This window comes from Schistocerca gregaria, chromosome 5, assembly GCF_023897955.1.
Source record: "Schistocerca gregaria isolate iqSchGreg1 chromosome 5, iqSchGreg1.2, whole genome shotgun sequence".
Classification (NCBI taxonomy): Eukaryota; Metazoa; Arthropoda; class Insecta; order Orthoptera; family Acrididae; genus Schistocerca; species Schistocerca gregaria.
Window position 1 is genome coordinate 174677135 of NC_064924.1, and position 576716 is coordinate 175253850.

At 42.2% G+C, this 576716-nt stretch overlaps 1 protein-coding gene across 1 annotated transcript; it reads right to left on the reverse strand.

Moving 5' to 3' along the window:
• Positions 1–74975: 74975 nt before the first annotated feature.
• Positions 74976–329866, reverse strand: LOC126273271 (leucine-rich repeat-containing protein 43-like). Its single transcript, XM_049976815.1, has 10 exons — positions 329803–329866; positions 329486–329752; positions 207002–207153; positions 192992–193192; positions 178522–178666; positions 155305–155585; positions 138426–138488; positions 108364–108528; positions 92127–92160; positions 74976–75279 (listed from the first exon to the last, which is right to left on the reverse strand). The coding sequence occupies exons 1-10, from the start codon at positions 329864–329866 to the stop codon at positions 75107–75109; spliced, it is 1545 nt and encodes a 514-aa protein (XP_049832772.1). The 3' UTR covers positions 74976–75106.
• Positions 329867–576716: the final 246850 nt, after the last annotated feature.

Here is a 576716-nt window from a genome sequence, read left to right on the forward strand (position 1 = left end):
CCGCATGCCCACTATACGCCCTCGCTCAAAGTCCGTCAACTGCACATACGGTTCACGTCGACGCTGTCGCGGCATGCTACCAGTGTTAAAGACTGCGGTGGAGCTCCGTATGCCACGGCAAACTGGCTGACACTGACGGCGGCGGTGCACAAATGCTGCGCAGCTAGCGCCATTCGACGGCCAACACCGCGGTTCCTGGTGTGTCTGCTGTGCCGTGCGTGTGATCATTGCTTGTACAGCCCTCTCGCAGTGTCCGGAGCAAGTATGGTGGGTCTGACACACCGGTGTCAATGTGTTCTTTTTTCCATTTCCAGGAGTGTATCTCTCTACCATTCCACTCTCGAATGGCACGCGGGAAAAACGAGCACTTAAATTTTTCTGTGCGAGCCCTGACTTGTCTTATTGTATGATGATGATCATTTCTCCCTATGTAGGTGGGTGGCAACAGAATGTTTTCACAATCGAAGGAGAAACTGGTGATTGAAGTTTCATGAGAAGATCCCGTCCCAAGGGAAAACGCCTTTGTTTTAATGATTGCCACTGCAATTGACGTATCATGTCTGTGACACTACCTCCCCTATTTCGCGATAATACAAAACGACCTGCCCTTCTTTGTACTTTTCCGATGTCATCCGTCAGTCCCACCTTTGTGGATCCCAGACCACACAGCAATACTCCAGAATAGGGCGGACAAGCGTGGTTTAAGCAGTCTCTTTGGTAGACCTGTTGCACCTTCTAAGTGTTCTGCCAATGAATCGCAGTCTTTGGTTTGCTCTACCCACAATATTATCTATGTGATCGTTCCAATTTAGGTTAGCTGTAATTGTAATCCCTATATATTTAGTTGAATTTACAGCCCTCAGATTTGTGTGGCTTGTCGCGTAATCGAAATTTCTTTTAGTACTCATGTGAATAACTTCACACTTTTCTTTATTCAGGGTCAATTGCCACTTTTCGCACCATACAGATATCTTATCTAAATCATTTTGCATTTAGTTTAGATCGTCCGATGACTTTATAAGACGGTAAATGACAGTATTATCTGCAAACAATCTATGACGGCTATTCAGATTGTCTCCTATGTCGTTAATATATATCAGGAACAACAGAGGGCCTATAACACTTCCCTGGGGAACGCCGGATATTACGTGATGACTTTCCGCCTATTACTACGAACTGTGACCTTACTGACAGGAAATCACGACTCCAGTCGCACAACTGAGGCGATACTCCGTAGGCACGCACTTTGGTTAGAAGACGCTTGTGAGGAACGGTGTCGAAAACCTTCTGGAAATCTAAAAATATGAAATCAATTTGATATCCCTTGTCGATAGCACTTATTACTACATGAGCATAAAGACCTTGTTGTTTTTCACAAGAACGATATTTTCTGAATCCGTGCTGACTATGTGCCAATAAATCGTTTTCTTCGAGGTATTTCATAACGTTCGGATACAGTATGTGTTCCAAAACCCTACTGCAAATCGACGTTAGTGATATAGGCCTGTAATTCAGCGGATTACTCCTACTTTCCTTTTTGGGAATTGGTGTGACAAGAGCAATTTTCCAGCCTTTAGGTACGGATCTTTCTGTAAGCGAGTGGTTGTATATAATTGCTAAATATGGAGCTATTTTATCAGCATACTCTGAGAGGAACGTAACTCGTATACAACCTGGACCTGAGGCTTTGCCTTTATTAAGTGATTTAAGCTGCTCTGTTACATCGAGGATATCTACTTCTATGCTTCTCATCTTGGCAGTTGTTCTGGACTGGAATTCAGGAATATTTACTTCGCCTTCTTTGGTGAAGGAGTTTCGGAAAACCGAGTTTAATAACTCTGCTTTAGTGGCGCTGTCATCAGTGACTTCACCGTTGTTATCACGCAGTGAAGGTATTGAGTGCGTCTAGCCACTGGTGTGCTTTATGTATGAGCAGAATCTCTTTGGGCTTTCTGCCAGATTTCAAGACAGAATTTTGTTCTGAAAACTATTAAAAGCATCTCGCATTGAAGTACGCGTTATATTTCGAACTACAGTAAAACTTTGCCAATCTTGGGGATATTGCGTTCTTTTAAATTTGGCATGCTTTTTCGTTGCTTCTGCAACAACGATCTGCCCGTTTTGTGTGCCATGGGGGATCAGTATCATCAAGTTTATGTGCTATATATCTCTCAATTGCTGTCGATACTATCGCTTTGAAAACATTCCACAGCTTTTCTACAGTTACATGATCAGATCGGATATGAGTACATACATGTTTTGTGTGAGCAGAATTTACGTATATAATACAGGATCCCATGTAAACACTTCGTTTACATTCTTAATCTGATTTCGTGTTATGAATTACAATATATACGAGATAATTAGGTGTTGTTATGTTAGTAAATAGCATTTCAAGCTCACAGAAGGCAAACAGAGTTGTTATAGGTTTCAAACATTATAATTACAGTGTATATGATCTCTCTTTTTGTTACTCGGTTGTTCGTATATGAAAAGCCATAATTACAACCAAACGAATTGACAATACATGTTCCTATCAACGGATGGACGTAATTTCATTGAGTACTTTCACATGAAGTAGTTGAAAATTAGGTTACAGAGCTAAAATGCGAAATTACTTATACGGATTCTTCGTAATGCACTCCAAATTAGCTTCGACATCGTATAAAAATTGAGCTGTTACATTTCAATCTCCATGTAAGTAACTTGTGGCGGACGCTGACAGCGTGTCCGTGTCAGCGCTACAAGCCCAGTAATAGGGCAAAATATTCTGCCGTCGGAGTGCAGACCATGATAAGAGTATGAATTCATAAACTGCGGAAACAGCCGTTGGCTGTACTGCCTATCGCTACGCTGAGTGAATAATCCTATCGAAGTGTGGGTACAAATCGCCGCCAGAGATACTACCGATCCTCTTGGCTTAAGGATGCTGCAGTTCGCTCAGTAGCCCTACAGCAACTGCAGGGCGCTCGCTTTGGTACGTAGTACGGTCACGTCACGGGATGTTGGCCAGTTTGGCAGTTGAGGCTGTAGCGCAAAGGTTCCCAATCTTTCTGAGACCATTACCCGTCTGCCGTCCGCCCCCGGTAGCTGAATTGTCAGCGTGACGGATTGTCAAACCTCTGGGCCCGGGTTAGGCTCAGGGACTGATTGTTGTGCTGTCCTCATCATCATCCTATCATCCTCATCGACTGTAGGTCGCCGAAGTGGCGTCAGATTGAAAGACCGGCACCCGGCGAACGGTCTGCCCGACAGGGGGCCTTGGCCATACGAATAAATAAATAAAAACCCGTGAGTGCTATCAGATATTAGCGCCCCTGGTTTTGAAGGACCATTTCATTCAATCCAGTGAAATGAAGTTTCTGAGAAGTATGCTAGGGAAGACTAAGACAGACAGATTGAAAAATGAAGATCTTAGGAAGGAAATCGGAGTGGAGAAATTGATTGATAAAATTAAAAAGAATAGATTAAAATGGTTTGGGCATTTGAAGAGGATGGGAGAGGGAAGAATACCAAGAAGAAAGATGGAGTTCAGGATTGAGGGCAAGAGGCCAAGAGGGAGACCGAGAACATGATGGATCGATACAATATAGATGAGTTTAAGGAGGAGTAACCTGCGATGGAACCAAATTGTGGAAAAAGAATGGTGGAAAGACAGAGCAAAGTGGTGAAGTACCATTGATACCCCAACCCGACCATATGTTGAATAGAGGTGGAACGAAGATGATGATGATGATTAGCGCCCCTCACTCCCTCACCATCTTCATTATTAGCACCTAACTAAACTGCAGAATAAGAAAGAATTTTCGTTGATCACTTTTATTTATAAAACGACGAAAGATAACTATTATCTAGTTTTAGCAGGTGTTTTATTACACCACGAACTAATGCGTTGATAAAGAAATCGGTACTGCTTATTTATAACAACTCTGCTTTAGAATGACGTACTACTCAGTGCAAGGCGAGTACTACGTAGCACTACTCCTTCACCGTAAAGAAAGCGAACTATCCACACTGAAGGCAGACACTTGTTACGGAACATGCTTCTTCTGCGTCACTCTTCTTAGTGGAAATGATATGTCGTATGACGAGGGCCTGCCGTTGGGTAGACCGTTCGCCTGGTGCAAGTCTTTCAATTTAACGCCACTTCGGCGACTTGCGCGTCGATGGGGATGAAACGATGATGATTAGGACAACACAACATCCAGTCCCTGAGCAGAGAAAATCTACGACCCAGCCGGGAATCGAAACCGGGCCCTTTGGATTGACAATCCGTCGCGCTGACCACTCAGCTACCGGGGCGGACACTCTTCTCAGTGACACTTCTTTACTCACACCCTGCACACCCACTTAAACCGACTAAGTAAAAATGCGTGCACTGTACTTAGTGTTTGTAAATCACTCAGCTGCTGGACTCCTTATTTTAGTACTGGCCAAAATTGGGAGACTTCGGCCTGTCAGTGCTTTGTGTTTTAACATCACCACTAGTAATAATAATAACAATGATAATACTGTGTAGGCCCTACAACACTGTAGTAGATGTTACATAGTGTTTGTTGCATTGTGTTAATTCATTGTTGCGACGTGAATAATGAAGCAATTTCTGTTCTACGGCGTGAATTATCTACAACTTGGACAAAGCATTTTCATGAGATATTTAAGCGTACAGGGTGTTCGGAAATTCCCGTTAAAAACTTTTAGGACCTAGATTCTAAACAGGACCCCATGTCCGGAAACTTATCGCTTTCGTTCTACGTCGGTTTCAATTCAGATGTTTACCTCATCCACTTCTGCTTGAGGAACTGAATTAGCCCTGACGCAGTACAGTTATTTGGTAACAATTCGAAAGGAAACATAAAGAAACTTCCATTTATCAATACTTAAACATAACATGCTTACATTATCCTAAAACAAAACAGAACTCTGCATACTGCACAACATAACACTACTGATGCGTTACAACAGTGGCTCGTTGGGTGACACAAACGTTATTACGGACATTGTACACATAGTCCTGTTTACCCTACTGCATACCAGGACAAGCAAATCTGATACTTCCCTCTTTCCTTCAGCACGCATGGACGCGTTACACATCTGAGTCGAAACCGTAGTAGAACGAAAACGGTACATTTCTGGACATGGGTTCAGATTCAAAATATTTGTAGTCATTCCTCTACAAAACTCGTAGAAATTTGTAATGGGAGTTTCTGAGCACCCTGTATGTGATGTATATGCTTCAGTTATGTTCGCATAGATGAATGGTACAAAGTAGAGTGTAAGTATGCAATGGGTGGACTATATGAGGAAGATGTTCATACATTCTTTTCACCTCCACACAGAGAGTCACACGCTAATGCTACTGTCTGGAAAAAATGTACTGTTAACGTATGTTATAAGTATTGCAGTCTTAGGTAGCAGTAGCGATCTTTTAAAAATAATTTAGTTTCCTGAACGAAACACAATTGAAGTCTTTTGTTTTACGCCCAGAAAACGTAGTTTTACCCACAGGGGATACGTACTCCAGGTTGGTAACCACATCTGCATAAGGCTACAAGTTACTGTGACTTCTTCTGACTCGAGTCCAACACCACTAGCCAGTGGTCTGCACGTGTAAATACGCCTTGTAGTTCATCCTTCGAAGGATTTGAAATTTCTGTGATGAAGTTGGGTGATTCCTGATAATTACTGTACGTCCCAGATCCCTCGATTTCTTCCCCTTTATTGTTATTTCCATTCCCCATCAGGAGCGGGCTGGCAGCAGCATAAACGCTGGTCTTCAGCTGAGAGACATAAATAGACAGGAAGACATTTAAAACAATACAAAGAATATAACATGGCGGAATACAGAAACAAAAGGGCGGAACAGAAGAAAAGAAAGTATACAAAGGGTTGACTTTAAAGCGGAGAGAAAAACGTAAAAGTATGTTACACAAAAGAACACACACTGGATTAAAAGGCACCAGGCAAAGTACGGCCGGGGCATAAAAGTCGTAGAATGATGAAAGCAGCCACGTGATAGACGGAGTAGCATGTAACAGGCATGGACGATAAACAGGACGCGCACACAATTAAAACCACATCACTAGATGACACTGTATAACGACATCGAAACAACACTAACGCAGCACACTGATAACGAGTAAAAACCTATGAGGGTCTGCCGGGGGGGGGGGGGGGAGGAGGGACAAGGCAAAAGGAAAAAAGGGAAAAGGAGGCGAGGAAGAGGAGAGAGAAAGGGGGAGGAAGTGGGGCTCCCTTGAATAGGCTGATGCCACTTAATTGCAATTGAAGGTGTACGACAACTACTGCAACTACTGCTGGAACTCACTTACCTCAAGTGAACCTTTGATCTCTCATTCGCCCATGTATACAAGTGCGAGGGACGTTCAATAAGTATTTCAACACATGTTTCTTCTCAGCCAATTTCGGTTGAAAAATGTGGAATTTGTTGTGAGATAGTGAAATCTTCCCGCTCCAGTCTTTTTATAGTTTCATAAAATTCCGACAGGTGGCGGCGCTCAAAATGGCGTTTGTAAGGGAGGTGATTTCCAAGTATAGAACTGTCAGAGCTTTTCTTGGCGGAAAATCAGAACACCGTAGATTCATAGGCGCCTGCGTAGTCTCTACGGAGACCTGGCAGTGAATAAAAGCACGGCGAGTCGTTTGGCGAGGCCTCTGTCATCATCGTAACGAGGTCGATCAAACCTGTCCGATGTCCCAATGGGGCCAACCGCACACAGCTGTGACTCCTACAACGTTGGAACGTGCCTGTACTCAAGTTCAAAGCCGCACCCTCAGCCGATAACGCCATGGTGACGGTGTTCTGCGTTTCTAAAGGCGTTATTCTCTTTGATATCCCCCCTCACGGTGCAACGATCAACGCTGAAGTAGTGCTTCCCCTCAGGAAATTGAAGGACTTCAGCATGGTCGTGGCCACAGAAATGCAAACGAACTCCTCCTTTCCCATGACAACACAAGGCCTAAGGCCTCAAACAAGTCTGCGCATCCGAGAGGAGCTCACAAAATTTTATTGGACTGCTCTTCCTCCTCCATTCTGCAGACCAGATTTCGCAACTTCCGACTTCTGTCTCTTTTATCCAATGACTCCGCGGGAAGCAGTACGTGGATGATGGGAAGGTTAGTGAGGCAACAAGACGTCGACCTGCAGAATGGTATCATGAGGGCATACAGGGTGTCCCAGCTATCTTGTCCACCCGAAATATCTCTGGAACAATAACAGCTATTGGAAAACGACTTTCACCGGTATCAATGTAGTGCTGGGGCCCATGAATGTACATATTTGGAAACATTCTAAAACGAAAGCATATGTGTTTTTTAATACAAACTTATGTTTTTTTTTTTTTAAACGGACCTCCTATATTTTTTCTTCAGCAATCCATAGCATGACAAAGCACATACACAATGGCGTCGCAATATTCCCATTACATCCCGAGATATTGAGACGCGAAGATGACGCTTGAAACACCCGACACGCGCTGCTAGCGCACGTCCTGAGGCTCAGGCGTGAACCTCATGCTGCCCGTAATGGCGATGTGATTGACATGTGTAATCACACTTCCATACTTATCAAGAAGTCCGAAACGAATAATACGGTCTGCTGCCATCCTGCATTAACGTCGTACATTCCAGCAGATATTTATCCCATAGGCTAGGGTTGATGCGGTTCTGTAACATATCTGTGTACCGCAACGGTAGTCGCAAAGTTAACGTCGCTAATCGTTAATCCGTTACTAAAAAAGGTAATGCCGTTCAACGTTAAAACTTTACTTTACTGTAGATCTAACGCACGTGACAGTTAATCATTCACCCGTAATAGTAAAATTCATGTTGATGGTTTTAGTGAAACGAGCAAGTGGACTAAAAGTTTTATCGTTATTTAGGTAAAAATGTTTTGATTTGGGAAGTTCAGGTAGGACATAGAAGATGAATGTAAACATGTTTAACCAATTACTTTTATTATCACATAATTATCATTGTTATGTTTGTCTAATGCGTTAAATGACAACATCTGCAAAAATAATTGGATTAGTCAGAAGTTTTTGCTGAACCCACCGACAAAATAATTATCATTGTTATGTTTGTCTAATGCGTTAAATGACAAATTGTTGCAAACAAATGTTTCTTAACATCACTGGGTAAAATGGCCCTTTGTAGAAACTTCCACTGTGATACCAGCACTACATACTAAACATAGAGTTCACATCTCATGTTCAAAGTGATGCCCATTGGCTTGCATACATAGGGTCACTCTGCGGATGAAGGATGCTACTGTTGCCTCTTTGATGGCTGTACAAGCATCAATAATGCGTTGCTTCATGTCTTCTGGTGTTGTTGGTTCATGTTGGTAAACAGCATCCTTCACTGCTCCCCAAAGAAAATAATCCAGCGGTGTAAGGTCAGGAGATCGGGCAGGCCACCTAACTGGGCCACCTCGTCCAATCCACCTACCAGGGAACTTACAGTTCAGAAGTCGTCGTGGTCGTAAGGCGTTATGTGCAGGGCATCCGTCATGCTGATACCACATGAGCATTCTTCGGTTCAGAGGTATGGTGTCCAAGAGAACAGGAAGATTGTGTCTTATAAATCTGGAGTATTGTCTGCCATTTTGGATGCCATTTATAAAGAAAGGTCCGATAATGGTATCTCCAATAATCGCACACCAAACATTAACTTTCCACGGACGTTGATGCTCTACCTGACGGAGCCATTTTGGATTGTCTGGGGACCAATAATGCATATTCCTCATATTGACAATTCCTTTGTTGGAGAATGATGCCTCGTCGGTAAAGAGAACATCTGCAAAAATAATTGGATTAGTCAGAAGTTTTTGCTAAACCCACCGACAAAATGTTACCCTATTGCGGAAGTCATTTCCTTGAAGATCCTGGTGTAAATGAACATGGTAAGCATGAAATTTATGACGTTTGAGAATACGCTGTGCACTTGATTTCGACACACCAGCTTCACGTTCAATTTGACCTGTGCTGATTTGAGGATTCACAGCTATGGTGGCGAGCACAGCAACTTCAGCATGTTCATCTGTGCGTGTTCTAGGACGATGTCGAGGTCTTGGATTTAAGCTTCCCGTTTCACGTAGACGAGATGTGAGACGACCAAACATCCGGCGCGAAGGCGATGGCTTGTCAGGGAATCGTCTTCTGTACAGTCGTTTTGCCTGAACAGAATTTCGTCCACCTACAACAGGGTACAGTACAGGTATGTGGAGTAGGGTAGAAAACAGACATATTAACTTAATAATCATAATGTTCGCTAACAGTACTTTGAACAAACAAGCAATCTCATAACGTATTTCCCGTCAACGTACATTCTCCATAGATCAGTAGCATTTCTACCATATCTTCATGTGTGTACATTATACTGTACAGTATAAGTTCCACAACACAACGTTTATTCACAATGAGTACTACCTCCGTGCCGTCACTAGATTACTCTGATGCACGACTACACTGGCAAGCGGTGTACTGCACGGCAAAGCAACAACAAATGGGATGCTCGGAGGGTGGTGGAGTACAGGAGTTTACATGGGTCGTAAATCATAAACAAGGCGAAGTGGTAACTGTGGCAGTAGTGGGAACTACGTTGGACACTTGACTAGGTAGAGCCAGGCCCTACGCGACAGGCACAATGGGTCATAAACCTTATTTTGGGTGTACACCGATCGGTATTGGTTCATATTGTGTGCGTAGATACGTAAAACGTGCAAGAAGGAAACCATTATGTGCTTATGAGAGTTGATAGCAGCAGACCGTATTATTCGTTTCGGACCTCTTGATAAGTATGGAGGTGTGATTACGCATGTCAATCACATAGCGATTACGAGCACCATGGAGTTCACGCCTGAGCCTCAGGACGTGCGCTAGCAGCGAATGTCGGGTGTTTCAAGCGTCATCTTCGCGTCTTAATATCTCGGGATGTAATGGGAATGTTGCGATGCAATCAACGCCATTGTGTATGTGCTTTGTCATGCTATGGATTGGTGAAGAAAAAATATAGGATGTCCATTTAAAAAAAAACATAAGTTTGTATTAAAAAACACATATGCTTTCGTTTTAGAATGTTTCCAAATATGTACATTCATGGGCCCCAGCCCTACATTGATACCGGTGAAAGTCGTTTTCCAATAGCTGTTATTGTTCCATAGATATTTTGGGTGGACAAGATAGCTGGGACACCCTGTATGCCCTCCCAGTAAGGTGGCATAATGCTGTCGCACTAAATGGAGATTTTTTAGCCAAAATAATGGGGTATAATATGGTGTATTGGGACCCTGAATGAAACAAACCTGCTCTCAGATAAAGATGTTTTGCTTTACTTATTGAACGCCCTCCGTACACAGGTTATATACGTAATTGCATATCATCTGTATTAGTCTGTTACTCTTTTGATCTTCATTTTATAATCAATTATAAACACTATGTACAAACAGGTTAGCCGGCCGATGTGGCCGAGTGGTTCTACGCGCTCCAGTCTGGAACCGCGCGACCGCAACGGTCACAGGTTCGAATCCTGCCTTGGGCATGGATGTTTGTGATGTGCTTAGGTTAGTTAAGTTTAAGTAGTTCTAAGTTTTAAGGAACTGATGACCACATATGTTAAGTCCCATAATGCTCAGAGCCATTTGAACCATTTATGAAAACAGGTTATGACTGGTCTGTTTCCAGCAGTGGTTTTTAGGTATGAAATTTGTAAACGTAGGAGACGTTGAGCTATCTCTCTTCCTTCCTTTCTTTGTAAATATAGAGAGTCAGCTTCTTTTTTTAATGTTTACTGTCGTATATGTCTTATAAGATGTATGTAAGCAAAGCTGGAGCCTGCTGGAGGTATGCTCGCAGCTGAGCCACCATAGCTTGTACGGGAGCAGCATATCATGCTGAAAGTGCTCTAAAGATAAAATATAGTGACTGAAGCAACTGGCTATTACAAAATGGTTTAGAGTGGTTCAAATGGCTCTAAGCACTATAGGACTTAACATCTAAGGTCATCAGTCCCCTAGACTTGGAACTACTTAAACGTAACTAACCTAAGCACATCACACACATCCATGCCCGAGGCAGGATTCGAACCTGCGACCATAGCACCAGCACGGTTACGGACTGAAGCGCCTCGAACCACTCGGCCACATCGGACGCTTTACTGAGATTAACCGAGGTACAACGTATGTTCGTTTCTCGAAAATTACTAAATGCGACGAACCTAGGCGGACGAAAAATCTACAGTTAAATTTAAAATTAATTGTTTATGTGTCATTCTGTCAATTTGCCGTTAATTGGCAAGCGTCCCACATGGATATAGTTCTTACCAAACACAGTTAGCTCTTTATTCCCATGAACTAACGAGTGCTGTCGACAAGGGATCTTAGATCGATTCCATATTCCTAGATTTCCAGACGGCTTTTGATACCGTTCCTCACAAGCGACTAGTAATCAAATTGCGTGCATATGGAGTGTCGTCTCAGTCGTGTGACTGGATTCGTGATTTCCTCTCAGAAAGGTCACAGTTCGTAGTGATAGAAGGTAAATCGTCGAATAGAACAGAAGTGATATCTGGCTTCCCGCAAGGTAGTGCCACAGGCCCTCTGCTGTTCCTGATTTACATAAATGATCTAGGTGATAATCTGAGCAGCTCTCCCTTAGATTCTTTCCAGATGACGTTGTAATTTACCGTCTAGTAAAATCAGACAATCAATTCCAATTACAAAATGATCTAGAGAGAATTTCTGTGTGGTGCGAAAAGTGGCAATTGGCACTAAACAAAGAAAAGTGCGAGATTATTCACATGGGTACTAAAAGAAATCCGATAAATTTTGACTATACGATAAATCGCACAAATCTAGGGGCTGCAAATACAACTAAATACCTAGGGATTAAAATGAAGACCAACTTAAATTGGAAAGACCACATAGATAATATTGTGCGGAAGGTGAAACAAAGACTGAGCTTTGTTGGCAGTACAGTTAGAAGATACGACAAACCCACTAAAGAGACAGCCTACATTACACTTGTCCGTTTTCTGCTGGAATATTGCTGCGCGGTATGGAATTCTTACCTGGTAGGATTGACGGAAGACATCGAAAAAGTGAAAAGAAGGGCAGATCGTTTCGTGTTATCCCGCAATAAAAAAAATGGTTCAAATGGCTCTGAGCACTATGGGACTCAACATCTTAGGTCATAAGTCCCCTATAACTTAGAACTACTTAAACCTAACTAACTTAAGGACATCACACAAACCCATGCCCGAGGCAGGATTCGAACCTGCGACGGTAGCAGCCCCGCGGTTCCGGACTGCAGCGCCAGAACCGCACGGCCACCGCGGCCGGCTATCCCGCAACAGGGGTGAGAGTGTCACTGATATGATGCGCGAGTTGGGGTGGGTCACTGAAACAAAGGCGGTTTCTTTGCGGCGAGATCTATTTACGAAATTTCAATCACCAATGCGAAAATATTTTGTTGACACCCATCTAGATAGGGAGAAATGATCATCATAATACAATAAGAGAAATCGGAGCTTGAACGGAAAGATTTAGGTGTTGCTTTTTCCCACGCGGTAGAGAAATGGTAGAGAAATAGTATGAAAATGGTTCGATGAACCCTCTGCCAGGCACTAAAGTGTGAACTGCAGAGTAGCCATGTAGATGTAAATGAAGATTACAATTATGTACAATTCCGTTTTAGACATTCATTAAAATATTTTAAAATTTGTCACGATAGTCTGAATTTTGTAAATAAATTTCCTTGTCCTGGTTTAATTCACCCAACGGTACGTAGTTCCAGATCAGTTATTATGCTAGATTTTGTAGAAGAATTATTTGTATTGAGGTACTCTTGAAGGAATCAACATTTATTGATGTTGTTGTTATTGTTGTGGTCTTCAGTCCGAAGACTAGTTTGATGCAGCTCTCCATTGTACTTTATTCTATGCAAGCCTCTTCATCTCTGAATAGCTACTGCTGCCTACATCCTTCTGAATTTGCTTACTATATTCATCTCTAGGTCTCCATCAACAATTTTTACCCGTACACTTCCCTCCAGTACAAAACTGGTGATCCCTTGGTGTCTCGGAAAGTCCTATCAACCGATCCCTTGTTCTAGTCAGGTTGTGCCAAAAATTTATTTTCTCCACAATTCTATTAAGCATTTCGCCATTAGTTACGTGTTCTACTCATCTGATCTTCATCATTTTTATGTAGCACCACGTTTTATTTATCTTTGTGAATATCTTTTGATGTTCTTTTTCCTGTATGATGAGTATTCAGGGTTTACGTATTTCATTATTTAATGTTGACTTGTGACTGATGTACAGGACTGAATTCTGTTTCCCACAGGGACAGCTGTCTATCCAATTGGAATCATTGGAGGCAGACTTTCATGAGATGTGTATAGCATGTGAAGAAGCCTCAGCAGTTGTCCAGACGAGTCCCAGAGAGTTTAATTAAATTAAAATCGTGTTCCCAATGATGGATTTGTACTGCTTAAGTAATCATGATTTCAGCACAGCAGCCACTGGCCTGTAAAACAATCAATTAAAACGTTGATAAAATTAATTAGTTAACTTGCGCATTAAAATAAGATTTCCCCGGCAAGCTAAAATCACCAATGGCTCGACTGTCTGTAAGTAGGCTGTTTAGGTTTACAAAAGTGCAGAGAGACGCTTTCTGGGCCCCATTCGAGTGAAATTTTTTGTGGACTTCACAGCGTTATTGACAGTAGTGTAGATGTTGTCGCTATTTTATGCTACATGCGTTGCTTCCCATCTTTTTGGAAGATTCAGTCAGTTTTTGTAGATTCAGTCAGTTATAGTTACGATGTTCCATAAGATAATGCTTGGTGCATCTTCATTCGTAGTTAATATGGAATTATGCTGTTTGCACATAGCGCTCTGTATGAAAAATCACTCACTGGCGGTGCTGTGCGCAGTCTGTGGCTAGTTTGCATTGTTGTCTGCCATTGCAGTGTTGGGCAGATGGGTGTTAACAGCGCGTAGCGTTGCGCAGTTGTAGGTGAGCCGCCAGCAGTGGTGGATGTGGGGAGAGAAATGGCGGAGTTTTGAAATTTGTAAGACTGGATGTCATGAACTGCTATATACATTATGACTTTTGAACACTATTAAGGTAAATACATTGTTTGTTCTCTATCAAAATCTTTCATTTGCTAACTATGCCTATCAGAAGTTAGTGCCTTCAGGAGCTCGTATCTTTTGTTTAGCTGGCAGTAGTGGCGCTCGCTGTATTGCAGTAGCTTGAGTAACGAAGATTTTTGTGAGGTAAGTGATTTGTGAAACGTATAGGTTAATGTTAGTCAGGGCCATTCTTTTGTAGGGATTTTTGAAAGTCAGATTGCGTTGCGCTAAAAATAACGTGTGTCAGTTTAAGCACAGTCTTGTATAATTTTTCTAAGGGGATGTTTCATATGTGTAGAGTTCTATGGCATGGTAGTGGCGGAGAAGTGACTAAGTAGTTCAGAAAATTATGTCGAAAATCTGTATGAGCTGAGGGCCGCTACTTTCAAATTCAGCCATACCATTGCATAGGGGCACCAGTTCCAACCTCATTCTGAGAACCTCCTACAGGACAACTCCACAGCCTCAACGCCAGAAGCTAGCAGCAGCCAGAAGCAGCAGGAACCATTTTCACTGCCATCCCCATACAAGTTGGCTACAGAAGCTTTCATCTATTGGTACCGGAGGACGCACGTGGATGTGTTGCGTCCGAGCTTACAAAAGTGCAGAGAGACGCTTTCCGGGCCCCATTCGAGTGAAATTGTTTGTGGACTTCACAGCGTTATTAACAGCAGTGTAGATGTTGTCGCTATTTTATGCTACATGCTTTGGTTCCCATCTTTTTGGAAGATTCAGTCAGTTTTTGTAGATTCAGTCAGTTATAGTTACATAGGATAATGCTTGGTGCATCTTCATTAGTAGTTAATATGGAATTATGCTGTTTGCACTGCTACCAGCGGGCCTCACGATTTGATCAGTGTTAACACAGTAAGCTTTGTCCTGCTGCTCCTGTCTACGTTTTCATATTACGCGTGACTCGTCATGGCTGACAACTGTTTTTCGTTATTTTCATTTCCCAGGATACACCTCAGTTTTCCGATTATTAGTCTCGCCAGGGACTGGACGAGTTATCATTTGTTTCTCATTTGTGTCTCAAAATTTTCCGTGGATTTCTCTTCTTCTATAGCAAAATGGCAGCTTGCCCAGTAATTGTCGGGTGATTAAGTTGCAATTTATGTGACTGAACCATCTCTCATTTATCACGTTTTTATCGTCAGTCTGCTGGATGATTTCAATTAAATTGACGGTGCTCCGAATGCTGCAGCGCGGGCTGTATTCTTAAGAGGACACCGAAGCGTTGTAGGCATGTTGATTAATCGGTGCACTCTGGGAATATGCTGAAAAAATAATACTTCCCCTCTCTGCCACCAGGTTAAAATATGCGTTGTAAGCAGTCAGAATGTGGTGTGGTTGCTTGAAAAGGGGAGCAATGATCAAACACGTGATAATGTTGGTCTTGTTGACGGTTTGTTGGTTTGGGGGGGGGGGGGGGGGGGAGGAGACCAAAGAGCGAGGTCATCAGTCCCATCGGATTAAGGAAGGATGAGGAACGAAGTCGGCCATGCTCTTTAATAGATCCATCCTGGCATTTGCCTGAAGCGATTTAGGGAAACAACGGAAAACCTAAATCAGGATGATCGGACGCAGGTTTGAACCGTCGTCCTCCCGAATGCGAGTCCAGTGTGCTAATAACTGCGCCACATCAATCGGTAAAAGTATGGGCACAAGTTACAACATGTAAATGCTGCATCCGTATTGCGACTCGGTCAACAGTTGCTCGTAGCATATCCGATGTCATTAGAGCGATGTGTCGTCATATGTTATCCTTCAGACCAACACATCCCTGATAACTACGATCTTTCAGATATCCCCACAACGAAACTCAGATGGATTTGGGTCGGTGGATCTGGGAAGCCACACATTTTGAAATTGTCTAGATATTATGCGCGCATTGCCGAAGGTTTCTCGAAGCAAATCTTTCTCGTATGGTGTCGCCCAATCTTGCATCAAAATAGTGTTGTGGACACAGTTGCGGTCTTGCAAAGCTGAAATAGCGTGTTGCACAACGTGGTCCCTATAACAAGCAAACGTCACAGTACACCTAACAGGCTCACGAGGAGTTACTTTCTCGAAGAAAAACGGACCGAGAATGAAAGCGCCTGTGAAACCATACCTCAGAGTCGCATAAGCTGAGTACAGTTGTTGTTTGTCCACAACATTTGGCGGAGTGTAACGCAATATGTGATAGTTTTGTGCATTGACGGCACCATGCAGAGTAAAATGTGCTGTGCAGCTGGTCCCGGCGGAGGTTCGAGTCCTCCCTCGGGCATGGGTGTGTGTGTTTGTTCGTAGGATAATTTAGGTTCAGTAGTGTGTAAGCTTAGGGACTGATGACCTTAGCAGTTACGTCCCATAAGATTTCACACACATTTGAAAATTTCTGAGTAAAATGTGCCTCGTTCGTCCAAAGAATTCTTCCTGGGTGTTATATTGGAGCCAAGGTAGCTCCTGAGGCTGGCAACTCATATTACACCACAGAGGACGAGCTTGTCTATGCCCAAGGCGTACCAAAAGCACCATGGTTAACACCGGCTATTTACATACAAGATAATGGAAACAGACATTCCGAGCACTACTTCCTGCAGGGGCAGCTCGAGCAACGGCCTGCAGGAAGTATCACTACGCCGAAACCTGATTAGCTGGAGACAGCTATTTAGGGGCTAGAACCAGACCCGAAGTTCATTTCACGCCGGATGCCGACCTCGTGTACTGCGATCGTTGAAGATTACGTCTTCGTCTCTGAATTCGACTGTTACTAGTGTATGAGTGTGTTACCACGAACCTTTGTGGAAAATCAGAAGTGAACTTTTGTTTGCCTCAATTAGGAGACTTTTACTGGCATCGTTATTGTAACCTTTCGTTTGTATGTTCAGTCATCAATCTTGTAAACCTACATCAATAAAAGTTGTATTTGTCAAAAATTGCGAATTGTCAATCACAACACTGGGCATATGTCGTCCATTTGCATGCGTGTCAAATATGAAAGTCAAAGTTACGACGTTGCGGCCTACGTCGTGTTTCATTTGGTGTACATTCCGAATCTTATAGAGATAAAAGCGTAAAATGCACGACAAAATGTTTTCAACTGTTGACTGGGGGAGAGAGGATACCCGTGACACAGCTCGAGCACAGGCTGCAGTATTTGAGGCATGTGCTGTACGGCCAGTTGTAGCTCCAGAAACTTCAACAACTGTCATAGGAAAGAGCCACCTCCCTCTCCCGGCTACCCAATCTGAACACCTGTTTCTTTAAATTACTTGATCAAATTCTTTGCCCATTTATTGTACTGACAGAGGGCCTTTCGCTACTGTTTTTGTTGTGACATTCCTGCAATGCAGCGCTGCTATTGCTGCAGTTACAAAAGAACTTTATCAGCAGTGCACAATCTTTCTTCTTAATAGCCATAGAGTTTCTTACACAAAACGTCAATCTCCTTAACCCATTACACCAACAGTCATCCGGTGGCAGAAAGTGAAACTATTATTTTTTCAGCCTACTGCTCCAGCGCACCGATTAATGAACATACCTACGATGTTTCATAGTCCTGTGATGTATACAGCCCGCATTGCAGCACATCTGCTTTAGGAGAAGAAAACAGATGTCTCCATACTCAAGGAAAAGAGGACTGAAAGGTAAAATACGTGGCTTGTAAGGGTTTATGAATGTGGAACTTCCATATCTAACCTTCATAAAACCTTCTGTAATGTCTTGCAGTATTTGAAATATAAACTATTATGGTGATCCCTGACGTCGTCAGTTTTCAATTAATACCTAGTTTACAGTTGACACTTCATATGATGCGATCTACGCAATGGTTTCATTGTTACTAGTTACCATCGTCCAATGTAATATTCATAATTAAAAACAAGTGTAATTTTGTAAATACTTATAGTAAAATAATGCTTTAAGCTGCAATGAGCCCATGTCATTTCCGCAATTTTTATGGTGTCTGGTTCTTTGTGTCATGTTTGTACGGCCTGTAACGTATTTTCCCTGAACGTCCAATATCCATCTTATACTTTGTTCGCTGTACTTGCTATTGCATCTTCTTCGACAGCATCACCCATGCCTGCGAGGACCGGCAGGTGAAAACCACGCATCCAGTAGTCCCTGCTTATGTCAACTCGCTGTTGGTAAACGGAAGATCCACTTCTAAATGATGATGCAGCATAAAAATGAAATGTGTCTACCTTACTATTGGCTGCGAGTGAAACGTCCCCTTAGAAAAATTATACAAGACTGTGCTTAAACTGACACACAATATTTTTAGCGCAACGCAATCTGACTTTCAAAAATCCCTACGAAAGAATGGCCCTGACTAACATTAACGTATACGTTTCACAAATCACTTACCTCACAAAAATCTTCGTTACTCAAGCTACTGCAATACAGCGAGCGCCACTACTGCCAGCTAAATAAAAGATTCAAACTACTGAAGGCACTAACTACTGATAAGCAGAGTCAGCAAATGAAAGATTTTAATAGAGAACAAACAATGTATTTACCTTAATAGTCATAATATATATATCAGTTCATGACATCAATTCTTACAAATTTCAAAACTCCGCCATCTCTCTCCCCACATCCACCACTGCTGGCGGCTTACCCTTCTGACTGCATATTAGAAGATTCCAGGTTCGTATCCTGTCAGGGTCGCCATATGAAACGTCCCCTTAGAAAAATTATACTAGACTGTTCTTAAACTGACACACAATATTTTTAGCGCAACGCAATCTGACTTTCAAAAATCCCTACCAAAGAATGGCCCTGACTAACATTAACGTATACATTTCACAAATCACTTACCTCACAAAAATCTTTGTTACTCAAGCTACTGCAATACAGCGAGCGCCACTACTGCCAGCTAAATAAAAGATTCAAACTACTGAAGGCACTAACTACTGATAAGCAGAGTCAGCAAATGAAAGATTTTAATAGAGAACAAACAATGTATTTACCTTAATAGTCATAATATATATATCAGTTCATGACATCAATTCTTACAAATTTCAAAATTCCGCCATCTCTCTCCCCACGTGCACCACTGCTGGCGGCTCACCTCCAACTGCCCAACGTTACGCGCTGTTAGCATCCAGCTACCGCTGCCCAACACTACAATGGCAGACAACAATGCAAACCAGCCACAGACTGCACATGGCACAGCCAGTGATTTTCATACAGAGCGCTACGTGGCGGCGGCGTTACCAATAAAAAAACCCCAAACATCCTACTTACACGAGACCCCGAGTAGGATGTTTGGAAGCCTGGTGCAAGTATTTTCACTTGACGCCAGTTCGTCGACTTACGCGACGATGGTGTTAACAAAAAGCCTTTCAGACCATGATGCGCAAATTTTAACACTAAAAGGTTTGCGCGCTCAGTCACATGTTAAATCTAATTAAAACTTATAGTTAATACACTTGCAATAGAGACATTAAGACCCATTAAGGAATAAGAGTGGCAGGACATTTTAGTGGGGGGGGGGGGGGAATAAAACCATGTGGTCAGTTTTTAAGGAAGTGCCTAGTCAGCAGCTTTGGGTTGAGGATAATTTCTCTGAGCACTATGGGACTTAACATTTGACGTCATCAGTCCCCTAGAACTTAGAACTACTTAAACCTAACTAACCTAAGGACATGCCCAAGGCAGGATTCGAACCTGCGACCGCAGCGGTAGCACGGTTCCGGACTGAGCGCCTAGAACCGCTCAGCCACCGCAGCCGGCTGGGTTGAGGATATAAACCCAGTGTGTAGTAGAAATGTTTCAGTTACTCATAAGTCGGATATATGTACAGTACTTAGTAAACACTATCTTAATGTAACAGGTGAACTAATTCGAAGTTTATTTCCTACGGCGAACAACGTTCCGAGGCTTATCTGAAATACTCCTCCATGATACCGACAAGGGGGAGATTGAGTCAATAATTAAATCACCACAGACTGTGAACTCTAATGGATATGACGGGGTATCTAGCAGAATACGAAAGTACTCTTCTGCATATCTTAGTCCAGTACTTAGCCATATTTGCAACTTTTTCTTTCGAAATGGTCAGTTTCCTGACCGATTAAAGTACTCAGTAGTGAAGTCAATGTTGCGCTCAGAGAGAGTATCAACTGTTAGTGTTACACATCACGTAGCTGTGGGGGCTAGTTTTTTCAGAAAAGAAAAAAAAAGAAGGGAAGACTTAGTTAGACTGTATTACATGTAATGGTACACGTTTTATTATCATCATATGTGTTACATTTTTTTACCAAACCCGTACTCTGGGTTATCAAAGTAATTCTTGACTGACTAGAATGTATAGCTTAACACTTTTTAATTGCCTTTTTAAGTAAGCTCATTTTGGGAATCCTGGAATCACTTTGGGCAATTTATTGTACGGTTTTACTCTTTGGTAGCAAACATAGTTTGAGTTTTATGTTTGTTCTTTCTTGGCAAATGTAAGTTGAGCGTAGCTCTTGTCCCATGGTCATGGACATAACTGTTTGTGCAGTAATTATTATCAGTTTTATTTTCGATGTGTGTTTTGAACAGATCTTGTTAGTGGGTTCGACTAATATTTTTGGTTCTTATTCTACTATAGTCTGGAAACTGTGTTCATATTTTGTGCATCTATTACCCAGAAAAGAACTTTATAGCTATGATCTGGATATACATATGAGTAAGATGTAACTAAAAGACACTGGTTGTCACACACTGATGACAGGACTATAAGGGCTATGCTAATGATATAGTGTTTGCAAGAATCTTTGTGTGTTCTCATTCCTAGAAACGGTGTGTTTGCTATACAGTCTATAGAGATGCCATAAACGTCTAATTTAACACTGTAATTTTATGTTTTCAAACTGAAATTCCGGGTATTTGTTTTCTTTATGTTCAGTGTCACTTCATTGTGTATTACCATTTGTAAACTTCCTTGATGGTTTCATTTGCTATTTCTGAGAGCAGTTCTCTTGTTCTCTCAATTACTGTAATATTGCTGTCATCAGCACTAACACTGTTGTGAAAGTCATTGGTGTATATCAAGAACGATATTGATCCTTATGTTCTACCTTGAAGAACTCCTGTATTGATTAATTTTGGTCATGAAACGCGTTTTACCAAAAGTTTAGACTTATTTCAGGTATGTGATATACACCGAAGCGCCAATGAAACTGCTATAGGCATGCGTAATCAAATACAGAGATATATAAACAGGCAGAATACTGCGCTGCGGTCGCCAACGCCTATATACGACAACAAGTGTTTGGCGCAATTGTTAGATCGATTACTGCTTCTACAAGGACAGTTTTTGAAGGTTTAAGTGAGTTTGAACGTGGTGTTATTGTCGGTGCACGAGCGATGGGACACAGCATCTCTGAGGTAGTGATGAAGTTGGGATTTTCCTGTACGACCATTTCACGAGTGTACCCTGAATATCATGAATTCGGTAAAACATCTCATCTCCCACATCACTGCGGCCGAAAAAACATCCTGAAAGAACGGGACCAACGACGACTGAAGAGATCGTTCAACGTGACATAAATGCAACCCTTCAGTAAATTCCTGCAGATTTCAATGGTGGGCCGTCAACAAGTATCAACGTGCGAACCATTAAACGAAACATAATTGAGGCTTTCGGAGCCTGTGGCCCACTCGTGTACCCTTGATGACTGCAGGACAAAGTGTTGCGCCTCACCTGGGCCCGTCAACACCGACATTGGACTATTGATAGCTGGAAACATGTTGCCTGATCGGACGAGTCTCATTTCAAATTGTATAAGCATATGAACATGTACGGTTATGGAGACAACCTTATGAATCCATGGACCCTGCATGTCAGCAGTGGACTGTTCAAGCAGGTGGAGACTCCGCAATGGTGTGAGGCCTGTGCAGTTGGAGTGAAATTGGACCCCTGAAATGTCTAGATACGACTCTGACAGGTGACACGTGTGTGCATCATGTCTGATCACCTGCATCTGTTCATGTCTATTGTGCATTCCGACGGACTTGGGCAGTTCCAGCAGGACATTGCGACGCCCCTCACGTTCAGAATTGCTACAGAGTGGCTCCAGGAACACTATTCTGCGTTCAAACACTTACGCTGGCCATCAAACTCCCCAGACATGAACATTATTGAGAATATCTTGGATGCCTTGCAACGTGCTGTTGAGAAGAGATCTCCACCCCCTCGTGCTCTTACTGATTTATGGACAGTCCTGCAAGATTCGTGATGTGAGTTCTCTCCAGCACTACTTCAGATATGAGTCGAATCCATGCCACATCGTGTTGCGGCACTTCTGTGTTTTCGCAGGGTCCTATACGATATTAGACTGGTGTACCAGTTTCCTTGGCTCTTCAGCGTATCTTCTCTTTGTGCTCTATCTGCAAGGTATGAACCTTCTTACTATATTCAAGCCTTTATCTCCCTTTAAAATCCCTTCATCTCCCCCTCCCATCAATCTATCCGTTCTTTGAGTCAACTTGTATCATATACACACCTGGAAATGGAAAAAAGAACACATTGACACCGGTGTGTCAGACCCACCATACTTGCTCCGGACACTGCGAGAGGGCTGTACAAGCAATGATCACACGCACGCCACAGCGGACACACCAGAAACCGCGGTGTTGGCCGTCCAATGGCGCTAGCTACGCAGCATTTGTGCACCGCCGCCGTCAGTGTCGGCCAGTTTGCCGTGGCATACGGAGCTCCATCGCTGTCTTTAACACTGGTAGCATGCCGCGACAGCGTGGACGTATAGTGGGCATGCGGGAGGCCGGGTGGACGTACCGCCGAATTGCTCAACACGTGGGGCGTGAGGTCTCCACAGTACATCGATGTTGTCGCCAGTGGTCGGCGGAAGGTGCATGTGCCTGTCGACCTGGGACCGGACCGCAGCGACGCACGGATGCACGCCAAGACCGTAGGATCCTACGCAGTGCCGTAGGGGACCGCACCGCCACTTCCCAGCAAATTAGGGACACTGTTGCTCCTGGGGTATCGGCGAGGACCATTCGCAACCGTCTCCATGAAGCTGGGCTACGGTCCCGCACACCGTTAGGCCGTCTTCCGCTCACGCCCCAACATCGTGCAGCCCGCCTCCAGTGGTGTCGCGACAGGCGTGAATGGAGGGACGAATGGAGACGTGTCGTCTTCAGCGATGAGATTCGCTTCTGCCTTGGTGCCAATGATGGTCGTATGCGTGTTTGGCGCCGTGCAGGTGAGCGCCACAATCAGGACTGGATACGACCGAGGCACACAGGGCCAACACCCGGCATCATGGTGTGGGGAGCGATCTCCTACACTCGCCGTACACCTCTGGTGATCGTCGAGGGGACACTGAATAGTGCACGGTACATCCAAACCGTCATCGAACCCATCGTTCTACCATTCCTAGACCGGCAAGGGAACTTGCTGTTCCAACAGGACAATGCACGTCCGCATATATCCCGTGCCACCCAACGTGCTCTAGAAGGTGTAAGTCAACTACCCTGGCCAGCAAGATCTCCCGATCTGTCCCCCATTGAGCATGTTTGGGACTGGATGAAGTGTCGTCTCACGCGGTCTGCACGTCCAGCACGAACGCTGGTCCAACTGAGGCGCCAGGTGGAAATGGCATGGCAAGCCGTTCCACAGGACTACATCCAGCATCTCTACGATCGTCTCCATGGGAGAATAGCAGCCTGCATTGCTGCGAAAGGTGGATATACACTGTACTAGTGCCGACATTGTGCTTGCTCTGTTGCCTGTGTCTATGTGCCTGTGGGTCTGTCAGTGTGATCATGTGATGGATCTGACCCCAGGAATGTGTCAATAAAGTTTCCCCTTCTTGGGACAATGAATTCACGGTGTTCTTATTTCAATTTCCAGGAGTGTATTTCTTTTCGAACTGTTAGACGTTTCACATCAATACTATGCTACATTACAAACAAAGACCTTCAGGGAAAGACACCCTAACACTTAAATTTCATTCTATGTTAACAAATTTCTCTTTTTCAGAAAATTAGTTCTTGCTATTTCCAGACTGCATTTTATGTCTTCTATTCTTCGATCCAAGTTATTTTGCTGCGTAAGCAGTAAAATTAATCTATTACTTGCAGTGTCTTATTTCCTAATCAAACTCACCTTCCCTGAATTGCCTGATTTAATTCGACTACAATCCATTATTCTTGTTTTACTTTTGTTGACATTCATGTTGTAACCTGTTTACGAGAGTATGCATTCAGTTCAGCTGTCTTTCAGTTCCTCTGCCTGCTATGACACAACTGCAGTGTTATTGGCAAACCTCATCGTTCGTATTTATTCTATATCGATTTTAATTCCGTTTTCAAATGTCTCCTTTGTTTACTTTACTAGTTGCTCTAAACAAAGACTGAACGACATCCGGGATAGCCTGCACCCCTGTCACACTAACTTCTCAATTATTTCGTCCCTTTCATGTCTTTCGGCTTTTGTAATTGCTGTCTGTTTTCTGCAGAAGTCAATCTTTCACTCCCTATTTTTTATCGCTGCTGCCCCAGAATATCAAAGAGTGTATTGCAGTCAACAACGTCAAAATCTTTCTCTAAATCTACAAATGCCTTAGAAGTAGATTATTCTTCCTTCAGTCTGTCTTCTAAGTTGATGATAATAATAATAATCATAATTTCGTGTGGCTCAATGACATGGTGATAGTATTTGTACTGGACCCCACTTTGGTGGCTTGCGTGTCCCAACCTTCCTCAGTCATACAACTGTGGAAAGAGGACCTACTGTTTAAAGTGGGATTCGAACTACCTATCGTTTTTGACGACTCTTCACATCGCGTGCGGTAGCGTTCTCGCTTCCCGCGCCCGGGTTCCCGGGTTCGATTCCCGGCGGGGTCAGGGATTTTCTCTGCCTCGTGATGACTGGGTGTTGTGTGCTGTCCTTAGGTTAGTTAGGTTTAAGTAGTTCTAAGTTCTAGGGGACTGATGACCATAGATGTGTAGTCCCATAGTGCTCAGAGCGATTTGAACCATTTCCTCACATCGCTGAGAGGTGAAGGTTGAACTACAACGCAAACGGAAAAATCCGTAGTCCGATCGGGATTTGTTTCTGAAACTCTCGGTTCCCAGATACATGCTTAAACTACTGTTATTAGGTTAAAATGCAGGAAGTGGAAGTAAAATTCGACCTCCAGAGTTTTGAGTGCTTATAGTTTACCTACTTTTCTGTGACTGCGATACTTCGCAGTAATACTATGTTAATTTCCTGTTTCACTCTGTCTGCAGCAATAAACATCGGTGAAAGTCTAAGATACAAATAACGAAACAACTGAAATAAGAATAACGTTCCCAGTTTACTTGGCACCGCTAATATTGTTTGATTCATTAATCTGAGTGATTTTTGTTGGATCTCTGAAGGTTTAGTAAGTTGTTCGTCAAGTTGTATGAAATTGGTGTGAATTGTTTAGAACGTCTTATCTTTCATAAAATTAGTTAAGTCGGATCGGCAAAAAAAAACCATCTTTTATGACAGCTCTTTCAAAATGCAACAACTGAATTTTACCCCTTTATAGGAATATATGCAGGGTGATGGCGAAGGGTAAATGAATAAATTTGATGTAAGGGACACTGCTAACGAAACAACTGAATCCTGATTCACATCTACAGAGCTGCAAGTTTAGTGTTTACTTTTTCCTGTGTTTTCATCACAGTATATGTATTAAATTTCATGCGTGTTTTTTCTGTTAAAGAGATTTAATCTCGCGCTTTTGTAAATGTAAATTCATCCAGTCTGCAGCGCAGTAGTTGCTCATTTCTTTTGTTTTGAAGACAAGCTTCCATTCGTTTAGTAAGCCAGTCTGTCAGGCTCCAGCTCTCGATTGATACACATCTGCGTAGCTGAAGGTTAAGTGTTTATCTTTTCCTGCCTTTTCCTCGTAGTGCATTTCTAAAATTTCGTGTGTGTTTCCGTTTAACAGATGTAAGCTCGCATATTGTATGCATAAATTCGGGCAGTCTGTAGCGTAGTTTTCATTTCCTCTGAACAGCCAGCCAGATAGCAACAGCGTCCATTGACACAACAGGAGGATACCAAGTTGCATATCTAGCATTCTATCTACTTTTGTAGTTTACTTCTCCAGTTCGTCTTGCGACGCAGTTATGAAGTGTGTCGACGCAGGACGAGCTGCCCGCAGTTCGCGAACATCTGAATGCGCTTTGGCTACTAGGGAATAGGATACAAATAGGAAGGACTGGACCCCTTTTGTTATCACTTGTTTTATTTAACAATCATATCAACAAATTCCTTTAAAACAACAATATCTTAATCTGCTACTACTGTCTTTTATGAAACAAAGTCTATCTCACATATAAGAAAATATCAAAACCACTAACAACTATGCGCCCGACGGCTTAAAATTAATTCACAATTGTACGAGGGTGAGTCAAATAAAAACCTTAAATATTTTTAAAAAATATTATTTATCGCGCAGAAGTGGTGCAAAGCTGTATCACTTTTCAGCATAACCTCCCCCACACTCAATGCAAGTCCACCAGCGCTTACAAAGAGCATAAATTCCTTTAGGAAAAAATTCTTTTGGTAGTATGCACCGCGTGGTGTACCTCTTCATCAGAACGGAGCTTCTTTCCTCCCATTTCGTCTTTGAGTGGTCCAAACATATGGATATCACTTGGGGCAAGGTCTGGTGAGTACGCTGGATAAGGGACACTCAAAATGCAGGTCTGTGATTGTTGCAACTGTTGTACGGGCAGTGTGGGGCCTTGCATTGTCATGTTGCAAAAGGACACCTTCTGACAGCAATCCACGTCGCTTTGATTTGATTGCAGGCCGCAGATGATTTTTTTAGGAGATCTGTGTATGATGCACTGGTGACAGTGGTTCCTCTAGGCACGTAATACTCCAAAATGACGACTTCTTCGTCCCAAAAGTGAGTCAACATAACCTTCCCTGCTGATGGTTCTATTCGAAACTGGTTTTGGTGATGAGGAATGGCGCCATTCCTTGCCCGCTCTCTTCGATTCCGGTTGGTGGAAGTGAACCCAGGTTTCCTCCCCCGTAACGATTCTTGCAAGGAAGCCATCACCTACTCGTTAAAAGCGCCGAAGAAGTTCTTCACAAGCATCAACACATCGTTCTCTCATATCACGAGTCAGCTGCTGAGGCATCCATCTTGCAGACACTTTGTGAAACTGGAGCACATCGCGCGCAATGTGGTGTGCTGACCCATAACTAATCTATAAACATGTTGCAGTGTCATGCAGTGTCACTCGGCGGTTTTCCTCCACTATGGCTTCAGCTGCTGCAGTGTTCTGTGGAGTCACGGCTCGTTTTGCCTGACCTGGACGAGGAGCACCTTCCACTAAAGTCGCACCATTTGCGAACTTCCAACTCCATTCGTAGACTTGCTGCTATGACAAACATGCATCACCGTAATGAACCTTCATTCGTCGATGAATTTCAATAGGTTTCACACCTTCACTACGCAAAAATCGAATAACAGAACGCTGTTCTTCCCTGGTGCAAGTCGCAAGTGGGCCGGCCATCTTTATACTGATACTGCGACGGTATGTTTGCATCTGCACTATGCTGCCACCTACAGGTCATTCTGCACGCTGTTTGTAGCACTCTTACTAACTTACAAGACAACGCCGCGAAATTACGATTTGTTGTTACAAATTTGAGGTTTTCATTTGACTCACCCTCGTACCTTTGCTCTTCAGACAAAGTTTAATAAATATAATAAATACACGACTAGACATAATTAGCACCAGTATTAATTAGCGACGAGTGACTCCAGGTCGCTCGAAGGCGGAACGAAAACTTAACTTGCAGAAGCCAAGGCGGAAGCCAGCAATTCGTACAAGACCCATTTCTTGAGCTTCGACCCGGAGTCACCTCTCGCTACCCAGGATTTCACAGCCCGGTACCCTTAGGTGGAAAGGTAGCGCTTACTCGGAAACACCAGCCAGCCAGCTGTAACATTTAACAAGCGCACAGAACAGGTCCTCAGGGACAATGTAAACAAGGACCAAAATACAGTAAATAACAGGTTAAATTATTCACTAATTAAACGGCACACTGCCTTCTTTAAGATCAAGTACTTTATGTTTCGATTATCATTTATAAACATGTGTCCTCCGGAATGACGACCATGCAGACGCAGCTAATTAACTTCCAAATACAAGTACCCTGTACGGCAGGACTTATCACTTAGCTGACAGATGAAGGCAAAAAATCAGTTTTAACAAATATGTGCAACTATTTCAATGAAAAATGCTGAATCTAGGATAAGTTCTGGCAATACTAAATAAATGATTAATACATACAAGGCTTATTACATAGCATCTCACTCTAAACATCTTCAGGACTTACACACCCAAGGTTTCAGCAATACACCCAATAGTGGATCGACAGAATGCATTCACACCATAGTAAGCTTATTAAGGCATAAGCTAAATGAAAAATGTTCGATATTTTTAAAGCACTACAGCAATGCTGACAAATCTGCAGTCACATATCACGGACAAATTCACTTAACTTCTCGCTGGACGACCGTTATGGCTTGCGTCGGGTACAGCAGGCGGCAATAAGGCAGCGGTCGACCGTAGACAGCCGTTTCCGGAACTAGCGCCGGCCGGTGTGGCCGAGCGGTTCTAGGCGCTACAGTCTGGAACCACGTGACCACTACGGTCGCAGGTTAAAATCCTGCATCTGGCATGGATGTGTGTGATGTCCTTAGTTTAGTTAGGTTTAATTAGTTCTAAGTTCTCGGTGACTGATGACCTCAGATGTTAAGTTCCATAGTGCTCAGAGCCATTTGAACCATTTTGAACCGGCACTAACAGCACGCAACGCAAGGCGACAGGAAAGGCTCTCCACCAAGCTGCCCCATACACGTGGTCGGTTCCCGCTCGACCACATGCTCACTCCGGCCTCAGGTAACATCGAACGCCCACTCTTGTCCTTGGCGAGAGCCTCCAGTTAACGCCTCCGGCAAAGATAAGGCAGCCAAGACTGAGTTCGCACCAGAAGCGCAGATAAGAGCGCGAAAGCGAGGTACTTGCAAATACGATGGCGCGCCAGCAAAACGCCACGTCTCAGGTCAGTCACCTCTAGGCTGGTGCCTCGGGATGCAGCGGTGGCGGAGAATATGGCGCGTCCCGTAGGACATGTCAGGCGTCGCTTGTTTCGCCCACGGGCTCTGCTGCCGAGACACCACCTAGTGTTCCCGACGCGTGGATCCGTCCTCACACCAGAGTAACTGGTGGTAACGAGTTCGCGTCGCTCGAAGTGGGGGAGCCAACGTGGAGACTGGTCATCTGGCCTCGACCTGTGAGTGGACAGGTGGCCGTTCCTTCAGCAGCGGTGCAGTCGTCTGCAAGTTGTGACTCATATCGGCACCAACGACGCCTGTCGAATGGGTTCTGTGGGCATTATCAGTACATGTTATCTTATGTTATGATACTGGGGACCTAGAAACGACGGAAAGGCTCCGTCCCCGCCACAGCCGCAGTAGTCCGCCACCCCACGACGACTACCGCAGTCCACTTCACCCCTCCGCCGCCCCACACCGAAGCCAGGGCTATTGCACGGTTCGGCCCCCGGTGGACCTCCCAGGGAACGTCTCACATCAGACAAGTGTAACCCCTACGTTTGCGTGGTAGAGTAATTGTGGAGTACGCGTACGTGGCGAACTTGTTTGTGCAGCAATCACCGACATAGTCTAGCTGAGGCGGAATAAGGGGAACCAGCCCGCATTTGCCGAGGCAGATGGAAAACCGCCTAAGAACCATCCACAGACTGGCCGTCTCACCTCGATACAAATCCGCCGGGCGGATTCGTGCCGCGGACCGGCGCTCCTTCCCGACCGGAAAGCCGCGCGTTAGATCGCACGGCCATCCTTCTCGGTACATACAGGCGGCTGACAGAACTGGTAAAGGCTGCTGGCATCACCTGTGGGGTGCGAGCAGAGCTTGCAACTTGCAGCATTGTTCCCAGAGTTGATCACGGTTTTGTGGTTTGGAGCCCAGTGGAGGGTCTCAACCATAGGATTCGTCGACTCTGTGACAGTCTTGCCTGCAGATTTCTATACCTTCATTTGGGGATTTGCAGGACTCTCACTGATAGGACAAGGGTGCACTACACAAAAAAGCAGTTACTCAGCAGAGAACTTGCGGAGCGCACATGAAGCTTTTTTAGGCTAAGCGGTAGTTTGAGGTACTCTAATGAACACTCGCCAGTGGATACGCAGCAGGGGTAGCCATACCACGTTTAGAGTAAAGACACTTCGAATGTCAAAATTTTATCAGTAAACTGTCGAAGTATTCGTAACAAAGTTCCCGAATTTACTATCCTTCAGGAAAGTTCTCGCGCTCAAATTATTGTCGCGAAAGAGAGCTGGCTGAAATCCGAAGTGGAGAGCTACGAGGTATAGGAACATATATCAGAAAGACCGATTAGAGACCATTGGGGAGGGAGTGTTCATTGAACTTCACAAAAATAATCTCTATTGAGGTAGGAGTTGAATGTGACAGTGAAGTTATCTTGTCGCGTATAACAGGTCTAGGTGAAACAAAGTTCATTGTTGGATGTTTTTACCAGGGACCCGATTCTGCTGTGACAGTTCTAGAGTCGTTCTAAGAATGTCTGTGGTCAATATCGCATAAATACCCAGATCATACATTACTAGCTGGAGGCGACTTTAACCTACCGAGTACCGACTGGGATGTCTGTGGATTCATTACAGGGTTACAGACAGACAGCTACGGGCAGTACTTTCCAACACGTTGTCTGAAAACCGACTTTAGCAGCCAGCTCTGCAGCCCGACCTCGTAGCTGCAAATAGGCCGGACATTATCGTCGACATTGGCATGGAAACGGGGATTAGCGATCGTGATGTCATTATAGGAGCTATCGCTACGAAAGCTAATAAATCCGTGAAGACGGCGAGGAGAGTGTTTCTGCTAGAAAGAGCAGATAAGCAATTGTTAGCAACTCGCTTAGACAATGAATTGACATCAGTAAGTTCCAGCGAGATGAACGTAGAGGAATTATGGGCAAAGTTAAGCAGGCTGTAAATCGTGGTCTGGATACCTATGTACCTAGTAAATGAATTAAGGACGGAAAAGACTCACCGTGGTTTAAGAACGAGACTCGAATAAAGCTGATGAAGTAGAGGATGTTACACTCTCGGATCAAGTAGTTATAAGTCTAGGGGACTGATGACCTTAGATGTTAAGCCCCATTGTGCTTAGAGCCATTTGAACCAGTTTTTTTGACCAAAAAACCAAAGTAACCATTACTGAAACCTACTGGAAATACCGACACATGGACGAGTGTCTGTACCTAGTTTGAGAAGCATGGACATTGCTCAGTTTCATAGATTCCACGCGCTGCTGACACTTCACGTATTCCACCAAGAGGAATATAACTGGAGAAATGGAATTGTAGATGACATATTGTCGCACATAACAGAAACCAATGAATGACTGGTAAATTTCGTTGATCTGTACACAGTAACCAAGAAGGGTCTCTATGATAGTACAAAACAAACACAGAAAAAAGCTTTCAAACAATTAACATCACGACGAACTAAACATTTCAAAACCTGAAACAAATCGGTAGCCCATAACTAACGACATGAAAATAAACTCCTGGAAATGAAAAAAAGAACACATTGACACCGGTGTGTCAGACCCACCATACTTGCTCCGGACACTGCGAGAGGGCTGTACAAGCAATGATCACACGCACGGCACAGCGGACACACCAGGAACCGCGTTGTTGGCCGTCGAATGGCGCTAGCTGCGCAGCATTTGTGCACCGCCGCCGTCAGTGGCAGCCAGTTTGCCGTGGCATACGGAGCTCCATCGCAGTCTTTAACACTGGTAGCATGCCGCGACAGCGTGGACGTGAACCGTATGTGCTGTTGACGGACTTTGAGCGAGGGCGTATAGTGGGCATGCGGGAGGCCGGGTGGACGTACCGCCGAATTACTCAACACGTGGGGCGTGAGGTCTCCACAGTACATCGATGTTGTCGCCAGTGGTCGGCGGAAGGTGCATGTGCCCGTCGACCTGGGACCGGACCGCAGCGACGCACGGATGCACGCCAAGACCGTAGGATCCTACGCAGTGCCGTAGGGGACCGCACCGCCACTTCCCAGCAAATTAGGGACACTGTTGCTCCTGGGGTATCGACGAGGACCATTCGCAACCGTCTCCATGAAGCTGGGCTACGGTCCCGCACACCGTTAGGCCGTCTTCCGCTCACGCCCCAACATCGTGCAGCCCGCCTCCAGTGGTGTCGCGACAGGCGTGAATGGAGGGACGAATGGAGACGTGTCGTCTTCAGCGATGAGAGTCGCTTCTGCCTTGGTGCCAATGATGGTCGTATGCGTGTTTGGCGCCGTGCAGGTGAGCGCCACAATCAGGACTGCATACGACCGAGGCACACAGGGCCAACACCCGGCATCATGGTGTGGGGAGCGATCTCCTACACTGGCCGTACACCTCTGGTGATCGTCGAGGGGACACTGAATAGTGCACGGTACATCCAAACCGTCATCGAACCCATAGTTCTACCATTCCTAGACCGGCATGGGAACTTGCTGTTCCAACAGGACAATGCACGTCCGCATGTATCCCGTGCCACCCAACGTGCTCTAGAAGGTGTAAGTCAACTACCCTGGGCAGCAAGAGCTCCGGATCCGTCCCCCATTGAGCATGTTTGCGACTGGATGAAGCGTCGTCTCACGCGGTCTGCACGTCCAGCACGAACGCTGGTCCAACTGAGACGCCAGGTGGAAATGGCATGGCAAGCCGTTCCACAGGACTACATCCAGCATCTCTACGATCGTCTCCATGGGAGAATAGCAGCCTGCATTGCTGCGAAAGGTGGATATACACTGTACTAGTGCCGACATTGTGCATGCTCTGTTGCCTGTGTCTATGTGCCTGTGGTTCTGTCAGTGTGATCATGTGATGTATCTGACCCCAGGAATGTGTCAATAAAATTTCCCCTTCCTGGGACAATGAATTCACGGTGTTCTTATTTCAATTTCCAGGAGTGTAGCTCACTGCATACATAATCCAGTTGAAACACTCTGCGCCTCAGTGATGTCACACAACACGACACATTTGTGTCACGGGTCAAAGTAGAGGGCTGGAATCGGATACTTCCATTGACACGACTGGCTGGGGTGGCATCAACTATCTCTGAAACTAACTTTACGGCACATTTATTGACTGAACTGTAATATGCAGGATGATTCAGCTCACAAGTGGACCGCACCTGCTCGTCATCACCGATTTCGTCCAAATTTATGGTACATGCAAAGCAGGAGGGTGGAGCAATGGAAGAAAGTCATTTGGTCTAATTGCTCTTGCCTCACACTGTTTCCAACTTTTGGCCGAGTTTATGTCCCAAGTGTGAAACATAGCGGGGGTTTGGTGACGATGTTGGCAACCATACCGTTGTATTCCACGACCCTCGTAGGTAGTCAGCAACGTTGCATTATTTCCAAGGATTATGTGATCATTTCGATTGATCACGTCCATCCCATTGTATACAATGCTTACTCCCAAGTGGTGGTGCTGTGCTCAGAGACGACAGGGTCCCTGGTCACGCAGCTCGCATCATCCACAACTGGTTTTGTGAGCACGAGGATGAATTGTTGCTACTATCCTGGCTCCCACAGTCGTCAGATGTGAATATTAGTGAGCTTTTTTGATCTGTTATGCAGATAAGGGCTCGTGTTCGCTATCGATCTCCACCACCGTTACCTGAGTTTACCAATAGTTAGAAGGAAGAATGGCATAAGATTCCCTTCAAAACCATAGAAGGCCGGTACTTATCCATTGCGAGAAGGACTCACGTCTTAGGCATGGTAATGGTGGTTCCATGTTTTGTCTACCCTCTGTACGTTCTGGATAATACAATTTTCCTTGATCTCACTTTTACTTCATTAACTGAAGATTGGGTTTATTTAAATCCTACTGATTGTTAGTTATTAGTTTTGTCTTTATTTGGTGGATATTAACTCGAAACACTGAACATTTGTTAATTCCTTTAACAAAGAACAGATAGTAAATCATATTTTTGTGAGGATATTTTCAGTGTAGTACACATAGAAAGAAAAATGGGCATAAGAAATAAAACGAAATGCAGTTACTCTCTAACGTGTCAGGAGGCCCGTGTACCAAATTACTCAAATAACGTCGCTGAACAATCTCCATAATTTTAGCGGTGGAGTTTTGGTTTACCCTGTTTGTACATGCTATCGCGTTGAAGGACGCCTGGCTCAAATGTAGGTAGAAATCGCCATGTCCCTACTTTCCTTTCTGACATCCGTGCGCCAAGCTCAGTGGACTGTTATCTGCTTTAGAAGTAGTCTCCAAGCCAGCCACTCACATTCTGTAGGCAAGTTTTTTATTTAAAACGGCGTCAGTACAGGACTGTATCAAAGGCTGAAAGCTAAAAATATGCGCGTACCTCGCTACTAGTCCGATATAGACAAGTAAAGTTCTGTTGTACAGCCATAGTGGATGTTTATGGATTACAATAAATTTCAATGAAATAAGTTTTAACCCTTAGTTGATGTGTAAGAAGGGAAGTGCCAAATAACTGATAACCAGTCATGTATGTAGAAGTTTAGTTATGTCCACTAAGAGTTCCACCTTCTCATACACAGCTGCAAATTAAATGGAGTTCTTGAAGAATTTAGCATCAATATCGAAAAGACGTTGTCGCAGTTTCTAGATTCTGTTCTATGTGTGGAATACTGAACATGGAATCAGACAGTTACTGCCGAATCAGCTGGATTATTTATTAAGTTTAGCTAAATTTGAACAAACGGACATGGCAGTAAGACTTAAGGAAACTTTGCAAAGCAGGCTTTTACAAACATAGCATTACAAAAAATACAGAAATACTAAAAAGCCTAAATTAGAAATTAGAAATGCGCAAGGATGTAGTTCCGAAAGCTGACAACAGAAATTTTGTTGTAATGATTTACAATAATGACTACATTCAATTTTTGCTGATAAAAACATAGTTTAATTCAAGAAAAATACTGTAATTAAGTTTCACTCAGAAATAAGTAAAGTAATGGAAAATGGTATTTTTTGTCTATGGGTGAAAAGCAGAAAAGAGATTTAAAAATGATGAATCCGTCGAGTCCAGTGTTTCAGCCACAAAATAAATTGCAGAAGACAGAGAACCAATTAGACAAATTATTAACAAGAAGTCATGTCCCACTCACAAAGTTAACCGAGAGTGCAATCAGACTGAGTGCAGTGTATACTTACAACAACATATCATGCCAAAATTAGAAACGAATTTGTGAGGGTTTTAAAGGCGACCTTGGCATCGTTAGGCATTGTTAATCTATATGTTAATGTCCAAGTAAGTGAAACAATGAAAATTATAAAATTAGTCAAGGGTATGTAGAAGAATTCATGGAAGTTTTAGAGCTTGCGCTGTCATTTAATTAGTTTAAATCTAACGAAAAGATTTTTCTACCTAATGGACAGACTCTCAATAGGCAGGCATTTAACTGAGAGTTTCATAACTGAAGCAGAAAATAAGTTTCTCGGATATAATCCTGACATGTGCAAAAATCTTACCTATTATAAATATTACACGTGGTATGTAGACATCATTATACTGCTATACAGGGTGGTCCATTGATCGTGACCGAGCCAAATACCTCACGAAATAAGCGTCAAACGAAAAAACTACAAAGAACGACAGTTGTCTGGCTTGAAGGGGAAACCAGTTGGCGCTATGGTTGGCCCGCTAGATGGCGCTGCCATAGGTCAAACGGATGTCAACTGCGTTTTTTAAAATAGGAACCCCCATTTTGTATTACATATTCGTGTAGTACGTAAAGAAATATGAATGTTTTAGTTGAACCACTTTTTTCGCTTTGTGATAAATGACGCTGTAATAATCACAAACATATGACTCACAATTTTAGACAAACAGTTGATAACAGGTAGGTTTTTTAAATCAACATACAGAACGTAGGTAGGTTTGAACATTTTATTTATTTTAATATCCTTCAACTTTCACCACAGAAAGAAATCCAGGGACATCAGATCCGGTGAACGTGCGGGCCTTGGTATGGTGCTTCGACGACCAATCCACCTGTCATGAAATATGCTACTCAATAGCACTTCAACCGCACGCGAGCTATGTGCCAGACATCCATCATGTTGGAAGTACATCGCAATTCTGTCATGCAGTGAAGCACCTTGTAGTAACATCGGCAGAACATTACGTAGGAAATCAGCATACATTGCACCATTTAGATTGCCATCGATAAAGTGGGGCCAATTATCCTTCCTCCCATACTGCCCCACCACACATTAACCCGCCAAGGTCGCTGATGTTCCACTTGTCGCAGCCATCGTGTATTTTCCGTTGCTCAATAGTGCATATTATGCCGGTTTACGTTACCGCTGTTGGTGAATGACGCTTCGTCGCCAAATAGAACGCGTGGAAAAAATCTGTCATCGTCCCATAATTTCTCTTGGCCCAGTGGCAGAACTGTACACGACGTTCAAAGTCGTCGCCATGCAATTCCTGGTGAATAGAAATATGGTACGGGTGCAATCGATGTTGATGTAGCGTTCTCAACACCGACGTTTTTGAGATTCCCGATTCTCGCGCAATTTGTCTGCTACTGATGTGCGGATTAACCGCGACAGCAGCTGAAACACCTACTTGGGCATCATCATTTGTTGCAGGTCGTGGCTGACGTTTCACATGTGGCTGAACACTTCCTGTTTCCTTAAATTACGTAACTATCTGGCGAACGGTCAGGACACTTGTATGATGTCGCCCAGGATACCGAGCAGCATACGTAGCACAGGCCCGTTGGGGGTTTTGATCACAATAGCCATACATCAATACGAAATCGACCTTTTCCGCAATCGGTAAACGGTCCATTTGATCATGGGTAATGTATCACGAAGCAAATACCGTCCGTACTGGAGGAGTGTTACTTGATACCATGTACGTATACGTTTGTGACTGTTATAGCGCCATCTATCACAAAGCGAAAAAAGTGGTCCAACTAAAACATTCATATTTCTTTATGTACTACACGAATATGTAATAAAAATGGGGGTTCCTATTTTAAAAAAACCGTAGTTGACATCCTTTTGACCTATGACAGCGTCATCTAGCTGGCCAACCATAACGCCATCAGGTTTCCCCCTTCAAGCTAGACAAGTTTCGATCTTTGTTGTTTTTTCGTTTGACGCTTATTTCGTGAGATATTTGGCCCGGTCACGATCAATGGACCACCCTGTATAAAGGTGATGAAAAAGAAACAGGTTAGGCAGTAATTTACAGTGGATTTTGAGGAAGAAGTAAGTACAATCTGTTTGGATCTCAGAACAACTAAAAAAGATGGAAGGCAAGACCTGCTGATACGATCATAAATGCGAAATCCTATCACAGTAAAAACTATAAATATGCATATTTTACAACGATGATCAACAAGGACGACTTAACCGTAACGATGAAGCAGAAGAATTGAACGTCATTAAACTTAGCAGGATTTGACGGATATAAGGACGGAAATGTAACACACATACAACAAGCTAAGGTCAAGAAGACATTAGGTCTAGACGACAAGAGGTCTGTTACTATATTATGCAATGGTGCATTTTCTGATAGAGTTGCGCAAGCTTTCAGAAAATCGGAAGTTAAAATTTGATTTAATACAAAAGGTTATGCCACAAAGTTTGCAGCAAAAATAATGAATATTTGGAATCCGGGGACTACACGATCAGGTGCGAGAACTGTGAAAGATTATATATTGGTCAGTCGGGGACAAACTTTAAGATCCGTTTCAAAGAACACTTAGTACACGTTTGGAAAACGAAAAACATCTGTCACGTAATATGGAGGATAATTTTGAGATGTTTCATAGGGCATCAAAAGAACAATTCCTGAAGCTAGTGGAGGAAATGTGGATGTATGGACTTAGAAAACGGCAACCGGAATTATTGTTTATCGAACTGAGCTGTTTTATTTGAATGATATTTTGATGTATTCAGGAAGTGCCTAGTCTGAACGGCATGTCGCAGCACAGTGGCACTGTGTACGATCATGTACGCCAGTGAGTGTGGACTTTCGTCCGCAAGCCCACTGCAGCAAAGCGAAAAACATTCTGCAGAGAGCCCTAAAGGCGGTGGCAGCTGGATTGTCCTCTGAATGCGCTTTCGACCATTCAGACTTTCAATTAAATAATTATTCTTTCATTAACCATCTTTCACACAGGATTGTGTTTCATTTACTTTGGCATGCTGCAAGATTTTATATTACGACTGTTTATTACCTTTTGCACGTTTTATTCAGATTTGAAGTATGGATTTTATTTCTGAGTATTGTATTGCCTTGGTCCATTAGTTCCTATCGTTTCTCCATAACTTCAACAAACACAACAGATACACATAACAGAGATCTTAGTCATCAATAATATATTTTCCTGCAGTATTTACAACAGTCTAGACATCGCTAGTGTAACTTTTCTCTACCGCGACTGTAGAAATCACGTGATTTTGAGGCGAAGAAGTCTTCGAAACATATCTGGAACGCATTTTCATCCCGAAAGGAAGTTCAACTTCAAATGGCTCTAAGCACTGTGGGACTTAACATCTGAGGTCATCAGTCCCCTAGACTCAGAACTACTTAAACCTAACTAACCTAAGGACATCACACACATCCATGCACAAGGCGGGATTCGAACCTGCGACCGTAGCAGCAGCGCGGTTCCGGACTGAAGCGCCCAGAACCGCTCGGTCACAAAGGCCGGCGAAAGGAAGTTTCTTGAAGGCTCTTCGATAGAGAGTGGAAAAGGTGAAAATCTGAGGACATAAGATCAGGTGAATAACGTTCTTGTGGAATGACTTCCCAACCCAACTCCTGTATAATGTTTTTGTCAGTTTAGCAGAAAGCGCTATCGTGGAGTAGCATCACTTAACGCAGTCTTCCTGGTCGTTGTTCTTGGACGGCTTTGACGAACGTCTCAGTTGTCAACATTGATGGTTACACCTCGGGGAAGGAATTAGCAGCACACCACACCGTCACTATACCACCAGATTCATAATATTATGTTTTGTGCTTGAGCGGAGGTTGTTTCATGGGGAGTTGCTACTTAGTTTGGGCTCATCAATTCCTTCCTTTTCCTTATGTTAGCGTAAAGACACCATATCTCGTAACCAGTAACGATGCAGGATAGGAATGGTCGGTGATATTCACGAGCTAATTGATGACGAGCAGACATGCGTATGTGGCTACCTGTTGATTTTAGTGAATTTGGGTTAGAGCATGCGGTCACCATAAACCCGGTTTTTGAACCTTCCTCATTGCATGCAAATGTTGCACGATGGTGGTGGAATGATCAGGGTTCACCACGTTTCCCAGTTCTCTAGTACATTGACATGAATCATTGTGGATTAATGTGTTTAAACGACCATCATCAAATCCCGAAGGTCTTCCCAGACGTGGAGAGTCACTAACATCAAAACGATCCTCCTCAAAACGAGGAAACCATTTTCTTGCCGTGCTCTGTCCAGTGGCATTATTTCCATACACGGCGCAAATGTTTGTTGCTGCCTCCGCTGCTGTTACCCCCTCTATTGAACTAAAGCAGAAGAATATTTCGGAAATGAACCGATTTCTCAACTTGTCACTCTATTGTGTAGCATCCACAGTTCCACTCATTATCTCCAAATGATAAAACGACAATATGTAAACACAAATAGAAGCATTGAACTACAAATAAAAATGATAATCGATAAATAAACCCATAGCAACGGGAACACTAACATGCAAAAACAAAAACGCTACGAACTTACGCACCAGTATATTTAATTTTATCTATTATTGTTAGACAACAACTTTGTCATGTGAAATCATTTTAATTAATGAATGTTCAGATCCTGTTTTAAGCTATTGAAAATGTGATGCTGAGCACTTACGTACCCCGGCACTATTTCTGCACACACCTAGTCCTCACCAGCACTTGTTATTTACCTACGTATAAGGGCTGTTTGACGTTGATAATTGTATGATAATACTTACAATGGTATTTATAGCTGTCAGACATATTATCGTTTTCATGTATTTCTATATTTTCTGGATATTGAGTCCTAAGCCAATTGAAGTTATTTTGGTCACATTAGTGTTGTTTTCTATTTTGTAAAAGATCTGGAGATGGCAGTAAGCCAAAACCGGCCATTGTGAATTGCATGTTATATATTATCTTTAGTACAAATAATTTACGAAAGCAATTGGATTTTAGTATAATTACAGTATAACCCCAGCCCGCTACTTTAAAGAATTGAACTCCTACGTATAAAAAAGTTACAAACCTCTGACTAGTTTGCAAATGAGTTAATGTGTTAAATATTTGATGTTAAGCATATTAGTGAGAAAAGCTTAGAACAGATTTAACATTAAGTATAAGGTTTGTTGAAAGTCACTAAGTGGTCTCGTTATTAAACAGTGGATGGAACAGTCTGGGTAATTACCGCTAGGTTTAGAGCAAAAGCCAGTTTTTCACGCATCTCAGCTGTATGGCGTAATATCTCCTGAACTGTGAGACGTACAATGATATAATTTTGCAGACGCAATTACTGCTTGGAGAGGACGAGTTTAAGTGTGCACTCTAGTCCTGTACGAACTGCACAGTGTTCAGTGTTATCTGTTAGAAGCTTTTCGAACCATTTCCAAACTTCTGTATAAAATTCTCACAATTTTCGCAATAGACAATTTTCACATTTTCTTTGTTTGTACTCATGTATTGATCTCAGTGTCCAAGATACTGAATTTTGAAATCAGGGCTCCTTCGCTGGACACCCTGTGTGGAACATATTCTTCAAAATAATTAAAAACCAACATTTGGTAATGCAATGTAATTAACGCTTGTTGAAGGTGAGTTTAAATACAATTGTGCAAAGATCCAGAACATGAAATAAAATCAACTGCTGCTTCATGCTCCGATTGCTAATCACCACCAACAGATGGCTGCACTTACAAATGCTCATAATTCGATTAATATACCATAGCATGAAGCACAGCAGATCCTCAATTATTTTCCACATCTATGGTGCTTGAGAATTGCCACAATGTTAAGGAAAAAAATACATCACTTTCCACATACACACACACATTTCTGTGGACTCTTGAATTAAGAGCCTAAATGCTATTTTCATGGCTAAACTCATGAGGCTAGAAAATAGACCAAAATATGTCGTAAAACTAGACTGACCAGTCTTATATGTGCAGAAAATACATTTTCTCTAAAATATTATACAAACTAATAGGCATTCTCGACATAATTAATTAAGCCCCTCTTGATATGAGTCACAATACACCCTCAAATTAAATCTAAATTGTTCTGTTATGTTTGTCAAGTGTTACAAAATATGTGTCACAGATGTGTAAATGGTGTTTTTCACGCATCTCAGCTGTGTGACGTAATATCTCGTGAACTGTGAGTCGTACAGTAATATAATTTTGCAGGCGCATTCAGCAGTGAATGTGGATTTTATCTGCAGTATGTGTTAGAAATAAATTAGTAGTAAAGAAGTAATAAATTAAACTGGCATGCCTGATGCTGACGTTTTACTGTATGTACAGCAAAAATGAAACAATTGGTAATCGTTTATTCCTCTCTTCATTATGTGGGAGGGACGGGGAGGGGGCGGTGGTGTTAGCGACTTCCAACAAACTTTATACATAATTTCAAATTTTCATAAAACTTTTTTCTGGCCAAGTGCTCTCATTCTCAAATAGTGGGTGAATATACTCCGGGTAAATTGTGCGCCTTGAGTTGCACTGCCTGAAGGCGTATAACGGTTTCCAACTGTTAAAAATTGTCTTACTGTGTTAAATCTTTCACTTATACGATGCCTCTTAATGAGTTGGCAATGAGATCGTTTTAAACTTTTAAATTAGGTCAATAATTACGTGGGATACTGAAAATAATTTTTCTCGCCCCTGTAAATCCCTAGACCTGCAACTGAATCTATGCACAATGAACCGTTTGATAGTATGGACTGTAAACGGTCCCATTAAATATTTCGAGTTACTAACTTAATTATTTTTGTTATAAAGATTTTACAGAATGACAGAAATATAGATTTTCCAAAGAAACGATTTGAATCCAATAGAGCTCCACACATTTTAATGCCTCTAAAACTTGCGTCTACAAAATATAAATAAAAACTTGAAAGCATGCTATGCTATCTCACTACCTTGGTCACGGAGGAGGGAGGAGTCCAACCCTGGGGCTGTTGAAACAACAATCCCAGGGAAACTGTGCGAAACCTAAACCTATCTGCTTTATAGAGATTTCAGCCCCGTGTCTCGCGCATATTCAGTTTCTTTTCACAATTAGCTTTGTGTCTAATGTTGTGAAATAAAGGGCTAACCGGAAATAGATGGAATGAACATTAACTATACCTCCAAAGAAGTAGAAGTAAAGGCATTGGCGAACAATTAAAGCCAATCATTCACTGTTGTGGTGTTTTCGTTCTGGTTCTGGGTGGACTAACCGGCAACTGAGAGACGAGGACGGTCACAAAACCGTACCCCTCGAGTGTGGCCGGGACGAGTTCATGGCGCGACTAATGGAGACTGACGGCCGCTTCCGCAGAGGGGACCCCCTACCCCTAGCGTATCCCGACCTCGGCCGCGCTGGAACTGATTTGCCAGAGGATGTGTCCCACTGGAGATACGAGGCTCACTTCTCGCGCTGGTTGGCTCTGGAGGAGCTATGACATCATCATAACTACAGAGCGTTTTTGGTTGAGTTCTTTATCTGTTATCAGGTGTCGCCTATCAAGACACACGTGACTTGCTATACTTTGATAAGAGATTCATTACTAACGCTCTCGTCAGTGACTGACTTACTTTGCCAAAAAGTCAATATTTTTTCAATATGTGTCTCGTAATACTTAGGTGTTTCGTGAGTGGTATTATTGCGGCTATCTTAATGTAGGATACAACAGATAATACAGCAAAACTGACTATTAAAAGCATTGTGGAATGATTAAATAAAATTTTAGGAATTGTGTACCCAGAGGTTCTAAGAAAATCACCACCACCACCGGGTCGAAACAACATCATCAAGCTGATGAAAAGTATGTGAATATTCTAATGGCATGCGGGTTTGACCACTAGGCCGGCCGATGTGGCCGAGCGGTTCTAGGCGCTACAGTCTGGAACCGCGCGACCGCTACGGTCGCAGGTTCGAATCCTGCCTCGGGCATGGATGTATCTGATGTCCTTAGATTAGTTAGGTTTAGTTCTAAGTTCTAGGGGACTGATGACCTCAGAAGTTAAGTCCCTTGAACCACTAGCAGTCATGGTAGGCGGACCCTTCAACATAAAAGAAAGGCAGTATTGTGTTTTCAGTGAAGAGGCAGTACTAGCAGAATGGAACGGTCAAGCGAGCTCAGCGATATTGAACATAGAGTAATCGTTTGGAAGTCACCTGAGTAACAGATCCATTCTGGACATTGCAACTCTACTAAAGCTGTCCACGTCGGCTACTGATGATGTGAATGCGGAGTGGAAACGCAAAGGAACAACCACAGCTATACCAAGATAGGCAGCACTCATGTATTGTTGGGCAGGTGCCGTCAAACATAGCGGAGAGCGGCTATAAAAAATCTCAAGAAATGAGCAGAAGAAATCAGTCACGAGTCCCAAAGTGCTATGCGTAGGGAATTAAAAAGTGTGGGGTACAACGATCGAGCAGCACAACATTTTTGTAGTTAAGGCTAAGCTAGGCTTGAGGTGCTGTAAAGGGCGATGCCTCTGGACAGTGGATGGCTGCAAAGGCTTTGGCGTGATGAATCCTGCTATACCCTGTGATAATTCGGTAGCAGTGTTTGGGCTTGACGAATGCCTAGAGAGTTTTACTTGCCATCTACATCTACGTCTACATCTACATGGATACCTTTCAAGCTTAAACACTGTGGCCTTCTGCCTTTAAAGTTAATGGTAATATATTTTGAAATTTTGAAGTTTGGTTGTGGCACTCAGCGATTGGTATTGCACCTTGCATATGTTGTTTCTTTCATCATCATCATCATCATCATCATCTAAGACTGATTATGCCTTTCAGCGTTCAGTCTGGAGCATAGCCCCCCTTATAAAATTCCTCCATGATCCCCTATAAAGTGCTAACATTGGTGCCTCTTCTGATGTTAAACCTATTTCTTCAAAATCATTCTTAACCGTATTCAGATATCTTCTCCTTGGTCTGCCCCGACTCCTCCTATCCTCTACTGCTGAACCCATGAGACTCTTGGGTAACCTTGCTTCTCCCATGCATGTAACATGACCCCACCATCTAAGACTGTTCACCCTGACTGCTACATCTATAGAGTTCATTCCCAGTTTTTCTTTGATTTCCTCATTGTGGACACCCGCCTGTCATTGTTCCCATCTACTAGTACCTGCAATCATCCTAGCTACTTTCATGTCCGTAACCTCAACCTTGCTGATAAGGTAACCTGAATCCACCCAGCTTTCGCTCCCATACAACAAAGTTGATCGAAAGATTGAACGGTGCACAGATAATTTAGTCTTGGTACTGACTTCCTTCTTGCAGAAGAGAGTAGATCGTAGCTGAGCGCTCACTGCATTAGCTTTGCTACACCTCGCTTCCAGTTCTTTCACTATGTTGCCATCCTGTGTGAACATGCATCCTAGTTCTAACTTTGTTCCTCCTATCTGGCACTCAATCCGGTTATATTTCTTTCCCACTGAAATTACTTTCGTTTTGGAGATGCTAATCTTCATACCATAGTCCTTACATTTCTGATCTAGCTCTGAAATATTACTTTGCAAACTATCAATCGAATCTGCCATCACAACTAAGTCATTCGCATATGCAAGACTGCTTATTTTGTGTTCACATATCTTAATCTCACCCAGCCAGTCTATTGTTTTCAACATATGATCCGTAAATAATATGAACAATAGCGGAGACAGGTTGCAGCCTTGTCTTACCCCTGACACTACTCTGAACCATGCACTCAATTTACCGTTAACTCTAGCTGCTGCCTGACTATCCATGTAAAGAGCTTTAATTGCTTGCAAAAGTTTGCCTCCTATTCCATAATCTCGTAGAACAGACAACAACTTTCACCTAGGAACCCGGTCATATGCCTTTTCTAGATCTATAAAGCATAGATACAATTCCTGTTCCACTCATAACACTACTCCATTATTTGCCGTAAGCTAATGATCTGGTCCTGACAGCCTCTAAGAGGGCTAAACCCACACTGATTTTCATCCAATTGGTCCTCAACTAATACTCGCACTTTCCTTTCAACAATACCTGAGAAGATTTTACCCACAACGCTGATTAAAGAGATACCTCTGTAGTTGTTACAGTCTTTTCTGTTTCCATGTTTAAAGATTGGTGTGATTACTGCTTTTGTCCAGTCTGATGGAACCTGTCCCGTCTCCCAGGCCAATTCAATTATCCTGTGTAGCCATTTAAGACCTGACATTCCACTGTATTTCATGAGTTCCGACTTAATTTCATCCACTCCAGCTGCTTTATTGCACTGCAATATATTGACGATTTTCTCCACTTCCTCAAATGTGATCCTATTTCCATCATCATTCCTATCCCATTCTACCTCGAAATCTGAAACATTACTGATCTACACTCCTGGAAATTGAAAAAAGAACACATTGACACCGGTTTGTCAGACCCACCATACTTGCTCCGGACACTGCGAGAGGGCTGTACAAGCAATGATCACACGCACGGCACAGCTGACACACCAGGAACCGCGGTGTTGGCCGTCGAATGGCGCTAGCTGCGCAGCATTTGTGCACCGCCGCCGTCAGTGTCAGCCAGTTTGCCGTGGCATACGGAGCTCCATCACAGTCTTTAACACTGGTAGCATGCCGTGACAACGTGAACGTGAACCGTATGTGCAGTTGACGGACTTTGAGAGAGGGCGTATAGTGGGCATGCGGGAGGCCGGGTGGACGTACCGCCGAATTGCTCAACACGTGGGGCGTGAGGTCTCCACAGTACATCGATGTTGTCGCCAGTGGTCGGCGGAAGGTGCACGTGCCCGTCGACCTGGGACCGGACTGCAGCGACGCACGGATGCACGCCAAGACCGTAGGATCCTACGCAGTGCCGTAGGGGACCGCACCGCCACTTCCCAGCAAATTAGGGACACTGTTGCTCCTGGGGTATCGACGAGGACCATTCGCAACCATCTCCATGAAGCTGGGCTACGGCCCCGCACACCGTTAGGCCGTCTTCCGCTCACGCCCCAACATCGTGCAGCCCGCCTCCAGTGGTGTCGCGACAGGCGTGAATGGAGGGACGAATGGAGACATGTCGTCTTCAGCGATGAGAGTCGCTTCTACCTTGGTGCCAATGATGGTCGTATGCGTGTTTGGCGCCGTGCAGGTGAGCGCCACAATCAGGACTGCATACGACCGAGGCACACAGGGCCAACACCCGGCATCATGGTGTGGGGAGCGATCTCCTACACTGGCCGTACACCTCTGGTGATCGTCGAGGGGACACTGAATAGTGCACGGTACATCCAAACCGTCATCGGAACCCATCGTTCTACCATTCCTAGACCGGCAAGGGAACTTGCTGTTCCAACAGGACAATGCACGTCCGCATGTATCCCGTGCCACTCAACGTGCTCTAGAAGGTGTAAGTCAACTATCCTGGCCAGCAAGATCTCCGGATCTGTCCCCCATTGAGCATGTTTGGGACTGGATGAAGCGTCGTCTCACGCGGTCTGCACGTCCAGCACGAACGCTGGTCCAACTGAGGCGCCAGGTGGAAATGGCATGGCAAGCCGTTCCACAGGACTACATCCAGCATCTCTATGGGAGAATAGCAGCCTGCATTGCTGCGAAAGGTGGATATACACTGTAGTAGTTCCGACATTGTGCATGCTCTGTTGTCTGTGTCTATGTGCCTGTGGTTCTGTCAGTGTGATCATGTGATGTATCTGACCCCAGGAATGTGTCAATAAAGTTTCCCCTTCCTGGGACAATGAATTCACGGTGTTCTTATTTCAATTTCCAGGAGTGTATTTTCACTTACATTGTGCAACTCTTCAAAATATTCCCTCCATCTGCCCAAGGAATCCACAGGATTCACCAGCAGTTTTCCTGACCTGTCCAAAATACTTGTCATTTTCTTCTTACCTCCCTTTCGAAGACTACTAATTACACTCCAGAATGGTTCCTAGCAGCTTGACCCATAGTCTCCAACTTGTTTCCGAAGTCTTCCCAAGATTTCTTCTTGGATGCTGCAATTATCTGTTTGGCTTTGTTTCTTTCTTCAACATAACTTTCTCTGTCTACCTGAGTTCTAGTATGTAGCCATTTTTGATGCGCCTTCTTTTTCCTTTTACAGGCTGCCTTGACTATGTCATTCCACCAAGCTGTTTGCTTCATCCTACTTTTACACACTAATGTTCCAAGACATTCTTTAGCCACTTCTAGTACTGATTCCCTGTACCTTAACCATCCCTTTTCCAATGACTGTAATTGACTACATTCAACTAACTGGCACCTTTCAGAGATCGCTGTTATGTACTTGTGCCCGATTTCCTTATCCTGAAGTTTCTCCACTCTTATCCTCCTACATATGGACCTGACCTCCTGCACTTTTGGCCTCACAATCCCAAATTCACTGCAGTTTAAATAATGATCAGTGTCATCAAAGAATCCCCTGAAAACACGTGTGTCCCTCACAGCCTTCCTGAATTCCTGATCTGATATTTTATAGTCAATGAAAGATCTGGTTCCCCTGCATTCCCAAGTATACAGGTGAATGTTCTTATGTTTAAAAAATGAGTTTGTGATTACTAAGCCCATACTGGCACAGAAATTCAAGAGTTGTTTCCCGTTCCTGTTGGCCACCATATCCTCTCCAAATTTACCCATAACCTTTTCGTATCCTTCTGTTCGATTTCCAATCTTGGCGTTAAAATCACCCATGAGCATAACACTGTCCTTGTCCTTTAACAACTACATCACTGAGTGCCTCATAAAAACTATCCATCTTATCTTGATCTGTCCCTTCACAATGCGAATATACTGACACAATCCTAATTTTCTTGCTAGACACTGTCAAATCTATCCACATGAGTGTTTCGTTTACATACCTTATTGCAACTACGCTGGGTTCCATTTATTTCCTGAAGTAAAGCTCTACACACGATTGTGCTATTCCTGCTTTGACCCCTGACAGGTAGACCTTGTATTCTCCCACTTCCTCATCTTTTTCACCCCTTACCCGAATGTCACTAACAGCTAAAACAGCCCCATCTTACTTGCAGCCTCTGCCAGCTCTACCTTCTTCCCAGAGTAGCCCCCATTGATATTAATAGCTCCCCATCTCATTACCATTTCTTTGCCAAGTCTTATCTTAGTAGTCTCTGGTTTGTCAGTTAGAGGTGGGACTCCGTCATCTTCAAAGGTCCGAGGCAGTTTGCTCTGATTGTTGCTAGCATCATATTTAAAGTACCAGGGAAGCAGGTTGGTAGCCTTACTTGCCCCGAGACCCATTGGGTTTTACCCCTAACGGCTGAGGGAATAACCGGTGGGTTTGGTAGTCTTTGCCGTATGAGCACAAAGGTGACCACGACTCAGAATATGTCCGAGATGCCCAGCCTTATTCCAAAGTAACTGGTATCCCGACTGTCGGGACCACTTACTTGGCCACTCATACGTTGCCCGTGGCTCATGAACTAGGACATGACTACAGGAACCCACACCATGAGCCATGTTTCTTTAAATTATTTTATTGCTATCTTAATTGTATTTTTATCTTGTTGATTTTTAACATTTCTTGTTGTTAAACATGCTGGCCTTCTGCCTTTAGAGGTCTATGGTAATATATTCTGAAGTTTTGAAATTTAATTGTGGCCCTCAGCCATTTGTATTGCACTTTGCGTATGTTGTTTTGAATTATTTTATTGCTATCTTAATTGGATTTTTATCTTGTTAAGAGTTCTTGTTGGAGGCCTTCAGCCGTGAAAGAGTTGCTAAATTACAATAGGTGACAATTAGGAGAAACTGAACGCAACCCTTGGCCCTTTCTACAATCCTATTACCTGTCCTGCCCAGCGGGCGTTTCAGGTGGTTGCAAATGTTTCACAGATGAACGCACGCTTCCATTTGAACAGGGTCGTGAATAAACAAAACTCGAGATCTTGAAGTTTCGAATATTCCCATTTGTGGGAAGCGAAACCCCTGTACTCTCTCAAAGTCACTGCTTCTGTTGCGGTATGCAGCAGAGGCTTTATTGGCCCTTTTCTTCATCCGAGAAATGATCACTTGTGAACGTTACGTTGAGGGGTTGGGCAGGCACCGACTGGTTGATATGGGGCCAGACCACATCACACCGAACAGGTGTTTCACTTGCTCGTGACTAGTTTGGAAATAGTCACTCCGTTAGGTTATTGCAGATTTACTGTAACAGGGGTGGATTGGCCTCCATTTTCGCTCTGTATGACTCCCAGTGACTACTTTTTGTGGGGCACATTGAAAGACACTGTCTACTGGAAACATTCCAACACTCTGGACGAGCTTGAATCGGCAACGTCCCTGGCATCTCAATTCATTTCCGTTGAGACACAACAGGATGTGCTGGGAAATTTCATTATTTCTTTGCGCCACCTCTGTACTGTAAGTGGTGGAAGTTTCGAAAAGACTGGGGTGTGAATTCAAAGACTGCTTGCAGAGGACGATTTTAATTATACACTCTGATTCTGTACGAGCTACACAGCGTGCAGTTATCTATTATAAGCTTTTCGAACTATTTGTAAACTTCTGTATAAAGTTCTTACAATTTTCACAGTAAACATACATTTCCTTGTACTCATATATTGATTTTAGTTTCCAAGAAACTAAATTTTAAAATCAGGAATTCCTTCGCTGGACACTCTGTGTGAAACATATTCTTCATAAATAATTTAAAACAAAAATATTGCTGATTCAATGTAATTAATGCATTTATAATACATGGTTGTTGAAGGTCAGTTTAGTTTAAATACTACTGTACAAAGATTCAGAACACGAAATAAAATAAACTGCTGTTTTATGCTCCAGTTACTACTCATCACCAACAGATGGCTGCGCTTGCAAATGCTCATAATTCGAATAACATACCGTGGTATGAGGCAGAACAGAGCCTCAATTAACTATTTTACACATCTATGGTGCTTTTCAATTGCCACACTGTTAATTAAACATTTAAAATATCTATAAAAATATATCAGCAACGCAAAAATTGCGCTGTGCTCTAGAAGTATAAAATGTTACTTTCCACATACACACACACATATCTGTCAAACTAGTGACTAAAACATCGCTGTGAACTCTTGAAATAAGTGCCTGAACGCTATTTTCATGCCTAAACACATGTGGCTAGAAATTAACATGCTAAACAGACAGTTAAAAAGTCCTAGAAGTTTGTAACGGGAATTTCCGAACACCCTGTATGTAGTCAAAAGCACACACAAAACTTGGCTTCATTAAAGCAGATCAGGTAACGTCTTTCGTGTGAGACGTTTTTAGAATTACTTATTTTTATTGCTCGCATTACTGCAGTGCAGACGTTCAGAAATAAAATTGTAGATAACACATTATTAGATAATGTTCACATTAATGGGTTCTACAAAGAAATTCATCACTGTAGTAGAAAAAGTTGGCCATGAATTATATTTCTTGTGCTGAACTTCATTAGTAGCTAAAATGTGTACGACTGCTGCTACATAATTGAAAAGGTGTGTTCATGAATAATGGGCTCCTTTCCGGACAAAAGTTAGTGGTTTAAACCTTTGCGTGTATTATTCGTATATATAGCATTGATTCCATGTACTGAGAAGTTGTTTCTAAAAAGCAATATATTATTCATATCTTTATTAATTAAGGACTAAATATATTGAGAAGTAGTAATTAGTATCACCAGCTCCTTGAACAGCTTACACTCTTCTTGCAGGAAATCTCATACAACATCTGTACTGCGTATGAAATGTCTTTTCAAAGTTTGGTGTCAAAGAATTGGCTAGATACCATTGATTGATATTCATCAGATTTTCACTAACTGTTCATTATGAAACTATACTTGATTTGCTATTTATTGCAATCCATGTATCACATGCAAACAAAACAGACTCGGCATCTGGTAACGTTACTGATGAAAGGTGACTAAAATATACAAGAAAAGTAAGGACTTTAAGATGAGACACCACATGTAATTAGTTTACAATTGGATGGTGAGTGATAACTTAATTAGGACTCTTCCCTGTCAACACCATTTGTTTTCTGTTAGAGAGATACAAATACTCCAATTTCAGGATTGTTAAGTATTGTACCATCATTCATAGATAAGTATAGTCGTTCTTGAAATAAATGAAGACCTAATTTTGTTCTAAGGTTTGTTGAATCAGTTATTATGTTTAAAGGCGAATATCGATACTCTAAAAACGTAAATAAATTAATGTCTTCCATATTCTAGAAGCACAGAACAGTCAAGTGTCTACTACAGTTAAGCATAACGAGTCATCAACATTGTACAGCTTTCATAGTAACTGATTTTGACCAGCGGTTCTCGTTCTTAACGGGAAGTTTTTCGATACTCCGACCTTGGCTGTTTGCCAATATTAACATTACTACTCGTTAGCGACCTCGGTCGGCCATTTCTGCCGCCTCTTTCCATTTTTCTGTGTTAGCTTACCTGTGGCTACATAAAAATCCATCCCCGTTTCAGGTGAGTACGTTGTATTGCCATTCTTTCGGTCTAAAGTTTCATCGTTCGAAACGCATGTGTGACATCATGGAATTCCTTACACTATTAAATTTGAGAGGAAAAATCTTCGCTATCTTTTAGTTGTATTCATATCAGACAGCTAAGGGAGCTCTGGAAATTCGTTATTTGCCACTTTACTATGCATACCGTAAATGGTACAGCGTTTGGATTAACAAATGTACTGTTCTTGAGTAAAATCCATTCATGTCCATTGTGCGTTCCGACGGACTTGGGCAATTCCAGCACGACAATGCGACACCCCACACGTCCAGAATTTCTAGAGAGTAGCTCCACCAACATTCTTCTGTGTTCAAATACTTCAGTTGCCTACCAGACTACCCAGACGTGAACATTATTGAGCATATTGCAACGTGCTGTTCAGAAATCTCCACCCCCTCGTACTATTACGGACTTAAGAACAGCCCTGCAGGATTCATGGCGTCAATTCCCTCCAGCAGTATGTCAGACGTAAGTCGAGTTCATGCCACGCCAAGCTGCGGTACTTCTGCGTGGTCTCGGGGGCCCTACATGATTTTAGGAAGGTGTAACAGTTTCTTTCGCTCTGCAGTGTGTAACAATCGCATATAAAGACAAAGTCCAAGATTCTGCTGACCAGTGGAATCTTCCTCGAAGATTCCGTGAAAGGTTTATTTCGACATTTCACATTTCTCTTCAAAAGTGGCCTGTCGGAGGCCGAGCAGTTAATTTTAACATTTGTGGAATTTGTCGGCCTCGACTAATTAGAAGCGAGTTGTCCTTTACTATCTCTGTGGACAGACGACACAAATTTATTTGTTTTAAGAAACAAACTGGTTCCAAAATGAGCAGTCATTAAGTCAGCTCAACTGTAAGTTGAGATTCTTGGGACATTAAGCTTGAAAGCCCGTGTTCTGCGTGGAGAAAAAAAAGCGCACGCATGAATTCACGATCACAATTAAACGCACTAAGAATTAATGTGAATAAAGATAGGAGAAATGATGAATGAGAGAAAAGTTTGTTCGCATATGTTAACTGGTAATTAAATTTGTTTCTGGTCTTTCAGGGATAAAGCTGCATCTGATATGAAAAGTACCTATAGCACACTTCTGAGTACTTTTTGTTGTCAAGGAGTTCTCGAAGGTGACAGATCCTACGAACGGTAGAAAAGTACATGTTCATCCATTTACAGTATCACTGTAAAATCAAGAAATTAGTGAACATCTACATCTACGTAGACACTCCTCAAGCGACCTTACGGTGCGTGACGGAGTATCACTATTTGTCATTTCCCCAACGACTGTCTGTTCGCCTCCGTATGGGCCCTTATTACTCGTATCTTATCTTCGTGGTCCTTACGCGCCATGTATGTTGGCGCCAGTAGAATCGTTCGGCTGTCAGCTTGAGATGCCGGTTCTCTAAATTTCCTCGATAGTGTTTCTCGAAAAGAACGTCGCCTTCCCTCCAGGGATTCCCATTTGAGTTCCCGAAGCATCTCCTTAACACTTACGTGTTGATAGAACCTATCGATAACAAATCTAGCAGCCCGCCTTGAATTGCTTCGATATCTTCCTTCAATCCAACGTGGTACGGATCACAAACACTCGACCAATACTCAAGAATAGGTCTCACCAGATTCCTATATGCAGTCTCCTTTACAGGTGAATCACTCTTTCCTAGAATTCTGCCAATAAATCGAAGTCAACCATTCGCCGTCCCTACCACACGTCTCACATGCTAGTTCCACCTCATACTGCTTTGCAATGTTGTGCCCAGATATTTGAACGACTTGATTGTGTCAAGCAGATCACTAGTAATACTGTATCCGAAAGATAAAGGTTTGTTCTTCCTACTCATCTACATTAACTTACATTTTTCCACATTTAGGGTAGCTACTATTTATCACTTCAAATGGAAATTTTGTCTAATTCGCCTCGTTCCTTCCTACAGTCACTCAAATTCGACAGCTTACGTTACTCCACTGCATTATCAGCAAACAACTGCAGATTGGTGCCCACCCTGTCAGCAAAATATTTTATGTACATAGAGAACATCAGCGGTCCTATCACACTTCCCTGGGGCACTACTGACAATACACTTGTCTCTGATAACACTCCCCGTCGAGGACAATATGCAGGTATGTAATTTTTCTCTCGAGAAAGACATCGTAAACGTCTGTAAAAATTTCTATGAGTATTTCTGCATGCTGTTGTCTGGGTTATACTGTGTAGCGTTAATTTATGCTCTTCCTTAAATAAATGTTCCTGGTTGCTGTGTTAGTGTCAGAGTGGCGTAAACTGAGACTTCCTCCGAAAACAGGTAGGGATTCTTCGGTTTTTACAGGAGATATGTTTTGATAGGGCTACTTGGTGGCGAAGTAATTTTTGGAAGCTCGATGAACCAGAAATCTATGGTGGATTACGCCTAACTTTTATCGTAAGGAGGCACAGGGCATGGTTGATATTGAAGTTACCATCCACTGAAATAGTGTAGTTTACTAACACAACCTATATTTAATTTCTTGTTTCCGGGGAATATCCATATGAGAAGGGCGATTTGGCTAGTTAAGAAAGTTTGAAGCTGCATCGTGCCCCTCTGTTTTGTGCCACATGATCGTTGGTTGTTCGTATTCGGTAAAGTATAAGAGGTTCTTTAATCCTGTGTATAAAGCGGATCTACTGACAAGCGGAGAGTAACTATATGTGAAATTAGCGTTGTGTTATCAGTTCTCTCAGATAATGAAATGGAGAGTCAGTGCTTACTAACCTGCAGTTTCGTATTCCCAAACATGTCAACGCTTGCAATAGACAGTGCATCTATTAAAATTTTGTGCTCTTTATTTTGGCCGTTTACACCATTTGCAAGAATAATGTAGATAACGTTACTATCGTTCCACAAGCCAAAGGGTACTTGTGAAACGGGTACTCTGAAACGTTAAAAAAATTAAGTGTATTCGAGAGTACATAAGTTGTCGCTATGGTACGTTTAAAACAACGTATTCTCTTGTCTCTTTTATACATCACAGAAGTATTCTTCTTGCTCTTTGTATAATGCAAAAACCAATACCCAAAATCATGGAGACAGCTACAATGTTTGGGGAATATCTGAATCCCGTCTCAGACACACGTCAACAGTACACTGCTAGTCCGTTACCGTTTGGCCACTTAGTCTAATTTAAGGGAGCATGAGATTATTAGCTATATTCATGTTCAGAGGTGACACTTTTGACTTATTCCATGGTAATGTTTGAGTTCATGAATACTGAATCTGAATATGTAGAGCCATGAATATTTCATATATCAGCAAACACACCTCATTGATTGCAGTTCAATAAAAATTGGAATTTTAAACTTAGATTTGAATAATTTGTATGTTCCAAGGTTTCTTGACTTTATTTCTAGAATGAGCTCGAAAACTTTCATGCTGCATTATGCCATAAGTACAAACTTATGTTGTTTCTGTTTGCATAGTAAAATTTCGGTACGTATTATTAATCTGAATTCAGCTTGTGGTTGTTTAGCAGATGACTGAAATTGTCTTGTAGCTACTGAAATATGAATAGCAAAGAGTTTAGAAGGAAATGAATGTTTAAGGTGCAGTACAAATCTCCTTATTGAATGTGCGATTTATTTGCACAGGCAGTGGAGAGAAAGTACAAAAATATGAGCCCTATGCCGTAAGATTCCGTCACCCATTCACTCTCATAAGCGGCTGCAGCCACGTGCTTGGACAGCTGTGAGAGATCACTTGCTACCAAGCGCGTTTTATTGCCGCTAATGGACAATGAATTGGCCGGAGGGTCACGCTGTCTCGTTAGCAGCAGGAGGTAGGCTAACGACAACGCGACATTGCCGGCAATCACTGGCCGTGGGTCAGCTGACAGCTGTTCCTCCCCCCAGCTGACCTGCACTTGCCGACAGTAAAGTGATGCTGGAGCGTGACAACTGCCACAGATACGTGCTACGCGCTGCAGATGCAGAGAACATTTCTTACACAGTTAATTAAATCTGTACTGCCGTACTTATGAAGGACACTTAAATGAATTTTGTTGTGGAGGAGTTGCGCCGACAGCCTATTTTATGTAGGCTTGTCCTGAGTCAGTACCTGCCCTTCGTTCAGTCTCCATCCTCGTCGTTTGTCGCGTAATAAGCACACTAGAAAAACATTACTCTATCCCTACCTCCCCCCCCCCCCCCCAACAGAAGACATCACGCTAATACCTTGTAGAAAAGCTTTTAGATAATGGTCTCAGTTGGGTGAGGAAGAGAGTATGCAAGTTTTTTCAGGCATACAATAAACAGTTGAAGCCACTTATCGATGATCGGATCATATACAGCTGCCGTACTTCGTAGATCCCCACTGTTATGTCCTCAATACAAACGGAAGGCCAGTTGACAGGTAACTGGAAATAGTCCGTTTTTCTTCAAATTCTTCTTCCAGATAGGGACGAAAAGGCTGGTACTCATTACCAAATGGAAAAATGAGAGACGTTCTCGAAGAGCCTTAAGAGAATACAGCGGCCACATATCCTTGTAAGGATGCAGAGGTAGCCGAAATCATATACGAAATGGCATAGCAGAGGAAGTGGCACTGTGGTGTCACCGGCAGGCACCACACTTGCTAGGTGGTAGCCTTTAACTCGGCCGCGGTCACGTAGTATACGTCGGACCCGCGTGTCGCCACTATCAGTGATTGCAGACCGAGCGCCGCCACACGGCAGGTCTAGAGAGACTTCCTAGCACTCGCCCAGTTGTGCAGCCGAGTTTGCTAGCGATGGTTCACTGTCTACATACGCTCTCATTCGCATGACGACAGTTTAGCATAGCCTTCAGCTACGTCATTTGCTACTACCTAGCAAGGTGCCATATTCAGTTACTATTCTGAACAGATAATATTGTGAATCATTTACCGTCAAGAGCGACGTTCGTCATTAATGTATTAAAGTTAACTATCAAACTAGCTACGTCCGCTTTCTGAATTCTGATTCCTTGTCATGTTCCAGACCTCACGTCAGTATAGTCCTTCCATCCTCAGGCCAGCCTGCGTGAGCTAAAATGCGTGCATTTCGGCCTCCACTAGTAACACGGTGTTGGTTCTTCTGCCAACACAAGAGGTACCATAATGGATATTTTCTCTGACACAAGAAACACAGTGCATTTTCAGTGATTAAACACACATGCAAGGACAACTGCATGTATTTTGTACATCCTAGATCCTTTTTAAACTTTTTTGTATTTAAGCTTAAATGAATTTTAATGTATCCTATAAATTTCTTGTGATGTTTCCTGTAACTTTGATTATATGCAATTTATATCTAAGGTATACGCTTTGGTCCACTAGGAAAATTTTTATGTGTGTAAAATTGAGGCAGTGCGAAAGTGACAAGTCAATGAAGTAGGTCAGTGCAGGACTCGATGATGTAATAACTCATGGTTGAGGACGTGTCATTATGTAATTAAAGAAAGATGGTCTATTTTCTTTGTGGTAAATGTCAGTTCTCCAGATATGAACCAAGCAGCGTCGTCTGGCTAGGAATGACTTCTAGGCAGACATGCGCACGGTGAATTTAGTATCAGTGAGCGTGCTGTTCATGTGTAAAACGGGGAAGGCGCGCGGTCTATCCGGAGTGTCTTCAGCACGATGCGAAAACAAGGAGAAACCACGTCCAGACGTCGTGGGGTTGGGCGGCCAGCCCTCATGGCAGATGTACGTCGTGCGTCGTGGGCTGGCCAGATTGGTAAAATACAAACTATGGCGGAACTAACATCAGATTTTAATGCTGCTCAGAGTACACGCGTGTCTGAACACACAGTGCACCGAACACTCCTAACGATGGGTCCCCGCAGACGACAACCCAGTCATGTCCCTATGCTAACATACGACATCGGCAACTACGGCTGAAATGGGCCTGTGACAATCTGCACTGGACGTTGGAACAGTGACAGAGAGTCGCCTGGCTGATGAATGCCAATACCGTCTCCATCTTGTCGACAGGAGGGCGCGAATCCGTCGTCTTCCAGGGGAACAGCTCCTTGACACGTGTACTGTGAGACGGAGAGGAGACAAGCTGACAGCGGCTCTATAATGTTCTGGTAAATATTCACTTGGGCATCCGAGGGTCCACTGGAGTTCGTGCAAGGCACCATGACGGCTAAGCAGTTCGAACACTTGTTGCAGACCACGTACACTCCTTCACGACGATCATGTTTCCCGACGGCAGTGCCATTTTTCAACAAGATAATGTGTCATGTCAGAAGGCCAGGAGTATGATGGAGCGGTTCGAGGGACACAGTGGCGAGTTCCGGTTGATCTGCTGTCCACCCAACTTGTCAGATCTAAGCCCGATCGAACACCTCTGGGATGTGGTTGAACATGACGTCAGAGTTCGTCACACCTCCCCTCCCTACCTCCCCGGAATTTACGTGAATTGGGCGACTAGAATGTGCAGATGAGGTGCTCCAAACCACGATCCGTCGTTGTTGTTATCCATGCCAAAGGGGGATATACAGACTGTTAGATATGGTCTTGTAGTTGTGGCTGATTAGCATATGTGGAGGTGAGAATTACACTAACTGGCTTTAGGAAGCACATTAAGTACGTAAAGACGAGCGAAATGCGAAAGTTAGCAGAAAACTGTCATAGCCGCATTGTTGCAGTAAAATACGAAGTTTCCAGAGGAAATACGATTTTGTTTACAACAACGAAGAAAAGTCGCAAGAGGTTAAGATTACAAAGAGAGAAGACGTAAAAGGCAAGACTTCGAGACCAACAATTTGGCGGTGGATCGATGCAGAAGGTCGGAAGAGTATCAAGGCATCGAATGTACGAGAGGACCTTGTCGTCATCGGGAAACGTGATCATACAATGAACTTACTTAGTCTGTGTACTGAGCAGTTATCAGCTTTATTTTGGCTGATGAGAAACTTGATCCACAGCAGTAGCATGGGCAGCGTTGCGAAAAGTGACTATTATTGACTACCTGGTATTCGAAACAATATAACAGTGAAAAGGAGGATGCGAGGACCATAGTTATGTTACTTTTGACAGTGGAAATATTAATAAAACTGACATCACTCTACTAAAATACCTCGTTACGGGTGCATCTATTATTGTGTATGAAACAGTGTTCATATTTCGGTCCTAGCACATCCCTATCCCATACCCTTTCTATAAGAATTTAGTGGTTTTTACAGTGAGAGTTCTGCGAAGGGGTGACGTATCGGAGCGACAGCGGGTGCTCTTTTCCATTTCTAAATTAACTGATTCATCGGTAAGATAGCTCCAAACTATCTTCGCTTGTTTCCGTGGACCGCCGAACATCTGCCACGTGAAGATTCCAACGATTGTCAGCTGCAGCGGTTGAAGTCCAGGTGAGCAAAGGAAAAATTGTAGTGAATCATCTCTGGAGCTGAACACTGTTTTGTGCAGCTCCGTGGACCGCCGAACATCTGCCACGTGAAGATTCCAACGATTGTCACCTGCAGCGGTTGAAGTCCAGGTGAGCTAAGGAAAAATTGTAGTGAATCACCTCTGGAGCTGAACATTGTTTTGTGCAGCTTCGTAAACATTTATCTTGCCAACAGACTCTCCGTGTGAACATTGACTGAAATTAAACAAATGTGAAGGACAGTTAACATTAAAGACAGTTATCAAAAAGAATAAATAGTTGGGTTAAATATGTTTTATTTTACACACACACACACACACACACACACACACACACACACACACGCACGCACACATTCTCTCACAGTTAAAAGAAGTTGTTGTTAAGCTACATAATGTGACTGTTGAAAGCATACATTTTTAGCCTATAAGGTGCTAAACAACAGCAATTTTGCATTCTGAGCAATGAATAATAGTATTATTTCGAATAGTTTAGTCGATACGGTCCTTTGCAGTAGTTGATTAGCATATATATGTAATGAAAACGAAGCTTGTGTGATATGAATGCAACCACAGGTCAATAGCACCAACGTTTCGCTAGAGAATCCCTGTTGCACACTTGATTTAAAGTTTCACACTTCATTTAAATTTTCATATATAGGTTGCTCAGTAAATGATAATAAATCCTTACTGCTTGTATAACCTTAGTTCCATACACTAAAAGACACACAACGATTCAGTAGAACCCATAGAAACAGTTTATCTTATATGACATTGTGATTTCATACCTATGTCTGTTTCCGTATAAGTGTACGTGTATGTGTGTCTTGCGTCACCTGTCGTAGACAAGACAGGAGTGAGGTCAGTCGCATATAGCTGCAACAGTAGCATTAGTCTTGTATTGAATTATTTTATGAAACTGAACCAAGCAAAGAGGCAGCATTCCAAGTGGTCAGTGTTGACAGTGGCAGCAGGTAGTCATTATAGCATATATCAGAGATGTTTGAGCATACGAAAGCAATAGTTCCGTGTGCTTAAGCAATCAGTTAGTATTTGTACATCGTTTATTGTGTTATTATCATGTTTTAAACGTTTATCTGCTGTAGACAGTGACAGAGACTGCAAATGGTCATTATAATGAGACTCAGTGGTATTTCAGCGTCATTTAGCCGGACTTATACCAACTTATTCAGCCCTCGTGTTATTATGGCAGACTCTGTGAACGACCTGCACAAGCAGAAACGTTATAGGAAGAAGAGAAGAAGGTATAATTTCCTGTAATTATACAGATACTTATTCGCACATTTTAACCATTTTAATACAATCATTGAACGCTATGAAGTTCCTTATATTCGTATGAGTAGATGACTCAATGAATGAATGAATGTTCTCAAAAATTCTAGAAAATAGCTGAAGCAGTCATTAAAATAAAAGCAGAAGATAAAGACACCATACTCCTCAAACTGTACCGGCATATCTGCCGAACAAATGCGCTGGGTAAACGTTTCGGAAAGGGATTAATCAGTTGATTGAAATGGCACGGGATTAACTCCTTATGGATCCCGAAAGGATAAATGTTTGGAGGAGCAACTAAAGGGGTGACAAAGTTAATATACGTTGCAGACCAAAAAAATGTAATATGTGTAACGATAGACTGGGGAGTTTGATAGGTTATGGTGTACTTCATCATTTAGAAGACTAAGGGAGCGATCCTGCCCAAGAATGATATACTGTTATCTATTGGACTACTGCAGAGACTGGTAGGTGAGGCTGTCAAGTTTCACATCAACTTTCACCACACGTATTACGAAAGGATGCCCTCAAGGATCTATTTGCGGTGCAGAATTCGGTGATGTCAGATAAGAAGCACTTCTGGCTAGATAGTTGTAGCATACGATGATGACTTGTTACTTTTAGTGCGCGGAACCGAGGTTCACTAGAAAATAATTATGGCAAACTCGTTGGAATCACGCTTGAGTGGTACTCGCAGGTGCGATTCATGGCATCACCACAAAAATCGACGTATACGTTAGTTAGAGGAAGACTTATTAGGCATCCATCGATTAAAGTAAATCATATGGTAATTTGAAGACATACTATTAACAGGTATTTACGTGTGTGTTCTGACCAACACTGGTTAATCAATATCTATAGAATACTAGCGAGCCTGGAAATGCTTCGCTAATGCTGAAGATGTATGGGAATTGGAATTACGTTCTTAACTCCTTCTTTCATCTTTCTCTGTCTATCTCCTACCCTCCCCAATCTTTGATTATTTCCTGCTCCTCCTCCTCTTCTCTCTGTCCATAAGCTCCTTCACCCTTTCTATGTCCATCTGTTCCTTCCACTATCTCTCTCCTCTCCTCTCCTTGCACGCTCCTCTCTCTTCCACCGCGAACTTCCTCCTATTTATGTCAATTTCCCCTGCATCAACCCATCTCCACTTCCCCCCTCTCCCGCTGACCTTGAGTGTTGTTTATTGTTACAGCCTGGAGCCTTGATTGGGAACTGAAATCACTTAAAATGAATGGGTAAACTTTTTAGGATCATTGTTATGCAGGGTCTGTGAAAGACCCCTCCAGATGCTGGATTTGTCAGGGTAGTAGCTTCGGTGACAGCATCTCACCTGGTTTTAATCTCGAAATGGGTTGGATTACAAAGTTTCGAACGATTCGGATTCCGTAGTAGTATTCTAGCCATAACCCGGTAACTTCCCTGCCTTCCGTTAAAACCGACTGCAAAGAGGTGGAACGGAGTTCAGGTCATCCAGATACTTTTGAGCATGATAGTAAATCCTAATGTCCATCTCCTCTCTCTCTCTCTCTCTCTCTCTCTCTCTCTCTCTCTCTCTCTCTCTCTCTCTCTGTCCACCTCCCCCTCCCCCAGGCCCACCTTGTCCTCCTCCCCTCTTTCTCTGCCCATCACCTCCTCCTCCCATTCTCTGCCTTTCTCCTTCTCTCCCCTCTCTCTGTCCAACTCCTTTTCTTCCCTCTGTATATTCGTTTCCTTCTCTCTATCTGTCCAGCTCCTCTTTTCTCGAACTTTGAGCCTTGTTAATTAGTGTTGCACAGAAAACCTTGATTGAGGACTATGGTCGCTTAAAATGAATGCATAAATCACTTGGGATCTTTCGTATACGGGGTATGAAGGAGACCTCTCCAGGTGCTACACCACGAAGATGACGTGCTACAGATGCGAAACTTAACCGACAGGAAGAATATGCTGTGATATGCAAATGATTAGTTTTTCAGGGCATTCACACAAGGTTGGCGCCGGCGGCGACACCTACAACTTGCTGACATGAGGAAAATTTCCAACCGATTTCTCACACAAACACCAGTTGACCGGCGTTGCCTTGTGAAAAGGTTTTGTGATGCCTCGTGTAAGGAGGAGAAATGCGTACTATCACGTTACCGACTCTGATAATGGTCGGATTGTAGCCTATCGCGATTGCGGTTTATCGTATCGCGACATTGCTGCTCGCGTTGGTCGAGATCCAATGACTGTTAGCAGAATATGGAATCGGTGGGTTCAAGAGCGTAATACAGAATGCCGTGCTGGATCATAACAGCCTCGTATCTCTAGCAGTCTAGAAGACAGGCATCTTATCCACATGGCTGTAACGGATCGTGGAGCCACATCTCGATCCCTGAGTCAACAGATAGATGTTTGCAAGACAACAACCATCTGCACGACGGTTCGACGACGTTTGCAGCAGCATGGACTATCAGCTCGGAGAACATGGCTGCGGTTACCCTTGACACTGCATCACAGACAGGACCGCCTGCGATGGTGTACTTAACGACGAACCTGGGTGCACCAATGGCAAAGGGTCTTTTTTTCGGATGAATCAAGGTTATGTTTACAGCACCATGATGGTCGAATCCGTGTTTGGCGATATCGCGGTGAACGCACATTGGAAGCGTGTATTCGTCATCGCCATACTGGCGTTCACCTGGCGTGATGGTATGGGGTGCCATTGGTTACACGTCTCGGTCACCTCTTGTTCGCATTGACGGCACTTTGAACAGTGGATGTTACATTTCAGATGTGTTACGACCCGTGGCTCTACCCTTTATTCGGTCCCTGCGAAAACCCTACATTTCAGCAGGATAATGCACGACCGCATGTTGCAGGGCCTGTACGGGCCTTTCTGGATACAGAAAATGTTCGACTGCTGCCCTGGCCAGCGCATTCTCCAGATCTCTCACCAACTGAAAACGTGTGGTCAATGGTGACCGAGCAACTGGCTCGTCACAATACGCCAGTCGCTAGTCTTGGTGAACTGTGATTTCGTGTTGAATCTGAATGGACAGCTGTACCTGTACACGCCATCCAAGCTCTGTGTGACTCAATGCCCAGGAGTGTCAAGGCCGTTATTAGGGCCAGAGGAGGTTGTTCTGGATACTGATTTCTCAGGATCAATGCACCCAAATTGCGTGAAAATGTAATCACATGTCAGTTCTAGTATAATATATTTGTCCAATGAATATCCGTTTATCATCTGCATTTCTTCTTGGTGTAGCAATTTTAATGGCCAGTAGTGTATGAGGATTGTAGCTTCAGTCACAGTATTTCGCATAGTTTCACTCTGCAAACAACTAGGATTATGAAGTTTTGCACGATTCAGATTCCATAGTGTTCAAATCATAAGCTGATAAGCCGTAAACACAACTTTACTGTTTTCTGTTACAAACGACCGTGAGGAAGAAAACAAAACACCACATAGTTATGTATTCAATTTGTGTTTAAAATAAGCAGATAAGAAGGAAGAATTTACATGACGGACACAATATGTTAATGGTTTCAATGCCCTGTTATCGTTGTTAAAACTGAATGCAAGAAAGGAAACGAAACTGCTCATTTTTACAGCGCAGCACAGAACAGCATAGCATTTTCTTTCTCGCAGTCACTTCTAACAGTGAAACTCTCTTGTTGAAACCATATGGTCTCCCTATACGATTTTTATCCTCCACCCTGCCTGTCAATACTTAACTTGTGATCCGTGAATGAATGAGAATATGCCCAACCAACCGATCCCTTCTTGTAGTCAAGTGCTGCCACAAAGTTCTCTACTCTCCAATTCTATTCAATACCTCCTCATTAGATATGTGATCTACCCATGTAATCTTTTGCATTATTCTGTAGCACCACATTCCGTAAGCTACTATTCTCTTCTTGTCCAAACCATTTATTGTCCACGTTTCACTTCCATACATGACTACACTCTATACAAATACTTCCAGAAACGACTTCTTGACACTTAAATCTATACTCGATGTCAACAAATTTCTCTTTTTCAGAAACGCTTTCCTTGCCATTACCAGTCTACATTTTATATCCTCTCTACCTCGACCATCATCAGTTATTTTCCTCCCCAAAAAGCAAAACTCATTTACTACTTTAAGCGTCTCATTTCCTAATCTAATTCCCGCAGCATCAACCAGTTTAATTCGACTACAATCCATTATCCTCGCTTTGCTTTTGTTGGTGTTCATCTTATATCCTTTCAAGACACTGCCCATTCCGTTCAGCTGCTCTTCCAGGCCCTTTGCTGTCTCTGACAGAATTACAATGTCATCGGCGAACCTCAAAGATTTTATTTCTTCTCCATGGATTTTGATACCTACTCCGAATTTTTCTTTTGTTCCTTTTACTGCTTGCTCAGTGCACAGATTGAATAACATCGGGGAGAGGTTACCACCCTGTCTCACTGCCTTCCCAACCACTTCATGCCGCTCTACGCTTATAACTGCCATCTGGTTTCTGTAAGAATTGTAAATAGCCTTTCCCTCCATGTATTTTACCCCTGCCACCTTCAGAATTTGAAAGAGAGCATTGCAGTCAACATTGTGAAAACCTTTCTCTAAGTCTACAAATGCGAGAAATGTAGGTTTGCCTTTCCTTAATCTATTTTCTAAGATTAGTCGTTGTGTCAGTATTGCCTCTCGTGTTCCAGCATTCCTACGGAATCAAAACTGATTTTCCCCGAGGTCGGCTTCTGCCAGTTTTTCCATTCGTCTGAAAAGAATTCGCGTTAATATTTTGCAGCCGTGAATTATTAAAGTGATAGTTCGGTAATTTTCACATCTGTCATCACCTGCTTTCTTTGGGATAGGAATTATTATATTCTTCTTGAAGTCCTAGGGTATTTCGCCTATCTCATACATCTTGCTCACTAGATGGTAGAGTTTTGTTAGGCCTGGCTCTCCCAAGGCTGCCAGTAGTTCTAATAGAATACTATCCGCTCCCGGGTCCTTCAGTGCTCTGTCAAACTCTTCACGCAGAATCATGTCTCCTATTTTGTTTTACTGAATTTTTATGTTTTCTCCTTTCACCAATTAAACTCAATATCTCTTCTGTTACCCAAGGATTTCTGTTAGCCCTCGCCTTTTACCTACTTGATCCTTTGCTACTTTCACTATTTCATCTCTCAAAGCTACCCATTCTTCTTCTACTGTATTTCTTTCTCCCATTCTTGTCAATTGTTCCCTAATGCTCTCCATCAAGCTCTCTACAACCTCTGGTTCTTTCAGTTGATCCAGGTCCTATATCCTCAAATTCCTACCTTTTTGCAGTTTCCTCAGTTTTAATCTACAGTTCACAGCCAATAGATTGTGGTCAGAGTCCACATCTGTCCCGGGAAATGTCTTAGAATTTAAAACCTGGTTCCTGAATCTCTGTCCTACCATTATATAATCTGTCTGAGTCCTTCTAGTATTTCCAGGCTTCTTCCATGTATACAACCTTCTATTATGATTCTTGAACCAAGAGTTAGCTATGATTAAGTTTGCTCTGTGGAAAATTCTACCAGGCGGCTTCCTCTTTCATTCCTTACTCCCATTCCATAATCACCTACTACGTTTGTTTCTCTTCCTTTTCCTATTATCGAGTTCCAGTCATCCATGACTATTAAATTTTCGTCTCCCTTCACAATCTGAATAATTTCTTTTACCTCATCATACATTTCATCAATCTCTTCGTCATCTGCGAAGCTAGTTGGCATATAAACTGCTACTATTGTGCTAGGGGTGGGCTTCATATCTATCTTGGACCAATAATGCGTTCACTATGCTGTTTGTAGTAGCTTACCCTGATTCCTATTTTCCTATTCATTATTAAACCTACTGCTGCGTTACCCCTATTTGGTTTTGTATTTATAACCCTGTATTCACCTGACCAGAAGTCTTGTTCCTCCTGCCACCAAACTTCACTAATTACCACTATTTCTAACTTTAACCTAACCATTTCCCTTTTTAAATTGTCTAACCTACCTGCCCGATTAAGGGACCTGACATTCCATGGTCCAATCCGTAGAACGTCAGTTTTGTTTCTCCTGATAAAGACGCCCTCCTGAGCAGTCCCCGCCCTGAGATCCGAATTGGGGGCTATGTTACCTTCGGAATATTTTACCAAAGAGGACGCCATTATCATTTAACCATATAGTAAGCTGCATGTCCTCGGGAAAAATTACGACTGTAGTTTCCCCTTGCTTTCAGCCGTTCGCAGTAACAGCATAGTAAGACCGTTTTGGTTAAGTGTTACAAGGCCAGATCAGTCAATCGTCCAGACTGTTGCCCCTGCAACTACTGGAAAGTCTGCTGCCCCTCTTCAGGAATCAGACGTTTGTATGCCCTCTCAACAGATACCCCTCAGTTGTAGTTGCACCTGTAGAGTATCATGTGAATATGGTAGTTAGTCAGTCAGGAACTTTTTGAGATATTTGCTGACAGCTTTTCAGTGTAAAATTGAAAATTATAGCATATGTCCGTCGAAATGTTTACTAAAAAGCGAATACAAATTTGAAAGAATTTGGTCTAGAACTTTTATATATATTACTACATATATACAAATAACATATATTTGAAATATGTAGCCTTTGTCCTTCCTAATGATTGTTCCAGCATCTTCTAAAATTTTAAAGTAAATCAGTCAAAAAATATTCGAGAATTTTGCCAACAATTTTTCCCCTTTAAACAGCACAATTGAGTACACGTTTATATACCATATATTTGAGAAACATATAGCCTATAAGGAGCTGAATGTTTATTAGAGTATTGTCTACGAATTTCAAGTAAACCGGGTAAAAACTTTTCGTTCTCTTTTGCTAGCAACTGTTGTCTATTATAAAAATATATTAAGAGTAGATAGCCTACGTCCGTCCAAATGTTTGTAAGAATATCGCGTAAAATTTTGAAGTAAATCGGTCAAGTGCTTTTCGAAATTTTTGCTATTGAATGGACTGATAGGCAAGCTTTAAGGGGTAAAACTGTTTACAGCATCTTTGGAGTACAAGAGAAGTTTGACACTTTAAAGGCTCAGAAAGAGCAAGTCGCGACTATAGCCAACAGATAACACAGCAGAGACAAGTAAGGTCTATTTACGACTCTAGGGACCGAGAACGAAGCCCGATAGTTCTGCAATAGCATGGTCCTACAATGAAAGACCGAAAGGAGGTGGTCACAAGCGTACCTAAGAGGAAAGAGACGAATCCGTGATAGATCAAGTGATGCGCTTTGATCCGCCGCAGTGAAGTCCAGAGGAGCAAAATTTTGCGGGATCCGACAGAGTGGCACATCTGGTACGGAAAGTACAGAAAAACTACATACATTTACAAAGTAGCAAACGGTGTGTGTGTGTGTGTGTATATTACCATAAGTAGTATAGTAGTAGATGTATTAGTGTTAGCATTTGTGCTAGTAACACTGTTTTCAGTAGTAGTAGTAGTAGTAGTAGTAGTAGTAGTAGTTGCTTCTGAAAAATCAAGGTGATGTTAGTAGAAATAGACTTTTTACACTTGCAATGGTTGTATTATTTGTTGTTATAGTAATAGTATGTGCTAGTGGAACAGTACTAATAACAGTAGACATAAAGACCACTGTAAAATTTGTCAAAGAAGTTTGATATAATGAAAACGGAGGCCTCTTTTCTGTCGCAGTATAGAAAAATTTGCCGTAGGAAAACTGCATGTAGAGTAGCGTATGGGTAGCCATTAGAATCTTTTGAGATAGTAATAGAAGAAAATAAGGATGAGAAATGAAATAGGATAGGCACTGTAAGGTTAGTAATTTTTGAGAACATTTCTTTTGGAGGACAGCGGTATTTTATTACTTAAAAATGAACAGTAACAGTCACAACCCCAAGAAACTTTTTTTATGTGGTCACCGATTTCGGTCTGTTTTAGGCCATCTTCAGACCTCACAACTTTATGGTAGCGTTCGTGGTGTTGTAGCGTCTGCTACGTTCACAGCCGCCATCTACCATCATGGTGTGATGTCTGAAGATGGTCAAAACAGACCGGAAACGGTAGCCTCACAAAAATTAAGTTTCTTGCGGTTACGACTGTTCATGTTATATTTTACTCTAAGGTTAGTTCAATGTTCACAGTGGAAAAAAAAGAAAAAAGTGGATAATCATGAAGAATCAAGTGAATGTTACTGAATGTGTAACAGACCATTGTTGTTATTAATAAAGTGGTCTATGAGAAATAAAAACAATGACTAAATAAATACTCAATAAATATGGAACGGTTCTTGACGAACAGAACATCTCGTTGTTCACAAACACTTGACGACAATATATTCTTCGATCGTTTCCTCGTCCAAACTGTCAAAAATATTTCCACCGTTCATGATTCGCAGAAAAAATGCAATGTGCTCGGAAAAATCCGAAAAACAAAAGTGGTTCAAAAAAGCTAGCAATAAAGAGTGTTATGTTGACATTAGAAACAATTGGATTGGAAATAAAAGAAACAGACTGATCAACAAACCTGTTCGCAGCAATGTTGCCAACATGATTTAGACCCTGTGTGGAATACGGGATCCACTCAACCAAATAGGTAATTCTCTTATATCTGTCAGGGGCAGTCAAATGAATACTAACAGATGGGGAAAAGTAAGTAAACTGTCTATTATTTCAAAAGTAATCACCATAACTGTTAACATATTTGTCCCAATATGAGGCAAGACGGTCAATGCCTTCATGGAAAAATGTTTGCGGTCGTCTACGGAACCATGGTTGTACCCACGTGACCACCTGTTATCCTAAAGAAAATGGTCGGCCACAAATATCTTTCTTCAGGCTACAAAAAAATACGGAAAACTCACGAGGAGAGACGGAGACTTAATGGAGGATGTGTAAGGGTTTCCCAGCGAAACATCTGTAACGTACATGAGCCGACATTGGCAACACGTAGGGCCCTAGCACATCCCCCATACAGTCGTGATCTCTCACCCTGCAGTTACTTAATCACGTAACTTGCACATGTGCCATAACAAAGATGAGAAGCAAAAGCCTTATCTTAGTCTTCAATTATGCAGCTAAAATACTCGTATCGTTTCTTAACTACAAGAAGAGGATTATGCTATTGGCTTTTCACTGTATGTTCCCCACCCTACTATACAAAAGATGCTGAAATTATTTAAACATTCTTTGGACATTTAGTTCAGTAGTTTCTGACAGAACATACTCATATATCGTAAAACTCACATAACCACAACACACATAACTGCCATTACAGTGTAGCACCAATATTTTGTCATTGAAACTGCATGAAAACTCACCAGATGGGAGCAGTAGGCAGGACTATGAATTACGATAACTAACACTAGATGGACAAACAAACAGGAACAAACAGATAAAAGTATACAAAGAGAAGAAAGTTTCCCTGTTGAATGTGAACTGAAACTTTTTTCTATTAAATTAAATTATATTTCTATATCAGAGAAAAAACTGATATTGAGAGAAAACTGTACCTGATGGAGAAAAACTAAAATCAAAGCTAAATTCAGTATATGACAATTAGTGGTAACCATCTATTTTCATGCAGAGGGCAAATGTGTGTTGAGTAGTGTTATGTAGGGTCAAAGGCTGAAATTTCCCGTTAGCTATATGGTAAGTAGCGTACAGTGAAAACTTTCGCAACAAGTACGAGTAGCAGTCTATTGTATCAGGCCTCTGTTTTTAAAGATACGGGTAATTAGTTTCTTTGAAATTGACTCTTGTGATCATGTAAACATTAGTTTCTACGGTGACTCAATGTAACTGAAGATGCAGCCGCCGCTTCTTCTTGAAGTAGTGGCTTTCCTACTTTGCTACTTGTTTTAAGTATTACCTCAATAAAATAAAAGTCCCTAGTTATTGTTTTGTTTGTTTGTGGGTAAATGTCTGCAGTCCTGGTACACAAAAATACCATCACCACAGTACGCCGCTAGGCAAGCCGAAACACAGAGGCGCACCCCACTTCTACTTTATCAGCGCAGCACGCACGCCATTTTGTTGTGACTCTACCGGCGTGCAGTGGTTCTGTACACAACGGCAGGCCAGTTGGCTCTCCCACACAAGTTGCAAGGCCCAAGCTCACCTGCAAATCTTTCATTCGTTTCGATATTTGTAGTTATGCGATTCATTATTTGCTATGAAAAAATGGGGAAATCCTCATGCTAACTCACCAGTCGCGCGCAATTTATAATCGTGTACAACGTACCGGGAGAATTAATGCTAGTATCGTATAGGAGGGAAGTGAGTAATTTTTAAGCTTTCCTGTGTGTCCGGACGATACTTCCAGGCAGCCTCGTGGCGGACGGAGTTCACCTGTCGCACACAGTAGAAGTCGACAAGTGACCGAGAGGATGGGGGCTTTTGACCTGTCAAAATAATGACAGCTTACCAGGGACATAGTGGACCTTGGCCCTTGGTGCTCACCTGCAGACAGGACGATCCTCCTTGATCTCGGGATTCAGAGTACGGGGCAATGAGCTCTCGCAGTCGTCTGCTTTTGGACGAGAGGCTCGTATCGTGGGCAAAAGAGCATGGTTCAGCGCCAAAAGCTGTGGTCCTTTCAAATAACAGTTCACGGAAGCGGCCACCCAACTCCCGTCTATGCAGAGCTGCGGGCGCACACAACGCTCCTAACAGAAGCGCCAAAAAAGCCGCGAAGCTTCGTGAGTAAAGTCCTCACAGTAGCTGGGATTGGCTAAACGACAGTGAAGTCAGCTAAAGATTACTGCCTTCAGAAAAACTGCAGGGAAGGTCGTTCACTGGCAGAAAAATTAACAGAGCAAGGTAGTGGGAAGCTTAGAGCTCCTCGTAGAGTGGTAGACTATTGGTTTAATTGTCGAATGGCCCCACACAGAAAGAAGCAGAGACTCACTGTCTGCTGTGGAAGAGCATTCTTGTGAGACTTGCTTTTCGACTGTCGTACCGGACAGCGATGTCACTCTGTCACTCCCGTTGTAGAGAATTTGTGATAGAAGCTTGCTCGTCCCGTCATCCGGGCAAGGCTAATAATTTTCAGCATTGTGCGTAGATCTCCAGTCTAGAGGCCACCTGTTTGGAGCTCAGACAACTCAATGTAGCACCCGTCGTCTGCGAAAAATATTTGTTCGGTAATTTACACGGCTCCGGCTTCGGGTTGGTCAGATCTGTTGTTAGAGTTCTCAAATCAGTAGCGCAAGACTTTTAAGTGTTGCATTCAAGTCACCACTTCATCTCGATAGGTAATAACGGTATACATTTCCGATTTACGATTGCTTAACTCAGTTCGTCATTTAATTTGCATCTTTTTGCCACGTTAGTTGCACTAGAGGAGTCTCCATGGGTCTTGAGCAGTATCGACGGATTAGACGGATTTGCCGACTGACGATTCACTTATACTCTGTTTACAGATTTATTTGTACTATTGTCATGATACTCGTTATTCTGATAAAAATTTTACTCTGAGTCAACACATGTTTAAAGACAATAAATGTAATAGTGTGATGGAAGGATTGCGTTTATCAGTTCATTAGATAGTTCTACCGTAATTCCTAGCGCTCACTATTTTGGAGGGTATATTTTACTATCAGTCTGTTACATTATTATGTGAAGCTAGTCCCCCATGCAGGTCTTGTATCATGGCCAAATGAAGATTGCGGATTGCGTTGGGGTAAGTAATGTGGGATCTCTTGGGTGAGCTAAGAAATGGCTGGCAGAATTCTTCACGGGCATCCTGCTGACTGGTCAACTTCCATTGGAGTTTAAAAAGGCGAAGACAATATCTGTTCTGAAACCTGGCAAACCCAGCAACAAGGTAGAAAACCATCGCCCCATTGCCCTAGTTAGCTCCTGCTACAAGCTTTTTGAAAGGCTAATATATAACAGAATAAGTAGCGCTATCCTGGAGAACGTTACAGTTGATCGGGCAGGCTTCAGACCAGGGCGTAGCTGCTGCGACCAAATATTGCCTTTCACATCCTTCATAGAGTCAGGATACCAAATGAAGCAGAAAACATCTGTGGCATTTGTTGATCTAACTGCCGCCTTCGACACTCTGTGGCGAGAAGGCCTTATCCTCAAATTTCTCCGCATCATACCCTGCAGAACAATGGCTCGACTGATTAACATCATGCTAAGTGATCGGAAGTTCCAGGTAATCACTGGAAGCAACATAAGTAAGGAGAGGATGCTGAACAACGGATTGCCTCAACGATCGGTTTTCTCACCCTTACTATTCAACCTATATCTATCTGATCTACCTGACACTTCGTCCAGAAAATGCTGCTATGCCGATGACCTGGCTCTAACCCTAAAACACCAGGAAATGAAGACAACAGAAGAGATTCTAGCCAAATGACCTGTCTGAATTAGATAATTACTTCAAAATCTGGAGACTCCAACCCAGTGTGAGTATAACAGAAGTGTGTTGCTTCCATCTAACTAACTGGTTGGCGAACGTAAAACTGGAAGTAAGTTCTAGAGGCAGAATTCTTCGTCATAATTGGAAACCAAAATATCTTGGTGTCATCCTGAATCGTATATTATGCTTCAAACAACACCTTCTTAAATTAGCTCAGAAGTTGAGGACTCGAAACAACATCCTCCATAAGCTATGCGGAACTACCTGGGGATCTTCAGCAACCACCGTGCGAACTTCAGCTGTGGGCTTGGTATACTCAAGTGCTGAGTATTGTGTACCTGTTTGGATGAATAGTCATCATACAAGGCGTGTTGATACCCAGCTGAATACGACAATGCGCATAATATCTGACACAATCAGATCTACGCCAGTTTATTGGCTTCCACTGTTAACCTGTATAATGCCTCGTGATCTACGCAGATGTACTGCCCTTACGAGAGAATTCCACAAGATCTCCAGGAATTCTAACCTACCCGTGCATAGTGACCTTCCACTTTTAAATCGCAAGAGACTGAAATCACGCCATCCAACTCTGTGCGATGCTGCTGACACGGTTGCTAAAACTTTCAAACCTCTTGAAGAATGGAAAGGTCGGTGGGAAGCAGTGACAGATGTGCACCTGCATAATATCTTCTCAGGTGCTAAACTTCCAAGTGGATTCGACTTACCACGCAAGACCTGGTCTACTTTCAACAGAATCCGTACCAGCGATGGGCTATGCAGGGATGCTCTTTTTAAGTGGAAGAAGCTGCCTGATCCAGCCTGTGACTGCGGGGCTCCATACCAGACTGTTCACCACATTTTCAGTAAATGCAAGATTCGAGCCTATCACGGCGCCAAGGAGGACTTCCTGCTAGCAACTCCAGATGCAGTGCGCTGGATTGAAGGACTGAATATTCAGTTGTAAAGACAAACTTAAATTTCTTGTGTGTCAATACGTACATATGTATATGTAATTTAATTTCATGATATGTCTGTACTAGCCATACGATAAATAAATAATGTATTGTCGTTACTGAAACGAACCTTCGGCTTCTGTCGAACTGTGACGCAGGTATTTTGATGTGTACCAGGACTACATCTACATCTACATGACTACTCTGCAATTCACATTTAAGTGCTTGGCAGAGGGTTCACCACAATCATACTATCTCTCTACTATTCCACTCCCGAACAGCGAGCGGGAAAAACGAACACCTAAACCTTTCTGTTCGAGCTCTGATTTCTCTTATTTTATTTTGATGATCATTCCTACCTATGTAGGTTGGGCTCAACAAAATATTTTCGCATTCGGAATAGAAAGTTGGTGACTGAAATTTCGTAAAAAGGTCTCGCCGCGACGAAAAACGTCTTTGCTTTATTGACTTCCATGTCAACTCGCGTATAATACCTGCCACATTATCTCCCCTATTACGTGATATTACATAACGAGGTGCCCTTTTTTGCACCCTTTCGATGTCCTCCGTTAATCCCAGCTGGTAAGGATCCCACACCACGCAGCAATATTCTAACAGAGGACGAACGAGTGTAGTGTAAGCTGTCTCTTTAGTGGACTTGTTGCATCTTCTAAGTGTCCTGCCAATGAAACGCAACCTTTGGCTCGCCTTCCCGACAATATTATCTATGTGGTCCTTCCAACTGAAGTTGTTCGTAATTTTAACACCCAGGTACTTAGTTGAATTGACAGCCTTGAGAATTGTACTATTTATCGAGTAATCGAGTTCCAACGGATTTCTTTTGGAACTCATGTGGATCACTTTTCGTTATTTAGCGTCAACTGCCACCTGACACACCATACAGCAATCTTTTCTAAATCGCTTTGCAGCTGATACTGTATCCACAAACCAACCATATAATTAATTCTGTGACATTATTTTTCCGAGGGGACAATTGAAATTTCATGACTTCACCTTATAAGCCTGTTGCGAATGATAGACAACTGTTGACAGAAACCAGATGAAAAATATAAAATCGAATTTATTTTGAGTAATATAGAAGCCTTACAGGCGCGTTTTACAGTTTTGGGGGTAGGCTTCTAATTTGTATGTTGAGGCATTAATGTGGCCGCGCCCTGCAGAAGGAGAGCGGGCGGCTACTCGGTGCTCCACGTGTCGTGGCAGCCGAGCGCCCCCGCCTCGTAGGCGGGCACGTGCGGCCGCGCGGGCAGCAGCCGCGCCACGCCCAGCCCCACGTGGCACGTCAGCCGCTCCGGCACCGGCCGCGGCTCACACACCGACCCAGCGTCCGCGCCCCGGCCGCCCGTTTCTGAGGGCCACCACCGCTGTCAGCTTGCAGACACATCACCACACCGTACAACAAATTAAGCCATTCCCAGCACACATCACACCGTGACTGAAATGGTCGTGTGCCAAGGATGGGCCGGAGACCCCATCCGCGGAAGTTCAGCCGCCGGGTTGCAAGTCTTGTTTCAGGGGTAAAACACAGGGAGCGAAAGGCTGTTTACAATTTGTACAGAAACGAGATGGCAGTTATAAGAGACGAGGGGCATGGAAGGGAAAGAGTGGTTGGGAAGGAAGTGAGACAGGGTTGTAGCCTCTCCCCAATGCTATTCATTCTGTATATTGAGGAGCGTTATGAACTGTAGATTAAAACTGAAGAAACTGCAAAAATGTGGGAATTTAAGGAGATGGGACCTGGATAAACTGAGTAAACCAGAGGTTGTACAGAGTTTCAGGGACAGCATAAGGGAACAACTGACAGGAATGGGGGCAAGAAATATAGTAGAAGAAGAATGGGTAGCTTTGAGGAATGAAATAGTGAAGGCACCAGAGGATCAAGTAGGTAAAAAGACGACGGCTACTAGATATCCTTGGGTAACAGAAGACATACTGAATTTAATTGATGAAAGGAGAAAATACAAAAATGCAGTAAGTGAAGCTGGCAAAAAGGAATACAAACGTCTCAAAAATGAGATCGACAGGAAGCGCAAAATGGCTAAGCAGGGATGGCTAGAGGACAAATGTAAGGATGTAGAGGCTTATCTCACGAGGGGTAAGATGGATACTGCCTACAGGAAAATTAAAGAGACCTTTGGGGAAAATAGAACCACTTGTATGAACATCAAGAGCTCAGATGGAAACCCAGTTCTAAGCAAAGAAGGGAAAACAGAAAGGTGAAAGGAGTATATAGAGGGTCTATACACGGTCGATGTACTCCAGTACAATATTATGGAAATGGAAGAGGATGTAGACGAAGATGAAATGGGAGATATAAAACTTCGGGTGGAGTTTGACAGAGCACTGAAAGACCTGAGTCGAAACAAGGTCCCCAGAGTAGACAACATTCCATTAGAACTACTGACAGCCTTGGGAGAGCCAGTCCTGGCAAAACTCTATCATCTGATAAGCAAGATGTAAGAGACAGGCGAAATTCCTTCAGACTTCAAGAAGAATATAATAATTCCAGTCCTAAAGAAAGCAGGTGTTGACAGATGTGAAAATTACCGAACTATCAGTTTAATAATCCACGGCTGCAAAATACTAACGCGAATTCTTTACAGGCGAATGGAAAAACTGGTAGAAGCCGACCTCGGGGAAAATCAGTTTGGATTCCGTAGAAATGTTGGAACACTTGAGGCAATACTGACCTGACGGCTTATCTTACAAGAAAGATGAAGGAAAGGCAAACCTACGTTTCTAGCATATGTAGACTTAGAGAAAGCTTTTGACAATGTTGACTGGAATACTCTCATTCAAATTCTGAAGGTGGCAGCCTTAAAATACAGGAAGCGAAAGGCTATTTACAATTTGTGCAAAAACCAGATGGAAGTTATAAGAGTCGAGGGACATGAAAGAGAAGCAGTGGTTGGGAAGGGAGTGAGACAGGGTTGTAGCCTCTCCACGATGCTATTCAATCTGTATATTGAGCAAGCAGTGAAGGAAACAAAAGAAAAATTCGGAGTAGCTATTAAAATCCGTGGAGAAGAAATAAAAACTTCTGAGGTTCGCAGATGACACTGTAATTCTATCAGAGACAGCAAAGGACCTGGAAGAGCAGTTGAACGTAAAGGAAAGTGTCTTGAAAGGAGGGTATAGGATGAACATCAACAAAAGTAAAACGAGGATAATGGAATGTAGTCGAATTAAATCGGGTGATGCTGAGGGAATTAGATTAGGAAAAGAGACACTTAAAGTAGTGAAGGAGTTTTGCTATTTGGGGAGAAAAATAACTGATGATGGTCGAAGTAGAGAGGATATAAAATATAGACTGGCAATTGCAAGGAAAGCGTTTCTGAAGAAGAGAAATTTGTTAATATCGAGTATTGATTTAAGTATCAGGAAGTCGTTTCTGAAAGTATTTGTATGGAGTGTAGCCATGTATAGAAGTGAAACGCGGACGATAAATAGTTTGTACTTGAAGACAATAGAAGATTTCGAAATGTGGTGCTACAGAAGAATGCTGAATATTATATGGGTAGATCACATAACTAATGAGATGGTATTGAATAGAATTGGGGAGAAGAGGAGTTTGTGGCAGAACTTCACTAGAAGAAGGGATCGGTTGGTAGGACATGTTCTAAGGCATCAAGGGATCACCAATTTAGTAATGGAGGGCAGCGTGGAGGGTAAAAATCGTAGAGGGAGACCAAGATATGAATACACTAAGCAGATTCAGAAGGATGTAGGCTGCAGTAGGTGCTGGGAGATGAAGAAGCTTGGACAGGATAGAGTAGCATGGAGAGCTGCATCATACCAATCTCAGGACTGAAGACCACAACAACAACATACACTGAGGTGACAAGTCATAAGATAGCAACATCCACATATATACTGATGGCAGTAGTATCTACATCTACATGTGCATCCATAGTCCACAAGCCACCTGACGGTGTGTGGTGGAAGGTACCTTGAGTACCTCTAACGGTTCTCCCTTCTATTCCAGTCTCGCTTTGTTCGTGGAAAGAAAAATTGTCGGTATGCCGCTGTGTTGGCTCTAATCTTTCTGATTTTATCCTCATGGTCTCTTCGCGAGATATACGTAGGAGGGAGCAATATACTATTTGACTCCTCGGTGAAGATATGTTCTCGAAACTTGAACAAAAACCCGTACCGAGCTACTGAGCATCTTTCCTGCAGAGTCTTCCACGGGAGTTTATCTATCTAACCTAACGCTTTAGCGTACACCTTCCACAGCCTCTCAACAACTGCGTCTGTTTGCGACTCTCTTCGCCACTGGGCATTGTCGCCCTCCAAAGAATAACCACTTACAGATACTACGCACCAGTACCCTCAACACAGCGAAGCTTTAGAGCATGGGACATTGCACTTCTTTAAGGTACAGCTTTGAGAAATGATACCGTTTGTTTGTTCGTTTTACTTTAGGGCGCAAAAACAACTGGGGTCATACGCACCCAAGTCAAAACTATAGAACACGAAGGCAGAGAGGAGTTAAAAAACGACTATGCGTCAATCCCAGTAGGCATAAGAGAAGACTACTATAAACAGGGTCTTGGAGAAAGGCCTACAGAAGACACCATACAGAAACGGAGGTCCGAAACTAAAAAATTAATGGCCATCGCCGTATTGCTTTGACGGATAAAAAGTAAAACGTGGTCGACAGCCCGCGTGTCATTTGCTACAACGGCCGATAAGTCAGATGGCAAACCCACGTGGGACGTAAACTGTTAAAAAATGGGCATTCGTTCAGGAAGTGGCGAACAGTTAAAAGTTGGGCGCAATGCGGGGGAGCGCCACTTAACAAATGACGATGGCTAAAATGTCAGTGCCCTTTACGTAACCTAGTCAAAATGACCGCCTCCCGGCGGGAGGGCCAAGAAGAGGTTGTCCAAGTCACTAGTAGAGGCTTAATAATCTGGAGCTTTTCCGACGAAGGGAGGAGCATTGGCGATGCCAAAGGGACACCACCTCCTGTCAGATGTTCGGAGGGAATGAATGAACTAGTGGGCTGAGGTACAAGGACTGCAGCCATGGCAGCAGCGTCAGCAGCCTCATTTCCTGGCAGACCGACATGACCAGAAACATACATAAACATCACAGTGGCTCCACCAAGCGTGAGCAAGTGACTGTTATCCTGGATCCGTTGCACTAAGGGATGGGCGGTGTACAGCGCATATACACTTTGAAAGGCGCTGAGAGAGTCTGAGCAGAGGATACAATTGAAAAGCCTGTGTCGCCAGATGTACTCAGTGGCCTGACCAGGGTGAAGAGCACGGCTGTAAATACTGAGTAGTGTGCTGGAAGCCGATATCTAAAGACGTGGGTGCCAATGACGAAGGCACACTCGACACCAAGGTGGTGAAGAGTTCACATCCACTGGGAGAGTTGCATGTTCAGTAGTGTGAAGCAGAGCCGCCGGAGCAAGTGCCGGAAGTGGACTCCAGGCGGTCAAAGGAGTCAGCGAGGAAGGAGCCATAGGATGGGTGGCCACGCATGGCAGACTAACGGCATGCATACCTGCTGAGGAGAAAGTCACGGCCATATGACAGAGGCAGTTCAGTAACTTCAGCATACGGACTCTCATCTGGGCTAGTGTAAAGGGCCAAACTGATGCCACGATGGTGGATTGTGTTGAGAAGGCGCAAGAGGGACGGACATGCAGACGCATAAACAAAGCACCCGTAGCCTGGTTTCGAATAGACAAGTGACTCGTGCAAACGGAGGAGTATGGCTAGATCTACAACCCAGGAAGTACTACTGAGGACATGTAGGACACTGAAGGATCACGTAGAGCGGGAGCGGGCTGCCAGGTAAGACACATGGGAGGATCAAGAAAGTTTCCTATCGAGGAATTTCGTAGTTTCAACGAACGGAAGAGCAACAGGCCCAAGATGTAAGGAGGGGGGGAGAAACCTGTTGCTCCGCCAGAAATTCGTTCAGACGGTTTTGTCATTGGAAAAAAGGAAATCATTATCTATGCTCCAGGAGTAAAGACGATCAAGACGTCGCTGAAGACGCCGCTCAGTGAGAACTGCAATAGATGGCAAAGGTGTCAACGAAAAGGGAGCCGGAAATGCCCAGCGGGAGACAGGCCATTAACAAAGAGGACGCCACTCGGGACGGAATCCTGAGGCACAGCGGTTTCCTGGATAAAAGTGTCCGACAAAGCAGAGCCCACACACCCCTCGAAAACTTGGCCTTCTAAAAATTCCTGAAGGAAACAGGGCAGGTGCCCATGGAAGCCACACGTGTAAAGAGTACGGAGGATATTAGTTAGCTATCGTAGGCCTTCTCCAAATCGATAAACAAGGCCACAGTCTGGGATTTCCGTAGAAAACCATTCATGACATGGGTGGACAAAGTGAAGAGAGGGTCAACTGCAGAATGGTTCAAATGGCTCTGAGCACTATGGGACTTAACATCTGAGGTCATCAGTCCCCTGCCCGCATCTCGTGGTCGTGCGGTAGCGTTCTTGCTTTCCACGCCCGGATTCCCGGGTTCGATTCCCAGCGGGTTCAGGGATTTTCTCTGCCTCGTGATGGCTGGGTGTTGTGTGATGTCCTTAGGTTAGTAAGGTTTAAGTAGTTCTAAGTTCTACGGGACTGATGACCGTAGATGTTAAGTCCCATAGTGCTCAGAGCCATTTGAACCATTTGAACCATCAGTCCCCTAGGACTTAGAACTACTTAAACCTAACTAACCTAAGGACATCACACACATCCATTCCCAAGTCAGGATTCGATCCTGCGACCGTAACGGTCGGGCAGTTCCAGAGTGAAGCGCGTAGAACGCTCGGTCATAACGGCCGGCAACTGCAGAATGCCTCACGTGAAATCCATACTGTGCAGTCGTTAGTAAATTGCGAGATTCGAGCCACCATACCAGGTGGGCATGAATCATGCATTCCAACACCTTGGAAACACAACTAGTGAGAGAAAAGGGGCGGTAGCTAGAAGGAAGGGTTTTGTCCTTACCGCGTTTATGTATGGGTATGACAGTGGCTTCACGCCAACGTCCTGGAAATGTGCCCTCTGCCCAGATGCGGTTGTATGTATTAAGCATAAAGTTCTTGCGCGAACGAGAAAGGTGCTGCAACATCTGAATGTGGACAGCGTCTGGTCCTGGGGTGGAGGTTTGGCATTAACTGAGAGAATGATCGAGCTCCCTCATAGTAAAGGCGGAATTGTAATACGATTCGTAGAAGAGAAGAGTATCGCCTGAGCCTCCTCCATTCATTTCTGAAGGAGGAAGGCGTGGTGTTAGTGGAAAGAGCTTGAAATTTCCGCAAAATGGAGGCCCAAGGTGTTTGAGATAGCAATAGGGTCCACAATGACATCGTCTCCTACTCTCAGGCCAGAAATTGGCCTATGGATCTTGGTCCCAGAGAGCCGTGGGAGGATGGCCCACTCGACAGAGTAAGGGGTGGTACTGTTAAAAGAACTAGTGAATCAAAAGCAGCTAGCTTTTTTGCTATCCTGAAGAACGCGACGACACCTGGCATGCATCTGTTTGGAATGAATGCAGTTTGCCGCCGTAGGATAATAGTTAAAAACGCGGTGAGCACGTCTGCTCACGAATGGCGTCGCGGTATGACTCAGTCCTCCAAGGGACTGGGACATGGCGTGGCAAGGAGGAAGTACGAGGAATGGAACTTTCTGCAGCAGTAAGAATAACATTTATGGTACTCCGCCTGGTCATCACTACTGGGGAAATGTTTTTCTTCGAAGGTCGTTAGGGAGGAGTAAAGCAGCCAGTCAGCCTTAGTAAGCTGCCATTTGGGTGTGCACACAGGTGGGGTAGAAGTCAGCAAACGGATAGCACATGAGAAATGGTCGCTCGCGTAGGTGTCAGAAAGAACGGACCACTCAAGACGATAGGCAAGCTGGCAGGGGAGAACGATAGGTCCAAATTGGAATAGGTGTATAAGGAGTCGGAATGAAATGTGGGGGCTCCAGTGTTAAGGCAGAAGAGGTTGAATTGATTAAGAAGATCAGCCAAGAGGACACCTCCCTGACAGGTTCTGGGAGAACCCCAAAGGGGATTATGTGCATTTAAGTCACTGAGTAGCAGAAATGGGGTAGGTAGCTGCCTAATAAGCTAAAGGCGTCCTACCCTGGTGGCTTCGAATGATGGAGCAACATAAATGGTACTGAGGGAAAAGTCATGAGAGGAAGGAAAAGACGAACTGCAACTGCTTGAAGATGAGTAGTCTGGGAGATGGGTTGACTTTGAACATCATCCCATATGAGCAGCATGACGCTCCCATAAGATGGAATGCCGGTCTCAGGGGGAAGGTCAAAACGAACTGGGAAGAAATGTGAAAGCTAAAGTGGTCATGAGGACGCAATTTTGTTTCCCTAAGGCAGAGTACAAGGGGACGCTGCGATGCTAAAAGCAGCAGTAAGACCTCTTTGTGGGACCAAAGGCCGTGAATGTTCCATTGGAGGAGAGTCACGATGAGGAAGAAACGAAGGGGTGTCAACTCGGCGGCTGCCGACAGACAGATGGTGTAGAGTTGCTGCTACAGGGCACTGAAAGAGAACGATCCTGCTCCATGAGTGTCAGATGGGAGAACACAGGGTTTGCGACTAGTCAATAACCTGCGAGGATCTGGGTAACTTTACCCCGATCTCCTGGATAACCTGATCACCAAGATACATGGGACAATCCCGAGAAGAGACGACATGGCCGCTGTTGCAGTTGATACAGTGGGGAGAAGGAGATGGACAATCGCCATCATGCACATCCCTACCATAGGTTACACATTTGGCTGGGTGTCGACAAGAGGTTCTTGAGTGGTTGAAACTATCACACAGTAGCAGTGGATCGCGTTCAGTATGCACGGTTGGACTGTGTTAATTTCATAGCCTGCTTCAATCTTGAACGAAAGCACCACTTTACCAAATGTGAGAAAACGAGTGCAGCTGGGCAGTAAGCAGGAATCGACCTTTTTCATCACCCAATGGACGGCAATGACATCCTGATCAGAGAGGTAAGAATTAATTTCTGTTTCGGTCAGACCGTTGAGCAGCCTAGTGTAAATAATACCACAAGAAGAATTCAGAGTTGTATGGGCCTCGACAGAAACAGGATAGCCATGGAGAAGTGAGGTGGCAAGCAGTTGTTGTGCTTGAGAATGAGAAGTAGTCTCCAAAAGCAAATTGTCATTCCATAAACGAGAGCAGGATTTCACAGGGCTGGCAATGGCATCAACATCTTTCTGAATAATAAACTGGTTTACCATTGAGAAGGACTGACCGTCTTCAGCACGAGGAACCACGGTGCAGATGGACGGATCTTTGATTAGTAAGCCTCATTCCGTTTATATTTCGTAGATGTAGATTGTGAAGATGATTGGCTCATTGCGAGAAAATCCCCCATGGTAGCCAGTGTCTCCTATGGCGCGTTCCTTCCAACTGGGGGGCCCCTTCGCAAGGAGGCGCAACTGCCTTAGGTGATTGTTCACACCTCAGGTCACACCTCCCAAACACTTGACAGAGGCACCAATCGGCAGTTTGGGAAGGTATCAGCTCAGACAATCACCCCTCCCTGGGCCTGGCCTGTACCAGGGGCTACATGCGAACTCTACCTGTCGACTTGGGGCTGGGAATTATACGTTACCCAGTCAGCTGTTGCGCTGCAGACGCGTGGGCCGGCTGTCAGGAGCGCACAGGGAGGAAGAAGAGAAAGAAGAACTTCAGACGCCGAAGCAGAAGAATGAGAGGAGAAGGGAAAGTTCTACATACATGTTTCAACAACATTTAAACAGTTACAACGTTTCAGAAGTATTTTTATTACCATATTGTTATCTTACAAGTGGAGGCCACAACGTTAGGTTTACGGATTTACTTCAAACTTTCTTCACCGATAGTGGGCCATTAAAACAACACAATGTGCTAACGGTAATGTGCCCTACTCTGGCAATTCCGAGAAAATTTCAAGAAAAGTTTTACGCGTCTATTATATAAATGGTATACCTGTGCGAAGAAACCAGTTGCAAGAAGTAATTGTGGTCAAGCCGGCTCGGTAGCTCGGCGTGTTCGGACAGAGAGCTGGTTGGCCTCTGTAATAAAGAAAGTGAGTGAAAGGATCAACAACGAACTTGAAGGGACGTCATGTGACGTCCGCAGCGACCAAACACGACGATCAACAACGAAACAAAAAAAGAAACAAAAGTGGTTAGCATTCGAGTATTGTGAATGTGCCTGTTGAGGAGGCACTGGTTCGAATCCCTCTCCCATTGAATTTTTTAATCAATATTTTTTTCATCATTGGTCATCTTATTTATTTATGACGTTTGAGAGTTGTTGTTGTTGTTGTGGTCTTCAGTCCTGAGACTGGTTTGATGCAGCTCTCCATGCTACTCTATCCTGTGCAAGCTTCTTCATCTCCCAGTACCTACTGCAACCTACATCCTTCTGAATCTGCTTAGTGTACTCATCTCTCGGTCTCTCTCTACGATTTTTACCCTCCACGCTGCCCTCCAATGCTAAATTTGTGATCCCTTGATGCCTACCAACCGATCCCTTCTTCTAGTCAAGTTGTGCCACAAACTTCTCTTCTCCCCAATCCTATTCAATACCTCCTCATTAGTTACGTGATCTATCCACCTTATCTTCAGTATTCTTCTGTAGCACCACATTTCGAAAGCTTCTATTTTCTTCTTGTCCAAACTATTTATCGTCTATGTTTCACTTCCATACATGGCTACACTCCAAACAAATACTTTCAGAAACGACTTCCTGATACATAAATCTATATTCGATGTTAACAAATTTCTCTTCTTCAGAAACGCTTTCCTTTCCATTGCCAGTCTACATTTTATATCACCTCTACTTCGACCATCATCAGTTATTTTACTTCCTAAATAGCAAAACTCCTTTACTACTTTAAGTGTCTCATTTCCTAATCTAATTCCCTCAGCATCACCCGATTTAATTTGACTACATTCCATTATCCTCGTTTTGCTTTTGTTAATGTTCATCTTACATCCTCCTTTCAAGACACTGTCCATTCCGTTCAACTGCTCTTCCAAGTCCTTTGCCGTCTCTGACAGAATTACAATGTCATCGGCGAACCTCAAAGTTTTTACTTCGTCTCCATGAATTTTAATACCTACTCCAAATTTTTCTTTTGTTTCCTTTACTGCTTGCTCAATATACAGATTGAATAACATCGGGGAGAGGCTACAACCCTGTCTCACTCCTTTCCCAACCACTGCTTCCCTTTCATGCCCCTCGACTCTTATGACTGCCATCTGGTTTCTGTACAAATTATAAATAGCCTTTCGCTCCCTGTATTTTACCCCTGCCACCTTTAGAATTTGAAAAGGAGTATTCCAGTCAACATTGTCAAAAGCGTTCTCTAAGTCTACAAATGCTAGAAACGTAGGTTTGCCTTTCCTTAATCTTTCTTCTAAGATAAGTCGTAAGGTCAGTATTGCCTCACGTGTTCCAACATTTCGACGGAATCCAAACTGATCCTCCCCGATGTCTGCATCTACCAGTTTTTCCATTCGTCTGTAAAGAATTCGCGTTAGTATTTTGCAGCCGTGGCTTATTAAACTGATAGTTCGGTAATTTTCACATCTGTCAGCACCTGCTTTCTTTGGGATTGGAATTATTATATTCTTCTTGAAGTCTGAGGGTATTTCGCCTGTCTCATACATCTTGCTCACCAGCTGGTAGAGGTTTGTCAGGACTGGTTCTCCCAAGGCCGTCAGTAGTTCTAATGGAATGTTGTCTACTCCGGGGGCATTGTTTCGACTCAGGTCTTTCAGTGTTCTGTCAAACTCTTCACACAGTATCGTATCTCCCATTTAGTCTTCATCTACATCCTCTTCCATTTCCATAATATTGTCCTCAAGTACATCGCCCTTGTATAAACCTTCTATATACTCCTTCCACCTTTCTGCTTTCCCTTCTTTGCTTAGAACTGGGCTGCCATCTGAGCTCCTGATATTCATACACATGGTTCTCTTCTCTCCAAAGGTCTCTTTAATTTTCCTGTAGGCAGTATGTATCTTACCCCTAGTGAGATAAGCTTCTACATCCTTACATTTGTCCTCTAGCCATCCCTGTTTAGCCATTTTGCACTTCCTGTCGATCTCATTTTTGAGACGTTTGTATTCCTTTTTGCCTGCTTCATTTACTGCATTTTTATATTTTCTCCTTTCATCAATTATATTCAATATTTCTTCTGTTACCCAAGGATTTCTAGCAGCCCTCGTCTTTGTACCTACTTTATCCTCTGCTGCCTTCACTACTTCATCCCTCAGAGCTACCCATTCTTCTTCTACTGTATTTCTTTCCCCTATTCCTGTCAATTGTCCCCTTATGCTCTCCCTGAAACTCTGTACAACCTCTGGTTCTTTCAGTTTATCCAGGTCCCATCTCCTTAATTTCCCACATTTTTGCAGTTTCTTCAGTTTTAATCTACATGTCATAACCAATAGATTGTGGTCAGAGTCCACATCTGCCCCTGGAAATGTCTTACAACTTAAAACCTGGTTCCTAAATCTCTGTCTTACCATTATATAATCTATCTGATACCTTTTAGTATCTCCAGGGTTCTTCCACGTATACAACCTTCTTTCATGATTCTTAAACCAAGTGTTAGCTATGATTAAGTTGTGCTCTGTGCAAAATTCTACTAGGCGGCTTCCTCTTTCATTTCTTAGCCCCAATCCATATTCACCTACTATGTTTCCTTCTCTCCCTTTTCCTACACTCGAATTCCAGTCACCCATTACTATTAAATTTTCGTCTCCCTTCACTATCTGAATAATTTCTTTTATTTGATCGTACATTTCTTCAATTTCTTCATCATCTGCAGAGCTAGTTGGCATATAAACTTGTACTACTGTAGCAGATGTGGGCTTGGTATCTATCTTGGCCACAATAATGCGTTCACTATGCTGTTTGTAGTAGCTTACCCGCATTCCTATTTTCCTATTCATTATTAAACCTATTCCTGCATTACCCCTATTTGATTTTGTGTTTATAACCCTGTAGTCACCTAACCAGAAGTCTTGTTCCTCCTGCCACCGAACTTCACTAATTCCCACTATATCTAACTTTAACCTATCCATTTCCCTTTTTAAATTTTCTAACCTACCTGCCCGATTAAGGCATCTGACATTCCACGCTCCGATCCGTAGAGAGTTAATATAACGAAAAAACGTGCATTTTCAAGAAGTTGTAGTGAATTTCTTATGTTATTCGAATATTTATTATTTATAATGAAATTTTCAAGGACAAGGGATAGGCTTGGAAAGTCCAAGTCAAAACTCGATAAATAATTATGCGAATGACGTTATTCACAATCAGTAATATAATAAGTCACAATTTGCCAGACCATAAGAGTAATGTAGAATTACTTGTCGGATGTGCTCTACACATCACACGTTTCAGGATGGTATTTGTCATACAGACATGGATAACACTGAAACTTCATGCAAATACTTCACGCAAATACACGTGTTGGTTTTTTTTATTACGTTCTCTCTCAAATGTCATGACCAGTGACGAAAAAGTACTTGTTACCAAAGTAAGTAAAAGTGAAATTCGAACCGCCGTCTCCTCCACCACCCGCTTACAACGCGCGAACGCTAACACTTGATTACAATGACCTCTTACGATCAGCACCGACGCACAGATACATCAGTTACATGACAGATACGCAAAACTTCTCCTGCGATTCTCTTGGAATTATCAGAGGAGTGCACCGTACTACATGCATATTATGTTGTTTTAATGACCTACTAAGGAAGCACAGAGTTTGAAGTAAATCTGTGGTCCCATCGTCGTGGCCTCCCCTTGCTAGTTTGTTATGTAATTACTTTGCATGACAGTTTTCTGGTACTGGCGTGTGGACATAACTGAAAAAGCATATGTGACTACTGTAACTACTACAGGCTATCTTTGAGAAGATTAAACAGCTCTGATGTCGTTCTGTCCCATCGTTGAGGAAGAGCTTTAGCGAGAGCTGGAAGAGTTCACTTTAGGACCTGATAAGATACAATTATTCTCCTCCATCTATCACAGATATATTCTATAGAGTAATTCAGACATATAGATTTAGCTGGTAGGTGGATGCTAGTGGGTATCATTGTCCATGATGCGGGAACCTGAGCTAACGAAATCCCTGAAGAATCATACACACAGTTCCAATACCTCATCCCTGGGCCAGTTTAATCATCAAATAAACATTATTCTGCGTATGGCCATCCAAAACAATAGCTCTCCTCAATAAAACTCTACCAGCACCCAACTGATTATCTTCCACGATGTACATGGGATTGTAATGACTATCAATATACTTCAAAGCTAATGGGCTGTGTAAACCATTCTACAAACTGAATGGGGACTCATCTGTAAATATCACATTTCACCGTTCATAGCTATACTATAATTAAATTATAAGGTGCAGTCAAATGCAAACCGAACATCCGCCACAAAGGGACCGTGGAATGGTTCCATTCAAAAGGAATCACCACACACCTTAAGACATTTACCAGACTGGGAGATGAGACCATCAGTTCTTGTTTCATAGAACACGGTCGGCCGCTGACGGATCCCAGCCGCTCCCACTCTCGCACTTCCTCGTCCGACCGAAACCGACGTCCATGCATGTCGTTTTAAAGGTCGCCAAAGTTGTGAAAATTACACGGTGAGAGATCCGGGCTGTATGGAGAATGTTGCAGGGTTTCCCAGCCAGACCACTGAAGTGTTACCTTCGTCCGATTGATAGTGTAGGGGCAGGCATTTTCGTGCAACAGGATGATACTAATATTCTAATTTTCCAAGGGGACTTTTTGGAGATTTTTTGTGAAATGCGTCGTACTACTTTCGGAAAGTAATGTCTGATCACTAATCATCACATCCTCTAAGTAAGAAGAAAATCGCAGAGCGTCTCACTCCATAGGGTCTCCTTGTTAGCAAGCACACAAACATTTTCGCGACGACATGCTTGAATGAAATATTATTAGGTTTTTTTGCCTCATCGAAGTTAAGTATAAACTTCAGTACAAACTCAGTTATCAATGGCTCACAAAACTGTGTCAAACGTACCGAAGAAACAAGCTCAAACTGGAAAATCAGGTTTGAGGTTATGTTATGTTAACCGGGGACCTAGAAACGACGGAGAGGCTCCTTCCCCGCCGCAGCCGCAGTGGTCAGCAACCCCACGACGACTACCGCAGTCCACTTCACCCCTCCGCCTCCCCACACCGAACCCAGGATTATTGTGCGGCCCCCGGTGGACACGCCAGGGAACATCTCACACCAGACGAGTGTAACCCCTATGTTTGCGTGGTAGAGTAATAGTGGTGTACGCGTACGTGGAAAACTTGTTTGCGCAGCAATCGACACATAGTGTAGCTGAGGCGGAATAAGGTGAACCAGCCCGCATTCGCCAAGGCAAATGGAAAACCGCCTAAAAACCATCCACAGACTGGCCGGTTCACTGGACCTCGACACATAACCGCCGGGCGGATTCTTGCCGGGGACCGGCACGCCTTCCCGCCCGGAAAGCCGGGCGTTAGACCGCACGGCCAACCGGGAAGGCCAGGTTTGAGGTACAAACGTTGTCAGAAAAAAATCTGCAGACCCAGACTGTGCAGTGCAATGAAAATGACAAAATAAGACAAAAAACTGAGTTCAAGGCAGATTGCTTTTAAGACTGAACATTAGTTTCGGATTTCAGCTTCCTGTCAAACAGTGTTAAGACATCTTTCCCGTCTCAGCTCCAAGGAAAGCGCACCTAACAAAAAAGCACGTTGAAAAAAGAAAAAGGTGAGAAACCTTGCATCAACACTGGACATCTGAGGACTAGAAGAGAGTGATTTTTTCGGATGAGAAGAAATTTAACTTGTATTCGAATGGCACGAGCTTGAAACTTCAGATGATCCAGGAGAGGAACTGAAGAAAGATTGTATTGTAGAAAAGACGAAGTTTAGTGAAGGTGCAATTCTTGGGGAACAAGGTGTTTTAAAAGAGTGGGAAGAATAAAAGTTTGCGTAGGTTGAAATACAGAGTTAAAATATTGTGAGATCCTTAAAAATTAGTTACTGAATACGGCAAGAGATGATTTCAGAGGAGATAACAATGGTAGCAGTCAACGTGCCAGTGTTGTCCAGAAGTGTTGCGCAGATCTGGGAATAGAGCAATTATGATTGCCCTCCAGTTCTCCGAACATACGTCCATATGATAATTTGTGGGCAATTAAGTGTAAAAAACTTAGTAAATACTGTTGTACCAATGGAACAGAGATAATTGGGAAAATTTTTCATGTCAGGTATCATGAAATTGAACCTGGTACCGGTACATCGAAAAACTTGTTGAGTAAATGCCAGATTGAGTTCAAGACCTTAAAAAGGCACGAGATGGACACATTAATTTTGATGCAGTATATTCTGTAAAACTAAATTTCACTTTAAACAAAAAAATCAGTTAACCAATGAAATTTAGTCTTAAAAACTATTCAGTTCCACCTTGGCGTGATGGTACAACAAACCTCATTATTTCTGCTACTTAAAAAACAGTTGTCGCTTGCACAATCTACTTTATTAACTCAAGAACGACGCCCTTCGCCCGGATAGGAAATCACCAGGTTATCTAAAAATATGAGGGGAAGACGACCGTACAACTAACCCTGCATGATCCTATCCTGGACTACTATAAAAGCGAAATAAGCTTCAAACATTGACCAATTGAAGTTACATAGAGAAACGTAACTTACATTAATAAAATGAAATAAATTTTTTGCCAAAAATGATCTCTCAAAGAAGGTATGATATCCGTTAAAAGGTACAAAAAGGCAGCCTACTCAAAAAATATTAAAAATTAATAAATATATATATTGGGTTCAGGCCTAAGTAGAGGACGAATCTGAAACCGAAAAATGCGTATTACGTCATAGTGGACGACTGCTGGCATAACAACGCAGAACAGGACCTCGCGCGCGAACTGTAAATACAGCCGCACGCCAGAATGGCCCCCGAGTTTCGTGCGTGTTCACAATAGTGCACACATGAATGATAGGAGCTCAAGTAAAATATTCGGCTAGTAATAATGCCAGCTACCATGCGACGCTGCCGTCGGGTGTGCTCTGTGATGACGGAGGGCGTAAAATACAAATGTTAGTGGACAAATAGAGACATAAATAAAAATATAATAGGGAGTGTCAAAATGAACACAGTGCCTGATCCCGGTACTTTTATTTACTAATCTTTAATCTTTTTTTGCGTATAGATTGCGTTTTAGTACCTTTTATTCGAAAACATAACTTCTTTGAAGGATGATTTTTGGCAAAAAATTGGTTTGATTTCTCTGAGTAATTTCAATCGGTCCGTGTTTGAAACGTATTTTGCTTTTACAAAGTCCAGGATAGGACTGTTTTTCAAACAGTGGAAATTTAGCCTCTTATTGTTGTTATGATGTACATTAAATAAAATCTGTAAGCGGAGATAATTATTTTGGAATTTACTGGTGGTGAAACTTACTTTTCGATCTTCTGAAGAACATAATACAACAGTGGAGATGCACATTGAATTTCAAAGACAGAAACTGCAACAGAATGGTATACAAGTGTCTCTAGCTTATATTTTCATGTTCGTCTTTAAACTGACTGTAAGGCACACACAATGGGAATTAACAATTGATGAAGATCTATTTCTTGCAGAACTATCATTTTAAAGTACGAAATTCAAGTTTAAAAGAAATCTCTACAAGATGTTAAGATGCTTTAATCATATGAATGAATAGAGGGGATGTTCATATTAAAACTTTGCTCTTTTATCAGCGCATTTTAACTACATAATGAAAAGAGTGTTGAAACATTCAATCTAAATTCGGAATTCAATACTTGGACATGCCAGTCTACGTGCTAAACCATCAACACGGGGAGAATGGAAATGTGCTCTATGTCTACAAGAGAAACATAGTACCTGTTAACTTTCACTTCTTACTTCTCAAGTGGTATATGTTCTGTGTGTTTTTGTGAAAAATAATTGTGTAAATATCTTCAGCAAAAACGTTTCTACAATTTTTCCGAGCATCTGTGAGTATACGAAAGGGAAATCACAATTTAAACTGTGATAATCAATAACGCTACTTCCTATTACTATTATTTTATTTAGTCTGTGTTTGGACAGACAACAAAAGAAAGTAAAAATGAGATCACATTTTTACTTACTGGACTTTTCCTTTTTGTCTCGATAAACGATATCCTGGAACAAACAGAATAGTATCCATAGACAGTAGCCGTAGACATTATCAATAGATATTGAATTACACTGCAATAGGCAAATAGAAGAGCAAGGTCCTTCGTGGTCACGATAAACGTCGGGTGATGGGGTGTCAAGATGACCTACTTCGCTGACCTCTGGTTATAGGATGGTGGGGAAAAACCTGCCCTCCACCCCACCCCCCCTTGCCTTTTCCATTTGCGACAATGTGAATCAAGCTCGCTCTCTCATTTTATTAGCAGAGGAACTGAGTGGGATTCATCATTCTTAATCTGTCAGTTGTGATGGAAAGTTCATCAGTCACTTCTCGCCCCTCCTCTTCCACAAAGCAGAATAAAAATAATAGGAAGACATATAAGTACAGTTAACCCTTTCGTCATGTAATTAATTGCTATTTATAGTTTTTAGGTAAGTATTTTCAGTTTTACTAATTTTACAAGTACCCAGATTTTCAGTCTAAGATATATGTGGATTTGTCAGTGTACAGATAGTGCACGGTACCAGTATGTTCCAAAAAGGCACGTGCGAAAATGTGATTTTTCATGGGGTCACATCACGGGTTCTATTGATCACAGACATGATGGGTCAACTGATCTGGATAGCCCTTGGCCTGGCGACCATACACCTATGCTGGCATACTGTAACTATTCTACAGCACAAGGTCAAAATTTGAACGTTACACATTTCCTTCAGGCCAGGCAAAATGAGCAGATCAATTCGTTCTTTAGCATTAGGCGTGGTCTAGGGTGGACTTCAGCCAGCTTTATAAAGTACCATGTGTTCGTGGGCACTACCTGAGGAAACCTGGTTTCTGGCTACGGAAAGAATCGATTGTGGGGATGGCCATTTCTATAATACCTGTTCATCGCTAATGGTCGAATTTTTTACCTTATGTGTTTTAGCTGATGTTCTCACACATCTTTAAAACTTTTTTCAGTATGATTATCAGTTATCGAGATCCAGACATTCAAAGTTGCCGTACTTATCCATATAAAACATACACGTAATATGCGGTCTGTTGCGTAAACGTAGTTTTAACTGACGTAGTGAACACGTTACAAGGGTTATAGAGTCATCGAAAGGGTTCTGAGGTCACCAAACAATGTGTCTAGTCAGCATTTTTTCACCAATAAAACTTTACGATGATCCGCTGTTTCTGTACAATGGGCATTTCACAGCTTCACGGATGTTCTAAAAGTAGTACTCAGTGACAATGAAAATGGGCTAAAAGGATCTTACAATGTCTGAGTAGAATTCAAAATGACTGTCAGAATTATGTAACGCTGGAAAGACTGTAAATAAAATAAAATATTTCTAATAAAATTTTTACTCTTTTAAGATGCAAATAGTAAGCCAGAAAACGTATAAAGCGAACGATATTGTGTTAACATTATGTGCGCTTATTTGTTGTTTATATGTGTCATAGTATATAAATGTGGTCGTGCTATGTAAATAAGCTTCCAAGACTTGACTGACCTATAGAATTCGTTTTATATTCGCAAAACGCTCTGTAGTAACGGGGAAACGAAGGGAACCAGCGGAAAAACGTGCCTGTCGGGACACCAAAAAGGCGAATACGTTCCTCTTTAAAAGACTCCGACTGAAAAGTGGCTCAGTCCTCATTCCGCCTTCCTCAGCAAAACTTTTGGCATGGGAACATATTCGTGCTTTTTGTGCTCAGACATTAATGGTAGCAGAGACAAACTGGCAGTGAAAAAGAAAGAGAGAGGTATGAAGACAATATCATTGGGAGCCAAAAAGAGAGGAGGTATTGATGGTCAGCGGGAGACAATGCCACTAAAAGAGAAAGAGCGAGGAATGGAGATAGAAGTAGTGGAAGCGAAAGAGAGAGGAGGTAGTGGAAATGAAAAATACAGATGAGTGAAGACGCTACATAGACCAAAATTTTGTTCACGTGGGTGTAAGGGAAAAGGTACGTTGGACGATCCAGAATTTTTGAGCTGTGGAGGTGTGATGGAGACAGTGGCAGTGGGTTGTAGTGTAAATCAGTGGAAGAAAAAGAAGGCAGTGTGAGAGAGGCGTATGTAGACAGTAGCAGGGAGAGCGACGTGCTGAGTATGAAGACTTAACTACAAAGAGAGATCGGGTAAAAGCATTTAGAATGTCCTGTGTTGAAACAGGGCGAATATGTTTGCACGTCAAAATTTTTTGTGAGGAAGACGGAGAACTGAGGCCGTTGGTTCTCCACTTTTCTGTCAGAGTCTTTTAAAGAACAACATATTCGCCTTTTTGTGCTTTCATCAGGCGCATTTCTCCGCTGATAAGATTGCCGCAGCGCATTATTCAACAAATTAGGTAAAAAATCAGAGTTAAACAATTTCCACAATGCATTATTTCAGAACAAATACGCTCTTGTGGACACTTTAAATGTTAAAAAAATACCACAGTGCGATGTTTAAACAAATTACGTGAATATTATGTACTTAAAAATTTCTTCACTGCAATATTAATAACAAATATGCTCTTGTTGAGACTTTAAATGTTAAACAACTCCTAAGCGCAACAATGAAACAATAACTCTTCCTCCATACCAAACCTATGTCACCCCTACATTACTAGTGTATAATGTCACTGTTTACATGCTGAAAGGAGCATGTTGCGCTATTGACTGAAATACAACAGTATAACACTGTCATGGTGATTTCTATAAGCACTACATAGGATGACAACTACCCAGTATTCCAAAACAGACACGTTAATATGAGACAGTTGAAAGTTTAACAGTTTCCACAATGCATTATTTAACAAAAAACAGGCACTTGGTAAGTGTCATGTCAAGATCAAATGTACATTTTCCCCCCATAAAAACATACACTTAAGAGAAAATTTAGGATTGTATAAGTATTTACTACAGTACAAATTTTTTAAAAAGTATTATTTCTCCATACATTTTTGCCTTCAGATACACTATGAAACAACTTTTTAACTGTGTGGAACTAGCTACAGCAGACACACACACACACACACACACACACACACACACAATACTGTTAATGGGCTACATCTTTACAATTGGGTTATATCCAAAACCAAATTTAGCAGGTATCACTAGAAGATCACTTGATTGGAAGTTCCGCCATCTTGCATAATTAAGAGAAAGAAGGAGGTTTGATAGTCAGAGATGACCACACTGTTGAGCACTCAAGTAGCGGGAAGCATCAACATGGATTCCTCCAAAGAGCTAAACTTTCTTTCTTTCTTTCACTGGTGCCATGTCTCGCACTGACGCAGGGTCAGCATTGTTAGGAACAGATTTGGCAAGGTTAGTATGAAGGGGCGGCCGGATGCCCATCCTGCCGCCATCCCATACCTCCCAGGACGAAATTACTATTCCCCAGCTGTCTGCGTCTAGTGTAATTCATGGAATAGTGCAAACATGTTCAGATGTCGTCGAGTCGTGTAACTCAGGCGGAATGTGGGGACCACCCCGGTATTCACCTAGCGGGATGTGGAAAACCGCCTAAAAACCACATCGAGGCTGGCCGGCACACCAGCCCCCGTCGTCAATCTGCCGGGCGGATTCGATCAGGGGCTGCCGCGCCCACCCGAGTCCAGGAAGCAGCGCGTTGGCGCTCTCGGCTATCCTGGCGGGTACCAAAGAGCTAAACATCCCTCAGTTATTAGAGAGGAAGACCAGAACACAACCACATTGCCGCACCGGTTCTCGTCAGGTTAACGAAATAAGCGCTGTCGGGCGTGGCCTGAATTTGGATGGGTCACCATTCGGACCACCATGTACTGTTGCCTTTTTCGGGGTGCACTCAGCCTCGTGATGCCAATTGAGGAGCTACTCGACCGAATAGTGGCGTCTCCGGTCAAAGGAAACCATCATAACGGCCGTGAGAGCGGTGTGCTGACCACATGCCCTTCCTATCCGCATCCTCATCTGGGTATGACACTGCGTTCGGATGACCCTGATGGGGCACTTGCGGACTGACGACCGAGTGCTGCTGCTTAAGACCAGAACAACTGACGAATGCTTTGGTTCTGGTTATTATTGGAGGACTTGACAGACTTGTTGCTGATATTGGTAACATAAAATACAATAAAGTGTCACACTTCTTAGCAACAAAAATTTAAATGCGTTTACACCCATTGCGGAACCGTTTTGCGATAACATGACGTTGGTTAAAATCTGTGATGAAATGGACCGTCCAGAACAGTTACGAAACTGCACTTTTCTAATCTTAAGAAAGGATATGTATGGGTCTTTTAACAATTATCTACACAGTACTTCTCCAAGTTCGTCTCTGCAAAACACTGTGTCGGGTAGTGCTACCACCTCTCATGGCACATTGAAAGAAGAATATTGGAAAAAAACTACAACGAAGCGCTGGAAACCACTTCGAAAAAATATAAGTGTCCTGTGAATATACCATACAAAGTGGAATTGGTTGACGCTAAAATGTATGAACTAGTAGAAAAGTTGCCTGTCGTACTGCAGCAGGTTCTTTTTGACGACTATTATCTCTTGGGTTTGGATGTAGTGCAAGATATCCCTGGCTTTTTTAAAAAGAAAGTCGAGATGTGTTGCTATCTAATATAAAATCACTACTTCTGTGTGCAAGGGCACTACCAGGGAAACATCAATGTGAATGTAACCAATGATCAGACTCTTGGGATTTACTGTTAGTGTGGATGATCTCCAGCTGCAGAATAAAGATGTATAACAAATTTATTTTTCAAAGCACAAACCCAAGAGTGAACAAAGTTAATGGTTACAGCCCTCATACATTTTATCACATCCCCTGATATGCATCTATGAGGAACTGTCACGTCTTCCTTGGCAAAAGAATACGGTATTAGCTGGCTCGGGCTGCTATATGCAGTTACAGACTGGATCATATGTTCGACCCTCTGTAAAATGGTGTTAGTGTATGAATACTGACAAACAGTATTTTAAATGTGCTCCACTGTGCTCTGCATCCATCACTTCCATGAAGTGCAACTAACAAATAATTATTTACCTGTAAACTACGTGGAGATTCTTAATACAGACTCCAAGAAAGAAAATATTTGTATTACACAGAAGTACTGTATTAAAGGAGGATATAAGATGAACGTCACAAAAGCAAAACGACGATAATGGAATGTAGTCGAATTAAATCGGGTGATGCCGAGGGAAATACATTAGGAAATGAGACATTTACAGTAGTAAAGGAGTTTTGCTATTTGGGGAGCGAAATAACGGGTGATGGTCGAAGTAGAGAGGTTATAAAATGTATTCCGGCAATGGCAAGGAAAGCGTTTCTGAAGAAGAAAAATTTGTTAACATCGAGTATACATTTAAATGTCAGGAAGTCGTTTCTGAAAGTATTTGTATGGAGTATAGCCATGTATGTAAGTAAAACGCTGGCGGTAAATAGCTTAGACAAGAAGAGAATAGAAGCTTTCGAAATGTGGTGGTACAGAAGAATGCTGAAGATTATATGGGTAGATAACATAACTAATGAGCATTGAATAGCATTGGGGAGAAGAGGAGCTTATGGCACAACTTGACTAGAAGAAGGGATCGGTTGGTAGGACATGTTCTGAGGCATCAAGGGTTCACCAATTTAGTATTGGAGGCAGCGTGGAGGGTAAAAATCGTAGAGGGAGATCAAGAGATGAATACACTAAGCAGATTCAGAAGAATGTAGGCTGCAGTAGGTACTGGGAATTGAAGAATCTTGCACAGGATAGAGTAGCATGGAGAGCTGCATCAAACCAGTCTCAGGACTGAAGAGAACAACAACAACTACATTGTATTAAAGTGGGGGAAAATATTTTTCATAATCCAAAACATTGTTCTCCACAATACAATATAAAGGACGGTTACATCGTATCTATGAATATGGGGCAGGAAAGCTGCCAGCATACACCACACTCTCTTAACAGTAGTATTGTGCAGGAAATATGATGTAAAATTGAAATACCTGAATGCTCTCGGCTAGATGTAATTGTCAAATTAATGTATGGTGAAAGAATTAGATAATTCCAATGATGCTTTAAATTATAAAATATCACACACGGCAGTCCACGTATTAGAGAAGATTCGTGATGAAAGATGACAAAGACCAAATTGGAAATTTTTCGAAGAAAGCTTTATACCAGATTAAACACAAAGACTTACAGTGGAACACGGTATGAGGAAGTCCGTCAGCTCACACACGTACTCAGTGACATACATGATCTAATTCCAACAACATGTCGGCCGCGGTGGTCTAGGGGTTCCAGGCGCTCAGTCCGGAAGCGCGGGATTGGTACGGTCGCGGGTTCGAATCCTGCCTCGGCATGGATGTGTGTGATGTCCGTAGGTTAGTTAGGTTTAAGTAGTTCTAGATCCTAGGGGACTGATGACCACATATGTTAAGTCCCATAGTGCTCAGAGCCATTTGAACCATTTTTTTTCCAACAACATCATGTCACCACAAAATAAAAACTGACAAATTATGTTCTCTACCATCACTGCAGTATGGTTGATGGCCCTATACTTCGAACAGTAGTACCCAACTCATATACACATGACTTGTGCGATTTGTAAGTTAAGGCAGGCTGGCTGTGTCTGGACCTCAGCTGTGGCAGAAGGCACCTACTGGTGCTTCCCCTCAGTTGGAGGCTGCAGGCAGGGCGGGGGGCCCGTGGCGGCAGCCACTGCCAGTGGCAGCTGGTTCTGAGCAGCCAGTCTGGAGAGTCGTGCAGAGACTACTTTGTGCAAGTCTCCACATAACATTTTTCGTCTGCTTTTAATAAAGTCTATTTCATAATCATTCCTGTCCACTGGTGAGAAAAACTGTTTACTGTGCAGTATAGCGATATGCAGAAATGTTACTACTCGGATTTTTCATCGTTTATTTATAAGTGTGTTACATTCTTTTAGTGTCTCACTTCTCTAAGGCATCCTATTAATGGTGTTTACAGCGTGAATTTAGCGATGTTTTCTGTCCAAATTTCTTCTTGGTTATTTGTACGTCTACCGTTGACATTACACAGTCATAATGCGAATAGTATGTTGACATGATGCTTAAAAAGTGCGTATTTGTTCGAATAACGCATTGTGGAAATTCATAAACTTTCAACCATCTCATACGTACGTATCTGGTTTGGAATATAGGGTGGTAGCCACGCCTATAGAAAACGCCAAGACGTTATTATATTATGGTATTACTACTGGTAGAACACTGTGCCTGTTTTAACATATACACCATGACATTACACACTATTAATGTAGAAGAGACGCAGTTTAGTAGTGGGAAAAGTTTATTCGTTTAAACATCATGTTGTGGTATTTAAAATTTAAAGTGATTGGAAGAAATTATAGTTTGTTAAATAATGTATTGTGAAAATTGTTTAATCCAGGATAATGGCATCATTTGTTGAATAATTCACTGTGGTAATAGGTCAGGATGGAAATACTGTTATTTGTGCCCGTGTGGTTTGAGACGCCATGTCACGGATTGCGCGGCCTCTCCCGTCGGGAGTTCGAGTCCTCCCTCGGCCATGGGTATCTGTGTCGTTCTTAGCTTAAGTTAGTTTAAGTAGTGTGTAAGTCTAGGAACCGATGACCTCAGCAGTTTGGTCTCTTGGAATTCACACACGCACACACACACACACACACACACACACACACACAAGCACACACGCTGGTATTTGGGAAATTAGCACAATTGGTAATAATTACCTGAAAACTGTAAATACCAAATAATTATGGGAGGAATGGGATAACTGTACTAACACGTCTTCTTATTCATTTTATTCTGCTTATGGATGGGGGTGGTCTTGGCTGGCCTCCACTGGCACTCTGTAACGATCCTTCGACTACAGAACAAAGAATAAAAATGACGAAGCCCATGTCAGTCCCCTAGTAATAAAACATGGAAGAAAGGAAGGGGGAGCTTAATTTCTGTTGGTCCAGAGAGAAAAGGGAGCTGAGGAGGAGTTTCCTGTCGTCATATTGGCAGATGTCAGTGGAAGTGACCCGAATGTATCACAGACAACTGCTTCAGATACATACGCAGGGCAGGAATTTCCTTCTAGGAGGGGAATGGAGGAGGTGACCTTGGAGACAACAAGCCTACTGGCTCACGTGTAGTCTGACACTCCATCGTTTTATCTTGTCACTGGAAGGGTCCATCATCCACCGTTTAGTGTGACCAGAAAGTGCCCTGATCTTTTACTTGGGTAAAGATTGGTGATTCAAGAAGATGTATTGCATGATAAAACAGATTGCAACAGGAAACGACACCTGGTACCTCACTTTCAGTCATGCAGAAACTGAGAAATTACACTATAAGACGAAAAAAACGATGCACCATTAAAGATTTATTTGAATGGGACAGAAATCGCCAGATGTGGTATAAATGTACAGACAAACAAATGATTACAGTTTTAGAAAAAATGGGTGATTTGTTCAATAGAAAGAGCTTTACGAGTTCAGCAAGCCAGTAACGCACTGGTTCACCTTGGCCTCATGCAAGAAGTTATTCTGCTTGGCACTGGTTGATTGAGTTGTTGGACGTCCCCCTGCGGGATATGGTGCCAACTACTGTTCGACTACTGCGCTAGATTGTCAAAACAACGAGATGGTTGGAGGGGCCTGCCCACAATGCTGAAAACGGTCTCGGTTGTAGAGAGACCCGGCGAACGTACTGGCCAAGGTAGAGTTTGGCAAGTATGAAGATGCTTAAGCAGTATAAACTGACGCCATGTGCGAGCGACCATTATCTTGCCAATTGTGTCCAGGGCGTCTCCAGACACGTCTTTGGTTTGCAATCTCATTGACTGGAGCAGAACTGTCTTCATTGATGATTCCCACGGCACTTTTACAACACAGCGGTTACCAACGATTTTCCGCGCCCCGTTTCGCTACCCTCAGTGGCCGGCTATCCTGGGATTTCATTTCATCAAGACAATGCCCGACTGCACACAGCCAGAGTTTCTAGTGCTTGTTTCGTGCTTATCAAATTCTAATTTGTCCAGCAATGTCGACGGATCTGTCCCCAGTTGAGAACGATTGGAGCATTATTGATTTAGAGCTTTGTAGGCAGGGCCCTCCAATCAGCTCGGAATTTTGGCGATCTACTCGTAATGTGTCAACTGGACACAAGTCAAAGAACTGATTGCTGAAGGGCCAGAGGTGGACCAAGTCGTTATTGACTTGCTCAACTTCTGAATCTTTCTCTTGAATAAATCAACCCATTTTTCTGAAACTGTAATCATTTGTATGTCTGTACGTGCACCGCATTCGTATAATTCCTTAGTGGTGCGCGTTTTTTGTTCTTGTCTTACATTGTGTTTTAAAACTTCATTCTTATGAAATAACACAATATTAACTATAATAATTCAAATTAATTATCATTGTGTAGTTATATTAACATACTATAAAGACATTGTTGATATTGAGGGCAACACTTTCTAAGCCATAGAGATAGAATATGCTACCAGATAGGACGCCTAGCTGAATTCTGTTCTGTGTACTGAACACAACGCTGATATCTTTATTGTAGTGTAGCCCTACCAAGAACGGCTGTGGGCTGGCAGCAGTTAATTAATTACATATTCCATGGATCATGATCTGCACTGTTAATCCTAATGATATCGAACGAGCCATTTTACGTTCTTTACATTCATTCTATACGACCATACTTAAATACGGCTTCATGCTTACTATTTACAAGTGTTTTTAAAATACGCACGTGAATCGGTACTTCCACTCTACAACCTTTCACGGATTAGGTAAACAGACATTTTGCTACGGAATAGGATAAAGTTTTTGAGTTTGTTTTCAGATTTAACTCTGCTGTCACATATTTAACGTCATAGGCTAGATGATCAATGATTTTGCCGGCAGCGTTGTGACATCTTTATGTATTAAAGACAACCGTAATGTGGAATGACGAATGTCATTTTTTGTGGTAATATAATTATGTTCATCATTATTCATTTTGAACTTTAGTGCGTCACTTACAACAAACTTCAACAGAGGATAAATATAGTGTGAAGTGGTAGTCAAAATGCACAACTCCTGAAAACATATCTAGAAGATCATCGTGAGTGAACACCACATATTGCTCTTACTGGAAGTTTATGAGCAATGAAAACTTTCTTTCTTAAATATGAGTTACCTCAGATCATTATTCCATATGATTTTCTTGAATATAACTACGCAGAATATATTATTCACTAATTCATCTCGCCACAAGATGTGCAATAATTCGAAGTGCCAATGCTATTGAACTCAGTAGTTCTAGGAGTTTAAGTAAATGTCGTTTCCATATTAACTTCTCCACAATGTAGATACCTAAAAATGTTTAAGTTTCCACCCTAGTTGTTATTGCCTCAGTGTGTGTTACATTTATCATTGGTGTAGTACCTCTGGACGTGCAGAACTGTATATTACTTGCAGAAACAAGTAATACAAAGTATTCTTTCTGACCTTCAGTCACTCTGGTCTGATGAGGCTGCCATCATTTTCTCCCCTGTGTCGATCTCTTCAACTCAGAGCAGTAAGTACTCAAAATTCCTCAATTATTCGTTGGATATATTCCAGTCTCTGTGTCCCCAGCAACTTTTGCCCTCTACGGATCCTCTACTATCATACAAGTTTTCTCTGCTGTCTGACCACGTCATCTAACATCTAATTATATTACCCATTTATTCCTTTCCTTGCCGATCCTCTTCATGAGTCTTATGAGTCCTCTTAATTTACAGCATCCTTCTGTAATTACATACCTCAAACTGTTGATGCCCCTCTTTTTCGTTATTTAGAGAACATTAAAACATGAAAAATGAAGATATTATGAAGGTCTTGTGGACGTGTGACGACTCAATGGTGTCTTCGTGGCGTCAATGTTTTACCTCTGATTATGTTGATGTTAGAATTGCTGTGGGTCTACTGGACGCGACCCTCTGAGGCTTGTCGACAAACTCTTGGTTAAGTGAGAGGGTGGATTGGAATAGTGAGAAGAAAGCTAGAAGAGGGATGTGAAGAGGGAATTGATTCTAAGGGTGTGGATTCGGGAAGAGAGGTTGTTAGAGTAGCATTATGAATATTGGGGTTATGAGAAACGTCTCTCATGTTTATGGTGGGATTCGGAACGGTCCGGTGTAGTCTGCTGCAAAAGGCAGAACAGAAGTCAGATTAGACAATGGTATGTTGGTGGTAGGGAAGAGACTGGAAACGGTTTTCAGAGTATGTGATTATGGCATATAGGTAGAACGGTGTACGAGCGGTCAGGTGAATTCTTGGAGAACGTGACTGCTCTCAGAAAAACCAGAAATACGGCTTGGCTCCCATATTTGGAGTTTGCGTAGACTGCCAATTAATATGAAGTAATCGTATTGAGTACCTAATAACCCAACTGGAAAAAAGTACGAATATATTCAGCACAGTTGTTAGGGTCTGGTGGGGAGCAGACCAGACGATACTTTCGGCACTTGGAAGATATTGAACCGCGCTGTATTAGACTACAAAAGCTTTGTATACGGTAAAGACGGGAACCTACTTGGCAGATATTGTATGGTCACCATTATAGGATGATTCGCATAGCCCTTGGAGCCATGAAACAAACTCTCATCAAAGCGTTATTAGTGGAAGCTTCGGAAATGCCAATAAGGAGCCACGTTGTCAGTGGGATAGCTGGTATGGTGCGAAGAACGAACGGCTCTTGTACATGGGGGTGTAACCATATACAAGCTGTCCCAAATATTAAAGATCAAAAGTATACAGACATTGTAGTATACGAAAGCGAGTTCTTTGAAATCGGAAACTAATGCCCCGAAAGGAATGCTCACTTCTGTACTGACATAAAGACTTTACATCTTTAGTAATAACTTTAGGTCGCAGGAACTCCTCAAAGTGACGATCTCCAGACTCAGTACATGCATCATAACGCCGCATAAAATCTTTCTTCACTGTCTGCAATATGTCTGTCGTCTGTTGTTCAACGAGACGCAAAAGCAGGACACTATCAATCGTTTTCTGTGCAGTTTATATTGGACCTTCGTTCACCAACTATTTCAAGTAACTCCACAAAAAAAAAAAAAAAACCATTAGAATTAAATCTGCCGTTCGTATTGGCTTTGGGATAGGATGTCCCTTCCAATAGAACGATCAAGATATCTGTTGTTCGAGGGCTGTAGACATTGATATTGCAGTGTGATGATGGTGTAATCTTGTGGACAAGAAGATGAATAGTCTCCAACAAGTGTGAGAGCAGGTCTAGAATGAACACCAGGTAAGGAGCGCCATTCAAATGAGATAGCAACAGATAAGGTCATATTGATGGATATCCTACAACTCAGGCCCATAAGTTAATAGAGAATAGCTACTGGTGACCTGAGAATAGCGCGGTAGTTGACAAAACCATCACTGTATAATTTACAGTGAGCATTTGACGGATTAGTTGATGCGTGTCGTCAGTGAATCTTTTTCGTCTCTTCGTATTCTATGGCACCAATAAATCTTTGTTGAAAACCTACTGTTGCTTCTTGTAAGTGTCTATCCATAGTGCAAAATTTTCGCCACAGAAGAATTCTTCATCTTGTTAGAAACCGTTGGTATTTTTATCTTTTTATTAGTAATTTTTCCAGACTCCTAAAAGGACATTTATAAGGCCCAGAGTAGTGCAGCAACTAGACATGGCATGGATTCAACAAGTTTCTGGAAGTCCCCAGCATAAATATTGAACCATGCTGCCTCCATAATCGTCCATAATTGCGAAAGTGTTGCCTGTGCAAGATTTTATGCACTAACTACACTCTCGATTAAGTCCCACAAATATTCAGTGGGATTCATGTCGGGCGTTCTGGGTGACCAAATTATTCGGTCAAACAATCCAGAATGTTCCTCAAATCAATCGCGAACAGCTCTGGCCCAGTGACATGGCGCATTGTCATCTACAAAAATTCCATCAGTGTCATTAAGTCCACGAATGGCTGCAAATGGTCACCAAGCAGCCGAACGTAGCCATTTCCAGTCCGTGGTCCGTTCACTTGGACCAGCGAACCCAGTCCATTCCATGTAAACACCATTATGCAGCTACCGCCAGCTTGCTCAGTGCCACGCAAACCCTATCATCAGCTCATCCCAACTGAAATCGTGATTGATCTCACTAGGTCACTGTTTTCCAGCCGTCTTTAGTCACGAAGACGTGAGGGGCGTTGCGGGCGATGTCGTGGTGTTAGCAAAGTCACTTGTGTGGGTCGTTTGCTGCCATGGTCCACTAACGCCAGGTTTCGCCGCACTGTCCTAACAGATATCCTCGTCGTATGTCCGACATCTTTTTCTGTGGATCTTCGACGAAGTGTGGCTTGTCTGTTAGCACTGGCAACTCTACGCAAACGCCGCTGCTCTCGGTCGTTAAGCGACCTGTGGTGAGGGGTTATACCTTAAATTTGGTATTCTCGGCAACTCCCGTCACTGGGGATGTCGGAATACTGATTACCAAACGATTTCCGAAATGGAATGTCCTACGCTTCTAGCTCCCACTACTCTTCCGAGTTCAGTCTGTTAATTCCTGCCGGCTGGAGTGGCCGAGCGGTTCTAGGCGCTACAGTGCCTCGGGCATGGATGTGTGTGATGTCCTTAGTTAGTTAGATTTAAGTAGTTCTAAGTTCTAGGGGACTGATGACCTCAGAAGTTAAGTCGCATAGTGCTCAGAGCCATTTGAACTATTATTGTTAATTCCTGTCACGCGGCAATAACGATGTCGAAAATCTTTTCACAAAAATCACATCTACACGCATGACAGTTTCACCAATGTACTGCCTTTTCATATCTTGTGTATGCGATACTACCGCCATTTGTATGTGTGTATACTATCTCAAGACTGTTTCCAGCTCACTGTATGTCGAAAAAATGCCAAGAAATGAAATACACTCTAAGACGACAAAAAATATGCATATGGGAGAGAGTTTCTCTGCCTGTCTTTATGCCTTCCAAACCCTAACTTGGCCAGCAAGGTTGCTGGATCTATCCAAACCTGGGAATTTTTGGAGACTTGTGGGCACGGCTCTCAAACCATCTGGGGACTTTGACGATCTAACGCGTCAACTGGATAGAATTTGGCACGACGTCGCTCAGGAGGAGGTACGACAAGTCTTTCAATCAATAACTGCTTGAGTGACGTCCATGGTTGGATCTACGTGTTATAGACTTGCTCAATTAGTGAAGCTTTCTCTCTTGAAGAAATCGTCTAATTTTTCTGAAATTGTAGCCGTTTGTTTGTCTTTTCATGTACATCACATCTATGGATTTCTGTGCCATTCCGATGATTCATTCGTTGTACATCGTTCTCTGTGTTTTAGTATGTATTTACATGTGGATCGGAGACAATGCTCTGCCAATCAAAATATGTTTTACACGTACGTACTCAGAGGACAGGTACAAAATGAAGAAATATAACGTGCAATTGAAGGAGAGCCAGAGACATACCGTCTAACGATGGAACTTCCCAGATTACCTCTTCGTGGAGTCTTAGAAACGTCGATTTTCTGTGATTTTTTTTTTTCAACGACCCTCATTTTGTACTACCACACTCCACAACGTTCGACTGACCCTGTCCGACAGTACGCGAGGCCTGTCTGGCCTTCTTCATAGTTTACACTTTATAATCGCGTCACCAACAGTCGATTTAGGCAGCTTTAGAAGGGTAAAAATGCCCCTGATGGATTTGTCACTCACGTTAATTCCAACAGCTAGCCCACGGACGAAGTCACTAACATCTCCTGGCTGACCCATTACGCTATTATTGCTGCTCTACTGGCAACACAATAATCCTAACCTGGTTTTATGCTGGAGAGACCGCCTCACGTGACGTCTAGTGGTCAGTTGTACACCACATCTGGGTGCCCAGACACTTTTCATCCGAGTGTGCATTGGACTTGTTGAGGACAACCACTGGCGTTCCATCAGGAAACGCCTGCAGAGAGAAAACTGTCGCAAATGGAGACGTCTAGTGGTCGGTTGTACTCTACATAGGGGTGTCCAGACACTTTTCATCCGTCTGGGCATTGGACTTGTTGAGGACAACCACTGGCGTTCCATCAGAAAATGCCCACAGAGAGAAATCTGTCGCAAATGGAGACGTCTAGTGGTCGGTTGTACTCTACATAGGGGTGTACAGACACTTTTCATTCGACTGTGCATTGGACTTGTTGACAACCACTGGCGTTCCATCAGGAAACGCCCGCAGAGAGAAAACTGTCGCAAATGGAGACGTCTAGTGGTCGGTTGTACTCTACATAGGGGTGTCCAGACACTTTTCATCCGTCTGGGCATTGGACTTGTTGAGGACAACCACTGGCGTTCCATCAGAAAATGCCCGCAGAGAGAAATCTGTCGCAAATGGAGACGTCTAGTGGTCGGTTGTACTCTACATAGGGGTGTACAGACACTTTTCATCCGACTGTGCATAGGACTTGTTGAGGACAACCACTGGCGTTCCATCAGGAAATGCCCGCAGAGAGAAATCTGTCGCAAATGGAGACGTCTAGTGGTCGGTTGTACTCTACATAGGGGTGTCCAGACACTTTTCATCCGACTGGGCATTGGACTTGTTGAGGACAACCACTGGCGTCCCATCAGGAAATGCCCGCAGAGAGAAACCTGTCCCAAATGGAGACGTCTAGTGGTCGGTTGTACTCTACATAGGGGTGTCCAGACACTTTTCATCCGACTGGGCATTGGACTTGTTGAGGACAACCACTGGCGTTCCATCAGGAAATGCCCGCAGAGAGAAATCTGTCGCAAATGGAGACGTCTAGTGGTCGGTTGTACTCTACATAGGGGTGTCCAGACACTTTTCATCCGACTGGGCATTGGACTTTTTGAGGACAACCACTGGCGTCCCATCAGGAAATGCCCGCAGAGAGAAATCTGTCGCAAATGGAGACGTCTAGTGGTGAGTTGAACACTACATAGGGGTGTCCAGACACTTTTCATCCAACTGTGCATTGGACTTGTTGAGGACAATCCCTGGCGTTCCATCAGGAAATGCCCGCAGAGAGAAATCTGTCGCAAATGGAGACGTCTAGTGGTCGGTTGTACTCTACATAGGGGTGTCCAGACACTTTTCATCCGACTGGGCATTGGACTTGTTGAGGACAACCACTGGCGTTCCATCAGGAAACGCCCTCAGAGAGAAACCTGTGCCAAACGGAGAGACGCAGCACCGCCGTGTTTACCATGAGGGGCTCGGTGGCGGGCTGGGCGTACGCGGGCCTGCCGCCGCCCTCCTCCAGCGACCACTCGAAGTCGACGGTGCGCTCGTCCCAGCGTGGCGGGCGCATCCGCAGCCGGAACTGCGCCACCACCGCGCGGCCCACCACCGTCTCGCGGGGCTCCTCCGCCTGCGCGCCACCGGAAACAGGTCGGCTGCCTTCACGCGCGTTCCAAAACCCGCGGCGCTCTTGCAACAGTACGCGGCCAACTAGCAAACAAACCTTACACCGGAGCCTTTCAAAAATCAGGTTGAATATCGTGGACTGGCAACCTCGAAGCTTTTCTCGGTGCAAGTAGTATTGAGTAACTTCCAGCAGTCGTCCCGGAAAACGTTGGCTCGCTAAACCATTTCAGGAGGTCAACAAAAAAAGCCATTCTTTTAGTGCTGTAGTCTTCTTTAGAATTTTTTTTCCAGTATCGCGAGGAAGGACACATCGATTAGTAGTTTTTACCAGTTAAGTGACCATCTTCGGATCTTAACAGATCGCTACAAACCCACGTTCATAATACAAAGAACAGACGAAATTAACGTTTTTATAATAGACGTAAGAGTACATACCGCATAACAGAAATTAGTGCCTACGTTGACTACTGAAGCAAGGTGCATTTTCACAATCATGTTTACAGTTTCAAATTGTAAGATAAATCGAGCAAAATTTATGGGAATAATCTTTAGTCACCGGTTAAAAACTATGTTAATTTTTTTTTTGTATAACGCGTACCTCAGTAATTGTGATTAAAACATATATGTATTGGATACACTATGCACCATCTCATTGTACTGTGTGACAGATACGTCGAAGCGATATAATGAGACAATATAAACAGGTGTCTTATCTGCTGACAGTATCGGATGAAAGTATGTAGCTCACAGCAGTAAGCAGACTGATCAATATTGATGCATAAAAAATCGTACTGTACATATATACTACGGCATATCTGGGAAGTATATCAAACTGAAGTGACGCTCTACTGAAGAACACGATTACACATTTCGCCTAACAGACATAACATATTCCCAAAACATGAATAGTCAGGCAACTGGAAATCACCCATATGCTCAAATGTAAAATCCACTGCAAAGACTATGAAAAGTTCTACATATCTAAGTGACAACAACCTATCCACCTTTATCCATCACATTAAAAATGAACGACACAAAACAGACCGATTGGAAAATGCTGTAGGTATTTTACACGTAGCACCAAAATTACCGTTAATGAATATATTGGCGGAAATTAAGATATATTTAGACATAAGAAATTATCTAGATTTAATCTTCAGTGGACAAACTGACCTAAAATACAAACAATTCCCCCAAAAAATTGTTGACATTGTCCACTAAGATCCATTATAAACCACAATACAACCATACACACAATTTAACTTAAATAACATAAAATTATAGGTACCTATTCACTGTAACTCAATAACATCGCTAGTAGACAGCCATACAATATTGATTATCTCTAGAGATCATTACAGTCACGAAATTTCAACTGTAAATTAAGTTTATTTCTGACCATCATTAATGAAACGTCAGAGCACAACACACAGCTGGTTACTACTGGAAAAACAACGAAAGAATATAGTCAGTAAACAAATAGGCAGCAACAGAAATAACAAAAGCGCTGATAATCTGTCTCAACTATTGTCACTAAATGTCAACTACACACTAACATTTATTTCTAACCACTACTAAAAGAGCAGCCAGAACATACTACATCAACGTAAAATATAATCAGTATCAAATAGACAGCAACAGAAACAACGACGTTGCATGCTACTCCTGACTTGATAATGTATGTAAAATCAAATTATTCATAAGCAAAATTTGTAAGATATTCTGTTACAGGTAACCTGATGATGGTTTTATTGATGAAATACGCCTATAGTTCAAATAAAAATAATATTCATATCTGCATAGCTGGCTATAAAATATATTACGACCTTGAAAGACATTTATTTTGCAGCAGGCCCTGAAGGCGTCCAGCAGGTGCAGCAATAGTTGACACTCACATCCTACAATATAATGGGGGAACATTTTATGACTTAAACACATAAAAATTAAAATGCAAGATTAATACAAAATATAAAATTAAACAAGGTTTGCTTATATGTACATCAATATAATTGCAATGCTACAGATATGCAACAAACCAAATAATACTGAGCCAAGTTAGGGATATGACAAGAAATCAAGAAAACATCTGCATCAAAAACTGATCTTAAACAAGTTATGCATCAGGCTTATTTGAAACTTAGTAACACTATATCCTAATTTATAGAAGAATATGTAAATCACATTAGATATTAAATTGAAATTAAACACAAAAAAATCTATAGCCTTTTGCAGAAATTAACATTTCCATTCAAATTTTATCAAAGAACACAGAATTCAACTATTATCATTTTCTTAAAACGAGAACAAGACCTCCTGGTTAAAGCATTAAAATACAATCTAGAACCTAAATTACCAAAACAGATAAAAAACTACCTATAGCAACAACTAAGATAACTATAGGTAAGGCTAAATTATCAACCAGACAAAAAAATGAAATAAAAATTAAATCAGTAAATATAATGAAAAAAGAAACAACAAAGTTTCATATACTACCAAGAAATAACAACGATCACAGAATGTTACAATAAATCTACCCCAAGCTTACATCCAATAATGCAACAGCTTTAACGGCATATAAGGGAAATAGTCCGGCCCTACTACAAGAAACCGATAACATACAAAAAATTAAATGACTAATTCGTGATAAACAGCATAACACAAATAGCTAGAGACTCAACAAACAAATATGCACCTCAGTCCATGAAAATTGTAAAGTACTGCCATAAAATTATGACAGAATACGAAAAAAGAATGTGTATAATAATGATTCCAAAGATACCAAGATTATATGGAAACTGATAAGTACCTAAACTTTCATTTCCAATTTGCCTGATTGTAGATGCTATAGCCAGTCCTGCAATCTTATTAGTGACAGATTGAATAGAATCGTTACGAAATATTAAGCATATAACAGAATTTATAATATAAAAAACTCATAAATTTAGCACAGAGAATCAAGAACATACATATATCTACAGATGTGCAAAATGATAAAGTAGCAATGGGGTGTAGCACTGCTGGCACAATAGCGGATATTTTCTTAAACACATTGGATGAAAAATTCTTTAGAACCACAAACACTTTAACTAATAAGATAATATATTACTAAAGATATTTCGCCGACACAAGAATGCTTATAGCTGGAAACAATGAGGACAAAGGACACATACATATCACACTCAACACTGCATTCCAAAATGAAATTTACTATAGAGCCAGAAATAAAAAAATAAAAAAACTTCCTCGACTTGACCATAAGAAATATTAAATTCCTCATAAATTCGAACTATACCGAAAGACAGCTTCAACAGATGCCATTATCAACGTAAATACCTAATACCTAAAAATCACACAAATGTGCAGGCTTTCAAACCATGATCAGGAGAATGATAAACATGCCCCTAGAACAGAACACTATACAAAAAGAAATTACAACCCTGCAATACGTGGCAAAATGGGATGAATACAATCCACAAATAATCACAGAGTTATATAATAAGTATACAAAACCTTCAAGGCCTAATATACATGAAGGAATAACAGTCATCAAAGTAACATCGATAAACAGAAAATTACATATATACCTACCACATACCTTAATAGAATATCAAGCAAAAGTAGCGCACTACTGAAAAACACCAATATACGTTTCGCTTACCAAACATGACACAATATAAACAGAAAAATACAGTCATGGAACTGGAAACTACCAATGTACTCAAACCCAGATATAAATAAAATTCACTGCACAGACTGAAAAATTCTACCAAGGACAGACGAGCAGAATCTTCGCCACTGGGTATCTAGAACATGTTAAAATAAGTGACAACAACCAATCCACTTTTTTCGCCACATTACAAATGTATAACACACGCCAGACAAATTGGAAAATAATAATGATATTTTACACACAGCACCAATTGTACCGATATGAATATACTGGAGGAAACTGAGATATTTTTACACATAAGGAATTAGCCACATTTAATCCTCAGGGAATCTAAACTATAAACAATTTACTGATAATTTTATTGACATTATCACCAAGATCCGGAATAAACTACAGAACAACCACAGACAAAATTTAACTCAAATAACACAATACCATAGATCTCTGTTCAGTATAACCCAATGACATCACTGGTAATTCTCAAGAAGCAGATGAAATTACACAATACCTGTGATCATCTGACATAAAATGCTATCACGAAATTTCAACTGGAGATTAAGTTTATTTATGACTATTATTATTGAAGTGACAGAACATAACATACAGTTGATTACTACTAGAATAACAACGTAAGAATATAATCAGTAAATAAACAGACAGCAACAGAAAAACAAAATCGCTGATCAGGTGCCAGAATTACTGTCACTATATGTTAACTATAGACATAGGTTTATTTCTGAGCACTACTAAAAGAAAACCCACAATGTACTACAAAACTGACTATTATTGTAACATAACATAAAATCATTAGGGGAAGTGGCAACAAAACTACTATTCACGTTGGTGTGTAGAATATATGAGTCTGGCGACATACCATCTGACTTTCGGAAAAGCATCACCCACACAAGTCCGAAGACGGCAAGAGCTGACAAGTGCGAGAATTATCGCACAATCAGCTTAACAGCTCATGCATCGAAGCTGCTTACAAGAATACTATACAGAAGAATGGAAAAGAAAATTAAGATGTGCTAGGTGACGATCAGTTTGGCTTTAGGAAAAGTAAAGGCACGAGAGAGGCAATTCTGACGTTACGGCTAATAATGGAAGCAAGGCTAAAGAAAAATCAAGACACGTTTATAGGATTTGTCGACCTGGAAAAAGCGTTCGACAATATAAAATGGTGCAAGCTGTTCGAGATTCTGAAAAAAGTAGGGTAAGCTATAGGGAGAGACGGGTCTTATACAATATGTACAACAACCAAGAAGGAATAATAAGAGTGGACGATCAAGAACGAAGTCCTGGTATTAAGAAGGGTGTAAGACAAGGCTGTAGTCTTTCGCCCCTACTTTTCAATCTGTAAATCGAGGAAGCAATGATGGAAATAAAAGAAAGGTTCAGGAGTTGAATTAAAATACAAGGTGAAAGGATAGCAATGATACGATTCGCTGATGACATTGCTATCCTGAGTAAAAGTGAAGAAGAATTAAATGATCTGCTGAACGGAATGAACAGTCTAATGAGTACACAGTATGGTTTGAGAGTAAATCGGAGAAAGACGAAGGTAATGAGAAGTAGTAGAAATGAGAACAGCGAGAAACTTAACATCAGGATTGATGGTCACGAAGTCAATGAAGTTAAGGAATTCTGCTACCTAGGCAGTAAAATAACCAATGACGGACGGAGCAAGGAGGACATCAAAAGCAGACTCGCTATGGCAAAAAAGGCATTTCTGGCCAATAGAAGTCTACTAATATCAAATACCGGCCTTAATTTGAGGAAGAAATTTCTGAGGATGTACGTCTGGAGTACAGTAGTGAAACATGGACTGTGGGAAAACCGGAACAGAAGAGAATCGAAGCATTTGAGATGTGGTGCTATAGACGAATGTTGAAAATTAGGTGGACTGATAAGGTAAGGAATGAGGAGATTCTACACAGAATCGGAGAGGAAAGGAATATGTGGAAAACACTGAAAAGGAGAAGGAAGAGGATGATAGGACATCTGCTAAGACATGAGGGAATGACTTACATGGTACTAGAGGGAGCTGTAGAGGGCAAAAACTGTAGAGGAAGACAGAGATTGGAATACGTCAAGCAAATAATTGAGGACGTAGGTTGCAAGTGCAACTCTGAGATGAAGAGGTTAGCAGAGGAAAGGAATTCGTGGCGGGTCGCATCAAACCAGTCAGTAGACTGATGACTAAAAAAAAAAAAAAAACATAAAATATAATCAGTAACAAATAGGGAGCAAGGGAAGCAATGGTACTGCATGGAAATCAGAACCTGAAAATACATGTAAAATCTTACTAATTTCCAAGGTTCTGGAGCGCGTGAGGTCAACACCTGTATGGTTTACCAAATTATGCAACAAATTTCAAAAACCCCTCGGAGTTGAAATGTTAATTTTCTTATCTGATGACTAGTTTGGAGCCCAAAGCTCATTTTCAAATCATCCTATAAAACGAAGACGGGAGGAGGAGGAGGAGGTCAGTGTTTAACAGCCCGTCGACAACGAGGTCATTAGAGACGGAGTAGAACTTCGGGTTAGGGAAGAATATGGATGGAAATCGTCCGTGGCATTTCAAAGGAACCATTCTAGCATATCCATGAAGGGATTTAGGAAAATCACGAGCGGAAAATCTAAATCAATATGGCCAGTTGCGAGTTTGAACCGTCATCGTCCCCGATACGAGTCCAGTGTGCTAACGACTGCGCCACCTCGCGCGGTATAAATCAGAAAACAAATAGTAAGTACTCTGAACATTGCACACAGGGCCACAATAGAAAGATAACTGATGAAATCTGGTACATATGACTAAGATATAGTTAAAAAGCTGTAAAGTAGTGTAGAACTGGATCTCATTCACCTCTGAGACATCGGAGTGTAGAAGGTGTTAGGAAGACTATGATAGTGGGCGCTTATCAGAACTGAGTTATCTAGCAGCGACTTTACAATTTTTTCTCTGGTTTTTACATTTTTTTTAGAAAATGATTAATGACATGTGCGGTAACAGACATTAAAAAAAACACTAAAACTAAACTCCGTCCGAACAGGCCTTGGCAGGCCTAATCGTACCGACAGCGCTTAACTTCGGTGATCTGGCGGGAACCAGTGTTACCACTGCGGCAAGTCCGTTGGCAGAGACATTAAAAATACGTATTTGTATTCAAACAAAGTCTTCACACGAAGATATTCAAGTTACAATTTGTAATGGAAGCAAAAGGCATGTGTACATCGTCATCCAGCGCCATAATTGGTAATTCGATGAAACAAATTTTGAATGTCTCGGCGACGCTAACAACACAAACAAATTTTCAAAACAGCTACAAATAAATTCACAGACGAGATTTTTTCAGGCAACCTAGTACGCTGGTATAAGACAAGAAGTTCTAACACTACTAAACATTAAGACGAGGAACTCCAACGTTATTAGACCATACATTCGGGTATAAAACGACTAAATATAGTCAGACTTCAAATAGTGGTAAACCCCGTAGCCAAGTATTAATCACTACATAAAGTCGGAATTAAAAGACAATTATTTTCACCATGGCATGATGAGAACGGCATGTATAAACAGTTCCATAAAAATAAGAGAAAGTAGTGTTAGAACCACACAGTCAGGTATTAAATCATTACATAGAATCGCACACATTAGTGATAACGATTAATTATTTGAGGTATATCGGCCTCAGAACTACTGGTAAGAAAGCCTTGTACTACACAACAAAGAACATACTCGTATATAACAATGCACGTTCTAGATTATCGTGTATACACATACGGTTTTATCATACTGTGAAATTCGATCCATTTATCTCTCAAACAGTGACCGTACAGCAGATATCAATCACAAAACATTAAGATATTAATGTAACAGCATGCTTCTAACAGAACGTTAAAATAGTGCTCCACCTACACAATTCCTCATCGATATTAAAAGGAAACGTTGAGTGTTGTAAAGCTAAGTTCCCATAGAAAACTATGAGCTTCAAAGTAAAACACTCTCATAACTTTTCATCTCTACACAGACAGGTAAGTTAAGCCTACCAACCAAACTGAAATCCCCATAATGAATATCTATTGTATCAAGGAGCCTTTTCGAAAATTAGCACTGTCAAGTTCATTCCTGAGCCTTTAATTTGGTTGGTAGGCTTAACCTACCTGTCTGTATAGAGATGAAAAGTTATGAGAATGGTTTATTTTTAGTTCATACTCAATATTCTATGGGAACTTAGTTTTACAACATTTGACATTTTCTTTTTATAACTATATTTTATAGGTGGAGTATTATTTTAAAGTTCTGTCACAAACATGCTGTTACATGAATATCCTTATGTTTCGTGATTGATATCTGCTCTACAACATGTATGAATGTATGCTCTTTGTTGTGTAGTATAGGGCTTTCTTATCAGTGGTTTTAAGGCAGATATACATCAAATAATTAGTCGTTACCACTAATGTGCCAGATTCTATGTAATGGTTTTATACTTCACTGTGTGGTTTTACCAGTATTTTTTGTAATTTCTGTGGAACTGTGTATACCTGCCTTTCACATCATGCCATTGTGGGCATAGTTGTCTTTTATTTGCGACTACATGTAGTGATATATACTTAGCGACGTGGTTTACCACTATTTGAAGTCTGACTTTATATAATCGTTTTATATCCGAATGTCGTTCGGTTTGGTAATGTTGGTGCTTCTTGTCTTGTCATATTCTACTAAGTTGTCTGAACAAATTTTTGTCTATGTGTCTATTTGTTGGTGTTTTGAATTTTTTGTGTTATTGGCATTGTCGAAGCATTTAAAATCTGTTTCATGGAATTACCAATTATGACGCTGGGTGATGACTTACAGGTGCCTTTTGCTTCCATTACAAATTGTAACTTGAATATCTTCTTGTTAAGATTTTGCTTGAATTTGAAATATGTATTTGTATTGTTTGTTACAACGTACACTGTTAATCATTTTCTAAAAACCTGAAAAAAAAGAGAGAAAATTTGTAAAATAAAGTTGCTGCTTGATGGCTCAGTTCCGATAAGCGGCCGTTATCACAGGCTTCCCAACACCTTCTACACTGCGATGTCTCAGTTAGGTGAATGAGGTCCAGTCCTGCACTACTTTACGTGTGTTTAACTACTTCTTAGTGGTATGTACCAGTTTCCATCAGTTATCTTTGTACTGTGACCCCGTGTGTGATGTGCAGAGCACTTGCTATTTGTTTTCTGATTTGTAAGATTATTTGAAAATGAGCTTTGGGCTCCATACAAGTACTGAATAAAGGAAATTAATATTGCAACTCCGACATTTTTTTTGCAATTTATTGCATAATTTGGTATGTTACATCAATCATTCACAAGAACTTGCATGTAACACAACAAATGAACCAAAATTTATAAGATTTTTTAGTGCAGATAACATTATGATAGATCTATAGCCGAAGTAGGCGTATAGTTCAAATAAAGTTGATATTCATTGCAGCCTAACTGGTTATATAAATATGTCCTTGAAAGGCGTTTATTAGGCAGTAGGCTTATATGATTCATTAAGAGTAATGTATGTTTCCTCAACTGCAACCTTGGTGCATCTTCAGTGACTCGAAATTCGGTGCTCATAATACCGATCAGTCTTCCTGTTGCTGTGAGATGGATAGCTTCACCCGATAATGTCAACAAACAAAATGGCTCCTTATACTGTCCCATTATGTCTTTTTGCTGTATATGTCACACAGTACAAAGAGATGGTGCATAGCGTATCTAATACGTATTCATTGTAATTGCAGTTATTGAAGTCCATGTTATTAAAAATAATCTTTTTGTACATAACTTTTAACTATTGACTGTCGATTATTTCCTCAAATTTTACTGGATTTCATCTTACAGTTTGGACTGTATACGTGAAAGTGACAAAGTGTCTTGCTTCAATAGTTGATGTAGACATTGCTTCTTGCCGGCCGCGGTGGTCTAGCGGTTCTAGACGCGCAGCCAGGAACCGCGCGACTGCTACGGTCGCAGGTTCGAATCCTGCCTCGGGCATGGATGTGTGTGATGTCCTTAGGTTAGTTAAGTTTAAGTAGTTCTAAGTTCTAGAGGACTGATGACCAGAGTAGTTAAGTCCCATAGTGCTCAGAGCCATCATTATGCGGTAGAAGTCCGACAGATATCCATAGCGCGTTAAGTGAAGTTTGTGGCGAGTTTACCGTGGACCGTAGTACAGTTCCACGTTGGATTAATCTTTTTCATGGTGATCGTATGAGCTTAGACAATAATCCAAGACCCGGAAGGCAAAAACCGTCAACAGGGAAATAAGCGTAAGACTTGTGACAGATGCTCTTGAAGAAGGTAGCAGTGCGACTTGTGAGGAACTCTCTGAACCCACGGGAATTCCACCAACATTAGTATTCCGTATTCTGACAAATGATTTGAAGATGAGAAAAATTTCTTCGAGATGGGTGCCACACTGTTTGACTGTTGAAGACAGGCACAAACGGTGGGCATTTGCAAGTTTGCTCAAAAAAAGATTCGACCGCGAAGGTCAAGGATTTTTGAGTCGAACTGTCGCTGTTGATAAAACGTGGAGTGGAGCCTTTGAACCGAAGTTGAAATCACAGTCCAGTGATTGGAGAGCTTCACACTCTCGACGTCCAAACAAATTTCGTTGCGGTCAATCAAAGCTGAAGCAAATGCTGACTTTTGCTTACGACCATCAAAGAATCATCGTGACACAGTCCATGTGGAACAAATGTCACAGCAGCGTATTATCGTAACTTCACGCTAAACCTGAGTAGAAAAATCCAAAAAACCCGACTTCATTTGTTCGCCCGCATATCGTCAATGTTGTATCCCACAAACTGCGCGAATACGGATGGGAAGCCCGAACATGAGCCCGCCAGACTTCGACTTGTTCCCGAAGTTGTAAAAACCTACACGTGGACGTAGTTATCATTCTTTGGAGGAGCCTTCTACAACCGTCACCCGAACCACCCAACACATGAACAGAAGTGGTGTCCTGGATGGAATAATAGAGCTTCCGGGACATTGGGATTCAGTCACAGAGAAGCAGTGGCACTGTAGACTATACTGAAGGATTGTAAAGAGATATTGCAAAAATAAATGTGTAAGTAAAAAAAATTTGTGTGCATTATTTATGAAGTTTCTCTCGTATAACCATTGTTTTAGTTATGATTTAAGGGGTGCTACCAGAAATTTCGAAGAATATCGCCGTAAAAATCAGAAAACGTATCTTAAGTGTTAACTCGATAAGCCTCCTACGTTTTCTTTTCTTTTGTAACTAAACTAATTACATAATAACATGCGACTTCAGTAAAATGTCCTGGTCATATGCCCCTTTCATATCTAATTTTGACCCAATTTTCATAAACATATTGAAGCGTAGGAGATGCTCGAAATACACAATGGGAATGAATGCGGATGTGGATAAGTATTTGAAAAAAGAGTAAAGATCACAATTACTTCTCGAAGTCTGGTAACTTGATTCAGCGAATGTATCAGTGATCTTCCTCATAGGTAGACCAAGCACTACAAAGATGTGACCTGCGGTTTGACAGCTTAGCGCCTGTACATGCAAGAACATGAAATATTATCATCACGTCTAACATAATGTGGTAAAAAGCAAGTAATCTCTGAGCTCTGCAGCACTATACAGAGTCTGAACTGTAACGGAATGCAAAGAATTGAAAAAAAGCTCGTACTAGCCCGCACTGAGTAATATTTCTGCTGAAGGCAACTTTCACTCTGAAGTTCGTCTTCAAATTAAATACAGATTCGAGTGGGAATACAAAAGCACGTGTTCAATCGGATTTTAAATACGGGTTTCATTAAGTGATTTGGAAAGGAAAAATAAATGGCCGATATTTTAAACTCCTGTGGCGGACTTAGCATACCACGTAGTCCATCACAGGACCACGTGGAACGCAGGATCGACAGATTAGAAAACCAGGAACAAATTTAAATTACTGGGAATGTAATGTATGCTCACCGTCTGGACGAACGAATGAAAACTGATAGTGTGCAACTTGCAAGGACCGCGAACTACCTCTTACAATTCAACAACAGAAGCTAAGTATTAGCCCAAGTGAAGGCGCATTTAAAGACTTGAAAATGCTGCAAACGAAATATTACGAGCAGTTGCAAATGCAGACCTCTTCCTCGCCACAATTCTCGTGGCTCGTTGTACGAGAATGACCATCAGAAAGTTACATCACCAGTCGTCCGTGTCAAAATATGGAAGCGGTGAGACGAGCCAACAGCCACGATCATAATCACAACCAGCATCAAAATGCTTGGTCCACCGTTAAACGGGGCCCACAGACAAGCGACAAGGCCCGCGCTGGTCTGCAACGGGACTTTACAGACTACCTCCAAAGTACAGACGAGCAGACATGCCTACACTCGACCAGCCCAAAACTGTAATATATTAAACAATCGACAACCTGGTACAGTATGCTTTTGCAACAGAGTTAAGACTCAGAACTCGTGTAAGTATGAGTCAGTCGATAGCTGACATTTAACCGAACGACTTTTAACACCGTCACCTTCAAAGTAATCGGCTCTCGCTTATTTGATTATCGAAAGTAATGCCGAAAATATACTGACTGAATCGTTTCAGAATTAGTTCCGGTTCCGTTTGACCTCTTCTATGTAATGAAAACGCCGTCCCTTAGACTGTAGTTCCATTTTCTGGAAGAGGAAGACATCTCGAAAAGCTAGATTAAGTGAGTCGTTTGGGTGGGGAACGGTTGTCCTGACCTTTTTTTTTTGCCCATAATTTCCTCGTAATCAGAGAGATGTATATAAGGGGGAACTGCCTTGATAAGGCAACTATTCTTTGTTCTCCTATCTCTCTAGCTGTTTGTGCCTAACGTCTTCCCTCTATCTTCTAAAAACATTGCAGAAGAACTTCCCTGTGGTTGCCTGACCACATGAAAGAAGTTTCTTATGGGCAATTCTATGATGGAAAAAACTTTGATTCATGTTACTGATAATTTAGAGTGCTTTTTTATGCCACAGAGAGGAAGGTGTATTCCACTGTTTTGTTTTGTTTCACGGTTATAACCCTACATACATAATTACGACTTTGGGTATGGAATCTGGATCATCTTGAGCTGTTGGAGGCGGTTGGATGCCCATCTGCACCCGATGCTCTGGTTGGGAGGCGTTTGAAAGACGAGGAACGAACTTCGCTATATTTTTCTCATGTTTGGTTCGTCAGCTAGGATGAATCGACACGTCTCGTATCACATTAGACTTCCTTGAAAGGCGCCCTGGACTGTCTGTTTTCTGACTTTGTGCATCACTTCACGCACATCGGTGATCTTTTCTGAACTTGTGCACGATGGCTGTCGGTCTTACTGTCTCTTATTCTCCACAGACTCTCAGCCATCTTTAAACCACTTCAACTAGCAAATGTTCTTTCTTGGCTCAAACCCTGTTCACCAAAAGCCTCTTTTAGCATGCTGCGGGTATTAGATGCAGTTAAAACAAAACTTAACGCGGATTCTTTGTTTCTTCATGTCGCCCATTAAGAGATTTGGAGACACAATAGAACACTATCGACGATGGTTTCGATTTCATCATCGACATCTAAACATCGATGGACGATTATGATCCATCCCAAAACATTGATTTATTTGGGTCTCAACTTTTTGTCTACAGGTTGTAAAACTTCTTTATTACCTGTTCGTAGTTCAAGTAGCGATTGAGCTGAAAACTGATTCTTACTGCTCACTCACATGCAACGTAACACTGAATTCTCACACATTTTTGTAGTGCCTTTCGTAAGAACGAAAATATTTAAAAAAATATGAAAATGAAGTATCAACAGTCGTATGATTTATGCATGAATAAATCTGTAAACTCACCAAGTGTGCATTTTGAACACCAAGGACGTTCTATGAGTGCCACAAGACACACGGGTAGGCAAGTTCATTCTACCCCTTATGTAAAACATCTTGTCAGTGGTCATCACAGCATCACTGATGAGTTCTCTAAGCTTCTGGAGTGTTCTTGGCAGAGGGGGTATGTAAGCACTGTCCTTAATGTGCTCCCAAAGAAAAAAGGTAGCAATGCGTTAGGTCAGACGACCCTGGGGAGATGGGGTGGTGGGAGGGGGGACAGGGGAACTGAGCCACATAATATTCATCATTACAACCAACCCAGCGATGTGGAAGTTCGTCGTTTAGGTAACGACAAATAGCGATGATCCAATGTGAGTGTGCCCCATCTTGTTGGACACCTGACACTCATAGACGAAAAACGACCTTCTGTTTTGTCTGCTACTATGGGAGTCAGCACTGACACGAACAAGGAAAGAGAGAAGTGGCCGGCTGCGGTGGTCTAGCGGTTCAAGGCGCTCAGTCCGGAACCGCCCGACTGCTGCAGCCGCAGGTTCGAATCCTGCCTCGGGCATGGATGTGCGTGATGTCCTTAGGTTAGTTAGGTTTAAGTAGTTCTAAGTTCTAGGGGACTGATGACCACAGATGTTAAGTCCCGTAGTGCTCAGAGCCATTTGAACCATTTGAATTTGAGAGAAGTGGCGATGGCCGGTGGCAGAAATCCAAAATGATCTGTAAATACACTATTAAATTAATAGAATACTTTATTTATAAAAAGGAAAGAAACGTAACTTAACTTCTCGTTATGAGGTAGCTTGATGTGCTTCCTGTGCCTCCTACGTGCAACTGTTGTTTTACACTAACACTACTCGCAGAATTCAGGCTATGTATCGTCTTCCTATTACTCGACAGTGATACTCTCGAAGTCTGCGACCGAACTGTGGCCCATCAGCGATGGGCGGCTGATTAAGTCAGCGTTGACAACTGGTGCTGAACTCTGTCCTCTTGGAGGTGTGGCGCTGCCTTCTCTTTCCATTTACGCACGGGTCGGCGCCTTCTTGATGACATTTCGTGGCGCTGCACTGGTCGGTGTGCAGTCGATGCCTTAGGACTGCACGCATACAGCTTAGTCTTTGACATTACACAGAAAACAGGGGGTGGAGAGGGCACTGATGACAGAGAGCATGGGTCACGTTGCACTGGTGCCAGTTGAATCTATCAGTAGGTCAGATTTCACTAGGCATGGCCTGCATCTCAATAGGTATGGGAAGAGGAGGCTGCCAAAGCTTATACGTGACAATGTAGTGGATGATGGCATCATTCATGGAAAATTCATGGTGTTCGAGCAGCACCTTTTTTGGATTGAAGTCAACTGATAGGTATACCTTTAACTAAGAAATCACCTTCAGAGGAGGTTAGGTATCCAAGTAGTGAAGGAATCAGTATATTTCATCAAAATGTAAGAGATATTCGAGATAAATTTAGTGAACTGCTTATGGATGCAAACTCTGACATTAATGGTATATCGGAACACCACTTAAATAGCTTGTCAGTTCAGTGGCTTCTCTTGCCAGGATACAGTTTAGCTGGCTGTTTTTCAAGGTATTCCTTGGGGAGAGGGGGAGTGGTCATGCCCGTAAGTAAACAGTTTCCCTTTGAGTCCATAGACGTATCACGGCAGATATTTGAATGTTGTGCAGGGGCAGTTGAATTTAGTGAAACTAAACTTGTAATTGTTGTTATTTATAGGTCCCCCTAACTCTGACTTCAGAGCATTTGTGCTCAAGCTAAAAAGGGTTCTCAGTTCACTTTATAGGAAGCACCAAAATTTATGTGTGTTGACTCCAGTATTAATTTTGCATATGACTGTGCAAGAAAAACTATGTTGGTAGATCTCCTAAACTCACATGATCTGACGCAGACAGTGTTTTTTTTCCAACTATGGTGCAGGGGAACAGTAGCACACCCATAGACAATATTTTTATTCATTCTTCATTACTAAGTGGGCATACCGTAGTAAAAGGGTGAATGACCTTTCAGACGATGATGCACAAATTTTAATACTAAAAGGCTTTTGTACTCAAACAAATGGCACATATAATTACAAACTATGTAGGAAAGCTAATTCAATGGCAATAGAGAGTTTTTTAAACCTCGCTAAGGAACAACAGTGGCAGGATGTTTATAGTGCCAATAACATAGATGACAAATATAATGCTTTCCTTAACACATTTATCACGCTCTTTGACTGTTGCTTTCCATTAAAACGTCTAAACGGGGTACTAGCAGTAAAAGGCAGCCTGAGTGGCTGACTAGTGGGATAAGGATATCATGTATAACAAAGTGGGAATTATATCAAAATGTTAGAAGTAGTCACAATCAAGCTACAGTAGCCCTTTGGAAACACTAGAAGCTGCACGTTTTTTGGGTGACAGCATTGAAATGCAGAAGAAGAGAGTAAATAATCTACATCATCCATCACAAGGGGTACTGCTCGTATGAATCAAATCATATCAGTCATCTGGAAGATTCATAAACCAGCATGAGAAATACTCCTGCATATTAATGTTATGATACGTGGTTTGGATAACGTGTAGCAGACAGATCTCAGATATGAAGCAATATTTATGAGCAAAGAAAGTTTTAAATGTATTTCAATAGCTGTAGGTTCATATTCCAAAATCGTCTCGGCTCTACCCTTGAAGGTGACAGCTGGTAAGGAAGTTGCCCATATGTTTGAACAACTGCTGCAGACAGGGAAAAATCAATGTTCAGGCTACCTTCAAACCGACCATGGAGCCGAGTTCTGCAATCGGTATTTCAGGGCACTAATTGATTGATACAAAATACACCACTACTCAACACTCTCCCACACGAATTATAAAGGTAATATTGTTAACAGTTTACTACACATACCTGTGTATAATTATCGTGTAGTATTTGCAGTATCTGTGTAATGTGATGTAATATGCAATGTCCTTCAGACAGGCATATATGTCTGACTGAACAGACATGTGGAGTACGACAGCCATATGGAATGAATTAATCACAATTGCCATTATCAGAGCAATTAAACAGCCGCTGCACAATGAAAATTTGTGCTGCATTGGGACTCAAAGCCAGATTTCCTGCTTATTGTGAGCTGTTGTGTTAACCACTAAGGCTACCCGAGCATGCCTCACCAACTAATCCAAACTTTCAAATGTCTCTGTGTATCTTCATCAGTACTTGCTCAATTGCTGTGTTTCCCACCCAGATAAAGAATTTCACTATTATTGTGATGGCTTTGTGTAAACATGAAACAGTCAGCTTTGAAAGAGCATAGCACACATTGCCAAAAAATCTATACACATAATCTCTCCACAAGACACGGTTATTCCCTACACACTGGATGGCAGAACTCGTACACATCAAGTTTCTGAATATGACTTCCTGTAAGTGCATGTGCTTTAACCGAACTTCATTGTTGTGAATTTTTATTGTTTGAACAGTCAGCAGCACACACTGTGTGACATCCTAGTAACATAGGTAATGCCATTTGATTGTTGAAGACAGACGCTTCCTTTGAGAAATTCTCATGTAACTGCCGCAACTCGTATGACGAAAGCATAATATTCTTGCCTCTAAATTGAGGGTTTTCAGACACTATTAGAGGGCTCAACTCATGACAAAAGGACATGCGCAGAAGTTCACACTTACTATCACACGTATTTAGACTGAAAATAATTGTGAACAGAAACACTTTTATACATGAGATATGCTCCAGTAGCCACACTGGTGGTGGTGCCAACATCTGTGATAGTAGCAACTCACTGTCGTAGAAGAACATTTCTGTTATAATGTCCTGCTATATACACTCCTGGAAATGGAAAAAAGAACACATTGACACCGCTGTGTCAGACCCACCATACTTGCTCCGGACACTGCGAGAGGGCTGTACAAGCAATGATCACACGCACGGCACAGCGGACATACCAGGAACCGAGGTGTTGGCCATCGAATGGCGCTAGCTGCGCAGCATTTGTGCACCGCCGCCGTCAGTGTCAGCCAGTTTGCCGTGGCATACGGAGCTCCATCGCAGTCTTTAACACTGGTAGCATGCCGCGACAGCGTGGACGTGAACCGTATGTGCAGTTGACGGACTTTGAGCGAGGGCATATAGTGGGCATGCGGGAGGCCGGGTGGACGTACCGCCGAATTGCTCAACACGTGGGGCGTGAGGTCTCCACTGTACATCGATGTTGTCGCCAGTTGTCGGCAGAAGGTGCACGTGCCCGTCGACCTGGGACCGGACCGGACCGCAGCGACGCACGGATGCACGCCAAGACCGTAGGATCCTACGCAGTGCCGTAGGGGACCGCACCGCCACTTCCCAGCAAATTAGGGACACTGTTGCTCCTGGGGTATCGGCGAGGACCATTCGCAACCGTCTCCATGAAGCTGGGCTACGGTCCCGCACACCGTTAGGCCGTCTTCCGCTCACGCCCCAACATCGTGCAGCCCGCCTCCAGTGGTGTCGCGACAGGCGTGAATGGAGGGACGAATGGAGACGTGTCGTCTTCAGCGATGAGAGTCGCTTCTGCCTTGGTGCCAATGATGGGCGTATGCGTGTTTGGCGCCGTGCAGGTGTTCGCCACAATCAGGACTGCATACGACCGAGGCACACAGGGCCAACACCCGGCATCATGGTGTAGGGAGCGATCTCCTACACTGGCCGTACACCTCTGGTGATCGTCGAGGTGACACTGAATAGTGCACGGTACATCCAAACCGTCATCGAACACATCGTTCTACCATTCCTAGACCGGCAAGGGAACTTGCTGTTCCAACAGGACAATGCACGTCCGCATGTATCCTGTGCCACCCAACGTGCTCTAGAAGGTGTAAGTCAACTACCCTGGCCAGCAAGATCTCCGGATCTGTCCCCCATTGAGCATGTTTGGGACTGGATGAAGCGTCGTCTCACGTGGTCTGCACGTCCAGCACGAACGCTGGTCCAACTGAGGCGCCAGGTGGAAATGGCATGGCAAGCCGTTCCACAGGACTACATACAGCATCTCTACGATCGTCTCCATGGGAGAATAGCAGCCTGCATTGCTGCAAAAGGTGGATATACACTGTACTAGTGCCGACATTGTGCATGCTCTGTTGCCTGTGTCTATGTGCCTGTGGTTCTGTCAGTGTGATCATGTGATGTATCTGACCCCAGTAATGTGTCAATAAAGTTTCTCCTTCCTGGGACAATGAATTCACGGTGTTCTTATTTCATTTTCCAGGAGTGTATTACCAATGGACCAATGCTGTTGCTACATTGGAGGTTCAAAGTTGGATGAAACAGGTGGTGGAAACCTGAAGTTTGACAAACCGATAAGTGCTACGAATGGCTCCAATCAGTTGGGTTGGTCGACTGCATTATCATCAGTAGACCACTGCATTGTAGGAAACAGAAAATATTACTAACAAATAATAATACTAACAATAATAATAAAGAGAGAGAGAGAGAGAGAGAGGGATGGAGCAATTAATAGTTACATTCAAATGGAACAGTCATTTTCTTTTTATTGTCCTCAGAGGCAATGGATGATTTCTGACGTTTCACGGTGGTGGTGCCTGAGCGAGGTACAGACTGCTAATGCCAGGTCTCCTCTCAGGATGCTGGGGACACTAGGAGCTGCGGTGGTTGGGGTGGACAAATCGGAGCACACTCCACCAGTAAGAGAAAGGAGACATCACTTACGGTCATAAATTACCAGCTTTATCTTTAGGCTAAAAGCATTTGACCAGCTGGCACATGGGTAAAGATGAGGACAAATGCGCTACTTCTTCACCATCTTAGTTATAAATTATCATAATTATAATGAGAGTTGTGGACGTTTAATTTCAATGAGAATGATGGTTATAGCCCATTAGTTACGTCTTAAATAAACAGAACAAGAGCATAAGTGAGCGACATGTTTACATAATGAAACAAGGGCATGTGACCTGTTTGTTTGCACACGGAGAGTAATGGAAACTTTGTCCCACAACCGGCATAGCACACCCTAGTCATTTACATGGCACAAAGTAACCAAGAATTGTTTTTATTTCCTTCTATTATATCGCCATCCCCCACCCACACACAACAAGAGCACTTTTCTTGAGTCTTTCCTGGCTTTGCCTAGTTTGACACAGCTTACTTTGATGATTAGATATATCATGCATCACTGCCGTACATGGACAAAGTTTGACCGATTCATCTATTTTTCGTAGATGGATTTTCGATCCAGTGTCAAATGAAATGAAATCGTGCAAATACTGTAAAACCGTGACTCCACTGTTTAAAGCTTGTCGTTGTACAAGTCCTTAGAAGACGTCGCGGCTGGGCGTGTGCCAGTGACGGTCAAATTATTTCATGATTTAATTCACTAATTCAATGTTTCATGAGAAACTTGAGGTGCATGTTTAGCAAGCTACTTTACACAAAGAAAATGCTTGAATTAGCTTTGTGTTTCATCCACCTATTTTCAGACACATCAGAAATCGTTTTTGGATGTGCGGGGGACTTTCATCCCTATTGGTAAAAATAATTTCAAAAATATACCCATTTTCATCTGTATTTCGCTGAGATTCAAAATATATAACATTTCCTCATGTACACTCTGCTTACGTGCGAGGAGTGGTCATGAAGTTTTATTTATCACCTCCGAAAAACAAAGTTACGAAATTAATTGTTTGTTTGTTCGTTTGAAGGTACACGTCTGTGTTCATGGTAGACATTGAAAACACCGCGCCACAGTTCTGCAACAAGTCACTAGAGTCAAAATAACCCAGATAAAGTGGAGACTGTTTGGGCAATTTTGGCCCTATGAGGGGGTCATGAAAAGAAATCTTTATTGGCACATAGAGAACCAGTTTTCCCTCGTTCACTACAACAATGGAATAAGACAGAAAATCGTTAATAGTGATTAGTGTATTATATGTGAAAATGTAGATTCAGCATTGTGCGGGAAAGATACACGCTTCATTTCTCAGCATATGAATAATCTCCATTGCCACGGAAACAAACGTGATAGCTTGTTACCTTGTGTATTTTAATCTTTTAATCACTTTTCGCACGATATTTTGAAGTAACACTGTGCAATCTCGAAGGACATCGTTAGCCTAGGAATGGGCTATTTGAAGGATCTGTTCATGAACAGATGTGGGTATTTTGGTAATTCTTAAACTGCCACTCCTGTAGAATGCAGACAGAAAAAACTATATATATATATATATATATATATATATATATATATATATATATATATATATATATATATATATATATATATAGGGTATCTCAAGAGCAATAGTCAGTATTTAGAGATATGACAGCAACAATAATTCCAACGAAAAGTCCAGTAAACATGGGCTTTAAAATTTATACCTTAAAAGCTATGAGCACTTCTTCGTTATTATGGAACAAGTCTCTCTACTACAAGTCATTTGCTTTCCGTATTTTGGGAGGAGGGAGTATGGACCGAAACAAGAATAAATCGTTTGGTAATCATGGGCGCTAGGATGCATAACTTAAGAGCTATAAGCACTTGTTCAGTAGAAGAAATGTGGTTCTCAGCAGTGAAGATGAAAAAGTGCTCATACTCTGAATGTATGCATCGCAGAGAGCATGATTATTAAGTTCTTTTGCTTCAGTTGGTCATTCCTGTCGTATTCCTGGATATTTACCAATCCTGCTGGGAGACACTGTATGTGTGTGTGTGTGTTTCATAAGTGATGGTCAATATTCTGGGCTATGATAGGAGAGATCATTTAAACAAAAAAGTCAAGTAAACGTGGTCTCTAAAACGCCTACCTTCAGAGCTATGAGCAATTCTTGATCTTCGATACTGTGAAACAAATCTCTTCCGCAGCAGTCCGCCTGCTTAGCTGTTGCCGGCACGGTAGCTGAGTGTGTTCGGTCAGAGGGATAGCTGCCCTCTGCAATAAAAAACTGATTGAGTGGATCATCGATGAACATGAACGGGTGTCCAAGGAACAATATCGAACAAAATGAGATTTAAAAAATGGTAACGTGTTTGTCTATCATGGAGTGGGCTCGGGTTCGATTCACGACCGGGTTGGAGATTTTTCTCCGCTCGTAGACTAAGTGCCCTATTGTCCTAATCATCCTTTCGTCATCATCACCGACGCCCAATGTGGTGTCACCTGAAATAAGACTTGCAACCCGGCGACTGGACTTCAACGGACGGGGCCACCCAGACACCAATGCCACACGATAATTTCATTTTTTTTCTTCTACTGCAAGCTCTTTCCTTCTCATCTTTTGTGGGTGGTAGTATGAACCAAAACAGGAAAAAAGTGTTCACTAAACATGTACTATAAAACGCATATCTTAAAAGTTATGAGCACTTGCTCATTAGAAGAGTTGTGTTTAAAAGTAGCGAAGACGGGCAAGTGCTGATAGCTGTTAAGGTGTGCATTTTAGAGCACATCTTTGCTGGACTTTGTTTCTTGTTTTTGTCCATACTACCACATCCCAAAATATAGAAAGCAAAGAGCTTGCAATAGAAGAGATCTGTTTCACAGTATTGAAGATCAAGAATTGTTCATAGCTCTTAAGGTATGTGTTTTAAAGCCCATGTTTACTTCACTTCTTTGTTTCAATTCCCATTATTTCATTACTTTGTCTAAAACTGTGTTGAATAATTGTGGCGAGACCCCATCTCCGGTTTTAACTAAGAATGGTTCCGAAATTTCATCTATGAATTTAATTCTTGATTTGGTTTCTGACAGTATTTGTTCGAACAGTTTTCGACTGTTGGTGTCTAGTCCGCGTTCTTCTAGAATATTGCATAGAGGCTGTGGCTACAGAACCGAATGTTTCTTTAAAATCAACAAATGAGGACACTATTGGTTTCGACCTGATAGCTTTAATTTTTAAAATAGTTTAAGGTTAAAGATCAGTTCCAGGTAGGATCTGTTAGATCGAAAGCCTGCTTGGTAATCTGAAATTGTATGATCTAGCTGTTCTTGGCTCTCTTTAGAAGACACATTGATAACATTTTGTTAGTGATCGGCAAAAGTGGAACGCCTCTGTTATTGTTTATATATCCCTTTTTGTTCAATGGATGAATTAGTGCACATCTCCAATCCTCTGGAATTTTTTCTGTCTGCCAAATTTCTTGGATGATTTGAGTGATCTCTTTTAAAGAATTTGGACCAAGGTTCTTCAGTAGTTCAGCTACAGTCCCGTCTTCATCCAATGACTTATTATTTTTGTACCTTTTAATGTGACTACAATTTTCTTCTTGAGTTGACAGTAATGAAGTTTCATTTGTGTGTTCTAGTCGAAATCTGGGGAATCTCGTACTTGGTTGTGAGCAAGTTAGAGGTCGAGAGGTGTGTGGCTAATTCTTGAGAATTTTCTTTGTCAGTTAGTGCCTATTTTCCGTTTTGGTTCCTGAAACAGGGGTTTCGTGGAGTGTAGCCTTTGATTTGATTTGCAATCGTTTTGTAAAAGTCGTGTGTTTTATGGTTCCTGAAGTTTTCTTTAATTTCGTTTGTATGTGTATAGTGTATTGAACCGGGGACCTAGAAACGACACAGGCTTCGTCCCACCGTAGCCCTCAGTGGTCCACAACCCCACAACAGGCCACAGAAGTCCACCCACCCCACCGCCGCCCCACACCGAACCCAAGGTCATTGTGCGGTTAGACCCCAGTGGCCAGTGGACACCCCCCTCCCCCCCCCCCCCCCCTCCCACGGCCGCCGTCGCCGCTACCCTGGGAATGTCTCATACCAGATGAGAGTACCCCAATATTTGCGTGGTAGAGTTATTATGGTGTATGCATACACGGAGACAGTATTTGCGCAGCAATTGCCGACATAGTGTAAGTCAGGCAGAATAAGGGGAGACATATGGAAAACCACCTAAAAGCCATCCACATGCTGGGCAGCACATCGGACCTCTAAACTAATCTGCCGAGCGGATTCTTGCCGGGGACCGGCATGTCTTTCTGCTCGGGAAGCAACGCGTTAGACTGCGCGGCTAGCCAGTAACTGGGAGGACTTTCAATTGAGTTTAGTTGTTCATTAACATTTTGTTTTAGTTTGTCCAAGTTGTCCAAGTATTTAAGCTGTTTATTTTCTGACTTCGAAAAAAATTCTCTTGTGTTGTTTCCGCTTTGTCACAATTATAATTTATGAAGGTATGTTATCTCTCTTCTACTGCATTATTATAATTTTATTTCCACCATGGGTGCTTGAGTTTCTTTCTTTAATGGGATCAGCTCTCCTGCTTTCCATATAATTTTAGTTTGGAAATCTCTACAGTTGTTTGTGGGTTGTTTTTCCCATACTTCTCTAAGTTTTGATTCTTGAATTTTTTAAAATCAAATTTGGATATTAGTGGTGTTTTCCTTCAGCATTTCCTTCCTGGTATGAACTTAATTTTGACTCTGGTAAGATAGTGGTCAGAATCTATATTTGTCCCTCTACGGGCTTTAATGTCGTAGATTTATTTTTGGAAATCACAGGGGATTGCCACGTTTTTTGCTACTTAGGGCTCTTTCGAAGCGATGTTGATTTGATTTTTAGATTGTTTTCTTGGCACAAGTCGTTGAGTCTGACGCCATTCTTGTTCATGAATTTGTGTACAGGGTAATTGCCAACAGTTTTTTTTGTATTTCCCATCTTTGACAATTTGTGCGCTAAAATCACCGAAAAGAATTCTTAGGTTCTCCTTCGGAATTTTGGAAATCTCAGTTTCAAGTTTTTCCCAAAATTCTTCTGCCTTCTCAGGTTCTTTTTTTCGTCAATGTTAGTAGGTACGTGAACATTAATAATTGTATATGTTTTGTTGGTGTGCTTAATTCACATGGTCATTAGTCTGTTGCTGATTTGTTACATCTGTAACAGAATCAAACACCTCTAAATTGCTCACAACCAAGTACGAGTTTCCCCAGATTACGACTAGAACACACAGTAAACGCCATACCAAAAAATGCAGCTCCTTTGCATATTTTCTTGTTTTTTTCGTTTTAAAAATACGGTAGTTGTTGTAGTCTGTTTTTTTCCGAATCGATGAATCTAGTCTCTTGAAGTGCGAAGACTTGAATTTTCTGGCTGCTTAATTCTGTAGAAATATTCCGTAATTTTCCATTCTGAATAAGTGTTTGGATGTTAAAAGTACCAATATATGTGTGAGATTTTCATGAAAAGTTACCAGAGAACTCCGACTTTCTCTGTCGTACGAGCCCAAACTCTGATAGCTCGGTTGTCGCCACAGGGCGAGTGGACTGACAACCTGCGGTAATTTTAATATTACTTGTACGAACTATTCTGCTTGTACTTGACTTCCAGCTAGTGGTGGCTGGATAGAAACAGGGAGTGTTAATTCCTCGAGCTCAGTGTTCAGCTGCACCTCACGTGGTGAACAGACGCTAGCCAGAGTACGGGCGGTTACCACACAGACGTGTCTGGTCTTTTAAATGTGCTTTATCTTTTTTATAAGGATTGCCTCTTCTGCCAATTACACAACTCCGATGATCTGCATCTGCGCTTACACTGACGCTGAGGTTTTCGCCGTCATCCTGGTAAGGAACCTTTACAAGGTACTATCACCCAGGTCAGGCGAACCAAGATTTTTTAACGAGGTGTTGCTCCTCCCTCTCCTTTTTCACCCGGGTATGGGAGCGAATGTAGATACAGAGTGTAGATGATTGTAGACCAAGAAATTTGAGATACAGAACCAATGATCGTGAATCATTTCCGATCATAACACTAAAGGTCTGGAGTTCCACGTATACTTTCTTGTGGGATTAATGGATATAACAAGGACTCATGCACATTAAAGCACAGCGTTTATTCTGCGAATACTAGACAGGAAACCGATTTGAAACTGAGGCACATTTTCTTAACTAATGTAGGTGAGGCAGTTTCATGTATTCATAAGTCTCCAGAAGAGCTGAAAAATAGGGTAACATCAGGTTTTCAAGTCTAACAAGTAAATTGAAAGGCTTCCCTGGCGTACAACCCATTAATTCTGCACAGTATTTTCTTGCAGTAGCTTAAATGCTGTCTCTGTATTGAGCTACATTTATGTGTCTACTGTTCAGTTACATTGTTTTCCTGCTCTTTTTTCTATGTATATGTATACATGAAAACAGAGGCCGGCCTAAGTGGCCGTGCGGTTCTAGGCGCTGCTATCTGGAACCGCGAGACCGCTACGGTCACAGGTTCGAATCCTGCCTCGGGCATGGATGGGTGTGATGTCCTTAGGTTAGTTAGGTTTAACTAGTTCTAAGTTCTAGGGGACTAATGACTTCAGAAGTTGAGTCCCATAGTGCTCAGAGACATTTGAACCGTTTTTGAACGTGAAAACAGACCCTTAGTGTGTATTGAAATATTAATGAGTTTGTACTCATTGAATCCTGCCTGAAGTACTGCTGACGAGAAAATCTAGTTCAAAAAGAAAGCCGTGTTTACATTTTACAATAAACAGACACCAGTAAGGAAAATGATTTTTTTGTGAAAAGACACCAGTGGCATACGGTGATCATGTGCAAATGTGTTACAGCATACTGTAAATATTCCACTAGAATTATGTTATTTCTCTTTAAATGCGAGTCGGAAAAGCACAATAAAATTATGCTCTTTCTCTTGCACTGAGAGCCGGAAATTGCGCTAAAAGTACGCCACTTCTGTACGAATGCATGCTGGTATACAAATAACGTGACAGAAAATATGTTTCGCAGTGCTCTCTCAGCGATAACTAAGACCCAGTGTCGTGTTCTGAAATGACGGTCAGCTACGCTACAGTCTACACAGTGAAGGAAAGCAACTGCCTGTTTTTGACTGCGCATGCTCTGATGGTGCTGAGGGTGCTATGTCGGTCATAGCGCCAGGTTAGTATTTTTGAGCACTGCATGTAAGGTATTGTGCAAACATAGACCCAGTGGTCGACCTGCTTTCAGCAGTGGTGAAGCGAGCGCGCCTAACGTTGCGTCTTGGCCCTTGTACTGCTTACGAGCAGTGCGTGTTTGTTTAGTTCCACAGAGTGGCTTACCTTCGTGTCACAACTCACCAACCAGCATGGCGTTTTCCTATCGCCAAGCCACACTTAAAGTTTGCTTTGAATCATGAACGACCGAGAGCGTATGAAGTAGAACGTTTTATATGGGACGCCACCGGAAGTTGTTCTCAGAATTAATTTTTCAATCGTTAGTGCCACAGTGTGCGTAAAGCTGGCGAATCAAGAACTGTGCACCGACGTTGCGTGGCGCCATTGTAAAGATCAGAAGTTCCGATACTCTCACGGGCGTATAGGGGCTGTAGTAGTTGATCACGATGGTTTTAGCCTCCGAAAGTTGAAGTTTTCGAATTCCCATTTGAGGTGGTCTTGGACGTTGTGGTGACCGCCTTTAAACCTTACGGCAACGTTGTCGGTCACGCTGCTGAAACATACCATATCTTCAATAGTACCCGTCAGATAAAAACTGGCCTGAAGGAACAGGTGCCTTCACATTTGGTTATTGCTGGCTGCAGTGCTTTCGTCACGTAAGATGTACAGCCGCGCACTTGTTCAGATTGTGGCCACATGACAGATAGGTTCAGATGCTGATCGGAGACGTCGCTCTCCCGGAGTTGCCCAATGTGTTGCCTCTGTGTTACGCGTCGGTGGCGGGGCTGCCTTCTGCTCGCACTCTGGATCAGTCGGCACCGGCGTCTGCTCCTCCCAATGACACGATGAACTATTGCCTGTTTCCCTTACACTGCCACTGGAGGCAGAAACGACTGACGGTGGCCGTCAGCAGCCACAAGTTGTCTGTCGCGAACCAGTGGTTGTGGATCATGGCTGTACCGATATCCACTTTTCTGCCGTCTGACCGCATGTCGGACGACAGATGCTTGACACGGAACAATATGTTAGGAAGCATTGGTCGCCGAGGAAACAGAAGATACAGCGCCGCACCCCTTCTGACGACTGCCTCGTGTGCACAGGATGACGACCCTCCTGCCGACGATGCACTGTCATCTGACGCCCTAGCACCGGCTGACAACGTGTCTCTCCATCCCCGTCCCCAATCAGCATCCACCTATGGACGCCTCCGACCTTTCCCCGTCTCCGTCTGATGCTATGACGCTGCCTATGATCGCACCTCCTATAGTATTCCACTGAGCTGGTGAGGCTCTTGGTACTAGTTATTCTCTGGTCATTGGAATGTTCTTCTCAGTGATGTCAGTTTCCTGTTACACTTGGTGGTAATAGTATAAAAAAACACAAATAATTAAAAATAAATCAATCTTGTCTCATTGACGTGCTTTGTATCTCTACTCCACGTTCGCTGCGCTTTCCTTAGTTTCCTTAGGGAGGGAACAGGGCATTATGGACAGTCCTCTAGTTGCGACCCCTGCCCACTTTGCCTCCACCCCTTCCTTTGGGCGACAGAAAGGTTCTATAAAAAGTGGTCGATTGTCAAGTCGGGTAACAATCCGCCTGCTACCATCTGTTTTTCCTTTTATTTTAATCCTCGCAATGTTAAGCTATTAACTACAAAATTTTTAACACTTTGACTGCTACAGATGTGCTCTCTACATTCCGTGGTGAGAGCAGCTTTGTTGTCGCTGTACTGCTCGTCTAGTGCTGCCTGTACTGAGAGATGGTGTTCCGGCCGGTATGAAATACTTATTATGGTTCACATTACTCTAAGCACTATGGGACTTAACATCTGAGGTCATCAGTCCCCTAGACTAAGAACTACTTAAACCTAACTAACCTAAGGACATCACACACATCCATACCCGAGTCAGGATTCGAACCAGCGACCGTAGCAGCAGCGCGGTTCTGTGAAGCACCTAGAACCGCTCGTCCACAACGGCCGGCGAAATACTTATCATCCGATTTAAGAAAACTGTTCAGTGATAAAAATGATTTTTAGACAGCTTACAGTTTGAGATCTTTGCTCGATAAAGAACTGGATTTCTATTTGTTATTTGTCATAGTTACTGTTAAGTAAAGTATTGCATGAAATTTCAAAGAGCTTGCAGGAGAAAAAAACGTTTTGCGTAAACTTTGGTACGGTTTATTTTAGTCCATACCTCGCTGAGTATGAAACGTAGAACGGATATCGAAATTCTATTTGAAATTGAAATCATAGCGACATCTCTTTTCGTTTTTGCCTGATGAGTTTTTGTATCCGGTAGGTGGTCACGTGCGATGTGGCCATTTCCGTCCCTGCACATCGGGACTCATGTGATCATAATAACCGTCAGACTTCAGAAAGGTTGAAGTTATAGAAATAAGTTTTTTTTCGCAAATGATAGCATAAAAAGAGGCACACATGTTTTATGCTAAGTACTCTAAACTTTTTTATTCAGCAAGATATGGAAGTAGCTCGTCCACATCAGTGTGAAGATGAACGGAACAGTAGTTCGAACACATAATAGCACTTGAGTTCTCTAAAGATTTATGCATAGAGTATGAAGGATTTTCGAGCAGCAGTTCGTGATGGGTCCTATAGTCCAGCGGACAGGTGCTCCGAGTGCCAGTTTGTTGGTTCAGATTCGATTCCCACTGCTAACATTTCTTTTCATTTAATTTTATTCCTCGGAACGTTAAGTGATTGATTATAAAATTTTAATAATTTAAACAGTTCCGTTTGTATAAGTAAAATTATATTCAGTTTAGTTTCAATTACTACGTTTCTACGTCAGATGGCTGTAGGTCACCACATTATAACACAATGGTAAAATTCTACTCGGGGCGCCACTGAGAGACACATTATTACACATCTGCTTGAAAGCTACGCCTTTTGTTCATTTTTCCCACACTTGCTAATGTGTTTCATTCTAAGATAAGCAAATAAGAAGTAAAAAAAGCAATATATCCCCAGTGCGTGTTTAAAATAGTGGCAGATAGTCAGAAGCTTTAACATAATGCCTTACGTTAACTCAGGCAGTATGCATCGACGAATGAGGGACTCAGTGGTCAGCTTACTGAACGATTTGCTTATGATTCTAGAACATAGTGCACCTCGGACATTGGTTTCCTGTTTATGTAACAATATTGGGGTGATTCTTTGTATCACCAGCATAATGATAAGACAGCCAATATATTATATATGTAAGATAGAGTATCTAAGGGTATGCTGTTAGTTTAGCCCTACAGTGCACGCAGTGTTACATGAATTAATTAACATTTTTATATTTACACATGTAAGTAACTCCTCCTCAAATACTGGAAATTACTACTCTTGTCGAACCTGATAAAACTGTGGCGATTTCTAGCTAACACGTTAGTCATATTGATGATAATAATAAACGATCCTAATCTCTGAAATGAAGAACTAGAGAACGTAGTGTATATAGTTAGATATATGAAACGTATTTATCTCTTACCGGTTCTTCTGGAGCCTCCTTCTTCCCCGGTTTTGCCTTCTTTGGTTTCTCAGGCGGCAAAGACTGAAGAACAACAAAAGATTCATCAACTCAAGAATACTGCAAAGTAAGCTGTATTAGAATTATTTCGCTCGTTCGTACATTAAATGTTGATATTCTTATGGTAGCACTAGTAGAAATTGAAAAATGAACACATCTAAAGATATGATAAAGAAACAATATAATAAAAGACGGCCGCAATATAATCATAACTGGAAATTCTTAGAAGCCTGACACAAAATAAGTTACCATCGTTAATAAACAAGAGAGTTGCTTTTTAGAGAAATTGTAGGAGAAACGAAAACCGAGTTCGTCTCAACTACTGAGGAAAAAACCCTATAATATAAGTTACCCACAATAAGACGGGGCGTGAAAATATCATACATTATAAAGATTCTCCAAATTTGAAGGTAGTAACCAACATTTTGCTCAGTACTATTTTTCTGAATTCGACGTAGATGTACACGGATGGATCGAAGGCCATCAACGACGGCAAAGTAGGATGTGCAATATAGAACGCTGAAGAAAGTTATCAAGCCCAATATTCTCTGTGCAAGGAAGCAACGGTCTATTACGCACAAGCTACCGCAGTAAAATACTGCAGATCTGAGATATGAAGCAGAGTAAGGGTATTAACCGATTCCCTAAGCGTACTAAAGAGCCTTAAATAGCCAGAATGCAACAAAAGTGCGTTGTCTACAATTATAGGGATTATTAAAGAAGTCGTTACAAATCAGGAATAGTAACAAATTTATTGTGAGTCTAGGGCACAGTGGCATCTTTCATTAGAAACGGAAGACAGTTCAGCGAAGCAAGCAATGAACTTAGGCGATATCCTAAATGACAGACTTCCTTATCAAGAAACGCTGAACTTAATCATTGAAAAAGGCAGAAAGGACTGTCAGAGACAATGGAACTCGACCAAGATGTTAAAAGGAGTACAATATGGCCAGGTTGCAATCCAAAACTGGATTTATTCTAATGGGTTATTGATTGGAATAGGAGCAGACGATTCATAAAAATGACTACGTGCATGTACTTAAGTCATGCAAATTCTCAACCCACCCCTTCCAAATAAGAATGAAGGAATCTCTGTTATGTGATTTATACAATGAAGAAGGGGACGTGAATCATCTACTATTCTCGTGTACCAGATGCAAGACATAACAAAGTTCCCTTATGAGCGCATTGGTTGACGCAAATATTCCTCTTGCAACATTGGCTGCAGTATTGTTGTCAACATAAAAGAGCGCACTAGCATGAAATGTGATGTTCAACCATTTCAATATGTGTGACCTAACTATCTAGAAACACACATATGATGCGTGAATTTTTGTGTGACGTTATGTTTTCTTTTTTATTGTTAGTATGGTATAATCACTTCATGAAAAGTGTGTACTATGACATGTATCACTCATTTATTCTGTGGTATTGTCCAAAGACTGAAGTCTACAACCGCAGTTAGCAACGCGCATTGATACCATAGACATTAGTGATGTCTCGCTGCAGTACACAATAACGAATAGGAGAGACTGGAAAAGACACGTACTCCTTCTCAGCACAGCATTACCCTCGCATGGAGATCAGTGTACTGTAGAGCCGAACATGGAAGCACTCTGACCAGTTTGTAACCTCAGATAAAGCAGTCAACATCATGGACTAGGACTAATGAGCTATTCAAGCCTCAGACGGAAATAGACTTCGGTAAATGTCGAAAGTTGTGCTTCAAGAGAAGAGCTATAATTGTATGAATCAAGTGATGCTTTAGTAGCCAATGACAGTTGTAAATTATCAAACACTACACCAATTACATTATTTAGTGGTGTAGCAGTACCATGCACATAAAAAAGTAAATGTACATTTATACAAAATCTTAAGTGACCGGAAGTTCTTCACCGATTGCTTTGAAATTTTGACACAACACTGCATTTGAACACATTCATACTTCATAGTCCTGCTGGAGTGCCATCTTTTAACATATAAGTACATATTTACTATAGAAATGGGAGACGACGTTACCAAAGTCCTGAAAATTTCTTAACCAATTAACTGCAAATTTTTACGTGTTACTCTAATAAATGCTCTAATAGAATCAGGCTATATAGTTTCAATACATTTAACATATAATCATATATACAATACATAATAGGGGAAAGTTGTTAGCAAAAACCTCGAAAAGTTTTTGTCAAATCTTTTATGGCTCACGCATAAGCTATGAGATTTTCCATTGAAATCGACTGCGAGAAAGAAATTGTTGTGCTTCACTCTGCTGTGTATATGTGCAGTTTTTTTCCTTACAAACAATGTGAACTACGATAGTAGGGAATTTAAACCATTAGAAGTATTGTTTCTGCCATACAAATTCGTTCTTATTATCTACTTTTTAAACAAAAATTGTGTACACAACAATGAGCTCTTCTGTTTCCCTCCTCGCAGTCGGTTTCCACAGAAACCAGAAAAGTATTTATGGCTTATCAGCTTATAAATAGAATACTACTACTACTACTACTACTACTACTACTACTAAGGTATTTGGAATAACAATAAACAAGCTTCAGGATCAGAGAGGGAAGGAGGAGTAGAGAGAGGGGAGGAGGGGAGGAGGGGAGGAGGAGGTGGACAGAGACAGGGGGGGGGGGAAGATGTGTAGATAGAGGGAGGGAGAGGAAATGGACAGAAAAGGGGGAGGAGGTGATGGACTGAGAGATTAGGACATATATCCAATACTTAGCAGTTCCGTAGCATTTCTGGGTTCACTAGCATAAAATAAGTTTCTCATAGGGATGTATCAAACTGATGCAAAACTGTTTTCGATAGTTGTGTGTTTTAGGAATGCTTAGGATGATGGCTCATTGGGACAACGTATGAAATTATATGAATGAAATAAATATTTACTTAACTTGATACAATCCTTTGCCACATTAGTGCTTATCTGTGAAGTACAGAGTCCAGTTAGAAAACAAGACTGTATCACTTGTTATGAGTGTGAGTGACTGGTGCAAAAACAACATACGACCGCAGCAGATAAAACAATGCAGTTATTACCTGAAGGTGCACTCAAAAGAAACCTTGTCATTAAACCTGATACCACCAACATACAAAGAAAAGGAGTGACAGGATACCTGGGTACACAGATAGACGAAAAACTAACATTTACCGAGAACATAAGAACACAACACTTACAATCTACAAAGCAACATAACCAATTCATAAATTGGAAGACTGAAAACTACACAATTCAGACCACCTACAAAAAGACAAAGCGCACATATCACATTGCCCCCTTGGAGTCTATCATCTTTTTGTAGGAGATGGCTGGTTGAATCGACTGTTTTGTGACCTTCAAAAATAATGCGAGGTGTGGGCAAAGAAGCACATCGCTGAGGATTTCGGAGGATTTAGGCACAACACTGGTGAAGGCGCTGTGCGTGGTGTTGGGAGTGAGCACCCCTGACATCACCATCCTCAAAGAGTGGTAGAATGCTGGCTAAAGAGGGGCAGGGCGACGAGGTACTGGAAATAACGGGAAAACATAATAGAAAAGCGCCAAGTAAACGGTGGGTAAAATGATACCTGGCAAAGAAAATCAGAGGTACCTGAGGAGCGACGTTTCATCTACTCCTTTTCCCCCGGAACCCGGGAATAGATGAGGCTAAAGCATGTCGATCTAGCAGTAGCGCCAGCCGGGGTGACAGAGCGGTTCTAGGCGCTACAGTCTGCAACCGCGCGACCGCTACGGTCGCAGGTTCGAATCCTGCCTCGGGCATGGATGTGTGTGATGTCCTTAGGTTAGTTAGGTTTAAGTAGTTCCAAGTTCTAGGGGACTGATGACCTCATATAGTGCTCAGAGACATTTGAACCATTTCTACTGAGTCCTCAGATGAGGTACAGCTTGGTGCTAAATCTTCTAATTTCTATCTGCAGACTTTCCCATCGGCTTTTATTTCCTTTCTAAAACTAATAATATTATTTTCAGTTTCCCAAATTTATTATTTTTTTAATACAATTTGTCTGTGTAACAGAGGCAGGCGCATTGCTCTCGAATGGACTTTGATGTCAGACTCTACAACTAATCTATAATCTTTCCCATTATCTTCTTCAGTTTCAACAAATTCCTAAAGTTGTATCTTAATACCCTCAGTTTTCGATAATTAACTTAATTTTTCTTTGTAACTAATTATTATCACTTTAAATTTTTATTGTTGAAATAATATTTGCTTGTAGTGTTAAACAATTTTTTTTACTACATCATAAATGTGAGACGTGCGACCTGTTTTTGAAAGACCAGGTGACGGGTCTCTAAACACGGAATAAAATGAAAATTAGTGACTTTTATTAATTAAAAATAATGCGTTTAGGTTCAAAAAGCTGAAATTAACCCAACTAATTAAAGCGATGCACTCAAGTGCATGATTTGCAATCAACTGCAAGAAGATCAAAGTGCCAGCTGCAGGAAGGTAATTAAAGTAAATTACAATTGGTTTCAGTCCCATACAAAGCCTTTATCTTTGACCTTGGCTTAATTGATGGTGGTTACACTTTGCAAAAGTACTTAATACATTACTCTGAAATCATTAAACCAAGTTCACTACCAAGTTTTAGAAACAGTAATATGCCCACTGTAGGTCTTTTAGAAGGGAGTGAGTACAAAATATTTTGAATAGGAACACATGTCCGGAAACGTAGTGTTTCCGTCCACAACGGTTTCAATTCATATGTTTAACTCATCCACTTCTGTTTGAAGAATTGAATTAGGCGTGACACAGTACAGTTATTAGGTAACAATTCGAAAGAAAACATAACAAAACATTAATTTATCACTTAAGCACCTTCATTTGTTTTAACACACTAACTGGTCCTGCATACTTGACCTTCCTACAAAACATAATTTACCTGTTCTTGGAATCTGTGCCACTAAATGCCCGTATCGCAGCAAGGCAGACGTTAGGTGACATCAGCGGTCTGTTAATTACGAGAATTGCTTAACCTGTGCGTAGACATCTAATTCCACATACCTCCACAAACCTACCATCAAACTGTCGGGTCCCTGATTCATGGAGACTGCCGGAGTGGCCGCGCGATTCTAGGCGCTACAGTCTGGAACCGCGCTACCGCTACGGTCTCAGGTTCGAATCCTGCCTCGGACATGGATGTGTATGATGTCCTTATGTTAGTTAGGTTTACGTATTTCTAAGTTCTCGGGGACTGATGACCTCAGAAGTTAAGTCCCATAGTGCTCAGAGCCATTTTTGAACCTGATGCACGGAATCAGTGATGTACACTCCTGGAAATTGAAATAAGAACACCGTGAATTCATTGTCCCAGGAAGGGGAAACTTTATTGACACATTCCTGGGGTCAGATACATCACATGATCACACTGACAGAACCACAGGCATATAGACACAGGCAACAGAGCATGCACAATGTCGGCACTACTACAGTGTATATCCACCTTTCGCAGCAATGCAGGCTGATATTCTACCATGGAGACGATCGTAGAGATGCTGGATGTAGTCCTGTGGAACGGCTTGCCATGCCATTTCCGCCTGGCGCCTCAGTTGGACCAGCGTTCGTGCTGGACGTGCAGACCGCCTGAGACGACGCTTCATCCAGTCCCAAACATGCTCAATGGAGGACAGATCCGGAGATCTTGCTGGCCATGGTAGTTGACTTACACCTTCTAGAGCACGTTGGGTGGCACGGGATACATGCGGACGTGCATTGTCCTGTTGGAACAGCAAGTTCCCTTGCCGGTCTAGGAATGGTAGAACGATGGTTTCGATGACGGTTTGGATGTACCGTGCACTATTCAGTGTCCCCTCGACGATCACCAGAGGTGTACGGCGAGTGTAGGAGATCGCTCCCCACACCATGATGCCGGGTGTTGGCCCTGTGTGCCTCGGTCGTATGCAATCCTGATTGTGGCGCTCACCTGCACGGCGCCAAACACGCATACGACCATCATTGGCACCAAGGCAGAAGCGACTCTCATCACTGAAGACGACACGTCTCCATTCGTCCCTCCATTCACGCCTGTCGCGACACCACTGGAGGCGGGCTGCACGATGTTGGGGCGTGAGCGGAAGACGGCCTAACGGTGTGCGGGACCGTAGCCCAGCTTCATGGAGACGGTTGCGAATGGTCCTCGCCGATACCCCAGGAGCAACAGTGTCCCTAATTTGCTGGGAAGTGGCGGTGCGGTCCCCTACGGCACTGCGTAGCATCCTACGGTCTTGGCGTGCATCCGTGCGTCGCTGCGGTCCGGTCCCAGGTCGACGGGCACGTGCACCTTCCCCACTGGCGACAACATCGATGTACTGTGGAGACCTCACGCCCCACGTGTTGAGCAATTCGGCGGTACGTCCACCCGGGCTCCCGCATGCCTACTATACGCCCTCGCTCAAAGTCCGTCAACTGCACATACGGTTCACGTCCAGGCTGTCGCGGCATGCTACCAGTGTTAAAGACTGCGATGGAGCTCCGTATGCCACTGCAAACTGGCTGACACTGACGGCGGAGGTGCACAAATGCTGCGCAGCTAGCGCCATTCGACGGCCAACACCGCGGTTCCTGGTGTGTCCGCTGTGCCGTGCGTGTGATCATTGCTTGTACAGCCCTCTCGCAGTGTCCGGAGTAAGTATGGTGGGTCTGACACACCGGTGTCAATGTGTTCTTTTTTCCATTTCCAGGAGTGTATTTAGTTCCAAAGACGGACAAACAAACTGTTAAGCAGGTGACCATAATGGTTTAGCCGATCAGTGTATATATTGGTGGCTAACACACCAGAAAGAATTCAGCAGGTCGTAGTGGAATAAAATCAAGAACTGAAGAGCAAGAGATTGATAGTGAATGCACATAAAATCAAAGTAATGTGAGTCTCAAAGCAGAACAAACAAAAGGCCGAACTCAAAATACTCCTTAATGGAAAGGTTCTTGGAAACGATGATAGATTTGAATATCTTGACACCATATTAAGTAGTATGGGAGAATAGAACAAAAGGTGCTACACAGAACCAAAAAAACAATCACCGCGTACTAATAGATGCAAGCACAACAGTATGGGAGAAAGAGATAAGTATGAAAACCAAAATGCAGATTTACAGTGAGATTATGGCACCAGTTACAGTGTACAGCATGGAGAGTTTGGCAATATAAAGTAAGCACTCTAGTAGGATTATAAAAATAGAAATGGAGTTCATGAGAAGAGCAGTAGGAAATACTTGGAGACATCAAGTTAGAAATGACGGAATACAAGAAGAGACTGGGCAGGACAAAGCAATATGAGTGTGTTGGTTGAGGAACATGAGTTGAGATGGTATGGATATGTTACGAGAACGGATGACGACAGAAAGCTAAACATGTGTTTGAAATGCGTGTGCACGGGGGAGCTGGACGAGGAAGGCATGGGAGGGAAGGGTCGAGAAAATGGGACAAAGACGTCGAAAAACAATCATGGAAGATGCTGCGAGAATAGAGCAGAATGGGAGAAATGGAGGATACCGTGACTTTTGAAAGCATAAGGTTCAAATAGCTCTAAGCACTATGGGATTTAACATCGGAGGTCATCAGTCCTCTAGACTTAGAACTACTTAAGCCTAACTAACCTAAGGACACCACACACATCCATGCCCGAGACAGGATTCGAACCTGCCACCGCAGCAGTAGAGCGGTTGCGGACTGAAGCGCCTAGAATCGCTCGACCACAGCGTCCGGCAAGAAGCGTAAGGGAATAGAAGAAGAATAAGAAGAAGAAGAAAAAGAAGATGAAGATAAAGTGGACACTTGCAGACCAACTTGTACTGGCGTGCTGTAGTGCTTATCGGGCAGGGGTTTGAGTGACTCACAGCCTCCACAGTCCACACAGCACGTGTGAGACGGCAGACAGCGGCTGCTGTGCGCTTGTGTTCTCACGGAACGGGATCAGAGGTTTAGCAGCAGCGGTTGTGACGAATGGTCACTGCCTACACTGACGACCAAAGTCCAAAGCAACCCTATGAAGAATGCCGTAGTATTTCACATCAAGGTGTATGTGCAAAGTGTACCACAGTGGAAGTATATCACATTCTCCTCTGACGTTATGCAAATCCGTTCTAGGTACGTTCTATCTTTTTATTGTCATATCACGTTCTTTGCCCCCAAATGAAATTACTTGGTCAGCAACTTCTTTCCCTCGTTGAGGAAAACAGACCTGCTAAAAAATGATCCTTCTGAAATCGTTCTAGCGGAGTAACTGCCAAATTGAATGAAATTACCACCTAGGAACATTAAAAATTTTCTGAGTGATAAAATGACAAAAAATTATCGGTTAAAATAATTCAAAAAATCTGTTATCACCATTCCGTTACCTCATATTTATTAGATGAGCATCAGTAACATAAGCCATTGAAGATCCACCTCTGGATGAAGCCCACTTTTAAATTAATATGCTTATTCCTGTCTTGAGTGATACACATCGGCGCTGTAATCGTATGTTTTCTAGTGCTTCCTACCAATGTTTTATTAAGTAGTCGTCACAGTTTTTCTTATCTCTTTGACTCCAACTAAGGACGTCATTAGTCATTATACCCATAACTGCGTCTTCCCTTCTAAACAGGGCCGTAATCCATTTGTTTGTTTTACTGACTATTCTAGTGATTCCCAGCCTGCATCTCACGATTGCGCAGTGCTTAGCATTCACTTTTTTTAATGGTTACTCGATGCTTTAAGTCAAAACTGGGTGATGCACATTGATTATAAAAATTCGCTTTGAGATATAATTTCGTAATCGTATATCGATTATTGAAGCAAAGTGTATCTCTACATCTAACAGGATCTTTGACAAAACCTAAATTGATGTTACCAAAATTCTATCTTTTATGCATAAGACACGTTCATAACTACAGCATCGGTTATTACTTACTGGTTCTACAGATACTGTAGTGATAGTGTACACAGTGAAGAATGACCGTGGCGCAAAGTATTCTAAGTCCGAGATGTTGTAATGCGTATCATTCGGAATTAGCGTGATGGCTAGTGTTATTTATTCATTGTTTTTATTTTATATTTACGTTCGACGCTTCTGTAAGCTATGATTGTTAAATTGTTAGAAATAAATGTCTTGTTATATGATCCAACAATACCACTTAATCCTTCTGAAACTGTGTTTCAGGATTCCTATAAGAAATTTATGTTTCGAATGTCGGAACCATTTAAATTCTTCACCCCATATTTTCCTATCATGAACTGAGGATCTATAACAACTAAAGATCTTAATAGGTTTATAGCTAATTCCAAAATTGTAAGACGTATTAACGAAGCAATATTTGATGGCATACTGAAAGTCAATTAAACGACTGTTTTGAAAAGCAGCGGTAGAGGACAAAAGATCATGTTTTGCGTATAGAACTGTAAACCAAACGTATCACGTGAATTAATTATGTTAAATTCTCCACAACTTCGGAAATATTAAAGACTCGCAAAATTTAAGACCATCTTTGGGATCAGCACAAAAATGCCTTAAGATGAGACATTTTATGCGTCATTTCACTATAGTTTTAAATTCCATAAAATTACATTAATTTAATGTGACTAAGTTAGTAGAACGAAACGTGGAAAGATTATTGGACTCAAATAAGTCGCTACCACATTAAGCTGTGACAATGAAACTTCCTGAAGCTGCTCTACACATTCGTCTATCAGTTCGACGCATTTTCTCCAGCGATGCATGATTTTCGGAGATCTTGGTTGCACATACAGGTTAAAATGGTTCAAATGGCTCTGAGCACTATGGGACTTAACATCTATTGTCATCAGTGCCCTAGAACTTAGAACTACTTAAAGCTAACTAACCTAAGGACATCACACAACACCCAGCCATCACGAGGCAGAGAAAATCCCTGACCCCGCCGGGAATCGAACCCGGGAACCCGGGCGTGGGAAGCGAGAACGCTACTGCACGACCACGAGATGCGGGCACATACAGGTTGTTAGGGGTATAGGTAACGATATTGTGATAATTGTTACCTTAACATGCGCCTGCTTCTGTGTGTTAGTTGTTTTTCCTCTGCATGTAACAGTCTTCCCACAAACACATCACATAATTTACTATCCTATATTTACTGAACTATCGCAACTGCGCCATTAAGTGGAATACGCCTGTCAGTATAGACTATCTGTCTTGTATCCATATGTTCACTTTAATAGCTGATCTACTGCCCAGGCAAAAATTAACATTAGAGGCTTGCTTGTGCGATGAGTATTTGGATGTACCAACCAATCTCAAAACATACTACTCTAATGAAGTAAATACTGATGTAACATTGTTGAGCACACTGTCGTCAGTCATAAACAGAAATATCTACACTTATACATCTAATACCCTGTATGTACAGTATGACTTTTCAAGAAACGTTCCAGCCTGAAAATAACTTCGTTGTTTTTCTCGGAATGCCTACCATGCAACCATGCAATAGCTTCTTCATCTCAGGATAGAAGAAGTAATCACTGCTTGCCACATGAGGAAAATATGGAGGGGAGAGGGGGGGAGACATGATATAAAATTTGAAAGCCCAAAGAAGCACGATGAGTGACGTGACTAGGTACTGTTTGGAATGAGCTGTGGTGTTGTGGAGCAACGCTTCATCTTGAGAGATTCCCTTAAGATTTCAATTAGTGTGCTCATGTCATGGTTTGCCATTGCCAAGTGTGCTTTCGGTACCACACCGTGTCAGTCGTAAGAAAACTCAGTACCATCTTGTTCCATGACGGTTGGGTCATCGCATTATACGGCGCTGATGAACCTGCACGCTTCCATTGCTCTCTTTGCTCTTTTGTCTAAGTGTCACAGTGATACACCTAACACTCGTCCATGGTGATTACGGTGCTAGAGAAGTCGTTTGGTTTGGGGTGACACAGCTGCGACATTTCCGCCGCTGAATGGAGTCAGTGGGCCTATCTAAATGGGTGCAACCAGTGAGCGGCGACATTTCTACTGGCTGAAAATGTCATGCAATGCATGACTCTCCTGTTTTACTACGGGCGTGTGCTGAAAAATTATCTCAGATTTTTTATGTCAAAAGTGCTAAGGCTTTTTAAATAACACAAACATTATTAATATTCAACATCTTCATTCTTCAGGTCTACATATTAGCAACCCTCTGCCGCTAGAGAGCTCCGAATTGTAGCTTGTAATTTGGCGGTGCGTAACGTAACTGTATCGATAATGATCGAAGCAGACGAAATGAATTAAAGTCTGTGCTGCGGCCGGGACTCTAACCCCGGTCTTCTTGCTTGCCAGGCAGAAATGCTAACCATTACAGCACCGCAGTACGATGGTCAATATTGCTGCACGAACTACGCAAGCTGAGTGCCCTTCCCAACACAAACTTCCATTCATTTTTCCCTTACATATTGTCTGCGGTGAAGTAATGGTTAACATTTCTACCTAGCAAGCAAAAAGACCCGGTTTCGAGTCCCGGTCGCAGCACAAATTTTAATTCATTACGTCTGCTTCGATCATTATCGTAGATAATAAAGAGACTTAAATGTCTCAGGAAAACATTTAATTATAAGATGTAACTACATCGCTGCGTGAGAAGCAACTTGTTGTGATGGAGTTTCGAATTCGAAGAATTCGTCGACGTGTGAGACACATTCTCCTTCAGCATGGCAAGCCACAGTACACAGGAGCGCTGTGACACCAGCAATTCGATGCCTTGGGTTCACAGTCATCCATCATCTTCCATACGGGCCTAACTGGACTCCAAGCGATTCTCATCTCTTTCTCAAACTTAAAGAAAGTCTTCTACGATTCCACTTTGATAGTGATGAAGCGGTGCAAGCAGAGATGAGGGTGTGCCTCCGTTAACCGAGTCAAAAATTACGCAGTGATGGTATAACCAAACTGGCCTCTCGTCGGGAGAATTGTGTTCGTTGTCAGAGTGATTACGCTGAGAAACAACCTCTACTGTGATAAGCGATTCCACGTTCTTCACAGAAAAGTATTCTACAAATTCATCCATCGCCATTAAAACTTGCTTGACCACAATGGCAGCGGCTGAGCCAGATAACCGCTGCTTCATATGATGGTGTAGTATTGCCTAGCTCTTGCACTTGCTCAGCAATGATAAGTGCAGCGTTTGTTCACCTTCAAATGAAGAAAATGAGTTATCACAGAACATTTCAGTTACACAATAGGTAGGGCTATTTTGTTTTGGCTACTGAAGTGACACGCTACGTACCGTGAGTCCTCTGTGTGTGCTAGAAATACAGACAAACAAAAATAATACAATTACCTAACTTTATCTTTTCGAAATCGTGGCTGAAACCTAAAGAATACCCCACGTATAACCTCGAACAGAAAATTTTCATCCAGTATTGTGCAGTAAAAGCGTGTGCCTAACAGGAAGTGAACATCCACAAGTAGCTTGTAGATGCTACTTCTGCAAATTTTTTGTCCCGTCAAGTCGACTTTCGAAAGTTCCGTCAGCTTCCAGAAATTCGAGTGGTGTCCAATAAATAATGCAGCACATTTTTTTTCTCGGCCAGTTTCTGTTGAAAAAAACTGCGGAATTTACTGTGGGACATTGTAGAATACTCACGCATTAGACCCTACAGTTTCATGAAGATACGCTGCGTGGCGGCGCTACAAGAAGCTTTCAAAGTGGCCTCAGAAACGGAGGTGCGTTCGAAGCAGAGAGCTATGACAGAGTTTCTTTTGGTGGAAAACCAGGGCATCTCAGATATTCCCAGACGCTTGCAGAATGTCTTCGGAGACCTGGCAGTGAACAAAAGTACAATGAGTCGTTGAGCGAGGAGTCTGTCATCATCGCAAAAAGGTGGCGCAAACCTCTCCCAAGTGCCACTGCGCCGCACACGGCTGTGACCCCTGCAATCTTGTAAGGAGCGAGCACTCTCGTTTGAGGAGATCGACGGATGACAATGAAACACCTCGCTGCACAACTCGACGCCTCGGTTGGTAGTGCTGGAACACTCCTCCACCGATTGGGATACTCGAAGGTGGGCGCCCGCTGGATTCTTCGGTTCCTAACATAATATCACAAAGAGCAACGAAGAAACATCCGAGCGGAGTTGCTTGCGCGGACAATTTCTTGTTGAACATTGTCACAGTCGATGAAACATGAGTTCATCACTTCGAACCAGAAACAAAACGGCAATCTATAGAGGGGCACCACACCACCTCTCCTACGAAGAAAAAGATCAAAGGCGCATCCTCAGCTTATAAAGCCAAGCGACGGTCTTTTGGGACTCAGAGGGGTTATTCTGTTTAATGTCCTCCCTCATCATGCAACTGTATTGCGCTACATTCAGGAAATCGAAGAAACGACTTCAGAGTGTGCGCCGTCGCAAACATGGAAAATAACTCTTCCTTCTGAATGACAACGCAAGGCCTCACACAAGTCTGCGTACGCGACAGCAGCTCAAAGAACTTCATTGGACTGTTGTTCTTCATCCACCCTACAGCCCGGATCTCGGACCTTCCGACTTCCATCTGTTTGGCCCAACGAAGGATGCACTCCGCGGGGAGCAGTACGCGGATGATTGGGAAAGTTACTGACGCAGCAAGACGTTGGTTCCGAAGTCGACCAGTAGAATGGTACCATGCGGGTATACAGGCCCTCCAAGTGGGGTGCCGTAAGGCCGTCGCATTGTTCAGAAAATTGAAATCCTCAATAAAATCAACAAGCTTTCAGAAAAAAAGTGTCTTGCATTACTTACTGAACGCCCCTCGTATGTTCCGACAGTTACTGGAAAAAGTTTCTTGCATCTTGTTGTAAATACTTGCCGAGGGTGCTATGTGCTGGAAGTTTCCTCAGGCCGTAGAAATCGTGTTCGCTCAATACCGGTACGAAAATGTCATTGTGGTAAAGGAAAATTGCGCGAAGACAAATGCACTGAAACAGTCACATCACTGGAACTCCTAAACGTGTACAGTGTTCTTTGTAGTCTTTGCCTCAAACACATAGGGGTGATAGGTCACGAGGTGGGAAACAACTTTCGTTAGAAACACAACATTTGATGACGCTTCGCAGCGACCCTAGGCGTTCTTTTGTGTTGTTTATGTTCGTGAGAGATGGCAGAGCATAGGCACCATGCGACATGCATAATGCTGTGTGTGTTGCCTATATTACATTCATCTTCATCGTGTTCGCGGGAATATCGTCGTCCCACGGTCAGCGAATATTAAAGGACTACTAACATTGCCGGGAAGCCTCAGAGACGTTTCTATTTCTGACAAAACCTATTCCTCATGAAGGTATATGCCACCCCTAGCCACTTGATGCGAAAACTTTGAAACAGAGCAAAGGAAGTGCGAAATTAATTTACCGATTACCTTGTTCCTCCAGCAGGGGAAGTAGAATGGTCCTAAAGAGACTTTTACATTTTAACTACGTTTTTAATGTTAACGTAAATGCATTACATTTGATTTATACTGCTATATTAAGACAAATCATTCTTTTGTTGTCAAAAATCTCGAAAAGTTCCAGAACGACTTACATCACACAATTAAACGGCACTAATAAACATTAAGAAAGAAATATTTCAAATAACTTCAAAGTTCTTGACCGATTTACTTCGAGTGTTTACATAATATTTATTTAAACAATAATGTAGAAGTTTCCTGCTATCCTGTTACCCTACTGCATACCAGGAGAAGCAACTCTGAAACTATCCTCTTTCCCTCAGCAGACGTGGATGCATTACGTATCTGAATTGAAACCATGGTAGAACGCAAACGGTGCGTTGCTGGACATGGGTTTTCATTCAAAATATTATGTACTCACTCACCTCTACAAGTCTAGAAGTCTGCAATAGGACTTTCTGGAAACCCTGTATATTCCTGCTACTTATATTAAACAAAAATTATATACAGATCTATTTGCTGTTTTGTTTTCTTCATCACAGTCGGCTTTTACGGATAACACAAAAGTTGTATGTATAGCTTATACCCTTATGGTTAGGATACTACTACATAATCTGCATCGTGCGGAACTTAGTACTGTCGTTGAAGCCATTCTCCTACAGATCCAGCAGCAGGAGAGGTCCTGGTATACTAATGATCCCAACCGATTTACGCATTTCTTTTAAGCAGCTTCAATTCGCAATCAAGTTTTCGTTGGCTATAACAATAAAAAAAGGCTCATGGTTACGAAAGGGGAAAAGAAGAGATGGACAGAGGTGGGGGTCGGAGGAAATGGGCAAAAAGGGAAGGAAGAGACGGATAGAGAGAGAAGGAAGGGATACATCCAGAGAGATAAGAAGAAGAGGAAATGGACGGAGAGAGTGTGGGGGGGGGGGGGGGGGGGGAGAGGAAGTGGTGATGTAGATTGAGAGGGTGGAGAAGGTGATCAGGACGTACATACAGTTCTCATACACATTAGAAATTACGAAACATTGCCTGGTTCGCCAGAGACATCATTAAATACCATACGCAAAAAAAATCTCGTATCCTGCATTTGAAGATTTGATTGTACAATTGATAAGAGATATTCGAAACTTTCATACGAGATTATCAGAAGATTTTTAATCTGAAGTCTTCTGACTCCATTCAATAGCGTTGCCCGATAACTTGAGTATGTGCACCTCTGCAGCCATTCATTCACCGAGTCATTTCATTTTTTTAAGCATTTTTTCTTCAGTAGTAAAGCAGCAACGTTGATGGGTGCTCTGGTTTTCAAACACGACATTGTTAACTTCCGGGTTAACTGTCTCACGGCGTGGAAACACTTCTATAAGCACTTACATTCATATCTGAAAGAACAGTCACTGTTAACAAACCACAGCTGTAGAAAATACTTGGAAATTTATTCCTTGCCTGCAAATTCTTTGACGTCAGCTGTATTCGCTATAGATCTACTACCAAACTGTGCCAACCCAGGTCTCGAACGCAGAATAGATTTTGAAGTATTTCGTTAAGCTGTGTCTCCTCTTTCAAAAATGCCTGTAAGTATTACAAGCGTAACCGCGCATACCACGATAATAAAGTTGTCTCGGTTCCTCGTTGTTTCATTCTCCCTGTTGCCAGAATCCGAGTAATGTTGCGAGTATTAGGAGATGAATTTAGTGGACTACGATATAAGGATGTCGATAACCCACAAGGGTAGCCGAGAGCGCTAACGCGCTGCTTCCTGGACTGGGGTAGGCGCGCCGGCCCCGTATCGAATCCCCCCGGCGGATTAACGACGAGGGCCGATGTGCCGGCCAGCCTGGATATGGTTTTTAGGCGGTTTTCCTCATCCCGCTAGTTGAATACCGGGCTGGTTCCCATGTTCCGCCTCAGTTGCACGCCTCGCAGACATCTGAAAAGTTTCGCACTATTCCATGGATTACACTCGACGCAGAGAGTTGGGGTACACTAATTCCGTTCCGGGGGGTATGGAGTAGCGGCAGGAAGGGCATCTGGTCACCCCTTAGAACATGAACATGCCAAATCGGATTAACGATGGCTGACCTGGAGTAACTGTGGGACAAGGCTCAAGCGATAGATAAATATAAGGACGTCGACAGTGTGACATATGGAAGTCTGGGTCAGTCCAAGAGCGTGTGTGCGGATAGTCGAAATGCTAAAGGCGTGAGGCCCTGTCGAGCACAAATTTTCATTGGGTGGTAGATCTATACCTAACAAAACTGGTGTCAAGGAATTAGTGGTTAGAGAAATAAATTTCCAAGCAGTTCGGCAAGTGACCGCATCGAGTTCCTGAAACTGACCTGCCCAGTCGACTTTCAGAGCAAGTTCTTGTTCTAATGTAAACACCTCAGCAGTTGCTCGCAGAAGTTACTTGCGGAAGTTACTCTTTAGTGGCCACGCCCCTTGAGGCAGAGTACGCAAGTTGGGATACCTGCTGGAGGACGACCTTGACCCGCACTTGTGAGCGGAAGGTGTCCCGCAAGGTGGAGAGGTCCTCTGCCGGCGCCGGCAGCTCCAGGGGCTCCGGGTAGGCCAGCAGCTTCGCCCAGGGCAGGTCGGGCGTGCGGAACCACGAGCTGCTGCATACTACCGGCTCCTCCTCCACGCCGTCCAGCGGGTCTGGTGGAGGTGGCTCCGTCTCCGCCGCCGCCTCGTCGTCAGACTGCGCCGCCGACTTCTTTCCTTTGCTGTCCTTCTTAGAGCCTTTGGCACCTGCAACCGAAAGAAGCTTAGCAGAAGGTCGGGTAGTATCGGCCAAGTATGCTTTTTCGAAATTAAACTGCACAACAGAATAAAAGAATCACTTCCTCGAAACTCCGTAATTCCCAACCATTGCGACACACTGCGACGCTTAGGCTTGAAATTTGGATCAAAGGTTCCTGTGCAACGGTGCAAAAGCGTGGCGCCCTGCGACGTCACCTTCGGACCAGACAACGATTCTAACTGTAAGGTGTCGACACATGCGAATTAAAAAAACCAGAACTCAGACGTTCATGTGACGTGTAAGCTGGACTAGAGGTGTTACATTGGCACTAAATTTCATCACAATTTTGCCATACGCCATCGTGAACGTGCCAGGCGATCGGAAGGTCTCACAACCTCTCTTACCCAACTTTTCAACCCTTCTTTTGACGTCCCTGCGCTGGAGGGCAGCACCGTGATGCCCAGCATTGAAACCAAGCCGTTCTCGTATGAGTGACCGAGGAAAACGTTCCACACGCAGCACTACTCAGAATAGGGACGAAAAGGCCTCAGGGAGTGGCATACAGGGCTTCAATGAACTCACCCCTTTCCCCTGGGGTGGTGTTTCCCAAACATTTCGCGGTCGGAAACGACAGCTGGCAGTGCGATAAGCAACAGGAAGACGTTCTGGACAGCATTTAACACTGCTGATAGCTTCAGGCGTTTCAATCCTTTTCTAATGACATTGTTGCGCTGCATCCCCATCGAACGTGATCGCACCCGTTTGGAGCGCAACACGACGGCAAAGTTTCGCTCTCTGTAGTGGTTGGAAGCACTAGGGACCGATCAAAACAATTAGGCGAAATCTGAGCGTGATCCTAAGCACAAAACAATGCTTATGCTGTTTCAGCGCTCCTATTTTGTGTTATGCTGTGGCGTGGTCACTTGCGTGTTTAAAAAGACAATGAGTTCCTCTAAGACACCACAGTTTGGCAAAATTCTAGGTGGCACCCACCAACCTCTATTGAGAATATTAAAAATATACCTGTACAACAGACCTGTGACGAAGACCTAGGCACTTGAAGACTGGCAAGCCCTTCGACACTGTGATTCCGTATGGTTTACTATCAAGTGCAAGAGCAGCGGTGGATGGGTGGCATTGAGGGTTTCTCCCAGCTTGATTTTGATTCACAAATGTGTCAGAACAGACACCCAATTGTGTTTAATAAAGCGGAAATTTTGCTTGCACCTAACTACTGGGTCTCTGTCTTCAACGAAGCCGTTGAGATCAGAAGCGGCTATACCCTTTGTTGTACATGGAAGCGGGCGATTGATGCTGAAAAGCAACAGAGAAATCAGTTATCATCCACCACTTAATGAATTCGGCATCGCTAGCAATGTTCTTAAGGCACGGATATCGACATAATCTCTGATATCATACGGAAGTTCCGTGACTACGTGACGTCTCCATGACATAATTCCGTAAAATAAAGAACCTAATGGCCTACTGAAACCTAATCCCCTGACGAAGACGATGGAGGAGACCGTCGAAACATCGAAAATGCCTAACCTGACGCTGCGAGAAATCTGTAAACAGTTTACTCAAGAGTGACGACGCGAAACAGTACGTGGTCAGCTTGTAAGGTATACTGATGTCATAACGTATTGAACAGTGTTGTCGGAGCTGTGAGCGTCTTTTCCATCGAGGTAGCATTGTCTTGCTGTATGATGGCGATAATGCCCCAGCGTTAGTGGTCACACTTCATCTTGGAGTCTGGGGTAGAGTGGATGTTGGGGCTGATTGATTGATTCATTGAAAGGGGTTATGGGACCAAACGGCGAAGTCATCAGTCCCGAGATTCTGAAGTGAGTCACAGAAGAAAGAGGGTCCGCTAAAAGTGGACGGATCCAGTCAGGGGAGTCAAATTAGAAAACAAGGATCATTAAACACACACGGTAAAGGCATAAAAGGTGTAATCAAACTTAAGAACTGGAAAAAAGGGGGGCGGTATGGGGTCAAAGACAGAGAAGACTGTAAAAGAAGTCCCAACCACAACCAACCTGCCCCTGCTCCAAGACTACAGTAAATCTGTATATCTGTCTCGGTCGGGCACACAGTTTTAATCTGCCAGGAAGTTTCATATCAGCGCACACTCCGCTGCAGAGTGTAAATCTCATTCTGGAAACATCCCCCAGGCTGTGGCTAAGCCATGTCTCCGCAATATCCTTTCTTTCAGGAGTGCTAGTTCTGCAAGGTTCGCAGGAGAGCTTCTGTAAAGTTTGGAAGGTAGGAGACGGATACTGGCAGAAGTAAAGCTGTGAGTACCGGGCGTGAGTCGTGCTTCGGTAGCTCAGATGGTAGAGCACTTGCCCGCGAAAGGCAAAGGTCCCGAGTTCGAGTCTCGGTCGGGCACACAGTTTTAATCTGCCAGGAAGTTTCAAAAACCACTTTCACGGAGCAAACTGAGGGCGAGTTCAACTATCCATGGATCGTCTGCTAATATTAAATTTAAGGAATCGGGATGACTATACTTAACATGAAGGGCCGAAAGAAGGGGACGCTCCACCAATATGTGAGATATCGTCAGTTTGGCTCCACAATCGCATTGCGAGGGTGGGTCTTTACGTAGGAAGAAACAATGGGTGAGCCTGGTGTGATCCATGCATAAACGGCAAACTGCACTAGACTCCTTGATTGAGGGGAGTTTATTACTATGAGCATTCCATTTTTGGGCAAAGAGAGATTTGAAGTAGATCCGCATATCCCCAGCTGGAATCGTGACAGGAAATGAGGGGTAAGTATGTGCTTCTCTAGCCATACGGTCAGCCAGTTCATTTCCAGGGATGCCCACGTGACTTGGGACCCAGAGAAAGACGACTGAAAAGACGACATGCTCAAGGTCAGAGAGAAGGTCATGGATAACAGAGACAAAAGATTGAGGAGAGTAGCATCGGTCAATAGCCTTTTCGCTGCTCATGGAGTCTGAACAAATTAAAACACTGTGGATGGAGGCCTGAGAAACAAAAAGGAGGACCCTGTGCATGGCTAGAAGCTCTGCTGTGAAGACACTGCATGATCCCGGCAATAAATGGTGTTCTCAGCCTGTAGGAGATGTGAAAGCATATCCTACCTTATCAATTGTCTTAGAACCAACAGTGTAAAAGACGCCGAGCGCTGTTGGCAAGTGGGATTCACTCATCCCTTGTGAGGCAAACTGAGGAGCTACTTGACGGACAAGTGGCGGCTCAAGTCTCGGAAGCTGACACACGGCTGGGAGAGCGGTGTGCTGACCACATGCCCCTCCATACCCGCATCCAGTGACGGTTATGGGCTGAGGATGACACGGCGGCCGGTCGGTACCGACGGGCCTTCATGGCCTGTTCTGGAGGAGTTGAGTTTTTAGTGTAAAAGATGGTGGCATCTTGGTACTCTGCAAGGATGCCCACACAAGATGCCAGAAAACCATAGGAGCGACAGAGACCTTAGGACCCTGGAATAAATCGATCCTAATTCGTGGTCTAGGCGCCATCCAAGGAGGGGTATGGAGAAAAACACATGGGGTGCAGTCCAGTTAGTGGAGAAGGAGATCCTGACAGGGAAGTGAGACGCATGACAACCGGCAATCCCACTCATGGGTGGGTGTTAGAAGGGAGGCATCCCTCATAGTGAAGAACATGGGCTGCACAGGATGGTCAGGGTATTGGCGAATGGCGATTGCGTAAGAAACAGGAGGTTGGCTTCGTCGGATGTGCAGAGGGGGAATTCCCGCTTCTGTGAGGAGACTATCAACATGACTAGTGTGAAAGGCACCAATGGCCAGACACACCCTACAATGATGGACAGGGTCAAGGAGTTTCAAAGTGGAAGGAGCCGATGGGCCATAAACCGACTACCATAATCTAGTCAGGACAAGACCAGAGCACAGTAAAGATGGACAAGAGTGGAACAGTCTGCACCCCAAGATGTGTAGGCCAGGGAGTGGAGAGCATTAAGCTCCCTCATACATGTAGTCTTTAGGTGGTGAACGTGGGGAAGCCATGTCAGCCTATTATCAATAATAAGGCCAACGAAACGGGACTGTGCTACTACATCGAGGAGCTGGTTGCCTAAATAAAGTTCTGGATCAGGGTGTACTTGGGTCGACGACAAAAATGTATAACTCGCGTTTTGGAGGGAGGAAATTGGAAGCCATAGGGGGTAGCCAATGCAGAGGCCGGTCAGATGGTGCCCTGGAGCTGGCGCTCAGCAGATTCTACCAATGGGAACTGCACTGGATGCAAAAACCATCGACGTACAATGTCAGGGTAGCAGGAGACCCAACAGAGATCACAAGCCCATTTATGACAATGAGGAAGATTGTGACACTCAGTACAGAACCCTATGTGATGCCATTCTCCTGAATGTTAGGGGCGCTGAGTGAAGTGAGAACTCGAGCCCAAAAGAGCTAGTGAGAAGGATATGGAGCTTGGGCTAAACGTGCGATGGAGGGGCATACATCCACGCAGATGCTTAAAAGTGAGGAGGTTCGTCTGTTATGGGTGTCTCTTAAACCGCTGCAGCGCCTGTCAGCGGTCCTGGACAGCGACTATCACATTCTTGGTCCACCATTGTACCGGTCGACGACGAGGGGGACCTGTGGGTAGGGGGACAACAGTGCCAGCAGCATGGAGAATAGTGGCAGAGATGCCTTGCATGTCTACGTCAATGGAATTCGAGAAGGAGGACTCAAAGTTCGCAGTAGACGTATATCAAAGCCAATTGGACGTGCAGAATACCCAATGTGAGGGCCTGTCTGCCTGGCAGCAGCAGGGGAACGATACAATCACTGGAAGGTGATCACTGTCACAAAGGTAATCATGATATGACCAATGTAGAGAAGTCACGAGGTCAGGGGAGGAGATTGCGAAATCGATAGTAGAGGTGCCATGAGCAGCACTGAAGTGGGTAGGGAAACCATCATTGCGGAGACACAAATCGAGATCCGTGATATGTAGGTCAATTAAAATGCCCCTAACCATTGAAGTGACACTCTCCCACACTAGGTAGTGGGCATTGAAGTCCCCAAGGAGAAGAAATGGGGGCGGGAGTTGCTGGATTAAGGCAGACAGTGCAAGGTAAGTTAATAGTGACTGGATCCCCTAATACCTACTTGGAGGCGATAATGGTTCGTCTGCTAACGACTCTGTCAATCACCATTTGCAATTCTACCTCCCTCCAGGTAGCCACTACCAGATGATACCCCAGGGCCAGCACAGTTTCGACAGAACGCCTGATAACCATGAAATGTTGGAGAGAGGTCATCACAGAAATGCGTTTCTTGAAGAACAAGACAGAACACAGAATAGGAGGAGACAAGACTTTCAATTTCTGGTAGGTGGCGATAGTATCCATTGCAATTCCATTGGATGATCGTGTGGTGAGAGCCCAAGGTAGACATGAAGAAGCTGAGGAGGAGGTCAGGTCACTTGGTCAGCAGTCGTCACTGACAAGGTTGGGGTGATATCTGTAAATGCGATGTCAGATTCAGATTGCAAGGGGGGAGATGGCACCTCTGGGGCACCGGGGGTGCCTTGTCTGGGGATTTGTGTTTCTTCTTCTTCTCCTTCTGAGGTGGAGGAGGGAAGGGCACAGAAGGGAGTGCAATAACCGGCAGATGCTAAAGAGAAGGGCACTTCTTTGGCCGGGGAGGAGGAGCGACTCCCTGGTGGGAGGTCGTGGGAACTGCAGGGGAGAGGCAGGAGAGAGAAGGGTGGGGCTGGAGTAAAGACGAGGGAGGAGGAGAAAATGAAGTAAGAGAGGCCAACGTTGAGGGTAGTGAGACTGGATGGAGTCTCTCATACTTTTGGCAAACCTCAGCTAAGACAGGCGATCCAGGGACTGGTATTCTTGGATCTTTTTTCTATCTTGTAAGTGAGGCAATCCCGGGAACGAGGGGAGTGGCGATCAGCACAATTGACATACACAGGTAGCGGAACACAGGGGCTTCCCTTATGGAGTGGGTGGCCAGTCACCACACAAAGGGTTCACTAGACAGTGGAAAGACATATGCGCAAAACACAAGCATAGGTGGAGGGATGTATAGCTTCACATCACATCTGTAGCATATAACCTTGACCTTCTCTGGGAGGGTATCGCCCTCAAAAGCCAGAATGAAGGCTCTAGTATTATTGTGGTTGTCTTTGCCACCTGTCTGTAAACGTTGAACAAAATGAATGCCACGCCACTCCAGATTAGCCCGGAGTTCCGTACCAGTTTACTCTCTGGACCATATTCAGAGATTGGTGAGGAGTGATAGTTACCAGGACAGTGCCAAGACGATCATACACACGAAGAGCTGAGGACTGGGTGGCAGACGCAGCTTTGATCAACAGGGAGCCTGAACACATCTTACTAAGAGACTCCATTTCTCCAAACTTGTACTCAATATTTTCCACGAAAAATAATGGCTTTGTGGCAGTGAATGTGCCCCATCCATCCTAGTACAGATGAGGTAATGAGGAAAGGGTTTCCTCCCAAGATGGCGAGCCTGACCCTCCTCCCATGATGTAGCCATAGAAGGGAAGGTTGTCAGGTCATATAAGCAGCATTCAGTGATCCTTCACCATTTGAAGAGACGGCCGTTTGAGAGCGGTCAGATTTTTGCAGCTTGACACGCTTCATGCACCAATCATGCACCCTGATTCAACCCACTGTGACCAGGGGCTGCCCGCGTGGGCGCCACCCCGCCATAGCAAGGGCCATCTGGCACGGTGACCATTGCCGGAATTTCCGATGCTCCAAGAAGATAAGCAACCACTCCTTGGCATACATGGGGAGGGAACAGTTCAGGTATCAGTACTGTGATCCCTGTGTTATTAGGGGGCTCAGCCATATGGGTACATAACAGCCAAACCATACGGACTGGCTACATGTGCTGGTGACGTAGCAGTGTGGAAAGGGGCTACAGTGGGAAAGGGAAGCGTGCTGAATTATTATTTGTATATAAATACACTCATGCACGTATAGGATTAAAGACATGCATGACTATGCCTGCTTTCAATAATATAAGGAGTATTTGCGATACGTGCGTAAATGTACTAATAAACAGATGTTCAATTCTTTACGATTCGTTATTATACGCTGCCTGACAGAAAACGTGAAGGACACAGAAGTGGAGGAGTAAACGAAATGAAACTTCACGGGTTGAAAGGATACGTGATACTGTTGCAGTGATTACTAAATCTAGTTAAATTTACATGGAACTATTCAATATCAGCCCATTTTTCAGTATGACTTTGCACTCCTTCTGGTCTGGATGCATGCACTGACTCCATTCGAAAGCGTTTCGAAAAGAAAACTCTCCCCATTTGCCGGTCCGTGATATCCTGCGTACTGGCACTGTGAAGAGGATGACGTCTGAGGTAGTCTGATATATGTTCTATTGGTACAGATATAGGGTCTTGCTAGCCACAGGAGCATGTCAACATCATGCACACAGTGCAGAGACGCCTGTGTCCTGTTGGAAAGTAGGACTACGATACAGTCGCATGAGAGATACGACTAGACTGCTGTTTGCGAAGACCATTTTCTCCTTAGAGTTCCCTCAGTCACTACCAGCCGTGACCTGATGTCATACCCGATGTTTCCCCACACCATGACTGCAGGAGCAACAGAGCTGTGCCTATCCAAAACACTGGAAGAATGAAAGCTCTCCGCAGTCTGGGGCAACGCAGAACTGGAACTCATCACTGACTACAATGGGACGCAGTTCATCAACAGTGCATGCTTCCCGGTCACTGCCCCACTCCAAACTCAGCCGTCTGTGTTGTGGTGCCAGCGGCAGCCTACGCACGGCATGGCAATTCCCCAGTCCGGCTGCTGCTAGTCTCCGACCAGACACAGAATGGTACAGCGAGTTCATCACTTTTTCTCAGATGGCAGATGCAGAAGTGAAGGGGTTACGGCGGTCTTGGTGGACAATACGGTCATCTTCCCTTGTGGTGGTCAGACGCGGAATATATCCTACCACACCTGGTAACAACACCAGACATGAACCACACTAATGCACTGATGGCCGTTGCACCTGTCACGGAGAACTGCGACTAGAAACATTCACATATCCACTCATAATGTGGATGCGTACGAATTTACATTGACATCAGGCCATATCTTCTGGGTGCTTCACATTTTTGTCAGGCGGTTTACCGCAATTACGCCTTGCCAGGAGTGTACTACAATGATTATTATTATTGTTATTGTTACTTTGTAAAGAAACACGATTAGTTGTAGGTATACTTGTGTTCGGTGGAACATTAGAGACAAAAGATGCAACTCAAACTAGGTACGGCGAGACTAATACGCCGCCTTAGCCTGTTGTCCTAATACCGCTGTTCCAAGGCTTGCACTCTCGTACAGTATTCAACAGTGTTGCAATACTATGAAGAATGTTCGTTTCAGTTCCAGATAGCATTTGTTACTTTTGGTAAGAGGAATGAGATCTTCCCTTAACTTGCATCCCCACCGGCATATCACCAACAGTCAAGGGGATGAACGATATGAGGAACAGTGTTTATGGAGAAAAGGCATGTTGTTGGGATTGGACTGTATGCGCTGCAGTATATACACTGTCCAGTGACCACCCATCAAAAACCAGATAAACTACACTTTGCAGCTCGGACTGCTGTGGGGCGTGTGCGAAGAGAGTAAATGGGTTTCTGTCAGATTCTGACAGTGTGGAGCCATGCCGATTCCAGTGCCGTGACCAGCTGCGGTGTTGCCTGATTGGATTGTTTGGGGGAAGAGGCCAAACAGCGAGGTCATCGGTTTCATCAGATTAGGGAAGGACGGGGAAGGAAATCGGCTGTGGCCTTTCAAAGGAACTATCCCGGAATTTTCCTGGAGCGATTTAGGGAAATCACGGAAAACCTAAATCAGGATGACCGAACGTGGGATTAAACCGTCTTCCCCCCGAATGAAATTCCAATGTGCTAACCAGTGCGCCACCTCGCTCGGTGCTGCGCTAAGTTTCTCGGTTGAGGATTCATGGCGCCAACAGTCCGATCGATGTGGTCCCACGGATTATCCATCTGGTTTAATTGCGGAGAGTTTGATGGGATAGAGAGTACGGTATACTCATCCTGGTGCTCTTCGAGCCACGCACGTACATTGCGAGCTGTGTGGCAAGTTTTACTGTCCTGCTGGTAGATGCCTTCGTGCCAAGGAATAAAAAAACTGCATGTAGCAGTGGACATGGTCCTCAAGGATAGACGCATACTTGTGTTGATCCACTTTGCGTTCCAGAATGACGGGATCACCCAGCGAATAACACACAATCATTTCCCAAACCATAACTGTTGCATGGCGTTTGCTTTCCGACGTTTCACGCCATACAGGGCAGTGGCCAACTGTCTGATGGAGCATTAAACGTGATTCATCTGAAAAGGCTACCTGCCGCCTCTCAATGGATGTGCAGTTGCGGTACTGATGTGCAAGTTCCATCATTTGTCACCAATGAAGACCGGTCAGCATGGATGTATAAACCATGAGGTCCATACGCAGCAACGTTTGCGGGCCGGCCATTGAGAATTCACTGTCGGTAGCCCCTTGCTCCATCTGGACCGCAATTTGCTCAAACGTTGCACATCTATTTGCCCATGGACATGTCCACAGACGTCTTTTTTTCTTCTTTTTTTGTTATTTTAATGCCTTACAAAAGATAGGCCGGCAACTGGCTACCTATGCCGCTCTTCGGCCACAGGAAAACAGACGGCTAACATGGAGACAGAAAAGCAGACACACTTGAATGGTAAAAACAGGAGACATAAATAAGGAATGATAAGAAGGTGTTCGCAGAAGGCACTGGTTATACAAGTAAGATCAGCAGTGGACACAAACGGAGACAAACAGTTTCACAGCGAACGAAGGAGCACACTGAAGAAGAATGCTGACGCACTTAGACAAAAAGAACACTGTAGAACATTGGTGATGATCTTCGGCACACTGAACACACTGAGGAGATGGGGGAGCTCACTGCCAGTGGTTGCAGGAGACAGGCAGGGGCAAAAGAGGGGGATCAGATGCCAACGGGAGATAGGAAGGTTGAGGGGAAGGTAGAGGGAAGGGTCAGGTGTGGAAGCATGGGGAGAGGGGAGGAAGTGGGAGAACAGAGAGAGGAGGGGGGGAGGGAGAAATGAAGGTGAGGAAGGAGAGTGGGAGCCCTGGAGGAAAAAGGGGGAAGGTAGGAAAAGAAGGGGAGGATTACAGCTGATTGGAGGGGTAGATGTTTTCAGGAAGGGGGAGCTGGCAGATGCCACCTTGGGCATGGGTGGGAGAGTGTGAAGATGGATAGCAGGTGCAACGCAAGAGTATAGGCGCAACAGTGGGATGGGGTGGGAGAGGATGGGAGAGACAAGTGGGTGGCGAGGATTGAGTTTGTGAAAGGTGTAGAGGATCCATATCCGTTCGAGGAAAAGGAGGAGGTGCGGGAAAGCGATCAAATAGTAAAGGATCTGCGTGGAGGAGGGGAGACGTATGTGATAGGCGAGGCGGAGCGCATGGCATTCAAGGATTTTAAGAGACTTATAGTAGGTGGGAGGGGCGCATATCCAGGCGAGGTGAGCATAACAAAGGGTGGGGTGTATGAGAGACTTAGAAGTGTGGAGGATTGTGGAGGGGTCCAGACCCCAAGTTCGGCTGGAGAGGCACAGACGTCCTTCACCTCGTCATCTATGACTTGTGGTGCAGTTGCCTCGGCGCCGGATTTGGATGCCGCCATTTTCCCATCGACAGTATGCTTTAACCACGGCAACAGGCGAGCAGATTACAAACTTAGCTGTTTCGGGGATGCTTTCAGCCTTGGCCCACCAGCTATTTACCGCGTTCCTCGACACAGTTTATACACCCTCCGTTGCTAGTGCTGCTACCTACAGTCTGTGAGTCGTTATCGCACGCTCACATCGAAGCTAGGTGGTGGTGGTTGGGCCGTGCAGAATGCAAAAATGTTTGTCACAGCCGCTCTTTAATAAGAAACACTTCATGCAAGACTTTCTAAATTTCTTAAACAGAGGTTAAATTTATGCAGTAGACTGAAAAACGGAATTCAAATGACAAATAACGAGCGAAGTGAACTCATTTGTAACTGCCTTTCGTACTCAACACGTTTAACGCACTTAACAATTGCGCCAGAAGTGATCACTGTAAATTTTGTTTATTCGGGCGAAATAAAAAAAAATCAAGGAGCACTCTCGCTTTAAGCTATTCTTTCATACTGTGTCTAATAGCCTAAGGCTAACCCCGTTTGTTTTCAAGCGATATTTTGAGCATGGAATAGAATATTAAGACTAATATTGCGAGCACAGTGGTTAAGGTATTAGACTCACTTTCTAGACAGTAAGGGTTCATATTCCCATCCAGCCATCCAGATTTATATTATAGCAACTTCTCGGCTGGTACTTTGAAAAGGACGCAGTTGATTTCCTTTCCCATCCTTGTGTGTAAACCATGAACTCCATTTCTACAGGAAGATTAGTAATGGTTATTCATTACTTTCACCCTTTGAATTATATAGTCTTAACACTTTCCTCCCACATAAAATTTCTCTCGTATTGTTTGTAGTTACTGACACGAATAAATCCAACGGGAATTGCACCATTCACTCAAAGAGACTAGGCACAATGAAGGAAAACATCGAATAATGGGTACGAAATTAAAAACCAAAGCAAAGTTATCGAGATCAGGAGTCCAAGATCGCATCTGCGTCACCTTTTTCCGTTGCCTTTTCAGATGTTATACGAGCAGTATGAACTAAAACTAGCAATACATATGTCTCATGTATAATTTTATTACGCTATATTTAGTTCAGCACAGAAATAGAAATCAATCTTAGAAAGGTTACCCCTATCAAAAATCGGTTCCTAGTGATAAAGTAAAGAGAAGCAGCCGAATTAGAAAAAAAGTCGACGTTTGTTCTCGTTTGAGGTATCAGACACCTAATTGTAAATAACGAAAAACACATTAAATGAAAATCTGGCATTAGGGCCAATGAATTTCGCGATTATAAGGACAATATAAATTATTCATATACAATCTACAAAATTCTCTTACCTTTTTGTGTGAGAATAATCAACTGATACCAAAGGATTATTTCATTCATCGACATTCATCATTGGAAAATACAGCAGATGAATACATCTGATAAGGGTGCATCAGTGTATGCCTGCGATGCTATCATACAATTACAAACGTTTTATCTTATAAAAATCGAATATTTAAAAACTTTTTTGTTTACTTCTGTATAACTTTCAAAAATTTGTTACATGAGGTGGTGATCATTCTGTTTTGAGTAGGGCAGAAAAAAAATGCTCCCTTGTTATTTCCGTCATGAAATGTGAGGAAGGTTACAATTGTTCGATATCAATATCATTAGGATCATTAGATAGTAATAATTTCGTGTGGCTCAGTGGCCTGGTGCACGTCTTTCTATGGACGCCACTTCAACTTGTGTGTCGCCAGGCCGGCAGCTGTGGCCGAGCGGTTCTAGGCGCTTCAGTTCGGAACCGCGCTCCTGCTACGGTCTCAGGTTTTAATCCTGCCTTGGGAATGGATGTGTGTGATGTCCTTAGGTTAGTTAGGTTTAAGCAGCTATAAGTCTAGGGGACATCTGACCTCAGATGTTAAGTCCCATAGTGCTCAGAGCCATTTGTACTATTTGAGTCACCAGTCTGCATCAGTCGCCCATCCAGGGAATGGGAACCTACAGTTTAACGTGGAATCCGAGCCACATGTTGTTTGGGGACTTCTCACAGGGCTGAGACGTGAATGCTAAGTTAAAACGCTCACTGAAAAATCCGTAGTCCCACCGGGATTCGATCCCGCTACTTCTCGGTTTCAAGGTGCGTGCTTTAGCGACACACAATTATTCCTAGCAAATCATTCTATAAAGATAACTTGTTTCAATTAAGGTAGCGTGTGCGGAGACATAGGGTGTGGCACTATTAGAGCAATGCTCTTTGTCTGATGTTAATTACGAAAACCAGTAAAATCCGAAGGGTCTAGAGTCTGAATTACTGCGCCATCACTCTGACCTCTACGGAAAGCAGTACAAAGCTGAAGTCAACCGTATGTGGAGTGCTCCTTTCCTCTGTGTGGTTCCAAGAAGAACGCTACCTGTCATTCTCGACAATTTACGGACGATGGCCGCCTCACGCTCTTCCGGTGCGCAACGTAATTATCACATTGTCAGTGAAGAAACACTTTATTACTGAACTTGCATTCATCTCTCTTACTACCGTAGACATAAAATTATATTAACAGGAATCAGCAGCTCACATTTGGTGGTGTTCCATGGTAGTTCGTATCACAGCTAGTATTTGCACTCAAAAGTTCGTTCAGTTTTCTTCTGACATCATAGCAAATCCTTCGAAGTTTCGTTCAGGAGAAACGTTTCTGCGATCTCTAGGAATCTTCAAAAAATAAAACTACACCTGCTACTTACGGTTGCCAACAAAGAAAATATCTTCTTCTGCTATTAGACCGAAAGCTTCTAGCGTGACCGGACCACCCAAGACTGCTGCCATCGGTGATTAGAAATTGCGCCCACTCTGCTGCGATCTCTCGAAACACTTTTAATACATGAAGCATGCCCGAAAATTAAGGAGTACTCAGTTGTTTAAAAGCCGAAACGGCAGTACAGGTATGAAAAATTTATACCTTAAGTGATGGGTATCAAATGCGTACTTTTCGGTCTAACCGCCTTCGTCGCCAGTGCGCTCTGTGAGCCGAGGCACGATCTTCCTCTTTCGCCCATTGTTTGACGGCAGAACATAAACAACTCCAGAGTGGTAAAAAGGTGAAGATACGAAAGCGCCAGACCAGGACTGCGAGGACGATGGTTAATAATATCTCAGCCGAATGAATCCAACAGTTGCTTTGTGGCGTTGGCAGTGTGGGTACTGCATTGTCATGCAACAAGCACACACCCTTCGTTAACATTCCCATTCTTTTGTTCCACACCGGCCTCCGCAGATGCTTAGGGTTTCAAAGTGCCGCGCAGCATTAGCTGTCTCCTTCTGGGGACATAATTTAAGAGGGGAATCCCTTTCGGCGCAGAAAGACGTAGGCCATGGTTTTTCTGGCCACAACAACTGTTTTGAACTTTTGCACTGATTGTGACGAGGGATGTCGCCACTGAGCTGATGACTTTTTCGACTCAGACATGCAGTGAACTCCCACGTTCTGTCGCCAGTCGTTACAGAGTCAAGGAATTGCGCACTTTCCAGTTCGAAGCGCTTCACAATTCCCGCGAAGATCCGATTCTGTTGTCTTTGTGATTATCTATGAGCTGTTTTAGTTCCTTATCGCTCACAATTTTCGAAAAACTAGTGTTTCAGTAAATATTTCACACAGAAGAATTTCTAGAAACATTACATTCATTTCGTCCAAGGTCAATCGACGGTCGCCATCAATATTTTTTTCGACCTTGTTCATCATTTCATCAGCCATAACTGAGAGACGCCCTCTCCTTTGCTCATAATGATCCTCCCTTCTGCCAGTAAGATTCATCATACCATCTCCGTAAACAGTTTTCATTTCGTAAAAAAAAAAAAAAAACAGAATAGAGCATTTCCTCTTGCAAGAAGGAACTACAATACATTAATGCTCTTTACTTCGTAGCTGATGGGATTCGGAATGGAGACACATTCATTTCACCATGATACCACCGCTACAGGATTCAATCAACTGAGACAAAGGAGAGTGCTTTCCACTACCAACATCCTATACTCTAACGCATTACTGGCAAATTTATTGAAAGTAATTATCTTTCAGCGTCAGAGGATCAATACTCTTCGTTTCTCAACATGCCTCGTATGTAAACTGATATAATGGCGAAACGCAGTATTACGAAAACTCGTAGCCACAAGACACGGAAACTATAAATTGAGGAGCATTTTTCAAATCTCTGAATATGCAAAATATTTCTAAATTGAGTTGGGTGTGGTATTGGCACAATGTTGGCCTTTTACATCAGCCACGAACTAAGTTTTAGCAATAACCGACTACTGCTTCGTGTATGAACACCCCAATTACAAAGTTTTAGCGAAACAAGATATATGCGTTCTTAGAGCTACAACAAAATTCGACAAATGTAATTTAATTACTCTCTCGTATCTTTGCTTTCTTTTTGTAGCAAGCAGTTGAAAATAATGGAATATACTGGTTGCTTTAAGCGATGTTACTCAGCCAGACTTCATTGTTATCGAAACACCACCAGCTTACTTTTATTCAACTGTTCACGTGACGCTCACGTTTGTGTCTATAAAGAAAACTGCATACAGTTCAAAGAAACTTCCGATGGGAAAAAATCCCCGATTCAAGAAGCGCTTACATCGCTCTGAAACGCAAAGCAAACAATTTAAAAAGGAAGCTATCATTAAATGGAATTACAGACTTGTAGTTTCACCTTCAAAAGCTAAAGGATTGAAAGAATGTAAGACTGCTGAACTCTGATATGAAGATACTTCGCACTTTCATCATCAAGTGACATTACATAGAATGGATCAAGATAAGTTTCTGTTAATTTCTTAATAATTTTTCACCTCAGCACAGAGTAGTGGACACCCAAAATGCAAAGAGGGAAAAACTATGACAGTGAAGTATATCACTAGAAAAAGGAATGGTGAAGTAGTGCCTGTTTGTGCTGCCAATTTCCAAGGAGTGTCTAGCGTATCAAAGCATATGTTATCCTATCTAGCAAGCAGGTTCCTTGAAGGTGGAAGGTTGCCAAAAGAAAGGGAGGAGAGGAGGTGACAGAACAGGAAACGTTCATAAAGAGGTAACTATTGATATTAAGAATGATATAAGAAATATAAATGCAGAGACAGCCACTTTGGGTCTACGAGAGGTTGAAACTTCCTGGCAGATTAAAACTGTGTGCGGGACCGAGACTCGAGAAGGAGGAGGACATTAGTGTTTAACGTCCCGTCGACAACGAGGTCATTAGAGACGCAGCGCAAGCCCGAGTGAGGGAAGGATGGGGAAGGAAATCGGCCGTGCCCTTTCAAGGGAATCATCCCGGCATTTGCCTGAAGCGATTTAGGGAAATCACGGAAAACCTAAATCAGGATGGCCGGAGACGGGATTGAACGTCGTCCTCCCGAATGCGAGTCCACCGACACTCGAACTAAGAATCTTTACCTTTCGCGGTAGGAGACGAGGTACTGGCAGAAGTAAAGCTGTGAGGACGGAGTGTGAGTCGTGCTTGGGTAGCTCAGTTGGTAGAGCACTTGCCCGCGAAATGCAAAGGTCCCGAGTTCGAGTCTCGGTCCGGCACACAGTTTTAATCTGCCAGGAAGTTTCATATCAGCGTAAACTCCGCTGCAGAATGAAAGTCCCATTCTACGAGAGTTTATTTACCTTCTGCTCTCACAGTCAATATAATGTTCAAGAGATTCTGTGAAGAAGGAAAAAATTTAGTCTCTGTTGATCCATTGTTGACTAGGGACAGTTTCTGGGCGAATATTTAACAAAGAAATTCGCCTAACAGCCGCGCAATTGAGAAGTCTTATTTTACTTTCGCTACTAGTTTCGCCAATTCATTATGCCATCCTCAAGGCCCCGCATAAAAAAAGAGTATACATGTAGCGTATATCAAGGTACAGCACACCGAACTTTACCCGAAGTGACGAGTAGCAATATAAGTATTTAATACTAGAATGCAATTAGCAACGTTAAGAGAAATCCCTGTGTACATACAGCACAACAGAATAATATATATTTACATGCGTGTTAGTCTTTAAACTATTTTAACATCGCGGATTTATAACAGAATAGACCAAACATTAAAAAGACGAAAAATAGACAATATGTACTTAGAAGCTCCGCTGAACAAAGCCTGCCAATTTGTTTTTTTATATAAAAATCCTACACAATTCAACAGATGAGAAAAAACCACAGTATATATGAGGACCTATCCTCATTCAAAGTGAAACGTCACACTATGATCTATGAAGTGCACAATAATGTGCATATTTACGGCTTAAGTATTATCACTGTTGGTGTTGTAATTAGTTGTCACAGCATCCAAAATACAACCTAAAGCAAAACCCAACGGCAGACAACGTATTAAGTAAAAACGGAACGCAAATAACTCGCGAAGAATATCCAAAAATACCTTGAGAGCATCTGTTATATACCAGATCCAAATAAAAATGTATGACTGAGTCCCACATAATAGGCGGGCTATACAATGGCGGACTTGGAAGAGCAGTTGAACGGAATGGACAGTGTCTTGAAAGGAGGGTATAAGATGAACATAAACAAAAGCAAAACAAGGATAATGGAATGTAATCGAATTAAGTCGGGTGATGGTGAAGGAATTATATTAGAAAATGAGACACTTAAAGTAGTAAATGAGTTTTGCTATTTGGGGAGCAAAATAACTGATGATGGTCGAAGTAGAGAGGATATAAAATGTAGACTGGCAATGGCAAGGAAAGCATTTATGAAGAAGAGAAATTTGTTAACATCGAGTATAGATTTAAGTGTCAGGAAGTCGTTTCTACAAGTATTTGTATGGAGTGTATCCATGTTTGAAAGTGAAACATGGACGATAAATAGTTTGGACCAGAAGAGAATAGAATCTTTCGAAATGTGGTGCTACAGAAGAATGCTTAAGATTAGATGGGCAGATCACATAACTAATGAGGAAGTACTGAATAGGATTGGGGAGAAGAGAAGTTTGTGGCACAACTTGACTAGAAGAAGGGATCGGTTGGTAGGACATGTTCTGAGGCATCAAGGGATCACCAATTTAGTATTGGAGGGCAGCGTGGAGGGTAAAAATCGTACAGCAACATACTTGTGCACCAAAGGAGAGCAACGACTGTGAGCGAAAAAGAAGTCATTAACTGGCATCATATTATAAAGTAATCATGGAGTGTACAAGACTACTCAAAATATAGCAAGTGATGGAGGACCTCTAGGCGATGAAAGAATGTGTTGGTACAAGTCTAAATCGTAGAGAGTCTCAAGCCGCTTATGGCCCACAACAGTAGCTCACAAACTAAACTCATAACTCAGGTCGACAGTAATCGGAAATCCGTAAACACCATAAAACGCGTATCAGGTAAGAACATTACAGCATTCCTCATAAGCTGTATGGAGTAGTAAAGGAAGATGCTGAAACTCTGATAAACTAGCCGAATCCTACTCACGAGCTGAAGTCAAGAAATAGCGAATATCTCACACATGAATTGAGGAATGTGTCATTTCGGTCTAAAAATATAACCGTCTAAAAAGTGGTATGCAAACGAATAGATAACACCAAATCTCATCATAAGGAACCACTAAAATCTTCAGTCCTACGTAATAAGACGACCTCACTACCATAAACAAAATCCATTAATCCGCGCGGGATTAGGCGAGCGGTCTCAGGCGCTGTAGTCATGGACTGTTCGGCTGGTCCCGGCGGAGGTTCGAGTCCTCCCTCGGGCATGGGGGTGTGTGTTTGTCCTTAGGATAAATTAGGTTAAGTATTGTGTAAGCTTAGGGACTGATGACCTTAGCAGTTAAGTCCCATAAGATTTCACACACATTTGAACATTTTTGAACAAAATCCATTAACAGAAGAGTATAAGGTAACAAACAACAACGAAACACAAAAAACATGTTCAATAATGAAAAGTTGCTACATACCAACAGAATAGAGTTACAAACCGAGATACAAAGAGTTACAGAAAAAAAGATCTGTGAGCTAACCCAGTACTCATGGTAAGGGGACCTACCATATGTCACAACCAAACAAATCAATTCGTTACTGTAAAGGTAAAGAACAAAACTTGAATTAATAAAGAGGTACACAGATACAGGTAAACAAAGGTAACCTTACGAGACAAAGAAAACCACGGAGTAACGATATGAAAGTTATTAAAATAAAATCTAAAAATGACGATGTCGAGACACTACTGTGACAAACTCATCATGGGTTATTCTTGCCAAATGAAATTAGTATTTTAGTTATAAGGACAGAGAACCATACACACTATAATAAGTAGCTATCAAACTACATTCCTCGCTCACAGAACCGACTATAGCACATCTGTTATAAAGCCTAGTATCAACAAATATGAATAGCCAAAGAAATGACGGAAGTCTAACCAGAGACACCAAGCCATGTATTCCCAATCAAAACCGCGAAAGCGTCGCACTCTATCAAAAGTAATGTCACTCTCTCCATTCCTTTACTGGACAAGCACTTATATAAGAATCATTACCGCTAGACTACCGCTAGGAACACCCATTGACAAGACTATCGTGGGAAGGACAAACCATTCTGTACTTAGAGAAGTTACATTATATGTTGACCAGTATACGAAAAAGGCCATGCGACAGCCAATTAAACTTCAGGTCAAGAACACTTCATCATAGGATGTCCAATATTTGTAACCAAACCATAATGTGTTGTTTAAAGTATGTAATAAAAGAAACAACAGTGCTCCACTATTACTAAAATCGAACCGTCAAAAACGGTCATAAGGGCTATGACAAAACCTACTGTTTAAACAGAAAAAAATGTAAAGAATGATTAATAAGAACTAACTTTAATTTCTCAGGTGTCACACAAACCCATTTAACATGAGCTCAAACAACAGTATCATCACCTAACACTTCCAAATGGAATCATCACTGTGAAGAGAAGTGTTCGATTGTACTGAAAATACACGACACAAATTACAATGAAATAGATAGGGAAGCTGAATCAGTAAAAATACAGTAACCAACTACAAAAGAAGTTACACCTCAAAACGGAATCACCTCTTTGCCACGAAGTATATGACCACAAAATAACTACGATACTCTAACTACCATAAACCAGTGAGCAGACATAGGAACAAAGTTAATAAAATAACCACTCTATACTATCATAGAGCAAAAATTACTCACAATTTAATTCATACTGCCATACTGGGGCAATATGTTCCCGGGTGCCGTGAATTCTAAAACGAAAACATAAAGTCAAGTAATAAGTCAAAATGAACATCGAACCCATTACGTGCTAAATGCCAATGTGCCACAAATCAAGTGCTTCCGTCGAAGACTTGTCTGCAACTGAACACACTTGCACTGCAAGAACGTGGTCGAGGATGGTACCACGAAGTCAAAATATAAAAGATAACTGACAATGTCATAGATCGATACATCGTATCTTCGTGGACGGCAGAATGCGTAAAACACAAACAAACACAACGTGACACAGACGGTGGGAAGAACTAACACGCAAAGGTGATGCCCATTCAGTGACAGACATGAAATTCACGTAGACATAATAGTCAGAACGTATAGCGTCCAAAGGCCAACTACGAAGGAGACTTCAGTCATAGAGAAAACCTAAGAAAATCCAGAAGGAAAATTTACAATCTCCTTTCAGGATTCCAGGAATAAATTCACAACAAATTGTGAAAAATTTCGGAAAAGAACTTTTTCCTCGGTTCCGTTTGCTCATTTAAAAGGTTCCCATGTTCTTTTTCCGAATGAACGTAGATTTCCAAGTCATCAAGAAAATCACTATACTAACGAACGTACGTTTTGTCGTTCGTAAATGTTCCTTAAAAGCAGAATGCTTGATGATATGCAGAGCCGCGTGCTCTCGAAACCTTTCTTTGAAAGTCCTACTGGTTTGCCCAATATATACCATACCACAGTAACTGCATTTAATTTTGTAGATCACAGAACTACGAAAAGGATCGTGCCTCTCGATGGAATGAATAATTGCCTTGGATAATGTCTTTTTACTAGTGAAACCAATTTCAGTGTTGATTTTAGGGAATGCCTGCCCAACTTTGTAGGAAATGGAACCTTTTAAAGTATATGCTTAATTGTACTTTTTTTTTTCACTGGTTTAAACGCGGGTGAGAGTTAATTTCGTGCACCAAATTAGAGTTTTTAGTTTTATCATGGTTGGTGACCATTGTTCTCCGCTATACTCCTCAGTACTTTCTTTTTTTTACGATTTCTGCAAACTGTAAAGGGATCTTATTTAGCTGGCTAACAAGACTATAGAAGAACGAGTTTTGTACCTATTGAAATGCATGGAATCGGCGGGTATAATAGCATCTGAATTTTTGGGCTTTCTGAATATGGCAAAACTACGTCCACCACTCTTATTCGTCACAGAAATGCCAAGGAAATCAATTTTATCATTAACCTGGTGCTCCTACGTGAACTCTATCTTTTGGTGAAGGTTGCTGAATATTCTTAAGATTTTATCGAGGCCATCATTCTCCTCTTTCTACAACATAATAGTGTCATCCACATAACGATAGCAGTATAAAACGATGTCACGCAACTCAGGGTGTTGTACAATGGCAGATACTTCGATATGGTTAAGAAATATATTGGATAATGTCACGACAAAAAACATCCCATAGCTAAACTGTCCTGTTGTTGTAAAATTTCACCACTGAAGTGAAAGTAATTACAAGAGAGTAATTGTAGAAATTTTTCAATTTCCCCTACACACAGTCGCTTAAATCAAAAAAATTCTTCTTCACAAGGCCTATGGTTTCCATAACAAGTACATTAGTGCAGAAGTTAGTCACTTCTAAGGATATCGATTTGCAGCCAATCGGGATTTTTATGCCTTTCATTTTATTTACTAAATCACAAGTATTCTTCACAGAAAAAATCTGTCAAAGATGTCATTATTAACAAGAATTTTACTCAATTTGTCACATAGCTTATAGGCAGGAGTACCAATATAACTAACGATCGGCCTTATAGGGACCTCAGGTTTATGTACCTTAGAATGTGCTCTTAACCCAGGGGCATACAGGTACATAACCTCTAAAGTTCTAGAAACTCTATCACCAAATAAAGAAGAGATATTCTGTAGAACACATTTGATATCCTTCCAAAAACAGTTAATAGGATCAATATTAATTTTGGAAATACATTCTTCTCAAAGAATACATTTACTTACTAACTTACTTACTTATATATAACACAACGAGGATATTCCTTTTATCTACCTTCATGAGCACTACCTGGTGGGTTTAGAATTTCTTATTGATACTTGCACAACTAACTCTTTATTTATGTTTTACTTCTATTCTTTTTACAATTTTTGTTTGTACTACGAAGCGAATTATTGCTTCAACCACACTATTTTTTTTACCAAGGAAAATCTGATGGGGCCTGCTGACCTTACTGTCGTGCATAGTTCTTTTTATCTCTATAATCAATGATTTTATGTCATTATTGTGTAAAGATCTGTCTGCCGCACGTTTATTGCCCGTCAAATTCTCCCTTACTGAAAAAAAGGTCAGTGTTGTTAACTACTCTGTCGAAAAACTTGTGACTATGTTATTCACGTTATTGATGTGTAATTTTTGTCGTCTTTTTAACCTAATAATTTCTTTATGGTGAATGTTAACAATATTTCCTCTTTCGTTTTCTGCTGCACGCTCAGCATATTGCGACAAGCTATCATCTTCATAACAACTTAACAACTTGCTGAGTTTTGGGTGATACAAGTAAAGACGTTTACCAAGGTCATCGCATTTGCAGTACAAACTTCTAATTTCCAATTTCATCCACAAGTCTTCATTCTCCCTCTCGACAGTACGACTAATTCAGTCACGTTTTCTGATCTTGACTTGCGCAGACCTAGTAGTGACACCCTTGGACATACACTTCATAATAAATAAAGTCAACAGCAGTTGTTGTAGCCATCAGTTGAATTTTGTTGCTGATGATATACATTTCAAAATATTTCATTGCAACTCTTTATTAATGTCAGTGAGATCTGGTAGCCCTCTAAAAGTTTAAACGCTCGAACATATCTATGTAGGTGAAAACACAAAAAACTAATTTTATGAAAAACTGTATTTGTTGCATTTATCAGGTTTAAAAGACCGCTCCTCAAGTATTCATACTATATGCTGTCTTATTGTACGATGACCGGCGAGAGTTCGACATCCTTGCTGCAGTTACCTGCATCGCCCTTTTTGCCTTCGGCCGGAGGCGGTGATGGTGGCCGCTCGGGAGGCGGTGTTGGGGGCGGAGTGGGAACATCCTGCCACAGCGCCGGATCCATCAGAGGGAGCTCCACCTCCACGTGAAATGTCTGGATCACCTTCTGTGCCCCAAACACACAAACAAATTCTCCACTCAGCAGGTCCCAATCTTGTGTTCACGCATTTTTCTTTTAACTATGAGAACCCGGCAGTTTTGGTAACTTAGGATGAACAAACAACGCGTATAATAAATCATGAACAGGAAACTAGTAATCACTGTAATGGTACTTGAATTACGTAACCATTACGGCACTTCACCTCAACTTCTCGATACTAGCAATATTCTACTGTGTTTCTGTAAAATAGTTAACATATTTCTGTGACAACATTCACATTTGATTTCATTAATGTAGAGGTACTTCGATACATCGGTATGTATATATTGCAATGATATTCTTATGTGTATTCTTTCTTTTGTCACTATGATCACTGACATACTTGTAACTCTGAATTTTGGGCGCGTAAGCGGATATTAGTGAGTCAAGCTTTGGTCCTCATGTTGAAAAGACGCAAATTGTAGTCAGTTTATGAAATGTGAACTTTAACAGAGAGGAAGATATTTCCAAGTATGTTTTATATTGTGAAGTGATGTTTTGGAACGAGTTTCGTGATATTGCAACAAAAGTAATAAAAAAGAAGTGTAACTTAAATTCGGAGTGCTGATTGCTTTTTTACATCACCAGTGTCCTAACTTGCAAAAAGTTTAATCTTCAAGAGTGGTTTATGAAACACATCTATAAAACTTTTGAATATCGCAGAATAACACCTAGGTCTCTTTGCATCCGAGCTTGGAATCATCACTACCTAGATTTTCGACGATTGAGCCATGGGTTCACAACGAGACCAGCGTGGCAAACACGAAAAGATGAATGCCTAGTTTATCCATTATTTCAAGAAATGACTTTATTAACTGTGTTCTAATGACACCTGCCACGTAATATAACTTTGTTGTTGCCCGAAAATGCAAATATTTAGCAACGTGAGCAACACTACAATCATAATTAATTTTTGACCTTTGTTGTGGTAGGGTTATTAGCTCACGTATCAAAAACAATGAAGCAAGAATTTCGTGCTCACATTCGTAGACTTCAAGAAAGCCTATGATTCGGTAGACGGACCAACAGTCATTAAATTTTGGGAGGAGATGAGTTTGTATATAAAAACAAGTGAACTGACACCTTAGACAACACAAAGTACAAGGTGAAATTCAGAGGAAAGCTTTCAGAGACCTTCAAGATGAAAACCAGTATTGGACAGGGAGAGGGATTCTCCCCTTTACTCTTTAACTATGTCCTTGACAAGATGATAAGGGAATTCTGACGAGACGTGAAAGGAGTCGGTGGAATACTATTCGGGTGCACGAAAACAGGTATTGTTGTAGACTGTAATACGTATGACTTCTTATGTTTTACATACTTGTATTTTAATTTATTTGTTTTACATAGTGTTATGTTCATGTACGCACCTTATGGCTAGTTTTACGTGACATCTGGGTATCTTTTGCCACATTAGCGCTGTCTGTGCTTAGTAGGCTGTCGTACACATATTTGTGTGAGCACTAAACACACCTACTGTGCCGTGCACAGTGGATACCACTCTTATACTTTTGTAACCGTGGTCCTACGCTGTGCTTCTATGGCGGTGTCTGCTGATGCGCTATAAGTAGCAAACGGTTTATTGAAATTTTATGAAGTTTACCCGTCTCCTTAATACTCGGGGCGGCTTACTATCGTGTTGCCTTTCTTTTAATTAGTTCCAACTTTCATTCCTCATGTTTCTATGACGGATGGGCTGCATATCCAGTTACTTTAGTGTAAGTTTTAATACATGTTTTAATTTATTTACTCGCGTAGTCGTACTAGACAGGACAATGCGCCTAGCCCCCCGTTCTTTATTTGTTCTTAATGGACTGTTTTCTTGTTTGGTAGACAATCTGTTGATACCGCAGAAGGGCGAAACGCGTTATTGAAATTAAATAACTTTGCAATCCAGACTTTTCTTCAATTTGAAATAACTCAAAACCGTTGCTGTGCCAGCCTACCAGAATGGAATGGAACCGATGTTATTTTAGGTTGTTGAATGGCAGTCATGTGTGATCTGTTACTATCACTTGTGTAGCCTGAAATGGTTTTAGTTTATGAGCGTACCAAAACAGTATCGAGTAAATTGCGCCCTGAATTAAATTGTGGACACTGTGAAATTTATGTAGAAATAATGCATTCCGGTTTAAAATTCTGCTGTACTGTAATTTTGGTCTTGTTGATTATTAATACTGCCATGACACGCCTTCTGTCGAAAAGATGGATTTGTACCGTTTGTTACTTTCTAATGTACTCAGTGAAACTTTCATATAAGGGAGAAACTTAAAGATAGGAATTGTCACACCTGAAACACTAATTAACTGTTTGATACAAATACTGCAGCTGCAAGCGCAAGTTTACGATTGGGAATGCTGTAAAGAACAACTGTGGTTTCATAGTTGACTGCATCCCACTGTTAAAATGTCATTGATAAAATGAAGTAAGTGGAACAGTAATACTTGAGATCAGACGATGTGCAGATGGCAGCACGAGCCTACTGCTGGTAAAATGACTACTGAAAAGGCTACTTCAACATTAGTATTTATTTGAACATTTTTAGTTGTGAAATAATGAAATTTCTTAACTATATTTTAAGCCACTGGAGTGTTTGAGGAAGAAATGTGTGAATAGCAACCGAACATGCTGTATAACTGAAGATATTGCAAATTTGCAGTTGAAGAACAACAGACGGAAAGTAAAGATAAACTTTGATATTGATGTCACCTCATCAGTAATAAAATCCACTAGTGATAAATGTTAATAGTAATTATCACTTACATATGACTGGATGATAGGTCTGTATAAAATATAATTCCATATTGTAAGTAATAGATTTCAGGTATCCTTTGGAATTTTTATTGGAAGATCACAGCTAGAAACTAGCCAGTGTCAATGCATTATCCTTTTTTTTCCCTACCTAGTGGATCAGAGTAGTCCAAAGACGGTGTTACTACACGGGAAATTTACACGCTTCAGAACGTTAAACCCATCCAGCAAGACTCTAAAATCGAACAGTTTCATTCATTTACTGAAGACGGACTCGTTCATTTGGAAGGTAGATTTCAGTTTTTAGACCTCAACACTGAGCAACGGTGTCCAGTACCCTTTGATGTGCCACGTTACTTTACGACACACCTTGTCTTTCACACATATATTAAACTTCGTAATCTTAGTGTCTGAATTATGTTATCCGAACACCTAAAGGAATTATGATTACTTAAAGGTCGTCAATCCATTAAAAGGATCCTACATAAACGTTTACGATACATGAGCATGAAGATTCCAAGACGACAACAAACTTGCGCTTCCAAATCCACAGATCGAATGAGACCATCCAAGTGGTATACTGTCACTGGCACAGACTTTGCATGACCTCTCTAAATCCAGATAGACATTTTCATGGAAAAGGCTTATATAACACTCTTCATTTGTACATTAACATGCGCTGTGCATTTAGAACTCTACTCCAGTACGAACATCGACACACTATGGATAGCCTTACAGAGATTTGCTAGCAGGCATGGATTGCCACATGCTATGTACACTGGCAACGCAAAGATCTTCCATGTCTCAACGCAGAATTGTCTGAACTGTGGAATTGACTGAACACCTAAGAGACATATCGCCTCCTCGCCACAAACGAAACCACTTGGAAGTTCAACGCCGCACGGGCATATTGGTGGGGAGAATGGTGGGAGAGGCTGGTGGGCACCGCCAAGCGATTCTTGTGGAAAATGATGATAATGATGTCTGATTTGTGGGGCGCTTAACTGCGCGGTCATCAGCGTCTGTGCAAATTCCCAATCTGTACACAGTACAATCTAGCCACTGTCACGAATGCTGATGGAATGATGAGGCCAAAACAAACACCCAGTCCCCGGGCAGAGAAAATCTCCAACCCGGACGGGAATCGAACCAGGCACCCCAAGATCCAGAGGTAGCAACGCTAGCCACTTTTTCTTTTTATCTCATTTTTTTCGTAATTGTTCGTTGAATATGTTCGAGGCGGACGTCCCATGACACCTGTTGAAGTTCATCGTTGATCCGTTCACTCAGAGATTTTTTTTTGTTTGTTTATTACAGAGGGCAGCTAACCCTATGACCGCACACGCTGAGCTACTTTGCCGGCACCACGAGACCATAAGCCGCGGACTTTGTGGAAAATGTTGGGACGATCAAGATTATCGGCAGAACAAGTCCATGCCACCATGGTCAGCATAATAGGTGCACTAAACTCGAACTCTGTCGTATACGTGGAACCTATGACACGGGCACACTTTCTGGTCGGTAACGAACTATTGTGCCCAGTGGACCAGAACCTCCCGTCACACACGCTCTGACCAAGGAATTCAAACTACGCCAGAAGCTAGCAGACGTCTTCTGAGAAAGAGGGACCAAGAAAAATATCATAGAGCCTAGAAGCTTTCACGAGTTACATGTACGTCTGCAAGAAGTATCGACTTCCAATTTGGTGACCCGGCTTTGCGTACTCCAGAAGGACGGCAGATAGCATCCACGGAGGTTGACAAGATTCGGTAAAATGATACTCACAAAGACGTTTACGAGTATATCTTTGATTGATGTAATGCTAGTATGTGTGACCTGCTTTACTGCAAACTCCTTGCATTCAAAGTTCTGTGACCATAAATAAAAAGAGTGGTATACTTGTACAGTAGTAAAAATTTAAATGCCAACTAGCTCTGCAGATGATGAAGAAATTGATGAAATATATGATGAGATAAAAGAAATTATTCAGGTAGTGAAGGGAGACGAAAATTTAATAGTCATGGGTGACTGGAATTCGTCAGTAGGAAAAGGGAGAGAAGGAAACATACTGGGTGAATATGGATTGGGGCTAAGAAATGAAAGAGGAAGCCGTCTGGTAGAACTTTGCACAGAGCATAACTTAATCATAGCTAACACTTGGTTCAAGAATCATAAAAGAAGGTTTTATACATGAAAGAATCCTGGAGATACTAAAAGGTATCAGATAGATTATATAATGGTAAGACAGAGATTTAGGAATCAGATTTTAAATTGTAGGACATTTCCAGGGGCAGATGTGGACTCTGACCACAATCTATTGGGTATGACCAGTAGATTAAAACTGAAGAAACTGCAAAAAGGTGGGAATTTAAAGACATGGGATCTGGATAAACTGAAAGAACAAGAGGTTGTACAGAGTTTCAGGGAGAGCATAAGGGAACAAATGGCAGGAATGGGGGAAAGAAATACAGTAGAAGAAGAATGGGTAGCTCTGAGGAATGAAGTAATGAATGCAGCAGAGGATAAACTAGGTAAACAGACGAGGGCTGCTAGAAATCCTTGGGTAACAGAAGAAATATTGAATTTATTGATGAAAGGAAAAAATATAAAAATGCAGTAAATGAAGCACGCAAAAAGGAATACAAACGTCTCAAAAATGAGATCGACAGGAAGTGCAAAATGGCTAAGCAGGGATGGCTAGAGGACAAATGTAAGGATGTAGAAGCTTATCTCACTAGGGGTAAGATAGATACTGCCTACAGGAAAATTAAAGAGACCTTTGGAGAGAAGAGAACCACTTGTATGAATATCAAGAGCTCAGATGGAAACCCAGTTCTAAGCGAAGAAGGGAAAGCAGAAAGGTGGAAGGAGTATATAGGGGGTCTATACAAGGGCGATGTACTTGACGACAATATTATGGAAATGGAAGAGGATGTAGATGAAGACGAAATGGGAGATACGATACTGCGTGAAGAGTTTGACAGAGCACTGAAAGACCTAAGTCGAAACAAGGCCCCCGGAGTAGACAACATTCCATTGGAACTACTGACGGCCTTGGGACAACCAGTCCTGACAAAACTCTACCATCTGGTGAGCATGGTGTATGAGACAGGCGAAATACCCCCTAACTTCAAGAAGAACATAATAATTCCAATCCCAAAGAAAGCAGGTGCTGACAGATGTGAAAATTACCCAACTATCAGTTTAATAAGTCACAGCTGCAAAATACTAACGCGAATTCTTTACAGACGAATGGATCAACCGATAGATGCGGACCTCGGGGAGAATCAGTTTGGATTCCGTAGAAATGTTGGAACACGTGAGGCAATACTGACCTTACGACTTATCTTAGAAGAAAGATTAAGAAAAGGCAAACCTACGTTTCTAGCATTTGTAGACTTAGAGAAAGCTTTTGAAAATGTTGACTGGAATACTCTCTTTCAAATTATAAAGGTGGCAGGGGTAAAATACTGGGAGCGAAAGGCTATTTACAATTTGTACAGAAACCAGATGGCGTTTTAAGAGTCGAGGGGCATGAAAGGGAAGCAGTGGTTGGGAAAGGAGTGAGACAGGGTTTTAGCCTCTCCCCGAAATTATTCAATCTGTATATTGAGCAAGCAGTAAAGGAAACAAAAGAAAAATTCGGAGTAGGTATTAAAATTCATGGAGAAGAAATAAAAACTGTGAGGTTCGCCGGTGACATTGTAATTCTGTCAGAGACAGCAAAGGACCTGGAAGAGCAGTTGAACGGAATGGACAGTGTCTTGAAAGGAGGATATAAGATGAACATCTACAAAAGCAAAACGAGGATAATGGAATGTAGTCAAATTAAATCGGGTGATGCTGAGGGAATTAGATTAGACAATGAGACACATAAAGTAGTAAAGGAGTTTTGCTATTTAGGAAGTAAAACAACTGATGATGGTCGAAGTAGAGAGGATATAAAATGTTGACTGGCAATGGCAAGGAAAGTGTTTGTGAAGAAGAGAAATTTGTTAACATCGAATATAGATTTATGTATCAGGAAGTCGTTTCTGAAAGTATTTGTATGGAGTGTAGCCATGTATGGAAGTGAAATGTGGACAATAAATAGTTTAGACAAGAAGAGAATAGAAGCTTTCGTAATGTGGTGGTACAGAAGAATGCTGAAGATTAGATGGGTTGATCACGTAACTAATGAGGTGGTATTGAATAGAATTGGGGAGAAGAGACGTTTGTGGCACAACTTGACTAGAAGAAGGGACCGGTTGGTAGGTCATGTCCTGAGGCATCAAGGGATGACAAATTTAGCATTGGAGGGCAGCGTGGAGGGTAAAAATCGTAGAGGGATACCAAGAGATGAATACACTAAGCAGATTCAGGAGGATGTAGGCTGCAGTAGGTACTGGGGATTGAAGAATCTTGCACGGGATAGAGTAGCATGGAGAGCTGCATCAAACCAGTCTCAGGACTGAAGACCACAACAACAACAACATTGTATTAAACTGGGGGAAAATATTTTTCATTATCCAAAACATTGTTCTCCACAATACAATATAAAGGACGGTTACATAGTATCTATGAATATGGGACAGGAAAGCTGCCAGCATACACCATACTCTCGTAACAGTAGTATTGTGCAGGAAATTTAGTACTGGAGGGCAGCGTGGAGGGTAAACATCGTAGAGGGAGACCAAGAGATGAATACACTAAGCAGATTCAGAAGGATGTAGGTTGCAGTAGATACTGGGAGATGAAGAAGCTTGCACAGGACAGAGTAGCATTGAGAACTGCATCAAACCAGTCCCAGGACGAAGACAACAACAACAACAACAACAACAACAATAACTGAAACCACTGCCTTCTGTCGATATAATTCGCCGACAAGAGTATATGAAAATGCAGTTTCTACTATCCCACTGAATCAATTCATGAACGCTGTTTCATGGTTTCAGACCAAATGTTAGTTCATCAACTGTTTCATTCCGAAACCTTGACGCGCGTAAATTATATAATGGAACGAGACACAGTATACACCAATCTTTGTACAATTTCATTAAAGCAACAATGTTAAATAATAACATAAAGAGGGAACAGTATTCGTACCACCAATATCTTTGATATCGTGGATTTGCCATTTAGTTTTTAAAAAACTGCAATTTTATGTCACTGAAATATGACAAGCAAATAAACAAGGCTCAAAAACATCCTTTTGGTGATGAGGCATCTCTTATCGAGCACAAAAAATGTAGAATAAATAAAATTGCATATTTGATTTGGCACAGACGTTCGGCTCTTTTACCCACATCCCATATCATACATTATGTTTTTATGTTAATGTAAAGAAAGTTTGTTCATTTGCCCGGGGGCACATCAATTTAGTTACTTCTTATCACTATTAACAGATAAGAGATCATGAAATGTGTTGTACATCTGCACATAAAACATTCTGTGATTTAGCCAACAGTTATTTTTACCCACTTATCATACAATATAGGAAGTGAAGAATTATTCGAAACTACTGACTGGCCGAAGTTCGTCGATACCAGCTACTGCTACGAAGACAATTAAATTGAGAGTCACTTTACAGAAAGGTGCATAAGGTACACTCCTGGAAATTGAAATAAGAACACCGTGAATTCATTGTCCCAGGAAAGGGAAACTTTATTGACACATTCCTGGGGTCAGATACATCACATGATCACACTGACAGAACCACAGGCACATAGACACAGGCAACAGAGCATGCACAATGTCGGCACTAGTACAGTGTATATCCACCTTTCGCAGCAATGCAGGCTGCTATTCTCCCATGGAGACGATCGTAGAGATGCTGGATGTAGTCCTGTGGAACGGCTTGCCATGCCATTTCCACCTGGTGCCTCAGTTGGACCAGCGTTCGAGCTGGACGTGCAGACCGCGTGAGACGACGCTTCATCCAGTCCCAAACATGCTCAATGGGGGACAGATCCGGAGATCTTGCTGGCCAGGGTAGTTGACTTACATCTTCTAGAGCACGTTGGGTGTGCATGGGATACATGCGGACGTGCATTGTCGTGTTGGAACAGCAAGTTCCCTTGCCGGTCTAGGAATGGTAGAACGATGGGTTCGAAGACGGTTTGGATGTACCGTGCACTATTCAGTGTCCCCTCGACGATCACCAGAGGTGTACGGCCAGTGTAGGAGATCGCTCCCCACACCATGATGCCGGGTGTTGGCCCTGTGTGCCTCGGTCGTATGCAGTCCTGATTGTGGCGCTCACTTGCACGGCGCCAAACACGCATACGACCATCATTGGCACCAAGGCAGAAGCGACTCTCATCGCTGAAGACGACACGTCTCCATTCGTCCCTCCATTCACGCCTGTCGCGACACCACTGGAGGCGGGCTGCACGATGTTGGGGCGTGAGCGGAAGACGGCCTAACGGTGTGCGGGACCGTAGCCCAGCTTCATGGAGACGGTTGCGAATGGTCCTCGCCGATACCCCAGGAGCAACAGTGTCCCTAATTTGCTGGGAAATGGCGGTTCGGTCCCCTACGGCACTAGGGCTAGTGCACCTTCCGCCGACCACTGGCGACAACATCGATGTACTGTGGAGACCTAACGCTCCACGTGTTGAGCAATTCGGCGGTACGTCCACCCGGCCTCCTGCATGCCCACTATACGCCTTCGCTCAAAGTCCGTCAACTGCACATACGGTTCACGTCCACGCTGTCACGGGATGCTACCAGTGTTAAAGACTGCGCTGGAGCTCCGTATGCCACGGCAAACTGGCTGACACTGGCGGCGGCGGTGCACAAATGCTGCGCAGCTAGCGCCATTCGACGGCCAACACCGCGGTTCCTGGTGTGTCCGCTGTGAAGTGCGTGTGATCATTGCTTGTACAGCCCTCTCGCAGTGTCCGGAGTAAGTATGGTGGGTCTGACACACCGGTGTCAATGTGTTCTTTTTTCCATTTCCAGGAGTGTATATTGGTATCTCAAAATATAGTAGATTTCTTCCAGTTTTTGGTCTCTGGCAAAATGGTAGGGACTTCCTACCTTACGTTGCTAGGAAGTGTAGTACGCGCTTCCTTTTGATGCTAGAAAACCGTTGAAATTATTTAACGTGGCTATCGGAAAGATAATAAGGGAATCGCTCCAGAAGAACATTAAAGGGAACTAGATTGTTGGTGAGAAAATCACAAATCTCGTATCGGTCGGCGACGTGGCCATGTGGTCCAGATCTATACGTAATTCCTGATGCGGGTGAGTGAAGATGTGGAGGCAGCAGTGACCAGGACTGGTATTCGGGTGAATGAACTGAAGACTGAGTATCTGGTGACGAGCAGAACTGATGTCAATTAAAGTGATTTACTTCAGCCAGTGTTAATAAGAACTTGACCCTACAAAATGGTTCATAATTTTAAATATCTGGGGGAAGAGAGTAATCTTAACGAAGGGTGCATCGTGTGAGGCAGAGATCAAAACGTAGCTCCAAGACGAAAAGCATGCGTGCTTCACTACTCAGTTACTTAAGTCGTGTAGTCTCTCAAGTCATTTCTTACTCCAGCAGAAGGAAATGTTGATCAAATTCGTAGGATTGTGTGGTTGCGAAACTAGGAGTGTCCGGAAAAAGACTTAAATAATAATCTAGTTTTCGAGTGGAAATACTTAAACAAGATCAGCGGCTCGGTACAACATGAGATCACTTGAAAACGAAGGATCCAGCATAATTGTGAGCTGGATGAAACCAACACAGCCAAAGTTTTGTTGGCCTGATGTAAACCACCCGCTTATATGGGTAGGTCATATCGCTCAGATAGATTAACACTGATGGCCTTTCACATCTTCAGATTTTAATCCCAATTGAAGAAGATCACTAGGTAATCTGAAGGTAAGTTGGAGTGATGGTATCGATAAGAATTTGCTGTAGATCAGCATAGAGAGTGATTGGCTGCAGAAAGCAAAAAATAGAATCCCTTGTGGCTGTGTACGGTGCTCTGGCCCTGATCGCGAAAAGAAAACTAAGTAAGACTACTAATGCTCCCCCATGCTGAGCTATGAGACGTCGTCGACAGAGAAGGTCGACTACGCCAGATGTTCCAGATTTCCAGTAATTACTTCTTTCTCAGTAGAAATACAAGTAAGTACTTGTCGCCCAACGGCCAACTGATTAAGCGGCAGTCATGGCAGGATCATGTGTATAAATCACGTATGCAAGCGATCAACGTCTCTACGCTTCTTCGCCAGCACCAGATATCTTCTTGCGAGTTCAACTGCTGCATCTGCTTCGCTTATCAGCTCTCTTTGTCTTTAATTAACGGAAGAGACCATTCTCAGTTTTGTTTCAACGTTAACTTGAAAGGCAAAACTCGTAGAAGAACAATGTACAATGAGATTCAAAAAGATTGCCCGGCCCGAATAATTTAAGAGTCCAAGAACAGAGCACTGCGCATGCCATTGTTCAGAAGTGGCAGTGTTCACAACTCTATCGGTCTGTGGAGCTTCAGCTTTGTGTTTACATCGTCAAATAGTAGCAACATAATAGTCAGGGTACACTGTATGTCGAGATTTATTGCAATTTACTCATCGTATCTTTTCTTTTGAAAATCATTATTCGAACACATAGAAACAGTCGAAATGTAAGTACTCGACGTAGATAAAATTACAACTACAAGCGTGTCACATCTATCTAAATGGCTGAGTGGATGAAGCCACCGCCAGCCGTTGTGGCCGAGCGATTGTAGGCTCTTCAGTCCGGAACCGCGCTGCTGCTACTGTCGCATGTTTGAATCCTGCCTCGGGCATGGATGTGTGTGGTGTCCTTAGGTTAGTTAGGTTTAAGTACTTCTTAGTCTAGGGGACTGACGACCTCAGATGTTAAGTCCAATAGTGCTCAGATCCATCCATTTTTGATGAAGGCACCGTAGATCAGCGTGAATTATCAGCTGGAGATCTGCCCTCTCTAATTAAAAAAAAAAGAGTGAATGTATCATCGATGGACCTGAACGGATGTTGTTGAACGTCCGCTCGAAGCAAATACAACCGAAAATAACGTACAAAAACAAAACAAGACTAAAAAGAAGGGGGTAGGTTGACGATATACGAACGTAAAGGACGAACATTGCAATCTAATTGTGGTGAGTTATCATTTTTTAAATATTTACAACTGTGCAGGGAATATTTTGAACCTTAATTCGCTACAGATAGTGCTGTTGTAGGCTTTTATAGGTTCCGCATTCTTTCAAAAGATTCATTTTTATAATAGTCTAATCTTTAAACAAAAGGACAAATTGGTCATAGGAAAATATTAAAAATCTATGTATTTATTTGTAATTACTTCGACCGCCACTTGGTGTCTGTATAGTTTTCGGTTAAGAGAAACGTATTAGCTGATTGGGTTACGGGATAGGTCTGCTTCATAATGGCTGATATGAATATACGCGAGCAACTAATTGTTCCCTTTGAAAACAGTGCTAATGCATCTGAGGTAGGACGTCATTATGGTTCTTGTTTACTGCACAAATGGACAACGAATGGAGCGCGCTTCGCAAACACTTCCGCTGGAAGCGGATACATGAGTTTGAAATGCTGTGGCTGGATGTATTACATCGTTGCAGGAAATCTGGAATGTATCCAAGGCAAGCTCAAGTCAGAATGCTACGAACATGTCCTTGAAAATACTATCATACCTGGAGCTCGGCTTTGGTACACCAACATGATAATCATCGATCACACATTAGCATTAGGACTCAGAGCTGTGTTCAAAGGAGGGAGAGCATTACTTACTGCTTTCTGTGGTCTCAGAAGTCACTTGATCTCAGCTCCATAGAGCAAGTATGGGCTCGACTTAAAAAGACTCTGCGGAACAGTTGATCCCCCCTCAGAAACTGTAAATGTCCTATTGGATTTGGTTCATTCTTTATGGGACAGAATTGCTATGGGTGAAAACTTTTTCCACAGACTCGTGAATTCTATGCTTCGGAGGATGCCAATGGCATGTGGACAAAATTCTGAAGCTATACCTAACCTACTCTTCATTTTATTTTTTTTCCTTTCTTCCGTAAAAGGTCTACATAGTTATTATGCCAACAATATTAGTATCAAAATACAAATCTACCTGCCACTATGTTATTTTTTTATGGGAGGTCATAAGAATATCACCCTCCAAGGAAGATTATTTTTATGGGAGGTTAGATTGTCTTTCAAGGAAGATTATTTTTAGACATCATATTCAAAAACCATAATTAGTTATTTAGTGAAGAGAATATTGAAATACATAAAAAAGAAATAATATAATTTAATAACAAAAACTAAATAAAACACATAAAAAAGGCTTTGGTGAGATTCGATGTAACACATACGGCAGCTACCAGTACAATAAGCTCATACGCTGCCAAGGAGCTATCGATGCCTTCTTTTTCGCATAACGGTCTAATATGTCTACTGTAGCTGTAGAATGGATATAAAGCATAAAGACTTAGAAAAAAAATGCCAATCAGCTGATATATTTCTCTTAGCTGGAAGCTATGGAGACACGAACTGGCGGTCGACGTAATTACAAATAAATACATTCATTTTCAATATTTTTGCTATGATCACCTGTCTGTTTGTTTAAAGATTGGACTATTATAAAATGGAATAATTTGAATGTGGAACGTAGAAAAGCCTAGAACTGCATAATTTGTAGCGAAGGTTTAAAATATTTCCTGCACAGGTCTAAGTAACAAATAAAAAATAAATAAAAAAATAAATAAAAAAAGAGAATTGACGCCAGCTGGATTCCAATGCTCGCCCTTTACGTTCGTTACCCGTCAGCCTATCTACTCAGCCACTGAAACAGAAAAAAAGACAGCTCGCCGTTAGTAGTTCTACCAACGTGGAGTTCTAATACGCCAACCGTTTCTGCGTGTCCGGAGAATGATTTTCAAAATAAATGATACGATGAGTTAAATTAGAATGAATCTCGACTCATACTGCATCCCAACTGCAATATTGCTTTTAATTGACTATGTCCACCACCATGTTACGCCTAATCCGTAGGCAACAACGCTTTTCTACGTAGGGTGTGTCCCATATATTTTGGAGAAGACAGCAAAAACTATATACTGGACTTTCGCCCCCATCTTTCGGAGACATCTTCAGAGACAAATTGGCAACTATTAGTCCTTTTCTCTGAAAACGGGTTCTGCAAATGCGATCGAAACGTTAGTGGATAGTTTTTATATAGATATGACCTCTCTGCCAGAAATCTTGACTGCAGTAAACACCAGCTGCGAAACCATTAGCTGTGTTACATTTTTAATCGTCGTATTTTTTTCAGAGGAGCGAAAGAGTGTAGCACTGTTTGTGGTAATCTGTGTGTTGAGGGGAGGAGCTCGTCTCTGTATCGTCATTGATGACTTTCGAAGCGCGTAGGCTAGCAGAGATACACAATTCGTTCAATGTACTGAGGAAAAAATTTAGACCCATTTGAGCACATAAGTCGTTCCGCCGAAAACCACGAAAGTAGTTCGCAACATTACCATTTGAATGAGTGCCATGGAATAGGCTGTAGAGACAGGCACAGTGTTGCCTTACCTTGCCAGACACCACCATAGGGCGCGGCTGCGGCAGCCCTATCAGCCGGTAGCAGAAGAAGAGCAGCACGCCCTTCGACAGGTGGGGCCGCATGTCCAGGTCGTCGGGCACGTATCGGTCCATGTTCCAGAGCTCGATGTCGTCCAGGAAGTGCAGGCTGGGCGCGTTCAGGACCACGGCCTCACGGTACACCTCGCACATCTGAAACGGTACCAAGGCCGCTGTTCAAAGACTCTGGGCTCGTATCGTCTTGTACGCGATATGTTGTTGTTATTGCTGTGGTCTTTCATCTCAAACCCGGTTTCGTCCAGCTTTCCGCGTTAATCTGTCCTGTGCAAGTTTCTTCGTCTCTTCTTAACTATTGCTACAAACACGGGTTTTGCAAAAATACGAAAACACTGCGAGAAAAGCGCTGTTTAACACAAATGCAGGTGCTAGCCAGGCCTGCAGCTTTCGCTGTTCTATGAACCATGAACACTGAACTGCACTGTGCAGTGTCTTCAACGCTTTGCATGCGTCAGTCGCTGCTAGAACAGTGTACCGCTTAGTTGTGACTGCATTATGTCGAGCCAAGTGATGTCGAACGTAGGCAGACTGTTGTTGATTCTATGGTCGGTGCTTCGGCGAAGAAGGAAGCCGAAGTGTTTCGTGTTTCAAGAGCCACCGTATCGAAGATGTATACGGGAAGAGCAGAAGAACGTCATCCGCTAAGTCAGAACGCGGGCGGAAGCGTTGTTGATTGATCGAGACGGATGGTCACTAAAGAGAACTGTGACGATAAAGAAGAAGAAAATAGCTGTAAAAGTCACTGCAGAATTGCATGTCGCACGCGCGAAGCTTGTCAGCGTCAAACGGGGCGAAGTGACTTCCATAAGCAAGTTCTACGGAAGTTCGAAATATGGCGCGTACTTCAATGCGAGATGCTTTTAATAATTTCCACAACGAAATTCTGTCTCGAAATCAGGCAGAAAACCCAAAAAGATTCTGGTCATACACAAATAGATTCTGGCCAGACATAGAGCACAGCATTGGCAAGACGCAATCAATACCTTCACTGCGCGATAACAACGGCGAAATCACTGATAACAGTGCCACTAAAGCAGAGTTATTAAACACGGCTTTTCAAAACTCCTTCACCAAAGAAGACAAAGTAAATATTCCTGAATTACAATCAAGAACAACTGCCAAGATGAGAAACATAGCAGTAGATATCCTCGGAGCAACGAAGCAGCTTTAACCACTCGCTCATAAAAAGATCCGTACCGAAAGACTGGAAATTGCTGAAGTCACACTATACACAAAAAGAGAAGTAGGAGTAATCATCTGAATTACAGGCCTATATCACGAACGTCGATTGGCAGGAGGATTTTGGAACATATACTGTATTCGAACATTAAGAAGTACCTCGAAGAAACGATTTATTGACACGTAGTCAACACGGTTTCAGACAATATCGTTCTTGTGAAACACAACTAGCTCTTTATACTCATGAAGTAATAAGTGCTATCGAGAGGGGATGTCAAATTGATTCCATATTTTTAGATTTCCAGGAGACATTCGACTCCGTTCCTCACAAGCGCCTTCTAACCAAACTGCGGGCCTAAGGAGTATCGAATCAGTTGTGCGACTACGTTCAAGGTTTCCTGTCATAAAGGTCACAATTCGTAGTAATTGACAGAAAGTCATCGAGTAAAACAGAAGTAATATCCGGCTTTCCCCAAGGAAGTGTTATAGGCCCTCTATTGTTCCTGATCTACATTAACGACACAGGAGACAATCTGAGTAGCCGTCTTGGATTGTTTACAGATGATGCTTTCATTTACCGCCTTGTAAAGTCATCACATGATCAAAACGACTTGCAAAATGATTTAGATATGCCTATGGTAACAGAAGAAATATTAAATTTAATCGATGAAAGGAGAAAATATAAAAAATGCAGTAAATGAAGCACGCAAAAAGGAATACAAACGTCTCAAAAATGAGATCGACAGGAAATGCAAAATGGCTAAGCAGGGATGACTAGAGGACAAATGTAAGGATGTAGCGGCTTATCTCACTAGGGATAAGATAGATACTGCCTACAGGAAAATTAAAGAGACCTTTGGAGATAAGAGAACCACTTGTATGAACATCAAGAGCTCAGATGGAAACCCAGTTCTAAGCAAAGAAGGGAAAGCAGAAAGGAGGAAGGAGTATATAGAGGGTCTATACAAGGGCGATGTACTTGAGGACAATATTATGGAAATGGAGGAGGATGTGGATGAGGATGAGATGGGAGATATGATACTGCGTGAAGAGTTTGACAGAGCATTGAAAGACCTGAGTCGAAACAAGGCCCCCGGAGTAGACAACATTCCATTGGAACTACTGACGGCCTTGGGAGAGCCAGTCCTGACAAAACTCTACCATCTGGTGAGCATGGTGTATGAGACAGGCGAAATACCCCCTGACTTCAAGAAGAACATAATAATTCCAATCCCAAAGAAAGCAGGTGTTGACATATGTGAAAAATACCGAACAATCAGTCTAATAAGCCACAGCTGCAAAATACTAACACGAATTCTTTACAGACGAATGGAAAAACTAGTAGAAGCCGACCTCGGGGAAGATCAGTTTGGATTCCGTAGAAATACTGGAACACGTGAGGCAACACTGACCTTACGACTTATCTTAGAAGAAAGATTAAGGAAAGGCAAACCTACGTTTCTAGCAATTGTAGACTTAGAGAAAATTTTGACAATGTTGACTGGAATACTCTCTTTCAAATTCTGAAGGTGGCAGGGGTAAAATACTGGGAGCGAAAGGCTATTTACAATTTGTACAGAAACCAGATGGCAGTTATAAGAGTCGAGGGACATGAAAGGGAAGCAGTGGTTGGGAAGGGGGTAAGACAGGGTTGTAGCCTCTCTCCGATGTTATTCAATCTGTATATTGAGCAAGCAGTAAAGGAAACAAAAGAAAAATTCGGAGTAGGTATTAAAATCCATGGAGAAGAAATAAAAGCTTTGAGGTTCGCCGATGACATTGTAATTCTGTCAGAGACAGCAAAGGACTTGGAAAAGCAGTTAAACGGAATGGACAGTGTCTTGAAAGGAGGGTATAAGATGAACATCAACAAAAGCAAAACGAGGATAATGGAATGTAGTGAAATTAAGTCAGGTGATGCTGAGGGAATTAGATTAGGAAATGATACACTTAAAGTAGTAAAGGAGTTTTGATATTTGGGCAGCAAAACAACTGATGATGGTCGAAGTAGAGAGGATATAAAATGTTGACTGGCAATGGCAAGGAAAGCGTTTCTGAAGAAGAGAAATTTGTTAACATCGAATATAGATTAATGTATCAGGAAGTCGTTTCTGAAAGTATTTGTATGGAGTGTAGCCATGTATGGAAGTGAAACATGGACAATAAATAATTTGGACAAGAAGAGAATAGAAGCTTTCGAAATGTGGTGCTACAGAAGAATGCTGAAGATTAGATGGGTAGATCACATAACTAACGAGGAGATATTGAATAGGATTGGGGAGAAGAGAAGTTTGTGGCACAACTTGACCAGAAGAAGGGATCGGTTGGTAGGACATGTTCTGAGGCATCAACGGATCACCAATTTAGTACTGGAGGGCAGCGTGGAGGGTAAAAATCGTAGAGGGAGACCAAGAGATGAATACACTAAGCAGATTCAGAAGGATGTAGGTTGCAGTAGGTACTGGGAGATGAAGATACTTGCACGGGATAGAATAGCATGGAGAGCTGCATCAAACCATTCTCAGGACTGAAGACCACACAACAACATGGTGCGAAAAGTGGCAATTGACCCTGAATAAGGAGAAGTGCGAAGTCATTCACATAAGTACTAAAAGAAATCAGCTAAATTTCGATTACGCGATAAGTCACCCAAATCTGAGGGCTGTAAATTCAACTAAATATATAGGGATTACAATTACAACTAACCTAAATTGGAACGATCACATAGATAATATTGTGGGTAGAGCAAACCAAATACTGCGATTCATTGGCAGAACACTTAGAAGGTGCAACAGGTCTACAAAAGAGACTGCTTAAACCACGCTTGTCCGCCTTATTGTGGAGTACTGCTGTGCGGTGTGGGATCCGCATCAGGTGGGACTGACGGATGACGTCGGAAAAGTACAAAGAAGGGCAGCTCGTTTTGTATTATTGCGAAATAGGGGAAATAGTTTCCCAGACATGATACGTGAGTTGGAGTGGCAGGCATTAAAACAAAGGCGTTTTTCGTTGCGACGGGATCTTCTCATGAAATTCCAATCACTAGTTTTCTCCTCCGATTTCGAAAACATTCTGTTGGCACCCACCTATATAAGGAGAAATGATCATCACTATAAAATAAGAGAAATCAAGGCTCGTTTTTCCTACGTGCCGTTCGAGAGCGGGACGGTAGAGAGACAGCATGAAGGTGGTTCATTGAACCCTCTGCCAGGCACTTAATTGTGAATGGAAGAATAATCACGTAGATGTAGATGTAGATGTAACTGAAGGACGAGCTGGAATTCCAAATCCACTCACGGCCGTGACCGAAGAACGTGTTGCATAAGCCATAAAACCTGGACTATGGAGCAATGGAAGAAAGTCATTGGTTGACTGAGTATTGTTTCACACTGTTTCCAACTTCTGTTCGTGTTTATGTCCCAAGAGTAAACATTGTGGGCGTTCAGTGATGATTTGGGCAGCACGTCCTGGTATTCCATTGGTGCCATTGTCACTCTGGAAGGTCAAATTACTGCCGAGGATTGTCTGACCAATTTGGCTAACCATGTCAATCCCGTAGTACAATGTTTGTTTCCCTATAGTCATGCTGTACTTCAAGACGATAGGACCCCTGTTCGCATAGCTCGCATCGACCAGGGCTGGCTTGCGAACACGAGGATGAACTTTTGCATTTCAAACTCCATCACCGTTACCTCAATTTGGCACTACGGTACAGGAAGAATGGTATAAGATGTCCTCGAAACCGTGCAGGACATGTTTTTATGCACTCTGAGATGACTGGAAGTTGTTTTGAATGCTAACGTTTCTCGTACACCGTGTTAGGGATAGTAATGTGTTTTTGGTGTTTCCATTTCTTCATTCAATCTCTGCACATCCACTTCAACCTGATTAAAGTGGTCAAGCCTTCGTCTTTTTCTACACGTCCCTCAGTTGTGTGTGAAAATGGTGATAATTCTCGATAAAATATCCAGGTTTCATGACGCTACATAGTGCCTGTCGATTGAAACAGTCCCACGCCAACATAGTCCCAGACGACGAAGTGATGCCGCAATAGGCTCTCCTCGTTTTCATTTGCAGACGAAATAAACTATTCACGATTCGGTAGTTCGCTTCTATTAATACTGGCACTAATGCTCTGTATTGCTATTGCTCCAAGTTGAGGAAAGTGTGCAGCGTTTTTTAGGGTTTACCAAATAACCTGAAGTGTAACTTATTATTTTTTTCATGTCGTCAGTCTGTCGACAGGTTTGACGGTTTCCTGCATCTTTTTTTCTCTCCCGCTTTATTTTCGCTTAGAATCTGTAGGACGTAAATCTCCTAGGCATTTTGTAATTTTTGTTTACTCCTTCAACCGTCTTCTCCTTCTTTTTCTTTTTGCATGTTGTTTCGGATTTGGCATTCTTAGTAGTAGTGGATAACCGGATGTCCTTCAGACGTCACCATTCCTCCCCCGCTCCCTCCCCCTCCTCCTCCCGGGATGGAGTTTGTGGACCTCATCCGTCTTCGCCTAGTATTATCTTACGTGCAAACGTGATATCGTTTTCTGAATGTTTGTGAATCATGTAACTGTGGTGGAAAGTGGGTACCAGTCCGGTATTCACCTACACTGATGTAGGAAACCACCTAAAAACCACACCCAGGATGGGGCAGCACACCGGCGCTCGTCGTTAATCCGATGGGTGGATTCGAGCCGAGGTCGGCACGCTCCTCGTCTGCCGGAAGCGATCGCTTAACCATGCTCACCTATACGTAACTACACCTGTAGCTCTTCCCCTTTACCGCGTCTTCACTCCCCACATTCACTCTTTCGCAAGGATGCTGCAGCTGTGCAAGATATGTCACACTAGATGCACATTCCCCTGCTAAGGGTTTTCCTCGGCCATACCCGTTCATTTCACACGTACTTGTACACGTAATTTTTAATAACCCATTACAACATAACTTATCAGATGCTTCCAGTTTCTTTTTTACAATCACTTCTTGCTCATGATTCACTTCCGTAACTGCTGTGCTCTAGGCTTAAGCTTTAAAAAACTTAGCATTTTATCCATCATCAGCAACTGTAGATGTATATAACAAAATAATAAGCAACCTGTTGCATAAAAGAAATTTAATTTCTTTACGGGTTTCGAGCACGCAGTGCCGTTCTTCAGAAGGCTCTACGTGGAATTACACCACAAATAAGTAGAGCTCAGATAAGAATATTAAAATTAAGGACGAAATGCTTAAAACTTTTTAAAAATTTTAATGCTAAAATGGTACGTAGTTATACCTATCGCATTATTTGCAAGTATCAACAATGACATGCATGGAGTGAAATGTTGTGATCCTGAAACATAAAGAAGCAGTAAGTTATGCAACACTGAATCTATTCATACGTACAAAAAGAGGTCGTAAAAGCGTACATGTGATTCATGGAGTCTGTTCAAATACACTGAAGTGTCAAAGAAACTGGTATAGGCATGCTTTTTCAAATACAGATATATGTAAACAGGAAGAATACGGCGCTGCGGTCGGCAACACCTACATAAGACCACAAGTGTCTGGTGCAGTTGTTAGAAAGGTTACTGCTGCTACAATGGCAGATATAAACTGAGTTTGGAAGTGTTGATACAGTCAGCGCATGAGCAGTGGGACACATTATCACCGAGATAGCGACGAAGTGGTGATTTTCCCGTACGTCTGTATCGTGAATATCAGGAATCTGGTGAAACATCAAATCTCCGACATCACTGCAGCCGGGAAAAGATCCTGCAAGAAAGGGACCAAAGGCAACTGAAGAGAATCGATGAACGTGACAGAAGTGCAACTATTCTACAAATTGTTTCACATTTCAATGTTAGGACATTAACAAGTGTCAGCGTGTGGACCGTTCAACGAAACATCATCGATAGGGGCTTTCGGAGCCAAAGGCCCACTCGTCTACCCTTGATGACTGCACAACACAAAGCTTTACGCATCGCCTGGGCGCGTCAACACTGATATTGGACTGTTGATGACTGGAAACATGTTGCCTGGTCGGACGAGTCTTGTTTCAAATTGTATCAAGCGAATGGACATGTACGGATATGGCAACAACCTCATGAATCCATGGAACCTGCATGTCAGCAGGAGACAGTTCAAGCAGGAGGAGACTCTGTAGTGGTGTGAAGCGTGTGGAGTTGGGGTGATGTGGGACACCTGAAACGTCTAGATACGACTCTGACAGGTGATACCTTTGTGGATCCTGTCTGATCACTTGCATCTGTTCGTGTCTATTGTGCTTTCCGACGGACTCGGCCAGTTCTAGCAGGACAATGCAACACGCCTCACGTCCAGAATTCCTACAGAGTGGCTCCAGGAACACTCTTCTGCGTTCAAACAATTGCGCTGCCCACCAAACTCCCCAGACATGAACATGCCTTGCAACATGCTGTTCGGATGAGATCTCCACCCCGTCGTACTCTTACGGATTTGTGGACAGCCTTGCGGGATTCATGGTGTCATTTCCCCCTGACACTACTTCAGATATTAGTAGATTCTGTGCCACGTCGTGTTGCGGCATTTCTGAGTGCTCGAGGGGCCCCTACACAATATTACGCAGTTTCTTTGGCTTTTCAGTATAGTATAAAGAAGTGAAACAACAAGTGCAGATGTCATGCCAGAACAGGAGCTAATCAGGTAATGGGATGCGTATCTTCAAGTTTTTCTCAGGTTGGGGGTGAAAGTACGATAAAATAATGAAACAAAACAACTGTATTTGTCACAAGGCATAAACAAAAATGTAAGTGGACATAAGCAGCGTAATAAGTAATATAAAAAGTTAATATAAAATCCTAATGATAAATCAAATAAGTTAATATCAACAAGTGGGGCTGTAGATGCGAAATCTGGGAACTAATCTCGAAGGACCTGTAGCTTTTTCAGGAGCACGGCATTTTGCTGTATGCTTTTTATTGTTAACACTCTCAAATAATGCAGTAGGTACAAGTACAACTATTTTTTATCTTTACATTTTTAAAATTGTCAAACTTTTCGTTCTTAATTTTAATATTTTTTTCTGACTTTTACTTATTTGTAGTGTATTGTCCCGTTCAGACTTCTGAAGAAGGGCTTTAAGTGCCCCAATCCGGTAAAGAACTTAAATTTCTTCTATGCAACAGGTTGATTATTATTTCATTTTACAGTTTAAAAAGTATTGTCCTTACTTCAGTGCCAATGTGTGATAACACTAGTATTCTTCTGTTGAAGGAAGCTTTTTTAACTTCAGTTTTTTATTCTTTGTTTCGGCCATGTCATGTTATTCTACTTCACAGACAGGAATATATGTTCACTTAATTTTTTGTGTATCCATCAATTCTGATTAGATTAGATTAGTTTAGTACTAGTTCCACAGATAACGTGTATGACACATCGCAATTATGTGGAACTTGCCAGCTTAGCGAAAGTTTCATTACATGTCATACTCCAATATTTAAAAAAAAGAATTGTGTGACTGTTGATTTATATCTTAAAATTTATCTTATGAGTAGAAGAAATTGTCATTCAGAAATTATTTTAATTTGTTTTTCCAAAAAAATGGTTCAAATGGCTATGAGCACTATGGGACTTAACTTCTGAGTTAAGGACTTAGGACTACTTAAACATAACTAACGTAAGGACATCACACACATCCATGCCCGAGGCAGAAATCAAACCTGCGACTGCAGCGGTTGCGCGGTTCCAGACTGTAGCGCCTAGAACCGCTCGGCCACACCCGCTGGCTTTTGTTTTTACACGCTGGTTGTCTCTCTTTCAGACTTTTGAAGTTATTTGATAAGACTTTTGTAGCAGCGTAATTCACTCCTTTCCGTGTCCAAGTTAAATTTAAGTTAGAAATGTGAAAATTAGCCTTTCTCCTAGGGTTGTAGGTATGCACATTACTGTTGCTTTTGAATTGGGATAAGTTACTACTACCAAATTTCGAAACGAATAGATGCAGGGTGTGTCTGAAATGAATTTAGAAAATGAGAAGGCTGAGTGAGTGGCACATAACAAGCATATTTCACATAGGAGCCCATGTCCGCATCCCTCGACGTATGGCCGTAGGAGTCGCTGAACAGCGTCGCTCGCCGCCAAAAAGGTAGGCGTAAAATACGATATCCGAGCGGTCGTGGTAGCAGGTATGCAGGGAAAAGATTTCAATGTATTTGTGGCGTCAAGGTAAATGAGATGAAGTTTGATAATCTATATTTGAAAACAGCTACAAAAAGGGCTCGAAATCTCGCCGTCCTGCTTGAGTGCGCGCCGTGCAACGGCCCTAGAGAGACTGTCGCACTCTTTCAGACATCCTGGAAAAGCGGAAATTGCATCGGAGGCTCTCACAATGCGCGCTACCTGCTCTTCAGCAGTCTCAGTCGGTGTTTCACGGACAACAGATTTCAGGTGGCCGCAGAAGAAGAGATCAGTGGATGTAAAGTCAGTGTAGGTCATGACACTGGCCCATAGCGCCCTATCCAGTTTTCACCAAAGGTTTCATCGAAATCATTACCACTGTACTTACGAAGTGCGCAGGTGCTCGATCGTGTTGGTGCCACATTCGCTGTCGGAAGGTGAGTGGAATTACAGCAATTATGGCAGAGATTCTTATAAAGAAAGATTAAGTATCTGCGTTCAGTCGCCGGGGGAACATGTATAGACAGAACAGATTATCGCCTAACAAGCCGGCCCAAATGTTGACAGTGAAGCGATCTTGGTGACCACAAAGAGAGGCGGCGTGTGGATTTTCCCGTGCCCACACGTATTGACTGTGGCTGTTGAATAAACCCTCTCTTGTGAAGGATGTCTCGTACCTAAAGACTAAGCGGTTCGGAAAGTCGGGTTGCATGGCGCACCTTTGCAAAAACCATTGGCAGAGTTCAATCCGGCGTGGAAAATCGTCTGGGCTAAGGAAGTGAACCTTCTGAAGGCAGTAGGCGTGCAAATCATCTTCATGCCACTCACGTCAAATTGTGGAATGACTTACACCCATTTCGCGTGCAACACGGCGCGAGCTTATTGAGGGTGCGTTTTCCAGCAGTGCTAACGCCTGATCTTCAACCTCTGGTGTTTGCACTGTGCATTGACGATCACGTCCGTCAGGCCTTCGCACCTGTCACACGAAATGAATACACAGGGCTTCGAAGTAGGCCTTATGTGCTTATGTGGCATTACGAGAAAGTGCCAGTGGAAAACATACCTCGGGTGAAACTGTTTCCCGTAGGTACGTGTGGATGGCAGTAAATGTGCGTGGATCTGCCACTCGACGATTCGGAAAGTCATTTGCGTAGCCAAAAGCAACGCATTCACAGAGACGGTAAACCAGTAGCGTTGTCTCGCCTGGAATTTCCACAATTATGTCGACTACAGCGTTTGCAAATACAGGCCGTAAAACTACAACCCGACGTTTCTTTTGCCTTGGTGTCGCAAATGCACAATTCAAAAACAGTTTTACATCACCTCGGTTCCGAGATTTCCGAAGCCTGTGCAGAACATTGGAACAGAGATCAACATCATTTACGCCATTCTTATTCCTCATGAAAACCACACATTCCATGTTTTACCACCATACAGCGAAACTTTCAGAGGTGGTGGTCCAGATTGCTTCACACACCTCTAATACCCAGTAGCAGGACATCTTGCATTGTTGCATGTATTCGTAGCGGCATGTTATACACAAGTTCATCAGGGTACTGTTAGTCCAGATTGTCCCACTCTTCAACGACTATTCAACGTAGATCCATCAGAGTCGTTGGTGGGTCACGTAGTCCATAAACAGTCCTTTTCATTCTATCCCAGGCCTGTTCGATAGGGTTCATGTCTGGAGAACATGCTGGCCAGTCTAGTCGAGTTATGTCGTTATCCTGAAGGAAGACATTCACATGATGTGCAAGATGGGGAGGGGGGGGGGGGCGAATTGTGGTCCATGAAGAAGAATGCCTCGCCAATATGTTGCCGATATGGTTCCACCATCGGTCGCAGGATGGCACACACCTATCGTACAGCCATTACGGCGCCTTCTGTTGCCACCAACGGCGTACGTCGGCTCCACATATTGCCACCCCAAAACAGGAGGGAACCTCCACCTTGCTGCATTCGCTGGACAGTGTGTCTAAGGCGTTCAGCCTCACCAGGTTGCCTCCAAACACGTCGCCGACGATTGCCTGGTTGAAGGCATATGCGACACTCATCGGTGAAGAGAACGTGATGCCAATCCTGAGCGGTCCATTCGGCATGTTGTTGGGCCCATGTGTACCACGCTCCATAGTTTCGTGGTTGTATAGATGAACTTCGCCATGGACGTCGGAAGTGAAGCTGCGTATCATGCAGCCTACTGTGCACAGTTTGAGTCGTAACACGACGTTCTGTGGCTGTGACTACACTCGTTCGTCCTCTGTTAGAATATTGCTGCGCGGTGTGGGATCCTTACCAGGTGGGATTGACGGGGGACATCGAGAGGGTGCAAAGAAGGGCAGCTCGTTTTGTATTATCGCGTTATAGAGGAGAGAGTGTGGCAGATATGATACACGAGTTGGGATGGAAGTCATTACAGCATAGACGTTTTTCGTCGCGGAGAGAGCTTTTTACGAAATTTCAGTCACCAACTTTCTCTTCCGAATGCGAAAATATTTTGTTGAGCCCAACCTACATAGGTAGGAATGATCATCAAAATAAAATAAGAGAAATCAGAGCTCGAACAGAAAGGTTTAGGTGTTCGTTTTTCCCGCTCGCTGTTCGGGAGTGGAATAGTAGAGAGATAGTATGATTGTGGTTCGATGAACCCTCTGCCAAGCACTTAAATGTGAATTGCAGAGTAGTCATGTAGATGTAGATGCATGAAAAGCGTTATTCAACACGGTGGCGGTGCTATCAGGTTACCTCCGAGCCATAATCTGTAGGTAGCCGTCATCCACTGCAGTAGTAGCCCCTGGGCAGCCTGAGCGAAGCATGTCGTCGACAGTTTCCGTCTCTCTGTATCTGCTCGATGTCCGAACAACATCGCTTCGGTTCACTCCGAGACACCTGGACACTTCCCTTGTTGAGAGCCCTTCCTGGCACAAAGCAACAGTGCGGACGCGATCCAACGGCGATATTGACCGTCGAGGTGATTGACTACAGACAACACGAGCCGTGTACCTCCTCCCTGGTGGAATGACTGGAGCTATTCCACTGTCGGACTCCCTCCGTCTAATAGGCGCTGCTCATGCATAGTTGTTTACATATCTGAGCGGTTTTAGTGACATCTCTCAACAGTCGAAGGGACTATATCTGTGATAAAATATCCACAGTGAACGTATATCTTCATGTGCTCTGGGAAGTGGGGTGATGCAAAACTTTTTTGATGTGTGTATCTTGAAATCGTTGCGTTACAAACCTGCTACCATGACAGCTCGGATGACACGTTGTGTACCTACCCTCTTGGCGGCGCGCAACGCTTTTCAGCGACGCCAGATCCTTACGCTCAGGGGTGTGGACATGAGTTACCATATGAAATAAGTTTGTTATGACTCACTCTACCAGTACTCTCATTTTCTACATTCATTTCAGGTACACTTGTGTACTGTGAAGCTACTGTGGTATTCCTATGTCCTTTAATGTCTGCAAGATGAGCTAGGGTGGGCTCCAGCTATTATTCTGATATTCAGTGATTCGTTGCTCTTTCTTCTAATACTGTTTATCGCTTTCACGTTAGATCAGAATACGGAATAAGAGTAAAGAAAAATCAATATTCTGTTCAGCAAGTGTTGTAGGTCTCGTTTTTAACAGTACATTTTTGTCTCTCCCAGCGACAGATACTGGAGATTACTCAAGTGAACCGGAAGTCATAGACGTTTAATACTGTTAGTCTCAGACTTTTGAACATCTCTTTCTGCATTAGACTATTGAACGCTTTCTCTGTGTCACCAAAGCATATACAGGCAAAAGCTTCACTGAATTCTTTTATACTCCTTCTACGCAAAGTAAGATCTGGTACCTCGGTACCTTTACCTCTCCTGCAACCAAACAGATCATCTTCCAGCATTCCATCCCAGTTTCCTCCTACTTTCCTACATGTTTTTCGTCAGCAAAAATGCAGTGTGCCAGGCTGGACAGTACGACAGTTTTCACATTCACCCTTTTCTTATTTCTTCAGTTGAACGATCAGAGTGCTACTTTGCAAATATGACTACAGTCCTCCAGTTTCCACGATTTTCGACACCATATCGCATAATAATCTTTGACTTTCTGTGCCTTACACAGATATCAGAGACGTAGAAGGAAGGTTTTCTTCTGACTCAAATAATTTAACACACTGTATCTAAGTCTTTGCAAAAGGAGTTAATCATAATGTATCATCTCTGCTTCCGATAATGTCGAATACAATTAATCCAGGGAGCCAACCAATGGTCTCTTAAAACATAAAAGTTACGGAGAAGAAAGTCTTTGTAGCTATTGGAGTCCAGTACCAGATGTTGCACAGGAGGAAAAATTTCGTGTTGCTGTTTCTTACTGATGTAAATAAAACCCATAGATTAATCACTTTTGGTAGAAAACCTTTAATGTTATGCGAAATCATTCCTTTAGGAATCAACTGCTATATATAACACACACACATACAGGAAAGAACAGAAAATTAATGATTCAGTAAAAGAAGAGTATTATGTAAGAAGTAGAATCTCACCATGAGCAGTACACGCAAAGAAATTTTTATCTGCGTATCCAATGTTATGAGTCTATTGAAGGACTTGTGGATAATGGAAAGTGTCTGGAAAAGTGTAAAACACTTACAGAGCATGGGTTTCCCTCTAGACGTAGGCTGCGGAGATGTTTCAGGTCCCGAAGCGTAGTTAGTACGTCTTCCAGGACACAGATGTCGTTGTCGCCCAGGTCGAGCGTGCGCAGTTGTTTGAAGCAGTCGCCCAACAGATGGAGGTTGCTGTCTGTAATCATAGTCACGGCGCTTACACAGGAACTGATGTATGACTTGTTCGGAATTATTACGCTATTTAGTGTATCTAATTTCATCTGCTAGTTAGTATGCCTTACAACGATATAAACTGCATGGCAACCATATTTTCGTAAGATGTACTTACATTAGTGTATCACGAATTTCATTCTTTAATACGACAGATATAGTCAATCAGGATAACTATTTACCGGTCAGAGTATTTTTGTACTACTTACCACTTTAGTTTCAAATGACTGCTGCACCACATACTCCGGTTATTTAATACTGAAAGGAACAGTTTTTTTATCTCTGTGAGTTCCAGTTACTATTTAAGCTGTCTTTCCAACTTCCTACAAGCTCTTAGGCTCCTGATTATCCTTTAACTGAATTGACTGCGAAGAAAACTTCCAGCAACAATGAGTTAAGCTGAACAATGCCAGTTTGATACAAGTATCTTCATATTTCAAAGTAATCCTACAGTACTGAATTAACAATGTTTGTTTTTACTTCTTATTAACACCTGATTTCCTTCTGGAAAGATCTAAATTTACCCAGAGCATTAGATACAGGGAAAATTCTTTGTTTTTTGAAGATTCAACTTAAGTTATCCTGAATGACAGTGTAACTTTGTACCGGCATTAAAACAGAAGTTTTATTCTAAGAGTTAGTTCTAGTTAGTACAAATTTTCAATTTTCCAATCACTCAATAACTACAGATGTAAAATGTTACAATGTCCGTTGTGATGTGTAATTTATTCTCTTTCGGTATTTTAAAAAAATCTTAAAAAGTGGTACAAAGCTACCCCGACTGCCAGCTGGGAATGTTAATTACAGAGTTACTTATCAAAGGAAGTGTTAAAGAGAATAAGCTTTCGTGTATGCAATGAAATGCGGTAGAAGACGTGAAATAGTAACTCAAAGTTTGCTGACTTTTTTCCTGTATATGGGTATGGATAGTGTAAAGTATGGCATGAGAAGGTTTCGTTGGGCTGCATGCAGACTTATGAAACTTCGGTGCCTGATGACATATGTATCTCCTATACCATTCCAGAAGATTACCTGTTCAGATAATTTAGTTTACGCCCTCCATTCGAAAAGACATTAATGGCAAGTGAACTTCGCCAAAAAGCAGGCCGATGAGGTACGTGTCCAGCTTCTAAGTTATTTCCAAAGTTTCTCCCTTTTATTAAAACTAAATTTCCTAAAAATTCTGCTTACATTCACCAGAACGTTGGAAACTAAACAAAATAAAAGGGTACTACTTATTTACTGAAGAAAAGAATCAACTAATCGGTAAAAATATTAGAACATTACCTTTCCAGTCTAAATTAGAATTTCTGGTGATGGCAAAAGTCGGAAAATAGTTAGTGTCAAGGATATTGCAACGTTACCAGTTTGCTTTCAAGACGCTTCAGACATTTTGTAATGATTATAAAGGCAGTATCAAAAACACACACACTTCACCGTGAGGAATACGTAAAGCGCTTATTATTTTAAAAGTTTTCCTATATTCTTTTCTGTTAGTGTACTAAGTTTTCATTGTGTAATGAGACGACTTCCAAGGAAAGTTGCCTAAAGTCGTATGCCAAAACATACAGTGTGCGTGTCCTTCGTCCTCAACTGCGAGAGACGTCTGCTGAGGTTGCTGTTTTACCTCCGAAGATATCATCCACAGTCGTAGATAACGGCAGGGAATAGTTTTATACGGTGATCACGGTCTCTCAGCTCGAATGTTTTTAATAAAATGAAGAAATATGCGAAGTTGTCACACTATCAAACCTACAAAAGGAGCTGACTAATTAAGTAAAATCAGCAACTCGTTTTTTGACCTCGAATATCTGTGGATCTTGGACAATAATTGGATACGTAAGAAGTTAAAATAGTTAAAATACTGATACTTATTTAATTATGTTTACAGCTGACGTCTCTAAAATTTCGAATTTTACGACGCCTTTCGTTGTATTAATTTTTTTCAAGGTAAGATTCACTGATTGGTGGTCGGGTGGAAGGGTGTTGTGTTGGGGAAGGAGACCCAGCGAGGCCATCGGTCTCATCGGATTAGGGAAGGACGGGGAAGGAAGTCGGCCGTGCCAATTTCAAGGGAACCATCCCGGCATTTGCCTGGACCGATTTAGGGAAATCACTAAAAACCGGAATCAGGATTGACGGACGCGGGATTGAACCGTCATCCTCGAGAATTCGAGTCCAGTGTGCTAACCACTGCGCCACCTCGATGGGTAATTTTTTTTCACTTACTGTGTACATATACCCTACGATTATAAACAGTGGCTGGGCGGCTGGTTCCGGCGGAGGTTCGAGTCCTCCCTCGGGCATGGGTGTGTGTGTTTGTCATCAGGGTAGTTTAGGTTAAGTAGTGTGTAAGCTTAGGGACTGATGACCTTAGCAGTTAAGTTCCATAAGATTTCACACACATTTGAACATTTTCATAAACGGTGGTTCGCTGTTTTGATAGTTACCGAATAGCCCTTTCGGCAAATTATCACCGTTAAAAAATGTGTGTGATTAACTGTTCCATATCATGTTTCTCAACATATCCCGTCAACTGTTCAATTTTACATAGGCACGTCTGATTTGGTCTACACGTTCCTGAAATTATGTTTACCACATTTATCTCAGCTGACGAATGATATCTTCGAAATGTTTACGGATCTTTACAAAATACTGACAGGAACTGTCTGTGCAGCTTAGAGAGAGAGAGAGGTAGAGAAAGACAATTAGCCGAAGTCAATGTTTGTTATTCCTGTGGCATTTATGGTGTTTTATCAGTCACCGTTGCTTATCCTTCAAGAATTCAAGTGTGAACTGATCCTAACTTTGTTCTGTTTTGTATACTACTGTGAGTGGCTGTATTTGGCATCCATTAGCTGTTATTAGTCATTTAGAGATAATTTATAATCGAAGGAAAGATATCAAAACGTTACATTTCTGTCATTGTATCCTATCTCTCTCGGTAGGAGTTCTCGTATTGAATATTTTCGTGCAGCCCACATGAAACGCAGAAATTTTGTAACAGGAATTCATACCACATAATTAAAAAGCAATCTCCATTTAAGGGACAATAATACTTTGCTATGTGTCCCACACAATCCGGTGTTGAAGAACTTCACCAAGGTTTTATGACTATTCACGTTTTATAGTTAATATAACCCGAGGTGCTTAGTCACAGACGATTATGTGCCACAAAAGAATTTTAAGGTATTTCGTTCAAAATTTGTTAATAGTTTACTGGTCAGGGAATAAGAAGTCGCAATTGCTACGTTGAAGTTTCTTTTATGGTTTAGAGTTAGTAACTAACTGAATGTACTCCAAGTTATTGTCAATAAAATCTGTGGAAGATTTTAAAAACTGGAGATGCATCTACTCATTTACAAATTAAAAGTCAACGAGGCACAATGTGACGCATAGGATAGTTTTTCTATGGCGGGAGATCACATGCTCCCTTGCCGAAGCAAACAGAATCTTCCTTGTATGGAAATTATAAAATTTCCTTTGAGATCAAATGTATGTCGTTGCTCCTTCAGTGTAAATATTGTTCTTAAACTACTTGATTAGCTATTAATGTATGAAAATGTAGCAAATAATCCAGTTAACAAATTATTTTTTTAACAAAATGCTATGTTTTTATGTTCCTTTGTTCTGTTTTCATGGTTTAGCTACAAGGAAAATCTCACTTTTCTCTTTTAGATGTTGAGCACCTTTAATAATTCTAAAAAAAAAAACATCAAATATATCCCGAAATATTTACTCTTTCTCAGAAATTCAAGGTAGAACACTTATAGGTTATTCCATATCTGATGGATACTTTAATTTTATGTTATACACTTCGCCCAAAACTGCACAATAATATCACGTCATTCATATTACTCGTTTCACTGGTTCTGTGTATCAGGGGTAGGAGAAGTGAAGCACAGGCCAGGAGGCTTCGAATAGCAGTAAAAAAGTGTGATGCCGTGAGTGTCTCCAGGTCACGGTTGGATTTAGGGTGGCGGGGGAGGTGCGTAGGGGTGAAGGGAGGGGGGGGGGCTGTAGACCCAGGCCTCCAGGTGGATGGAGCCCTCCATTCTGATCGAGTTCTCAGCTGGCTGGCTAATAACAATCATTCAAGGTACAGTCGTCATTATAGGATAAAATACGACCAAAAATATGCAACAAATTTATTCGTTTGTTACATTCATCATTTTAATAAGTTAGCATAATCAGTTTTAAAGAAGAAGATGGAATATAGTGCATTATAGTCGGGATTCATATTTTCATGTTGAATGGAAGTGTTCCGCAGTCTCATATAGCTACCGAATATCTAGTTCCAGTCCAGCGAAAAATTAAGTCACTGCTTAGTTGCGCAGCAGGATATATTTGTTTCATGTTAACAAGTTCCCTCCGCATACACGGAGAGGGGTAGAATTTTTTGACAACAACAATAGGCAGATAACTTCAAACGCTTTTTTGAGCTGTGAGATACACTCATCCCTCTGCTCTTCTCTCTGTTGTTCGCTGTTTTTATCTCTTGTGTATTGTTGTAGAGCTGAACTGTTAATTTGTAAGGCAATATTGTGTAGAGCGTTGTAATGTACAGTATATTTGCAGACTGGCTGTTAGTACCTGGGACGACATTTTTTAATCCAATCAGTTAGTAACTCATCTTTGAGTTTCATTTTTGGTTTTAGGTACTCGAATGGAATCTCATCACGTGAGAAAGTTTTCCAGTGGTGGCAGCAAAAGAAAAGCACAGAAAGAAGCAGCTAAACTTGTAAACAAACTGCAAAAAGAGATTTCGTATTTACGAAGAAAAATTATTCCATTGGTAATGTTAATGAGGTTTGTACTGAACCAGAACATCCTGTACCTTTGCCTACATCCTCTAACGGGTGTGTGACAAGTTCGGGTGAATCTGAAATTTTTGTAAATGAGTCGGTGGTGAATATGAATGTTGAACTAGGCGATCATAAAACCGAAACAGGTAGCAGTACTGACAACGAATTAGTGAAGTCCCCAACACTGGAGAAACATCCGGAGAAACAGAAAAACGTGAGAACGAATTCGTGGAACTATATTTAGCGAAAAAGACTATTTAAAGAAAAATGTAGATGATATAAGTAAATCAGAAAGTGTCTACAAATCACACAGAAGCTACGCATCCAAAAACTTGTTCTCCAGAAAACTGCTAAATGGAGAGAAAAATGAAAAAAAGGCTGTTGTACTTCGAATCTACAGGAGATGTATTTTGTATTTTCTCTAAATCATTAATTCACAACATGGACCTTGCATAGTCAATTTCCAACTTGTGGAGTTTCTGATTGGAAGAAGCGGGAAGAAAAAGCGGCGTCTCATTGAAGCAGCGCTAATCATCGCAAAAATTCGGATAGAAAAACGAAGGATGTATCGACAATGAACTCCAGCATATGATTAAAACAGAGGAAAATTATTGGCAAGGAGGTGCTTCGGGATGTTGCAGAAGTAATTAAATATTTAGCTGTAGGAGTGCTTGCTTTTAGTGGTGATAATGAAATTTTTGGAGGCCAAAATAATGGTAACTATTTAGGTTCCCTTGAACTAATTGCTCATTTTGACCCATTTTTGCAAAAACGCATCCAAGAGCATGGCTCTAAAGGTCGTGGCCAACAGTCATGTGTGTCCAAGACTTTTTGTGAAGAATTCTCGGCCTCTTGGGAAACAAGGTACTATGTAAATTGGTTGGGGAAACTCAAAAGCAAAATACTACGGACTAGTTGTAGATTCAGCGATAGACACGGCACCTGATCAATTGGCTTGTGTAGTAAGGTATTGATTCGAGGGAAGAGCTCACGATAGATTTTATGTTTTGTTCCATACACAGTCATATGGGAGAAAGTGTTAGGAACGTCATTCTAGATCTCTATGGAAAATACAATATTACGATAGTAGGTTGTCGTTCTCAGTCCTACGGCAATGTCAGTAACACGAGTGGGATATATTAAGGTTTAAGTTCAAAGATAAAGGAACTGAATTCACTAGCTTTTTATGTGCCCTATGTTGCGCACTCCTTAAACCTCATGGTCCAGAACAATGCAGAGCAATCATTAGAATCAATTCGTTTGTTTCAAGTTTTCCAATGACTATATGACTTTTTTGTAACTTCCACTCATCGTTACTTCCACTCATCGTTATCATATTGTTGTGACGAATAGTGGGTGAGTTAAGACATTGTCCTATACTAGATGGTCGTGTCGTGAGGAAGCAATATCAGCTGTTCGACAGAATTTTGATTCCGTTCATGTGTCACTTGAAGAAATTGTCGAGAACAAAGAAGAAAAGGCAGCGACAAGAAATGAGGCAGAATAGTTTCGGAGAAAATTAAAGAAACTAGAGACAGCAATGTTGTCTGTTTTCAGGGATGACGTCTTGTCTCAAATGGACAAAACGAACAAATATTTGCAAAAGCTTGGATCGGCCGTAATTAGCGGGTGGCAAGTTCTGTGATCACTGATCCCGTTTTTTAGCCATGTTAGGGAAAATTTTTTATGAATATGAAAACCAAGTTGGGAGCTTAAGTAAGTATGTGTATCACGAATATAGCAACGAAACGAAACGAAAAATAAAAAGAGTTGAATGGAGTGAAGTGGATGTGATAAATTTCGTGTGGCACGTACTGCAGTTGTTGATGAATTATATGCAGAACTATAAAAGCGAGAAATAAAGTATTGCGAAGTAGTACATATTTTCCTACCGTTAACAAGAAATATAGTAAAGCAAGAAGCTAAAGAACTCTAAACAGAAACTTTCTGAAAAAAGCCGAAGTGATCTCGATGAAGAAAGTTTTCGTTGTGAAATTCTTCATTTTAGTGAATATTTGAAGTTTTCTTTCAAATAAAAGACTGCTAAACATTTTACCAGTCAAATTATATGATAATGATCTTGGTGATGTACCAATTGCAAATTGTGAAGCTGAGAAAGGAGTTTCCAAAATAGCCCTTATCAACAAGAAATTATGTGGTACAACGCAAGAAGTCACTTCCTCTCTCGCCTTGTTATCATTCAAACAGGGTGAGGTGGCGCAGTGGTTAGCACACTGAAGTCGCATTCGGGTAAACGACAGCTCAAACCCGCGTCCAGCCATCCAGATTTACATTTTCCGTGACCTCCCTAAATCGTTCGAGGCAAATGGCGGGATGGTTCCTTCGAAAGGGGCACCGTTGATTTCCTTCCCTATCCTTGACGTAAACCTAGCTTGTGCTACGTCTGTAATGACCATGATGTCGACGGGAAATTAAACCCAATCTTCCTTACTTTCTTCCTCGTTGTCACTGAGCTCGAGGTGACGAGTTCCCTAGACATGCACGATGTGATGGAGGACTTCGCTAGGGCGAAAGCGAGGAAAAGAAATTTGTGAGGCACTCTTTTTTTATTTATTGATTACATAATAGGAAAACAATGTGTATTTTTTTAATGCAACTGTAAGGTCCATTAGGTACAATATCATCTAATGGATGGCATGTTTTGCTGTCGTAGAAGTACGAGTATTCCGTTATTATTTTTTTTCATGAGTTAAACATGCTCCACACATTTTTTCTAGTCCCGGACCTCCACATGGCTTAATCCAGCCCATGCTCCGGGAAAACATAAATTACAGGACCTTGACGAATGCGTTTGTAGGACAGAACAGACAAAAAAAATATTGGTGCCGTCATGTCGTCGACGTTGAAGTCGCGGCCACGTACTCCTCGGCTCGTGGCCAGCGTGTGCATGCCAGAGGACAGATAAGCACAACTCTCACACGATAAGACAGGTGTTTCCGTTAAAAACTCTTCAGCCTGCATCCAAAAAGATCAAACGTGCTGTTCGGTTTCTGACCCATGTTAGTGTCAGCTTTCGTCCAGTCAAATACCAAACACTCTGATAGTAGGGCAGCGGAGTCCCAGTTGGGAGTATTATGGGAAGGGGCTGGGGAAGGGATATTTCCAGTTCCAGCTTTTTCCTTGCAACCAACGGAAACCCCCAGAAATAACATGTTCCGTACAAAAATCTGACATGCAAAGTGGCCTACGTCGCTGTTGATCAGGCAGTGTGATCGATAATGACTCAGTACAGTGAATGCAGCGGGCCATGTAAAACTTGAGGCTGACCCGTCCTCTATAATACGTTGTAATGTAGCTCCTATTTTTCCGCTCCCTCCGCGTTATCTTTTTTCTGTTAACAAATCAACAATTACCCTGCTTTTTAAGTCAATCAAATAAGCGACCCCCGACGAGCATGAATGTCTGAAATCTACATTTACATCTACATGACTACTCTGCAATTCACATTTAAGTGCTTGGCAGAGGGTTCATCGAACCACAATCATACTATCTCTCTACTATTCCACTCCCGAACAGCGAGCGGGAAAAACGAACACCTAAACCTTTCTGTTCGAGCTCTGATTTCTCTTATTTTATTTTGATGATCATTCCTACCTATGTAGGTTGGGCTCAACAAAATATTTTCGCATTCGGAAGAGAAAGTTGGTGACTGAAATTTCGTAAAAAGGTCTCGCTGCGACGAAAAACGTCTATGCTGTAATGACTTCCATCCCAACTCGTGTATCATATCTGCCACACTCTCTCGCCTATAACGCGATAATACAAAACGAGCTGCCCTTTTTTGCACCCTTTCGATGTCCTCCGTCAATCCCACCTGGTAAGGATCCCACACCGCGCAGCAATATTCTAACAGAGGACGAACGAGTGTAGTGTAAGCTATCTCTTTAGTGGACTTGTTGCATCTTCTAAGTGTCCTGCCAATGAAACGCAACCTTTGGCTCGCCTTCCCGACAATATTATCTATGTGCTCCTTCCAACTGAAGTTGTTCGTAATTTTAACACCCAGGTACTTAGTTGAATTGACAGCCTTGAGAATTGTACTATTTATCGAGTAATCGAATTCCAACGGATTTCTTTTGGAACTCATGTGGATCATCTCACACTTTTCATTATTTAGCGTCAACTGCCACCTGACACACCATACAGCAATCTTTTCTAAATCGCTTTGCAACTGATACTGGTCTTCGGATGACCTTACTAGACGGTAAATTACAGCATCATCTGCGAACAGTCTAAGAGAACTGCTCAGATTGTCACCCAGGTCATTTATATAGATCAGGAACAGTAGAGGTCCCAGGACGCTTCCCTGGGGAACACCTGATATCACTTCAGTTTTACTCGATGATTTGCCGTCTATTACTACGAACTGCGACCTTACTGACAGGAAATCACGAATCCAGTCGCACAACTGAGACGATACCCCATAGCTCCGCAGCTTGATTAGAAGTCGCTTATGAGGAACGGTGTTAAAAGCTTTCCGGAAATCTAGAAATACGGAATCAACTTGAGATCCCCTGTCGATAGCGGCCATTACTTCGTGCGAATAAAGAGTAGCTGCGTTGCACAAGAGCGATGTTTTCTGAAGCCATGCTGATTACGTGTCAATAGATCGTTCCCTTCGAGGTGATTCATAATGTTTGAATACAGTATATGCTCCAAAACCCTACTGCAAACCGACGTCAATGATATAGGTCTGTAGTTAAATGGATTACTCCTACTACCCTTCTTGAACACTGGTGCGACCTGCGCAATTTTCCAATCTGTAGGTACAGATCTATCGGTGAGCGAGCGGTTGTATATGAGTGCTAAGTAGGGAGCTATAGTATCAGCGTAATCTGAAAGGAACCTAATCGGTATACAATCTGGACCTGAAGATTTGCCCGTATCAAGCGATTTGAGTTGCTTCGCAACCCCTAAGGTATCTACTTCTAAGAAACTCATGCTAGCAGATGTTCGTGTTTCAAATTCTGGAATATTCCATTCGTCTTCCCTGGTGAAGGAATTTCGGAAAACTGCGTTCAATAACTCCGCTTTAGCGGCACAGTCGTCGATAACAGTACCATCGGCACTGCGCAGCGAAGGTATTGACTGCGTCTTGCCGCTTGTGTACTTTACATACGACCAGAATTTCTTTGGATTTTCTACCAAATTTCGAGACAATGTTTCGTTGTGGAACCTATTAAAGGCATGTCGCATCGAAATACGTGCCAAATTTCGCGCGTCTGTAAATTTTAGCCCATCTTCGGGATTTCGCGTTCTTCTGAACTTCGCATGCTTTTTCGGTTGCCTCTGCAACAGCGTTCGGACCTTTTTTGTGTACCACGGGGGATCCGTTCCATCTGTTACCAATTTATGAGGTATGAATATCTCAATTGCTGTTGCTACTATATCTTTGAATTTGAGCCACATCTCGTCCACATTCGCATAGTCAGTTCGGAAGGAATGGAAATTGTCTTTTAGGAAGGCTTCTAGTGGCACTTTATCCGCTTTTTTAAATAAAATTATTTTGCGTTTGTTTCTGATGGATTTCGAAGAAATGGTATTGAGCCTAGCTACAATGACCTTGTGATCACTAATCCCTGTATCAGTCATGATGCTCTCTATCAGCTCTGGATTGTTTGTGGCTAAGAGGTCAAGTGTGTTTTCGCAACCATTTACAATTCGCGTGGGTTCGTGGACTAACTGCTCGAAATAATTTTCGGAGAAAGCATTTAGGACAATCTCGGAAGACGTTTTCTGCCTACCACCGGTTTTGAACAAGTATTTTTGCCAACATACCGAGGGTAGGTTGAAGTCCCCACCAACTATAACCGTATGAGTGGGGTATTTATTTGTTACGAGACTCAAACTTTCTCTGAACTGTTCCGCAACTGTATCATCGGAGTCTGGGGGTCGGTAGAAGGAGCCAATTATTAACTTAATTCGGCTGTTAAGTATAATCTCCACCCATACCAATTCGCACGGAGTATCTACTTCGACTTCACTACAAGATAAACCACTACTGACAGACACAAACACTCCACCACCAATTCTGCCTAATCTATTTTTCCTGAAAACCGTCTGAGACTTCGTAAAAATTTCTGCAGAACTTATTTCAGGCTTTAGCCAGCTTTCTGTACCTATAACGATATCAGCTTCTGTGCTTTCTATTAGCGCTTGAAGCTCAGGGACTTTTCCAGCGCAACTACAACAATTTACAACTATAATTCCGACTGTTCCTTGATCCAAGCACGTCCTGTAATTGCCAAGCACCCTTTGACATTGCAGCCCATCCCGCACTTTCCCGAGGCCTTCTAACCTAAAAAACCGCCCAGTCCACGCCACACAGCCTCCGCTACCCGTGTAGCCGCCAGCTGAGTGTAGTGAACTCCTGACCTATTCAGCGGAACCCGAAACCCCACCACCCTATGGCGCAAGTCAAGGAATCTGCAGCCAATACGGTCGCAATACTGTCTGAGCCTCTGATTCAGACCCTCCACCCGGCTCTGCACCAAAGGTCCGCAGTCGGTTCTGTCAACGATGCTGCAGATGGTGAGCTCTGCCTTCATCTCGTAAGCAAGACCGGCAGCCTTCACCAAATCAGATAGCCGCTGGAATCCAGAGAGAATTTCCTCAGATCCAAAGCGACACACGTCATTAGTGCCGACATGTGCCACCACCTGCAGCTGGCTGCACCCTGTGCTCTTCATGGCATCCGGAAGGACCCTTTCCACATCAGGAATGACTCCTCCCGGAATGCACACGGAGTGCACACTGGAATTCTTCCCCTCCTTAGCCGCCGTATCCCTAAGGGGCCCCATTACGCGCCTAACATCGGAGCTCCCAACTTACCCTGTGCGCCTCTTTTTGGATTTTTTTTCTTAAATAGTTTAATTTGAATCCACTTGTAGACGCTAGTGATAAAAATTAATGCGAGTTTTCTTTAATTTTTGTGACATACGATATTTATTTCCAATAGCACATCAGTTGTCGTTTCTAAGAAAATAAGAGAACATACGGATGGTCTTACATGCGAAATGTGTTAAACGGTTGTTCATAAGTATTATTAGACATACTTCTATTGTTATTGCTAGACTTAAACTGTTACTATTGTTTGATACATTGATTATACAAATTTTGTATTTGCTTTACTTATTTATCTTTCATGGCTGATTTTTCAATTATTATTTCAAACAATTTGTGTTCCTCGTGCGAGTGGACTTCTGTGGTATGATACTGCTATACGTATAACATGTCATCAGCTCATTGCCGCCGGCCGCTGTGGCCGAGCGGTTCTAGGCGCTTCAGTCCGGAACCACGCGGCTGTTCCGGTAGCAGGTTCGAATCCTACCTCGGCCATGGATATTTGTGATGTCCTTAGGTTAGTTAGTCTAGGGGACTGATGACCTCAGATATTAAGTCCCATAGTGCTTAGATCCATTTGAACCATTTAGCTCATTGCCGTAGCTCTCTACCCAAATTAAATAATAATTTTAACACCTCTCTAGTTGCCCACGTTTTCAGTGAAATCGTTAGAGCCAACCAGTACGTATTACAAGTTTCCTTCTACAAACTAAGAGTGATAAGATTACAATAAAGTAAAGTGCACCATTGATCATTCAAAAAGTTGCCACCTTTTGGAAAAAAGCGCTAATTGCTACGTGAAAAAATAACGAAGGAGTTGTTAACTTATTCAAACTGTATGATGAAAAATTAATGGAAACATTTGACTAGTCCTGCAGATAAGGGAAAAAAGATATTTTTATGGGAATTACTGATTATCAATTTGACGTAATTCAATTAATGCTTTGGAACAGATGAAAAAAAGAGTTTAAGAAATTCCTAAAGTTTAACGCCAAATGGGGCGACTGGCCTCCATTGTAGGTATAGATCAAAAACTAAACCACGATGAAGAAGGACCAGTGAAGCTCACTCCAGTGGATAGTGCCAGGACTAAAGGGATTTATGGATCAATAATGAAACTTCCTGCCACTCGTCAGTTTGGTGCATATCAAACTGACAATTTAACACTAACTGCCGAAAGAAGCGATGCTGGAGACGACAGTGGAAGATTGTCTATCATCATATCAGAAACATCAGAAAAAAGCAGCAGCAACAATTCCAGTAAGTTAAGGTAGACTACAATCTTTTACTTACGGTCTCTGGCTTTGTCATTGCAGGTTGGTGGAACACCACTGATACGAAAGCAGTTTTACGTTCTAATGGATGTTGAGAAGCTTTCGGGCACGATAGTGAAAATCATATAATGAATCGTACAGCTGTTCAAAGACTCAAAAGAATTAGAGTAATGAGACACAGAAAAAAGGCGCGAATTTAAGCTTTACGACTGCCTAGAATTTGTGTTGCATTGCGGTGGAAAGCTGCAGCTGTGTCGAAAAGGCTGATAGATCGGCAATAACTGTAAATTTTCAAGGCAAGGAGCTAATGTTAGTAGTCTCTGAACATTATCACGAGAAGAGCAACCCGTCACTGTTTACTAGATATTCACACCTCCATGCAGAAGCTAAAGAAAGATGAGTCTCGACAACTTCTGGAGGTAACTGGCGGCATTCCGAATGATGAGAAATCAGTTCGTGTACCAGAAGCTGTAAGCCATGCTAGATCAATGACAAAGGCAGTTTTCATATTCAAGACACACTTCCTCAAAATGTTTCTCTTAGGGGAAAATCTATAAGAAGAAGTAACGTGTAATGTATATAAGAGCATTGTGTCTGACATAAGATGCAATTAGATCTGGTAATCGTGATTCCCTATTTACAGGTGAACTAATAAATTATTAATATATATTATATATCTAGAAGACAGTAATTTTGCAACAAAATTTGCTACCATTCCTGATTCTGATTCCTGAAGCTATCTTTCTGTTCTTATTTGATGATGATGTTCCGATAGCGGTTTTAGTAAATGTGACGCAGGCAGGCGAAGCTGAACAAAAGGATGAAGAAAAAAGTTAATCCAAGAGGTACAATCAGCATCATGGTGATTTTTATTCTTCACGGACATCCAGTTACCCTTGGAACAAAAACTTCCTTTAGCTTACTTTTATATAACCATAGCCTCTCGATAAAGAGCCGTCAACATGGAAGAATTATTGTGATTATAAAAGTGAAAATGAAAAATTCAGGAGTCAGTTGTTTGCAGAGAGAGGTATTAAACACGTCAAAGAGTACAATGATATCCTCAGCATGATTAAACTGAGAAACAATTTGTTTTACAGATAGTTGTTGGAGTGTGTGACAAACTTATAGTAAATACTTTCTTAGGAAAAAATAATATTCGTTTGCCTAAATCATGTTTTGCTTCAATAGAAGTTGGAAATAAAAAGCGGTTTTTTTCAACGTAAGTTGTCTAAATTGTTAACAAAAATGTAAGTTTTTGTGTTTTTCTGGAAATTGCGGAAACAATCTGTTTTTCGAAATTTTAGTTCATAAAGTCTTTTAACAATTGCTGCGGTGGCCTTGGTATGTTCACTTTAATTTCGATTAGAATGGAATAGGAAAAGGTGGAGAGGGGGTAAGAGTGTACCACATGTGAACAGAATTAATCAGTGCGAATACTGCCCTAGTAACATCAACCAAAATGGTTTTGATGTGCTGGTGCTGCGATCGGCTGGAAGCAAGGGGAAACTGCAGCCGTAATGTTTCCCAAGGGTATGCAGCTCTACTGTATGGTTGTACGATAAACATCAAAAAAATCAAAACAAGGAAAGGGAATGTAGTCGAATCAAATCAGGTAATGCTAGGGCACTTAGATTAGGAAACGCGACACTAAAAGTAGTAGATGAGTTTTGCTATTTGGGCAACAAAATAACTGATGACGGCCGAAGTAGAGAGATTATAAATGTAGATTGTTAATGGCAAGAAAAGCGTTTCTGAAGAAGGGAAATTTGTGATCATCGAATGAAGATGTTCAAAAATGGTTTAAATGGCTCTGAGCACAATGGAACTTAACGTCTGAGGCCATCAGTCCCCTAGAACTTAGAACTACTTAAACCTAACTAACCTAAGGACATCACACACAACCATCACCGAGGCAGGATTCGAACCTGCGACCAGAGCGGTGGCGTGGTTCCAGACTGAAACGCCTAGAACCGCTCGGTCACAACGGCCGGCCGAATGAAGACGTAAATATTAGGAAGTCTTTTAGGAAGATATCTGTTTGGAGTGTAGCCATGGATGAAAAGTGAAACATTGACAATAGACAGTTTAGAGACGAAGGGACTAGAAGCTTTAGAATTGTGGTGCTACGGAAGAATGTTGAAGATTAGATGGGTAACTAATGAAAAGGTACTGAATAAAATTGGTGAGAAAGGAAATTTGTGTCATAAATGACTAAAAGAAGGGATCGGTTGGTAAGACACATTCTGAGACGTCAAGATATCAGCCATTTAGTATTAAAGGGAAGTGTGGGTGTAAAAACTGTATAGGGAGACCAAAAGATGAATGCAGTAAGCAGATTCAGAAGTTGTTCGGAGATGAACAGGCTTACAAAGGAAAAGTATTATTTTGTGATAATACCAAAATTTTACCTTTCAGAAAAGTATCTTCAACTAAGGGCCCCCTAATATATACACTGGCCGCATGCTGCGCAGTGTAAGCTCACGACTCCAGTGTAATCCATCACCACAAGTAAACACGACCACTGTGACATGGTGACAATATCAATACCCACCATTACAGTTTAAGTTTAATACTTTAACTCTCTTGATGTATTATGTTTTGAATGAATTCAGCACTGTGTTTTGTCCTTGTTGTGATTTTCACTTGAAATGCTGGTTTGATGCAGCTCTCCACGCTAATCTGAAGGCCGTGTGACCGAGCGGTTCTAGGCACTTAAGTCTGGAACCGCGCGACTGCTACGGTCACAGGTTCGAATCCTCCCTCGGCCATGGATGTGTGTAATGTCCTTAGGTTAGTTAGTTTTAAGTAGTTCTAAGTCTAGGGGGCTGATGAGCTCAGACATTAAGCCCCATAGTGCCTAGAGCCATTTGAATTTTTCGATGCTAATCTATCGTGTGCACGGCTCCCCACTGCGAATAACTACTGCAACGCACATCCCTTTAAAGCTGCTGAGTGTAATCGTCCTTGGTCTCTCTCTACAATTTTTACCTCACAGTTTACTCTGTTACCAAATTAAAGATTCCTTGACACATCAGGATATGATGATATTTAGTTTCTTCGTCAGAAATAAAGAAATACATGTTTCAGCATTTTTGGAAATTTACCCGTGTAGGGATGAAATAATGGGTGAATGCTTTTGTTGAAAATATATCAATACTAAAGAACTACTGAAGTATTTGTAACGCTACATCCATGAACATTGATATTTGACTTCTCTGTTACAAATGAAAAAAATACGTATTTCAGTGTTTTTATAAATTGAACATTTATGGGGTTGAAATAGGGGATGAGATTTTTATGAAAATATTATAGTATGAAATAATTTTAAAGGTAAATATATGAAAATTTGTATTTTGCTTCTCTGTTAGAAATAAAACATACGCGCGTCACTGCTTATGGAAATTCAACTATTAAGGGGGTGAAATAGTTCGAGGCGGATTCACTGACTCATAATCGCCCAGCCCAAACCGCTAAGGATAGAAAATTGAAGTTTGGACAAGGTGTGGATCTCATACTGTAGACATCGTTTAAGAAGGGACTGTCAGAAATTCCACATCGAAGGGGGTGAAAGGCTTTTTAAAAGTATATCGCTATTAAGGAAATTTTGAAGCTCGAACTACGAAAACTGGTATTTGGTTTTTCAGTCAGAAAATAAAAAAAAATCATGTTTCAGCACTTTTGGAAATTCAACCAATAATGACGTAAAATAGTGGGTCAAAGTCTTTTTGAAAAATAAATAATTACTACACAACTAGTAAAGGATTTTTAAGGCTACATCTATGAAAACTGGTATTTAACTTCTCGGATAGAAATAAGAAAAATGCATGTTTCAGTGTTTCTAGAAATTCAAACCCTAAAGAAGTGAAATAGGGAATGAATATTTTTAAGAAAATATTTCATCACATTCAAAATATTTTAAGCTAAATTTATGAAAATTGGTATTTCACTTCTGAATTGCATATAAAGAAATATTTGTTATGGGACGAAAGTTGCTATGGAAATGTCTCCACAAGAACGCGACAAGCACGATTAACAATAACTTTGGACTCCAGATGGCAGAGTCGCATTTTTGTGAGAAGTAAATTCGGAAAAGAGCATGCTTATATGGCCTTAATTAGCGTGAAAAGTTTAAAAGATGTTGGAATTTGTGAACAACATAAAAATTCGAATTAATGAAATAATCATCTCTGCAGGCCATACGGTCTACATGAGTAAAGCACTGGGTGCTAAGCTAATAGACAAATAAAACTGAAAGTGCCAGATGAAATAGAATCCCTCCCACGATGTCGCACTTTTCTTAATCTGTCTCCATGTCACGCAGACTGTACCCAGCACCACACTATAGAAATAAAGATGTAACTTCTATGTGTACCATCGAAGGTGTGCCTGAAAAAGTGTTTATAGGGATAAACAAATATTTAAAAAGGTGACTAGTTGTAGTTTTACGTTCCGGAAGAAAAACGTGCTGTAATCGAATTTCTAACGACAGAGAACACTCTTCTACGCATGGAACACTCGCCCCTCCAGAATGACAATCCAGATTACACACGAGCTCTTCGACATCTGTAACAATCCGACTCCCTCGATTCATTGCTATCTACCTTCCTGCAAACAGTCTCGGCTCCACTCTATCTCATTTTCACCTGTTTCCAAAAATTAATGAACATCTTAGAGGCCTTCACTTTGATAGTGATGAAGCGGTGGGGTGAGGTGATAGCTCCGTCAACCAAGTCAAACGTTCTACGGAGACGGTATCCACAAACTGGTGTCTAGTTGGGAGAAATGTGTTCGCCACCAGGGTGACTATGTTGAAAAATAGATACTTAGACATAATGAATAGAGATGGAAAATGTTAATAAAGTTTGTTTTATTTAGACAGCTTTAAGAGTTTTCGCTTAAAAATTCCAAGGTATTACTTTTCAGCATAGTCTCGAATTATTTTTATAGCTTTCATTAAAGTCAGTAGCACCATATTTTTTTTAGATGCAATCTTCAAACCTTTGTGTGAAAGCTTACTATACTACCGCTGCCTGCTGGCCACAGTTTGTTTCATTCAATGCAAGTTACTTCACTAAAATCTTCGCATACTTAGCCTATGCCACGTTCTTATACGAAGGAATCAAATGTGACACTATTTCTCCATGTCGTTTCCAAATATATATTTGTTTCGCAAATGGTTCAAGACATCTAAACGAGATTTTTGGCAAGTACGAGTACGCCGAGTAGTCAGTAAGTTTGTTATATGTTTCATCTGCTTTAATTCTTGTTTCAGCCGAGATACAGGAATATGGATGCTTTTCTTCATAATGGTAAGACTTAAAACATGCTGAAATTGTTAGGCACGGCAGCCAGAATCGGCTAGTGCGATGTAAACACCGCGAAGTGGGGGCCTCATGCCAGACTCTGCCTTTACAGCCAGCACCAAAGTAGGCCTGCGCTGCTTAGCATTTACCTTCCTGCTGCGCATACGAACTAAAAAAATGGTTCAAATGGCTCTCAGCACTATGGGACTTAACATCTATGGTCATCAGTCTCCTAGAACTTAGAACTACTTAAACCTAACTAACCTAAGGACATCACACAACACCCAGTCATCACGAGGCAGAGAAAATCCCTGACCCCGGCGGGAATCGAACCCGGGAACCCGGGAACCCGGGCGTGGGAAGCGAGAACGCTACCGCACGACCACGAGATGCGGGCGCATACGAGCCGCACACGTTTGGAAATGTTGCGGATATTGTGAAAGCAGGCAGCGGCAAATTGGCCACTACACTGTCTGCCACTCCTTTACAACATGCTGTAAATGCCGTCATTTAAACTCTTTGGATATTTGTGATGCACACGGGGACTGAAAACTGAAAAAAAAATTAAGAAGAATACTTAACCTAAAGAGAGTGTTGCGGAAAGTTTGTAACGCCACAGTTTTGGGCGTCTGGTGGGTTCTCCAGCTACATCTAAATCGGCATCTACATCTACATTAGACGGTACATCCCATTCATTGTACCAGTTATCAGGCACTTTTTCACTTAGAAAGGGCTAGAAGAATCATTGCTTAAACGCCTATGTGCGCTCCATAATTAGCCTTATTTTGTCTTCACAATCCATACAGAAGTGATAAGAAGGGAGCTGTAGTATATCCGTACAGCCATCATTGTTCAATCTGTCTAAGTAGACTTTCGCATGATAGATGAAGTCTATCGTAAAACGTCTTCCATTTCAGTTCTTTCAGTATGTCCGTGGCACTCTCCCGGTGGTCACATATATCTGTAACTGTTCGTACTGCCCTTCTCTATATACGTCCAATATCCTCTGTCAGTTCAATCTGGTACCGGTCCCACACACTTGAGCAATATTTTAGAGTACGAGTGTTTTGTAAGCAATCTGCTCTGTATACTGATTGTATTTTGCTGGTAGTCTATGAATAAAACGAGGTCCGCCACCTGCTTTATCTACGAATGAGCCAATGTGATTTGCTCCATTTCATGTCGCTACAAGTTATTACACCAAGGTATGAGTTGAGCAATTTCAGCTGCGAGTCACTGATATTATAGCATTGTATAGTAGGTTCTTTTGTTTAGGGTAATGCACAGTTTTAAAATTCCGATCATTTAAAGTGAGTTACTTATTTCTGAATCAATTTGAAACTTTATAAAGATCTGACTGAAAATTTGTGCAGCTTTTTTCACACAGTACTTCGTTATAAATAACTGTATCATCAGCGAAAATTCACACGTTACTATTCATATTGTATGAAATATAATTACTATACTACATGAACACCAAAGCTTCCATCACACTGCCGTGGGCCATACCTGAAGTTACTTCTTCACCTATCGATGGCTCACCATCCATATCATTTTGTTGGACATACCTCATTAAGAGATCACAGAATATTCTAAGATTCCAAAACAAGGGATGTCGAGGATATTGAAATGTAGTTTACTGGGTTATTTTTGCTGTCCTTCTTGTAGTTGTGTGTGACCTGTGCTTCATTCCGCCTACTGGGAAAAACGTTTTATTCGAGGGAGCAACGGAACATTATGGTTAAAAGAGGGACTTACGCAGCTGCAAATTCGGCATAGGAATTTCATCGGCCTCTGGAACTTTGTTCAATTTTAACAACTTCAGCCCTTTTTCAACAACACTGACGCTAATATTTATTTCAGTCATCTTTGAAGTGGTACGAGAATTAAATTATGGCATTGCTCCTTTATTTTCATTCGTAAAGGGACGTTTGAGAAATGACTTCACCATTTCTCCTTTTGCTCAATATCGGACCCTGTCTCGTTCATGACTGTCTGAACACTAACTTTGGTGCCACTACCAGCTTTTACATAGGACGAAAATTTGTTTGGGTTTTTTGAAAGATCATTCTATAGTATTCTGTAACGGTGGACACTGAAGGCTTCATGCATTGCTCTCTTGGCAGCCAAACACGTTACATTCAGCGTCTCACTACTTACAGCCCTAAGATCTGTTTTATAGCTGTTATTCAGCATTCTATATTTCTTTAGAAGGTTATTTACAGTGACTGAACTTTGCTATTGTTCATACAGCTTTACTTTGTCATTCATACCAGTTTCAATAAGGACATCCTCAAAAAGATCAATTATATTCTTTGCCATTAAATCCACCATTACTGACATTCCGAACTGTCAGTTCTAGGTAGTTTTCAGATACGGCGTTCAGTAACGTTTCGTAAGATCTCTTGTAACGCTGACTATTAGCAAAACTGTAATTACCCGAATTGATTGTTGGATGATTGAAGTCTTCTCCAATGATTACAAATGATTTTAGAACTTAAGTATTAGAGGACTGAGGTTTTGACTAAAATTTTTGGTTACATCTAGAGGTGAGTCTGGTGATCGATAGAAGGATCCGACTGTAAGTTTGTACCTACCCTTGGTCCTGACTCTTTCCCAGAAAATCTCACATGCAGTTTCATTTTCTGGATTTCTTGTCCACAGCGACAAATAAACCACCTCGATATTCCATTAACTCAACCTGTCCGATTCTCCGCCACCGTACCCCAGTGCTCAGCGTAGCTGGATACTATGTGGAGGACCCAGGTTCGATTACCGCTACTGACAAGGAGTTTTACTTTGTAGGAAGACTGGAACAGGGCGCACTCAGCCTCGTAATGGTAACTGAGAAGTTAGTTCACTGAGTAGTATCGGTTCCACCGCCTGGAAAGTCGGCAAAACGGGAGAGCGGTTTGCTGACCGCATGCCCCGACATCCCACATGCGCAAGAGGTAGTGCGTGAAAGGATGACACGGCGGCCGGGCGATATCCCTTGAGTCTTAGGGTCTGAACTCGGAACTCGTTATCCTTTCGATATACACCTAAATATTCTCCACAACTCTCACTGCTGTAAATTTTGGGTTTTAACCAGCATTCGTTACCTAGTATTCTGTGACCTTCGTTATTTTGATACAGTTATTGTAATACAGATTTTTTGCCACGTTAGTTTGCTTACTATTCACTGGAATATCGCACCAGATGGTTCAGTTTTTTGCTGCTTTTGAAGTTGTTGCCCGACTTTCTCGGGGTTCTGTGTTCGGAGAAGGACAGTATGCTTTAGAATCTCTAACTTACTAATATGTCGCTATGAGTAACTTCCACATTCAACCCTAAAATGTTATTGCAGAGATTTTGTAAATCCCTCTCCCACGTGTTCTACATCTATATCTACATTTATACTCCGCAAAACCACCCAACGGTGTGTGGAGGAGGGCACTTTACCTGCCACTGTCATTACCTCCCTTTCCTGTTCCACTCGCGTATGGTTCGCTGGAAGAACGACTGCCGGAAAGCCTACGTGCGCCCTCGAATCTCTCTAATTTCACATTCGTGATCTCCTCGGGAGGTATAAGTAGGGGGAAGCAATATATTCGATACCTCATCCAGAAACGCACCTTCTCGAAACCTGGCGAGCAAGCTACACCGCGATGCAGAGCGCCTCTCTTGCAGAGTCTGCCACTTGAGTTTGCTAAACATCTCCGTAACGCTATCCGGTTACCAAATAACCCTGTAACGAAACACGCCGCTCTTCTTTGGATCTTCTCTGTCTCCTCCGTCAACCAGATCTGGTACGGATCCCACACTGATGAGCAATACTTAAGTGTAGGTCGAACGAGTGTTTTGTAAGCTACCTCCTTTGTTGATGGACTACATTTTCTAAGGACTCTCCCAATGAATCTCAACCTGGTACCCGCCTCACCAACAATTAGTTTTATATGATCATTCCACTTCAAATCGTTCCGCACGCATACGCCCAGGTATTTTACAGAAGTAAAGGATCCTTCTCTCTATGTATTCTCAATACATTACATTTTTCTATGTTAAGGGTCAGTTGCCACTACCTGCACCAAGTGCCTATCTGCTGCAGATCTTTCTGCATTTCGCTACAATTTTCTAATGCTGCAACTTCTCTGAATATTACAGCATCATCCGCGAAAAGCCGCATGGAACTTCCGACACTATCTACTAGGTCATTTATATATATTGTGAAAAGCAATGGTCCCATAACACTGCCCTGTGGCACGCCAGAGGTTACTTTAACGTCTGTAGACGTATTTCCATTGATAACAACATGCTGTGTTCTCTTTGCTAAAAACTCTTCAATCCAGCCACACAGCTGGTCTGATATTCCGTAGCCTCTTACTTTGTTTATCAGGCGACAGCGCGGAAGTGTATCGAAAGCCTTCCGGAAGTCAAGGAAAATAGCATCTACCTGGGAGACTGTATCTAATATTTTCTGGCTCTCATGGACAAATAAAGCGAGTTGGGTCTCACACGATCGCTGTTTCATCAACATGTTCATTCCTACAGAGTAGATTCTGGGTTTCCAAAAACGACATGATACTCGAGCAAAAAATTGTACAACAGATCGACGTCAGAGATATAGGTCAATAGTTTTGCGCATCTGCTCGACGACCCTTCTTGAAGACTGGGACTACCTGTACTCTTTTCCAATCGTTTGGAACATTCCGTTCCTCTAGCGACTTGCGGTACACGGCTGTTAGTAGGGGAGCAAGTCCTTTCGCGTACTCTGTGTAGAATCGAATTGGTATCCCGTCAGGTCCAGTGGACTTTCCTCTGTTGAGTGATTCCAGTTGCTTTTCTATTCCTTGGACGCTTATAGCGATGTCAGCCATTTTTCCGTTTGTGCGAGGAATTAGAGAAGGAACTGCCGTGCGGTCTTCTTCTGTGAAACAGCTTTAGAAAAAGGTGTTTAGTATTTCAGCTTTACGCGTGTCATCCTCTGTTTCAATGCTATCATCATCCCGGAGTGTCTGGATATGCTGTTTCGATCCACTTACTCATTTAACGTCAGACCAGAACTTCCTAGGATTTTCTGTCAAGTCGGTACATAGAATTTTACTTTCGAATTCACTGAACGCTTCACGCATAGCCCTCCTTACGCTAACTTTGACACCGTTTAGCTTCTGTTTGTCTGAGAGGTTTTGGCTGCGTTTAAACTTGGATTGAAGCTCTCTTTGCTTTCGCAGTAGTTTCCTAACTTTGTTGTTGTACCACGGTGGGGTTTTCCCGTCCCTCACAGTTTTACTCGGCACGTACCTGTCTGAAACGCATTTTACGATTGCCTTGAACTTTTTCCATAAACACTCAACATTGTCAATGTCGGAACAGAAATTTTCGTTTTGGTCTGTTAGGTAGTCTGAAATCTGCCTTCTATTAATCTTGCTAAACAGATAAACCTTCCTCCCTTTTTCTATTTTCCTATTAACTTCCATATTCAGGGATGCTGCAACGGCCTTATGATCACTGATTCCCTGTTCTGCACATACAGAGTCGAAAAGTTCGGGTCTGTTTGTTATCGGTAGGTCCAAGATGTTATCTCCACGAGTCTTCTCTCTGTTTAATTGCTCGAGGTAATTTTCGGATAGTGCACTCAGTATAATGTCACTCAATGCTCTGTCCCTACCACCCGTCCTAAACATCTGAGTGTCCCAGTCTATATCTGGTAAATTGAAATCTCCACCTAAGACTATAACATGCTGAGAAAATTTATGTGAAATGTATTTCAAATTTTCTCTTGATTGTTCTGCCACTAATGCCTCTGAGTCGGGAGGTGCCAATTATTAACCTAGCTCGGTTGTTGAGTGTAACTTCCACCGATAATAATTCACAGGAACTATCCACTTCTATTTCACTACAGGACAAACTGCTACTAACAGCGACGAACACTCCACCACCGGTTGCATGAAATCTACCCTTTCTAAACGCCGTCTGTGCCTTTGTAAAAATTTCGGCAGAATTTCTCTTTGCCTTCAGCCAGCTTTCTGTACCTATAACGATTTCAGCTTCGGTGTTTTTTACCAGTGCTTGAAGTTCCGGTACTTTACCAATGCAGCTTTGACAGTTTAGAATTACAATACCGATTTCTGCTTGTTCCCCGCATGTCCTGACTTTGCTCCGCACCATTTGAGGCTGTCACCCTTTCTGTACTTTCCCGAGGCCATCTAACCTAAAAAACCGCCCAGCCCACGCCACACAACCCCTGCTACCCGGGCAGCCGCTTGCTGCGTTAGTGGACTCCTGACCTATCCAGCGGAAGTCAGTTCTGTCCACGATGCTGCAGATGGTGAGCTCTGCTTTCAGCCCGCTAGCGAGACTGGCCATCTTCACCAAATCAGAGAGCCGCCGGAAGCCACAGAAGATTTCCTCCGATCCATAGCGACACACATCATTGGTGGCGACATGAGCGACCACCTGCAGATAGGTGCACCCTGTACCCTTCATGGCATCCGGAAGGACCCTTTCCACATCTGGGATGACTCCCCCCGATATGCACACGGAGTGCACATTGGTTTTCTTCCCCTCTCTTGCTGCCATATCGCTAAGGGGCCCCATTATGCGCCTGACATTGGAGCTCCCAACTACCAGTAAGCCCACCCTCTGCGACCGCCCGGATCTTGCACACTGAGGGGCAACCTCTGGAACAGGACAAGCAGCCATGTCAGGCCGAAGATCAGTATCAGCCTGAGACAGAGCCTGAAACTGGTTCGTCAGACAAACTGGAGAGGCCTTCCGTTCAGCCCCCCGGAATGTCTTTCACACCCTGCCACACCTTGAGACGACCTCCCACTCTACCACAGGTGAGGGATCAGCCTCAATGTGGGCAGTATCCCGGGCAGCCACAGCCGTAGTCAGATCGGGGGATGCGTGGGACGAGCTGGCCGTCCCCGGCAAACCCCCATCCGGACCTCCACAGTGATGCCCATTGGCAACAGCCTCAAGCAGTGTGACCGAAGTCAAAACTGCCTGAAGCTGGGAGCGAAGGGATGCCAACTCAGCCTGCATCCGGAAACAGCAGTTGCAGTCCCTATCCATGCTAAAAACTGTTGCGCAAAGAACGTCTGAACTAATCTACAGAGAGCACAAATAAATCGACACAAAATTTAAACGGTTGTTAAAATACAAGATTACCTATTAAATGTAGTAATGCTACTATTTGCGCACTGCTGACAAACTGCTCGGCGGCGGAAGGAGACTACGCAATTTTACACTATTCAGGTACTAAAACGCAACGCTACAACTCTCAAATACTATAATACGCCCGAAATTTGTGAAGTACCAAAAACATGCAAAGAAATTAAGAATTAAACTATGTAACAAATAAGTGAGCTAGGAGTATACGACTTTCTGTTGGCAGCTGCTTATCCAACGGTGGCAGGGGACACACTCCATGTTGTTGTCCTGTTGTAACTACGAGGTTTTATTAAAATCCTTCAAGTGCACAGCCGCGTCATAACACAAAACTAGCGATCTGTCCTGTGTTTGCTCGGTCAGCACTAAGGATCGACGGCCAATCGACTTGTGTGTCGTAGCGGTAATAAATTAACTCACAGACTTTCCTCATCAGTCAGTCTATGCATTAGTGAAAATCTTATCAAAACCACTACCGTAGTTCCTGGGTTAGCGTTCACATACAGACACAAAAATACGGCGAGGGACTTTAATTTAGTAATATATATCTTCTCTCTTTGGTGTTCAACCCTGAGGTTGGTCTGCAGCATACACTATTCCCCTCTTCTGTCTGCCCTCCTCTTTGTTTCCGCGTATGTACGCTTCAGTCCGGAACCAGGCTGCTGCTACGGTTGCAGGTTCGAATCCTGCCTCGGACATGTGTGACGTCTTTAGGTTAGTTAGGTTTCAGTAGTTCTAAGACTAGTGGACTGATGACCTCAGATGTTAAGTCCCATAGTGCCCAGAGCCATTTGAACCGCGTATTTAGTGCATCCCACATTATTCAGTCTGCTGCATGTATGACAACTTTGCAGTACCCAACGATTCCTTCCCTCAGTAGCTCCTCCTGCTATAGTTCAAACGATGTTACTGTGTCTTAAAATGCGTGCTACGAGTTGGCCTCCTTTTCTTTGGATGTGGCTCCACAGATATCTGGTTTCCTGTACTCCTCTCAGCACCTCGTAGTCGGTAACTCTGTCACATTAGCTCATTTCATCAACCGTTTGCAGCAATAAATCTCCAGGCTTTCTAGCCGTCTCCCCTCTTGTTTTCCTGTTGTTCTGTTGTCACACCCATATAAAGCCACACTCCAAATAAACACTTCCATAATCCGTTTCCTTATTTCTAGACTGACGTTCTGGCTGGCGAGTAAGTTCCTTATTGAATTAAATGCAAGTTTGGTCTGGTGTATTCTACTCACAATTTTTTCCCAGCTTCTACCATCCCTTGTACTGTTGATCCCAAATAGGTAAATTCTCCTATCATTTTAAGCTCCTGTCTTCTAGTTCTTATTTTTAAAGTTTCATATTCTTCAATAGCACTATATACAATCACTTTGGTCTTTTACTTGTTTAATCTCATACCATAATGATTACAGAAAAGCGTTTCCGCTTTGCCCAGGACGTGCTCTAGATCTTCTTTCGTCTCCGTGGCCACAGCGGTATTATCTGTTAAAGCAGCCTGTCTGTCTTCTTTGATCCCCCCCTCCCTCAGCACTCAGAATTTTCACGAACTTGGTCTATAGCTTCCTGCGTGTAAGAACTGAACATAAGAGGGGAAAGAGCACATCCTTGTTTTACGTCTTTTCTAATTTTTGCTTCTGTTCCTGATGAAAATTCCTAATCAGGCCACTTAGTTCTTATAGAAGCTGTGTATCACAGCATGTCTTTGTATTTTAGACCTGTTTTGTTCAGCACTCTGAACATTTCTTGCCAGATAATATTATCAATTGCCTTTTCTAGGTCTGCAAAGAAAATATAAGTTCGTTTATTTTTCTGTGTTCGCTTGGCGATAAGAACCTCAGTGTCAGAATCACTTTTCTCGTTTCTGATAGACTCATAAATCCAAACTGGTCGTCAGTCAGCATATCCTCCACTTTTTCTTTAATCTTCTTCATAATTAACTTTATGAGAATTTTTTATGCATACAGTATTAGGGTAAGGCTTCGGTACTGTTCACACTTCGTAACTGCCGCCTTCTTCGGTGGAGGGACGATGATACATTTCTGGAAGCATATGCACATCTCCTTACCATTCAACACAAAGCTCGAAACCGACTAAAACTACTAACAGATTGCATTTGAAGTCTACACCCTTCTAAAATTATCGTCAGATATAAATACCTCATCCGCCACAACCTCATCTAATGCCTGAATCTCCGCCTGCCCTAAGTTCTAGAAGTCTGTAGAAATCTTGGAAAGGCATGCACTCTGCCTCGCCTTCCACATCCATCTACCGATCTCAACCAGCATCCTATACCAACTCATCACATACTACACCTCCTTCCCTTCCTAGAGCACCTACGGATCTGATAAATTAATCGCAAAACCCATTCCCGGCGCTCAGATTACCACTCCCTAATCACGAACTCATTCATATTAAACATTCATATTAAACATTCCATGTATCTTCATGCCTTATCCGTCCCCTCTCGACGGGATTTCAAGCGTCTCCCAATCCATAACGACGAAACCCGTACCGAGATACACCCGCTTTCCAACCGAAGTCGCCATGTCCACCTAACGCGATCCTTCCATTTTTTTCTTCCACCGTCTTCCAACTTGTTGACTTTTAGTCGCTTCCTGGTTTCTACGGGCCCCATAACTATACTCATCATTTCATATTCATTACAACCATTATCATTTTCATGAATCACGAGTATCACCATTACACCATGGTATCATTCATATTATAATCGTAACTGTATTTTAAATGAAATATAAAATGGTCACACAAGTTTAAAAAAAATCATCAGTGGTTTCCGTGTATGTGTTATTTGAAAGAAAACTTCATTTATTGTCATACGTTTTCAGATGAAAATGATAAATATCGTCCATCAACGTCTTTCTAAAGAAAATCATCTGTTCTAGTCATCTTTTTACATATGTTAACCATCTCTTAAATACGTGTAACCTCTGGCTGAAGAGCGGTTTGTATCCTTCGCCAGCCTGCTTCCTTTGTCGGAAACTGAACTAACTATTAAGGGAAAACATGACTAATATATCTCATCAAATTCGCACCTCTCCTCACTCATACTGAACACCTTACAACAACCTACACCATACGCAAACTTGACTCGAATAATCCTATCGTTCCCCTCTAATTTGCAATCTTACCGACACATCCCACCAACCCTACAGCAGCACACCATCCATGTCCTCTTCCAACGCAATTTTGACCGTCTTCTTCTCCCAGGCCATTAACTTCATCATACATTTACCAATCCTACCAACTATAAATTCACCCCACCCATTCTATCTCATCATGGCTCCTTTTTCCTTCCCTCCACATATTTCTGTACCTATTTCCCCTTCCCTCCTACTCTGTTCACCCCTTTTTTCCCTTACAGACCGCAACTACACCTCACTTCTTGTCACCCAACATCCACACCTAATCCGTCGATTCTATGCCATCAGTCCTCCATCTTTGGAACCTAACCTCCTACTCCCTCAGTGCCCAACTTTCTCCCCTTCAACAACAGACGACCTTTCCTAGAGCAGGTTCTTCCAATTTTAGTGACAGAGAAATTCTTCTCTTTAAGATCAAAGTTTAATATCGTATTTTAAATGAACTCTTATTGTTTTTAATTTTATCTTTTCATTGTTACTATTGTTTAAATTAAAAACGAAGAAATAATTGTTTTTTGTCATACAAAAACGTGCATTACTTGCACCTTTATGTCTGTCATTTATGTTACCGCTTTTGATCGCGTAACTTAATTTTACCTGTCCCTTGGCTGAAGAGGGCGGGGAATGTACCTCTAACACCCCCCCCCCCCCCTGTCCCTGCCCCGCCCATATGGAGCGAGGGGAGGATGAAATAACAGGAAAGAAAAAATAACTAAAACAACCGACGTTGCGGCCGTGTTGGAGCTAGAGGTTTTCACTCCTATATACAGTATCACAACAGATGTCATAAGAATACCGATGTCAGTATCTTAAGCTATTAGTTGAACCTTAATAGTACATGTCACAGGAGGAAAGAGGGGTCTACGGGAAGCTATTCGTATTTCGAAGCTTGCTGATAATCGGTAGCTAACTGAGAATGATGGACTTAGAGGACCGCATTTCTCTAGTCACGGTTTTGCCATTGCATTTGGTTTGAGGAGGTCACAACAATGTCCTGTGAGATGGCTGCCTAGCAATTGCTCGCAGACAGTTGTGTAAGAATCGCTGACATCGAGGTGGTCGAGAGCCTGCTGATCTTTCTGGGATGCTTCAAAATTTCGATCGCCTCACTTATTTTAAGGTTGAGCGCACACGGTTACCTCGGAAGCAGAAGGGCCTGCTGGGACTTGACTGCCCGCAGTCATGGTGGTGAGTAGATTTCGCCGATTTATGCTGTCCTAGTCGAAAGGAGCATTCGTGTTCTGCTACGCGGTGGCTAACGGATCTTCTAATTTCCATTATGTGGGCGACACTGGACTCACAATGCCTCTCGTACTCGCCAGCACTACTGAGAGCTTCTGTGTCATCCTTTGTCAACTCTTTCGAATCCTGGGCCCTGCACATGCTTCCGAATATTGGTTTGATACCTTCACGACAAAGCAGGTTCATTAATCGTTTGCTGATGCCCTTGACATCAAATAAGTCCAACTTTCGAGGCTAGTCGTGTATATCATTCTCTGTTTATTCTTGCCGGACATAGTAACTCTTCTTCGTATTTTGGTGTCGTATCTCTTGGCTCGGAAGAAATTTTGTAGGGGATTAGCGCAAAGTCCTATTCCACCCGTCTGCTTTGACCAATGACGTCATATTTGGAATAAACACCATAGTTTGCACCGGTTACTAAGACAACCACAGATAACATTTAATAACAGGCCGCTTACATCCTTCAAGATGGCGACTACAAGACAGACAATTACGACCGCAAACAAACATAAACAGCACGTCACCGTTCTAAGCAGATGAGAGGAATCGGATCACGAATTTGATCCCTATGTAGATCTATGAGTTCTCGTGTGATCCTACATATACACTCCTGGAAATGGAAAAAAGAACACATTCACACCGGTGTGTCAGACCCACCATACTTGCTCCGGACACTGCGAGAGGGCTGTACAAGCAATGATCACACGCACAGCACAGCGGACACACCAGGAACCGCGGTGTTGGCCGTCGAATGGCGCTAGCAGCGGAGCATTTATGCACCGCCGCCGTCAGTGTCAGCCAGTTTGCCGTGGCATACGGAGCTCCATCGCAGTCTTTAACACTGGTAGCATGCCGCGACAGCGTGGACGTGAACCGTATGTGCAGTTGACGGACATTGAGCGAGGGCGTATAGTGGGCATGCGGGAGGCCGGGTGGACGTACCGCCGAATTGCTCAACACGTGGGGCGTGAGGTCTCCACAGTACATCGATGTTGTCGCCAGTGGTCGGCGGAAGGTGCACGTGCCGGTCGACCTGGGACCGGACCGCAGCGACGCACGGATGCACGCCAAGACCGTAGGATCCTATGCAGTTCCGTAGGGGACCGCACCGCCACTTCCCAGCAAATTAGGGACACTGTTGCTCCTGGGGTATCGGCGAGGACAATTCGCAACCGTCTCCATGAAGCTGGGCTACGGTCCCGCACACCGTTAGGCCGTCTTCCGCTCACGCCCCAACATCGTGCAGCCCGTCTCCAGTGGTGTCGCGACAGGCGTGAATGAAGGGACGAATGGAGACGTGTCGTCTTCAGCGATGAGAGTCGCTTCTGCCTTGGTGCCAATGATGGTCGTATGCGTGTTTGGCGACGTGCAGGTGAGCGCCACAATTAGGACTGCATACGACCGAGGCACACAGGGCCAACACCCGGCATCATGGTGTGGGGAGCGATCTCCTACACTGGCCGTACACCTCTGGTGATCGTCGAGGGGACACTGAATAGTGGACGGTACATCCAAACCGTCATCGAACCCATCGTTCTACCATTCCTAGACCGGCAACGGAACTTGCTGTTCCAACAGGAGAATGCACGTCCGCATGTATCCCGTGCCACCCAACGTGCTCTAGAAGGTGTAAGTCAACTACCCTGGACAGCAAGATCTCCGGATCTGTCTCCCATTGAGCATGTTTGGGACTGGATGAAGCGTCTTCTCACGCGGTCTGCACGTCCAGCACGAACGCTGGTCCAACTGAGGCGCCAGGTGGAAATGGCATGGCAAGCCGTTCCACAGGACTACATCCAGCATCTCTACGATCGTCTCCATGGGAGAATAGCAGCCTGCATTGCTGCGAAAGGTGGATATACAGTGTACTAGTGCCGACATTGTGCATGCTCTGTTGCCTGTGTCTATGTGCCTGTGGTTCTGTCAGTGTGATCATGTGATGTATCTGACCCTAGGAATGTGTCAATAAAGTTTCCCCTTCCTGGGACAATGAATTCACGGTGTTCTTATTTCAATTTCCAGGAGTGTATCTTTAACGCTGTGGGCTGGGCTATGCAGTAGGTGCAGAACTCACTGTTATTATCTTGTTCCTACCCAAACTGTATGTTTTTGATAATTTGTTGATAGAAGTATCGCAGCCAGTGTCCAAGTGCGTGGAATTTATTGCAGTTCGCTCAAAAGACTGCACGAAGGTGTCGGTGCTACAGCTAGTGGGGGCACTGGATATTGTAGGCACTGACGCTCCGTCCGTTATCTCATATTATTTATCGCTCCAGGTGAGATACATTGACGATATACCTACCACAACAAGGTGATAACGTTGATTTTTTACTATAACGTGGCAGTATGCCTAAAATAATTTTAATGCAGTCAACTCTGGGTACGGGAACATACGTTCTTGTAAAGCGAGGATCCTTTAAGCACTTTGGTGCAGAACATTAGGGAGAAATTTGTAAAGCGGATGAATGATGAAAATTCAACTATTTCTTAAACAAATTCCCACAGTAGTTTAAGTCTTGTTTTCAGCTAAGACAAATAATACATCTTTGTATTCAACTGATGATACAAGCATTATTTCTGAGAGAGTTAAATATGGTATATCTACAACACAGGAGATAAGTAAACAACCTCTAATTATAGACCTATTTCACTCCATCCATTCCCTTCAAAAGTGTTTTAGAATGTGGCCTATCACAAAATGAGGACTCATTTAACTCAACATAACACTTAACTTGCTTCGTACTTCGTCTTTTGTAAGAGGATCTTCACAAAAAAAGGAACACTACAAGCCAACACAAGTAAAGTGCTAGGAAAGGTAAACAAGAAAAGCTATCCTGTTAGTATATTTTGCGACACTGACAAAGCCTTTGATTGAGCGGATGACAAAAATCTACTAGGTAAATTGAAGTGTTATCGCATTAATGATATCACTCTCCAATGGATGAAGTCTTACCTTCTTAACAGAAAGCAGAGCGTCTTATTGACAGTATGTGTCTCAGGAAAGGAACTGAACTCACAACTATGGAACATAACATGTGGAATATCAGACGGATTGATACTAGCCCACTCTTGTTTCTAACCTAAGTAAGTTATTATTACATGAAAGTTCATTGAAGGTAACATTTTCTGATGAAACGAATATACTAATAAAGGCTCGAAACTCAACATCAGACACAGCGAAACTCGACCTCAGACACAGCTTAGTAAACAGCTGAACAGACCTACAAGTTGTGCGCTGCTGACAGTTTAAGTGTTAATCTGACAAAGACTCACAGTATGTGCTTTGAAACAAGTGGTAATGAGCTGTTATCAGCAGAAGTAGTCATTAATGTTCATACGCTAAACACAATATCCACTGAGAAATTCCTTGGGATTCAGTTGCTTAATAAATTAAAATAGAGTCTGTGTATAGAAAGACTACTCAAGAAGCTCTCACAAAGCGTTTTTCACTGTACTGAGTTATCTACAAGAGTTTTGGGTTATCTGGCATATTTTAACTCCTTGGTGTCTTATGGAATTATCTTTTGATACAGTGCATAGAAAGAAAATAGAACGTTTGTTCAGCAGAAGTAAGCAGTAAGAGTATTGCGTAAAGCAGAAAACTGCACATCTTGCAAAAGCCTTTTTATTACTTTTGCAAATCTCACAATCACTACACAGTGCATTTAATCCTTCATGTTTTTTTGCTGCTGATAATAAAAATCAGTTTTGGCTGAGCAGTCATCAGGGTTCAGAGTGAAGTTTCCGTTCTCTGCTGCAAACATGTTCAATAAGCTACCACCTAACATGATCCAAGAAATCGGGAATTTCTACTAAGTCACAAGAAAATTGGTCAATCTTTCTACAAATTATCTGAATATTCAGCGACTGAAAAAAGTTTTGTTGCATGACACGTAACAGTGTCTGTTGTGAAGTTGCAGCATGACAAGCAATAATGTGCTGTAAATAGAACTCATTTTCTTTGCAAATCACGATTGCAATAAAGATATATTGAAGTTCTAATCACAGACAAACATATTATATGATAAGCTGGGAGACAGCACTTTTTTTTTTTTTTTTTTGCTTCTTCAGCTTTATTTCTGTATTGCTCGACTAAATTTAGACGTCATAAGCAGGAGTAGCACTAAGTACAATAGTGATAGATGCTAAAATAGTATGCAGATGAAATTTCTATGAGCTCATTGTCTTTGTTAATGTGTACCTTGACTCGTTGGAAATTTGGGAAGTTTCTCCCTGTAGACAGGAACCATGTACTTCGACGAATGAAGAGGTAAATGATTGCCTATTATGATATAACTCTCACGAATTCACCGTTTCCCGTAGAGAAAAGTCAACAGTACGTGTACGATCGATTACGGACCGATTGCTCCAGAGTCACAGCTCTTTGGTTTTCCAACTTAGAATGACAACAGGTTGGCTTTCATGTAACATGACACAGCGTTCGAGTATAGTACATAATTACTTGTTTCGTTTCATACTAATCATGCTACACACATTTATTGAAACCTAAATTAAAATATGATGAATTTTTCCGTTGGAGTTCCCTTTCAGATCATGAGATGATCAAATATTCTAAAATGTATTGAGTGACAAAATCACTTTCATTCAATGTCACATGTTAGGTTTCGCAGGGAACTGCTTTTGCGATCTATTTCCAACAAAACTATTACTCGATAACACTACAGTACTTCATTTTAGTTCCATTTTATAATTAAATCAATTCAGCTACATTTCTCGAAGCAATAAGTGATTATACCTCTGTTCAGGCTTCCATCTCCCTCACAAAACATATTTTAATCAGTTACATTGGCACAAAAGCACTGAATACTTTACTTACAAGTTACCTAGACAAGATATGAATCCAGGCTCCTGTTCCTCAAACCAAATGCAGTCGGTCAATAGATATAACGATGACGTTAAAATTAGTTTTTGTTTAAATAATGTTTCGCTAAATTTGATTTTATATGTTTCTAGTACTACCATCGTTATGTCAACTAAATTCGAGCATCCTCCTATTGACGTTACCGGCATGAAAGAAGAAAGAGACCTCTGTGAGGGAGCCCTCTTTTTTTATTATTAATCACAAAAGTAAAGACTAAATTGGTCTCCAGTCAAAATTAACAAATAATAACTGCCTGCCAACCAAGAGGCATGTTTAAATTAAGACGCATGGCTTGTTTGACGCTCACATAACATCACAAGCGTCCGACGGAAAACAATCTGCCAAGTCTGAGGCCGAGAGTAGCAGGTTGAGACACGATGTGAGGGAGGCGTGGTACTAAAGCAGCTGTCATCGTGTATGTGTAACACAGCTTTTTAACTGGTAACAATGTTTTCAGTCTTATTTATTTCCTTATTTTCTTCTATGTGTTATAGAACTGTTCATTTCACTTATTTAACAAACAAGGAAACAGTCTTCAAGATATGCAACTCTACACGAGGCAACAAGACTAAATAGCAAAACACAAGTACGCCATTAAAGAACTTAAGGAACTGACTATTCACTTCTTCACTTTCATGGAGGGTTGTAAAACTTCTTAGTGAACTGAATAAGTAGCAAACATTGTTTAAATAACTCACAATATTCACAAGTTTATATTTGTCTCAAATGAAATCATTTAAATATACAAACTACCATTGGTTCCACTCCGTTATTATGTAACAATTCCTTCGTGCATCGTATTTGTATATACCAAACGTTGGAAAACAATAACAGACAACTGCACGATGTCAGTTTACAAAGAAAATAAATAATGTTACAGTAACTTAGAAAACATTTCTCGATGGCAGCGATGTGTAATAATGATAGTAGCGCAACTTAAGAGCGATGTTTAGCCAAATTACTAAACAAATTATTCAGTTTAAACGAAGTAATTATCATTTCCAGTCAACACGAAAAGGTGTAGTGAAATAGTTAATCCTTCTGTGAATAATCAGAAATCACGAAGGAAAAACTAAGTGTTACAGTATTATTTTTATGGTAAATCCAATAACTTCAACACTCGAAAACCAACACAGGACAGAAGCAAATAAAACTTGTCGGAGGAGAGAAAACATACCTACTGGGCGTAGAATTGGGCAGCATTGTTAACGAAGCTACTTTTTCTGGGTTACGAGTTTTCATTGTAAGTGCTACATACGTTTAACTTCCGCGAGACATTTATTTTACTCAGTAGACAATTACTAGAACATAAAAGCGTACATCCTCAGTATACAGACCGATTAACTGGTACTGAACAGCCTGAAAAATACGCATGCGATTTCGTAGGGAACAGTTACAAAGAGTCTGAATATACCAATAATTCTATTACCGAAAAAAAAACATACAAATTTAGTACTTTGGTTAGGATTTCTGAAAGTTATTCTGTCAAGCAGCAGCATAGTACAAATCTACTTGATTTATTTTCATAGAACAAATACTAATTTTTAACTCTTATATCTATTATAACTTACTGTTCATAGTAATTTCACACTGAAATTTTGCTTTGAGCTGTGTTTGGGGTTTCTTCCGTGATTTGAGTGAAAGCTCAGCACTTCGGAACATCTTAGTCTTAACCGACCATTGGTGTTTGTTGTAGCCGCCAACTGCCGCCGAGAGCACCGAGGTCACAAATCGCGATGAGGAGCACGTTCCGTGTGACGTAACAGCTCGGTTTCGAGGGCGCCCCGAGCACGGTGGAAACCACGTTGGGCGTACGTACCCTCTGATAATGATTCTATATGAAGATAGCAGCGTTCAGTTCCTGCAAAAGCTTTTCAACGTGATACATCCAAGTAATGAAGTAAAGCAGCCATCACACAGTGCGTTACTAGACATGGTCCTGTTGGGGGCAGTATGCTGTTGCCTTCTTCTCACTTTTGAACTGACTTACCCAGCGATTTTTTTTCTTTTTTTGGGAGAGAGGGGGGGGGGGGAGGAACGGAGGGGGAGGCGCGCAGCTTAACGTGAACTCCGAACCACGGTGCAGCTCGGCATTTTTAGTATCAACAAGCTATGCCAGAGGTGAAAAAAGTGATACGTGACGGGTAAAAATCATAGGACTGACCTGGTATAGAACGCAATCCTTTGGATATTTAGTCTACACTTTTATCACTGAGCCACCGAGCATTAAGACAACGTACTATTCCCTTCCGTTTCGACTACCAATAAATAGCCTCTTCTTTTCTTTGGACCTCTCTTTGCTGTAAACAAAGAAATAAATGTTATCATCACAACGACCGATCTGCCCAGTATGACCGACTAGCGCACTGCTACGCCAGTGGTAGGGACGGATAACCTACAGTTCACAAGACTTCGTGCAAACGTGACGTCATTTTGACACAAAGTATCGAAGACGACAAAAGCTGTGTATCTCCTTTTGCGATCGTCTGGTTCAGAACACGCGAGGTGGACATGAAGTTCAAAACTTGCTGAAAAAGTTGGATTAACTAGTTTCCGTAATGCCCCTTTATCTATACCTAAAGTGAGATGACCTACTGATTTACAAGGAAAGGAATGGGAAAAAAACTGATGGCAGTAGGCACTGAATCCAATAACATACGCAGGGTGTTTCAGAATCCATGTTATCACTCTTCTAGAAGTTGTAGACGGGATTTAGTACATTAAGTCTCACATAGGAACCAACGTCAGGAAACGTCATCTAATGACGCTGCAGAATGTCAAAGATATAGGCGCCGGAGCCTGTAAATGCATGTATACAAACAGGGTGATCCCGCGATGACGTTACAAACTTTTACGATGCTGGAGAAGGATAAATATATAAATCTGAGATCAGGGACACTGTACCGGAAACGAGCGAGTCGAATGTTAAAAGCGAAAATTGTTTTGATACCTACTTTGAGATTTGCCGATGACATTTTAATTCTGTCAGAGACAGCAAAGGACTTGGAAGAGCAGTTGAACGGAATGGACAGTGTCTTGAAAGGAGGATATAAGATGAACGTCAACAAAAGCAAAACAAGGATAATGGACTGTAGTCGAATTAGGTGGGGTGATGCTGAGGGAATTAGATTAGGAAATGAGACAAATAAAGTAGTAAAGGAGTTTTGCTATTTGGGGAGCAAAATAACTGATGATGGTCGAAGTAGAGAGGATATAAAATGTAGACTGGCAATGGCAAGGAAAGCGTTTCTGAAGAAGAGCAATTTGTTAACATCGAGTATAGATTTAAGTGTTAGGAAGTCATTTCTGAAAGTATTTGTATGGAGTGTAGCCATGTATGGAAGTGAAACAGGGACTATAAACAGTTTGGACAAGAAGAGAATAGAAGCTTTCGAAATGTGGTGCTACAGAAGAATGCAGAAGATTACATGGGTAGATCACATAACTGACGAGGAAGTATTGAATAGGATTGGGGAGAAGAGAAGTTTGTGGCACAACCTGACCAGAAGAAGGAATCGGTAGGTAGGACACGTTCTGTGGCATCAAGGGATCACCAATTTAGTATTGGAGGGGAGCGTGGAGGGTAAAAATCGCAGGGGGAGACCAAGAGATGAATACACTAAGCGGGTTCAGAAGGATGTAGGATGCAGTAGGTACTGGGAGATGAAGAAGCTTGCACAGGATAGAGTAGCATGGAGAGCTGCATCAAACCAGTCTCAGGACTGAAGACCACAACAACAACAACCTACTGGTACCGTTGTTGCTAGGATTGTATGGTAGCCAGCCTTCAGAGGTGATATTATGTAGCAAAACATGAAAAAAAGTCTAGTATACGTAGCCCCTACAATGCATATCTTAAAACCTATGAGCACTTGTTCGTCTTTGCTACTGTGAAACACTTCTACTGAACAGTCGACAAACAGCTCTTTTCGTCTGCGATACAGCGTGATGTCGAAACGGCGTCACGTTTGCACGGAGTCTTCTGAACAGTAAGTTAGCGGGAGCAGAGACGTTCGCCGCCTGCAGTGATTGGTCGACACGTTGCTGGGAGCTGAGACGGCTGCGGTGGGCCAAGATGTCACAGCACGAGGGAGGCCCCACCGGCAGAGGGGGCAGGACAGGGGTGGGCGAGCAGACAGCAGGGCGGGCGGACCATTAATCTCGGCCCTGCGCGACACCGCGGCCCGCCTAATGGGCCGCGTCATTGCCCTGCACAGACCCAGACACCCAGCCAGAGCCACAGCGTCTCCCACCTTCCAGCTCTCTCCAGGCGACACACCGCCTCGCCCACTGTTTTTCCACTCCACTCACGTTGCTCGTCACTCGCCTGTGGCACTCGATTAAGCAGTTACGCAACACCGCTTTTGTGTATAAACGCAGCCACTGTTCACAGACCACCAGAGAAGTTACAGCAAAAGTTCCCTCAAACAAATACAAAACCTGTAAATAATATTGCACAAAATACAATGATGTTACTTCCAACCACAGAGAATGAAATCAGTAAATCAATTCAAAAACTAAAAAATAAAAAGTCAGTAGGCTTATTCGGGGTGCACTCAGCCTCGTGATACCAATTGAGGAGCTACTCGACCGAATAATAGCGGCTCCGGTCCAAGAAAACCATCATAACGACCGGGAGAGCCGTGTGCTGACCACACGCTCATCCTATCCGCATCCTCAACTGAGGATGACACGGCGGTCGGATGGTCCCGATGCGCCACTTGTGGCATGAAGATGCAGTGCAGTAGGCTTAGATGAAATACCAATGTGTGTACTGGAACAATGCATAGGGATTATACAAGGTCTCTTAATAAATGTAATAAATGAATCCTTCAGATCAGCGACATTTCCAGAGCGTTAAAACAGGCAAGGGTTGTACCTTTGCTTAAGAAAGGTAATGCAGAAGACATTGAAAGTTACCGGCCCATTTACCTGCTGTCGGCATTCTCAAAAATAATACAAGCAATTATGAAAGACAGGTTAATGAATTAGCTGAATAAATACACTTTTTTAAGTGAATCACAGTTTGGTTTCCAAAGTGGCAAAAATACGGAGTCAGCCATAGTAGAATTCATAAAAGTTGTAGTTGATGCTCTTCATAAAGATGAGTGTGTCACAGGCATATTTTTGGATCTTTCTAAGGCGTTTGATACAGTCGACCACAAGATTCTATTAAATAAATTAGAAGCATTAAGAATAAGAGGGGTAGCTAATGACTGGTTTTGGTCATACCTAACAGATAGGCTACAAAGAGTAGAGATAACACATACCTCAAATACATCTAAACATTGATTAAGACGCATATCAGTGATTAAGACGCATATCAGAATGAAAATACATTAATATACGGGTTCTGCAAGGTAGCATATTAGGACCAATACTGTTCCTGATATACATCAACGACTTTCCCAGCAGTGTTACTCATGGTAAAAAAGTTCTCTTCGCCGATGGCAGCAATATAATAGTCACAGAGAAAACAAAGGAACTCCTTGCTGAGAAATCAAATGAAACTCTCAAGGAAGTTTATGATTGGTCAATAAGCAATAAACATAAAGAAAACTAATGCCATGAATTTCAGTTTGAAAAGGAAAAGTGACAATGTTAAATTAAATGTAGAGGGCACTTCTATAGACTGTGTAACAAATACAAAGGTACTTGCAAATAGAATGTCATCAGCATGTTACGCCCTTAGAATCCTATCATCAGTGTGTAACATGCAGCGTCTTTTAGGCACGTATTATTCACACTCAGTTCTTGGCTATGGAATTCTTTTTTTGTGAACAAATGCACAAAATATGAACACAACTTTCAAACTCCAGAAAAGAGCCATAAGAATAATAACCAAAAATACTAGTCGAACTCAATGTAAAGATCTGTTCAGAAAACTGGGGATTTTAACTGTGTCATGTGAATACATTTGCCAGTCAGTTTACACATCAAATATAACATTGGCAATTACTGCACAAACAGCTCTGTCCACGACAATGCAACAAGAGATAGACTCAACTTACATTTACAAAGCAAAAATAAATATAAAACTCAAAACAGCATTTTCTACCAAGAAATAAAACTGTACAATAAATTACAAAAAAAATTAAAGAAATTGCCAACATACAATTATTTAACAAGGCAGTTGAAATGTACCTGTTATGCAATACATTTTACACATTGAAGGAAGGATTACTTAGCTAAAATAGAGTAGGGGTTTGATAAAGAATGTTATACAAATAAATAATAATAATAATGATTACAACATATCCAACGTTCCTCACAACAACTTCACCTTATGTTGTTTTCCTTCTTTTTTTCCTTTCTAGAAATTCTTACCCTCAAGCTATGCATATCACAATACTAACACCTCTCCCTCTTTCTGAGCTCAAAATCTCACTCATTATGGAGGGATGCTGACTCAGTTTTTTAGGATAGCAAATGAGAAGTTGCGGTACAGAAAATGGCCCACAGATCACCAGTGTGTGTGTGTGTGTGTGTGTGTGTGTGTGTGTGTGTGTGTGTGTGTATAGAGAGTGAAGTGTTCTGAAACAATATGTGTATAGTGTGTGCAGTGATTGATAGTAAGATACATTTCCAGGGGCAGATGTGGACTCTGACCACAATCTATTGGTTATGACCTGTAGATTAAAACTGAAGAAACTGCAAAAATGTGGGAAATTAAGGAGATGGGACCTGGATAAACTGAAAGAACCAGAGGTTGTACAGAGTTTCAGGGAGAGCATAAGGGAACAATTGACAGGAATAGGGGAAAGAAATACAGTAGAAGAAGAATGGGTAGCTCTGAGGGATGAAGTAGTGAAGGCAGCAGAGGATAAAGTAGGTAAAAAGACGAGGGCTGCTAGAAATCCTTGGGTAACAGAAGAAATATTGAATTTAATTGATGAAAGGAGAAAATATAAAAATGCAGTAAATGAAGCAGGCAAAAAGGAATACAAACGTCTCAAAAATGAGATCGACAGGAAGTGCAAAATGGCTAAACAGGGATGGCTAGAGGACAAATGTAAGGATGTAGAGGCTTATCTCACTAGGGGTAAGATAGATACTGCCTACAGGAAAATTAAAAGAGACCTTTGGAGAGAAGAGAACCACGTGTATGAATATCAAGAGCTCAGATGGCAACCCAGTTCTAAGCAAAGAAGGGAAAGCAGAAAGGTGGAATGAGTATATAGAAGGTTTATACAAGGGCGATGTACTTGAGGACAATATTATGGAAATGGAAGAGGATGTAGATGAAGACCAAATGGGTGATACGATACTGCGTGATGAGTTTGACAGAGCACTGAAAGACCTGAGTCGAAACAAGGCCCCCGGAGTAGACAACATTCCATTAGAACTACTGACGGCCTTGGGAGAGTCAGTCATGACAAAACTCTACCAGCTGGTGAGCAAGATGTATGAGACAGGCGAAATACCCTCAGACTTCAAGAAGAATATAATAATTCCAATCCCAAAGAAAGCAGGCGCTGACAGATGTGAAAATTACCGAACTATCAGTTTAATAAGTCACAGCTGCAAAATACTAACGCGAATTCTTTACAGACGAATGGAAAAACTGGTAGATGCGGACCTCGGGGAGGATCAGTTTGGATTCCGTCGAAATGTTGGAACACGTGAGGCAATACTGACCTTACGACTTATCTTAGAAGAAAGATTAAGAAAAGGCAAACCTACGTTTCTAGCATTTGTAGACTTAGAGAAAGCTTTTGACAATGTTGACTGGAATACTCTTTTTCAAATTCTAAAGGTGGCAGGGGTAAAATACAGGGAGCGAAAGGCTATTTACACTTTGTACAGAAACCAGATGGCAGTCATAAGAGTCGAGGGGCATGAAAGGGAAGCAGTGGTTGGGAAAGGAGTGAGACAGGGTTGTAGCCTCTCCCCGATGTTATTCAATCTGTATATTGAGCAAGCAGTAAATGAAACAAAAGAAGAATTTGGAGTAGGTATTAAAATTCATGGAGACGAAGTAAAAACTTTGAGGTTCGCCGATGACATTGTAGTTCTGTCAGAGACGGCAAAGGACTTGGAAGAGCAGTTGAACGGAATGGACAGTGTCTTGAAAGGGGGATATAAGATGAACATCAACAAAAGCAAAACGAGGATAATGGAATGTAGTCAAATTAAATCGGGTGATGCTGAGGGAATTAGATTAGGAAATGAGACACTTAAAGTAGTAAAGGAGTTTTGCTATTTAGGAAGTAAAATAACTGATGATGGTCGAAGTAGAGAGGATATAAAATGTAGACTGGCAATGGCAAGGAAAGCGTTTCTGAAGAAGAGAAATTTGTTAACATCGAATATAGATTTATGTATCAGGAAGCCGTTTCTGAAAGTATTTGTTTGGAGTGTAGCCATGTATGGAAGTGAAACATGGACGATAACTAGTTTGGACAAGAAGAGAATAGAAGCTTTCGAAATGTGGTGCTACAGAAGAATACTGAAGATAAGGTGGATAGAGCACGTAACTAATGAGGAGGTATTGAATAGGATTGGGGAGAAGAGAAGTTTGTGGCACAACTTGACTAGAAGAAGGGATCGGTTGGTAGGACATGTTTTGAGGCGTCAGGGGATCGCAAATTTAGCGTTGGAGGGCAGTGTGGAGGGTAAAAATCGTAGAGGGAGACCGAGAGATGAGTACACTACGCAGATTCAGAAGGATGTAGGTTGCAGTAGGTACTGGGAGATGAAGAAGCTTGCACAGGATAGAGTAGCATGGAGAGCTGCATCAAACCAGTCTCAGGACTGAAGACCACAACAACAACAACAAAATTGTTAACACTTTGACATGTCCTACATCCTTGTAAAAATAAATCTACCAATGAATAAAGCTACTACTACTACTACTACTACTACTACTACTACTACTAATACATGTGCAGTGCCTGCCCTAGATCTTGCTGTCAATTTTGGGGATTATTTATTTGACATTGTGTCTCTTTATTTTACTATCGAGCTAATACTGCTTAGCAAACCAAACCTCATGAAGTTCTACTGTGATCCATTTTGTGCATTCTTCTCGTGCCTAAAAAAAAAGAAACAAAGCTACATAATTTTAAGTTGAAATTATTAAAATGTTCTTTCACTTATATTCTGTTCGTTGTCCATTACTACTCGTTCTGGTTGCCAATACAATTCAGTCTGAAGTGATGATATCGCTGATTGCAAGTAAAGTATTGGTCAATAAATGAAATGTCACAGGTCTTTTGCTTTAACTTCACATATTGTATTGGCGAATTTTTTCTTTGATCCCATACAAACGACAATAGATCCACAATACCACACATTACATGAGCCTGCTAGGTTTAGTAATACAAGTTTAGCCATAATTTACATTAAAATATTACTATAGAAAGTTGTCCCAATACAATCAAAGTTAACATTTTAACAGAAAAGAATTTCACTTGCAGCAAACGTTTCGCTTAGGATTTCCACAAGTTTCAATACTCAACATTAATAAGAATTCCAAATCCAATTTAACAAAGAAAATTAAGAAAAGCTATACAAAATATGCCCAGTAATGTATTAATATCGTGTGACTAAACACTATTTATGCATAGAGATCCGCAAAATTGTTTTATAAAAGTATTTAAAATCAAAATGCAAATACTTTGTTAGTTTTTCTATTGGAGACTTACATAAAAAATGGTTTTAAATAAAATTATTTAAATGGCAAATGCAAAATACTTATTTTCAAAATAACTTTATTCAAATAAAGAACCTCTCGTTAGTGATAATTTTACAAGCTAATTATTTCACTGGTTTTAACACCAGTAATTGTTATAACATATCATATTTCATGTTGCGCTCATATGGCCCGATTATTATTCCACCAGACGAAAGTAGTCATTCAACAGGAGCAATACTTGGTAAACAAATGTTGCCGTTATCACTGTCTGCAGAAGTATCAGAGTCCTCAACACACATATAATAAGGTTCAACTTTTTTTTTATCTGAATGTTGCAAGTTCTTCCCATCTTGAGACTTTCGCTCTGCAGTGGAGTGTGCGCTGATATGAAACTTCCTGGCAGATTAAAACTGTGTGCCCGAGCGAGACTCGAACTCGGGACCTTTGCCTTTCGCGGGCAAATGCTCTACCATCTGACCTACCGAAGCGCGACTCACGCCCGGTCCTCACACAGTTTTAATCTGCCAGGAAGTTTCATATCAGCGCACACTCCGCTGCAGAGTGAAAATCTCATTCTGGAAACATCACCCAGGCTGTGGCTAAGCCATGTCTCCGTAGTATCCTTTTCTTCAGGAGTGCTAGTTCTGCAAGGTTCGCAGGAGAGCTTCTGTAAAGTTTGGAAGGTAGGAGAGGAGATAATGGCAGAAGTAAAGCTGTGAGGACCGGGCGTGAGTCGTGCTTCGGTGGCTCAGATGGTAGAGCACTTGCCAGCAAAAGGCAAAGGACCCGAGTTCGAGTCTCGGTCGGGTACACAGTTTTTATCTGCCAGGAAGTTTCTCTTCCCACCTTGTTCTTTTTGTTTAATCTTCCACACTTATGAAATAAACAGTTCTTCAACTATTTTCTGCAACTCTTTTGTACATATTTCAGTTTGCAAAAAGGATAAGATATAGATTCTAATATACCAAGTTTATTTTTGTTTCCTCTAATTTAGGGTTCCTCTAATTTATAGAATCTCTCAAAACGCCTATGAAGATTTCTGTAATAACTTCTGTCAGCACACCCCAGTCCATAGGTTTATCCATTTGCAACCTGCCCAGCGTTCTTTGCATTCTCATTACTTCTGGTAGAAGCCATCATTGTAGGTATCTTTATCCCCTTTTAAAGCTCTGACGCTTTTAACAATCGGACAAGAATACCTTATGTATCCATTAAGAAAGTGTATTTCTATTTGTTTAAAAGCTGCAAATACGAATTGCGTTAAAGTTTTATTTAATGTATCGTTGAATGTGTGTATACCTTGAATAGAATTGTAGCATGAATTCCGTCGTGTTGGACGTGGGTAAGTAGGGGATTTCCAGTTGATTCTAAAAAATTTCAAAAGCTTTAGGAGACCTTGAACTCGAAACTGCATGACATTTTGACATGAAGCAGCATAAACTGTTTTGTATGTATTACTCTGAGATGTGGTTGCATAAAAATCTCTTGAAGCTGCTAATGCAACGTGTGTGCCCTCGCTCTTTCCGTCGCTCAGTTACTTTGGCGTTATCAGATCACTTTTGTACGTTTTACATTACATAAACAATAAAGGTAAATGTATTACGTGTACTGAAGTGTCAGTGCATTTTGTATCATTAGGGTCATGGTCATTTTCATTTGACACACCTCCTGTATCCATTGTAGAACTACTTTTGTTTAAACAAACAGCTCATTAAACATATCTAAACTATGAAGTACGAAATAAAAAATTTCCAGAGAAGCATTTTGCATTTTAGATATGCAAAATATCTATATTTTAAATATTGGAAATAAAATAGGAAATGCTTTTTGAAAAAAGTATTTCGAATGCCAAATAAAAATACGTATTCTACATTTCAAATACATGTATCTTACATAATTCATATCTCTGTTAATACATATATTTTGTATTGATCCATATGTGAACATGATGTAAATGATAAGTTAAATTACAATTCAGATGTAAAAAAATTTTTGTATGTGAAATTTTATTGGATCATGGACGCTAATCCAGTTTATAGAGTTTTTTTAATAAATACTGACAGTTTAGCAATGACCACAACACGAAGTGTGAAGAAATGCCTCCAAATTTGAAAAAGAATGTTTTCATCTGCACAACAAAGAACTACGGCACATGTCACAAAGTACTCTTTGGAAATAATCATTAACAAAACTGTTCAATTTTTTATTTATTTCGATGTGTATTATAGGCATGGGATGGTAACTGTTCCGATAAATGAATCAGCAGAAAAAATTATAAATAGCGGGTCATCATTGTCATTTAAAGTATTAACGAACAAAGTAAACATTATCCGTGGCGCAATTGACTTACAGCAACAAAAAAAGAAAAAAATATAATGACGGACATCTTGATCATCAGTCTTTCAAGTGGTTGGCTGCTCCGAATCTGGATCTATTAGAAGCCAACTTATCTATTTCTGCATAATTAGAAGTTTTTGCAATATATCTAGCTTGTTATGAAATTTAGATGCAATCATCCTTGGGCTATCTATCCATCCTTGTACTGTTTCTTCTAGGATATTTACGGGGTACTGGCTGTATGGTGTTGCGTGACCAACACATTCGATATGCACATTTTTAATCATAATAAAACATCCTGCATACTAAAACAGGAGGGAAAATGAATGTGCCATGGTCGACTTTGAGCTGTCTGCACTAATGAACTGCAGCAAATTTAATGACAACCATTCCTTTTGCTCTCATCTTAATGTAATTGTATAAAATATTATAATTAGTGAATCCAAAAAAGTGGCAGACATTTTTCCAGCACATACGTGCTCTATAGTCGCAGAGACATCGCTGACCAATCTGTTTCCTTAGTATCTTCATCAACGAAATCTTTACGCAAAATAGTAGCTCTATGAGGACGTGCACAATCGACTATGAAGAGCAACTTTGGATGACATGCAACCTCAAAAACCTCGTATATGTGTTCCAGTGTATACCTTCGGGCCTTAACATTATTCCTCTGGTAACATACAAAGATGTACAGCTTCCTGAATCCAATCATGATGCGGGGTTCCTAAGCAGGATAGCTATCGCTTGCGCCTTGGTGACGCAGGGTCGGCCATGGTTAACCGGATTTGGCATGTTAATAGTGAGGGGTGGCCGGATTTCCTAAGCATGATAGCTCCAACATTAAATTATTTCCATAAGGACCATGGGGTTCTGTTTCCCACAACTTTCCTGTGCAACGAATGTATGAAGAAAATCACTCTGAAGTGTAAAATCGCATTCCAGTATTTGTTCCTGGTACAATCTCGCTGATGTCGACACCGTAACAAGTATCTGGTCAGTCGCAGACGGGATACACACTGGCATACATCTACCACACACGCAAAATGCTGTAACCGACGATGGACAGTAGTAGACATAATTCCATAATTCCATTTCATCGAGCAGTTAAGGCGAGAGATCGGTCCTGCTGTGAAGTGATTGCCTTTGGTCGAATATGTAGTACTATCTGACAAACATTTAAATGCAAACAGTATTTCTTAGTCTTTACTGGGAGTGTTATTGATATCGAATGATACAACGACTTTATTGTTGCCAGTCACTGCTTATTTTGTTCTGAAATAGTATTTTGTTTTCCTCTATTAAACAAAACCACAGATTTCTCCAAAGTCGTAACATAATACACACATTCCATATTAGTCCACGAAAATCCCCTGATGATGGAGGTTTAATCTTCTAAAAGCGATATGTAAGTAAATAAACAGTCACTGGTAATAGTAAAGCCGTTGTTTTATTCGATGAAAGACGTTTCTTGTATTTCGGAATTGTTGACAGAATCTGGAGAGTTGCTTTGTGGCCAAATCACTGCTGCTTAGACTGAGCATGTATTCGATCTGCTGCGTAGCACTAAAGTAGGTTACAGGGCAAAATCAGGCCTAAATGCCGTATTTGCCGTTTTACGGTATAAATTCCAGAAAAAAAGACTACACTCTACTCACAACATACGCGTACATCCGATAGCGACAATACACCTCTACTCTACAATTTATTATTGACTTTCAACAACGTGCCTATTAGTAAGTAGTACAGGTTACTCATTTCCTGTATAGAAATCCCAAATTCGGCTTGTGCTGAAATCTGTATGATAATTTACATTGACTGATTGTTTTTTCTCTTTCTTTTTAGTACTTTTACGATTTTGTTGTAGTGAAATTTATTAATCCCAACATCTTATATGGTGATGGGTTTATTACCAAACTTAATGAAGTTAATTTACATAGATATTATAAAAATTCATCGGTGTGCTACCTGCAGTTGTAATGAACAAACCTGAACGCACGAGGTATTTATTTCCACAAAATGTATGTATTTGTGAGCACAGAAAAACTGATAGAAACTAATCTTTCTTTCAAATCTCTAAATTACAAAACAAAATTTAAAAGAAAACAGTTCTATAAATCTCATCTTTCCTGACTGTTCCTGAGATGATCTCATTGAAAATACTTTTTATTGCTTAGCATGCTCTTTTCGTGTCGTTTCATCAGTAGCAGCATTATAATATTTAGCAGATGTTAGTAAATGTTTTCTTGAATTATCTCACCGAAATCTTTGAAGTTGTTGATGTTTTACGTTCGTTTTGTGTTGTTAATAATTCAGCGAGTAAGAAATGTAGTTTTCCCTGCAGCTAGATTTAATATCTTTGTTCCTAGAGAGTGATTTATATTTCTCTATTAGATTTTCATGTTGATGGAAAACTTTATCGTAAATCTACTGCAGTTTACTTAAAAGGATTTCTTCTGTGATTTATCGATTTCACTTGATATTCTTTTAACAATTCATTCCAGTTTGTTTTAGTTGTTATTACGTCGGCTATCTTCGAAGTTGCCATGACATAACAGTGGCTCCCCAATTCCAAAGTACAGTGATACATTTTACTCTCTGCACTCTGGACGAATGACATCTCAGGACTTTTTGGGGTAGCTCGACTTTCAGCTGCTGCCAACGAAGATGGTTGTAATGTTAATCTTCCATCACTATTCATGTTGACATATCGTTCAGTAGTTACTTTCATTTTAATGCAAAATACCATTTCGCAAAACTAAAACAACAGCAGCGGATCCTTCCTAGTGTGTATCAATATATACGAGGTCTACCGGGAGCAATCGTCAATGTTTGCGGATATGACAGGAACAATCGTTTGAAGCAAAAAACTTCATACGGGCATATGCGCCATTACGAGTGGTTTCCGAGATGGAAGAGATTTAAGGTACATTGTCTAACATAAATTATTTATAGAATCCGGTGAGACCTAGAAATCCTCTGAGAGTTTTCTTATTATATGGAGTACAGAATTCTTTGATTGCCGTTAGTTTTTTTGGGTCGGGCATTACCCCTTTCTCGGAAATTATGTGTGCTAGAAATTTGACCTCTCGCCTTCCAAATTTGGATTTTGTTATATTTACTGTGACCTTATGCTCTTTCATGATCTGTAAAAACTGTGTCGTTGTGATGTTCCCAAGAGGGTTCTGCTAATATCACATCATCAACAAAACAAGTAATTTTTTGTAAAATTTCAGGACTGAGTATCGTATTAAATTTCCTAAGAAACGCTGCTGATGATATGTTTAAACCAAATGGCAATCGTTTAAACTGGTAACATCTACCGAAAACGAAAAATGCTGTAAATTTTCTACATTTTGGGGCCAATTCTATTTGTCAGAAACTACTCCGTAAATCAATTGATCAAAATATCTTAGCACCGTGGAAGTTTTGTATCAATCCCTCTAATTTTTCTGGGCGATCTGTCTCAGTGATTATGATTGTGTTGATCTGTCTGGAATCAAGCTCTAACCTGATGCTCCCATCTCGTTATTGTACAATAAGGAGCGGGCTGTTATATGTGGAGGTAGCTGGTTCAATAATGTCGTCATCTAACATTTTAGATATCTACTGGAATATTTTATTCCTGTAGCTTAATGGGATTGTATAGGGTGGCACTCTAAATGGTTTGTGCTGTTTTACTTCAAACTTGCACTGAAAGTGTTTAATACCCTCCAGTCTTAGGTAAAAATACCTCTGATTTATCTCGTAAAATACCCTCTAATTCTCTTTTACTGTGTTCCAAAATACCTTGAACTTCTTGCAATTTTTCGTCGATTTTTTTATGGACTTCTAACATGAGTTGAGTCGATTCCCCCTTTTGTGCATACCATTCTAATTCTTCATCCTCTTTATCTCGCGTCATTCTTAATTGTTTGTTTATTTCTGGTATTTCTTCTAATTTTAGCTTTTGCTCAAAGAGAAGTGTGACATTTCCGAATGTTACGCTACCCTTCCCCATATCTATTATCGCTTGTCTCTCATTTAAAAAATCTGCACCTATAATCAAATCTACAGTTAGTTTAGGTACAATCACGAAGTTGGCTTCGATCTTTTGACCTTGACACGAATGAGTTAACCTTGTTTGTCTCGTAACTTCCGCAGCATTGTTTCTAATAGGACCTCTTACTTTAATCTTACGTGTTTTCAGAACTGGCAATTCCTCATTGGCATTACACTGCATGAATAGATTTTCTGAGATCGCAGTCAGTTCACTTCCGCAATCAATTACAATATTGACTGGTATATGCTTTACCACTGCCTTCACAATTGGTTGAATTTGAAAGAGTTGGTTCAGTTCTTCTTCTTGCATCAACGCATCCTCCACTGAATCATACATGAGTCTTTTCAGGAATTTCCCTTGTGGATTCGAACTTTCTGTAGGATAAGCTTCGACTGCTACTTCTCTTTCTTTTATTTCCTCTTCTCAATTTCTTCGTTCATTTACTCTTTCTTCAACATCCTCTACTTTTTCCTCATCCTAGTCTATCTTCTCCTTCTTCGTCGCTACTTCCACATAATCGCATCTAAATGCTCTAATTATCGCTTCATAACTTCCTTCATTTTATAAGATGGGTTGTGTGCCCACTCTTAACTTATTTTCAACTTCTGTCGACTGCGCATTATCCTCATTGAATTCGCTTTCCCTGGTTTCCATCTCAAATAGCTTTGCAATACTCATTACTTCGTCCTATCCTCCTACATTCGTTGTGCATGCCTCTGGTAATTCATCTTCCTCGTCAGTATTCTCTCTATTAATTTCGTCCCAACACGATATTGTCATTTTGTTGTCTTCGTTTTCATTTGGTCCCTGCGGATTTGTTTCTTCCTTCTTCTCTTCTCGTGATAAGATTTGTACTTCTCTGTTCAAGGTGCTGCAATTGTCCTGGGTCGATGAGTCATTCTCTTTGGCATGGGCGCTTAGCTGTCAATTCGAACGTTTATCGGGGTTTGGTGGTCTTACCTCCACCTCTTCTATCTGTATTCTCTTTTCTCGTTCAGCTTGTTGATAGTGGTTTCTTTGTTGATAATTTGTCGGTCTATTGGTTCTCCAGTACCCGTTCCGGTTGTCGTTATTCCCTCTGTAGTAGTTGTTGTCGTTCCTGGGTGAATTATAGTTATTGCCATATTCTCTTCTAAATCCATAACCGGTTCTTTGTTGAAATCTATTGTCGCTTCTTGGTGCGAAGTTATCAGATGGTTCGTAATTATTGTTTCCTCGTACTGTGTCTTGTGGATTCCACTGCTATTTGCTTTCCTTTAGACGTGCGCTTCGTCTTTTTCTTGCGTCATCTTCCGAAAATATGAACTCTAGTTCCCTTAGAATACCTCTAAATGCTTCGACGTCATTGCCTCCGCGACCTACTAATGATTGCCGGTATTTCAATAGTAGCTTCATCGCGCATAATTTAATCAACTCACCGTCACTGTATGGTACATCTAAGCATTGATTTTTCGTTGCCATTAATTCGAAAAATTTAAGGGGCTCTTCTCTCCTGAATTTTAAAAATATGGGTTCTGTAATAATTCGTACTTCACTCTGTTCTGTGCTTCGCTGGACCAATATCGTGAGAGAAACTTCTCTCTGAAATCTTCGTACGATCGGCATGTCGCTTCAAAATTTTGCATGGTTTCTGCGACTGTTCCTGACATGTGTGCACATATAAAGTCTAATTTGTGTGCTAGCGTCCAGTGTTCCGGTAATCCTACTCGGAATTGATCAATAAAAGTTCGTGGATGTAATGAGTTTCCTTCTCGAAAGTGTTGAAATTTTCTGACTGCGAGGAAATGATCGTTGTCGTACTTCGTCATAGTTCCATATGAAATGCGCGATTCTTCGCCGCTTTTGTTTCTGATCATTTCTCCCGTCGTTCTTCCCTGTTGTGGTAGATCCATTGGATATTGTCCACTGTAACTTTCGCGTACCCGCGGTGCAGGTTGTCTGATTTCACGTATGTTACTTTCCGCCTGTGATTGGAATCTCAAATGCGTAATATCTTCGTTAATTTCTTGTATCTCCGGTGCTGTTACAGATACGGATGTGGTTGTAGACTCTGTGCTTGTTCGATCCTGTTCACTACGCTCTTCAATGGTTTGCAACAACTCTGTTTGCAATTTCTGAAATTGTCGTTTCGTTTGCGCTTCTATTTTGACTATGCGGTTATCATATCTTTTCAGCGCTGCTTTTGTGATACGTTTGTGTAACACACTGTTTTCAACAATTTCACGCGCTGTACCTGCTGCTTGTCTAGTAATTACGTTTATCTGTTTCTTTAGTTTCTTGACTTCTCCCTGGGTGTTGTTAGGTAATGATTTGATCTCGTCCTGAGTGTCATTACGCAATGTTTGTACGGCCACTTGTACCTTGTCAATGTCTGTTCTCAATTGATTGTGACCTGATATTAAGTGTCCTATCACTTCTCGAGATTCTTTTGCCTCGTCTTCAATATGACTTAGGTGTAACTGATTTTTTTTGTTTTGTTCTTTAATCTCACGCATTTGCCTCGTGGTTTCCGCATTCTGAATTTTAATTTGGTTCGCAATTTCTTTATTTTGCCTTGTCATGGTTTCGTAATTTGTCGTAATAATTCTGCCAGATTGGTGGGTCCTATTGCGTTTTCTTCCGACGTCCTACGCTCTGTGTTTTCGCCCAAGTGTTGGTTCGCAACCGATTGCATTGACCTCTGCTGTGACACGTTTCTGCTCGCATTCCTTGTACTTTGTGGTGAGGGAGCTCTGATTACTTGTACTATGGGTTCTACGTATTCAAGACGCAAGTTAGAATCCTCATCGCCTGCGTCACTACTTTCCTGCTCCTCTGTCGTATGCTGACCTAGGTTTACTGTGCCTTGGCGTACATTATCCTCGTTATGGTGCGTTATCTATCCTATTTCTCGCCATATTGCATCGTCTGTTGTACTGTCCTCTATTCTCTGTCCATTTTCATGTTGGGTCTCTACCTCAATTCGGTAAAGGTCACTATCTGCCATTGCTAATCTTTCCGAATCCCCTATTTTCTGTTTTAAAAGCAATTCACGCGCCCTACTTCTCGTCAACATGCGCTCATACGATCTCACGCGTTTCATAAACTTTTTGTTCACACGACATGACACTACCAAGACTGACAATCCATTCACTTACTTGTTGGGTCAGAACCAACTTGTCAACGATGTGTCCGCCACCTGTGCGATTGCATTGGAGAGAAAACTTAATTCTAACAATTATCAATATTCATCACTTAATTATGCTATTGTTTCTGCTAGACTGTCTTTTTTTAAATACTTTTACTATCTATCGTTCCAGCTATTGTTTTCGACTACGTATAACTTTATGAAAAAAATTTTTTTACTACGAAAATTTTTTGACAGGATATTTTTCTGACCTACGTAGTTAGGCATGTGGTGGACATTCAATCATGGTATTTTACCATCCTGGCAGGGTCGCCATTTTCTAAACATTCATGGTGGTGTCTGTTTGTTCTTATATCGTGTCTCCCTACCACTTTAGCGCAACGACGCTCTGAGTGTGTATTTAAGGGAATTGACTAGTTTGAACCTGGGACCTCTTGCTGGTAAGGAGACGACAGACCACACATGACATGTAGAATTCAGAAGAGTTCAGTGAGACTAGCTATGATATAACCAAATACCATATGATCTCAGCGTCAGCTCCACTGCACTCCCTGTAAAAGAATCTTAATACTAACTAAATATAGTGGAAAGGGTTCAAGGCTTTCCTATTTCTAGTTAGCTGGTAAAATAACGTCGAAAAAGCAGTTAAGTTTACCATTGGAAATTTTATTCTACTCACAAAACATCATTTATAAATTGCAATATGGATAAAAGGAAATGTTTTGATACAGGATGGTAAAAACCAACTGCGTTCAACAAAAATGTGAACGAATATTCCCTGAATGGTGTTTCCAAGTTCTACAATCGATCGAAGGATGACCTATGCCATATCACATCTATAATCTCGGTTTAATTTAAGTTTCACAAAAGAGAAAACTATCAAAATGGTCTACAGTGACCCTCAATTATCTTTAATTACCTATTTAACTTGTCGTAAATTACCGTGGCTGATGTGGCGTCTCAATAACTATATAAAAGAAAAATCATCGCGTTTCAGATCTTTTCTTCAAGTGGCAAATGTGAACACCATGAGTTTTAATTAACGACCGACACTATTATTACGCAAAAAGGGGGTGTAACAGATGAGACTTCTGCAGTTCTGAGTGAAGCCTTATGCGCTCAAAAATGCGGCATCGCGTGCGTTCATTACCTTGTCGGTGTTTAGGCAGCGTCAGGGCGACAGCGGCCGGCGCACCAGCAATCCAGCTCGCCGTCTCGGAACTAACTCTCCTAACTTCTCCTCACTACAATTTACCGAAGTAGATTTAAAAAAGCTATCTGGCTGTTTTTTCATCTGACCAATCAGGGTCTCAATGTTAACCTTAAGCTCTGCCTACAAAAATACTTTTCGTGGTGGGGCAATGTTTTTAAAGTTTGCAACATAACAGAGACGCGAAAAAGTCTCACGCTAAAACTTGCAACTGGTGTGGTCCTTTTAGCGTTATCGTAAGATCTATACTGTTCTTATGGAGGGCTCTATCTTTTAACAAGGGCTGGGGGGTGGTCCTGACGTAACAGAGACGCGAAAAAGTCTCACGCTAAGGCTCTAGGTGTCCGTCCCTTATCCTAGGGCCTTCTAACTTAACATGGTTCTGCTCTCGGCTTTTGTTCTCGTTTCTCCCCTCGGAACTGCGTCTGTCTCACGGTGGGAAGGTATGACATGCATTTAGGCATTCTTGTGTTAGTCTGTGGTATTCCATTTGCTCACTCGTTACTGGTATTACTTTGGTTAATTTAATGTCACGACTTACTTCGGAGATATGTGACATACTACTCGATTTGCTTATCGTGTCAGTGTTTTCATGGAAGTTGTTGGATTTGCCTGACACCTTACAATTGTCATTTATTTTCTGTGTTATTCAGTACACTGTCGGGTGGAAGCATATACAACAGTTAGTAAACGTTACAATACGCCTTTTAAAAAGTACTGACTGAATGATACGTGTTTTTAACGCATTCACGTCTAAGCATTATCTTACACATCACATTACAGGTGTTGTACAACAATGTGTAGCTGTTCCCGCACAGGCTGTTGGAGCACACGTTGAGAAGAAAAATGAGAACTTGTAAGAATACCTGTTTCACGCAATGTGCTGAAAATTCTACGATCAGGACAGTAGCAGGAGCACTACCACCGCGTAAATCGTAAGCATACACCGTACAAACACATTAACCGGCGCTTCTCTGTGATAAACTCTCAGCCCTTCACAACACTTAATTCGCAACACATAATGGACAACTGCACATTCAGCGGGCTTGTTTAGCGGCAGAAAGACGACCCGAGCAAAGAGTCTGGAAGCAACGAGGTAGACTGGGCTAGAGTAACACGTCAGAGAGGTGGAGTCGGCAAGACATATACATGCGGGCCACTAGCCCAAAAACAAATGTGCTACAGTAGTTTGGAAAGCGTTCGGAATAGCGCATAAGTCGACATGAAATATTTTGCTTCAAATGAGAGTTCCTGTCAAATCACTGAATATTGACCACTCCACCAGGGACACCTTGTATAAACTGATAGACATTAACATTGCAACAACAGGGAAGATAGCAAACTACGAGATCTGGCTTACACTTGTAAAAATTAGTAGGACGAACACGCGATTAGACTTGTAGGTGGTTCAGGGTGTACGAGTCACGAAATTTAGGGAACAGGGCTGTGAGCGGTGGCGTGCCCATTGCCAGATATTTTCAGCGGGTGATACATCTGGAGAACGAACTGGCCATGACAACAGTCCACCATACGTTGCCTAGTGTCGGTCAGGGTAGCACGACCAATCTGGGGTGTTGCATTTTTTTGTTAGAAGACAGCGCCATGGAGTCCTGTAAGACAGGGTACAGCCACCGGTTTAAACAGGTCAGAAATCCAAAACCTGCTGTGCTAATTGCCAGCTATGTAAACCAGAGATAATATCCACATCCCGTACGATGACGCAAGGTACTCGGTCCGTATAAAGTTAACGAATGCAGTCTAGCAGCACTCACTCCTCTGATGGCCAAGGTTCTGAAATACAGGTACAACATTATACGGAGCGTCCTGGGAGGAATGCCAATATTCAGGGATGTGACAGGAACGATCATTCATAGCAAAAGAGTCCAATACACATAGGCTCTTAAATGCATATCTTAAGATCTATGAGCACTTTTTCATATTCGATGCTGTGAAGTAAGTATCTTTGCTTCCCATATTTTGGGAGGAGAAGAAATTGTCAAGGAAACATAGGATCTAAAATGCGTACCTTAAGAGCTAAGAGCACTTGTTCGCTAGAAGAGACATGTTACACAGTATCGAAGATGAAGACGTGCTCGTAGCCCTCAAGGCACACGTTTTTCTAGACCATATTTACCACAAATTTTTCCTTCTAATGGTCGTTCCTGCCATATATGAATACTGACCATTCCATCAGGATACCCTATATACACTACTGGCCATTAAAATTGCTACACCACGAAGATGACGTGCTACAGACGCGAAATATAGCCGACAGGAACAAGATGCTGTGATATGCAAATGATTAGCTTTTCAGAGCATTCACACAAGGTTGGCGCCGGTGGCTATCACGTTTCGGACTTTGATAAAGATAGGATTGTAGCCTATTGCGATTGCGGTTTATCGTATAGCGACAATGCTGCTCGCGTTAGTCGAGATCCATTGACTTTTAGCATAATATGGAATCGTTGGGTTCAGGAGGGTTATACGGAACGCCGTGCTGGATCCCAACGGCCTCGTATCACTAGCAGTCGAGATGACAGGCATCTTATCCGCATGGCTGTAACGGATCCTGCAGCCACGTGACAATCCCTGAGTCAACAGATGGGGACGTTTCCAAGACAACAACCATTTGCACGAACATGCAGCAGCATGGACTATCAGCTCGGAGACCATGGCTGCGGTTACCCTTGACGCTGCATCACACACAGGAGCGCCTGCGATGATGTACTCAACGACGAACCTGGGTGCATAAATGGCAAAACGTCATTTTTTCGGATGAATCCAGGTTCTGTTTACAGTATAATATATTTGTCCAATGAATACCCGTTTATCATCTGCATTTCTTCTTGGTGTAGCAATATTGATGGTCAGCAGTGTATATTAAGAGTCACTGTTGTAGGCCTGGAAACCATACTTAATACACACTTGGGTGACTGGGTAGGGAAAAACGAAGTGAGGGAGTGGTAATACATCTGTGGTACCACTAGAAGTGGGGATGAATAACGATGTCTGTGTCAGGTATAAATTACCCAAAACATTCCATATCTGTGGCAACAGTGTAGATGACATTTCACACCTAGCGGTGTGGTGGGGGTGGAGGTAGAAAAGAGATGACATAAAAATAATCGGGGACTTTTTACATTAATATCGAATCCATTATATTCGGGATTCCTAAGATAGAAAGGGAAGAGACATGGAAAAATAATGGAAAGGACTTATTGTCATACACGTTGCCTTCTGTGTCTTTGGCTGGAAGGTGATAGTGCTAATGACATTTCGCCCTTATTGGTGGGGCAAACGCTGTCATTCCCTTCCCTATTTAATCTAATTTGGATACATAAGTATCAAGACAACTCCGGGAAATCAACTAACTCTTATGCAAGAACTGTTACACACAACATCTTTTCCATCCCTCAAGGGCAACAATAGCACTGAGGTGAGCAGCGTAAGAACTTCCCCATGTTTACAGACTTTCAATGCTCTATTTCTGTTATATCATTCGAATGTCATAAATTGTTATTATTATTATTATTATTATTATTATTATTATTATTATTATTATTATTATTGGCATGTACTACTCACGTACTACACGTATTGCAATGTTAGCTCACTGCGGATGTCTGGTTAGATGTAAGAGGAGACCTGAAGACTCTAATCTTGCCAAATGAAATAAATAAATAAATATCACAGCGTGAAATAATAAATATCACACCCATCTGACAATACTGTATAAAAATGGTTCAAATGGCTCTGAGCACTATGCAACTTAACTTCTGAGGTCATCAGTCCCCTAGAACTTAGAACTACTTAAACCTAACTAACCTCACACACATCCATGCCCGAGGCAGGATTCGAACCTGCGACTGTAGCGGTCGCTCGGCTCCAGAGTGTAGCGCCTAGAACCGCACGGCCACTCCGGCCGGCCAATACTGTATAACAGACACACACACTCTGTAAGCCTTTTTATTAATAAATTCATCGTTATCTTCCAATCCACGTCTCTACATGTTGTTGTTGTTGGTATTCAGACATTAGTGAGACACTGCTGTGAAAATTCTTCTCACAGCATGTTCCACTGATCTACGCACCGTAGTATCGTTGACTATGGCAGTCCTCCATCGCCGGCCGGGGTGGCCAAGCGGTTCTAGGCGCTACAGTCGGGAACCGCGTGACCGCTACGGTCGCAGGTTCGAATCCTGCCTTGGGCATGGATGTGTGTGATGTCCTTAGGTTAGTTAGGTTTAAGTAGTTCCACGTTCTAGGGGACTGATGACCTTAGAAGTTACGTCCCATAGTGCTCAGAGCCATAGTCCTCCATCTTTGTCTTCCCCCACTACTTTGTCCTTCTTGCCATTTTAAGAGTAGTTGCTTCTTATATCTTTACTTTTGACTTGTCTCTTCGTGTTACATTTAACACGCTGTCTTCTAATGTCCTCTGTGTGACTAATTTTATTTTCCAATTTACGTGTGAGACACCGGGCATGACAGATCATGTACTGTTCCAGTGTTCTCGCTCCGTTACATGCTGCAGTATTTCGCCGTCGTAATGAAATTACGACGCGCGCAGGTGGGCTGTGGAGAGCTGAGAACCGCCGGCGGCCCAGGATCTGGTGGAGTACGTGTCAGAGACAGCGGAAGTATCGATCACGACGAATTATCAGCCGTGGCGGATCGTGGGCAGCCGGACGCCAGGAATTAGCACTCGGAGCCTAATTCACGGAATGATGACTAATGATGGGTTCCGAGTGACGTGCGACGCAGGACTGGACAGACGCCGGTGTTTCATTTGTCAGGAGCGGAGGACGTGACGCGTCTGCAGGACGCAGGGCGAGGAATGAGAGTGGCAAGCGGCCTCAGGCGGGCTCGGCCTGCGCACGTGTCGCTCGTGTGCTGCGCGGGATCCGTGGGCCACTGTACGTGTGCAACAAGTCAGAGTGTGTATCGATATCCCACGTTTTTGTCTCATACACTTGCCGAGATACGAATTGAGAGTGTAGAGGTCAAAAATTGTTAGCACATGCCGAACCATTACGTTTATGGCTATTCCATCACTGCCGGCCGGGGTGGCCGAGCGGTTGTAGGCGCTACAGTCTGGAAACGCGCGAGCACTACGGTCACAGGTTCGAATCCTGCCTTGGGCATGGGTGTGTGTGACGTCCCATAGTGTTCAGAGCCATTTGGACCATCTCATCACTGAAGAAGCCAGAGAAAAGTTCAGCTCCCTAATCGTATAATAGTGAGCAAATCACTATTTTGTAAGAGACAATCAAAACCCTGATTTATTGGGAATCATTCCAAATATATCCTCGTAAAACTGACTACGAGAGTTGCTGTATTAACCTAATTTAATTATTCTGTCGGCACCGAACAGCCGACGCCTATTTGACGACATTCCATTATCCTCGTTTTGCTTTTGTTGATCTTCATCTTATATCCACCTTCCAAGACACTGTCCATTCCGTTCAACTGCTCTTCCAAGTTCTTTGGTGTCTCTGACAGAATTACAATGTCATCGGCAAACCTCAAAGTTTTTATTTCTTCTCCATGGGTTTTAATACCTACACCAAATTTTTCTTTTGTTACCTTTACTGCTTGCTCAATATGCAGATTGAACAACATTGGGGAGAGGCTACAACCCTGTCTCACTCCCTTCCCAACCGCTGCTTCCCTTTCATGCCCCTCGACTTTTACAATTGCCATCTGGTTTCTGTACAAATTGTAAATAGTCTTTCGCTACCTGTATTTTACCCCTGCCACTTTTAGAATTTGAAAGAGAGTATTCCAGTCAACATTGTCAAAAGCTTTCTCTAAGTCTACAAATGCTAGAAACGTAGGTTTGCCTTTTCTTAATCTTTCTTCTAAGATAAGTTGTAACGTCAGTATTGCCTCACGTGTTCCAACATTTATACGGAATCGAAACTGATCTTCCCCGAGGTCGGCTTCTACCAGTTCTTCCATTCGTATGTAAAGAATTTGCGTTAGTATTTTGCAGCTGTGACTTATTAAACTGATAGTTCGGTAATTTTCACATCTGTCAACACCTGCTTTCTTTGGGATTGGAATTATTATATTCTTCTTGAAGTCTGAGGGTATTTCGCCTGTCTCATACGTCTTCTAAGCCTGTCAGAGCTACCATATTTAGTATTCACATAGTTGTTAAAGGTATAAAAAAATTAAGTCAACGACTTTACGTTAAACGTAACCACTTAAACCGAACTAACCTAAGGACACCACACACATCCATGCCCGAGGCAGAATTCGAACCTCCGACCGTAGCGGTCGCGCGGTTCCAGACTGAAGCGCCTAGAACCGCTCGGGCACCAGCGGTCGGCGCTTCAATTTCCGCGCGACCTGGTTCGGTAACCATCAACGCCAAATAACTTTGAAACGCCGCATCTTATCGAATTTTTTTCTTAACAACTATTTCTCAGAACAACGTCTCCTGCAACACCCTTACATGCTTTTCAGACTGTTTGTGAGCACCCTGTACACTGAAGCGACAATACTTATGGGACACCTCCTAATATACACTGACAAGCCAGAACATTATGACCACTGTCCATTGCAAGGTTGGATACCTTACGGTGGCGTTGCGAGCACGTGACGACGTAAGGTGAGTATACAAGCCGAGTAGAGACAGATTCGGGATTACCCACCCCACCGAAGATATGCGCTGCAAATACAGAAATCCGTTGAGATAAGCGACGTTGCCAAAGGGCAGGTTATTATTACGCAGAGCCTGTGAAGGAGTATCTCTAAAACGGCGAAGCTAATCGAATGTTCACATGCAACTGTAGTGAGCATCTACGGAAAGTGGTAGAAGGGCAGTGAAACTATCACTAGGTGCTAAATGGTTGGACGTCCACAAGTCATCATTGAACGTGAGCTTGTATGCTCTACAAAGTGGGATAGAAGGTGATCTGTGGCATCTGTGGCCAAAGAGGACTATGCCGGTGGACGCACAAGTGTTTCGGAGCACGCAATTCAGCGCACATTGTTGAACGAGGGGCTCCACAGCAGATGACGCCTGGGTGTTCACGTGCTGGCCCGACGGCATCGTCAGTTACGATTGTAGTGGGCTCGGTGGATCGTGCGTGACTGGAAACGTGTCGGCTCGTCGGATGAGTCACGTTTCTGCTTCGTCAGGTCGATGATCGTTTGCACAATCGCCGTCATCCAGCCCAACGGCTGCTCTAAACTTGCATTGCGCCACGGAGTAGACTGTTGGGAGTAGTGAAAAGTGAAATGATCGGATGGCATTGGAGGCCGCGATGTCCCAATCGGGTTCGGCCGCCAAGTGCAAGTCTTACTTCAGTCGGCGCCACATGGGGCGAATGCCGGCCGGTGATGAGGATGAAAGGATGATGTGCATAACACTACACCCATTCCCCGAGCGGAGAAAATCTCCAACAATACAGGGAATCGAATCCGGGCCCAGTGCATAGAAAGCAAGCATTTTACCACACAGCTAAGCAGGCGGACGGTGGGAGCAGTATTATGCCATGATAGACATTCTCCTGCGCTTGCATGGTACCTGTGGCAGTAATCGAAGACACTAGGTCAACTGCGGACCACCTGTATCCCTCACGACAACGTCATCTTTCAGCGGTATAATTGTCTATGTCGTGAAGCCAGAACTCTGCTACAGTGGTTCGAGGAGCATGATAGTGAAATTACTTTAATGTCTTGGCCACCAAATTCGCCTGATGTGAATCCAACAGTTCTCATTTGGGTTCCTATTGAGCGCCATCACAGCGTTCACAAATCAGCAACCAATTATTTGCGGAAAATATACGACTTGCACATAGGCACCTGGTGCCACATAGCACCACAAATTTACCAACGAATTGTAGAATCGATAATAGGCGGAATCGACGGTATATTGCGTTACGAAGATGGCCCAACAAGGTATAAGCAGGTGTTAATAATGTTCTGACTCGTCAGAGTAGCGTTGGACCTCCTTTCGTCCGGCGCGGTGCAGTAACCCGACGTGGGATGCACTCAACAAGTTTTGGAAGTCCCCTGCAGACGTATTGAGCCATGCTGCCTCTATAGCCGACCATAACTAATTAAGTGGGGTGGTTATTAGCCATGTTCCATACAGATCTGTTCAGACGTTTAAATTTAATCACCTAAATTATGTAAAAATGCTTTCCGCCAGCGCGCTCTCTTGATATATGCTAAGTAATACGTAAGAAGTACATCAAGTTACGTAGTACCAGATGTGGAGCTCAAAAAGATGTAAATAAAAGTCGCCGAGAACATACGTTTATCTTTTACGGTTAACCAGCAACGATCATTTTTGGCTTTATGTGTCGCTCGTTTCAGCACCTACAAAGCAGAAGCAGGAAGACCGTGATTCAACTGTAAAAGAAAAACATATGCTGTCGCAGTCATTTTTGTAGTTCTTTTTGAGGTCTACAATTCAGTTCTAAATCAAACGATTTTTTGTCCCAATAGATGGGGCAGCCTATTGGAAGAGAGCGCAATGGCAGCCCACTTTCTTCCGACTTGATATAGAATTATCGCCACTACTTACTCGTGTTGCTTATGTTACCTAAATACATACTGAAACGTAGTCATTGAATATATGTGCGAATTAAAAAAAGAAAGACACAAATCACAGAAGTCGAAAAGAGCTTACGTCACAATTTCATATTTGTCCCGGAAAGTAATTGTATGAATGTGGGCACAGAGTGTCGATCATACCGTGTCTGCTAGTAAAATATGAAGTTTAAAAAGCATGAAGTAGATCTTAAATTGAAAATTTATAAGAAAAATAGACACAAAATACCTCTAAAAAGTAAAAAGATAGTATGTACTGCCTTTTAAGTTTCATATAAGTAGCAATGTATACTGAATTAAGCATCGTCGCGTCCTCGATGGGGAGGGGGGACTGGTCGCTGAGACAAACATTTCTCTCTCTCTCTGTCTCTCTCTCTCTCTGTCTCTCTCTCTCTCTCTCTCTTCTCAACGATCACTGGCCCTGCAGACCACGCGCTGCATCAACGATATGTTTCTACCGCCTTCCATCTCTCGCAACATCTGTCCACCCTGTGGAAATTCCTAATGCTGCGATGTCCTTACCTATGTCATCTTTCCACCTTGTACGGAGTTGGCCCCATGGTCTTGTTGCCTGGAGAGACCCTTCAAATGCTTTCTTGATAATTCTGTTGTTTTCCATTCTGGTCACATGTCCACCCAACTGCACTCTCCTACTTTTTAATTTCTGGATGATAGTGGGTTGCTTCATTAACTGATAAATTGCATTGTTCTTTCGAGTTCTCCATACGCCATCCTCCAACACAGGTCCCCAGATTTTTCTCATTTTTTCTTTCGAAAACATTCAGTTGTAAGGTGTCAGGCAAATCCAACACCTTCCATGAAAACCCTGACATGATAAGCAAATCCAGTAGTATGTCACATAGCTCGGAATAAATCGTGACATTAAATTAACCAAAGTAATACGAGTAACGAGTGAGCAAATGGAATAGCACAGACTAATACAAGAATGCCTAAATGCATGTCGTACCTTCCCACCGTGAGGCACACGCAGTTCCGAGGGGAGAAACGAGGACAAAAGCCGAGAGCAGAACCGTGTTAAGCTAGAAGGCCCTACGATAAGGGACGGACTGGACATCCACGTCGCCACCCTTCCTCTAAGACTATCACCCGCACGTTTTAGCGTGAGACTTTTTCGCGTCCCTGTTACGTCAATGACCACCCCACAGCCCATGTTAAAAGATAGAGCCCTCCAGAAGAACAGTATAGATCTTACGATAACGCTAAAAGGACCACACCAGCTGCAGGTTTTAGCGTGAAACTTTTTAGCGTCTCTGTTACGTTGCAAACTTTAAAAACATTGCCCCACCACGAAATGTATAAAGTTTCTCATTGGATAGACAGAATTTTTGTAGGCGGAGCTTAAGGTTAACATTGAGACCCTGATTGGTCAGATGAAAACACAGCCAGATAGTTTTTTTAAACCAACTTCGGTAAATTGTAGTAAGGAGAAGTTAGGAGAGAGTTGCTTCCGAGGCGGCGAGGTGAGTGGAGCTGCGCTGGCCACCGCCCCCTGACGAACACCGACAAGGTAATGAACGCACGCGATGCCGCATAACAGCGCATAAAGCTTCACTCAGAACTGCAGAAGTCTCATCTGTTACACCCCCTTTTTGCGTAATAATAGTGTCGGTCGTTAATTTAAACTCATGGTGTTCACATTTGCCACTTGAAGAAAAGATCTGAAATGCGATGATTTTTCTTTTATATAGTTATTGAGAAGCCACATCAGCCACGGTAATTTACGACAACTTAAATAAGTAATTAAAAATAATTGAGGGTCACTGTAGACCATTTTGATAGTTTTCTCTTTTGCGAAAATTAAATTAAACCTAGATTACAGATGTGATATGGCATAGGTCATCCTTCGATCCATTGTAGAACTTGGAAAACCACTCAGGGAATATTTGTTCACATTTTTGTTGAACGCAGTTGGTTTTTACCATCCTGTATTAAAACGTTTCCTTTTATCAATATTGCAATTTATAAACGATGTTTTGTGAGCAGAATAAAATTATCAATGGTAAACATAACTGCTTTTTCTTCGTTATTTTACCAGCTAACTAAAAATAGGAAAGCCTTGAACCCTTTCCACTATATTTAGTTAGTATTAAGATTCTTTTACAGGGAGTGCAGTGGAGCTGACGCTGAGATCATTTAGTATTTGATTATATCATCGCTAGTCTCACTGAACTCTTCTGAATTCTACATGTCATATGTGGTCTGGCGTCTCCTTACCAGCAACAGGTCCCAGGTTCAAACTCGTTAATTCCCTAAAAACACGCTCAGAGCGTCGTTGCGCGAAAGTGGTAGGGAGACACGATATAGAACAATCAGACACCACCATGAATGTTTAGACAGTTTTCTCTTTCATTCTTTGTAAGCGTTCAGCTTCCTGAAGCGTACAGTACATACTATGGGGCAGATGATAGTATTGTATATCTTCATCTTTGTGGTGATTAACGAAGCTTTACTTTTGAGTGGGTTGCTTAGTGAGTACAGACATCATGACCCTGAGGCTATTCTTTCATTTAGACCCATTGTTATGATACTTTTACTGTTGAAACGTGATCCAAGGTATTTAAACTGGAGAACTTTTCTGAATTTAGAATGCTGGTCAATTTCAAAGTAAGGATTTGGGTTTATGAGTCGACCTATTTCCATATATACGGTATTCTCTTGGTTAACCAAAAGCCCCTTTTTGCTGGCACTGTGCCTGAGAGATCTGTACATGTCGTTCAGTTCTTCAGTTTCACTCAGCAACACTACATCATCTGCATAAGCCAGGAGTTTTATTTCGTTGTGTTCGAATCGGAGACCATTCTACAGATGTAAATGTCTATGCACCGACTAAATATTCATCTGAGGATGAGAAAGGTGAATACTATGAAGAATTAGAGAGAGTAGTCGGAGAGAAACATCTAAAATGAGATAAAGTGTGAAATTCAAACACAAGTAAGCTGTCCAGGAAACGTAGGTAAACGTAAAAAAGACTATATCAAATCGTTGAGCCTGAGTGTTAATTAACGTAGACCAAAATATTCGCAATACTGACACAATCGTCAACGACGCCTGCCCTCATCTCACGCGACTGCCGTCCGGGTCGCCGCACCTGGTTACCTCACGTTCCACGCGTCGCATACGGAGCATCTCATACCGCGTTCCGCGCGGCTCCCGGTTTAATGAACCGTGGATTGGTACGGAATCATCAAACCTTCCAAGACATAGGCCACATCAGACAGATGAATGCATTTAACTAAGTTCGTACTCTAAGTGGGCTGCTTCTGTGTTGGCAGCATTGTGTAGCACTTTGCATTGGATCTCTGACTGCACTTTGTAAGAGACTCTGTGGCTGGGCGGACTCCTTGTTGGAAATTAATCGCCAGCAGTGATGGAAGTACTGTTGGGCAGTTCGAGATGAATGGCCAGCAGTGACCGCTGTTAGATATGAGAAGTCAGCATTGATGGAAGGTAGAGCTCTGAAGTGTTAGCGAAGGCTACCGATCTGTACATGTTCGACTTGGAGATTGAATATTATTCATGATTATATACCTTTGTACTAGATGTCAATGACGATTTATGTTTGTGTCTGAACTGGATGTCACATTATTAAGGTAAAAAATATATTATTTGGTTGGCAACAAACTCTTTCCTTTGCTAACCACATGCCTATCAGTAGTTAGTGGCTTTAGTAGTTAGAATCTTTTATTTAGCTGGCAGTATTGGCGCTCGCTGTATTGCAGTAGTTCGCGTAATGATGATTTTTGTGAGGTAAGTGCTTAATGAAATTTATAGGTTTTTATTAAGATTTCTTTTTAGTCAGGACTATTCTTTTGAATTAATCATTTAAAGTCAGGTTATCCTTTTTTGAGCAATCAGACTGCTTTGTGCTAGAATATTGTGGGTCAATGTTGACATGATAAGAATAAGTAAAGAGAAAGTAGGTTCATTTGCATTCAATTTCAGTCAGCAGTATAATTAAAAAATTTAATAAACTAGTTTCAGTACGTAATTATGTAAAAATGTGGTATAAAATCAAAAGCTAATCCTATTCAACAATGTTAGTCTAATTAAAGCCGGATTGTTTTTCATGTTTTATATAACAAGTAGTCATTTCACAGGAAAAGTCTGGTGTGAGGCGGAGTTCCCCGAAATGAGCAAGAAGACCGCTTGAACGAGAGAACCCTCGCACTACACCGGTAGTTATGTAACTTTTTTACTCCTTTTCACTTTGAGGGTATATCCCGTAATCAGTTTGACACTGACGGAAAGAAAAATTAGTATACACTTTTAGACGCTTCCAATTGACTCAAGATTTATTCTTGCAATAGTGCATGTGAAGTAGATGAAATGATTACATTTGCGGATGAATAGAACAAGCGGTTCTGGGGTGCCAGGTATCGACCCACGCTGAAAAACCCATATTTGTACATGGTGCAGCCTCCACGGGCGGTATCGCAGCCGCTCTCTTTGGCATCCAATCGATCGTTCAAATGGCGACTACTGTCCTGGGACACATTATGCCATGCCTGCTCGATCTCTTCGTGTAGTTCTGAAAGAGTTAAATTGGCTGACGAGTCGCACGACTCACTTGTTGTACCATCATATCACAACACGTGCTCGATTGCACACAAGTCTGGAGTTCTTGCTGACCATGGAAGTTGCTGCACTTCCTGCAGAGCTCGCTGTGTTTCACGGGCAGTGTGCAGGCGAGCATTATGCTGTTGCCGTCCGTCCCCGGTAGCTGACTGGTCAGCGCGACATAATGTCAATCCTAAGGGCCCGGGTTCGTTTTCCGGCTGGGTCGGAGATTTTCTCCGCTCAGGGACTGGGTGTTGTGTTGTCCTAATCATCACCATTTTATCCTCATCGACGCGCAAGTCGCCGAAGTGGCGTCAAATCGAAAGAATTGCACCCGTCGAACGGTCTACCTGACGGGAGGCCTTAGTCACACGACATTTACATTTATCTTGTTGCAACAACACATCTTCTTCTGCTTGCAAGAACAGTAAAAAAAAAAAAAAAAAAAAAAAAAAAACCGGGTATAACCACACTCGGCACGTACGAGCGCTGGTTAGTATCCCTTCCAGGAACACCAAAGGTGAACGAGGATTGTAACTTATGCCATCCAAAACTCGTAACGCCTGGGATGGGGCCAGTGTTTCTTGGACGAATGCATTCTATGAGACAGCGCTCACCAGGTCTACCTAGGGAGCCCAAACGACCATCATATGCTTGCACGCAGGATCTGGTTCCATCGCTGTAGACCACGGCGCGCCATTCCATCTTCCAAGTGATCCTCTGACGGCACCAGCCGAGACGTGCACGTCGATGCTGTGCTCTGAATGCCAGACAGGCTAGAGGTGTTCGTGCCTGTAGCCTCAGTGCTAATAACCGGCTCGCAACAGTTCGTGGTGACACGTCTGGGCTCACAAATCCTCTGTCTATGCTGTGGTGGCTGTACGATGTGCCACTGCTCCCTTACAACACGGCCACCTGACGAGCGTCTGTGCTGCGTGGTAGTCTAGAACCGAACCTCGTCTACGAGTGTGCGAATGTTTACGTGACCACTGATACCACCATGCTCAACTGACGCAGCACGTCCAACCTGTGTACAATTCTCCGAAAGGACTATCTCGTCACCTAGAAGGCCACAATTTAACCCGTTTCAAACTCGCTCAGTTGCCTATAGGATTCAAGAGTGCGTTTCCGATGCACGTCTGCCCACTTGCTTCACACTTTTGCATCAAAGTAAGACTTCTAGCTGTGAGCATCCCCTGTTAAAGGGTAGATACAGATGGCGCTCTGACAACTATGCCAGCTCTATGTGTTGGCGGACGACGTTTAAACCATTTTGAGTACATATAGTGCCGTCATTGGATCAAAACCGATATCGTCTTCCCAGGTTTACTAATTTTTTTTCTGGCAGTATATATTATGAATAATTCACCCTTATATTTGCGAACTGAAAGTCATGAACTTTGTACTCGTACTATTACGTACTTAACTGCAGCATTCAGTTCCAACAATGAGTACGCACGCATGTTTACATTTACAGCGCTCTTCTGCAGTGTTCAGTTGAACTTTGGCAAGTTACTATGTAATGTAATCAAGAAAATATCGTGTCTTGATTTCTAAAATTGATAGTGGTGTCAGCCCTTCTCTATGTATTCACCATTCAATGCAACACGTTTTTTCCATCACCGGAAGACTTAACGGAGACCTTGGTTGCAGCGGTCTCCATTTTTGGTTGTTCAGGAAACGTTCCAGCTCTAAAAATCACCTGCCGTTATTCTGCAAATTCTGCCCTACATTGGTCTGTGGATCCGAAGAACGAAGAACAATCCATCGGTTTCCGTGTCAGGAGAACATTTCGTAGGGCGAGGGACAATTTGCTAGCCCAAAGAAGCAGCATGTATGGCTATGTCCTGTGCTGAATCAACTGGGGCATTGTCGTGGAGCAGCGATTCGCCTTGAGAGAATCCTGGAAGACTTTGTTAGTATGCCCCTTCCAAGCATAATCTGTTAGTAAACCATGGCAGTAAAAAAATAGAAGAAAGAAGAAAAACACTCAGGATCATATTTCCTGAAGACGGTTTGATCGTCACCTTCTTGGTGGTTCTGAAACACATCCTTCCAATTCTTGATTTATGCTCGCGTTAATATCTTCCGGTTTAGTTCATGTTATTCTATTCATTACTTCTATTTCTCATTTTGCTTGTATTTGTTTTTTACTTATAATCTCTTCTTTCGTTTAAATCTTCACCTGTGTTGTTTGTATGACGATTAATAGCCGAGAAAAGTAAATTGTGTAATGAAAAAGTTTTGACACCATTGCACAGTCATTACAAATAGATTATTTCATCTTTCGTTTTTAATCGATAGATCGAGGTTGTATAAGGTTTAAATATTAATATTTATATATAAAAAGAATTTAACTGACGTCCACAAAAATGCCAAATGGAAAAAGAATGATATAAAGAAAAATGAGTGCAACTGAAAAAGTTAATACAGTGATTCAAATGCTGTGAGAAAACAAGAGAAATAAAAAAAGTCATGCTGAAACCAATTAATTGAATAAATTGTCTGTGATAAAATCCGCTACATTTTACAACTGTAGTATAAAATCCACTACAGTTGTTAAATGTAGTATAAAATCCGCTACAGTTGTAAAATATAGTATAAAATCCGCTACAGTTGTAAAATGTAGCGGGTTTCATCACTGTCAATGAATAACAGTTGTTGGTGTCGTTTCACGAGAAACGTTTGTATCTGAATAGAAACAATAATCAAAGTCATTTCGATAAAAATTTTAAAGCAAAAAATAACAAGGCACATGACAAGACTTGAATTCAAAACCTCCTGGATACTGTCTTGAGCAACACACTACACAACTAGACTAATAAATATTCTTTTCTTGAAGCTGTAGACTCACGCGAAATTCCGTGCAGAAAGTGTGATACCTGGGAGCTTAACCTACATCGCCATATAGATGATATCCAGAAGTCTGTCCGACCTCTGGGGCCCTCTCCTTGTAAGACTGCAGCCACGCACTTGCAAACCAACAAAAAACTAGTAAGTAGCTGCGCTCTTTCGAGGTGAAAATTACATCTTGATGCCTAACCCTTTAATTTCCTTCAATTATTTATCCCCTTTCATTCTTTTTAAACATAGATTGTGATTATGAGTTGCTAAGAAGCCGAATCAAATTATGATACCATTTGTGTGATTTGATGCAGAAACGTGTAATTAAGAATAATATTTGACCGAATGTCACGCTTTCAAACAACTCGCATAACGAATGCGAGCCACGGTTCTCAGCTGGCCGGCTGGGCACAGGTAGCTGAGTCCCGGAGTGCGACTGCATGACGGCTGCTCACAACTCACCCGCGCCCAACTTGTAAGCCGGTCCCGCCGACCGCCGCAGAGCGCGGAAACATAAATTGGCCCGTTGCCGGAAGCGGGGCTGGACTTCGATTCCGGTCGCATGTGTGACCGTTGTGTAGCGGCGCTCATTTGGCTGCCGCCGTTCTCCGCAGCCGTGGCCGATAAATCCACGCACAATGCGAAAGCTGGGAGAGTAGATCGCAGGTGCCGCAACTCCCGTACCCGCTGCGACGACAGTCACGCTCGTTCGCGGCAGCCCGATTTCTCCCAAACCACGTAATAGCAGAATTCTTGAACAAGAGGCCTCAAGAAGCTCATCACTCCCAGTGTTATCACGGGAGCCTAGTTTATTCTTGTGAGCAATTACCACTGTATTTTTTTAAAGGTAGTCGTAGTCACCAAGTCCCTTATTACAAGCGCTGTTAGCCCTGCTGGAAGGGACGGTTGCCATCAGTAGATAATGTTTTTACAACTCGTCTCATATACTTCACCTGTTTTTGTTTATGTGTCACGTTGAAGCCGTTTTTCAACTATACTCATAAGAGGAAACTTCGAGAGCGTGCAGTGGACTCTTGTACAAAATTGACAACCGTCTCCAATACTAACCATATTTTTAAAAATTATTTTGGCTATCATCTACATTACCATTCAGCCTTGCTATGGGCACAGCTCCCCTTATTTACTTCATGGGACTCAAATCCTTTGAAAAGATCGTAGCGAATAATTTCGCAGTCTTTAATAATTGTGATTTGTGCGGAGTTTTGAAATCTCCAACCACAAGAAAAAGTTGGTGGACATTACGTATCATACTATTACGTATCATATTATTAGTAAAGATAGATTATCTTCTGTTGCTGCAAAAGAATGATTATAGAATATGCGGTGATAGGTTCCTACACCAATTCTATTCTGTTTGCAGTAAATTACAACTCGTCTTCGTTTTTCGGTCCCTTTTTTCCTCAGTTGCACATATACACGTTGTATAGGTTTATCGTCGTCTTTTGCAAATTTGTGATGCTCACTACTTCTATTAAACGTTGAGCTGAACAAGGCCTCCGACCTGACTTTACAGTGTTCATAAGAATGCTGACCATAACGATGTATACCTACGTTAACATTTACCATAGGCAAGTAAAATATTTACCTCTTGGTAACGTAAACTGATCAATTTCCAGCGTAATCTAAGAATTCCTACATTTAAAGTATACTAAATCACATGTGGGATCGAATAAAAGATACAGTAAGGAAACTCCTCTACAGACTACAACATACAGCAGTGCTATACTGAATCTACAGCCTTGGTATGTTGTGTACCCTTGATCACAATAGTATCTTTCACGTATATTGCAAAGGGTTAAATTAACAATTTTAGATAAAAATCCAAATGGATAAATATTCGTAATAATTTTACTAATTGAAAAAACTTGCACAACGTGCTACATCCACAATTTTCAGAGTCGAACTATCGAGTTTCTACAGAGCTCTAGCGATTTTTTGAAACAACGTCACAGGCATCGAGAAATCTTGCTTATGTTCCATTCAATCTCTCAGAACGAGATGGCAGCGACATAAAGTCTCTCCTCTTCCCCGCTGTCAATATTTCAGGTAACGTGTGGTGCAAGTGTCCAGAGAAAGACACACAAAGCGAGATGGCAAGGCGTCATCGTCTTAGAATCACGTACACGTGCACGAAAGTCATGTGTGATAACTTTCGCCAATGACCCGAAACGGTCCTACTCTTAGAGAGAATGACTTCAATCATATTTTGGAGCACATATGCAATCTTGTTTCTGCACCACAGCATTCTCTTACGTAATAAATATAAGACTATTCAATAGAGAATACTATGCCAGGAAAAATGAACACTTGAGGGTGTATTTCATTTCAGTAACTGCGAATAAGTACCTGAAGATGAAGCCATAATAGGCTTCGAAATCGAATGCAAGTGTAGTAAACAAACAAACACATGTGACTGGAAAATTATTTTGAAAATAGTTCGTGCGCTCCAAAACAAAATAATTTTCAGATTAAGTTCCCATCATACAGCGTCAGCGAGGCAATGAGAACCCCTACGATATTAGTAACTGCCTGGATAATAAATTAATTGACACTTCCTGGGAGATTAAAACTGTGTTATAGACCGTAACATGAACCCGAGACCTTTGCTTTTGGAACTGAGCTACCCGAGGTCACCTCGCGACCCGTCGTGACCACGACCTTGTTCGGGTAGCTCAGTTGGTAGAGCACTTGTCAGCGAGAAGTAAAGATCCCGGGTTCGACGTCCGATCAAGCATACAGTTTTAATCTAGCAGGAAGTTTCATATCAGGGCATACTCTGGTGCTATGTGTAAACTCATTGTGGAAGAAATTAGTTTTTTGCATTCCACAGAGATCGACTTTTAGGTTCTGGTGTTGCGGTAGCTCCATAAGATCTGTGTCAGTCGTTTACAGATAACGACTCTCTGTCTCAGATCGATACATTCTTCCACGCAACATCATCCCTGAAAGTATCAAAATGGGAACACCCTGTGTGTACGTGTGTGTGTAGGGAGACGATTCAAACCTCTGAGAGGTCACAGTCAGGGAAGTATAGCCAACTCAGATAAACCGTTCACATAAAATATTTCTCTAAAAGTTTAAGTTACAGCAACTCCGTTCTCCCGAAAATGAATTGTGAAAAAGTCCTCACTAAACGACATTAAGTCTCTTTTCATAATTGTATTAATTATACAGATATCGTTATCGCCTATTTTCAACTGGAACTGTTTGCAATTCCTATAACTTGTATCGTAGTCCCAAAGAAGGCGAATTTAACGGCAGAGATTAGTTTTGGAGTAACTGCAATATTCAGAATTAGTCGTCCGCAGCTTGTGCTCGTGCGGTAGCGTTCTCGCTTCCCACGCCCGGGTTCCCGGGTTCGATTCCCGGTGGAGTCAGGAATTTTCTCTGCCTCTTGATGACTGTGTGTTGTGTGATGTCCTTAGGTTAGTTAGGTTTAAGTAGCTCTAAGTTCTAGGGGACTGATGACCATAGATGTTAAGTCCCATAGTGCTCAGAGCCTTTTGAACCATTTAGAATTAGTCTGTTTTCAGCATGGAACTGACTGCTGTCTTATACGAAATATCGTGCTATTATATGCCATTGTCGTGTCAGGCCGATGGAGCGCTTCAGCTTTACTCAACTAGTACAGACAACTTACAAAATCAAGCTAGCTGAGAAAGTCATATTTGGTTACATGCGGTTGGACCAGCGCACCAACTAGAAGTGACATCTAAGGATGACACATCAGTTAACTCTGGTTACAGTTCTGCTCTTGTTTCTGCCAGAGCGGCACACGAAAAATTGAAATTGTAAAACAGCGAATTGAAGTATAAGGGTAATAAGTAATAACTTTGCAACATGATCTTAGTGTCAAGATGCACAGTTACATTTAAAACCAGATCAGCAACATAAAAAAAGGGACTTGATCATTAACACTTCCGTGATATTCCATTTGTTCCAAACACCCATCATCTACTGCAAAACAGGTTTGCAGTCGCCGGTGTCAGTAGTTCTGGACACACGAAATTGATTCGTTCGATATTACTGGACATTCAATAAGAATGCTGTGTTTTAAATACTCTTCGGATTCCTAAAATGGTTCAAATGGCTCTGAGGACTATGGGACTTAACATCTGAGGTCATCAGTCCCCTAGAACTTAGAACTACTTAAACCTAACTAACCTAAGGACATCACACACATCCATGCCCGAGGCAGGATTCGAACCAGGGACCGTAGCAGCCGCGCGGTTCCGTACGGCAACGCCTAGAACCTCTCGACCACAACGACCGGCCTGTGTGCTGTCATCATCGGATCTTGTAACATGTTAACAGAAGTTCACGATCTTTACAAACTTGTAAATCCCATACTCACGTTGCATTGTTTCACAATAACAGGTAGAAAGAAACATCAGCACATCAGACATAAAATATCACAAATGTAAAACATACATCATGTTCCGTTGATTCCATAGCGCACTAGTTCACTTACCATTAGTCGAGTCCATGCCACGTCGTGTTGCGCTACTTCTGCATGGTTTCGAGGGCCCTACACGATATTAGGCAGGTGTACCAGTTTCTTCGGCTCTTCAGCGTATAAAGCCATATTCATTTAATTCTTCATCTGCGTTATTTTGTCCACAGTGCAATTGGTTTGAAGAACGCTCTGGACAATCAGAGCGAACGATTTGTCCACCCAGATCGCCTGACATGAATCCCACCGAAAATTTATGGGACGTAGAGGTCAGTTCGCGTACAAAATCGTGCGGTGGCAACACTTTCGCAATTATGGACGTCTATAGAGGCAGAATGGCTCAGTATTTCTGCAGAGGACTTGCAACTACTTGTTGAGTCCATGCTGCGTCGAGTTGCTGTACTATGCCGGGAAAGAGGAGGTCCGACACGATATTATGAGGTATCCCGTGACTTTTGTCACCTTGTGCCCTTTAGAGCTACGGTAATAGCAGCAGAAATCACTACAGTTCAGTTTGGTAAACCGAAGTTGATACCGATACCTCCGTAATTAATATACCCGTGAACAGAGATTGTACGTCATTAAGTGAAGATCTTCTCGTAATTCATTTAGGCGGCAACTGAATTATGAAATCTTAAAGTATTCCGGAAATATTTGTTCTGAACAGCTTAGCAGATTAACCGTATACACCACTACTATCCAGGAATGTTTGAAAAGGCTCTATATCGCCGCCCGGAGTGGCCGTGCGGTTCTAGGCGCTGCAGTCTGGAGCCGAGCGACCGCTACCGCCGCAGGTTCGAACCTGCCTCGGTTATTAATGTGTGTGATGTCCTTAAGTTAGGTTTAATTACTTGTTAGGTTTAATTACTTCTAAGTTCTGGGCGACTGATGGCCTCAGAAGTTAAGTCGTGGCCTCAGAAGTTAAGTCGCGTAGTGTTCAGAGCCATTTTGAAAAGGCTCTATATCATTCCCAGTAAGGAACGTCTTAATTATGAAAGTAGAACGATGCCTTTATAAATGACACAGGGCGTGAACGAGAAAGATATAGATGCTTGCTGTCTGAAGGGCACCAGTCATTAAAAGCTTAAGATACGAGGCGGGGTAAAACACTGACGCAGGAAGGGTCTACCCCTGCATAGCGCTTGTTTATGATGCAGTGTAGGACCGAACACACGCAGCAGGAACCATAAATTACGTTTCTGACGTCAATGACGCGTGTTACCGGTCCCCTCGTCTCTATCAGAAACAGGAGAGAAAGACTTCACTAAATGTATCTCGTTTATAAACAATATTCTGGGTGTTACTCGAGAAAGGGAACCGTGAACGCGGCCATAGTGAGAAATACTTTGCCACGTTCGAGTTCAGTGCTGCACGACGTTATTTCGCAGTGCAAGTAAGGCAAGTGAGAATGCAGAATGAGAAAAGAGCGACAATGCCGACGCACAAGGTGGCAGAACGTGGAAGCGAAGTGTTAAAGTTATGTGACCCGATGTTGTGTAAATTGCGGAAGGAAGGATATGATGCCAAGAGCAGGCGATTCCTGTTTCTATCCCAAAGAAGAAGAAGTAAACAGAACTAAATAAACATTCCACTGATGCTACGGGTAAATGTTTTATTACGAACAAATTGCTTGATATTATTTATTTTACATTCTGATAATTAACAACGCGAAAACTATAGGACTTTTGACGCACGAAGCGAACAAGGGAACTGTCAGTCCAATGTTTCTGTCTATGGGATTTAGTTTTAAAAATAACCAATATTAAACACTTACCACATGCAAACGAGAGGATGTGTTCCAAAAAGGCCACAGTAAGTTAAATTTTTACGAAACACAAAATATCAAAATTATTTACGCAAAACGTGGATTCATACACATACCACAACGAGTAGATCATGGCAAGACGATAGTGTGGGAGGACTATTGTCAAATAAAAGTGCCGGTCAACAATTAATTGTTGTGCATAGATGTGGTGACATGGGATTTTTTCTGGATTCACTTCTCATATGGAACTAAAATGCAAGCATTTGCACTAATAAACAGTAAAATCTTTAAAAAAAAATGCGTAGAGACGCACCTAAACTCCAGATTTATGCCCTACGTGTATAATCTTTTTTGATAGTGTCTCACCTCACAACAATCAGGACAATGCGTCAACTACCCTTTTCGTGGTCCTCGGTTCGAAGACTGGTTTGATGCAGCTCTCCACGCTTATAGATAATGTACAAGCCTCTTCACGTCAGAATAACTACTGCAACCCACATACATTTGAAAATGCTTACTGTACTCATGCCTTGGTAACCCTCTCAAATTTTTATCCTCTACACTTCCCCCAATTATGAAATTGACCATTCCTTGATGCGTCAGAATGTGTCACATCAACCTGTCCTTTATTTTATTAAACCCGCTATAAATTTCTTTTTTCCACAACTCTATTCAGTAGTTCTTCATCAGTTACTAGATCTACCCATTTAATCTTTGACATTCTTCTGTAGCACCACATTTCAAGACCTTCCACCCTTTCTTTTCCGAATTCCCTATCGTCAACGTTTCACTTCCGCTTAAAGCTACACTGCAGACAAATACCATCAGAAAAACTTGCTAAGATGTTCGTTGACACAAACTTCTCTTTTCCAGAAAAGCTTTCCTTGCTACAGCCAAGCTACATTTTGCATCCTGTCTACATCGTCATTTACATTGCTGTCCAAATAGCAGTATCTCATTTTCTGAACGAATTCTCACAGAATCGCACAACCTAATCCTATTACATTCCATTACCTTTGTTTTAATTTTGTCGATGTTCACCTTATACCCTACTTTCGAATCACTATTCAATCCACTCAGCTGTTCTTCCAGATACTTTGTTGTCTGTGACAGAATTACAATGTCATCGGTAAACCTCAAAGTTCTTATTTCTTCCCCCTTAATATTAATGTCATCGCCAGCAAGCTGTCGTGTCGTCATACATCTGTCATTTTGGATGATTTGATCAATGGTCTCCTGATTCACATCATTTGCTGCCGTCGATGGTTTACCGCATCGAGGATTGTCCAGTAGAGAGAAATCATCTTCTTTAATCCTCTACAACCACCGCTGGATACTGCTGCGATCCACTGTGTCCTCCCCTTAAACAGGGAGCAACTTCCTGTGAATTGACATGGTAGAATCATCACAAGTCTTCAAGAGGAACTCCGTCACCGACTGTTGTCGCAACCTGACATCTACTTCACGGTCCACTGTGGCTCACCTGTAAATAAAAGAAAATATTTTTATACACCAAATTGTAGCTTAATGTTTCAAGTATGTTCACAAAAAATTTCATTCTCCTCCTGCAAAAAATAAAAAAAGAATTTAGAGACGACTGTGCAAAACTTTCTGAACGCACTTTATAACAAGAAATAAATATAACCAAATTTATTATCTTTTCCTACCTCCTAACAAGCATCAATAGAAGACAGTTTTTGAAACTACTATAGATAGATTATTTATCAGTCTTTTTAGCACATTTGTTGTGCCTTCAGGAAAACGTCGTAATCAGTTTGGTATACCCATCGCTCTGCTACATGGGCTATGGCCGGTAGCACCAGCTGTGTGCTATCCGACCCGTCCATGGCGGAAACGCGATAGACTGCTGTAGCATGAGGAAGACATAAAGTCATTCCAGGTTTCATGAAAATCACGTTTGTGATTTCCTAATCTAATGCCCTCAGCATCATTTGACTTAATTCGACTACATTCCATTATCATCGTCTTGCTTTTGTTGATGTTCATCTTATATCTTCCTTTCAAGGCACTATCCATTCCGTTCAACTGCTCTTCCAAGTCCTTTGCTGTCTCTGACAGAATTACAATGTCATCGGCGAACCTAAACGTTTTTATTTCTTCTCCTTTACTGCTTGCTCAATATACATGTTGAATAACATCGGGGAGAGGCTACGACCCTGTCTCACTCCCTTCCCAACCGCTGCTTCCCTTTCATGCCCCTCGACTTTTACAATTGCTATCTGGTTTCTGTACAAATTGTAAATAGCCTTTCGCTCCCTGTATTTTACCCCTGCCACCTTTAGAATTTGAAAGAGAGTATTCCAGTCAACATTGTCAAAAGCTTTCTCTAAGTCTACAAACGCTAGAAATGTAGGTTTGCCTTTCCTTAGTCTATTTTCTAAGATAAGTCGTAAGGTCAGTATTGCCTCACGTGTTCCAATATTTCTGCGGAATCCAAACTGATCTTCGCCGAGGTAGACTTCTCCCAGTTTTTCCATTCGTCTGTAAAGAATTCGCGTTAGTATTTTGCAGCTGTGACTTATTGAACTGACAGTTCGATCATTTTCACATCTGTCAACACCTGCTTTATTTTGGATTGGAATTATTATATTCTTCTTGAAGTATGAGGGTATTTCACCTGTCTCATACATCTTGCTCACCAGATAGTAGAGTTAGAACTACTTAAACCTAACTAACGTAAGGACCTCACACACATCCATGCCCGAGACAGGATTCGAAACTGCGACCGTAGCAGCACCGCTGTTCCAGACTGAACCGCTCTGCCATAGCGGCCGGCATATGCAAACTAAGTTCGTCCCCTGACAAAGCCCTCAAATCTCCAGATGCCTGAGCGTTTCTTACTTGTTAGCTCAGTTACTACTTCTAAGTGCGTGGGCCACTCAAATACGACATGCTTGAGAGTGCTCTCTACTTCCCCGCGATGAATCCTTCTTTCCCATGCTGCCAAGATATGCGGGGTAGGGCCCATCACCGGTGAAAAGTGCGTTAGCCCCCGTGTGGGCTTTAGATATTTGATTTTTAAACGCTCTAGGACCCACGGCAGCATTCTTTGACGGTGTCCTCTCCATCCCAGTATTCGCGCAAGAGGTCTAACATTCTAACTTCAATTTATTTCTTGTTATACGCATAAACGCGAGATCCTTGTCAATTTCGTCGAAGCTTTGCTACAGCAGCAAGTAGTCTGCTGTCTACCCTCTTATAGTCAAGTTTTGAGGGCATAGTATCGTGATTAAAGTGAAGCATTGTTAGGAGGAGTACGATATGCCCCAGCTGATCGCAGTAGGGCGTTCCCCTGCACTCAATGCAAGGACATAGCATGCTACAGCAGCGTGCACTTTTGAGCCCAGAGCATAACTTAATCATAGCTAACACTTGGTTTAAGAATCATGAAAGAAGGTTGTGTACATGGAAGAACCCTAGAGATACTAAAAGGTATCAGATAGATTATATAATGGTAAGACAGAGATTTAGGAACCAGGTTTTAAAATGTAAGACATTTCCAGGGGCAGATGTGGACTCTGACCACAATCTATTGGTTATGATCTGTGGATTAAAACTGAAGAAACTCCAAAAAGGTGGGAATTTAAGGAGATGGGACCTGGATAAACTGAAAAAACCAGAGGTTGTACAGAGTTTCAGGGAGAGCATAAGGGAACAATTGACAGGAATGGGGGAAAGAAATACAGAAGAAGAAGAATGGGTAGCTTTGAGGGATGAAGTAGTGAAGGCAGCAGAGGATCAAGTAGGTAAAAAGACGAGGGCTAGTAGAAATCCTTGGGTAACAGAAGAAATATTGAATTTAATTGATGAAAGGAGAAAATACAAAAATGCAGTAAATGAAGCAGGCCAAAAGGAATACAAACGTCTCAAAAATGAGATCGACAGGAAATGAAAAATGGCTAAGCAGGGATAGCTAGATTACAAATGTAAGGATGTAGAGGCTTATCTCACTAGGGGTAAGATAGATACTGCCTACAGGAAAATTAGAGAGACCTTTGGAGAAGAGGGAACCACTTGTATGAATATCAAGAGCTCAGATGGAAACCCAGTTCTAAGAAAAGAAGGGAAAGCAGAAAGGTGGAAGGAGTATATAGAGGGTCTATGCAAGACCGATGTACTTGAGGACAATATTATGGAATTGAAAGAGATTGAAGATGAAGATGAAATGGAAGATACGATACTGCGTGAAGAGTTTCACAGAGCACTGAAAGACCTGAGTCGAAACAAGGCCCCCGGAGTAGAGAAAAGAAGAAGGGATCGGTTGGTAGGACATGTTCTGAGGCATCAAGGGATCACCAATTTAGTACTGGAGGGCAGCGTGGAGGGTAAAAATCGTAGAGGGAGATCAAGAGATGAATATACTAAGCAGATTCAGAAGGATGTAAGTTGCAGTAGGTACTGGGAGATGAAGAAGCTTGCACAGGATAGAGTACCATGGAGAGCTGCATCAAACCAGTCTCAGGACTGAAGACAACAACAACAACAGATGAGCCATATTCCAGAATCGATACCAGTTGCTGGTATTGTATCATTCCACCAAGTCCGTAAACAGTCTAAATCTATATTATCCTGTGGTTACGATCTCGTTAAGCAGATAGCAGCTCTTTGTGTTATTACATCGATACGCGCCATAAAACCACAGCGCTCGTCGTGGATAATTCCAAGGTATCTGGCGTCCCTCTGTCTTCGAACTGGTGCAATATCAACACTTATACTTGGGTTGCGTCCGACTTTTCCTTTCAGTAATTTGTGATTTGATTTTCTGACGGCCAGAGTTATCTCAGTTGCTTTCTACTAGGCGGATATTACGGCCATAGCTTCGCCTGCTTCTGTCTGTTTCTTGGCGTGTGTCCCTTCCCACCCGGACAAGAAGGGCATCAATGTAAGGTATCACTGCGCTTTGTTGCTGTAGATGATCCATCAGTTGCTCCATGTGGATTCCTGGGGCGACAGGATCCATGATAGAGCTCTGTGGACATACCTTCGTTACTGTCTTACGTGTTCCAATGCTACAAGATATAGCTGAATCTCTCTTTCCGCTCAGAGGCTCCATCTCTGCACGCAGAAGAAGAGTGAGTACCACCACAAACTGTCAAAGGTGTTGTTACGCCGACAACATACTTCCGCGTCGGTGAAGGATAAGTTTCAGCCGTGAGGGTGGTTCCGTCTGGTGTTAAGAACTCAATGCAGAAACCGAACTGCCACCAATTTATTTGGCACAAAGACCGGTGAACCGTCAGCCTTTCGCACAGTAATTTTTCAGAAAACATCTAGAAGATTTCGCCAGTTCGGATCTATGTCTTTGTCTTTACGAGTAGTTATAGTTTTATCCTTTTTCCAAATTGCTGGAAAGTTCCGTAGGTCTGAGACCAGCGTTAGGGCGAGGTACTAGCGTGTTCTCCACAAAAATAATATGGCGATGCATGAAACACTACAGACCGTCAGCATTGTGATAACTACTGGTGTTTCTCCTGAGAGGGCAGCGGTGCGCCCAAAGACGGCACTTCGCACAGGGGTGGCGCCAAGTCACTGGTCACCAAATCATTACGATCGATGCATTCATGTGCAGCTCTCCGAGGAGGAGAAAAAATGTTATCAGACAGCATTTGCAATCGACATACGGGCTCATTGCCTGACATGATGGTACGGGGTGCCATTGAAATCACCAAGCCGGAAATTTGGACAGCAGGCGTTACATTTCTAACGTTTAAACGCCGGTAGCTGGGCCCTGTCTTCGAGATGTTCATACCGTTATCATTGAACAAGATAACACACGACTAGGTGCTGCCCGTGCTGTTCTGACCTACTACGATGCAGACGGTTCCTGACAACTGCCCTGTCTAGCACGTTATCCAGATCTCTCACCCACTGTAAACATCTAGTCATGAGTTACCGAGATATTGGCACGCCACCACGCTGCACTACTGCAACTGATGGATTATGGCAGAGAGCTCAAGCAGCGTAGCGTGACAAACTCGTACCTGTCATCCAAACTCAGTTTGACTCGATACCTAAGCAGATTAAAATGATTTTTCCTGCCATGGGTGGAAGACGTTTGTACTAAATTTCGTACTCTGTATTCCCTCAGATCACCTACAAATTTAAGTACGTTGTATTTCTACTACACTATACAGGGCGTAAAAAAACTATCCAGTATTTCAGGGGGTGACTGTACGCATCAAAATAAGAAAAAGAGTCTTATAACCTTGCGTCCTACCATGCGTCGTACATTCTGACATATGACCACTTGTTCAGGAAAGGTGCTCAACATGATATCCAATCATCTCAATGCATGCCTCATCCCTTTGGTGTAAGGACTCACGCACTCTTTGAAATTGCCCTGATTGGTTCCGAATATGCTGAGATCCATTGTGTAGTATCTGCACGTCGTTTATTGGAGGGACATAGAGCAACTGCTTCATGTGTCCCCATAACCAGAAGCCTAGTGGATTTAGGTCCGGAGAACGAACAAACCAAGGTGTGGGACCTCCTCCAACATAAACGAGCTCGATAGTGTGTCTTGGCATGGCACTTCCTCCAGCAAGATATGCAGCAAGTTCTTCAGAAAACGTTGATAACGAGCCCCGGTTAACAGAATGTATCACCAAGAACGGCTAGTCCTTCAATGATTGAGAATCGATCCTGATGCCTTGTTTCTTGAACTACTTTCGGATTTTCATTGGCCCATACATACTGATTACGGAAATTTATAGTGACATATCGTCTAATCCTTGCCTCATCAGTAAACAAAATCTTGGAGGCAAATTGTGGATCTGCAACACACTGCCGCAAGAACCGTTGGCAGAAGTGCACTCTGGCAAGTTGTTGTGCCCTAAGGGCCTGGACGCGCTGAATATGGTACTGATACAACAATTGCTCATGAAGTACCACCGAGACCAGAGGATGAATAACACTTCAGTTGCTGGTATGCGTCGGACACAGGTTCCAGGAATGTCGTCCACGGCACCTAGAACGTGCTCCTTCATTTCACACGTGCGAACTGAACGAGGCCTTCCACTGTCTACTTCGTTGGGTACTACGTAGCCTGTTTGCGCAAGACTCTGGAACAATCGGCTGAACAGTTGGAAATCATTCAGCGTACAGGTTAGGGGCTCACAGATTAACTCCATCTTCTAAATCATGGCAGTTAATCATGTCAGCCATCTCCCTTGTGGAATAAAAGGTCTCCATTGCTACTTTGTGACAGAGTATCTGTAAGAGAGAAGACATGTGGTACCGCACTTCAAACATCACAGTAACATGTACTTTAAACGTGACCTGTAAGTAGGCCAAACATCACAGTACGCTCCTGAAGTTAGGAGAAATGTGCGCGAAAGTAAACAGATGCAAAAAGAGCCCGGTACAATCACACAACGTAAACGGAACAACTCATTACAAACCAACGAGCCACCTAAGGTTTAAATCGATACTGCGCGGCTGTATCTCAGGATGCTGTTGACCCTGGTATGACGCGGAATGCCATTGCAAGAACGGTGCTCATATCCGCAACCACATGGTTGTGATGCCTTCCTACCTAACAGTATTCCATGCTAGGGGTTTTAATTAGTTTTACTTATCGGGCATCCTCTGTAGTAGGGAAAGTAAAGCATTAACATGGAAGACATCACAAGAACACCTCCTATAAACAAGTGTTCATATGTCATGTCAGAACGTACGCCTCGTAGGCACGATCGTCATATGACATTTGTCTTGTTTTGATGCATATTATCAAATTATCATGAAATACTGGATAGTTTTGTTAGCACCCTGTATATGAATACTCTCCGAACAGGTCTCGGAGAGCCCAACGTTACCGACCGATCGCCGTGTCATCCTCACGGACAGGTGCCACTGCATGTGGATGTGGAGTTGCATTAGTTCAGCGTACCGTTGTCAGTTTTCGTGACCAGAGTCGATATGCTTCTCAATGAAGCAGCGCCTCATTGGCCTCACGAGCGCTGAGTCCACCCCGCAGTCCGCCCGTGGTAGCTGGGTGGTCAGCACGACAGAATGCAAATCCTTAGGGCGCGGGTTCGAGTCCCAGCTGGGTCGGAGATTTTCTCCGCTCAGGGACTGGGTCTTGTGTTGTCCTAATAATCATCATTTCATCCCCACCGACGCGCAAGTCGCCGAAGTGGCGTCAAATCGAAAGACTTGCACCCCGCGAACGGTCTACCCGACGGGAGGCTGTAGCCACACGACATTTACATTTATTTTAGGGCACCCCGATTGTGAACAGCGTTCGGCAGACCTGAATTGTGACCCATCTAAATGCTAGCCAATCCAGACAGCTCTTAACTTCAGTAACCTGACAGTAGCCAGTGTTACAACTGCAGTAAGGTCGTTGGCACGCTATATATGGGCAATAAGTGAAATTTAGTTATTTGCTGTCCTTAAAAGCTAGCTAGCACTGCATCATTTCGTAGAGATCGGTCTAAGCAAGCATTAGCTCTCACAGTTGAGTTTCTGCCACGCAGTTAATGAAACGACGACGGTTCAGCAATTTCAGAATGTCACTTTGTTTTCAGTTGGGCAGAGTGTCATAGTGTTTTGTATCGGCGACAAAGAGCTGCCTGATATCTATGAGTTCCGCAGTGGCCTTCAGTGACCGAATTCGTACAGGCGTCCTCGGGGAAAGTCATTTATAGATACCATTGCATACTATTACCTGTGGCAATCAGCTGCGCCCCCTCCGCTCTCAAAACGTGTGTGCGTGGTGTTGTCGGCGCTGTAGCGGATGGGAGGCCCACCGTGTTTACAGCCGCGCTTACAGCTCTGTACACGGCTTTTATAAGCCCGCAGTCGTCACCGCAGCACGCCAAGCGGCCGTTTCGCGTTCCCTGTGTCACGCGATGGTCCCCGAGGAAGGAGCAACGTTCACCGTCGGAAACAATGGCTTCGCCATTTCATTGTTCGATCCGGCTCATTGCGCTACAAATACAAAGCTGCTGTTGTTGTTAGGACATTTCAAGTCTGTATGCAGGGCGGGGTTTCACACTGCCATTTACGAAGCTTTCAGCAACAACAAGGAAACTTCTAATTAAATCAATAATGCACGACTCACTGCGTGTACATAAATCTACAAATGGTAGGGTGCACATATCTGCTCATGAGAACACACTGAGTTTTCCGTATCGTAGGACACTCCCTCGAGATATAATTAGGGTCTATAAACGTCTTCATATGGAGTAAGTGATTACTAGTAGAAGTAGATACTGCGTGCAAATTGGTATGGGTGGAGGTTATACTTAACAGCCGAACTAAGTTAATAATTGGCTCCTTCTACCGACCCCCTGACTCCGATGATATAGTTGCTGAACAGTTCAGAGAAAATTTGAGTCTCGTAAAAAATAAAAACCTCACTCATACGGTTATAGTTGGTGGGGACTTCAACCTTCCCTCGATATGTTGGCAAAAATACTTGTTCAAAACCGGTGGTAGGCAGAAAACATCTTCCGAGATTGTCCTAAATGCTTTTTCCGAAAATTATTTCGAGCAGTTAGTCCACGAAGCCACGCGAATTGTAAATGGTTGCGAAAACACACTTGACCTCTTAGCCACAAACAATCCAGAGCTACTAGAGAGCATCATGACTGATACAGGGATTAGTGGTCACAAGGTCGTTGTAGCTAGGCGCAATACCGTTTCTTCCAAATCCACCAGAAACAAACGCAAAATAATTTTATTTAAAAAAGCGGATAAAGTGTCACTAGAAGCCTTCCTAAGAGACAATCTCCATTCCTTCCGAAATGACTATGCAAATGTAGACGAGATGTGGCTCAAATTCAAAGATATAGTAGCAGCAGCAATTGAGAAATACATACCTCATAAATTGGTAAGAGATGGAACTGATCCCTCATGGTACAGAAAACAGATCAGAACGCTGTTGGAGAGGCAACGGAAAAAGCATGCGAAGTTCAGAAGAACGCGAAATCCCGAAGATTGGCTAAAATTTTCAGACGCGCGAAATTTGGCACGGACTTCAATGCGAGATTCCTTTAATAGGTTCCACAACGAAACATTGTCTCGAAATTTGGTAGAAAATCCGAAGAAATTCTGGTCGTATGTAAAGTACACAAGCGGCAAGACGCAGTCAATACCTTCGCTGCACAGTGCCGATGGTACTGTTACCGACGACTGTGCCGCTAAAGCGGAGTTATTGAACACAGTTTTCCGAAATTCCTTCACCATGGAAGACGAATGGAATATTCCAGAATTTGAAACACGAACAGCTGCTAGCATGAGTTTCTTAGAAGTAGATACCTTAGGGGTTGCGAAGCAACTCAAATCACTTGATACGGGCAAGTCTTCAGGTCCGGACTGTATACCGATTAGGTTCCTTTCAGATTACGCTGATAAAACAGCTCCCTACTTAGCAATCATATACAACCGCTCGCTCACCGATAGATCTGTACCTACAGATTGGAAAATTGCGCAGGCCGCACCAATGTTTAAGAAGGGTGGTAGGAGTAATCCATCGAACTACAGACCTATATCATTGACGTCGGTTTGCAGTAGGGTTTTGGAGCATATACTGTATTCAAACATTATGAATCACCTCGAAAGGAACGATGTATTGATACGTAATCAGCATGGTTTCAGAAAACATCGTTCTTGTGCAACGCAGAGCTCTTTATTCGCACGAAGTAATGACCGCTATCGACAGGGGATCTCAAGTTGATTCCATATTTTTAGATTTCCGGAAAGCTTTAGACACCGTTCCTCACAAGCGACTTCTAATCAAGCTGCGGGCCTATGGGCTATCGTCTCAGTTGTGCGACTGGATTCGTGATTTCCTGTCAGGAAGGTCACAGTTTGTAGTAATAGACGGCAAATCATCGAGTCAAACTGAAGTGATATCAGGTGTTCCCCAGGGAAGAGTCCTGGGACCTCTGCTGTTCCTGATCTATATAAATGACCTGGGTGACAATCTGAGCAGTTCTCTTAGACTGTTCGCAGATGATGCTGTAATTTACCATCTAGTAAGGTCATCCGAAGACCAGTATCAGCTGCAAAGCGATTTAGAAAAGATTGCTGTATGGTGTGTCAGGTGGCAGTTGACGCTAAATAACGAAAAGTGTGAGATGATCCACATGAGTTCCAAAAGAAATCCGTTGGAATTCGATTACTCGATAAATAGTACAATTCTCAAGGCTGTCAATTCAACTAAGTACCTGGGTGTTAAAATTACGAACAACTTCAGTTGGAAGGACCACATAGATAATATTGGCGGGAAGGCGAGCCAAAGGTTGCGTTTCATTGGCAGGACACTTAGAAGATGCAACAAGTCCACTAAAGAGATAGCTTACACTACACTCGTTCGTCCTCTGTTAGAATATTGCTGTACGGTGTGGGATCCTTACCAGGTGCGATTGACGGAGGATATCGAAAGGGTGCAAAAAAGGGCAGCTCGTTTTTTATTATCACATAATAGGGGAGAGAGTGTGGCAGATATGATACGCGAGTTGGGATGGAAGTTTATTAAAGCAAAGACGTTTTTCGTCGCAGCGCGATCTAATTATGAAATTTCAGTCACCAACTTTCTCTTCCGAATGCGAAAATATTTTGTTGAGCCCAACCTACATAGGTAAGAATGATCATCAAAGTAAAATAGAGAGAAATCAGAGCTCGAACAGAAAGGTTTAGGTATTCGTTTTTCCCGCGCGCTGTTCGGGAGTGGAATGGTAGAGAGATAGTATGATTGTGGTTCGATGATCCCTCTGCCAAGCACTTAAATGTGAATTGCAGAGTAATCATGTAGATGTAGATGTAGTATCGCCTGTAGTCGAAATTTGATCAATTGTGATTATAAAGTAAAGTAACTCAGTTTTTTAAATATAAGTAATCGGAATTTATTCGTATGGAGATTGGTAGTTCTTACCTCCCACTATTCAGATTTTTAGTTTTCACCTGAATGTTATTAAGAAATGGGTAAGGAAGGGCGAAGAGATGGCATGAGAGACTGAAAGACACAAATGAAGGAAATACCTTTTTTATTCTACAATTTGACGATACAAAACCTCAGTTTAAATAATATTTTTAGTAACTGTTGTTTCGTAATTCGCAAAATGTCCTCGTTTGCTATGTAAACAAATATAACATTTCAAACCATCAAAAGATCGAACTCTTATTTGTTGCAACGTACAACTGAATGCGCGTAAAAATTGGTTGTCTTAGTAAAATCTTAACTTTTTAGAATGTTCATTGTGACTCAATGGTAACAGTAAATGCAGGAATAATTGGGAATTGTGTTCCTTGGAACTGAAAAGTAAAACAGTACCCAAATAAGTCATATGTATACGTGGAATCCAAATTCGCTTACTTTTTGTGATTTAAGTTAAAATTGGCAATCACAGCCTTGTTATATACACATTAGACACATTCTGGTTCCATTAACTAATTCTTAGTTAGTAATTATAATTGTAATAAGAGGAACAATGTCATAAATTTTTAATTTTAATTTGTGTGGTGGTAAACCACTTAGAAAATTCAAAATGTCTACTGGATAGTAACTGCTTACTTTGTATTCATTATCACAAATTATTTTATTATAGCTGTGACAAATTTTTGCATGACCTGACATAGTATTGAGTATACCATTATTTATTATGGTATTGTCTTCATTTTTGTATTCTAGAATAACTGAATTTAACATGCATTGTGATAAAATATTTTCTGTAATATTGCCTTAAATATCATTAATGATTTTATTTTTATCACCGACTAATGGCTATAACATTTCTATAATATTGTCACCAAACTTTGGAAATCTCCATGCATGATGGTCACCAATTGCTTTCAAAAAAATCACAGACTACATTTGTAAAGCCGTCAAAGTTTCACTTAAAATATAATAATGAAATTTATGAAACTCATTCCAAGTTGTAATACAGGTCTCAAGTAAAGGCGCATATGATCCATGTGGAACAAGTGATAAAATTTGTTGAAAAATCACCGCACAAAACAACAGTTTTACCTTCAGAAGTTTTATGTTTACTACATTAATGTGTACACAGATCTCTAATTAATCTGTCTATAAGTTTCAGTACTTGAAATGAACTCATCGAAACTTCATCAGTAAGAATGAATGGGATGAATGATTGTTTGACCATAGCGACTCTTTGATATTATATTGCGTAACTGAATTTTCTAAAATTAGAATAGACAAATTAAACACATTGTGCAAGTTTCTGCCTTCAATTGGAAGATGCAGCGAGTTTAATTTATGAACAATTATAGTTTTTTTGAATGTCTTACCACAACCTACATGATCAGTTAAGCAGAACACCCTTAAGCCAGTGTCATGGCACGCAACTTAACGAATAAAACAGACAGTTAACTCTTTCATACAGTTCATTAAATAGTAACTCTTCATGGACTGAATTTACAATGCATACTTCATGAATTTCTGACATTAATGGTGCAAAAGATAATCCAGGTAATTGACATCTCAAACGATGACCAATGAAAAAAATCATTAAATTCTGATTGTGCTTTGTTGTAAGAAATATCTTCACTGTATTTCCTAAACAAATCTCGGCAAAGAAATATTCTAAATTCAACCCATAATGCTGAAACATGTGCTGTTACGTTTGGTGCACAAATTACACCAAATAAATGACGCATTTACGTTGGGGAATTCAGTTCCCTTGCTTCATTTAAACATTTACGCCATTCATTGTCATTTGAAGCAATAACATGAGTGTGACATGCTTCATTAATTGCATTGCAAACAATTCGGTTATAAGTTCTAATATCTTCAAATGATTTTGGACTACAAATGTGGTCTAACAGCAATTATTAACGAAAAATTTCTATGTCCTCTGGAGACATTACATACATGAGTGTAACAATTTTTCACCACCTCATACTCTCTTCTTCCACTTTTTTTCAGCATCTACCCAAACACAGTGCAAAGGAATGTCAGCATAATGTTTCAAACTCCATCCCATTCTTGTTCTACTCTGAAGTAAACTTTGTTTACATGGTAAATGAATATGAAGCCTAACGATAGTGTGCGACTGAAAATGCACTAGAAATTCACGATATGCCATCCCTCTTCAGCTGATCCGACATAATGGCCATTCACATAATTTCTCACTTTATCAGTCTGAACTTGTTCATTCCCACGTATTCCTTCAATGCCTAATTCTATAGTAGCACTACCATTTCCTTTATATACATATTTATTAATATGTTTAACACTTTTAACTGTAGTACGAAGTTAAAACTACGCATGGCAGTCAAAATTAGGAAGTAAATTTGGATTTTACAGTTCAATGTGACATTAACGCTAATATTATTACATTGTCTGTACAATGGATATCCATTAACTGATTGTCATGTGCTTTCACAGAAATCTGTCAGAAATTCTTTTGTGCGTTTGCCGTCTATCATTCACACAGCATTTTGATTAAATGCACCATGTGGCCCATGCATCATATGTTTCGCAATATGTTCGTATAGTTTACGGTGTGTTAGAATATCTGAAATTTCCCCACAACACGTAAATATATGGCAACAGTCCATTGAAAAAAATATTTTTGTGAGTGATGTAAAAAGGCTAAAATTACCTGTGAATGAAAGATGATAGCATGAATATTGTAACATAGTAACTTTATTTCTAGGCTGTCTTAAATGGACGTATTTAGTGTACTATGGAACAAATTAGCGAGTGTATGCGTTAGAAAATTACTGGATATGCTAATGGATCCAGTAAGGAATCTAAAACCAAGATGATGTTGACTGAACCCATGTGTTAAAAAAGTTTTTCTTTCGAATGGTAACTCGCAATAAACCGTTGTAAAAATAACAGCCACATTTGTTTGCACTGCGTCATTCTAACGCCGAAGGTGTGAATTTTTGTTAACCGTAGTAACCAGATAAATTTTTCTGTTCTCATTTTACATTCTGGCACAATAGTCTTCCACAGCAAAGAAAGAACGCACAAAAGTTCAGTAGCAATTTTATGCATCACATTGTTATCAGTATTACACGACTGATTTGGTTGTCCATTCAGTCTACAGGGAACAACAGTGTCCATGTCAAAAAAATTGCACGTAACAGGGTGAACGACTTTATGTAGAAGTCATTGAACCTGATCTATGATAAGAATGTCGTGTGTCTTAAAATTATACGCTCCACGTAAAACTGTGTCCGAAATTTAGGCCTCAGAACTGTTCCAGTGAAATAACTGTTTGATTTCTCTGTAACACTTGGATCATTTGAAGTGTGTCCTTGATAAAGTGCATTCAAAAATAAATTTTGTTTTAACCTCGGCAAATTAATTTAGCTCTTATGACAACACGGTGTGAATGCCATTGCATCATGTACAGCAATTTATGATTTAAAACGTTTTGCATTACAAAATCCGCCCTGTAAATTCTTCAAACTACAATTGTAGCTGTCAAAATTATGGGACATTACCTTCAGTGCACATTTCAGTGTATCGTTTAATAAAATAGTTCTAAACCGTTATGAATAAAACAAAGTTCATGGTAATAGGAAGAAGAGCTCATTTAGGACAAAACCATCTAACAATCAAGAACCTTACAATACTTACCTAGGTGGCAACAGCAACAAACAAAATCTTTTAGAACAAGAGATTGTAACGAGACTTTAAGCTGAGGGAAGATGTTTAGGAGCTACACATAACATAATAAGATCTAAGTTACAACCAAGGCAGGCAAAAATAAACACATATCAGATCATCATGAAACCAACAGTGTGCTACGCAAGCGAGACATGGACCGTGCAAAAAAAAAAATAGAGAGAAAACTCTACAACTTTGAAAACGAAGTACTGAGAAAAATATATGGACCAGTGAAAGGAAACGAATAGTGGAGAATAAGGGAAAACAGAGAACTCAGACAATTCTACACACTACCTGAAATCGTAGCGGGTGTGAATACTAAAAAACTCAGGTGGGTCGGATAGGTGAGGAGGAAAGGGGAGAACACGGCAAAAAGGAAGGTATGGATGGAGAAGTCGAAGGAACGACGGCCGAGAATGAGATGGAAGGATAATAGCATGCGAAACTTGCAGATACTGGGTGTTGGAGATTAACATTCAGCTGACAGTAAGGTGTGAAAGGCTGAAATGAGTGAGGACAAGGACCGACTGCGGTTTCTTGTGGCCAGTATAAGTATAAATATCATTTCTGTTACTTTCTTTACTCAAAATTTGTGTCTGTCTGGCTCTGTATCTTTTTCTCTGATCTGTTAGCATTCTATTTCTAGTCATAGCTTAAAACAAATATGGTTTGCGTGTAACAAAAGAAGCAGGGAGTCGTAGTTATTCAAAATGAAGAAATTAAGAATTAGGAACTTCAAATTTTCTGCTCACTGCGGTAAATGAACAAAACGTTGGTGCTACAGGAAAGTAAGCGAAATAACGAGGCCAATAAATAATGTTATTTACCGACTTCGTTACAACGATGTTTTGACTTCCACTGCTGGCAGCATCATCGAAACGAGCAGTTGTCGCATTTTAGCTACCTTTTATGCATGTGTTACTGCAAATGAACCACATAAACATGAACGTCGCTAGAATGCGATTTCATGAAACGTTACTTTTGTGTGTCATTTCTACGATAGCACCTGATCGATACACAGTGCAGAAGTTAGTAGCACCTCAGTTTTCGATCACGTATTTGAGATTTTAATGCGTGATAGAAAAGATATCACCACAGTTATGAATATGAAAGCATCTGCTTCCTATTACCACTCTAAACGACTACGTACACGTGATTTTTTTCCATAGTGCACATTTATGGCAAAGTATCTTTCAAATTAAGTAGGTTTCATTGGCCCCTTTGTATAATTAATGTTAAAAATTGGTATTTCAATTTTCATGTTCGCGTATTAATATTATATTTTTCGCACTCTGCACACCAGAGACGTCGCTCCTGTCTACGCACGTGTGCTTTCTCGGACAAAAATTACATGTCTAAATTATCTAGTCTTAAAGCATAGAACTTAACATGTATCTACACATTCCTGTCTCCTGCATAGTGTAGTCGAGCAAGCAAGTTCGACCGATGTGGGTGCTGTTGTCTCTGTGTGGGTAACAGGGTGTCTAACAGAATAAGAAACAGAAGCTATCAGACCAAAATTTTGGTGTGTCTGCGGTAGCAGAGGCAAAACGCGAACAATATTTCTCAGTCTGCTTTTATTGGGAAAAAACTCACTACTGATGTCGACAAAGTAGTCGAAACAAAACACAATTTCAGCAAGAAACAAAGTATGGATCCCACTTCGGATATTATAACAGAAGAATAACCAAAGAAAATGTTTTCCTCACAAGTCTCTCGCTCGAGAAAGTCCACCAAAGAAGAGACGGAAACAAAACTACTAGAGGCAGGTCGGCACAGTATTACCACAGAGCTGTCCAGGGAGGCCAGACCACCGTCACACAACACTCTTGAGTCACAGTTCAAAGCTACCACTCCTGACCATCCAAAACTACCAATAGACTAGGCGGGTCGATGTTGCGGCCGGGATGGCAAATCCATACAAGTCCGTATCGCGTGTCGGACTGCATTCTTGACGGCGGTGCGTCGGCTTATAAGGCCAGTTGGCGGATGGATCTTCTGGGATTATTTTCGATCACGTGAGTGGCGTAGGAAAATGGTCCGCTTGTTGGTCTTGACCTCTGGTGCTGCTGTCGATCAGCGGTGCTCGGTTGGCGGCCCGTGGCGCCGCTGGATGAGACACGAAGCTGTGTTTTCTTCTGAGGTAGTAGTCTGGGTCGCAATGTAAAGGACTGCCATGGTTTACTCGCTGTGATGAAGGCATCCCGCACGTCTGTTCTGTCATGCGGGATGCCGATGTCGCAGGCGGAAGACAGACGCTGCATCTATGACTGCAATACTTTGTTTGATGGTGCCTACTAGAGATTAGAATGAGCTCTGTGTGCCCCCTTTAAACTTGCCAGCACATCAACGACGTCATGTCCGAACTCGCCGTCTGTGTACGCTCGGAAACTCGACTCACTACCCTCTGCCCCTGTCGAATGAACTGAAAACTCGGTAGTTGAGTTGATATTCGCTACTGGTGGACTCTGCCAGCGTAGAAAAGAGAGCGGGCACAAGGGTATGCGAGTGCGTTGCTACATACACAACAGTTCGTCATGACGATTATTATGTTTCACAGAGGAAGACTGCACTGTGCTTCCTTCTCTAGATTGTCGCACAGTTGACAAAATGGTAGATATCGAAGTAGACGACAGAGGGATAGAGAAACAATTGAAATCGCTCAAAAGAGGAAAGGCAGCTGGTCCTGATGGGATACCAGTTCGATTTTACACAGAGTACGCGAAGGAACTTGCCCCCCTTCTTGCAGCGGTGTACCGTAGGTCTCTAGAAGAGCGAAGCGTTCCAAAGGATTGGAAAAGGACACAGGTCATCCCCGTTTTCAAGAAGGGACGTCGAACAGATGTGCAGAACTATAGACCTATATCTCTAACGTCGATCAGTTGTAGAATTTTGGAACACGTATTATGTTCGAGTATAATGTCTTTTCTGGAGACTAGAAATCTACTCTGTAGGAATCAGCATGGGTTTCGAAAAAGACGGTCGTGTGAAACCCAGCTCGCGCTATTCGTCCACGAGACTCAGATGGCCTTAGACACGGGTTCACAGGTAAATGCCGTGTTTCTTGACTTCCGCAAGGCATTTGACACAGTTCCCCACAGTCGTTTAATGAACAAAGTAAGAGCATACGGACTATCAGATCAATTGTGTGATTGGATTGAGGAGTTCCTAGATAACAGAACGCAGCATGTCATTCTCAATGGAGAGAAGTCTTCCGAAGTAAGAGTGATTTCAGGTGTGCCGCAGGGGAGTGTCATAGGACCGTTGCTATTCACAATATACATAAATGACCTGGTGGATGACATCGGAAGTTCACTGAGGCTTTTTGCAGATGATGCTGTGGTGTATCGAGAGGTTGCAACAATGGAAAATTGTACTGAAATGCAGGAGAATCTGCAGCGAATTGACGCATGGTGCACGGAATGGCAATTAAATGTCAATGTAGACAAGTGTAATGTGATGCGAATACATAGAAAGATAGGTCCCTCATCATTTAGCTAGAAAATAGCAGGTCAGCAACTGGAAGCAGTTAATTCCATAAGTTATCTGGGAGTACGCATTAGGAGTGATTTAAAATGGAATGATGGTATAAAGTTGATCGTCGGTAAAGCAATTGCCAGACTGAGATTCATTGGAAGAATCCTAAGGAAATGCAATCCGACAACAAAGGAAGTAAGTTACAGTACGCTTGTTCCCCCAATGCTTGAATACTGCTCAGCAGTGTGGGATCCGCACAAGGTAGGGTTGATAAAAGAGATAGAGAAGATCCAACGGAGAGCAGCGCGCTTCGTCACAGGATCATTTAGTAATTGCGAAAGCGTTACGGAGATGATAGATAAACTCCAGTGGAAGACTCTGCAGGAGAGACGCTCAGTAGCTCGGTACGGGCTTTTGTTAAAGTTTCGAGAACATACCTTCACCGAAGAGTCAAGCAGTATATTGCTCCCTCCTACTTATGTCTCGCGAAGAGACCATGAGGATAAAATCAGAGAGATTAGAGCCCACACAGAAGCATACCGACAATCCTTCTTTCCACGTACAATACGAGACTGGAATAGAAGGGAGAACCGATAGAGGTACTCAGGGTACCCTCCGCCACACACCGTCAGGTGGCTTGCGGAGTATGGATGTAGATGTAGATGTTCCATTACAGCAGGCATTACATAGCAGTGAATACGATTCTGCTCGTAGCTAAATAGATGCATATGTACAAATGTATATACCTGGATTTACAGATCCCTGGTGTTACTATTAGAAGTCGTCAAGCGCATTTTCTCTCTTTTTCGGCAGGTACTTGCAGTTTTGTTTTTGCGTTGTGCAGTTGGAGTCAGCCCAAACAAGTACTGTCTATCAAGTCCTTGATGCGACTCCCTCTATCGACGGAAAGCGTCGGTTTGCTTCCTGTTTCAAATAAAATTGTGTTTCAAGCGGATTTTTACATGCCCATTCGTTAGAGCGATCGCAAATTAGTCTAACGCGATATTAATTTTATAGATATCTATTAACAGTCACAACAGTACAGGTGGAATAACAAATACTCCAGCAGCGACTTAGGAGCGCTGTTGTCTACTGGTAGCAGTCAGCGAGGGCCTGGTTAATGCTGCTGCTCCTGGACTATTGGCTATTGATCGTGTTTTACTGTCTTTTTTCATACATATCGTCAAAACGAATGACGCACAGACTAATTTGGGAACGCTCTGTCTAATTGGGCACCTAAAATTCCGCTTTAACAATCAAATTGTTTGTAGCGGGAAACAAACGGACGCTTTCCATCGACAATGTGTATGTATAAGTATGAATATATTTACACGTATAAAACTTTATTGAAGACTGCTGTAAGTTTATTTTAGTACTAGCTGTTACCCACTGTTTGGCTTGCGTATCAGTAGTTTTGTTACGATGAGTGAAGGTGAGAAAGCAAGCTAGTAATTTTACGATGTATTTTTGTTTACAGTGGTGTAAGACATATGTATAATAATGTTTGCCGTACTAGTATGTAGGAGCGTAATGAATGTATTTCTATTATTTTGCTGTATGTCGAATCTGAAAGCATGCATTATATTTTCCAATTATATTCAAAAGATGTTTCGATTCTTTAGATTCGTGGAGAGGCTGAGTTTTTAGTGGTTTATCTGGCTCACCTAGTAATGGATGTGAGATTTTGCCACCAAATCAACACATACCAACCGTTTCTTCGTTTCATTTTACTGTGTTATGGTGCCTTCATTTTTGACCGATCCTTTTTGATGATTAATATAGGATTAACGTAGTTAATAGATCATAATCAAATGTAGCCTCACCAAAAGCCCCCACGTTCCACATGCAAAGGTACGACCTTCTGTTTGTCGTACAGCCTTTAAATGACGCCGCCGTTGAGAGTCTTCAACTGTCTTGGAAGCTGTAAGAGACGCGTGACGTTCAGAGCTTTCAATGTTAGAGGCTTGTGGATGTGCTAATGTCTCTGCGGCTCTTAAGGCCTCCTCACGCTCTGCATCGGAGTTCCGGCGGACATCAAATTGCTCTGAGGCATGATGGATTAGAGTAACTTTCACAGCCTGAGTTCTCTTGAAACTATACGTTAAATCAGATTTACGTTTGAGGCTTATAGTTATCCGGCTTACCGTCTTGTTTTGTTGCTATATTTCAAACAAAACTCTGCAGCCATGGCAGGTGTTGTAGGAACTCAGTATCAAAAACCACGCTGGATTTGTACCGTGACGGAATAACTGCAGACTACCAAGACAGCGTTTTGAGCATGCCACTCACGTAAACCATATTTAAAAATGTTAATAATACTCAAAAAGATAATATTGTTCTCTAGAGTAGCCTATCGCCTTCCTCAGGGTTCAATCTAATATTGTTCTCTAGAGTAGCCTATCGCCTTCCTCAGGGTTCAATCTATCTCCGTACCAAATACCATCTGGATCGGTTCAGCAATAGAGTCGTGAATAGCAGCGGCTGCGCTCGCGTGACAGTGAAATGAAATGAAATGTGCGTACGGCTTTATTGGCCGGGAGACACCGGCTGGGCAGTTCGGAAGTTCGGTGCAAGTCTTTTTAGTCGACTCCTCTTCGGTGACTTGCCTGTCGATGATGATAAAATGATGGAGAGGATAACGCTCACATTCAGACGCGAGCAGAAAACAAACTGACGTTAGCGGGAGTTGAACCCCGGAACCCATGATCGAGAAACAGCAACGCTAACCGCATAACGACGAACTATTCACGCAAGTTTTATCCAACAAAGAATTTATATGAGACGCATGACGCTCAGCGCCTAAAATGTGACGGGCTCGTGATTGATATTAGTATGAAAGTATCGGTTAAACACGTAAATGGTTATATAAGCATTGTATTCATAACGTTGATTCGTATTACGTAGAACATATCAAACAATAAAAACATTTTCACAAATATGATAAAGTTCAAAAATCAAAAAGTAAATAGCTTGTTCAGAGAGTAATTATTGTTCCATAGTTCGCGTTATATTCTTCCAACCAATAAATTCCTTGTACTACACAGTTCTAAAATTAGCCAATGTCCTTCCTCAGTGTTCAAGCTATCCCCATACCAAATGTCATCAAAATCGATTCAGCGGTTTAGTCTCAAAGAGTAACAGACACGCTTACTTTCGTATTTATAATATTAGTATGGATATGGATTTAATCTCTATTCACAGAGTGTCTAACAATTACGTTGAAATACGAACACTTTCAACAAGTTACCAAGTCTGTGACGATGGTACAAAAAAACAGGACGCTAGAATGAAATGTATTCCCTAATGGTGATTAATTATTAAAATAAATTAACAGAAGACTTCTAACAATATACAGAAATTCATGAAAGCTACACAGCCCTTCATTAGCCCATAAACGCAAGGTGGCGTCACCAAAAGAATGCACTAACAGCACACTTTTTGTTAGCAGGGACATAACCGAGACGTTGCTTTATGGGCAATTTTCCTTTATCGGAGCACATATTTTCTCGTGGTGGACGTGGAATGAACAAGTATATAATCACTTTGTTTGCAATGAACTATGTCTGAACGATGGACCGCAGCGTGGAACTTTTCCCAGGTATCAATCCTTCTCTAATGGTGTAAATTTGTAACAGTATACACCCTACACAGCCTCAAAAAAAAAAAAAAAAGTAACAGCTTCATCAGAGGCTTCACAATTGGTCATTCCGCCCTCTCATCTCCACTTTACAACAGCTATAAAACGTTCTCAACTTTCGCATTAAGGCGCAACCAGTCTTACACTCCTGCACTGTTCAGTGAGACATAATGGGCAGGACGCGATCTAGAGTCACCGTACTCAGACGCGTGACACTCACCGAACTGCAACGAGAAGGAAGCCAGTATAGCAATGGCGTGACAGTAGCGTCATGGTTTCTAAAGTGTGAAAGTCTCAGCATTAGTCTGGTACTCGCTCCGTTCCTGATCTCTAAAGGCGATATAACCAGAACAATTCTTTCCTTTATATAAGCTACGAATTATGGAATTTCTCTTCCGGTTTTAATCCTGAAATCAGTACCGAAAATTTACTGTCTCAAAAATATTTCGTGTTCTTTGAATTTTGTCTCTGCATTTTCTACCGGAAAATGACAACCATTTGCTAAATTATTAGCGATATCCATTACTTTTCACTAAAATCTATTATTTTCAACCATAAATAAGTTATTGTGTTGTCAAAACTGCCTACATATTGTTATCAGAAGTGGAGATAATCTTCCTGAAAATTCAATATTTCAAGTCATGTTGAGAGAAATACTGTGTCGCATTTGCAGTATGTATCCCTGTGACAATGAGTGTCTGCATGGATGATGGTAGCAAAACGCGTCAGAACACATACCCAGTATTTAGTAACGTGTTTCGCTTCAGAAATACAAACAGGTGCCCATTCATAAGTAAACATCAGCAGTGTCTACTGAAGGAAAATTGTCATAACCTGATGAGCCAAGCATTATGATAACTTTCTCGAGGGAAATCATTTTCCAGTGAAGGCTGTTTTGTTTCGAAAGAACATCTTTCCTTCTTATTTGGCGAGTAGCTAATTTCGCTCTCTTGGGTGTTATCAATCTAGTTGATTGTAACAACACTACCCCAAATTATAACTTCTGGTAATGTTTCACCAGCAGGTAGTTTGATAATTCACCAAGAAACGAAATTAGGTAATCACTAAAGAGTGACTTAAATATACTATTTCAGAATACAAAAGCCTACGCAGGAAACTGACTTCCTTGAACAAGTTCACGGCGGCTGTGGACCCATACGTACAAAAGATTATAGCAACTGAACGCCACGAGTTTTAATGTCGCTTAGTGACGTTGCGAGAAATCCACCTGGGCTTCCACGGGACTGTAGTAGTAATCAAAGGCACAGTGATAGCTGTGCACTACGTAAGTATTGCTGCGGATTATTTTATCCCTTCATGACAGATTTCTTCCCCACTACGATGACATCAAATGGTTCAAATGGCTCTAAGCACTATGGGACTTAACATCTGAGGTCATCAGTCCCCTAGACTTAGAACTACTGAAACCTAACTAACCTAAGGACATCACACACATCCATGCCCAAGGCAGGATACGAACCTGCGACCGTAAAAGCAGCGCGGTTCCGGACTGAAGCGCCTAGAACCGCTCGGCCACAAAAGCCTGCTCGATCACATCTTCCAGCAGGATAACTGTCCTGTCACAAGGCCAGAATGGTGTTATAGTGTTTTGAGGAGCCCAGTGGTGAAATCATGTTGATGTCTTGGCCACCAAATTCTTCCGACCTGAACCGATGTAACACATTTGGGACGCTACCTGGCGCGAGCTCCGTGCCGTTATTTATAATAGCTCGAACTGTACGTAGACGTCCTGTAACACGTACCTCCAGAAACCTAGAAAGTTCTTTTTGAATCGGTGGCACACAGAACTACTGCTCTCTTTTGTTCCAAAGTTGGACCAATGTTCTATGAAGTAGGTGTTCATTAAGTTTTCAAAAATGGTTCAAATGGCTCTGAGCACTATGGGACTTAACTGCTGAGGTCATCAGTCCCCTAGAACTTAGAACTACTTAAACCTAAATAACCTAAGGACATCACACACATCCATGCCCGAGGCAGGATTCAAACCTGCGACAGTAGCGGTCGCGCGGTTCCAGACTGAAGCGCCTAGAACCGCTCGGCCACACCGGGCGGTATTAAGTTTTCACTCGACAGTGTAATTCATTAGCAGCTTCAGTCATCGATAGTGGCACCTCGGACCAAACGATCTCAGCTGTGTTCAAGAGGTGCCTGAATTAGTATTCATGACACTCGATGCCGAAAGGAAAGAAAGGAAGACAGGATTTAGCGTGTCGTCGACGATTCCGGCATTACGTACGGGGCACAAGCTCGGATTTCGGAAGGATTGGAAAAGAAATCGACTGTGTTTTTTGAAAGGAATAACCACGTAATTTGTCTTAAGCGATTTACGAACATTACGAACAACTTAAACCTTGATGACCGAGCAGAGATCTGAACCGTTGTCCTCACGAATGCGAGACCACAGTGTTAACCAAAGGGCCAGCTCACTCGGTATCTGATTTTACGAGTAACACTTACTCACGGTTTTGCTTAATGCAGTGCCTACTTTATCGATTTCTGCTGCGTGTCAGGACGTTGAACGCGAGTGCAACGTATGAGTGAAGTGTAAATGAAACAAAACGGAATCAGTCTTCTTATGAGTATTGTCAATGTTCGAACGACAGTGGAGTTTTGAAACGATGCAGCATCCTCTGACCACTTTGTTGAACTACACTCCTGGAAATTGAAATAAGAACACCGTGAATTCATTGTCCCAGGAAGGGGAAACTTTATTGACACATTCCTGGGGTCAGATACATCACATGATCACACTGACAGAACCACAGGCACATAGACACAGGCAACAGAGCATGCACAATGTCGGCACTAGTAAGTGTATATCCACCTTTCGCAGCAATGCAGGCTCCTATTCTCCCATGGAGACGATCGTAGAGATGCTGGATGTAGTCCTGTGGAACGGCTTGCCATGCCATTTCCACCTGGCGGCTCAGTTGAACTAGCGTTCGTGCTGGACGTGCAGACCACGTGAGACGACGCTTCATCCAGTCCCAAACATGCTCAATGGGGGACAGATCCGGAGATCTTGCTGGACAGGGTAGTTGACTTACACCTTCTAGAGCACGTTGGGTGGCACGGGATACATGCGGACGTGCATTGTCCTGTTGGAACAGCAAGTTCCCTTGCCGGTCTAGGAATGGTAGAACGATGGGTTCGATGACGGTTTGGATGTACCGTGCACTATTCAGTGTCGCCTCGACGATCACCAGAGGTGTACGGCCAGTGTAGGAGATCGCTCCCCACACCATGATGCCGAGTGTTGGCCCTGTGTGCCTCGGTCGTATGCAGTCCTGATTGTGGCGCTCACCTGCACGGCGCCAAACACGCATACGACCATCATTGGCACCAAGGCAGAAGCGACTCTCATCGCTGAAGACGACACGTCTCCATTCGTCCCTCCATTCACGCCTGTCGCGACACCACTGGAGGCGGGCTGCACGATGTTGGGGCGTGAGCGGAAGACGGCCTAACGGTGTGCGGGACCGTAGCCCAGCTTCATGGAGACGGTTGCGAATGGTCCTCGCCGATATCCCAGGAGCAACAGTGTCCCTAATTTGCTGGGAAATGGCGGTGCGGTCCCCTACGGCACTGCGTAGGATCCTACGGTCTTGGCGTGCATCCGTGCGTCGCTGCGGTCCGGTCCCAGGTCGACGGACACGTGCACCTTCCGCCGACCACTGGCGACAACATCGATGTACTGTGGAGACCTCACGCCCCACGTGTTGAGCAATTCGGCGGTACGTCCACCTGGCCTCCCGCATGCCCACAATACGCCCTCACTCAAAGTCCGTCAACTGCACATACGGTTCACGTCCACACTGTCGCGGCATGCTACCAGTGTTAAAGACTGCGATGGAGCTCCGTATGCCACGGCAAACTGGCTGACACTGACGGCGGCGGTGCACAAATGCTGCGCAGCTAGCGCCATTCGACGGCCAACACCGCGGTTCCTGGTGTGTCCGCTGTGCCGTGCGTGTGATCATTGCTTGTACAGCCCTCTCGCAGTGTCCGGAGCAAGTATGGTGGGTCTGACACACCGGTGTCAATGTGTTCTTTTTTCCATTTCCAGGAGTGTAAATCGGAAAGCATTTTCTGTTGAATTCTAGTGACATGTTTTGTTCGCCATTTTGTAGTTAGGCAGTACACTATTTACGAGGATCTTCGTTCCACATTCTGAGATAGCCCCTTTAGATAGAGGTCGCTGCTATTGCCAGCAGACAGGGGCGTTGCAGCGGATCTACAACGACAACTGTATCTGCATAAGTACTCCGCAGGCCAGCGTACGGTGCGTGGTGCAGACTGCCCTGTATCACTAATAGTAATTTCGTTTCGTGTTTCGCTCGCAGATGGAGCGAGAGAAATGACTATGTATATATGCCTCAGTACGAGCCCTAATTTCTCGTATCTTAGCTTCGCGGTGCTTACGCGAAATATATGTTGGCGGCGGTAGAATCGTTCTGCAATCACCTTCAAATTCCAGTTCTCTAAATTTGCTCAATAGCATTCCGCAAAAAGAACATCGACTTCCCTTCAGGGATTCCCATGTGAGTTCTCCAAGCAACTCCGTAACACTTGCGTGTTGTTCGAACCTACCGGTAACAAATGTAGCAGCCCGCCTCAGAATTGCTTCGATGTCTTCCTTTATTCTTATCTGCTGGGGATCCAAAACACTCGAGCAATGTTCAAGAATAGATAGCACTACCGTTCTCTATGGCGTCTGCCTTACAGATGAAACACACTTACCTGCAATACTGCCAAGAAACCGAAGTCGACCATTCGCCTTCAATACCACAACCCATTTCATATCGCTTTAGAACGCCACGTCCAGGAATTTAATCGAAGTGACTGTGTCAGGCAGGACACAACTAATGCTGTATCCGAACATTACAGGTTTGTTTTTCCTAATCAAACGCATTAACTTACATTTTTCTACACTTAGACCTAGCTGCCATTCATCACACCAACTAGAACTCATGTCTTGTATCGTTCTACAGTCAATCAACTTCGACAATATCCCGTACAAACGCTTTTTGGTGCCGGCCGATGTGACCGAGAGGTTCTAGGCGCTTCAGTCCGGAAACGCGCTGCTGCTACGGTCGCAGGTTCGAAGTATGCCTCGGGCATGGATATGTGTGGTGTCCTTAGGTTAGTCAGGATTAAGTAGTTGTAAGTCTAGGGGACTGTTGACCTCAGATGTTAAGTCCCATAGTGCTTGGAGCCATTTGAACCATTTTATGCTTTTCGGAAATCTAGGAGTATGGAATCTGGTTGTTGCTCATTCCTAGTTCGCATTGTGCCACGTAAAAAAAGGGCGAGCTGAATTACATATGATCCATGGTTTCTAAAACTGTGCCAATTCGTGGACATAAGTTTTTCGGTCTGTAGGAAATTTATATATTAGAGCTCAGAGAATGTCCTAGAATTCTGCAGCAAAACGATGTTAAGGATATTGGTTTGGAATTTTGTAGGTCCGTTCTTCTTATATACAGGTGTCGCCAGTGGTTGTATTCCATTCGCTTGGGACTTCGCGCTGAGCGAGAGATTTGCGATAAGTGCAAGCTGTATAAGGAGTCAGTGCCGTAGAGTATTGTTTGTAAAGTCTAATCCATTCCATACGGACCTGGAGACTTAATTGCTTTCGGATCCTTGAGTTGTTTCTCTACGCCAGTGATGCATATTACCATGTCCTCCATACGTAAAAATATAAATGGCGCGATGTTTAAGTGATTCTCCTGCGTGAACGATATCTTAAACGCTAAATTTAAAACTTTAGGCTTCTACTGGCGCCAAGAATGGACAACGACTGAGCTGATACAAGCCTTAGACCCGCTTATCTATTTTATATAGGGCCAGAATTTTCTCGGGTTCTTGGCCAGCTCTTTCTCTAATAAATGACATTGATAGCTGTGCTTCGCGCTTAGATCTTTTCATAGATGCACGAATCTTGACTAACCTTTTCCTGTTCCCATTCTTTTCACAGATGCACGAATCTAAACTATCCTTTGCCTGTAGTCATTTGCACGTTCTCTTTTGAACCTAGAGTTCAACAGCCCTTGTTTCCTCAGCATTTTCAGAACTTCGTTACAAACTCATGGTGGGTCTTTTCCACCCTTAATCCACTTACTAGGCACATACTTATCCAGAGCACGATCTACAAGCTGTTTAAACTTGGTCCACAACTTCCCTATCACCATCATACTGGAACCACATAATCGGATTTCACTGTCTAAGTGTGATGCTAACAACTGCTTTTCCTCTGCTTCTGGAAGTAACACTCTCCTACCCTTGTTCACTGATATATTAACTGTGGTAACTACAGCCGTCGCTTCTACTCTGCCTGTAGAGGTACCCGTCTGTTCCTTGCCCTCTGCTGTAACCAGCTGTAACGTGTGTTTTGTCCCATCACGGAAGCTGCGAACTCCCATTATTTCGCAGTGCAGGATTTCGAAGGTCAGACAGCCACTTTAGTCCTTTTCGGCAGTCATCGTCGGTGGTGATTATTTTTATGTCATTCATTTGAGATTTTGTGCGATGTTTGTAATTTTTTTAGTTTATTTTTGGTATTCAAGGGAAATGAGGTGGCCTTTCTATTTTCACTGGATGTATCATATTTCATATTTGCACGGTAAGCATTTTTCAAACAGAGGCTTTCAATAGACGGTATGTGTTGCCACAGAGGTTCTGCGTACAAGTAGTGTGATCGTTGCTTGCTAGTACAATTGTCGCTGTATTCTAAAAGCAGCCAAGAGAGACTCGGGTATTGGCCATGCTACTGAGTGGATGGAAATAGCTTGCAGAGCACAGACATAACGATACACTGACGGATGAACTGTGAATTATGATTTGATAAAGATTATTTGGACAAGTGAAGATTGTCAGGTAATATTGTTGCTGCAATGCTTGCTTACACGAAGTTATGATGTGCTTGAATAACGGAAGAATTTAATGGAATTATTTCTTCACTACTTTAAGTTAGTTACATTCACTGTTCGTACGTGACAAAGTAAATTTATCATTTCAGATGGCTTGCACTAAGAAGTTAATAGTTTTATCGCTCCTTTACTAATTTAATAATTAAATTCGTGATCCAGAAATATTTCTTGTAAAAGAAAAGTTTGTGTAAAGATCTTGTGATGATTATTAGCTTTCGTTAAACAGTTGTTTAACGGATAAATTACTTTCAGTCATTTAGCAAGTTCAAATTCCGCCACCCTCTCCACATGAACGAATTTCATGTTTTCAGACTTTATTGTACTTTGCGAAACACAGTAACACTGGACCCTGCGCTGCTCAGAACAGCTGTATCACCTCGCAATGCACTGTGCAAGGCTTTTTCTTTCCTATTTAGCATAATTGAAGTGATATTTTGGCTATTTTCTTTTTGCAGCATACCTTGTTCAGTGTCTGGTTTAATAGACATAATATTCAATACATATATTGCACAAGAAGAGAAGAGAAGCTTTCGAAACGTGGTGCTACAGAAGAATGCTGAAGATTAGATGGGTAGATCACATAACTAATGACGAGGTATTGAACAGAATTGGGAAGAAGAGGAGTTTGTGGCACAACTTAACTAGAAGAAGGGATCGGTTGGTAGGACATGTTGTGAGGCATCAAGGGATCACCAGTTTAGTATTGAAGGGCAGATTCAGAAGGATGTAGGTTGAAGTAGGTACTGGGAGATGAAGAAGCTTGCACAGGAGAGAGTGGCATGGAGAGCTGCATCAAACCAGTCTCAGGACTGAAGACCACAACAACAACAACATATTTTGTATTGTGAGATGTCCGGAGTTAAATACGTTACACTATTACTTGCGCCAGATTACCCCACTTATAGTGATGTCAATTAACAATTCTTTTTCTAAAGGTTGTAGTGGTATATTTATGGTTTTACGATATGTTGCGGTAAACAGATGCGGGTAATGTGATATGAAAAAGCCGGCCCCGGTGGTCTCGCGGTTCTAGACGCGCAGTCCGGAACCGTGCGACTGCTACGGTCGCAGGTTCGAATCCTGCCTCGGGCTTGGATGTGTGTGATGTCCTTAGGTTAGTTAGGTTTAAGTAGTTCTAAGTTCTAGGGGACTAATGACCACAGCAGTTGAGTCCCATAGTGCTCAGAGCCATTTTTTTTATATGAAAATTAGAGCCTCTAGGTACTTATAGTGTAAAGAATATAGTCAAAATGCCTTAGGCGCGCCTAATTGCCCCACTTTCCTCTATCATGTCAGTTTAAGTAAAGTTCATTCCCGACTTCATTTCATATGCAGAGAGTCTTATTCTCACCCTGAAATGTTACACTTGCACGTATATCATTTAGTGTATGGCAGCTTTTTTAGTCAGACTGCACATGTAAAAATCACTGCGTCATTTCACTGAAACATTCGTGATTATTTTTTCTTCCAAACTAAAATTGGAATTTTATGCAGCATTTTTATCCTTTTAGCTTGCGTGTTGGAATTGCAAATCACGTATTGCAATGTGACGCATTGCAGCAATGCTCACTGACCCGCACAACACAGTTTCACGGGACGGCTTATTTAGTTTACAGTCCTGGCCTTCTGACTGAGTTGGCTGAAGTTAGTTAAAAATACGGTTTCATTTTTGGGGTCTCATTTGATCAGACAGTTTTTTTTCGTAACTACACCACTCGCATTATTCAGGATAGCAACACAGATGCACTAGTTATAAAAAATAGCAGTTTAGTTTATGCTAGTTTCAGTTCACAAAACTAAACATAGAAAAATGATCGAACGCTTGATCGCACCACGATCTTCCGCAGTGAACGATTTCTTAAACTCATAGTTTATGATTTCGGCTTTCCCTTTGTTGTTCGTTTATGCAAACTGATCCACCCGTGAATGCGTCTACGAAATGTGATCCTCTAGGCGCTTTTAGAGACGATCAGAATTTTGTGAGCTGCTCTAGATGGTTTTTTGATAGTTCCAAACTGTGTAATTTACTAGACACGTCAGCCAAAGCTGTTAATAAAGAATTAAATTAAGTGTTATACGTCGACGAAGTTTATTTTCATGTTGTGATTGAAGTTCACTTATTGTCCATCTTTGCTTCCTAATACATAATTATGGGAACACCGTTTGCTCTGAGCAAACGCGAAGTCTTCTTGTTTAACACCAAAACATGTGTCGGTGTAGTTTCCCCACCTTCAGTGAGTTCATTTGTTTTCTGTCAAATAACATTTGCAGTAATTTCGCATGGTAACACGTACAGTTTGAGATCATGGTATTTAAGTTTATAAAATTAGTAACGGAAAATATGAACAGAAAAATGTATGCCTTATGATCACATACTGATGGCTGTGTGGTTTCTGATATTTGCAGTACAGTTGATATTTTCTTCCAGTGTCTCGGCAACGATGAATGAAGATTTTTCAGTGTTATGCTACGTATATTTACCAAAACGTAGGACTTAAAATGAAAGTATTGTTGTTTCCATAATGTTAGGTTGCGTTACTCTCATTACAATTTGCTGTCAACACTGATTTGTTGTTTTGTCTTCTGACTATCGTCAGTTACGTGAAACTAATATTTTTCTAAAATGTAAAGATATGTTGATTAGAAATGAGCTTTATATATTGAGGAGTTGGAGGACTGCCTGTATATCAAAACTGAATATACTTACGTTTACTTTATTCCGCTTTGTCAAGCATCTACAGGGTATTTAAACTGTTCCTTTGTACCGCACGTGCAACATACTTGATTTTTTTTAGTGTTTTCAGAACGTTCCCCTTAAATGACAACAGTCCTTCGTTTTTTGTGGTTTACCTTGCGACACACTAGTTTTATCCATAACCAGACGACGACATCGGAAATAAACCACTACTGGGGAAGCGAAAATCCATCATTATTACCTTAAATCTTTTTGACATCCATATGCAGGCTATTCTCACCGATACAGATAACATTTCTAGCTAGCCAGGAACATTAGGGTTGTGCGTTCTTCGTACCATTTACAACTTTCAGGAAAAAGTGGCATCTCCGTCAGAGAATAACGTTGATAGAAGGTAGCTGGAAATTAGAATTTCGTGCAAGAGTAAGAGCTCTCGTCTCTGATGCCCTTGCGTTAGGTTTGTGTACTGTATACTGGATAATAGCGGTTAGCTCTGATTATTTTAATGCTGAAAGTTATTGTATAACTCCTAAGGATTAGGTGACATAAGCTCTTGCAATGTGGTGACGCGCGAAACCAACGACTCCTGCTACTGCTGTGACCTAAATAAAAGTTGACACATAACCTGTAGGCATAGGAGGGGAAATCAGTGTAATGTACGCAACGAAATGGGTTTCTCGTGTTAGGGGGCCATTATCATATTTCACAGTTCATTTGCAAAGGCAAAAATATATTACACGCAGACGGTAAGCGGGGCGCTAATGAGCCATTCATTCATAAATTTCGCAGTCTCCACAGCGGCCCGTTAAGACCGACACGCGACCGGTGGCCAGCGGTGTCGTGGGAACTACCAGCTGCCACGCCGGTTCTTTCGGAATCTTAACTTCCTTAATCGCTTCCTGTTCGTTAGATGCCGTCTCGTTCAGAAATCATAATAGACGTAACGTATTCTGACTGAACGTGTTTTAGTATAGAGGATGAGTAATGGCCTAACACTAGGGATGGAAACTATTCCGCCAGAAATTAGTGAGGTATAAATAAAATGCGGGATTGAGTCTTCCCTTGGGCTGTTTGTAAATTAGTAAGGCCTGATAGAGATGGGTACGGCTGTAAATTTTCGTTGTTATTTTGCTAAAGTGCCCATGTTTGAATCGTATTTGAGATTGTCGTCCGAGTCGGAGATTCGAATCTTCATCCACCAGACTACCAAAGAACTGTCACTCGCTTTTCGATTTTTTTCCTTTATTGGGTTACGATTCCCCCAGAAAGGGGCGGGCTGGCAGCCGCCTAGTACGACGCTCTTCTGCCTACAGATTTTTAAAACAGAAGAAGATTATAATAAACATAAAAGCAGGCGATAAAAACGGCGACTTCAATTTTAAAGTGGTAGGAAATTGTGGAAGTTAAAACATAAAACAAAGGGTTGGCGATGCTAATTAAAGACACAGGAAGCAGACAGGGAAAATAGTAGACAGGCAATTAAAAAGAAAAGGCGACAGTCTGGTTTCTGTTCGCATGAGATATAAAAATCACGCTCAATATGATTTCTGTTAGCGACATTTCGGAAAAGACGCACAACACTCAACACTCGCTTAAAACACTGCACTAAAAAGTTGGCACGAACATGACACACCAAAGCCAAGGGCAAATGGGAGGGGGGGGACCTGTACAGATGAGGGGGGGGAAGGGGGAAAGGAGAGGAGAAACGAACTGGGGGAGGGGGAGGTGTCTTATCGATTCGCAGACAAAGACCTATAGAGAATCCCGAAGCAGTAGAACATGAGGGACCAAGTAATGGGATATATCCTACCTTTCTTAAACTATACTTGCAGCTCTGTATCGGTAAAAGATACATGGTTTCTGGGTTGAGCTCTCGTTAACAGCACATGTCTGTACTTACCCACACGAGGGTTACAAGGTAAGTTCACCCTATATGTGGAATACAGTATTGGGTCAAAAGCATCCAGGCACCCGAACGTGATGTGAAACTGGCCACTAGGTTCACGAGAGGCGAGCCCACCAGTATAAAAAAAAAAGCGGGAGAATTGTGTTGTCAGTCGAGGAGCTGTAACAGCAGAGTGGGTCGATCAGGAGAGCCCAGTTCCTTCGAACGCGGACTAGTCACTGAACGTCAATTGAGTAATAAATCGATCAGGAACATTATTCGGCGCTTCTAAAACTGTCGTTGGTAGTGTGACTGTGCAGTGAAAATGCGAAGAAACAACCACACCTAAACCAAGACCGTGTACGTCAGTACATGAGGTCTGTCTGGTCTTGGTTTAGGTGTGGTTTTAGAGACTGTCGAGCACTGCAGACGGTGACTGCAAAATATCTAATGAAGTCAGCGGAGGGAATCACTCATGAGCTCCAAAGTGCTACCTGCAGTACAGCCAGACAGTAACTGTGCTCAGGAGGTGAAAAAGAATGGCGTAAAATGTTCGAACAGCTTATAATAGCCCACACATTTCTGAAGTCACTGTCAAGTGAGGCTTGAGCTGCTGTAAAGATCGACGTCGCTGGACAGTGAAAGACTGGAAACGACTGATTTGGAGTGATGCATCACGCTATAACCTTTGATAGTCCGATGGAAGTGTTTGGGTGTGACAAATGTCAGCAGAATGCTACCTTTCATCATGTGTAGTGGCAAAAGTGAAGTACAGAGAAGTTAGTGTAATGGTATGGGGATATTTATCGTGGTTAGTGTGTGATCCCCTCACTGCGCTTAAGAGAATGATAAATGCAGAAGAATATGAACAAATTTTACAGCATTGTGTTCTATGAAACTAGAACAGTTTGTAGAGGGCCATTGTTTGTATCAATTCGACAATGCAGCGTGTCACAAAACAGATTTGGGAGGCAATGGTTTGTGCACTATAACGTTCCTGAAATGAAATGGACTTTCCACAATCCCGATCTCAGCCCCATGAAAGAGCTTTTGGCAGGGTCAGTACGTCAACTTCGCTTCAGAACTCAGCGCTCGACATTCTCTAGCCTCGACTCTTGAGGCAAAATGGGCTGCCATTCCTCCACAGACATCGAGAGACCTTATTGAAAGTCTTCTCATCAGATTTCAAGCTCTCGAAAAGGTAAAGGGTGGAAACACCCGATATTAATGTCAATTGAAACTTGTTCGGATACTTCTGATCAGAGAGTGTAAGTTTAAATGTTAGGAAGACCTCTCGAAAAGTACTTGTTGGGCTTACAGTATTGTACGGAAACTGCACATCACAAGCTCCGATATATTCATTTGTTGACCGGATGTGAGGGGTTACTGGTCCCCCATTTGGCGTCTTCTCAGGTCGCAGGTAGGGGAACGCTCACCAGGAAGAACTAAAATACTAAAATAGCCAGGGTAAACCAATACCAGTAACTGCTACTTTGCAGAGAGAGAGAGAGAGAGAGAGAGAGAGAGAGAGAGAGAGAGAGAGAGAGAGAGGACCCTCAGAGTGTAAGAGAGAGAATCCCAACAGAAAATTCCAGTGAGCTAGATTGCGGTCAAGAGAACAGCCCTTCCATCGAGCTAGGGTGTATGGACTGATTAGATGACGTGGCCTCTTCGAGTCGTGGATTCAAGTAGGTTTTCAGCAGTCTTCTCCAAGTGGGCCGGTCTTGGGCAGTTCTCTGCCAGGTGTTACCAGCGATCTTCTTGAAGTCTTTGTCCCATCTGTCTGGTGGTCTTCCTCTACACCTCCGGTGCTCTCTCGGACTCCACTCCAGTACTAGCTTCGTCCATCTGTTGTCTTTTCTTCTTGCGACGTGGCCAGCCCACTGCCATTTCAAGGAACCTACTCTTCGTCACAGACTGGATGTCATCTGGCCTTTTCCTGTCCTTTCTTGTATAGCCCAACATTGATCTCTCCATGGCTCTCTGTGCTGTCCTGAGTTTCCCTTTTGTAAATGAGTTCAGTGTCCATGTCTCGCAGCCATACGTCATCACAGGAAGAATGCATTGATCAAATACTGCTTTCTTCAGATTTACTGACATTTTTTATCTGAATACTTTTGAATTCTTCCCAAATGGTTGCCAGCCAAGCTTGATGCGTCGATAGATTTCTGGCCTTATGTCTCCCTTCATATTTATAATCTGGCCAAGGTAGACATATTCACTGAGTGATGACTGGGTGTTGTGTGATGTCCTTAGGTTAGTTAGGTTTAAGTAGTTCTAAGTTCTGGGGGACTGATGACCATATATGTAAAGTCCCAGAGTGCTCAGAGCCACTTAAACCATATTCACTGACCTATTCTAGTAGACTGTCCTTGACTTTCACATCTCCAGCTGGGACCCATTTGTTGGATATTACTTTTGTTTTGGGAAGGTTCATGTTCAAGCCAACCAAAGAAGGACATAACCTCCTTTATTCTTGAAGAAAGTATGAAACTCATAGTGATGGAGTGGCATTAAGGTTAGACCGGAAAGCAAAAGCAGTCTTTGATAGAATGGCACCTGTGGGATTACAAACTGTGGGGTGAGATTAGAATGGCAGTTTTCTGCCGCAGAGCACGTGGTTGGTGGTTGCTACGGGGCCGTGGGGAGCTACTAGCGTTTACACGGCCTTGGAAAAACCCGAGTGGACGCTTGCCAAGGAAGCGTATGGCCATGTCGGTGCGCTTGCAGTAATTTATATACTAGAGAAAAACTGATAAAAACAATCTAAGAGTGACACGGAGGTGCAAGTTGGCACCCAAGGACAGAAAAATATGTAAAGCTTAATTATCTAGAAGCGCCACAAAAATATTTAATAGTTCAAAAGTTACTGTCGTCATAAAAATTGTAAATTTATGAAAGTTCAAAAATTAATACCTTGGCAATGCTTTGGCCGATTCATATGAACAAAGTGTATACGGATGCGGCTAGTAGAGCTGCATCGAGCAATCATAGCCGATTTAGCAGAATCTGTAAAGTTTTTTATGAGAGGTCGGAATATAGCATTCGACAGAGAGAAACTGTGTTTTTGGTAATTAATAAATTTAAAGAGACGAAACTAGCGCCAGCATTCTAAAGTTTAAAGAGGTAGATGAGTAATTAAGTATGTATTTTATTTGTTTATGCATGTTTGGTATCAAAAATTCGGTAAAAGCAACATCATGCCACAAGAACATTATTTGTGAAAAAACGGTGGCAGGTACAGAAAACTGGACTTTAAATTGTTATTGCCCGGAAAATTTCCATATTTACAATATGTCATATGTGTTTCTGTGCTTAATTTTAGAATATTCGTAATTTTTGTCACCCATTGTTTGAGTTAGGCAGTCGTTTCGAGGGTTGGATAGGGCTGCCATCTTCGAGGTCAGTTGAGTTTGAGCGAGGCTAAGAGTTGGACGTGCCGCCCATCTGGGGACAGGGAGTTGGTTTTGAGCGACGCTAAAGACGGATGTGCCACGAATCTGGCGATGGTAATGGGTTGGTAGCCACGTTCGGGGACAAGTATGTATGTAGCGACGTCCGCAAGTCATCAAATGGAGCGCAATATAGTAGTTTAGGACAGTAGACAAGAGTGTATTTTGTGAATTGTGAACAGACTGTCGAGTGTCGTGGTCGCGACATATGAATTTTATAGTGAACTTTTGTAGCATCAGTTGTTAACGGCTGCCCTTTCGTAAAAGCCCTTCAGACTGCATTTTAAGTGTTTAGTGAATATATTGAACAAAAATAAACAATCTGTTCAAATTATAAATCAACGCGAGTGACTCAATAATTTAAATTTCACCGCAATACCTGCCTCAATTGTGTCGTTATATTTTATTTCAGCTTAAAAATTGAGTTTACGACAGGTGTGAGCTGGCACCCTACGACAAAGAACATTGCCAAATGTTGTGACCAGCCACATCTCTGGGCCACTCAGTTAAGCTGAGTGTAACAAAATATATAATTTCGTACCGTAGCATGTGGGGGGTCGAGCCAAACAACTCAATCTTCAATGTATAGTGCCCAGTACTTTCGTACACCCAATTACACAGAGAATCATAGTCGCTCGCTTTACAACGAGGGTAAGAGCAGTGACCATTGTACGATGTTAAGCACCGACAGAAATGATTGAGGATGTAGAGAAAGACAGGGTTTACAGCAAACTCCAAGAAACGCTACAAAAGTGTATAAAAAGAGACATTCCCCTGCAGAAGGATGAGTTTAATGCAAAAATTGGGAATGATAACCATGGGATTGAGCAGATTATCGGACAACATGGGTTGGGCACCCGAAGTGACAATGATGAACATCTCATAGACTTGTGCGGCATGTTTAACCTGATCATTGGAGGTTACATACTACTAAAAATAGCTGCATACAAGAGACGTTGTTGTCACAAGAGGACTAGGTTTATGTTTGGAAACTTGGATAATACAGAAGTCCGAGAAGAGCTCTTGATTCAACTGGGAAATCTTTTTTAAGTGCTTAGCAGAGGAATCGAAGAGAACGACATTGAGGGTCAATGGGACGCAGTGAAAAAGGCCTATGCACAGACTGCTGATTAAATTTTTGGAACAAAGGATTGCGTCAGACAAGAATGGATCCTCGGACCGTACTTGGGGCGCAATAGAGTGGAGGAGGAAGGTAACACTCCGGCTAAATTGGGCACAGACAAAGGAAGTAAAAACATAAATCTATCAGGAACTTTAGTATTAAATAGGATGATGAAAAGGAGTTCCAGAAAAGATAAAAGAACCTTCATCGATAATATCGCAGCAAAGGTGGAGGACCCAGCTAACAGATGCCGTAGAAAGACCCTAATAAGATCGCAAGGAAACTGTCAAATAATAAATTTGGTGGTGATATGCCAATCAAGGACAAGCAAGGAAAACTACTCATAAATCGAGACTACCAAATGCACTGGTGAAAACAACATTTCGAGAATGATCTAAACTCTGAAACTGCAGATGACACTGTTACTCAGCTGAAAGTGGAGGGGGAAGGACTCCCTCATAATATGCCAATTAACGTAGGACCGCCATCCGAAGAATAAATCGCTAATACAGGCCAACAAATAAAAACCGGAAAATCTCTGGGCCTGGACAATATTACTCCAGGGCTACTCAAAGTAAATCAGTCTACAACAAAAGAAATTTTACATCCTCTTCTGAGAGCCATATAGATGAATGAAAAAGTACCGAGTGATCGGAACAGAGGCATGCTCATCAAACTCCCGAAGAAAGGAGACCTATCGGTTTGTGATAATTGGAGAGGCATCACCCTGCTGTCAATCCCAAGCAAGATCCTCTCACGAATAATTCTAAATGGGATAAAAGCATATTTAGACAAGAAAATAAGAAAAGAACAAGTAGGTTTCGGGGAAGATCGCTCTTGCATTGACCAGATAAAGACCTTGAGAATAACAGCTGAACATTCATATGAATACCAGTTGCCGCTTTACATGCCGTTTGTAGGCCTTGAAAAGGTCTTCGACTGTATAATTAGAATAAAAAAATGGAAGTCACTGCAAACTTTTGGAATTCCCAAGAAAATAACTGCTCTTGAAAAGTGTGCAATGAAAACTACAGTTGCCAATTCAACATCAAGGTCTGCTTTCAGATCCGATATCAGCGAAAACAGGAGTTAAGCAAGGCTGCATGCTCTCAGTGATACTGTTTAACATAGTAGTGAGCAAGCAATGGATAAAGTGAGAGGAAAAAAATTGACCAATGGAACACACCTAAAAGTCCTAGATTTTGCACGTGACCTTTGCTTTCTATCACACAGCCTCAACGACACGAAAAAGAAACTAGAAGATCTGAAATCTGCAGCCAAGAAAGTCGGTTTGAAAATTAATGTCCAATAAACAAAAGATACGTGGAGAAATGATAACAACACTATAGAGATAAAGCTTGGCAGCCAGTTAATCGAAAGGGTGGATAAGTTTTGCTACCTTGGGAGCGTGATTACACCACGTGGTCGTGCCACAGAGGACATTAACAGCCGCATCAAGAAAGCCGCTCTATCTGGAGATCAAAAGAAATAACACTGAGGACTAATTTACGGATATTTGCAAGTAGTGTAAAATCTGTGACTCTATATGGATGTGAAACATGGAAAGTGACAAAGTAGCTAATCCATAATCTGCAGACATTCAACAACAGATGTCTGAGGAACCTCCTGGGATATGGTAGCCAAAAGTCACTTCTAACGAAACACTGTGGAAAATACCCAAACAGGAGCCAATTGAGCTGCAAATAAGAAGCAGGAAATGAGGATGCTTAGGACATATGCAGAGGAGACCAAATGAACATATTGTGACGGCAACACTTTATTGGACCCCTCAGGGACGATGGAGACGAGGCGGGTGCAGAATGACGTGGAGACGATCAGCTGAAGCAGAAGGTCAACAGCAAGGAATAGGATGAACGGAAGTGAAAATACAAGCAGAAGACAGAACAGGGTGGAGACCGTTGTTGCAGCCCTATGCTCCACATAAGGAGCTAAAGGAATTAATAAATAATAACAGGTGGAACGTCCCCTTAGAAAAATTATACAAGACTCTGCTTAAACTGACAAACCATTATTTTTTGCGCATCGCAATCTGAATTTCAATAATCCCTACAAAAGAATGGCCCTGACTTACATTAACTTCTACCTTTCACAAATCACTTATCTCCCAAAAATCTTCGTTACTCGAACTACTGCAATACAGCGAGCGCCACTACTGCCAGCTAAATAAAAGATTCAAACTACTGAAGGCACTAACTACTGATAGGCATAGTTAGCAAATGAAAGATTTTAATACAGAACAAACAATGTATTTACCTTAATAGTATTCAAAAGTCGTAATATATATAGCAGCAGTTCATGGCATCCAGTCTTACAAATTTACTGTCTCTGATGGACATACGTCCAGATCTCCCCTCTCAAAGCTCCGCCATTTCTCTCCCCACATCCACCACTGCTGGCGGCTCACCTCCAACTGCGCAACGCTCTGCGCTGATAACACCCAACTGCCGAACGCTACAATAGCGAATATTACAACAATGTCAACCAGCCATGGACTGCACACAGCACAGCCAGTGATTTTCATACAGAGCCTTACGCGGCATTACCAATAGGGAAACCTGAACAGCCTACTTACACCGGTTGCACTAACTAGCTGTACTTCAGGTAAATATGTCCCTTCCCCCCCCCCCCCCCCTCCTCAATTTTATCCAATTGAGTGCCGATTGTTCGTCGGCTCCTACAGCAGTAGCAGAAACAGCGAGATGGAGGGCACTGTTCGGCTTCGATGACAAATTATAATTTGCTGTAGTGTGGCGTGTCTGTCATCTGACACAACCCACAATTATCAACGGACACTCCCTACCATGAAAACGTTGTTGTCTACGGCAGATGACCTTCGCTAGAACGGTTTCTCCCGACGTCGAACTATTCACGGAATGCTCTTAATACCGCGACACTTGAAAACTCTGTGCCTGCAAGCTTCAGAGATGGAGCGTCGTACCCACAATGAAGCCCGCTGACATCACGCGTTTTGCCTGTTCTGTGCTCGACTATCTCGGTGCTGACCGGTACAAGTTTTCACGATATGCCAGACACGTGACACAGTCAACAATTCCATTTGATGTGGCAGTGGGAGTGCTCTTTCTTCCGTACAGTAGCTGTCTGTTGAGTCGCATGCTAGAGCGCGAAGTTAAGGTGTGTTTATACCTGTACCAATAGTGCGTAGTCGCCAGAGACTGTTCTTGTCCTCGTGCAAGTAGAGACACGCTTGCAGGTGCATGTGTCTTCCTTGACGTGTGCGTGCCAGTGATCCCATTCACACCAAGTCCCTATCACGCCGTAGCGGAGAAGCCAGGCAACTGTGCCCCAATTGAAGCAGCTGATCGCCGCCATTTGCAGGGATGAATCCTAGTACTGGGGTAGTGATTTGAAGTGTATGAGACGCAACAAGAACAAATTGAAGCACAAATTAAACACATGTTTGTTAAAAAAGATACTGAGTATTCGAGCCTGTTTTAAAAGTATACTTAAATGAATGAAGTTTCCTAATTTGAGAAATACGTCTGCATAGAGACGCGAAATTTAAGAATGTAAAGCTCATTCCTGACTAGGTGGAGCGAGTTTACATCGAGCTATTTGCATTAGATAATTACATGAAACTTTGAAAGTAGCAGACAGTACGATTATTATTTAATTCACATAATTTTCCTGTCAGGTCCTGTTTGCTTCTTGCCGACTACTGTGTACATTTTGCACGCTTACGTTTGTTTAGCACAGTATTGTCTACACTCAAATTTTGGTATTATTAATAGTAATATACCATATCATTTTAAATACCGTAGGTATTTCAATCGCACATTAGTTTTGGACACTGATAGCACCTCTGAAAGCGGTTGAGTATGCAACATTTGATTATTCGACCAGAAAGTTTATGAGATATAGTATAAGGTGTAAATATAGACATCAGGTTAGGCTATAGAACAATATGCTGTCTCCTACATTTATCATTTGCATTAATTGGCTTTGCAAACACTATACCTCTTTCAAATGAGTTGGAAATCCAAATACTGTCGGTATAGAATCGTTCTTCAGTTGACTTCTATTTACATAATTTCCCATGTAACAATTCTCTTCAAAATGAATAGAGCACAGTAAATGATTTGCCGTCGGTTAGAAGTTCTCTCTCCGAGTAGCAACTATCCATTTCCGATTTAGAAGATCATTTGTAAGGGGAAATCTAAACAAAAACAAACTATCATGATGTATTATTTCTCCATGGAAATACTACAGGGTGTTTCAAAAATGACCGGTATATTTGAAACGACAATACAAACTAAACGAGCAGCGATAGAAATACACCGTTTGTTGGAATATGCTTGGGACAACAGTACATTTTCAGCCAGACAAACTTTTGAAATTACAGTAGTTACAATTGTCAACAACAGATGGCGCTGCGGTCTGGGAAACTCTATAGTACGATATTCTCCACATATCCACCATGCGTAGCAATAATATGGCGTAGTCTCTGAATGAAATTACCCGAAACCTTTCACAACGTGTCTGGCGGAATGGCTTCACATGCAGATGAGATGTACAGCTTCAGCTGTTCAATTGTTTCTGGATTCTGGCGGTACACCTGGTCATTCAAGTGTCCCCACAGAAAGAAGTCACAGGGGTTCATGTCTGGCGAATAGGGAGGCCAATCCACACCGCCTCTTGTATGTTTCGGATAGCCCAAAGCAATCACACGATCATCGAAATATTCATTCAGGAAATTGAAGACGTCGGCCGTGCGATGTGGCCGGGCACCATCTTGCATAAACCACGAGGTGTTCGCAGTGTCGTCTAAGGCAGTTTGTACCGCCAAAATTCACGAAGAATGTCCAGATAGCGTGATGCAGTAATCGTTTAGGATCTGAAAAATGGGCCAGTGATTCCTTTGGAAGAAATGGCGGCCCAGACCAGTACTTTTTGAGGATGCAGGGACGATGAGACTGCAACATGGGGCTTTTCGGTTCCCCATATGCGCCAGTTCTGTTTATTGACGAAGCCGTCCAGGTAAAAATAAGCTTCGTCAGTAAACCAAATTCTGCCCACATGCATATCGCCGTCATCAATCCTGTGCACTATATCGTTAGCGAATGTCTCTCGTGCAGCAATGGTAGCGGCGCTGAAGGGTTGCCGCGTTTGAATTTTTGTATGGATAGAGGTGTAAACTCTGGCGCATGAGACGATACGTGGACGTTGGCGTCATTTGGACCGCAGCTGCAACAAGGCGAACGGAAACCCGAGGCCGCTGTTGGATCACCTGCTGCACTAGCTGCGCGTTGCCCTCTGTGGTTGCCGTATGCGGTCGCCCTACCTTTCCACCACGTTCATCCGTCACGTTCCCAGTCCGGTGAAATTTTTCAAACAGATCCTTTATTGTATCGCTTTTCGGTCCTTTGGTTACATTAAACCTCCGTTGAAAACTTCGTCTTGTTGCAACAACACTTTGTTCTAGGCGGTGGAATTCCAACACCAGAAAAATCCTCTGTTCTAAGGAATAAACCATGTTGTCCACAGCACACTTGCACGTTGTGAACAGCACACGCTTACAGCAGAAAGACGACGTACAGAATGGCGCACCCACAGACTGCATTGTCTTCTATATCTTTCACATCACTTGCAGCGCCATCTGTTGTTGACAATTGTAACTACTGTAATTTCGAAAGTTTGTCTGCCTGAAAATGTACTGTTGTCCCAAGCATATTGCAACAAACGGTGTATTTCTATCGCTGCTCGTTTAGTTTTTATTGCCGTTTAAAATATACCGGTCATTTTTGAAACACCCTGTATATACAAGTAAAATAAAGTAAGGAACAACGAGAAATGACTGACCTGTGAAATGTAACATTGTTTCCGTCTTCGTCTTTGCTTCCATTCTTACTGTTACAATTAAAAGCAGCACACGAACGAACCATGTTTACGCACTGGTTCCCTGCAAATGGCGGCTTCTATCACGTTCAATGTGAGGACGTGACAGTAGCGCCAATGCGCGGTCTAGTTTTTATTTAGTAAGTCTACGATTCACACCCGTGGTCACATTGGGCGCCTCTACTTCCGTGTGGAGCGAGCTGCACCCGCACAGCGGCTAAGCGCAAGGCGAACAGGTGTAAATGCACCTTTAGGGACAGGGAGCTCGGCTGGAGCACACAGACAGAGAGAGAGAGAGAAAATAGGGCGAGCGGTACTCACTGTCGGAGAGCTGGTTGCGCGCGAGCCCGAGGTGCAGCAGCCAGGAGGGCGGGTCCTCTGCTAGCGAGCTGAGGTCCTGCAGGCGGTTGGCGAACAGCTCGAGGGAGCGCAGCGCGCTGGGCAGCCGCCGCCCTGGGAGCCGGTGCAGCCAGTTGCCGGCCAGCGACAGCAGCTGCAGCCGCGACAGACGCCGCAGCCCGCGGTCCACTTTGGTGATCTGCAACAGCGGCAGCGAGGGCCTCTGAGCACACTGCGGCAGTGTCCACGCTACCGGTACCAGGTCGCGCTTTTAAGTCTGCAGCGCACTGTGCACAAACGACTGAAGAGAGCTAGCAGCTGAGTAGTGTGTCTTTTGTCCTGGCCTAAACAAAGCTGGCTCATCCTTCGACTCAGATTCGATATCGCCACAGCACAACCGCTGCCATACACTGCGGGCCGCAATAGGAGACACTCGCAACACGACAGCCCAACTACAGACCATGGCCAATCTACAGGGTGATTTAGTGGCCCCTGCCGATCCGTTTTATGCAGTCCGCACTACATCTGTATTAGGAATGCTATCCAGTCCGGCGACAGCCACGTAATCGATACAAATTCCCTCTCAGAGCTTTGGGTGACTGTTAGCGAAAGGAATCACACTGTCACAAATAGCCGGCCGGTGTGGCCGTGCGGTTCTAGACGCTTCAGTCTGGAACCGCGTGACCGCTACGGTCGCAGGTTCGAATCCTGCATCGGGTATGGATGTGTATGATGTCCTTAGGTTAGTTAGGTTTAGTTCTAAGTTCTAGGGGACTGATGACAACAGATGTTAAGTCCCATAGTGCTCAGAGCCATTTGAACCATTTTGAACTGTCAAAAATACAAGTGACTGGCTGTGAGTTACACGGTATTTCTGGACCGAGATATACCTTACCTTTTTTTTAAGTGTGTCCAATCTTTCCTTGCGTAATTAGTAGCGTAGTCATATTGGTTTTGGATGTCTCTGCAAGTGTATTCCGTTTATAATATTTAATTTTCCGTAAATGGTTCAGAAACGTTGTCTTACAACGTTTGTTTCACCGTCGGAAACAACAGAATTAACAGGAAACATCGAAATGGGAGTGTGGAAATAACAAATTTCTGGTATACAGTGCGAAGTAATTAAAACGTGGACCGCAAATATTTCGATAAAGGAAGCCGTCATTGCAGGGAAATCAAATGGCTCTGAGCACTATGGGACTTAACATCTGTGGTCATCAGTCCCCTAGAACTTAGACCTGCTTAAACCTAACTAACCTAAGGACATCACACACATCTATGCCGGTGGCAGGATTCGAACCTGCGACCGTAACAGTCGCGCGGTCCGGACTGAAGCGCCTAGAACCGCTCGGCCATACTGGCCGGCAATAATCAGGGACCCGCATTTGCAGCGCATACACAGAGTGTTATAACTTACAGATGTGTGTTTATTTACGAAAGGTACAAATACTTAAATTGAAAAATGTCTATTGACAGAACACCAATTAAAGTAGACTAAATTAGAATGTCCATGGGATTTGTTGCAGGAGTCTAGTGAAAGTAGTTTGCGAGATATCACATTTTTAACGTTGTAAACACTGACAGTTGTTTGTTTCATGTTGTAGCACAAACGAATGTGAATTTCAAATGGGTTCGCAGGTGGAGCCATGCACAGATGTCAATACGTCTTCGGAGGTGCAGTGTTGTTAAATGTCATATTGTCTAGGACAAACGAAAGCCTAACAAGGACTAATACCTCTGTGGGCTATGACACATAAACAACCTATGTACCCTGGAAATCTCTGCTCAGATTGACCACTACCAGCGTCTTTAAAACTTGCAGTCTGTCATGCAACGATTGCTGTACACATTCTAGCATTTTAGAGGAAATTAGACAGCAAGCAGCAGTAATATGCCGTTTCGTATCGCCTCTGCTCAGATTGACCACTACCAGCGTCATTACAACCTTGCAGTCTGTCATGCAACAATTGCTGCACACATTCTAGCATTTTAGGGGAAATTAGACAGCAACCAGTAGTAATATGCCGTTTCATATCGCCTGTAATTGGTGAAGAGGTTTACGTCTATTGCGATATCTTTCGGCGGACACGTTGCACAACGAACAGCATACTCTCTACATTCACCATAAACCATGGTGATATACGTTTTTTTCGCATTGGGAAATAACATCTTCCAAACACTTCCTGCTACGTCCACTCTCGCACAGTACGTGACAGAATCGTCGGTATTAATCGAAGAGTACACACAACACAATGTAAACGAACATAACGTCATCGCCTAGCACCTAAGCAATAGTATTAAACAAACAGCTGTCAGTGTTCACAATGTTCACAATATGATAACTCGTAAGTTACTTCCAGTAGCTTCTTGCAACAAACACCACTGGCATTCCCATTTATGCTACTTTTAGAATTTTGCTGTCAACAGGCATTGTCCCATTTAAAAATTTGTAACTGTTGTAAAACACTGCACTTTCGTCAACCTCCTAAAATCTGTATGTTGGTTGTAAATACGCATCCTTGCGTACAAATCAGTTACATGAAAACAGCATATCGATAATGTCTTCTATGTCCGAAGTATTTGCGCCCCAAGTGTTATGTGATTCACCCTGTATAACCCAATTAAAAAACAAATATATGACTCGCTAAGTTGAAGTGACTAAGTTGTTCCACAAACAAAATTTGTGAAAAAGGTCTTTACGTGCTTTACTAGTGATTCTGCGACTTTTGACAAAGTGTTTCGCCTCTCAAGAGAGTACTTCTCAAGAACAGTGTTGTGTTATGTGAGGTTTAATAAAACGACGTCGTAGGGGTAGCTGAATCATCCCATATACTAATCTCTTCAGTGGGTTATGCAGCGTGAACAATAATAAAACCGACACACATTCCTGATTGGAAATGGAGGAAGAAAAGTCCTATGAACATGTGTACGGAAATGCATCGTCCCCACGATAGATCGCGCTGGCGAAAGACTGCTCCTCTGACCACGTGCCGTGTGTTCCTTATGTGTTGCAGGCTGTGCGACTGACTCATCGTACTATGAGCAGCAGAATGGTCCGCTTTTTGTATCGAGAACAAGGCGAGATAGTGTTTGTGTACTGCCAAGCAGATGGAAACGTTCGAGAGGTAGCACAGCTATACCAAAACAATTATCCTTATAGACACCAACCACTTCACATAAGATTTCATGTACTGTTTGGGCGTGTGTGTGATAATAGGTCCATTCAGACAGATGAACGTACAGGGAGGCGACGAACTGTGCCTACACCAGATCTGCGTACACCAGACCGGGTTCTACAGGATATTGAAACGAGACCTGGTACAAGCTCCAGATCTGATGTACGTACTGTCCGCCGCCTCTCAGCACTTTCGTCTATCTCAAAGGACACATGATCACCCAAACGCTCGAAAAGGGCTAGAAATGTTGCGTATTGTGGTTGGTGTTTCTGAGGGTACTTGTTTTGGTATTACCGTGCTGTCCCTCGACCGTTTCCACCTGACTAGCTGTACACAAACCACTGCTGTTTACAGTACGCTGCGTCAGTCACACAGCCTGCAACACACAAGAAACACGCGGCACGTGGTCAGCGCATGTACCAAGGCGAGGATGGATTTCCGGACACATGTTCATAGGATCCTTTTTCCTCGATGTCCAGACAGGAATCCGTCCCTGTAGTTTGTCGGTTCTGTTAATTTTCACCCTGTATAACGAACTTCCACGCTTCCCATTTTGTTATCTTCTCATAATTTCGTCTTTTTCGATAGTGAAATAGACTTTATAATACAATGTTTCTGATCCATTTAAGAAAGATTAGGTACTATAAAATGAATAAACGTCTGTGTGACTCCTACACCAATTACACAAAGAAAGATTGGAGACATTGGGTAACTACTACGAACCTAAGGACATCATCCACATCCATACCCGAGGCAGGATTCGAATCTGCGACCGTAGCGGTCGCGCGGTTCCAGACTGAAGCGCCTAGAACAGCTCGGCTACAACGGCCGGCGCCAGTCACCACTTATATTTTTTAGAGTATGATTTCGTTTGATAACAGTCGCCCAAAACTCTGAGAGTGAACTTGTACTGATTACGTGGCTGTTGAATACCGGTCCTGATACACACATAGTGCAGGTTACATAAAATGGATCGGTAGGGACTGCTGAGTCAACCTATATAGCGACCTGAGTCGACCGTGAAAAGGAGCTACAGATATTGCCTGAACTAACTGACAAAATTTATCATTCCTTGTCCACTTGAATACATACCAGGCTGTTTCATTGGAGCACTTTGTGAATGTATACAGTGACTTGACTAGTTTTTAAATTAGTCAGTGGACCATAATTGTTAAATAGTCACAGGAGCTGTGCGGCAGTCTACGCTGGCAGCGTATCATGTACAATGTGTACCACATTCTCGCAATGTAAGGTAATATTTCATGTGTCCAAAGACCACAGAAAGTGTAATTGTTTGTACGAAAATCTCGAGTTCATTCTAATCAATATCAATTGTAGATTAAGGAGCTGGATAACGATTATTAAAGGCTGCTCCTTGAATAGCGAAAACAGTTGTAATTTAGACATGTCAATTTAAAGGCTGACCTTCAATAAAAGTCATGTTTTGATAGAACAATATAAAGGCAATATTATGAGCCCTATTTGAAATAATTAACGTTCTGTGTTGTATTTGAACAGTTTAAATTTACGATTAAGTTCGTTAAATACTAGACTGATCCTAACAGTCTGCTAGGCAGGCAATACACGCTACAACTCCCTGCCCGTGAGGTTTGCGCCGGCTGCTACCATATTCAGCGAGGATTGCTGAACTCTAAAAATAACAGCTATTGTTATTAGTGGTTACGGATTTCATTGTTCTGTGATATTAATCCTGCGCAAAATTAACAAATGTACAGTGATAAATTAACAAACAAAACAACAAATAAATACTATTAAGAGAACGGTATGCTCGCAAATACGAGGATGGAATACTGATGCACATTAATGTAGTTTCCTACGTAATCCAAACATCTTAAAATTCATTTTCTTATAAATGTTGTTATATTTTTCTAGAATTTTGTTCGCACACTACACGAAAAATGATCTCATCGTTAACAACAATTCAGCCCAAAAATATTCACCAACTTATCACTGTTAAATGTTAATGGTTTCACTCCTACAGTTGCACTACTGTGCGAGAAGGTAACCCAAAACGACATATTAAAAGTTCGTTTGTATTTCCCAGTCGACTCAACCCAGTGAAAATTATGACAATGCAGTTTCTCATTACACTCACTGAGTAGCAAAGCATAAAAAATTTAACACAGAAATTAGACTCCTGTGAATTTAGAACTTCAAAAATGTGTGCGCCATGTCGTTTTGGGGCACCTGATAGGCTAAAATGATTCTTCTCTCCTGACAGAGTTATTCCTTTTTTACTGTTACATTCCTGTAAAGATGAAACAAAGAATACTCGAGTTAAAGATCAGAATTGTGATTCTACCTAAGTAACAGATTCATTAATAGAATTTATAACATCTTAAGTTAAAATTTCTTGAGTGTTCAAAGTTCTGTATAGCATTTTCAGTTGAGATTATGACACAATGCAGAGATGATGAGCAGAGCACACAGTTCTTGCGTCTATTTAGAAATTACTGTGCAGTTTACATGGATCCATTTTGACAGATCATGTATTTCAACCACACCTCCCTTTGTTTTGATCACCCGAATAAATCGTAGCAGTGTAAATAAACTGCGTGTTCTTCGCCACAACTCAAAGTATTTATATCTGCTCCTTCATCTTCATCCTGTGGAGAAACCATGACCAATCATCAATTAATAGCTACACTGCTCGATTTTCTCAGTTCGTTGTCCTTTTTCTGAAACACTTATTCTCCAATGCTTGCAGGTTAGCTGTTGAAGTGAACTCTTTGCTGTCTTGACAATTCTACATTCTTGGTCTCTTTTGAATAGGAAGCATTTGGAGAAAGCTTTAACAGGATTGTTTCTGGAGTCTCCATGGACGGGTAGTTGTCATGAGATTGGCTGGTAGGTTGTTCTTCTTGGCGCATACAAATGCTCTTGGCGTCAGGTGAAGTACTTTCATAAGACGAAGAGGCTTTAAGACACCCTTTATAACGACACAATGCTAGAAGATTTCAAGTTGCTACCATTCCACGATAATCTGTCTGAAGCACAATTGTAATTATTCATCATTGCCTCAAAAAAATTTCAGACAGACTCAAAAATTCTGTACATAGTTGCTACTTACTGTTTTAATTTGTGAATGAAAAGTCTATAAGCAAAAATCTTGTATTTGAAAAATTAATATTGTGTATTTTCTCTCAAAAATTATTAACACAAGAAGGTTGAAACTTATGGCTTGGTCACAAATATTTCTAGGACAAAATTTAATAGAACAAAATTGTTATACTTCAAGAGTTTTAATTTTATGCTTCCATAAACAATATTTAGAAACGTACAGTTTTTAACTATAAATTGTTTTTGTCTTTTTACTGGTCTAAAGCGTTACGAAACTAGGAGGCTGTATGATAATGGGGAGCAACAAATGTCAGTCTCAATATTCCATTCGATCTTGATGAGTAGGTATTGAGAAATGGTACCTCACGTAAGCAAAAATATAAGTTCATTAAAAAGACATTTGAACAAAAATTTCCAAAATTTTCATTATATTTAAACGTGTACCCTAAAATATGCCATATATGTAATCCTTAGGTACAGATTATTTTTACTTTTTCTCTTGTTTCTTTTTCTGGTTACGCTTGATTTCTTTTCATTCTAAGGACCCATGTGCATCAATTTTTCACCTTTTTAATTCGCATAACATCAAGGTTTTGTAGATCTGCAATTCACCAAAAGCCTGCCTCCACACTCATTTCATAGAGAAGTAATTTGAAAGATAGATAACTATGACTGAAAGCAAAAATCGAACTGTTTAAGCGCATGCACACAACACGACGGTCGGTGGATGATGTCAATAGACCACTGTCAAAGATTGCGGAATCATGTCTACGTGTGTTAGGGACCTTGTAGTGGAAAAGAGTTACCGCTGTTTGTTTTGTTTAGCATTAAGGTACGTCCGCAGCTCGTGGTCGTGCGGTAGCGTTCTCGGTTCCGGCGTCCGGGTTCGATTTTCTCTACCTCGTGATGACTGGGTGTTGTGTGATGTCCTTAGGTTAGGTAGGTTTAATTAGTTCGAAGTTCTAGGTGACTGATGACCATAGATGTTAAATCCCATAGTGCTCAGAGCCATTTGAACCATTTGAAGCACTAAGGTACACAACTTGTTTAATTTTACTCTTTCTACTTTTGCGTCAAAATTGTATTTGCGCTTTTGAATTTAAATGTCCTCTCTGTACGTATTAGCACAGAAATGTTAGATCTCGATAAAACTATAGCAGCGGAGAAACGAATTTAGTGGTTCCCTAGTCCCAGCTCATGATCTGCTACTGCCAGCTTGTTTGTGTTGCTCGGATGACAATTGTTCTTGTGTGAGAATTAATGTTTCTTTTTGTAGTTCTTATGTAAACCTGACCGCATCTGCAAGGGATTCTATATGCTACGGTTGTGGCAAGCGCCGGTCATAATTCCTCTGCAACGTTCAAATATTCGTGCACCTTTCCAGTTGGTTTAACCTCTGTATCGACAGCGTGTCTTCTGCGTACGCCGCTGATGATATGTGACAGTTCTTAGGGATCGGATGAAAACTTTCCATTTAGGTAATTCTTTTTTATTAGAAGTTCCCGATCTTTTAGAGTGTAGTGCACTATTTATCTGTTTGACAAAATAGCCGTTTCTGATAAACGCAGTTCTTAACTGACAGAGCTCGTTTTCCAAGTACTGTAGTTCACCCGCTCTTTTAGCCCGGTCCATCAATGTTCCGATCACTCCTCTTTTCTGCTTGGGACAGTGATTAGAATTTCTGAGAACGTATCTATCCGTGAGAGTTGGCTTACCGTAAAGTTCCGTCGGATACTCCGTATACCTGTACATCCAAAAAAGAATTTTTTCCTTTTTTCTCTACTTCCATAGTGAAATTTGTATCAGAATTAATATTATTGAGAAAACTTAGAAGTTCTGAGAGCTCTTTCTCTGCTTGGCGCCACATAACGAAACCAACGTAAAGATCTCTTCTTTGCCATCTGAAGGGCTGCTTCTACAAATTTATCCACACAAAAATTTATTACAACAATGCTGAATGGGTTCCCTACTGCCACACATACAGTTTGCTCATAGAAACCCGATGGTATCAACAACAAAGTAAAATGGAGCATCTATATCAACACCTTGCTAAGACAAAGAGAGAGACTCAACATCTTAATTAACTTCAAGAGCGGACCTCAGTTAGCGAGGTCAGGACAAGCTCGTCAAAATGCCGTGGCTATCAGTTTCGATAGGGCAGACTTGTGTGCTGCCGGAGAAGGTGCCTGTGAAGTGGTGACGTGAGTCACAACAGTACCTGGCAGTCGTTGAGCGTGAGCGCGGGCACCAGCTGGCGCAGCTGGTCCACGGAGAGCGGCCGGCGGCGCGACTTGCGGCCCTCGCCGCCCTGCCACCGCAGCACCTCCCACGCCAGCAGCTGCAGCTCCTGCTCCTGCCGGTAGCTACGGTGCAGCTCCTCGTCCAGCGCCAGCTCTGTACGGGCACCCAACACATCTTCACTCTCCACATACAGTATAAAAAATTGTGTCTTTCTCGCTTGTCAAATTCTCAAATCTTAAGTATTTCTGTACTCACCGTGTCCTGAAGCCTTCATGAACAACACCACCCACTCACCCACCCACCACACACACACACACACACACACACACACACACACACACACACACACACACACACAATCACTATATACTTATCAGACAGAACATCGTGAGCCCAGCCTACTATCGACATATCGATGTAAAACTGTCCAGGCGACAGCAGCTTCACACGGCAAGGAATGACTGCTAGTCACATATATGCACGATGGAAGTACTGTCCGCGACTGTGCTGCCCATGTGTAGAATGGGTAAGGCGCGAGATCTATCTGAGTTTGACAGAGGGAAGATCTTAATATTCCAGAGGCTCAACATGAACGTTTCGATAACTTTACGACTCGTTGGGTGTTGGAGGAGTGCTGTGATGAGTGTCTTCAATACGTGGCGAAATCAAGGTGAAGCCATGTCCAGACGTTATGGGTTTGGGCGGCCATCCCTCATTAGAGATGTCAGACGTCGTGCGCTCGTAGACTGGCAAAACAGGACACGCGATGTAATGGAACTAACATCAGACTTCAATGCTGGGCAGAGTACAAGTGTATGAACATATAGTGCACTGAAGACTCCTAACAATTAGCTTCTGCAGCCAAAGACCCATCCATGCGCCAGTGTTAACACCACGACATCGGAAACTACTACTGAAGTGAGCACGTGACCGTTGGCACTGGTCGCTGGCACAGTGGCAGAGCGTTTCATGGTCCGACGAATACTGATACCTTCTTCATCATGCCGATGGGAGGGCGCGAATCGTCGTCTACCAAGAGAACAGTTCCTCGACAGCTGTACTGGTGGACGGCGACAAGCTGTCAGTAGCTCCATTATGCTCAGAGTAACTTTCACGGGGCATCCATGGGTCGAGTGGAGCTCGTGTATGGCACCATGACGCCAAAGAGTTATCGTTCACTGGTTGCGGACTACGTACATCCCTTCATGACGATCTTGTTTGCCGACGGCAATGGCATTTTTCAACAACGTAATGCGCCAAATCACGAGGCCAGAAATGTGATGGAGTGGTTAGAGAAACACAGTGTCAGGTTCCAATTGATGGGACAACTCGCCATATATGAACCTGATTGAACCCATCTGGGATGTGATTGAACATGGCTTCAGAGCTCATCGTCCCCCTCCCCGGAATTTCCTGGAATTAAAGTGACTTGTGTGTGCAGATGTGGTGCCAACTCTCTATAGCGACCTACCAAGGCCTCATTGCTTCCATGCCACGACACGTTGTCACTGTTATCCGTCCAAAGGTGGACCTACCGGCTATTACGGAGATGGTCATAATGTTCTGGCTGATCAGTGTATTCACAACTTTTTATATGCTGCTTCGTCCTTGTACTTGTATCACACCAATACTTGCAAACATCTCGTTTTCCCCCTCTCTGTCTGTCCATCTTGTCCTCCCCTCCTCTGTCCATTCCCTCCTCCTGCCTCTATCTCCTTCTCCCCCATCTCATCCCATAACTTCCGCCTGTCTCATTCAAACTTGCTCGTCTTTCCCTCTCTCGCTCTCCTCCCCCTCTCACTATCTCCTCCTCCCACTCTCTGTCCATTTACTCCTCCCCTTTTCTTCGTCCATTCCATCAACCTCTTCTCACCATACATCTCCTCCTCCCCCCTGTCCCTGACCAACTGTGCTTGTCCACTCATATACTCCCTGGAACACATTCTGTTACTACCTCCACGATACGCCAGTTCTGCTGGGCCAAGGAAGCATAAATGTCAACCGTTATCAACTCTTTTCCGCTCCAACCCTATGGCAACTAGATAGTTCTTACCCAGCAGTACTTGTTTTAGACAATAGGTAGTATGTGCAATAAATTTGTCTGAAACTGATACAGTCGTTTAGGAGGAGTTGTGGATCACACATACACACATTCATACACTTCTATGTACGTTTAGATAGATACATAAACAAGACTGCTTCTTTATTTTTATTTTTGTTAGACCAGCGTCAAGTTACATGTCTTTGTTCAGCGGTCCTACAAAAGACACACGGTAATACAATACAATTTAATTACTTTAGTCGTTTCATGTGCTGTTAGTAAATATACGCTCCTGGAAATTGAAATAAGAACATCGTGAATTCATTGTCCCAGGAAGGGGAGACTTTATTGACACATTCCTGGGGTCAGATACATCACATGATCACACTCACAGAACCACAGGCACATAGACACAGGCAACAGAGCATGCACAATGTCGGCACTAGTACAGTGTATATCCACCTTTCGCAGCAATGCAGGCTGCTATTCTCCCATGGAGACGATCGTAGAGATGCTGGATGTAGTCCTGTGGAACGGCTTGCCATGCCATTTCCACCTGGCGCCTCAGTTGGACCAGCGTTCGTGCTGGACGTGCAGACCGCGTGAGACGACGCTTCATCCAGTCCCAAACATGCTCAATGGGGGACAGATCCGGAGATCTTGCTGGCCAGGGTAGTTGACTTACACCTTCTAGAGCACGTTGGGTGGCACGGGATACATGCGGACGTGCATTGTCCTGTTGGAACAGCAAGTTCCCTTGCCGGTCTAGGAATGGTAGAACTATGGGTTCGATGACGGTTTGGATGTACCGTGCACTATTCAGTGTCCCCTCGACGATCACCAGAGGTGTACGGCCAGTGTAGGACATCGCTCCCCACACCATGACGCCGCGTGTTGGCCCTGTGTGCCTCGGTCGTATGCAGTCCTGATTGTGGCGCTCACCTGCACGGCGCCAAACACGCATACGACCATCATTGGCACCAAGGCAGAAGCGACTCTCATCGCTGAAGATGACATGTCTCCATTCGTCCCTCCATTCACGCCTGTAGCGACACCACTGGAGGCGGGCTACACGACGTTGGGGCGTGAGCGGAAGACGGTCTAACGGTGTGCGGGACCGTAGCCCAGCTTCATGGAGACGGTTGCGAATGGTCCTCGCCGATACCCCAGGAGCAACAATGTCCCTAATTTGCTGGGAAGTGGCGGTGCGGTCCTCTACGGCACTGCGTAGGATCCTACGGTCTTGGCGTGCATCCGTGCGTCGCTGCGGTCCGGTCCCAGGTCGACGGGCACGTGCACCTTCCGCCGACCACTGGCGACAACATCGATGTACTGTGGAGACCTCACGCCCCACTTGTTGTGCAATTCGGCGGTACGTCCACCCGGCCTCCCGCATGCCCACTATACGCCCTCGCTCAAAGTCCGTCAACTGCACATACGGTTCACGTCCACGCTGTCGCGGCATGCTGCCAGTGTTAAAGACTGCGATGGAGCTCCGTATGCCACGGCAAACTGGCTGACACTGACGACGGCGGTGCACAAATGCTGCGCAGCTAGCGCCATTCGACGGCCAACACCGCGGTTCCTGGTGTGTCCGCTGTGCCGTGCGTGTGACCATTGCTTGTACAGCCCTCTCGCAGTGTCCGGAGCAGGTATGGTGGGTCTGACACACCGGTGTCAATGTGTTCTTTTTTCCATTTCCAGGAGTGTATAAAAGATAATTAACATAAAAGTAAAATGTATAAAATATCTTAAGGGTAAAGCATCTTGTGTTTAGTTTAGGAGGTTATATCATCTCTGGAAAAGGATGTTTTAAACATTTTTCATAAATTTTCATTTCTCAGGTCGATTTGTTCTTTTAGAATATGAGTCAGACATTTTTCATGGCATAAAGATTTCTATTTCTTCGAAGATGTTAAAAAATTTACATTTATCAGTAGTGTGTGAAACTGACATGCACTAAGAAACTGAAATCCTCATCCAAACATGGAATAACCGCCTAAAGAGCAGAAAACGCAATTTATTATTATATTTTATACAGTTTTCTTTTATATTAATTGTATTTTATATATTTACTACCAATAAGCGAAACAGAGAAAGTAATTAGATAAAAAGATTGCACAAATCAGCTAAATCACAGAAAGAGTACACATGAACCGTCACTTCTGGTGTCAAAACACATCGGCTGCCTCATCTACAAAACTACGAGAACGTGTTGAAAACTACCCATGCAGAGGGATCGTATACCTGTCGGTTCGAGGATTTTCCAGACCATCTTTTAATCTAGTACTCATTTCTCAATGATGTGACGATTCGCCAGAAACTACACGTGTTTCGAATATATGGGCGTCCCCTTCTCCCGGTTTGATAACGGGGGTATGTCAGAGATCTGCAACTCGTGAAAGTGGGGTCCAATGAAAGACTTGCTCCTGGCCTTTGACTCACAGGAAATTATTATTATTATTATTGTCGACTGACTTCCTAAGTCTTTTTCCGTCTCCGCCAAAATTTCAATCTCATCGACAAACCCAAAGTTTCTCTTTGTCCGAGGAACTTCAAATCCTTTTCCCAGTGTCTCCTTCGTTTCCTTCAGTACTTGCTGTACGTACAGCTTGAATGGCCACTTTGTGTCTTCTGAGCTATGTACAAAGCTTATGTGTCATGTTCTGAAGCTCAGTTTGCGCTCCTGTATAATGGGGCTCAAACTCACTAACATATCCCTATGATATTACGATTGAAAAATTTCTAGCCGTAAGTTACTCAATGTTATAAGACTTTACATCTGTTAGCTCCCTCTTTTTTTCTCTTTTTTTCATACAAATCTGGTCGTTTATGTATCAGTTGTGTCTAACGATTATTTGGACAACAGAAACGGATAGGAATAATAAGGGTTGTACAATACGATTTTTGATATGTTGGTAAAAAGTAAGAAAATGCTGAAAATTACAATCTGTTTGGAGAAGAAAACAAAGCAGATATAGGCATGAAAAGTTATACTAAAGTCACCTCCAATGTAGTAAAGGTAGGTTAACAGATGATGGTCTAGCTTCTGGAATGACGCAGTGTATAGTACAAATATAACAAAGTTCTGCTGTATGCTTTCGGTGTGATGTTGAGAGGATTTATACGTGGTATGTAAGGATAGGCACAAAACGTCATTAGCAAACATAATTTTTTCTGACAGACGAGACAACTAAGAGGATTCAGTGACTTGGAACAAAGCTTAGCTATAGCGGTCTACAGGTTGCAGCCTTCGGTGAGAGCAATTTTTCAGAAGAAATAAGTGCCACAGTTACGAGTTACAGACATCAGCGTGACAAGGAACTTCTGGAGCGCCACTAAACGTAGTAACTCTGAGACGCAATATAAATTAACGGAAGGAGGTAGCAGCACTCGAAAGCGAACTTAAAGAAAAAAATCGAGGTTTCCGTAGTTGTTCTCAGAAAACGCTGACAAGAAGACTGTGCTCAGAGTGACACAAACAGCTTCGTCATTGGAGTGCAGAGCAGTGGAAGAAATTTTTATATTGTTATAAGCCGCCGTCCATGCTTTGGTTCTCGTATGACCGGGTATCCCTCGAATAGCGTTTGTCTGCATGTGCCGTGGTGACAGAAAAAAATTCGGTTCTTACACCGCTCATTTTGGATGGTATCTCTGAAGTGTGTGTTAGAGCGTTTTACACAATAACAATTCTTTCCTACCGTAACTACGTTAGGTTTCCCTACAAAATAGGCCGGGCGGAGTGGCCGTGCGGTTCTAGGCGCTACAGTCTGGAGCCGGACAACCGCTACGGTCGCAGGTTTGAATCCTGCCTCGGGCATGGATGTGTGTTATGTCCTTAGGTTAGTTAGGTTTAATTAGTTCTGAGTTCTAGGCAACTAATGACCTAAGAAGTTAAGTGGCATAGTGCTCAGAGCCATTTGATCCATTTTTGAACGTACACAATAATCTGTCGCCTTCTTTTTAGGTTTGCTGACATTTCGTAAAAATAACTTAAGGTAGTATTTCAGAGGTTCACTTTGTCGCCATCGTTAGACAAGACGGTGTTTGTGAGTCTCGCCAAGCGGACGTCAAGACGTTATTTCTTTGCTGAATATTTCATTCCACTTCACATTAATGTCGGGGAATGGAGGGAGGAGCTATCAGCAGCCGTATTGCTGGTGTTTAGTCAAATGACGTTAACACTATATGCATATACTTTTTTACAGCTGAGAAAATTGAAATAATAAGATCAGTATACAGTAAAATGATAAGGCTGGTCCTGACACGGTGACGATGACTATGATCACGGTGATGTAGACGATGACACATTTGGCAAGTCCCTGGATGTCAGATCTCAGTAAAAGAAGGGTAGAAGTATGGAGTAATGAGGAGGAATAAGACAATGTAGGTAATGAATGGGAGTGAGGTAGGGGAGGAGGAGGGGGGAAATGGGCTGAAAAACGGGATGTATAAATGTGCGGTGGTGACTGCTGCTTGAAAGAGAACACGTATAATTGCTTCCATGCTACGCGAAACGTCTTTTCATTGAAATACTGGTAAATCAAAGTAATTGGAGAATAGTAACAACCTTATTAACTGAAACATGGGCCTTAATGTAAGACATGTAACTATACATAAATCTGCGTCAAAACACAAGGCAGTATGACTTGACCGGAAGATGATTTTGATGGAAACTTTGAGTGACTGCAAGTCATTCTTGCCAGCGTTTCTCACACGTTAGTGCTGTATGTAGCCACTGAACTGACAGGTTTTGCACATGCCATTCTTCGCGCATCGACCTTTTTACAGATGCACAAATTTCTGTTAATTTTTCCCTGTCATCATTTGCGCGTTCTTTTCTGAATCGATAGGGCAACAGTCTCTATTTTCTCAGAAATTTCCGGATTTTGTTCTTAAACTGTGGCGGATACATAACGCACTTAATTTAGCTACTCGGCACATACTTCTCCAGACCGTGGTTTACAACTCGTTTAAACTTTGTACTTCATTCCTCTACATCCATCATTCAGGAACTAAATCATGTCCATTCATTTCCTGATTGTAATGACAACAACTGCTAATATGCTCTTTCTAGGAAACAATGGTCTCCTAGACTTTTTGATGGATTTATTAACTTCAGTAACCATCGTCGCTGTGATGATAAGACAGTCACTAATCCCCGTCTATATACTGACACCGTTGGTGAGGTCAGGCATGCTTGTAGCTACAAATTCTAAAATATTTCCATTGCGTGTGGATGCTCTAGAGTGTGGATGCTGTAGACAACTTTCAGAAAACGTGTTCAAAACTTATTCGCAAGACTGCCTGTCCGTACCACATGTAGTTAATCCGTAGACGTCCCAGTCCTTATATTCGGTAGGTTAAAGTCACCTCCAGTTAATAGTGCATGCTCTCGCTATTTCCGTGGTACTTAGCGTACACATTTTTTGAGTGATTCTGAAACTTTCAAGGTGGGATTCAGTGGCCGCTAAAACCATTCGACAATTATCTAGAATTCACCTAGACCTGTTGCATGCGAGTAAACAACTTCATAGCTAGATTCGTTTTGACCTCGATAGCGATATTTTTTTCGACTGCAATGAACACTCCCTCTACTATTGAGTCTAATTTGGCTTTTCTATATACTTTAGATGCCTCTCTTAATATCTGAAATCTTTCTACTTCGGGTTTCAGCCAGATCTCAGACCCAAGAAGAATTTGAGCGCGAGAACGTAACTGGAGGCCTGTAAATTCCGGGACTTTCTTACGAATACTTCGAAGATTTCCATCTAAAATTTTGTCTGTCGAATTGTCTTTACTCTGTAGGCGGTCTGATTTCACGCTCCGCATGCTAATTGACGAGCACTCTTAAGAGGCCCTCAAACCACTGCCTAGCCGAAAAAACAACCAAGTGTACTCTATAAGCACTTTGCTATCCAAGCAACTAGTCTCTTGAGCAATCAAGGGGAGTCCTACATTTCTCCACCCCATAACGCAGATTCAGAAATCTGCTGCCGTGACTCTCATAGAATCGACGTAGGCTCTGGGGTTGAACTCTCAACTCGGCTCCAAACCCCAGGAGCTCGATCGACCCCGGGGTTTGATGATGCAAACTGTGAGCTCTGCCTGTACCTAGCCATCTACTCTAGCAGTGCTCACCACGTCAGCTGTCCGTACGAACTGAGGATGTCCTCAGAACGCAAGCGATAGACGTCATCGGTGCCGACATGAGCCACAACGTGCAGACGAATGCACCCTGCGCACTCTGTAGCTGCAGGCCGGGCGTCCTCCATGTCTCGGATGAAGCTTCCCGGCAGACGTATCGAGTACACACTGGATTTCTTTCTGGCTCTGGACGCTACCTCCCTAAGGGGCTCCATAAAGGGCCTAACATTGCAACTCCTAATACCTAGCAAACCTGTGTCTCCTTAGACCCTACTGTAGCAGCGGCCACCTCTCCACTGAGGGTGAATGAGTGAAGCCTCAACATTGGCTTTTCGCCTCGAGGAACGCGAACGCGTTGCCACCTGCCTCTCTCTCGGCGTTGAGGATGGATCCACCGACTTGGGTCCACTAGGAGAATACCCGGTACCAGAACACCTGGACGATACAAGTGACATAAGAGGTGCCCTACGCGTCGCGTCAGACTCTCCACCGCCGTTACACCCCAAGACAGAAGCCTGCGGATGGCTGACCGTGGCCAAACATGTCTTCAGCTGCTCGCGAATTGTGGCCGGCTCCTCCAGCGTCCGCAGGCAGCAAGCACGCATCCTAACCGTCCTAGTTCTACTAACTTAAGAACTAACTATAAAAGCACACACAGAAAGCTAAATGTGTAACTTGCTACCTTTCTGACGTGTCACCAAAGGATTCTGACACCTTACTGAGCTGTGTAGCTGGCCGCTCGAAAGAAATGACAACTATGCTACAGATTGCGTGAATCTACACTTTACAGCTACAGAAACGAGAGGTTACACCTCTTAAATATGAAAAGACGCACAGAATTTACGAATTTAAATAAGAAAAATAAAAAAGGCTAAATACGTAACTCACTGCTCTTAACGACAAACTATTCACTGTACGCTTAGTGTAGAAAGAAAGGACAGTTTTATTGTGTCATAAGTTAGTCGAAGGCCTTTTCCACAGATTGAACACTCCAACATTAGTTAATTGAGCTAGAACCAGCTATGGGTATCTCACAATAAGGACACGCGCCTGTGACGATACGGCCCTTAAACGTAAAGTCACAACATCTGAAGGGAAATTTGCCTTTTCTGGTTCCTCTCTGACACTCACTCGTGGTGGTCGTGAAGTTTTGCAAAAGAATAATGCCAAGGATTCTGTCCCAGAAGTCTCAGCAGATCGATACCATGGCTGCACAGTAATCTAGCTTATTTATCAGAACACAAGTCGAATCAGTTAAAAATTTCGATAGTAAAAGTAACATGACCTGGTACAGTACCTTAGCAGCAGATAAAACTTCAATACCAGCAACACATAAATAAAGAAATAAAGATAAATATCTGGAAATTTTCAGCTTCTGGCGTACTACAGACTATAGGTGAAATGGTAGTTTGACTCACCTTGCAAGGTATTGTAGCGCGTTATCTCCACCAGGTTTTGTGCGAAGCACGGAAATGCGGTGACGCTGGATCGCTCTGACGCTGGGTAGGCGTGGGGTCCATCTGCTGGTGCAATATTTTCTGTAGCAAGTCTAGGCGTTTCTAAATACTTATTTATTTATTGCTGTTTATTTCTTGAGAGCACTTAACATTTACGAGATCAAAGTGGTTTAAAATTTATGAAATACAGGCATCCCAAAAGCTAGGTAAGGTCGCATTTGCTGTCTCTCACATTAGCAGGCACAAACACTTCCATGTGATGTCAATCAAAAGACTGTCAACACTGTCGGTGCCTTGAGATGTATCGATATTATCACACAAAGTCACTCTCAAGAGTATTTAACCCAAGATTGTTAACACAGTCTTTGTCTTATGATGTACAGATATTAGCATATACAGTGACTCTTAAGTGTTCAGAACCAAAAAGTAATAACACAATATTTGTCTTAAGATGTACTGATATTGTTAAAATAGATTACTGACCCAAAGGAGACAGGAAACGGCTCTTTTGAAAATGGTGATTTGCTGATCACTTCCGTAATACGTTACTGTATGAACCAACCATCCCCTGCAGATGCGAAAATCGGCTGTTTAACCGCTTATGTACAAGATTGTAAAGTCTCATTAATTCAAAAGAGCTTTATCTTGAGGGAAAATCGTATACTATAAGCTGTTCGCGCTGCGAGTAATATAGTTCGAGGTATACAATGCTGTTTATAGGGATGACGAAAGTTTAACGTAGATACTGTAATTTGTTTCAGTGATGTAGAGAGAGAGATCTTGTGACAGTGAAGGGAACCACAAACTAATTGGCTACAGAGATGGCGGTGTCTGACAAACAGTATGAAAACCAGCTGCCGTCCCACCTGAGAGAAGCGTAGTTGGACCAGAATGTTATTTAAATAACTAATTAGTTTTCCCATAGTCTGCACCTTATCTGTATGTCAATATAACGATATGCATTGTTGTAAGCGGAAGGACCCATTGTTTACTTTGACTTAGTCACAAACTAAGAGATTATTTACTGTCTCTCTTCTGGAGAAGACGTGGATCTAGAGAGAATCACGTAACAGTTTGCTGTAACATATGGCAAGATACAACGCTTCGTCTAGCCCAAGTTTCAGTGGGTATGTTCTCAGCTGAGTAATTTGTGGTGCTTCAGGCTGGGATGAGACTAGAGTAGACGGATCGCCCCTAAAGTGGAAGATTAATTTTTATTGTGTAAATTAAAAGTAGCGCCTTCGATTTCAAATCATTTATGTTTTATTATATTGCAGGGAACCTACGAGGTAATGGCGTCATGCCGACGTCAGATTAAAAGTTTTAATGTTGCTGAGAGTGCTGCACTGCTGTAGATAAAAGCAGTAATAAATATGAGTTTTTAGTTTAAAATCACACAGACGACTTTTTAATAAGTAAATAGCAATCCTGGAATGTATCACTGAATTTTAAGCAACATAGGCTGATAGTTACTCTTTTTGAGTTCATTGTAATATTTTAATCTCTGCTAAAATAAAATATTGCTTAACGCTACCAATATTAGCAGCCTGTACAGAATAAAAATATTGAAGAGCAGACGTTAACTTGCCCACCTTAATGAGATCTAATTGAAAAAATTAAAAGTAAAAAAAGGAAAAGTTTGAATATCCGAATTTTTTGTGTGGAAAAAGGCTCATTGATTAAATACTTGACAAAAATTCACAAAAAGCTAATCTATGATGAAGCACCTATCGAAATATATCATGTTCTTAGAGTAAAATCAGATTATGTCAGATATTCACAACAATTTTTATGAAAAGAGTGATCAGCTGCACTTATTCCTCTTTGGGCTGAGTGAATTTCGTTTAAAAAGTTGTTTAGGTACGGGAAAGTCAAGTCAGAGAGCAAAGTTGGTGTGGTATTTCTATAACAAGAGCGCAGCAATTTTAATATCGTTACCAGTCGACGCAGTATTATCGCTGGGTGTTCGGAAGTTCCCGTTACAAACTTTTAGGACTTGAAGAGAAGAGTGAGTTCATAATAACTGAATTGGAACCAATGTCCAGAAACGTTCTGAGTCCGCGCTACAGCCATTTGAAAACAGTTTGCTAGGTAGGCTTGTAACAGGGTAGTCATAGTGGAGGTTGCTTACGTCGGATTGGCTGATGTCATTTGATGTCTATCCTACCTCCCTGACCTAGTTCGAGCCTCATTCACGTGTCTGTGAATGTTAGAGGTGATACGGAGTGTTGGAGGCGGCATGGATGTAGTTGTTGGTCATCCACAACATACCAGACGGCACTGGCAGCAACATTCATTGCATGCAATACGGCCTCCTTCATTTCGGATGTGTGTCGTCTCTTGGAGCACCACAGTCACTCCTGCTAAGAGTGAAGATACGTCTTTCTCAAGGGCATGCGATGGAGTTGAATGTTGTGCATAACAATCTTAATAAAGGCAACGAGCAGCTCTTCCATTAGCGTGAGCTTTGCCGTATGTTAGTACAATGTCTGTGTAATCTGCAAATGTGTACTCAGTCATGTTGCTGTAGCACTCACAGACACGTGAATGAGGCACGAACCAGGTCAGTGAGGTAGGACAGACGTCAAATGACATCAGCCAGTCCGACATAAGCACTCCGGACCATGACTATCCTGTTTTAAACCCACGTAGCAAACTGATTTCAAACGGCTGTAGCACGGAAACGGCACGTTTCTGGACATGGGTTCTTATTCGAACTATTACGTACTCACTCCCCTCTACAAGTCCCAGAAGTTTGTAACGGAAATTTCTGAGCACCCTCCATTTACGAGGCACACCTACATAGACGATTAAAGATAAAACTAGCCAGCAATCTTTAGTAATCGTGACCAGCAATTAGCTCCCCTGACTTGTTTCTGTTCGCTACCTATAATTATTACAATCACAGCGACTTGTTGCTATGTTCAGCAGTCACTTGCAGATTAAATTCACAAAATTTCCCTCTGTCCTGCTGCGTTTACTCTGACGTAACAAGATCAGATACAACACCAAATTATTGTTATAGCAACAACGGTAGTGACACAAGACCAGTCACTAGTGTCTATATGTTCCCAAAAGAGAAAAATTAGTAGATAACAAGTGAAATTGTAAGTGAGTGTCAATATACGGTGCATCTTAGAACGATTTGATGGACAGGATCTATGGTGCCTAGAAGCGGTTTACGCACAGACCATAGATGGATCCGTTTGATGTGGGGTCCACAATTTCGGCACTGGAAAACGAATGAAAGATGAGCAACATCTTCAGAAAAGAACCATGGTTTGGTTCTAGGAACGAATTTTGTCTGCTATTCCTGTAGAGGGAGAGCAGTAGCTGCTACAGTTAGAGGCATATCTTTGAAAGTGAACAGGTTGGAGCTGACGGGGATTTGGTTTAAGGAGTCATGTACCGGGCAAAGTACAGACTACTGTTAACGACCATAGCTACAGAGATGAGCTCTTGAATCTTGTAACTACGGCCATCCTTAAGCAGGTGGTCAGAAAATGTAGAATCTCCTTTTCCAAGTTTCCAGTTCTTATGGTGTTCCTTCAAGCGGATTCATATTGCCCTGTCAGACTAACCTATTTAGAATTAGCTACAGTTGTAGGTTATTTTATATATTACACTCTTTGCCAAAGCTGAAGTTCAGACTTTACCATTTGACGAGAGGTATTCAGTAGTGTTGGGCACGTAAAATGATGTTTTAAAGTTCCTGGATTTAAGCTTTCTCGGCATTTACTCAGGTCTTGAGGACGTGAGTCGAGTACAGGATAAAGAAGAGGAGACACATCAAGAAGGGTGTGTAGACATTTTTTGATGTTATTTGTTATATTGTATGTAATACCCGATGTACCACTGAATGAACGTCATCGTGCCTATGGGTGACCAGGTGTTGCGAAATGGCTGTTTAGTCAGGCAGGGAAATATGCACCCGCTTCAAGGAACGCCGTAGATGTTGGAAACATAGAAATAGGAACTCTTCTTTTTCTGACCACCTGCTTGAAGAGAACCATAGTTACAAGGTGCAACATGAAGTATTACATCACATTCATCAAGAGAGGAAGATGAACTACGTTGAAATAATGGAAATTAATAAACATATGTCCATTTGATTAAGCGTAGTACTGAACGATCAGACACAGTTCCATTACTCGCCAATTCTAACTGCAGATATTACTCGTACTCTTATACAAGCCACATTGTAAATTATCCCTCTTACTCACAGGCCCCATTTCCCTTCTGTTTAAGTAGCTATAGTTTCATTTGCAGTGTTAAAAAATGTTTGCTCTGTATAATCACACAAGCTTCATTTACCTGTTTAATCTCACTGTATATCTTTCGTATTCGTAATAATGGAGCCATTAAAGACAAGATTATTTTGCTCAGCAACTCCCTTGGTAGACGTCACCAAAGTATAGTGTTCGATTTATTTTTCTTTGGAACAACTGCCGTAATTTGTTATACAGTTCATTATTTAATCTGTTACATATTTTGTCTATGTTCAGTAACTTCAATTCGCATTAATTCCTCTCGTCTTAATCCTAAATTGTCCTCTTTGGAAACCAAATAGAATACTCTGTAGATGCACAAGTCAAAAATCTTCGATCTTACAAAAATTTCACAGCCACACATACTTATTTTTGTATCTGAAGATGGCGTAATAGTTGAAAACCGCTATGTAATATAAATATTACATCAGTGTCGTGTATGTTTTCATCCAGAATGCATAAAATATTCTACAAAGACCAGACGGAACAGTCAAACAATGAAAATTTTTGAGTGTAATTACAAGGCGTGATATTTCCTATTTATCGTGTAATTACAAAGACATAAATAGACGAAAATGCAGGAAGTACGACGATAGTTCTTGAATTTCGGTTTTACGTGTACTACTGTTGAAATCGAAGGACGACCACAGTGTTTCTGTTTCAATGTCCTAGCAACTGAAGGCATGCTTCCTAATAACACAAGACATTTGGAGCCAAATCATGCTACTTCGGTAAAGAAACAACGAGAATACGTTTCCCACAAGCTAAAAGGAAAGACAGACAAAAGAAATTACACAACAAGCTACGATTCCTACAGAGGGTCTTCTTTCATCTTAAAATGTTCTCTGCCGTTTAGAAAAGAGCAAGAAACCTCACACACAGCGGAAGGTTTTATTTTATCAGCAGCTCTGGATACGAAATGTGTTATGGTAGGGTAGTAGGTGCCAAGCAACTGCCGATGGCGTCTGTGGCAGACAAAACTTCTAGCCGTCGAATCCATAACACGGCTGTCGACATTAATGATCAGCTGGTTCACAAACACAAAAAGCAATAGTGATTTCGTATTTAGTTAGATTAAACTACAGATAAGGTTCATATATGACAACTACTTCAATCGATATGTTCCTTTCTGCAGTAAAATAAACGCTACAGTGTTTTATGGAAGAAAATAACATAATATGGGTAACTAAGTAGGCGTGAGCACGGGTGGAGACAGCAGGAACAGTAGCACGGCAGGCAGTTACGCCGGACTGAACGCTCTGCTCCGCACAGAGGCTCCTCACACTGTGTGGACACAGTGTTTTGTTCAGCGAGGAGCACTGACATCAAAAAGCACGACTCCTGTTTTTTTATGTGGTTCTTCAATCATCGATCGAAGATGTAAACTTCACTAAAAGTCGGCCACTTTAGGTGAGATACTTTCAGTAAATGTGTGTTGATATGGGCACTGAGCACATTTCCCTAACTTATTACAATCACTATCGCTGCCTTTCCCGTGGGAACGTCTGGAAAAGTGCGAATGAACTCAGAAATGAACTTTATTCTTTTCTTGTGCAAGAGAAGCATTTGAGATCCTAAAAGTTCGTATAAAGTGACTTTGTATTGAAGCTGGCACATTTTTGAGACATCTTTTAAAAATTCAATTCAGTGAATGCATCCCTTCATTGTAACAAAACCAGAATTGTGCAACTGTCACAAAAAGAAACAACTCCTGCGAAGGAAAAAGTTAGTTGATAACAATATACATCACGTTTTCCCTGTTCTTCACATAGCTTTAGAGAACAATGACTTTCAGTTGAGTAAAAAATTGAAATTGTGTTTGTGGACCATTTATCTGAACTCAGTGATTACTTTGTGAAGTAATTTCCGGAACTAATTGATCAACACAACAGGATCAAAGATCCTTTCAGTACAGACCTTCCATCAACATTTAGCACTGAAGAACTAGAGCAATTTATTGATATTTCTTCAGATTCCATATTGAAATCGGAGTTTGTATCTTCACAACTGCTTGAATTTTGAACGTGGTGAAGCAGGATATCAATACGTCGACAACTATACGAGTTTTCATACATTTTGCAACATCCTTCTTGTTTCAGATACGTTTTTATCACTGGCACTAATTAATACGAGATATATATCGTGAATGAATGTGGAGAAAGAGACGCGAATAGCAACTTCCAATATCGTGCAGAGGTTTGGAATACTGAAGATGAAGAAGCAAGCTCACCTTTATATTGATTTCGTGGCGAGAATAAGAAGAAATAACATTAAAAGTTCGTTGAAATGTGTTGCTTCAACCATTAACAAAGAAATAACTACTCTAGCTCATTTCTTTGAAACTTGTTTATTTACATCTCAAATCGTGTCGCATGTTGTGTGCGATCGGAGCTGTGGCTGTCAATGTTCAGGAGAAGAGAGCCAGAGACCCAAAAAAAATTGAAAACCTCTGGTCTAGTGCCCGAAGCAGGCTAATTTTCTTGTACTCACAGCTCGCCGTGATTTCGCCAAGAGGTCAACATTGCCTTTATATGGTTGTTATGTTCCAGAATTTGTCTTTAACGTTATGTGGAGTAACTGGACTTTGTAAGTCATGACACTGGCCCAGCTCTGTCGGGATTTCTTATAAACTGTGTTGGTAGCGTGAGATGAATATCATTTCTGAGTTTCAGTTACCATACCTTTGATCCTACTTTCTGTTTTGTTCACCGGGAGAAAATCTGATGATGTTCTAATGAACGAAACTGTTCGTAGCTTAATAAATGTGTATCAATACAGATGTATGGTTTTATTAATATTAACAACAACCAGCTGTAGAGTTCAAGAGAATCAAGATTGTTTTAAACGTAGCCAATTAGGCCGTGGATTACATTGGTATTTGGCCAGGACTGTGATCAAAGACCCGAAAGTCGAATATTCAATTACTGATAAGCGTTGAAAGTAACGCACTGCAGCAGGATTGAGTAGTGGCGGTATGTTACTGTAGTATGAAGTCCGTGCAAGTACTCCAAAGTGTAGAAATTGCGAAGCGCTAGAGAGATTGTTATTGAATGGGCTTACAGGATACGCACGAAATAGTGGGCTACTTAAATGGTTCCCAATACTCTTGTGCACTTCATTTTACGTGAGATTCTTAAGCCTTATGTTATCCGCAGAGACTGACTGTCACTACAGTCGGTCTGTTTTAAGCATGGAGTGAAATGGAAGCAGCTTTTGCGAAACTTAATAAAAGGTAGCATGTATGCTACGTCGTTATTACCCATGTTGTGAGAATTATTCGCCTCCTGCCATGATTATTATTCGATAACTAAACAGATAAATGTACTAGAAGCGGCTTACTTACGTTGTCGAGTTGTGGCCACGGGTCCCGCCGGAACATGTTCCCGTCGTTCCGCTTCAGGGCTGGTGTCTGTCACCACGGACTCCGTATCGGCCCCGTCGGTTGGCGACAGTGGCTTGTCTGTACCTGTGATGAGTGCCCAGTAGGGAAGTTAGTTGTCTAGTCTGCGACAGTTCTCGACATACGAGGTTAGTAGACCTCTAAGTAAGGTAACAAGACCTCTCGCGGATATACACTACTGGCCATTACAATTGCTACACCACGAAGATGACATGCTACAGACGCGAAATTTAATCGACAGGAAGAAGATGCAGTGATATGCAAACGATTAGTTTTTCAGAGCATTCACACGAGGTTGGCGCCGGTGGCGTCACCTACAACGTGCTGACATGAGGAAAGTTTCCAACCGATTTCTCATACACAAACAACAGTTGACCGGCGTTGCCTGGTGAAACGTTGTGATGCCTCGTGTAAGGAGGAGAAATGCGTACCATCACGTTTCCGACTTTGATAGAGGTCGGATTGTAGCCTACCGCGATTGCGGTTTATCGTATCGCGACATTGATGCTCGCGTTGGTCGAGATCCAATGACTGTTAGCATAATATGGAATCGGTGGGTTCAGAAGGGTAATACGGATCGCTGTGCTGGATCCCAACGGCCTCGTATCACTAGCAGGCGAGGTGACAGGCATCTTATCCGCATGGCTGTAGCGGATCGTGCTGCCACGTCTCGATCCTCAGTCAACAGATGGGGACGTTTGCAACACAACAACCATCTGCACGAACAGTTCGATGACGTTTACAGCAGCATGGACTGTCAGCTCGGAGACCATGGTTGCGGTTACCCTTGACGCTGCATCACCGACAGGAGCGCCTGCGATGGTGTACTCAACGACGAACCTGCGTGCACGAATGGCAAAACGTAATTTTTTCGGATGAAACCAGGTTCTGTTTACAGAATTATGATGGTCGCATCCGTGTTTGGCGACATAATGCACATTGGAATCGTGTATTCGTCATCGACATAGTGGCGTATCACCCGGCGTGATGGTATGGGGTTCCGTTAGTTACACGTCTCGGTCACCTCTTGTTCGCACTGACGGCACTTTGAACCATGGACGTTACATTTCAGATGTGTTACTACCCGTGGCTCTTCCCTTCATTCATGGTTAGCACTCTGGACGCGCATTCGGGAAAACGACGGTTCAATCCCGCGTCCGGCCATCCTGACTTAGGTATTCCTTGATTTCCCTAAATCGCTCCAGGCAAATTCCGGGATGTTTCCTTTGAAAGCGCACGGCCGACATCCTTCCCCATCCTTCCCTAATCCGATGAGACCAACGACCTCGCTGTTTGGTCTCTTCCCCCAAACAACCCAACCACCAACCAACCAACTATCTTGCACAGTGCCTTGTTGATAGCTTGGATCCATGGCTTCTTGGGATCTCCGCCACACTCGAAGCCACCATCAGCTCTTACCAACTCTAACCGGGACTCATCAGATCAGTCCATGGTTTTTCATTAGTCTAGAGTCCAACCGATAAGATCACGAGCCCAGGAGATGCGCTGCAGGCGATATCATGCCGTTAGCAAAGGCACTCGTGTCTGTCTGCAATAGTTCAGTAACGCCAAATTTCGCCGCACTTTGCTAATAGATAAGTTTGTCGTGGTTCCCACATTTATTTCTGCTCTTATTTCGGGCAGTGTTACTTGTCTGTTTGCAGTGACACCACTACGCGACGTCTCCTGCTCGCGGGCGTTAGGTGTAACCCGTTGGCCATTGCGTTGCGAGAGGTAATGCGTATAATTTGGTATTCTCGGCACACTCTTGAGACTGTGGCTCTCGAAATACTGAATTTCCTAACGATTGCATAAATTGTATGTCCCATGTGTATAGCTCCAAGTACAATTCTGTGTTCAGAGTTATACCGTCGTGTTGCCGTAATCACGTCAGGAACCTTTACACAAGAATCAAATCACCTCAGTACAAATGACAGCGCCTCGAACGCAATGCCCTTTCAAACCTCGTGTAAGCGATATTACCGCCATCTGTGTACGTATACATCGCTATCCCATATGTCTTGTCACCTCAGTGTAGACGCGTGTCGTGAGCTGCACCAAACAAGTCTCCAGATTGAAGACCATTGTAACGTTTTAACAAAACGCAGTCAGGATCGCAACAAACTTTTACTTATTTTGAAATGTGATGAGCGGTTTTGGTCTATAAGACCATCCTCAGACCAAGGCTCTAATTGATGCGAGGAGCCGGTGCGCGGAGCTATGCGTAATACGGGTTCGTAGCTGTCACTAACTGCTCGTAACAAGATTGTCGAATATTATGGTAGATAAAAGCATGTTCCTTACCCAGTGCCTCAGTATTGTGTAACGAAGTAGCCGAGCCGCTACCCTGGACGATGCGGAAGGAGCGCAAGTCGAGCGGGACGTCGGCGGCGGCGGTCTGGGAGAACCAGGGGTCGTTGAGCCCCGGCGGCTGCTGCTGGAGTTCCACGAGGCGCAGCGCCAGGCCGCGGTGCCGGGGCATCCGGGACAGGAGCTCGCGCAGCCGCGACTTCAGCACCTGCCGGCACAGCGCACGGCTGCCACCTTCTGCGCTCCACCTACTACATCTACAGCTGATCACTTGAACATTATGCGCAAGCCACTGAACTGTGCATGGCAAGGGGTACGTCATTCCAGTATTACCAATTTCCTGATTGTGGTGTGCGTACTGTAAGACCTTCGGCACACACAACATCAGATTAATTGACTTGTCGCTCTAAACGAAGTAGGCGAGTGTCAGCAATATGTCTCGTGGTCTTATCGTGGAGTGTATATCTTTGCCGTTAGGTCAGACGATAGAAATGCCACTTGCACGATTAGAGTAGCAGATTGACGGTGACCAACTTTAAACAGAACTTGATTAATTTTCACACACATTTATTAAAATAATAAAAAACATAGAAATAACATAACTTGGTTCTGGATGCGATTTACAATCGACAATCTGAAGTTCCTTTGGTATTGGCAAGTTAATCTTATTCTCACATATATCTCTGATACTTGACCAAGAGTGTCTATACATTTATCTTCATGGCTATGTGCCGGAATAAGGTAACCTTTTTAGAGGAAGACTGAAACTTGACAATAGACTGGTACAGACAAATGTATAACTCGTACAGACTGGTACAGACAAATGCAGACTGGTACAGACTGGTGCACACAAATGCAGACTGACTAATCGGAGGTCTGTACGCTCGTTATAATACCTCGCGCGTTCATATATCACTGCGCAAGTGTGATCTACGAGGAGAAAATGTTTTACGTTAGCAGCAATCTCATTGGCTGCGTTACATATTAACACGCGGATCAGCGAAAGCAGAATTTGGTCCGTCTCTATGGCAGCGCCATCTCCTAATGCAGAGATGGACGAGCGCTGCGCCTGCGCTGTTGTGCTTAGTGGGGCGCGCTCTAGTGGGAAAGTTGTGTACGCGCTGACTATGCGGAACTATGTACACAACAATGATAATGACGAAGATGATGTTGACGATGATGCTGGATTTTTTTGCACTGAACCTCTTGGCCACAGGTACCTTTCCTGGGCATCAATATACACATTTCATAGTTTCAACCATGTTTCTTCCCACAAGCGGAACTGCATGGACGATTCTGTGGGACTACACACTAACAGATTTCCTCACATGAACTTACTATTTCAAGACAAATATGAACTTCGTATACGGGGTGTGGCCATAAAACAACGGGATTTTCGCTGTCACAGGATTAGCACGCTTGCGCCTAAGATAAATGACCAATAGCTGAGAAGCATGAAGCCTTCCCAGTCAAATGCGGCGTCCCTGGAGTCCGTAGATAAATCAGCGTGGTCTTGCCCTTCATTTGCCTAAGAGCTGTTAGTTGGTTTGTCGGAAAAACGACAAGTGTAACAATAGAGCAACGAATTGTCGTGAAGTTTCACATGTTGGAAAAACTGCTACTGAAACCTATCGTTTACTAAAAGAAGCGTATACCGAAGACTGTTTATCACGTACGCGAGCTTTTGAGTACTTCAAGCGTTCCCAAGGAGGACGAGAAGATGTTGAAGATGACTCATATCAAGGGTGACCTTGAAAATGAAACACGGATGAAAATATGAAAAAAAGTAGGCAATCTGATTCCAGCTGACAGTCGGATGAGTATTCGATTGATTCCTGAAACTGTAGAAGTGCCAAAGAATGCGTTACGCAAATTTTACACAACGAGTTTAACAAGAAAAAGGAGTATACGAAACAGGTGGTGAAGACTCTCACGATCGAAGAAACAGAAACTCATGAAAATGTTTGTATAGGTACTTGGAAAACCATTAAAAACGATTCTAGTTTGTTGGAAAGAGTGATGAAATGGGGGGCATCTCAGTTTTGCTCTTACGATCCAGAAATTGCATTTTATAGGAGAAAATTCAGAAAATGCAATACTTCTACAAAATAGACTGCCAATACTACACTAGCACATCCTTTTATGGAGTATTCCAGTGCAGTGTGAGATCCCCACCGCATTAGTTTAACGGAGGACATCGAAATAGTTCAGAAAAGGGCAGTTCGTTTTATAATACCAGGAAACAGAAGAGAGAGAACGTCACGGACATGATTCGCGAGTTGCGGTGGGTGTCATTAAAACAAAGGCTTTTTGCGTTACAACTTGATATTTCCACTAAATCACAATCACCAGTTTCTCCTCCCGTTGCCAAAACTTTCTGTTGACTCCCAGTTACCTACAAAGAAATGAAAAGACAAACAGCAGCTTACACTAGAGATTTATGTGTTCCATTTTCCCATGTCCTCTTCAAGAGTGGAACAGTTGAGAAATAATCCTAGAGTGTTTCTATGACCCCTCTTCGAAACACTAAAATGTTAACTGCAAAGTAATAATTGAGATAGAGATCAGCACGGTACACATAAAATATCTCGCACAAAACGACGGTAGGACCATTAGACCGTTAGCGGAAGGTGCGTTTGCAAAGGGGACTCAATGGTAAAAAAAAAAAAAAAAAAAACTGAAGCGAAATGCAAAGACACCTCTATAGGACTGTTGTCTGGAGCAAGAGCTTGATGGTAACCTCAATATAAATAAAGTGTTGCACTTAAATAGACAGAAAAACCAATTACTGCTAAATTACACCGCTGGTTATTAGTCACTGGAAACTTCGACAGCTGTAAAACATCTGAGAGTATTTGTCTGGAACGGAAAGGAACTGAAGTGTTTGAGATGTGCTGCTATATAACGAAGTTGAAAATTTTTTGGCCTGATAAGATAAGAAACGAGGAAGTTAATCTACAGAATCGGCGAGTAAAGAAGTATTGTCGAAATACTTACAAGAAGAAGGGAGAGAAGGATGGGACGTGTATTCAAATAACATACGTGAATGCAGCCGGGTGACGCGGTCTCAATATTTCAGCAGGTGCAGACACTGTCATTTTCAAGGCAGAAACTCAGCAAGCAAGCGCTGTGCAAGTGAATTTAAAACCTCCGTTCGCAGAACAGTTCGACAATGACAAAGCACACACACACACACACACACACACACACAGAGAGAGAGAGAGAGAGAGAGAGAGAGAGAGAGAGAGAGAGTAAACACTAGCTTCACCACATAAACCAAAGATGACACATGTGGTGTCACCGCCAGACACCACACTTGCTAGGTGGTAGGCTTTAAATCGGCCGCGGTCCGGTAGTATACGTCGGACCCGCGTGTCGCCACTATCAGTGATTGCAGACCGAGCGCCGCCACACAGCAGGTCTAGAGAGACTTCCTAGCACTCGCCCCAGTTGTACAGCCGACTTTGCTAGTGATAGTTCACTGACTTCTACGCTCTCATTTGCCGAGACGATAGTTAGCATAGCCTTCAGCTACGTTATTTGCTACGGCCTAGCAAGGCGCCAGTATCCGTACTTTTGATATTGTGAATCATGTACCATAAAGAACGACGTTCTCCGTTAATGGATTAAAGTTAAGTATTCCACCAGCTACGTACGTTTTTCTCACTTCTAATTCCCTTGTCATGTTCCAGACCTCACGCCAGCCTGCGTGAGCTAAAACGCGTGCATATCGGCCTCCTTTAACCATACGGTTGGCTCTCCTGCCAAACGCAACAACAAACACCAGAAGTCATCGATAGTGAAAATTACTAAAAAAACGGGTGTGGTAGCATTAACTCTATCCTCTGTTTTTTCATATGGGAGAGAACAACATTTCACGCAGAGTTTAAGCAAAAATCTTCGTCTCTATTTACAAAGCCACTTGCTAATTCGATGCCAACTGCTTCATTAATAGCCTATCCCAATAGCTGTAAGTGCATGCCGGACTCTCCCTTTTACTATACAGGTATTCCATAGGATGATCGGTGCCAAGCCAATGTACTGCAATTCCCTATCTGCTCGGCTCTAGTGATCGTGTGTGACGCTTAGACTCAGTACACTGTTCCCGATAGCTTGACTAATACGCGACATACCACACCTGCGAGGAGTGTGACGGACTGCAATCTTACGTGAGCCAAGATCTTCCTTAACGGATGACACTAAACTTTTTTATGGAGACACGAAAACACATTTCAAATCGTTCAAATGGCTCTAAGAACAATGGGACTTAACGTCTGAGGTCATCAGTCCCTTAGACTTAGAAATACTTAAACATAATATCACACACATCCATGCCAGAGGCAGGATTAGAACCAGCGACCGTAGCAGCAGCGTGGTTTCGGACTGAAGCGCCTAGAACCGCTTGGCCACAGAGGCCGGCAAAACACATTTCACATCATATTTACGCACGATACGATCAGTCTTGTCAGAGATGCTTCCTGCGTAAGGCAAAGGGCAGTTGACCTTGGCACAAACTCGATATTATCATCACTCATCCAGTACGCAGCTGATCGATAGAGCAATGTACGTATGATCTGTCTTTCATTACTTCCATTCTGACGGAAGGTGACCTCAAGATGGGTTATGTTAGCTGACAAAGTCTCAGGGCCTTAAATGACGTGGGCGCTGTGAACCTAGGTACGAAGCACCCCCTTCAAATTGCTCCATATGGTGACAAATATCAGCATGTAGGTGAGAGAAGTTCTGCATTAAACTGATTGTCCCAACGTACCATCAACCTACCTCCTAACCTTCACATCAAGGAAAGGAAGGCAGCTAGCCTTTTCCACCTCCATTGTGAAACGAATATTTGGGTGAACTAAACCCAGGTGTTCTAAATGTAGTTCTGATTCTCACTGCTATGAGACTAAAGAACTAAAGTGTCATACATGTGTCTGAGAAACGAAAATGGAAAAGGATGGCCGCCTTCCCTTCTTTGATGTGATGTTTACGAGGTGGGTTCATGGTACGTTGGGACTAGCTGGTTATAGCAGACCTTCTCACACGGAATTGTACCTATGTGCTGATATTTGTCACGACCTGGCTCAATTTGAAGGGGTACTTCGTACCTTAGTTCACAGGCCCACGTCATAGAGAGTCTGCCAGCTGAGTTAATCCATCATGAGGTCACCTCCCGTCATAATGGATACAGTGAGAGATAGATTAGACGTGCGTTTCGTGATCGTTCAACTTTGCATCGTGCGATACTGAGGTGGCACCTCACCTTCTCACACTGAATTGCACTTATGTGCTGATATTTGTCACGACCTGGCTCAATTTGAAGGGGTACTTCGTACCTTAGTTCACAGGCCCACGTCATAGAGCTTCTGCCAGCTGAGTTAATCCATCATGAGGTCACCTCCCGTCAGAATGGATACAGTGAGAGATAGATCAGACGTGCGTTTCGTGATCGTACAACTTTGCATCGTGCGATTCTGAGGTGGCACGAAGGTCTACGCCTTTTGCATTACGCGGTGAGCATTTCTTGCAGGATTGATCGTATTTTGGGGAAATATGATGTGAAGTGTGTTTTTCGACCACTATCTAAGATTAGGGCCCTTTTAGGTTCGGTAAAGGACAATTTTGGTTTGTGTAAAGCGGGTGTTTACTGTATTCCTTGCATTTGTGGCACTTTGGAAGACCGATATACTGACAAGGGAACCTCCCCATCGCACACTCCCTCAAATTTAGTTATAAGTTGTCACAATGGATAGGCCTTGAAAAACTGAACACAGATCAATCGAGAAAGCAGGAAGAAGTTGTTTGGAACTATGAAAAAAAATAAGCAAACTATACAAACTGAGTAGTCCATGCGCAAGATAGGTAACATTAAGGATAACGCGAACTGAGGAGCGCCGTGGTTCCGTGGTTAGCGTGAGCAGCTGCGGAACGAGAGGTCCTTGGTTCAAGTCTTCCCTCGAATGAAAAGTTTAATTTTTTATTTTCAGACAATTATCAAAGTTCAGGCACTCATATATAATCAACTTCGCTCTCCAAAATTACATGACATGTTCAGATTTGCTTGGACATATGCAAAATTTGACGGTCTACACACGGTAAAATTTGAAAACGTTAAAAACATATGTTTTGACAGAGCACAGGGAAAACGGTGCGACTGTGAAACTGTTGCATTCATTTGTTGCAGTTTATGTGACAAACTCTTATGTTTTCATCACTTTTTGAGAGTGATTATCACATCCACAAGAAAACCTACATCGGGCAAGGTAGAAGAATCTTTTTACCCATTCGCCAAGTGTACAAGTTAGGTGGGTCGACAACACATTCCTGTCATGTGACGCACATGCCGTCACCAGTGTCGTATAGAATATATCAGACGTGTTTTCCTGTGGAGGAATCGGTTGATCTATGACCTTGCGTTCAAATGTTTTCGGTTCCCATTGGAGAGGCACGTGCTTTCGTCTACTAATCGCACGGTTTTGCGGTGCGGTCGCAAAACACAGACACTAAACTTATTACAGTCAACAGAGACGTTAATGAACGAACGGACAAATCTTATCTTTGTGAAAATAAAGAAAGTAAATGTTTCACTCGATGGAAGATTTGAACCGAGGACCTGTCGTTCCGCAGCTGCTCATGCTAAGCACGCGACCACTTCGCTTCTGAGTGCACGTAAACCTTAACGTTACTTATCTTGCACACGGACTACTCAGTTTGTATATTTTGCTTATTTTTTTTCATATTTCCACACAACTTCTTCCTGTTTTCTCGATTGATCTGTGTTCAGTTTGTCAAGGCCTATCCATTCTGCCAACTTACAACAAAATCTGAGGGGGGTGCGATGGGGAGGTTCCCTTGTGAGCATAAGCGGCACACACGCTTACAACAGCCGAACAAATCCGCCACTGCAGAACACTGTTTTGGCACGGGTCATCCTACGAAATACGACAGGGATATTCTGACATTCATTTCCAGCTATTGGGATAGTGCTATAAAGGAAGCTATTGAAATTAAAATTAGAAAGTAACATTATACGTACAGACGGTGGTTTTTGTTCGAATGCTGCATGCTATCCCGCTCTGTCACTTGTCAAAAGAGAGAGGGACAGAGTTTATGTTGCCTCACCAGATGATCATTGATTTCACCATCGATAACTTTTGATATGGGTCATTTTGGGTTTGTTCAAAAATGGTTCAAATGGCTCTGAGCACTCAACCTGCCCAAAGATGTTAAACAACCATGCATGAGCAGCGCCTATTAGGCGGAGGGGGTTCGACAGCGGAACAGTTGCAGTAATTCCACCAGGAAGGATGTACACGGCTCGTCTTGTCTGTAGTCAACCATGCCTAAACGGTCAGTACCGCCCTTCGATGCGTCCCCATTGTTACTTTGTATCAGGAAGGGCTCTCAATAAGGGATGTGGTGTCACCGCCAGACACCACACTTGCTAGGTGGTAGCCTTTAAATCGGCCGCGGTCCGGTAGTATACGTCGGACCCGCGTGTCGCCACTATCAGTGATTGCACACCGAGCGCCGCCACACGGCAGGTCTAGAGAGACTTCCTAGCACTCGCCCCAGTTGTACAACCGACTTTGCTAGCGATGGTTCACTGACAAAATACGCTCTCATTTGCCGAGACGATAGTTAGCATAGCCTTAAGCTACATCATTTGCTACGACCTAGCAAGGCGCCATTATCAGTTACTATTGATACTGTGAATCAAGTACCGTCAAGAGCGACGTTCGTCATTAATGGATTAAAGTTAAGTATTCCACCAGCTACGTCCGTTGTTTCTAAATTCTAATTTCCTTGTCCTGTTTCAGACCTCACGCCAGCCTGAGTGAGCTAAAACGCGTGCCTTTCGGCCTCCTCTAGTAACACGTTGTTGGCTCTTCTGCCCACCACAACAAGGGAAGTGTCCAGGCGTCTCGGAGTGATCCAAAGCGATGTTGTTCGGACATGGTGGAGATACAGAGAGACGGGAACTGTCAATGACATGCCTCCCTAAGGCCGCCCAAGGGCTACTACTGCAGTGGATGACCACTACCGATGCATTATGGCTCGTAGGAATCCTGTCAGCAATGCCACCATGTTGAATAATGCTTTTCGTGCAGCCACAGGACGTCGTGTTAGGACTCAACCTGTGCGCAATAGGGTGCACGATGGGCAACTTCACTCCCAAAGTCCATGGCGAGTTCCATCTTTGAAACCACGACACCATACAGCGTGGTACAGATGGGCCCAACAACATACCGAATGGTGCACTCAGGATTAGCATCACGTTCTCTTCACCGATGAATGTCGCATATGCCTTCAACCATACAATCGCCAGAGACGTGTTTGGAGGCAACCCGGTCAGGCAGAACGCCTTAGACACACTGTCCAGCGAGTGCAGCAAGGTGGAGGTTCCCTGCTGTTTTCAGGTGGCATTATGTGGGGCCGACGTACGCCGCTGTCAGTCATGGAAGGCGCCGTAACGGCTGTACGATACGTGAATGCCATCCTCCGACCGATAGTGCAATCATGTCGGCAGCATATTGGCGAGGCATTCGTCTTCATGGACGACAATTCGCGCCCACATCGTGCACATCTTGTGAATGATTTCCTTCAGGATAACTACATCGCTCGACTAGAGTGGTCAGCATGTTCTCCAGTCATGAACCCTATCGAACATGTCTGAGATAGATTTAAAAGGACTGTTTATGGACGACGTGACCCACCGACCACTCTGAGGGATCTACGCCGAATCGCCGTTGAGGAGTGCGGTAATCTGGACCAACAGCGCCTTGATGAACTTGTAGATAGTAAGCCACGACGAATACAGGCATGGATCAATGCAAGAGAACGTGCTACTGGGTATTAGACGTACCGGTGTGTACAGCAATCTAGACCACCTCCTCTGAAGGTCTCGCTGTATGGTGGTATAACATGCAATGTGTGGTTTCCATGAGCAATAAAAATTGCGGAAGTTATGTTTATGTAGACCTGTATTGCAATTTCTGTACAGGTTCTGCAACTATCGGAACCGAGGTGCTGCAAAACTCTTTTTTTATATGTGTAAATTATTTTTAATTTCTTACTAAAACAAGACCACAACTTACAGTTTATGTTTGCAACCAGTATTATTCGTCTGCTACGCTTTTGTTGGATGACGAATGAAAGTTCAAACGGCGAAAGATATTTTTATGTGATGAAATTAGAGCTTCAAATGTTTAATTTTTTTTTTTTTGCTTTACTGGTACTTTGAAACCTTGCTTCTTGTCGAGTTTCATAATTCTAGGTCAAAGGGAAGTAACCTATAGGTTTTCATAAGTGAGTTTGTCAGTATCAAAATACGTGACATTAATAGAAACATCTTTCGACTGTGCTGACTTAGAAACTTAACTGTTTTACACCGACAAGGCACCATGGATTTCAGTACGTGACATAAATTTGAACTTGATACACGACTCTGTTGCAGAGGAAAGGGTTTTAGCGGATGGACAGACGAAGAGACAGAAAAATAAAAAAATGAGAAAAAATATTTTTGTGTTATATAGTTAAAAATTTACAATTTACAATTAACCTTGCTTCTTGGAAATTTCATGTTTATGGGTCAACGATAAGCATCCTATAAGTTTGGATGAGTGCATTTTCGATTGTAAAAATATGAGACATAAATGGCTGTAGCTTTGATTAAACTGACTTAGTACCTTAAAAGTCTTACGACCTCCAAGTGACCATAGAACTTGACATGCGACATTAATTTTTAACTTGGTACGTCTACCAGTTCCTGAGAAAAATGGTTCCTAATAGTCGGGCAGACTCGTCAGACTTATAGGGTCAGTAGGTAGGACTAATAGAAGAGGTAGAAAAGATGCAAAAGGGAAGAGCACATTTCGTCGTCTACTGTTAAGTAAGCGCGAAAGTCTAACGGAGATGCTGACTCAACTCCAGTAGCATCCGCCACAGGAGAGCTGGTATGCAGCCAGGAAAGGTTTACTATTAACAACGAACTGGTTTGTCCACAGTCGTTCTTCCTTCCAATCGTTTGTGGATGCTTGTGATAGATAATGAACAATCCCTACACTATAACGTAGCTCCTAGAATATAACTACAGGATATAGATTGTGTGTTAAACTCCAACAAAATAACTGACACTAGAAAATATAGTATGCAAAGTTTTTCAGTGACGAATCAGTGCCCCAGACGCACGTTGCTTTCAAATAATTTACAGTAACAAGCACATTAGTGTTCCTCTCTAGGCTAAGTATACTACGATGTAACTAGTAACTGTATCAGTGGCATGGCATTGTACGGGGGCGAAATGAGAAGGAGCCATTCTGGTTAAAGATAGGTTAATGAGCATCCTATGTATACGAAGTTTATAGCGTAACCACTATGCTTTTAGGAAGTACAGATATTTTTACCTGCGAAAGAGGTGTCTGACAGATGGGAGGCCTCTTCAGCCGCTCCTGGAACTGCTTCTCTTCCTCATTCCAGGCCACGACATGCCTGTACGGCCGTGGCATGTACTGCTGCCACCTGGAAGAGGAGGAGATCGCTGTAGCCTAAGATCCAGCTGTATTACGCATTGTTCAGCTCCTGCTGTCATCATATCGGCACCAAACGAATGAAGGAATGTTCAGTGTGTTTCGGCATAGTGAAAGTACGAGGGACGTTTAATAAGTAATGCAACACATTTTGTTTTGAAAGTAAATTGGTTTTATTCATGATTCCAATACACCATATTATTCCCCAGTCTTTTGGCTACAGAACGCTATTTCTCAACATAATCTCCGTTTAATGTGATGACCTTATGCCACCTCGCTGTGAGGGCCGGTATGCCGACATGGTGCCACTCTATTTGTCGATGTCGAAGGCAACGTCTTGCTGCATCATTAACCTCCCCATCATTCACATACTGCTTCTCGCGGAGTGTATCCTTCAGTGGGCCAAACAGATGGAAGTCGGAAGGTGCAACATTCGGGCTGTAAGGTGGATGGGGAAGAACAGTCCAACCAAGTTTTGTGAGCTCCCTCTCCGATGCGCAGATTTGCATGATACCTTTCGTAGTCATGAAAGTCTATTCACAAAGTTTTAAAACCAAGGTTTTATTGGGGAATGTAGGAATAGCTATCACTCACCTATATGTCGTTATTATAGGGACTGTAAAGAGAAGATTAGACACAAGTCGGCGCCAAGATAGGCACTTACGCAATCATTCTTCTCACTGTCCATACGCAAATTGAACGTGAGGAAATCCTAATATCTGGCACACTACAAGTACCTTTTGCCTTGCACTTCCAAGTGGTTGCAGAGTATAGACGTAAATGTCACAGGCAATAATAATCCTTGACAGGAAATTCTCTTCACTTTCAGCGGTCGCCTCATAGGCAAGACTTCTCATGTTACCCCACAAGAAGAAATTAAATGGTGTCATATGAGATGAGGTAGTTGACCACTAAATAAGACTGCTCGTCCTATACATCGTTCAGTGAAGATTTGAAGCAGATATTCATGAGTAAGTTGTGCAAAGTGCGCTGCGGTCCCATCATGTTGGAACCAAATATGAATGCGAGATCAGTTGGCATATCTTCCAACAACGAGGTAAATACGACTCAGAAAGAGTACATGGCGGTTCAGTGGAAGGGGTAGGAAGCAGATACGTGTCTATTAAACAACTATGACTCTCACAACAGCCCATACATGATTATTGCGACTGTATACGATTCGCTGATGACATTGCTATCCTGAGTGAAAGTGAAGAAGAATTAAATGATCTGCTGAACGGAATGAACAGTCTAATGAGTACACAGTATGGTTTGAGAGTAAATCGGAGAAAGACGAAGGTAATGAGAAGTAGTAGAAATGAGAACAGCGAGAAACTTAACATCAAGATTGATGGTCACGAAGTCAATGAAGTTAAGGCAGTAAAATAACCAATGACGGACGGAGCAAGGAGGACATCAAAAGCAGACTCGCTATGGCAAAAAAGGTATTTCTGGCCAAGAGAAGTGTACTAATATCAAATACCGGCCTTAATTTGAGGAAGAAATTTCTGAGGATGTACGTCTGGAGTACAGCATTGTATGGTAGTGAAACATGGACTGTGGGAAAACCGGAACAGAAGAGAATCGAAGCATTTGAGATGTGGTGTTATAGACGAATGTTGAAAATTAGGTGGACTGATAAGGTAAGGAATGAGGAGGTTCTATGCAGGATCGGAGAGGAAAGGAATATGTGGAAAACACTGAAAAGGAGAAGGGACAGGATGATAGGACATCTGCTAAGACATGAGGGAATGACTTCCATGGTACTCGAGGGAGCTGTAGAGGGCAAAAACTGTAGAGGAAGACAGGGATTGGAATACGTCAAGCAAATAATTTAGGACGTAGGTTGCAAGTGCTACTCTGAGATGAAGAGGTTAGCACAGGAAAGGAATTCGTGGCGCGCCGCATCAAACCAGTCAGTAGACTGATGACAAAAAAAAAATGGTTTTCCGTCTTTTGCGAAACAGGTTTTACCTGTGTACTTATGTACCAAAGGGATGATCTACCATACAGCGCTGCAGCAGCCATTGGCTGAACACAACTTTAGGCCTGAAGATAGTAGGTATTACGAGGGTAATCTCAAAAGTAAGGTATCCTATTTTTTTATAAGTACAGAACTCTGTTTGTGAGGCAGTTGGTCACACTGTTACGAAGAGTGCTTCACGTGCTGTGTGTAAACTGTAAACATGCGCACGCCGCGCTGAGGGGCTCAGTCTTGGCTTGGCAGCCGTTGAGAATGGAGCTCGCGTTGGATGTTACCGGCAAGTGCGAATTGCGCGCAGTTATTCGGTTTTTGAACGCAAAGGGCGCTGCGCCGATTGAAATCCATCGATAACTGACGGAAGTATATAGTGGGTCGTGATGGATGTCAAAAATGTTCGTAAATGGTGTAGAGAGTTTGCAGCTGGTCGGACCGAAAATCAAGACGAACAAAGGAGCGGGAGAACGTCAATTTCTGAGGAGACAGTGTTGAAGTTTGAGCAAAGCATGCGTGAAGATCGGCGCATCACGCTAGATGATCTCTGCACGTTGGTTCCTGAGGTTTCCCGAAGAGCCGCGCACAGAATTTTAGCGGAAACATTGAACTACCGGAAGGTGTGCGCAAGATGGGTGTCAAGCATGCTGACTGAGGATCACATGCGGCAACGAGTCGATGCTTCCCGCGCATTTCTTCACCGCCTTTCGGCCGGTTTGTTAACAAATTTCACTGAAAACAGTTAGGCCTAGATTATTTTTCTAGGAATGTATTCAGATACAATGTTCTACTTACTTGTGAGAAGTCTATCAAATCATTCCTTAAAGAACTTAGTTTGCCACGTATATTTTTGACCAAATAGCCCGGTCATACTAAAAGTAACAATATCAAGCTATTGAATATAATAACTACCGGGTGACAATAGTGAACGAGAATGGAAACAACTGCTTTGGATTAAACCTGATTCATTTTCCTAGGAACTCCACAATTCAAACTGGAATTGACGAATAGTCAACAACCCGAATAAATTCTCGCCCAATTTTTTTATGCCGGCGTTTTTGAAGTAAATGTGTGCTTCATTCAAACAAAAAATACGAACAATAAGTGTTATTGGCTAGAAAACTTCCGGAGTAACACTTAAGCCGCCTAATTAGCATCATTAACGCCCTTTGCCACGATAGTCCCTCGCTACATGTACTCGTATAATGTAAAGCATAAAGAGGAAGTGAACGAAATCCGTATCACAGTCATGAACCGAAACGGCGAATGTTGATCTGGTTCGCCAGCTGACAAGTGTATTGCTCTTATGTTCTTAGGCCAGTGATGGCCGTGTGTTGATTACGAGGTGGTCACTTGAAGGCCTGCAACTAGCCTGACTGCATGCTAGACCCATTGGATCTGCACTCGGAGTTGTGGTGGTAGTGCGATTTTGTATGACAGCAGCAGCACTCTTGGGCTTATCCTATGCACCCTGACTGCAAATTTCTACGTCAGTCTGGTGATTTGATCTGTTTTGTTGCCATTCATGAACAGCATTCCAGCTATTGTTTTCCAACAGGATAACGGTCGCCCACATACCGCTGTTGTAACCCATCATGCTCTACAGTGTCATCATGTTGCCTTGGCCTGTTCGATCACCAGATCTGTCTCCAGTCGAGCACATATGGGACACCATCGGACTACAATTACAGCGGCATCTATTTACAAACAGCATTAACCATCCCTATCTATACTGGCAGATTAAGTGCAACGGCGTGGAACTCCGTCCCACAGACCGACATCTGGCAACTGTACAACACAACGCATGCACTTCTGCATTCTTGCAGTCAACATTCTGGGGGCTACACCGACTATTAATGTAGCGGCATTTCACATTTGCAATGGCTTATTTCGCGCTTACCTTAACATGTGATCTTGCAATGTTAATCACTTACATATGTTAGCTAGACGAATTTATTCCCTAAATTTCATTACTTTAGATTAATTATTTTTTGGTGTTGCGATTTTTTCCGATAGTATACATGCAGGTATATATAACTTGGAGCCATCTTTAATTTTGATGCACTTCCTATTAAGCCGTATAACTTCCTCTGTGACATAAATGTAAATGCAGCGAAGGAACAAGTTTCCCTTAAAATTAAATATAGCACAATGGACTATTTCCACACCCTGAATGCAGTTATGGACCGGAGCTGTATGTATGAATTTCTTCTTTATCTTCTTTATCTAGCTTGAGGAAGCTTTTAACTCTGATTGACTAAACTCTTTACAGATAGCAATCGAGATACAAGGCCCTGATTCAGCCTTTATTGGTATACTGGAGAATACACATGCCAATGCTACAGCTATCATTAAACTTAATCGGAACGGTGGTAAATTTAGAATTAAAAGAGAAGTCAGGCATGGAGATTCCATATCACCAAAACTACTCTCAACAGATTCTAGAAGGAGGTTTCAGATCCCTAAACTAGGAAAATCAGTAAGAAATTCGCGTCTCTGGAACACACTTTATAAGTAGGCTGTTTAGGTTTTCTTATTGGTAACGCCACGTAGCGCTCTGTTTGAAAAATCACTGGCTGTGCTGTGTGCAGTCTGTGGCTGGTTTGCATTGTTGTCTGCCATTGTAGTGTTGGGCAGCGGCAGCTGGATGCTAACAGCACGTAGCGTTGCGCAGTTGGAGGTGAGCCGCCAGCAGTGGTGGACGTGGGGAGAGAGATGGCGGAGTTTTGAAATTTGTAAGAATTGGTGTCACGAACTGATATATATATTATGACTATTAAAGTAAATACATTGTTTGTTCTCTATTAAAATCTTTCATTTGCTAACTATGCCTATCGGTAGTTAGTGCCTTCAGTAGTTTGAATCTTTTATTTAGCTGGCAGTAGTGGCGCTCGCTGTATTGCAGTAGCTTGAGTAACGAAGATTTTTGTGAGGTAAGTGATTTGTGAAACATATAGGTTATTGTTAGTCAGGGCCATTCTTTCGTAGGGATTTTTGAAAGTCAGATTGCGTTGCGCTAAAAATATTGCGTGTCAGTTTAAGCACATGCGTGTATAATTGTTCAAAGAGGACGTTTCACAAAGTACAGTCTTGTATAATTTTTCTAAGGGGACGTTTCATAACTTCAGCCATCTCCGTTTTGCCGGTGACATTGTACTATATGCCTCTACTGCGGATAACTAGCGGAGAAAACTTAATGGAGGAAGATCATGTACAATAAAGACATGGAAAAGAAAGTAACAAAGATCATCTAGGAAGCCATACAATCAGTTGCTCAGTTTCAGTATTTGGTGCACTTGAAACCCTCTGCTGTATGGACAGAAAAATAATTTCATTAGTGCTAATGCTAAACGGATTGCGAAACGAGTATTTTCATGTTCTGAATTCCGAAGTTTACACTTATAGGAGTTACACATGGACTTCTAATTTGAAAAACATTTTAAAAAATGAGAGTTTCTTAGAGGAAATGAAGAAATGCATGTTCGCAATCACTAGGAGAGGAACAGAAGCAGCTGGTTCGAATAACAAATTCGAACGGAGGACCGAGCGAGGTGACGCAGCGGTTAGCACACTGGACTCGCATTCGGGAAGACGACGGTTCAAACCCGGGTCCGGCCATCCAGATTTAGGTTTTCCGTGACTTCTCTAAACCGCTCCAGGCAAATTCCAGGATGAAAGGACACACCCGATTTCCTTCCGCATCCCTGACACAAACCGTGCTTGTGCTCCGTCTCCAGTGACCTCGATGTCAACGGGACGTTAAACCAATTCTTCTTTTCCTTCCTTCAAGCGGAGGATGCAGTTATTACCGTAATGAAAATATTGCTCGACAGCCAAGCGAATGAACGCTAAACAGACCTAGACAGTTCTCTTCTGGATTCCAGGAAGAAAAAGACGCAAACCAGGACCGAACTGTAGTAGCAACAGAAGTAGGTAAGGCTGATGACTGTAACTGATGGAGAAATCCAGGGAAGGTCTTTATCCACCGGTAGGTGTTAATAAGAGAAGTAGGTAAGGCTGATGACTGTAACTGATGGAGAAGTCCAGGGAAGTTCTTCATATACCGGTAGGTGTCAACTACAACTGCATCTACATCAATATTACGCAAGCGAAATTATGTTGTATTTCGGAGGATGCTTCTGGTACCACAAACTGATCCTCCCTTCCCGCTTCCATTTCCAAGTGACACAGGGGGAAGATGATTGTCGGTAGACCTCTGTATTAGTTCAAATTTTTCTAATTTTCTAGCTGTGATCATTTAACGAGACTTGTGTGGGACGAAGCAATATGTTGTCCGACTCTTCTCTGCAATTACTCTCCCGAAATTTCAATAGTAAACCTCCCCTTCATGCGCAGCGCCTCTCTTGTTGCGTCCACCACTGGACTTCGTTGAACATCTCTGTAAACTTTTCGCATCGACTAAACGACCTCTTGGCGAAACGCACCGCTCTTCGTTGGATCTTCTCTGTCTCTTGTATCGGTCCCCCACAGTAATGGTCCCAAGTTGATAAAAAACACTCAAGACTCGGTCGAACAAGCACTATGGAAGCCTCTTGTTTAGTGGTAAGCTACATTTCATCAACGGTAATACCATATGATAATAATAACAACCAACGGTAATGATGATGGTTGTTAATATGGCATCATACACTCAAGGTTCCAAGAAGCTGGAATAGGCATAAGTCTGCAAATTCAGAGATATGTAAGCAGGCAGAATACGGCGCTGCGGTCGGCAATGCCTATATATATCAGCCGCAGTTGTTAGATCGTTTACTGCTACTACACTGGCAGGTTATCAAGATTTACGACCATTTCGCGAGTGTACCGTGAATATCAGGAATCAGGTAAATCATCTAATGTCCGACAACGCTACGGCCGGAAAAAGAACCTGCAAGTACGGGACCAAAGACGACTGAAGAGAATCGTTCAAGGTGACAGAAGTGCAACCCTTCCGCAAATTGCTGCAGATTTCAATGCTGGGCCATTAACAAGTGTGAGCGTTCGAGCCATTCAACGAAACATCATCGATGTGGGCTTTCGGAGTCGAAGGCCCACTCGTGCACCCTTGATGATTGCGCGGCACAAAGTTTTGCTCCTCGCCTGGGCCTGTCAACACCGATATTGGACTGTTGATGACTGGAAATATGTTGCCTGATCGGACGAGTCTCCTTTCAAATTGTATCGCGCGGATGGACGTCTACGGGTATGGAGACAACCTCATGAATCTATGGACCCTGAATATCACCAGAACTGCTCAAGCTGGCGGAGGCTCTGTAATGGTGTGGGGCGTGTGCAGTTGGAGAGATGTGAGGCCCCTGATACTTCTAGATACGACTGTGACAGGTGATACGTACGTAGCCTCCTGTCTCATCTGCATCCATTCATGTCCATTGTGGATTTCGACGGACTTGGACAATTCCAGCAGGACTAGGCGACACCCCATATGTCCAGAATTGCTACAGAGTGGTTCCAGGAACAATCTTCTGAGTTTAAACACTTCCGCTGGCCACAAAACTCGCCAGACATGAAAATTATTGAGCATACCTGGGATGCCTTGCAATGTGCTCTACAGAAAAGCCCCTAGTACTCTTACGGATTTACGGACTGCCCTGAAGGATTCATATTGTTAATTCGCTCCAGCACTACTTCAGGCATTAGTCGAGTCCATGCCACATTATGTTGCGGCATTTCTGTGTGCTCGCGGGGGCCCTACAAAATATTAGGCAGATGTACCAGTTTCTTTGGCTCTTCGGTGTAGAACAACTCATATACAATAGACACACAACGATTTTACAGGGTATTGTTGAAATTCGGGAACCACTTCGAAGCGCTCGGTATCACTTCGTACAAATCATGCAAAAGTTAGAATCGGTATCTGTAGCGTTGAGAAACAGCTGAAGTCGTTAAAACTGAAGAAAGCTGCAAGGCCTGATGCAACCCCTACCAGATTATATACGGAAATTGTGGCTGAGTTGACCCATCTTTCAACGGCAGCATACTGAAGTTTCCACGAACCAAAAACTCTGCTCACACTAATTGGTGATGTAAATCGCAACCTATTTCACTGCAAGCGCTATGAGGTAGGAAGAGCTAAATTTTTATATGAGCTCTCAAGACTTAGTCGCTGCCAGCCACGTGGCACCACTCTCGTTCTTGGAGACACAACGAGGAGGATATATGACGCCACTGTACTTAATTCACGACAAGAGTTACCTGTTTTAATAGAAACGAGTGCTTAACTGTGAACTGTATCTACTCGTATAATTCTAAGTGAAATCATTACAACATTTTTTGTATTAAGAAAACGAAGGTATGCCGTAAAATATACTTATGACGGAAGTAAAATGTTGTGTCGCTATATTTGTCAATCCCTTCAATATTTGTTGGCTAAAACGGTTGTATGCTGTAAGCCAATAATAAATTCATTTCTTTTGAGGATGCAATCGTTTTTGTTTGATAGAGAGCCATGTTATTGAACGATATACAAGATGTCTTGTAAGATCAGTTCAATTCCTATTCTGTGCCAAAATACAATTTACTGTGTAGCATTAGCTGAGTTCGTATATCAGTATTACTCCTCATGGTGGTATCCTTCCGCATGCTTACGTGCAGTGGAATAGGTCTGGAGAGGATGCTAATTGTTAAGTCCTCTGGAGGCTGGTGACTGCATCATTTCTGACTTCATTTCACTACGAGCAGTCTTAAATTCTGCAATGTTAACTCTTCAAAGTGAGTAAGATTACAGTTGTACTGGCGATTTTGGATTACGTGCTCAACACAATTGCGTTGATCTTATAAAGAGAAGTGTTGGTTACGTCACTGTTACGAGTTTGTACGTAGAGTTCATTGCTTTTCAAGATTAACACACCAGTGTTAAAATCATGTGTTGCGATTTTATTTAGTAGGAACTTATCTTCCTAAATGCAAACTTTATTTAAACGTGCCACGTTGTATAACCGCCATCTCCTCTTGTTGTGAGACTCAACGATATTTTACCAGTTCATTTCACGAACTGTCATTCAGTCACAGAGAAATGCTGCGCGAATGAAACAGGCTTTTTAACCCGTGGGAGAGTGTTGGAGATGCTGAAGGAACTGAACTGGCAGGCTCCTGAAGACAGGCGCAAACTATACCGTGAATGCCCGCTTACAAAGTTTCTCGATCTCACTGATTAACCTAGATATATACCAGTGTGCGATTTGTGCTTTTACCAGTGGGGGGGGATGTCTTAGGGGTTTAGTATAATTACGTATGTTACTAGCTTGGACCGTGGCGTTACCCATGGTTGAACAGTTATTTATTAATAGATGTTAATGCCGAAACTCACTATTCACGCGTATGTACTATCAGAAAAGCCATCCCTTGTTATATCTTTAAAAGTACATTATAGGTAAAGCTTATTTACAAAATAATCTACATACAGGTATACGACGGGAATTCAAAAAGTAAAGGCACATTTGTGAAAATCTGTCCTTATTCGGATGATAGGAAACTGAAACATGCGTTATTTTTCTACGTAATCTCCCTGGACTTCGATGCAGTTTTCACGACGTTTTACGAGTTTTTTTTAATTTCATCAGAAAATACGTTTTTCGGTTGCATCTGTAACCAGTTTCGCACCGCAGCAATGTCTTCTCCATCACTTTTGAATCTTCTTCCCTGTAGTGCTACCGTTAAGGGTCCAAACATGTGAAAATGACTTGGAGCCAGGTATGTACTGTATGGTGGATTTTCCAGCACCTTGAATCTCAACTCCTTCATTGCGTCGGTTGTCCGTTTGACAGAATGTGGGCGAGCCTTATCTTGCTGCAGGATGATACTTCTTCACAGTTCTCCACGACGTTTGGATCTGATTGCAGGTTTTAGTTTCGTACGCAACACATCGCATCCACCATACAATACAGACCTGGCTCTAAAGCCTCGTTTACGCTGGGGTGACGTCTTGCAACACTGTGGCATGCTACGGAAATGTGGCGTGCGTCGTCTTGTAGCATGCTACAACAGGCAACATCTTGCGGCGTGTGTTGCATGCGGCAGGTTAATTTATACCAAAGCAACAGAATTTGTGCCACGCGTGTGTCGGTCTTGCAGTATAAAGGATGATAAAGTATCGCAGCGGAGGCCTACTTGGTACTTGCACATGCAGCTAACAACGAAAATGAAAACCAAAGGAAAAGAAAACGATGGTGGAAGGGAAGAGTATTTAAAGAAGGTCCACGAAATAGTATCCTAGGAAGTAGAAGCAGACGATGGTGCGTTATTTAGAAATGTATGCTTTCGACCCAGGCGCGTTATTCCGCGCCATACGGTTGCCAAAGGGTGGCCTAACGGTAAATGCTGGCAGAGGTACCGGGCCGGTCACCACCCTGTGTCAGGGCCCGGGGTGGAACGTTCAGCCACCAGCTCACCCAACTCTGCAGTACGACTGCTGCGATATGACTGCCACACTACTTCCCTCGCAAGCTCGCAAATAAACGGATGACGCACCTTAGACGAAAGCAACAATGACAACATGAGAATGATGATTTAGTTCTAAATGTTTCGAAATGCTTAACTGCTACATAACACTTTTTCAAAACTAATAAGCTAACATATTAATAGTAAGACTGCGTTAAAAACTTTCAGTGTTCGGCTCCACAAATTTAAATTATATGTAAAGTTTTACTCCAGTGCGTGGGAAATAAACATCCCAGGTTGGGATGCATAAAGTAAAGCCAGAGGAGGGGATGGTCTGATGCAGAGGGGGGAAATCCTCCCCCCCTCCCCCAATACCCCCTGCAAATCGCACACTGATATATACTACACCCCCTTACGTATCGCTCCCACAGGGATCGTGATGGCAAGATTACGCTAATTACAGCACGCACACAGACGTTTGAGCAGTCATTATTCCCGCTCTTCGTATGTGAATGGAACCGGAGAAAGCCCTTATGATTAGTACAACGGGAATTATGGTTTGCAGGGTATCGATGTAGATGCAGGATTAAAGGCATGAGGTGGTTTGTTCTTTACAACATCTCATATTGTCTATCACCGAAATGACTCACAACTGTCAAGTAAGCTGAAGTATGGGATAAATCCTAGCGTCCGATTCCATCCGTCGGCTTTGACCAGTGGCCAGAGACGTCTTTCACCAAAGACCCTACAGGTTATATTTCAAGTTAACGGGTAACGCTCGTTTCACGACAACTCCCGCAAACGTGACTTCACCCCCAATATAGACAGACGGATGATCGTCTATCAACTTTGTGACAAGGAAAAATAGAATGTTATTGCTCCTCCATCCACTCGCAGGAACTTAAGCTGTTCTCTTACGTTCTTGCCTAACCACACACTCGGAAATCGCCAAATATTTATTACAACCTTCATTCTCAAATCAGACAGAATGTAAATAACATTGAATATTGCATAATATATTTGTATTACATTCTTAAGAAAGTCTCAGAATGTTTTATCAACGCTAAAATGAAAAAAAAAGTGTTTGCGTGTGGTGGAATGAGAACCTAAGCTAGCACTTAATCACGTGATGTTTGTCTCCAGTCTCGATTATCATATTCACTCTTGAAGGCTTATATCGTTGACGCGTTATTAAGTGACATTTATTGATAATGGTGACGTGTTTGTGATAAATGTTTTTACCCTGTTACCTTGAAAAGGAGTAATGGAAATTATAAAACAAGTTAATTATTAAATTATTGACGATAATAACTCATTCCTGAGAGAGCACTCTTATATGAAGGCATTAACAATCGATTACATCAGTGTGTAAAATTTTATTATAGCAATAATTACGATCAATCATTCCAAAACCAACGTGTTGTTTTGTAAATCTCCGGTACGCGTGCATTAAACCATGTGAGAGGTTCGTAACGAACGCTAACAATAGTTCGATAGTCGATCATTCAGTCGTGATTTTGCAACGAGCATTACGCCAAGGCAACGAGCATGGAAGTATAATAAGACAACGAGGCTTATTCGTAAATAAACTAAAAATGATAATTCACAAACATACGATAAATTACTGTCACCATTCACGAGATTAATTACGTAGCCACAAATTATATTGGAAAGAAATTGAGGTAACGAAAAAGAAAATAGCAAAGGAAAAAAAGGAAATATACATGGGTTAAACAAATTATTATGATAGTTTATGCCAGTAAGTGAAATGATCACATATTACATTGAAAGTGTACTGCAATATCACGCATTGTGAGGTCGTAGTATTACGGAACAGCGGTAATTTTTAGCAATAAAACCTGAATCTAAGTAGACTACTGAGACAAAATGAGAGTTTTGGGTGAAGACACACTAAAATCTAACGTAGCAACAGCAAATAAGAAGAAAGCAACACAGAAATCCTAAAATAAAAGTCACTACACCAGTAACGAAGAGTCTCGAAAAATAAAAATCTAGGTGTCGGTAACTAGGATTGAGGTATATGGGTCAGATCTAGTTCTCGATTACAAGGTTTGTTTTTAACTCGTTTTTACAGTAATACATGGAGCGATATTATACAGTCAAATTCTTAACAAAACAGAACTCCACACTTAATGAAAATGACACAATAAAGGAAATTAGAATCAACAGTTTGGGCGATACCAAATACGAAAATTCTGAAAGAATGCACTGCACACCTTCTGCAAAAATGAGAAATATAATAAACCTTGGAATCAGTAACTAGAAATTGACTGTACATTAAAGTTATCGATTTAATGGTTCATTATTTTTCGCGTTTTCGCAATGTGTGTGTGGAGTGATTTGTTATAGGATTTGTGTTTTTGGTGTCACTGTCTGTACAACTGTTGCTGCGGTTGGCGTGTACTGTGCATTATTTGAGAATTTTCATGTATGGTATCGCTCTAGTTGTTAGTTCCAAGTTCCGTTATTATGTGTCATTTTCTTTCGGTCTGGATTGCTAATTCGTTCAACATTTGTGTGATAACGCTCTGTGTACTACCACAGATACACAATAAATAACAAATCTTGGAACTGATAGGCAGACTTCATCTGTGTAGCTCAAGTGCAGAGACCGAAACCTACGAAATAAATCCTAGAACAAAAAACAATACACAATAATAAAAAAATAAAAAATCACGGAAAAAAGCGATACTTGGAATAGAGAACTATGATTGGCTAGATAGCTGTCCATTTAGGTTCCTGCCTAACCCCACTCTCGGAAACAGTGCCACATTCGGTAAAAACGGCCAAATATTTGTGAGAAGCAAAATATTAATGTCTTTGCTACTTGGTTCTCTCGCAGCTATTTATGCTGTACTCTTAGATTCCTTTCTAACCACATCCTCATGAATCGCAACATATTTGCGATAAACAGCATAGTTTGCGCCAGTTACTAAGACAACCATAGATAACATTTAATAACAGACCGCTTACATCCTTCGCTTTTTAAACTCATGACGTCATAGAGGACGCCACTGGTCAAAGCTGACGTATGGAATCGGACAACAGAGTTGATCCGAAATATCGTTCCGTAGTGACTTGAGGTGAATCGAAAACATATGGTCGTGGGAACACTGAAATAAATGGGGAACACTATAAGGAAGCATAATTCAGCCACGAAGATTCATACTTGTAGATACTTGGTTCGACTAAATATTTAGTGTTGGTCAGCGGTATGGAACTCATCACAACTTAGATTAACATAAAACAAAGATAAAGCAAAGAAAAGTTGTATTATTCGTGATGAAATAGTTTGGTTAGCGCGAGAGCTTCGCAGATGTGTTCAACTTTGCTGCAACTGTGGGTACTAGAAGAAACGCATTGCACAGAGCTCCGATAACTTACATGCCTATACAACTCAAGATAGATACCACTTCCCCCAACATTCATCTCACTTAATGACTACACCAGTACCACTAGAGACATTTGGGCCTACACTGATTATAACGACATTCATTCTTCCTACGTAGCGAACTATCCGTCACTAAAATGCGAATAGAAGCACGCAGTCCTAATATGCTATGCACTCTCCTCCATATAACGTGCAGTGCGTTGCAGTGTATAGATGCAGATATAGCTAAGATAACAAACCAGCAAGGAGCATTTATGGGGGCATATCATGCTCTCTTGTCGCGTAACTTATTATATAACGAATACAACGAACACTGTCAGGACGGTCTTGAAAGCAGCAGAATACGTATGCAGACAAACTGACATTACTGTAGTGAGCAAAAATCACAAAGATAAACTCACTACGTAACAGCGACGACAGAAAGCCAAAATAACAAATTATCTGAAAATGAAACAGATCTTCTAACAAAACAGACCCTCTGTCAACTAATGTAATATCTCAAAACTCGTACACCATATTATATTCTTCAACTGACATGGATAATCTTGGCTGGAAGAAGCGAGTGTCTATCTTATCCAAAACATCTGCGTCACAGACAACTACAACTTCTTAAAAGCTTCAAATTCCTCCGCCTCACTACGACACTAATGAGAATGTGATATAAGGATGCATGCAACATGGAAAACTCTTTGAAGTTTGGGTACTTACATGGTTAAAGCCGGAAATTAGGGAGCGCGCCGAGCCAGCGCCGCTGCGTGGTGCGGGCCAGACGGGAGCTGTTGCCAAGGCAACATCCAAACAACGTGAGTTGCTGTTGTAACGTCACAGGTACTCACGACTGTCGCTGCAAATGGAATGCCGCGTTACAACGCTAATGGGAAGGAACAAAATTTGAAGATACAAAAATATTGTTTAGCTTAAATTTAAAGATAGTCGCACTCGTAACTGCAGGCTAGACAAGCACGCACAATCAAACGTTTTGTGCAAGCATACACACATAGGCCTACCCTTCGCCTACACACAGTCTACCAAGCACGATTATACAAGCATCAGTTTGTGTTTCTACTACGTGGAGCTCGAACGAAAACTATCTGCTAATTTTCAACATATTTACCTCTGTGATATGCAGAAAAAAAAGAGGGAATGTGTTATTTTCGGTAAAGACTAGCTAATGAAAGAAATACGTACACATTAAGTTACGCTGAGATGAAGATATATCCACATGGTTGGTATAATTATTTCAGGATGAACAGAGAAACATATTTGAACCTCCTGTTAGCCTGCTCGCAACATTTTCGATTAAGAGGCAGGATGCGATCATGAGAAAAATTGTAACACCACACGAAAGACTGACAGCAACGTTGCGATTTGTTGTGGACTGAAGGAGCTAGAAAGAGTAGAAACATTCGTCTACACAGGTCTGCAATACGTGAATGCTGACTTGTGTACTTCGTCTATTCTTTCGATTTCTTTTTTTTAGTAAAAGTAGACCAATAACAAATACACCATTCCTCCTTGCCTTGGCACAGTAGGCTTTCCATTATTGCTGTCGAAACAAGACTTGCTTTCGTATGCGTCAGTAAGTTTGTTCAGCAGTTTGCCACTGAATTATTCTTTATGTCGCTCGACACAAGTTCGCTATGAAGATTGCCTCACAACTGATGTTTATTTGAAAAAACATGCACGTTGCCGGTACACACGCTCAAGCATACGCGGTTTAGTATGCTTGCACAAGTCTGCATGACTGAAAGTTTCTCAAGCGTCAAACAGCTTGAACAATCCTTGCACTTGCATAAAATTAGCCTACGCTAGAATGACTGGTACACTCGCACAAAGTGCTTGATCAAGCACGCTTAACAGTCACGACCTTACATGTGTGGCCGTCTTAACGAGAACACGAATCACTCTGGGGAAAGAATGCTTATTGAAAATGTAATATTCTTGTACACAAACATAAAGTAACTTCTGCCATTTATGTATGAAAAATTATATCTCCCATATGACACCCAAGACAGTGCAGCTACGAGCAATGCGTTCATTGAAGTTCTAGATGACGCATTCGCAAACATCTGGTGGGATGCCATTAAATACCCTTTTAATTTCATCCTTCAGTTGGTTGTATTTTTCACGTACGCTTCTGATTTCGCAAATCCGCACAAAAAAGTCACTATGCGTAAGATCGCATGATATGGCAGGCCATTCCTTGTTGCCATGCAAAGAGATAATTTTTTGAGGAAACTTTTCATTTAGGACAGCAATCTTTCACGGGATGTGTGACATGTTCACACCATATTGTTGAGACCAAATATTGTCATTTTCATCAATGTACGGGCCGATCACACCTCCTGCCCACAACCCAAACCACACAGTCGCGCGCCATGGATGCATCTCATCTGCCATAGACACTCTCGGATTTTCGTTATTCCAAATTCTGCACCTCTGCTTACTGACGTGCCCACTGAGGTAGAAATGCGCCTCAACTGAGAAAATTATTCATTTTATGAAGTTCTCGTTCTCTGCTTGCCGAACAAAGACCAACTGAGCAAATCGATGTCTCTTTCCACTATCTCCAGGCTTCATTTCTTGTGTAAGCTGAATCTCCTATTCACACATTTTCAGATCTTTTGAAAGGATTCATGCAGTGAACTGGGTGATAAATTCAATAGTTGAGCTCATCGAAGACACATTTTCTGGGCCTAACGGTCGTGTTGTCACGCACAACAGCAATGTTTTCTTGTATTCGAATAGAAGGCGATCGTTCTGTTTTCTTAACGTTTGAAGCAGAACCCGTGGTCTCAAACTTCCGCATCAACTCCCGAACTGATGATTCGGTTGCAGCAGCATTACGTCCGAGTGTCACACGCAATTCACGAATTGTTGGCGTGGGACTTTAGCCGTTTTTGTAATAACTTTTTATCACTTAGATACGTTGCCGATTTGCCATCTGCTCCATGACGAAAGTAAATATTAAACAATAATGCTCACAAAAAATGGTTCCAAGTACTATTGGACTTAACATCTGAGGTCATCAGTCCCCTAGACGTGGAACTACTTAAACGTAACTAACCTAAGGACATCACACACAGCCATGCCCGAGGCAGGATTCGAATCTTGGACCGTCACAGCAGCAGCGCGGTTCCGGACTGAAACGCCCAGAACCGCTCGGCTACAGCAGCCAGCAATGCTCACCATACATCAAGCTACTAATGGGAAGGGTCGCAGATAACACATATGAAAAACCACGGCTGCCAACCGTCGTATGACAAAATGGCGCAAAACTCAAATTCTTCCTTACTCCCCGGATACCCGTTATTTAGAAGTAACAAAATATAAAAACATTGGCACACTCAGATTTTGCAGTGGTTGGTACTTTGGAGTTTGTAATATGTGAAGTGAACTGTAGCCACACGCATTATTAAAGTTTTTTTAACTTCAAAATAGAATGAAACTCCGTCAAGTTAAATGGGTACTTTGATGTGAATGTTTAGAGCAAACTTATTTAATTGTTATACTCCAGTTGCTTGTCATTTCATATAATCTAACTCTTCCTTATGTAATTTGTAACAAAGTTAGGGACATCAGCAGTACTGTTATTGACAACATTCGAGAAAATCTAGAAACCAAAACCACTGAGTAAATACTTACAGATAACTACAAAACTTACGAATGAAACAGGAATAGTGGTCAATATATTAAAAACTAATTGTGTAGCTACACTGTACAGATGTACACAACCCATTTCGCGTCAAGGAAACATGTAATATTTTCAGTAATAGGCAACATGAGAACTGTGGACTAGGTGAACATAATTGCGAACCACGTGCATCACTTCATGAACGATGTTTCACCCCGATTGCGATGGCATCGTCGAGAAGGATAACTATGTGTGTCACATAGCCGGGACCGCGTTACCGTGATCTGAGGAGCATACTAGTATTTATCTACTTATTCGTGTGAAAAGCTTTGTGTATGAAATAGACAAAAACAGAAAAAACAGCCTAAATGTTTAAAATTAATACATTCAGAAGAAATATAGATACGCTATAAGGGGATTAAAGTCTTATAATAATAGTTATACATAAAAAGATTACAAACACTAAATATAATCTGTCCAAAAGTTAGCAACCTCGACAGCATTCTCCCTGGTCCACAATAGATGCTTCAGCGTGCTGGAAACTGGGCACTGAGGACAGTTGTAGAGATGCTTGGTGATTTGTTCGGCTCCACATTCACCTACAGTTGATGGGTCTCTAAGATATTTCCATCTGGTCATATTGTTCTTTGTTCTGCCACCCCGCTTCTTAATCTGTTGAGGGACGTCCATCTTTTCCATTGTAGGTTTTCGCCTAGAGTGAGGGCCATCGAACATAGGATGCATGATGCGATATCTGCATTTCTGGTTGTCCACAGCTTTCGTCGTGCCTTTGGCGTTCGTGCACTGTCATTGACGGTAGTGTTTAGGAAGCTATTCCTAGATTTCACTCTGCTTAGGACATGCAACGGGTGAGCAGCGTTTGGTTCCGCTTTGCGGCTCTCTGTGCCCGCAGCAACTTATCTGGTGGCACTATCTCCGCTAGACTGTAGAGTTTGTAGTTAGACGTTGCCCCCAAGAATCCTGACATTATTCTACATGTCTCGTAAGGGGCACTATTCATGCAACTGTCATGAACAAAACTGTACCAAACAGGGCACGCGCGTTCAATGTTCTGAGTACTGTCGCTTGGGTACCCATCCGCTACTTGTGAGCTTTCTGTTTATGTTATTGATACTACTACTTTTTTTGTATTCAGGCGGTGCTACCTAAATGTCTGTGCACGATCCAGAGACATTTGGCTTATGACAGTGCTCCAGCTCCATGCCATCCCATGCGACTCTTAAGCCGCACGGAGTGACCGAGCGGTTTGAGGCTCCACGTCACGGACTGCGTGGCTACTCCCGCCATAGGTTCGAGTCCTCCCTCGGGCATGGGTGTGTGTGTTGTTCTTAGCGTAAGTTAGTTTAAGTAGTATGTAAGTCTAGGGAACGATGACCTCAGCAGTTTGTTCCCTTAGGAATTCACACACATTTGAACGACTTTTAATTTCCTTTTGGCGTCTTTGTTTCGTAGATAAAAAGCGCATACTTGAGTTTTAGCCGAATTCGGTTTCAAGTAGTTATCTTGGTAGTATGCTACGACTGTGGAAAGGCCCTTTCTTAGATGCCTGTCTACTGTTTCGAAACGTGCGACTTGAAATATTAGCACCAGACTGTCAGCATGGTAGTGAAGTCACGTTGATGGCTTGGGCACCAAATTCACCTGATCTAAATCCGATAGGATACATCTGGAACGCTAACTATTGGGCGCCAGTGCCGCACCCACAGAAGCGTAATTTAAGGGAATTTCGTGACTTGTGTATCGATATATGGTGTCACACACCACAAGAAACCTACCTCTGACTCGTCGAATCCATGTCACGCAGAATCGCTGCTACATTGAGTTCCTAAAAACGGACCAACAAGCTTTTAAGTTGGGAGCCATACTGCTTTGACTTATAAATTCGTTCGTTAACCTATGAGGCAGAGGTCTTTTGGCCAGTGCACCTGTTGAAATGTGCAAGTTAATGAGATCAAAAAATTTATGTTCTAAACTACCCATTAATAAAGATAGACTGACGCTTTACTGAACAGGTAACAGCGCTGTAAGTGCCAACTGGTTGTACTGGTGTATGGAGAGGCAAAAAAGTAAATACCCACACATATTTTGGTGTGTGTGTGTTTGTGTGTTTGAGTGTGTGTGTATATACCAAATCAACTCCTAAACTACTGAACCAATTCGAACCGAAATTGGTACACGTATCCCTTACCGTCGGGCAACAATCACTTTGGGGCTAAGAACTACCTCCCTACACTATTATAGTTTATGAGATATGACGTTACTAACAATGAAATGCGAGAAAAACTGCTGCATCATGCATGACGTTATAAATTTATTACTTATTTACTGCTCGCTCTTTTGGCAATATATTTCGCAGACAGTGTCTACATATGCCGCTGAATATACCTACAATACTACGCCATTGTATGACACATACTTCAAGAGATATAACGTCAAAACACAGAGATGCGTGAAATAATGTCGCGAAAACCATTAAGTTTTAATATATGAGTGTCACTACAAAAGAAATGCACACTATTTCTGTAAAAATACAGTTTTCATTCTGCATGTGTGAAAGTTTTACCGTGTGTAGATACCTACTTCCCGCTTTTTTTCAAACTTAGTTCAACCTGTTCCCGTGAGTGGCGCCGTCACAGCATGTCTTCAAGATGGCTGCTACACTTGACGTTCGTCAGAAGCAACGTGCAGCCGTAGAATTTCTGTGCTGTGAAAACGAGACAGTGGGAAACATTCACAAGAGATTGGAAAAGGTGTACGGAGATGCTGCTGTCGATCGCAGTACAGTTAGTCGGTGGGCAAGCACCTTACGTGATGAAAGCGGCCACGGCAATATTGAGGACTGTCCTCGAAGCGGCAGGCCTCGCACTGCACACACTCCAGATAATATGCAGAGTGTTAACGAATTGGTGACTGCTGGCAGACGCTCACAGTGAACAAATTGTCACGCTACGTTGGGATAGGGGAAGGAAGTGTTTGCAGAATACCGAAAGGGTTGATGCTAAAAAAGGTTTGTGCCAGGTGGATTCCCAGGATGTTGACAGTCGCTCACAAAGAAACAAGAAAAACAGTATGCAGCGAACTTTTTGAACAGCACGATTAAAAAAAAAATTGTTCAAATGGCTCTGAGCACTATGGGACTTAACATCTGAGGCCATCAGTCGCCTAGTACATAGAACTACTTAAACCTGACTAACCTAAGGAATCACAACATCCATGCCCGAGGCAGGATTCGAACCTGCGACCGTAGCAGTGCCGCGGTTCCGGACTGAAGCGCCTTCAACCGCTCGATCACCGCGGCCGGCCTTGAGTACGAGAATGGTGGAGATGAATTTCTTGGAAGAATTGTGACAGGTGATGAAAGATGGCTCCATCATTTTTCAACAGAGACGAAGAGGCAATCAATGGAGTGGCATCATGCAAGTTCACCCAAGGAAAAAAAAATCAAAACACACCTTCTGCTGGAAAAGTTATGGCTACGGTGTTTTTCGATTCCGAAGGATTCTTGCTTGTGGACATCATGCCAGGTGAAACCACCGTAAATTCTGATTCATATGTGATGACACTGAAGAAACTTCAAGCTCGACTGAGTCGTGTTCGACCACATCGACAAAAGCAGGATGTTTTGCTGTTGCATGACAATGCTCGGCCAAATGTCAGTTAAAAAACCATGGAAGCGATCACAAAACTCTGACGGACGACACTGATACACCCGCCTTACAGTCCTCACCTGGTTCGATGTGACTATCATCTCTTTGGAAAACTGAAAGACTCTCTTCGTGGAAAAAGGTTTGAAGATGATGACTCCCTTGTGCACGGTGCCAAACAGTGGCTCCAACAGGTTGGTCCAGAATTTTACCATGCAGTTATACAAGCGCTGGTTCCAAGATGGAGTGAGGCAGTTAAGAGGGATGGAAATTATGTGGAGAAATGAAAATATTGTTCCTAAAGGATGTATCTACACACTGTAAAACTTTCAAACATGTAGAATAAAAGATGGATTTTTAAAAAAATAGTGTGCATTTCTTTTGGAGTGACCCTCGTATTTATTCCTTAGCTCTAAGACAGTTGAGTAATGTAAAGGACATCCGACAGCTGCACGGTGATTTTGACAGTTTTCAGCTGCGAAGCGCGAACGGCTGTAGGCGTGAACAACAGCCGTCTCTAGGGCTATGAACGCGCTTTGCCATAGAGACGTTTACAAAATCGCGCTGCAACACGCGAAGCAACTGAAACTAGCGTACGGAAACTGTACGGAATGAACTCACACCAATCCTACCAGTCTAATTTCAAAGGTGCCTTCAGGAATAAAAGGAAATGAAATTTTTTGATACTACACTACAAATACACTTCGATCTTTTGTTTCGTTTCTGGTAGATCACTGGTGAAATGGATACTCCAACAATGACGGGTTTGTCGGCTAGTAAAAGAAAATGTTATCTGTGCTACAGATTGTGAGATGTAGGTTTTCCTATTATAGATAAATGGTGAGCAAGTCAGACAGAATAACATAATGGCGTACTTGTACAAACCATTGGCAGGACTGAAAACTTAACATAGACGAGGAGTCTTAACGAGCCAGGCTATGCCTGAAGTGGAAGTAGGCCTGAAAGAGGCACGTGAAGCCACCTGATAGGGGAGTACCAGCACTGAACGCAGTCTACGTAAGCAAGTTAAAACATACCCAGGTCCAGAAGCCCAGCTGCAGCGTCAAATCTAACGTAACTCCTCGTACCAGCACCATTCACCAAACCTAACGTAGCAACCCCATCAATTCAGGAGTAACATAGTACAGCCGATCGTACCATGTTTTACATTTTTGGAGGTGATAACATCGCTGCAGAAAGTCTTGAGTAACTATCAGACCTACGCCAATTAATCTGTTGACAACACTTCAAATGGCTCTGAGCACTATGGGACTTAACATCTATGGTCATCAGTCCCCTAGAACTTAGAACTACTTAAACCTAACTAACCTAAGGACATCACACAACACCCAGCCATCACGAGGCAGAGAAAATCCCTGACCCCGCCGCGAATCGAACCCGGGAACCCGGGCGTGGGATGCGAGAACGCTACCGCACGACCACGAGATGCGGGCGACAACACTTCTTTATTATACACATATATACAACAGCTGACTGTCACAGCTTTCCAGAAAACGGAATACTCCAGACAGTACTCTAACCCCACGCGCACCAAGGCTTTGGACAAGGTTTATTTATAAGTCTTTCAATAATTACGTTCTTTGACATTATTACATTATTTCATGTTTGATATTACAATTGAAATAAGTTACTCCACCAAAAACTGACATTACAGAGTTTTAATAGAAATCAAATGGAGTACAATGATAATGCATATTTACGATATCAACGATCTTTTACGAGTGCAATTTTGAAGCATACATACAATTAACAATTAAGTTCTTATTACTGAGTCCAGGACGTTATCGAATATCTTCACGTAATTTAATTAATTATGAGATTTAATTAAACAATTTCGAGCTGGTAACATTTCTACAAGATCAAAATTACAATTCAAACGTTCAAAATGACTTTTTACAACATTTGAAGGCTAAAATACTGAATAATTACGTACTTCACAAAGTATTTAAATCGTGCTACAAAAATTTAATGAATCGTTCTTCTAACAGTATTTATGATACAAAGTGTCTTTCTAAATCTGGTTGTATCTCCAGTTTAGCGAATATTCTTTAGTTTTCGTAATAAGTGCACATTGCACTGAATTTCTCTGCAGATTGTTGGTCAAAAATATTCAAATGTGTGTGAAATCTTATGGGACTTAACTGCTAAGGTCATCAGTCCCTAAGCTTACACACTACTTAACCTAAATTATCCTAAGGACAAGCACACACATCAATGCCTGAGGGAGGACTCGGACCTCCGCCGGGACCAGCCGCACAGTCCATGACTGCTGCGCCTGAGACAGCTCAGCTAATCCCGCGCGGCATAGAATGTTGCAGAAACATTAATTACGAATTTAATTATAGATTTTTAGTTGGTGATTTCCATAAGAAGATGTTGTCCTGACTTGCAAAGATACGTAAATGTTAAATTTTCCAACATTAATGGTTTACACAGTTAATTTGCGTTATGCTAAACAACAAAATTTACTAATTGAATTATAATTACAAAACTGAATGAAAAAGGTTACTAACATTTATACACTATTAACACTGATTCCCGAATTTGTTCTTACTCTTCAAAACATCTCGAAATTCATATTAAAGTGATAATGACTGCACATTACTTTACCTGATTAAGAACATACGTTAATTGGTCTATGACACAGTCTAACATTTTCGTTACATCTATTTCACACTGTTGTACAAAGTGAGCTTATTCACTAAGTGTCGTTATACACTATTCATACCTGTTTTAGCGTGTATCGCATAATACGAAACGTGCTGTATCGGATACTCAAAGTAGCTCAATACAGCCTGTTTCGTTACAAAGTCCAGTACCCGGGCGTGCCCGGGAAGGTGTTTACGCGAGAATCAGTGTTAAAAGCGCCGTGACTTTTCCGCTGAACATCTAGCAATTACTGTTGGAAAACCTTAGGCGACCTGTGCAACTCTCGCATTACACTGAAGTGACAAAAGTCTTGGGACACCTTCTAATATCGTGTCGGACCTCCTTTTGCCTGGCGTAATGCAGCAACTCGACGTGGCATGGACTCAACAAGTCGTTGGAAGTCCCCTGCAGAAATACACAGCCATGATGCCTCTGTAGTCGCCTATAATGGCGAAAGTGTTACTGGTGCACGATTTTGTGCACAAACTGACCTGTCGATTACGTCCCATAAATGTTCGATGAGATTCATGACGGGCGATCTGGGCTGCCAAATCATTCGTTCGAATTGTCCAAAGTGTTCTTCAAACCAATCGCAAACAAATGTGGCCCGGGGACAGTTGCATCGTCTGGGAACGTCTGGGAAATGGGGAAATGGCTGCAAATAGTGTCTAAGTAGATAACCATTTCAAGTCAATGATCAATTCATCTGGACAGAGGACCCAGCCCATTCTATACAAACACAGCCCGCACCACTACGCAGCCACCAAGAGCTTGAGCAGTGCCTTGTTGACAGCTTGCGTCCATGGCTTCGTGGATCCTGCATCACACTCCAACCCTACCATCAACTCTTATCAACTGAGCAGGTCACAGCTTTCCAGTCGTTTAGGGTCCAACCGATATGGCCACGAGTGCAGGAAAGGCGCTGCAGGCGGTGTCGGGCTGTTAGCAAAGGTTCTCGCGTCGTCGTCTAACCCCATAGCTCACAGAATCCTAATTTTCGCCGCACTCTCCTAATTAAGGCTGTCCATAAGAGGTCGATATATTTACGTATCAATATTTTCTGTATAATATATATATCGGTAATTTTTCCATCGATTTATCGATATGGAAATGCCAATGTCGAGTGCCTATATTTTTATCTTATATTTTTTTCCCCAATTTTCGGTAAGTATTTGAAACTGTTCATTTGAAATTGTAGTAGAACATAATTTTACATTCACGTTGTGAAGGAGTCTTACTAGTATTTGACCTTAGTCGGGTCCAGCCTTTCTCTTTCAGTATGTGAAGTAAGTGTAGGTGGCACAAAGAAGTAGTCCGGTTGTACTGGGCTGTGGCGGTGTGAATGGAATAACAAGTTTCCTGATATGGAGAGGTAGTGCACCGGTTGCGCTAAAAGACAATTTTAACGCAACTAATGTGTTTTCTTCACATTGTTATTCTTCAAAAGAGTTGCTGAAAATGACGAAAAAAATCTAAATGCCGAGATTGGTCTTTGCTGTGGGCGGAGACGATTTGGTGATTAATTGATTTGGGGGAGGGAACCAAACAGCGGGGCCATCGGTCACAGTGGATTCGAAAGTATGGGGAAGGAAGTCGGCCTCGCTCTTTCAAAGGAACCATCACAGCATTTGGCTGAAGCGATTTAGGAAACTTACAAAAAACATAAATCAGGACGGCTGGACGGGGGTTTGAACCGACGTACTCCCACAAGCGAGTCCAGTATGCTAACCACTGCACCACCTCGTTCCGTGGGCGAATTGTATAAGTGAGGGGAAATGCTGTAAATGGCGCTGAGCATCAACAAAAACTGCAACGTTTAACTTCATCACGCAGTTATGAAACTAGAACTGCTAGGTAGCTGGCACCTGAATAAATGAAAAGAAAAGAAACAAGGAAGTTGACATGACGCGTTCCGGAAAAATCTGAAATGTGACGAAACCGAACGACCCATCGGACATCTTTTATTGCGCCATTTACATGCAGTTACCATTGTTAGATTACCATTGTTAGTAAAGGCGTTGTAGTAAAGCCGCCAAGCGTTATTGTGCATAGTTTCCCTCTCAATTCTTCCTCTAAGGGGGAAAAACAGGCTGCTAGCCTGTCGAAGTACAGAATCTCTAATAATAAATCAATACTTAATTATACAGCTCTAAAACCGGCACTATATTTACAATGTGCAGCAGATGTTTTTATAGGCCGATACGTCTATATTTTTTCCGTGGAAATTCGATATTTTTCTCGACATATCGAGGAAGGAAAGTGAAACTCTTTTTAAATATTGATATATCGGCTTCCCAATATTTTTAAAAATGTCGACAGTCCTAAGCCTAATGGATACGGGTGTCGTACATCCCACATTGATTTCTGCAATCATTTCACGCATTCTTGCTTGTCTGTTAGCACTGACACCTCTACGCGAACGCTGTTGTTCTCGATCGTTACGTAAAGGCAGTCGACCACTGCGATGAGAGGTACTGCCAGAAATTTGGCACACTCTTGACGCTGTGGATCACGGAAAATGAATTCCCTAACGGCTTAAGAAATGGAATATGCCAAGCGACTAGCTCCAACCACCATTCAAAGTCTGTTAATTCCTGTCGTGTCACCATAATCACGTTAGAAACCGTTTCACATGAATCACCTGAGTACAAATAACAGCTCCGCCAACGCACTGCCATTTTATGCCTTGTGTACCCAATACTACCACCATCTGTAGAGGAAATGTGCCTATTATGCGATAGTTCCCTAATATGAGACACCCCAACTGTGCTCATGTTCGGGGATGCACTCTGGTGGAGAGCCTCTTAAACACGGCTACTGCGTGCCAGGCGACGACACAGCGAGTAGGACGCCGTAGTTGAGCCGGACACAGTACGTAGAGGTCGATATAAAATTTCTTCTGTTTCGAGTTTTTGCGTCATCGATGTTAAGAGAATATTTCAGCTTAAAGGTGAGTGGATATTACTGCACTCCTTTATTGTTGTTGTTTTTGACGGTATTACCTATAATTATTGACAATTAGGTTCATTTTCCAGCGAACGTTGTTAGCAAGTGCTTGATTATTTGTGTAAGATGGTGAAATTCCTGATATGCGATAGTATGGGGATCCAAATATGCGACAGTATCGCATATTACAATGCCTATCGCATATTGGGAGAATTCGTTCACTCACGATTTGTTGTATGTCATTTACGCAATACTATCACGAGATAACAATATTTTATCATTTATTGTTGTAAAATTATGGCAACTGCGTTTATTTTAATTCGGTTAAATTATCACCAACGGGGATTACTTTGACTAGTCTTATGATCAGAAATTGGAATGTTTTCTGGAACTTTCTTTCAAGGCAGTATTTTGCTCAGAAGGTGATCAATATTACTCCAAATTCAAAGTACTCCGTTCACAGTAACTACAAAAATTAGTCTAACAAATAAAATCATAGAAGTTTAAGTTCTTTAAGAAGCATGTCAGGTTACTGTATTTATTCTTTGGAGACGGCATTGACACCTAAAAGGAAAACGTTTGATAAAGACGCCATGTTTCGTGCCATTACACGTGTGAGAAACGGTGAGATGGAGTACTTCAAAGCCTCAAAAGTTTTGGCTGTACCAAAATGTTGTTTGGAAAGGTACGTGAAGGATAAAACTCGTGCACCCGAGAAGCTGGTTGGTGTTAATCTTGCCAGAAGGCCTGTTCTCTCAACTCTACTGGAAGATGAACTAGTGAAATACTGCCTTGCAATGGAAGAGCGATTTTATGCTCTTAAATGTAAGGACATACGAAGCATGGCTTTCCAGTTATCTGTCAGGAATGGGGTGAACAATCCCTTCAATCCAGAAAAGGCTTCAGCAGTAAAGAAATGGCTCCGAGCTTTCCTTAAGAGGCATTCCATTTTATCAATGTGAACTTCTCAGGGTCTTGCAGCAGCAAGAGTGAAAGCTTTCACTCCAGAAAATGTGGGGAAATTTTTTGATATTTACAAATTTGTGCTATCTAAAGTCGACCATAACCCGCATCGAGTCTTCAATGTCGACGAAACTGTTTCAGAAACACAGATTTCATCCCAAGCAACAGATACATCTTTAGGGAACATGAATTTTCAATTCATCGCCATGCTGACGCTCTTCAAGAAAGATATGCCGAAAACGAAAATGAAAGTACTGATGGTGATAGTCAAACTGTCAGCCCCGCAGACATCAGGCCTCTCCCACACATCGCAAAACCACCTGGAGATAGTCAAACAGGTCAAACATCGCGTTCGTGATCTGCTGCGTTACTAACTTCAACTCCTTATGTAAAGCAATTGCAAGAATCTAAACAGAAGAAATCAGGGCTGAAGATAAGAAGGAAGCCAGAAATTTATTTGGGGAGAAGAGTGGAAAACCTTTAGATGCTAGACCTAAAGCAGAAGAATCGTGTAGTGACTCGGCATCCGATGTCCATCTTGATGACAGTGGGGATTCAGAGAGTAGTGATGACGATGACGCAGAGCGTCTGTTCTGTACTGGGCGCTTTTCTGAAGACAAGCACTGGGAGAAATTGGCACAGTGCACTAAATGTTATCACTGGGCTCATGAAGATTGCGGTGTCACAGACGACAATTTTGTTTGCCCTGACTGTCGTAAATGTAAACCTAAGTAGTTTGAAATGAGTGAAGGACAACAGAAATGAATGAACATATAAAAATTGTATATTCATATGTCATTATTCTGTAATAAAATAATTAAAGCAAAATATAATTACTGTCTCGTATTCGGAAACGTACATCTTCTATGAAATGCCTTGTTTGTGAAGATTTAATAACTACTCTGAAAGATTGTTTATTATTGCAAATACTGTAGGGAAGCAGCGTACTCACGCCTTATAAAGTTCACATCAGTCATTCCATTGTTTGACAGCCTAGACCACTGTAATTAGCTCTGACGTCATAAATATTGCGCAATACTTTAAAATCAAGTAAATAACCTGAAACGTTTCTAGCATGTCAGGAGTAATACTAAATCAATATGTGTTGAATATCGGTTCAATAACTTTAACCATTTTAGAGTTTGGACGTTTTTCTGTAAAAATCATTGGCGTAACAAAAAAGAGCTAGAAACTTAAAAAATTATATTTAGATTTCTTTTGCACAATAATTTAGTAGAAACAGTATTATGGATCTCATAAATTAAAATTTTAGTTGAAATTCATGATATTCTGGTTTTTATCTTAAAAATTAAGGAAGCAAGATAGATTAAGTAGGCGAATAAATAAAGCTAGGATGTTTAAATTTAAGTAGATCCGCTATAATCATAAAGATGTGAGAAGTTTCAACTGAATAACTATAAAACTATAGTGATAGCGAATCTCCAAAGGGCAAGTTCAGAGCTCGTCTACTGCGTGTACTGTAATTAAATTAATTATCTCGCCCAAAATATTTGACTTAGCCACGTCAGACTTTTATTATGATTACTTACCTGTGTGCTGATTGCACATTTAAATTGAGAGCTTCATCAGCCATCAGCAAAGGAAGCAATGATTTATTCGATAACTTAAAATGGTGCATTATTAGCCCAGCGGCTAGTCGGGAGAGCAGATTTGATCAGGCGTTCCCTTAGCCGTCCTCACCGCGGCTTTATATGTAAGAAAACTGCGCGAGACAAGGAAGGCCCCAGTTCTCTCCAGTCGCTGATTAGCGCACCACCTATGCCGGGAGTCGCGTCGCGTCGGTATCGTTGATATAAACAGCCTCGGATGCAGTTATAAGTTACTCGCGATACGTGTAACCATGAAATCGTTTTCGAGTGAAGTGTTAATTTTGGGATGACGTTAATGATCTATCTTTAGTTTGCGTATGTCGTATTTTCATGTGCCGCCGCAGGACAGACATTCTACCATTATTACGTGGCGTTTGATGAAATTATCATCAAATTATGGCGAGCATTCACTTAAAACATTTAATTTGAACAGTTACAGTTGCATCAGCGCATTAGACTCTGAACTGCTCTGGTAGTTGGATTATGTGGATTCTTTTTGGTCTGTGACTTTCAGAATATAGTGAACATTTTAGAGAGAATGGTTTTTGATTATGAATCCCAGACAGTCTCCTAATTCCTCAGAGCTATAAGCTGTAGCTATAAATGTATTTCTCAGATGAAGTGGGCATTAGGAATTCTAATTACAGGCTTCACGTTTCGCTAATCACTTTCTGGTTGCCAATATTGTAGTTAGAGAGCAAGTGTTGAGAACGGCAAACAACAGCATTCAATAAATAATAGGAACATTAACAATTATTCCACCCGCCGCCCCACAATACGATAATTGTATGATAAAATTAAATAATGCAAGATATTATTACCATCATAAAAATACAATTGTCCTTACTCTGAGGTCTTTCAAATGGGTTTACAAAAGTGTGTCTCATATTAGGCACCTTTCCTCTATATGTGCATATCGCTATCCCATGGCTTTCGGGACGACTGTAAAGTCCGCCCATAACAGCTCAGGACCCGGTCTGAAGCCCGCCCTTACAAGTTTTCGCCCCCGGAGATAACAAAAGGCAGTCGATTTCGTGGCGCCCCACAAGGCACGATTGTGGGCCCCCTGCTGTGCGGCTTAACGCTCGCCACCTGCTGTAGCTCCCAGTCCCGGCGGAGCGGTGACTTAGCAAAGAATGCAGCAGGCGCCCCCACCCCCGCCCTTCCCGGCCCTTACAGAACAGACGCAGGCAGAGTTGCCGCCGCCGCTCCGTTTCGCACATGAGTAATTAGCGGCGAGCGCCGGACTTCATTAGCCGGTCGGCGCTGCTCGGGCTAATTGCACGGCGCACACGTCGATACTCAAGGCGCTAATGATGGCCACGTGGCTGGCGAGCAGTCCAGACTGCCACACGCGCCGGCGCGCTTTCGCACACCCCACCCCGCCCGGGACTTTCTTGTGCAGCCGTGAATCTCCGCCCTAATTATTGGCGACTACTGCTCGTCGGCGGCCGGTCTAGCGGTTTTCCTGTCTCTGCCGTTGCCGTTGGGTGGCAGGCAGCTCCGACAGGCAGAGACAGCTCCTTCGCCCTTTGTGCGTAATACGCTCCCGAGTCCAATTGGCGACTTTGTAGATTACGTTGGCGAGGATATGGCGCTATTATCTACGACATTTTGGTATACGTACTGAGCTGTTTTCAGTGCGTATGTCCTGTTCTATACGTCAATTGGCGTGCTTTAATTGTGTGGACAAGTGCGGTTCATTAAACTGTATGATTCGTAGGCAAATATACGTATAGTTACATATTAAAATACGCACACACACTAAAGTGACAACACAACTTCCTACGGACAATTTGCACAATCTTTAAGGAAATATTATTTGAAGATTTAATGCTCGCAATAGGAAACACGTAAAGAGCAAGGTGAAGCACCTTACTAGCTCATCTGTTAACAAAATATCTCAGTTTTTTTTCCATTGCAATTTCAACAAAACATCTCAAATATTTTTGCATTGCCATTTCATTGAAATAAATGCTGCTTTAATGTTTTGGGTACGCGTAGAGAGATGTTATAGTGTAGTATATTTATCACTGCAGCCTTCAAGAAGAATATAATAATTCCAATCACAAAGAAAACTATCAGTTTAATAAGTCACAGCTGCAAAATACTAACGCGAATTCTTTACAGACGAATGGAAAAACTGGTAGAAGCCGACCTCAGGAAAGATCAGTTTGGATTCCGTAGAAATATTGGAACACGTGAGGCATTACTGACCTTACGACTTATCTTAAAAGAAAGAGTAAGGAAAGGCAAACCTACGTTTCTAGCATTTGTAGATTTAGAGAAAGCTTTTGACAGTGTTGACTGGAATACTCTCTTTCAAATTCTAAAGGCGGAAGGGGTAAAATACAGAGAGCGAAAGGCTATTTACAATTTGTACAGAAAGCAGATGTCGGTTATAAGAGTTGAGGGGCATGAAAGGGAAGCAGTGGTTGGGAAGGGAGTGAGACAGGATTGTAGACTATCCCCAATGTTATTCAATCTGTATATTGAGCAAGCAGTAAAGGGAACAAAAGAAAAATTTGGGGTAGGAATTATAATCTATGGAGAAGAAATAAAAACTTTGAGGTTCGCCGATGACATTGCAATTCTGTCAGAGACAGCAAAGGACTTGGAAGAGCAGTTGAACGGAATGGACAGTGTCTTGAAAGGAGGATATAACATGAACATCAACAAAAGCAAAACGAGGATAATGGAATGTAGTCGAATTAAGTCGGGTGATGCTGAGGGAATTAGATTAGGAAATGAGACACTTTAAGTAGTAAAGGAGTTTCGCTATTTGGGGAACAAAATAACTGTTGATGGTCGAAGCAGAGAAGATATAAAATGTAGACTGGCAATGGCAAGGAAAGCTTTTCGGAAGAAGAGAAATTTGTTAACATCGAGTGTAGATTTAAGTGTCAGGAAGGCGTTTCTGAAAGTATTTGTATGGAGTGTAGCCATGTATGGAAGTGAAACATGGACGATAAATAATCTGGACAAGAAGAGACTGGAAGCTTTCGAAATGTGGTGCTACAGAAGACTGCTGAAGATTAGATGGTTAGATCACATAACTAATGAGGAGGTATTGAATAGAATTGGGGAGAAGAGGAGTTTGTGGCACAACTTGACAAGGAGAAGGGAGCGGTTGATAGGACGTGTTCTGAGACATCAAGAGATCACAAATTTAGCATTGGAGGGCACCGTGGAGTGTAAAAATCGTAGAGGGAGACCAAGAGATGAATACACTAATCAGATTCAGAAGGATGTTGGTTGCAGTAAGTACTGGGAGATGAAGAAGCTTGCACATGACAGAGTAGCATCGAGAGCTGCATCAAACCAGTCTCAGGACTGAAGACAACAACAACAACTGAGTTGTTTTCAGTGCGTATGTTTTGTTCTGTTCTATAGACCAAGTGGTGTGATTTAATTGTGTGTACGTGTCCATTTCATTAAACTTTATGATTAGTAGGCACAAGTACGTATAGTTACAAATTAAATTACGCACGCACACTAAAGTGACAACGCAACTTATCACGGGCAATTTACACTCTTTATGCAAATATTATTTAAAGGTTTGAGGTTCGAAATATGAAACACGTAAACAGCGGTGTGAAGCACCTTCGCTCGTCTGTTAACAAAACATCTCAGGTTGTTTTTTTTGCACTACCCTTTCAACAAAAGATCTCAGGTTTTTTTGCATTGCCATTTCATTGAAACTAATACTGCTTTAACGTCTTGGGTTCGTGCAGAGAAATGTTATAGTGTGGCATATTTATCATTGAAACTTCCATTTTTTTTGTTTTGAGAAAGACTTTGTAGGTCTTTCCAAATATCTACCTCCTCTGTGTTACCACAAATGACGCGTCACTGTTCCCATTTCTACTGGGAGTGCAGTGCATGTGGGTGCTTAATTGCTTCCACTGCTCTCAGTGAAACACATGGAGTTTCTGGTAAAGTTCACCAACTTGCAGTCTCTTATGGAAAAATCTGCAGGTAGGTCATAGATGGGTTGTCTTAAAGATTAATAAAGTTAGCTAGAAAGAAAGAGATAGATACAGAGACATAGAGAGAGAGAGGGGGGGGGGGAGAGGGGGGATGGATTTACGTATGTAAGGAAAATCCGTTTCCTCCAAAATGTTCTCCCTTTCATACCTTGTCCCTGTTACACAGATGACGTGTCACAGTTCTAAATAATGTTCACAAGCCTGTAGTCTTCTGCAGTTGTTGTCCCCTGCGCTGAAAATAGTGCGTAAGTCGTGAATCCATTATCTTGATGCTGTAATAAATTGTTAGTGAGGAACTGGTATCACACAAATAAATCATGTTTTAGGTTGGTTTGCTTAAACTGGATGCCACTCGCTTTTCTTTTTATTAGCGGAATACGAGAATCTGCAGAATTGTTGCCTAGTTTGAGAATCACAAATACTTCCCATTCTCCATACTTTCACAGAGAATAAACAAAATAATGAACTGCGAGTTTGTGTAATCGCTATCAAACTAGTTCTCAATTACATATCTAAAAAGACAGAGCTTGTTAATTAGGTCTTAATTAATACCGACCGTGGCAAACAACATGTCTGTCCTCAGAGACTGTCGATCGAGCTCTGACCTGACAGTCGAACCACCTTGCCACCATCCAAGTTAGGTGCCATCCGAAGATCACTCAAGTGCTTTTCATTTAGCAATTGTTTATTATCCTGCTGGTAATGAACGCTTTTGAAATAATGGCATGTTAGCCCGATGTTGAGAGATGATTTTATATGAAAGGCAAGTAAATTGATTGTTCAGTTTTTATAATATTGATAACAGAAGTTTATCAATTTATACCGCTGCTTTCGAACACAGCAGCCAATCGCGGAGAACAACCAAACATTAGGGGCTCTGTCTTATGGTAGCTGTGCCGAATAAACAATATGTCACCGGTACCTCAGAACACGTTACGTCGTCTTCCCTCTGTTGCCTTCTTAACTGTAAAGCCGGAAATATTACAGCACTCGTATTTATTCTAGCAGAACACGAGAAACTGCGAATTTCAATCTTTGGTACCATTTATTATCAATTCACTCATCACTAATAATTTCAGAACTGATCGCACAATTACTTGTTTGATTCTTCTAAACTTAATTTTTCTGTATGGAACTGTAATAGAACGAATCGCGCTAGACAACGCGTCTGTGCCTTATGACTGCTCATTCTCGAGTGATTAGGCAGCGCTGTTTAGGCAGGATCCGAAGATACCCGCAGTGCTTCGTTTGCCTTTCATTTAACTTTCGTTCTTAGTTTTTCTCTCTGTTATGACTTTTGAAATAAGTGGGCGTTGATCTACTATTTAGAGATGCCGATATTTGAGTGTCAAGCAAATTTAATGCATAGTTTTTACAGTATTAATGCTCGAAAGTCAGCATTTGGAATGTTACCTCCGAACACAGTAGCCAATCATAGTGATGGTCTACAATCCGGACGGTCTCTCCCACGAAATCGGTACCGGCTTTACCATCTGCTACTGCTACCTCACATGACCTATTAGGCCTACGTCATCTGCTTAATGGTGCAATCTGAACTGCTCTGAAGAGAGAATCTTGGAGCTAGATGAGATGGGTGCTAAGGCCAAAACTATCACAATCTTTTCTGCTTGAGTGACATGAGGAATATATTTTTATTTTACTATATCTACACAGGTCGGCGAGTGGGATGTGGACGCGATGGAGGAGATGATAGTCCGGAGAGATTGAAAATTACTACTTTACCATAAATTACATCTCCGTTTGTCACAGTTTAGGAGATACAGAAATTGAGACCCTCTAGAAAGGATTCGGCTATGCAATATCCCAGTCGCATTGGCAACTGGGTAAGGTATCAAAAGTTAAAATACGAGTACATCAGAAAGGAACAATGATATTTCAGGGTCGAAGGCAGAGTGATGAAAGTGGAGACAGACAAAAGCTACAGAGCCAGAGCTAAAGTACATATCATTATCATCATCAGTGTTCTGCCCAAAGGCAGTTTTTCACGTGCTTGGGTTTCCATGCTCTCCTGCCTTCTGCCGTCCTCTTCAGGTCCGCGTACTCTCCACTTCCCTTCACGTCGTCTATCACTCTGCCTCTCCTCCTTCTTCTCAACCTCCTCCAAAGAACCAGACCTTCCGAAGCGTCTGTTAGCAGACAATCTCGTCTCATCGAATGCACCGTCCACTTCTTCTTCCTTTCTCTTGGCTATAACCTGCTACTATCTTCTTGCCTCACCAAAACTTTCCAACACTCTTTTGTTACTTACTCTTTCCATTCAGCCGACCGCGGTGGTCTCGTGGTTCTAGGCGCGCAGCCCGGAACCGTGCGACTGCTACGGTTGCAGGTTCGAATCCTGCCTCGGGCATGGATGTGTGTGATGTCCTTAGGTTATTTAGGTTTAAGTAGTTCTGAGTTCTAGGGGACTAGTGACCACAGCAATTGAGTCCCATAGTGCTCAGAGCCATTTGAACCATTTCTTTCCATTCAGCTTGTTGTCTCCATTCCCCCACATCCACATCTCAAATTCTTCTATCCTTTTCTCATCCTTTCGTCTCAGTGTCCATGTTTCTGACCCACTGAGTGCCACGCTCCAGACAAAACACTTACCAAGTCCTTTCCTCAAACCTTTACCTAGTTTGCCACATAATGATCTCTTCTTTCTGTTGGATGCCTCTTTCGTTATAGCAATGCGAGTTTTCAACTCCTGATGGCATTCAAGACTTCAGTAATCGTACTTCCAAGATATTTAAATGCTCTTACTTGCCTAGTAACAACTTGTCCTGTCTTAATATGTGCCAGTCTTGTTCCTTTGCCGATTATCATACTCGTTTCTTTGCTATGCTGATTCTCGTACCATATTCCAAATAAGCATCAGTCAGATCTTTTAGCATTTTATTTACAGTACATTCACTTTCTGCCACTAATACCATGTCATCAGCAAACAGTGTACATTCTATTCTCTCTCCATCAATACACACATCTCTTTTTCCATCCAAATCTTCCCCATTTTCCTCTTGTAGATATAAGTTGAACAATAAAGGGAAGAGGCACAACCTTGTCTAACACCCCTTCCAAAACTCCTACCTCAGACGTTTCATTTGCAGTCCTTATTCTTACTTTCTTTTGTAAATATAGGTTCAGTACCAATCGTATCTATTTCCCGTCTACTCCCTTCCTCTTCAAAGTATCCATCAGAATGTTCCATTGTACTCTGTCGAAAGCGTTTTCCAAATCAATAAAAACAACATAAATTTCTCTATCTTTCTCCGTGCATCTTTCCCCTATGGTTTTGAACAGGCCAGTAGCATCTCTTGTTCCATTTCCTCTTCTATACCGAACTGTTCCCCTCCAGTCCATCAATCTAACTTGCCTTATAGCTTTCTATTTAGCAGTCTCAGCAGTAGTTTAGCCCCTTGAGAAATTGGGCTGATAGTCCTATGCTCGTGACATTTTTTCGTGTTTCTTTTTGTGTTGACTGGTGTCATAACCTTTGTAAGGAAGTCATCATGCCGTTCCTCTTTGTGGTACACCTCTTTACAGTGGTAGAGTAATTCCTTCTTTCCTCTGGCTCATGAACTCTTCAACACTTCTACTGGCAATTTATCGAATCCTCATGTCTTCCGTTTCTTCATCTTCTTGAGCGTCTTTTCTACTTCTGCTTTCAAGACGCTGTGTCACTTTCCATGTTACGGCACACATTCCTCCCCTTCAAGCTTGATTTCAGTTGCTATTTGATCCATTTTATACAAGCATTCTGCATAACGTTGTCATCTGCTCATGTGGTTCTTCAGCTAATGCACCATCCACTCTTTCTATTTCCATGTTAGTCTTTTACTTTCTAAAACTAACTCCCTAGTTAATCTGTAAATCGTTTCATCCTTCCCTCTGTCTCCATTTTCTCCATTTCCTCGCATTTCCCTTTGATCCATCTTTGTCTTGCATGTTCAGTTTCCCTTCTTAATTCATTATTCAGTTTTCTCTATCTCTTTTCGCGTTCTTCATTTTTCACATTTTTCCACTTTCTCATTTCTTTCACCTTTTTCAACATGTTTTCCGTTATCCATTCTTTCCTGGTACTTTTGGACACTTTAATTCCTGATACTTCTTTAGCAGGGTCCATTAGTCCTTTCCTCACTTTTATCCATTTGTTGTGAGTGCATTATGTTGGAGCTAAGTGAATTCGAACGTGGACATATTGTCGTTTGGTGGGCACTTCCGTAACCAAGGGAGCTGAAATGTTTGGCGTTTCAAGAGCCACCGTGTGGAATATTTCTTCTTCCATTCTACCTCTCTTCCATATTACCGTAAACCCGTATTCCAACTCTGAAGCCTCATCTACCCAAAGTACAAGAGAGCCTAAAGCCGCCTGCTCTGTAGCAGGAACAAACACGGAGATGCTCAATACAAAACACAGTGAAGGTGAAGCGCCCCTTTGCTGATAGACGCAGGGGAGGGGGGCACAGTCTTATACCCTCCCTCCCACACATACTGTTTCTTTATTTAAAGATTACCGGGCTGTGCTGCATCTTGTTACAGACCCTGTACTTCCCCTAGACTTTGGTTCATCATATCATCTCGCACATAGCGGCACGTGTGACGTACTGCATATAAAATCTTAACAACGCGGAAAGATAGTAAAAGAGGAAAGCCTCTAGGGGGTCGGATCCTGGATTCATACAATGCAGCGAATGATCGTTGCAGGTAACAAGGGGGAGAATCATAGCGGTAAGGAGCACGGAAAAGCCCTCGGATGTTCGAACGAGAACTACAGACAGGGGTGGGCAAAAGAATGGAATCACCAAAAAACATAAAACATTACCACGGCTAATACGGTGTAGGAAGACCGTTGTCATTCAAAAAAGCTTTCAGGTCTCTCGAAATGGATAAAGAGAGACCCTGTATGATTTTCAAGGCAATCTCGTACTAGTATTCTTCCTGAAAAACAGTGGCAAGTTCAGGTAACGATGCGAAGAAGAGTACGAAGGCTTAATAATGTTGTGATATGGTGAGTGTTGTGCCAGATGAGATGGGAAAATTCATCCTCGTGGTCATAAAACCAGTGCTGGACGATGCGAGCTAAGGGTACAGAGCTGTCTCGTTTTGGAGCACAGCATCACCACTGGGGAAAAAGAGTAGCACCATGTGATGGACCTGATCAGCCAATAGTAACATAAACCTTGGCAATAACGAGACGTTACAGGGTAACCATTGAATAGAGCAATATGGCAGCTCAAATTGTCACCAAACCTTCGCCAAGTTTCAATCTTGGCTGCAAGCAGTCTGCTTCACGGGCTTAGGGCGTGAACTCGGCCAGTAGTTGGAAACAGTGTGAAACGAGACTCATCGGGTCATATGACTTCCGTCCATTGCTCCGTAGTCCAGCTTTTATGGCTTCGGCAACCACTTTTTCCTCTTAGGGGCCTTGGAATCATTTTTTTCTTTGTGTTCTGCCATACGGCAGGTCCTGTCACGGAGCAAGCCTCGTCAGAGAGGTCCACCGCATGAGCGTCTAGGGAAGTGATTCCAGTGGTGGTTTCCCGTTGCCTTCCACTGATGAAATGATAATGAGGAGAACACAACACCCAGTCCCTTACGGGAGAAAATCTCCGACCCAGCCGGGAATCGAACCCGGGCCCCTTGGCGTAAGAGACCGCCGCGCTGACCACTCAGCTATCGGGGCGGACTTTGAATTATTGATGCGTCGTTTTGGAATTCCAGCTTGCACTCTTGTGTGCTGACAGGGTTCGAGAGTACAACCGTCATTTCAGCACTGACTTTACCAGCTTTCGTCCCCTTATTTTTCGTCATAGTCGTCTTCAATGACGGTCTGTCACAGTCACTCAACACAGAATATCATCTGATTTGTGAATTAGCGGATGGTGTTTTCCTCTTTTCCTGTGTGCAGTAGATGCTTCCGTAAGGCGTCCCTTGAAACACGAGACATTTTGGCTCCCTTGGTACGGACGCGCCTACCATACGAGCACCAACAATTTACCCACGTTCGATTTCACTTAGCTCCAACATGATACACTCACAACTACACACAACACTGTTCTGACCACGACCGCCACTTGAAACGTATTGTAGGCATGGTCCCATACAACAGCGCCAGCTGCAGGTTTGGCTGTCATCTGTATTTACGAGGGTCACTCCAAAGGAAATGCACCCTATTTTTTTTTTTTAAATCCATCTTTTATTCTACACGTTTGCAAGTGTTTCAGTGGGTAGATATATCCCTTAAGAATATTATTTTCATTTCTCCACATAATTTCCATCCCTCTTAACTGCCTCACTCCATCTTGGAACCAGCGCTCGTATAACCGCATGGTAAAATTCTGGACAAACCTGCTGGAGCCAGTGTTTGGTAGCGTGTACAAGGGAGTCATTATCTTCAAACTTTGTTCCGCGAAGAGAGTTTTTCAGTTTCCCAAAGAGATGATAGTCACATGGAGCCAGGCCAGGACTGTAAGGCGGGTGTTTTCAGTGTTGTCCATCCGAGTTTAGTTATCGTTTCCATGGTTTTTTGACTGAAATGATGCCGTCCATTGTCGTACAACAGCAAAACATCCTGCTTTTGTCAATGTGGTCGAACACGACTCAGTCGAGTTTGAAGTTTCTTCAGTGTCGTCACATATGCATCAGAATTTATGGTGGTTTCTACTTGGCATGATGTCCATAAACAAGAGTCCTTCAAAAACACCGTAGCCATAACTTCTTAGGAAAAGAAAGTGTGGTTTTGAATTTTTTTTCTTGTGTGAATTTGCATGATGCCACTCCATTGATTGCCTCTTCATCTCTGGTGGAAAATAATGGAGCCATGTTTCATCACCTGTCACAATTCTTCCAAGAAATTCATCTCCACCATTCTCGTACTGTTCCAAAATTTCGCTGCATAACGTTTTTCTTGTTTCTTTGTGAGTCACCGTCAACATCCTGGGAACCCACCTGGCAAAACCGTTTTTAACCTCAACACTTTCAGTATTCTGCAAACACTTCCTTCCCCTATCCCAACGTAGCGTGACAATTCGCTCACTGTGATGCCTCTGTCAGCAGTACCAGTTCGTTAACTCTCTGCACATTGTCTGGAGTGTGTGCAGTAAGAGGACTAACTGTACTCCGATCGACAGCAGCATCTCCATACACCTTTCCCAATCTCTTGTGGTTGTTTCCCACTGACTCCTTTTCACAGCACAGGAATTCTAAGACAGCACGTTGCTTCTGACGAACGTCAACTGTAGCAGCCATCTTGAAGACATGCCGTGACGGCGCCACTCACGGGAACAGGTTTAACTAAGTTTGAAAACAAGGGGGAAGGATGTATCTACACACTGTAAAACTTTCACAGATGCAGAATGAAAACTGTATTCTTAAAAAAATAGTGTACATTTCTTTTGGACTGACCCTCGTATTTTCAAGCGTGCATCACTCGCGGTGTTTCAGTATTTTTGTACAGTCTGTATAATATGACGCCGCGAGATCGATTCGAGTCCGTCACCAGTAATGAAGGATGAAGCCTTGAGAATATCAGTTATTCGTGCTGGCGAAACGTCACAAAAATCTTCAAACAAATTCGAGACAACTGGCAACTTGTCAAGTGACCGCGGAAGCCTTAATAATTTTGTATAACAAAAATGTTTAATTTATAGTGTTCCAAGTCGTGACTGACACCTGGGATTGTACATCTCAATATGTTTTCAACCTTTCAGATACTCTGGTACTGACACAAATGTGATTCACTCTTTGCTTCGTGCGTAACCAACGGGGACCGTGACAACTGCACTGTCGCGAGATCATTAGCGGCCCCCATTACCTGTGATCGCCGGTGTAAAAGATGTACAGCTACGATTTAATAAGAGACGTTACGTATTACAGTATATGTGTTTATTATGTTACTGCAAAAACTGTTTCCTTTTATTTTCATATGACGGTCAAACGCGGGAGAATGTGTGACAATTTTGAAGACGAGCTGCGTTGCCGTATAGGTGGTCGCTAGCAGCTACGAGCCGAAGGCCGACGCCTCTCACAGTTACGTCACAGCCTAACATATAGTCTCTACACTATTCCTCTATTTTGTTATACTATGAGACAGCGGCGCTCCAGGTGACCAGCAAGCTACACCTCTGAAAACGAAATCGGATGAGTGCGTTTTTTAATATAGTTTTGACAATAGGGAGCATTTGTAGTGCCACAAAAATCGACAATAACTATGAAACGACACCACATTTGTTTGTCTTTAGTTTCCTAAGGACCCTGGGAAGTATGAAACGAAACAGTGTAGAGAAGCTTCTTTACAGTTCACTGTGAAAGCATTTTTAAAGCTAAATCTTTGAAAATTGGTGTCTGCCTTCTCCGATACACAAGAAAAAATACATGTTTCACCGTTTTTGGTAACCTAAGGAAGTGAATAGCGTCAGATTGATTCTCTGACTCATCATTGCCCAGACCGAACTGATAAGGATAGAAACTTGAAGTTTGGAGACAATGTGTATCTTATACTGTAGCCATGGTTTAAGAAGGAATTTATCGAAATTCCAACCCTATAGAGGTGAAATATGGAATGAAAGGCTTTTTGAAAGTACAGGGTGATTAAAATTAAAGTTAATATTTCAAAACGCAGTAAAAATAAGAATTCGTATTTAAGCATTTTTGGAAATATAAACACTAAAGTGGTAAAATAGAGTGTGAAATGTTTTTGAAAATAAGTAATTACTAAAGAACTACGAAATAATTTTTGAGGCTACATCTATGACAAGTGGTATTTGACTTTTCGCTTAGAAATAAAAATAAAAACGTGTTTCAGTGTTTCAGGAAATTCAACCCCTAAGGGAGTGGAATAGGGGATGAAAATTTTTAAGAAAATATTTCGTTACATTAAAAAGATGTTAAAGCTAAATTTATGAAAAGTAGTATTTTATTTATCAGTTAGATATAAAGATATATTAGATCGAGCATGAAAGTTGCTATGGAAATATCTCCACAAGAACGCAAAATGGATGATTAACAAGAACTTTGGACTCCAGCTACGAGGATCGCTTTTTGGTCAGACGTATATTCCGAAAAGGCCACGCTTATGTGGCGTTAAGTAACGTGAAAAGCTTAGAAGGTGTTACAGTTTGCGAACAACATAATAATTCTATTAAATAAAAAAAGAGAAACAAAAAGCCCATATAGCCCATGCGAGCGAAACACTGGGCGCTAAGCTAGTTCTATGTATGCCACATGTTAAAGAGTAGCGCCCACTATTCTATTCCGCTTGCTCGCAGCCTAAATGTATTCCTGCGAGAGTTCGGATACTCTTGTGCATCCATTCTGAAATATCGTAACGCCGTTTGGCGTATACAACTGTATATTATACACTCCTGGAAATGGAAAAAAGAACACATTGACATCGGTGTGTCAGACCCACCATACTTGCTCCGGACACTACGAGAGGGCTGTACAAGCAATGATCACACGCACGGCACAGCGGACACACCAGGAACCGCGGTGTTGGCCGTCGAATGGCGCTAGCCGCGCAGCATTTATGCACCGCCGCCGTCAGTGTCAGCCAGTTTGCCGTGGCATACGGAGCTCCATCGCAGTCTTTAACACTGGTAGCATGCCGCGACAGCGTGGACGTGAACCGTATGTACAGTTGACTGACTTTGAGCGAGGGCGTATAGTGGGCATGCGGGAGGCCGGGTGGACGTACCGCCGAATTGCTCAACACGTGGGGCGTGAGCTCTCCACAGTACATCGATGTTGTCGCCAGTGGTCGGCGGAAGGTGCACGTGCCCGTCGACCTGGGACCGGACCGCAGCGACGCACGGATGCACGCCAAGACCGTAGGATCCTACGCAATGCCGTAGGGGACCGCACCGCCACTTCCCAGCAAATTAGGGACACTGTTGCTCCTGGGGTATCGGCGAGGACCATTCGCAACCGTCTCCATGAAGCTGGGCTACGGTCCCACACACCGTTAGGCCGTCTTCCGCTCACGCCCCAACATCGTGCAGCCCACCTCCAGTGGTGTCGCGACAGGCGTGAGTGGAGGGACGAATGGAGACGTGTCGTCTTCAGCGATGAGAGTCGCTTCTGCCTTGGTGCCAATGATGGTCGTATGCGTGTTTGGCGCCGTGCAGGTGAGCGCCACAATCAGGACTGCATACGACCGAGGCACACAGGGCCAACACCCGGCATCATGGTGTGGGGAGCGATCTCCTACACTGGCCGTACACCTCCGGTGATCGTCGAGGGGACACTGAATAGTGCACGGTACATCCAAACCGTCATAGAACCCATCGTTCTACCATTCCTAGACCGGCAAGGGAACTTGCTGTTCCAACAGGACAATGCACGTCCGCATGTATCTCGTGCCACCCAACGTGCTCTAGAAGGTGTAAGTCAACTACCCTGGCCAGCAAGATCTCCGGATCTGTCCCCCATTGAGCATGTTTGGGACTGGATGAAGCGTCGTCTCACGCGGTCTGCACGTCCAGCACGAACGCTGGTCCAACTGAGGCGCCAGGTGGAAATGGCATGGCAAGCCGTTCCACAGGACTACATACAGCATCTCTACGATCGTCTCCATGGGAGAATAGCAGCCTGCATTGCTGCGAAAGGTGGATATACACTGTACTAGTGCCGACATTGTGCATGCTCTGTTGCCTGTGTATGTGATGTATCTGACCCCAAGAATGTGTCAATAAAGTTTCCCCTTCCTGGGACAATGAATTCACGGTGTTCTTATTTCAATTTCCAGGAGTGTAGATGGATTGCGTCTGTTCTTCCGGACACGAATGTCCGAAAGAACAGAGATCATTCATACATAATATGTATACGCCAGACGGCGTTACGATATTTGAGATTCGATCAGCAGCTGTACACAATACATGACGAAAGAAATCCCTAACATTGAGCTGCAATGGGGCTGTGAGCGAAACCAACAGCGACAGTTTCCTTTCGTCATGTATTGCATGTGCGAAAGAACAGACATCACCCATATATAAAGAAGGTATTTCGTTTGTAACTCTCCTTTCCTGTGTGTTATGAAACGATTCACCGATCTGATCAGACGCACCTCCTTTGCGAATGAATACCATGAAGTTGAAAGTGATCTGGAAATACTATTGTGGTCAAGTTTTATATTGTGTTAGAAACTACTGGAAGAATTTACTAATATTACAATGAAGTAATTTTATCCAAAAACGCTTTAGTTTACCAGCTGAGGAGTAAGGAAAGGTTGAGATGCTCCCATTCTTAATTGCAGCCAAATATTTAAGCAGTACCTCCAAAGAACAGTCTGCATAACAACAACCTCTAGGTTCTCTGTTATGATTCGTTGGTATGTTTGTACTCCAGCAGCTGAAAAAAGTTTGTAGAAATAACAAAACATAGATAAAATACACACACAGCATGTAGAATAGTATTTGTAGTAACCAATTCTGAAAAATAACGGATGATGTTACTTTGCTTCACAATACTGCTGGCGCAAAATATCCCCAATGCAGCCTAAAAGTTGACGTGCTCTTACACCTTCTTAAACTGTGCCTTTCCATAGTAACTTACAGAAAGATATTTTATGCTACAGATATCCTAAATGTACAGTGAGTGAAACTTTTTCTTACCTTAGAATTACTTTCAGAGATCGTAACTCAAACGAAACTATTAATAGCAACATTACGGAAGAAAGAGAAGCAACGTTCCCACAACACCATGTGACTAATCAAAGCACTCTGGGTACACCAAAGTCCTTCCAAAATATGCTCGGTGATGTCAACTATCGAACCAAAGATGAATGATCGATAATAGATTCTATTTTGCTCACCAGATTGTAACACAAGTCATTTGGAATGTGGCAGAAGATATCCCCTCAGAGAGCAAAGTATCCCCAGTTTACGGTATCGATCATTTGTGCCTGGAAGACGACGACATATGAATGGAGTCAAATTTGTTCTACGAGAGGGAAGGGCTAGATTAATAATTCTGAACATATATTGAAGTTCTGCGCTGTTCAGCAGTGATTATGGTATTGGAATTTAGAACGAGTTATCATAAAATTAAACTACAGTCGGCATCCTCGTTTTACTTTCCTGACCTCTTTGGTCGTTCTCGCACCACAAGACGCCAAACCTGCACCCTACAATAGCAATCATAGATTACATGCACACCATAGGATTTTCACCTGTTACGACGATGAATAAGCAACACTAAACAACGTGGCATAGGCTTTTTCACGTGAGGCGAATCTCTTAGCACAAGTCATCATACATTGTACACTGGTTACACCGTGAAGCACCAGTCCGACATTTATCAGCATCTGTGGAGTTGTTCGTCACATTATGGGTATTAAGTAATTAAACTTCCACTACATTCGGAACCGATGTCTATCATCAACATCAGTGTGAGGTGTAATGCGCACAGGCACGAATAACTCTTCTGGTAGTTACTGCAGGGAAAACCAGTCTCCGATTCTAATCGTGAGGAACTTTTTGCTTTGCCTAAAACGCATGCTGTGTCCATGAAGTCTGCTAGTTGGAAGATGGTGTGAAGTATACATCTCCCAATTAAGTCCCACACATACTCTGTGGATGATGAATCAGGGGACGGGCAGGCTAGGCAACAATCCATACATTCCACAAGGCGTCTGCGTTGAGTTCTGCATTGTAGAGTCTTGCGTTGTTCTGCTGGAATAGGCAATTTCTTACGCTGGTCAACGGTATTTACCATTCTTGTCATTACTGTCAAGAATATACTTTCCATAGATACCAAATCAGTCCTGTTGCTGTATCCAGTAGCTTTCCAAACTTGATCCCAGGACTTTGAGAGGTATGGGTCTCGAAAATCCTGAGACTGTTCATCACTGCCGACCACGGCCACGTTGCTGTCGATTTGAAGACAACAAACATGAGCGAGGCGTATGGCAGGTCACCACAGGGAGCCACTCAGTGTCCTAGTTGACTGTGGCTCTACTTTGTGTTAGTCTGTGTTGCCTGTGGCATGTTGTCAGCGCTAAACGATTCATGTTAAATAGAGATCTGAACCCAGCTTCCAGTAATCTCTTCCAACGGCTCACAGTGACTCCTCTGCCCGGATTTCAGCAGCCTGTTCGTTAGAGTAAGTCGTGTACTGCTACGAGCTTCTAGTGATGTAGTACTCCCAGCATGACTTGTGACTCGCCACACTGCTACACTGTTATTTAATCCTTCTGCAGTCACTGCGCCACAACCAACGATCTGAGCCATCTGTCGGTATGATCCCACAATGTCCCTCATGTCAATTATTCGACTTTTCTTACAGTTTGAAAAATGACGATGAGCTACAAGACCTCATCCTGTGGCCATCCCGTTGGAATCTCTACGCGAAAAGTTTCAGTAACTTCAGACACACCCAGTAGCAATCATGTATGCACACTATTCTATATTTGTAGATATGAGATTTTTTATATTGAAAATACTTTTAAAAAAGTCATATACCGATGAAATTATATCAGCGATAACCACAGGTATGGAAACACTGTAATATCAGTTAGCTAGCTTTCGGTCAAAGTGTTCTCGGTGTAACATTTTCCACTCAGTGTATTTCCCGATAGCCTCCGACCGTGAGAAGATACAGGGTGTTTCAAAAATGACCGGTATGTTTGAAACGGCAATAAAAACTAAACGAGCAGCGTTAGAAATACACAGTTTGTTGCAATATGCTTGGGACAACAGTACATTTTCAGGCGGACAAACTTTCGAAATTACAGTAGTTACAATTTTCAACAACAGATGGCGCTGCAGGTGATGTGAAAGATATAGAAGACAACGCAGTCTGTGGGTGCGCCATTTTGTACATCGTCTTTCTGCTGTAAGCGTGTGCTGTTCACAACGTGCAAGTGTGCTGTGGACAACATAGTTTATTCCTTAGAACAGAGGATTTTTCTGGTGTTCGAATTCCACCGCCTAGAACACAGTGTTGTTGCAACAAGACGAAGTTTTCAATGGAGGTTTAATGTAACCAAAGGACCGAAAAGCGATACAATAAAGGATCTGTTTGAAAAATTTCAACGGACTGGGAACGTGACGGATGAACGTGCTGGAAAGGTAGGGCGACCGCATACGGCAACCACAGAGGGCAACGCGCAGCTAGTGCAGCAGGTGATCCAACAGCGGCCTCGGGTTTCCGTTCGCCGTGTTGCAGCTGCGGTCCAAATGACGCCAACATCCACGTATCGTCTCATGCGCCAGAGTTTACACCTCTATCCATACAAAATTCAAATGCGGCAACCCCTCAGCGCCGCTACCATTGCTGCACGAGAGACATTCGCTAACGATATAGTGCGCAGGATTGATGACGGCGATATGCATGTGGGCAGCATTTGGTTTACTGACGAAGCTTATTTTTACCTGGACGGCTTCGTCAATAAACAGAACTGGCGCATATGGGGAACTGAAAAGCCCCATGTTGCAGTCCCATCGTCCCTGCGTCCTCCAAAAGTACTGGTCTGGGCCGCCATTTCTTCCAAATGAGTCATTGGCCCATTTTTCAGATCCGAAACGATTACTGCATCACGCTATCTGGACATTCTTCGTGAATTTGTGGTGGTACAAACTGCCTTAGACGACACTGCGAACACCTCGTGGTTTATGCAAGATGGTGCCCGGCCACATCACAAGGCCGACGTCTTTAATTTCCTGAATGAATATTTCGATGATCGTGTGATTGCTTTGGGCTATCCGAAACATACAGGAGGCGGCGTGGATTGGCCTCCCTATTCGCCAGACATGAACCCCTGTGACTTCTTTCTTTGGGGACATTTGAAAGACCAGGTGTACCGCCAGAATCCAGAAACAATTGAACAGCTGAAGCAGTACATCTCATCTGCATGTGAAGCCATTCCGCCAGATACGTTGTCAAAGGTTTCGGGTAATTTCATTCAGAGACTACGCCATATTATTGCTACGCATGGTGGATATGTGGAAAATATCGTACTATAGTTTCCCAGACCACAGCGCCAACTGTTGTTGACAATTGTAACTACTGTAACTTCGAAAGTTTGTCTGCCTGAAAATGTACTGTTGTCCCAAGCATATTGCAACAAACGGTGTATTTCTATCGCTGCTCGTTTAGTTTGTATTGCCGTTTCAAATATACCGGTCATTTTTGAAACACCCTGTAGCAGACGCATTGTCAGAAATCTCTTTGCCCATCTCGTTCACCTCTACTTCCTGCCGATATCCTACTGTCACCCTTTCCCAACATGCACCAACGAAGACTGTCAATCCACTATAAAAAAAAATTACACACATCGAAACAAGTTTTGTATCACCTCGGTTCCGAGAGATCCGGATCCTGTACAGAAAATTGGAATAGAGATCAACATAAACATCATTTACGCCATTTGCATTGCTCATGAAAACCACACTGTTAGCGTGTGGGTGGTATTCTGTCATTCTGCGCAACGGATTAATCTGAGATGTACCCTTTACCCTGTGGCTCCTGAAAGATGCAATTTCCACCCCCACACTACTACAGAAGTCAGACAGACGCTCCTAACGATCTAAAGAGAAATGACTGAAAAACTTTCAGCAATAAATATCTTCTGGAGTCATCCGTTGTAAGGAAATGACACAAAAATTCACAAAAGTTCTTACATAACTAGTGGGGAACTTGGGTACTGGAGTAGTGCTAGTTAGTGTATGAAAACATGTAACTAACGAAAATTATTATTTAGTTTGCAAAAATTCTTAGAAATCACAATGGCACTTTTAGTTATGAACTGAACAAGTTATTTCCAGGTTCTTTTCGGAATGTGAAGTTACCTCTTAAGGATAGGATTCGCTAATGAAATTTCTGTACAAAGTTTAAGATTGTTATTGACTTGGCAGAATGGGTGATAGCCACGCCTACTCAACTTGAATAACTATCCGTTAAAATGTTGCTAGGTACAGTCGAGTCTGTCGCCTATGAAATGCAATGAAGTGTACTGTTGTGGAGGAAATATGGGGCCCGCAAGAGCTGTAGCGCACAATACTGTAAGCTGCAATGACTGCTGTCTGTGCCGCTCGCTGCTGACAAATAAGATAACTCTCGTTCTATCTGGATTGACCTTCGCCAATCAAACTCTCCCTACACCTTGATGAAGTCAAGGACTCCTATTCGCCCCTAGTCTATTGGCGTCAGATAACCAATCCACCGCAATGCCACTTAAGACTTTCCTCACAGGCATTTAATTATAACTCTGCACAATAAGTGTGGCGGCCAACACAGTGAACAATGCTTAATCGGAGGACTCAATATACAGTCGCTCTCAGATTCGCTGTCGACAGAGGTGCTCTCCCAGTGAAGTACTGAGAAGAGACTTGTTCCTCGCTCTTTGAGTACATGTACGAGCGCGCAGGATCTCGTTGCGTGTTCTCGCTCCAAGAGCAACAACGGAACGGCCCCTCTCCATGCTAGACGTGAAGGGGTATATCTTTTGGTCTCTTCCATTACTCCTTCAGCTCAAGGCGTCTGGAATATCGTCTGCCATTCAGCATTGCTCTTCTAAAATGGGAGAATAACATTTCGTTTAAGGCGACCAATCCAGAAATCTGTAGGATCGGTGTTTGGCGTTTGCTGTCTCCCTGTGAAAATCTCTGAAACTGCGTGCTATTTTTGTAAAGAATGCGTAGGCTGGGCGCTCACACACAATGTAGCGGAATTTGCTTTTAAGCCGAACACGGGTCGTTCTTCCTTTCACTTGGGCAGATGCTGTCTGCTCCACGGCCGAGGCCGACTCGTCTCTGAAGGGACCAGCCTCCCAGCGTGTGGCCCGCCTCTCTCGAACTAAAAGCTCCTGTGACCATCATGTATGGAATGTATGTGTGTATGCCAGCCTTGAGTATTTCAAGCACGGTGTGCTTACTTGTTATTTGCATATCATTTACATGAATTCAAACAACATTGACTTTATCTTATCGAGTTTGAGTTCAAATGAAGCGTCTTGATATGCGGAATATGATTGTGAGGGCGGAATTTGTAAGCAATGAAGGTCAGGAGACCATGATGTCTTACAACACATTGCACGTTGTACCACCATATGACGAGTCCTTCAGAGGCGATGGTCCAGAGTGCTGTACACACCAGTACCTCTAATACCCAGTAGCACGTCCTCTTGCATTGGTGCATGCCTGTATTTGTGGTGGCATGCTTTTCACAAGTTCATCACGGTACTGTTAGTCCATATTGTCCCCTTCCTCAACGGTGATTCGCCTTATATCTATCAGAGTGTTTGGTGGGTCACTTCGTCCATAAACAGCCCTTTTCAAGCTATCCCTTGCATGTTCGATAGGGTTATGTCTGGAGAACATGTTGGCCACTGTAGTCGAGCGATGCCGTTATCCTGCAAGAAGTAATTCACAAGATGTGGGGCCGTGAAGTGTCGTCCAAGAAGACGAATGCCTCGCCAATATGCTGCCGATATGATTGCACTATTGGTCGAAGGATGGCATTGACGTATCGTACAGCCGTTACGGCGCCTTCCATAACCAACAGCAATGTACGTCGGCCCGACATAATGATAACCCAAAAGAGCAGGGAACATCCACCTTGCTGCACTCGCTGGACAGTGTGTCTAAGGCGTTCATGCTTTCCGCACTGAAACTTTTTCACCAAACAACGACCGCGTCCATAGAATTATAAATATGAGTGGTGTTTGTTCTACTGAACATCTGACAGATCAGACACCTCACGACCTAAAATTTGTACTAGGAAACGTCCTGAAGCTCGTGACGGAAACATACGAGAATTGAATTTGGAACGTTAATCTCAGTCTCAAGTGATAAAATGTGGATTGTATGTTCCAGAAAGATACTGAAGAGGGTCGTGAGAAACTAGACTCAATTAGAAATTACATAAGGGAGTCAGCCATTGATAGTTCAGGAAGTGTATAGTCAGTTCCAGCATCGAGTAGCTAGCGGACAGTGACGCACAGTAGCAGATACTGATAGACATGTAGAAACTTCAACTACGAGAAGACAGTGACATGGTGGACACAATATTGAGATGGACAGCACTTGACAATTTAAATGGGACAGTGTTGAAGACGAGCTGCCTGTTTCTGTCCGAATTAGCTATGATCGAGGATTTCAATCAATATCAGGAACAAGTCATGACTTGGTACTAATTTGCTGTAAAATAGACCAAGTGGCCATTGGTTAACTGTTTAGGCCAAGCTACCAGTAGTTCACAGAACGAGAGGCTGTAAGGGCAATCATCTCTGATAGATTTTGTAACGAGTGGGTGCTGATAGTAGAATACTGAGAAGGTATTTTGGTGAAATAAATTGCTGAAAAACAAAATTAGTACATTTGAAATTTTCCCGGCGTATTTGTTCTTCTAATAATTTCCGGGTATGCAGCCGGCACCCATGTCGACGGGATCCGGCTGCATACCCGGAAATTATTAGAAAAAAAAAAATTAGTACAGGTGGAAAGACGACGTCGATTTTGGTCCGATGATGTCATACACCACCTGGGACATAATACATGTGCTGCTAATGGTTTCAAAGTCGTTGTCCGCCAGCAGAAAGCGAAGTCATATAGTCACCAGAGCGCCATCTGTGTCTAAGCTTTAATAGGGAATTCTCACAGGCGGAAGGCTCAGTGTGGTGCAGACATGTGACGCAAGCAGGAACTATGCCACCGAGACGCACTGTGATTCCTACAGTCAAATGAGCGAATTTGAAAAGGGTCAAATTGTGGCCTTCCGAGTGGCGGGGTGGTATTTTCGGAGAATTGCCACACTAGCTGGACATGCCTGAGTTGTGTGTGCAACGATGCTGGTATCGGTGGTCACGTGAACACTGTCACACCCATGTACAAGGTTCTAGACTTCCACACAGCACAGACGCCCGCCAGGATCATCGTATTGTAAGGGCAGCAATGGCAGACCTTACAGCTACCACATGTCAGGTTAGAGGGCTTGTGAGCCCAGGAATGTCAACACGAACTGTTGTGAACTGCTTGTCAGCAGTGGGACTACGGGCACCACGCCTCTGGCCTGTCTTGCTCTCACGCCACAGCATCGACGTGCACAGATTGACTGGTGTCGTCAGAGGATCGTTTGGAAGATGGGATGGCGCGTCGTGGTCTTTAAGGATGTAGCGGATTTTGCCTCCGCACAAGTGACAGTAGTTTGCGTGTGTGATGTAGACCTGGTGAGCGGTATCCAAGACAAACAGGCCCCACCCCAGGCGTTATGGTCGGGGGTGCGATGATCTACAACTCTCGCTCATCATTGGTGTTTCTGGAGGGGAAACTAACCAGTGCTCGGTACGTGAAGAATGTCCTTGGACCCGTTCTTTGGCTGTTCCTACAAAAGGAAAGTGACATGTCGTTCCAACAGGATACTGCTCACCCACACCGTACCCCTGAAATAGCCTGCTCTACAAGACGTGCAGCCACTTTCCTGGCCAGCACGATCCCCTTGTCTCCAATAGAACGCGACGCGACGAGAGGTGGCTCGTGACACTCGTCAGCCAACTCCTCATGCAGAACTACGTCAGCAGATCAAGCAAGTTGGCATAACGTATCCCAGGACAGTATTCACCACTTGCAAGATCGACTGGATGTCAAAATCAGCGCCTGCTTTGCCGCCTTTGGTATCAACAACACCACCACGTATTAATATGGATGTTTCAGATTGCGTTGATACCTCGTACCTGAGAACAGCTTCTGCTATTGATATGTAAACGTAACAATTTCTTATACTCCATAAGCACTATTGTAACAATAAATCTCGAGTGAATTGTAAACCTCTAAAACGGTGTGCTAATTTGGTTCTGGCAATGTATATAGGAACTATCTGACAACATAATAACTCTCTCTCTCTCTCTCTCTCTCTCTCTCTCTCTCTCTCTCTCTCTATATATATATATATATATATATATATATATATATATATATATATATATATATATCCCTATTTTTTATTACATATCCGTGTAGTATGTAAAAAACTGTGGTGTCACCGCCAGACACCACACTTGCTAGGTGGTAGCCTTTAAATCGGCCGCGGTTCGGTAGTATACGTCGGACCCGCGTGTCGCCACCATCAGTGATTGCAGACCGAGCGCCGCCACACGGTAGGTCTAGAGAGACTTCCTAGCACTCGCCCCAGTTGTACAGCCGACTTTGCTAGCGATGGTTCACTGACTAAATACTCTCTCATTTGCCGAGACGATAGTTAGCATAGCCTTCAGCTACGTTATTTGCTTCAGCCTAGCAAGGCTCCATGATCAGTTTCTACTGATGTTGTAAATCATGTTTCGTCAAGAGTGACGTTCGTCATTAATGGATTAAAGTTAAGTATTCCACCAGCTACGTCCGTTTTTCTCAATTCTAATTCGCTTGTCATGTTCCAGACCTCACGCCAGCCTGCGTGAGCTAAAACGTGTGCATTTCGGCCTCCTTTAGTAACCCTGTGATGGCTCTCCTGCCAGCCACAACAAAAACTATGAATGTTTTAGTTGGACCACTCTTTTCGCTTTGTGATAGATAGCACTGTAATAGTCACAAACGTATAAGTACGTGGTATCACGTAACATTCTTCCAGTGCGGACGGTATTTGCTTCGTGATACGTTACCGGTGTTAAAATGGACAGCTTACCAATTGCGGAAAAAGTCGATATCGTGTTGATGTATGGCTATTGTGATGAAACGAAAAAACTACAAAGAACGAAACTTGTCTAGCTTGAAAGGGGAAACCAGACGGCGCTATGGTTGGCCCGCTAGATAGCGCTGCTAAAGGTCAAACGGATATCAACTGCGTTTTTTTAAATAGGAACCCCCATTTTTTATTACATATTCGTATAGTACGTAAAGAAATATGAAGGTTTTAGTTGAACCACTTTTTTCGCTTTGTGATAGATGGCGCTGTAATAGTCACAAACATATGGCTCCCAAATTTTAGACGAACGGTTTTATTCGTGATATATTTGGCCTGGTCACGATCAGAGGACCACTCATTTAAGACACCAATAAATTTGTGTAAACAATAATAAAAACTATTTCTACAACTTCTAACGCCTTTCCATCATTATTCAACGAGATCCTAAGTAGCCATGGAGATTCTAGCTTTCTCTTATCTTTGATATAAAGACTGATTAGAGTAATTAAAACATCTCAGACTCCCACTGATGTCAACATTCCGACTGCTCCACGCAAGCCTTACCAACTCTATACTGATGGGGTGAACGTGTGCTAGGACGCCAGAGTTATAATGGCGAATGTTAATATGTCTTTGTGTTTGTTGCAGCTCTCCTCTTTATTTTATAAGTTTTATTTGTAAATAAGATCCATAGAAGAAATACGGGGGTATCATTCAATACAAACAGTTACATTTGCCAGAAATGTGATAAAAAGTATATCTGCTTCACTGGGGTGGGTCAACGCGAGACACTGCGGATCCTTAATGCACTCAAATAGAGGTTCGTGTTCTTTAATGCGTGAAAAATGTTGCACAGAACACAGAGGGAGAAGTTCGCTGTAATGTGTCTGAAGTGTCTGAAAGGAGGAAGCGCGAACTCGAGCGAGACAAGAAGTTTAGTTGCCAGGAAAGGGACCATAACAGAACGCGGATGGGTAGGGAGAGCGAGCGCGTGTTTCACACAACGCACGAGGGCGGCGCTGTGATCGGCTGGTCCCGCTGCCATTATTGTTTGTCAGCCAGCAACAGTGGTTTTCTAGGTTTACAGCCGCTGAATTCTCTCGGTGCGCTGAGGGAAGAGCATTGCTAGCTTCCTGGTGAATCCTCCGGTTCGCGATTCCAACGCACGTAGGCAAACAGCAATGCCAACGGCAGCCGACTTGGCAAAGAAGTTCAGAGCTTTAGTCAGCTCAACATCTACTACACATTTGATGAAAGCTAATAATTGAATGTAGACGTACGGCAAATAAGCATAAATGGACCGCGATTAGCAGTAGTGATCCAAGCTCATAAATCACTTCTTCTATTAGTAAACCTTCCCAACTGTGTAATAGCTTTCATTTTCAAAACTGATGGAAATGTAGAAATTATGTTCACTGCATTAAAAATAAGTTAGTGTTAAAAATATTACATACTTATGCAGTGTTGGATTATTATTGCTTAATTAGAAAACTAATATTTTGGGTTGTTGTTGTTGTTGTTGTCTTCAGTCCTGAGACTGGTTTGATGCAGCTCTCCATGCTACTCTATCCTGTGCAAGCTGCTTCATCTCCCAGTACCTACTGCAACCTACATCCTTTTGAATATGCTTAGTGTACTAATCTCTCGGTCTCCCTCTACGATTTTTACCCTCCACGCTGCCCTCCAACGCTAGATTTGTGATCCCTTGATGCCTCAAAACATGTCCTACCAACCGATCCCTTCTTCTAGTCAAGTTGTGCCACAAACTTCTCCTCTCCCCAATCCTATTCAATACCTCCTCATTAGTTACATGATCTATCCACCTTATCTTCAGTATTCTTCTGTAGCACCACATTTCGAAAGCTTCTATTCTCTTCTTGTCCAAACTAGTAATCGTCCATGTTTCACTTCCATACATGGCTACACTCCAAACAAATACTTTCAGAAACGACTTCCTGATACATAAATCTATATTCGATGTTAACAAATTTCTCTTCTTCAGAAACGCTTTCCTTGCCATTGCCAGTCTACATTTTATATCCTCTCTACTTCGACCATCATCAGTTATTTTACTTCCTAAATAGCAAAACTCCTTTACTACTTTAAGTGTCTCATTTCCTAATCTAATTCCCTCAGCATCACCTGATTTAATTTGACTACATTCCATTATCCTCGTTTTGCTTTTGTTGATGTTCATCTTATATCCTCCTCTCAAGACACTGTCCATTCCGTTCAACTGCTCTTCCAAGTCTTTTGCTGTCTCTGACAGAATTACAATGTCATCGGCGGACCTCAACGTTTTTACTTCGTCTCCATGAATTTTAATACCTACTCCAAATTTTTCTCTTGTTTCCTTTACTGCTTGCTCAATATACAGATTGAATAACATCGGGGAGAGGCTACAACCCTGTCTCACTCCTTTCCCAACCACTGCTTCCCTTTCATATCCCTCAACTCTTATAACTGCCATCTGGTTTCTGTACAAATTGTAAATAGCCTTTCGCTCCCTGTATTTTACCCCTGCCACCTTTAGAATTTGAAAAAGAGTATTCCAGTCAACATCGTCAAAAGCTTTCTCTAAGTCTACAAATGCTAGAAACGTAGGTTTGCCTTTTCTTAATCTTTCTTCTAAGATAAGTCGTAAGGTCAGTATTGCCTCACGTGTTCCAACATTTCGACGGAATCCAAACTGATCCTCACCGAGGTCCGCATCTACCAGTTTTTCCATTCGTCTGTAAAGAATTCGCGTTAGTATTTTGCAGCTGTGACTTATTAAACTGATAGTTCGGTAATTTTCACATCTGTCAGCGCCTGCTTTCTTTGGGATTGGAATTATTATATTCTTCTTGAAGTCTGAGGGTATTTCGCCTGTCTCATACATCTTGCTCACCAGCTGGTAGAGTTTTGTCATGACTGGCTCTCCCAAGGCCGTCAGTAGTTCTAATGGAATGTTGTCTACTCCGGGGGCTTTGTTTCGACTCAGGTCTTTCAGTGCTCTGTCAAACTCTTCACGCAGTATCGTATCTCCCATTTCGTCTTCATCTACATCCTCTTCCATTTCCATAATATTGTCCTCAAGTACATCACCCTTGTATAAACCTTCTACATACTCCTTCCACCTTTCTGCCTTCCCTTCTTTGCTTAGAACTGGGTTGCCATCTGAGCTCTTGATATTCATACACGTGGTTCTCTTCTCTCCAAAGGTCTCTTTAATTTTCCTGTAGGCAGTATCTATCTTACCCCTAGTGAGATAAGCTTCTACATCCTTACATTTGTCCTCTAGCCATCCCTGTTTAGCCATTTTGCACTTCCTGTCGATCTCATTTTTGAGACGTCTGTATTCCTTTTTGCCTGCTTCATTTACTGCATTTTTATATTTTCTCCTTTCATCAATTAAATTCAATATTTCTTGTGTTACCCAAGGATTTCTAGCAGCTCTCGTCTTTTTACCTACTTTATCCTCTGCTGCCTTCACTACTTCATCCCTCAGAGCTACCCATTCTTCTTCAACTGTATTTCTTTCCCCTATCCCTGTCAATTGTCCCCTTATGCTCTCCCTGAAACTCTGTACAACCTCTGGTTCTTTCAGTTTATCCAGGTCCCATCTCCTTAATTTCCCACATTTTTGCAGTTTCTTCAGTTTTAATCTACAGTTCATAACCAATAGATTGTGGTCCGAGTCCACATCTGGCCCTGGAAATGTCTTACAACTTAAAACCTGGTTCCTAAATCTCTGTCTTACCATTATATAATCTATTTGATACCTTTTAGTATCTCCAGGGTTCTTCCACGTATACAACCTTCTTTCATGATTCTTAAACCAAGTGTTAGCTATTATTAAGTTGTGCTATGTGCAAAATTCTACTAGGCGGCTTCCTCTTTCATTTCTTAGCCCCAATCCATATTCACCTACTATGTTTCCTTCTCTCCCTTTTCCTACACTCGAATTCCAGTCACCCATTACTATTAAATTTTCGTCTCCCTTTACTATCTGAATAATTTCTTTTATTTCATCATACATTTCTTCAATTTCTTCATCATCTGCAGAGCTAGTTGGCATATAAACTTGTACTACTGTAGTAGGTGTGGGCTTCATATCTATCTTGGCCACAATAATGCGTTCACTATGCTGTTTGTAGTAGCTTACCCGCATTCCTATTTTCCTATTCATTATTAAACCTACTCCTGCATTACCCCTATTTGATTTTGTGTTTATAACCCTGTAGTCACCTGACCAGAAGTCTTCTTCCTCCTGCCACCGAACATCACTAATTCCCACTATATCTAGCTTTAACCTATCCATTTCCCTTTTTTAAATTTTCTAACCTACCTGCCCGATTAAGGGATCTGACATTCCACGCTCCGATCCGTAGAACGCCAGTTTTCTTCCTCCTGATAACGACATCCTCCTGAGTAGTCCCCGCCTGGAGATCCGAATGGGGGACTATTTTACCTCCGGAATATTTTACCCAAGAGGATGCCATCATCATTTAATCATACAGTAAAGCTGCATGTCCTCGGGAAAAATTACGGCTGTAGTTTCCCCTTGCTTTCAGCCGTTCGCAGTACCAGCACAGCAAGGCCGTTTTGGTTAATGTTGCAAGGCCAGATCAGTCTATCATCCAGACTGTTGCCCCTACAACTACTGAAAAGGCTGCTGCCCCTCTTCAGGAACCACATGTTTGTCTGGCCTCTCAACAGATACCCCTCCGTTGTGGTTGCACCTACGGTACGGCCATCTGTATCGCTGAGGCACGCAAGCCTCCCCACCAACGGCAAGGTCCATGGTTCATGGGGGGATATTTTAGGGTTAAGCTACAATAAATCACCCACTAAACTGTCGATATTTTGATGTTGGCAATATGGTTATGACAACATAATACATTTTTCAGCAGTGTTTATTTATTTCATACTAAATTAAATACAATATGGAGGGAGGCAACATGAAACTTGTATTCAACCCAGCGTTATGCTTTGCAAATTATGCATCTCTCTTGCTATCTTTACTTATCTTCTTCGAAATCGACTACACCGTCAACTCCTTCTATGATACCCGTCATTTGATCATTTCCAGTAAGATAATAACGAGAGTCCTTGGCATCGCTGGGTATCAAGTCCAATATAGATTTCAGACCGTAGGGTTTAGATCTAGACATGACATTCCCTTAAGGCCACAGTTGTTCAAAGAGTCCATAAAAGTTTGAGTCAGAAGGTCTTTCCGCCGTTTCTTCTGTAGGTCCTTAGTGGCATAGTGGTCATCATTACAGTCTGCTTGAATGGATCTTCCTTTTTCAACATTATTTCACGTGTTTGCGTCAAGTTAATTTTGTTTCCTGTGATGTCAACTTTCTGTTTTACAATGCGGGTCTCCATTTTGGAACGCTCAACAAAATCGCTGGTTTCCATTAAAGTTACAACAATTGGATTTCTTTCCCTACAACTTTCCATAACATTTAGATAGCCGCTTGGTAGGTACATGAGTTGCTGAATTTTCGAAGGTCTTTCAACATACTGAAATCGGCTTTCATTTGGCAGAAATTTGTGCCCAGGAATCAGCAACCTTAGAGAAACTGAAGTAAGAGATAGATGATTTTCCTGCGACCCAGATAAAGTAAGGTCCCTTTCCACTTGTACCAGGTTGATCTAGACAGTTGTACACCCACAACAGTCTTCTTAGAACGGAATGTTGTTTGGAATTCTCAGTAATGGCAATGTCTTGTCAGGATCAAACGTGATCGTTTCATATCGTTCAATCTCTTTTCCTCGTTCCATATCTTAGGAAATTCTGGTACACTTCTCCTTTCCTCTTCAACTGCATTGCTTGCCAGGTCCATGATTAGTATTCCTTGAGATTTTACAACACTATAAACAACAAAACAGATGACACTTGGTTCACCTTTGCTAAAATGAAAATATGGAATGGAGAGCTGGCGCTTGGTTAAAATTGCCGTTAGATGGTAGCACACTGGGGACGTTTCTCAGATTATTTTTGCTAAACTAAATTACATCTCAACTGCTTCCGTTTTGGCGCTTGGATTACTGTTACTAATCGTTATTGAAATGAAACTAATAACATTAAAAAGTAAACTTTTTCTTGATGTGCCGGAACTTTGTCATGTAAATGTTATAAATGAAACCACGTATGGCGAATAAAATGATAGCGCATAACAGATACATTATCAAATTTCACTTTGTGAAATTCGTTCCCCTTGCAAATCACGTATATTCTTGTACAGCTAACAATCCTGTATGAAGGGAAAAGAGCGTAGGTTATTGTTGTTTACAGCAGAGGAGATAGAAGGTCTGATGCGGAGAATTCCAGACCAGTATCCACATCAGTTACTTGAACAGTCTTAGAGCATACTGTTCTTCGAGCACAAACGTAGTCACAGCTCCGAGGGGGTAAGAAAGCAACAATAAAACTTCTGTTCGGTATTAACACGGATACAAGAAACAACACCATATGACACATTTTGGTCTTTCTACAAGCGGCGTCTTGCAAATAGTGCCTGCAGACAGTCTTTTTAAATTTCCATAGGGCAGTCGAAAGTGATCACGCTGTCAGTGATAGTGAAGATACGATGGTATGAACTATTTTCCAAAATATGTAACCACGACGAGGAATTTTTGTCTGATTCGAAAATAAGTACATCATACTGGTCATTGAATGTTCCACACATACAGAAGTAGCATCGTATGTGCACCAAATCTGCATAAGAAACTGTTGTTGTTTTCAATGTGCATTAACGATTCCGCAGATACACTCATCAGTATTCTCGGACTGTTCGCTGACGATGCTGTTGTCTGTAGTAAATAACATCGTTGATGCATGACTGAGAGAATATGTAGAAGGATTTGATGTATACAGTGGACATTCGTTTAACAAGTGCCACCAGGCATAAAAAGATCAGCTACAAATAACATACGTTTTAAGAGGAGTCTGAAGGATTTACTGGTGACCAACAAAATCAACGGATTTTTTACCACAACTAACGCACATCAACAACATCATGGTATTGTGGTCCGTCTTGATGCAAAAAGTGTTTGTTATTTATTTATTTATTCCCCAATCAGATTGTAACAGCAATTATCGCTATCGGCAATGGGTTCTTTCTTATTTACCATCCGTCACAACATGGTTCTTCGAGTGTTGCCGCTGTTTCTGCAATATTTTCTGAGTTTCTAGCCTTCCATTTCGTCGTCTGCGTCTGTATGAGTGGGTTCGTTGGACGGCTTGGAGTTAGTTTTTGACACAGAGAAACATAACTTTCGCACCTTGTTCCTAAACCGAAACATGAACAAGAAACATAACTTTTGCACCTTGTTCGTATGCTAAAACATGGTTTGGTTTACAAACAAGATACGAGAGTTATGTTTCTGTGTGTCTAAGTCAGCCGCAAGCCGTTCAACGAATCCTCAGTTGCAAATGACATGATGTATGCCGAGAAAAAAAAGGCAACAATAAAACGCAGAAAATATAGCGGAAACAGTGGCAACACTCGTAAAACCATTCTGTCACGTATAGTAAATAAGAATCAAAGAAGCCATTGACGACGATACTAGCCGCTGAAACTAGTTTGAGGACGAATAAATAAATGACAAAAGTGTTCAGCATCAAGGCGGATCCACAATCCCATGTTGTTGTTTTTGTATGCAAACATGGACAAATGGACGAGATTCAAGAACAAATTAATGTAGATATTACGAATATTGGATTTTATTTTTATATTTTGTCAGTCACCACAGTACAATTTGAGTCAAAGTTTATCGGTCGTGGAACTAGTCACTAGACACACAATTCGCAGAAGGTAGATCAACAGAAACAAGACATAAACCACGAAGGCAAGGCATCCGACAAGTAACATAAGTAACAGTAGCGTTATATTGATAAGGATTACAAAGTACTTAAGCGTGACCTTTATTTGGATTGTTGCGCAACCTCAGTGAAGCGAAACCCTGCGCATGGGGCGGTAAGGTGTTAATTGAAAATTTCCGGCAGTTTAGTTTTTTCCAGTTAGGTTTAGCTTATTTCATTGGCGTGTTTGGGGAAAAAAGCAAGTAATGCCTTGAAGTGGGATTTCTAGCATACAGTTCCTCGTGGCAGGATGTTATTTTGTGTAATTTTAAGTCCGTCATAAATTTGGATCCGTATCTAACACGTACCTAATCAGTAAAGAGAAGAATAAAATACGCTGCTAAATTTAAATAATTCTATGCCTTCATTGTGAACTGGCATTCTAGCGTCAAAATGCATTGTCAGGCACCACAGCGCTCTACACTATTCTACGAACACAGCTGCTGTTGCCTCGACAGCGTATTTCCCGCAGTTCCTTGCTACAGACCTAGTAGTATTATGTCTCGAGCAGCGAGATCCTCTCTCGGTACGTAAAATGGGTTGAAGGGACGCAGTTTGCAAATTAAAAACATATTAAAACAGATAACATAATTTTGGAGAGGCGTATACCAATGGTCGAGGAGACCTATCTTAGGAGTATCTGTCTATATAATCGTTTTCTTCTTTACCTATTATTTTTTATTAAAAAACCCTGTGTCACTTCACTCCAGACAAGTGTATGAAGTGATACACATATGAAACTGCTGCTTTATCATGTTCTAACAGTGTTGGGGTGATTAAGACACATAGTATGATTAAATCAAATTATTCATTCACAAAAATTTAGAATTTTTTTAAAGTTTAAAGTGACCACAGCGAACAGATGCTGGCCTTGGAAGACACGTGACAACCTCATACAGGATATAAAGTGTTTGCCTCCTTCAGTTCTGGCCATACAAAACTACCTCTGTGGTATCTGTACTGTTTTAGTAAACTTCCCTCTATGACCCTATTACAACCGCTGCTGATTTCCGACACACATGAGACTTGCGCACAACACAACTTTTCCTTTTTGTTAAATGGTTCAAATGGCTCTGAGCACTATGGGACTTTACACCTGAAGTCATCAGTCCCCTAGACTTAGAACTACTTAAACCTAACTAACCTAAGGACATCACACACATCGATGCCCGAGGCAGGATTCGAACCTGCAACCGCACCGACCGCACGGTTCCAGACTGAAGCGCCTAGAAACGCTCGGCCACAGTGGCCGGCCCTTTTTTGTTATTTGGTCTTTTAATTTTACAGCCAAAAGTTTCGTACTATGAAGGCCATATAATCAACTTCTGGAATTGGCTCAACTACTTCAGGTTCTTTCTCTCTTTCTTGTGAGCCCCAAAGATAGTATTCTTCATCATATTTGTTGCTGTTATGAGACATTTTCAAATCTTTTTCTGATTCTGGTCCCAGGGACCATTATGTGAAAGTTAGTCATCTTGATGTAGCCGAAAAAACGAAAGAAATGAATTAAGTAGGATTTAGGTTCAATGTGGGTGAATTGAAACAGAAACAATTTTGTTAACTTTAAATTTTTAAAAAACTTTTTTTATACAATTTGGAATAACAATAACAAGTTATTAATCGTTGATATATTCCTTAAATTTCACAAGAAATTCTTTTTTCTTGGAATATAGACCACGTCTTTGGCGAGCATGAAGTTTCCAGTACACAATATAAGCTCTCAAAGTAAACAATACAACTGAGTAGCAGAATTAGTACAACGACACAGCTGACTGTCACAGGTTTTATAACTGCCCAAGATAGTCAGGGAAAGATCATTGTTGCCAACATTTACTTTGAATTACAAATAAAGAGACATATTAAAACAAAGACTGCATTTTGTCTCAGTTCATCCCATCGTATCACTTCGCCCGAATTTGTAGCAACGATTAGCGATTCACAAATCATTTATGTGTGAAGCCCTGCTAATTTATTTAGTTTTATTTGTGCTATATACATACAAGAAGAAGCTACTCATGTGCTAATTTAAAACGCGTCAACAATGTCAGGAGAGATTTCGCAAAGAGTGGTTAAGCGAGCTTTTGTTTGAAGAATTGCTAATAGAGGTTCCTGATGAAAGATGTAAGGCAAGGTGTATATATGCTTATACAAGGTGTATAATATACATTATCGATAAATAAATTAGTTCGGATAATAAATTCGTCGATTCAGCTGGCCACCAATAAATTCTTGTGCAGTACCCCAAACCAAAAAAAATAAGAAGAAAAATGTTTGACTACCCACTGTTAGTTTGTCATCTAGAAAGTTAGATGAATTTGTTACAGAAACCCCAGAAGGTAGAACAAGCTGAAGCTTCTCTGGCCATTTTTGTAGCATGCCATTCATCGATACAAGTATTGAGGATCTCACAGAATTTTGAGAAAGCGCATTTAACAACTGTCCAACTGCAGCAGGAATTAAAATGCAGAGACCAAAGTGCAGTGGAATAATGAAGTTTGTCGTGGAACCTCATTTCGAGAAACACCTGTACGGACATACGGCATGGACGTTTTAGTATTCTTAATGATGATTCTAATGACATTAGTGTTAGCAGAATGTTGGGAATTGGAATTGTATTTTATCCGCAGTAAAATATGATTGGCTTCTGCTTTCTTTCAGCTTACTGTAACGCCTAGAGTATCGGTGCATATGTGCTCCAACTTTACTTGAGGAGGAACTAAACAGTTGATAACATCACTCTAATGACAGCGATTAAGAATGGAGTTTGTGTCAAGTTCCGAAATGAAGGTCCCAGCCTCGACATGATTCGATGTCAGCTTCAGAATGTTTGGCGATGAATTTAGATTTTCTCGTACGAGATAGTTATAATTGGTTTGCGTATTCTAATGTACGTCACTGCGCTTAAAAACACTATTTTCCACAATAAATGATGGACATGAACCTAGAAAAGTTGTTCAGATGTTTCACACTAGATGTGTTCCCATTGAAACGGCAGTTTTCCGAATTGCAGAACAATGGCCTAAGTTCTCTTCTATCGAAGTCGAAGGAGAGCGATTATGCTACCTCAAGCCTATATTATATGTTTCCAGTTAAAAATAATGCAAATACAATTTTTCTCCGTCCAGTTTTGGTCGAAGTGTAAGGGGTGATTAAATAGTTTGATGTCCAGGCTGCAGATCCTTCGGAACTCAAGAGTTTTAGTTGAGAACATTGGAAAGGAATTCGTACGCCCGACACGCAGCAAGGATTTCTTCGCGGACAATCGTGAAAGTACGTAGATTATCGTACGTATTTAGAATTCAAAACTGAGGAAAAATTATACAATATAGGATTGTCTGGGTGGAAGAAACTCAATGTAGGAAAGGGTGCATTACTTTCCTTCCCAAGTATATAGGGAACTTCAAGCAAGACTTCGTGATAATGCTGAAGTTTTGAGAAAAGTTTTGGTGTTGACAGTATGAAAGCCTTTGTGATTACTTCTTAGTCAATGAATCTTTGGTACCTATAAAAACATCTACCAATCCCCACAAAAGTATGACAAAAGCAGATTGTCACCTGCTAAAAGGAAAGAACCTTTTGAGACTCTACTATTCTGGCATGAGGTGGCGAACTATAGAGATGGTGCAGGTGTTAATCCGTTTGAGCTTGTAGGAGATACTGCAGCTTGTTTACTGATGATGCCATGGTCAAATGCAGAGGTGGAAAGAATTTTCAGTACGACCATCATTGTGAAAAGCAACTCCCGGTACCAATAGAACGTCAATAAAAACGTTAAACTCAATAATTACTGCAAGCGCATGGGTTAGTCGCATGGGAAAGTGTTGTAAAAACTGTAAACTTCCACTGGAAATATTAAGCAAAGGAGGAGCTATGGATGCATACAAGAATGATAAAACTGATATTCTGACAGCTTCATCTCGTTCTTCGAGAACTAGGTACATTTACATCATGACTGCAGGTGCACCTTCATTTCTATGTATCATAGAATTCAAATTTTAATTTGATGCTCCAACAGAATCTTTATGTAAATAACATAATCAACTTTTGTTAGCTTTTCAAGCAATAAAAATGTGTGATAGGTATATGTGGCAAGAAATCCTTCTAATTGCATGCCTTTTAGCACTTATAGATATAATAAAATATCCTTGCAGTCCAGCTCATTTTAATGAAAAATACATTATTTTCCATCGCCTTTAGCGGAATTGTTTCACAGGCAGTTAACAGTTAGCAGTTGTCCGAAATGGTGGAACTCGTATAGAAGGCATCCTGCGTGTTAGTCAAAGCATGGATTACATGCTTGAGCGAGATTCAGCAGTCCCACACATGGGTATATAGATTCGCACATTTGTTTAATCTACATCTTCCAAACTGCTGGATCGGTCGTACTGGACATGATGACACTGTTCTAGTCTTGGCCACCTACATTCTGGACCTGGGAGATATGGATTTCTTCTTGTGGGGGTATAAGAACGATTTCCTGCGTGCACCTCCTTGGGCATTTCTAATGCGCTCACGTCGATGTCTCTATGTATGCTGCAGACTATATGGCGTGAATTGAATTATCACCTAAATTTTGTCCGTTTGAACAAGAAAAGTATGTAAAATATGAGCCCCCTTTTACATTCTCTGTAATTATTATCGCTGTATCGCTATGGATTAAATAGCTGAACCACACTATAATCGCCGTATTCATTCTGAATTATTCTATATAATTTATTACAAGAAATCTAACCGTTTTTATATTTGTTAAGGAACACAGCTATTGATAACAACGATGAGATCCAATCACCAAACAATCTGGTGTCTTAATATTAATCAAATGTAATAGTACAAAGGGTAGGAGTCTTCCACAACCTTAATGTATACGAGGGCGAGTCGGAAAGTTCTTATCCCTACTTTTTACTAGCCGAAATAAGGAGTTGAGCTGATTTTGGGGACGAGACCAAACAGCGAGGTCATCGGTCTCATCGAATTAGGGAAGGAAGTCGGCCGTGCCCTGTAGAAGGAACCATCCAGACATTTGCCTGAAGCGATTTAGGGAGATCACGGAAAACCTAAATTAGGATGGTCTTACGCGGAATTCAACCGTCGTCCTTCCCGATTGCGAGTCCTGTTTGCTAATCACTGCGCCACCTCGCTCGGCCCCAAATAAGGTACATGAGATAATCAGAAATGTACATACCATTCTACGTATCTTACACTAGTTTTTATCTATATAGTCCCTACACCGTTTCAGACATGTGTTCAATCGCAAACTTCATTTAAGACGCCTCTTTGGTTATAATTCGTTCAACTGATTATGGGACCACCGTTGGACTGCTGTCTTGGCTTAATCGTTGCACGTGAATCGTTGTGGCGCCAGGAACTTCTTCAGAGGACAAAGTCTTGGGAATCACTAGTGGTGAGATCCGGACTGTGTGGTGGCTAGTCCAAACTTAAAGACCGGAGCTTGCCGGCAGTTCTGATTGCCACATCTGGCCTCTCATTGTCGTAGAGGATAAACATGTTGTCCACATCGAGAATTTCTCAGCGCTTCTGCCTGATAACAACCCGCAGATGTGACTGTGTGGCACAATAACTTATGGTACTGATGGTTGCACCTCATGCAATGAAATCCAGCAGGAGCGGTCCACGGCTGTCCCAGAAGATCGTTAACATCACTTTCCCAACTGGTGGCACTGGCCGAACTTTTTTCGCCGTAGGTGAACCTGGATGGTTCCACACCATGCTCTGTTGTTTCCATTCTGACGTGAATGCAGTACCCACATTTATCACCAGTAGCAATTTGGCCCAGCAAACTGTCGCCCTCCTCGCTATCCTTGGCAAATGATTCAGTGATGCATTGGTTCGCCTATCTCTTCCATCCGCTTAGGCACCCATCGACACGAAATCTTCCAGTATCCTAAGCACTCGTGAGCAATGTCGGCAACACACTCCCATTCGAAATGCCAAGCTCCTGGGAAATGTGCTTGAGGTGCACACTGAAAGCTCTCTGTTGGATTCCTTTCATGTTAATTTCTGAAACCTGGTGTCATTTACGGCATAAATTCCTCTTCTAAATTTACTGTGGTGTTTCTGACTATCTGGGAGGAGACTGAGCAGTGAAACGTGTTACTTTTACACATAATCAAGAACGATCTGTCACACCACTACACTTTAAAACAGAGTTTGTATGTAATTCATGTCACCCAGTCTCATACGGAACCTACATCCGCTTTCTTTTATATACTATATATGATGAGATACTGTCATCCCCCTTCCCTTCTGTGTGAAAGAATGAATGAGCAAATCTATTGCTAGTTGCATGCTTGATGGTAGCAGACAAGCCTGTCTGCTAGAGAACAGTAGGACCAACGTCGGAACAGGTAGCTACGCTTTCTAGAAACAAAGAGGTTTCTATTCTTAGTATGGTCCTGTCCGTCCCTTGTCATGTTGGTATAGGAAGCTGCCTCTCTGGTCACTTCCGTTTGTATCTGTTAAGCACGCGCTCGGTAGGGGCCCAGGGCAGTCTGTTCGTGGCGAGCTTCTGAAGTGCTAAGATCTTCGGCTAAGCGCGTGTCTGCTAAGTCCGTAGGACAATGGATTTCTGAAGTTCAGCCTAACTGCAAACTTAATCACCTTTATTTCAAGTTTAGCTCTAAAATATCTAATGTTATCTTAAATTACAAATCAGTGTATTTCGAGTGTGAAGTTCAGAATATCTTCCAGTAGTTGCTTTGTCACTACTTTGTGAGTAAAGTGGAACCACGTGTTGATCAGTAACTCTAACTCAGATCACCAATCTTAGATGCGAATGTGCGTGAGATTATAACGTCTCGTCTTGACAACATTTTTTAATATAGCAACTTTTCTTTATGTTCAACCCACGTGGGGTGTACTTTGTGAGACCAGTACCACGTGCTTATACAATTATTTGACCCATCAGGTTAATAGTAAGACGATAGTAACCAGTTCTAGGTTCTTCTTTTGTAAATTGCTTTTCGATCTATTTTATTTTAATTATCAAAATTATTGTGGAGTTACACTCTTTGTGTAAACCAAGTTAACCACGTGAAGCATGTGGTGTAATCATCAAAGTAACCCTCAGCCATTCTTTTTGGGAAGATTTTACAGAGTTAGTATGAATTTAGTATACCAGTGTGTGGTAATAACATGACGGACAGGATTGCGCTACGAACGTAACTTCTTTGGGTGAAAATTGAATCGGTTGGTTGTGGTTAACTTCCTCTTGCATATGTTTCAACTTTCTTTGTGTGTTATTTTATGAATGCAGTGTTGTATGCAGTCTCCCAATCTTCGCTCCATATTTGATGTGTTCTGTAAGATTACAAACTCACACACACGCACACACACACACACACACACACACATATATATATATATATATATATATATATATATATATATATAGACTGCGTTTCCCTGGGGATGTGATGGGTGTTCGTACCTTTCTCCATAGAAAAATCGTCACACTTCGTCGCTCGTACGCCGTGGACGTGTGAAGCAAAACCACCATCTCAACATCTCACAGCAGCGCTGTGCCACGGAACTACTAGCAGATACGGCCGGGCTGGTCCCAGAAGGGTCCACCGCTATAAATGGATATGATGATTTCGCATTTACAGCCATAATATGGCTACAAAAAAGGGAAGGAAAGAATTTTCCGATTCTGGCTTGCAGGAAAGTGCAGACGAGGCGACTTTTGTAATTTAGCGGATTTCAAGTGGCTGATAACGAGGATGTTTATGAAGTACACTACTGACCATTAAAATTGCTACACCACGAAGATGACGTGCTACAGACGCGTAATTTAACCTATAGGAAGAAGATTCTGTGATATGCAAATGATTAGCTTTTCAGAGCATTCACACAAAGTTGACGCCGGTGGAAGACACATACAACGTGCTGACATGAGGAAAGTTTCCAACCAATTTCTCATACACAAACAGCAGTTGACCGGCGTTGCCTGGTGAAACGTTGTTGTGATGCCTCGTGTAAGGAGAAGAAATGCGTACCATCACGTTTCCGACTTCGATAAAGGTCAGATTGTAGCTTATCGCGATTGCGGATTATCGTATCGCAACATTGCTGCTGACGTTGGTCGAGATCCAATGACTGTTAGCAGAATATGGAATCGGTGGGTTCAGGAGGGTCATACGGAAATCCGTGCTAGATCCCAACGGCTTCGAATCACTAGCAGTCGAGATGACAAGCATCTTATCCGCATGGCTGTAACGGATCGTGCAGCCACGTCTCGATACCTGAGTCAACAAATGGGGACGTTTACAAGACAACAACCATCTGCACGAACAGTTCGACGACGTTCGCAGCAGCATGGACTATCAGCTAGGAGACCGTGGCTGCGGTTACCCTTGACGCTGCATCACAGACAGCGCCTGCGATGGTGTACTCAACGACGAACCTGCGTGCACGATTGGCAAAACGTCATTTTTTCGGATGAAGCCAGGTTCTGGTGACAGCATCATGATGGTCGCATCCGTGTTTGTTTTATTACATCAGTGACACATGTTTACGTAATTACACAGTTGAATGAGCAAACCCACCACAGAGTCAGTCGAAGTTTTGAAGAATATTGGTAGGTAGGTCATCACAGAGTAGAAACACTGTAGTCGTGTTAGAGATTACGGTATTGGTCTGCCACCAGAGGTGCAGACCCACTGCAGTCCTTGTAGAAATAATGGTATTGGTGGGCCATCAAAGATGCAGGCCCACTCTAGTACTTGTAGAGACGGCCAGCAGCCATCTGTTGCAACTGTGCAGGTGCACAATCACCATCGAAGAGTCTTGCAGACAATATAGCAAATCCATAAACCACCACATGTCTACTCACAAAGTTTTTGGAATTTCCTTAGGACCAGCAATGCTGTTAATCAGTCCCTTGCTGAATTATCAACACTCATGCGCACACTATCAGTCCCTACTTCCCACATATTGTCAATATACTATGACCAACAGAAACGTGTGCAGTGAAATGAAACTTACAAGTTACTTAATTTGATGAACTGGTGTCAATTACAATTTTATAACATAAGAATACAATAACAAAGGTGCAAAATACATCATTAAAGAACATAACAATACAGACAACATTTGTAGTAATAGGGGCTTTACAAAAGGATAGAACTAACATATACATCAGTGTTACAGGAATTATGACATGAGTAAATACATAAAATAATGAGAATAGTTTTCAAAACAATTTCACACATGAGCATTGAAACAGAACATGATTAATAATGTCTAAACACCTTTACAAAGAAAATAAGATAGTACTTGAAAAATTCTAAAACATAAATGTTATTAGCTAAACACATAAAGACAGGAAGAAGACAAATACACAAGGGTACATAAACACATAGCAGAATAATACAAAAGGAAAGACAGGGTTCGTGTTCAGTGTAACATTTGGTACTGCAGTACAACCCAAAACTTCACTCCATAGATCTTTCATCTTATTTCAACATTTGTTTCCACCAAAACATTCTATCCAAGCATGCTTTCTGTATTTATATGTTCACATACTTCTTACCTCATTATTTATTTTCCAGTATCTTACCTCATCATTTATTTCCAAGAAAATCCTACCTAAACGTGTTGTCTCTAAACCCTACTCTTTTGTTCATATCCTCTTTCAAAATCCTTTTTTCGCCCAACCACTTTCTTATAGCTACTCAATGCATTCCTTCCAATTCATCGCAACTCATTCTCTTATATAGTCTACCCCCTCTTAAGCTAACTTAAATCTACTGAGCTCAGATGCTAAACTAAGGGACGAGGCAATGCAGCAGCACAAAACAATTAATACAAACAGCAATGAAAAAAATGGAAATTGTCAAAGCAAGCAGCAGCAAATCTAAATTAGCACAGCAAATGCAACATTACAACTAATATAAGGCAATGCGCAGCAAACAAGAAAAATAAATCCGTAATAAAACTGGCTTAACAGAGTAATACAAAGTCAAATTCAGTAACATTATGCCTGGCAAACAGCAGCAGCAAATGCAATAACTTATATCTAAACATGACAAAGCTCAAGCAGAAAAATATTACAGTAAAAATGGCCATGTTTCATACCTATGTCACATCTTAACACAAGAGTGATGCATCACGATAACTTACTCTACCAAAAAACTTATCAAGTAAAGACAATTATGTATGCAGTTACTGTTATTAATTCCTTCTTATTCTTCTTTCCATTCCAAGTGCTCCTTTTTCGAAGAATATGGATCATAAAATTATTATTTAATAGATCTGTTGGCAGAAAGTGTTCACATTAGCAAATGCACTTACTTTTATTTTATAAATCCAATGCTGCAACATGGCTGGAAACCAGATATTAAACCAAATGAGCACTCTCTCAACTAGAAAGACAATAGATGTAAAATGTTTCTCATCATTTCATTAGGCATTTTAGTAAATATCATAAAGTAAGAGCTCTACAGTGTAATCATTTGTTTTCAAGTTGGAGCGTGTCGTATCTGCGATGCTTTCTACAAAGGAATGCCAATAGCGAGGATAATGGCCTCCTTTTTTCTCCACCTGTACCTCTGAAAGGCACACACTAATGGCATTTTTCCAGGCGTCTGCCGCGCAGCTGGGTGCCCACATTGCATTACGTGCAGGTGGTCACTTAACTTTCTTACTGAAATATTTACGACACTAGTTTGCACTAGTGACAGTCTCATATAAAAGTTTCACACGTCGAGAATTTGCGTTTCAAATCTGTAGACACAAAATCCTGTAAATATAACAGTGTCCAAAAATTTTCGCCAGCATAGTGATACATTCACACATATACACACATTTCATAACTCCTAAAGTACGATTCTCGGTTTCCAACATCCTTTTCCACAAATCAGAGTCCCTAACCACTACTCATTATTCCTTACCTTATTATACATATACATATTCGTCGACACTTCTTCAATATTTCACCATAAGAAATACGTAACATAATCAAATTTCTCATATACGGTAGCATCATCTTATTGATCATAAACATATCTCAACAGCACAATACACATCGTCGTCGTATATATATCACTCAATTCTCAAAAACGTTGTAGCTTCCTCCAATAATTTCAAATCCTAAAAAAAAATTCTCTGCTCTTGTCAAAAGTGTCATCTACCTCAAACGTACTTTAAAAATCATGATCCCATGCCAAATACATCATTCAAAGCTCTCATAGTATCACAATGGTTCCGAAAAAATATGAACATTTCACAAATTACAGACAAAATACAATTTCATATGTGTGAAGTTATCCAACCGTGTAATTACGTAAACATCTGTCACTGATGTAGTAAAATAAATATTTGTCTCTCTCAGTTCATTGATCAGATAGCTGTATAATTCTGCGTTAGAGAAATATGGTACCGATGTGTAAAGTTGTATAAGCAAATACCATATTAGCTAGGGCTCCTTGTGTTTGCCACACACATGGTACACAAAGTAAGCGTGTACCCCCCTGAGGATTAATGCAATTATGTCCTCAGGTGTTACAGATTACAGCAATGGAATGAAATGTATCAGGGAAAACCTTTGTATCATTATACTTCAAATATCTTTAAAAATAAATGTTTTAAGTACAAAATTAATCACTAAAATACGTGTACTGTAGCGCTAAACTGTGCGTCTTGTTGTAAGATAATCTCTGTGGAAGTGTTGTAGTTATCGTCCTCCGAAAGCTAAGTTCTGCAGAAGTCAATGTACTTACCTTATGATGAACAAAAGTGAAATGATTTGCTTATAAATATCTTAGTTATTACGCTTATTGCTGTGATGAAGAAAGTACTGTGCTGTAACGTATTGTTGTGCTACAGAAAAGTCTGTCTCATTGTAGCTCTACCACAAAAGTTACTAGCCTTATAGTCATTACGTAACATGCAACTAACAACCTAGAATGTACAAATAACAACACTGTGTCATCTGTTCACTATAACAATGCACTCGTAAATACTGTCTAAATATGTTCCCTAGGTTCTAGACTGGATAGTTAACTTCAAAACATTGTTACATCTTAACAGTTTCTCAGTGTGACAAATTGTTCTAGTAGCATGAAGTGAAATTTTTTTTGGCAAAGACAAAGTTAAAAATCAGATTATCTTTCAATAAACGGTTTTACATGTGATATGTGGTGTAAACCTTTACTCTTCCTAGTACGCAGAGTTTCAACTTCCAAGTAACTATCATGTTGTATACGTCGGTAAGGAATGATAAAATTTTTCTCAAGGTTAGCGTCTATGTTATTTTTCGCTGAGCCAGCCGGCGCACGCGGCTGCCTGCGGTGAAAGTCATTGTCTGTTTCTTTGTTGGCGCGTGTCGTTATTGGGATTAGGAGACCTAACTGCTACAAATTCACCTTGTCGAGAGGGCCCTGCTCTGTTTGAATCCCGCCAGTTCTGATGCAATTCAGGTCTGTCGTTACGATCATATCGTCTGTCGTCATGTCGATAGATTCCATAGTTTCTTTCTTGTCGGTCACGTGGTGGAGAATTTCTCCCGGAATCGTAACTGCGCTCTGGACCGTTACGTCTAAAATTATTCTGTCTCCCTTGATAATAATTATTTTGGTTCCCATATTGTCTGTTTCTCTGATTGTCTCTGTGATAGTCACTACTGCGGAGAGGTGATCTTTCCCTGTTATTATTACTACTCTGCCAACGGTTGTTATACGGGTGGTGTCTGTTTTGGTCACGGTTTGTGTTGTGAGAATAGCCTTGTCGTGTCCAGTTATTATTTCTTTCATCGCGGAATTGCGACGGATGTGACCTGTAATTGTTGTGTTCCTGTTTTCGCGTTCCGCGATTGTCAGTGTCAATTTCTAATTCTTGTAAGAGTCCCTGAAAAGCATCAATGTCGTCTTTGCAACGTCCTGCCAAAATAATATGTCATAAATGTTCAGGTAATTTGATTAAGCAAATGCGGATGAGTGCTGAGGGGTTGTATGGGTTTGAAAGATACTGTTTCTTATGTAACATGTCTTCGAAATATTTGACAAGACTGGAAAATTCAAATTGTTCGAAACGTTTCATCTTTACGATGCTATATTTTACTCGATCCTGTGTAGCTTGAGACCAATATGCTGAGAGGAAAGCATGATAAAATTCTCCTTCACTGTGACAATCGTGAATGACCGATCGCATTCTTACAGCTGGTTCATTCTCTAAATAGCCACACATAAATTCTAATCTGTGCTCTAATGACCAGTTGGGAGAAAACAATGAGAGAATTGATGAAGCCACGCTTGTGGATGAATGTCGTTGCCGGAATTCTTAAATGTTTTGAATTTACGTGTAGTAATGAACAGCTTTTAGTCAAAATCATCATGTCGGCGAGTTGCATGTCGGTCATTGTTACGTCGTGTCGGCGATTGCATCTCAAAATTCGGTCCACCTTGCCAATTTGTTTCATAATTTCCGAAATGCTCTGTGTTATTATTTTGTGGCTTTTCCGTGTTTCTAAGTTCCTCTTCCCGTGTTGGAGCGCGAGTGTCCTCTGAAATATGTAATTTTTGTATTACCTGCATCAACTGACCTTGTACTTCCCGGATTTCTCTTTTGTACTGTGTATTGATTTGATTTTGTTTGAATTTTGTAATTTGTTCATACTCTTCCGTGTCAGTGAAGGCTACGGGTCTTGTCTCATTCAGATCATCATCTACCTTTGTAGATAAGTTAGTGAACTGATCTGAAAGTTCGGCTACTTTCTCCGATAGTGAACACATTTCCTCAGAGTGTTTTTCTGAACCAAGTTTCAGAGTTTCCATTTGTGTTGAAATCGAATCTACTGTGTCCTTTAAGTTTTCCTGAGTTTTTGCTAGTTGTGTAACCCAATCGGTGGATGTAACTGACTCCATTTTAACTTGCAAGGTGTAGTGATTTTCATGAGCAATAGTTTGCAGTTTTTTTATGGCTGCTTCGTGATTCTGTAATGCACTTTCATGCCGCGAAAAAATAGGTTGAAAATGCTCACAAATTTGTGTTTTTACGTCATTACAGGCTTTCTGACATTTCGATTCAATGTTATGTAACTCAGTAGTTAAATCTTCACGTGTTTGTTCAAGCGAGGTGTGTCTAACTTTTGAAGCTGTTGCTGTGTTTGTCTCTGATTTTGTTCCATTGTGTCTAACTATTGCTGTGTTTGTCTCTGATTTTGTTTCATTTGTCGCATTAATTGCAATAATAATGTACTAGTGTCTGGAATCTGTTCCTATATGCATTCGGCAGTGCATTTGCACCGGCAACATTCACATTTTGACAAACAGAAAATGTGTCTTGACTTATTTGAGAAAACGGTGAGGACGCAAAACCAAAATGTACAGTATTTGCAAGATTGTGTCCTGTCATTTCGGATTCCTGAGGCGAGCTGTTGCCGACCGATCGATCGATAATGCTTCCCTGTTCACTAATTGTTTCACTGCCTACACCATTATTTGCAGCCCTCTCCATTTCCCTATGCACAATTACCAAATTACTACTTTGAACATTAGTTAATTCATTACATGGTGGCGCTAACACACTGCTTTCGTCTTCACTGTCATTTCTCAGTTTACTTTGGAGCCTAGTTTTACGTTTTACACATGCCATTATTGTCACAATATTTCACACGACAACCCAGAAAAGCACAATTTGAAGAGCAAAAATAAGAGAACATATTAACATAGCACTGAAAATAATATCTAGTTAATTGCAAGCGCAGCTGCGAAATACTTGGTGCAAATCTACATGCATGCCACAACTGTTTTACTGTACAACAATGAAAGACTGCAACTACAAAGGAGATTCTCTCTACAATTACGCGCTAGCAATAAACAAAAGCTACATTAATTACACAAACTACAAGAAAAAAAATCAGAAGATTCCTGTGAGGTATCCTCGGCTAAGGGTCGACATATGAAACATCCCCTTTGAAAAATTATACAAGACTCTGCTTAAACTGACACACAATATTTTTAGCGCAACTCAATCTGACTTTCAATAATCCCTACAAAATAATGGCCTTGACTAACATTAACCTATACCTTTCACAAATCACTTACCTCACAAAAATCTTCGTTACTCGAACTACTGCAATACAGCGAGCGCCACTACTGCCAGCTAAATAAAAGATTCTGACTACGGAAGGCACTAACTAGTGATAGGTATAGTTTGCAAATGAAAGATTTTAATAGATAAACAATGTATTTACCTTTATAGTCATAATGTCATTGTGATTAATGATTGTGTTTTAACGCTCTCCTCAATGGGGAATTAACGATAATAATAATAAATATAGCAGTTCATGACATCCAGTCTAACAAATTTCAAAACTCCGCCATCTCTCTCCCCACATCCACCATCGCTGGCGGCTCACCTCCTACTGCGCAACGCTACACGCTGTTAACATCCAGTTGCCCAACACTACAATGGCGAGTATTACAACAATGCCAAACCAGCCACAGACTGCACGCAGCACAGCCAGTGATTTTCATAGAGAGCGCTATGTGGCGTTACCAATAAAGAAAACCTAAACACCCTACTTACACTGTACAGGCCTTTCTGGATACAGAAAATGTTCGACTGCTGCCCTGGCCAGCACATTCTCCAGATCTCTCACCAATTGAAAACGTCTGGTCGATGGTGGCCGAGCAACTGGCTCGTCACAATAGGCCAGGCACTACTCTTGATGAACTGTGATATCGTGTTGAAGCTGCATGGGCAGCTGTACCTAAACACGCCATCCAAGCTCTGTTTGACTCAATGCCCAGGCTTATCAAGGCCGTTATTACGGATCTATGCACCCAAATTGCGTGAAAATGTAATCACAAGTCAGTTCTAGTATAATATATTTGTCCAATGAATACCAGTTTATCACCTGCTTTCTTCTTGGTGTAGCAATTTTAATGGTCAGTAGTGTATTTCATTCCCACGATGGCTGCGCATGTAGCCTTCAGCATAATAGTTCAAATAAGGAGGTCATTAAATTGTCATCGTCAGTACCCCGACACCAAGCCAGATAGTGCGAGATTCAGCGACAGTCTGTGCGCCGTTCGCCGCCCGCCGCCCTTGTTATACCGTCCCCAGAGGTCCAGCCGCAGCAGACCCCACTCGTTAATTAGCTCATTCTTAACGAGCAGCCGGCCCTATCTGGCGGGGCCCCGTGTTCCCGATAAGCGCAGTGTCGCAGGTGTGTCGCGTCGGTGTGCGTCCAGACCGGCCGCTAATTATGGCCCAGCTGCAGATAAGAGGGGCGGAAACGCTATTGGCACCACAAGCGGCACACATTAACTCTGCCCGAGAGAGGACAAGCGCGAGGTGAAGCGGTCCGGGAGCGGAATGGCCGAGGTAGACGAAGCCGTCCTGCTCTCGTTATAATCATAACGCTCATTTCTTATCATGCTACACTACGTAAAAATAAAAGTGTAACTTTTTCATATCCCACGCGACTGCCAAAGCTTCCAGCTAGGTCACAGAATAAGCTCTTTCACAATTCGAAGGTACACAACTTGGAAAACCTGTTACTCTTATTTCTTTATGATAATCTTTTACCGCGATTTGGAATAAACATGATCCCAAATAATAAGAGGACGTATCTGTCGCTAAACAAAAAGCGTTTGAGATATTCAGACGGTGCAGGATGCTTGATTTCAACAATGCCCGTTTCATTGTTTCGAATGCAAGTTGGCATTCCGCTGACCAAATCCAGGGCACATTACTGTGTAATAGACTCAATAATATGTCACTGTTGGTCTGGCACGAAACGTTGGAAGGACACTAATTCTGTAAATACGTTAAACAGTTTTTTTTGTTTTTTTAAGTTTTTGGCTGTGGGAATTCCTCAATTGTTGCATATTTTTTGGATCAGCCACTATTCATAAGGGTGAAATTACGTGGCCCAGGAATTTTATTTGTTCTCTGTCAAACTTCGATTTTTCTAAGTTGGCACACCTGCTTCTGCGAATTTTTGCAGAGCTCTCTCTAGTATGTCGATGTGATCCCCCCATGTGGGCTATTAGCAAGTCGTCCACATACTGACACTCCAAGAGTTCTGGGCCTAGCACTAATGTAGTAATGAAAACACTCATTCACACGTTGAGCCCAAAGGGAAACAGTTGAAACTTGTAACTTCTTCCACAAAAAATAATAGCTGTGTATTTCTTTGATTGTTCAGGTAACGTGATCTGCCAGTGCAAAGATCTTAAATCCATCAACAAGAAACACTTTACACCAAAGAATTTTTGGATTTCCTGTGATGTAAATGCCGAAAGTGCGCTGATGAACCGGATCACTGTGACCACCTTCTTGATGCCGTGCTGGTCCACCATTGGAACACAATACAGTAGCGATTGCTGTGGTATGGATTCGGCAAGTCCATGGTAGGATTGTGATGTGATACGGCACCACACGTTTAGAGTCTGTGCAGGATGATACACAGTGATCAATTTTCGTCTGGGGCGTTGGTCGAGTTTATTCATTTGTTTGAAAGGGGAGGCTCACTTTGTATGACCACTTTTGGCCTGCTGGCGCTGCATATCGGTGACAGAATCGAGGCACAAGCCCTCAAACGATTTTACAGACCCCATTTGACAAAAAAACAAATAACGTTGCTTATAGCTTTATATGTCCTCCCCCGGTAGCTGAGTGATCAGCGTGAGTGAATGTCATTCCAAAGGGCCCGGGTTCAATTCCCGGCTGGGTCGGAGATGTTCTCCGCTCAGGGAGTGGGTGTTGTGTTGTCTTAATCATCATCATTTCATCCCCATCGACGCGCAAGTCGCCGCAGTTGCGTCAAAACGAAGGACTTGCACCCGGCGAACGGTCTACCCGACGGGAGGCCCTCGTCACCCGATATACACTCCTGGAAATTGAAATAAGAACACCGTGAATTCATTGTCCCAGGAAGAGGAAACTTTATTGACACATTCCTGGGGTCAGATACATCACATGATCACACTGACAGAACCACAGGCACATAGACACAGGCAACAGAGCATCCACAATGTCGGCACTAGTACAGTGTATATCCACCTTTCGCAGCAATGCAGGCTGCTATTCTCCCATGGAGACGATCGTAGAGATGCTGGATGTAGTCCTGTGGAACGGCTTGCCATGCCATTTCCACCTGGCGCCTCAGTTGGACCAGCGTTCGTGCTGGACGTGCAGACCGCGTGAGACGACGCTTCATCCAGTCCCAAACATGCTCAATGGGGGACAGATCCAGAGATCTTGCTGGCCAGGGTAGTTGACTTACACCTTCTAGAGCACGTTGGGTGGCACGGGATACATGCGGACGTGCATTGTCCTGTTGGAACAGCAAGTTCCCTTGCCGGTCTAGGAATGGTAGAACGATGGGTTCGATGACGGTTTGGATGTACCGTGCACTATTCAGTGTTCCCTCGACCATCACCAGAGGTGTACGGCCAGTGTAGGAGATCGTTCCCCACACCATGATGCCGGGTGTTGGCCCTGTGTGCCTCGGTCGTATGCAGTCCTGATTGTGGCGCTCACCTGCACGGCGCCAAACACGCATACGACCATCATTGGCACCAAGGCAGAAGCGACTCTCATCGCTCAAGGCGACACGTCTCCATTCGTCCCTCCATTCACGCCTGTCGTGACACCACTGGAGGCGGGCTGCACGATGTTGGGGAGTGAGCGGAAGACGGCCTAACGGTGTGCGGGACCGTAGCCCAGCTTCATGGAGACGGTTGCGAATGGTCCTCGCCGATACCCCAGGAGCAACAGTGTCCCTAATTTGCTGGGAAGTGGCGGTGCGGTCCCCTACGGCACTGCGTAGGATCCTACGGTCTTGGCATGCATCCGTGCGTCGCTGCGGTCCGGTCCCAGGTCGACGGGCACGTGCACCTTCCGCCGACCACTGGCGACAACATCGATATACTGTGGAGACCTCACACCCCACGTGTTGAGCAATTCGGCGGTACGTCCACCCGGTCTCCCGCATGCCCACTATACGTCCTCGCTCAAAGTCCGTCAACTGCATGTACGGTTCACGTCCACGCTGTCGCGGCATGCTACCAGTGTTAAAGACTGCGATGGAGCTCCGTATGCCACGGCAAACTGGCTGACACTGACGGCGGCGGTGCACAAATGCTGAACAGCTGGCGCCATTCGACGGCCAACACCGCGGTTCCTGGTGTGTCCACTGTGCCGTGCGTGTGATCATTGCTTGTACAGCCATCTCGCAGTGTCCGGAGCAAGTATGGTGGGTCTGACATACCGGTGTCAATGTGTTCTTTTTTCCATTTCCAGGAGTGTATATATATGTCAGTTTCCTGATGACGTGTCCCTCATTTCATTTATGGCCATGTCTTTTTCTATATTTGGATTTGAGTAGGCCACAATAGGAAATTCGAAAATGTTTGCAATGAAAAATAGGAGTCCCTATGATTTTGCATTTGATGCATGTTCAATGACACATTGCTGCTTGTGAAATTTAGCTAAAATACTGAATTCTTCTTTAGACTTGAGTAGAGGTCTCTGTCAAGAACTTAGAGAAAATTTAATCTTATGTAGCACATTCGTTTGCGTTTGTGGTCGCCAGCAATAGAGGCAGAATGAGATATCCATAACATTCCTCATATTTCATAAATCGTTTGAGGTATAGAAATGAGATTTTGGCAAATTATAGCATTTAAAGAGAAGAATATGTTACCATACTATTATTATGCAAAACTGCATTATCCACCATCTTATTTCACTAGCTACAGACTTTTTTAAAGAAAGACTATAATTTTTGAGGGCCATTGACAACTACCGAAACATGAAATGGTGTGGGTTGTGGAACAACGTAAGTGTTGAGATTACTTTTCCTCAGACCGCAGCTCGTGGTCTCGCCGTCGCGTTCTCGGTTCCCGAGCACGGGGGCCCGGATTCGATTCAGGCCGGGGTCAGGGATTTTGACCTGCCTCGAGATGACTGACTGTTTGTGTTGTCCTCATCATTTCATCATCATTGATTCAAGTGGCGAGACTGGGCTGATCAGAGGTTGGGAATTTGTACGGGCGCTGATAACCGCGCAGTTGAGCGCCCCACAAACCAAACATCATCATCAAGTTACTGTTCCTCAGTCCCTCACTTACAAAACTTACTAAATCACTTTTTCACAATGCTCTCACAATTTTATCTGCACAACATGTTAGTGAGGTGCTATTGTGTGAACTCCATTGTTTGACAAAACAAGCAAATTTTAACATGGCAATAACAAAAGTACAGGTTTTACTCAAAATTCGCCACTCATGACGCTTCTCTGAAAGTTATAAACTGTTAACAAGCCAGGTGAAAATGAATTGCTGCTTTTGTTGCATTTTCAGTGGAACTCTTTTTAGATACTAATCAAAGCAAGCGTGACAGTAGACCTACTTGGATGGTCACCAAGCAGGTGTGGGTCATTCGGGTCTACACTTACTATTTACAGAAATGTGAGTGGAGGTTTCAGTTTAGAACGGCACTCGGCATTTCCCCTACAGCACCTGTCCAAACACCCACGCTACCACTCTCCCCGTGTTTGCCCTTCCGACTGCACATCAGCTGGCCACGTTATTCTGCGTGCGCTTTACCCATAGGTCACACAGTTTCTGTTATTTATGGGCTGGTGGTTTTTAGGTGCGGAGATGGTGCCCAATGGTGTCCGAGATGTTTTCCTTAGCACTGACATCAGGCAAATATCGTGGCTGAGGAATCAGTGTGAATTCTCTATAACGATCCTCATCGGTGCAGCAAGGTTTGGCCATGAAACGTGGCCTATTATCTTACTGGAAAATGCTTTAGCTATCAGGGCAAATGAGAAGCATGAAAGGACATAGGTGATGTGCACAGTATTCTCGTAGCTCACAGTTGTCTTGGTGCCTTCAGTTACTAACAAAGGGGCGATTAAAGACCAGATGAATGTCTCCCTTGCGATAATACTTCTACTGCGTCCATGGCATGGTGAGTGTTCACATTCGCCTGCATGATGTTTCATTCAGACATGACCATTGGCCTGATGCAAGATTACAGGCCTACATCACTAACGTCGATTAGAAGTAGGGTTTTGGAACATATACTGTATTGGAACATTATGAAGTACCTTGAAAAAAACGATTTATTGACGCACAGTTAGCACGGTTTCACTAGCTCTTTATACTCATGAAGTAATAAGTGCTATCGACAGGGGATGTCAAGTTGATTCCATATTTTTAGATTTCCAGAAGGCTTTCGACACCGTTCCTCACAAGGGTCTTCTAACCAACTGCCTATGTAGTATCGCCTCAGTTGTGCGACTGGATTCGTGATTTCCTGTTAGAAAGGTCACAGATCGTAGTAATAGACGGAAAGTCACCGAATGAAACATAAGTAATATCCGGGGTTCCCCAAGGAAGTGTTATAGGCCCTCTATTGTTCCTGATCTATATTAACGAAATAGGAGACAATATGAGTGGCCGTCTTAGATTGTTTGCAGGTGATGCTGTCATTTACCGTCTCGTAAAGTCATCAGATGATCAAACGACTTGAAAAATGATTTAGATAAGATATCTGTATGACGGGAAAGTGGGAATTGACCCTGAATAAGGAAAGGTGTGAAGTTATTCACTTGAGTACTAAAAGAAATCAGATAAATTTCGATTACGCGATAAGTCACACAAATCTGAAGGCTGTAAATTCAACTAAATACTTAGGGATTACAATTACAAATGTCCTAAATTGGAATGATCACGTAGATGTTATTGTGGGTATAGCAAACCAAAGGCTGCGATTAATTGGCAGAACACTTAGAAGGTGCAACAGGTCTACTACAGAGACTGCTTACACCACGCTTGTCCGCCCTATTTTGGAGTATTTCTGTGCGGTGTGGGATCCGCATCAGGTGGGACTGACGGATGACATCGAAAAAGTACAAAGAAGGGCAGCTCGTTTTGTATTATTGCGAAATAGGGGCGATAGTGTCACAGACATGATACGTGGTTTGGAGTGGCAATCATTAAAACAAAGGCGTTTTGCGTTGCGATGGAACCTCAAATGGTTCAAATGGCTCTGAGCACTATGGGAGTTAACTTCTGAGGTCATCAGTCGCCTAGAACTTAGAACTACTGAAACCTAACTAACCTAGGGACATCACACACATCCATGTCCGAGGCAGGATTCGAACCTGCGACCGTAGCGACGGGATCTTTTCATGAAATTTCAATTCAGTTTTCTCCTCCGATTGCGAAAACATTCTGTTGGCACCCGCCTACATTGGGAGAAATGATCATCACGATAAAATAAGAGAAATAATGGCTCATACAGAAAAACTGAAGTGCTCTTTTTTCCAGCGAGCCGTTCGAGAGTGGAACGGTTCAGAGACAGCTTGAAGGTGGTTCATTGAACCCTCTACCAGGCACTTTATTGTGAATAGCAGATTAATCACGTAGATGTAGATGCACCTGAACAGGCGACATGTTTTCTTTGACCCGTGGTTCAGTCCGGATGATCTTCTCTCAACTGCCATAGTAATTCACAGTACCTTTGTGTGAACTTGGAAAGACATAAGGATCATCATTCATTCATTCATTCCTTTGTCGTGTAGTGTACATACAATCAAGAAGCACAAACTTTAGAGATGTGGAAAGAATCAAGATGTATATTAATACAACACAAAGAAATCATAAACAGAATTGGTGATTTCCCGATGTCTTGGAATGTGCCCTATCAACCGAACCCTCCTTCTTGTCAGATTGAGCCACCATCACCAGAACAGGCTCTGCTAACGGTATACTACGCCTTCCACATCACTGGCAACGGGTTCTACACATCGCTGGTGCCTACTTTGAACTACAGGAACAGGTGCAAACATGTAAATCTTGTTTATCGGTTGTGAATAAATAGTTGCCACTATTTAAGTTCCAATACTCGTATAATTACATATTGGTATAGGGACCCCGCATGGCCCCCTAGGATGCTATTGACACACATTTTCAGTGCTCGTTTTTTCGAGTTGCACGAGCGTAATTATACTACAGTGCACTCACCATTGTTCCACTAGTGTCCCTAGTTATGGTTCACTTTTCACGTTATTAGTTTACATTCATTTTTGTTCATTTGTTACATTTGTTTAAGGTCTTGCTTTACGAAGGTTTGCATTATGGCTATTGATGCTCGACGACGCATTTATTCCAGCTTCATCTAACGTAGTAGATTCATGGATAGAGATTTTTAGTCGCTGCATGGCTCCCGCAATACGCCGAAGGTCAATGGGAAACCCAGAAAACTACGACGGAGCCCATCTGTACCCGTAATACTTTCTCCTCTACGTCTTACTCTGAATTATGTTGAAAACTGAAGAAATACGTAGTTTACACGAAGTACGCATTCAGAACAAATTAGAACAGTGTTTACATAAATGTTGTACTAAGTAAGAGTCTCGTTGTAAAGTTTTACAAGTTTTATGGTTTATGTTTGGTTTGAACACTCTTTGCAGTTTCCATTATATACAAATGATTTCTGATTGTTCGGATAAGAAGGTATATGATAAAATTTGACGCTTTCGTGTAGTCTTCTCCGTTGTGTGCAGCTGGTCCCCGAAGTGTCCACTGTTGTGTCGCCGTGTAGTTGAGTGTGTGCTGCAGTTGGCGTGGAGTACGGCCGGATGGAACACGGCGTCGATTCCGAGACCTTCAGCTGTTGTCTGCTTGGCTGCTGGCGTTGATGTCTCGTCTTGCTTCGTCTCGTTCATGCCTAGTGGTGCTCTGCATATTCTGGAGAACTCCGTCAGATGCGTGCATTAAATAAGCCCACAGTACAGCCTTACATTCTGTACCAGCTCTGACGTTAAGGCTGAGGGTACTACGCATTTTTGTTTGTTATTGTTGGCTAGTACAGGACCAGTTCATTTGTCTCCGAGCGCTGCCTTGAACTTGCCCCTCGACGCGACGTATTACGAAAAGCTTGTGTTTATGTGCAGGTAACTTTAGTAACCACTTGCTGATGTGTTTACATTAGAACAAAATCTTATTCAAGTTTAATTGTTCAAGCTTATTTCAGGAGCTTTCTACAAGAACTTGTTGCAGAAGTGCAGTTATTCTTGAAAACCAAAGCAGTCTTCTCTGTTGTTGCATTATCGTTAATGAATAAAAGTCGTGACGAAACACAGCTATGAAAAATAGAAAACAATATTAGCGGAATATATATTGATTTTACCAAGAAACACTACTCAATTAACTAAAATCAGAGCATTTCGCTCAGATTAAAAACTTCGACGTCGTTGAAACTTCCTGGCAGATTAAAATTGTGTGCCCGACCGAGAATCGAACTCGGGACCTTTGCCTTTCGCGGGCAAATGCTCCACCAACTTTTTTTTTTTTTTTTAATCTCCATCCGAGGCGGAAATCGCACTCGGGCCATTAGGATTGTCATTCTGACGCACTGACCACTTTTTTTAATTTGGATACAAAATTAGGCAGTTCACAAATACGAAATGAAATGCATCTTCTGCACAAAAAAAAAAGAAAAAAAATCATTTTAAAACAAATCACAAATTTAAAGGAACAGGGATGTTGTTTTTATTTATTTATTTATTTATTTTCAATAAAGATCACTCTGTTAAAAGGAACATGTAGATCATTTCATCGTATAGTATGTGCATTACATATTGAGTGGTGAGAGAAGCGTGAAGTTCATTATCAGCTGTCAAATGTGCACACCGACTGCACCCGGCACATCCCAACTGCGTGGGGGGTCAAGGAAGACGCCTAAAGATAGTTGGCAAAGGTTTTCCGATAGTGTGACCATCTATGTACGTCAAATCCTGCTAAAGAAAAAGAGGCTGAATTCATGTTCATTGAAATAAATATACAAAGTCGGAAATTCTCGACTGGCGTCGTGTACAAGCCGCCAAAAATAAGCTCAATGAGTTCCTTCCAGTCGGAATTACATTCACTTCAGTGTCAAAACGAACATGTCATCGTAATGGGTGACTTGAACATAGACCTGCTAAGAGACACTCCCTCCGCAATAAACCTAAGAAGATTGTTTAGTTGCAATAGCATGAACATTCTTCCATTACAACCTACACACCATACGGCGCACAGTCATACTCTTATAGACGTGATCGCAACGAAACAGACTGACAAAGTAAGAGATGTTGGTCAATCATCGGCCCCTGGCCTCTCAGCACATGATGTAATATTCCTGGCCTACTCTGTGCAGCCCCCAAGCCTGTGTGCGTTACACCTGCAACATTCGCCGATATGATCATGTTAGTGCTTCATACTCCGAGCTAGGTTGGCTGCGGCCGGACACACTGCGTGACTACCACACTCTATGTCTACTTCACCGATCCTCGTCGCGCAAGCACCCCAGTACCTAGCCTCAGAGATTAAAAACCTGTCATGCCATCATAATCGAAACACGAGGTCACCCTTATCTGGTATCCTAACTGTGCCCACTCACAAAACAAAAACTTTTGCAAACTCCTTCTCAGTTGCCGCTGTCCGCCTCTGGAACAAACTGCCCCTTACCTTGAGGAAAATTCAATCTCCTGTTGCTTTTAAGAAGAAGTTGAAGCATTTCCTACTATCATTCTCATAAAGTTCTCCACAAAATTAATGTGCAAGGCCAATCCTCTCATCTGTCAAATAGCAAAGCTAGCGTCTCCTATCTTGTTCCTGAGATGCCTTCCTCTTCATCTATCTCTATTAGCCACGCAGTCTTCTTTTCCTTTATATTTCTTTAATTATGTTTCATCATGTCTCTCTATTCTTCTCCTCCCTTCACCATGAGTCTCCCTCATACTCCCTGCTGCCAGCACTCCTATCTAAAATATTTCTCTTCAATAATGTATTTTTCCAGGTGTACCTTTCTAATTGTTTATTTCACTTTTTGTATTAGATGTAGTTTAACATGCCTACTAAAACATATGAATGTAAAATAAGTAGAATTCCTGGTTAGATGTAAGAGAGGGCCTGATGGCCCTAATCTTGCCAGGTTATTTAAATAAATAAATAAAAAAGCTATGAACCTCATTGTGGGCTTGCTGCAAGGAATACCAATAGTCAAGTCGCGACTTGACAGCATCCACATAGAGGTAAGCAATCGTCCGACCTTTGACCCAGATGATCGACTGTGATTTAGTCGCCGGAAAGTAGTCACTCTCCGGATGTAAGAAGGACGCAGGGGTAATATGTTGCGGGGTCACACGGAGGTAGCAAGCCACCATCTGTCTTCCTAGGAGCCAGACGTCTTCCACCGCGATACAAGTTAAGCGGTGATGGTCGTCATCCACTTGGTGACATTTCGGGCATAGTGGAGTGTCCAACTGCATGCAGCCGTTGGTTGGTGTTGAACTTGCCACAGGCGACAGAGAACCACAGTGCCCGAACGAAGGTAGGAAAAATTTTTGGTGCACATGTCTCCAAATCTTCGGCCAATGCAATCTGGGGTGTTTGAGTTCAATGACATTACGACGTATCATTCGTAGCAGCCAAACATAAAAATCCTTCGCGCATGGCGGTCTCGTGCGCGGAAGCTCGTCTCTGACATAACTAAGTTCCACGATAAATGTTGAGACATGCGCAAAATGTGTCGTAATGTTGCTCACCGCCACCGGAGGCGTGAGGGACGCTGGAACCTGGAGATCCAGTAGGCGGGATGTAAGGGAATCACGTCCTCTACGCCATTGCTTGTACATCGTGGCTAGAAGGAGCGCCGTCGCTCGGCAGGTAACATTTGTAAGTCCGAGTCCCCCCTTGCCCGTGGGGAGTGTGAGCGTTTCGCATCGCACCTTGAGGGGCGATCCAATCATCACAAAATAGCCTAGTGCTGATTGAAGTCGACGTTCGAGCGTGAGTGGTAGGGGTAGGATCTGCGAAATATGCACCATTCGAGAAACCACATAAGTGTTCAGATACTCGACTCGCTGCAAAGGATCAAGGCGCCGTAGGAGATGTTGTCGGACCATGGTACGTGTTGTCTGTAAAATACGTTGGTAGTTAACTGCCGCAGTATGTTTTACAGTTAAGGTAAAGTCTATGCCGAGATAGCGGAATCGTTGCACATAAGGAAACGGACTGATTTCTTCCGGCATTGCCGCCGATTTGTTCACTGCACTACCCGCCGTCACACTGTGGTCCAACAACAGTTCAAGGACCGTCTTCACCTCTTCCTCAGAACGAACGAGCAGCAGGAGGACGTCCGCATAGGCTCGACATTTGAAGGTGTAGCCCCGTAGTTCTATCCCAGAAACAGAATTGGCTAGCCTCCCAATTAATGGTTCCAACGCTACCGCGAACAGCAGCATCGAAAGAAGGCAGCCCTGGAGAATGGATCGTCGAATTTGAATGGGCCCTGCTATACGCCCATTAACCTGTATCAAGGATTGTGCGCCCCCATAAAACTTTCTAATCAGACTAGTAAAACGGTCTGGAAATCCCATTTGTTCCAGTACAGCGTACAGATAGTTGTGTCGCACCTTATCAAAAGCACTGTCAAAATCAACCGCCACCATCGCTGCTTTAAGCGGCACCGCCATCGCCATCACATCACGGAATTCGCCAGTAGCTGTTTGCACATTCACCGATCCATCCGGTGTCGTCTGTTCTGGAGAGAGAACGCTACGAATTAAAATACGACATCGGGACGCTAACAACCGTGCAAAGATCTTATAGTCGGCATTAAGCAGGGTGATGGGGCGATAATGTCTGACCGTAATTCCTGGCTTCGGTTTATGCACTGGCACCAGGAGGCCTTCCATAAAAGCCGGTGGAATAGGCGCATCGGAATGTAACATCTCGTTGTACATTTCCGTCCATCGCGGTGCCATTTCGTTGCGAAATTCTCGATAAAATTCAGCAGGAAGCCCATCAATGCCCGTGGACCGATTCAACGCACCTTGTGCGATCGCATCATGTACTTCCTCACAGCTAATGGCTTCCAGTAAGATTTCCGCGGCTTCCACCGTCCGTGTACGGGAGACATGCGTGGCTATACGGTCGAGGTCATCGACAGGGGCTGCTTCTTCCCGATAGATGTGTTGGTAATGGTCGACGAATGCAATGTCCGCTTGACGCGTCACTCTTCGGTCTTCGCGGGTAATTAATTCCCGTACCAAAACGCGTCGTCGGTGCTTTTGTTCATTCACGACGTGGTGCATGGAACGAATCTCGTGCATTATCGTATCGTGACATCTGGCGCGCACCATGTTTCCGAGCTAAAGCCACTAGTTTAGCTTTTATCCTTTTACGTTCGATCCAGACGTCCTGTCCCGGCGGACCATCGTCCAGGTCGCGCAGCGCTGCAAAATAAAAGTCGGTCGTACGGCGGCGCCATTCTGCCATCTCCCTGCTATATGAGATGAACGTACGGCGAAGCGCCGGTTTAGCACAAGTCAGCCACCAATCAAGCTTCGTCGCATACCTTCCAACCCTTCGCTCGCACATCGTCCATGTCTCAAGGATCCGTTGACGGCATTCAGGATCACGTATATGTTGAATGTTTAGTTTCCACGGGGCCTTACTGTTCCACACCTCTCTACGGGGAAGAAGCACCGTGCAGATGTAAGCGCTGTGATCAGAAAATGCCAATGGCCAGCGTTCCGCGTCCTGGACATCATTTGCATGAGCCCGTGAGATATAAATGCGATCTATTCTGCTCGCCGAATGACTTGTCACATAGGTGTATCCCGGTGCATCTCCATGTCGTAATTACCACGTGTCACTAAGTACAAGGTCGTTGACAACGATTCGCAACTCCTGGCTGATGTTTGCTTGCGGCCATTGGTCTTTCTGGCTGAGAACACAGTTAAAATCTTCACCAATTATTACACATTCATATCGTCCATGGAATAGTGGAGCAATGTCTTCTGCATAAAATCGCGCCCTTTCCCGCCGCCGATTATTGCCCGACGGTGCATAAAGATTGATGATGCGTGTCCCAAACGTCGTGAAAGCCATTCCCCTGGCCGACGGAAGATAAGACACGTTTTCCACTGGGAAGCCATCTCGCACGTAAGCTGCCACCCCACTCCCATTGTGATCTCCATGTGACGAATAGGATTGGTAGCCTGCGATGTGTGGGAGTGCAGCTATGTGGACTTCCTGCAGCAAAGCAATATCCACATCAGATGCCCAAATAGTTTCCTTCAGTAGGTGTATTTTGGTCGGTGAACGCACGTCATTTATATTTAACGTCGCAATACGGTTCGCATGGCATTGAATCCCACTCTGTCGAGGCGTAACAACATCTCCCTGCATCGGCGCTGGGGGCTGAGTTAGAAGACGTTCTCTCGCCCCTCTCCCTTCACCTTCAGCAATTATTAGGCTGTCTTCGTGAGCGCCGGCTGCCTCTGTATGACGTCCGGCGCCTCCTCAATATCGTCATACCACATCTTTTCAGGCTGTGATATATTCGTGTCCATAGCCATAGTATTTGCGTCTCGAGAACCAACTGGTTGTGATTCCTCTTCAGCATCTACATCTACATCTACATCTACATGACTACTCTGCAATTCACATTTAAGTACTTGGCAGAGGGTTCATCGAACCACAATCATACTATCTCTCTACTATTCCACTCCCGAACAGCGAGCGGGAAAAACGAACACCTAAACCTTTCTGTTCGAGCTCTGATTTCTCTTATTTTATTTTGATGATCATTCCTACCTATGTAGGTTGGGCTCAACAAATTATTTTTGCATTCGGAAGAGAAAGTTGGTGACTGAAATTTCGTAAAAAGGTCTCGCCGCGACGAAAAACGTCTATGCTGTAATGACTTCCATCCCAACTCGTGTATCATATCTGCCACACTCTCTCCCCTATAACGCGATAATACAAAACGAGCTGCCCTTTTTTGCACCCTTTCGATGTCCTCCGTCAATCCCACCTGGTAAGGATCCCACACCGCGCAGCAATATTCTAACAGAGGACGAACGAGTGTAGTGTAAGCTGTCTCTTTAGTGGACTTGTTGCATCTTCTAAGTGTCCTGCCAATGAAACGCAACCTTTGGCTCGCCTTCCCGACAATATTATCTATGTGGTCCTTCCAACTGAAGTTGTTCGTAATTTTAACACCCAGGTACTTAGTTGAATTGACAGCCTTGAGAATTGTACTACTTATCGAGTAATCGAATTCCAACGGATTTCTTTTGGAACTCATGTGGATCATCTCACACTTTTCGTTATTTAGCGTCAACTACCACCTGACACACCATACAGCAATCTTTTCTAAATCGCTTTGCAGCTGATACTGGTCTTCGGATGACCTTACTAGAAAGTAAATTACAGCATCATCTGCGAACAGTCTAAGAGAACTGCTCAGATTGTCACCCAGGTCATTTATATAGATCAGGAACAGTAGAGGTCCCAGGACGCTTCCCTGGGGAACACCTGATATCACTTCAGTTTTACTCGATGATTTGCCGTCTATTACTACGAACTGCGACCTTCCTGACAGGAAATCACGAATCCAGTCGCACAAGTGAGACGATACCCCATGGCTCCGCAGCTTGATTAGAAGTCGCTTGTGAGGAACGGTGTCAAAAGCTTTCCGGAAATCTAGAAATACGGAATCAACTTGAGATCCCCTGTCGATAGCGGCCATTACTTAGTGCGAATAAAGAGCTAGCTGCGTTGCACAAGAGCGGTGTTTTCTGAAGCCATGCTGATTACGTGTCAATAGATCGTTCCCTTCGAGGTGATTCATAATGTTTGAATACAGTATATGCTCCAAAACCCTACTGCAAACCGACGTCAATGATATAGGTCTGTAGTTAAATGGATTACTCCTACTACCCTTCTTGAACACTGGTGCGACCTGCGCAATTTTCCAATCTGTAGGTACAGATCTATCGGTGAGCGAGCGGTTGTATATGAGTGCTAAGTAGGGAGCTATAGTATCAGCGTAATCTGAAAGGAACCTAATCGGTATACAATCTGGACCTGAAGACTTGCCCGTATCAAGCGATTTGAGTTGCTTCGCAACCCCTAAGGTATCTACTTCTAAGAAACTCATGCTAGCAGATGTTCGTGTTTCAAATTCTGGAATATTCCATTCGTCTTCCCTGGTGAAGGAATTTCGGAAAACTGCGTTCAATAACTCCGCTTTAGCGGCACAGTCGTCGATAATAGTACCATCGGCACTGCGCAGCGAAGGTATTGACTGCGTCTTCATAATGTTTGAATACAGTATATGCTCCAAAACCCTACTGCAAACCGACGTCAATGATATAGGTCTGTAGTTAAATGGATTACTCCTACTACCCTTCTTGAACACTGGTGCGACCTGCGCAATTTTCCAATCTGTAGGTACAGATCTATCGGTGAGCGAGCGGTTGTATATGAGTGCTAAGTAGGGAGCTATAGTATCAGCGTAATCTGAAAGGAACCTAATCGGTATACAATCTGGACCTGAAGACTTGCCCGTATCAAGCGATTTGAGTTGCTTCGCAACCCCTAAGGTATCTACTTCTAAGAAACTCATGCTAGCAGATGTTCGTGTTTCAAATTCTGGAATATTCCATTCGTCTTCCCTGGTGAAGGAATTTCGGAAAACTGCGTTCAATAACTCCGCTTTAGCGGCACAGTCGTCGATAATAGTACCATCGGCACTGCGCAGCGAAGGTATTGACTGCGTCTTCATAATGTTTGAATACAGTATATGCTCCAAAACCCTACTGCAAACCGACGTCAATGATATAGGTCTGTAGTTAAATGGATTACTCCTACTACCCTTCTTGAACACTGGTGCGACCTGCGCAATTTTCCAATCTGTAGGTACAGATCTATCGGTGAGCGAGCGGTTGTATATGAGTGCTAAGTAGGGAGCTATAGTATCAGCGTAATCTGAAAGGAACCTAATCGGTATACAATCTGGACCTGAAGACTTGCCCGTATCAAGCGATTTGAGTTGCTTCGCAACCCCTAAGGTATCTACTTCTAAGAAACTAATGCTAGCAGATGTTCGTGTTTCAAATTCTGGAATATTCCATTCGTCTTCCCTGGTGAAGGAATTTCGGAAAACTGCGTTCAATAACTCCGCTTTAGCGGCACAGTCGTCGATAATAGTACCATCGGCACTGCGCAGCGAAGGTATTGACTGCGTCTTGCCGCTTGTGTACTTTACATACGACCAGAATTTCTTCGGATTTTCTACCAAATTTCGAGACAATGTTTCGTTGGTGAACCTATTAAAGGCATCTCGCATCGAAGTACGTGCCAAATTTCGCGCGTCTGTAAATTTTAGCCCATCTTCAGGATTTCGCGTTCTTCTGAACTTCGCATGCTTTTTCCGTTGCCTCTGCAACAGCGTTCGGACCTTTTTTGTGTACCACGGGGGATCCGTTCCATCTCTTACCAATTTATGAGGTATGAATATCTCAATTGCTGTTGCTACTATATCTTTGAATTTGAGCCACATCTCGTCTACATTCGCATAGTCAGTTCGGAAGGAATGGAAATTGTCTTTTAGGAAGGCTTCTAGTGGCACTTTATCCGCTTTTTTAAATAAAATTATTTTGCGTTTGTTTCTGATGGATTTGGAAGAAATGGTATTGAGCCTAGCTACAATGACCTTGTGATCACTAATCCCTGTATCACTCATGATGCTCTCTATCAGCTCTGGATTGTTTGTGGCCAAGAGGTCAAGTGTGTTTTCGCAACCATTTACAATTCGCGTGGTTTCGTGGACTAACTGCTCGAAATAATTTTCGGAGAATGCATTTAGGACAATCTCGGAAGACGTTTTCTGCCTACCACCTGTTTTGAACAAGTATTTTTGCCAACATACCGAGGGTAGGTTGAAGTCCCCACCAACTATAACCGTATGAGTGGGGTATTTATTTGTTACGAGACTCATCACCACGTCCCGGTATCGTAAATGTGACAGACCGCTGTGGGTCTGATCGAACAGTTCCCATTGCCTCATCCTGTTTCGTAGAGGCTGTTGTGTCGTCTTGGTCCACAGGCACATCGTCGTCGGGGCAAGGGGAGTCATCCCGAGGAGATGTCGTGCGACGCCGCCATTTCCTCCTTTTCGGGGAACGTTGTTTGCGTGATCTTCCTTCCGTGTCCTCAGATTGTAGGGAATCATGGCTGCCCGACAGAAAAGCATCCGTAGGAACTGGAAGTGTTTCGAGTCCCATCGTTGTACTTGGCGGGAGTTCGGTCGAAACTAATGTTGTCCTCTTAGAGTGCGTTCCAGACGGAACAGCATCCGTAGTGGTTGGAACTGCTTCGTGTACTTTCGGTGTGCTTGGTGGGAGTTCGGTCTCATCTGATGTTGTCGCTGTAGATTGCATGCTCGATGGAGCAGCATCCACTGTCATCCCGACGTCTGCGACACGGTTTCGGAGAGTACCATCTTGATCTTCCACCGGGGCTGTGTCCTTTCGGTCATCAGCGGACGTAGTGAGGGCTTTGGCATAGGTGATCGGCAGTACTGTCATCGCCGGCGATGGCTCCCGCACATCTGAAGGCAGTTGCGTAATCCGCCGTTGCATACAGTTCGATCTGAGGTGTCCCTCCGGGCCACGGCCAGAACATGTACCTGGTTGACCATCGTAATTCACCACCGCCCGACAACCACCAATTGTCTGATAGGACGGTACATGCTTCTGAAGATCAATAGTGATCAGTCGTACTCCGTTAAGAACGGGGTACGTGGCGAATTGTGTCCAGCGTTCTGCCGTGTGACCATGTACCGTGCCGTATGGCTTAAAAGCCTCGATAACTTCTTCAGCCGGGAGCTCAAATGGTAGCTCAAAAACTCGTATTGTTCGTATACACAGACCAGCATGTTCTACAGTTACCGTGCCGATATTCCCGTCACTATGGCAAAATCGGAGACCTGCTTTTGTCGCCTGTAGAATTCTCTCACACGCCGCGTCATTTACCATCGTAACATGCACCGTGGGACGAATGATGGACAGGTGAATTCCGACAATATCGTTTTGCGGTATCTTGACTTCCTCTCGAATGAATCGTTCCACTGCTAAAGCCTTTGGTCTTTCGTAGTCTTTGCAGAAACTGAATCGCAAAGTAGTTTTCCTGTACTGTTCGCCATGATCGTTGTTACTAGCCCGCGCGCAGACTAAGTCCACAAGTAAACAAACACTCACGCACGCCGCACAGCCGGAAGTATCGGACCTCCGCTTCGCACGGCCGTTAGCGCCTAACTGCCCAACTGAGCTACCAAAGCACGACTCAACCCCGGTCCTCACCGCTTTACTTCTGCCAGTATCTCGTCTCCTACCTTCCAAACTTGTTGTTAGCAAATTTCGAACCTCTCATGTCTATAGTATAATCAAATATTCGATAACAGGTACCAAAAATGCGGCGCTGTATCTCACCAAGAGGATGGATGCCTTTTAATAACTCTTAGATGTCTGCAAACAGTATTTACTACTTTTATCACAGAAGTAATATATTTATGTGTACGGTAACATTAAAATGTCAGCTAAAATTTAAAAATGTCTGTACTGCCTTTCTGTTTTCCCTTCTGGTGAAATAAACTGACTGGTAAACCCATTTAGTACTTCCTTGACTGGTGGTGCCAATTATATGTGTTTAATGATTCGAGTGGTACATTTGTTTCTCCCCATCTGTCTTTGTGCCATTCTCAATTTCGACACTGACATTTTCGCATCGGTACTGAACATAAGTAAGCTCGAGAAAAATTTCCATAAAATGACTAATTCGGTAAGTACTTGCAGTATGATGCAAGAATATATTTTCATCGTACAGGACTGAAATGAAACTCCTTGACAAATTAAAACTGTGCCCCAGACCGGGACTCGAATCAGGGAACCCAGACCGGCACACAGTGATAGTTTTTCAGGAAGTTCCATGCAAAAAATTTTTTCACTAACTTGCGAATTAAGTTCACGAAACTAACGGACGTCGACGGTGGGGTTGGGGCAGAGGAGGCGGTTTGCAGATACGCTGGTTCCTATGTCCCACTCAGTTCTGTAGTTGTATGGATGATGCACTATATCACAGCAGTAAGACAAAATGTCTAATAAGCATGATCTCAGGATTATGATGTTAGAGTCGTTGTTTGTCCGCGGCTCGTGGTCGTGCGGTAGCGTTCTCGCTTCCCACGCCCGGGTTCCCGGGTTCGATTCCCGGCGGGGTCAGGGATTTTCTGTGCCTAGTGATGACTGGGTGTTGTGTGATGCCCTTAGGTTAGGTAGGTTTAAGTAGTTCTAAGTTCTAGGGGACTGATGACCATAGATGTTAAGTCCCATAGTGGTCAGAGCCATTTGAACCATTTGTTACAGTCGTTGCGAGACCGGCAAATCAACTGCAACGATTCAGTGAGGAAGAATGAACTGTTGTCTAAGAAAATAAATAAACCAGCAGTAGAAGTGTACATTGTGGATAAAATCGCTGAGAGCAGAGACAGCAAATAGTCTGTTTACCACCCTACAACTACGATCTAAATCCGGTAGATAACACTTGCCTATAGATAAAACACAATTTCAGAGAGATCAACTTAACTGTTGACATGTCGAAGGAAAGACTGCAGAATATTTTTAATGCTGCTTGCCTTCCAGTTACTGCAGAGGGCTGGCAAGGTAGTGCAGGTAAGTTGAAAATGGTTCAAATGGCTCTGAGCACTATGTGACTTAACTTCTGGGGTCATCAGTCCCCTAGAACTTAGAACTACTTAAACCTATCTAACCTAAGAAATCACATACATCCATGCCTGAGGCAGGATTCAAACCTGCGACCGTAGCGGTCGCGCGGTTCCAGACTGTAGCGCCTATAAGCGCTCTGCCACTCCGGCACGCCTGCAGATAAGTGCAGCAGTTGGAGCAAGAGTACTGGACACGCGAAGGAATAATGGAAATGGTCATCGATTAAGTTATCAGTGCCACGCCCTCAAGCTATGATGATGATGATGAAGATGATTTTGAATAAAACACAAATGACAGTGATACTTAGTGAACATCATTCTGACAATTTTTTTACGCACACTTCATTATACTTTGTAAACATCACTGCTGTATATTTATTTACTTTCGTTTCTCGTTATATGCCATAAAAATAGTACATAAAAACTCTCGAGCATGAATACATTAAAAATTAGGTGATTTCCGATCCGATGGAAGTGTCAGTTGATGTTGTGGTCTTCAGTCCAGTGATTGTTTGATGAAGCTCTCCATGCTACTCTATCCTGTGAAAGCTTTCTCATTCCTGAGTAACTATTGGAACCTACATCTTTCTGAATCTGCTTAGTGTAGTCATCTCTTGGTCTACCTCTACCATTTTTACCCTCCTCGATACCCTCCAATATTAAACTGGTGATCCCTTGATGCCTCAGTACGCGTCCTACCAACCGGTACCTTCTCTTAGTTGGGTTGTGACACAATTCCGTTCAGTACGTCCTTATTACTTGCGTGATCTACCCATCTAATCTTCAGCATTCTTCTGTAGCACCACGTTTCGAAAACTCCCAGTCTATTCTTGTCCAAACTATTTATCGTCCATGTTTCACTTCCATACATTGCTACAGTCCATACAAATACTTTCAGAAACGGCTTCCTGACATTTAAATCTATACTCCATGTTAACAAATTTCTCTTCTTCAGAAATTCTTTCCTTGCCATAGTCGGTCTACATTTTATATCCACCTTACTTCGATCATAGTCAGTTTTTTGCTCCCCAAATAGCAAAACTCCTTTACTGCTTTAAGTGTCTCATTTCCTAATCTAATCCCCTCAGTATTACATGACGTCATTCGACTACATTCCATTATCCTCGTTTTGCTTTTGTTGATGTTCATCTTATAGCCTCCTTTCAAGACATTTCCATTCCGTTCAACTGCTCTTCCAGGTCCTTTGCTATCTATGACAGAATTACATTGTCTTTGGCAAACCTCAAATTTTTTGTTTCTTCTCCAAGGATTTTAATTCCTGCTCCAAATTTTTTTTCATTTCCTTTACTGGTTGCTCAATACACGGTTTTGAATAACATTTGAGATAGGCTACAACCCAGTCTCACTCCCTTCTCAACCACTGCTTCGCTTTCATACCCCTCTACTCTTATAAGTGCCACCTGGTTTCTGTATAAATTGTAAATAGCCTGTCGCTCCCTGGATTTGACCCTTATCACCTTCAGAATTTTAGAGAGAGTATTCCAGTCAACATTGTCAAAAGCTTTCTCTAAGTCTAGAAATGCTAGGAACGTAGGTTTGACTTTCCTTAATCTACCTTCTAAGATAAGTCGTAGGGTCAGTGCCCCTCATGTTCCAATATTGCTACGGATTTCAAACTGATCTTCGACGAGTTCGGCTTCCACCTGTTTTTCCATACGTCTGCAAAGAATTCGTATTAGTATTTTGCAGGCAAGACTTATTAAACTAATAGTTCGGTAATTTTCACGCCTGTCAACACCTGCTTTCCTTGGGATTGGAATTATTATATTCTTCTTGAAGTCTGAGAGTATTTCGCCTGTCTTGCTCACCAGATGGTAGAGTTTTGTGATGGTTGGCACTTCCAAGGCTATCAGTAGCTCCAATGGAATGTTGTCTATTCTCACTGCCTCTTTTTTTTTTTTTGACTTAGGTGTTTCAGTACTGTGTCAAATTCTTCACGGAGTATCATATAGTATCATATCTCCAATTTCATCTTCATCTACGTCCTCTTCCATTTCGATAATATTGTCTTCAAATACATTGCCCTTGTATAGACCCTCTAATACTCCCTCCATCTTTCTGCTTTCCCATCTTTGCTTAGGACTGATTTTTCATCTGAGCTCTTGATATTCGTACAGATAGTTCTCTTTTCTCCAAAGGTCTCTTTAACTTTCCTGTAGGCAGTATTTATCTTACCCCTATGATATATGCCTGTAACTCTTACATTTCTCCTCTAGACGTACTTGCTTAGCCATTTTGCACTTCCTGTCAATCTCATTTTTAAGACGTTTGTATTCATTTTCGCCTGCTTCATTTGCTGCATTTTTATATTTTCTCCTTTCATCAATTAAATTCAGTATTTCTTCTGTTACCGAAGGATTTCTACTAGCCCTTGTGTTTTTAACTACTTGATCCACTGTGACCTTCACTATTTCATCTCTCAAAGCTATCCATTCTTGTTCTACTGTATTTCTTTCCCCTGTATTTGTCAGTCGGTCCCTAATGTTCTCTCTGAAACTCTTTACAACCTCTGGTTCTTTCACTTTATCCTGGTAACACCTCTTTAACCTTTATTGCAGTTTCTTCAGTTTTAATCTGCAGTTCATAACCATCAAATTGTGGTCAGAGTCCACATTCGCCCCTGGAAATGCCTTACAGTTTAAAATCTGGTTCCTAAATCTCTGTCTTACCATTCTATAATCTGTCTGAAATCTTCCAGTGTCTCCAGGCCTCTTCCATGTACACAACCTTCTTTGATGATTCTTAAACCAAGTGTTATATATGATTAAGCTATGCTCTGCACAAAATCGTACCAGGCGTCTTGCTGTTTTATTCCTTACCCCCAGTCCATATTCACCTACCTTTTTTCCTTCTCCTGATATCGAATTGCAGTCCCACATGACCATTAAATTTTCATTTCTCTTAACTATCTGGTTAATTTCTTTAATCGCATCGTTCCTTTGAAAGGGCACAGCCGATTTCCTTCCCAATCCTTCCCTAACCCAAGCTTGCGCCCCGTCTCTAATGACTTCGTTGTCGACGGGACGTTAAACACTAACCACCACCACCACTTAATCGCATCATACGCTTCTTCAGTCTCTTCATCATCTGCTGAGCTAGTAGGCATATACACTTGTACTACTGTGGCAGGCACGGGTGTCGTGTCTGTTTGGGCTACAATAATGCGTTCACTATGCTGTTTGTAATAGCTTACACGCGCTCCTATTTTTATACGTTACTAAACCTACTCCTGCATTACCCCTATTTGATTTCGTATTTATAACCCTGTATTCACCTCACCAGAAGTCTTGTTCCTCCTGCCAATGAACTTCACTAATTCCCACTATATCTAGTTTTAATCTATCCATTTCCTTTTTTAATTTTCCAACCTACCCGGCCGATTAAGGGATCGGACATTCCACGCTCCAATGCGTAGAACGCCAGTTTTCTTTCTCCTAATAACGATGTCCTCCTGAGTAGTCCCCTCCCGGAGATCCAAATGAGGGACTATTTTACCTCCGGAATATTTTGCCCAAGAGGACGCCATCATCATTTAACCATACAGTATAGGTGCATGCCCTCGGGAAAAATTACAGCTGTTGTTTGCCCTTGCTTTCAGCCGTTCGCAGTAGCAGTGGAGCAAGGCCGTTTTGGTTAGTGTTACAAGCCGAGATCAGTCATCATCCAAATTGTTCCTCCTGCAGCTACTGTAAAGACTACTGCCCCTCTTCAGGAACCACACGTTTGTCTGGCTTCTCAACAAATACCCACCTTTGTGGTTGCATTTACGGTACGGCTATCTGTATCGCTGAGTCACGCAAGCCTCCCCACCAACGGCAAGATCCATTGTTCTTGGGGGGAAAAGTGTCACTTAAGAGGGCAATGTTTCCGCGAGTGTCGCCTCCGATTTCGTGCTAAGCACAAAACTTGGGTATTGGTGCCGGCATTGCTACAAGCGGCCGATGCTGCCTTCCCCTCACCGCTTCTCTCCCTTCTGCAGCCGTAAATTGGGGTCACGGCCGTTCCCAACAACCACCACGCTAATCGTCTACGTTTCGTGGAAAAAAGGCATCTTGACTTTCTGCAGAAAGCTTATCTCACAGTTTTTGTTGTATTATGTGTAATCAAACAAACGATCGGTTTATGCACAAGCAGGCACTCATTTAGCGTCCGTCTACTAGTGAGCGTTCGTTGCCTTCATCGATTTGAAAACATTCATCGCCGTGATCTTGAACTGTTCACACGCCGCCACGTCTGTTGCTGGCGTGGAATTCTGATTGCTCACTGCGCCAAACTCGCAACAGTCCCAAAAGCACTGACAGCGGACTTGTGCGTTAAAACCACTGTCCATGCTTTACCTAATGTCACTTCACAGTAGGTTCCACACTTTAAGTTTTAAACCCTCGTTGTCACTGTCATTTACTGAGTTAGTATTAATGTTGCGACATCGTCTTAACTCTGTCCCACAGAACGTTGAGCACTCCACCATATACACTAACCACTGTTTGTACAGTCTCAGTTAGCATATGTTTAACACAGTTCTGAGCCAGTGATTCACTTCGTTATAAAGTTAACGTTAGTATATTTTATATTGACGTATTTACAAGAGAGTTCGCTTTGTAACATTCTCACATAAGAGAGTGATTAATACGTTTCTGCATATAGGTCTGTGTATGAAACAGTAGTATATATTATTTAATTCTTTTATATCACATCACGTCAAATAATCGTTCACTGGATCACTGTGTCCTGTCTTACAGGCTCTAGCCTGAATTGACAGCAATGTTATACTTTCATTTGTAGATTATGTTAAGTAAATGCTTACTACTTCCCGTTTGAGACAGGTAACTCGAAACTCGCGCCCCATTCTTAATTACATAATAGATTTCTGTAAATAATACTCCAAAAAGGAAGCTGTATATGTAGAAAAAATACACTAAACCTGTACGGTTTCAGTGCTTCATTTAAGAGTACAGAAGACACTCATGGGGATTTGTGTACCAATTCTTCCCATCAAGTTAGTTCTGATAAGTTATTAGTTTCAGTAATCTCCCTCTCTGCTATTATTTTATAAAATTCAAAATAACCCATAAAAATTCATTACAGAAACACAAGAAAATTGTAATAGAAATACATCTCGTCACTGAAGTTATTTGATTTTTAAAAAGATTATTCCATTTAAAGCACATTTAGTTACGTGTTTCCTAATTGTATACAATCTTCGATTACATATTGAATAGTATACTGCAGAAGGTAGTGCAGGCTTGTCTGCATAATCAATACACGTTATTAAAACATACTGGCAACAACATATATTCTTACACAAAATAAGGTTTGAACACAATAACATTACTTGCAAGTACTATGCTTCAACTTACAACTATTACGTGCATGTCATAAGCGTAAATACTTCTTCAAATCCTTGTACTGTTATAATCTCTTAATTTTATTACCTTATGCATCTATTAGTAAATAACTAAACTCATGTTGGATACTGATTATCTTTCAAGGTCCTGCATATAGAAATTGCTACTTGTTATTTTTCTTACTTAAGGCAGACGATTTAGGGTGGGTCCGCAGTAACACTCCTCCCCTATTTTAATTTACTAACCTGAGTACGCCTCGTTAAATTCGCAAAAGCCTCTTCTATTGTCTTTTGTTTGGATCCTGCCGGTCTTGGCAATTGAGGTAAGGGTGTGATGCACGCCTTTCTTCCCTCTTTGTGTAACATTACCTCAGCTGGTGTGTAAATAGTCAAAGCATTCGGTAGGTTATTGTGTATTCCTGTGAAAGCTGTAACATAATCTGCCCATTTATTAGGCTGGTTGGGGATATAGGCTCTAATTAATTTACTAAACTCTTTGAATATTCGTTCGATCGGGCTTGTTTTCAGGAGGAGGCCTGATTTTAAGATATGTTTTATTCCGTATTAGTTAAGGAAAGATCAACCGTACTTAGTAAAGTATACTGGACCATCTGTGATTATTGCCTTCGGCTTCGTTCAAGATATCTTGACAATAGGAACTGCAGTAGATGTTCACATAGGATACAGTTCTACGTACTTAGAGAATGTCTCATACACAACTAACAGATAATTTACTCCGCCTCTTGTGGTGGGCAAACAGCCGGCTATGTATGCAATTACTATCTTTAGTGGACTGTGGGGACCGCAGGATGTAGTTCAGTTACCTACTTAAATGCATTGTTTTTGACATATATCGCAGGTTCTCTCGATTCGTTGTACTCGTCGTTTTAAATTAGGGACATGTCAGTATCTTTTTATGATTGCAACACATCTTCCAATGCCTACCTGCCCCCAGGTTAGGTGTACGTGCCAGATGAAGCTGTCTATACACGACTGTAAAATACACATAAACCACTCCTCAAAGTCTTCACTCTTTCTGTAAAATAAGTCATTATCGTCTACTTTGTACTCATCCCTCAAGCCACTGGTTTGCTCTTGTGATATACATTCCTTTACATAACTCTAAATAGCGTCTAGGTTTTGCAACTCAACGGTGTTGCTGCACATACGCAAAAACTTTCGTCTGCGTACTTGGCTTTTTACTAAAAATATTTTATATTCGGGAGGCTTGCTGAATGAACTCTGTGAGTTCAGATAAACCTTATGGAAGACGTGATAATGCGTCAGCAAGCACATTATCCGTTCCTTTGATACATATTATTTGCAATCGATGTTCCTGTAAGATCAATACGCACCGGGGCAACCTGTCATGTAGGTGAGCGAGGAGCTCAGGAACTTATCGTCGCAGAATATATTAACTTGTTTGTCGTAAAAATAAAAGTTACACTTTTTCACAGCCCACACGACTGCCAAAGCTTCCAGCTCTATCACTGAATAAGCTCTTTCACAATTCGAAGGTACATAACTTGCAAAACCTATTACTCTTATTTCTTTATGTTCATCTTTTTCCTTGATTTGGAATAAACACGATCCCAAACCGTACGAAGACGTATCCGTTGCTAAAGAAAAATCGTTTGACATCTTCGGGTGGTGCAGGATGTTTTATTTCAACAATGCCCGTTTCATTGTTTGGAATGCGTGTTTGGATTCCGCTGCCCAAACCCAGGGCACATTACTGTTTAATACGCCACAGCTGTATATCTGGTCTGGCACGAAACGTTGGGAGGAGGACACTAATCCTGTAAAAACGTTTAACTGTTTTTTTAATTTTTGTCTGTGGAAATTCCTCAATTGCTTACATATTTTTGGATCAGCCACTATTTTTAGGGACTAAATTACACGGTCCAGGAATTTTAGTTCTCTGTCAAACTTCGATTTTTCTAAGTTGGCAGTTCCACCTGCTTCTGCGAATTTTGGCAGAGCTCTCGCTATTATGTTGATGTGATCCTCCCACGACGGGGTTGCTATTAGCAAGTCGTCCACATACTGACTGACACTTTCCAAGAGTTCTGGGCCTAACACTGCGTCTAATATAGTAATGAATACACTTATACACACTTTGAGCCCCAAGGGAAACACCTGAAACTTGTAACTTCTTCCGCAAAAATAATAGCTGTGTATTTCGTTGATTGTTCAGATAAAGTCATCTGCCAGTACGAAGATTTTAAATCGATCAATAACAAGTACTTTACACCAAAGAATTTTTGGATTTATTCCTCCAGATTCTCTAGTTTGGAACTTACTACGTTTTTGTTGATATATCTGGCGTCCACAGCTAATCTGATGATTCCTCCAGATTTTGCCACCGCAACTTGAGGACTGCTGTAAGGTGAAAGAGATGGCTCGATAATTCCCCATTCTACCATTTTCTGATCTTTGTAATAACAGACCACTTTTTGGTCTATGGGACTGAGTATGTGGCGTGGCAAAATGTACTACTTGGTATTACCTCAGTATGGTACGTATGGTACATCTAAATATTTAATTTACTACTGATTCAGCTGAAATTACTGGTCACTGGTCAAAAACACCGATTCTCTTACCTTGGAGGAAATCGATTCAGATCTACCAGGAATATTTTTTCCTTCGAATCAGTATAATAGAATTCTCCGTTGTATAAGTTATGGCTAATTTGGAGTATTTGTGGCCCCTTACATGTTACCCTGATACTTCAATATTGCCGGCCGCGGTGGCCGAGCGGTTCTAGGCGCTTCAGTCCGGAACCGCGCGACTGCTACAGTCGCAGATTCGAATCCTGCCTCGGACATGGATATGTGTGATGTCCTTAGGTCAGTTATGTTCAAGTGCTTCTAAGTTCTAGGGGACTGATGACCTCAGATGTTAAGTTCCATAGTGCTCAGAGCCATTTGATCCATTTGAACTTCAATAGTATTTACCATGTACCTTTTCAGTGTTTACCATTCCCAGTGAAATTCTCCTACCTTCATTCATAAAGCTGACCTCATCCATTAGAGAGTTTAATATTTGCTTCCATCTCACGGAGAAATTCGCAACTGAGTATACAGGACAGTACTAATTCTTTAAATACAAGAAAAGTGCATAACATCGCTTCATTTTGGATTAAAATCTCCACCTGTATCTGATGTTTAATGGTTTGTGTCTGAGCGCCAATAGCACCGCTTACCTCCTTGCATTTTTTTATTGTCAGTGTTGATAACTTACAGGTCTGACTTATCCTCTTAAAGAATACTAGACCCATTACGTTAGATGAAGCGCCCTTATTTATTACAGGGTTCACGGTCAACAACGGAGAGCCTACTGTTGCCGAATCTCGTTTGACGATTGAGACATTCCAGGAAGGGTATTGACCGTTACGTCTGCGATTCTCATGCTCCTATTAGTGTTCTGCTATTGCGGTGCACTTGGGTGTAGCTCTTGTGCAGGATTGTAGCTAACGTGGAGACTGATCCGATGCCCGTGTCTGAGGGAGCACCCTGTCCAGAATTTTGAGTATTGCTCCATTTAGGATTACTATTTTGGCCTGAGTTGAGTCTATCTTTCCCCTTATAAGGCGGATGACCATATCCGTTCTGTGGCCTACCGTTGTTATAGCTGTACTCATTTTTTCTTCCATTACTTTTGTTATTGTGCTTTGGCGGATGACTTCGCTTATCACTATTGTACGGAGATGAATTCCCGTTTCCTTGCTCGCCATTCTGCTTTATGTCTTCTTGTGTTAGATCAGTACAATCTAACACTGACATGAACTATTCCATGTCATGTTCTGGTACGTTAACAAGGTTCTCTTTGATATTGTTCGGTAAGCGCGCTTTGAGTAACCGAATCACATCACGATCTGAGACAGGTTTATCCCAATAGCGTGTCTTATTTACAGAGCTCTCGAAATATTTTCTCACTGTATCGTGTTTGTGATTATACATCTCTGGGCTGTAAACTTGTTTTCGCAACCGTTCTTCAATAAAATTAGGACAAAATTTCGATAAAAACGCATTTTCGAATTCTTTCTCTATATTCCCAGTTCCCAAATTGGCTTTGCCCATAACGCTGCTTCGCTTTGGATATGAGAGATGATAAACTATATTTTCTGTCTCTCTGTCCACGCACATGACAGTATGTTTTTAAATCTTCTTGTGAATACTACAGGATGAATCGATCTTTTTTCGTCTGTATAAGGTTGAAATTGCCTGTTTGCTACGACTTCCCTCTAGTAATATGTCCGATACTGTAGGCATCGCCCCCCACAACTGACATCTGTTGCCTGATTATCAGGCTGTCGCTACTTCCGTTACAAACGCAGGACTGATCATAACTGCTAGGTAAACAGAGCAATACGTGTTTCCTCGGTGCACATTACTGTTTATTTCTTGCCTGTTGCTATCTATTTCTTTCTCTTTTTCGTAAACACACTCAGTATTGTTATTGTTCCAAGGTGGTAGATTTTTACTTTATTCGCAGAGCAGCTTGGCTCAGAAGCAGAATACTCCGTGTTAACAAAATTGTTACACGGAAGCTCACTACTGCTTCGTCGTATAGCAATTGTTAGTTCTGTTCCCACATTATGTTCTGCCGTTTCTCTATCTTTAACATCTAACCACAGGCTGAATTCTTTTCCAGCTTTCTTTGTCTGTTCTCGCAAATGCTGTTCTACGCTTTACATCGTTTGAAGTTCTAGGTACTCTAAATGTTCCCTTATTTTCTTTACACCTGCTTCCAATAGTGTATTCAAACGTATTGACTAATTCGCGAAGGTCTGTACATGATTTTTATAAGGTCAATAAATTCACCTTTTTTTCGTTCAGACTCTGCTCTAGTTTTTTACCACGATCACTCTGTTTTTTTTCTCAGAATCATTTAACTTTAATTGCGCTTGCACTTTCGTCACAAAGCTTTCTCACGTTCAGGTTGTTTCAAATCTCTTCCGCTTAATTTTAATTCAGCTAGCCTATCACGTTTCCTATTGCGTTCTTCTAACTTTCTTAGCAACTCTGGAAATGGGCCTGGAATAGCCGAACAAACTGGCCCCCCTTTAGCCTTGTCTGTTCTCAGACTAAAACGTTTCTTCCATCAAATTACTATCAGTAAACGACATTGGTTCTACTGAACTAGCCCCTTATCTTCCAGCGTCGTATTGACTGCAGTGGAGGCTCTCTGACTGTCTTTCTCTAAATTATGAACGGTACTTTGTGCAGGCATGCCTTGGCTAGCTTGTGATTCTACTTGTTTGCCTAACTTGATCATACGTAACAATAAACAGGGTGAAGAAAAAATTGCGCACTCGGACTTTGTAGTGAGACTCCTCACATACTAGCAATCTAAAAACGTCTGTCACAAAATTTCGTCTTGCACATCTTCCCGGCAGTAAATGGACATCACTAGCAACGCTACGCAAATTCTAAGCTACATACGATCGATATCTTACGAACACATTTAAAACACACCCAATGCTGATTGATAGTTATTAGTGAAAGAAATATGCTTTTAGCTGTCACTTTTCTTTTCATCGTGCTATGCCAAATACAGTATAATGATCATATTTTCTAATGAAAGACGTCCTTCTTTAGGCTTAGTAGAGGCCAGGGACTAACTACACAGAATACCTTAGAATTAGTGGGAAATTCATCATAAACTGCCTGGTCTAGGTCTTAAGCTTTGCTAGAAGAAAGATTATTAAGGGTATACGGAACGCCCTATGCTTACAATGTTAAATTGAGCTAAAAGTTAGGAACATTTTCACATTTGGACGATACTCTTGATTTTTTCACAAATCGCAGAGATATGTTCTGCTTTTATGCTGAATTATTAATTTTGAAAAGATAATGTATAGTTTTCCAGATATTTTATTTTTTGTAAATGTTAAAAAAGTTACACGTTTTAACAAGTATTTTAAAATTTACATCCATTAATACAAAATAATTCCACATATCTTTTAATTCAGATATATTAGAAGGTCTTAAGGAACCACTACAGAAAATTTCATCTTTCTGCTATAAATAGGCCCTTTGAAAATGTATCTTATACACAAAAAAACTAAAGTTACAATTAGCTTCAAAGTTTTTACTTCAGTGCAAGCCTGCTCCATAGCTTGTATCATCAGATTCGTCCAACAGCTTCCTCTTGATGGCTCTGCTATGCTGTCTAGCCATCTTTGAATATACGTTTATGGCATTATCTGAAGACCTGAGCCGTTCCCTCTCCAAACAAAGCATAGCTGCGGCAGTTCGTAGTCCTACACAGAGCCCCAACTTCTGCAGAACTTTGCACTTTGTTATATTGCCCTGATTGAATGATGAAACAGCATCATAAACGCCAAAGTTAAGTGTGTTTATACCCACAAACACAGTTTTGGGTAGTCTATCCCATATCACATGGTTCACACACTCATTTGGACTCTGAGTCCAGCCATGAAGACATTTCTTTAGTAGACTAATATCTGCGAGGTCTCGGAATATTGGTTTTATTTCATCCATTATGGGAGGTGGCAGGTGATGAGGGTGATTGTATTGTTTCTTCGTTACCTTGCCTCTGTTGTACTTGCACCAGCTATCGCCTCCTTTTGGACATAGCCCATGTTGGGGATTCTCACTGTTTGAAGCTGTATGAAAAACAGAGCCCAGACTGGTCTTCTCATTAATTCTGCATCTGCTGTATTCTGTCTTATTGCTAGACCATAGCACTTCTGAACATGAACTATTGTAGCATCTGTTAGTCTATTTTTCCCATTTAAAGTTTTTTTCATCGCTCAATTTCTTGCTTTTCATGCTAGCCATCACACTCCAGTTTGGAAATTTTCACATCGTTACCATAGGGTCTCAGTTCCTCAATTTCTTTGAAAGCCTCTGAGTCACCATCTCCAAGATAATTTATGTATCTAACGTTGTACCATTTTACTGAGCGTTGATAAATACTTCTTACACCACCAACTTCCAGACCACCACTTGACTCATAGTAATTTGCCATGCACTCCTCTTCATGTTTAGTTTTCATTTTCTCCTTGAATCAGCAATGCTTGGAAAGTATTGCCACATCAACTACCTTACCAGTGTCCACACTTGTAGCTGTTACTACACCATTCAGAGATGTGTGGCCTCTCTTCTGCCAGCTTCCATCAAAAGCTATGTACAACTCTCTACTATTATTATTTTCAACAACTGATTCCTCAACAGCATCTTTCATGTTTTCCTGTGCCACATCTTCTACAGCAGAGCCTATTGCAATTATGTGTTTGTTAAATTTTGAAGGTGGAGGAGGGAGGTTCATCACACCACACAACATGGCACCTGCAGCCCTGCCCTTTCCTATATACCGTAATCCATAAACCAGTCTAATGTTTATATTGTATAGTTTACCTGTATCTGCAGTAACATGTGAGGAATTGAAGAAAGTAACACTGTGTTTGCAATAACTGCACATCAACTCTAATTCACAAGCAAGTCCTACATGTAAGTTTGTTTTCAATGAAACACCATATTTTCCACATTGTTTGCAGCACACATTGTTCTCCAAAACGTCTGATAATAAAGAGACGTTAATTACCTCATATTTTGTAGTCCCAGCATTTAGTTTCTTGTATTCTTCTTCAATTCCAGCTAGTTTTCTTCTTGAAGCACTTTCCGGTGTAGTGGCAGCAGCATCACTCAATGTATCACTACCAGTGTTGAGGTTAGTCGCTACTAGGACATCAGATACTGATTAAGATGAATCAGACGAATTTTTAGTACACTTTACTTTCTTGCGCCAATGTACACGCTTTCTAAATACCTTCAGACTACGTCTTGGCATGTTGAAGGAAAGAAAACTCAATGACGCCTCCACATACGACTTTCACAACAATCACATGGATGTACTCACAAAGGAAACAAAACATATTTTGTAGTCCCAGCATGCAGAATCTATTGTCAACTGTCTAGCAGTGAAGCCAACAGAAAAGCTAACTCTCTTGTGCTCAATTATATCTCTGGCAAGGCTGTCTGTATCTGGTATATTTCGCGTCTCATATACAAGGTGCGGAACATCATGTGTCGAAATTATTTTAAAAAATTATTTAAAATAGTTCTACTCACGTCATCCAAATATTTTATACATGGTATTAAACGGGAGAGTATAAATTTTTCGAAAATGCATTTACCCAAAAATCAATTTTATATCGAAAAACTCATTCCGCATACCCTTAAATAATCTGCGCTGATACTAACGTGCCTGTAAAACAACAATGGAAATTTTAACTATGCCGCGTAATTAAGGCAGACTTCAGCGCTCCAGCGATGCTGTCTTCTCTCCGCTGCAGAGAATGCCATATTTTTGAGAACTACGATTATTTGGCATAGGTTTAACACTTCAAGTAAAACTCAACTAATACCTTAACTTACTATCTATTTCCAGCTGTGTTAGAGTGTCTTAAGTACTCAAAAGAAGTTCGAGGAAAAACAGTCATTATTTTATCAGATTCACGCTCATCATTTATGCTGTCAACATGCCACTAACATCCAAAATGATCTCGATTATCACATTACAGAAGCCATTCGGGCGCTTTACCGAGTATTCTGGGTTAAGGTACATAGCGGAGTGAATTTAAATGACAAAGTAGGTACTCTGATTAAAGAAGCTGTATACACCGATTTAGCGACAATGGCGCTCGTTCGATTTAATCATGGGAGATTCCAGCAACATCGCTACTGCTTCAGCGTGTTCCCATCTTAAAGTAAATGTGAGAATGAGGAAGATGTTAATCACATTTTCTTCAGCTGTGACAGAAAATTTCAAGCGTACTCGATACTAAAACAGCGTGTGCTGTCCTCTAGCAGTGTATTACTAACAAACATTCAGACTGTTTTAGCGACAGAAAACCAAAAAGTAAATAAACTAATATACCATTTTACAGAAGAAGAACAAATAAGAATATAGAAAAAGTGATAATTCTATATTATAGTACAGTAATTAAATACCTATGTCTTGTGTTATCAAGTCTTCCTTTATATTAATCAGTACATTTTAATTTTTTTTTAAATTGTAGACTTGATTTGATGTAAAATGAATGTAACTAATAATTCTTGTGATAATGGGACTATTAACCATTTAACGCTTTCAGGTTGTTACACATCTAAATGGTAAAAAATATTGTGAGGGTATGTCTATTGGTGATCATCAGAGCCAATAAATAACCTGAAAAGAAGAAATACATATTGTTCCACGAAATTTGTAGCTTCCATCAAACAGTATGACAAATGACTCTTGTGAATCTATGGCATTATCAGAGTTTTACAGATAAGTGATACAGATGGACATTAGAATGAACACATCTGCATATTTTAAAGTACTTTTAATTTGGTTTCAGGGTTAGAGCTGGGACACTTTTCTTCTAAGATATGTAAGTAATTTTCTTAAATAGACATGTTTGGAGGCAGTGGCTGTTATGTGATAGAGATAGCTAATGGGGTACAGAGACAGCCTATCACAAAACGCTTTTCAAGAAGTACTGTTACCAGTTTTGAATTGACATAATTCATCATGAGACAGCTTTCATGCTTTCTCGAAACACATGCTATGTTGAATTATTTTTCGAGTTTTTGTAGTATAAAGCAATAATTCATGGTTACAAATGTGTGATAAGACAGTTGTGCCACAGACTTATGGTGGAATGTAACTTACTGCAATGGCCCTTTTAGAATATTTGTTTTTATAGTTTTTCCCAACTAAGCATATTCGTATAGTTTTTAGTGTTTTCGTTGTTAAGCACTTTGGGTCGGCCATAAAACAGACTGCTTTTGCGCACTACATGTTTTGACTTACCTACGACATATGAAAACAAATATCATGTGTGCAGTATCGTTGTCGAAACACTCTGAGAAATGAGTGCTTGAACATAAATGCAGATGCCATCGAGCCTGCAGGTTGTGCAGTTATATTTGACCACAAATTGCACTTTTGTAATGTCTAAAATGTTGCAAGTGTCACTCATGTGAGAACACTGTTCTGTGTAGTTGTGAGTGCATTATGTCGGAAAAATTGTTGCTAGTCATATGATAGGTGCTCCCATAACCAAAGTACCTCAAGTGTTTGGTGTTTCAAGAGGCAATGTATCAAAGATTTATACTGCATACAGTGAAAATGGAAAACACCATCCACTACTTCACAATCGAACGACAGTGTGTATTGACTGATCATGATGAACTGTCATTGAAGAGTATTCTGATGAAAGGTAAGGGTACGACAGCTGCAAAAGATGATTCTAGAATGTAGAGGTGGCCAAGAAAAACAGACATCTACAAAAAGATATTACAATAATAGGTTGATTTATACCCTGTACACTTGATAATTCAGATATATCTTGCTCTGTATAGCTGTAGGTTCTTCCCAGGTACTGGGTGACGTACATTTAGATCTTTATATAAAATGTGTGTGTGTTAACTTAAGTAAAAGAAGTGATCTGTTCCTTACTTAAACCCCTTAGCACTTGGCTGTGTTTTAGTTTCTATAGTAGCCTATATTCTTCCTCAGGATTCAGTCTCTCTCTGTATCAAATTTGATCTAACTCAGTTCATTAGATTAGTTGTGAAAACAGAATAGACAGAGTTACTTTACGATTTAATATTATTAGAATGGATTAACATGTTGAAAACTGTAGAAGCATTGTAGTCATAATGTTGAATCGTATTACATGGACCATATTTTTCAAAGAATAAATATGTCTTCCTAAGTCGTGCAATATTCTTGAACTCTATGAATATCTGATATTACACACTTTCTAAAGTAGCCTATGTTCTTCCTCAGAGATTAAACTATCTCCATACCAAATTTCATCAAAATTAGTTCAGGAGTATAGTTGTGAAAACCTAATAGACAGAGTTACTTTCACATTTATAATATTAGTATGAATATGTTGATTATCTTTGTAGACATCATGTTGTTAGTAGATATTGTTGTTGAAGTGTAAGTATTTCTACAAGTTTGTAGGTCTTTGGAACATTAATTTTCTTATACTTAAGAAGATTTTTTGTTGCCTTGTTAACAGTAATAAATATTACATTCAGTGATGCAAATTAAGCTGGGGATGGGATTTGGACATCGTCAATAAAGTTTGAGTTTGTGAGTGTTATGGATAGTGTGGTGATTTTCAAATGTGTATTATTTAGCAATTACATCTTTTAGCTATGTGTTTATGAAGTATGGAGGATGGTTTCTCGAGTTAACTACTGGTCAAATGGGGTAGCTTTTTTATGACTCTTTGGCTGATCACGCCGTAGGTATCATTGTAATATAGTTACATACTTAATTTTTGTTCACTTAAAAGTTACATTTTTAAGTGGCTGACAGAGTTTAGTTTTCAGTCTCATTGTGGGGTCATATTTATTATTTTTGTAGCGTTGTTATTTCTCCACATATTCGTTTTCATGCATTGTTACAATAGAATTTCCTTTATCAGATTTTACCATCAATGCACTGCCTTTAGACAATTCGTTTATAATGCCTTATTTAGTTTTAGATGTTTCATTATCAATTTATCTGACTTAAAAACAATTGCAAGTTCTTTACTGTGTGCAGTTTAGCTGTGCAATATGTAAATTTTGTACAGGTTACAGCATGTTTAACACAGTGACTGTAATTTTTAATGTTAACATTACCTTTAAGGCCATTGTATAATAGTGTACGTTCACTGCCACTGAACTGGATGTCAGTTGTATTAATTAGTTTCCTAAGAACCTATACTAGTTTGCCTTCGACCTTTGCAGCCAACCTAAACCAGAGCAAAAGGTAATTCATGATCTAAATCCTTCCAAGTTCCCCTTCAGTACACCAGGGAACTACAAGCTCAAATGAAATTCGTGTCTAAATACTACACAGGCAGACAGAAGTTTTGAGATAAGATACAAAGGTCGCTTTGATGCTTTAAGACTTGGAAACTTAAACACATCTGCATTTGTAGCCTACATTGCTGACGAGATCCGTTCAGTGAGAAAGATTGAGAACAACATGAAAATATTACACTTAGCAAAAAAAAGCGCCACTATGAATCTACCAGAAAAAACAGAACAACACACACACAAAACAGCTACCCTGACCACGCCCTTAATGAGCAGACTGAATTGACTATTATTTCTTTGCTGGAAAAATTTTTGGAGTGTACTTTCCACACCCCAGCATAAATAAAGCTTCTTCACTTATTGCAGAGCAAGCAATGAACCTTAAAATATTGTATTTATCTACTGCAATCAGTTATTTTCATGACACTAAATGTTAGGAAGTTTTAATGTAATGTCATCAGCAGTCTTAAAATATCACATAAATTTTTACCGACATCCATTTGTATTACAATTTGGAAAATGAGTTCGTAATGCTGTAGTTCACTAAATCCCATTTATTTCTCTGTATTTAATGCCCTGTATTTAATATAAAATACGTTTCTAGTATTTTCCAGTATAACATAATAGCAATATTTTCCCAGAATGACACGAGTATATCTTTGTAATGCATCATTGTATTGCATCATCAGTCATGTATGTTGTTTTCAAATTTTAGAAGTAATTCACACGTGGTGTGGATTGTAATTTGTTTGAGGCCAAAAGAATGTGCTTAATAACGAAAACCAAAGAGTATCAGTGTAAAGCATGTGAACTATATGAATACGTTTCGTTCGAGAAAGACTAGAAACAAAATTTCCAGGTGGACGTTTCACGTAAGATGCATTGGGAAAAAACATGTGTGTAGGTCAACTATCTTTATTACACTTTTGTGACTGAGAATTGTTGTTTTATCCTAGATAATGTCGCTAGTAAATCACTGATTCATATCTTTTGACGACAGCATGAAAGCCGTCTGATGAGTCTATTAATTCGAAACCGTTAGTAGCAGTAAAGCAACAAAGCCGATTTCTGCTGGTTCCTGCCGTACACCATCAACAATCTGTAACGTAACTGCAGGATGGCGCAAAATAGGTGCGACGAATTTTTGTTTACTACAATGTAATATAGGATTATAGATTCTTATTATCAAATTTATGCTACAAGAAAAACCAGAAATTTAATAGGAAAATTTTTCGAAGTTTTTTTACAGCAACAATTAAGCAGGATTCTGAACTGAATTTCGTGATGAATTACTGAGGATCATTTTGGAGTGCACAGATCTTTCTGGAACTTGCAGTACGAAGGTACTGGATTGTTGCAGGTACAACTTCGAAGCGTCTGTCCTTTAGATAATCCCAAAAGAATAATCAAATGGAATGAGATAGGGACTCAAAGGAGGCCTTTCTGTACCATGTCCAGCAGCTTGAATATATGGATTCACAGGACCCCAGTGAAACCAGTTCTGTTAGTTGACGACTTCATGGAGATGGTAGTGTGCCTCATCAACGTCTCCTAACATTATAACAATTGTTTGTATCCTTCAAAGATCTGTAAATGTATACTCTTTTTAATTTGGTATTCTATTAGTTTGTCGTTCCTGAAGGATTATGGACGTGATTATGCCATAGGATAGCCCCCCAACTAATCATACCTGTTTTTATCGTTTCACATGAATCTTTCTATGATAATTTCGGACTGCCTTTGCTGAAGATGTTTCATTTATTCGGTGTAACAGTTATTATGTTTCTGAACGGTACCTTCCTCCTAAAAAATCTGTAAGCTGAGTTACTATCTTTTAGCTATGTCTGATTGCATGAATTCGATATTTTCAGTATGGTATTCACCACTTTCTGATAATTTTATTATATTTCATTGTGCTGATCCTACTCTAATCCTCAACGACTGTTCCATTTTCAAAGGGCCTAATCATGTCATTTGCAAAAGAATATCACTGCTTCACATCACTGTGATCTAGAGGTTGGTGCAGTTGAATTATATAAGGAGGAAGGTTTAATTCCTGTTACGTTATCCTCAGGAGAGACGGTTGTGACATCCTGTGTTGCTGCGCTGAATGTCTTTTCGAAGTAGTAGGCTTCACACTGAATAGGGTACGCTCCTGTTCCCCAATCTCCAGCGTCTCAGTTGAGGCTCGTCGTTTTGAATGGCCTTTCTTGAGTCACGTAGGGACGCTGCCTTCTCAACATGTTTCATCAATCTGACAAAAAAAAGATAGTGGAAACATTACACAAAGTCCGTATCAGAGGATGCTTACATTTTGTCGTCATAATTGGACTTCCTTAAGTACAGTAATCTCACTGAGGAGTGGTCAGTCCGGATGGTGAAGTTGAGAGCTGGCCCTTGTCTTCAGCAATGACAACTCTCATTTATATTTCTAACAATGTAACAATACTTAATGCAATTGATCGTCGTGTTCTTCTGAAAACACCAGTTTGATCAACATAGTATCATTTTTTATAGTAATAATATCATTTAATTTACTAAGCACAGACTTACTGTCGTGTCTGCAAACCAACACCAAGCTGTAAAAGAATGACTAGAGGAATCGAACTGTTTTTATTGATTGAATAAGTTAAGAATGCCAACTGTTTCCTATATTTCCTTATCCTATTGAGTCCACAGCAGCAGGTAGAAAGAAATGAATGTATGAAAATAACCGTAGGAAGAATGTTTGGGGAGAGAATAAGGATCGAACGATATTTAGTGATTGTGGGTGTACGATAGGGAACAACTAGTCGATAGGCAGCGATTATGGAAGCTATGAAACTTCAGACTTTGGCTGTAGCGAGGTGTAGGAAGGTATGATAGTCTTGTAAAACTCACGCTTCAATCTTTCGGAAGAAAAGCACGGGATCTTTCCCATTATGTAGAAGAGAGGTTTAACCGGCAACTTTAAACCGGTGAATTTCTGAGCTGATGATTGGTTGGGAGCCGCCCACAAATTGAGAGGTCAGGCGAGCAGCACTGTAGCATGCGTGCGAGTCGGGACTGCTGCTGAAGACTTAAACGAGAGAGGACGCTTTTCGGATATGGGTCGAACCATGCTTGATTTAAGTGTGGGAAATGTGCTGTATTTATGATTAACGGTTTCGACGTAAAGTAATATTAGTATTTTGGGGGAACGAAATTTACTTAGGTAGGTAGTGTGCAGTAGTAGGTGATGTAAAATTGTTACTTTTCTTTTTGATAGTAATTTGCAACTTTGGGGTTTTATAACAATTTCGCAGTGAATAATTTAATCTAATTTGTTTGAGCAAGCAAGTTAATTAGGTAAAACGAAATATTGAAGTGCGTGCGGCAATTTAATTTAGTTTTATACCTGACACTCGCCACATGGGGACATGGGGATGATCAAGAATTTTAAAACTAGTTGATGCTGTGGCCGAGAGGTTCTAGGCGCTTTAGTCTGGAACCGCGCGACCGCTATGGTTGCAGTTTCGACTCCTGCCTCGGGTATGGATGTGTGCGATGTTCTTAGGTTACTTAGATTTAAGTAGTTCTAAGTTCTAGGGGACTGATACCTCAGATGTTAAGTCCCATAGTGCTCAGAGCCATTTGAACCATTTGAACATGTAAGCTGGAAGTGTGCTATTACATGAAACATGCGTGTGAAATTAAGTACTGTTATGAATTTTCAATTTTCTTACATATCTGCTATCTTGAAAGATTTAGTAATGTGGACACATGTGAAAGCGTGTGTCGAATTTTAGCAAAGTAAGTGAAGATCACGCTTGCTTATTCATATTTATTGGAATGTAGAGTCACGTGCGGGAGATTTTCTAAATAATTAAAATTTCAAAGCGGGGAAAGAGATTAGTAAACTGATAACGTAGCCATGAACTTTGGCTGCAACAAAGTAAGTAGTTCATCGTGAGTGTGTGTATTTTGTATCTGTAATTTTTGAAGGGTTTTCATATTTCAGTGGGTGAATTTCTGTCGGGACTTGGCAGCAGTACAATAGTGGCGATTAAAGTGAATGATCAAGTAGGCGCGGAATTTATATGTAGTAATTTTGGTTTTCCGTGGGATAATTTGCGTAGAGGTAGTGTCTGTATGGTAAATAACTGAACTGCTAATGACTCGATACTTACGTTTCTCCTGTGCATATGTTGGTGCAGTAATTGTGTGTGCATATTGATTAATGGATACAGTTGTAGAATAACCTTTTCTTCCGATCCAAAAGTGGGCACTTATGGTAATAAGAGATACCATTATGTAGGAGACCATAGTTTTAGTCAAAAGTGAGATGCGTTAACGATAAATAAAGATACAAAGTCAGATGCGTTAAATTTTACATCGTTAATAAGAAAGTTAGATGCGTTTAATACACATTGTGGAATCTGGTGCAAATTTCATGCTGTGTAACGATCAGACGCGTTAAGATTTGTTTAAAGAAGTGAATTTTTTTTGTTCTTATTATTATCTGAAATGCTTAATGAATAAAGTAATTTGTTCTACAAAAATTCAAATTTGAGTCGGAACATTCTTTATATAAGAATAGACAAACATTTCAATATTTTGTTTTACTATCTGTTAGAAAAGAAATTTTAATTTAATAATTTTACTAAATGTTTGAATGTCAATCATTGGGCCAAGCAGAATTGACATAGATTTCAAGTTGGGGCATTTATGCAAAGGTCCCGCAAATAGATCCGTTGGGCGTAGTATTAAACTGAAGGAGTAATGGGTACCTTTCAAAGTTCTAGTGTCACGCCGCGCTCATAATTTGCGCAAAATATCTTTACGGTAAACAAACGCTGTTCCTGCGTTCGTGCTTTCATTACGAAAAGGGCGAATTGAGACATTGTTGGCGATCTATTGAATTTTCAGAGCTACAATACGATAAGATCACAAGGGAACTGATTTATGACACACGATTAAACCGAGGTAAACAATCACTTTTTACCAACTATTTTGTCCTATCTTGTTAGTTTCCTTCCCATACGCCATCTGTAAATACAGTGGGAAGCAACCTCCGAGTGTGCTGTAAGGGACAGTCAAATTAAAACAGGATAGAGAGAAAAAAGGTAAGTAACCTGCTTATTGTTTCAAAAGTAATCACCCAGACTGCTAATGAGACAAGATGGCCAATTCCTTCATAGAAAAATGTTTGCCTATGCCTAAGTAAGCATGTTCGTATCCAGGCATGCACCTCTTAATTCGAAGCAAATCAACAGCCACGAATGTCTTTCTTGAGAGCTCCAAAATATTTAAATCGCATGGGCAGAGATCGGGACTGTATGAAGGATGTGAAGGAGCTTCCCAGAGAAACTTCTGCGGCGTCGTCGAAACTACCTAGGCAACATGCGGGAAGGCGATTGATTTCCTTCCGACAGACAGATGCACGCGACTGTGGTTCCTTAGGCGGCTGCAAACTTTTTTTCGTAAAGTCATTGAGATCATCTTGTCTCACAGTGGGATAAATATATTAGCAGTTATGGCAATTAGTTTCGAAATAATGAAGAGTTTATTTCCTTTTTTCCATCTGTTTCGTTTTCATATGAGTGCTCCCACCGGAAAAACAATAGTACACATGGAAAGATTTTGATCCGAGGACGGCATATGCCACCTGGAGGATAGTAGACGTACTGGTGACGACTTCAACGCCGCCCGCCAACAGACAGCGTAGTGGCATGGCTACCAGAGCACCATATACACTCCTGGAAATGGAAAAAAGAACACATTGACACCGGTGAGTCAGACCCACCAGACTTGCTCCGGACACTGCGAGAGGGCTGTACAAGCAATGATCACACGCACGGCACAGCGGACACACCAGGAACCGCGCTGTTGCCCGTCGAATGGCGCTAGCTGCGCAGCATTTGTGCACCTCCGCCGTCAGTGTCAGCCAGTTTGCCGTGGCATACGGAGCTCCATCGCAGTCTTTAACACTGGTAGCATGCCGCGACAGCGTGGACGTGAACCGTATGTGCAGTTGACGGACTTTGAGCGAGGGCGTATAGTGGGCATGCGGGAGGCCGGGTGGACGTACCGCCGAATTGCTCAACACGTGGGGCGTGAGATCTCCACAGTACATCGATGTTGTCGCCAGTGGTCGGCGGAAGGTGCACGTGTCCGTCGACCTGGGACCGGACCGCAGCGACGCACGGATGCACGCCAAGACTGTAGGATCCTACACAGTGCCGTAGGGGACCGCACCGCCACTTCCCAGAAAATTAGGGACACTGTTGCTCCTGGGGTATCGGCGAGGACCATTCGCAACCGTCTCCATGAAGCTGGGCTACGGTCCCGCACACCGTTAGGCCGTCTTCCGCTCACGCCCCAACATCGTACAGCCCGCCTCCAGTGGTGTCGCGACAGGCGTGAATGGAGGGACGAATGGAGACGTGTCGTCTTCAGCGATGAGAGTCGCTTCTGCCTTGGTGCCAATGATGGTCGTATGCGTGTTTGGCGCCGTGCAGGTGAGCGCCACAATCAGGACTGCATACGACCGAGGCACACAGGGCCAACACCCGGCATCATGGTGTGGGGAGCAATCTCCTACACTGGCCGTACACCTCTGGTGATCGTCGAGGGGACACTGAATAGTGCACGGTACATCCAAACCGTCATCGAACCCATCGTTCTACCATTCCTAGACCGGCAAGGGAACTTGCTGTTCCAACAGGAAAATGCACGTCCGCATGTATCCCGTGCCACCCAACGTGCTCTAGAAGGTGTAAGTCAACTACCCTGGCCAGCAAGATCTCCGGATCTGTCCCCCATTGAGCATGTTTGGGACTGGATGAAGCGTCGTCTCACGCGGTCTGCACGTCCAGCACGGACGCTGGTCCAACTGAGGCGCCAGGTGGAAATGGCATGGCAAGCCGTTCCACAGGACTACATCCAGTATCTTTACGATCGTCTCCATGGGAGAATAGCAGCCTGCATTGATGCGAAAGGTGGATATACACTGTACTAGTGCCGACATTGTGCATGCTCTGTTACCTGTGTCTATGTGCCTGTGGTTCTGTCAGTGTGATCATGTGATGTATCTGACCCCAGGAATGTGTCAATAAAGTTTCCCCTTCCTGGGACAATGAATTCACGGTGTTCTTATTTCAGTTTCCAGGAGTGTATCTTTACCCTTTCACAGGTAGTGCTCACAGCCAGAAGGCTCAGTGTGGTGCAAAGGTGAGAAGAAACCAGAAACCATGCCACAGAGACACTGGAGCTTCCTGCAGCCAGCTGAAAGATTTGAAAAGTGGTCATATAGTGGTCTTCCGAGTAGTGGCGTGATCCTATCGGAGAATTCAGAATGAGATTTTCACTCTGCAGCGGAGTATGCGCTGATATGAGACTTCCTGGCAGATTAAAACTGGGTGCCGCACCGAGACTCGAACTCGGAACCTTTCTGCAGGGTTCGCAGGAGCGCTTCTGTAAAGTTTGGTGGGTTGTAGATGAGATAGTGGCAGAAGTAAAGCTGTGAGGACGGGGCGTGAGTCGTGCTTGGGTAGCTCAGTTGTTAGAGCACTTGCCCGCGAAAGGTAAAGGTCCGAGTTCGAGTCTCGGTCCGGCACACAGTTTTAATCTGCCAGGAAGTTTCATATCGGAGAAGTGCCAGACAAGTTGAACGTGCAACGTCAATGGTGCGACGATGCTGGGATGCTGGTATCAGTGGTTATTTGAACATTATCACACCTGTAGACGAGGTTCTGAACGTCCACGCAGCACAGGCGCCCTCCAGAATCGTCGTATTGTAGCGGCGACAGTGGCAGATTGTACAGCTACCACAGAATAGGTAAGAGGGCTTGTGAGCCCAGACGTGTCAACACGAACTGTTGGGAACGGGGTTTCAGCAGTGGGACTACGCGCACGCACGCCTCTTGCCCATCTTCCACTCACCCCATAGATCGACGGGCACGGCTCGAGTGCCGCCGTCAGAGCATCAGATGGGACATGAAATGGCGCGCCGTGACCTTCTGCGATGAACGCAGAGTCTGCCCGCACTCAAGGGCTGGTCGTTTGCGCGTACGAAGTAGACCTGATGAATGCTGTCTCGTAGAGTGAATTCGACCGACCAAGGCACAACGGAGGTCTTACGTTCTGAGATGAGAATAGCTACAACTGTCATTCACCTTTTGTTTTTCTGTATGGGGCTACAGTGCCATCTGTGGCATTGTAGCGAGAAGGAAGCAACTCTGCTGCCTCGGTAGTCTCTCGTCGCACAGTAGCAGCGCTCAGGCGCCAGGTTCAATGTGGGTTTGTGATTCTGCTGAAGTCGGGTGTGTCGGGATGCCAGTTGTTAAATGATAACAACGTATTTTACTATACTCGTTTTAATAAAGAAAATACGTTGAGACACGCGTCATAGAATTTCCAATATGGCGGCTCTTGGCTACGGCGTTAGTACAACCCTTTACATTACATTAACACATTCCTCACTTTCCATACTCGTGATATACATTGCCCACGACACGTGGCGTTCACTGATAACTAACCTTCTCTTTATATCTTGTTTAACAGCTGGAATATTTACTTGCGACCGTTCTTTTGGAGCCGCCTCCTGTTACTCGAGCGTGCGTTTTGAGTGGCGCCTCGCTACTAACTCGCCCTGTCTTCCCGAAGGACAAGAGAGATCACACATTTCTCCCTCAGCCAATAAGGACCCTTCTCTCGTTTCAGCTATTGGGTCGGCCGGAGTGGCCGTACGGTTCTAGGCGCTACAGTCTGGAGCCGAACGACCGCTACGGTCGCAGGTTCGAATCCTGCCGCGGGCATGGATGTGTCTGATGTCCTTAGATTAGTTAGGTTTAATTAGTTCTAAGTTCTCTAGGTGACTGATAACCTCAGAAGTGAAGTCGCATGGTGCTCAGAGCCATTTTTGATTCTACATCACGTACTAATATGGGTGTTTAGGAATGGATCGTTAACTGGTACCTCTGAACAGCTTGTGCTATTGACCTGTAAATATGAGGGTCACTCCAAAAGAAATGTACACTATTTTTTCTTAAAAAAATCCATCTATTATTCTACACGTATGAAAGTTTTACAGTGTGTAGAAACATCCTTTAGGAACACTATTTTCATTTCTCCACATAATTTCTATCCCTCTCAACTGCGTTACGACATTTCTGAACTAGCGCCTGTATACACGCAAGGTAATATTCTGGACCAACCTGTTGGAGCCACTGTCTGGCAGCCCCGCAAGGTAAAATTCTGGACCAACCTCTTGGAGCCACTGTCTGGCAGCTTACACAAGGGAGTCATCATCTTCAAATCTTGTTCCTCGAAGACAGTCTTTCAGTTTCCCAAAGAGATGATAGTCACATGAAGCCAGTTCAGGACAGTAAGGCGGGTGTTTCAGTGTTGTCCATCCGAGTTTTGTGATCGCTTCCATGGTTTTTTGACTGACATGTGGCCGTGCATTGTCGTGCAACAGCTAAACATCCTGATTTTTCCGATGTAGTCGTACACGACTGAGTCGAGATAGAAGTTTCTTCAGTGTCATCACATATGCATCAGAATTTATGGTGGTTCCACATGGCATGATGTCCACAAGCAAGAGTCCTTCGGAATCGAAAAACACCGAACCCATAACTTTTCCAGCAGAAGGTGTGGTTTTGAATTTTTTCCTTGGGTTAATTTGCATGAGTCATATTTCATCACCTGTCACAGTTCTTCCAAGAAATTCATCTCCACCAATCTCCTACTGTTCCAAGATTTCGCTGCATACCGTTTTTCTTGTTTCTTTGCGAGCCATTGTCAACATCGTGGGAACTCACCTGCACAGACCTATCTTAACACCATCACTTTCAGTATTCTGCAAACACTTCCTTCCCCTATCCCAACGTAGCGTGACAATTGGTTCAAATGGCTACTATGCGACTTAACTTCTGAGGTCATCAGTCCCCTAGATCTAGAACTACTTAAACCTAACTAACCTAAGTACATCACACACATCCATGCCCGAGGCAGGATTCAAACCTGCGACAGTAGCGGTCGCTCGGCTCCAGAGTGTAGCGCCTAGAACCACACGGCCACTCCGGCCGGCAGCGTGACAATCGGTTCACTGTGACGTGTCTGTCAGCATTCACCAATTCGTTAACTCTCTGCATATTGTCTGGAGTGTGTGCAGCACGAGGCCTGCCGTTGCGAGGACAATCCTCAATATTGCCGTGCCCTCTTTCATCACGTAACGTGCTTGCCCACCGACTAACTGTACTGCGATCGACAGCAGCATCTCCGTACACCTTTTTCAACCTCTTGTGGATGTTTCCCACGGTCTCGTTTTCACAGCACAGGAATTCTATGACAGCACGTTGCTTCTGACGAACGTCAAGTGTAGCACCCATTTTGAAGACATACTGTGACGGCGCCACACAAGGTAAGGAAAGGATTGGAAAAGGGCACAGCTCATCCCCGTTTTCAAGAAGGTAGGTCGAACAGATGTGCAGAACTATAGACCTATATCTCTAACGTCGATCAGTTGTAGAATTTTGGAACACGTATTATGTTCGAGTATAATGACTTTTCTGGAGACTAGAAATCTACTCTGTAGGAATCAGCTTGATTTTCGAAAAAGACGGTCGTGTAAAACCCAGCTCGCGCTATTTGTCCACGAGACGCAGAGGGCCATAGACACGGGTTCACAGGTAGATGCCATGTTTCTTGACTTCCGCAAGGCGTTCGATACAGTTCCCCACAGTCGTTTAATGAACAAAGTAAGAGCATATGGAGTATCAGACCAATTGTGTGATTGGATTGAAGAGTTCCTAGATAACAGAACGCAGCATGTCATTCTCAATGGAGAGAAGTCTTCCGAAGTAAGAGTGATTTCAGGTGTGCCGCAGGGGAGTGTCATAGGACCGTTGCTGTTCACAATACACATAAATGACCTTGTGGATGACATCGGAAGTTCACTGAGGCTTTTTGCAGATGATGCTGTGGTGTATCGAGAGGTTGTAACAATGGAGAATTGTACTGAAATGCGGGAGGATCTGCAGCGAATTGACGCATGGTGCAGGGAATGGCAATTGAATCTCAATGTAGACAAGTGTAATGTGCTGCGGATGCATAGAAAGATAGTTCCCTTATCATTTAGCTACAAAATAGCAGGTCAGCAACTGGAAGCAGTTAATTCCATAAATTATCTGGGAGTACGCATTAGGAGTGATTTAAAATGGAATGATCATGTAAAGTTGATCGTCGGTAAAGCAGTTGCCAGACTGAAATTCATTGGAAGAATCCTAAGGAAATGCAATTCGAAAACAAAGGAAGTAGGTTACAGTACGCTTGTTCGGCCATTGCTTGAATGCTGCTCAGCAGTGTGCGATCCGTACCAGATAGGGTTGATAGAAGAGATAGAGAAAATCCAACGGAGAGCTTCGTTACAGGATCATTTAGCAATCGCGAAAGCGTTACGGAGATGATAAATAAACTCCAGTGGAAAACTCTGCAGGAGAGACGCTCAGGAGCTCGGTACGGGCTTTTGTTATAGTTTCGAGAACATACCTTCACCGAAGAGTCAAGCAGTATATTGCTTCCTCCTACGTATATCTCGCGAAGAGACCATGAGGATAAAATCAGGGAGATTAGAGCCCACACAGAAGCATACCGACAATCCTTCTTTCCACGAACAATAGGAGACTGGAATAGAAGGGAGAACCGATAGAGGTACACAGGGTACCCTCCGCCACACACCGTCAGGTGGCGTGCGGAGTATGGATGTAGATGTAGAGGTAACACGTTGAACTAAATTTGAAAACAAGTGGGAAGGATGTATCTACACACTGTAAAACTTTCACACATGCAGAATGAAAACTGTATTTTTACAAAAATAGTGAGCATTTCTTTTGGAGTGACTCTCGTATAATCAACTAATGTCCTCCATATGCACTGTTACACCAATAAAGTTGATAATCGGATATCTCTAAAAGGATATACTAATTTTTTTTCCGGCAGTGTACAAAACGCTGTGCCCTCTGCAGTTGTTTATGGAAATGCATGCCCCGAAAATTCAATCAGTTGCCGTCAGATAATAGAGTTGCTCCGCACGAGTATGAAGCAGGACGGGCGCGCGTGAAAGAGCTTGATAGGACGCCCTCCCTCAGAGTGGCCCAGACGCAGGTGGCATGGCGTCGCCCCGCCAAGGAAGGCGCTTCCGCTCCCCACGAGTCACCCAGCTGGATCGGAGTAATAGGCCTTTATTTATTAAGGTGCCCTATCCGCTATCGTCAAAACCAATTACGTTAATGATTCAGCGAAGAGGAGCCGTTCCGAATGGTAAATTATTCCCGCAGCGCGCAGTACGTGCAGGGGGGGAAGGCGTCCCAGCCGGAGCGGCGGTTGTCCACGGAATGAAGTGGCCGTGTCGCATTTCCATACGCGCCGCCGCTGCCTCACAAGTGGCGTGGCCGCTACACCGGCGCTCAGACTGCAGCATCATATGCCACGGTAATAGGCGGGCCGTTTATCTGGCTCGGCAGACTCTGCGGAGTTCGTGAATCGCTGGATTATTGATTCCCACTGCACAGCCACACTCTCTATGCTCTTTCAAAATTACTGCAAAATTGACACCCACGAAGGAAGTAGCGAACTCACACAGAAGACACGGTACGCTCTCAGCCGATCTGAGGAGATCGTACAAAATGAACGACACGCAAATGCCAGCTTTATATATGTTTCATTCCGACCGGTTTAGGTCGTGTACAAATGTTGTTGTTGTTGTGGTCTTCAGTACCGAGACTGCTTTGATGCAGCTCTCCATGCTACCCTAATCCTGTACAACCTTCTTCATCTCCCAGTACTTACTGCAACCTACGTCCTTCTGAATCTGCTTAGTGTATTCATCTCTTGGTCTCCCTCTATGATTTTTACCCTCCACACTGCCCTCCAATGCTAAATTTGTGATCCCTTGATGCCTCAGGACATGTCCTACCAACCGATCCCTTCTTCTAGTCAAGTTGTGCCACAAACGTCTCTTCTCCCCAATCCTATTCAATACCTCATCATTAGTTACGTGATCTACCCATCTAATCTTTAGCATTCTTCTGTAGCACCACATTTCGAAAGCTTCTATTCTCTTCTTTTCCAAACTATTTATTGTCCATGTTTCACTTCCATACATGGCTACACTCCATACAAATACTTTCAGGAACTACTTCCTGACACTTAAATCTATACTCGATGTTAACAAATTTCTCTTCTTCAGAAACGCTTTCCTTGCCATTGCCAGTCTACATTCTATATCCTCTCTACTTCGACCATCATCAGTTATTTTGCTCCCCAAATAGCAAAACTCCTTTACTATTTTAAGTGTCTCACTTCCTAATCTAATACCCTCAGCATCACCCGATTTAATTCGACTACATTCCATTATCCTCGTTTTGCTATTGTTGATGTTCATCTTATATCCTCCTTTCAAGACACTGTTCATTCCGTTCAACTGCTCTTCCAAGTCCTTTGCTGTCTCTGACAGAATTATAATGTCATCGGCGAAACTCAAAGTTTTTATTTCTTCTCCATGGATTTTAATACCTACTCCGAATTTTTCTCTTGTTTCCTTTACTGCTTGCTCAATATACAGATTGAATAACATTGGAGATAGGCTACAACCCTGTCTTACTCCCTTCCCAACCACTGCTTGCCTTTCATGTCCCTCGACTCTTATAACTGCCATCTGGTTTCTGTACAAATTGTAAATAGTCTTTCGCTACCTGTATTTTACCCCCGCCACTTTTATAATTTGAAAGAGAGTATTCTCGTCAACATTGTCAAAAGCTTTCTCTAAGTCTACAAATGCTAGAAACGTAGGTTTGCCTTTCCTTAATCTTTCTTCTAAGATGAGTTGTAAGGTCAGTATTGCCTCACGTGTTCCAATATTTCCACGGAATCCAAACTGATCTTCCCCAAGGTTGGCTTCTACTAGTTTTTCCATTAGTCTGAAAAGAATTCGCGTTAGTATTTTGCAGCTGTGGCTTATTAAACTGATATTTCGCTAATTTTCACATCTGTCAACACCTGCTTTCTTTGGGATTGGAATTATTATATTTTTCTTGAAGTCTGAGGGTATTTCGCCTGTCTCATACATCTTGCTCACCAGATGGTAGAGTTTTGTCAGGACTGGCTCTCCCGAGGCCGTCAGTAGTTCTAATGGAATGTTGTCTACTCCCGGGGCCTTATTACGACTCAGGTCTTTCAGTGCTCTGTCAAACTATTCACGCAGTATTGTATCTTCCATTTCGTCTTCATTTACGAAATAAAAACGAAAATAATGTCAAAATTCAGAAAGGAAATGACCTCCAAAGTAACAAGGTTATTTCAAATGTAACAACAGAAAAATTACTTACGTCGAAAAATTACACATCAAAGCTAAAACCATACTCGAAGTATATTCGAATATTGCAACGTTCTTTTAAATAATATTAATGCTTTAAGATTATGTTGAATGAATGTATGATCTGTGGATTGGGTAATGAACTCGAATTATCGTGTAGCTTGTTGTAACTGCAAGTGGTGTGCTTACTCAGTTTTATTGTTAGCAAAACTTTACACGAACTGATTAGGTAACGCAACTCCCAGTACCCATAAAGAAATACAGTCACTACAAAATACATTCATCCCTTAGGCACTGAATCATCTGGCACTGTTCAAAACTGATAACATTGATCCCTGTGGACATAACAAATAAAATTAATTGTCTTACCTCCAAAGCAGCAACGGAGTAATGTGATATATTCTAGTCTCTCATAAAAAATATAAATGTTACCTACAGGCTCAGCAGTGTGCAATGCTGGCCATAATACTTTGAAATGCGCATGAAATTCTTTTGGCTGATAAACGAGAACGTTTAACAAAATCCAACTTCTTTGAAATATGCATGACCTGGACAGGGAGGCGGTATTGATTATGGTGAACTACTAAGATTGGTTTTCTTAGCAAAAATATATGCAAGTTAAGTTTGGCTTTTCAAAAACAGGTGACTGTTGAAGTTGGTCCGAAAAATGCATCATAATTATCAATTGATCCACAATGAATGATTTATACAGCAAGTATTATCTAACCTCATTAAACTAGTATAAATGCAAATTATCAAACTACATTTAGCCCTGTTAACAAATATTAGAAGGATTACAAACATGAAATATCTAAATATCGGTATCCTTTTTATGAAAACAGTTTACGTACATTCAGGGTTTACTCAACAATTACAAATTATCAGCCAATTCATCTAACCAAAACTCATAATTATTAAACATCTTTACCTTCCTTACATGAAGACTTATTCTTAGAAGTTCAACAATACTGACATACCTAAATTAACCTAACACTCTGTGGCCCCACATAGCACACTACAAAAGCAGCCTACTCCATCGTCTTTCCCTCATAGACAGCTATCTACAAGTGTGCGCCCAGAGGTCTCTTACTCCAACACTATAATAATCTAAGGTCAGAAGCAGTATCTCTGGGTCAGCGATCTTACACAGTCAGCGATATAAAGCCAATCGAAGACATACATCGTTTACAAAATCATTTTTGGGTGCCAATACAGAAGTGTCCGGGTAAACTCCTTTCAACATTACAAGTATGATATCCGTGTGGAGAGCTTCTAACTGAAGTGAACCAACATGGGACATGCACTGGCATTACAGGGCCAGAACTCATAGCAAAAAACTCAAAGAACAATGATTACGAGGTTATATTCGTATCCATGCTGTTCATAACAAAACTGTATTCCAACCAAACATTTTGAAAAAAGGTGGGCAATAAACATTTAAATTACTTAACACAATTTTTTTGATTCTACGGCAGTAACTTCCTGTATTGTCATAGAGACTAAAGAGTAGCATCTTCACAATGAAATATAAGAAACTTATCAGAAAGTGGTGAATACCATACTGCAAATATCGAATTCTTGCCAACAGACGTAGCTAAAAGGTAGTAACTCAGATTGCAGATTTTTAGGGAAAAGTTACCGTTCAGAAACTTAGTAACTGTTACACCCTATAACTGAGAAATCTTCAGCAAAGGCAGTCAAAAATTATCGTAGTCACATTCACATGAAACGATAAAAACAGGTATGATTCGTTGGGGAGCTATCCTATGGCATACTCACGACCATAATCCTTCAGTAATGACAAACTAATAGCATATCAAATTACAAGGAGTGTACATTTACATAATCACAAGTAAGAACTTTGAAGGATATAAACAATTGTCATAATGTTTATGCCAGGAGTGCCTTACTAACAATGCCATTTGCCACCAAAAATTACAAAAACTGAGCACAAATATAGTTTTATAAGTGAAATATAAAACTAATATCATAATAATAAATGAGATTAGGCAAGTCACATTGGGTAATTAATGAAGTCATGCTGACATACAAACCCAGAAAGTAGAAGACCTACTCGCAGACCAATAAACATTTTAAGTAATTTTTCGACGTAATTAATTTCTTGTTGTTACATCCGAAACAACCATGTGCCCTTGCAGATCATTTCCTTTCTGCACTTTGATGTGTTTTTGTTTTGTGTTTCGTTCACGGCGGTAAACGTAGTTTATCAACTAAACAAGTCGGAATGAAAGATATATAAAGCCAGTATTTGTGTGTCATGCATTTTATAAGGTATATGCAAGCTGATAACTGCCTTCAGAAGATGTTTAAACCTGAGAAGACCAGTAGGGTGGCATCTGCGTAGCCAACACAAAATTCTGGGAATGAAAATTTATTCTCAACTGTAGTTGTGTGGAAACAATCATCCTTGCAGACAGTATGCCATCACCATGCCCTCAGTATCCTGCCATCAGTGTATAACAGCCAATGTCTTTTAGTGACCTATTGTTCATATGCACATTCAAGTCCTTAGTTGAGGAATGCTGGGGAACATTTGCACAAAACATGAACTCAGCTATCAAAGTAAAGATAAATGTCATTAAGAAATTAGGAGGGGCACTCCACAAGTAACGTAACACATTTTTTTCTGAAAGCAGTTTGTTTCTATACAGGAATCCAATACATCATGTTATTTCGCACTCTTTTCGCAAGAGAACCCCGTATTTCAACACAGTCTCCGTTCAATGCGACGGCCTTAAGTCACCTTACTGGCTGGTACCACTCTACTAGTCGATGTCGGAGACAACGTCTTGCTGCATCAATAAGCTCTGCATCACCCACACACTTCTTCTCGCTGAGTGTCTCTTTCATTGGGCCAAACAGGTGGAAGATGCGAGATCCAGGCTGTAGAGTGGACGAGGATGAGTAGTCGAATGAAGTTTTGTGGGCTTCTCTCATGTGCGCAGGCTTGTGCGAGACCTTGCCGTTGTCATGGAGAAGGAAAGTTCGTTTGCATTTTTGACGCTACGATAACGCTGAAATTCCTTCAATTTCCTGAATGTGGAACAATAAATTTCAAAGTTGATGGTTGTACCACACAGAATAATCCACTCTGAGGCTGGAAACAGATGCATGACTTTACCCGCTGAGGTTACGGCTTTGAACTATTTCTTGGGACGAGAGATGTTGTGGCGTCATTCCATGGATTGCCGTTTTGGTCCCCTTTCGAAGTAATGAACCCATGTTTCATAGCCTGTGACGATGTTCGATAAAACTGTCACGAATAGCCTCGTAACACACAAGCAATTTGGGATAGATGGCCCATCAATGCTTTTTATAATATTCTGTTAGGTGGCGAGAAATCCAGTGGACACATACCTTTGAGCACCCCAAATGGTGGATGAGTTTGTCAGCATTACAGATCTATCAACAGGGACGTATACTGAGCCACGAGGTGTCCGTCGATCACCGCGAATGAGAGTCCGCACGTTCCAACATTGCAGAAGTCACAGCTGCATGCGCCCAACCACCTAAGCAGGATATCGGACAGGTTTGTGCAATCTTCTTGCGATAAAAACAGTCGCCTCGCCCAACGACTCACTGTGCTTTTGTTCACCGACAGGTCTCCTTAGACATTCTGAAAGTGTCTATGAATATCTGTGAAGCTCTGGTTTTCCACCCAAAGTAACTGAACAACGATAGTTTTGTTTTGGAACGCACCTCCGTTACAGACGCCATTTTGAAGGCTTTCGGAAATTCATGAAACTATAGTGGCTGGAGCAGAAATATTCCACGCTGTCCCACAACAAGCTCCGAATTTTTACCCGAAATTGGCTGAGAAAAAAAATGTGTTGCGTTACGTATTGAATGCCACTCGTAATGGACAAAAATAGTAGTCGGGTTCATTTTACAGATTTGTTCAAAACACTGCGGATTTTAAGTACACCACGTGATTACATTTACTAATCAGCTATGTACATCAAAATAACATTGATAACAACTACTCTATCTGTGACCAAGGAACAAGAACTATACTGAACATACATTTACCACGAAAGAATATGCACAAAACTCGACACAGTATTTTCTACCAAGGTATAAATCTCTTCAGTAAAGAGATTACTAAAACGAACTTGTTTAACACTATTGTACATGGTCGAACGGACCAGCAGAGAGTTTTAACTGTTAATTGCTGTGTGAAAGATTTAAAATTGTGGCCCAACTCATCAGGTATGCTCTCTCGCAGTATTCAGTAACACATTAAAGGTACTATTACATATCTGTTTTATTAGGTTTAAGTGTCACATTATCGTCTTTACAGTACACCTTTACATAACATGGATCCGATGGATCCTGGTGTTTATGTTATAGGGTCATCAAATTAGATTGGGTTGCAATCGATTACATTTTGTTGGAATTTAGAGAATGCAATACTGGTGCACCTACACATTGTTGTCATTGCAGAAAATATATTTTTACAACTTGCAACTCTGTTCAACTGTCAGATAGCGTACCCCTGTGTTGTGTAACAGCGAAATATTGTAGTTGATTATTACGACTATGTGAAGCAATATAGTAATGTTGTAGGAGTCTGCTGCACAGCAATGTTGTGTTTGATATTCGATACAAACTCGGAAGAAAGGTAAGTTTCACTTGTATCACTTAACAATAAAATGAACAGTACTTACATTCCTTCAGTCCACAGAAGTAGAGAGTAATCAGATTATTTCTTCCCATTATTTTTTCAGATAGAATGTCAAATTACATCCAAACAAGGAGTAGGAAAGAAAATACCTTACGTTTAACAAGCCCAAATTTTGAATACATTGTTAGTCAATGGGTAGCTGAAGATGATGATTTCTTTTCAGATATAAGTACTGTTTCAGATGAAAACCGTGTTGTTCCTCAGGCAGCGGCTTGAAACTCTTTGAATGACGAACAAAGTAGTGGTGGTGGTGGTGGTGATGATGCTACTGATGATGATGGTGATAATGATGATGATCATCATCATGATGGCGATGACGACGATGACGAAGGTAGTGATGCCTCAATGCCTCTAGACAAATAAGCAGTGAAATTGGTGACATATATATTGCTCCAAATGGTATGCAGTGGAGTAAGTGCCCCTAGTGCAAAATAAAATACCTACACACAATTTACTGAAATTTATTCCAGTGCCACCAAGGGGCAGAACTCCCCCCCCCCCCCCCCCCCCACACACACACACACATAGATGCTTGGGTTTATTTATTCCTTTAGCCGTTATGGATGAAATTGTGAGATGCACAAACCTAGCAGCAAGAAGGGTTTGTGTTCCAAGAAAAATAAACTTGAATGATGGAGCTAGAGACAAAACGTTCACCTTGTGAGGAATTTTACTTCATATTGGACCGGATAAGAGCTGGGATGTTCCAATCCGTTAAATAGAGCTACAATGTCTGAGTCGGTTTGAGGCAATAAGAAGATTCATAAGATTTGACGACAAAAGAACAAGAGAGGTTAGGTTACAAGCTGACAAGCTTGCTGCTATATCCTATGAATGGAAAATATTTACAGGACAGTGCAAGAAAATAATGATGACCAAATGCAATGTTACGATGGATGGACAGCTAATTCCATTTAAAGGCCGTTGTGGACTTGTGCAATATATGCCAAACAAGCCTGGAATGAAAATATTCTGGATGTGAGAAGCTGAAACTGGTTATGTCATTGATGGGATTGGGTCTTACCACCCTTGCTGGCAATATTGCTGTACAATCAAAAATGTTACCGTAGATAATTATTTTCTGGTATAACATCTGTTGAGTGAAAACTTAATTTATGTGGGAATAAAGGAGAAATTCTAAAAGAGATGAAGCCAATTAGGAGCAGAACAGTAAATTCAGGACTACTTGCATTTCTAAAAGAAATGACGATTGTTAGTTTTTCGCCAAAGAAAAACAAGTATCTAATCCTCCAAAGTACCATGCATCATGATAAATATGTAGATGAACAACATCCAAAACGGAAGTCTGAGACAGTGAAATTTTTTAACTAAACGAAGGGTGGTGTGGATGTTGTGGATCAATTAGGAAAGAAACAATAAGGCATGCTATCATTAATTGTGAATATCTCCAAAGTGAAAGGTTCTTGAAAAGTCGAAGGAACACAACTACATGGAGATGTATATCCATGTACAACTGAGTTCTTGTTCGTGCCACAATTACACATTGAAACTATTAAAGAAGATAGAAGCTGCATATTTGTCCACTCTAGATTGCGGCGGACAAGGAAGTGACGCGTTTGGGCTCTTTGTTTGCTGTGCTTTCTGAAAGTCTTTGTTGGCATCAGCGATAAACTTTATATTGTTTTTTAACATGGAGGTAAACGTAATGGGAGGTGGCGCTACAATCATAACGGTTTACTTTGTTTTAAAGCCGGTGCCATCATGTTCGATACCCGAAAACATTTGCAGGCTCTTGTTTACAAACACTGATTTCTGTACATTATTTCTGTCGCGTGCACGCGATAGCTGTTTTAAGTAGTTAATATTACAGTGCTTACACTAATAACAATGTCATAAAAGCATTTTCTATCTTTTTTGCTTTTAAACGCGTATTTGAACCAATAATATGACGCATTTGCCGTCCTGAATGTAACTTCCTTTTTGTTTCTATATTTCATATAACCAAGGAGAGAAGTATATGACATTAAAAGAATGCTTTCTTAATCCACTTAAATCCTCTTTTACTGTATTTATGTCAATACCTGACGAAGCTGTAACTCCAAAACCAATGTTTGTTTCCTTACTAGTTCAGATTCTGACTTGTTACATTTTCAAATTTCAGATCATGCGCACAACATGTTTATTGTACATATTTGCAAAAAACTTACCAAAGCTTTCTTTTTTGGCCATAAATGTATAGAGTGAAGAAAGAAATACGTAAGGCATGCTATCATAACATGTAGAAGTACCCAAAGCGAAGGATTCTTGAAAAGTTGAAGGAACAGGACAGCATGGATGTATAATTCTGTGCACAACAGAGTGTTTGTTTTATTAGACTGTTAGTGTGTCAGCATCACTGTAGGGCCAACACCTTCTCACTTTGACACCTTGCCTATGAAGTGTCATTCAGTATGTGGCCAATAATAACAAAAAACGACAAATTTATTTCTGAAGGGAAGCATGTTCCAGCAATTAGCAGGTCATTAAATATCACCAATAGATAATTGTAATGGCATTAATGAGCATTTAAACTAGGATCTCCTAGATTAGTTAGCGGAAAAGACCGCATTCTGAAAAGAAGAATGGTTATATGTAAGTAACTTATATTTTTAGAAATGATATCCCCCCTCCCTCGCCCGAGTGCATGAACCATGTCGTTGGTGGGGCGGTTTGCGAACCTCAGTGATACAGATATCTGTACCATAGGTACAATCACAATGGAGCGGCATCTGTTGAGAGACCAGACAAACGTGTGTATGTTGATGAGGGTCAGCAGCCTTTTCGATAGTTGCAGAGCAGTAGTCTGGATGATCGACTAATACGAGTATGACCTCATAATATAAACGAAAACAGCCTTTCTGTGCTGATTCTGTGAATGGCTGAAGGCAATGGAAAGCTACAGCCGTAATTTTTCTCAAGGGTATGTAGTTCTACTGTAGGGTTAAATGACGATGGCATCCTCTCGGGTAAAATATTCCGGACATAAAACAGTCCCCCACCCGAAAAACTCAGAGAGGGACAGCTCAGCAGGATGTCGTTTTCAAGAGAAACAAACCTTGCATTCTATGGATTGGTGTGCGGAATGTCAGATCCTTTAATAGGACAGATAGGTTCGAAAACTTAAAAAGGGGAATGGATAGATTAATGTTAGATATAGTGGGATTTAGTGACGTGTGTTGGCAGGAGGAACAGGACTTTCAGTCAAGTGATTACATGGTTATAAATTTAAAATAAAGAATGGGTAATTCAGAAGTAGGTTTAATAGCGAATAAGAAAACAGGAACATGAGTAAGCTACTATGAACAGCATAGTGAATGCATTAATGTAGCCAAGATAGACATGAAGCCCACACTGACATCAGCAGTACAAGTTTATAGCCTGTACCAACTAGCTCTGCAGATGATGAAGAGACTGAAGAAATCTATGATGAGAGAAAAAAAAACAATATTCAGATAGTTAAGGGAGATGAAAATTTAATGGCCATAGGGAACTGGAATTCTATAGCAGGAGAAGGAGGAGAAGGAAAAATAGTAGTGATGAGTGGCTGAGCAAAGGAGTGAAAGAGGAAGTCGACTGGTAGACTTTTGCACAGAGCATGCTTTAATGACTGCTAACACTTGGTTTAAGATTCATGAAAGAAGGTTATATACATGGCAGAGACCCGGGGACACGAAGATTTCTGGTTGGTTATATAATGGTAAGACAGATTTTGGAGCTAGATTTTAAATTGTAAGACCTTTGCAGGGGCAGATATGGACTCTGACCACAATTTATTGGCTATGAATTGTAGATTAAAAGTGAAGAAATTACAAAACGGTAGGAAATTAATGAAACAGTACCTAGATAAACTGAAAGAACCAGAGGTTGTTGAGAGATTCAGGGGTTGCATTAAGGAACGACTGACAAGAACAGAAGATGAATGTGTAGCTTTGAGAGATGAAATAGTGAAGGCATCAGGGTATCAAGTTGGTAAAAGGACTAGGCCAAGTAGAAATCCTTGGGTAACACAGGAGATCTTGAATTTAATTGATGAAAGGAGGAAATACAAAAATGCAGCAAATGCAGCAAGTGAAAGGGAATACAAACTTCTAAAACACATGACTGACAGGAAGTGTAAAATGGCTAAGCAGGAATGGCTAGAAGACAAATGTAGGAGGTGTGATTGGAAAGTTTTAAGAATGGGCTTGTATTTGTACAGTGGTGGGACTTACATGTTACAGCGATGCATCTCCTTCAAAATATTCCCTTTCTGACTGAACACACTGACTCCAACGGTGTTTCCACTTTTGGAAACATTCCTGGAATTTTTTTTCCTGTAGTGGGTTAAGGACGCTCTCCATATTTCCTGGATGTCTTCAATCGAGTCAAATCCCTTCCCTTTCAGTAAAAATTTCAGTTTAGGAAACAGTTAGACGTTCGCAGTGGACAAATCAGTGGAATATGGCGGTTGTGGCGGCACAGGAATTTCTAATTTGGTAAAAAATTCAACGATGGAGAAGGCACAATGAGCCAGAGCATGTCATGATGTAGCACCCAACTCCTGTCTATCCACATTGCACGCTTTTTCTTCTGCATCTTTTTACGCAAGCGCTCAAGGACACATTTGTAGTAGTTCTGGTTAATTGTCTGTCCTCCAGGGGTAAATTCATGAATCATAATACCGGTAGAATTGAGAAAATCACCAACATTGTCTTCACCTTCGACCGACTTTGCTGTGCTTTTTTCAGTCATGGTGATCCTGGAATCTTCCACTGCGAAAACTGCACTTTGGTTTCAGGATAGTATCTATACACCTATGATTCGTTACCTGTAATTACCCAATTTAACAAATCTGGGTCATTTTTAGTCCGATTAATCAGCTCTTGGCACACTTCAAGTCAGTATTGGCTCTGGTCACTTGACAACACTTTTGGAATGAATTTTGCGGACACTCGACGCATGTTCAGATCTTCAGTTAAAATTGACTGAACTGCATAGAAACTTAAAGTAAGTTCATCAGAATCTCCCTAATTGTTTGTCTATGGTCAGAGCGCACTAATTGATGAACTTTCACAACACATTCATTCGTTTTTGAGGTGGAAGGACGGCCGGACCGTGGTTCACCTTCAAACGATTCGTGACCTTTTTGAAATCTGTTGAAACAGATAAAAATATTTGACTGTCTCATATAATTATCTCCAAAACCTTTTTTAATAGTTCATAAGTCCCAGGAGCTGATTTCCCAGTATTAGTTTCGCAGAAACTCGTTGCTTCGTTTTCACGTCCATTTTCAGGCAGACAGAATCAGACAAGAAGTCCGACATTCAACCAGCTCCCACAACGAACTGAATAAAGGAAACGCAGTTTCCTGTCAGAGGGCGTTCAAGGACAAGGCAATGACTCACTCCCCGCCCTCAATGTACCTAACTTGCAAATCAGTAAAAAGCAGTGGATCCATTCTTAAAACTTTCCAGTCACACCTCGTAAGGATTTAGAAACATACATCGCTACAGTAAAGATACATACCGCCCACAAGAAAAGTAATGAGGCTTTTGGAGAAAAAAGAACCACCTGTATGAGTATCAAGAGTTCAGATGGAAAACCAGTGTAAGCAAAGAAGAGGGAGTGTGGAAGGAGTATATAGAGAGTCTGTACAAGGGAAATGTTATTGAGGCCGGTATTATAGACATGGAAGAAATGTAAATGAAGACGAGATGGGAGATATGATACTGCGAGAGGAATTTAACAGAGTGCTGAAAGGCCAAATTCAAAAGAAGGCCCTGGAGTAGAAGAAATTCCGTTAGAACTACTAATAGCCTTGGGAGAGTCAGCCATAACAAAACTCTTTCAACTGGTGAGCCAGATGTGTGGGACAGACGAAATACCCTCAGATTTCAAAAATAATGTAATAATTCCAATTCCAAAGAAATCAGATGCTGACAAGTGTGAATATTACTGAACTATCAGTTTAATAAGTCATGGTTGCAAAATAGTAACACAAATTCTTTACAGAATAATGGAAATCCTGATAGAAGCTGACCTCGGAGAAGATCAGCTTGGTTTCCAGAGAAATGTAGCAACGATTGAGGCAATACTGACCCTACGACTTATCTTAAAAGATAGGTTAAGAAACCGCAAACCTACGTTTATAGCATTTATAGAGTAAGAGAAAGCTTTTGACAATGTTGATTGGATTACTGTCTTGTTTTTTGAAGGTATCAGGGGTAAAATACAGAGAGCAAAACTCTATTTACAAATTGTACAGTAACCAGATGGTAGTTATAAGAGTCGACGGGCATGGAAGGAAAGTAGTGGTAGAGAAGTGAGTGAGACAAAACGGCTCTAAGCACTATGGGACTTAACATCGATGGGCATCAGTCCCCGAGAACTTAGAACTACTTAAACCTAATTAACCTAAGGACATCACACAACACCCAGCCATCACGAGGCAGAGAAAATCCCTGACCCCGCCGGGAATCGAACCCGGGAACTCGGGCGTGGGTGAGTGAGACAGAGTTGTAGCTTATTCCCGATGTTATTCAATCTGTACACTGAGCAAACAGTAGAGGTGATCAAGGAAAAATTTGGAGTAGGAATTAAAGTTCAGGGAGAATAAATAAAGACTTTGAGATTTGCTGATGATATTGTAATACTCTCAGAGACAGCAAAGGACTCTGAAGAGGACCAATGGAATGGACAGTGTCTTGAAAGGAGGATATAAGATGACCACCGACAAAAGGAAAACAAGGATAATGTTATCGAATTAAATCAAATGACGCTGAGAATATCAGATTAGAAACGAGGCACTCAAAGGCCAAGGCAATATATAAGTTTTATTGTATAGGCATCAAAATAACTGATAATTGCCGAAGTAGAGAGGATTTAAAATGCACACTGGTAATGGCAAGAAAAGCGTTTCTAAAGAAGAGAAATTTGCTGACATTGAGTATAGAATGAAGTGAAGGAAGTTTTCTCTGAAAGCTTTTGTATGGAGTGTTGCCATGTATGGAAGGGAAATATGGACATAACAGCGTAGACAAGGAGAGAATAGAAGGTTTTGAAATGTGGTGCTACAGAAGAATGCTGAAGATTGGATGGGTAGATCACTAAACTACTGTGGAGGTAATGAACAGAACTGATAAGAGAATAAATTAGTGACAAAACCAGACTAGAAGAAGGGACTGGTTGATAGGACACGTTTTGAGACACCAAGCGATCCCCAATATAGTAATAGAGGGAAGTGTGTGGGGTAGGGGGGTCGGGTAGAAATCGTAGAGAGAGACCAAGAGATTAACACACTAAGCAGATTAGGAAGGATGTAGGTCGCAGTAGTTACTTGGAGAAGAAGAGGTTTGTACAGAAAAGACTGGCAAGGACAGCTGCATCATACGAGCCTTCAAGCTGAAGACCACAACAAACAATAAACATCCCAACCTCTGTAAAAGCTACATGCTTCTTAAAGACGCGTATATATTTGTAAAAATTTAATTAATATTATGCATTTTTAGTCTTGGTTTCACACTTAATTATTGTATCTTTTTAACAGTACGCTGTATACTTCATTTCCGAGAATATTTCTGTGAAGGACTTCTTTGTGTTAGTTTACTGGAATAACTGGCTTGATTTTGCATTTAAGTTTAATTTCAAAGTTTTCAATGTGCATAAGCCTACAGAAAGCTTTGTGATAAACCAATAATAAGACCAGGATGCCTTGCAGTTACTGCACTTATTTATTCATCCATCATACACAAGATCAAATTTGGTGCAATGCACTTTCAGACAAAATCATGGAGGTAGGTCTGGATAACAAAAAATATTTTGTATAAATGAATGGTAGACATGAATAACAATCAAGATCCATCAAAATTTAAAATTTAGTTCGTAATGCCGTCTTATAGAGGAACGGAATTAATATAATATGGCAAGGTTTGTCTTTTGTAAAAACTGTCAAGGTGTTCGAAAATATATGCTAAAGCTTTGATGTACGGTCAGAGAATATCAAAGTCTACTCGGTGCTGAGGAAGAACGATCAGGATTTGTTTTATGCTTAGTGCTTTTTCTTCTCCTTTTATGTTTCATATTATAATGTTGTCACTTCATGTTATTGGCTTTCCAACATTATTTGCCAGTCACTCAAGCATTGTAAACAAAATTCTATTACATTATTCAGTAATAAAGCAAAGAGCAACATAAAACTGAGCTACATTGTTCACTAAAAGTAGGCTGGAAAAGGAGTTTTTTTTCGGTAAGCTGAGCAGAAGCACTCATGTGTTACTTTGAATGGCATTGTGCATAAAGTTAGTTCTTAAGTGATATGGAGGCATCAGAAATTTCGGAAAAAGAAGATGAACATTCGTGTCTTATGCAGAACATAAATACAAGGAAAAGAAAATTGTTGGAGCCTATTTTTGATTCCTGAAAAAGATAACGAGTCGTGAGTCACAATACAGATGACGATTGTAAGTGCTTACGATTGGGATGTTTTCAGAACGTTCCACTTATAGAAAGCTATAGATTCATGATGGGATTAGATTAAATGCCTTCCTATGACCCGCAAATCTCACATGACTGAACTTATCGGTGTACATCCTGTGACGCGAAGAAGACCAAAGAAAAGTCCAGACGATACTATAAGTCACGATTTTTCTTGTGTCTATAATTGCGTATTAACAGAGAAGTACAAATACAGGATGTTCAGGTGTGTCAACTAGCATTCTTGGTATTGTATGGGGCCACCAACGGAAGTCTTATTAGTGATGTGCAGGCCAGAAGATAATACTGGAGTAAATAAATTTAAATGCTAAAACGTATCTAAAGTGCATCAACATATTCAGTCACTGGCAGACCGCAAATCACATTTTAGCATTTGTAATAGCAAACGGTTACATTTATCACAAGAACTTAATATTCGAAAGTTACACCTATTATATTAAGAGAAAAATCTTCCAAACCCTGTGTCAGACATACAAAATCAACTGAGTTTGGGACGAACTACAACGTAAGTTCCGGGTGCCCCGAAACTGGCACATATTCAGTGTGTGACAAATTGAGAGCCGTCTGTTTTAAATTCGATTCACGTGTAAACAACGAGAAAATGCAATTAAGATACAAACTTTGAATAAGCAGAAATAACACCTAACGACTTAAAATGATCATATGAGGAAAGCAGAAAACTTTTTCGAGATAAAACGTTCGGATGTTAGAGGTCCACATCATCTGTGACTAAGAAAACAGTTTGTACGGATTACCCCATTAATCCTCCGCTTATTTATATTTCAACCAGTGAAGAATATTACCGCAGGCAGCTGTCATTTTATTCATTAATAATTCATTCCTTTATCTCTGGGAAATCCGTATTTTATACATATGACGAAACACTTTCCAATAAATGTTTTCTTGACGTGTGTTCAGTGCTGTGGCATTTCTGTTCGGAAATGTTGCCTGTCTGCACGTGAACTCAGTGTATTCTGTGAATCCTTTTCAGGACAGAATAAAAACACATGAACGTAATGTTTTGGAGCAAGTAACATGGCGGATGTCGACTTCAAGTTTTGAACGTCATCAGAACTCCTACTAATTTTATCTCAATGTTTTTTTCGCATGATTTTAGCCCAACGACGAGATTTGAGTATGGGATATGTTGCATTCATATCCTGTACAATAATCCCTGCTCTCATAGACAGTAAAAATTTTATACAGTTATAATTATATGTGAAGGTATCGAAGACTTACACGATCAAAAATCAATTCAATAATAGGAGCATTACGATTTACTTAAGACTGAAGAACTATATGTTCACTCAAAATCTCTCAACTTAAACCAGAGTAATGACTTTCACAGTATCTTAATTCTCACACTCGACCAAGCTACTTATTAACAGACGCATGTTTATGGGTTTCGAAGTATCGTTCATCTAAGATGTATATAGTGAACCCAGATCGAAAAAAATCAGGTCATATATGGAATTTTTAGATGAGCATTATTAATACTAGTATTATACAGGAGATATAATAATCAGATCTTATACAACAATAGCTTTAGCAAGCTGCCCATATGCCAGAAGTGAACAACGCGTAATAAAAGAGATGGACAAAGCAGAATGTAGGCTGAAAAATATAATTTTTGCGATCAGGTCCCGGTGTCACTAGATGAACTAGAGTAAGGAGCGTAATCCTATCGTAGCAGCTAAGCACCTAGAGTCTAGAACGTAGATTACAGAAAATAATGGTAGACCTGCATACACTGAATACCCTGTGAAAAACCAGAAAAGAATCCTCCATTATCGACGAGGAGGAAGAAAAAATATTGGCAAATTGATTAGAGAATCCGGTAGATGTTGGTGTGGATGAGGATCGACCGGTAAGATCTAATGCTTGACTGAAAAACAAGGATCATTAGGCAAATTAACTTCAGACCACTTTCTTAAGGCTATGATAGAGCTGCAACAAGCAAGAGATGTTTATTGTAATAGAACCTGCGTTATATGAACTGACACTCTTCTATTGCCAAGGGGATAGAAGTACGGGGACAGATAAGTGTTCTGTGATACGAAAGTAACTAATCTGTAGCTTATTAAAGAAGCAAGAGCGAGACGTGATTGTTACTGCGTTCAGTGCACTGTCGCAATCAAGCTGTCTCGACTGCTTGATTGCAGTTTTACATCTGCAAGAACATACTATAGATTCGACATCAGATTGCTACAACTAAGTGATTTTATACATATTTTTGCCGTTATTGATCATTTCATTAGCACACCACTAGAGCGGGCTATCAGCTGCTCTTCACCCTATGTTAATATCTTAAATTATTGGTTTGTTTCAAAATGCTGAATGTAGTTGAAAGCGAGGGTTGAAATCTATTGATGAATATGGCGGGCAATGTTCACGATTTGATGTTTGTGTGCTGCAGGTAAATGACTAGCTTCTCCAGATAACTGAAATTGGAAGAATGAGTAGATTCGCTGTAAATTACTGTAAGTAATTTGGTGTAGGTTTCGTGGCAGGGTTGGAGTGGGAGTTGTAAATCACTGATCTGTGTGTTGGATGTGGAGTGGAAGTAGAACCGATAAGCAACAGAACAGAAAAGGGAGGTCAATAGCTGATAATCCCACTAACAAACAAGTTCAAGGGGGTGACTTCAACTAACACCGAAACTGAACCAGTGGCACTTACTTCACATGTTTGGAAACCAACTGTGATCTGTGTCAAGAGGAGGCAACTGCAGAACGGTGGGGGTCTATTAATCGTCTGTAGTTCAAATGTACTGCGAATGGTGGAAATGACCTGGTTTTAATACCAAACCTCACCGCAGTGTCTCAAGTGAGGGCGTGTAACACTCTTCATGGTGAAACGTCACGCATGAGGACGTCAAGCTGGGCTTCGCCCTGGTGCTATTCCCGAGGACAGATGGGGAGGAACAGCAGGTGCATTCATTGTGTATGGCTGGGAGTGTTATTCCACACGCTGAAGAGGCAATTCCGGCGGCCATTCAGGGAACAGGGGGCAACCAGTTGAATATTGTGGCGCACGTCTTAACAAACGATGCCTGTCGTCTGGGATCCTTGGATCATTCCATCTACTGACACAGAAGGTTGAGAATATCAGCCTCGATCACAGAGCCTTCAACGACGCTCACATAGTGCACCTTAGTCCCAAAAACTGATAGTGGCCCCTGTCTGGAAGTCGAGTGGAAGGACTGAAACAGAGATTTCGAAGGTTCTGTGGTAATCTAGGCTGTGACCTGTGACTTCCTGGCTTGCCCCTTAGCGTTGAGAACTGTAGGATCCACCTATATGGATCTGATGTGCAATGCATGCAATGGACATCAGAGTCTGATACCCAGGTAAACTTTAACTGACTATGTGTGGCGTGCACACGAGGTTTTTTTAGACTAGGCGACTCTCCGTCCTATCCAGATAATGACTGCAGTAGGGAACCCGGACGTATCAGTACAAAACCCAAAGAAATGTCCCTTACAGGAGAGAGTATTAAAATCCTCTACCGAAGCAGCCTCAACAAAGTGCCAGTGCTCAAAGCACTACTAAAAATCGGTGGAGCTCACATAATACTGGGTACAGAAAGTTGGTTAGATACCAAAATTGAGCGTATATCCAAAGGATAAAAAAATCCTGAATGGACATCGTGCATATGTGGCAACAGAAAAGTAACTCAAATCTACCAAGATAGAAATTGTGATTTTATACGAGACTGTCTGGAAGAGACTCAGTATCAATGTTTGGCATAAGGTTATAATCGGATCCTTCTATCTACCGCCAGGCTCATATTCACTTGCAACCGAAAATTTTTAGAGAAAACAAAAGTTCACTAGCATGCAAATTTCTAGTCATGCTGTCATCATTGGACGAGATTTAATCACTCAACTCTCAACTGGGGAAATTACAGTTTTGTAAGTGGTGGGCGAGACAAGACGTCCTGAGAAACTTTACTAAGTACATTCTCTGATGAATACCTGTGACGGATTGTTCGGAAACCCACTCACGATGGAAATACACTCCTGGAAATTGAAATAAGGAAACCGTGGATTCATTGTCCCAGGAAGGGGAAACTTTATTGACACATTCCTGGGGTCAGATACATCACATGATCACACTGACAGAACCACAGGCACATAGACACAGGCAACAGAGCATGCACAATTTCGGAACTAGTACAGTGTATATCCACCTTTCGCGGCAATGCAGGCTGCTATTCTCCCATGGAGACGATCGTAGAGATGCTGGATGTAGTCCTGTGGAACGGCTTGCCATGCCATTTCCACCTGGCGCCTCAGTTGGACCAGCGTTCGTGCTGGACGTGCAGACCGCATGAGACGACGCTTCATCCAGTCCCAAACATGCTCAATGGGGGACAGATCCGGAGATCTTGCTGGCCAGGGTAGTTGACTTACACCTTCTAGAGCACGTTGGCTGGCACGAGATACATGCGGACGTGCATTGTCCTGTTGGAACAACAAGTTCCCTTGACGGTCTAGGAATGGTAGAACGATGGGTTCGATGACGGTTTGGATGCACCGTACACTATTCAGTGTCCCCTCGACGATCACCAGAGGTGTACGGCCAGTGTAGGAGATCGTTCCCCACACCATGATGCCGGGTGTTGGCCCTGTGTGCCTCGGTCGTATGCAGTCCTGATTGGGGCGCTCACCTGCACGGCGCCAAACAAGCATACGACCAGCATTGGCACCAAGGCAGAAGCGACTCTCATCGCTGAAGACGACACGTCTCCATTCGTCCCTCCATTCACGCCTGTCGCGACACCACTGGAGGCGGGCTGCACGATGTTGGGGCGTGAGTGGAAGACGGCCTAACGGTGTGCGGGACCGTAGCCGAGCTTCATGGAGACGGTTGCGAATGGTCCTCGCCGATACCCCAGGAGCATCAGTGTCCCTAATTTGCTGGGAAGTGGCGGTGCGGTCCCCTACGGCACTGTGTAGGATCCTACGGTCTTGGCGTGCATCCGTGCGTCGATGCGGTCCGGTCCCAGGTCGACGGGCACGTGCACCTTCCGCCGACCACTGGCGACAACATCGATGTACTGTGGAGACCTCACGCCCCACGTGTTGAGCAATTCGGCGGTACGTCCACCCGGCCTCCCGCATGCCCACTATACGCCCTCGCTTAAAGTCGGTCAACTGCACATATGGTTCACGTCCACGCTGTCGCGGCATGCTACCAGTGTTAAAGACTGCGATGGAGCTCCGTATGCCACGGCAAACTGGCTGACACTGACGGCGGCGATGCACAAATGCTGCGCAGCTAGCGCCATGGCTCACTGCGGTAATAGCAACAAATACTATATAGTTGTTCGACAAAATTGGTCTCTGAAAAGGCGTTTCCGAATGAAAATATTGAGATCTGTTGATGTTGTGATGGTATGGCATTGGTGTCAGGGAGAGCCCACCTGGGTAATTTCTGTCGCTGAGTTGTAAGTCTTCTCAGTTGACACCACATCGGGCAGCGTTCGTATCGATGATGATGAGATGAAAATTACATACAACGCACAGTTGCCGAGCGGAGAAAATATTCGGTCCAGGCGTGTATCGAACACAGGCCCACTCTATGGCTACCTGACACACTGACCACTCAGCCAAGGGAGCGCATGGCGCACTGTTGACTTCAATGTACTGAACGACTAACAATATTGTACTCATAATACGCTACTGGCCATTAAAATTGCTACACCAAGAAGAAATGCAGATGATAAACGGGTATTCATTGGACACATATATTATACTAGAACTGACATGTGATTACATTTTCACGCAACTTGGGTGCATAGATGCTGAGAAATCAGTGCCCAGAACAATCACCTCAAGCCGTAATAGCGGTCTTGATAAGCCTGGGCATTGAGTCAAACAGAGCTTGGATGGAGTATACAGATACAGCTGTTCATGCAGCTTCAACACGATAAAACAGTCCATCAAGAGTAGTGACTGGCGTACTGTGACGAGCCACTTGCTCGGCCACCATTGACCAGACGTTTTCAGTTGGTGAGAGATCTGGAGAATGTGCTGGCCAGGGCAGCAGTCGAATATTTTCTGTATCCAGAAAGGCCCGTACAGGACCTGCAACATGGCGGTCGTGCATTTTCCTGCTGAAATGTAGGGTTTCGCAGGGATCGAATGAAGGGTAGAGCCACGGGTCGTAACACATCTGAAATGTAACGTCTACTGTTCAAAGTGCCGTGAATGCGAACAAGAGGTGACCGAGATGTGTAACCAATGGCACTCCATACCATCACGCTGGGTGATACGCCAGTATGGCGATGACGAATACACGCTTCCAATGTGCGTTCACCGCGATGTCGCCAAACACGGATGCGACCATCATGATGCTATAAACAGAACCAGGATTCATCCGAAAAAATGACGTTTTGCCATTCGTGCACACAGGTTCGTCGTTGAGTACACCATCGCAGGCGCTCCTTCTCTGTGATGCAGCGTCAAGGGTAACCGCAGCCACGGTCTCCGAGCTGATAGTCCATGCTGCTGTAAACGTCGTAGAATTATTTGTGCAGACGGTTGTTGCCTTGCAAATATTTCCATCTGTTGTTTCAGGGATCGAGACGTGGCTGCACGATCCGTTACAGCCATGCGGATAAGATGGCTGTCATCTCGACTGCTAGTGATACGAGGCCGTTGGGATCCAGCACGGCGTTGCGTATAACCCTCCTGAACCCACCGATTCCATATTCTGCTAATGGTCATTGGATCTCGACCAACGCGAGCAGCAATGACGAGATTCGACAAACCGCACTCGCGATAGGCTACAGTCCGAGCTTTATCAAAGTCGGAAACGTGATGGTACGCATTTCTCCTCCGTACTCGAGGCATCACAACAACGTTTCACCAGGCAACGCCGGTCAATTGCTGTTTGTGTACGAGAAATCGGTTGGAAACTTTTCTTATATCAGCACGTTGTAGGTGTCGCCACCGGCGCCAACCTTGTGTGAATGCTCTGAAAAGCTAATCATTTGCATATCACAGCATCTTCTTCCGGTCGGTTAAATTTTGCGTCTGTAGCACGTCATATTCGTGGTGCATCAATTTTAATGGCCACTTGTGTAAATACTGAATGTGGGGGTATGTCGGGAAAGATACAGACACGACGACTTGAAAGTGGAGATTCTCAGACATCGCCATCTCGGGGAAGGGGTGGGTGCCTAAACTACCTTGGCGCAGGTGGTGTCCGCAAACCTCCGGCAAAGGCTGCTCTGCTCATATCCTCGTGTCCGGATACCTGCGGCATTCGGCATGTCCATCAGCCTGAATGAGGTTTTTAGGCAGTTTCCCACATCTCACTAGATGAATATCGGACTGGTACTCACGTCCTCAGATAAACGAAGAAATTTTAGTGTTAAACGTCCCATGGGCAACGAGTTCATTAGAGACGGAGCAAAAGTTCGTACGAAGAAAGGATGGAGAAGGAAATCGGCCGTGCCTTTTCAAAGGAAACCATCCCGAAATTTGCCTTAAGGCCAGATACGAAAGAGACGAAAGTGACATCTCCAGACGGCCAAGCGTTTGGAAAAAATAGCATTGTTAGTGCACGTCGGACAAGACAAGAACCATTTACGTTAGCTTAGTTTGCAGGCAATGGTTTGCTCAGCGGGAAGAGTGCAGTGTAGTAATGCGAATGTCTTGATGTCGAATCCCTTTGCGGAAACTTCATTTTTTTCGATTTTTACTTTAGTTACGCTGCAAATAAACAGTATTAATGCTCCATACATCGTATTTATTAATATTCTCGTAAAAGACTTGAAAAGGGAAGGCTAATGAAAATTTTGGACAACACATAAGTTTCCTAGAATGGACTGGATATACAGCCTCTACGAGGACTCTGGAAATAATTTTCCAATAAGGTTTAGTAATTAAAGCATACAGGACTTCGTATTCTGTTAATTTCAGCTTGACTTTCGAGCAGCGTTACGCGTGGTTCGCTATAATTCTGTTCTATGAGTGAGAAGATTTTACGAATGTAAATGACATTTGTTTTTCAATAGATACTTAAAAACAACCTTGTTAATTGCAAAACGCGGTGTTTATAACGTGTGCAAAATTCCGAGAAAATTAGAGCTTTTATAATGGATGCAATCCTAGAATGTGTAAATCATCAACTGCAAAATAATAAAAGGACCTTATAAACGAATTTCTCGTGTACGCCTTCCAGCCCTGTCGTGGAAATTTATTTGCGGGGTGCTAGTGGATGCTGTAAGTAGAATTCTGTCTTGGGCATTTATTTGCAATTCTCAATTTTCATTTGGCTTATTTTTTCAAATCTTTTATGAAAATATTAATAAATGCTATATTTTTTGTGGCAGTATACTAATACACAGCGTCAACGGTTCAGATCAGGTCCAACTGTTTTAGTGGACAAGTGAGAGAAGACTCAAAGCAACGGCTGAATGACAGCCGAGCATACCGCGTTGAAGGTGTGGCGGTGGAACTTTAAGACCTGTGCCACCCTCCGACGGTGGAAGTACATGCAATATGACGAACAACATTTCGGTTTATTTGTAGTGTAAATGACGTAAAAACTGAGATTAAGAACTTGTCACATAGGGTCTCGACTCCAAGACCGTCGGATTACCGTTCTGCACTCTTTCCGCTCCCTGCATACTACGTTAAGATAGGAGGGCGTACTGAAAAGTAACGTCTCCTAACTTTTTATTGTGTTCTCAGTATCCGTGGACGTGTTACATTACTCCGTTGGCTTTCCGCTTGGCTGACGCAACTTGCAAGCCTCTGCTGCTAGAGGGCTCCGAATTGTAGCAATTAATATTCGGCGTGGGGGTAATGTATCTTCGCGGGTGCGTCAAAAACTTAAGGCACGAATTCAGAGTTCGTCCATACATGGAGCAGCCTCTCCTTTATCATAAAAATGCCAGACCACACACGAACCGTGAGACACCTGAAACAATATGGAGCCTCACTTCTCTGTCATCGATAATCCTCCATATGGCCCCGACTTAGCTCCATCCGATTTTCATTTGTTTCCGAAACTTAAAAACACCTTCGACAACTTCACTTTCATAATGATGAAGCGGTGCAAGTAGAGGTGAGATTGTGACTCCGTCAACAAATTCCAACAACCTACAGTGACAAAATCAATAAATTGGTCTCTCGCTGGGGCAAACATCTTCATCGCTAGGGTGACAATGTTGAGAATTAAAACTGTAGGTATGAGAAAAGATCCGAATGTTAATAACGTTTGTTTCATTTAAAAAGCTTTACAATTTTCAAGTAAAAAGATCAGAGGCGTTATTTTTCATCAACCTCTCGCATGTGGCTCATGCCTTCCCCGACGTGCGTATCAAATGCTTTTTTTTTTTTTTTTTTACAAATTCTTAGCCCTCCGGAACTCCTAAATCTGTCATTTCTATTTGTCGCCAAGTCTTGCATACACCATAAATTTGGGCGGGTTCGGTAATGACGAGTAGGCTGGATCCCCTTGTCAGATACACGTTGCGCAAACATCTAGAAAATTTCTCACGCTTGCGCAGAGAAACATCTAGAAAATTTCTCACGCTTGAGCAGAGAATATACTCTCGCAAAGAATATACTCTAGATATAGATAGTTGGGTACACTGATTCCGTCCTGGCGTGCGGGGTGAGTAGGAGACTGATAGCCTCTTTAAACCAGTAATATTCAGCAGCAGGGAGGCGGAGACGGGCTGCAAGCGCTATGTTGCAACTATTAAGCCTGGTCTGATAGCAGTTGTAATAGTTTTTACTCGAACACTCTACGAGTGGTATTGGGATGGAGACAAGTCGTCATAGACTGAAAGAGACCAAACAGTAATCTCTTCGTAACGACTATGCTGCAGCCCCATGTCTATATTACACAGCTGAAAAAAATGCAAGGACTGTATTCAACGACACAGGGGTACCCAAAGAGGCTGTAGCTTCAGTGATTCATTTGTCACGGTCATCGGCGATCAGACGTCGCTCAAGTGAGCTGTCTGTGCACCCTTTGTTTTAACTCTGCAGGCAGTAAATGTGATGGGTTTAGACGTGAACAATATTTTCAACATTTGCTCTAGGTTTTAGCGACGCCCCACCGACGAGTACGTACTCCTGTTGATCCACTTCAGTCATTTGAGCTGGGTCGCATTGTGGGCCCGCGGGAAGCTGGATGGACGTCTCGACGGATTTCTGGACATTGTAGACACAAAGTATCAATGGTGTGTCGCTGCTTTCGACAGTGGGCTCTGTAACTTTGCCGCATCTGTAGGCCAGGTTCTGGACGTCTAGGTAAAGCAGACGCACGTCAACATGGAAGCATTGTGCAGACAGCAGTGGCCCACGGGACGTCATCCAGGGTCGAAATCTGAGCAGATGTTGCACATGATGAGTCATCAGGGAGCTTTGGGAAGCGTATGACTGCAGCAGGTCGCGTGTGTCTCTGGCCAAGCTTCCTCTGATATACACGACACGCCGAAGTGTAGCAACTTCACTGTTATGAAAGAGCTGATGGAGACTGGAATGGTGCTCGTCTTCAGTGATGAGAGTAGGTTCTGACTGTATGTGAGGGATAGACATACACTTGTAAGGCGTGTGTTCGCCCACGACACACAGGTTGCCTCTCAGGCTTCACGGTGTACGGGGTCGTATGTTACAACTTGCGATCACATGTGGTGTTTCGCGGAGTAAAGCAACCAGTGCCCACTACATTGCACAGTATGATATCCCCAGGCTACTGCAGTTTCTTCGACAGGAAGATGATGTGCTTTCTCAGCACGACAATGGCCGACCACAGAAGCTGCTGCGACGCAAAGTGCTCTTCGTGGTGTGCAACCTCTCTGGCCATCAAGATCGCCTCATCTGTCGCCAATTGATCACATAAGGCAGGATGAGGCTTTCTGAATCATGAGGCTATATGGATAGAAATGAGAAACTATTCTACTGCCCAGCCCGAGTGCGTAGTTCAGACGCCATTATGTTGGAGAATAGTTGCTACACAAGTTGCGTACAAGTGGCAAGAATCTTTTCCTAAATAAATGTATTCCAAACAGAAATCATCCAAAAGCTCTGTCACCACAGAATCCGTAGTAAACTCAGGCCCTGCAACTCCTTCCAGCCCTGCAAGAAATTCGGAAAGGCAGAGCTCAGCAACATCATAATCATCATCATCATCATTATCACAATCATGTTCTTCTGTTTTGCCAATCCCTGCGAAAACGATCGGCGCTATACGCGCGCCAGCCAGGGTGGCTGAGCGGTTCTAGGTGCGCAGTCCGGAACCGCGCGACTGCTACGGTCGCAGGTTCGAATCCTGCCTCGGGCATGGATGTGTGTGATGTCCTTAGGTTAGTTAGGTTCAAGTAGTTCTGAGTCCTAGGGGACTGATGACCTCAGAAGTTAAGTCCCATAGTGCTCAGAGCCATTTGAACTGTACGTGCGAGAAGAGAGAAAAATTCAGCCTGTCATCTGACTTCACCAGTTCATGTCAGTCTTACGAGAGGGAAGAGACAATTGCATTTTGGAAAGTCCCAAAGAAAAAAGGTGGAGGGGCTGCAGAAAAGCGCTGGACGTTCAAAAGAAACCTTGAAGAGCAGAAGAGGATACATCTTCATCATCACCTGAAGCTGAATTTGAAAATAAAACATACCTTGTAACACCGAACATCAAACATGGGATGAAAGGGGAATGGGCCTGGTGTGATAAGTGCAAGGCGTGGTTTCACGAAATTTGCTTGGGGCTGCTGGTCCTCCTCAGTTACGCCGTGGGAAATGCATATAGCAACTACTGGAATAGTTAAAAAGTGTAGGCTACCATACTGTGTGTAATTGTATGGGGGTTAACATTGTTACACTCACTAATTTGTAATTTTTACGTTGTTTCAACATTAAAAATTTTGTTATTTACAGGGAAGAAGAATAGACTTTGAAGCAGTATACCTTTATCGTACAGAACTTGTAACTGTGATCTATTCGTCTTTACAATTTAACATGCGTAATAAAATATTTACTATCTCAGTGGGGGCCCACAAAGTTGAAAACATTCACTTGCCCCCACATTACCCTATGCGGGAACTTACTCGCACTTCAGGGCCTGCAGGAACCATTGCCAAATTGCAACAGAAGGTGCAAGGTGGTTCTGACAGCCTATAGCAGAATGCTATTCGGCGCCTTTATGATCGTTTTCTTGAGAGGATACACGTATGTGTTTCTGCCAGAGGAGATATATTGCGTATAGATGTGGCTCTTTGGCACCCTTTACTGTGAAATTTGTGTTTCATTTGGTCCGAATTAGTTATCATGTACTCCTATAATGAGTATCTGCCCGTTAACTCATGTGTCAAAGAGAAGACCTTATCCTTGAAGGTGTATTTTGATAGCGGGTTTTCAATGTAGTGCCCAGCCAGTGTGATCTGCACTGGTAGTACGCTGTGACGGGTGGCACCCTCACGCTATCGGTGTCCTTGCTGGTCCAGGCTGAGTCGATTGCCGCCTTCTTTTGTTACAAGGAGATACCGGTGCGACGCCGCGCGGCGCCGAGTCAGCGGCAGTGAGCGCGGCCATCGGGTTTTGAATTCTCCCGAAGACTGTTTTCGTTCACGAGGTCGTGGTTCCGAGCTGGTAGGGGCAGAAGGGAGACATTCGGGGGAGGCTTTTTTCTCTTTTTTTAGCTCCGCCCCTCTCCGAACATCCGGCAGTAAAAGAAGATCCGCAGCTACTGGAGGGGTACGCTCCCGCGACCACGCCCTCTATTCTACGGGATTGGTTTAACTTTCATTTATTCTGGCTGCTGCCGTCAGTGGATTCCCCCGTGCCTTGTCTCATCTCTATTGCCCTCCCCGCTTTTCCGGCCTCGATTTCTTTCGTTCCTTTTTTTTTTGTGGGGAGCTACCGAAACCGTACTTCCCCTGGAACGCCCTCCTGCTGACGTGTGACGTCGTCGTTTAATCCGGCGCCTGAAATAAAGTGCAATCAAAGCAGATGCGGGGTTATCTTATCTGGCGCTTCCCACGGCTTGTGGCCACTTTGTTTCCTGCCAAGTGAGTCACACTTCCTCTGGTGGTGGCACTCTTTTGTATTTGTTTCGTGTCTTTTACTGCTACCACCACCATTACATCTTCCTATTGGCTTATAACTCGCCTTTCCTTTTAGTTTTTCGTTCCGTTTCTTTCAAAAAATTTGTATGATAGCCTTCAACGTGTTTCTCAGTATTTGTAAATAATGTCAGGGGTTGGTTACCATCATGAAAGTTAATTTTCACAACAACGTACGCTGCCTCACAACAAAAGTGAAGGATCCAGTAGAGGATGAGGAAGCGTAATGAAATTTCACGGACTGATGGGTATGTGATGTTACTTCAGTGATTACAACATAGAGTGAAATTTCCAAGAGATTTACACTGCGAGCCCACTAATCACTAGGCACACCGCCTGCCCTGGACGCGTGCACTGATTCGGTTGAGAAGGCTGTCACAATCCTCTCATGAGGCAGACTGCCCCAAAGCTGTTTTAACTTGTGGTTGATATTCTGCATACTGCCACTAGGACTGAGCTGACATTCGAGCTTGTCTCACAAATGTTCATTTGGGGACAGATCTGTGGATAAAGTATAAATTGAAGATGGAAAAGGCGGGTGAAAGGCAAAGAACTATTGATGTCATCTGCATAGGGAATTTATGCAGAATCAGCGATAACAAATGACAATGTGTTCTGGACCGGTATTCGAACCCAGGATCTCCTTTTCACTAGGCAGCTGCTTTAACGACTGCGCCACTAGGAGACAGGGTTTATCGCAATCGCGCGGACTATCTCGATACGCCTCGTGGCCGACGCACATTCTCACCAAGTACCACCTACCTGCAGTTTCGTCCATATCCTCCATGGAGATTCCCGCCAGAGGCCGAACGCAACTGAGCATTCACGCTGAAGGTGGTGGACTCATTGTCCATCGAGGTGAATCAGTGATATGAATGTGTGGTGTCTGTTCCTTTGGACATGTCCTAAAGACCAGACACCACACATTCATTCACATATACACTCCTGGAAATGGAAAAAAGAACACATTGACACCGGTGTGTCAGACCCACCATACTTGCTCCGGAGACTGCGAGAGAGCTGTCGAAGCAATGATCACACGCACGGCACAGCGGACACACCAGGAACCGCGGTGTTGGCCGTCGAATGGCGCTAGCTGCGCAGCATTTGTGCTCCGCCGCCGTCAGTGTCAGCCAGTTTGCCGTGGCATACGGAGCTCCATCGCAGTCTTTAACACTGGTAGCATGCCGCGACAACGTGGACGTGAACCGTATGTGCAGTTGACGGACTTTGAGCGAGGGCGTATAGTGGGCATGCGGGAGGCCGGGTGGACGTACCGCCGAATTGCTCAACACGTGGGGCGTGAGATCTCCACAGTACATCGATGTTGTCGCCAGTGGTCGGCGGAAGGTGCACGTGTCCGTCGACCTGGGACCGGACCGCATCGACGCACGGATGCACGCCAAGACCGTAGGATCCTACACAGTGCCGTAGGGGACCGCACCGCCACTTCCCAGCAAATTAGGGACACTGTTGCTCCTGGGGTATCGCCGAGGACCATTCGCAACCGTCTCCATGAAGCTGGGCTACGGTCCCGCACACCGTTAGGCCGTCTTCCGCTCACGCCCCAACATCGTGCATCCCGCCTCCAGTGGTGTCGCGACAGGCGTGAATGGAGGGACGAATGGAGACGTATCGCCTTCAGCGATGAGAGTCGCTTCTGCCTTGGTGCCAATGATGGTCGTATGCGTGTTTGGCGCCGTGCAGGTGAGCGCCACAATCAGGACTGCATACGACCGGAGGGACGAATGGAGACGTATCGCCTTCAGCGATGAGAGTCGCTTCTGCCTTGGTGCCAATGATGGTCGTATGCGTGTTTGGCGCCGTGCAGGTGAGCGCCACAATCAGGACTGCATACGACCGAGGCACACAGGGCCAACACCCGGCATCATGGTGTGGGGAGCGATCTCCTACACTGGCCGTACACCTCTGGTGATCGTCGAGGGGACACTGAATAGTCCACGGTACATCCAAACCGTCATTGAACCCATCGTTCTACCATTCCTAGACCGGCAAGGGAACTTGCTGTTCCAACAGGACAATGCACGTCCGCATGTATCCCGTGCCACCCAACGTGCTCTAGAAGGTGTAAGTCAACTACCCTGGCCAGCAAGATCTCCGGATCTGTCCCCCATTGAGCATGTTTGGGACTGGATGAAGCGTCGTCTCACGCGGTCTGCACGTCCAGCACGAACGCTGGTCCAACTGAGGAGCCAGGTGGAAATGGCATGGCAAGCCGTTCCACAGGGCTACATCCAGCATCTCTACGATCGTCTCCATGGGAAAATAGCAGCCTGCATTGCTGCGAAAGGTGGATATACACTGTACTAGTGCCGATAATGTGCATGCTCTGTTGCCTGTGTCTATGTGCCTGTGGTTCTGTCAGTGTGATCATGTGATGTATCTGACTCCAGGAATGTGTCAATAAAGTTTCCCCTTCCTGGGAGAATGAATTCACGGTGTTCTTATTTCAATTTCCAGGAGTGTAGATCTAGGCATCTTTCTGGTCGTGGGGGAGGGGGGACCTCAACATCACTTAGACTTCATAGACACACGTGCCATGTTTGGGCGAGGATTGTCCTGTTGAAAAATGGCACCAAGATAGTGGCATGAAAGGCAGCACATGAGAACGTTCGCTGTCCCTGACATTCCGTAGTGTCGTCACAGTTCCCTCTTTCACTATCTAACATGACTTGAAGTCTACCTGACGTCTCTACTCACCATGACGGCAGGAGTTACTCCAGTGTGCCTGTCCAAATCACTGGAACAATGAGACCTCTCATCACGCCGTCGCCATACTCGCCGACGATTGTCATTCGCAGTGGTTGAGAAAAGCGATTCGTCGGTCAACGCAATGTGGTGCCGCCCTCAGCAGTCCATGCTTCGTAGTAATGGTGCAACTCCAAACGCAGGTTTTGGGTTTTGTTGTGAACGAAAGTCTAGGTAGTCTCCTAGCGACCAATGATGCAGGATGATACAGTACGTGGCAGGCAGTCTATTACTTTTCTCGGATGGCAGGCGCAGATCTGAAAGTTTTGAGATGTGCTTGATGGACAATATGGCGATCCTTACTTGTGATTGTCAGAAGTGATCTGCTGGTGCGTTGGCAAGTATGCCTGCTCCCCACGTTGCAATGCAGTCCAACACTGGGCCACTGGTCACTTCCGAATATCCAATAAATATAGATATTGCATGATTGGACTACCTGGCCCTCGAGGATCCACATTGAGGCCCGTTTCAAACTTGTGACTTCCTTGTGATGGTCAGAAGTGGCAAATGTGCCTGCCCCCACGTTCCCATACAATCCAACTTTGGGCCACAGGCCATTCCCTAATACCCAGTAAATATTGCATGATTGGACTACCTGGGCAAACGAGAATGCACCTTGAGGCCCGTTTCAGACTGAGTCAGATGCTGATAACGCTGCCTCCCACGCTACGTGACTTCTCCCTATCCTTCGCAGTGACAGCATACGATGCTATTGACGTCTCTTATATCTCCTATCAGGCCCGGTAACCGTAACCCGGTGGTCATTCTACCCGCCGATAGTGTGTACGTGAACGAAGTTCCATCGACATTCCATAGTGCCTTCTGGGTCCTTCACTTTTTTTGGCAGGCAGTATTCATTCCGAACTCCGTCATGTTTGCCTCGAAGTTTTCACTACAGCCGCAGACAGTGCAACATCTTGCACAATCGTATTCCATCACGTACCAGGTGCACTACTGAATCAAAAGCTTAGAGAAAGTTCAGAAGCACTGAAATAGCATAGTCATCTCTGCCCACGGAACTATACGTTGTGCGAATTGCGCGAGCTGGCTGCGCATTATCGATGTTTTCGGAATTGTTGCTGGTGGCAACGAAGAAGATAATTCTTGGTTAATTATTCTCCAATCTGTTATCCGCTATAGATTTCTGCTACCAAAAGAAATGAGTGATTTACAGGTTGTCTGGGCTAGAGGTATAGACAAGAAAATCCTTATATCGAGAGAACTATCATGAGGATGTTACCGCATTTCTGCATGAGACGTTTTCGGAGCCTTTTATCGGATGGGTAGGGAGGGAGGGGGGGTGGGTGGCGGGGGACTTATTCCTGGTCCCCTCCGTCTCCCGATCTGACTTCGCTGGATGTCAGAGCGTAGAAGTTACCAAGAATACTGTTTATAGAATAGAGGTTCGAGATCTGGTAGATATTAAGAAAGGATCTATGGCGCAGTAGAGGCCATAATATCTGTCATGCTTATGAACATGTGTCGGGAAGTGAAGTACCGTTTAGATGTCTGTCGAGCCACAAATAGTGTCCACACTGAAATGTGCCAACACACATGGAAATGTCTGAGCTACTGCGTACAATGTTGAACAAATTAAGTACTAAATCTTAATATACATGGAAATACCGAGCGAGGTGGCGCAGAGGTTAGCACATTGGGCTCGCATGCGGGAGGACGACAATTTAAACCCGCGTCCGGCCGTCCTGATTTAGGTTTTCCGTGATTTTCCTAAATCGCTTCAGGCAACTGCCAGGATGGTTCCTCTGAAAGGGCACGGCCGACTTCCTTCCCCATCCTTCCCTAAACCGAGGGGACCGATGACCTTGCTGTTTGGTCCCCTCCCGCAAATCAACCAACAAACCAAAATGAAAGTATAAACAAATGTTTCTGTATACCTCTAGTCGCCTGGAAACCCCGTACAGCAGTAGATTTGTGAAACAACTTTTGTTTCTTCTTTTTCTTTTAGAGATTTGTTTTCTTGTGGTTTTCCCCAATCGCTGCGAAGAGTTCTGTTCTCAACGAACCTGCGATTAATAGTGGTTCAGAATAGGGCTTGCGGAATAATTGCACGAATACGTTGGCTTTCATGCATGTAAGAAAGATCACACATACAAGGTCAACAACTGATTGAGTCCTGCAGACTGGAATGTCTTTGGGTTATACTTTACCTTTAGCCAGTTTATCAGTTAAACGTCGATTGTACACAACGTGAGGAGAACCTCACGACACCTAAATCCTGCTTGAAATTCCCTGGTTTCTTCAAAATGTTCAAATAAAGGGACCAAACTGCTTAGTGTATCGGTCACTAAACTTACACTCTAGTTAAACTAACTTATGCTAAGAACAATACATACGCCGATGCCCGAGGCAGGACTAGAACCTTCGGCGAGAGTGGCCGCAGTCAGTGACATGGCGCCTGTAACTGCGCGGCCACGGCGTGCGGCCCCGGTTTGTTCCACACAAGATATACTGTACTAAATACATTCCCCGTGTGAATGTCTACGAATGAATTCGACATACAGGTCCAGTTCTTTCCGTTGTGCACAGAGAAAGTTATACTTGTATTGAAATCCAGGAGTTGAAACGGTACAGTAGTTGCGCTCCACAAGCAGCAGGTTTCGCTGCTCGCTCGCACCAGGAAATACAAACAGAGGCGGCCCCACCGCCAATTTTATTGCACGACGCGGCCGGCCGCGAGTGCTACAGAACCCATGTGGACTGGTGGAAAGAAATGCGTCAGGCTTCATAATACGTATTTATATGTGACGTGTATTATGTATTTCTTGTACGTGATGTGAATCTGCACATGAACTTTCCTAATCCTCCTCACACCTTTCCGTAAAGCGTGGCCAAATCTTAGTTGTGAAGTAGTTCTGTAGAATAGTAGTGCCAACCTCACTTCTGGGTAGGGGATCAGAGAGACATCACAGGCAGGTAAAAGTCAAAGACGTTCCAATGTCACAAGATTTCGGGTGGAGAGGTTGGTCGCGACCAAGTGGTTCGACCATCCCCTCAACTGGGGCCCAGGAAGACCTCCGGGTGCCCGCCATATTCTAGGAATGTCACAGAAGACGTACCCTCAGTGCGTCTGTCTCAATGTTCACGCATGGAAGAGAGGTATTTGAATATTTGTACTGATTCTTTTATTTCCAGCTTTGGATTGTGTAAGGAAATGATGTTCTCGTTTAATTTCGGAAATTTGACCCCCTGTGTTAATGTATCTGGTCCCCAGTTTGCCCGTTATCCTCCCCAAATAGTGGATGTCCTACGTAAAATATTGGGAGACTTTGGTGGTATACATTTTGCCAACACAATTCCGTCTTGCCCGTATAAATGTGCGTGCAGATTAGTATATAATATACCTGAGCTATAAGTTGTAAAGTTGTAATTTATGAAAACTGGAACAATTGCTGCAATCGCTGTAAAATCGAGTGATAATGTTTCAAATAAATAGGTAATGAACTGTCATCAATCTTTAACATATCTTAAAAATCACAAAAAAGTTAAGTTAATGGAATTCATTTGAAAGAAAAGATACAGAATGCAGGGACCTACACATCAGCGTGTGAGCCCTCCAGCTCCTTGCCTAGTATCGCACAGAAAGGGCACGCTCTCTAGGTAGCGCTCTCAAGCTCCCCTCCCCAGTTATCCGTTGCGCAATTTTCATTCAGGGCTTGATGACATCGACTTTCATCTGGCGTCCCAAGCAAGGAGGCTACACGGGAATCTTTCAGAGTATACATACTCCACAGTGATATACTAGATTTTTTTAATGGAACTGTGTCAATAAAGTGACTCATCAATACTGATATGTGGCGATTTACATAGTTTTTATGCTATCGTTTTATGCACATTACATGACGCATTTGATGCGCTACTGCAGACGACGCAACGTGTCCTATCACCGTGGTGCAGGTGTAAGTAGGCTGTTTAGGTTTTTTATTGGTAACGCCGCCGCCACGTAGGGCTCTGTATAAAAATCACTGGCTGTGCCGTGTTCAGTCTGTGGCTGGTTTGCATTGTTGTCTGCCTTTGTAGTGTTGAGCAGCGGCAGCTGGATGCTAACAGCGCGTAGCGTTGCGCAGTTGGAGGTGAGCCGCCAGCAGTGGTGGACGTGGGGAGAGAGATGGCGGAGTTTTGTAATTTGTAAGACCGAATGTCATGAACTATCATATATATTTTGACTATTAAGGTAAATACACTGTTTGTTCTCTCTTAAAATCTTTCATTTGCTAACTATGCCTATCAGTAGTTAGTGCCTTCCGTAGTTTGAATCTTTTATTTAGCTGGCAGTAGTGGTGCTCGCTGTATTGCAGTAGTTCGAGTAACGAAGATTTTTTGTGAGGTAAGTGATTTGTGAAAGGTATAGGTTAATGTTAGTCAGGGCCATTCTTTTGTAGGGATTATTGAAAGTCAGATTGCGTTGCGCTAAAAATATTGTGTGTCAGTTTAAGCACAGTCGTGTATAATTTTTCTAAGGGGATGTTTCATATGTCGACCCTTAGCCAAGGATACCTCACTGGAATCTTCTGATTTTTTCTTGTAGTTTGTGTAGTTAGTGTAGCCTTTGTTTATTGCTAGCGCGTAATCATAGAGAGAATCTCCTTTGTAGTTGTAGTTTTTCATTGTTGTACAGTAAAACAGTTGTGGCATGCATGTAGATTTGCACCAAGTGTTTCGCAGCTGCGCTTCCAATTAACTAGATATTATTTTCAGTGCTATGTTAATGTGTTCTCTTATTTTTGCTCTTCAAATTGTGCTTTTATGTGTTATTGTGTGAAATATTGTGACAATAATGGCGTGTGAAAAACGTAACACTAGGCTCCAAAGTAAACTGAGAAATAATAGTGACGACGAGCGTCGCTTATCAGCAGCACTGTGTAGTGAATTAACAGACATTCGAAGCAGTAATTTGGTAATTGTGCATAGGGAAATGGAGCGGGCGGCAAATAATGGTGTAGACAATGAAACAAGTAGTGAACAGGGAACAATTATCGATCGATCAGTCGGCAACAGCTCGCCTCAGGTATTCGAAATGACAGAACACAATATTGCAAATACTGTAGACTTAGGTTATGGGTCCTCACCGTTTTCTCAAATGAGTCAAGACATATTTTCTGCCTGTCAAAATGTAAATGTTGCCGGTGAAAATGCACTGCCAAAAAGCATACAAAAACAGATTCCATACACTAATACATTATTATTGCAATTAATGCAACAAATGGAACAAAATCAGAAACAAATGGGGCAAAAGCTTCAAAAGTTAGACACAATGGAACAAAATCTTCAAAAGTTAGACACAATGGAACAAAATCAGAGACAAACACAGCAAAAGTTAGACGCAATGGAGCAAAAGCATCAAAAGTTAGACTCAGTGGAACATACGCTTGAACAAACACGGGAAGATTTAACTACTGAATTACATTAAATCGAATCGAAATGTCAACAAGTATGTAATGATGTAAAAACACAAATTTGTGAGCATTTCCAACCTATTTTTTCGAGGCATGAAAATGCATTACAGAATCACGAAGTAGCCATAAAAGAACTGCAAACAATTGTTCATGAAAATCATGAGACCTTGCAAGCTAAAATTGACTCAGTTGCATCTACCGATTCTGTTACGCAACTTGCACAAACTCAAGAAAACTTGAAGGACACAGTAGATACTCTGAAAATTGGTTCAGAAAGACACATGGAGGACATTAGTTCATTATCAGAGAAAGTAGTTGAACTTTCGGATCAGCTAAATAATTTATCTACGAAGGTAGATGATAATCTGAGTGACACAAAACCGGTAGTCTTTAATGACACAGAAGAGTTCGAACAAATTAGGAAATTCAAACAAAATCAAAATCAAATTAATACGCAACACCAAAGAGAAATCTGGGAAGTACAAGATCAGCTGACACAGGTAATACAAGAATTACGTATTTCAGAGGACTCTCGGACACCAATACGGGAAGAGGGACATAAAAATACGGAACTGCCACAAAATAATAACACAGGGAACTTTGGAGATTATGAAAGAAATTGGCAAAGTACACCGAATTTTGAGATGGAACCGCTGAAACGACGTAACAATGACCGACATGCGACCCGCCGACACGATGATTTTGACTATAAGCTGTTCATTACTGCACGTAAATTCAAAACATTTAAGAATTCTGGCAACGACATTCATCCACATGCGTGGCTCCATCAATTCTCTCATTGTTTTCCTCCCAACTGGTCATTAGAACACAGATTAGAATTTATGTGTGGCTACTTAGAGAATGAACCAGCTGTAAGAATGCGATCGGTCATTCACGATTGCCACAGTGAAGGAGAATTTTACCATGCCTTCCTCTCAGCATATTGGTCCCAAGCCACACAAGACCGACTAAAACATAGCATCATAATGATGAAACATTTCGAACAATCTGAATTTTCCAGTCTTGTCAAATATTTTGAAGACATGTTACATAAGAATCAGTATCTTTCAAACCCATACAGCCCGTCAGAACTAATCCGCATTTGCTTAATCAAATTGCCTGAACATTTACGGCATATTATTTTGACAGGCCGTTGCAAAGACGATGTTGAAGCTTTTCAGGGACTCTTACAAGAATTAGAAATTGACACTGACAATCGCGGAACGCGAAAACAGGAACACAACAATTACAGGTCACATCCGTCGCAATTCCGCGATGAAAGAAATAATAAATGGACACGACAAGGCTATTCTCACAACACAAATCGTGACCAAAACGGACACCACCCGTATGACAACCGTTGGCAGAGTAGTAATAATTACAGGGAAAGATCACCTCTCCGCAGTAGTGACTATCACAGAGACAATCAGAGAAACAGTCAATATGGGAACCAAAATAATTATTATCAAGGGAGACAGAATAACTTAAGACGCAACTGTCTAGTGCGCAGTTACGATTCAGAGAGAAATTCTCCACCACGTGACCGACAAGAAAGAAACTATGGAAACTACCGACATGACGACAGACGATATGATCGTAACGACAGACCTGAATTGCAGCAGAACTGGCGGAATTCAAACAGAGCAGGGCCCTCTCGACAAGGTGAATTTGTAGAAGTCAGGTCTCCAAATCCCAATAACGACGCGCGCCAACAAAGACACAATAGGCAATGACTCATACCGCTGGCAGCCACAAAACGTACTTATGAAACTGACGACGCAGCTGCCGTAGCTAGTAATTACGTTAAAATGGAAGACATTAGGGACATATTACTCCAGGAACACGACGTAAAACATAACAACATTGCATATCCTGTGATTCACATTACTGTAAATGACGTAAAATTTACGGCAGTACTTGACTCAGGCAGTCCCATTTCAGTAATTAGTGAAACAGCTTTTAGCAAATGCAACAAATCGAACGATTGCCCTACACTTCCGTTACGCAAGATTAAATTACAAGGTGCAGTCATTGGAATAAGTGTAGATGTACGCCAACAAACCAACTTAGAATTCTTTTATCAAAGCCACAGCTTCTCTATGAACTTTCTTATTGTTCCATTATTGTCGACGGAAGTTATACTGGGAGTAGACTTTTTGAATGAATACAAAGCAATCTTAAACTTTCACGATGCTGAAATAAGTTTAGAGAAAGAAGGTAAGTCAATAGCTTTGAAATTGGAAGATTGGCTCTCAAACCATGACGAGGAAATTAATCGGCTTTACCTTCTGTTAGACAACAGTTCGGAATTTTCTACGGAACTAGACACTAACAGTTGCTCTGCAAGTACTGACAGGGATGATATCGACGGCACATTTGAATCTAATGAGTTAATTCAGAATAAAATTCAAACAATTGAGAATTGTAATGACACTGATAGGCAGGACCTTTTTGAGATTTTACAAGCACATTCCACAGTTTTTACTCACAAAACAGGAACAATCAAGGGATTTCAATACCAATTTCGTGTTCGTGAGAATACTAAATTTTGTGTTAGACCATACGTAATTCCAGCACATTATAGGGACCGTGTTAGAACAGAAATACAATCTATGCTTGACGAGGGCATTATTGAGCCTGCAGTAAGCTCATAAAACAATCCATTACACGTTGTTGAGAAGAAAAATGGATCGATCAGGCTTGTCTTAGATTCGAGACAAATTAATACTATCATTATTCCTGAAACAGACAGGCCGCAAACGTTGGAAGAACTTCTTCAAAATTTTAATGGTGTAAAAGTGTTGTCTTCCATTGATCTCAGATCCAGCTATTATCAGATCGAACTTCATCCAGAATGTAGAAAATACACAGCTTTCCTTTGTTTCGGCGTTTGTTATCAGTTTCGGAAACTTCCTTTTGGTTTGAACATTTCCTCGGCAGCATTCATTCGCGGGCTAAATTCCATATTACCTGAGCTCTTAAAACGTCACATCACCTTATATGTGGACGATATTCTGATAGCAGAAGCCTCATGGGAACAACATAATCGCATCCTCAACAGCGTATTACATATTTTTGCAGCATCTGGAATTACAGTTAACTTGGAAAAGTCTGAATTCGGTAGGACAAAAGTGAAGTTTTTGGGACATATTATTTCTTCTGAAGGCATTCAGCCGGATCCTGAAAAGTTAGAAGCAATCAGAGCCATTCCAGTTCCATCCACAAAAAAACAAGTCCGCAGTTTTCTGGGGCTCGTAAATTTTTACCGTCGTTTTCTGAATATGCAAGTTCTAGTTACACCAAAACTTTGTTCTCTCACTGGAAAAAATACTATTTGGAACTGGGACGAACAAACACACTTGGAATTCAATTCTTTGAAAGAATCGCTACTTAACGCGCCAATACTAGCTCATCCAGATCTGTCATAAGATTTCTGCCTTAGTACAGATTCTTCTAAAGTCCGTCTTGGTGCCCATTTATTTCAAGAAGCCATAGAAAATGACACTACCGTTCAGAAAACCATTGATTTTGCTAGCCGAGTGCTAACAAAATCTGAAAAAAATTATTCTGTTACTGAATTAGAAGCTTTAGCTATCGTTTGGGCATTTAACAAATTCCGTTTCTTTCTTTATGGTAAGCACGTAAAAGTATACAGTGATCATCGTGCATTACAATTTCTTATGTCTTCAAAATTAAATCATGACAGGTTAAAACGTTGGGCATTGTTTCTGCAAGAATTCCACTTCACAATAGTCTACATTCCCGGCAAGGAGAACATTGTTGCGGACGCACTGTCACGCGCACCGGCTGGGCTTGAGAAAAGTAACACAGAAAGCAACCTCGAGAAAAATTTCAGTATTCTTTACATTCAGAAAGTCGCCTTTGAAAACTTCATCACCACATCTTTAAAGGACATTGCTCATGAACAAGATAAAGATCCGATTTGGAAAGACATCAAAAGTAAATGGCATGAAAAGACACACACACAGATTCGGCATTATTATCTGGTTAGAAACAACATACTGTTCAAACGATGCTCTGTTGATGACAAACTATGGGTACTTTGCATTCCAGACGATTTTGTTAATAAGCTCATTTGGTACATTCATTTCAGCTATGCACATTTTGGTCCACGAAAATGTTATCATATTCTTCGAACGACTTGTTATTTTAACAATATGGGAAAGAGAATTCGAAGAGTCTTGTATATTTGTAAACTTTGTCAAAAGGCGAAACCATCTACTATCTCGCATCGTGCTCCATTGTTTCCTATCATTCCTACTAAATTAAAAGAATTTGCTGCTGTTGATCTCTTGGGACCGCTTGTTAGAAGATCTAATGGATTTTCGTACGTTCTAGTCGCTGTTGAACTTACTTCGAAATTTGTTTCTTTCATTCCGTTACGTAAAGCCACTGGACGGTCTATATCCAACGCCTTTGTTAAAAATTTCTTACGTAAAGTTGGACACGTTAGTAAAGTAATTTCAGATAACGGACCGCAATTCGGATCTGCTGTTTGGTCACGCATGCTTCGTAACCATAAAATCAAATCTGTTTTTATTTCATTGTACTCACCACATTGTAACCCGTCTGAACGGATTATGAAAGAAATCAATAAGCTTTGCAGACTTTATTGTCACAGAAAGCATCAGCATTGGGACAGTTATTTACACTTATTTCAAAACGTGCTGAATGAAATGCCTCATGACTCCACTGCTTTACCACCTGTTCTTGTACTGAAGAATAAAGAACCACTGAACAGAATCAGAGAGCTTGTACCTTTTCCGAAAAAGCGTAAACTTCGACACAAAGACATAATTGATTTGGCTATTAAAAATATAAATTCTGCTGCAGACAAAAGGAGAAAATTACACAGTAAAGCAAATGCAAAGAAATTACATATTGGTCAGAAAGTTCTCATTAAAGCTCATTCATTGTCACATAAGAAGAAACACTTGAGTCACAAATTCTTTCTAGTTTACAATGGACTTTACAGAATTCGACGTATACCACATGATAATTGCGTTGAAGTTGAAACTCTGCGTACTAGGAAGATTAAAGGTTTACACCACATTTCACATGTAAAACCGTTTATTGAAATATAATCTGCTTTTTAACTTAGTCTTTGCCATAAAACATTTCACTTCACATTTCTAGTATGCTTTGTCACACTGGAAAACTGTTAATATGCAACAATATTTGAAGTTAAATATCCAGTCTACAACCTACGGAACATATTTAGACAGTATTAACGAGTGCATTGTTATTGTGAACAGACGACACAGTGTTGTTGTGTGTGTGTACATTCTTGCTTGTTAGTGGCACGATTACGTAACGACCATAAGGCTCACATACTTCGAACATTTACCAGTACTGCTACTGAGATTTTAATGCAACATTTTGGTTTACTTGAAAATACATTCTGGATTTAAAGTACTTTCTGTGAGATACCAGATGACACAGTGGTATATGTGACAGCTACACGATTTTATCACGAAATGAGTGACAATTTACAATGTTGCTTTAACGATTTATCTATTTTATATCTGCACAGTTCTTCTGAATTCTTCTGGAAAGTAAAACAAGTTTTAGTAGCAACTTTTGTGGTATAGCTACAATTAGACAGCCTTTTCCATAGCACAGCAATACGTTACAGCACAGTACTTTCTTCATCACGGCAATAAGCGTAATAACTAAGATATTTATACGCAAAGCAATTCACTTCGTTTATTACGAGCTAAGTACATTGACTTCAGCAGAACTTTGCTTACAGAGGACGATAACTACGACACTTCCACATAATTATCTTATAACAAGACGCACAGTTTATCGCTACAGTACACGTACTTTAGTGATTAATTTTGTACTTAAAACATTTATTTTCTAAAGATATTTGAAGTACAATGATACAAAGGTTTTCCGTGATACATTTCATTCCATTGCTGTAATCTGTAACACCTGAGGATATAATTACATTAATCCTCAGGGGGGTACACGCTTACTTTGTGTACCATGTGTATGGCAAGCACAAGGAGCTCTAGCTAATATGGTATTTGCTTATACAACTTTAAACATCGGTACCATATTTCTCTAACACAGAAATACACAGCTATCTGATCATTTAACTGAGAGAGACAAATATTTCTTTTACTACATCAGTGACAGATGTTTATGTAATTACACAGTTGGATAGCTTCAGACATATGTAATTGTATTTTGTCTGTACTTTTTGAAATGTTCATATATTTTTGGAACCGTGTGATATTAAGAGAGCTTTGAATGATGTATTTGGTATGGGATCATGATTTTTAAGGTACGTTTGAGGTAGATGACACTTTTGACATGAGCAGAGAATTTTTTTTAGGTTTTGAAATTATTGGAGGAAGCTACGACGATTTGAGAATTTGACTGAGGTGTTATGATGTTATTATTACGATGACTATGTGTATTACGCTGTTGCGGTATGTTTATGATCAATAAGCTGATGGTATAAGAGTTATTTGATTATGCATAGTATCTGTTATGAAGAAATATTGAAGAAGTGTCGACGAATAAGGTAAGGAATAATGAGTAGTGGTTAGGGACTCTGGTTTGTGAAAAAGGTTGTTGGAAACCAAGAATCGTACTTTAAGAGTTATGAAATGTATGTAAATGCGTGAATGTATTACAATGCCGACGAAAATTTTTTGGACACTGTTATATTTATAGGATTTTGTTTCTACAGATTTGTAACGCAAATTCTTGACCCGTGAAATATTTTTATATGAGACTGCCACTGTAGCGGAAACAGGTGTCGTAAATATTTCGATAAGACAGTTAAGTGACCACCTGCACGTAATGCGTCGTGGGCACCCAGCTGCGCGACAATCACCTGACAAAAGAAAGCCATTAGTGTGTGCCTTTCAGAGGCACAGGTAAAAAAAAAAAGGGAAGCCATTATCCTCGCTATTGACATTCCTTTGTAGAAAGCACCGCAAATACGACACGCTCATTACTGAGAAAGATACTTACATCTCACACCTGATTATAACAAACGTCTTTCTACGAGAGTTGAGAGAATTCTACTAACTTATGAAATGTCACATGACTATTGAATGATATTTTTATGCTTTGTCCATAGTTGCTTATTTCATTTGATATCTGTTTTCCAGCTGTGTTGCATCATTGATTTTATAAAATAAAATTAAATGCATTTGCTAATGTGAACACTTTCTGCCAACAGATCTATTAAATAATAATTTTATGATCCATATTCTTCGAAAAAGAAGCACTTTGAATAGAAAGAACAGTAAGAAGTGATTAATAACAGTAACTGAATACAAAATTTTCTTTTAAAGTACATGGTAATATTTTTTTACAATACGTTTTTGTGGTGCACCATTTTAATTACATAGACTTTAAGATGTGAATGGACATTGTCCTTGTCTGCATTGTTGTCCTTAGTGTAACATTTTTTTCTGCTTGAGCTTTGTCATGTTTAGGTATAAGTTATAGCATTTGCTGCGGCTGTTTGCCATTCATAGTGCTACTGAATATCACTTTTTATTACTAGGTTAAGCCAATTTTATTACTGATTTATTTTTCTTGTTTGCTGCGCATTGCCTTATATTAGTTGTAATATTGCTGCCTTTTTTGCCAATTTCCATTTTTTTATCATTGCTGTTTGTGTAAATTGTTTTGTGCTGCTGCATTACCTCGTCCCTTAGTTAAGCATCTGAGCTCAGTAGATTTAAGTTAGCTTAAGAGGGGGTAACCTATATAAGAGAATGAGTTGCGATGAATTTGAAGAAATGCACTGAGAGGTTATATGAGAAAAGTACAGAGATCTCCGAGAAGTAAAGGAAGTTTTGTTTGCAAAATACTGCAGTATAACAAACCCTGCCCTTTCCTTGTGTTATCCCACTATGTGTTAGTGTACCCTTGTGTATTTATGTTCTTCCTGTCTTTGTATGTTCATCTGATATGACTTATGTTGTAAAATTTTCTAATATTCAGCTACATTCACTATGATGAGGAATACTGTTATCCTCAAATATAATTTGCATTAATAATATGTCGTTTTCTCTGTAAATATGTTTAGAAATTATTTATTGTGTTCTGTTTTAATGCACATGTGTGAAGTTGATGTTTCGAAATTTATTCTGATCTTTTATGTATGTACTTATGTCGTAATTTTTGTAACACTTATGTATTTGCTATTTCGATTCTTTTGTAAAGCCTGTACTACTGCAAATGTTGTCTGTATTGTTATGTTCTTTAAAGATGTATTTTGTACCTTTGTTATTGCATTCTTATGTTATAAAATTGTAATTGACACCAGTTCATCAAATTAAGTAACTTGTAAATTACATTTCACTGCACATGTTTCTGTTGGTCATAGTATATGGACATTATGTGAGAAGTAGGGACTGACAGTGTTTGCACTTGTGTTAATAATTCAGTAAGGGACTGGATAACAGCATTGCTGGTTCTAAGGACATTTCAAAAACAATTTTTGTGAGTGCACAAGTGGTGGTTATGGACTTGCTATATTATCCGCAAGACTCTTCAATGGCGATTGTGTGCCTGCACAGTCAAGCAGATGGCTGCTGGCCATCTCTACAAGGACTACAGTGGGTCTACACCGTTGATGAGTCATCAATACCATTATTTCTACAAGGACTGCAGTGGGTCTGCACCTCTGGTGGCCCACCAATAGTAATCTCTACCAGGACTACAGTGGGTCTGCTCTGTGATGACCTACCTACCGATAGTCTTCAACGTCGACTGACTCTGCTGTGGCCCATTACCTGTCTGCATGTCGAGAGTCAGCACTTTCTTTCATTGAAAGGACAACACTACTTCTTCAAGACTGCATGGAAATCCACTAGTTCTGTGTGCATTTTCTTTTACTACTCAGACTTTGAGAAAAACACTGCAATTTTACTTTGATGAATGATCAGGACTGTCTTTATAGACTGTGAGAAAATTTTAGCTTTTGACCAACATTGTATCCATAAGTGTGTGCATTTCATTCTTTGTTATTGTAATTATGAAAAAAAATTTCAAATCTGTATTGGCCACTGCCCAAAACAATTTGTAACTTTTTTTGTGGGGAGCATGGGGGCTATGTAAGTAGGCTGTTTAGGTTTTTTATTGGTAACGCCGCCGCCACGTAGGGCTCTGTATAAAAATCACTGGCTGTGCCGTGTTCAGTCTGTGGCTGGTTTGCATTGTTGTCTGCCATTGTAGTGTTGAGCAGCGGCAGCTGGATGCTAACAGCACGTAGCGTTGCGCAGTTGGAGGTGAGCCGCCAGCAGTGGTGGACGTGGGGAGAGAGATGGCGGAGTTTTGTAATTTGTAAGACTGGATGTCATAAACTATCATATATATTTTGACTATTAAGGTAAATACACTGTTTGTTCTCTATTAAAATCTTTCATTTGCTAACTATACCTATCAGTAGTTAGTGCCTTCCATAGTTTGAATCTTTTATTTAGCTGGCAGTAGTGGTGCTCGCTGTATTGCAGTAGTTCAAGTAACGAAGATTTTTTGTGAGGTAAGTGATTTGTGAAAGGTATAGGTTAATGTTAGTCAGGGCCATTCTTTTGTAGGGATTATTGAAAGTCAGATTGCGTTGCGCTAAAAATATTGTGTGTCAGTTTAAGCACAGCCGTGTATAATTTTTCTAAGGGGACGTTTCACAGGCAATCGAATGCAAGTAAAATGATACAGTTTCATTAAGACCGAATTAATTAATACAGCCACTACAATGTATTAACCCTGTCTCCGTGTTCGAGGTCAGTAACTCACACATTTGTGGTGGGACTCAATCCGAGGATAAGCCAGTTTGAATCTTGGTTGGAGGAAAAATTTTTGTACTACCAGTATTTGGCCGGCAAGGGGTAGAGAGGGGAGGAAGGTTGGTATCGTATAGCTCCTGAAGACCAGACTTTGTGCCAGTAACCCGGTTTAAATGCCAAATCTCTTCGTAGCGACTCTTGAAGTTGAGCTTGTGACACTGTTGATGGCGATCTGTCCGTCAGATGGGGACGTTAATCCTGGCTGCCCCCTTAGTGCCAGCCCATCGAGGGGGGGCGTGCGGTTCTAGGCGCTACAGTCTGGAACCGCGCGACCGCTACGGTTGCAAGTTCGAATTCTGCCTCGGGCATGGATGTGTGTGATGTCCTTAGGTAAGTTAGGTTTAAGTAGTTCTAAGTTCCATGGGACTGATGACCTCAGATGTTAAGTTCCATAGTCCTCAGAGCCACTTGAACCATTTTAACACACACACACACACACACATAAGCATATATACAGTATTAGAGGTTATCTTTAAGGATTTACGGCTTGCTGGGTTATCAAAGACACAGCAACTTGTGTTAACTAGTTTGATGCAAAAAAAGGTCAAAACTTCACGATTCAGTAATTTTTTTTATTTAATTGATGACTTAGACACTGCGTCAGCTCGATTTCGATATAAGTATGAACAATCTTAACATAGTTTGTTATTGCGGGATACTCCAGTTTGGCTGTTTGGATGATTTGAAAAGGGTTCAGGTAATCAGAAACTAGGTATCAGCTAAATAAAAATCTAGATTTTCCAACTTCGACTGTTCAAATGTGTGTGAATTCTTAAAGGACCAAACTGTTGAGGTCATCGATCCCTAGATTTACACACTACTTAAACCAACTTATTCTAAGAACAACACACACACCCATGACCGAGGGAAGAGTCGAACCTTCGGTAGGAGGTGCCGCGCAATCCATGACATGGCGCCTCAAACCGCGCGGCCACTCCGCGCGGCACAGTGGGTTGAATGCGTTTAGGATCCAACTCAGTGTTTTGCAATCTTCACATCACAATTCTGTCATCGTATACAAACACGTTAAATTTACTTTCATTTGTGAACAGTACCTTCTCTCAGTAGCCTAAGTTGTTGTTTATACGATCTCGAGCAAATTCAGGTATCAATTTCTTGTCCTTGCTGCTATGTGGTGGTGTTCTAGGTACCCCAGCTCCACTTAAATAATAGCGAACACCACTTGGTGTCATCATTTCCTTCCAGAACTGATCATTAACACGGGCAGACAATGGAGAAACGTCCGGTATAGGATCTTTTTTGATCATCATTATTAACATATTTCGTTCCTTTGCTTTAGCTTCTGTTGTCGACCACTTCTTTCGCTATTAACAATAGTATTTCTTTCTCAAAGTCGCGATATTATGGACTGCACAGTTGCCCGGCTTTTTCTATCAGCTATTTCTGAAAATAGTTTTCCCTTTCGATATTGGGATATAACTATTTGTCTTTCCTCAACAGTTGTATCCTTCTCTTTGTTGCCCATTTTGGTGTTGCACGGCCTTCACTGGTATCAGAACCAACATGCACAAGATGCGTTTCTTGCTGCAAACGGTTCGTTGACAACTTTTTCCCAACTGTATGAAGCCAGATGGTACAGAATTTTTATTTGCTTTCTGCAATAGTTAATTCTTTTATAGGTTAGGTTAGAGGTGGAACCCTGTATTGTTGTTTTACCAAACAACGGCTCCAGTTGTGATCTCTAGTTTTAATAAATGAAGCTATTCTAAGTGAACAACGGTAAATGAATACCTTTTTTCAATGACTGTCTGTGGTATGTAAATATATAGGTACTATAGAAATGGGTAAGGTTGTTATCAAAATTCTCGGAAAGATCTTGACTGATTTATTTGAAATTTTCACACATACTCTAATAAATGTTCGGACGGTCATACGCTACATATTTTAATATATATGGTACATAAAGGTATATACTGTGTAAATGGCGAATGTATTTAGCAAAAGACTCGAAATGTTCCTGACAGGTTACGAAATACTGTAGTAAACGCTCGGGCGGAGACAGACAACATATTTCTCTCTATATATGGTATATAAACATCTATAAACTATATAAAGGGTGTAAGTTACTGCCAAACAAGTTTTTGAGCGATCTACTTCAAATTTTTACATGATACTCTAACGAGCATTTGGACGCTGGTAGACTAGCTCATTTTTAGTATATGTAATAGAAAAATATATGAAAGATATTATAGGCAAAAACTGTTAGTATAAATGACGAAAAATTCTTCATCGATTTACTTCATATTTTTGCACAGTACTCTAATAAACATTCAGACCGACATAGGCTATATATGTTTTTAAACAACACTGTGCAACTTTTCTCTTAAAACGCACAGAGGAAAATCAATATTATGCTGCGAAAATATGCGCTTTAGTTTTTTTTTTTCTCACACTGAGTCGTAACTACGATGTTAGGTTATTTCAACCATTAGACAAAGTCTTTCTCCTATGGATAACTTTCCTCTTTATATATAATTTTAAACAAATACACAACAATGTGCTATTTTGGTGCATTCCTCGCAGTCAGTTTTAACAGAAAATGTGGACGTTATCGGCTTATAATTAGGGTAATACTACGCAATCTGAATCGTCCGAAACTTCGTAATCCTACCCATTCGCAGATTAAAACTATGCGAAATACTATCACTGAAGCTGCTAACCTGACAGGCCCAGCAGCTAGAGAGTTCTCTCTCGTACTAAGTATATCAATGGTCCCAACCGATTTTTCCGTTCATTTTAAGAGACTTCAGTTTCCAATCAAGATTTCCTTTGCAAAACCAATAAACAAGGCTTAAATCCCGAGGAAAGAGGAGGTAGAGAGAGAGAGAGAGGAAGAAAAGAACATAGAGAGGGAGAAGGAAGAGATAGATACAGAGATGGGCGGGAAGAGATAGATCAAGGGGCGGAGGAGGGGAACGACAGAGAGAGGGAAGAGGAAGTGGTGGGCAGAGAGGAGGAGGATTTGGAATAAGACAGGGAGGGGAGGAAGAGATGGACAGAGAGAGACGGGAGACGAATATTAGGACGTACTATCGTGCTCGAAAGAACCCGAACGGCCTGAATTACGTTCCACATAATTTTGTGCAGCCCACATAACGTAGCTATCTTGCAGGTCGCCCGTCTAATCTCTCTGCAGTACCGTGGCTTGACTATTACAAAAGATATACCACGAGAGACCACATTGTTCCTTATGGCGGTCAGTCCAGATCTAAAATAACACCACGATATTGCAAACACTAGGAAGCATGTTATTAGAAACTAGACATACTTAAACTTTGTAAACTCGACTTTTTTACAATATGTGACATTTCAAAAGCGTTACGACACTCATTAGAATGTGTCAGGTAAATAATTCAGGAATCCTTGGGATAAATTAAATATTTTTATGAGCAAGAGATTTTCAGACAACGTTTTGATTCCTAAAATTCGAACAGTTTTTGCTCTCGAAAGGATTTTCCCACACATGCAAAACTGCGTCCCCGCAGCGAGCGGTTTTGTATAAACTGGTTATTAAAGTAACCAGTTAAGAAAAACGCAACTGACAGCTTGAAGCGCTCTATGGAAATTTCAATACTGAAAGAGTATAAACTATAATTTTCATTAACAGTTATTGCTGCACATGTTTGAACTTTAAACGACAAGACGAACGTTTTTGTTCTGAATCTGGACAGTAACACCACCTACAACCATTGCTTACCTACTAAGCAAAGCTTTCGCGCCTGACCGAGAATCCTTCACAGCAACGGTCGTCGTTGTTAACTACACTAACGGAAAAAGAATCGTAACACCAAAAAGAAGCTGTGTGATATAAGCAAAAGTTAATATGCCAAATTCAGAAGAACGCAAAATCCCCAAAACTGGCTAAGTTTCACGGAAGCTCATAATTTAGTGCGGAAGTCAATGCGAGATGATTTTAATAGTTTCCACAATGAAACAGTCTCAAAATATGGTAGAAAACTCAAAGAGATTCTGGTCTTATGTAAAGTACACCAATGGCAAAAATGTCAATACATCACTGCGCGATAGCGATGGAAATGTTACCGATAATGGTGCCACTAACGCGGAGTTACTAAATACAATTTTCCGTAATTCCTTCACGAAAGAAGACGAAGTAAATATTCCAGAATTCGAAACCAGAACAGCTGTTAGCATGAGTGACATAAAAGTAGATATATTAGGTGTTGCGAAACAACTCAAATCACTTAAGAAAGGCAAGTCTTCCGGTCCAGATGTTATACCAATCAGGTTTCTCTCAGAATATTCAGACAGAATTGCGCCTTTTCTTACCAATCATATACAACAACTCACTTGACGAAAGGTCTGTTCCTAAAGACTGCAATGTAGCACAACTCAAACCAATATTGAAGAAGGGAAATAGGAGTAACCTATTGAATTACAGACCCATATCGCTGACCTCAATTTGCAGTAGGATTTTGGAGCATATACTGTACTCGAACATTATGAATCACCTTGAAGAAAATGACTTATTGAAACATAACAAACACTGATTCAGACAATATCGTTCTGGTGCAATACAGCTACTTCTTTATTACCATGAAGTAATGAGTGCTGTCGACAAGGGATCGCAGATCGATTCCATATTCCCAGGTTTCCAGAAGGCTTTTGATACCGTTCCTCACAAGCGACTATTAATCAGATTGCGTGCATATGGATTATAGTCTCAGTTGTGTGACTGGATTCGTGATCTCGTCTCAGAGAGGTAAATCATCGAGTAGATCAGAAGTGATATCTGCCATTCCGCAAGGTAGTGTCATAGGCCCTCTGCTGTTCCTGATTTACATAAAAGATCTATGTGATAATATGAGCAGCCCCCTTAGATTGTTTGTAGATGACGCTGTAATTTACCGTCGAGTAAAATCATCAGACGATTAATTCCAATTAAAAAATGATCTAGAGAGAATTTCTGTATGGTGAGAAAAGTGGCAATTAGCACTAAACAAAGAAAAGTGCTAGGTCATCCACATGGGTACTAAAAGAAATCTGATAAATTTTGGGTGTACGATAAATCGCACAAATCTTAGGGCTGTCAATCCGACTAAATACCTGGGAATTACAATTACGAGCAACTTAAATTGGAAAGACCACATAGATAATATTGTAGGGAAGGCGAAACAAAGACTGCGCTTTGTTGGCAGAACACTTAGAAGATGCGACAAACGCACCAAAGCGACAGCCTACATTACACTTGTCCGTCCTGTGCTGGAATAGTGCTGCGCGGTATGAGATACTTACCAGGTGGGACTGACGGAGGACATCGAAAAAGTGCAAAGAAGGGCAACTGGTTTCATGTTATCGAACAATAGGAGTTATAGTGTCACTGACATGATACGCAAGTTGGGGAGGCAGTCACTGAAACAAAGGCGGTTTTCTTTGCGGCGAGATCTATTTACGAAATTTCAATCACCAACTTTCTCTTCCGAATACGTTAATATTTTGTTGACACCCACCTACGTAGGGAGAAACGATCATCATAACTAAATATGAGAAATCAGAGCTCGAACGGAAAGATGTAGGTGTTCCTTTTTCCCACGCGCCATTCGAGAGTGGAATGGTAGAGAAGTAGTATGAAAACGGTTCGGTGAATCCTCTGCCAGGCACTTAAGTGTGAATTGCAGAGTAACCATGTAGATGCAGAAGTAGACGTTTCTGCATCTGGAAGTTGATGTGTATTTAGATTTCGCGTCAGTCGCATAAGTGTGTCGCTAGTAATGCCATTAAGGCGATGCAGATCAGGTTTGCTTTAAGTACGTGAGCGTTAGCCACCTTTGAGATTGGTCATGATGAGTTGATGTTAATCAAGAATGCCTTTAAGACAACAAGGCCGCCATTATCAACCTCTCACACCTTTAACGAAGTCATGTAATATGGCTACGAGAAGCTGGATGGTACTGCATCTGCAGCAACAAATCGAGCAGCAGTTGGCACCACAGTGACACAGTCAAGTGTTACAAACCGGTTACTTCAAGGACAGCTCCGAGCCAAACGCCGAGCATTCCACCGACCCCAGACCACCGCCATTTGCGACTTCAGTGGTGTCAAGCGAGAGCTCATGGTGGGGTAGGGTGCACGGGTGCTGTGTTTTGTGATGAAAGGTGGTTTGCGTCGGTGCCAGTGATGGCCGTGTATTCGTTAGGAGGCCAGCTGAGAGCCTGCAGACAACCTGTCTGCGTGCTAGACGCACTGGAACTACACATGGAGTTATCGTCTGGGTTCCTATTTCTCATGACAGCAGGAGCATATTCGTGGGTATCCCGCGCACCCTGGCTTCAAATCTGTTTGTCAGTTTGGTGATTCGACCCATCGTGCTGGCCTCTCCCCTCCGCCTCTCCCTTTGGTACATTTCCACCAGGGCCCCGATTTCCATGAAGCCGATAGGAGACAACGACGAGTACCAACTTCTCCTCTCTCTGACCAGAGGTGTGCAATCTGCGGTCCTCGAGCCGCAAGCGGCCCCATTTGAACAGGCCTTGAGGACCAACGGTACCGACTGGCCGCCGTGTCATCCTCAGCCCTTAGGCGCCACCGGATTCGGATACAGAAGAGAATGTGGTCAGCACACCGCTCTCCCAGTTGTTGTCAGTTTTTGTGAGCAACGTCACTATTTCTCAACGTGTAGCTCCTCAATTGGTCTCACAACGGTTGAGTGAAACCTGCTTGCCAATAGCACTTGGCAGACCCGGACGGTGTCCCATCCAAGTGCTAGAAAAACTGGACAGCATTTAACTTCACTGATCTGACGGGGACCGGTGCTACCACTGCGGCAAGGATGATGACAGTTATAAAAGGCAGTCCTGTAGCAAAAGATTGTATCGAGGTTATCAAATCTTTTTTATCATTCATGTAACAAAAAAGTGAACTAACATTATGTAGGCTGTACTTACAATGAGCCACCTCTCAGACCAATCAAAGAACCCACAGATATGCTTCAAATGGCTCTGAGCACTATGGGACTTAACTTCTGAGGTCATCATTGCCCTATAACTTAGAACTACTTAAACCTAACTAACCTACGGACAGCACACACATCCATGCCCGAGATAGGATTCGAACCTGCGACTGTAGCGGTCGAGCGGTTTCAGACTGTAGCGCCTAGAACCGCTGGGCCATCCCGGCCGCCGGACGATTGTAGTTTCGTCTCGTCATCATAACTAAATCTTACATATACAGTAAGTAAACTTTCGTTATTTGATTGACTTTTTGGTGAAATTTTAGTGCTCAGCAGTGTAACTAAAACAGATATGTAGCACATTTTCCTGTGGTCTTTAGATGTATCAGCAGTGAAATTAAGAACTGCTAAAGCACAAAATGACATTCTCTCAAAGCAATTTTTCAGGGATGTAGATTTTTTAAGCCCTCTTGAGTGTGTGAGCATGTAACCACTCACTAATCTCCATGGAAGCTTCTGTTAGTTACGTGGAACGTTTCGACCATCGTCAGCCATACGTCTTCAGGAACGGCGGGAGGCCGTGTGACGGGGTGCCGTTCCGGGGTGGGCGTGTCGGCTGGCGACTAATCCTCGCCCGCGGCCGCCAAGACGCCGGCGCCATCCTTAAGACGTCGCCTGGGCGGAGCCCGCGCCGTCGTCGCCCGTAATCACTGCGTGTCGCTATGCTAATCCCCCCAGCTGGGCTTCCATTCGGCTCCCGATAACGATCAGTCGGGGCGAAACGGCACGTGCGCACCGCGCGCGGGAGGGCGGCGAGGTTAAAAAAAGCCGCGCGAGGGCGCCGAGTCGGCTGATCCGGAAGGCGATGGCGCGCTACTGATCCCCAGATTAACTTGTCGTCCGGCCGCGGCGCGGCGCCACGGGAAATACAGAGAGTTCTCCTCCGCCTGCCTGCCGGACGACGGAGATTAGAGGGCCGTTTTGTCCGCGGCAGAGTCGGCAGTTAGCGCAGATTACACGGCGCGCCGGCGACACGGGCCCCGAGCGGAGGAGGAGAGAGCCAAAAAGAAGGCGCGCGGGCCAACTGTCCGCCAAGAAGGATTCCGCCGGCGCTCCCAGATTTGTGACGTGGTTCCTGGCCATTTAGGAGGCTTAACTCGGAAACAAATACTGAAACCCCGCTGCTCCTGTGGCAGAAAGTGGAACTACTGATCCTCAGGCCTCATCAAAAACACTGGTCGCGATTTCTGACAGCTCTGATACTCCATAACTGAGGGAAAGGAAAAAAAAGAAACAGCATCACCATCATATATAGGGTGTCCCAGCTATCTTGTCCACCCAAAAAATATCTCTGGAACAATAACAGCTATTGGAAAACGACTTTCACCGGTATCAATGTAGGGCTGGGGTCCATGAATGTACATATTTGGAAACATTCTAAAACGAAAGCATATGTGTTTTTGAAGACAAACTTATGTTTTCTTAAGTGGACCTCCTATATTTTTTCTTCAGCAATCCATAGCATGACAAAGCACATACACAATGGCGTTGATTGCATCGCAATATTCCCATTACATCCCGAGATATTGAGACGCGAAGTTGACGCTTGAAACACCCGACATGCGCTGTTAGCGCACATCCTGAGGCTCAGGCGTGAACCCCATGCTGCCTGTAATCGCGATGTGATTGACATGCGTAATCACATTTCCATACTTATCAAGAGGTCCGAAACGAATAACACGGTCTGCTGCAATCCTGCATTAACATCGTACATTCCAGCGGGTATTTATCCCATAGGCTAGGGGTGATGCGGTTCTGTAACATATCTGTGTACCGCATCGTTAGTCACAAAGTAAACTTCGCTTATCGTTAATCCGTTACTAAAAAGGTAATACCGTTCAACGTTAAGACTTTACTTTACTGTAGATCCAGCGCAAGTGACAGTTAATCATTCACTCGTAATAGTAAAATTCATGTTGATGGTTTTAGTGAAACGAGCAAGTGGACTAAAAGTTTTACCGTTGTTTCGGACCTCTTGATAAGTATGGAGGTGTGATTACACATGTCAATCACATCGCGATTACGGGCAGCATGGGGTTCACGCCTCAGCCTCAGGACGTGCGCTAGCAGCGCATGTCGGGTGTTTCAAGCGTCAACTTCGCGGTTCAATATCTCGGGATGTAATGGGAATATTGCGATGCAATCAACGCCATTTTGTATGTGCCTTGTCATGCTATGGATTGCTGAAGAAAAAATATAGGAGGTCCATTTAAAAAAAACATAAGTTTGTGTTAAAAAATACATATGCTTTCGTTTTAGAATGTTTACAAATATGTACATTCATGGGCCCCAGCCATATATATATATATATATATATATATATATATATATATATATATATATGTGTGTGTGTGTGTGTGTGTGTGTGTGTGTGTGTGTGTGTGTGTGTGTGTGTATCTGTGTGTACGTGTGTGTGGGTGTGCGCATGCGCTACCCTTTTTAAACAACATTTCGTCCACGGAATAGGAGATTTAAGCCTTGATTGGCTACCTGTCAGACATTTTATGGTATTGTTGCTGTATACTGAACTCCTTTCTGAGCTTCTGACAGCTTTAATAATGGATAATGAAAGTAAATTTTTTCTCTAGAATTTTTAATGTGGAAATCACTATTCTCAAATTCTTATGCATTATTTACGACGAATTTCATTAGCGAGAAAGTGTACTGCAATGGTACAGTTAAAATGCCCATCATCACGTACTATTCTTACTGTTCCTTTTTGTGCAAACGATACTTTCTTTCTAATTGACAATACAAAATATGTATCGAGGTTGATAGTTTGTTTCCCAGATTAGCAATTATACGAAGAGCAAAAGTAGCTGAATTTAACTGTTTGAGAAGGTCAGTGATATCCTTCTTCCAGTTCACGTTTTCATCAATATGTACACTCATAAATTTGCAGCCTTCTGCCCTACTTACTGACTTCTGACCAAGAGCTACATCATTAGGTGGTATGACGCTGTTTGTTGCACAGAACTGAATATAGCACTTTCTTTAAAAAATTTATGGAGAGTCGATTTTCAGAGAACCACTTAATAACTGCTTGGAAAATATTATTTGCCAAATCTTCTGATGCTTTTCTCTAATGGTATTTATTATAACACTAGTCGCATCTACAAAAAGTAACAATTCTGCTCACTAAATGTTAAGAGGAAGGTTATTCACATATATAAGGAATATAAGTGGACAGAAAATTGCACCCTGTGGGGCTACCTATGTAATATTTTTCCCCAGTCACTAAAATTTTCTACCTTTCCAACATTGTCTGAACTACTAAGCACAACATTTTGCATTCTGTTTGTTAAGTATGATGTAAACCAGTTCTGTGCGAAGCCATCAGTTGTATAAACTTCAGCTTTTCTAAGAGTGTAGCATGATATGCACAAGCAAATGCCTTAGAAAGATCACAAAAAATACCAACTGAGATAGGCTATAAAGTAACCCATGTGGATTAAAACTGTGATAAGCTAAGTAAATTAATTCTACTTAAATGTGAGCCAATTCTTGAGAACATTAGCTTTCTGAATGTTTTGGAATAAAGACGTCAGTAAGTAATATGGATAATTATTATTTAAGTTTTTCTTGTCACTTTTCTTATGAAGAGGCTTAACAATTGGAGATTTTAACTTGTCTGGAAACATTCTCTATTCATTGGATATGTTAACAAGGACATTACTTATCGGGTTAGAACAACTTTCCAACTTATGTTTGCAATTCCATCAATATCATACGAGCCTTCATTTTTAGAATTTTTATAATGACGTTAATTACAGTGAAAGATGTTGATACTACTTCTACTTTCCTTGTGGAATGACATTTTCTGTATATGTTGTCTTGTTACTTCAATTGAACCATTTAATCCTATTTTTGCTGCTAGATTTTGAAAGTAATCATTAAAAGCAACTCCAACTTGTGAATTATCAGTCAAAATATTGTCATTAATTTAATTGTTATGTTATCTTGTACACTGACTGGCTGTCCTGTCTCTCATTTGGCAGTATCCCACATAGTTTTAATATTATTATCTGCATTATTAATCTCTTGCAGGATGTGCATACTTCTGGACACTTTATTTGCTTTTCTCAAAATATAAAACTATTGTTTGTAGTATGCAAGTAATGTCGGATCTTGGCTTATTCTGGCCTTTATATTAATTTCCCTTTTCCTCTTACATGGTACTTATAAGTTTTTTTTGAAAATGGACTTCCTGGATAACTGTTTAGGAGATCTACTTTCAAGTAGTGACAAAAATTTATGATGAAATAAACTGAATCTGACATTAGCATCTCTTTATACATATAGCTCATTCCAAACCGTCTCTTGTAACATATCGTTAAAACAAAACATTGCATCCTATTATCATTCATAAGTCTCTCTGCTCTGTATTAATCGGCGTCAAGGGTGTGAGCTGTATTGTTTATCTCCATTACTTGTGCATTACGACCAGATAGTCCATTAGCTACTGGGAACACATTAGCTGTTTCATCCTGACTGCTGTCTACAAAAATTTTGTCAATCGGGGTCCTACTATCTAGCTGCACACGAGTTGAAAATGAACCACTGACATTAGACTGGAAAGTCCAAATAATGATTCCAGTTCATTTTTCCTGTCCAAATCTTATAAGAACCTCCACATACTAATTAACATTTTATGCCATTCCAAACTACAGATACCTAACTACTGACAACCTATAGGTAATTAGCGCTGCAGTTTCTACCCAGTCTCGCTGCGTGTGATCTATTAGTTTTCAGCAATCGTCTCTTACTATCTTAGGCAAGAAAGCTCGAATTTCCCACAGATTGTAAGTACCGGAAAAAGACATATGTTAGAAATGCCAGTAGTTCCTAATAAAATTGTTCACGATTAACCACCAGTTTCAAGCATTGATCATCTTTAGGCATTATGTACTATTTGATCAAAAGTATGTGGACTCCTATGTAATTCAGAACTGACTACTATGTGTCATGAGAGGCTGAGAGTATTGTCTTGTCAGTAAAAAAAGCAATAACATTGGAATGGGTCGTCCAGGAGAGCTCAGTGACTTCAAACGTGGCCTAGTCATCGGATATCACCTGAGTAAGAGGTCCATCACCAACATTCCAACACTTCTAAGGCTGCTCATATCGACATCTGGTACTGTGATCGTGACATGTCATACAAAGGACGAATATAGCTGAAACAAGACTAGGCAGAACCCACGTACTGGTGGACAGAGGTCGCGGAGCATTTGTATCAGCATGACATTGCTCACTATCATAAAGCAGCATCTGTCAGACAATGGTAGGTGAATAATAACGTTCCTGAAACAGATTAACCTACACAGAGTCCGAATCTGAACCCAAAGGAATATCTTTGGAGTGAGCCAGAACGTCGACTTCGATCCAGACCTCCAGATCTCACTTCACCACTTTCTCTGGTTTCGGCCCTCGAGGAATATGGGGCTGCCATTCGTTCACAGACATTCAGACACGTCACTGGAAGTGTCTGTAGCAGAGATCAAATCGTCATGAAGTTTTAGGATGGACACACTCCATACACAAAGAGTTGTCCGGATACTTTTGATCAGATAGTGCATCCAGGAAGAGGAGGGGGAGGACATTCGTTTTTAATGCCCCATCGATAGTCGTTTTTCCCTCACGCGATCCGTCAGTGGAACACAGTAGAGATGGGGGATCCGCTCCTGAACTGATTCATAGAGTTGAATCTTTCAAAGGAGTGAACAATCAGTGATTCAGAAAAAAAGAACGGTAGCTCCAAACGTTTCCCCACAGCAGAGAAAGAGAGAGAGAGAGAGAGAGAGAGAGAGAGAGACGGAGCATATCAGCCGGGGCCTCTGCTGGTCAGAACACACTGCCTTGGCTGCCTGCATTGTGCAGTGCCCCATTGGATTTTGTGTTTCACATACGCCGTGCCGCCTCTGTGCTTCCTCTGCCGTGTGCAGTGTCTGGCGCACCTTAACTTAGCATCGCATTCCGTTGGCGATCGTTTCAGTCGCACGTCCTGCCCTCTGGGCAGTTGATGCGAGAAACAGGACAGAGAGCCTCCTAGCGGAGAACATAAGAACTACTTGCAACAACCTGCTCACAAGAGAATGGACGATTCTCGGATGTCTCGGAGCGGGTGACTGGTGGCTATTCATCGCTCCCCCCACCCTCGGAATTCGCCCGCTCAACGCTCATCCCACCGTTCTCGACTCTACCCAGAGCATTGAGCAAAGCAACTCAGGTGTCACTCTGGTCTCTGCAGCCTTAGCTCACGCAGTAATACCGCTCGCGGCTCGACCTGCTTGACTCAGCGCCTCTGCTTCGGAGTTCGTCTCTACTGGATATTGTTCTTCGTAGTAATACCGCTATGTATATTACATTATTATGTTATATATACATAATTTGTTTTTATTTTATTTTTATTTGTTTAAACTGATCAGACTAGGTTCCTGACGACTCCTCTCACTATAGGATTTTTATTGTGGACACTCGAATTTACGCTTTAATTACGAGCGAACCGATAAACGTATCGCAAAATGTGACACACCAATATTTTCCTTGTTTTGTTCTGTGTAAGGCTATATGCAGCACTTCAGTCTTACAGTCACATTTATATATATTTTTTTCTTATTCTGGTACAGATTTTGCGATTTTAGGCGTCTTCTGAAGGAAACGTTCATTTTAAAAATATATGACTTGCGATGTATTTGCACGAGGTTAATGAAATTTTAATACATTATAGCCAAATATATTGTTAATGTAAATCTCAAGTTACAACATTTTCCGATTACCCAAAAAAACCACGATAGTGCTAAATTAATCAATAATCAAAAGCTTTGTCATATCGTGGAAATTTCAATAAACAATACAAAATTCTTATTCATTATCTGTGTTACTTCAAAATAGGATCAAATGACATCAGAATACAAGTATAGTACTGGAATAAACCAAGTCTAAAGGGCAAAGTGCCTTCCATTTATTTTCTATTGTGAATGAGTGGTGAGTCATGAAAATGAGCTAGTTCATTTCAGGGAGTGAACAGTTCTGATCCGATCTCTGAAAAGAACAGTTTTGCCCATCTCTAGAACAGAGGGGGGGGGGGGGGGGGGGGGAATATGTCTTTGGCGCGAATTGTGCCCCACGCCACACAGTGCTTGGTGGCTAAGGGAGTATGTATGTAGATGTAGACACTTAAGTCATTAGAAACGGAGCACAAGCTTGAATTATAGAAGGATGGAGAAGGATAACGATGGTGGCCTTTCAAAGGAACCATTCTAGCATTATCCTTAAGCGATTTAGGGATAACACAGAAACCTAAATCAGGCCGGCCAGCTGCAGGTTTGAACCGCCATCCTGCAGAATGCTAGTCCAATGTGCTAACCACTTTGCCACCTCGTTCGGTCGATAGTGTATGCATTTTCTATCTATTATTGTTATGTGCATGACTATTTGTTTTTTGTTCTCATCACTTACTGTCTTAGGAAAGAAATCTAGAAGCAAAATTTTTGTGCAGGTGGTTTCTCGCAATTCGTATTTGAAACTGACATAATATGTCAGAGCTGCAAGAGTCCCTGATAAAATAATTGTTTATTAACTACCACTGTCGAGCATTGATTATCGCCAGGTATTATAGAAATATTTTAAATCCTGTGTCACTACAATCGGCAGGAAAATAGATTGTACAGTAAAATGTACTGATAGATGAAGATTGAGTAACTGTGTCATTGTATTTTACTTTTGACTGTTTACTGTATTTTGCTACTAATGATGCCAGTGAACGAAAATAACTTTTGTTTTATTTGACGTCACAGTATTAACTTTGTCGTGCAGGCTGGTGTAAATAATTCTATGATATCCAAAGATAATCGAAACTGATAGTTGACATACAATTATTTTATTGACCGTTCTTGGCGGTTCTGAAGTATATATTTTTTTTTATAAATTCGGTAGAAACCCGACATGCCTCAACACAGTATTACATTGTAAGCGAGGTATATCGAGGGTGAGCTGTGGAATGACAAACTACTACTGAAACGTTTGGAACAAAACACAAAATCTCACGTTCTACTGTACTACAGTGAACACTGTTTAAGTATAAAGAACATTGTAAGTAAACCTACCAAATACAGCAATTACATGAACTACACGCAAATGGCGAGCAGATAGCAACACTGCAATAGTTTCATATAAAATGTGGCGTTGAACTACGGTACATAAAATACACTACAAAATTTTTAACATTGGTTGCAGGATACAGTACGTCCTTTTTTCACTGCTTGAAAGGAGTCCGCTTTTTCTGCGGTTCATTTCAGTCATATACTTTAGTGTGGGTCGTTTTTCACTCATCAAGTGAAATTACAGAACATGGTTCGGTTCACTTTGTCTCTCCATCCACGAAATAACTTCGTTTATATCGTCCAATATCCCGCATGTACTTGGAACATCTACGTTTTCTTCTTTCCTTCTTCTCCATCATCTTCAAAAGCCACAGTGCTCTCATTTTGTCCAGTATCAATAATGTCGTTGACATTTATCATCTCTAGTCGTAAATCGTTTCCTCGTTGTCGACTACTGCCCAGCGGTTCACGTTTTCACGATAACTATTGACTGCAGAACGACAAGTACAGGTTGCATTTTCGCCAACGGAATACTCGAGCTGCCACTCCTGCTGAATACACAGCAGTCTCCAGATTTATAGATTTCAAGAACGTTTCTCTTTCTTGGTTTGAGTTTCCTATTGAATGCTTGTATGATGCAATGACTCAGTGGCTGAATAAGTGCTGCTGTGTTTTTACACAAATGACTATTTTTCCATCTTCTGTTACAACACATCAGTAGATGGGAGAGATAGACAGTGATCAGCGAATAGTACAGCTTCTTCTCTCAGATTATGTGGCGGCAAGCGCTTTCTCACAGACGGAACAACAACTCTGTGAATATGCCAAACGTCATCCAAGAATTCTTTGAATGCGTATAAAAGAACTCTAATGAAGAGACGTTTACAGACTTGAAACATCTTGGGCTTTTACTTTTGACCATACAAGGAGGTTACAGCTTATGGATACTCGATTTATTTATATCGACGAGAAGTAATGATGCCTATGTTGCCATGTAAATGAGAGTGAAATTTTGCAGCACATCGCTTTATTAACAACTTGTTTACGTCTTTTTTCTGTCCATTCCTATATCACTTTCAACCGTGTTTAAAAAGCGAAGTTTATTCTTCCATCTATTCTCTGACTACCCCTTCAGGTACACCAAATTCAGGGGATAAATTTGTTTTTGTATTACTATTCTTCAACCGTTGAATAATTTTTAGTTTATTACTCAAATAGCATAATTTTCTGTGACGTCGTAGCACGCACACTGAAATCTACCCCTCACTGAATAAGACATGATCTACACTATGGGTGTACTCATTTCAAGTCATGTACTGTCTGCGCACGAAGTGTAATCAATGTCAATTTGATTTTATTAAGGCAGGTACGGCTGTTAAAACTTGGTTATCTACTGGAGATGTTTTACATATTTCCACAAATTGTAAAAAAGTACTGTTTGCGACTTCTGATATTCTATTATGTTTGAAGATGAATATGATTATTTAATTGTGAAAAGAATAAAGAAAGACATCTAATGTTTTCAGTAAATTTACTTCTAAAGTATTTTTGTTTGTGTTCTTTGGCTGTCCTTTCGCTATGTAATATTTTTTACTGTTGATACATATTGTGGTGAGATCTTACTCGTCTTATAATCGGCATGTAAGTTGAGTAAGTGAACAGTAATTGATGTCTACTCCAAATACGCATCAGTCGCCCCTCTATAGAAAAACATTTGTACTGAGATTGCAGATCTGCTTAGAATGACGTTTAGAAGTAGTAGAAGTAGAAGTAGTAGTATTAGAAGTAGTAGGATTCTGAGTATTTACACGGAGACTTAGGTGAGGGTCATTTCAAGAACATATTACAAAATCATTTTTCTTCAGTGAAGTATAAAACTGAGAGAGACGGACAAAGCAGTACATTATTTCAAATAAATTTTTCTAATGAAGTGTGAAACAGAGATGAGATGAGATTTAATGAACAGACATGCAGTATTTGAAATAAACAATTTTTATTGACGTATGAAAACGGAGAGAGAGGATGCAGAGAGGTGGAATGTTACGTAATGAGTGGGTGTGTGTGTGAGTGTGCTTATGTAATTTTTGCTAAACAATCAAATACTTTTAAATGTGAAACCAATTTACACAACTGAAGTGAAGCTTATGGATAGCGTAGGTTTGTGAATACCTTTGACAAATGACTGGATAAATTCAAATACGGCGGGCTGCACGCTGATTGGCTGTTTCGTTTCAACGGCCCCTGAGTAAAATACTCCACTGTTATTGGCTGTTTCATTTTAAAGGACGTTAAACAATTTTTTTAAAATCGTTTCTCGCCAGTGACATCTTGCATTTTTTAACCTTTCTGACATCGCCATCTTGCACATTCGTGACGTCAGTGATATCGAACGGTTCAGTACCATTTTTAAGTGCAAAGAATGTCTACAAAGGTAGAGACTATATCTACAACTGTAGCAAGCGTTTCTGCTCAACAGGCCGAAATGTCTATAGGGGTAGTAATTATCGAAACCAAAAAGGTCGAATTACTCTTGACAAGGCTTTGAATTAGTAACTTTGCAGGTTTCTGCAGTTGCAATGAAGTAGTACTAGATCTCTAATGAGATGCTTTAGTTACGACAATCAGGAAAAATTTCCTGATGAGTTACTGTAAGTGACAAATGATGTTAAGGATTTGAGATCTGGACATGAAGATATTGAGACCTAGCTGAGAAAATTAACAACGAACCATTCAATCATGAAATTTAATTGAAAATGAGCTCTGATAGACATCATAGAATTTTTAAGAGTTAATTACAAGAGTCCGCTAAGGCCATTGTTTTGACAAAGAAATAAAGGAATCAGAAGCTAACTTAAAAATCACAGATTTACCTTCAAACAGCCAATGACAGGGGTAATTAAAAGAGGTGTAAGACCAGATAGATTCTGACTTCGGTCAGTTAAAAACCAATATGGCAAACTCTGTCGAAAAATTTTCAAAGGATATACGAGAAGTCTGAGGGACCATTAAAGATACTAGAACAGAGATGCATGATGAGGCACAACAACCACAAACGTCGGGCACTGCATCATACTCTAACAACGCATAAGCATATCAGTCATTCTGTGCATGTAATCCGTACACAGCTCACGGTGTTTTGTCACTGACGAATTTGTATATGACGATGCTGAGCTTACAATGTCAACCATATGCATGAAGTTCACGGTAACTGTCAACATTAGAATCACTTCGGCAAACAGCTATAATGTACAAAGTATGCCCCACAGGAGCAGTCATGAATTTGTGTGGGGCTATGAGCAGCAGGTACGATTTTTCAAATAAGTGAAGGAACAAGTATCACTGAAGAACTCTGTACTGATATCGACACATATGGAAGAGAGTATCCATCGGTGTCTATCTCAGCGATAAGGGCAACAGCTGAAAGCATTTCAGTTACTGTAATTCTAGACGCCAGATTGTCAGTCAACTCGATATCCACTCACTTTTCCCATGGAGTATTTCGAAGGACAGAATTATCAACCTTTCCCATACATAACTGTAAAATCATTGGAGTAGTAGGCAATCAATCACAAAGCGTAAAGATACAGACGATGTTAGAATCTAAACTAGGAAATACAGCAATATGATGCGTGTTTTTAGTCAAATAAACTGGTAGTAGAATTTATTTTGGTATTAGAAAGTATCCCAGGGAGGGACGGCAGCATTGACTTCTCTCCTGGAAAAGTAATTTTCAAGATCAGTGGAGCCACAGGCCGGACATACTTGCTAAGCAAGGACGAATCACACGGGAGATACTGCTGTGGGGCGATTATTCATTTGACAGTAAAGGAATGAAGGCGATTTCAGAAGTGTCAGCCGCAAGAAGAAACAGTACTAGGATTACATGATCAGGTATGAAGCAAATTAAGCGAGTCTGGGCATGTGACAGACGAGCAGAAGTATCAGTTTTCATGTTTCCCTAGGCATTGTTGTAAAGTTTTTGAGTAGGAACCAAGGATCATCAAAAGTTATATTCTCATCTTAATGTTGTTCCCCACCGACATTTTGCTATTGTTTTTACTCTATCCCCTGGAAACAAAAGAAGGCAGTAGAGAGAGAAATCAGTAGGATGATTTAATGGGATCTGACTGAGCCATCTACGAGTCCTTACTGTAGCCCGCTCCTCGTGGTGCCCAAGCCAGAAGGGAAATGTTTGGTTCTCGATGTCCGAGACATCAGCACTACTGTGAAACCGCCAGAACTCACCCTGAAAACAGTGACGAACTCATACAAAAATTTGCAGTTGGATAAATGTTTTATTGAAGATACATTCTTGTTCCTCGTTATTAAGAAGGCGGAATAAGAAGTGGCAGCCGCTATATTCAGGTCCTTTTGTCATATTACTAATCCCGCTTTCGGGTGTTTATTTGTCCAAATAAAAGGACTTTATACTCCCCAGGACGTCAAAAGGTGTAATGAACAATGAATGAGAGATGGTGAAAATAACTCATATGAGTGAGATATTATGTCGGACTTTATAATAATGTTTACATAAATTTGTAATTGTAAATAGTTAAATGTAATCACTATATATTTGTTTTGAGATGGAGTATCATGTACGGTTGTTTGTGTCATATATATTCTATGTATGTATACTAATTACTTTTTTCTAATAATACCTGATGTATTAATTGTGTTCTGTGTAAATGCGATATGTGTACGTAAAGCATTTTCAGGTTTTCTGTTAGGCTAAGTCAATTGATGATTATCTAATACCATCTAGTTTTCAGCCTTCCTCCAAATGAACTTTCAACATAATCCACTTGAAAACCACTCTAGAAATTTTTTTAAAGTTGCTATCGCTTGAGATTTTAAAATACGATTAATTTCATTCAGTGTGATTTGTACCACTGAAATGGCAAACGCAAGTTTACACCCCTCTGGAGACAAAGTGATGATGTACGTCACTTACTAGCAAAGTTAGTTTATTGACTGGTACGGGTGTGTGTAGTTGGGAATGTCAGTTTGCGTGTTGCGAAGTTATTGATTTTTCACTATGAGCCCTCTGTTTGAATTTTTGTATTAAAGTATGTGTGTCAAAGGTTGAAAGTGTATTCTTGAACTGGGCCCTCTGTCATACGGTGTGGATGAATTTAAGCATTGCCAGTCTCGTAAAGTAACTGAGTGGACCAAAACAAACAACAACGAACTTCACATGGAGATGATGCAAGTTTGTGATGACGTGACAATTGAGATTAAGTGCATTAAATTGACGTGATCATAAATGTGGTATTGATGCACGAACTGTGAGTTATTCCAGTCGTTTGCGAAATCTTCGGCCAATACTGGAAACGTTTGCGCCGCCAATGAAACGGAACGTGACAGTTATCTCGACTCTCGTAATTCTGTGTGTGAATGTGTGGTGTACCATGAACAACAAAGAAAGTTCCAGAGGTCATCAGTAGTTTACTATGACGTAACTGAAGGACAAATAAATGTACCGATAAAATATTTTTACCTTGTCAAAGTTATTGTAAATTCATTTGCTACTGTTTCTTCTGAATGTGATTGGAAATGACAGAAATCGAGTGAATGATAGCCATGAACTAATCCGCTCGTTTTTGGGAGTAAAACCCTGAGAAAATATTTGTATATATCCTGACCTTTTCTTACATGTTGAAGATCCATATCAGTGAATGTGGCGACATGAGAGTCTGGCCCTTGCTGTTTCCTGAGAATCAACCCGTTCCCTGAGTCAACCATCCCGTTCCAGTTTCAAGAAGGGTTTCCATTCGAGGCCACAACCAGATCTTCACCTTCCCTACAATCCTCCTGAAATCGTACTGACGTCATTAAACGGAACTCCATGTTAGTCTGAGAGTGTGGGACAGGGGCTGGTAGGTGAAATGTAATAATACTGTACGAACAGGGGTTATTTTGACATTGTTTTATTAGGCTGCCTGTGTCGAGGTTCCAGTCACGTCATATTCAGGCCTGCCGCTTGAATGACACCAAGTCACATGTGTAATGAGCACACATACTCATGAAGTTCGAATATCTGTAGTACCTTACACGAATGTTGTTGTCTTGTCTTATACAAGGACGAATGGTACTTCGTGTCATTCATGTAAGAGGCGTGAAGGCGACATGATGGGAACGTCGAAACTGATTACCTAGTCAAACAACATCAAAATAATAGCTGTTAGTGCATTATTATTACATTCAGTCCATCATAATCAGGTATCCAGTGCCGAATACCCTCCGCCACATACCGTTTGGTGGCTTGCGGAATATGATGTAGATCTACACTGAAGTGCCAAAGAAAATGGTACAGGCGTATTCAAATACAGAGGTATGTAAGCAGGCAGAATACGCCGCTGCAGTTGGCAACGCCTATATAAGACAAGTGTCTGACGCAGTTGTTAGAGCAGCTACTGCTGCTACAATGCCAGCTTATCGAAATTTAAGTGAGTTTGAACGTGGTGTTACAGTTGGCGCACGAGCGCTGGGTCACAGCATCTCCGAGGTAGCAATGAAGTGGGGACTTTCCCGTACGACCATTTCACGAGTGTATCTTGAATATCAGAAATCCGGTAAAACATCAAGTCTCCGACATCGCTGCTGCCGGAAAAAGATCCTTCGAGAACGGGACCAACGACGACTGGTGAGAATCATTCAACGTGACAGGGCAGTGCAACCCTTGCGCTTTCGGAGCCGATAGCCCACTCGTGTACCCTTGATGACTGCACGATACAAACCTTTACGCCTCGCCTGGGCCCGTCAACACCGACATTGGACTGTTGATGACTGGAAACATGCTGCCTGGTCGGACGAGTCTCGTTTCAAATTGTATCCAGCGGATGGACGGTTACGGGTATTGAGACAACCTCATGAATACATGGACCCTGCATGTCAGCAGGGGACTGTTTAAGCTGGTAGAAGCTTTGTAATGGTGTGGGGCGTGTGCAGTTGGAGTGATATGGGGCCCTCATAGGTCTAGATACGACTCTGACAGGTGACACGTATGTAAGCATCCTGTCTGATCACCTGTATCCATTCATGTCCATTGTGCATTCCGACGGACTTGGGAGATTCCAGCAGGACAATGCGACACCCCACACGCCCAGAATTTGTGCAGAGTGGCTCCAGAAACGTTATTCTGAGTTTAACATTATTGAGCATATCTGGGATGCCTTGCAATGTGCTGTTGAAAAGAGAACTCCACCCCGTCATACTCTTACGGATTTATGGACAGCCCTGCAGCATTCATGGTGTCAGTTCCCTCCAGCACTACTTGAGACATTAATCGAGTCCATGTCACGTCGTGTTGCGGTACTTCTACCTGCTCGCGGGATCCCACACGATATTAGGCGGGTGCACCAGTTTTTTTTTTTTTTTTTTTTGGCTCTTCACTGAAGATGCAGATGAGAACAATAACATTTCCGAAAAGGTCTGGGCTGCACAGAGTCCGGATGTGAATCAAATGGGACAGTTTTGGGATGAGGTAGAACGTTGACTTCGCTCCAGATCCCAGCATGCAACATCACTACGTTCTCCGGTTACGGCTGTTGAAGAAGAATGGGCTGACATTCATTCGTCATAGAAAGTTTCCCAAGCTTATTTTTATGAAATCTAACGGTGGACAAAAAAAAAGAAAGGAAAAAAACGACCGCCGTGTCACGCTCAGTCTATAGGCGACAATGGATGCAGATGTGGAGGCGCGTGAGGTAAGCACACCGATCTCCCATCCGTTGACAGGTTTCGATACCGGAGCCGCTACTTCTCAATGAAGTAGCTCCTCAATTTGCCGCACAAGGACTGAGTGCACCCAGCTGCCAACAGCACTCGGCAGACTAGACGGTCACCCATCCACGTGCAAGCCAAGCCCGACAGCGCTTAACGTAGGTAATCTGACGGAAATCGGTGTTATCACTGCGGCATTCCCTTGCTGAAGGATGGACACACACCATGTTAATGTCCACTAATAGGTGATCGGCTGCTTTTGATCAGATTAAAGTAGTGCCATTTCTTTCTGCTGCGCGGACTAGACTTACATCGCAACCAGATGCGGTTAAAAGTGGGCGACCCCCTTTGTTGTGGTGTAAGCTTCCCCGTACGTCGCAGTTGAACGATTCCTTGCTGCACACCGGCGCCCGGGAAGCAACAATTAGAGACGTTTACGGGTCGATTCCCGGCAATCGGCCGGGACGTCGCGATGTCGCGTCGCGGCGCGGGCGCTGTCGGCGTCGCCATTTGAATATGAATACTGGCGTAACAAGCGGCGGCGGCGGCGCTGGCGGCGCTGAATGCATCGTAACGAGGAGAGCTGGCCGTCGGCACGCCGCTGCGCCCGCAGGTGCGTCTCGGGCCCAGCTCCGCCCTGCCGGCTTGAGGCGCTTTTAACAACGCGCGCCTTCCTTGTCACCTGCCGCTGCCATTAACACGCTTACAGTGGCAAAATGTGACGTCTGTTCAGCGGCAAAATAATTTCATTTTGCAGGGGGAGCGTTCGGAAAGTAAGATTGCAACATAATTCATAGAGATATCCGTCAGAAAGACTTCATCATACAACAGCTAAAATTACGTAAATTTAAAATATATTACCCATTTGTCGACTGCTGGTGGTGTCACTCCTGTCTACATAACGGCAGGAAACTATGCGAGATTAATCCTTTGTATGGGCTTAAACAGCGTGCTGAGATCACGTGAATAGACGGCAACACCCCCAGCGGCGATCAACGGCATTTAATACAGTTCATTATATGTAATTACTAGTCATCTTGGTTTAACATAAATTTAAGTGACAGTAACAGAAAGAGGAACCTTCCATTTAAAAAGAGTTAAAATTATAGTGTTAATTATAAAATAATAACAAATGTTCCATTGTTAATTATAAAATAATAACAAATGTTCCGTAGTCAACTCGTAAAATCCGTAAATATGCGAGGTGCATTCAAGTTCTAAGGCTTCCGATTTTTTTCTAATTAACTACTCACCCGAAATCGATGAAACTGGCGTTACTTCTCGACGTAATCGCCCTGCAGACGTACACATTTTTCACAACTCTGACGCCATGATTCCATGGCAGTGGCGAAGGCTTCTTTAGGAGTCTGTTTTGATCACTGGAAAATCGCTGAGGCAACTGCAGAACGGCTGCTGAATGTGCGGAAACGGAGAGTGTCTATCATTGTTGGAAAAAGCCAAAAGTTACTAGGAGCCAGGTCAGGTGAGTAGGGAGCATGAGGAATCATTTCAAAGTTGTTATCACGAAGAAACTGTTGCGTAACGTTAGCTCGATGTGCGGGTGCGTTGTCTTGGTGAAACAGCACACGCGCAGCCTTTCCCGGACGTTTTTGTTGCAGTCCAGGAAGGAATTTGTTCTTCAAAACGTTTTCGTAGGATGCACTTATTACCGTAGTGCCCTTTGGAACGCAATGGGTAAGGATTACGCCCTCGCTGTCCCAGAACATGGACACTATCATTATTTCAGCACTGACGGTTACCCGAAATTTTTTTGGTGGTGGTGAATCTGTGTGCTTCCATTGAGCTGACTGGCGCTTTGTTTCTGGATTGAAAAAGGGCATCCACGTCTTATCCATTGTCACAACCGACGAAAAGAAAGTCCCATTCATGCTGTCATTGCGTGTCAACATTGCTTGGCAACATGCCACACGGGCAGCCATGTGGTCGACCGTCAGCATTCGTGGCACCCACTTGGATGACACTTTATCATTTTCAGGTCGTCATGCAGAACCCACAGAAATGCCAACTCTGGAGGCAATCTGTTCAACAGTGATTCGGCGATCCCCCAAAACAATTCTCTCCACTTTCTCGATCTTTTCGTCAGACCAGCTTGTGCGAGCCAAAGGGTTGTTTCGATTTGTTGTCACACGATGTTCTGCCTTCATTAAACTGTCGCACCCACGAACGCACTTTCGACACATCCATAACTCCATCACATGTCTCCTTCAACTGTCGATGAATTTGAATTGGTTTCACACCACGCAAATTCAGAAAACGAATGATTGCACGCTGTTCAAGCAAGGAAAAGGTCGCCAACTTAAATGTTTAAAACAGTTCTCATCCTCGCCGCTGGCGGTAAAATTCCATCTGCCATATGGTGCTGCCATCTCTGGGACGTATTGACAATGAACGCGGCCTCATTTTAAAACAATGCGCATGTTTCTATCTCTTTCCAGTCCGGAAAAAAAAAATTCGGAGGCCTTAGAACTTGAATGCATCTCGTATTACATTATGTGCCACAATATCAAGTAATATATTTACGAATTTTACGAGTTGACTACGGAACATTTCTTATTATTTTTTAATAATTATAGTGTTAAATTTTAACTCTTTTTAAACGGAATGGTTCCGTTTTCTGTTACTGTCACTTAAATTTATGTTAAACCAAGATGACTATCAATTACATATAATGAACTGTATTAAATGCAGTTGATCGTCTATTCACGTAATCTCAGCACGCTATTTGAGCACATACAAAGGGTTAGTCTCGCATAGTTTCCTGCCGTTATGTAGACAGGAGTGACACCACCAGCAGTCGACCAATGGGTAACCTAATTTAAATTTACGTAATTTTAGCTGTTGTATAATGAAGTCTTTCTGACGGATATCTGTAATTTCACAGTGTAAACGCCCAGAAGATGACCCCTACGTCGGGGTGAGACCGGTTGGTGGTATAATAATAATAAATGCGATTAAGACTGTTTTTGAATAATTGATTAATCATATTAATCGCTGCTTCATCTTCACAACCATGTTGTCCAAAAATACACGTATAACAGTAGGGGAGGGTGTTGTACGTAGAGCACAGTGCACCTAGAAACACATCATGTCTTTTGGCGGTACTTCGGTCTAGTAACTGATTGGTTCAAATGGCTCTGAGCACTATGGCACTTAACATCTATGGTCATCAGTCCCCTAGAACTCAGAACTACTTAAACCTAACTAACCTAAGGACATCACACAAGGCAGAGAAAATCCCTGACCCCGCCGGGAATCGAACCCGGGAACCCGGGCGTGGGAAGCGAGAACGCTACCGCACGACCACGAGATGCGGGCTCTTCTAACTGATATTAGAATAACATACCAGTAGTTATATGCATACGGTGTCTGTGCTTTCGGACACGTTCGAAAGAACAGACACCATATCCATGTTAGTATATAGTTCTGGTAATACCGGCCATGACCTCCTTCTGCTGTGCGGATGCACACATATTACCCGAACTCTTACGGTACTTGCTCAGAATGTCTTCCGCGAGTAGTGAGTGCGTTGGGTAGGGATACTACGAACGTAGTGTGTGAACATGTAAGGTGAGAATGTGGGTCTCGCTGGAGACGTTCGCGAGATAGTCCCTGCAGTCGTACTACCCTCTGCGCCTTCATCTACCCCATCTACATGACTACTCTGCAATTCACATTTAAGTGCTTGGCAGAGGGTTCATCGAACCACATTCATACTATCTCTCTACTATTCCTCTCCCGAACAGCGAGCGGGAAAAACGAACACCTAAACCTTTCTGTTCGAGCTCTGATTTCTCCTATTTTATTTTGATGATCATTCCTACCTAAGTAGGTTGGGCTCAACAAAATATTTTCGCATCGGAAGAGAAAGTTGGTGTCTGAAATTTCGTAAAAAGGTCTCGCCGCGACGAAAAACGTCTATGCTGTAATGACTTCCATCCCAACTCACGTATCATATCTGCCACACTCTCTCCCCTATAACGTGATAATACAAAACGAGCTGCCCTTTTTTTGCAACCTTTCGATGTCCTCAGTCAATCCCACCTGGTAAGGATCCCACACCGCGCAGCAATATTCTAACAGAGGACGAACGAGTGTAGTGTAAGCTGTCTCTTTAGTGGACTTGTTGCATCTTCTACGTGTCCGACCAATGAAACGCAACCTTTGGCTCGCCTTCCCGACAATATTACCTATGTGGTCCTTCCAACTAAAGTTGTTCGTAATTTTAACACCCAATTACTTAGTTGAATTGACAGCCTTGAGAATTGTACTATTCATCGAGTAATCGAATTCCAACGGATTTATTTTGGAACTCATGTGGATCATCTCACACTTTTCGTTATTTAGCGTCAACTGCCACCTGACACACCATACAGCAATCTTTACTAAATCGCTTTGCAACTGATACTGGTATTCGGATGACCTTACTAGACGGTAAATTACAGCATCATCTGCGAACAGTCTAAGAGAACTGCTCAGATTGTCACCCAGGTCATTTATATAGATCAGGAACAGTAGAGGTCCCAGAACGCTTCCCTGGGTGGCTCAGATGGATAGAGCGTCTCCCATGTCAGCAGGAGATCCCGCGTTCGAGTCCCGGTCAGGGCACACATTTTCACCTGTCCCCGATGATATACATCAACACCCGTCAGCAGGTGAAAGTATTAATATATGTTTCTAATTTAGACATAGCAGTAGAGACCGCCAAAGCAGTGTACGCCATTTTCTATACCTATTGTTGTCAGACATGAGACATGAGTCAGCAGTCACAACCTAGTGGGAGTGGCAGACGCAGCTAGCTCAGCCTCTAGCTCAGAGTCAGTGAGTACCTACCCACCAGAGTAGTGTACATAGCGGGACTTGCGTTTCACCAGCAATGAGGTTAATGTGAACTATTACGGATGAACTTGTACAACAACTAGATAAAGTGAAGTAACTTTCTTATTCTGATGAATAAAGAACCCTATTAACATATGCGTGCAGTTGTGTTACAGAAAGAAGATACAGCCCACCAAACAGCATAACAGCATCCTGTACTCGCTTCCCACAGTACAAGCCTACAGTGAATATTGTAAAAGGTCAATGAGTAAGGAATTTATTGCTAGCGCACTCGAGCAGATGTAATTTCGATGGATTGCTCAAGCGCTGCCTGCGATATGTGAGCTGTTAGATAATCTAGGATCAGAGAGCAGTTTTGGCTGCAGTAAAAACAGTGTCAGTAGCAGTAGGAGTAGGTAGTAGCTAGCAGTCGTGTGCATGGAATTGGCTGGGTCGGTCGTGGGGAGTGATGGCGGTTTCTGAGCGATGTAACATAAGGTAAAAGCAGCAGCGCATATGTAGTTTTTTACAACAAAATTTGTATTACTGTTATATCAAGTTCAATGTAAATGTTTAAAAAATCTTTTAATAATAATCTTTTTTATAAAATTAACTCTTTCACAATCATTCATCTGAATTTAAAGAATTTACCAATTTCTACAATCCATGCTCATCTCGATTAACGTAAGAAAAAATCAGTTGTTTCTTTTTATACGTGACAAATCTAGCGGTCAGCATTGCACTAGGCTGTGCCAGAAAAGTTTTTTATAGTAGCAGATATATACGCGTTATCGGGCGACTTCATTGAGGTAAGAATTTTAAATTTATTCAGAATGATCTTTCAGGGCCATCACGCAGCACTGCTGAGGTCCAAATTTACCAGTTTAGATTCACAGTCAGTTAACTATTGAAAGGTTATATATGAGTCACATTTTTTATTGGGAGGTTAGTCAGATTTTATCGGCAGGTTACGTGAGTAAACTGTTGGGAGGTTACATTGAATGTGAATGATATACATATTTTTTCTGTTGGGCGGTTACAGTATGAGATGACACAAGAATAATAATAATAATAATAATAAAGTTTATAGGCTATTAGATAAAAAAATGGTTCAAATGGCTCTGAGCACTATGGGACTTAACTTCTGAGGTCATCATTCCCCTAGAACTTAGAACTACTTAAACCTAACTAGCCTAAGGACATCACACACATCCATGCCCGAGGAAATTAGGTAAAAGACTACAAAAACATTTATTGCTGCACTAATAGGATCTATAAAGTGCGATCTACATCACTTAGATGTTTTACTGTACATGGACGTTTTCAGTATTCAACTGTGTTAATTATGGGTCACTTTCTGCTTTTCTGTTGCGCTATGCCTAAGCTAGCCCTCTCCTATCATTGGTAAAAAGATCAGACGACGTTATCACTGTGCTACATTCACTTTCCGGTGGTAAATTTCATTGTATATAGTGTGTTCATCACTCTCCATTTACACTCGTAATTGGTCGAGATAGGAGGGCAGCTAACAAAGTGACAGGGAAATATTAGAGAAACGGCATGTTTGAGTCATGTATCCTGCACCTGAGACTTGAGCAATGAATCCTCATCGTCGACTACGGCTGCGAACACTTCACGTTGTCTCACAGAGACACCGCTAGCAGTAATTGTGCAAACGTACACAGGTCGGCGCCGCCGGCGACTACCTTAATGAAGCAAGGCAAACGAGAGACCCAAATTAATTTAATTGATTATTTACTCGGTGATTAGTTAATTTCCGGTAATTGCACACAAATGAAATGACTCTAGCACGTATCGACCGCGAACGCTTTATTCGAAGTAATCAGAGGCGCGACGGCTCATCGTAATTCAGTACGACGCGGCCATTCAGCCACTACAAGCACAATTTTGTTCCTGTGTTTGTGTTGCCATCCTGCGATGGAGCGATTATGAGTGCCATATATGAACGGTTCTGTTGCTTTGTGATCGTATGGCATGGACGATCAGCCATACCATCTACTTTTTGATCAGCCTTTGTAACAGATACGCGATGTAACAATGTGTGGCGAAGGGTCATATATGTACCATTATTTCAGCTCCTTTCTGTTACTTTCGCAAAAGGTGTCTGGGAGGAATTTTTGTCATAAGTACAGTAAAAAATTGGTTCAAATGGCTCTGAGCACTATGCGACCTAACTTCTGAGGTCATCATTCCCCTAGAACTTAGAACTACTTAAACCTAACTAACCTAAGGACATCACACACATTCATGCCCGAGGCAGGATTCGAACCTGTGACCGTAGCAGTCACTCGATTCCAGACTGTAGCGCCTAGAACCGCACGGCCACTCCGGCCGGCTAGCCGTTAGAACTTTTCTTATGTACTTTTTGCCTGACGTATATGGGAGGAAGTAATGTGTTGCTTGGCTCTTCTTTCATCTTCAGCTTGCCAAATTTAAACAGTAAACTTCTCTATGTTTCTCAACGAGTGTCTTGTAGCGTTTGCTACTGAAGCTGGAACAGCATCTCAGCACTCTCCAAGGCTTCCTAAGTAAACGTGTGACGAAAAGTGTTGGTTATCGTTAATTCTGTTGGCCCATCTGAACCGTCGTGTGCAGTGCTGCGTGGCTCTATGCTTAATTACAGACTTACTATTTTATCAGTTGATTTGTTTTCACCACGTAACGCCCACTGTTTACGTCCTTCTTCGTTGCTGAGCGATGTATCACTTTTCGTTCTGACGCCGCAACTCTTCCTTTCCTATATCTTTACTACATTGTATCTATATAAATGATGAACTATTGGTTTTGCCGTTTAACAACTTTTTAATAACTGTGGAAGTATTACAGGCATCGGGTCCCACCTAATGTGTCACCCGCCTATACGCTTTACAGGAACCTTTCAAGACGATCTATTTACAAAGAGAAAGCAGAATGTCTCTTCCTTTGACGTTGTCCAACAACGACCTGGGAAGCTCGACGCACTCGCGGCCCAGACATTCGTTTTACTCCTTGCCCACTTGCCGCTACGTCGAACTTTCGTGGTGATCGTTGGTCAACGTCTTCTACGTTATCTGCAATACAAATAAACTTTCTTCCCACAGTATTTCTGAAAACCCAAAAACAAACTTAAATAACATAATAATAATAACTGTTCTTACAATTATTCGTATAAGTCTTGGTAGATTTAATGAGGGGTGGGACAGGCCTAAGCCTTGTGACACCACACGTACTATCCAGTTATTAAGAAAATCAAAATTACAGTCTCACCAGAGTTATTTAAAGAAAACAGGAAGCCCGGGATCACTGGTGATGGACAAATCTGTGATTGTTTTAGAATTTTAATTTGACTCAAAACAGGCTTTATTATAAACTTCAATTCGGGCATTTGCCCTCTTCCTGATGCAATATACAAATCTTCACTTTGATTGAATTACATAAACTCGAATGAGAATCATATTACTTTGCGTGCGCAACCAAAATCATTGATCGTAGGCAAGCTGAATAATCAGCCTCTAACAATCGTTCTTGTGTAACCATGTCTCAAGAGACTAATAACACTACACACTTCCAAACAATGTTACACAGTGACATAATACCACAACTTCATAAAGAACAAAGATATCTTAAAGCTTAATAAAACTGAACTACCCACATAAAGGTGCTCAGTGAAACATGCTTATACTAAGAAAGCAAAGTGGGCCAACCAAGGTCGAAAAACTTGCACACAGGAATAATAACAAGTTGCACGTTCATTAAAGATACACAAATGATTAACGTAAGTGTTAGATAAGAATCGCTAATAATAACTCAACCAATAAAATGAATTACAGAAACGCCAATATTAACAAGGTGGTCTCAATTAATAGACATAATGACAGAATGATTCCCAAATTGCACTTAACTTTAGAGAACAGCGTTAAGGCCCACAGCAGTATTTGGAAGGAATAACGCTACGTCCGGCAGGCAGTAGGAGCGTTCACTCCCCACGGTTTGTGCACAGGCTCACTAGCAGGCGGAATATATTTATATATAATCCGCATGGCCCCACAATAAGCGGCCATAACAAGAATTATAACCGCGCCGACACCAGGTAACGAGCAGTCAACAAATGACCTGGAGCACAAACAGATTGCAATGAAAACAAGGTCAAATCATCGACGGTAAGTTCTACATCTACATCTACATTTATACTCCGCAAGCCAACCATCGGTGTGTGGCGGAGGGCATTTTACGTGCCACTGTCATTACCTCCCTTTCCTGTTCCAGTCGCGTATGGTTCGCGGGAAGAACGACTGCCGGAAAGCCTCCGTGGGCGCTCGAATCTCTCTAATTTTACGTTCGTGATCTCCTCGAGAGGTATAAGTAGGGGGAAGCAATATATTCGATACCTCATCCAGAAACGCAACCTCTCGAAACCTGAACAGCAAGCTGCACCGCGATGCAGAGCGCCTCTTTAGCAGAGTCTGCCACTTGAGTTTGCTAAACATCTCCGTAACGCTATCACGCTTACCAAACAACCCTGTGACGAAACGCGCCGCTCTTCTTTGGATCTTCTCTATCTCCTCCGTCAACCCGACCTGGTACGGATCCCACAGTGATGAGCAAGTATAGGTCGAACGAGTGTTTTGTAAGTCACCTCCCTTGTTGATGGACTACATTTTATAAGGACTCTCCCAATGAATCTCAGCTTGGCACCCGCATTACCAACAATTAATTTTATATGATCATTCCACTTCAAATCGTTCCTCACGCGCACTCACAGATATTTTACAGAAGGAACTGCTACCAGTGTTTGTTCCGCTATCATATAATCATACAATAAAGGATCCTTCTTTCCATGTATTCGCAATACATTACATTTGTCTATGTTAAGGGTCATTTGCCACTCCGTGCACCAAGTGCCTATCCGCTGCAGATCTTCCTGCATTTCGCTGCAATTTTCTAATGCTGCAACTTCTCTGTATACTAAAGCATCATCCGCGAAAAGCCGCATGGAACTTCCGACACTATCTACTAGGTCATTTATATATATTGTGAAACGCAATGGTCCCATAACACTCCCCTGTGGCACGCCAGAGGTTACTTTAACGTCTGTACACGTCTCTCCATTGATAACAACATGCTGTGTTCTGTTTGCTAAAAACTCTTCAACCCGGCCACACAGCTGGTCTGATATTCCATAGGGTCTTACTTTGTTTATCAGGCGAGAGTGCGGAACTGTATCGAACGCCTTCAGGAAGTCAAGGAAAATGGCATCTACCTGGGAGCCTGTATGTAATATTTTCTGGGTCTCATGAACAAATATAGGGAGTTGGGTCTCACACGATCGCTGTTTCCGGAACCCCTGTTGATTCCTACAGAGTAGATTCTGGGTTTCCAGAAATGACATGATATGCCAGCAAAAACCATGTTCTAAAATTCTACAACAGATCGATGTCAGAGATACAGATCTATAGTTTTGTGCATCTGCTCGACGACCCTTCTTGAAGACTGGGACTACCTGTACTCTTTTCCAAACATTTGGAACCTTACGTTCCTTTAGAGTCTTGCGGTACACGGCTGTTAGAAGGGAGGAAAGTTCTTTCGAGTACTCTGTGTAGAATCGAATTGGTATCCCATCAGGTCCAGTGAACTTTCCTCTGTTGAGTGATTTCAGTTGCTTTTCTATTCCTTGGACACTTATATCGATATCAGCCATTTTTTCATTTGTGCGAGGATTTAGAGAAGGAACTGCAGTGCGGTCTTCCTCTCTGAAACAGCTTTGGAAAAAGGTGTTTAGTATTTCAGCTTTACGCGTGTCATCCTCTGTTTCAATGCCATCATCATCCCAGAGTTTTGCTGTTTCGAGCCACTTACTGATTTAACATAAGACCAGAACTTCCTAGGATTTTCTGTCAAGTCGGTACATAGAATTTTACTTTAGAAGTCACTAAACGCTTCTCGTATAGCCCTCCTTACGCTAATTTTAACACCGTGTAGATTCTGTTTGTCTGAGAGGTTTTGGCTGCATTTAAACTGGCAGTGAAGCTCTCTTTGCTTTCGCAGTAGTTTCCTAACTTTGTTGTTGAACCACGGTGGGTCTTTCCCGTCCCTCACAGTTTTACACGGCACGTACCTGTCTAAAACTGATTTTACGATTGCCTTCAACTTTTTACATAAACACTCAACATTGTCAGTGTCAGAACAGAAATTTTCGTTTTGACCTGTTAGGTAGTCTGAAATCCGCCTACTATTACTCTTGCTAAACAGATAAACCTTCTTCCCTTTTTCTATATTCCTATTTACTTCCATATTCAGGGATGCTGCAACGCCTTATGATCACTGATTCCCTGTTCTGCGCTTGCATAGTCGAAAAGTTCGGGTCTGTCTGTTATCAGTAGGTCCAAGATGTTATCTCCACGGCTCTGTTCTCTGTTTAACTGCTCGAGATAATTTTCGGATAGTGCACTCAGTATAATGTGACTCGATGCTCTGCTCTACCATCCGTCCTAAACATCTGAGTGTCCCAGTCTATATCTGGTAAATTGAAATCTCCACCTAAGACTATAACATGCCGAGAAAATTTATGTGAAATGTATTCCAGATTTTCTCTTAGTTGTTGTGACACTAATGCCGCTGAGTCGGGAGGTCGGTAGAAAGAGCCAATTATTAACCTAGCTCGGTTGTTGAGCGTAACCTCCACCCATAATAATTCACAGGAACTATCCACTTCTACTTCACTACAGGATAAACTACTACTAACAGCGACAAACACGCCACAACCGGTTGTATGCAATCTATCCTTTCTAAACACTGTCTGTACCTTTTTAAAAATTTCGACAGAATTTATCTCTGGCTTCAGCCAGCTTTCCGTACCTATAACGATTTCAGCTTCGGTGCTTTCTATCAGCGTTTGAAGTTCCGGTACTTCACCAAGGCAGCTTCGACAGTTTACAATTGCAATACCGATTGCTGCTTGGACCCCGCATGTCCTGACTTTACCCCGCACCCTTTGAGGCTGTTGCCCTTTCTGTACTTGCCCGAGGCCATCTAACCTACGCCCAGTCCAGGCCACATGACCCCTGCTACCCGTGTAGCCGCCTGCTGTGTGTAGTGGGCTGCTGACCTATCCTGCAGAACACGAAACCCCACCACCCTATGGCAGACACACAGGAATATATAATAAGCACGCCCCCAATTTCTTAAGCAGTAATACTCTAACATTACCCGTCTCCCAGTAAATTCCAGTTCCCTTAAGGCACTTTCAACATTAAATAAACGTATCAAATGCTGCCGTGACAAATGATTAAGCCATTAACTCTACGGCTGCCGGGCACGTACACAACCGCAGTCAGTCCCAAAGCGGAGAATATGTCCTAAAACAAATAAAAAGTTGCATGAAAACTGCTTAAAACACATACTCCACGGATGATCAAAAACGGAATAAGGAACACACCCACCTTAAAAAAGCCACTGTGGAACCAAGTTCAGAATCATCTCCGGCAGCTACCCATGCCACAATACGTTTTAACAGTGTTCTTAGCTAAACACAGAATAAAAGTCATACCTAACTTGGAGCTTCAAAATTACGAGCTAGGAAACTGTTCAGCGTGAGACGACGAACCCACAAAAATTTTGCACGTCAAGGCGTCCAATGATCGGCACCGTACATCCGGCGCGCGCCAAAAGACAAGGGCGGCGAGCACGGCGAAGACCATGCACCACGGTTCGGGACGCGGGCTTGTTTTCAACACAAGTTAGCGCGTTGAGCGCCGACCGGAG

Bases quoted from the DNA above. Each gene is read 5' to 3' on its own strand.
- LOC126273271 (XM_049976815.1), bottom strand. From the start codon at position 329,866: ATGAGCCAGCTTTGTTTAGGCCAGGACAAAAGACACACTACTCAGCTG. The intron at 193,193-207,001 runs GTAAGTGTTTTA...GTACCGTTTCAG, and splicing joins TAGAGGGAAACCCATGCTCT to ATGTGCGAGGTGTACCGTGA. The intron at 178,667-192,991 runs GTAAGGCAACAC...TTTGGGGCACAG, and splicing joins CTATGGTGGTGTCTGGCAAG to AAGGTGATCCAGACATTTCA.